We start from the raw sequence: 576,716 nt of genomic DNA on the forward strand, positions 1-576,716 counted from the left end.
TTCATTAGGGTTTTTTATGCTGATTTACATGGGACAAAGTTGTGGGGGAGGGTTACAACCACTTTAATGTCTTGTCACATTGGGACTACTGTTTAACTATTTTCTATGCATTGTTTGAACCTAGGGCACATTCCAGGTTAATGGACATGCTGCGCCAGCATGGGGCATGATACTAATTATACATTCTCTTTCCCTGAGAAACATTGGCTGGACTTTGATGCCTCCATAAAAGGAGCCTGTCATCATCATGCTCAACCAGAGTTCTGTGAAATCCTAGGGACCTCCAGAGTTTGCTATTGGTTCATTAAGCTGTGGTTGATTGACCTCCCCCTGTGACCATATAGTTTACCACTTCCGGACCACCCACCACACATATACCGTGGCAGGGGCGGCCCAACTGCTCAAAACGATATACAAAGGCAATCTGCTTATGTAAACAGTGTTGACATACATAGACATACATAGACATACAGTGTTGACATACATAGACATACAAAGGCGATCTGCTTATGTAAACAGTGCTGTCCCCTGTTCTGACAGGGGACAACACTGAGACTGGCAGGTCCTAGTAATCAGGAACAGTGGTCTCTGTGTTGTCCCAGTGAGCCCACCCCCCGCATAGTTAGAACACACACTGAGGGAACTCAGTTAACCCTTTAATTGCCCCTAGTGTTAACCTTTTCCCTGCCAGTGTCATTGGTGTCACTGGTCCCCAAAAAGTGTCACTAATGCCGCATACACATGACCGTTTTTCCCATCAGAATAAACTCTGACGGTTTTTCCGACGGAGTTCTGCAGAAACGGTCTTGCCTACACACAATCACACCAAAGTCCGATCATCTAGAACAACACGTGCTGGGGGGGTATGTATTTTAGCAGAAAGTAAACCATTTTTTTTTTTTTCAAAATTGTCGCTCTTTTTTTGTTTATTGCGCAAAAAATAAAAACCGTGGGGGAAGGTGATCAAATACTACCAAAAGAATGCTCCTATTTGTGGGAAAAAAAGGACATCAATTTTGTTTGGGTACAGTGTCGCACAACCGTGCAATTATCTGTTAACGCGACACAGTGCCACAAAAAATGGCCTGGTTGTTAAGGGTGTAAATCCTTCCGGGTTGAAGTGGTTAAGGGCCAATGCCACTTGGCAAAGCCAATGGCATTACACCAGTGATCTTTCTAACTGACTGTAAGATGGGCAGTACTCCCACTGACCACCAATGTAAGGAGGTTTTATTCCCACTGACCACCAATGTAAGGGGGATTATTCCCAATCACCACCAATGTAGGAGGGGTTATTCCCACTGATGCCCAATGTAAGGGGATTGTCAAGTAATTAGACAGGAGACTGAAATGATGAGGTCAGCCTCTCTTGTATCTCCATTCCAGACCCCCCTGGAAGTGGAACGGAGGGAACCGAGGGACAGGAGGAACATGAGTGCCAGCAAACTTTGATAGGAGGACCTCCAGCATCAGATGCAGTCCCAAGGAGACTGAGGAACCAATGAGTAGGGAAAAGTAGCAATGTTCAGCAGTCTAGCCCATGTTAAAGGGGCACTCCTCTTGTGCTGCTGGTTCAGAATGTGTGGCTTGTCAGAGCCCTCAACAGATTTGAGGCAAGAACACTCAGTGGTGCACAGGGTTGGTACAGCAGACAGGCAGGCCCTCAAACAGAACAGGAAGTCAGGATCTGAGACAGAAGCATGGTCATCAACAGATGGGCAGCAAGGTACCTAATCATGAGCAAAGCTAAAATCTTGAACAGAGCCCGGTCATTAATTAGTGACAGGTCAGAAGCTGAATCCATGATCAGGTCAGGAGCAAGCCAGGTCAGCAGCAAGGGAATCATACAAGATAAACATAGGACACAGGGAACAGTAGTCAACACAGAACATGAGCATTCTTTAAATAGCCGGTCTGGCACCAACAGGTATTGTGCATGTGCGAGTGAGTAAGTGCACATTCTTGTGCGCATGCGAGCACCTGGTAGCATTTTTTTTTAGAAATACCATGCTCATGTGCATATCTGTGCACCAGATGTCTCACGGGAATTCCCCGATAGCCATTATTCACATTGACCACCAATGTAAGGTGCATTAATACCATTGACCACCAATGTAAATTACATTGCTCCAACTGACCACCAATGTAAGGGGCATTATTCCCACTAAACCTCAATGTAAGGGGCACTATTACCACTGATCCCCAATGTAAAGGGCATCAATCCCATTTACCACCAATGTAAAGAACATTCTTCCAACTGACCACAATATAAATATAAAGGATAAAGTTTTTCTGACCTATATATCCACATCCACAAATACATGTAAAGCAGAACCATTCTTCTAGCAATGGACTTTTTCTGGGCATATAGAGAATGACATTACAAAGTAAGTTCATAAAATCATAAAGTTTATTATACAAATATTAAAAAAATATAATATTATATAAATATAAAAAATGTATATAGTACTATATCAAGTGTTTGCAAAGTGAAGTTCACAAATATTTCAATTCAACATCCACATGTTTCGACTGTTTCAAACATCTTTATCAGGAGAACCTGTGAACAGTATCCGTATAGGAAAACCTATAATATAAATATAAATAAAAATATAAAATCAAAAGTTTCCATATAGTTTACTGGGGTGGAAATTCTCAAATTCAGAAGGGGAGAGCTGACGGACATGAAGATGGTAGTCAAAAAAAGTGGTATAATCATCCACTTTTTACATCAAAAGCAAAGAGCTTCAAAGATAAGGAACAAAACATTCATACATGGATCCAAATCAGTTCTGGTCTGGAGTTCAATCCTGCCATCCATATAATGGATGTAACAGCATGCCCAGATCCTTGACCACAATAGCAATATATGTGTAACACTAACCCCCGAAGGAGCTGCTGGTTTGATTGGGCTTACCGTTACCTTCTTCACCTCGATTTGCGTCTAGGGGTTTCCCGTGGTAGATGGCCCAGAAACTTTAGAGACTGACGACAGATCAGCTTAAATGGATTTTTATTTGCAAAAACGTAGTTAACGAACAGTCTCTTAGTATAGGATCAGAGTGTTAGGAGGAAAGTTCAGGTACTCTTAGTGTCAAAGTCAATAATAAAGGACTTGCTTACTTCGACTAAATCCAGCTGGATGTTCACTCAAGTTGGATAGTCCCTCTCTCACAAGGCCTAGCAACCAACAAGGTGCTTAAATCACGAACAAGTCTCTGCCACAGACGTTGTTGTAGAACATGTAGGAATAAGTCTCTGCCACAGACGTTGTTGTAGAACATGTAGGAATAAGTCTCTGCCACAGACGTTGTTGTAGAACATGTAGGAAACTAGAACTTGTAGAACACTCGTGTGGTACCAGTATCTTTCAGGCGGTTCGGCGATACCCACAAGATTGGATTCACTTAGGTCCCTCAGCCTCACCAGGCACTTGCTAAGAAGCCAACCCATACATGACCTTCTTCTGAAGAGTCCTCCCCTGGATATCTACAAAGTTACTGGGACTCTCCACAACCAGAGATGGCACCGGACCACCTCGGAATCCTTTCTTTAGTTTCCTTGCCTCGGGCTAGCCAGCCCCGAGATAAAAAAGTCAGGTGGATCCGCACCCCAGGCCATAGACTTCCTGGGGGCTGGTCAGGAGGACCAGGCCCATGGAGTCAGAACATACTTCTGGACTGGAACCCTGAACTACGTGACATCCGCATCTTAAGTACCCTCTCCCAGAAAGCACAGCAAGAGTGACACTCCCACTGGGCTGGCTCTGAGAGAAAGTAACCTTAAAGCACCCAACCAGACTGTGGTTCCATGCCTGCCAGAAGAGACAGTGCCCCCTATGGCCAGGCTGAACACCCTATAGTCCAGTCAGACTGATGCTGAGGTCCAAATTTGGAATACTTTTACCCAAACTGCAGTTCAGGTGTAACATTACATTTTAAAAAAACATAGCGCATGCTCTTCAGGAGCTACAAATGTATTCCAGGAAGTTTAGTAATCAGCAGATCAAGATACTCCAAACATCACCCCCCAGGCAGATCTCCTCAAAGTGGCCCACTGATCACCACTGGGAAGGACATTCTTTCCACCGATAACCAGTGTAAGGAGCATTCTCCCCACTGACCTCCAATATATGGGGCATTATTCCCACTGACATCTAAAGTAAGGGACATTCTTTCCACTGACCTCCAATGTAAGGACATTCTTCCCACTGACCACGAATGTAAGGGACATTCTTCCCACTGATCTCCAATGTAAGGGGCATTATTCCCACTTACCACCAATGTAAGGAGCACTCATCCCACTTACCTTTAATGTAAGGGGCATTCTTCCCACTGACTTCCAATGTAAGGTCAACATGAAGTGGCAAAGAATTAAAACTGCCCCGTGAGGACGTCTATCGACAAAACATACATAGGGTGAGCTGCTGGAGGCATCGTTACCACATCACATTTGATGTCTACTTGTGGGATCATGAGATCCGAATAGACACATATTATCTATGCCTGTTATACCAGTGTCGGGTGACACTTTTAAATGTGAGTGCTAAAGGTCTCCCCCAACTTATAGAGTCCAGGCTAGAGCAATTAGTTAGAATGAAATCAATAAAGAAACCCATATCAGCTCTATATATCCACCTTTTGACAGTATCTTTATCGGATAAGAAGAAGCTCTGTTCAAGATGGGAGAGGGATATCCCAGAGTTAGAGGAAGAAGATTGGGAATATATATGGGGATTCCCCTTTCAGACATTGGTCTTTTTACAAGATAAACTCATACAATTTAAGATAACACATAGAGCTTATTATACACCATATAGACTACATAAAATAAGCCCAACAAATTCTCAGAACTGCTGAAGATGCGGACAGGTCCCAGGAGATTTTATTTATGTATTCTGGACCTGCCCGGCTATCGTCATGTTTCTGGGCAGGAGTCATTGACATGACTGTGGCAGTTACGTCTGTCGCTCTAAAACAGAGCGTGGTGATTTGCCTCTTAGGATTAGTGGGAAAAAATAGCTATACAGTGGCAAAGAGAACACAAATAAGCTTATTACTTTTCTACTTGAGAAAGGCAATTGTATTAAACTGCAAAAAAAGACTGTCACTAACCTTTTGGAAATATCTAGTAAATAGTAATTTACCTCTATATAAAGATACATAGTGTAACAGAGGAAATCAAAAAAATTATGAGAAAGTTTGGACTAGTTGGATAGCAGATCCTACAACTGCATCAGAACAGTCTATGGACTAAACATAAAGAAATAGGAAGTTGGTATGTAAGATAGACGGGAGTGAATGTGTGGAAAGTATAGAGAGCAATAACATTTAAGATAAGAAACAAACTACACCAAGATATGATTTGATTGGGGGAGAATGAGACTTGTTGTAATGCAAATGTGGATATAGTAAAGTATATGTAGAAGCTCCTGCATGTACTCAAAATAGTATAGTATGTGTTTAAATATGTATTTTGAAAAAAGAAATAAATACATTTATACAAAAAAAAGTCATGAGTGCTATGTGGTTTAAATAAATAAGTAAACTTTTTTTTAAAGGATTTTATGCTACATTGTGCTTTCTTTATTTTCCAATCACACCACTCTGGAGAGATTGATCATACACTATGGAGGAGCGTCAGGATTGGATATCCTTTGGGCTCTTGCAGACTATTACACTTTTAAAAGGAAAAGAAATTGCCCACTGGATGTCTGGATTGACTGCTACTGAGGAGATCTGATATCAATATCCACCACAGATCTGCAGAGTACTGCATCCCGTTAAAGGGTTTGTTAACCCATATATATACATATATATATATATATATATATATATATATATATATATATATATATATATATATATATATATATAAGACTATGCCAGCCCCTCTATTAGAGGCTGGCATAGCACACTATGTAAGTCGTTTTCAAGAAACGCGCCTTCTAAATACCGAATTTGAGCTGTCTTCAGGCCGGTCGCATTACTTCGCGACCGCTTTATGGCTCCGATGGATGTCTTCTGCGGGAGGGGCCATGATCTCCCTCTGACATCAGCCGGGAAGATCACGTGGCCGCTTGTCTCCTCTGCAGGAGCTCTGTATTGTAGCTGTAAAGTGGCCCCGAGTCACATGACCGGTCTCAAGACAGCTCAAATTCGGTATTTAGGATGCGGAGACAGATACAGAGAGGGAGATGACAGGCAGGAAGTAGGAGGTGAGGGGGAGAGAGGAGAGCAGAGGGGATAGCAACGTATGATTGTTGGCGAATAGTCTGTATTCTCAGACCGTCTCTTGATTCAATTTAAGATATTTATTTGTAAGCACTTTCATAGTTATATGATTATTCGGCATATTGGAGTATAATAGGGTTATATAAAACATGTATTTCTAAGGATTTTAAACTTAATGAAGATAAAGCTATATTTCTATGCATATTCATAGTTGACTTTTAAAGGTATAATACTTAATTTCTCTAACAATGATGTAGGGATGCACTCTGACCATGGTGGTCAGGGCTGAGCAGCCCTGATTTTTGTGGTCAATGCAGAGAGGGGATACAGGAAGTGTCAGGTCCAGGGAGTTTTTTTTTTTACAGTTTAGTGGGGGGGGGGGGGGGCAGATTACACAGGACAAGCACTGTGCTGTTTAATCTGCTTTAAGGAAACGGGATCTGTATATTATTTTGGGGGGGGAGGTTAACACTTTAAGGGAAAAAGCGTGCTTTCTGTTTTTCTTTTACCAGCCACTAACATCGGTGAGTGATTTAGGTCATAAGCGGTGGAGGATATATTAAATGAACAATCTGTTACTTACACTTGTGGATTTGAACTCTTTTTTTGATACATATGTTTACTAACAATATCAATTGTTTGGCTACATTGTTTTGGCAATAGTATTTTGAGACTTTCATGGACTTTTTTTGTTTCTGTTCTTTGGCTATATACAGACACATATAGATTGAAGTGGATGTTTTATGTGGGTTTGGCTACCCATTTTTTCAGCAAATTTTTGGTGTGATCACACATCACATTATATCAATTAGATTAATTATTTAATTTACATTATTATCACCAAATCTGATAGAGATTATAGTATTATTATCACTAGTTTTGATAGGGTTTACAGTATTGTGCTGGGTCACTTTATACATTTCATATATTATATATACACTATTTTAGGATAGATTACTTTGACATGCATTTGGGTAAAGCACTGTCTCTTTTCATTTATTTCCTTTATGTTGAGATTTCTCAATTAAACAGCAGCTAGACAGATTAATTAAGTATTATCACCTCAGCGCAGTCTAATCCTATTTTTTATGAAGCATTAAAACCCTTGTCAGATTTTATTGCTATCTGCGCTCCTATTAGGGAGATTCCCCCTCACTATTTGTCCTGGTTTTTTTTTTTTTTTCGATTTTGTTCATTTCCAATCAGCTAGTTTTTATTGAAACTTTTTTTTTCACAACAGAAAAAACAACAAGTAGGGAAGACACAAGTGCATAAAGAGGTGTATCAATCAGGCATTACAATAACTGCAATGCCACAGCATGGAATAAAGTAATGCATGTGAAGCTATGAAGCTAGACTGTATTCATTAATGAGTCCTCATATATAACATAAGACAGATTGGAATATTATGAGATTGTCCTGATAAGTATATTCACGATATACACTGTGGGGGTTATTTATGAAAGGCAAATCCATTTTGCACTGCAAGTGCATTTGGAAGTGCAGTTGCTCTAAATCTAAGGGTTAGATCTGAAATGAGTGGAAGCTCTGCTGATTTTATCATCCAATCATGTCCAAGCTAAAATGCTGTTTTTTATTTTCCTTGCATGTCCCCCTCGGATCTACAGCGACTTTACTTCCAAGTGCACTTGCAGTGCAAAGTGGATTTGCCTTTAGTGAATAACTCCCTGTGTATTCAGCTCACCTTTTTCTGCTTCCCCATTCCTCAAAAAACACTAAACAGCAGAGAACAGAATAAAATAGGCTCTCAACCCTGAAATAGGGTGTGTACCACAATGAACAAACATGCACCTGAGCCAGGTAAGTAAAATCAGAAAATAAAAACAAAAAACTAAAACAGAACAAAGAGCCTCTGCAAGTTAAGTTATCGCAAAGGATATATTCAATGCTTTTAGTGAAGTTGGGGAGAACACAGATAGTCATCATCCTATGCTAGACATATGCGATTCATTTCGTACGAATCTCAAATTCGTACGAATTTCCCAAAATTCGTACGTTCGGAAGGATCCGAAATACGAATTGCCATGCGTCCGAATTCTGTACGCAATACGAACTTTTGTTTATGAATTTCAGATTTCGGATCAGTTGTCGTCGCATCGACGACTCAGTCATTATGCTTATTATGAGGGGCTCCCACCATCCCTGTGCTATGCTGACTTCCTCCTGGGGCTGCACCTCTGCTGTGCATATTATGAGGGGTTCCCACCATCCCTGTGCTGTGCTGACTTCCTCCTGGGGCTGCTTATTATGAGGGGCTCCCACGATCCCTGTGCTGTGCTGACTTCCTCCTGGGGCTGTACCTCTGCTGTGCATATTATGAGGACCTCCCACCATCCCTGTGCTGTGCTGACTTCCTCCTGGGGCTGCTTATTATGAGGGGCTCCCACCATCCCTGTGCTGTGGTGACTTCCTCCTGGGGCTGTACCTCTGCTGTGCATATTATGAGGGGTTCCCACCATCCCTGTGCTATGCTGACTTCCTCCTGGGGCTGCTTATTAGGAGGGGCTCCCACCATCCCTGTGCTGTGCTGACTTCCTCTTGGGGCTGCTTATTATGAGGGGCTCCCACCATCCCTGTGCTGTGCTGAATTCCTCCTGGGGCTGTACCTCTGCTGTGCATATTATGAGGGGCTACGACCATCCCTGTGCTATGCTGACTTCCTCCTGGGGCTGCTTATTATGAGGGGCTCCCACCATCCCTGTGCTGTGCTGACTTCCTCCTGGGGCTGTACCTCTGCTGTGCATATTATGAGGGGCTCCCACCATCCCTGTGCTATGCTGACTTCCTCCTGGGGCTGCTTACTATGAGGGGCTCCCACCATCCCTGTGCTATGCTGACTTCCTCCTGGGGCTGCATATTATGAGGGGCTCCAACCATCCCTGTGCTGTGCTGACTTCCTCCTGGGGCTGCTTATTATGAGGGGCTCCCACCATCCCTGTGCTGTGCTGACTTCCTCCTTCAATAAGTTACCACGGTATAGTTGTGGAACATAAACCAGCCCACACATAGACCGGGTGAAAAAGCCCTGCAGCCTACCAAGTTCAGAGTAATTCCAATATTTAAGGATATGGGAATAGTTGGTATGGCCCAGGTATTGAAAGTGCTGTTTAGTTTTACCCCATATTTTATCTATTAATTCCAGTGTGGGTAATTGGGACATAGTTCTAAATTCTCCGGCCTCCATACATTTCACAAGATTGTCAGTAGACAGCAATGTTGTGAGAATGTTTTTGACAGGGTCGGAGGACTCAGGGTTGCCCCAGCCCATGAGATGCTGTAATTGAGCAGCCAGGTAATAGTAGTATGGGTTAGGTACTACCAGCCCACCTGAATCCTTTGACTCCTGCATGATTCCAATTTAATACATGGAGTTTGTTTCCTCCATATCTAAGTACGAAATATGCTATTTTTTTGAAGCTATGAATCGTAATCCATATCGGTGCATTATGGAGTGCATATAAAAGCTGTGGACCCCAAAGTAAAAGGGAAAATTCCAAATTTGGGTTGTCATCAGAACAGTAAAAGGAAAGAAATATTCCAGTGGGTACACTAATTCCGATGACAACCAGGGATTGCCTCACTTTGGAGCAGTGTTGCCAACCGCTCGTTAATTTACGGACAGCCCATAAATTTAAGCCCATTTTCGTGCTGCCCGTAAATTTCCATTATGGGCAGCAGTGCCTATAAAAAGATGGCCACGAGCTGACCATGCAACTGTGCAAGCGCCATTCTGAAGCTGGCCGGGCTTGGAAAAGCTTGTACAAGCTCGGCCAGGCGGCGCATGCGCAGTAACGTAATAGCGCTGTCTGGTGCAATTTTCTTATAGAAGCCAGTCCACCTTTTTCTTGGCGGTGCCGCGACGGCACCTTGTGCACTTGCCACAGCAGAGGAGGAGCTGAGGAGGGGTGAAGAGAGTGACACTGTGTGTGGGGGGCAGAGTAGGAAATTACTGTTGGGGGGGGGTGAAGCCGTGCAGGGACAGAGAAGGACACTGATGTGCTGCCCTGTGGAGAGGTGAAAGGGGCACAGGAGGAGGACACACTGATGTGGAGAGGTAATATGAGGGTGGACAGAGGAGAAAGCTACTGTGAGGGGGTGAGGATACTACCATGTCCACAGCCTCTATCCACCACCTGTATCATGTCCACAGTCTCTGTCCACCTCCTGTATCTTGTCCGCAGTCTCTGTCCACCTCCTGGATCATGTCCGCAGTCTCTGTCCACCTCCTGGATCATGTCCGCAGACTCTGTCCACCTCCTGGATTATGTCCGCAGTCTCTGTCTACCTCTTGGATCATGTCTGCAGTCTCGGTCCATCTCCTGTATCAAGTCCGCAGTCTTTGTCTACCTCCTGGATCATGTCCACAGTCTCTGACCACCTCCTGTATCATGTCTGCAGTCTTTATCTACCTCCTGTATCATGTCCGCAGTCTCTGTCCACCTCCTGGATCATGTCTGCAGACTCGGTCAACCTCCTGTATCAAATCTGCAGTCTTTGTCTACCTCCTGGATCATGTCTGCAGTCTCTGACCACCTCCTGTATCATGTCCGCAGCCTTTGTCTACCTCCTGGATCATGTCCGTAGTCTCCGTCCATTTCCTGGACCATGTCCACAGTTTCTGTTCACTTCCTGTATCATATCCACAGCCTCTGTTCACCTCCTGGATCATGTCCGCAGTCTCTGTCCACCTCCTGTATCATGTCCGCTGTCTCTGTCCACCTTCTGTATCATGTTCGCAGTCTTTTTCTACCTCCTAGATCATGTCCACAGTCTATGACCACCTCCTGTATCATGTCCGCAGTCTTGTCTACCTCCTGGATCATATTTGCAGTCTCTGTCCATCTCCTGGACCATGTCTGCAGTCTCTGTCCACCTCCTGTATCATGTCCGCAGCCTCTGTCCAACCCCCTGGATCATGTCCGCAGTCTCTGTCCATCTCCTGGATCATGTCTGCTGTCTCTGTCCACCTCTTGTATCATGTCCACAGTCTCTGAGGGGAAGTTTAGAGAGAAGTCAAAAGTGGGAGTGCAGCCGGGATGGGGGTCATAGGAGGAGTCAGACATGTGGGGACTGTAGAGAGGAGACTATAGAATAAAACCAGAGCTGCCAAGCTGTAGCCGACTGAGCCCTGCACGATGCATCTGTCAGGATGTCAGTGAAAGCTCCACCAGGCCAGTCTGAGGGGGTGTTGCTAATGTAAGGGGGCACTGATATAAAGGTTCCCCCCTATATTAGTAACCCCCCCTTACCTTAGTGTATTCACTCTGCAGAAGATGGTCTCTAGTCACCAGAGCCACACCTTACATCAGAAGAAACGCGCCCTGCCACGCCCCCTTTAACGATGCTCAGTTTGTATTAAGGGGCCTAAAGTGTGCCAAGAAAATATCACCCACCCCATTACATCCCCACCACCAGCCTGAACTATTGATACAAGGCAGAATGGATCTATGCTTTCATGTTTACACCAAATTCTGACCCCACCATCTGAATGTTGCAGTTGAAATCGAGACTCATCAGACCAGGCAATGTTTTTCCAATCTTCTATTGTTCATTCTTGGTTGCCTCAGATTTCTGTTCTTAGCTGACAGGAGTGGCACCTGGTGTGGTTTTCTGCTGCTGTAGCCCATCTGCTTCAAGGTTCAGTGTGTTGCGTGTTCAGAGATGGTGTTTTGCATACCTTGGTAGTAATGAGTAGTTATTTGAGTTACTGTTGCTTTTCTATCATCTCAAACCAGTCTGCCCATTCTCCTCTGACATCAACAAGACATTTCTGTGCACACAACTGCCGCTCACTGGATAGTTTCTCTTTTTCAGGCTATTCTGCGTAAACCCGAGAGATGGTTGTGCATGAAACTCCCAGTAGATCAGCAGTTTTTGAAATACTCAGACCAGTCCGTCTGACAAAAACAACCATGCCATGTTCAAAGTCACTCAAATCTCCTTTCTTCCCCATTCTGATGCTCAGTTTGAAATAAGTTTGAAGAAAGTTGTCTTCTCCACGTCTAGATGCCTAAATGCATTGAGTTGCTGTCATGTGATTGGCTGATTAGCAATTTGTGTTACCAAGCAATTAAACAGGTGTACCTAATAAAGTGGCCGGTAAGTATATATATATATATATATATATATATATATATATATATATGTAGCACTATCCCCGAAGGAGCTGCTGGTTAGATATGGACTTACCGTTACCTTCTTCTTCCTCACTTCACGTCTAGGGGTGTCCCGTGGTAGATGGCCCAGTAACTTGAGAGACTGACGACAGATCCAATCAAATGGATTTTATTTGCAAAAAACGTAGACAATGCCAATGAACAGTCTCTTAAAATGAGATCAGAGTGTTGGAAAGGAAGTTCAGGTACTCTTGGTGTCAAAGTCAGTGTTGAAGAACTTGCTTACTTTGACTGCATCCAGAGAATAGCCATTCCATAGTTGCCAACATTGTAAAAAAAAAATTCGGGACACTTTTTTGGCAGTGGGCGGATTCGCGGTATAATTAGGGGGCGGGGCATGTGTTTATAGGTGTGGCATAGGAAAAGGTAAAAATGTGGCGCGCGCAGCGTGCCGTGGCGAAAAATGGGTGTGGTTTACGTAAAATAATGGGCGTGGTTTACATGGGGCGTGGCTCAAAGGGGTGTGGTTAGAGTCTGAGATGAATGTGGGATGGAGAGGGAAAGGAGGGGGATGAAGAGAGGGAAGGGGGGGAGAGGGAAAGGAGGGACAGCAGCCCCCCGATCCTACACCACAATAGCAATATGTGTTTTCCAGAGTTTGACAATCAGCAGATAAAGATACTCCAAATACCTGGTGTTGGCGCTTCAATCATCCCGGCGCCATTATTGTTATGGTGTCAGGATGATTGAAGCGCATTATTTCTATTATTACATTGTAATATAAAATGAAATCATTCAACTCACCATAATGCAGAATCAGTGGGAGCCATGAGCGCGTCACTAGCCACGTTGCCTGCCACCAGATGCCATCAGGTGTCCCAATCGGAGTCTGTCCTTACATCAGGTGCCCCATCAGAGGTACCTTCCTCACATCTGTGTCCATCAGCGGAGCCCCTCCCTACATCTGGTGCCCCTCTGACATCCACAGACCGCCCCCCCACATCCTGCACAGACCTGCCCCCACATACTCCACAGGCCCCCGACATACCACTGGCCCCCAACATCCACAGACTGGCCCCCGACATAGAACTGGCCCCTGGCATCCACAGACTGGCCCCCCACATCCACAGACTGGCCCCCCACATTCACAGACTGGCCCCTGACATACCACTGGCCCCCACATCCACAGACTGGCCCCCACATCCACAGACTGGCCCCCACATTCACAGACTGGCCCCCGACATACCACTGGCCCCCACATTGACAGACTGGCCCCCACATCCACAGACTGGCCTCCCACATCCACAGACTGGCCCCCCAAATCCACAGGCTGGCCCCCCACATTCACAGACTGGCCCCCACATCCACAGACTGGCCCCCACATTCACAGACTGGCCCCCCACATTCACATACCATGACTGTCACTGGCCCCCGACATACCACTGGCCCCCACATTCACAGACTGGCCCCCGACATCCACATACCATGACTGCAGTGTCACTGGCCCCGACATCCGACTGGCCCCCGACATCCACATTGTAGACTGGCCCCCGACATACCGCCGTTGCCGCGCGCAGACATTTAACTGTGGCGCCGCCCACCGCCCTTTACACTCACTGACACAAACACACTAGCAGCGGGGGTGGGCGGCGCCACAGGTGTAGACCAACTTCTGGTCTTCTTAAAAATGGCGGCCGGCGGAGACATTGTCTCCGCCAGCCGCCGACCTCTAGCGGCCGGTGGCAAAAAAACAGGAAATTCAATTTCCCGGGACAAACCGAATTTCGCGGGACATTTCCCGGGACAAAATGATTGTTGTAGAACACGTAGGAAAACTAAACTTGCAGAACACTTGTGTGATACCTGGATCTTTCAGCCAGCTTGGCGATATCCAGATTCTCTTGGGTACTTCAGCTCCTCCAGGCTCTTGCTAAGAAACCAACCCGTACGTGGCCTTCTTCTGAAGAGTCCTCCCCTGGATAGCATGGAGTCACTGGGTCTCTCCCAAACCAGATACGGCACCCAAACACCTCAGAATCCTGACAACCGCATCTTAAATACCCTCTCCCAGAAAGCAGAGCGAGAGCCCCACTCCCACTAGGTGGGCTCCAAGAGACAGTAACTTAAAGCGGGGTTCCACCCTAAAGTGGAACTTCCACTGATCGGAACCCTCCCCCCCTCCGGTGTCACAATTGGCACCTTTCAAGGGGGAGGGGGGTGGAGATACCTGTCAAAGACAGGTATTTACACCCACTTCCGGGCATAGACTCCCGTGGTAGTCTATGCCTCTTCCTGTCCTGCCGCGCTGTCTGCTGGGACACACACGGGTCCCAGAGACAGTGCGGACAATTCCTATTGCGCTGCGCGACTCGCGCATGCGCAGTAGGGAACCGGGAAGTGAAGCCGATTCGCTTCACTTCCTGATTCCCTCACCTAGAATGGTGGCGGCAGCAGCCGAGAGCCGAGCGATCTATCGGCCTTGGCTGCCGGCATCGCTGGACCCCGGAACAGGTGAGTGTCCATTTATTAAAAGTCAGCAGCTGTAGTATTTATAGCTGCTGGCTTTTAATATTTTTTTTGTAGGTGGAATCCCTCTTTAAGCACCCAACCAGACCATAGTTCCATGCTTGCCAGAAGAAACAGCGCCCCCTGTGGCCAGGCTGAACATCTCACAGTCCAGTCAGACTGATGCTGAAGTCTAAATTTAGACAATTGTACCCAAACCAAACTGCAGTTTAGGCATAACTTTAACTTTGAAAAAATGCATAGCGCATGCTCTTCAGGAGCCGCTGCTACATATATAGACATATATATATATATATATATATATATATATATAACAGTATGCATATCTCCCAACTGTTTGAGATGGGAATGAGGCAGTGGCGTCTGGTGAAGTTTTTGGATGGGGGGGGCGCTAGACCCCGCCCATCATGACCCGCCCATAATTGTTGGCCCCTCCCACTTCTCATAAACCACGCCCCTTATGTAATCCACCTAATCCGTCCCCTGTATTCCACTTCCTTCCACTTATAGTGTCATGAGTATACAGCTCAGATCACAGGACAGAGTATACAGCCCCAGAATCACAGGACAGATTATATATCTGGATAAAATATTGAAAATGTCAATGTTTAAACCAACTGTTAAAGAATGCAATAAAAGTACCACGAATCAGTGATTTTTTTTTTACAACAGCAAACAAACTTTATTGTACAACAAACAACAAAAAGACTCATGCTCGGTTCACACAGGGGCGACTCAGATCCGACTTCAGGTCGCCCCTAGTCGCCTCAGGTCAGGCAACATTTAAAAATCAATGTAAGTGAATGAGAGCCGCCTTAATGCACGCTACTGAAGTCGCTCCAACTTCAGAAAAGGTTCCTGTACTACTTCAATCCGACTTGTAGGCGACTGGTACCCATTGATTTCAATGGAGGTCGCCTCCAAGTCGGATCTCCGTCTATATGGAGGCGACTCTGACAGAATTATCAGCTCTCAAGAGGGAACTCCAAGCCAAATTGAAAAAAAAAAATAGCGTGGGTTCCCCCTCCAAGAGCATACCAGGCCCTTAGGTCTGGCATGGATTCTAAGGGGAACCCCCTACGCTGAAAAAACGGCGTGGGGTCCCCCCCAGATCCATACCAGGCCCTTATCCGAGCACGCTACCCGGCCGGCCAGGAAAGGGGTGGGGGAGGAGCGAGCGACCCCCCCCCTCCTGAGCCGTACCAGGCCGCGTGCCCTCAACATGGGGGGTGCCTTGGGGGCGGCCCCCCCACCCCAAAGCACCTTGTCCCCATGTTGATGAGGACAAGGGCCTCTTCCCGACAACCCTGGCCATTGGTTGTCGGGGTCTGCGGGCGGGGGGCTTATCGGAATCCGGGAGCCCCCTTTAATAAGGGGGCCCCCAGATCCTGCCCCCCACCCTATGTGAATAAGTATGGGGTACAATGTACCCCTACCCATTCACCTGTGAAAAAAATGTACAAAAAAAACACAGAGTTAAAATAGTTTATTGCACAGCTCCGGGGGTCTTCCCGCCAGACTCCTCCGCTATCTTCTGCTCTTTTGCTAGCTCTTTTGCTAGCGGAGGAGCCCGACTTTCTTCTTCGCCGCCGCCCTCTTCTTCTGACTTCGGGGGGTCTTGTCCCCCTCTTCAGTTCTTCTTGCCGGGCCACCGCTTCTTCTTCCAGCACTTTTACTAGCGGTGGCCCAGTCTTCTGTCGCCGCCGTCGCCGCCTTCCGTTCTTCTTCTTCTTCTGGAGATGTTGACTCGACGCTCTTTCCGGCTGCAATGCCAGGGACGCGGTGCGCGGCGACTTATATAGGGACAAGGGGCGGAGTCACCGGTTGATGTCACATGGTGACCCTGCCCCCTTATGATGTCACAGTCCTGGAGGATGCTGGGACTGTGACATCTAAGGGGGCGGGGTCACCGTGTGACATCAACCGGTGACCCCGCCCCTTGTCCCTATATAAGTCGCCACGCACCGCGTCCCTGGCATTGCGGCTGGAGAGAGCGTCGAGTCAACATCTCCAGAAGAAGAAGAAGAACGGAAGGCGGCGACGGCGGCGACAGAAGACCGGACCACCGCTAGTAAAAGAGCTGGAAGAAGAAGCGGTGGCCCGGCAAGAAGAACCGAAGAGGGGGACAAGGCCCCCGAAGTCGGAAGAAGAGGGCGGCGGCGAAGAAGAAAGTCGGCTCCTCCGCTAGCAAAAGAGCTAGCAAAAGAGCAGAAGATAGCGGAGGAGTCCGGCGAGAAGACCCCCGAAGACGGAAGACCCCCGGAGCTGTGCAATAAACTATTTTAACCCTGTGTTGTGTTTTATTTTTACTTTTTTCCACAGGTGAATGGGTAGGGGTACATTGTACCCCATACTCATTCACATAGGGTGGGGGGCCGGTATCCGGGGGCCCCCCTCTTAAAGGGGGCTCCCGGATTCCGATAAGCCCCCCTGCCCGCAGACCCCGACAACCAACGGCCAGGGTTGTCGGGAAGAGGCCCTTGTCCTCATCAACATGGGGACAAGGTGCTTTGGGGTGGGGGGGGCCGCGTGGCCCCCCCTTCCCCAAGGCACCCCCCTATGTTGAGGGCACGCGGCCTGGTACGGCTCAGGAGGGGGGGGGGCGCTCGCTCGTCCCCACCCCTTTCCTGGCCGGCCGGGTAGCGTGCTCGGATAAGGGTCTGGTATGGATCTGCGGGGGACCCCACGCCGTTTTTTCGGCGTAGGGGGTTCCCCTTAGAATCCATACCAGACCTAAGGGCCTGGTATGCTCTCGGAGGGGGAACCCACGCCAATTTTTTTTCATAAATTTGGCGTGGAGTTCCTCCTTCAGAGCTTATTCTCTGATTGGCCACGGCAAAAGTCGCCTGGCCTGGGGCGACTTCAAAGTCGTGTTGTAAGTCGCCCCAGGTCGTGTCTAAGTCGTGTTCAAGTCATCCTGGAAGTTGTGTCGCCCCTGTGTGAACCGAGCCTTTGAGGCCGGCCGGGGTGCATTTGGTAATTAATTATTATTTACTTCATTATTTAATTTTTTCCACAGAGAGTCAATTATGCCACTCACCGTTCTTGCAGCTCCGCTCGGGCTGAGGAACGGAGCTGCCGACGTCACTTCCGGGTTTCGTGAAGCAGCCGAAAGCTGGAAGTGACCTGCCTGTCTAAGAATGACAATGCTCCCGCCCGTAGAATCACAGTGATTTTACGGGCGGAAGCTAGTCGGCGTTCTACAGTGCGCCGCAAGGCGGGTTTTTAACCCGCAAATGAAGCGCCATGGATGCAATCTTGTGATTGCATCGACGTGGCGCTTCTCATAGTGCACTGCGACCGGCGCCACAGTACACTATGTCAAATTGTTAAATGAAATTTTTTTTGGGGGGGGGCGGCGCCCGGGCGCCCCCTATAGACGGGCCACCACTGGGGGACACCTATTACTTAGCAAATTAATGTAGGCACAGGACACGCCCCCTTGCCACGCCCCCCTGAAAGAGAATTATACAACAAAAATGACTGGTTATACCTACAAAGTGCTTTTTTTAATACTAATATTTCTTTATATTGGGTTTTGGAATCTACAAATGCAGCAATTTCGAATTTGGATGAAAGGTTTAGCGCTGGGAAACACTTTTTGGAAGATAAAAAGTGCATTTTATATACATCTATATGGATCAGACCAAAATGAGGAACAAATGATGAGGAAAGCGGGACAGAGGGACTTTGCTCCAACTCATGGACAGTTGGGAGCTATGCAGTATATACGTGCAGATAGAAGGATAGATGGATGAGTTGACATGTGACTTTATGCCCCGCCCATCCCCCCTCCCTCACACCCCGCCACATGTAGGCTGTGTTTACTAAAGTGAGCAGAGCGGTGTAACCCCGCCCCCTGCCTGCCCATAGCCAACCAGCTGCTCCTTGGCGGCTGATAAATTTCCTGGGCGCTCTCAGCTCCTCCTCCTTTTCCTTATCTCTGTCTGCACCTTTCCGCTGCGAGCCGCTGGCTGTGACAGGACGTGCGCGCACCCGCCTTCCCTCCCCGCCTGTGTCTGGAACGCGCAATGCGCAGGCTCAGTTTCCACAGGAAGATGGCGGCCGATAAACAGAAGCATCTTGACGGAAGGATGAAGATCGGCCACTACATCCTGGGGGACACGCTCGGGGTGGGCACGTTCGGCAAGGTGAAGGGTGAGTGGCTGCTGAGGGAGGAGACCGGGGGTGGCAAACCCCGCTATGGGGAGGGGGGACGTGACTAGTGCCATGGCTCAGTGCCACCATACAAGAGTGCCCGAGTATTACAATGGCCGTGTGCAGCCACAGGTGAATGTTGTCCTGGGTGAATGCCACTGTATAGACGTGGGGGGTGTTGCCTTTGGTTAACGTTGACATGGGTGATTGTCAGTGTATTGCCATGGGTGAAGGTTGCCATGTGTGATCCTAGGTGTTGCTATAGGTGACTGAAATGGCGTGTTGCTATGGGTGAATGTGACTCTGTTGCCACGGTGTGTTGCTTTTGGTTGACCTTGCCCCGGATGAGTGCCGTGTTGCCACAGGTGACAGTTGCAGTGGGTGAGTACCAGTGTTGCTGTGGGCGAACGCTGTAAAGGTAAGTGTCACTGGTGAATGTGACTTGACTGCTATGAGTGAGTGCCACGCTGTGTTGCTGTTGGTTAACATTGCCCCAATGAGTGGTGTTGCCATGGGTGAGTGAGCTTTAGTGTGTTACCATGGGTGTATGTGATGGTGTGTTGCTATGGGTGACCGCTGTGATGGATGAGTTACAGGTAGATGTGACTCAACAGAGTGCTATGGGTGAGTGCAACAGTGTGTCGCTATTGGTTAAACTTGCCGTGGCGGGGTGTTGCCGATCAGTCGTTCTCAATCTCTGTCCTTGAGTGCCCCCAACAGGCCGTGTTTTAAGGTTTTCTTTTATGTTGCACAGCTGATTTAAAGTGGAATCCCTCACATATACCCAGTGAAGTGAACAGCCTCAGAAGATACACAGGGATGAAACAAATCTCCCTACATAAGTTTTACTTGTATATCTGCTGTCTTCATCTTTATATACTGTTTAGAAAGTGCACATTCTGTTAGGTTTTTTTTTGTTCTTCCTGTTTAACACTGCAGTGAAGTTTGGGCTTACAGCCAAGACAGCTGATTGGAGGAAAGGCACACACCCCCTCTCCTCATAGCTAGAGACTTTCAAAGCTGATCTTTAATAGTTGCTAATCTTTTTATAGCATCCCCCCCCAACACAAACCTCCAGTTCCTTTTATCATGTGATGGAGAATTTGTCAGGAGTTATCAGGCTGATAACAGAAGAATGGAGCAGGAGACAGCTAAGGGACATGTGGCTTTGGAGAGAGATTAGAAAACACTGCAGATATATGTGCCCAGCTCAGATTTCATGAATTGGGTTTACATCCATGTCAGTGACATATTGATCAGAGCTATTTTATCTAAGGGAAGTTCCCAAAACATGGCTGTTGGGGGTCCTTGAGGACTGAGGTTGAGAACCGCTGTCATAGATGAATGACTTCCTATGGGACTGTTACCATGAGTGAAACTGTTAAAGGTGAGTGCCGCAGTGTGTTGCCATTGGTTTACATTGCCACAGGTGAGTGGCATATTGTGTTGCCATGGGTGAATGACCGTATGTTGCTGTGGGGGAGTGGCGGTGTTCCCACAGGTGAATGTCACAATAAATGCAGAGCTCCAGGTAACATTGCCACCACGCTATAATGGGATGTGGATGGGATTTTTCTGCAGAGAAATCTGATCTCCAGGCAGACCATTGCATACATGTAATGGGTACATGGTGGGAGCGGCTTTACCTGCCCAAGGATTCGTTTGTCCATTCAGTCTACCACACAGCCCCATCTGAAGTTTGGAGACCTGGCTGTCTGCGCCCTATTCTAACTTGTAGCTGTACTGTCTTTTTATTGTGAAGTCTGAGCTCTGCTGTAATAGGGGATACAAGAAGCTGATACGTGGTCACATTCAGCTGCTCACACTGCTTGGGTGTAGAGGTCTCCTAAGCATTCCATATAGGTCCATACAGTCCCATGTCTAAATGTTGTATCGGCTTCTCCAATGAAATGGTATTGCAGGGTGAAGAAAATCCCTTTAGTCTGTTCAGCCTCCTCCCTAATAGAAGCCCGATTTGTGGGCATTACATTGTGTTTAACCAGGGTTCCATTGCTCATCCCCCGATCAATGAGTTTGCCTTGGATGAGGTGGGTGTTGGCTAGAGGGGAGGGCTCCTACGCTGTCCTGGTTCCACTGCCTCTTTTATTGGCTGGCATGGCGCAGGCAGCAGGGCTATGATTGGTTGCTGTGGGGGACAGCTTCCTACTACAGGGGCGGGTTTTGCTCTTCATGGAGTTCAGAATAACTACTTGCCTACTGGGAACTTTTACCCCCTTCCTGTCCAGGCCAGCTTTCAGCACTGTCTCAATTTGGATGACAATTGTGCGGTCATGCAACACTGTACCCACATGAAAGCTGTATAATTTTTTTCATAAATATAGAGCTTTCTTTTGGTGGTATTTAATCACCACTGAGATATATTTTTTTGCTAAACAAAAAGACTGAAAATTTAGAGAAAAACGGGTCATATTTTTTTTTTTTCTTTGCAGATAAGGCAGTGTTGGGACTGATGGTCCTTTAGCAGAAGTCGGTGACCGGCTTTCTTTTCTCCTCTTGCTGTCAGCGTGAGGGAAAAAAAAAATCAAATCTGCTTCTGTTTACATCCTGTGATCAGCTGTCAGCCAGTCATGTGATAAAGGGCCTCTGTGATTGGCTCTTTACCCTGATCTGTGATCAGCCATCTCTGTAGGGGGCAGTGAAAGCATGGAAGGATGCCCATGTAAGCCTTCCCAGGATTGTAAGGCCACACTGTAGCTGTCTTTTGGCTATAGTCTGGGTAGGAACTGGTTTAAATATAAATTTGATCCATTAGTGAATGCAGAGCTGTATTTAAAGTGGTTGTAAACCCTTACAAACCACTTTGACCTACAGGTAAGCCTAGATTAAGGCTTACCTGTAGGTCCAAGAAATATCTCCTAAACCTACACGGCTTAGGAGATATCTACAAAAAGACAGCCACGCGCCGTAGACAGCGGTGCATTGGGCAGGCCGCAGATTACGGCGATATGCCGCGAGTGTCAGCTGCGCTGGAGTGACGTAATCGCTGCTCTGGCGAATCACAGCGCCGGGGGAGCGAGACCCGGAAGTCACTCCGGGATCCATGGCAGCAGCAGACATGAAGATGGAGGACCGCTTTGGGGGCTTCGTTCTCCGGTAAGTTATTCATAATGAGCTAGTATGCTACGCATACTAGCTCATTATGCCTTTGCCTTGCAGGTTGCTCCCCCCCCCCCCAGATGGGTTTACGACCACTTTAATTATTTCTGTATTTTTATATCTACCCAGAGTTCAGCTTTAAAATAACCCACTCAGATCTTCATTGTAGTGGCAGTCACTAACTGGATTGATTCTGAATATAAGTCTATGAATGAGCTGAACGCACTTCTAGACGTCCCATGAGTGTCTGCTTCCAGCGACAATGGAGCGGGAGGTTATGAGAAAGCACATTCCACTCTTGTAAGGATGAGCTCTGGCGTGTTCACACAGCCCGCCAGGAAGTCGGCACTGCGCTAATCACAGGCAGTGAGACATTGTCCCAGTGCATGGCTACAGAGATCAGGAAATGTCTCACTGCCTGCGATTAGCGCAGTGCCGACTTCCTGGGGAGCTCTGCGAACACGGAGCTCTGCGAACACGGAGCTCTGCGAACACGGAGCTCTGCGAACACGGAGCTCTGCGAACACGGAGCTCTGCGAACACGGAGCTCTGCGAACACGGAGCTCATCCTTACTCTTAAGCAGTATTGGTCCAGCCTTGGTGGCTGATTGTACTATGCGCCACCATTTTTGAGTCCTCGTAGTGAAGCAAGCCTCGGTGCTGCCTGGTGGATTTGGAGGATGTATGCCTTAACGATCAATGAGTTTTTTTTTTTTTTTTTTTTTTTTATTTAATTTCTGACAATCAATTCCTTCAGATATATGCTCAATGTGAATTGTTTGCCATAAACTCTATACCCAACTGAATTATTAACATTACATAAAACATCTGAAGAGGGACTTTCATGTAAGATGCTGTATACACCACTGATCGCTGCCAGTCCTCTTTGTACCAGGATGGTGACTAATCCATACAGTTGTATTCATTTTAGGTAGTGGATATGACTTTTATGCTTTATGTAGTTGTGCATGTATACTGATATTTTATAATAAAATGTATACTTTTTTTATACTGGTTTTATCTGTCTATTAATGAAACTAAGGGGTCCCTCACCGTACCTTTGGTACAAGGTGTTTTTTTTTTTTTCTGTTTCCAGCAACAATTGTCTCACCTGACACTCCCAGCTCTGACCGGTCGTCAAGGTTTTTTCTTATGTTGGCTGATCTCTGTCCTTCTCCTTCTCAGATAAGACTGACGCCAGGCTCTTCTGTCTGCTGCCACTCCTACCTGTGCCATGAACGTGCGCACCGCCACCTAAATCTAAACCTTACTTGGTTAAAGCTAGGGGTGCAACGGATCAAAAAATCGGATCAGTGTCACGGATCGGATCATTTTTCAGATCAGCAAATAATAATTTAATTTGCAAAAACCTGTGAAAATTCCACCACCATATAGTCCCCACTATGATATCCACAATCTCCCCACTGTAATATCCGCATGTATGGGTACAGAGTATGGATGGGTATGGCTGGGTATCGCAGAGTATTGCAGGGTGTGGCTGCAATTGTCACAGAGCAGGGCTGTGGGCACTACAGATCCAGCCCACAGCACTGCTTCCATCTGGGCTCTTCCCTCCACTGTACAGAGGGGAGAGAGGAACTGGTGTCATGACGCTGGTTCCTCTCTCCCCTCGGTGTACTGATCTGTACAGTGGAGGGGAGCGATCACATTGTAAACGGCCACCAGGTGTACCAAGATGGCCGCCACTCTGGAGCTAGGCCAAAGCCGCGGTCTTTCATAAGGCTGAGGCAGTGGAGCGCACCGCGGATTGCGCTGATCCAAACAGGTTGACCTGTTCAGATCACGAATTGGTGATGATCCGTTGCACCCTTAGTTAAAACTGAACTTTAGGTCCGATAAGACAATTTAAAAGAAAATCTGGTCAGTGTAGTCCTCATATTCTAACAGAATCATAGAAATACAAACAAGTTATTTTTCACAATATAATTTTCCAAGTAAGCTTTTATCTTTCATATTGTGAGTTCTGCTTGTCTACTGGCCATCTTTCCACAACTTCCTGGATTTGCATCATGCTTGGCATCTTCTCATTTCTAAGGACTACATATCCCATGGTACCTTGCTGCCTGCAAACGTTGACTCCTGTACTGACTCCTCAGGCAGACTCTGAAATGTGACACAGCAGTGCTTGCCCACTGAGCATAGTGATCACAAAGTAAGTTTACACATTTTAAAGTAGAACTAAAGGTAGTTTGTTTTTGTTTTTTTCGGTCTGTCCAATGGGGAGTTTTACCCTATTTGTTCTGTTTACCATTATCATTGAAGGTGAACATCCCAAAATTTGGGTTGTCCCCAGAAAAGTAATAGTGGAAATCTTTCAATGGGGACCCTCGTTTTGGAGACCTGGGGGTCCCCAGGGAATTCCCTTAATTTGCAGGAATTTCCTCACTTTGTTTGGCTATGGGACAGGAAGTGCAGGGGAATCTCTGACATAGAACACAGATGGCAACAAAAATGTGACAGGGGTTATAACCCTACCTTATGCCATATAAAATTGGAACGTTTTGTCTGCAGTTCTAATTTAAGATAATTAATGTTATAAGAGTAGGCTACAAATTGACATACAATGTGTAAATGAATATAGGAATTGCATTCTACACAGACCGGTTACTGCAGATCTTTTATACATAATTAGATGTTAAATACAAGCAGGATAAGTACCTGAATATGTCCTGGCCTCTTGCAGCTGTACAGCAGGGCTTGGGTGTGAGAAAGCAGCACAAGGAGCCAATCAGTATTTGCTGTCAGACATGTTGATGCGGGGAGAAAGTGACAGGTGAGCTCGCTGCTTTTCACTGTCTAGACACAGGCTGGGGCAGGTCCAGGTCAACCTGGACTCGGGAATTGACTTGCATGATGTTGGGCTCCGTCTATGGTCTTTGGGAAAAAGAATGCTCCAGCGCTCCCTAGTGTCTGGTCAGTGGCAGGAATATTGCCTCTGTGTTAGAAGGAATGGTCCCTCCCACAGCTCTGCTCACAGGCTCTGTACAATTTAATACAGCTATTTTTACAAGGTAATAACTAGGTTTGCAAAGGCATTTGGTGTACACAGTGGATTTATATCATTAGTTGCTATTGGGGGGGAATAGATTGATGGTGTAAAGTGTTTTTTTTTTTTTTTTCTCCCTCCCCTGAAGACTGACACACACCTAATTCTGGCTGTGCAATGCCTTCCTCCCTTTTTTTTTTTTTTTTTGGTTGCACAGAGCAGCCTAGGTCCTCTTCTGCGGTCCCATTCCGCTGCTCCAGGCCCCTCTTTATCAAGTGTCCTTGGGGAAAGCAGCTTTCCCTGGGGACACCCAAGTGTGGTTGCCCTTGAGTTCTGCTGTGTCCATTGACACAGGGGGACTCGGCCCAGTCACCCTCTCCCATGTTACTGGATTTTATTAGCAATCTCTCCCGCTACTATTAGTCTGTCCATTGAGGAGACGGACAGCAGCAGGAGTCACTGCACTTGTGAACATCAGCAGCACAGAAGCTCTTCTCACCTTTTTTTAATAATGGGTATCCTGTTCCCACTTCCAGGAGTCTGGGCTGCGGCCTGTGACATGACCACCTCTCCCTGTCACCGGGCCAGTAGGAGAGAAGCGGGGCCTCGTGCATGCATAGTAGAGGTGCCCGGCGTGATGCCGCAAGGCTACACTGCTGGGTTCCCTTACCTGCAATGGTTGGATGCAGTGCCAACATCACGGGACTCCAGGACAGGCAAGTGTCCGATTTTATTGAAAGCCAGCATCTGCAGTATGTGTAGCTGCTGCCTTTTAAATGGTTTATTTATTTTTTGACGGAACACCACTTTAAGGTTTTAGAACCAGAAATTCAGCTTTTACACTTCCACATGTAGGGCAAAGGTACACTTTCTGTTAAGCTGTCAATAAACCCACAACATAAACTATCAAATGATGTATTAAATGCTATTCATACTCAGTCACTGAGATTAGTTTTCTGTATTCTGCAAAAAAACCTGGTTGATCCTACTGCTCTTCCGCCTCCTGTCCACCCTGCAGTTGGGGATTTTGCAGGTCAGTGTTGGCAGCTCTGCACATGTTCATTTTTCAGTGAGTTTCTATGCTGAGCATTTCCTCCCTATCTGAGCAGCCCATGTGACTATAGTCACACATGTGTGGGTGTATACCCAGTGATAAATGACACCCCACTCCTTCCTTTTTCCTCAGTGACCCTTAAACAGCTAAACTCAATGGGAGCTGGATATTACATGAAGATTCATGGAGGCTTCACCTTCCTGTTAACCTAAGACACAGGCTGGAGGGGAGTGACACAGCAGAAATCTACCCACACCAAAATCGTACAAAAAAAACAAAACAAACCTGGCAGTAGCTCTTTGTATGCGATTAGAAACTAAAAAATGTTCTGAGTGAGGTGTACAGTAAACGTCCTTGTAGTGAGCATGCTTGTTTTGGCTATAACAATGCAAGAATTTTTTTGTATATAAATGCCATGTTGTGCCTTAAGACTGATTTGTTGTGTCATAGGAGTGTAGAGCAGGCGGGCCTGAATGTTCCATCTGACTGAGAGATGTCTTTTCAGAAAGTGGTGAATTCGGGTGACAGGTTTTTCTAATGAATGGACATACAAGTAGGACTGTCCAGTCATGGTGTTCTGAAAATAGAATGCCAGCGGCCAAATGGAAACCCTTTTTCATTGTTTTTAGTTATAGTGATGGTCATGCACAGTCCAATTGACATCAGGATTGGACAGAAGGTCCATGAGCAGGGCTGTGCAGTCAGCTGAACATTCCGATTCATAGTCTGGAGGTTAAGAAATGCATGTTGGCAGTGCCCCAAAACCAAAATTGCCACTTACCAGTCCTTAGATGACGTGTTGGCATTTATTTTTTATGATGTTTGGATTGTTTGATCCAGAGGGAAATTTACAAGAATTTTAATTTTTTTTGCACAATCAGCATGTTCCGAGGCAGTCTAGATAGGATGGGCTAGGACTATGCAGAAGGGAGGGATCTGATCAGCGGAGGTTCCACTTTAGGGTGGAATCCCGCTTGAAGTGCTATATCTATCAAAACTGACTTGTCATACCATTAAAGGATAAAGCTTCCTGAGTCCTGGTCATTTTTAAAGCTGAGCTGCACTGAAAAAATGAAAGTTCTGCTCTTCCTCCTCCCAGCTTCTTCTTTTGGAAAGCTTTTTTTAATTTTTTCTTGGGGGGGGGGGGGGGGGGTGTTACCTACTTTTTACATATCGGCTCCCCATTTCTACTGACATCACCTGGGTGATTCCACTGCGCCCCGCCTGTAACCATCTGGGACACATCACAGGCCCCGAGAGGCATCAGGGCAGCACGGCTCACACTTGCATAGTTGGGAGTTGGCTGTGAAGCTGCAAGCAGTCATGCTGGCTTCTTACACCCAGCACCAGAGATGGCACCAAGGAACTTTTGAGAGCAGTGAAGGAATGGCGTGAGTACAGCTCTGGATCCCTGGACAGATAAGTACAGTATTTGTAGCTGTTGACTTTTTAGTAGTTGTAAAGGGAGGTTTTCTTCTACCAAAGTGTGGGAGTAGATTGTGTGGAACAGGCTGGTAGTCACATGTAACATGGTAGGGTATACATTTTGGATAAAGGGGTGTGCTTTTTCTTAGTCATAGGTACTAATATAATTAGACCAAGATTGATAACCTGGTCATAGAGATGAGTCACCTGGTTTGTAAGTTTTATATGGTACCAGTGAATGTTTTCTGGCTAATGGTATAGCAAATGCTCCTCCTTGTGGTATTTTCTCTGCTTGCTCCTTTCTGCTTCCTACTCGGTAGAAATTGATTTTGATTTCTTAGACACAACTTTGTAAACTGTAGTTTGGAGATCTGTCTTACCTCAACTGACACGGAATTTTTTAAAAGTATTTAAAGGAGTTGTAAAGGCAGAAGGCTTTTTATCTTAATGCATTCTGTGCATTAAAGGGGTTGTAAAGGTTCCCTTTATTTAAAAATTTTTTTTTTTTTTTTTTTTTTTTTTTTTTTTTTTTTTTTATAGGTTCCTTTAACCACTTCAATACAGGGCACTTAAACACCTTCCTGCCCAGACCAATTTTGAGCTTTCAGTGCTGTCGCACTTTGAATGACAATTGCGCGGTCATGCTACGCTGTACCCAAATGAAATTTTTATCATTTTTTCCCCACAAATAGAGCTTTCTTTTGGTGGTATTTGATCACCTCTACGGTTTTTATTTTTTGCTAAAAAAATACCGAAAATTTTGAAATTGTTTGTTTCAAAACTTTGCAAATAAGTAAGTTTTCTCCTTCACCGATGAGGTGGCACCGATGGGACCTGATAGGCGGCATTGTATTATAATATATTGTACTAATGGATGCCAATCAGTGCCAATCAATAATGCATGCCAATCAGTGATGCCCATTGTGGGCACTGATTGGCATCCATTGTGGGCACTGATTGGCATCCCTGGTGGTCTAGGGTGGCATACCTTGTCCTTGGCATCCCTGGTGGTCTGGTGGCGTCCCTGGTGGTCCAGTGTGGGCATCCTCGGGGGGGGGGGGGGGGTGGGGGGCTGTGCTGATAATCGATCAGCACAGACCCCCCCTGTCAGAGGAGCAGCTGATCGGCTCTCCTCTACTCGCGTCTGACAGACGTGAGTGAGGAAAAGCCGATCACCGGCTTTTCCTATTTACACTGTGATCAGCCGTGATTGGACACGGCTGATCACATGGTAAAGAGTCTCCGTCGGAGACTCTTTACCGAGATCGTAGTTGCCGGGTGTCAGACTGACACCCCGCAACAACGATCACCGCGATGCGCGCCCCCGGGGGCGCGCAGCGGCTCATAATCCTGATCACGTCATATGACGTCCGGTCAGGGTTATGAAACCACTTTGCCGCCGTCTATTTGCTATAGGGCGGGCGGCAAGTGGTTAAGCTAGTGCATTGTTCACTTGCCTTTTTTTTCCTTCGCTCATTTAGAAGGGGGGAAAAAAAGAGCGAAGGAAAAAAGGCAAGTGAACCAACAATGCACTAGCTTAAAGGAACCTATAATAATAAAAAAAATATATTATTTTCTTTCTGAATTTCTCACTTCCTGTTCCTCCTCGGTAAGCTGTTCTGGCTGACTAAACACCGCTCGGATGATGGTGTGAAGCTTACTGAGGAGAAACGGGAAGTGGGAAATTCAGACAGGGAAATCTAAGGAAAAGATAAGTGAACCAACAATGCACTAGCTTAAAGGAACCTACTTTGAAAAAACAAAGCTTTACAACACCTTTAATATAAAACTGTAGCTGCCCCCCCACCCCCCCCCTCCAACCTGAGCTCCAGCAATGTCCATGATTGTTCCCGCTCAGTCATCCAGTACACCCCTCCTGATTGGCTCCTGTGGCAGTCAGCCAATTGGGAGAGGTGTCTGTCCAGGCTCCATGTTTGGATACACGGCTTGGCTTGGGTGACCCCCTGTAGCAAGCTGCTGGTTGAGGGGTATCTGGAGTGCTCTGTGCAAAACCAACTCCACAGAGGTAAGTATAACATGTTTAAAAATAAAGCTTTAAAATCACTTTAAGGGCCTATGTCAGTGATGGCGAACCTCGGCACCCCAGATGTTTTTGGAACTACATTTCCCATGATGCTCATGCACTCTTCAGTGTAGTGGAGCATCATGGGAAATGTAGTTTCAAAACATCTGGGGTGCCAAGGTTCGCCATCACTGGCCTATGTTGACGAGCTTTTATTTCAATCAGCTTCTCTCCCTGTGAATTGAGTAGGCCAGAGCAGCTTAAAACAGGTTGATGCAGCTTACAACCTGAAATACGGGTCAGAAAGTCAACTGCAGACCAATGAACTTGTCAGGGAAGGGTGAATGATCTCTGCAAGCAGGCACAATCTTCCCAGCAACACAAGCCCTTCAGTGGAAGTGAAAAGTGGTGATTAAAAAAAGTGGGGTTCTTCCTCCCCGTTGGCTGTCGCAATTTAAAAAAAAAAAGTGGCTGAGTGGGTCTCGGTCCGTCCGACTGCTTCACTGATTGACGGGGCTCTGTGCATGGAAAAATACAAGGTCCGGCAGGCTTTGCGGCTGTCAGTTTGTAGTTTTTACACTCGTGGGATATTAATGAAAAGCTGTCTCTTTAAAGAGTAACTCCACTTTTGTTGAGGGAAAAAACATTCCCCTCCGGGTGATCTACGTACATTTACAAGCATTTTGACAAACTTAGTTGCAGATTTCTACCTTTTTTGTTCTGAAGAAATCCCTGTCATGTGCGGAAAGTGAGTCTAATGGGAGTGTTTTTTTAACCACTTAAGCCCTGGACCATTTTGCAGCTAAAGGACCAAGCCCCTTTTTGTGGTTCGGCACTGCGTCGCTTTAACTGACAATTGCGTGGTATTGCAACGTGGTATTTGATCACCCCTGCGGGTTTTATTTGTAAAAGAATGGCATTAAGTGTTTGGCTTGTGAAAAAAAGTTATTGCGTCTACAAAATAGGGGATAGTTTTATGGCATTTGTTTAAAAAAATAAAAATAAAAAATTCTAGTAATGGTGGCGATCAGCTTTTTTTTTTTTTTTTTTTTTTTTGACTGCGACATTATGTCTTACACGTCAGACAATTTTGACATATTTTTGGGACCATTGGCATTAATACAGTGATCAGTGCGATTAAAAAAATGGCAGTGAAGGGGTTAAGTGTGACCTAGTGTGGGGTTTTTTCCCCCTGTGGGGGGGGGGTGTGGCTTGGTGTGACATCACTGATAGTCTGTTCCCTGTCATTTGGAACGATGATCAGTGACAAGCTCACTAGGAAGCACGAGGTTTGTTTACACTTGCCTGTCCCCGTTCAGCTCTGTGAGCCAATCGTGGGACACCGGCGGCGATGGAGTCCCACGGTCACGGAGCTTAGGACCAAGTCGTGAGTGCAGCGCGCGCAACCCACGGCTTAGCTCTTAAAGGGCAACCTACCTGTACATGCTTGTGCCCAGCTTTGCCACTCTGCCGATGTACATCTGTGTGAGGCGGTCCTTAAGTGGTTAATAACCAGCTGCTGTACCTGCAACCCTTTAGATGAGATTTTCATATTGGGAGTATCTCTCCAAAAATGACATTTTGTGTTGCAGGGGATGCCTGAAATCTGATTTTGTATCTTGGTGCAGAATACTGGCATAATCAATGAGCCAATCGCACAAGCGAGAAATTATCTGGGAGGTGTTCTATACACATTCTGTGTACAGAACACCTCCAGGTTGCCAGATTGCATTGTATTTACAGAAAATTACAGAGCTGCAGATTAAAAAGGAAAGTGAATATTAAATATTACATCACAATATAACTTGTCAGGGTGAATATAAATATAAAGATACATTAATAATTTAGTTTATTCGGTATGAAATGGCGCTTAGTTATGTAGCACGAGGCTGTATATTCTGTAATTAAATTTTTGGTAAAATCATTCAATGAATGCAAGCTGAGATAACATGCACTGCATTGATGCAGTCACACAATCTCACAGTAACCATGAGATAAAATAAATAGTTCAGGAGTATTCCGTCATCTCATTGTTTTTCAAATCTATGTACACTACAAACTGTATGATTGAATCGATTCTGATATCGCAGTTTTACTAACCTGACAGCTTATTCTAAATGGGAAACCTTCATTTTTGTTTGCAAATGATCGTCTAACTACCAGCAAAAATAGGTCATTGCGTTTAAAGAGCACCTGTCATTTCAGATCCGTCATGGCAGTGCCCGTTAGCGGGCATCCACTCACCTTGTCACTGCTGCATTACCAACCGTCCCATTAAAGTGAGTGTTAGCCCTTGTACACACGGTCGGATTTTGTCCGTCGGATTTTGTATACACACGGTCGGACAAAGTTGTCAGAAAATCTGATCGTTCAGAACGTGATGACATAATTTTGTTACGATGGGACTACATTCAGGCTAGTAGCCAATGGCTTTGATGTAGGAATTTGATCTGAGCATGCGTGGCACTTTGTCCGATCAGAATTCTCTACACATGATCGGAGTATGTCCGACCGGACCAGTTTGTCAAAATATTTCCAGCAAGTTGGAAAATTTGGTCCGACGGATATTCCGACGGAAACAGTCCGATGCATACCACACACAGTTGGATTATCCGACAAAACGGTCTGATAGGACACATTCCAACGGATTCTCCGACCGTGTGTACAAGGGCTTAGAAGGAGCCACTGTGGGACAAATGACAGTTGCTCTTTAACAACTTGCCACCCAGGCCAATTCTGACATTTCTCTCCTACCTTTTCTTTCTTTGCTAGAAAATTGCATAGAACCTTAAAACATTGTATGTTTTTTTTTTTTTTTTTTTTTGTTTTTTTTTTTTTTTTTTTTGCAAAGACCCTAGAGAATACAATGGCGGTTGTTGAAACTTTTTATCTCGCACAGTATTTGCACACACTCGTGGAATGGTGCCAAAGTTCAGTACTTAAAAATCCCCATAGGCGACGCTTGAATTTTTTTATACTGGTTACATGTTTTCAGTTAGAGGGGGTCTATGGACAAAATTATTGCTCTCGCTCCCTTGTCTATACCTGCCCAGTTTTCCTATGTGGGTGGGACTTGCGTAGGCGTTTGCAACTGAGTGCAAGCACACATATTTTTATTTTTTTTGTTATACTTTTTAGTTTTCTGCTTTTTTTTTTTTTTGAAGGGGGGGCAATTGATTTACTTTTATTTGTATTACAGGGAATGTCAACCTCACTTTTTTTTTTAATAGGGATATGACATGACAGGTCTTTACAGTGAGATATGGGGTCAAGACCCCACACCTCACAACTAGGCTGGGAAGCCTGAAAAAAATAAACTGATCACGGCTTCCTAGCCAAGGCAACGACTTTATTTTTTTATTTTTTTAATGCATAGACCTGGCGTGACGTCATAACATCGTGCCCACCTCTGATCATAGAGACTCCGGCGAGCGACTGGACTGCCGACAATCTCTATGATCAACATCAGGGGCTGGCAGATCCGTTCTCCAACTCATCGATCGCAGTGGTGAGTCGGTAGAAGCACCAGAAGGGGGAGGGGATGTCCCCTCTCGCCTGACGTAAGAACAATCGAGCAGCAGAACAGCCGCTATGATTGTTCTTGTGGTGCAGGGAATCTCCAGCTGAAAAAAGGCAATCTGAATGTCTGTAGCTACAGGGATCATTCAGATATCCCTGCTCAGTCCATGACGTCATATGATGGTGGGTGGATGGTAACAGGTTAAAGTGGTTGTAAACCCACAAAAACAAACTTGCAAGACACAGGCATAATGAGCTAGTATGCATAGCATACTAGCTCATTATGAAATGCTCACCTTGGATCGAAGCCCCTGTACATCGCTCCGGCTGGCGTCATCACCCCCAGAGTTACTTCTGGGTATCGTGTGCTCCGGTGCTGTGATTGGCTTGAGCTGCGATGACATCACTCCTGTGGAGGAGCCGCAGGTAACTGCATTGCTTCGGTGCGCATGTACCGATGACATCTCCCTGTATCAGTATGTGCCGACATCTCCTAAACTGCAGGTTTAGGTGATATCCAGGTAGCTACAGGTAAGCTTTTATAGGCTTACCTGTAGTAAAAAGTGGTCTGCAAGGGTTTACAACCACTTGAAAAATTATGCTTTAAATCCTTTTTACTAGTGATTTAGATCAAATCCACCCTGGTTGTAATTGTATGATTTTTTTTTTTTTTTTTTGTTTTTTTTGTTTGTCTTCTCCACTAATGTGGAGTTGCCCTTTTTAAGACTGAAAACTCAGCTTAGGTGAGGTACATATCCATAAAATACTAAGGGGTTATAACAGTTTCCATTTTATGCTAAACTGTAAAAAAAAGGCTCCTGGGTCGCACTTCATGGCGGTGCGCAGTGATACTGGTGGCTTGTCTTGACAGTAGATCTGAGTTGGTTACGTTAATCCTACCGCTGTGCCCAGCAGCTGCTATGCATAACGGTAATGATTTACCATTCTACCAAGCCCGAGGCAAGGATTAGAAGGCGGGGGGGAATGTTATACTGTATGTTTGCTGTGTGAGAGCGAAAGGTTAAAAATGCCACATTGGTGTGCTGAGGAGATTAAAGAGAACTGTATACACACATTGGGCCACTTCCACACAAAGGGTCCAATCAGATCCGGATGAAAAGCTGACGGGAGGACCTAATTGGACCATTTGTGTGAAAGGAACCTAACTTGTATATAGTTTTCCATTCACCCCTATAGATCAGTGTAAATGGACTTGTCCATTACACTCGCCTACCTCTAATCCAATCTATTGAAAAAAAAAACAATACTGAAGAGGATCCCTCTCCCTTTGCCAGGCAGATTGGACCGAAGTGCAGTTGGGTGTAAACAGACAGCGGAGTCCATATATGCCCGTTAGTCCGCGTTGCTCTAAATAAACAGTGGACATGAACCAGTCATCCTCCTGCTTTGTTCTTCAGGGGTCAGCAGACCGATCCCTGCTTATCAGATGGGCCAGACTCCAATTAGATATGGGATGAATATCGGGTGGAATTTGCCAGTTCAATTGAAAACGTCCTACATTCGACCTGTGTACAGCAGCTGGTCTGATGGAAGCTGGCCATTCGGCTGGCAGCTGTCAAATGGGCATGACCCAAAAAAGTTTGGCATCTATTCAGTGCTTCCAGCCAATGGCTGAGATCGCTGACCCATGTGTTCTTGTGGGGGGGGCTGTCCCCCTGTCAGCACACAATGGCTCAGTGGAGATCACTGTACTAACATTGCTTAGTACAGCGGCTATGACACTCACCCGGGACAGAGGCTTTTGGAGGGGCCAATGCTAACCTAACATGTGAGGTAGCTACAAGCGTTTAGGAAAATATTCTGTTATGTAAATCAAAAGGACATTAAGGGGGCCATGATGGTCTCTGCCAGCTTGAGATTCAAGATGTATGTGAAAGGAATGCTGATTAATGAGACCTGGAAAGCCCGGGTCTTTCACCCAATAGTTTATTGTGCTCATTAACACACCTTTTGCCTCCTAGCAAACAATTGGGATGTGTTTCTACTTATGTGTATTGTAAGTTGGGAGTGAGGAGATGGCAAGTCTACCCTGAAAGGTAGGGAATGCGCTGAATGGGTTTTTTGGTGCCGAAACCAATACCGAAAATGAAAAATACACTAGGCTGAAAACCGATACCAAAACGGCAGATGCTGACTGTTTAAATATTTTTATACAGGAGATGGTCAGACATGGTACAGGAGATCAGTGCAGTCTACCAGTGCCCGTCATGCAGCCTGCCTCTTCCTCACAATTCATTAACCACCTAAACCTCGGACCATTTGGCTGGCCAAAGACCAGACCACTTTTTGCAATTTGGCACAGCGTCACTTTAACTGACAATTATGTGGTCGTGCAACGTGGCTCCCAAACAAAAAATGTTTTTTTTTTTTTGCTTTTCCCCAGCAATAGAGGTTTCTTTTGGTGGTATTTGATTACCTCTGTGGTTTTTATTTTTGCGCTATAAACAAAAGCAACAATTTGGAGAAACTTTTTTTTTTTTTTTTTTTTTGCTATAATAAATATCCCAAGAAAATGTATAAAAAAAAAAAAAAAAAAATTTTTTTTCCTCACTTTAGGCCGATACGTATTCCTCTACATATTTTTGGTAAAATTGCAATAAGCATATATTGGTTTGCGCAACAGTTAAAGCATCTACAAAATAGGGGATAGTTTTATGGCTTTTTTTTTTTTTTTTTTTTTTTTTTTTTGACTGCGACATGGCGGACACATCGGACAATTTTGACATGTTTTTGGGACCATTGGCATTAATACAGCGATCAGTGTGATTAAAATTGCATTGATTACTGTAAAAATGTCACTGGCAGTGAAGGGGTTTACACTAGGGGGCAGTGAAGGGGCTAATATGTATCCTGTGGAGTGTTCTAACTGAAGGGGGATGGGACTGTACAGGGAAACTAACGGATCGCTGTTCATACTCTGTATGAACAATCTGTCACTTCACTGCTCGGAGAACTGGAAACTGCAGGTTCTCCGTGTGCCCTGGGCGATTGAGACCGCTGGGCACTTGCATCAGCTTTGGGGGGGCGCACGCCTCTGGCGGTGGGTAAGCACCCCCTAGTCAACGTTTATGCTACCGACGTACCATAATGGTGATTCGCGCAGCCGAGCCATGCTGCCGCAGTACAACTGCGGCGGCTGGTCAGCTAGCAGTTAAAACACCCACATACCACGCACATATAAAGAGACATCCTTTTTTTTTAAATTGTCAGCTGCAGCTCTGTGCCTTCAATCTCCATGCTGGGTACTGCACTGTAGAGGGAGGCAGAGAGCACGGCACACTGCTAGACATCTCTCCCTTGCTTTCACTTTCATAGTAAACAGTGTGACTGAGCTCCTGCACAGCCGATTTGCACATCGGCTGAGGATCCATATGCAGCCACTGCTCAGGGAGAGGGGGACATTACACGGGGACCCCACAGCCTGCCTGCAGCATGGGAGGAGAGAGTATGGACGGGCACTCCAGAATGACACCCCTGTGATGGGTGGCACGGCCCTGTCCAGCATGCCCTGCCCCATTTTTTGGCACCATTATCGGCGTGAATTCATTTTCAGCCGATATGTTTCAGCTGCTGAAATTTCGGTGCATCCCTACTGAAAAGTCATATCGGAGTTACCTTGTCTGGGTAAATGATTAGACAACTAGCTCATGTTGGGTTTCTAGTTTGTATTGTCAACCTGCTGTCTCAAATAGTTCAGTCCATGTTCAGCGACCAAATGAGTATTGTCTTGTTTACTGGTTGTCCGAGGTTAGAATATCTATATATTCAGACTGTGAGGAAGCGTTGCATGACTAAAGCACTCAAGTGGAGTGTGGGACATTTTTGTTACAGACTCCTCCTGAGCTCTTCAGTTTTCTTTCAGCCTGCTGGTTGAATGAAAACTACGAGTGCACTAGGCTTTGTTCTAAGTTTGACACCTGACCTTTACCCCTACAATGGCTGAGAGCATTCACCCAAGTGTTATTGTGGGGCTGTTGGAATACAACAGCGCAGCAGGGGGGCTTGCTGTACTAACATTGGGTTGTTCGTACAGCAGATTCAACCTGAGCTATCAAACTGCTGGGTCAGATGGGGTGGTGGGGGGGGACTCATGGTGTGTACCAGACCTGGCACAAGGTTGGAAGCAGTTGTCTAAAATGTCTTTGTATGCCATAACTACCTTTCGTTGGAACCACCTGAAATGAACGATTTGGAGGAATGTCTACAAACACAGGAAGGTGTCATGGTGTTCACAAACCTTTGTCCATTTTAGTATGACTGGTATTGGGAGGGGAATTGTATTTATGGCTGTTTGTCTCTGAAGAAACAGTTGGGGCTCTATGGGCACACATCTGATCAATGGTGCATTGTTGTCACCCATTCATGGTTTAGTTGGTAATGTTCAGTTCAGTCCCAGCAGCTTAGCATTGTAACCAATAGAGGCTAGTACCAGAAAGGACTAAGGAAGCTTTAGCTTATTAATATACAGTTTTTGCTACATATTAACTCTTGTGCTTCGAAAGCCTGAAGGTATCCTAGAAATGTGAAGGTGAAGTTCAAAGTTTTCATGGAAATGGCAGGGCAGTGATTTGGGATTTATTGTGAACGTTCATGTTGGTGGTTTGGGAAAGATGTATTGAAGTGAAATAAGAATGTTTAAAACAAAAAGCTGAATAATACAAAGTAGGTCTTGTAGAGAATAAAGAGACCTTGTTCCTTACTGCTCAGTGTAATAAAGTGTTTATCGCGTATTCCTTGTAGGCAAATTCACACGGTATATCTTTCACCTTGAGCCGCCTCTTGAAGGATAATTGTATTTATGACCAATTGGAAAGACAAAAACACTGCGCTATTCAAATATGTGAACAATATACAAACAGCAGCTAACACAACATCAAGGTATAAAGATGTGACATAGTAAATATTATAGAAAAGTGTAGCGCTTATTATAGAAAATTATGGTATATTTAGTGCCAATATAACAGGTGCATATATTCAATAAACACTATCAATGTGAACTAATACCCACACCATGCACACTTTGCAGTATGCAATTATAGAGCAAAAAACAAATGTCCAAAGAATGAAAAGTGAAAAAATGTGGAACAGGTAGAAAAAGTCTCTGAAATTTCCGTGAATGACACGATTAAATGTAAACGATCCTACACCTCCTCCTTAAAAAGACCGTGCAGTCACCACGTGAAGTCCCTCCACCAAAACGAAATGGACGCTTACCAGACTTGGTGGATCCTACCCAAATTTTATATTTGGAGGATCACATAAGCTTGTGGATATATGTAAACTCCTTCGGTGTTGCACTTTTCTGGAGGGATCTCAAGTATAGCTTATCTCGTTCACAAAGATGACATGTCTCCACCCATATGAGTCCGCATGGATAATTGAGCATATATAAAGAGAAGCAGGGACTACAATAGTGTAATTCCGTTTTTTTTCCATAAAAATAATTTAATAAAAACTTATTAAACTCACATGTATACAGAGGATTTAAGCGCTTTTCAATATAAAATCAAGCTGCAGTGAAGTCCCGACGCGTTTCGTCATGAACAGACGTCATCTGGGGGGACTTCACTGCAGCTTGATTTTATATTGAAAAGCTCTTAAATCCTCTGTATACATGTGAGTTTAATAAGTTTTTATTAAATTTATGACCAATTGGCCCGAGAAATTTGTTTTCCTAAAACCTTTCTTGGTACGGATTACCGAGTAGAAAAATGAAGCCCCTATAGTGTGACCACAAATGACACTTGCCCATTAGATGGCACCAAGCTATGATCATTTCTTTTTGTAATGGGATGTGAGGAAGATTCTTGGACTATATGCTCTTCATTATAGGGATTTCTAATCAAATTAATAATTTATTATTATTCTTCCAACATTTATAAGTGTAATTCCCTGGGAGATCAAATGCAATTGGTCCTGTGTACATATAAGTTCCAGTGCCTTGCTGCTCGAGACCAGCACTGTCACTAACCATTCCGTCTCTTTGCTAGCAGCATGGTGGGTAAACTATCCAGCCACACTACTTGGCAAGGGCATGAGCGATCCTAATAGGACCAGCTGTTTGCTATGGGGGCACTCCTGCTTGCTCTCAATCCCAGTTCTGTGTCCATAAGACAATACGTGGCTCAGCCCCACTCCCTGCTACCTCCTCACTGGCTGTGATTGACAGCAGCAGGAGCCTATCTCAGCCAATTGGCAAGGAGAGACCTGGGAGAGCCTCTGCTCTCATGCACATCGCTGGATCAGGACCTGGTTTAGGTAAGTATTAGTGGATGCATAGAATTTATGAAGTAAAAATCGTTCAGCGTTTAGAATGACTTTAAGGTCCAGGCGCCTTGGGGGTACCTACAAGAACATTTGTTCATCTACAAGCAGTGGAGCCCCTGGATTCCAGGCTGTGTAGGTGTTGAGATTTGTTCATATCAGTTCTAAGCCCTGACCTTGGCAAATTAAACCTTGTCCCTGTCATTATTTAGTTCAGTGCTGAAACCTTGGTGGCCATTGACAGCTTTGGATTGTTAAATGTTGTGGTGTGTGGCTAGCTGGGTCAGCTTGGCTTCATCGCCACCTAGAACAGTGGTTCTCAACTCTTCCGGCCCCACTAACAGGCCGGATTTTGGCCGAATGATTACTACAGCTCGGACCTAATTTGGGAGGACGTCAATAGACTTCCGAGCTCGAGCGGCCTGCGTGGCCCGTGCAGGGCGCTGCTCTGATCAGCAAATCTAAGACACTATGGATCATGGATTGGAGTAAGGGGGTTGATCCCGATCACTTGCCACATGATCAGCTGTCAGCCAATGACAGCTGATCATGTGATGTAAAGAGAGACGGCTTTTTTTTTTTTTTCTCACACGGATAGCACGAGGAGAGAAAAAAGCCGATCACTGGCGGCTGTCAGAGGGACATTGGTCCCAATTGGGCAGCCGCCAGCCCATCAGTGCCCAATTATCTGTCCCAAACAGTGCTGCCTTATCTGTGCCTATCGATGAAGGAGAAAAATTACCTGTTTGCAAAATTTTATAATAAACTATGAAACCTGATTATTTTTGTCTTTTTTATTTTAGCAAAAGAAAAACCCAGTGGTGGTTAAATAACACTAAAAAGCTGTCAAATGCTAAAAAATGTAATTTGGTTAGTGTTGCATGACCAATTGTCATCCAAAGAGTGACAGCGCTGAAAATTGGTCTGGGCATAAGGGGAGTTTAAGTGCCCAGTGGGTCCCGAGGACAGGAGTTGAGAAGAACTAACCTAGAAGGTCTGAGAAGTGCCACCAAAGAGTCTGAGACCATTTTACTGTTTAAATGTTGGGGCCCTGAGTGATTACACGCTTGTAGGTCTGTCCTAGATTTGTTGTGGTTATCGAGATGTAGAGCGAAAGCTATTCCAAAGTCCTCATTACTTCTCTCCATGGGAGTCTCTACAGAACAGTGCATTCTTCTACTCTGCAGTGTTATCACTTCCACATCAGTGCTTAGATGTAATAAATGTTAATGGATACTCTGGCCTTTATGTTCAAAGTTTTTTTTTTTTTTTTTTTTATTGATCAGCCGAGCCTCTGTCTGCACTTTTTAAGCTGCAGATGAGCTGATATTTCCGGCTGTTATCGGAGTAATGTGCATTGATCTACGTGTAGTGCGTGTTCTGTATGTTATGACACATTCTCACGGTCTGATCTGTTTATTTACATACGGTTTTAGACTTGCCTGTAGTTGCATTATAGGATTTTGTTGTCTACAATTTTACTTTGCTCCTAAGACTTTCATTGGGGTGTATTCATTTTTGCAACATGGTCTTGCATGAATGTTGGGGGGGGGGGGGGGGAGAATAAGTGTGTGTGTGTGTGTGTGTGCGCAAATTAACAAATCTTGGTTATCAATGGCCTGCATTTGTGGAAGTTTTTTGTAGTATAGTGCCCCATAGTGTGTGTGTGTGTGTTTCCTTTCAGGAAAAAAAGTAAAGCAGGGCTGGACAAACCCTGGGCGCCAGGTCTCATTTGTGACTAGAATTGGCGACCTAGCGCGGCACAGCTGGCGTATCCTGTCTCCACGCTCAACCCCCTGGTGTGATTGCGCTGGCCGGTAATTGAGGCCGTGGCTTTGCGGCCTTCGTTAGTCCTAGGGTTCCTTCTGGAATCTTGCGCCCTCTTGTGGTGGGTGTTGGTATGACATACAGCAATGCTAATGGAGCTTCCCTTGCCTGTTTTTACTGCCCGCCCATCTCCTTCCCTTTACTTGGGATAAAAAATGTTTTTGGGGGTTCTAACACCCTAGAGAATAAAATGGCCATTGTTGTAATACGTTGTCACACCATATTTGCGCAGTGGACTTGAAAGCACACTTTTTTGGGAAAACATACTTTAAAAAAATAAGTTAGTCCAATTTTTTTATTTATTTTTTTTATGTGAAAGATGTTGCGCCGAGTAAATTGATACCCAACATGTCACGCTTCAAAATTGCGTGCGCTCGTGGAATGGCGACAAACTTGTACACTTTAAAGTCTCCATAGGCGACGTTTAAAAAAATTCTACAGGTTGCATGTTTTGAGTTAGAGGTCTAGGGCTAGAATTATTGCTTTTGTTCTACCAATTGCGGCGGCGATACCTCATGTGTGGTTTAAACACCATTTTCATATGCGGCGCTACTCACGTATGCAGTCGCTTCTGCACGCGAGCTGTGTGGGAATGGGGCACGTTTAAAAAAAAATTTTTCTTAACTTATTTATTTTTTTCACTGTTCCGTTGAAAAAAAGTCACTTTTATTCCTATTAAAAGAAATGAAAAAAGCATGACCGGTCCTCTTAAATACGAGATATTGGGTCAAAAAGGCCCCTTTCACATGGGCTGTCTGATCAGGTTCGCCTGTCAGTTTTTCAGGCAGACCTGATCGGACCCTTAGGGTGGATATGGCGGTTTTGTGTCCCTGCAAGGCAGGAAATAAAAGCAGTCACATTCGTTTTGGTTGTGTTTATGTATAAATTTAAGATGGCTCTCATTTTCAATCTAAAAATGAACCAAAGTCTTTGCAGCGGTGGAGGAGCGGTGAATACACTGCTCCTGCACTTCCACTGCTCCTTCCTATTGAAAACAATGGGGCAGCGCCACAATAACGTTGGCAAAACGCCACTGCATTGGCATTTTGTAGTGGATTTAACCCCTTTTTGTCTGCTAGTGCTGTTGCGACAACTGAAGCGTTGCTGAAAATAACGCTGCTTTACCACTGACACCCGGGGCGGCTCAGTGTGAGGTTTTCTGACAAATCTGTTGGTGTGTTAAACCCTGATCGACACCATGACCAGAAACTGTGCCTGGGCCCCTGCCAACACCAGACGAGAGCAACGCCTGAGGCCCTCAACATGCAACTCCAGGCGCTGGGCAGTCGACCCATTTCTAACGCACAAACTCCAACTATGCTGCTTAACTGCAGCAGAGCCAAGTTGTGTGTGTTTTTTTTTTTGCCGGCACAAACCTGCCCTCTCCCAGTAGACCGGCTGTGCAAAAAGCTTCAGAACTGATTTGAATGAATCCTAAATGTGCTTTTGTTTTATGACCTACTGGAGGACGTGCATGGACTTGGCAGCAAAACTTCATTAATTTAAAATGTTGTAAACTATTATGCTTTGTCCAGTTCTGCTAACAAAGGTTGATTTATTTATTGTTTCTATTTTACAATAGTTGGTAAACATGAATTAACAGGACACAAAGTGGCTGTGAAGATCCTGAACAGACAGAAGATCCGAAGCCTTGATGTGGTGGGAAAGATTCGCAGGGAGATTCAGAATCTCAAACTTTTTAGACACCCTCATATTATTAAGCTGTAAGTATTTTTGGTTTTGTACACCATACCTGTTCAGCATTTACCTTTCGTGACCCCCAGATCAATTCCACATCCTCTGACTAAGTCATTAAAAATGGAGGTTGTGCAATGTGACAACACCCGTGTCTGTGCTGCTGCTGCATTGTGTTGCAACCTATTTAAAAATGTTGCAAAACAAATCTAATGTAAACATGTAGTCATTTGTTTTCTGTTTTCTAGGTTATTGTACTGAATTATTGAAACTGTAGCATACATAGGAACTAACTTTTCTCCAAGACATTTAAAAATTATGATATTAAAGGAGAAGTTTGGGGTTAAGAGGATATATTTAAAAAAATTTATATATATATATATATATATATATATATATATATATATATATATATATATATATATATATATATATATATATATATATATATATATATATATATATAATTTTTATTTATTTTCATATTCTGATCACATGATTGTTCAGTTCGCTGTCAGCTCTGAGCGGAGGGGTGATTGTCGCTGCTCTCTGGAGGGTGGAAGTGGTTGTTCGAACTCTCAGATGCTTGCTAATAGGCCGAGCCAACTGCCGATCAGGCAATATAGTTGGCATCTTCCTGAGGCGGATCTGTGACGTCAGTAGGCTTTAGCCTGCTGTCGGCTGATTCTGGCTCACAGGAGGGCATATGTGCAAAACTGACCCACAAGCAAAGCATAGCCTAAAATCTTACCATGCTTTTGTAGTCGCCTTCTGTGGACATACAGGGATCGCTGTGTAGAATCACAAGCATCACCAGGGTTTTGACTCTAATCAGGGGGATCTTGGCTAGTTGGTAAGCTCCCATAACAAGCCAGGAACTGCTAGACCCAAAGGCCCCCATTACAGCGCCTTCTACGGCCCAGGAATTGACCAATTATCCAAGCTTAACCTTGGGTGACTTTTGATGTGATCAGTGCAAGGCCCAATAGGGAGCTAATGACACAGGACCCGAAGGTCATGCATGGTTTTTGCAATCTTTAATCTTAAGAGAAATATCTTTGTTTTCTTTTAGAACTAGAGGTGCATAGCTTTGCAAACTTTATTTGGCTACTACCCAGTTACTTGAGGTCACTCGGGCCCCTTTCACACTTGTGTGACTGCAAGAGTCGCATGACAAGTTGTTCCCCATGATTTTCAAATGAGTACCATTCATATCTGCAACTTCAAGTCTCAGCAACTTCAAAGTTGTCCCTGTACTACTTTGGCTTGACTTTGATGCGATTTGAGGTCATGTTTACACAGGCATTGCTTAAAATTGTGGTAAATGCACACAACTTTCAGGTCACAAAAGTGTGAAAGGGGGGCCCCATCTACACAAATGATTCCAACCCCCGGCATGGTTCTGTCATTCGATCATCACATCTGTTTATGGTGATCTTGTGGGTTTTACAAAAACCCGCCAGCTTCAGAAGTCACTTTGCCTCTTTCTGTGGAGGGACAGGGATAACTAAAGCCAGCAGGTGTCACATTGCAGTGTTAAAACAAATACAGAAAGCTTAATTAAAGCTATTTGGATGTAAAAACAACCTAGGCATGCGAATGGGGGGGGGGGATTGGCAGAGTATTGGTAGAGTGTACTGCATAAACACCTTGTATATTCACAGAAGAAATTGGCATTTTTAGGCCTCTCTCGCACACTAGGTCATTAGCTGCAATGTAACCATGGTCCATATTTTCTATATTCCTTCCAAAAATGGATCCATATAAAAATGGGTAGAAACCCTATTTATTTTCAAGGTCTCTGGTCTAGAATTTTTTTTGCATGCTGAACACCTTTTTTGTTTCTTCTCCCCCCAGGTATCAGGTGATAAGTACACCGACAGATATATTTATGGTGATGGAATATGTTTCAGGCGGGGAACTCTTTGACTATATATGTAAGAATGGGAAGGTAAGACTGACTGGCTGAAAAAAAGATCCAAATGATAACCCAAAATTTATTTGTTTCCCTTACAGGCACTGTGTAGTAGTTTATATCACCTTTTAGCTGTATTATACATGTAAGAGGTCAGATATACGTTTTATCAGGTATGTATATGGAATATAAAGTGTGGCTTTTTTTGGCCAGCCAACTTTTTGCTCCCAATTGCTTTTTGTATGCACTTGCTCTGATGGCTTTGCTGTATGTATTGTTGTCCTCACTTCCCCAAGCATAAGCTTTTGCGTCAGCAGACCAAATGAAAACCGTGTACTTCCTGTGCCTGTTTTATCTCATTAAGCAGAAATGGTCTGCTTACCCCAGTTTAACAAACTTGCAACACTATCCATATGAAATGTATCATATTCTTTTATTTAATCGCTGCTGTTTATTTAGAAAAAAAAAACTAAATTAAGTCTTTCTTGTAAAACGTTGCAAGTAGGTTATTCTCCTGCACTGATTATCAGTGTAGATGTCTCCTTTCACGCTGGCTGGTTACCAGCCCTCTCACTGACCGGTTGAAGAGAAGACCGTTAACCGGAAAGTATTTACGTTGTGATCAGCTGTGATTGGACTTGGCTGATCACATGGTAAAGGGCTGCTGTGATTGGCCCTTTACCCCAATATGATCAGTTGGGTCTTAAGGACACTGATCAGAGATTGCTACAATGGGTGTGTGAGGGGAATAGTTATTTGACTACGTCGCTAGACCACACTGTAGCCATCATTCAGCTATAATGTGGTTTAAAGAATTATGCGACTGACTAGGGTAGTTCTTAAAAGCTTGAGTGAAATGGTTTCCCCACTTTTTTTATAATCTACACCAGTGTCCAAGATCCAATATATTCCACTCAAAAATTAGGAGTCCTTCTATTCATTTCAACCAGGTTGCAAATCAATCTGATCCTACTGCTTCCTTGGGCTAGCCTTCAATGTATGACCTCTATAAATGAATATTGGGTCATACAAGCTTATAGGTCCAAATATTAACTAGGTCACCTTACAAGCCACCCAAACTCCAGAAATAAAACCGTATAGTGGTAAATTTTGTTTAAAAAAAAAAAAAAAATCAAAACTCATTGGCCTCCACACTACGTATGTCTCTCGGACCGATGGCACACAAACTATAAAAAAAATAAAGATTTTATTTTCGATCTCGTCCTTAATTGAGGGCATTTGCCTACAATTGTTTGTTGGTCATGGCTGCCAAAAAACTGGTTGGAAGAATCCGGATCACCCATATACTTCCACTATCCCCTCCAGCAGCAAGGGTCACTGACTTCCACCCAAAGTCTCATGGCTGCACTTATTTATCTTTTTATCCCAGCGAGCTAATCTTGTCAAATACACTCCTCTCCCAGGACCAGTGATGTGGGGCCCTGAATGCAGCATGATTAGTCTCTGTTCTACAAAGTATCAGCACAGTTCTTTGCATTTTTCCTATGCGTTTCTTTGGTCTACTCGCTGACCACTTTGGGGGATCCAGAGAGAAAAGCGTTTTTACATTTATTTGTAAATAATGAGACTTGAGGTAGTTGTTCAAAAGTTTTTGTTTTACCGTAACCACTCGCAGACCGCCTGCAATGTACTGTGGACCGGTGGCCCATACAGGCAAAGTGATGTGATTGTACACAGCTGGGGTTTGTCAGCAGGTCCCGGCCAATGATTCGTGGCCAGGATCTGCTGTCCACTCACAGCCCAGAGCTCTGCGTTGACAAGACACTGCAGCGGAAACTATCGCTTTCTTCTCCCCACAAAGCCGGGATAAGGAACAAAGATCCGAAGTATCAACCAGCACACATTACACATTGGTAGGCACACGTTTAACCCATTGATTACCTGAGACGTGAACACCTTCCCAGACAGTCATTAGTATGATGTATAGTATTAGCACTGATCACTGTATTCATGTCAGTTCCCAATTGGTGTCAGATTGTTTGCCGTACGATCTCAGTCCCATTATAAGTCGCTGATCACCGCTGTTCATATAAAACAAAACAAAACTCCAGTATAAATACTATCATGCTATAATTTTTTCACACAGACCAATCAATATACAGTTTGAGTTTTTTTATATATTAACCAGACATGTAGCAGAATACACTTTGGCCTAATTTTATGAAGTTTTTTTTTTTTTTTTTTTTGTTCTTTTAAAGCAGAAAGTAATGAGTGATCAAATGCCACCAAAAGCTTTGTCTGAAAAGATACAATTTGGGTACTGTGTTGCATGACCACACAACCTACCTACTAAAGTAACGCAGTGCTAAACTAGTGGCCTAGTCGTGAAGTGAGTAAAACCTTCCAGAGCAGAGATGGTTAATGCATTACTTGCAATAAAGTAAAACTTTAGGCAACATTTTTAATTTTGGATAGTGTAAGGAAGGGTTATAACCCCTGTCATTTTAAATTTATTTTTTCGCTAGCTGTGTCCCAATGCAGAGATTTCCCTTCGCTTCCTGCCCCATAGCCAAACGGGAAATGAGAGGAAATCCATAGAATCACAGGTCACCACCACTAGTGTCCCTATTGGAATATTTCCCCTCTTTTCTGAGGACAACCCAAGATTTGGGATTTTTTTTACTTCCAATGATGGGTTGGCTAGAGGGTGAATCGCCTTTTTAACGGGGGAACAGACAGAAACTTTAAAAAAACAAACTTTTTTTAGTTGTATAAAAAAAGTATAGTTCACCCAAAATCAGTCATGTGATCAGCTCTCTTCCAATCAGGGTCTTTGCTGTTTTAAGCATGGCTTGCATTTTAATTGGACTTTAACGTGTTTGAAGTATTAGCAGTTGTGTTTTTATAACCCAATAACAGGACACGGAGAGGCAAGCATATAGAAATGGTGTATGCTAACAGTAACAAAGTATATGCTTGCTGAGTACATGTACATTCCCTTTAGCAAACGCAGGAATCCTAGTTTTCTTGTGCAGCTGCAAGCTCAGAATAGTTGTGGTTTTAGTGAAGTTCCTGTGGGCCTTTGTGTGTGAAATGCATTCAGGGGGATGTTGGCTCTACAAGCTGCATCTTGTGTGCTCTGTGGCCATTATAAATCAGACGGTGTTATTGAACTTTTAGAATCTCTGCAAAATAGATTTTGCTGGGTTATTGCTGAGAGACGCAATATTGTCTCAGAGCAATAATTGTTGTAGCTGTATTGGTCATTAGAGGTGATTGTAGCTGTATTAGTACACTTGCGACAGACAATTGCCTATTGTGATACTTTTATTTACAATAACCTACAAGTTTTCAGGCCAAGCTTTTTATTTATTTTTTTTAACATTTGGCTAAAACTTGTAAATCAGTACTGCTGAGACCTTGAGGGGAACATACCCCAAAAGCTTGTCCTGAAAAATTTGTATGTTGGTGCAAATTATCACGGACAGTACTCTATTGTTTCTGAGGCAGAAATTAACACGTTTTTGATATGGCCTGTAAATTCAGATGCTCATCTGAATGTGGTATAAATAAACCGACTTGGCACCAGAGCTTGATATCTTGACTCCTATAGAGCACAATGTAAACCTTGTTGGCAAAAAACTGCAGAGGCCAAACTTTGTGCTTTTAGCCATTGCTGAGCAGCATTCTTAGTGACCCTGTTAACGTTAAAATATTGAGATTAAAGTACAAAATCAATTATTTTTTTTTTTTTCTGGTTAATGGCCAGCTTCCCCCACCACCACCAATACAAAACCATTGATAGAACAATATCTACACATGCTTCATTACAAAAATACCCACTTTACCCCCCACTAGTTTAGCCAACCACTAATTTCTTTTACTTTACATGCTGCTTCTGCTGCTTCTGCTTCCCTGTATAACCTTTTGTGGAGCTGCCAGGTAAGTGGTGTAAAGTCACTTGAGTGACAGTGCAGGCTGCCGACATCCCATCCAAAATGGTGCCAAGAAGCAGTCTTGGGATTTTTAGAGGTCTACCCCAGGGATGTGGCCCTCTGACCTTCAACCTCAAACCAGGGAAGCCCATGCTCTGGGATGGTGGGTTGGCAAACTCAGATCACAGGTAGACCTACCATCCCAGAGCATCAGTTGATGGAGCTGGCAGTGAAGGAAGCAGGCAGTCACAAAGTGTTTAGGAGCAGCATAAGCCAATGCTTCCTCTATCACCAGCTACTTTCCCAGGCAGAGTCTGGAGAGATGCCAGCAGACATTTGAAGAGGAAAAGGTCAGTGTATTAAACATTGCATACCCTGCACTTTTGCAATGGACATATTGGCACTTATAAGGGGTTATTGGGCTTCTTCCACACTGATCCACAAGTGCAACTCACCTGCGGCCTTCCTGCGGGTTATCTGCACTAAGCCATAGAAGGTTATGGCTTGGTGCACTGCACCTGTGGTGGGGGTAAACCTCAGTGAGTCAGTGGTGTGAAATCAGCATTTTAGGGGGCTCAGGGCAGTAAGGGCTTGTTTTTAATTGTAAACAGCTGGTCGTAGCCCACAGCCGGGTTACCAAATCCCTTAAGTGGCCCTTGCTTTTCAAAAGGTTGCACACCCCTGATCTACCTAGTGGGGGCTTTTACATGCAAAAAGAATGCATAAAATGATACCCTTGCCTTATGGCAAGATTGTGTTGAGTGATTAGGTGACAGGGTCTCAAAGTGAACAACGAACTGCTAAATACTCAGTTGAAATACATGTCACTTGTAGTATGTGTAAAAATTTGTAATGCTCTTCCATGCTCTCTGGTACGCCAGAGACCCCTGCCAAAAATTACAGTAGCCTGAGGTCAAGACAGATTTGAATATGCTGCCTTTGTTCCATTTGGGATCCTGTATTCAATGCCCATTCACACCAGTGGGCATGTGTTGTACGTATGTGATTTCTGGTGTGTAGTTTGGTGGCTGAGCAGCACTGTGGCTTTGAATTGACAGCAGTTTCCTGTGTTCAATGCATACAACATTGATTGGAGTGATCAGCCCTGTCCAGCTGCTTACAGGAAACATGCATCTTTATTTTCATCACTGGTCTTTATACAGAAACTTTGTTCCTTTCACTGCTGGATGATTTTGTGCAGACTAATTCCCAGTACCAATGTATAGTCATGCCCTAGTAGAGACCTTCTCTCACCATCACATTGGTTCATCAGCAGTGCCCACACTAAATGCCCTTCACTTCCATGTTGCAGCTCCTTTTTTCTGTCTGCCTTCTCTCCACACTGGAACACAACCAGCTACTAGTCCTCTCCCCCTCCACTTCTCTTCCCATTGCTCCTCAGCAACACTCCATTATTGGCTATTGCTCTACCTTCTTCCCCCTGAGCCACAGTCCTCCCTGCTCAGACCCACTTGTGTCCGTGCAATATTCATGTTCAGATAACTTCTCTCTAACGCTTCTTCTAAAGCTGGCCAGATGGATCGAGATTTGGCTTGTTCAGCCATGATTGGCCAAATCTTGATCCATCTTTGGGTCCCATTTTTGAGACATTGAATGTTTGACATCTTCTCATGCTGGAAACTTTTTGTACAATCAGTAGTGCAATGTAGTTGGGTAACAGAGCAGGAAGGATTCCTCCATACACATTGAATGTGTGGATGGAGGAGTCATTATTTTATTCAGCCAGCTGGCTAATCTGAATAACTGTCCAGCCAGCCTAATTCCTATCCCAGTCTTCTCACTTCTACTTGGTCAGCTCGTTCCACCTGCTCTCCCTTCTCCCCTTTTGCCCTTCTGCTTGTCCTCTGTCAAGTTCTTTCTAGTACTTGATCATTCCATGCTTCTCTCCCCTGTCTGGAGAGAGATCCAAGTAATTTTCTAGCTAAAATATTTTTTTTATTATACATTTCTTGCCAGTTACCCACCACATGTAACAATACTTGCCATATCTGTGTAGGGGTAGTGTTTTTACCTTGGAATAGGAAGTGTTGGACTACAGAATTTTCCCAGCTCTTCATCTTTCAGGAAGGGGAGACTGTTCTGTATTTCACTGAAGTGAGCTGATATTGGAGAACTGCAGAGTACACAACAGCACTGGGTTTACACACACGAGACCCAGGAGGACCCCACTGCTGGAATCAGAGGGTGTTTTTTTTTTGGTCATTGAGGGTAGTTCCTCGTTTGGGTAGGCGAAGTGGAGATCTAGATTATTTGAAATGCCCATTCCTGACAGGCTCATTGAACAGCTTCTGCTTGTGTTCAACTTCCCATTCATTTTTATTTTTATCCCCTCAGTTGGATGAGAAGGAATCTCGGCGCCTGTTCCAGCAAATTCTCTCCGGGGTTGATTACTGTCACAGGCACATGGTGGTGCACAGAGACCTGAAACCAGAGAATGTTCTTCTAGATGCTCATATGAATGCTAAGATTGCTGATTTTGGTAAGTATTGGCATGTGGAATGCCTGGGTTACACAGGTGCTTGGGTCTTGTTTATCTGCAGCTCATGTTTAGCCTTCACTTCACATAAAAAATTAAACCCTTTGTTGCATATGGTGTGTTTTTTTTTTTTTTTTTTTTTTTTTTTTTCTTTCCTCCCCCTTCTAATCCACTCGGAACTGATTATGGTTCTAGCAGTCTGCCATGGTTACTAAAACTGGTGATCAAGGACAAAATGTTTTGCATGAAGAAACAAGCTGTGCGTCATTCCTCACCACTTTCATACTTTAGTGCAAGCCAGCAGGAAATGCAATTTCATGAAGGTTATTTTATAAAAAGTTAACTTTTGATTAAAGTGGAACTTTAGGCTATATAACTAAAATTGGCTGACTTTTTTTTTTTTTTTTTTTTCTCTTTAAAGCTACTTACCTGCCTGCCCTTGTATAGTGAGCGGCACACACTACTGCTCAGTATACAAATTTGGCAATGCCTCCGATTTGCCATTTGGGCTCTAAATTTAGTGGTACGCTAGTGAGATTCACAGGTAAAGCTCCTGACAACGACTGATTCAAACGGTACCAAAAAACAGTTGGCAATCAGGCCTGACTCTGCGACCGCTGCAGTTATGTGTTTAGTGTTTTTGTAAGTTACAGTGATCGATGCTGCACTTGGGTGGGCTGAGCGGAGGGGAAAAACGCAGGTGCTAGCAGGTATCTGGGCTGATCCCGCTAACACTGCGTTTTTGGGAACCCTAAACTCCTGGTGGCGCTAGTATAGATCTGATCAGAGATCAATCCGTTCTGATACTATAACACTAAGGTGTGTGTGTGTGTGTGTGTGTGTGTGTGTGTGTGTGTGTTAGCGGTCCTGGCACTAACCTGACGCTGCCTGGGGCGACTCAGACCCTAAATCCTAACTTGTATCACCTGCTGAGCAATCAGGGGGTTAAACCTTATTGGGTAATAAACGGCGGGTGCCCTAACACTATAAAAAACAAACCAGTGTCGCCCATAAGTTATACAGTGATCACTGGTGAAAGGGTTAACTAGGGGGCAATCTAGGGGTTAAAACCTTTACTAGGTAGTATATAGGGGTACCTGACGCTATAAATCTGACAGCGAACCTAAATACTTACCTGTCTAGTGTTGCATGCAACACGAATACGGTGATCAGAAAAATCGCTTGGTGGCGACAGGGGTGATCAAGGGGTTAAACCTTTATTAGGGGGGTACCCTAGACCTAAAGGGGCCTACCACTAACTGCCCTACCACTTATAACAGTCACAAATAACACCAATTCAGTAATCAGTAAAAAAAAAAAAAAAACTGCTATTGGTGTCCTGTGACGGGGTGCAGGGGCTTGATTAGTGTGCCTGCGTGTTCTACTGTAAGTGTAGTGTTGGAGCAAACTCACTTGGATGTCTCCTCTCCTCAGAAGCCGTAACGAAAAGGCTTCACGAGTAGCTATGACCTCACTTCCTCTGCTTCTGTTTACATTTCAGAAGTAGAGGAAGCTTGTCATTTGCCAGGAGCGATCGTGAGGGGGTGGCAATGAATCGGTGGCCTGCCCCTCAGCACGGATTGCTCCTGGAGGGATGCTGATGTACCCATACGTTACTCTGCCTGCCCGTGCCATTCTGCCGCAGTATATCTGTGAGGCAGTCAGCAAGTGTTTAAAGCCCAGATTCAGGAAAGGTGATGCCTCCCTTGCAAGGGGATAAATGTTAACGAAAGGGGTGGTTAGAGCTGCACTGCAATGATTATTTTTTTTTTTTTTGCTCTCAATCTTGACAAAGCATTTCCCTGATTGTATGCAGATAATTCTCTGCTCAAGCTGATGGCAGACTGCCTTGTTTTTTGACAGCTAAGTATCAACATTCCTTGGCCCTGAGCCAACTATAAAACATTGTTTTGCTTTTAGATCAAAGGAATGAACTTTAGTCTCTAAAATGAGTGAAGTTTAACCACTTAAAGACTAAACCTTTTTCTAACACTTGTTGCTTTCCAGTTAAAATCATTCATTTTTATTTTTTTCTAGAAAATTACTTTGAACCCCCAAACGGTAAAGTTCTTCTAATCCCAGAATTTCAGGGGGGTTGGTTATTTTTTTCACCTGGTAATCCTGGACGCAACACACTTTAGTTGTCTGCTCAGTCACACCACTGTCCATGGAGAGCACTATTCTTGCCTTAAACTGCTCACTTGATTTGGACTAACTTATCCCCTCCATTACATGGAGCACAGGGCAATTGGTAGTTTACAGAAGATGGCTGTGAATTGAGATCACGTTTTGTGCTTTCAGTTCCGCTCACAGGAAGTCGCATTAAGAACATTTTCAGCAAATACCTTGCAAAGACTAGGTCTGCCCACCGCTGCAAAAATGAAGCCAGCACCTACACATACTGCAGCTGCTGACCCTTTAATATTAAAACCTGCCTGTCGTGGAGTCCAGTGACGTCAGCAACGTTGCTGTTTCCATCAGCTCTCAGGTGCTGCCATTGCAGGTAAGGGAACCTGGCAGTGTAGCGTTACGGCCTCTCTTGCTCAGCAACAGGACGAGGAAACCGAGCAGTGATGTCAATAGCCTGTCGAACAGGTATCCTATCCTCCTCCCCCCCCCCCCCCCCCCCCTGAAAATGTGGCCCCGGAGGGGGGAGGAGACAAATGAGCGGAAGGTCCACTTGGGTGAAACTCGCTTTAACCTGCAAAATGAAAACACTGCTGACACCACTTTGAAGGACTGCAAAGTTGCAACATATTTATCGTATATCACGGAGCCATAGTAGTTACTATGTGGGTTATTGGCCACCTTCAGGTGATGGACACTGGCATGCCCTATATAACCCCTCCCTGCTGGGAGTGCCTCAGTTTTTTTTTTTTTGTTTTTTTTGCCAGTGTCTAAGGTGTTGGTCACGAGTGAAGATGTGCTCCACTGGTGCAATCCTTGCTGGGGCTAGCCATGCAGCCAGATCCATTCAAAGTGTGTTTTTGGCTGAATTGAATAGTACCCAGGCCTCTTATCCGAAGAAACAAGGTCTTGACTGTAATGCTTCTCTTTAGAGAGCCAGACACCGGGATCCAGTACTTTTTTTTTTTTTGGTATTAAGGCCATGAAGATTTTACTGGCGGTGGTGCTATTACAGGTCCAGGATTGTGGGTTTCCTCGAGGATCCCCAGCTCCTGAAGGTTTAATGGAACCCACCATGAAGGGTGAAGATTGGGTCTGTTGGTTTACCACAGTAAACCATACGGCGTAAAGGTAAGGAGTTTTCTAAAAAAAAAATTTAAATTGTCTTGTGACTGTCTCTAAGTTTAGTAAGGTTTTTCTCCCATTGGGGGCTATATTGAGCACTTACCCTCTCATGCTTCACAGAGCCCATGTCGTGTGTTTTTTTTTTTTTTTTCTTCCCCTCTCTCGGGGAAAGAACGCTACAAGAAATTGGAGGGGGGAAAAAAAACTGTGGCGTCCAGACCCCCTCCCCCTCGCCATTCCTTCTTCCCTCCCTCCCTGTGGATCCCATAGGGTCGGAGCTCATGCAAGAGCTTTTTTAAGAGGGGGAAGGGCAATAGGTGGCGGGTCTTAGTGCAGCGTTGGCATCCTCCAATGCCCAGCGTCAGGAGTGTTTTTAAAAAGCACCATTTTTGCTGTTGCAGGACACAAGAGCAAAGGTGGCATATTAAGGTTTGTTGACAAGCATTCCTTTTGACACATTTACTGCTGTATCAGGCTGTGCATTAATAGCAGAAGCGGAGCTGGACTATTGCTCAAGCATGTGAATGCATTCCTTCTGGTAGTACCTATGCTTTGTGCATCGAGCTATGGTCAGAATGGGGGGGTAAAAACACCTCAAAAGGGGCTCTAGAATGACTTCTACAGTCACACGGAAGCCTAGAACCGTCTCAGTAAAGATGGCATCCCCTGAGAGTAATATGGCTGGTCAGTGAGCCATCAGGAGGGGCAAGGGGCGAGATGACTAGGGTACAATTTCTCACTGAATTGGTCTGCTCCACATTTGACTGCGTTCCTGGCAGTAAAATCTATGGGACCACTTCTGGTTTGGGTTCACTAAAGCCTCCCCTGTCGGTTCATGCTAAAAAGTTTTCAATACTTTATCCTATGAAGGAAGAGTTTTATAAGAAAATGGGGAATTCCAGCAATTGACTCTGTCCTCTGTAAACAAAAACCTGACTTGTCCAGTAGGCAGTGCTCATATGCTAAAGGGTCCAACAGATAAGAAGTTGGAATTCTTTTTTAAGTTTGCTCACAGGTTCAGCCTGTGCTGGCAGTGATGAGTATCTCAGTCCTTAAAGGACCAGTTTATGGAGATACCCAAGGTTATTCCTGATCAGCAGGCCCAAGATTTGGCCAGGATATCAGAAGCGTTGGCTTTTTACCCTAGATGCTATGAAAGATTCTATTCTCCAGGCCTCACGCTCGGGCTGGTACATGCTCATAGAATCCTATGGTTGAAAAATTGGTCAGCTGAAGTGCCATGTAAAGCTCTCAGCTAGTTTCCCATTTCGTGGTGAACTGTTATTTGGAGACTATCTGGATAAGTATATCCAAAGCATTTCTAATGGGAAAAGTCCCCTTTCTGGTTAAGTTTAAGCATTTCTTTTAGGCATGCTTCTTTATTGCCAGGGGCATCAGCCTCCAGGCAGTCACAATTGCCTTCTCTGCCAAGTGGAAGAGGTAAACCTCAGGGCCAGCCAGAGTCAAGAGGACCTTGGGGAGGAAGCCCACAAAACAATACTAAAGCCTCCTTATGAAGGGGGGGGTACCCTGGCTTGCTCGAGTAGGGGGAAGGCTTCTACAGTTTGCAAGGATCTGGCAGGAACAATATCAAGACGGGTGGCTTCCTCAATATCTCTAGGTTACAAACTAGAGTTCAGAGTTCCTGTCTCCTCGTTTTCTCAGGTCAAGTGGTTCCCTTGGAAGAGCGAGGTTTAGGATTTTATTCAAACCTTTTCAGTTTCAAAACCAAACGGATATCAGACCCATTTGAGATCTAAACCATTTTTTGTATATCTGTTTTTGCATGGTCAATCCGATCAGTAGTGTCCATCCTACAAGGGGGAGAATTTCTGGTGTCGCCAGAATTTTTCTACACCTCAAGGTAGAAAATCTTAATTTTCAGTTTGTAGCTCTTTTGTTCAATCTAGCTACTGCACCTTGAGTGTTTACAAAGGTCCTGGCTCCTTTAGCCAGGCTAAGGGCTCATGGTATAATACTAGCCTACTTAGACTATCTACGCTTGATAGATCAGTCAGCAGCCCACTTAAACCAAAGTTTGGTCACCGCAGTCAGCTACCTGGAATGCCTAGGTTGTATTCTCAACCTAGAGAAATCCTCCTTAAAACCTTCATGGAAACTACAGTACTTGGGGCTGATCATAGATACAGTTCAGAAGGTGTTTTTGCCCCAGTAAAGGGTCAGTTCCATAAAGGAACTGATTTTGTTAGTCAAAACAAAGAAGAATCCTATTTGCCTTTGCATGAAGTTATTGGGGGAAGATGGTGGCTTCTTTTGAGGCTGTTCCTTATGCAGTTTCCATCAAGACTGTTGCAAAAGTATCCTGTCAACTGGGAACAAGGACCAAGCTCTGGACTTCCCAATGCATTTATTCCCTGAAGTGCATCAGAGCCTCAAATGGGGTTACCAGTTACTTCAAGGTGGTAACAGAGGCCAGCCTTTTGGGCTGGGGAGCAGTCCTGGAAGAAGTCTGTCCAAGGGAAATGGTCCAAATCAGATATGACCTTGCCCATCAATATTCTAGAGATTTGGGTAGTACGCCTGGCCCTAGAGGTCTGGACACTCCGACTACAGAATTATCCTGGCAGGATCTAATCGGACAATGCCACAGCAGTGGCCTATATCGATCACTAAGGGGGCACGAGAAATCGTGCAGCCCAGAGAGATGAGTCATATTCTTTCTCGGGCAGAAAACATTCCTTATCAGCAATTTTCATTCCAGGGATATACAATTGACAAGCAGACTACTTGTTGCCAACAATTGTTCCCGGAAAAATGGTCCCTTCACGCCGACATCTTTCTGTCAATATTTAAAAAATGGGGAGTCCCGGACATGGGCCGGTTTGTGTCCAGGTTCACCAAGATTGTCAACTTTGTGACAAGGGATCCGATGGCATTTGGATTAGATGGCTTTTTTTTTTTTTTCCATTGGGATCAGTTTTCACTGATCTATGCATTCCCTCCTGTTCTGCTGCTCCCACGCCGTCTTCGCAGGATCAAGCAAGAATGAAAGGTGGTGATTCTTGTGGCCCAGGGATCTTGGTTTGTTGAGATCGTAAAGATGGCGGTAGGAGACCCTTAAACCCTACCACTGTGGCCAGACCTTCTCTCGCAAGGTCCGGTATTCCACCCTACCTTACAAACTTTAAATTTAACGGTTTGACTATTGAGACCCACATTCTGAAAGACCATAGGTTGTCAGCTGCAGGGTTCCATGGAACCCTAGGATTCCTCCAGACATTGCTAGGGGTTCCTTCAGTACTAAACCATTTCTGCCTCTCAGATAAGTTCCTAACGACACCATTGATCTTTTTTAGCTATCTGTAAGGAGGTAATTCTTCCAAATGATCACAAGTGTAGGGACCATTCCTCACCGACAATCTCACTAATGTATCATGAGTTGTAGCTTTCTAATTTTTAGCAGGGGTTCCCCTGAGACTGGAGAACTATTTCAAGGGTCCCTCTTTGTTGAAAAGGTTGAGAAAGGCTGCTATAGTCTAGTCTAGAAGGCATATGTCTCCTGGTATGAATCCAGGGGTTGGCACCCCAGGAAATATGTCATGGGTAGGATCCTCTCATTCCTACAGATGGGATTAGACATTAAGCTGGCCTTGAGTTCTATCAAGGGCCAGATGTCCCCCCCCCCCCCATGACGACCCCTTGTTTCACGCTCTCTGGTTCGTAACTTTATTCAAGGGGTAACCTGGATTAATCCTCCAGTTGGGTCACCGTTGAACCCTTGGGACTTGAATTTAGTCCTGTTGGCATTACAGAATCGGCCTTTTGAGCCATTACAAGATATATTTTCTTGGTCCACTTGACAAGGAAAATTGTCTTGGTTTCCATATCTTCTGCTAGAAGAGTATCAGTTGGCTGCCTTCATTTTTTCCAGACCCTCATTCTGTGAGGTCGCTACATTCTCTTGATGTGGTGAGAGCGGTCAAGGTCTATTTGAAAGCGACTGCTCAGATTCGTAAAACAGATTTTTTGTTTGTTGCCAGACGGTCCTAAAAAAGGACAGGCAGCGTCAAAATCAACTATTTTTTTTTTTTTAAATGGATTTGTCAAGCGATTGTTCAAGCTTATGGTTTAAAGAGCAAAATTACTCCTTTTCGTGTTAAAGTGCACTCCACCAGGGCTGTTGGTGCTTCTTGGGCAGTGCATCACCAAGCCTCCATGGCTCAGATATGCAAGGCCGCAACTTGGTCTTCAGTCCATACGTTTACCAGATTATCAAGTAGATGTAAAGGTAATAAGGATATCGCCTTTGGGCGCTATGTGCTGCAGTATAAGTTCTCTAGTCTCTTGGTTCCCTACTTGTTGTCTCCCCCTCCCCCCTTCACTTGGCATTGCTATGAGACATCCCACATAGTAACTGCTATGGCTCTGTGCCCTGTGATGTACGATAAGAAAATAGGATTTTTATAACTTTATCTGTAAAATCATTTTCTTTGATGTACATCACGGGACACTGGTCCCTCCCTTCTTTGGTATACACATGTATTGCTTTGCTACAAAACTGAGGAACTCTCAGCAGTAGGAGGGGTTATATGGGGATTGCACTTTTTGTCTTAGGGGGTGTGTCAGTGTCCATCACCTGAAGGTGGCCTATAACCCACATGGTAACTACTATGTCTCTGTCCTGTGATGTACTTCAAATAAAAGGATTTTACAGGTAAACTGTTATAAAAAATCTTTTTTTTTTTTTTTTTCTTCTTGGGTTTAGTTGGTCTTTAAAGCGGAGGTCCACCCTAAAGTGGACCTCCACTCATCGGAACCCTCCCCCCCTCCGGCGCCACAATTGGCACCTTTCAGGGGGGAGGGGGGTGCAGATACCTGTACAGTACAGGTATTCTGCACCCACTTCCGGGATAGTGCTCTGCGGAAAGGGGCGTAGATTACGCCCCTTTCCGCAAGTGCCCCGCAGCCTGCTGGGAAACACACAGATCCCAGAGGCAGCGGGGACCGTCCTTATTGCGCAGCGCGATTCGCGCATGCGCAGTAGGGAACCGGGAAATGAAGCCGAAAGGCTCCATTTCCTGATTGCCATACCCAAGATGGCGGCGGCAGCACCCGACAGACTATCTAGAGATCGGCTTCGGGTGCCGACATCGCGGGCGCGCTGGACAGGTAAGTGTCACTATTTTAAAAGTCAGCAGCTGCAGTATTTGTAGCTGCTGGCTTTTAAAAAAAAAACGCGGAGTCCGGGCGGACTCCCGCTTTAAGGAGAATGCAACAGGATATATGGGGGAGGGAGGGAATTTGACATATTTTCTACAATGTTTTTTTTTTTTCCACATACGGTAGGTTACTGGAATAATTTGTATGTCCCTCTAAACCAGGACTATATATTATATTATTTTTTATATTTAAAATATATATTTTTATATTCTCTCAATGTTTTACAGGACTTTCCAACATGATGGCCGATGGAGAATTTTTAAGGACAAGCTGTGGGTCTCCCAATTATGCTGCACCGGAAGTAATTTCCGGAAGGTATGTTTTATTTACTAAAATGGGTCAATGGAAGCATGCAACGTCTGTTTATGTAGAGCAGGGTAAGTGGGCAAATGTACCCATTCATGACCATGGCTGCCGAAGAGTCAGGCCAGTCAGCGTGGAACTGGATACCTGACAATTGGCTGGTTCACATCTTTGGGGGACACCGTGGGATGTAGTGACTTCATGGCCCGCATAGTTTTGTAGAAATATGCACAATTTGGAATTGCTGAGGTTGACTTTCACCTAGGAAAATACCATGAAAACCTCCATTGTTTTCTTTGCTCTGCAGCTGATCTTTAAATCCAACTTTCTGCTCCAGAAGCATGTTTGCATTTTCTGCAGGGTTTTTTGGGATGGTGGGGAAGCTTTAGAATACCTGCATGGTTTTTACTTCTAATATGGTCCCTTTTGGAGAGATTTTACCTAGAGTTTAAATCGAATGCAACACAATTATTTTTTATTGCATATTGTCCCCTCTTCCTGTCTGGTAAAACCAATGTCTAACAGATGCCCGGGTAGACATAGTATGTCTCTTCTGGATTAATCTGCCTAATCACACATTTTAATTGCTTCAATACCAGGCACTTGCCCCCTTCCTGCCCAGGCCACTTTAAAGCTTTCAGCACTGTCACACTGACAATTATTATCTGCACTGTACCCATATGATGATTTTATTTTTATTTATTTTTTCCCCCCCACACGGAACTTTCTTTTGGTGTCTGATCACCCTGGAGTTTAATTTTTTTTTTTTTTTTTTTTTTTTAACACAATCTACTGAAAATCTTGGGGAAAAGCGTTTTTTTTTCTTTTCTGTTATAGATTTGCTAATCTTTCATGATTTTAGATCAAAATGTATTCTGCTACATTTCTTTATGGACTGTAACTAGGTAAAAACTTGTCTATTTACCAATTCTATTGCACAGAGCTGCCATGAACCCCTGCCAGCTCTCCTGGCCCCTCTATCCAGTGCCACCCATGGGTAGCTGTTCTTGAGGCCCTCTGCTGCGTCACAGAAGAACCTGGCCAAGTTTCCTCTAGTCACTGCCTTTGATAGCACTAAGAGCCAATGGCTCCTTATGCCCCGACAAGATCCGGAAAACTACAACCAGCATGTTGGCTTTTAAATGCAATTACCGCTTACGGCTATTATAGCTGCTAGCAGTAATCGTGTTCTCCTGGCGGGGATGGTTCCCCCTGCTGAGAGAACACAATAGCTCCGGGGGAATCTAGCAATTTCTTTCCTGCAACCACAGAAAACTGCTTCATCTTTGGCTAGCTTAAGTGTAGAAACTTGTAGATTACCTTCTGGAGATGGGGGTGGTTCGCTTCTGCAATAACGCTGCCTAATATCTAAAGACATTGGCCACAGTGTGCCAAACCACAACCCAGCCCTCCTAAGCATAATGGTCACAAAGACCTAAATGCGCACACCTATGTCAGCTGAAGCCTGACCACCACCTTTTTATGCCTTCTTACTGTATATGTGTGTGTGTATGTGTATTATATTCAGTAAATGCTCTGCAACACCCCCTCCAACATTGCTGTAAGCCTACTGTTTGCTTTATCCAGGCTCTATGCTGGCCCAGAAGTAGACATATGGAGCAGTGGTGTCATTCTCTATGCCTTGCTATGTGGGACTCTTCCGTTTGATGATGACCATGTGCCAACCCTGTTCAAGAAGATCTGTGATGGCATCTTCTACACGCCTCAGTATCTGAACCCTCCTGTGATCAGCATTCTCAAGCACATGCTTCAAGTGGATCCTATGAAAAGGGCTACCATAAGGGATATCAGGTGAGCTTGCCAGTAAATGCAAACTAATGCTGCTTGATCGATTGTGTGTTTTGTAACTTGTCTGCTTGTATCTTTTTTTTTATTTTTTTTTTTATTACTTTAAAGCCACCCTGTCAGCATACAAAATTGTCCTGTAAAGGAAGATTTGTTGGCAGGTGCTGTAGAGCATCCCTGGAGAATTTTGACATCCTGTGTACTTTTAAGTATATTGGATGCCTGAATCCCCTGCCATGCTTCTTTTCTGCTGAATGGCTGAAGTCTTCAAGGCTTTGCAGCAGGCAGGGTTACTTTAAGTTTGCTTTAAAATAACACTTTAATACAGGATGCATCTGTTGTGTTTTCAGACCTTTAGTAACACTTGAACTTTGTACCACCTCCCTTTTTGATTATCTCTGGCTTAACTGTGCAGGTGTTGTGTATAGACCCATATTGCAGGAGTTGGACTTTTCTTAAAGTGGTAGTAAATGTAGAACAAAATTTCATGCCCCCTTGCAAGGCTTGCCTTTTTAAAGCCCTCCAGTCACTGCTGACAGGTCCTTCCTTCCTTCCAGTCGGGTACAACATTAACTGCAGCTATCCAATCTTGGACAGTGGATCGTAGTACCCTAAGCCGTATCCATGCAATAAGCAGTCTAGCCATAAATAGCGGTTCCTGCAGGAAAGTGTAAAGAAATATATCAGAATCTGGGTCTGGGAACACTCCCAAGTATACACTGCTTAGGGCAAAGTTTGAGGGGGGGGGGACCCCATTTCATCAAGAGTGAATCTGGAGGTAGCAAACGTGCATTGAATTGGTAATGCATAAAATCCTCCTTAACCACTTCAGCCCCGGAAGATTTGACTGCTCAATGACCAGGTAACTTTTTTTTTTGCGATACCGCACAGCATCGCTTTAACTGACAATTGCGAAATGCTGTACCCAAACAAAATGTACTTTATTTTTTATCGGGGCTACGATTTTGCATTGGACACTTGAAATTTTTTTGGGACCAGTGACTATTATACAGCGATCATATAATCTAAAAATGCACTGATTACTGTGTAATTGTCACTGGCAGGGAAGGGGTTATTTCTGTTCCCTAGTGTGTGTTCTAACTGGGGGGAGTGGGACTGACTAGGAGACAGATCGGTGTTCATACATGTGTTCATACGCTGTCTCCTCTACCCTGAGACCTGGGATCTGTTTACACACCAGATCCTGGCTCTTGCTCTGTTCATTTCGCCCGCTGGACACTCACATTGGCGGTGAGACTCGGGCGTGCCTCCTGGCAGCTAGTGGCCGAAAGGTGAATCGGCCCAAAGTAATGCCATTTTGCCCAGGGGAGCCAACCTGCCGCAGTACAATGGTGGCTGGTCGGGAAGGGGTTAGGTTGCTGGAAGGATCCCACAATTAACGTCAGATAAGTATACAACTCCCATAGGAATCCTGACTCTGCCCCTCACCATTTCCCACACCTTACACTGATATAACAAGCCTTTGTGATTTCCCATTGTCCATGGGTCACCAGGGTCTCTGAGGAGATGAAAAGGGTGTGGTGATTCAGACAAAGCAGAGCACACCAATGCCAGATGGCGATCCCAGTCCCCCTTAACCAAGTAAAAAAAATAGGACAATTGCTCTTCCAAATTAAAATATGGAAGCGCTGTACCCCAAGATCCATGAGGTTTTTCAATGCTTGCCAGGATAATTTATGGTGGGCATTTCTCCAAACAAAGGTTTTCAGAATGGCTTCCAGGGATATAAAAATTTGCAGTGGTATATACGCTGGAGCGTGCCATAGTACGTACAAACATTTAGGTAACTGAACCATTTTAACCACTTACCCACTGGGTACTTGAACCCCGTTCCTAACCAGACCAATTTTCAACTTTCGGTGCTCTTACACTTTGACAATTAGTCATACAACACTGTACCTATGACATTCCCCCCCCCCCCCTTTTTTTCCCCCCCAAATAGAGCTTTCTTTAATCATAATCACAGGACACAGCCATAGTAATTACTATGTGGTTTATAGGCCACCTTCAGGTGATGGACACTGCCACGCCCTAAACAGGAAGGTGCCTCCCTATACATCTCCTCCATACCGGGAGTACCTCCCTTTTTTTTTTTTTTCGCCAGTCTAAGGTGTTGATTGCGTGTAAAGATGTGCCGAGCTCCACTGGAGCAATCCTTGCTGGGGCTAGCTATGCAGCCGGATCCATTCAAAGTTTTTTTCAGGCCAAATTGAATGGTACCCAGGCCTCGTGTCCAAAGAAATCAGGCTTTGCCTGCAACGCTGGTGGGGTGCTATTACGGGTCCAGGAGTGTTTACTGAGGGGCCCCAGTCCCTGAAGGTTTGGTAACGTAACCCACCATGAGGGGTGAAGATTGGGTCTGTTGGTTTTTATCACAGAAAACCCTGCGGCGGGAATTTTTTTTTTTTTATTTATTTTTTTTTTTTTTTCTAAGGCATTTTTAATTTTCTTATGAAATGTTTCCTTTAAGAAAAAAGTAAATGTTGTCATGCCTAAGTCACCACTGGGGGCTGTATGGAGCACATATCTTATGCTTTCCTCAGTCACGCTGTCAGCAGAAGCTTTTCCTCCAGCTAGCAGCTCAGACGCCCGTTATTTTTGCTGGCTGCATATGCCGGAGGGACACAAGCAAAAAGGGGCATGTAAAAGGTTTGGCGGCACAGGCATTCCTATTGACACATTTTAGCTGAGCATTAATAGCTGCAGTGGCTGGACTTGCTCAAGCAGTGGATGTGATTTCTTCTGGTAGTACCTCCTGCAGTTATGAATCGGGCTATGGTCAGAAGGGGAGGTAGAAACACCCCCAAAAAAGTGCTAAAGGTCTCTATCAAAATCTGAAAGCCTAAAACTCATCTCTGCAATGGCATCCTCCCCTGAGAGGGTGGCTGGTTAGTGAGCCATCGGGGGCCATGAAATGTTTGCAACTGTTTACAACACTGCCGCCCCTGTATTACTAAAACTTTTTTTTTTTTCTCTTGCCGGACACAGAATCTCATCTTGACCTTACGGTTATATTGCCCCTATAGGAGAGGACCAGGCAGAAAGTGTTAACAGCAACACTTGCACAGTACCACCCAGGGGCCGGTCCTACAGGCTAGAACACATTACCCTGTATCCAGCAGCTCCGTTTTTTCCCCAATCGTCTTTCAGGACAGCCACCTTTGAGAGACACTGGCTCCTCCCCTCTTAGGAAACACCGCCTTCATTTTCATGATTTAAGCCTCCTCCTCCCTTCGTTCCTCAGTTATGGTGTTTCCTCCGGTGGGGAGACACCGCTAAGGAACCTTAGCTGAATCAGTTGGAGAGACTGAAGCTATCCGAGCGGAGCTCTGGCCCCACTCGGCAGTCCGATCGTCTATCGGTCTACTTTCGGCAGTCCGGCCAGCTGGTGAGCTGAATTTTTGTACTGTCCATACACTCTAAACTTCGCTTGGGGAAAGCAGGAAGTCTTTAGAGGTTCATCCCTTCGTTCGCCCGCAGGAGGGTGCTTCAACGGGATAGGCAGTCCGGTCGGCTGGGGAGCTGAACTCTTGTACTGACCTTTTTTACACGCACTCTAATCTTCGCTTGGGGAAAGCAGGAAGTTTTAGGGAGGTCCATCCATTCGTTTCCTAGGTCCCCCTGTGTTTGCAGTCGGCTTGGAGCTGGAGGCCGGACCAGATGACGGGCGACGTCAGTTCTGGTGGGGGCGGACGTCTTCGTTGAACCCGCGTCTTCCGGTTCCGGACGCGGACGGAAAGGAGGACCAAGCGTTCGGCTGGTGCAGCCTCTCTTCTAAGTTGCACAGGTAGCTTTGGAGGCACGTTCGTACCACTCTTCCTCAACAGGAGAATGTCCGAAGCAGTGGCTTCAGGAGCTCCAGGAGTAACGGCACCAGCCACTCAAAGGTAAAAGCCCTGGCGAGGGGTTCCCTTACAACCAGTAGCTCCACTGGTGTTTTTTCCCCCTCGGTGGTCGGGGGGAAGGGTAGTGCGTCTGGGATCCAGATGGAGATTGATCCTAGGGGAGGGCACTCCCGGTGGTCCTCTTAAGTAGTGCTGGTGTTTCTTTTTTTAGGATTTTATGCTGCTCTTTTATCTCTGTCTCAGAGGCCTACGGCCACATCACCCTGAATGCGCTCTATCTCGTCTGATCTTGGATGCTAAGCAGGGTCGGGCCTGGTTAGTACCTGGATGGGAGACCGCCTGGGAATACCAGGTGCCGTAGGGGACATGAGCAAATCTCCCCTTGGTTCTAGGAGGGAGCGTCCTTCATATAGAGCCTCTTTGGGGGAATCCCTGGTTCAGGGCACTTGGTTAAGAGTGTATTGAAGCACCGGATAGCTCAGTCAGACCTTTAACCTAAGGGTTCAGGTCCCTGTTTGAGCGCCATCAGGAAACAGGCAGCAGAACACGGTGCATATCTGGCGGCTTCTGTGAAAGCTCCAGAGCACTCTTTCACCAGCACAGCACAGCAGAGTGTTCCACCTAACCCGATAGATGTTCCTCCTGCATGTTAAGGGAGAGTCTAGAGGGTTCCAGAGAGGAAGTTGAGGAAGAAATTGACAGTGCCGTCTCAGACTCTCAAGGGAATCTGATGGTGAGGGCTTGGGTGGGGAACCCAAAAGAACCTCACGATGTAAACTTCCCCCTGGATGAAGTGGATAAGCTCTTGGGAGCTATTCATACCACTTTAGGCATACAAGAGAAAAAGAAGGCATTGTCACCCCACGATCAGATGTACTAGGGCCTGGGGGAAGCGGGTGTTCCCGGTTCATGACGTCTTGATCGATGACATCAGAAATGGCGGGGTCCCGAAGGAAAACCTTTCTTTTCTGGTGCATTAAAACAAAGGTTTTTTTCTTGGGCGGAAGAGGAAGCTCTTGTCTGGAATAGAATCTCCCAGGTTAGAGGCTACCTTTCTTCAGATGTCCAGGCATTCTGACCTGTCCTCGGGGACATGGGAATACTTTCAGACCCTATGGTTTGAAATGATGGACTCACTTCTGAAGGATGCATGGGTTTTTTCTCTTAAGAAAATATATAAGCCTGCCATAGCGGCCACAGGGGTGGCTCATAATATGAAGTGTCGGCTTAGCCAGATTAATGCATGAAGCAATGATGGCAGAGGAGACTTTCTATCCTCCTTTCCCACGCTGCTTAAGGAGTTGGCATACGCTGCTTCGATTCAATCCAGGTGAATGTATGCAAGATCTTCAGCTCTGACCAACTCAGCCTGGAGGGCCTTAAGGCTGAAGACATGGCAGGGGGTCAAGGCGTCCAATGCAAAAGCTCTGTGTAATCCTTTTTTACTGGAGACCTGCTGTTTTTGGCCAGGTCTTGAAGCAGTGCGAGATCGCACGGCTGATAAGATAAAGGCCGTTTCCCTTAAGAGGAAATATATAAAAAGGGGCCTTCCTCCCCCAGTGGGAGATGATCACCTCCAATTAGTTTGTGATGAGGATCATCAGAAGAGGTTACCGTTGGGAGTTTTCAGAACTCCCCCCTGTTTGAGACTCCTTGTCACTGAGCTGCCAAAATGTGCCCTTCTTTCCTCTTCAGGAGTTAGAGGAACAGGAAGTGGTAATACAGGTCCCAGCAGGATAGATAGGAAGGGCTCCTATTCTCACTTTTTTGTGGTTCACAAGCCTTTGGAAAAAGTTCAGGCTCATTCTGAACCTGAAGCGTCTGTGTGTCTTAGTCACCTACAGACGGCTTTTGTTGGTTTTGGTCACTGGGTGAGGGCACCTCTTCCACCAAAACTGTTTTCAGGGCATGGATAGTAAGAATGCATACCTGCATATTCCCATCGCAGAGAACCACCAGCGTTTCCTTAGGCTGGCAGTGATAACTTCTGTAGGGGTGCTACACCTTCAGTTCAAAACACTTCCCTTTTGGGCTATCCCTTTCCTCCTCGTATCTTCACCAAAGTGATGGTAGAAGTTCTGGCATTCCTGCGTCTCAGGGGAGTCTCGGTGATCATGTGTTTGACGATCTTCTCCTGTTTGTACCTTCTCTGGCGCAGTCGATTTGGGATCCACAGGTAACAAAAGACCTGTTGGTGAGCCTGGGTTGGCCTCTGAACCTAGAGAAACCCAACTTAAAATCCTTACCAGGGGGTCACCTTCCTGGGGTAGGTGCTGGGCTCAACAGAACAAAAGGTCTTCCCTCCTTGGAGAAGATCCAGAAGATAGACCTAGCACTGTTGTTTCTCCAGGGCAACCGTCAAAAACTCAGGCAGGTTGGGTTTACTGACAGCCACGCTCCTAGCAGTTCAGTGGACGGGGTCATGTTACCGTCCTCTGCAAACTATTTATCTTGAAGGTTTGGGACCACAGTCAGGGGTCTTGGGACTTTTTAGTTTCGGTTCCAACTCAGGTAAAGAGGTCCCTTTGGGAAAGGGAGCACGTTTGTTACAAGACCTAGAATGGAGTTTGCCAGTATCCAGGGTTACAACCGATACGAACGGCTTAAGTTGGGGTACACACCTAGACTCCTGTTTGGTACAGGGTACCTGGGAGAGGAAGGAATCTAAGAGATCCTCAAATTGGAGGGAGTTGAGAACAGTAGATCTGGTTCTCAGGACCTTTCAGAGAGTTCTCGGGAGACTTCATGTAAGAGTCATGGAAACAATCCCTTGGCAGTGGCTTACGTCGACAGGACGGGGACTCCTGGAGCGAATCCTTATGGGTCCTAGCGAAGGCCATCCTCAGATGGGCCGAATATTAAAATCCTGTCTTTCCAGTGATCTGTTTGAAAGGAGAGCAAATTCTGATATTAGATTTCCTCAGAGCAACCAGGTTCTCAAGCAGGAGGTTCTTCGAATGGATCACCCAGAGTTGGGGGATTCCTTGGATAGACCTTTTTTTTTTTTTTTTTTTTCTCAAGGGAAAACGCAAAGGAAGCCATCTCCTGTTCCATGAACAGGGGAGAGGGGAGGTCGGGAGCAGACACACTAAAGCACAGAGTTAGGGTTTCTCTAAGTGCTATGCTTTCTCCCCTCCCGTTCTGATTCCTGCAGCAAAACCAGTGAGAGAAGGTCAGGGAAGTTTTCAGGTGGAGATTACTACCTGTTTTCTAATCACACCTCTTGGGCCCAGGAGGCTGTGGTTCTCCATTCTGAAGGGCCTGTCAGTAAAACCCCCCCCCCCCCCCCCGGGTTTTCCCGGTCTAAGTGTCTCCTTTCCCAGGGTCCAATCTGCGGTCCCCAGGTGGATTCTTGCAGCTTGGCTACTGAGAAGGAATTGCCGAAGGGCAAAGGGGTCTCAGATTGTTTAATAGCCACTCTTCTGAATTGTAGGTAAATAGAAACTCAGACCATTTTCTTGAAGGTATGGAGGCGGTTCAACAGCTGGTGCTCAGAACTCCTTCAATGTGCACAGCCTTGTAGTCGTTCTAGAGTTCCTGCAGTCAGGGGCAGATAAAGGTTTAGCCCCATAAACATTGAAGAGTCAGGTTTTCGCTTTTAGCGTACTCCTGGAAGGGCATTTAATATCAGACCTTGGTATAGTAAGGTTCTTAGAGCCTGAAGTAGGTAAAGACCAAGCCTTTGGTCGTCCCCTCCCCAGTCGGGGTCGCTCATTAGTTTTACAGGTTCTCACAAAGAACCTTTTCAGCAATTGGAATCTGGCTTGTTATGGTTGATTACTCTCAAAACTGTTTTTTTGTGGCGATCACTACGGCAAGGAAAGTGAGTAAACTCGAAACCCTTTCTGTTAGGGCACTCCCTTTCCAGACTATTCAGTTTTTAAGACCGTTCTGGCCTTTTTACCTAATGGTAGTCTCTAATCCTCAGAGTCCGAGAGATTATGCTGCCTATTTTTCGTTCAAAACCAGTGAGAGAACAGGAACACATCTTATTGGACGTTAGAAGATGTGTCCTTCATTATTTTGGTTGCACAAAGTCAGTTCAGGAAGTCTGATTTACTTTTAGTGTTACTCCCAAGGGCTAGGAAGGGTTCCAAAGCCTTTAGACGTACGCTAACCAGATGGTTAAGGTCAGCCATTGGGCAGACTTGCGTGGTTGGGGTATTAAAGCCTCCAGTTAGAATTAAAGCACACTCAGCCAGGACAGCGGCAACTCCGCAGACAAAGTGGGCTGGTGCGTCTCCTGAACAGATCTGTAGAGCCGCAACGTGGTTCAAGTTTTCTACGTTCGTGAAGCGCTATAGATTGGATCTTCTCTCAGCCAAAGACCAAGCCCTTTGGTCACAAGGTGCTGCAAGCAGTAGGTCCCACCCTAAGACAAGGTACTCGCTTATCCTCTCAAAGGTCACTGTCCTGAAAGACAATTGGGGGAAAAATGGAGTTACGTACCGGTAACATCCTTTTCCAGGAGTCTTTCAGGACAGCACCGGTTCCCACCCAGGTTTTTTGCAGATCATCGGGAACTCATCACATGAGACCGTCAGGTAAGACTAAAAGTTTATTTGTTTGACGTGTTCTTGTGTCTCCCCAGTTGGCCGGAGGTACTCTGGAAGAACTGAGGAACGAAGGGAGGAGGAGGCTTAAATCATGAAAATGAAGGCTGTGTTTCCTAAGAGGGGAGGAGCCAGTGTCTCTCAAAGGTGGCTGTCCTGAAAGACTCCTGGAAAAGGATGTTACCGGTACGTAACTCCATTTTTTTTCTGCCTAGTGTAGAAGGACCTGGCACCCAGTGGGACCATTGGTCCTGGGAATTTTTTTCTTTTTTCTGCATCTGATTCCTGTGATCTACAACAGCCAGGCTGGGTGACAGGCTGCATAATATAGATCCTTGTCTGGCAGAAAGTGTCGAGACAGATGGCTTCAATAACTCTAGGGTACAAACTGGAGTTCCCATCTCCTTGCTTTCTCAGATCAGACATTCTTAAAGTCTTTCTAGCATTGGACCATCTTTTGGCAATGTGGTCATGATGGTCCCCATGAAAAAGCAGGGGTTGAAGTTTAATTCAAACCTTTTTCACAGCAAAATGTAAAGGAGAGGTCAAACCCGTTCTGGATCTCAAGAATCTAAACTGGTTCCTGAATATCTGCTCTTTTCGCATGGAGTCAATCCAATCAGTTGTCTCCGTCATGCAAGGAGAACTTTTGAAGTCAATGGTGCATACCTTCATGGGCCCATTTCCTCCCTGCTCACTAGAAATCTTTACTTTTAAAGTAGAAAATCTTCATTTTTAGTTTGTAGCTCCTGCTTTTCGGTCTAGCTACTGCACCTTGAACGTTTACAAAGGTTCTGGCCCATCTAGCCAGATTGAGGTCCTAAGGAATTACTAAATTAGCTTACCTAGATCTGCTCTTGGTAGACCAGAAGGTAGCCCGCTTAGACCAAAGTATGGTCACCAGTCAACTAGCTGGGGTACCTAGGTTAGGTTCTCAACCTAGAGCAAGATCTGTGCCATAAGGAACTGATTCATGTGGTCAAGCAAAAAAACCTTTGAATCAGCTTTGCATCAGGTTGTTGGGAAAGATGGTGGCTTCAATCGAGGCCTTTCCTTATGCTCAGTTTCATTCAAGGCTGATGCAAAACCGTATCCTATTGGCTTGGAACAAGAAGGTCCAAGCTTTAGATTTCCCAGTGTGTCTGACTCCAAAGATGCATCGGAGCCCCAGTTTGTGGTTGATCAAAAATCTGCAAAAGGGAAAATCCTTCCTACCAATTACCTGGAAAGTGGTAACAACTTATGTCAACCTTTTTAGGTTGGGGAGCAGTCCTGGATGAGGCAACTGTCCAAGAAAAGTGGTCCAGATCAGAAATGACTTGGCCCATTAAACAGAGATTTGGGCAGAGCACTTGGCCCTGAGGGCCTGGATGTTTAGTTTAAGGAGCTGTCCTGTCAGGATCCAATCCAACAATGCCACAACAGTGGCCTATGTCAATCTCCAAGGGGGCACAAGAAGTTGTGCAGCCTAGAGAGGTGAATCGTAGCCTATCTTAGGCAAGGTAAATTGTTTTCTGCCCACCGGCCATTTTTCATTCTAGGAATCAAATTGGCAGGCGGTCTATTTGAGTCGCCAGCAGTTGTTCCCGCGAGACTGGTTCCTTCCCCCCCGATATCTTTGACAATAGGTCAAAGATGGGGGGGGGGGGGGGGAATCACAGACGTAGATCTGATTGTCTAGGTTCAACGAAGAGTGACAACTTTGCGTTAAGCACAAAGGATCCGCTAGCATGTGAATCGGGTGCCTTGGTGTTCCCGTGGAATCTATTTTACTGATTTATGCTTTCCCTCCTTTCTGCCTGCATCCATGACTTTGTCGCAGGATCAGACGGGAATGCAAGGCGGTGATTCTTGTGGTCCAGAAGATCTTGGTATGTAGAGATAAGGAGGGTGGTAGGGGTCCCATGGACCCTACCACCACATCCAGACCTTCTCTCGCAAGGTCTGGTATGCCATCTTGCCTTTCAAATGCCAAATTTAACGGTTTGGCTATTGAGACCCACGTTCTGAAGAAGTGTGAGCTATCAGGTTCAGTGGTATCTACCTTGGTTAATGCAAGGAAGCCGGCCTCCATAATTGTATATTATGGAGTCTGGAAAGCATGTCTCCTGGTATGAAACCAGGGGTTGGCGCCCCAGGAAGTAGGTTATAAGTAGAATCCTTGACCTCCTGCATATGGGGTTTGAAAGTACAAGGCCAGCTTTATTTCTAAGGACAGGTCTCAGCCTTATCAGTATTTCAACGACCACTTGCCTTCATTCTCTGGTTTGTAGCTTTATTCAGGGGGCAGTGTGACTTAATCATCCGTCCGGTTAGGTCACCCCTGGGACTTGGACTTTAGTTCTATCGGCATTACAAAAACCTTTTTTATTTTTTTTATTTTTTTTGAGCCAAATACAACAGTCCCTTGGTCCTTTTTGACAAGGAAACCATTTTTTTTTTTTTTCTGGTAACCATATCTTCTGCAAGAAGGGTATTGGCGTTGGCTGCTCTTTCTTGTAAAGGGCATTTATTATTCAAGGATAAGGTAGTTCTTGCATCCTCATCCTAACCTTTTACCAAAGGTAGTATCAGGTTTTTATCTAAACCAGGATATTCTACTTTGTTTTTCCAGAACCCTGTTCTATGTAATAAAAATCACTACATCTCTGTGGAAAAGCAATCAAGGTCTACTTGAAGGTGACTGCTCAGATTCAGAAAATTGATATATTGATTCGTGTTGCCTGAAGGTCCTAAGATGACCGGCAGGATTGAAATCCTACTATTTCTAAATGGATTTGAAAAGTAATCTCTCAAGCTTATGGTTGAAAGAGGTAGATTCCACCCTCTCGAATCGCACTCCTCTAGGGCTGTTAGTGCTTCGTGGGCAGTGCATCAGCAACCCTCTATGGCTCAAATCTGCAAGGCCGCAACTTGGTCTTTAATCCATACATTTACCAGATTCTATCAGGTGGATGTAAAGACATGAAGATGTCAGCCTTTTGGGTGCAGTATACTGCAGGCAGCAGTACAAGTCTCTTGATCTCGTGGTGCCCTACTTTTGTTGTCTCCCTCCCCTCAGTTGGCATTGCTATGCGACATCCCTCATAGTAATTACTATGGCTCTGTCGCATGATGTACGATTAAACAAAATGGGATTTTTAATAACTGCTTACCTGTAAAATCCTTTGCTTTTGAAGTACAATCACGGGACAGTGGCCCTACCCCTCTTTCTAGTATACACATGTATTGCTTTGCTACAAAACTTAGGTACTCCCCAGTATAGGGAGGCAACTTCCTGTTTAGGGTGTGCCAGTGTCCAGCTAGTAATTACTATGGCCCTGAGTCCACGGCGTACTTCAAAAGAAAATAAATTTACAGGTAAGCTGTTATAAAATTGCTATTTTTGGTGGTATTTAATCATCTCTGGGTTATATTTTGTGCTGAGACCAAAAAATTCTGTGAAAAGAACATTCTTTTGTTATAAAAATTAGCAAATTGGTAATTTTTCTTCATAAAGTTGGCCAAAATTTATACTTTTACATGCATATCTTTGGTAAACATAACCCAAATTGGTGTATATTTGGTCTTTGTGAAAGTTGGTGTCCACAAGCTATGGTGCCAATCTGTGAAAATCACATCTGATGTACTGATGGCCTATCTCATGTCTTGAAACCCTAACAAGCCAGGAAAGTACCAATGCCCCCCAAATTACCCCTTTTTGGAAAGTAGACATTTCAAGGCATTTAGTAAGAGGCATGGTGAGTGAGCAGTTTATAGGGATGGCTGAGTATGGGGTGACTGAGCATGAATGGGATGGCTGAGCGTTGCTATGGATGGAGTGGGAACTACACATGTAGCCCGCAGCACCTGATCTCTCCCCCCCTCTGCTCACACTGGACATGACGCCGTTTGTTTACAAGTGATCGCTCCATCATTTGACAAAGCGATCACGTGGTAAACGGCTGCTATCCACCCTACCCAGGGCTTTTTAAGGGACAACTGCAATTGGCCCATAAGATGTCTCCCACCAATACTGGGATATCTGCACGCTGTGCTTTAATGTAAGAGGGCAGCGTTCCGCTTGGGTTTAGCCTGAAGGCCACGCACATTCCACGTTGGACATTTTTATAGTGGCTATGGGAACAAGCATTGGTTATTGGCACCTAGCCCGATCGGGGTCTAGCGGGTAAATGTCCCATTTACCGGACATCATAGCAGGGAGCAACTTGATAGTCCAACTGCTATGGCTGGAAAAAACACGGGAAATACTGTCCATACAGTTTTAGTTTTCTAGTGCTGGTGTTGTATAAAAGGGGAGAGGGTACATGACCACATGGAAAATGATGCACATAAAAGTAGGCGAGAGGAGAGTGGGCCTGGAATCATGACGACAACAAATACCTTTTGCAGGTAGTAGTCTGTGTGTAAATTGGATCATCCATCCAGCCACATTCTCCATGCAAACCATCCCTGAGACCTATGACCATAAGATCCAGATTTGAGTTTGACAATCATGGGGACCTTGTCAGGTGCATCACGATCCTCCAGCCCAGGCAAAACAGCCTCCGGCATGTCAAAGTAGGTATCATCTCCCACAGCCCGGGGTCTAGCCTGGTAACATGGTGTATGAGGTCACTAATTTGAAAATTTACATTTTTTCCCCTGTAAAGTGCGCCTTCTGTTTCTGCACTTCTGCAGAGAAATCTGGGAACGCCATTTGTTTGAAGGGGATTTTACACTTTTTATTTTTTATTTTTTTCTGAGATGGAGGATGGCATCCTGGTCTCTCTAATTCAGAAATGTTGCAATGAAGGTACACTGAGGCGCACCTTGTGGTGGTCTGGCTGCCAATTGATGGGTCCTCTCTACCGCAAAGGATGCAGAAAATGCAGGCCTACCAAAAGTGGAGATGAGAATTTTTTTTGAGGAAAGACTGAGGATCTGAGCCTTCCACAACCTCAGGTAGCCCCACAAATCTAAGGTTGCACCGACTGAGCCTATTCTCCATGTTGTCCCTGTTTAGATGGCACCGCATGCAGTTGGTGCTGGAGTCTCTTGGTGGTAACCTGCAATGGCAGTAGGTCACCCCCATCAGCCATGTGGAAGGATCTCTAACATGTTCCCTTAGCTTCTGCAGGTCCTGCCAAATCAAGCAAACGTAATTCTTCACCACTTGGATCTTGTCAGTGTGCTCTTGCAGTCTAATATTTCCTCCAATACTTTAGTTGTCAGCTACTGCCTAGTCTGTGGAGGAGGTTGTTGTGGAGGCACCATTTTTCCCCAGGGTCTCCTTCTCCTTGAGCTGGTATTTATCCAGCTTTGCAATAGTGTCAGTCACCTTCTTCCAGCGGCGACATGGGTTATTAAAGGGGGGGGGGGGGTCCAAGCCGTGTGAGGTGGGCAATAAAGTTAAAGGATAGCCACAGGATATAAGGAATCAGATCGCTCAAGCAGAGCTCCCTCACACCATGTTGGTCCAGGCTACACCCTCATGCTTCCACCTTTACCTGGTCTTCCTTATGGGTTCTTGCTATTTGAAGGGCTGGGATGTTTTCACCCATGTACTGCAGTGATCTAAAGGGATGTCATATGCAGTGCTGTTTGGGGGATATTCATTTTGCCTACAGATAAGTTTTTCTTACCTGTAGGTAAAAATTGCAAGTGGCGTTTGCTACCACTTTAATTCTGAATTCATTGGTATTTGGCATATTTATCCAAGTCATTTAGGAGTACTAAACTGCTTCCAGAGCAGAACACTTAATCGGTGCTGCTGTCTTTCAAAGTGCATTTTTCTATTCCTTATCACTTTCTGACCATAATGTGTATGCATTTCAACAGACCAGGCTAAAGACACACAATCCAGGGAAGAGGCCTATTGTGGAACTAGTACAGTTTGTTTTCGATTGGATGACATTTTGGAAAGCCTGTACTAAAATTACACCAGAACCATTAGTAAATATTGGAAACAATGTAGTGTGGTATGGTCCTAGATTACAGCTTTTTTTTTTTTTTTTTTTTTTAAATGTTAACCAACGGTGCCTGTATCGATCACCAAAATGTTTACACTTCTTCACAAAGGGCATACAGATCATTTGACTTTGAGATGTCCCACAATTCTCCCTATTTTTTGACAGACCCAATAGAGAAGATATTTGTCACCGGTGCCGGCATCAATATTTTTGTGCTGTTGACTTTGCTGCAAGTAAAATTGGATTAATTTTCAAATGGTGTGCTAGTGACAAATGTATACTGACGGCATCATCTGTTCAGTTGTTGGAGCACCCGATTACCTAAGGTCATATAATTCCTGATCTGACAGGTTGTCTATCCCTGGATAAGGGAACAGAGTCCAGACAGAATGTGTGCACTGCCGAATAAACTCTGATGTGCTTTGTTGTATTGGGAGGGCAGCATTGCACTAAAGCGGGGAGATGAGACTTCCATATGTCCAGCTCATGGTAGTTTTTAAAGTGTGCCATAAAGATGTAAGCATGTAATATGACCCCAATTTGGGTTCCTGGGGTCAGCTTTATTGAATAAATATGGTTTCAATTTGTTTACAACCGCTCCAAAAATCAAGAACAAATCTCACAAATGCTTTTATATGGATCCCATCAGTGTATATTTCTGCAATATTGTAATCATGTGTGTATTTTTTTTTTTGTATATTACTTAAATTACTTGGTGATATTAAAGGTAAACGTGTTTAAGGAAAACATGTCAAACTTGTCTGCTCTGAGCAGCCCCGATCCTCTGCCGACACACCTGCCCCCCCGAGCAAGCTGCTTGCAATGGGTGCACCCAAGCAGACTTGCTCCTGAGCCACTCCTCTGCATGTCCGTTCAGACAATGAGCCGCGGCTCGGCCCCAACGACTCTCCCTCATCGGCTCACTGACTGATGCGCTTGTGCACATCGCTGGATCGGGAGGGGTGGCTGCTGCCCACAGGTTTTTTACCTTTGTGCATGAAGGTAAAAAAAACCTTCATCCTTAAGAACCACTTTATTGTTGTATTAAACCTAAAACCGGAAATTGTATTCTAACAGCTTACCAGTCAGATATGGGTGCATTCGTTTTCTTAAGTCTCCAGCTAAGGGTTTGATCCGTTACAGCAAACAGTTTTTTCCTTTTGGGAGAAATTAAATAAAATCTGGTCAGTTGTAGGCAGCCCTGTCGGTGGTAAATGGTTTGCCGCAAACCCCTAACTGTTACATCTGCAGAAAAGCTTGTTCTGTTGAAATCCAAAACTGCTTTTTTTTTTTTTTTTTTTTTTTTTGCAGGCCTCACTAATGGTTGAAAATTCAAAGATGTGATTTGCAAAGGAGTAATGAAGAGAAATGTAAACTCAAAATGCACATGATCTGTGGCTGGGATAGAAAAGATTTTTCTATCCCGGTCACAGATTAGAAAATAATTTCTTTGCCGTAGCAACATGAGAGAAAATGCAAGGCTTGGTTGGTCGAATTTCAAAATTAATGGTGGCGCTATTGAATTACAAATCACACAAATTGTTTGATCAGCAAATTTGAAATTTGACCTATGTATGGCCTGCATTACTAGCTGGATCACTAGGGGACATTAAGGGGAAGAAAAGTAATGCAGCCATCACATAAGAATTGGTAAGCTGCAATGTTTGCTTTTGGGTTTAACAGTTTAGCTGTGTATTTTTAAGCCCCCCCCCCCCCCCCCCCCCCCCAAGTCTCAGATTTAAGTTAGACCTAATGGTTATACGGTTTCTTTTTGGTTGTCATATGAGCAGTTGTCCCCATTAGAAGATTTCACATGTGGTCTGTTCTGCTGACAGCTATAGCGTTTAGGATTTCCTGTCAGTTAGTGGTGACAGGTAGGGGCACTGCCAACAGTAAAAACCTGATGGGCTTTGTTTGCCTGCTCTATCTGGAAAATTAGAAGTTCACCCTGCTACCCACTCTGACCTAGACCCATGATATAGTGAGCTCACTTATCCTGCTACCCGCTCTGGCCTAGACCCATGATATAGTGAGCTCACTTATCCTGCTACCCGCTCTGGCCTAGATCCATGATATAGGGTGTTCCTTTGCTAATTGACTGGTAACCATTGTCGCTTAGGCTGAAAGTGATGGAAAATTGAACATAGAATTGGTGTCAGAACAGGGATAGAGGGGAAAATCTTCCAGTGAGGACAAACTTGTCTGAGAAGGCATCTGGAGAGTTTTCCCTCTATATTCCAGTTGTCTACATGACAGGAAGTCAAATATAATCTCCTCAATGGTACACATTTGGGGGGAAATTGTGTTTTTAACCATTTCATGTTCTTTCCAAAGTGGGGAAAGACTGGTCCCCTGTGCATGATTTTATCTTCTATTTCAGAACTTCATAAATACCACAATAACTTAGACACTTATATTCCTTGAAGACCATTTAGTATAAACTGGAATTAAAGTAGCTGTATAATCATGATTATTCTTTTAATCCAGAGATCATGAATGGTTCAAACAGGACCTCCCGAAGTATCTGTTCCCAGAGGACCAAAGTTACAGTTCAAACATGATCGATGACGAAGCCTTAAAGGAAGTGTGTGAGAAGTGTGAGTGTACAGAGGAGGAGGTGCTCAGCTGCTTGTACAGCCTCAATCACCAGGACCCATTGGCTGTAGCATATCACCTGATCATAGACAACCGACGGATCATGAACGAGGCCAAAGATTTCTATTTGGCTACAAGCCCGCCCGATTCATTTGTGGAGGAGCCTCATGTAGTACCCCGGGCCCATCCAGAGAGGGTGCCCTTCTTAATTGCAGAGTCCCCCCGGCAGAGACACACGCTTGATGAGCTGAACCCACAAAAATCCAAGCATCAGGTTGGGGTGAGAAGAGCAAAATGGCACCTAGGGATTAGAAGTCAAAGCCGACCAAATGACATCATGGCAGAAGTATGCCGAGCCATGAAACAGCTGGGCTATGAGTGGAAGGTAAGTGTTGTGTGTGTGTGTGTGTGTGTGTGTGTGTGTGTGTTGTTTTTTTTGTATTTATTTATTTTTTAAGATGCCATTATTAAATGGTTATTCATTTATAAATGAGAACCTCTAATCTCCTGAAATTTTTTGTAGTTTGCTTTAGACTTTTCTGCAAAATTGGCAGGGGGCTAAGGTTGTCCAATCTGGAAGGCTGTACATTATGTAAAGTTTGATTCTCTCTGAGGTAATGTCAATGCTAATAAAATCCAAAATCTTGCATTGCCATACTCCACCGATGTTCATGAGCAGTCTAGGCTTCACCTACCAAGTCAGTGGCCTGGAGGTATGTGGCACTTGACTTTTGAAATGGTTGCTTTTAGCCACAAATCTAATGCAATGCAAACATGACACAACCCTGTATATAAATGTGTTAGAACCTCGTGAGTTGTTACACAAAGCCAATAAATAAAAAGCAGCCAGCACTCGCCACACTTCCTATTTATGTGATAATGCAAAAGCAAAAAACAAGTGCAGCGCTAAGTGAGCATTAATAATCTATAAATGTGATGTAACCCTCCTATTGTGGATGGTCAGAGTACAGTGCTAAGTACAATCTACCGATCCGCAAGTGCTCAAACATGAAACATTAATTCCCAATTAAACGGCACATGAAGGGATATAAATATGAATTGATGCGATAATACGGTGTGCTTATAAACAATTAACCACTTAAGGACCAGGCCTCTTTTTCAGCCTTGTTTACATGGTTAAAACTGTTTTTTTTTTTTCCCTGGAAAATTACTTGGAACCCCCAAACATTTTTTTTCCCTAACACCCTAGAGAATAAATGGCGGTCGTTGCAATACTTTTTCACACTATTGCGCAGCGGTGTTACAAGTGCACGTTTTTGGAAAATCACTTTTTAGAATAAAAATATAAGACGACGGTAAAATTAGCCCAATGTTTTTTTTATATTGTGAAAGATAATGTTACGCCAAGTAAATTGATACCCAACAAGTCACGCTTCAAAATTGCGGCCCGCTCGTGGAATGGCGTCAAACTTTTAGCCTCAAATCTCCATAAGCAACATTTTAAAAATTCTACAGGTTGCATTTTTTTTGCGTTATACAGATGAAGTCTAGGGCTAGAATTATTGCTCTTGCTCTACCGATCGTGGCGATACCTCACGTGTGGTTTGGCCGCTGTTTTCATATGCGGGCGGTTCTCACGTATGCGCTCGCTTCTCTGCGCTAGCTCCCCGTGACGGGGTGTTTTTAAACTTATTTATTTTTTTAACACTGTTTTAAAAAACAAATTTTCCTATTACAAGGAATGTAAACATCCCTTGTAATAGAAAAAAGCATGACAGGACCTCTTAAATATGAGATCTGGGGTCAAAGTCCTCAGATCCCATATTTGGACTTAAATGCAATAAAAAAATAAGTCATTTGAAAAAAATAACATTAAATATACCTTTTTTGTATGGGCGGAAGTGACGTTGACGTCGCTTCTGCCCTCCTATGGTAGACGAGTGGGTGCTATCTTAGCCTCACTCGTCTCTATACCCAGCTAGGAAGAGGACCCGATCGCCTCCGCAGCCAACGACGGCTCCGGTAAGTGGAGGGCGGTGGCACACCTCCCGCCGATAGCGGTGATCTCGCGGCAAATCTGCTGCGGAGACCAGTTATCGTACAGACCGGCGCCTGAAGAGATGGATATCCCGGTTGTGGCAGCAGCTGCTGCCGTTACCGAGATATCCCTCTTCAAAAATAGGAAGTACATTGGCGTGCGCTGGTCGTTAAGTGGTTAAGGACAAATAGTACAATCTATAGTGAATATATACAATAAAATAGTACAAGGTATGTGAATAAAGGCGAGATGCTATAGACTGAATCCTTTTACTTTGCTCCACCTCAAATCACTCCTTGAGCAACCCTTCACCAGATGTGCCCTTACCTTAAGGCTTTCTAAAAATGCATGAGTGGTTAATCCTCTAGGGCAGTGATTGCAAACCTTGGCACCCCAGATGTTTTGGAACTACATTTCTCATGATGCTCACCTACGCTGCAGTGTGTATGAGCATCATGGGAAATGTAGTTCCAAAACATCTGGGGTGCCAAGGTTCGCCATCACTGCTCTAGGGGGTATTCCTCTTATTTGTTCCTTCCTTTGGTATGTATCTTGAGCAACTGATTCCACCATGTAATACCCCTTCCTGATAGTCACCAGAGCCCTCCTTTCACATCTTCCACTTGCAAAGTAGAAACTGGCAATAGTGCTTCATTTAGTGCTGCACGTATTTGGTATTTGCTATAACACGACCCTGTGTGTTATCACTTTGACCATAGATTTAGATGTTTAGCTGGAGTTGCCCTTTAAACATCCTCTTCGTAAGCAACTGTAAGCGCTGATGTGAACATGTATACCCCATGCTGCATTCATCAAGGTTGCTTCTTCAAATTTGCAGATTGTGAATCCATACTACCTCCGTGTTAGGAGAAAAATCCAGTGACCAGTATGTATACAAAAATGAGCCTGCAGCTATACCAAGTGGACAGCCGAACATATCTGCTGGACTTCCGCAGCATAGATGGTATGTAATACTACTACTGTACCACCATGCAGAGATGTTCTTTGCCAGAACGTCTTTCAAAATATTGCTTTAAGCAGGTAGTCAGTTGTAGGTTACTCAAGCACTCGATTCTGCATTTTGGTCATCAGAGGGGCTGGTGCAGATGTGCCCCATAAACAAAGGTCTAGGCCAGTGATGGTGAACCTTGGCACCCCAGATGTTTTGGAACTACATTTCCTATGCTCATGCACTCTACAGTTTAGTTGAGCATCATGGGAAATGTAGTTCCAAAACATCTGGAGTGCCACAGGTTGCCATCACTGGTGTAGGCTTTTAAAGCGGTTGTATTGTCCTTGTAACTCTTACCTACAGATAAGCCTATAATAAGGCTTGCATGTAGGTAGAAAGAATATCTCCTAAACATGTACGGTTTAGGAGATCTTCCCCCCCCCCCCCCCCCCCCCCCCCTCATAATGAGCCTCTGACTTCAGGTGCACAGGGGATTCTTGGTTGAAAGTCTGGCAGAAGCCAGACCCTGCCGGGAAGAAAACTCCCGCAAGCATCCGCGGCCGGAGCTGCGATACTCAGAAAATGTACCGAGGGAACATGTTGGCTCCCTTGGTGTAGACCGAGTGAGATGCCGGCGCCTCGTTCTAAGGTTAGTATTTCATAATGAGCTAGTATGCGGTACATACTAGCTCATTATGCCTTTTCCTTTACAGGTGTAAAAAATGTTAGCGGGTTTACTCCCGCTTTAAGGGTTGTGAAAGGCAGACAGTATTGTGTGCAGGTAGGATGTGGATACGTAAAGTTTTTTTTTTTTTTTTTTTTTTTTTTTTTTTTTTTTTTTGATGACCTGTTATACTTGCTCAGTGTCCCCACAGCAAGAAATTTGCCAAGCTGCAGCTCTGTGTATCTATTCAGACACGGAGCAGTGGTTTAGCACTGCCCCCTCTCTTGATTGGCTTCCACTGCTGTCAAAGTTGGCTAGTAGTGCAGCTGCTGTGTCAGCTAATCGGGATCGAGTCCCAGATGGCCAAAAAGAATGCATGACAATGTCTTTACAAACTCTTTAAAGCAGAGGTCCACACAAAAATGGAACTTCTGCTCTTTGGAACCCCCCCCCCCCCTCGGTTTCACATTTTGCACCTTTCGGGGGGAGGGGTGCAGATGCCTATATAATCGTATCATCGCGGTGACCTATGCCACTTTCCGCAAGGCTTCACTCCCTGTTTCCCTTATGGAAGATGGAGGCGGCAGCATCCAAGGACCGAGGGATGGTTCGGCCTCGTGTGCCGGCATCGCAGACGCCCTGGACAGGTAAGTGTCCTTTAAGTCAGCAGCTGCAGTATTTTCTAGCTGCTGACCTTTAGAGAAAAAAAAAAAATTGGTGGACCTCTGCTTTAAGGGGCCTGCTGCAAAACTTCAGGGTTATTAGGGGAGGATACTAAATTTATTATGGGAGTAGTGCCACCCACTCCCAGGACCTATAGCCAACTTTTGTATTAAGGGGTTTAGGGGGAGTTATAGGAAAAAGGAGTGTGTAATATATAAATATATAAATCTGCGTGAAATGCACAGTACACCATATCACTCAATTATCTCACTCGCCAGACTTAAGGGCATGTTCCACCTTTTTTGTAGATGTTTAGTAATTTGAACCACATCAATTTGGTGAAAAATATGTTTAACCTCTTGGTGCTGAGTGTACTCAAATATGCGGCCCTAATGGGACTGGGCTTTTTTTGCGTAGGGCTACATATTTGCATATGTCTTGCTGGGACTGCACAGCACGGTCCCAGCACAGACTGGGGTCTCACCAAGAGCCCAGGGCCCTGCACTAACAATTGGGACCTGAAACTCGCCTGATTGCTGTAATAGCCTCTGGCTATCATGGTGATCAGTCGCACTGAAGCCCGTCCCCATGTCTTTTCTCTGAATGGTGGAGTAAGACACATTCTATCACTCTGCTTGCAGAGAACTGTAAAAAAAACTATAAAATGTACACTATTGTTTCTGGGCTGTACTACAGGTACAAACACACAAGTGGTATCGTTGCAAGCGTTGAACAGGAACTTTTTATTTCGGGTTTGGGAAGGTATAATCTACCTGGATGCACAAAGTAGTTTATGTACAGTTGTAGTAACATGTCGGTTATAAAAATTGTGCTTGGGCATGAACATTTGTTTTACCCTTGGGCACAAAGGGGTTAAAGTGGAACTATACTCGCCTATTCAGTGCTGTGTTGTGCCAGAGCTCCTTGGCAGCCACTGACATATCCTCAGCCTTGCAGCTTCCAGCTATCAATCCCCAGCCATTTCTATTGGTCAGGCTGAGATGATGGTACTTCGGAGTTCAGTCACCCCAGCATTGCCAAAGTTCTTACACCTGAGCTGCACAGTACAGCCAGTTAAGCAACTTCAATGCAGAAGGACATATCGTGTCTCTTCTGCATTAAAAATTCAGAATATTTACCCCCAAAAAACAAACTTCCACATTAAATATTTGCATTTCAGGTGCAAAGCACAGGCTTCAGCAAAGGAAATGAATGGACTACAACTGACCGTTTTTGACCACACTTGTGCTCCACTTAGATCTTAGAACCCCTCTGCTGTGGTGGTGTATGGGACTTGTAGTCTTCCATTCAGATCCTGTAAACACTTATGTGGATGGATGGTGTAACTGTGCTGGTGGAATCGTGCAGAGCTGCACTGACTTTTAGATCAGATGTGGTAACTAGATTTATTTTTTTTCATCCCTGTTTTTCACCTGGTGAGCTAGCCAGTAACACACCACGTGTACTAGTGCCCTCAGTCTGGATGAAGGAGCAATGGCAATACCTTTTTGGACAGCAGCATCCTCAGTCTATGGAGAGGGGGGTGTTGGGTGTACTAGTAGATTTGGATTTGCTAAACAAATGGAAGCCAAACGCAGCTCACACTTATGAGCAGGTACAACAGTCTCCCCTTGGCCCCTGGCCCTTCTGCCACCTAACTACCGACATCAGTTGGAGGATGTCGGTTGCCTGCATATCATCCATGTTTGGCCCTCCCATCTTTGAGGTCTAATTGGCTGAGTGTTGGCGAAAAGCTGGAGAAGAGAAACCTTAGAATACTAGTCGGTAGCGGTTTGCAAAAGTGTATTTGCTTTGGAAAAAATTGCCTCTAATGTGGGTGTCCTTGTATTGATGCTACAATTTGTAAAACTTTCAGAGTAGTTGTTAGAATGGGGCACCTCGAGACCGTCCATAATTTTGGAGGGTGTCATGACTAAAAGGTTGAGAAATGCTGTCCTGGGGTGCCACAGAATCCTGGTTGAGCATGACTGCCTTAGGGAAATGACCTATGGCTGAGACAAACTGGAAGTTAATGTAGTGAAGAGGGTGAGATTTCAAGAGGACCTGTCACTGAATAGGCAAGGTGACAGATTTACTTTGGATGCTTGCCTCACAAACAAGCTGATCTTCATTTGCATGATTACTGTTGATAATGTGTGTTTTTCAACAGATGAGGTTAACGATGTCAAATCTGAAAATACCACACCAAGACGGTCGGGGTCTGTTGGCAGTAACCGCCCGCCTCAGAAAAGTGACTCTGATGCCGAAGCCCCAGCAAAATCATCCAATGGCTCTGTCCCTTCTTCACTGACCTCATCTGTAGACTCCTCCAACACTGACCTGGTCCCTCGACCAGGAAGCCATACTATAGAGTTCTTTGAAATGTGTGCAAATTTAATCAAGATCCTAGCGCGATAGGCTGAGGCCTTTTACCGGATCTCATTCCGAGCAATAAGCATGCAGTAACCTGTAGCCAAAATGCTTCCAGTCTTAATCCAGTCCTAGTACACAAAGAGCTGTAAGCAACATCACAAATGCAATTTGCACATGGGTCCGACGTAGTCGCTCAGTCTAAAACAGTAAAGCTTATTGTGCATTATTTTTAACATATAGAAATGTCAACAAAGCTATAAAAATTTTATGTATATAATTTTTTTTTTCCAAGGTTTGACTTTTTATTGCACATTTTATTGAACACTGGGCTGTGTCGCTTATTCTTGAGACACCACATGCGCTTGTTTTTATTTTGGGGTTTTTTTTTTTCATAGGATTTTACTTTTAAAGGGGATTTTTGGGTTTTATTTTAAACGGCTTTGGCCAGTCTGCTCTTGATGGGGAGGTACAGTGTATGTAAACTCTATTGTAAAGGGAACTTTCTCCCTAATATTACTTTCACCCTAATGCTTATTGCTCTGAAGAAATGAACAGCCTTATAACATGCAATCCTTGACAAATGCTTAGCACCATGTGTGATTTCTGTTTGCTCTCTGGTTGTCTAGTAATTGGCTTTGGAAAATGCCAGCTATTAGTGACTCCATGCAATTCAAGGTGTCGCTCTGCCCCCTCATGCAATCTGTTTTTGAAAGCATCAAAGGAAAAACTGTGTCCAAAAGAATGCAGATCTGAAGGTGGGTTGAAAGTTATTTATAAGTACGTCAAAGCCAATGCGTTTCGGAGCAAAGGATAACCCCCCCCTTTCCTCAGGGCTGTTGCTGCATGCTATTTAAATGGGGAAGTTCCCAAACCAGATGTATATTTGCAAGGTATCCAAGGGCAGACTGACAGTCACAGCTGTGGTTGTAGGTGCATTCTAATGGAGAATGTTTCCCAGTCAGGCTTTCAATCACAAAATGTAGGTAGCAAGAGTGGGCTGAGCAACACCACAGGTTGCATTGTCATGGTTAAATGGCCAGTAGTTTCCAGTGCTGATTGCAGGACATCCAGAAAGCAGGTAGAAATCAAAGGTGCTATGGCATTTATCAAGGTATGTGTGTTATATGGCTGTTTAATTTTCAGAGTAATTCTAGGGTGAACGTTCACTTAATTCATGTTTGGCCTCATGCCTGCCATATACACTTTTTTTTAAATATTCAGAGTAGTTTATACTTTAAGTATGTCTTTCTGGCTTCATCCCTAACTGTATATACAATTTTTAGGCATGCAATAATTGTTGAATGTACATAGTTTCTTACCTGGAGGTCCTGCCAGTCAGACTTGTTACAGGCTGACAGCGCTGAGCCACTGCCTTTCAATTGCAAGTAGCATTGTTGGCCTGCCGTCTGTGCAGGCCTGTTTGCCAGCCTATAGGCCAACTAAACGAGCATGCATGTTGGGCTGACAATGCTGTTGCTAATTGAGGCAGTGGCTTGGTGGGTTCAGCCTGCAACAGGAAGTGCTGTCACTGGCAGGATCTCCAGGTAAGAAACCTTTGGCAGAGATTCAAAGATTTGCTTAAGAAAGCTGTCTACAGTGTACTGTGATGCCAAGTATACTGAAAGATGGTTTACGTTTCAAAGTAAAGCTGTCATGAGACTGAGGTTGCTGTGGGTAAACTGCATCTACCTGGCTGTTATACTGATGACCTGGCTTCAGTATCAGTAGCATGCCTGATCTACATATGTGCCAGGCTTAGTGGTTCAGGGTATTTGACATAGGAGGGTTGGCATGATAGCCAGGCGATTGGAATTGTCAAACTAAAGTTGGCAATGACTGCAGCCTTAGTTTTTTTTTATCATTTTGTATTGTTGGAAGCATGGTTTTTAGTACAGTTGGCTTGGCTCTGAGAAGTCTTGGCCTGCCAGTCAGTCGGCTGTCTTTCTTGCCTATAGGACAGGGATGACTCTGCCAGCACAGATCTAAGGTCCGGAGACTTCACAGTGAGGGCACCAGAAAGTAAATTCTCACCAGTCTCTGCATATTCAAACATGGCCACTCCCTGAAAGAGGGCTCGTTGATCACAAGAGCTCTAGATCTCTGCGGCAAGATGACTGGGCAAATCCCCATTTAGATCTATGAAGATTACTGATTTTGGGTGGTACTGAGCAGGAGACTGAATTACATTTTAATTTAACTTGCCCAAATCCAGACCACCTGATCCTGGAGTAGTTCTTTAATGGTGTGCACAGGAAATAGAATCTAGATGGACCAAAAAAACAAAAACAAATTGTATTTCAAGCTAGAATGGAATAAGTACAGCACGGTTTCAGACTTGTTCTCCAGAGACACCTAATGGTGAAAATTAGTATCACCGCTTTTGTAGTCATTTATGATGCTTTGGGCGGATTTATGACTTGCCTGGAATTGAGGCTATAGGAAGATTATGTAAGACATTGCACTCCTTGCTCAGCTCACCTCTAATTCTGTGTTCTCACTTAGGGCAGCCCATACCAACATAAATATGTTTACCATGACGTGGGTTACTTCCTCTTCAGTGTAAACAGTGAATGAGTCCCCCTCCCTTTGAAGCACAAGACCATCTTTATATCAAGAGCAATGAGACTGGCAGCCGTTTAAAAAATAAAAAATAAATAAAAAAAAACACCCTGGAAATTCCCTTTTAATTATGGTTAGGTTGGTTTATATAATGTGAGTTTAATGAGGGACGGTAATTTTGTACAAATGTAATAAACATTTTTGTTTTCTTTTTATATATAACAGTTGAACATTTTTGTTAAATGGATTTTAAACATTGGATAAATGTAGAATGTTACCTGGCTGGATAAATAAACACTGATTTTTTTTATTCTTGGTAATGGTAAAAAAACAGGCTTTTTCCTTCAGGTGCTCAACTGACATTCACTTGCTATTTAAATTTTTTTTTTTTTATAAAATTTTTAAGTTTTTAATTTTAAAACGTATCAATGAATGCCTGCATTACCTTAAACTCCTAAATTGTACATGCAAAAAATGACTGCATTAAAGTTCGAGTTCATGCGTCAGCTACATGTTGGAGCAAGTCCTTTAATGAGCAGGATATGTAAGGGCACAGGCTTGAGCTGGGGGCTTTTATCCACATGCAACCCAGTCGGGTTCTTTGTCCAACAGTAGAAAATGTGGGAAACAAACACATGTACAGGCGTCGTTTTGTATTAATATGCATCTTCTACCATTACCAGAGAATGCAAACAGAACATACTGTCTGATGCACCTCTTATGTATGTTTGTCTCAGAGGGAACAGCAGAGATGTTTCGCACAGAGCAATTTTTTTTTCTTTTTATCGTGCCTTGTGCGTTTACTTTTTTTTTTTTTTTTTTTTATTTATTTTTTTTTTTTTTGCTGTTGCTATAACATGATTAAAAGGTCTGCAAATGAGCATTTACAACTTAGAATATGGTTAGTGCATAAATCTATGTCCTTTCATGCAAAGAGCAATGCATTGGTAGCCATGATGGCAGTGAGCAAAGTATCCAGAGTATAGCTGGCTTTATACAGAGATGGCTTCATTTAAGCATAATCTGGTTATTGGTAATAACTTTAATTGGTGCACAATATACATCCCAGCTAACTTACCCAGGACTTTAATCATTCAGTAGTTTGAAATCTCTGCACACAGCCTGTGATAGCCTCAGCTCTGTTCCGGTGTGCAGGGGATACTGTATATAAAAGGTACAACTTCTAGGTGAATTTGTTTTATCTCTAAAACCCTTGTGGCCGTTCATGTCACTAGGTGTATGTGTAAGGGTTTACAACCGCTTTGCACATCAAATGTAATCACCCAGGATACTTTTATTCCCTTGGTCATGTAAAGTAAACCAGCTAGATCCGGCAAGGTAATTTCAGATTAATGGTGGTGAAGGGCACTCTGCATACTTGGGGGTTTATTTTTTATTTTTTTTGCCATAGTTAATGAGCCTGTGTTGGTTATATAGGACCAAAGCTAAAAACAAGCTTTCGGTCAACCCAGCGGATCTTCAGATGTGATCGTTTTCCCATTTTCAGGGAATTTGTCAGTCTGACCAATTGTGTTGTGGGATTATTTTGAAAAGGAAGAAATGGAATCTGCTGGGGTGCAAGTAAAGCTGTCACTTCTGTAATGCTGGCACCTAAAATTCAGTTGCCTGATATGGAGTGCCCTAGTGATCCTAGCCTGCAAATGCTGACCAATTCCTTGGGGTTGCCAGGGGCTGCCTGGACTTCACCACTGCACAGCAATGTTTCCGATCACCAAGGTGAGCTTAATAGTGTGGCAGGCTCCAGTCAGTGACCAGAGTAGTTGGTCTCTAGTTGCATATTTAAGTGTAAAAAATTCTTACCAGTGCTGCTTCTGAGGCTGCTTTTGTAAAGCTACACTAGCCACTGGAATGTCCAGCATAGGACACTTCTGGATGTCCGATCCCCACTGTGGCCCCACCTGCCGGCAGCTACAAGTGTCCCTGAAGCTTGGAAGTGACATGCTAGTGACTGGTCAGCAGATGGATCCAAAGTTTTCAGTGGGATGACAAGGGCATCCGATACAGCCAGAAATGTTGCATGCATAGCTCTGCCACATCCAAGATCTGATTCTCTATTGGTATTGCTGGAAAGTATCAATGGACTTGTACTGGCTTTAAGCGCCATTCACACTTGTTTGACTTTCAAAGTCTCCTGACTTTGCGGTGCAACTTGGATGCATGCGACTTTGGCTTTGACCAATGATGAACTGTCGCATGTGTGAAATTCAGGTGTGACTTTCATGCAACTTTTTGAGTTTACATTGCAGTCTATGGCACTCAAGTCACATTAAAGTAAGAAAGTCGTGCAAGAATCTTTAAATTTACTGTGACTTAGACATATTTAAACAGTTGTCCTTGAAAAACATGGACTGCGACTCAGGTGACTTTAGTGTCCAAAGTCACATAACAAGTTGCACAATTGTGAAGGAAGCCCAAGTCTTACACTATGCATTTCACTATTGGGGCACAGTTCAGCACGTTTGTTGTACATGCTGTCTTGCATGTTGGTGTCGTTGCGGTTCTCCGCAGAGCATATGGCCAACATCGTCTTGGTGGGTAAGCCATGGTTCACACTGCTGCGGTGTGACCATGGGCTAAATATTGCTGTGCTTTACTTTTGACTTTTTTATAAATGTGTTCACAGGCTTATTTAGGTAAAGTTCAGTAGTCTAGATTTGATTTTTAATGGTTTACTCCAAACTATTCTTGCTGGTTAACATTGGTTACAGAGCTTGCCACTTCAGTATTTGTATAAATGCCTTGAACAACCCAGCCCTTTTTATTGTTTCATGTCCCCTAGATAATCCTATGGTTGCAGATCTTATTTGATAACCAACTTCTAACACCATCCCAGGATTAGTTTTTTTTTTTTTTTCCTTCAGTGGGGTGTCTGTATACATTCCCAATGTACTGTGAGAATGCAGCCTGTTCTGACATTCCAGTTGGTGTGGTCAATGAAACGTTTCATGTGAGATTTGCCCAATGATCTGGGCATTACTTGTGTGACTATGAGTTTGCCAGCGTGCACGCCAATCAGTGTTGCAATATTCATTTATCTTCCTTGCAGGACATATCGGCCGTTATTCATTCCATGAAGCCTAGGTGTTTTACGGTAGGTGAAGAGTCGCTTATAGTGAGATGGTTGCATGTGATCATAAAAGATCCTTTGGTGTGAAAGGGACAGATCTTACCCAGTCTCTTGCGGTGTGTGTTTTTTTTTTTTTTTTTTTTTTTTTTTTTTTTTTTTTTTTTTACACTTTTCTGTGGTATCTTGGTGAGATTTGTGTTTTTTTAAGGCTTGCTATAAATACTACAAGCTTGTGTGTACAGGGCCTTACAGAAATTTTCACCTGTAAAGCTTTGTTTGAACCTTTTTTATATTAATGGTTGCTTTTTACAGTTAGATTGGAAAGAGATATATTAAGACTGGTTTCCTCCTACCGATAACTTGCTTTAAAAGGTACCTGTACCTTAACGCGGTTGTAAACCCCAGATGTTCCAAAAAAAAACCTTCAAGGCAATGGCATAATGTGCTAGTATGCGCCTCATACTAACACATTATGAAATGTTTGCCTTTAAAATGAGGCCCTCCAGCACTGTAAAGTCACCACTGAGAGGGCTGACATGTTCCTCCTGTCTGTGATTGGTCGGAGCCACAATGGCATAATTCCTGTGCATGCACTCGGGAGCCCTTTGTTCCGGTAAGGTATGCTGGACCTTCAGAGTGCATGTGCCACTAATGTCACTGGCTGCATGCAGGGTGAATATCTCCTAAACCAGGGATATGCAATTGGTGGACCTTCAGCTGTTGCAAAACTACAAGGCCCATCATGCCCTTGGGTGTCATGCTTGTGGCTGTCGGTCATGGGACTTTTAGTTCTGCAACAGCTGGAGGTCCACTAATGACACATCCCTGCCCTAAACTGTGCACATTTAGGCCTCATGTACACAGCTGCTGGGAAACAGACGTTTAGGAGCAGTTGAGTTTTGTTTTTGTTTTTTCCAGCTGGCCCTGAACTCTCCTGTTATCAGTACATGTACACAGGGCTGTTTACAGTCGTTTCTAGGCAGTTGAGTTTTTAGACCTTTTTTTGGGGATACAAAAAATGGGTTCAGAAGCTGAGTGAAGAGGCATTTCAAGCGCTAAACTCGGTAACTCGTGTTTTTTCTGTTTTGGATATTTTGAGAGAGATGGTTGTTTTTTTTATTTTATTATGCAAACGTGGCAAAACTGAGGTTTTTAAATGTGTTTTACTATCTGTTAATTTAAATCGTTCAGGAGAAGTTGTAAAAAACATCCTGTGTACATGAAGCCTTAGGAGATATTAATTTTACCTACAGGTAAACATAGGCTTGCCTTGTAGGTAAATGACCAAGCGGGGTTTACAACCACTTTAAAATTGTTACCCTCCCACTCTACATCAAACTTAAAGCATAGTCTGCCTTTTCCAAAAGATGTAAAATGCTAACCTAATGCCTTTGTGTTGAAGCCTGCAGTGCATTGGAGCCACAGTCGGGGCTTAGCTTATGCAATGCACAGGCTTCTGCATACTCTTCCCGGCCCCCGTGGTTGTATGGACCTGAATGGACAAATTCACTTTAAAAAATAAAATAAGTTTTTATTTTTTGCTGTGGCATGGGACCAGTTTTAATTTTGCACTCTAAATATGGATGTAGCATTAAACTTGGTCAGAAAGGTGGATTATACTTTGAAACCTCAATAGATATTTGTCAAATGTTCTTGCTCTTGCATAGGAAGAATGGAGCAGCGCCATATAAGTGCAGCAATAGATTAACCATTTAAGGTAAAACATAAGTAACTCACAAGAAGGTAATGAAGTTCTTTGTGTAAACAAGGTCATCTGCTGTACTGCAGGATCTGTACCACTGTCAGGTGTCAAGTGGGAGTGCTGCCTGGATTAAAGCACATGGCCTTGTTTACACAAAGTGCTTTGTTACCTTTTTGTTAGTTGCTTGGGTTTTACCATGAATGGTTAATCTATTGCGGCCACTAAAATGGTGCTGCTCCATGCTCCCTTGGTTTCCTTCAGTCTCTTCTAGCACTTCATAAGCTGGTAACGACTGAGTCGATCACCCTCTGATTTTCAAGCACTGTCACTTGGACTGTAGAGACGTCTTTCAGATTTACTCTTGACATTTTTATATTACTATCTGGACACAACCTGTACCAGCCTCCCCTAAATGCACCAAATACCTCTTTACTAAACAGACTTGCTGCTGCTCATGACAAAAGTCAAAAATATGAAAAACTAGGAATACCAAAGCGCAAACAAGCTTAATTGGGCAATAGTAAAATGCTATTATATACTAAATGTGCAAAAACACAAATTGGTGAAATTTCATAAAGCATAGCCAGTGAAGATTGCAACTGCAAAAAATGCATATATGCAACTCAAATTACGAAATTTCTTTACCAAGTGCTAGGCTTGAACTAAATGTGCAAAACAATAAACAAGCATGTAGCCAGTGAACATTCAAATGTGTAAAATTTTGTCATTCTCACCAGACCAAGCCTGCACAATGCGGTACTGCTTGAGGGGTCCATTGGATCTGGTGAGTCTAACTATGAAGTGGGGGGGGGAGGGGTTTGGAGCACATTGTCACCTGTGTGCCCATCAATCATTTCAGCACTTTGAGTTGTCAGGACAGCAGCACTTGGGGAAAAATTTTGCAATTGGAACTATATTTGCATTTTTGCACATTTGAACTTTCACTGGCTATATGCATGAGGTGTTTTTTTTTTATTTTTATTTTTTTCATTCAGTTCAAGCCTAGCACTTGGAAAAGCAATTTTGTAATTGGAGTTTTATATATGCATTTTCACTAGTTATATGCTTGTTTATGAAATTTCACCAATTGTGTTTTGCACATTTAGTATATATTAGCACTATATATATAAGCGCTAGCCTTTTGCCATTACCCAATTAAGCTTGTTTGAGCTGTGGTATTCCCATTTTCTTTCACCAAATACCTCTGTTTTCTTTTTGCTGCTGCAGCATGCCCAGGGTCTCAGTTTGTACACTTTTTTTGTTTTGGTGCTCTGTGAGTTGTTGGCTTGACCATAGAGAATGACCTGCATGGCATGTAATAGCTGCAATAAATATGGCCAGTTTTCTTTCTTTACTCTTGCTTGTGTAGTTGGCCAATGCAACAGCTGTCCTATTCACAGGGCTGCTGTAAATGAGCTTCTAGGTTCATTAGTAATTGGATATATGGGTGAAGAACAGTTGCAAATGTCATGTTTGCCCTTCCCAAATGCTGGCCCTGACCATATTGGTTTTTAGCCTGTCCATGCCAGAAGTAAAGCCTAGAGACATCCATGTACTCTTATGAAATGTTGAAGCAATGCAAATGGCAGTAATTCATGTCAGCCTTGCGTCTATGGACTCATGCACTTTGCATATCCTCTGTGTCTTGAACAATCCATCTGTAAAATGTAATCTACCAACAGATTAATGTGCCATTGTGGTTGGTCCATAGGAGCAGATGTCTGATCATGTTAGGATCTAAGCTTCACCATATAGAAGTGGCAGAGTAATCATTTTTGAGACTCTTCAAAACAAAAGCGCTTCTAGTACAGTCCCTGTTTGTTAGTACTGTGAAACTTGAATATGCCATATATACTGTATATTCTTATGGGTGTAAAATCTTCATTTCGTATACAATGTGATTAAGCATTGCAGTCAGTAACATTGTAAACGGTTCTGACCTTATTCAATGTTCCTTGCCAGTATGCTGCTACCAGTCAGACTTTTGCAGACAACATTCCAACCAAGCCTAAGCCCAGGTTCACATTGAGCTGCAGGAATGAAGCTGTGTAGCTTCTGAACTCGCACGATTTCACTCCCGCATGTCGGTCCCGAATTCAGCGACCATCTGTTCAGGTTTCTGCACAGATGTCAATGTAAAGCCTGAAATCGCAAAAAACGATACAGAAACTACTTTTTGAAATCTGTGCGGTGCTGCGCTGATTAGAATGGTGCCATTAATGCTGATTTGACATGTCAAAATGCTCCAGTGTGAACCAGGGCTAAATGAGAAGTTCACCTTTTGTGTAACATGTTACGCCTGTATCCAGGGTGGTGTAACCTGTTACTGATGCAGCGGTCCCTGCACTTCCCCAAGACCTTTACAATCACAGGCAGGGGGTTTTCTACCCACCCCTGCTGTTAATTTAAAAAAAAAAATCATCCGTGTGGGGCTCTGCCCACCCAGAAGTGTCTTTACAGAACTCTGAAACAGAAGAACTACAACAACCATCAGCCATCGCAGCTGATGGCTTGCATTTCTTAATGAACTACCAGGGCACCTATGGGCACTGCAGGTAGATCCTTCCCATCATTCAGGAACTGCCTGCCCATACAAGGTACAGGCAGATGGCTATACTCAGTCTGCAGGAGCCCTGCATTTCACCCTTGATCTGCTGCTCAAAGGTGCAATGCTTTATGCTCCTTTATAAAAACACACTGCACAAGCAAAAAGATATGCATTTATTTTTTAAAAAGTTGAACTCCTTCTTTAAGGGACATTTAGAACACATTTTTAACATGAGCCAGTGACCTATTCGACAAAGGGTCTGAGGGACAAACTTATAACAGGTCTGTTTTGAGGATCTGCTTCATATCGGTGAGCCGGTTCTGAAAAATGCAGTCCTCTATTTTTAAGCCTATAATATAGCTTCTTGCATAAAGATGGGTGCGTTTAATTTTTTTCAGAAGGAATATTGATGGTGTTGTTAGACAACAAATATTGAAATGGCAAAGCCGTTCCTTAGACCAATATTGCTTTATTTAAAGGGCATGGCCACCCAAAACTGATTTCCATTTCACGTCATTAGTTGGCTTAAAGTCATACATTGGCTTAAAGCAGTGGTCCTCAACCCTGTCCTCAGGGCCTACTAACAGGCTAGATTTGCAAGATGACTGAAATACATCACATGTGATATCTTTTGCTGCTCAGTGATTGCAGTATTCTAGTCTGCATCTCTCCAAGGTAATGCATAAAACCTGGCCTGTTAGTGGGCCCTGAGGACAGGGTTGATGACCACTGGCCTAAAGGATACTTCCAAGCCCCTCCCTCTTCTGCCTAACCCATTAAAAAAAAATAGCCCAACCTTCACACCCCAATGTGCCTTCTTACCTGTGACAGAAGCAGCTTTATGCAGTATTTACAGCCTTAGTGTTGAGATATCTAGCCCTGCCTGCTCATTAACTTCCCATTGTTTATAAAAGTGAACCTGGCCTTCAATGTATTGGTGTCTTTAGAAGTAAGAGTTCCCCTTAGGAATTTTGCATTTGAAAAAAATGGGCTTGTAATGGTTGTGGGAGGAGCTGGGAATGCGGGTGAAAATGTGCTGTTCTCTGAAGTGAGAACCTGGACTGATGAACATCAATCCAATCCACTTGAAATGTCAGTTTTTGGTACACTTTGTGCATGCAGACATCGCATGTTGTTTGCACCCACACTGTGATGCTGATCGTATGCATGTTCAGCCATACAACTGTATGGCTGAACTTGCATTGGATTTGCATACAGGTGCAGGCAGACCCCCCCCCCCCCCCACGCACTGGATTTGGATCGCATGGGTGTTCTCACCCAATGCGATCTGAATCCACGGTTTGCACTGCGATCTGTTCTGTTGGTGTTAACATTGTATTGATGCCTGCAGTGGTTCTCAGAGGGCAGTGTGAACTGCCTGTGGGAGAGATGCGATGCAGGAGTTGTGTTGGTTCCCGAATCGCTACAGTGTGAACCTAGCCTAAGAATGCACATCACTTTCTGGGAAGAATATAAACTCCCCATCCTGCAGTTGTCCTTTGAAAGTCACTTCAAGAAGTGGCTGTTGGTGTAGAAAACATTGCTGCGGGTATCTGTTCAGTGTTTGTAATCAGTTCTAAGGACCAGTATTTTCTGACAAGTGCAGCTAACTTGCCTAGATGAGGTCTCCTCAAGTGGACAACATTGTGTTGGATGTAGATATGCAACATATGGGATATTTGGTGCAATACAGCAGAGCCAATTTGTTGTAAACTATATGGCAAATATCACACGTGTGTATTGCAGTATGAACATTGAATAAAAGATGTACTTATCACAATTGTCTGCCTTTTCCTTGTGATTACATAGTGGACCATTAAGGAATGTGGAAACTTGACAAAGTCACTCAAATGCCATGTGGATAGGATCCCGGAGCTTCACAGCCACAATGTATTGTCAATCACGGAGTTGGTGAGAGACTTGTGGGTGTCATGGCTCACACATTCACTAGAGGCTCAATGGTGTACTACAGCTATTTTCAACTAGAATTCTGAATTCTAGGGTTCCCCTGGAAGTCACTAGGGCAGTGATGGTGAACCTTGGCACCCCAGATGTTTTGGAACTACATTTCCCATGATGCTCATGCACTCTGCCGTGTAGTTGCACATCATGGGAAATTTAGTTCAAAAAACATCTGGGGTGCCAAGGTTTGCCATAACTGTACTAGGAGTTCCTTGACCTGTGGCTAATTGCCCAACCCCCCCCCCCCCCACCCCTTGATGGTGCCTGCATTGTTCTGGGCTCAATGACACTTGGCAAAGCCAGCTTTAGGAACCCAATGATCTTTTTGGCTGTATGGAAGGTGGCTGCCATCCCACTGCCCACCAATGATTTATTTTTAGCAGGTGTTCTGAGACCTGAAAATCTCAACTAGGGTCCTCCAGAGGTGGCTAGGGATTCCTTGAGCTGTAGCTAGTTTCCCATCTGATGGTGCCTTCCGAGTCCAACGTCCCTTGGCAGAACCAGGAAGGTAACATTCTAACCCCCGCTGTAAACTGTGTTCTTCCCACTGAACCCAACCCAATGTAAGGTGTGTTTTCCCTAATGACCCCTGAAGGACTAAACTCCGGGGGTTCCTAGAGACCTGAAAATTATTTCAAGGGTTCCCCTGGGGTAAACAGGTCAAGATGATCTAAAATATGGTTCTCACTTTTTTTTTTTTTTTTTATATATATTAACCTTGGAGGAACTTTTGGCAAGATGTTTAAGATCTCGGGAAAACCTTAAAGCAGTTGTAAACCCGGCTTTGTTTTTTTTTTTGTTTATCTTGTTTATCTACAGGCAAGCATATAATGAGACTTGCTGGTAGGTAAAATGAATCTCCTAATGTGCACCATTTAGGAAATATTCATTCACCATACATGCAGCTAGTGTCATCACTGGCGCATGCACTCTGTAGGCCCGGTATGCTTTGCTGGAACTTCAGAGCTTTGTGTTTGGAACCAAGGGCTCCTGCGGAAGTGACATCATTGCAGCTCTGGCCAATCACCTAGTCGGAGCACAAACTCTGAAGAAAAACGGGGAACATGTTGGCCCTCTGAGCTGTGACATTACAGTGCTGGAGGGTGGTATGCAATTCATATGAGCAGCACATTATGCCAATGCCTTGCAGGTGTTGGTTTTTTTTATTTATTTTTTTGCGGTCGTCTGCTTTAAGGTTTAACACTCACTATTCCCAATCATACTTGCCTAGGTGCCTGTAGCTTGGGTCCCCCACTGGGTCTAAAACTGATGACCGATCAAACACCACTAATAGCTCAGTGTGCAGAGAGCTGACGGCAGCTCTGCGGGGATCTGTGAGAACCAAGCCATCGGTGGTGTTCAATGGCTCTGTTAGTGCAGACACCAGGCGATGGATGCAGCAGTCAGCAGCTCTCCTACTCTGCTCCTCCACACTCAGCTGTGGAGGGGCAGGGAGCGGCTGTCTCAGTGGCTCACTGAGAGGGGCTTCAGTCCTAGCACCTGGCAGATCCAGACTATTGCCGGGATATTGTGTGGTGCCTGGACTGATTCCTGTGACATCAGCAGAGTGGATTTCAGACAGCTCTCTGCTGAAAACAGGTCACAGAAGTGCAAAATTAATTGCACTCCTGTGACCCATAGAAGCCCAGCCAAATGAGCTAAGGCTGGACTTCTCCTTTAGGCCAGATTCACACTGGTACGCCAAACGCTCCGCCATTGGGAGCTGATGTCGCTTGACGCGTGAAAATTTCTCTTGTGTTCACTGACTCAGCTCCTTTATTCTTGACCATTGGGTTGTTACACCACCTTCAGGAGAGGACTAGGCAGAACATGTACAAAAAACTTTCTAGTTCTGCCCAAGGGGGGCAGTAACAACCCCCCAGCCTACTTCCTGCAGCCTCAGTTTTTTTTTTTCCCCCCTCTTTTCTGCCTAGTGAAGGAGATGGACCTAGGAACCCAGTGGTCCAGGGATCTGCTACAAACAGCTGGCTGGGTGACCGGATGGATACCCTTATCGTCTCCCCAGCCTGGCCAGCAAACTTGTGCAGACCATAGCTATGAGCTGGGTCAGCCATGACATGCCCCTCAGGCTCCAGGGGACGGCCGGTGAGCGTGATGCTCTGGGGCGCACATATGACTGGGCTACTGATGTCTGTGTCAGTGTGCCATGGCCATCAGCCACCCCGTACTGATCGGAGAGTGGGTCTGTGATGGAATGTGCCCAGCTCGTCCGGAATGGTAACTACAGCTCTCCCTGCCTCCAGTAGGGCTGAGCAGCTGTGCATTTCCTGGGAGGTCGATGGGTGGGACTATACACCTTTCCTAAGTCCCCAACAGGTGGCAGACGAGGGGTGGGTCAGCATGGCTTCAGAAAACTGATGTTTCTTACCCCCCCCCCCCCCCCCCAAACTCCCTGCAATTGCAACCAGCTCATCTGCAAACAGTACCGCACCTTTGGATGCCCTATTGGTGGTCCTGAAAACATTTGTTGCCAGAGTGGAGGTGGTGTGTGGGTGCAAGGTGGTAGAAAGCACCCCCCCCCCCCCAATCTCATCCAGGGAGAGCTCTGATGCGGACTTGGGTCCCACTGTAACTGGTGGCCCCCTGTTCTGTCGTTTCAGATGACGCTGACCAGGACTGATCGGACAGTGAGGATGAGTCCGGGTCCACGCAAGAAAATCGCTAGTTGGAGCACTTATCACAGCTGTGCGTGATACCCTGGAGATCAGGATACAGCAGGTCCTTCTGCTGCCGTAGTGATCCCTTTTGGGTCCTGTAAGCCAGTCTGTACACCTGTGTTCCCGTATCTGACTTATTTCAATAAGCTCATATACAGGAATGGGGGCAACTGCAGAAGACCCTTTTGGTCCCTTGTTGAATAATGGTCAGCTCCTTCGGTTCCTTCGGTTGTGGACCCCCCAGTATCCAGGTTACATAAGGTAGCCACGATTCCAGTAGAGGGGGGCTCCTGTGGTTAAGGACCCCATGGGCAGGAACCTAGGCAGTGGCCTGTTCCTTATTTACGGTTGGGGGGGGGGGTGGTCAGTCAGCAATATGACCAGTACTGACCATAGCTCTTGTGTTGCAGACACTTATGAATGGGCAAACTTTTGCACCGCAAATTGGAGAAGCAGCAGGCTACTCCCGTCTGCGTGGAGCTAGCAGATCAGTTAGTGCACAGTCTTAAGTATGCTTGGGATGTGTCGCTGGACACTCTTCCTCTGCTATCCAAGGTTTCAGTGTCAGCAGTGGTGCTGAGGTGCCTGATTTGGCTGAAATGCTGGTCGGCAGACCAGGCATCAAAAAAAAGAGCCTTGACTGATCTACCCTTCCTTGGTGAGCGGCTCGTTGGATGACCTTAAGAATGTCACAGGTGGGAAGAGTACCTTGCTCCCACAGGCCAGGAAGGCTAAGGAGCCACGTCACAGGCAAGGGCCTTCATTTTCCGCTCAAGAGGTTTTTTTCGTCCGTCCGGGACTTCGGCTAAATGCTCCCAGTCCAACAGGGCGACCTCTGACGGACAAAAGCGTCCCTGGAACTGCAAGGCTGCGAGCAAAAGTGCTACCGCATGAAGGTTTGCCCCGCCTGTCATACAGTTTGCAGCCCGGTGGGCCTCTCGGCTATCTTACCAATGGGTCTGCAAACTGATTTCCTCTGGCTACAAGATAGAGTTCCTCTCTTGGCCACCAAACAGACTTGCCGGGAGACCCTAGTGGGGGCAGTATGGGACCTGCTAAGCTACAGGGTGGTAGTGCCTTTTTCCGGAGTTGGAAAGGTTTCAGGGGTTCTACTCCAGTTTGTAGTCCCCAAAAAGGAAGGGGTACATCCAATCTTGGACCTAAATAGCGTCAATTGCTTTGTAAAAGTACAGAGGTTGAGAATGGAATCAGTAGTCTCTGTACTCAATCAAGGGGACTCCCTGGCATCTTTGAACTCCAGGATGCATACCTGCACATACCCATATGCCTCAAGCATCGGAGGGTTCTGCGAATTGCAGTCGGGAAGCTCACTACCAGTTTGTGGCTCCCCTTTTTTGGCTTGGTTTCAGCACCTTGAGTCTTTACCATGGTATTGACTCCAATTTTGGCATTGAGACAACGCGGGATTGCAATGGCAGGTTAACTAGACCATCTGCTCCTGAGAGCAGCTTCCGCCTCAGCATTAGAGGATGTGGCGATCACCATACAAACCCTGCAGGAATTTGGGTTGCTCTTAAACCTAAAGAAGTTGGTGCTCATACTGATTTAGCGCTTAGAGTACCTGGGCTTACCGCTGGACTCTATGGAAGCGAGAGTGTTCTCCCTTCACACAACTTCAGACTCTCAGAGCTGTGGAAAAACTATCAATGATCCGCAGGTGGTCGTTACTGCGTGTCTGCATGCAAGTTGGGCCTCTTGGTGGCCTCCCTTGAGGCGGTACATTACACTCAGTTTTACACCAGAGTCTTGCAGTAGGAGATATTGAAGAAATGGGACAGTTCTCCGTTCTCCCTGGATCAGCAGATTCAGGAGAGCCAGTCAGTCAGGGACTCCCTGCTTTGGTGGCTGAGGTCCCTGGCACTTCGGTCCGGGAAGTCGTTCCTACCTCTGAATTGGATTGTGATCACACCAGATGCCAGCCTGACTGACTAGGGTGGAGTACTGGGAGTACAGTCGACCCAGGGTCTCTGGTCGGGTGCGGAACCCAAGTTGCTGATCAATGTGCTCAAACGCCGAGCGATAAGGCGTTGCCTTTCCCCATAGTTGATGAGACTATGAGGGTGTCCAATCAGGTCAGACAAGGCCACGGTGGTGGCATATGCCTACCATTAAGGAGGAACAAGTAGCTCGGCTGCAGCACGGGAGGTCAGTCGCATCCTTCAGTGGACAGAGTGACAGGTACTGGCCTTGTCGGCCATTTTACATCCTGGGAGTTGAAAACTAGCAGGCGGACTACCTAAGTTGCCAGATGCTGGGCCCAGGAGAATGGGCATTGCATCCAGAGGTGTTTAGGCTACTGTGCCTGTGGTGGGGCATACCAGACGTGAATCTCCTGACCTCCCGTCTCAATCGGAAGGGGCCAAGATTTGTATCCAGGATAAGAGATCCTTGGCCAGATGCGTCAATCACACAGGTGGTTCCATGGGATCAGTACCGACTGATCTACAACTTTCCTCTAAAGTTACTACCACGTCTGTGCCACAGAGTGGAGGCCGAGGGGTGTTCCAGTAATGCTAATGCCCCAGATTGGCCTCTGTGTCTGACGTGCCAACCTAGTACGCCTGGTTGCGAAAGCTCCCTGGCGACTGCTGTTGTGAGTGGACCTTCTGTGTCAAGGTCCGATTCTCCATCTTGTTTTACCATTGCTGGTTTTAACAGCATGGCTGTTGAGAGCCAGATGCTAAGGTACTGAGGCCTATTGGACTCTGTGATCTCGATTTATGTTGGGAGCATGGAAATCTTCTCAGCAGATATACTGTTGTACCTGGAAGGCATTCCTCTGTGTGAGGCGAAAGGATGGCATCCGTGCACCTATTCAGTTTCCAGGATCTTGCGGTTTCCACAGCAAGGAGTAGACCAGAAGTTGACTCTAAGTACCGTTTTTTTTTTTTTTTTTTTTTTTTTTGTGCGACCTAGTGTCTCACTCTCTAGTGTGTAAACCGCTACCCCCTGTGGGATCTGAACCTGGTGTTATTGGCGCTTCAGAAACCAGCATTTCAGAACATCAGAGAAATTCCCTTGTTGACGCTTTCCCAGAAAGTGATCTTTCTAGTGGCCATTACATCGGCCAGGAGGGTTTTGGAATTGGCGGCCTTGTCTTGCAAGTCGCCCTATATGGTTACCCATAAGGATAAGGTGGTGTGTCCGCAGCCTTCCTTTCTGACGAAGGTGGTTTCGGCGTTCCATATCAATGAAGATATTGTGTTACCATCTCTGTTAACTAAACCGACACATCCTAAGAGGTGGCCCTTTATTCCCTGGTCGTGGTCAGGGGGATAGAGATTTATTTATTTATTTATTTATTTTTCTGCCACGGCTCCCCTTTGGGAATTAGATTCTCTGTTCGTTTCGATGGTTGGTCTGAAAGAGGTATGGCAGTTTCGTCAACCACCATTTCGAGGTGGATCAGACAGATGTGGTACAGGCCTATGCCTTGAAGGGCAGGTGCCCCCCTTTCCTGCCATGGCCCATTCCACCAGGACAATTGGGGTCTCTTGGGCTTCTGACCTCGAGTGTCAGTTGCTCTGGGGTGTAGGTGGCGATTTAGTCATCCGTTCACATTTTTACTAAATTCTACAGAGTGGATGCAAGCGCATTGTTTGATGCATGCTTTGCAGGCGGCCGTGTAATGTTGCAATTCTGCACTTCCTTTTCCTTTTTCTGTTTATCAAAAATGGTTACCTTTTGCGTATAAGGCACTGTTACTGTAAGTTCTGATGTGGTTAGATAAGATGGCGTTTCCCCTGTGAGGGAGCACTTGTGATTGTGGGTGAAGTTCTTTTTATGCTGTTTTCCACCCCTCGTTATGATACTGCTTGGGGATGTGCCAATGCTCAAGAATAAAGGAGCTGTGTCAGTCAGTGAATGTAAGAGAAAATAGGATTTTTGTACTCGCTGTAAAATCCTTTTCTAGTTCACTGACTGACACAGCACCCTCCCCTCTTATTAAGTTATACTGTTTGTTGACGTACTGAGGCTGCAGGAAACAGGCTGGGGGGGCTTGTTACTGAAGGGACTGCCCCTCGGGCAGAACTAGACAGTGTTGTTGTTTTTGTTTTGTTACACCACCTTCAGGAGAGAACAAACCACCCAATGGTCAAGAATAAAGGAGATGTGTCAGTCTGTGAACTACAGAGAAAAGGATTACAAGGCGTACAAAAATCCTATTTGCCAATGGAAGCCGTCTTAACTGGGTGACATAAGTCGGTCTGACTTTGAAAATGCTCCCTGCCCTGCTTTGATTGTACTTTAGCCTCTTACTGAAGTCTGATTGCTGTCTTGGCTGATGCGACTTTGCTGTGCGACTTGTGCTCTGATGATCTTGAAGGGGAACTCCACACAAAATAAAAATAAAAATAAAAAAAAGCATGGGTTCCCCTTCAAAGAGCATACCAAGCCCTTCGGTCTGGCATGGATTTTAAGGGAGACCCCACGCTGAAAAAAATGTTGTGGGGGTTCTCCTCCCAAAAATCCATACCAGACCCTTATCCAAGCACACGGCCTGGCAGGTCAGCAAAGGGGGGGTAGTAGTAGACAAGCGAGCGCACAATGACAGTGGTGTCAAAAATGTCCGATGTCTCTCCCATAATGTCGCAGTCATGATAAAAATCACTGCTCCATGTCATTACTAGTGTAAAAAAATTTATTAAAATTACATAACTAGCCACTAGTTTGTAAACTAATCAATAAACGCTTCTTACTTTTTTTTTTTACCAAAAATATGTAGAAGAATACGTATTGGCCTAAAATGTTTGGTTTTTTTAAATATATTTTTGGGGCATATTTATTATAGTGGGTGAAAAGTGTAGCGCTGAACATAACAGACCTATGGAAAGGGGGGGGGCTGCGGCGGAGCTGTCTGAACAAAGATGTATAAAAAAAAAAAAAAAAATCTGTCTCATAATGAAGAAAGTGGCAACACTTAAATTATAAAAATAGGATGAAAGTCACAGTATCATATGGAAGTGCTTGATAAGGTGAACTTCCATATAAACCAACCGATGCAAACTTAAAATAAAAATGTACTAGTCCAAAAGGTATCAGAAGTACACAGTGATGATTATAAAAATGCAACTGCTGAAAATATATGACAGTCTCTGGAGTAGATGTGTTCAGTGGTGGAAATATACACACGGAGTGCCTTCACCTTTCAAGCAGAGGGGGAGAGGAAAAGGTACTCTTACAAAAATAGTGGACCCAACTCACCGTACGGTGGTGGATCTATCAGGCATGGAACCGGAGACGTGAAGTCAGACTTCCAGGATGAGCCACACGGTAACCTCTTCCACAGGCCAAAGGAGATCCAAAATGCCAATCTTTATGGAGATGCATGGAACCCTCCAAAGGAAAGTTATTTATTATAGCAAAATTTTTAAAAATATTGTTTTTTTTTTTTTTTTTTCAAAATTGTCACACTTTTTTGTTTGTAGCGCAAAAAATAAAAACCACAGAGGTGATCAAATACCACCAAAAGAAGGCTCTTTGTGGGGAAAAAAAGGATGTCAATGTGGTTAATAAACCAATTTTTTGTCATAAATTTAGGCAAAATTGTATTCAGCCTGTCTATAACAAAAAAAGTCAATAAGCATATATTTATTGGTTTGCATGCAAAAGTTATAGCATCTACAAGCTGCTTCTCCTGAGTACCGGGATAACACATGTGTGAGACTTTTTGGGAGCCTAGCTGTGTATGGGACCCCGAAAACCAAGCACCGCCTTCAGGCTTTCTAAGGGTGTAAAAATGGAGATTTCACTTCCTCACTACCTATCGCAGCTTTGGAGGCAATGAAATGACAAGATCGCACAAACCCCCCAAATGACCCCATTTTGGAAAGAAGACACAAGCTATGTGCTGAGAGGCATGGTGAGTCCATGGAATATTTAATATTTTGCCACAAGTTTTGGGAAAATTTAATTATTATTTTTTTTTATTATTTTTTTTGCACAAAGTTGTCACTAAATGCTATATTGTTCAAACATGACATGGTTATATGTAGAATTACACACCAAAATACATTCTGCTGCTTCTCCTAAGTATGGGGATACCACATGTGTGGAACTTTTTGGCAGTCTAACTGCATACAGGACCCCGAAAACCAATCACCGCCTTCAGGCTTTCTAAGGGCCTACATTTTTGATTTCATTCCTCACTGCCTATCACAGTCTGAAAAATAAATGTGTTTAGTTACTCCTGAAATTCATTTTTATTTATTTAGTTTCGTTAAAAAATGCATTCGTCCAAAAATCCAAATTAAGGTTGAATCTGTCAATTGAAGGCTTATGGTATCTGTCGAAAGAAGATTCGACGAAGCAGCTAAACTCTATGACGCCACGATCGTACATTTCCGGTTGAATGCTCCGCCCACAAGCTATAGTAGAATTCTAATGTTGTATGACACTAGTAATAATTATATTTATTAATTATCATTACTAGTCAACCAACATTAAAATTTTTCTATTTGAAGACCAGGCCATAAATGTCCGCTTGCGGCGATCGTATGTATTTAGCTGCTTCGTCAAATCTTCATGTCTATAATGTCAAATCTTTTCTCTCTGTCGAATAATCTTGGACTAATAGAGTTAGGTTAGGCACATTCGAAAGCAGATTCAATCGACACAGATTGCTATTGTCATCATCATGTCGAATCTTCTATCTATATCGAACTCTTGTCGCAACGAAATGAAAATAAAGCATTTTTTATGTTGGATCTTTCGGATTCTGCACATTTGTTATCGTTTGTTAAAAAGAACGTGAAAATCCATGAATGCACATGTCTATAAAATACTCACCATGCCTCTTAGCAAATACCCTGGGGTGTCTACTTTCCAAAATTGGGTCATTGGGGGGGGGGTTGTTCTATCTGGACATTTCAGGGCCTCCGTAACTGTGATAGGTAGTGAGTAAAATCACAATTTTACGCCTTTAGAAAGCCTGAAGGTGGTGATTGTTTTTTGGGGTCCAGTACGCAGCTGAGCCCTGAAAAAGTCTCACACGTGGTATCCCCATACTCCGAAGCAGCTGAATGTATTTTTGGGGTGTAATTTCACATATGCCCATGGCATGTTTGCGCAATAGATCATTTAGTGACAACTTTGTGCAAAAAATAAATTAATTTCCCTGCAACTTGTGGCAAAATATAAAATATTCCATGGACTCAACATGCCTCTCATCAAATAGCTTGGGGTGTCTACTTTCCAAAATGGGGTCATTTGGGGGTGGGGGGGGGGGTTGAAATGTACAACATTGTAGAGGCTTATGTCACACATCACCCACTCTTCTAACCACTTGAAGTCCCTTTTCTGACACTTTTGTTTACATAAAAAAACATTATTTTTTTTTGCAGGAAAATTACTTTGAACCCCAAACATTATATATATATTTTTTAAAGCAAAGGCCCTACAGATTAAAATGGTGGGTGTTGCAATTTATTTTTTTCAAACATTATTTGCGCAGCCATTTTTCAAACGCAATTGTGGAAAAAACAAAATTTTTTTTATTTGAATGCACTAAAACACACTATATTGCCCAAATGATGAAATAAAAGATTTACAGAGGAGGTCTACTGCTAAAATTAATGCCCTCGAGCTGACCTTTGCAGTTATACCTGCATGCTGCAATTGCTGTTTACATATGACACCAGACCGACGCTTGCGTGGGGTGCTTTTTCTATTTTTTTTTTTTTTTTTTTTACATTTATTTTACTTTTTTATTGTATTTTTTTGTTATTTTGGGGAATGTAAATATCCCCTATGATAGCAATAGGTAGTAACAGGTACTTTTTTTTTTTTTGTAAAAATTGGGATCTATTAGACCTTAGATGGCGCTGTTTATATCTGGCGAAACCTAAGTCATGAAATGCTCGTAGCTTCCGGTTTCTTAGGCCATAGAGATTATTGGAGCCATTCTGGTCTCTTATCAGCTCTATGATCAGCTGTCTGAACCACCAGCTGCATTCCCAGGTTCCCTGTTGGGACAGGAGAGCCCGAAAAACAATGAAAGATGGTGGGAAAGGGGGGGGGGGGTGTTCCCTCCCACTGCTTATAAATGCAGTCTAGAGGCTAATTAGCTGCTAGGATTGCTTTTATATGAAAGCTGACCGCTGGCTGAAAAGAATGATACCAAGATGATACCTAAACCTGCAGGCATCATTCTGGTATAACCACTCAAAGTCCAGCAACACACCAGTACGTTGCTAGTCCTTGTTAGGCATACATTGTAATGTTCTCTTTTTCATGCAGCCTGTGGGCTGAAAGAAAAAAAGAAATTGATAGGTGGGTATGCCCACCATTAGAATACCGCCCTTCATCCACCCACTTCTAATGATGGACATACATGCTCCATTTTTGTTTTTGTTTTTTAACTGTGGTGGTGAAATCACCTCCAACAGCAAACAGAGTCAAGGCTTTACGTATCGTGGGAGCAAACACTGTTGCTGTCAAAATAAATAAACCTGTGCTGCAGCTGAATGGCGTACTTGCTAAACAAATGATGGTTAACAATAAAACAAGTAAGTAACATTACAGTATAACAGTAAGACTTACCATACCTGCAAAGCAAATGCAATAAAACATAGTAAAAATAAAACATTGCAATCTGTGCCTAAAAAAAATATATGCCCGAAGCATGGGGGCAATCCGTCCCTAATGTTAGCAGCAAATCGCTCCTCCACCCCTGCTGCCCCCGTGATTCGGCATATATACTCTTCTTTTTTTTTTTTTTTTTTTGTTTAAACTGTGGTGGTGAAACCACCCCCGACAGCGCTGGAGTGACGGCTTTATATCTCGTAGGACCAAACGTTGTTACTGTTAGGATAAATAAACCCGTGCTGCAGCTGAATGGCGTACCTGCTAAGCAAATGATGGTTAACAATAAAACAAACATTAAAGTATAACATACCATATCTGCAATGCAAACACAATAAAACATAGTAAAAATAAAGCAGAGAGAGGAGAAAAATACAACCACAACTATTTTTGGATTTTTTATTTTATATATTTTTTTTCACTTTTATAAAAACTGTAAACTGAACGTTGCAGATTAGGGTCTTTCAAAAATGTGATGGCCATGACATCTTTCTAGACCCTGTGTACATGTGCCTAGGGCTGTGTGGTGCTGTACCCTACGCTAATACTCAATTAGTGTGTGATAGTGTTTGAAACGGTCACCAATGCAAAGACCAGGCTGGTCAGGACAGGAGGGACAATAAAAGTGGGTGTCACGCCTAAATCTGCGTTTGCTGCAGACACAACATATTTTTGGGGGATTTCTTTGGGTAGGGGTAACAGGGAGGACAAAAGGAAAATGCCTCTCATGCAGCTGGCTTCTGCATTTGGAGTGGGAAGTTGGGCAAGAGCACCGTCTGGAAACAAGGGCTCTGACGATCTCTTCCTGGAATTTAAGGAAGGATCCAGTCCATCCTGAAGCTTTGTATAGCACAAAAGCGTTCAGCAACGCCAATTGAAATAAATAGACACTTTTTTTGTACCAGAGTATGACCTTATGGGCTATTGGGTACTGCGCCAACAACTGATCGTTGAGGTCCACCCCTCCTATGTTAAGGTTGTATTCATGGATACAGAGGGGTTTCTCCACAACACCAGTCTCCATAGGAATTTGGACTGCCGCGTGTGCGTGAAGCGAGGACAGACCGAAAACATTCCGTGTATCCACTGCTAACAAATTATTACACCTCAAGCAGGCTCTCTCCCCCCGTTGAAGTTGGGATTCTACAAGCCGTTGGGAGAAGCCCCAGTGATTAGATCGCACTGTGCCACATGCGCCAAATGCGCCAATTCCATAATCGAAAAGGTTACTAAAAAGTGTCACGCTTGTGTAACAATTGTCCACGTACAAGTGGTACCCCTTTCCGAATAAGGTTGACACCAAGTCCCACACTATATTACCAGCGCCCCTGTACTGGGTGACACAGTGACAGGTGGTGAAGGGGTAAACTGGGGAGGTGATCGGGGGTGAATTGTGTGCCTACGTGACCTGGTGTCAGTGTAGTGTTGGTGCAACTCGCTGTTAGATGCTCTCTCCTCTCGGGCCTGAACGAAAAGTCCGTCATGAGGAGAGATGACATCACTTCCCCTGCCGTGTTTGCACTTACACAACAGTGGACGGATCTCCTTCGACAGGAGTGATCACCAGGTCCAGGCCAGATTTCATTGGCCTGGGCCTGGGGATTGATCAGCTCCTTATCGAATCCGATCGTCACAGCTGGCGGGGAGTATACTAACGTGATTTTGCGCGGCCGGACCAACCTGCCGCAGTAAAGCTGCGGCGGCTGGTCCAGAACTGGTTAAGATGCCCTTTTTATACCCAATCATGTTACTGACCTGTTACCAATTAACCTCATTAGTTTTAAAATGTTCCTTGTTGCTTTGCCAATTTCAAAATGATCTTATTTTTTTTTTTTCTTTCTTCAAATTATTAATTTTCTCCATTAAACCATTTGCCCTCCTAGAAGATTTACCCCCCTTCCTGACCAGGCCATTTTTTTGTGATATGGCACTGCTTACTTTAATTGACAATTGTGTGGTTGTGCGAGTCTGTACCCAAACAAAATGTGTCCTTTTTTTCCCACAAATAGAGATTTTGGTGGTATCTAATCACCTTTGCGTTTTTTTTTTTTCACGCTATATACTAAAAAAGCTGAAAAGTTTGAAAAAAAACAAACAAACGTTTTTTTACTTTCTTTCTGCTATAAAACATTCAATAAAAATTCCTCATATGTATGTATTCTGCTACACATGGTAAAAAAAAAAATCCAATAAGCGTATATTGATTGGTTTGAGCAAAAGTTACACACTATGGGATATTTTTATTTATTGTTTTTACTAGTAATAGTGGCGATCAACGACTTATAGCGGTACTGAGATTTTGCCGCAGACATTCTGACACACTCACAGATACTTTTTGGGGACCAGTGACACTTGGGCTGGGTTCACACTGGTACGATATGACAGTCGTGACTGTGGATGTGACTTTGCCCTGCGACTTGAAGTCCGACTTTCATCCGACTTCAATGAATGGGATCCGACTTTGATCCCGACAATTCCAGGCCCTTTGTGTCTGGTATGAATCTTGAGGGGAAACGCCAAAATATATATATTTTTTTAAAACGGCTTAGGATTCCCCCTCCAAGACCATACCAGACCGTTTGGTCTGGTATTGATTTTAAGGGGAACCCCAATGGCAAAAAACAAAACAAAACACTCACCCCTCATGTTGAGGGCATGTGGCCTGGTATGGTCCAGGAGGGGCGCTCGCTTGACCCCACCCCCTTTCCTGACCTGATAAAGGGTCTGGCATTGATTTTGGGGAGGACCCCATGCTGTTTTTTATTTTTTTGGTGTGGGAGGGTTCCCCTTGAAATCCATACCAGACCAAAAGGAGGGGTAACTCTATGCTGTTTTTGTTTTGGTGTGGGGTTCCCCTTCAAGATCCTCAGCCAGGGCAGGGACAAGGGGTGGCCAGGAGGAGCGGCTGCCCCTGGGCACTGTGGTATTATGTGAGGTGGGGGGAGGGGGGTTTTTGGGGGGTTTGTGCTAAAAAAAAGGTAATATGGTAGGGGGTGGGATTTATGGTAGGAGTAGAATTATTATTTTTTTTGGGGGGGGGGGGGATTTGTGCTAGCAGGGTTGATTGGGGGGAGTTGTGCTAAGATGGGGGATTGGGGAGAATTTGTGCTGGGAGGGGGGATTTGGAGTAGGTGGAAAGGATTTGTGCGTATATATTATGGGGGGGCGCAATTTTGCATGTTTGCCCTGTGCTCTGGATGACCTTGTCCCGGCACTGTCCTCTGTACAAGTTGCATGCCAAAGTCAGATCAGTTAAGATGCTTATCCGACTTTGATTCAACTTCAATGATATTCAATGCGCTGAAGTAGGATCAAAGTCGGACCAGAGTAGTGCAGTTTTTCAAAGTCGAACTGACTTGTGTTTATACACGTTATGTGACATGTGCTCCCAATGTCGGAGTGTTTGTCGTACTAGTGTGAACCCAGCCTTATACAGTGATCAGGGTTAAAAAAAATGCACTGTCACTGTATTAATGACACTGGCTGGGAAGGGGTTAACTGTGTGCCTAGCCTGTGTTTTTGTGTACTGTGTGGGAGGTACTTTTACTAGAGGAAGGCATGGATCCCTGTTTACATAGGACGACTGCTGTTCTGCCTGTGCGCCGAACAATCAGTGGGTGCTGTTGGACATCGGGCATGTAATATCATCGGACATGTATAATCACAGCAGGAGCGAGCCACCGGCAGCGCGCATTCACGCCCCCTACCCAGAAGAGCCAGACCACGTTATCTGGCGCGGAGGTGAAGCCCTGTAGCAGTAAAACTGATATATGTTTTCTATTTTCGATTAAAAATAAAATTTTGGTTTACAAGATTTGCAAATCATTGCATTCTGTTTTTATGTAGATTTTACAGTGTTCCAATTTTTAGTAATTGAGGTTGTAGTCATGGAGAAAAAGAATGAAACTTGTTCTTATCACTGACAAATGGATATGTGCACGTTCAGTACTTTGCTGTGGACATCATTTGTCAAAATGCCTAAGGCCTCGTTCACACAGGGCACACAGTATGAATCTGAGGGCCAGGTTTACCCACACAGGGGTTGCTGCACAGACACAGCTGCTACTCCCAAATGTAACATCCATGCTGGTGCACAGTCTTACGGTCCCAAACGCACCCTGGAAGCTCTCGTGTGAACAAGGTCTGAGGCTGGGTTTACATATGTGCGGCCGTGTTCCCCCCCCCCCCCCCCCCCCCGGGGTCCAGGGTGTGTTTCTGTTTACTGGTTCAGGTGCGATTCATGTCTGAATTTTTGCATGAATTCACACCTGAACCAGACCAAAAAACACACAAGATCCTTCTGGAAACTGCATTGTGGCCACCCCGGACATGTGTGAACCGACTTCATTGAGAGCCGGTCACACTCACATGTCATGCGAATTGGATGCAGTGAAAAACTGGCCAGGCTAGTGAACATTCAACTATTTATACAGTAAATTTTTATAAAGTAAATTTTTATAAAGCTGTAAAGAACAAACCCTCACTGACCTCTGTAGTTGCAGGCAGTGTGACCTAACTCATCCACAAAGTGCACAAAAGAAGCAGTGAAGTCAAGCAAACCACTAACAATTCCCCTTCCCGCTTTCCTTCCTGCTTACCTGGCCATCTATGGTTCTCGATATACCTGACTGAATCTATAGTTCTTTCTTTATGGACCTGGGATGCCCTGTGGTTCCCTATACACCTGGAAGACTCTGTGTGGTTCCCTATACACCTGGAAGGTTCTGTGGTCTCTGTACATCTGGCAGGCTTTATTAGGTTCGCTATACACCTAAAAGATTCTATGGTCTCTATACACCTGGGATGCTCTGTGGTCTCTCTACATCTGGAAGGCTGTCTGAGGTTCGCTATACACCTGGAAGGCTCTAAAAGGTTCTTTATACACCTGGAAGGCTCCATGGTCCTCTATACATCTGGCTTGCTCTATGAGGTTCTCTATACACCTGGCTGGCTCTAAGGGCTCCCCTATACACATGGGAGGCTCTAAGAATTCCCCTATACACCTGGAATGCTCTAAGAGATCCTCTATACACCTGGAAGGCTCTAAGAGGTTGTCTATACACCTGGAAGGCTCTAAGAGGTTGTCTATACACCTGGAAGGCTCTAAGAGGTTGTCTATACACCTGGAAGGCTCTAAGAGGTTGTCTATACACCTGGAAGGCTCTAAGAGGTTGTCTATACACCTGGAAGGCTCTAAGAGGTTGTCTATACACCTGGAAGGCTCTAAGAGGTTCTCTATACACTTGGAAGGCTCTAAGAGGTTCTCTATACACCTGGAAGGCTCTATGAGGTTCTCTATGCACCTGAAAAGGCTCTAAGAGGTTCTCTACACCTGGTGGGCTCCAAAAGGTTCTCTTTACACCTGGCAGGCTCCATGGTTCTCTATATACCTGGAAGACTCTATGAGGTTCTCTATACATCTGGAAGGATCCATGGTTCTCTATACACTTGGCTGGCTCTATGAGATCCTCTCTACACCTGGCAGGCTCCGTGAGGTTCTCTATACACCTGCAAGATCAAATAAAATATTGGGACTTTACATGAGACAACGACTACTATAAAGTTCGTATGTTCCCACCCCTGTATTATGTGAAAGAGGTAGGGGGGGATCATTGGGACTTTGTATTAAGCACACCACCAGAATCAACCAAATCAATTAGTGTACACTAACATATTTATTGGTACATGTGGGTATGCATATAAAACAGTAAAAAAAAAAAATCATATAATAAATAACATACAAGTAATATACACACACACACACACACACACACACACACACACACACACACACACACACACACACACACACACACACACACACACACACACACACACACACACACACACACACACACACACACACACACACACACACACACACACACACACACACTCCCACACAATATATAATATAAAAAGAAGTTGTGTTAGATATAACCCCAAATTTTCATATAGACATGATTAATTGCACACCATATAATTGGTGATAGGAACACAAGATACCACAGAAAAAACATAGATAGATGAGAAACCAAATTGTTACCCTTAGTAAGGAGTAGAAAGTGTTGTCCAGAAAGTTGCATGGTATCAACAACAAAAACAAGATATGTGCTCCATAAGGGTGTGGTATATATAGCGACCAAGCCGACACAGGACTCCACCAATGTCATGCTATGTGCTAATGGAAAGGTGGCGCCAATGCCCCAGTGGCCATTGACACCCGGCATTGGATGCCCCAAGCCTCCCTCATGGCGCACGCAGATGGAAAAACAAAGTAGACCCACGGCATCAAGATTGATGTCAAAGGTACGGCGTGTGGGTGTGCCGTCGACTTGCAGCGAGCACCCGCCCATCCCCACACGTCAATAACACAAATTCTTTTTGTATTATGTGGGAATATCTATGTGTGTGTATATATATATATATATATATATATATATATATATATATATATATATATTATTTGGTTGATTCTGGTGGTGTGCTTCATACAAAGTCCCAATGATCCTCTCCGTCCCTTGTGGTTCTCTACATACTTGGTAAGCTCTGTGAGGTCCTCTATACACCTGGCAGGCTCCATGGTTCTCTATACACCTGGCAGGCTCCATGGTTCTCTATACACCTGGCTGGCTCTATGATGTTCTCTATATATGGCAGGTTCCATAGTTCTTTATACACCTGGCTGGCTCTATAAGGTCTTCTATGCACCTGGCAGGCTCTATTAAGTTCTCCATACACCTGGAAGGCTCCATGGTTCTCCATACACCTGGAAGGCTCCATGGTTCTCCATACACCTGGAAGGCTCTATGGTTCTCCATACACCTGAAAGGCTCTATGGTTCTCTATACACCTGGAAGACTCTATTGTTTTCTATAAACCTGGCTGGTTGTATGAGGTCCTCTATACACTTGGCAGGCTCTGTGGTTCTCTATACACCTGGGTGGCTCTAAGAGGTTCTCTATACACCTGGCAGGTTCTATGAGGTTCTATATACACCTGGCAGGTTCTACAAACTTCTCTATACACCTGGAAGGCTCTATGTAATCCTCTATAAACCTGGAAGGTTCTATGAAGTCCTCTATTTACCTTGAAGGCTCTATGTAGTTCTCTATACACCTGCAAGTCTCCATTGTTTTCTATACACCTGCCTGGCTGTACGAGGTCCTCTATACACTTGGCAGGCTCTGTGGTTCTTTATACACCTGGAAGGCTCTAAGATGTTCTCTATACACCTGGCAGGTTCTATGAGGTTCTCTATACACCTGACATGTTCTATAAGGTTCTAAGAAGTTCTCTATACACCTGGAAGGCTCTATGGGGTTCTCTATACACCTGGGAGGCTCTATGAGGTTCCCTATACACCAGGAAGGATCTACAAGGTTCTCTATACACCTGGACGGCTTTACAAAGTCTTCTATACACCTGGAAGGCTCTATGGGGTTCTCTATACACCTGGGAGGCTCTATGAGGTTCCCTATACACCAGGAAGGCTCTACAAGGTTCTCTATACACCTGGACGGCTTTACAAAGTCTTCTATACATCTGGAAGTCTCTTTGGTTCTCTATAAACCTAGAAGGCTCTATGATGGGGATATGCAATTAGCGGACCTCCAGCTGTTTCAAAACTACAAGTCCCATCATGCCTCTGCCTCTGGGTGTCATGTTTGTGGCTGTCAGAGTCTTGTAATGCCTCATGGGACTTGAAGTTCTGCAACAGCTGGAGGTCCGCTAATTGCATATCCCTGGTCTATGAGGTTCTCTATACACCTCGAAGGCTCTATGAAGTCCTCTATACACCTGGCAGGCGCCATGGTTCTCTATACACCCAGAAGGCTCCATGAAGTCCTCTATACACCTGGCAGGCACCGTGGTTCTCTATATACCTGGAGGCTCCATGGTTCTCTATACACCTAGAAGGCTCCATTAAGTCCTCTGTACACCTGGAAGGCTATATGAAATTCTCTATACACCTGGAAGGCTCTATGATGCTCTCTATACCCAACGTGTATGGGGCTATGAGGCCCTATACACACCAGGAAGGCTCTATGTAGTCCTCTATACACCTGCAAGGCTCCATTGTTTTCTATACACCTGGCTAGCTGTACAAGGTCCTCTATACACTTGGCAGGCTCTGTGGTTCTCTATACACCTGGAAGGCTCTAAGATGTCCTCTATACACCTGGCAGGTTCTATGAGGTTCTCTACACACCTGGCAGGTTCTATAAGATTGTCTATACACCTGACATGTTCTATAAGGTTCTTTATACATCTAGAAGGCTCTAAGAAGTTCTCTATACACCTGGAAGGCTCAACAAAGTCCTCTATACACCTGGAAGGCTCTATGAGGTTCTCTATACACCTGGAAGGCTCTATGAAGTCCTCTATACACCTGGCAGGCGCCATGGTTCTCTATATACCAGGAGGCTCCATGGTTCTCTATACACCCAGAAGGCTCCATGAAGTCCTCTATACACCTGGCAGGCACCGTGGTTCTCTATATACCTGGAGGCTCCATGGTTCTCTATACACCTAGAAGGCTCCATTAAGTCCTCTGTACACCTAGAAGGCTCTATGAAGTCCTCTATACACCTGGCAGGCACCGTGGTTCTTTATATACCTGGCGGCTCCATTAAGTCCTCTGTACACTTAGAAGGCTATATGACGTTCTCTATACACCTGGAAGCCTCTATGAAGTCCTCTATACATGTGGAAGGCACTATGAGGTCCTCTATACACGTGGCAGGCACCATGGTTCTCTATATACCTGGAGGCTCCATGGTTCTCTATACACCTAGAAGGCTCCATTAAGTCCTCTTTACACCTGGAAGGCTATATGAAGTTCTCTATACACACCAGGAAGGCTCTATGAGGTCCTCTATACTCCTGGGAGGCTCTATGAGGCCCTCTATACACCTGGAAGGCTCTGCAAGGACTTCTATACACCTGGAAGACTATGCAGTCCTCTATACACCCTGGAAGGCTCTATGAGGTCCTTTGTACACCTGGAAGGATCTATGAGGCCCTCTATTCACCTGGAAGGCTCTATGTAGTCCTCTATACATCTGGCAGGCACCATGGTTCTCTATGTATCTGGAGGCTCCATGGTTTTCTATACACCTAGGCTTCATGAAGTCCTCTGTACACCTAGAAGGCTCAATGAGGTCCTATATACCTCTGGGAGGCTCTATGAAGTCCTCTATACACCTAGAAGGCTCTATGGTTCTCTATACACCTGGAAGGCTCTATGAAGTCCTCTATAAACCTAGAAGGCTCTGTGGTTCTCTATACATCTGGAAGGATCTATGGAGTCCTCTATACACCTAGAAGGCTCTGTGGTTCTCTATACATCTGGAAGGCTCTATGAAGTCCTCTATACACCTAGAAGGCTCTGTGGTTCTCTATACATCTGGAAGGATCTATGAAGTCCTCTATACACCTAGAAGGCTCTGTGGTTCTCTATACATCTGGAAGGATCTATGAAGTCCTCTATACACCTAGAAGGCTCTGTGGTTCTCTATACATCTGGAAGGATCTATGAAGTCCTCTATACACCTAGAAGGCTCTGTGGTTCTCTATACATCTGGAAGGATCTATGGAGTCCTCTATACACCTAGAAGGCTCTGTGGTTCTCTATACATCTGGAAGGATCTATGAAGTCCTCTATACACCTAGAAGGCTCTGTGGTTCTCTATACATCTGGAAGGCTCTATGAAGTCCTCTATACACCTAGAAGGCTCTGTGGTTCTCTATACACCTGGAAGGCTCTGTGGTTCTCTATACACCTAGAAGGCTCTGTGGTTCTCTATACATCTGGAAGGATCTATGCGGTCCTCTATACACCTAGAAGGCTCTGTGGTTCTCTATACATCTGGAAGGCTCTATGAAGTCCTCTATACACCTAGAAGGCTCTGTGGTTCTCTATACACCTGGAAGGCTCTGTGGTTCTCTATACACCTGGAAGGCTCTGTGGTTCTCTATACATCTGGAAGGATCTATGCGGTCCTCTATACACATGCTAGGCTCTGTGGAAGGCTCTATGGGGTGCTTTGTACACCTGGAATGCTCTGTGTGTTGCTGTATTTCTCTCTCAGTTATCATGCACAGCTGATCTGTGAAGGGTTGGATTTGTTATGGCCAACCATGACCTTTCCTAGAGAAATAAGAGGAGTTTTCAGCTTCCTCGGCCTCTGCTCCCTTTCCCCGGGTAAGTTATGTTTGTCCCGTGTTCCCCGCTGTAGGAAGCCCCGCCCCTGACAGAGCTGCATAGAGGAAGAGACAGAGCCGGGCACAGTGCAGGTAATGATGATGGCGGGGAGCGGGGAAGGTGTACACCGGAGCCGGGATCACATGTATAGTGCTGGGGGCTCCGTGCTGTGTATACTCCGGTACTTACACTGATCCCGGGGGGGAGATGAGCTGCACGGTGCAGGGACCAATCAAATTGTAGCGATCAATGGAATAGCAGTTGTGATTGGTTGGTAGGGACCCCTCTATCCAGGTGATTAATAGGCAGTTATGTGACCAATAACTATCTCTGCCAGTTATCTATTGGTGAACTGAGACACGTGTCCTGATCTGGGGCACACATCTAGGTGGGTGATCTAAGGGGGGATATAGGGAATCTGGAACCTGGCAACCAATCACATTCTATCTTCAGCTTGCTCAGATAAGCTTTGAAAATGAAAGAAAGAAGCTGATAGGTTGCCATGAACAGCTCCCCCCAGATTGTGTCTGCTCTGGTCTTAGTATCTGACTGTGTCTGGGTACAAAAGGTATCCCCCAATAGTGAGATAATAGGGGCAGCACTGCAACCACGTGTGAATGCAACGTGGTGGTGTGCCATTTACAGGGTTAAAACGGGCTGATTTTAGGAGGCGTTTGGCAGGCTGTTACCGCCTGTCAAAAGCGATCTGAGTGCAGATAACTTTTCAGAGGGACACAAGCACTGCTGCTAGCGTAAGCCTAGCTTCCAATCATTAAGGCCTCCATTCACATCTCACGATTTGCCATCGCAGACGGAATTGTTGAGATTGTAACTCAAGGTCACAAAACGTGGGACACCCTTTTGGGGGCCATTAGTCCGTGAGACCCATTTCACCCCGAGGCGCCCCTCTCTGCTTCCACACGGGGGGCGGTGCGCCTGCGGGAGGGGAAAATAAGTCCTGCAGGCAGCATCCTTGGAGTGGTGTTTTCAGCTCATCCGCCCGTGCCCATTGAAATGAATGGGCAGAGCGCCGCAACTTGGGCACTTTTAACCCTTTCTTCGGCCTCTAGCTGGTGCCACTAAAGCGCTGCTAAAAGTAGTGGCGTTTTAGTGCTAATGGACCCACGCCCCAGTGTGAAAGTACCCTGTCACCCCAAAACGTGAAGCGATTCTTGCACAATCGTTCCAAAATGGAGCGTGAGCTTCTTTTCAGGCAACAAGCACTCATAGGGCAGCCTAGGAAGGGAATGCGACGCACAGAATTGCCTGTAAACCAGTCCACCAAAATCGCGAGCGGGAACGCGTGATTGCACGCTTTAACCCCTGGACCTCCAGAAGATTTTACCTCCATGACCAGGACATTGTTTTGCTATCTACCACTGTGCTACTTTATCTGGCAATTGCGCCGTCATGCAACTCTAGTGCTATTTCGTTTTTTTTTCATATTGCGCTTTTAATTTTTTGCCCTATAAACAAAAAAGAGCCGACAATCTTGAATTCTGCTATAAAACATATCCAAAAAGAAAAAAAACGAATTCTTCATAAATTTAGGCCAAAATGTATTTTGCTACATATTTTGGATTAAAAAAATCCCAATAAGCGTATATTGATTGGTTTGTGTAAAAGCCATATCGTCTACAAACTATGGGATATATACTGGAATCTTTATTTACTTTTTTTTTTTATATACTAGTAATGGCGGTGATCAGCGACTTAAAATGGGACTGTGATAGTGTGGTGGGAAATCTGACACTGTGTGGGAACTGACATCACCAGTGACACGAATACAGTGATCAATGCTAATGATATGCACTGTCACTGTACTAATGACGCTGGTTGGGAACGGGTTAACATCTAGGGTCAATGAAAGGGTTAACTGTGTGACTAACTATGTATAATCTCTGCTCTGTGTTGTTCCTGAATGCAGGGCTCTGTACTGTGATTCGCTGAGCTGATCGGCAGGTCCTGGCCATAAATGATTGGCTGGGACCTGCTTAACTGAGTTGCGACATAGCAGATGACAGCACAAATGGGGTGGTGCTCTCTCCCTACCCGGAAATGGCAGATCACATACGTGTACGTGATATGGCGCAGATCGGCCACCCCATCGCCGTAAATGTCCACAAGTAGTTAAGCAGAGCTAAATTTACCTTTCCTCCAAGAGTCTCCGCCCCCTACCGAGGCCACCATCTTTTTCTGGGTCCCAGTTTTCAGCCTGTCGCCTTTGGCACAGGGTGATGTCACTCCTGGCACCCAGGGGCCCTTCCATTGAGTGCGCCCCCACAGTGTGCATTAGACGCTGCAACAAGTCAGAGCTTGTCTCATTTCCTGGCTGAAGGACGTCCAGCATCATCCAGCAGTTTTCTCCTCGGCCCGACTGTCTTTGGCCCGTCCCTTTCATTCATTGGATTTCAGTTCTGGTAGCTCAGTGTCACATGTGGGCGCTACCTAAAGTTGTTGTAAACCCCCATGAGGAACTTGTACCTATAGATAAGCCTAGAATAAGGCTTCCCTTTAGGTACTGTAAATATCTCCTGAACGCACGCCATTTAGGAGATATTTTCTTTGTAGTTCGCTGATGATGTCATTTGCGCATGCGCTGTGAAGAAACGGACCTCTGTGATTGGCGGCTCCCATGCAAATGCGTGGGAATGACGTTACGTGGCTCCAGTCAGTCACAAAGGCGGAGTCTGTGGCCCTGAATGAAGAGGGGTGAAGATGGATGCGGCCACCAGCAGGGACAGCGCGGGCTTCATTTGCAGGCAAGTGCCACATAATGGGCTAGCAGGCATTGTCTACTAGCCCATTATGCTTTTACTTTGCAGGGAATAAAAGAGGAAGTAGAACCCATCAGGGTTTATATCCACTTTAAAGTAGATTTAGACCCTGAGGCCCCTTTCACACCAGCAGACCGATTGGGTCAGCCTGTCCGGTTTTCCAGCAGAACTGATCAGACCACCTATTGTTCTCTATGGGCCAGCAGATGTCAGTGGACATGTGTCAGTTGTCACCCACCGGCATCCGATCCGGACCGGGATATTTTCGCCATTACTTTGGGGGATGGAAACAGACATGCAGTCCGTTTTCATCCAACCACCAGGAGAGTTGTCTACGTCAGTGTCCACTCTGCATAAGGAAGCGGACCTGTCCTCTGTCTGCTCAGCGGGTATCAGCAGAGCGATCCCTCACTGAGCAGGCGGATCCGCTTGGATGGATTCTGCCCCATGTGAAAGGGGCTTAACTGAATGACGTTTAGCCTGCTAAATCTCCCTATATGATAAACATTTTTTTTTCTCCTTCGTTGTTGCATCTCAGTGCTGCTGATCTCCTGCAGCCTCATTGCAGCCACTTCCCGTCTTCATGCATGCACTCCAACAATGGCTGCACGTCGTTTCTCAGGGCTGGTTTCCTGATGGTTGAAGTAGCCACTTGTAGCGTCCATCAGAAGCCTGTGTGACAGGGTGAAAGGAGCGTAATTGGGAGAAAAGGACAGCATGTTGTCCCCCTATAATGGGAAGAACAAGGAAGACCTCAAGCAGCCTCTTCAGTGAGAGTTTCCCGGCATTCATTCCTATAGAACGGGGATATGCAATTAGCGGACCTCCAGCTGTTGTAGAACTACAAGTCCCATGAGGCATAGCAAGACTCTGACAGCCACAAGCATGACACGCAGAGGCATGATGGGACTTGTAGTTTTGCAACAGCTGGAGGTCTGCTAATTGCATTTCCCTGCTATAGACAGACCATCTATTATTATTTCCAGCAGTGGAAGCCCTTTCCATAATAAGAGTCTGCCCCAGAGACTTTAAAGTGGAACGTAGAGGCTGTCATGCTATTCTCTTTGCGGAAATGCTATTTGCCTGGCTGTCTCTGTCATGCTTCCAGCATGTCTCTGTCTTAGAAAAAGTTTGCGGCTAGTGAAGTCAGTACACTGCCAGGCAGTGCTCGACAAGTCCCAGGCACCATGGCAACTAGAAATTGTGTCCTGGCTCCTGGGCTTTTGTCAGCCCATTCACTGCTGACGCCACCTCACATGTTCAAACCCTGGTGCTGAGGCTGGGTGGGTGGGTGAGTTCTCAGTTTGAGGGTTGGGCAATGGAGTTGTACTCACTGGAAGAGTCTTGGAGGCGGTTCCTATCCTAAAGGGGCTGGGCCTTCCATCTCCTGGGGCATGTGCTGCTGTGAAGCTGATTGGGCGAGATCGGGTGTGTCATCCATCCGCGGGGTGGATTGGGTGTCAGGGGCTGGCCCTGTGCGGAGGGGGTGCGGCCCCCTGTCTCGGTTGGGCAGTGAGAGTGGTAGCTGGCTGTCAGCGCTTCCCTCTGCTCTCTGGGTGATGGTGGATCCAGGTGAGGATGAAGGCCACCATGGACTACACGGTGAGAGCTGAGGACAAGACAGCTGTTCCACACATCCCGCTATGTATCTGGCTGCCCATCAGTACCGGCATCATGGGTGCCGCTGGGTAGAGGGGAGGGAGGAGAGTAAACACGTCATTTCCGAATTCCCGTTGACAGTTTCCTTGGCTGTCAAGGCCAGGAAAGAATGTAATGCAATGGGATGTGCATTGCATTCCATTCAGTGGAGCACAGGGGAGACAGTGGGGGTCTGTTAGACCCCGGATTTCTCATTAACCACTCCCTGCCCGGCCTATAGCAGGATGATGGCCGGGAGGTGGTTCAGTTATCCTGACTGGACGTCATATGATGTCTTTCAGGATAACAGCCTGCGCGTACCCTTGGGGGCATGCAGCATGGTGATTGGTTGTGCGGTGTGTCAGTCTGAAACACCGCAACATCGATCTTGGTAAAGAGCCTCTGACGGAGGCTCTTTACCATGTGATCAGCCATGTCCAGTCATGGCTGATCACAGTGTAAAACAGGAGCAGATGTGTATCGGCTTTTCCTCACTCACGTCTGACAGACAAGAGTAGAGGAGAGCCGATCAGCTGCTCTCTTGTTGGGGGGGGGTTTGGGGTCTGAGCTGATTGATCATCAGCGCAGCCCCCCCAGGATGCCCACTCCAGACCACCAGGTTTGCCACCCATGGCCACCAGGGATGTCAATCTGTTCCCAAAATCAATGCCAATCAGTGCACCCAAATGGTGCCAGTCAATGCCCATCAGTGCCACCCATAAGTGCCCATCAGTGCCAGCTATCAATGCCCATCAGTGCCACATATAAGTGCCCATCAGTGCCGCCACATCAGTGCCCATCAGTGAAGGAGAAAACTTATTTACAACATTTTATAACAGAAAAACTTATTTTTTTCAAAGTTTTCAGTATTATTTTTATATTTGTTGTACAAAAAATAAAAACCCTAGCAGTGATGAAATACCGCCAATAGAAAGCTCTATTTGTGGGAACAAAATTATTTTAAAAAAATTGAGTACGGTGTTGCATGACCACGCATTTGTTGATCAAAATGCGACAGCACTGAAAGCTGAAAATTGGCCTGGGCAGGAAGGGGGTAAGCTGTCTGGTATTGAAGTGGTTAAAGAGAACCTGTCACCTAAAAAATCATCACATAGGGGACTTTCAAAAAGTTACGTAAAAAAAAAAAGTTTTTTTTTTAATTATAAAAAATTTGAAAGTTACACCCAAGCGCATAACCCTGCCTCCCCCAAAAAAATAAATTGAGGCCCCCTCACCCCCACATATACGGCACGTAAAAACGTAAACGCATGCGTCTAGGAGCCTACGCCTGAAAACGCGATCCCAATACACATGTTGCATATTGCCGCGGACGGCGGAATGAGAGGAATAATTCTAGCATGTTTTTTACATTAAATAAAGCCTTACTTTTTTAGCTAGCTCCTAGAATCAAAGCAAATCCAGCTCCATACCTCTCTCAGCACAGGTTAGCTTAAAGAGGAAGTAAACCCTGATGAGTTTACTTCCTCTTTTTTTCCCTGCAAAGGTAAAGCATAATGGACTACTATGCATCGCATAGTAGCCCATTATGTGTCACTTACCTGACACAGGAGCCAGCGAAGTCGCGCTGTCCCCTGTAGTCCGCCGCATCCATCTTGCTGGTGGCGTCTCGCAGCTCCGCCGCTGTCATTCGGCGAAGCCGCGATGACGTCACTCCCGCGCATGGGCACGGGAGTCGACAAATGCGGCAGCTCCATTTTTGAAACTGCCGCGCTCAGTGCGCCTGCGCGCCGCTGTCTACGGCGCATGCGCCGTAGACAGTGGTGCCCGTTTTCGGGCAAATATCTCCTAAACCATATAGGTTTAGGAGATATTGCTTGGACCTACAGGTAAGCCTTAATCTAGGCTTACCTGTAGGTCAAAGTGGTTTGTAAGGGTTTACAACCACTTTAAAGGGTACATTACTACCCCCCTAAAAAAAAATCCCTATAAAAATAAACCATTAGGTTCTGTTTATCTAGTCTCAATTGAACATGGAGGGGGTATTCTATTTTTTGGTTAGGATTTACGGTCATGGTTGGTGTATCTAGTGCCTATGGTTGTGCTTCCTGCCATAGGGTGACTACGCTTGCTCAGTAAGGGTCTGTGCTAGGTAAGGTTGTCACACAGAGACCACTTCATCTATTAGAGGAGCACCTACTGCCTGCTAGAGGTGCAATCTACAGCAAAGCCCGCAGATGAGATTATTTAAAGAGATGAAGTATACTTTTTGCGTTAGGAATTCATACTTGAATATCATTTTTATTTACCGTATATACTCGAGTATAAGCCGAGATTTTCAGCCTCTTTTTTGAGGCTGAAAGTGCCCCCCTCGGCTTATACTCGAGTCATCGCTGTCTGCCTGCTCGATCAGCGTGTCGAGCAGACAGACAGCGGCCATTCTATTCAAAAGCCGCGCCTCCGGCTCCGCCTTCGCCTGTGATAGGCGGAACACTGAATTTCCCAGCAGCCTGTGTTCCGCCTATCACGGACATCGTATCATCCTCGTACTACGGACGAGGATGATACGACGTCTGTGATAGGCGGAACACAGGCTGCTGGGAAATTCAGTGTTCCGCCTATCACAGGCGAAGGCGGCGGCGCAGCTTTTGAACTTTACAATGGCCGCCGACGAAGAGGGCACGGGACGGAGGCAAGGCAAGGCACGGCACGGCACGGGACGGGACGGGGGCAAGGCAAGGCACGACACGGGACGGATGCAAGGAGGCAAGGCACGGCACGGGACGGAGGCAAGGAGGCAAGGCACGGGACGGAGGCTCGGGACAAAGGTAGGCTGGACACACACACACACACACACACACACACACACACACACACACACACACACACACACACACACACACACACACACACACACACACACACACACACACACACACACACACACACACACACACACATGGATGGAGACACACACAGGGATGGATGGATGGATGGAGACACACACACACAGGGATGGATGGATGGAGACACACACACACAGGGATGGATGGATGGATGGATGGAGACACACACACACAGGGATGGATGGATGGATGGACACACACACACACAGGGATGGATGGACGGACACACAGGGATGGACGGACACACAGGGATGGACGGACACACAGGGATGGACGGACACACACACAGGGATGGACAGGCATGTCTCACCCTCGGCTTATACACGAGTCAATAAGTTTGCCAGTTTTTTTGGGGGTAAATTGGGGGCCTCGGCTTATATTCGGGTCGGCCTATACTCGAGTATATACGGTAATTTTTTTTAAACATTACCACCTGGCCTATAGCAGAATGATGGCCAGGTGGTGGCTTTACTGTTCTGAGTGGATGTCATATGACATCCTTTCATAAGGTGGGGCCGCGCAGCAGTGTGATCTGTCACTGACTGCCACTGGACACAGCCAATGACTGATCAGTGTACCAGCTCGCTGCTGGCACCATGTGACCGCTGTGACCAATCACAGCAGGTCATATGCCAGTTGTACACAATGGATGGCTTCTTTTCATGCCATCCATTATAAACAATTGTGTTGCTAGCTGTGATTGGCCAATGTGATCACATGATACAGAGTGCCATTTATAGCCCATCTGTACCATGTGATTAGCTTTGACCAATCACCTCTAATCACAACAAAACAAACTGAATCGATTTCATTCAGTAAAATGCTTGCTTATAGCAATATACTGTAACTGTCACGTACCTGGTATGAGAGCCCAGAATGCAGGGAGCGGCTTCTCGTAAGCCTCTGGCTCGAGAACCCCTGAAAGTGGGAACAGGAATTCAAGAGTTCAGAGGGCACAAGTGCCTGGCTGGTGTAAGGCAGATCAGGACCGGCAGCAGCAAGGGATCCACAGAGGTACTGGATGGAAGACACCCGGCAGGCAGGTAGGAACGTGGACAACAGCAGGCACAGGTGGTAGACTGGAACAGCTGATGGCAGATGGCAGCAGGCACTGGCTATCAGACCGGAACAACAGGTGGCAGTCAGCTGGTGTCAGCAGGCAATCAGCAGAGTCGGGTACAAGCTGGGTCGGTAACAGGCGGGCAACAGCGGTACACAGGGAGAGACGGAGACATAGTCAGACAGGCAGGAGGTCGGTGGCAGGCAGCAAGCAAACGTAGTCAGGAACAGGCCGGGTAACAAGAATCAGAAGTAGCAGATAGCAGAATCACCGGACACGCTGTAGACTGGACAGCAAGGAGGAACAGAGGCAGATTCCTTAAGTAGCCCTTAGGGCGACAAAAATGGTCGTACGGCGAGTCTGCGTGCCCCCGCGGGTAACCGTGCGCCCGTTCGTGACCCCGCGCACCCGCGTGCGCCCGTTCGCACCATCGCGCACCCGCGTGCGCCAGTTCGTACCAACGCGCAGCCGCGTGCGTTCGTTCGCGTTAACGCGCACCCAAGGATACCGACAAGTTCTCAAAAAAGGAATCCTGCTGGCAGATCTCCCATGTGCGATCTGATCACCAGGAACGGCCATGACAGTAACTCTCACTGCTGTAAACAATCATATGTAAAAAAAACAATTCTGATCACTTCCCCAGAGTAGTGCTGCTAGGGTAATGTTGTATTGCTCTGGTCGCAGCATGTTAGTAAAAAAAAATGTAATTATTTTTTAATATTTTATAATTATTATTAAAGAAATTTTTTTTTTCATACTGTCACCAGTTTGTGTCCCGGATCACCATCACACTGGCTATATGATAACGCTGTACTGCACTGGTGACAGTATTGTGAATATTTATTTTTACTTATATTTTATATTTTCTTCATTTTCCAAAAAGTTATGACAAAAAAATACAACTTCAAAAAATTCACTATGCCTCTTACTAAACACCTTGGACTAAAGGGGTAAAAAAAATTGGTATTTGCACTGTCCTGACATTTTGTGGCCTCACGAAATTAGATCATCAGTACATCAGGACTGACCAATTTTCAGATATATACCATAGTTTGTGGACTCTATGACTTTCCCACAGACAAAATAATATACAGATTTGGGTTATTTTCACCAAAGAAATGTGGCAACCATACATTTTTGCCGAAATGTATAAAGAATAATTATTTATTTGCAGACCTTTTTAACAGAAACAAAAACAAACGCATGTTTTTTTTCTTCCAAAATGTTCAGTTTTTTTTTTTCCATTTAATTAGCAATATATAAAAAATCCAGTGGTGATTAAATGCCATCAAAAGAAAGCTCTATTTTTGTGAAAAAAAAATGATATAAATTTCAGATGGGTAGAGTGTTGCATGACCGCGCAATTGTCATTCATGTGGGGCCTGATGTAGCTCCTTGTATGCCTTTATCTGACTTTTGGGTCACTATTTCTTCAGTCATACAAGGCACTATTCCTCCCACCAACACCAATAATGGGGCACTATTCTTCCCACTGACACCAATGATGGGGCACTATTCCTCCCACCAACACCAATAATGGGGCACTATTCTTCCCACTGACACCAGTGATGGGGCAGTATCCCTACTTCTGACACCATTGATGGGACACTATTCCTTCCACTGACACCAATGATGGAGCACTATTCTTTCCACTGACGCCAATGATGGGACACTATTCTTTCCACTGATGCCAATGATGGGACACTATTTCTTCCACGGACACCAATGATGGGGCAGTATTCCTTCCACGGACACCAATGATGGGACACTATTCTTACCATAGTCTCCAATGTTGGGACACTAGTCCCTCCACTGACACCAATGATGGGGCACTATTCCTACCAATGATGGGCCACTATTCCTACCACTGACACCAATGATGGCACACTATTCTTCCCACGGACACCAATATTGGGACACTATTCCCTCCACAGGCACGAATGATGGGGCACTATTCCTACCACTGACACCAATGATGGGGCACTATCCCTACCACTGACACCAATGTTGGGACACTATTCCGTCCACGGACACCAATGATGGGGCACTATTCCTACCACTGACACTAATGATGGGGCACTATTCCCTCCATTGACACCAGTGACGGGGCACTTTTCCTACCACTGACACCAATGATGGGACACTATTCCTACCACTGACACCAATGATGGGACGCTATTCTTACCACTGACACCAATGATGGGGCACTATTCTTACCACTGACACCAATGATGGGACACTATTCCCTCCACTGACACCAATGATGGGACACTATTCCTTCCACTGACACCAATGATGGGACACCATTCCTCCCATTGACACCAATTATGTATTTTTTTTAGTCCCACTGACCACAAAGCCTATTATGGCATTGTTTATGCCCACCGATGCCAGGGCATTTTCTATTTTAACAAATGTTGGCTAGCAAGCTTTCAAATTTTCCATAAACAAATGTGTGTTGTCCGATTTTCCGAGCATGTATACACAAGTTCATCGGACGAAAGTCCAAAGTACAAACAAAATATACCAAATCAAATCATTATTCAACCAAAAAAATAATGTCAAAGCAATAACTCCAAGGCCTATAATAAATAACACGTTATCTCCTCCGATTCCGCAACATGTCTGGTTGACGAACGGCCGTTCAGAAACAAACTGAAAAGCATGAAATGAAAAGTGCTAACTGAAAAGCACGAATCAACATGCACCAAACTTCTACCAACATGAAATTAACAGAAGAAGCCCAAAGGGTGGCGCTAAATAGCTGAAAAACCACGTAGTACATCACTACGTTCGTAATTGCTGGCCAACAATTGTGTGGCTGTGTGTATGCAAGACAAGTTTGGGCCAACACCCACGGTTTTGTTGGCCAACAATCCAATCGTGTGTAGGAGGCTTTAATGTGGTTTAGTTACTTGGCGTTCTATCATTCAGTTTTTTTATATGCAATTATAACCTCTTTTTATCACTGTTATTAGAACACATGTACATTCAGGGAGATTCATCAAACAATTCTAATAAAATATGAAAAATAGGAATAATAGTCCAGCAGAAGCTTTGTATCTTTTGAAAGATTAAAGAGAATCTGTCATTTTGCCCAAAGTGGTAGATTCTTTTGTAGGAACAAAATACCATCTGCTGATATTCACCTTTATCACACTTGGTCATGTGTTGTATGCCAGGTGGGCTTATCTGTGTGCCCCTAGTTGTTGGTGCCAATATGCCGATTCCCATCTAGGGCAGCCACTCCCTGGTCCACTTCTCTTCTGCACCTCAGTTTTATAACAGTGGCTTTTGCTTGTAGGTATGAGAAAGCCACTGTGCTGCCACATGAGCTAAGTGGTTAGAACTTCCGCCTAGCAGCACTAGGATCGTCCATTCAAATCCCATTTTGCATGTTCTTCTTGTGCCTGCATGGGCTTCCTCCCACACGCCAAAGACATGCTGGTAGGTTAATTGGCCCCAGTATGTGTATGTATGAATGTGAGATAGGGAGCTTAGATTGTAAGCTCCTTGAGGACAGGGATTGATGTGAACATGCAATAGTGCATAGCACGACCCCCGTAGGTGTTGCAGATGACAGGGTTCCCCACTGCTGCACAGCCAGGCAACAAGTAACTTCCACACTTTTTCCAGAGACAAGGAACAGTCTTGGAGCTGTTTTGATGTTTTATTAGGCAGGGTAATAACTTGGATGGGGAATAGGAATTATGGAATGTCCAATTTGATAGCAACAAAACCGGGGACAGCTCCCTCCCCATGTACAACTCTGACTGATTCTTCTCTTGGTGGCTAACAGTCTCTGTTAGAAAAGCAAGGAACTTTCTGTCTGTTTAGAAAGTAGCACAATGTGTTGTGAACTGCGTCCTGGAGGGCCTCCAACTCCCTTGTAGACACTGCTCCCAGATCTACCAATTGCAGGAAATCCTAGCCCACCTGGCTTCTTCTCCACCAGCCCACCCAACTGTTTTTTTTTTCTTTTCTTTTTTTTATTTTTATTAATTTCGCATCTAGGCAATATTTTCCTTATGTAACACCCACTATTTTTATGATGTTCCATGCTATTGTGGGCCACTTTTTATATGCCTGTTTTCTCATATGTCTATTTTCTGTGATGTGTTCCATTGCAAGTCATGTTCGGTTTTCCCTTTTGCATTTTTAATTCACCTGTGTTGGTTTAATCATGTGACCTTTGTATATATTATTTAAGTGTTTTTTTATTAGCCATTACTAAGGACTAATGTTCAAAATGCGTAGGATGTTTTACAGCTTTGTACATGTATTCAATAAAGAAATACAATTTTGAATGTCATCCTGAGTGCCGACCATCCCTTTCCTTGCTTCTTCACCACCAGTCTACTCGACTGACTCTTCACCAGTCTACTCGACTGACTCTTCACCAGTCTACTCGACTGACTCTTCACCAGTCTACTCGACTGACTCTTCACCAGTCTACTCGACTGACTCTTTACCAGTCTACTCGACTGACTCTTTACCAGTCTACTCGACTGACTCTTTACCAGTCTACTCGACTGACTCTTTACCAGTCTACTCGACTGACTCTTTACCAGTCTACTCGACTGACTCTTTACCAGTCTACTCGACTGACTCTTTACCAGTCTACTCGACTGACTCTTCACCAGTCTACTCGACTGACTCTTCACCAGTCTACTGGACTGACTCTTCACCAGTCTACTGGACTGACTCTTTACCAGTCTACTCGACTGACTCTTTACCAGTCTACTCGACTGACTCTTTACCAGTCTACTCGACTGACTCTTTACCAGTCTACTGGACTGACTCTTTACCAGTCTACTGGACTGACTCTTTACCAGTCTACTCGACTGACTCTTTACCAGTCTACTCGACTGACTCTTTACCAGTCTACTCGACTGACTCTTTACCAGTCTACTCGACTGACTCTTTACCAGTCTACTCGACTGACTCTTCACCAGTCTACCCGACTGACTCTTCTGGAGATCTCCCAGGGCAAGGTTAACCACTTAGTGCAAATTCCGATCATTGTACGTCGGTACTTTGACGCTAAATACCGTTGTTTTGGCAGCAGATAGCTGCTATAACCCTGGTATTTTCAACAACGGCGAGCGGCGCTCTTTCAGATAAAAGTGGCCTCCGCAACGGATTTCCCGCAAGATCACTTTTATCAAGGGCGGGAGAGGGACCCCCCTCCTGCCACATTTCAGTCATCTCCGCCGCATACCGGAGCCGTCGGTAGTGGCGGAGACGATTGCGTCCTTCCCCCTGACAGGCATGGAGCCGAGCGAGGGAGAGATGGCCCCCGCTCGGCTCCATAACATTGAATGGTGGAAGCGAAGTCAAACGACATCACTTCTGCCAAAAAAATAAAAAATTACATGACACTTCAATTTTTTTTTTTTTTTTATTGCATCTTAGTGTAAATATGAGATCTGAGGTCTTTTTTGACCCCAGATCTCATATTTAAGAGGTCCTGTCATTCTTTTTTTATATTACAAAATTCAAAATCAAAATTCGTAAATTAGTCCCATCAAATTTCATCCACCTGGTGAGCTGAACTTACATGCTGCACCTGAAACAGAACTCCAGCTTTTCTTATTTAATAAAAAAAAATACTCCCACTCTGTATTAAAAATTGTGGCAAAGCAATAATCACCTTCTCTATGTTCCACAACTGTAGCCTGCTGTTTCCTCCATGAAGTGCCACCAGTGTCTTCTAGAATGAATGACGTCCGTTTTTATTCATCCCAGAAGTGGGTGACTTGGGTTCTGCCTTCACAAACCTCCAGGGCAGTGGCAGGACCCAAGAGCTGGGAATTGGTAGAAAGGAGTCAGTGGACACACATTTTCAGATGATAAACCATTTTGTGAGCTTGATCACTAAAGTTGGGCAGCTCTCCACCAAAATGGTGAGTGGGGAAGCTTTGGACAAGCCCAGGCCACTCACATCTGATCAAACCAATAATTGCACCAAACAAATGTCTTGGAAGTCTACAGTTTTTTCATAATTAAACCAGTAACTGCAAATGCAGCAAATGTGTTTTGGGGTCCAGAACATCCCCCCTTTAGCAGAGCTTAAAACAATGTACTGGAGTGTTTGGAGCTTGAGATGCTGGGGGGAGAGGGGGACACTCTTGCATGTGTTCTGGGCTTGCCCGGCCCTGGAGACCTTCTGGAAAGATGTGCGCAGACTCACACAACAGTTCACGGACCATACGGTCCCAGAGAACCCTGCCTTCTTCCTACTACATTGCTCTGACATCACAATTACAACATATAAAAAATCAGTGCTATGTCATCTACTCGACGCTGCCGAGCGGTGCATTACTTTACGATGGAAAGAACCTGACCCTCCGACTATCCAAATGTGGCTAAGTATGGATGAGGATGCCAGCAAAATGGAAGCCTCGTTGTTAACTGCACAAAACAAGCATGCACGTTACGAAAGCATTAAGAAAATGTGGCTTCACTGGAAAATGTTCATATACTCAGAGGAAGGAAGATCTCTAAAAGAATGGCCTTCCACAACTGCCTTAATAGATCCACCCTGTCCAGCGAGTTTGCCCCTTTACTGCCTCCCCCCCCCCTCCTCCACACACACTCTTCTACCCCCCTTCCTATCTTTTTCTGTTTTCTTCCCTCCCTCTCTTCTGCCTTGAAAAACTTGGGTACCCATCTTTGTGTTCATTTTAGTAGTCTTATCCTGAATACAATAGTGGTTCTACTGTTGCGTCCACGTTCTGGGCTTAGAACCTATATACTTGATGCACTGATAGAACCTGACTACTTTTCCAATGTTCTGAATTGATTTATTGTCTTGGCTACCTTTTAAATCTTAAAGAATACAAAAAAAAAAGAAGTGAACTCTGGCCATACAATTTATTAGATTGATGGTAGGGGCACTGTTCACCACTGGGTCTCCCACATTGCCTTTTGAATGACTTTGGGTGGGGCCTAAATAAAAACCTGTCTGGACACCTAAAATGAACTTGCTTGCCATGTAGTGACTTGCCAAGCAGGAACATTTGAAAATCAATCACCAAGCGCCCAAGTTTCTATCCTAACGCACTATTCCCAATGCACATGTTTCTGTAGAAATGGCTCTGTGTATGTAAGTGGGTGCTGCAGCGACAACCGGCTGAAACCGTAGATAGACAAAGCGAGTGAACGCCAACTTTATTCAGCAATCACATTGTTACAGAAGAAGCAATGTTTCTAATCCTCGTAGGACCATTTTATCAGGCATGTGATGGTCATGTGCCTGATGAAGGGGTCCTGCGAAGCTCTGAAGCATTACTTCTGCTGTAACAATGTGATTTTGTGCTAATTCTGCAGATCTATGGTGTGCTGGTGGCATTCTCTCGCCATGTTTGGGCGGCACAGTGGTGTAGTGGTTAGCACTCTCACCTAGCAGTAAAAAATGTCGCTGGTTCCATTTCCAACCACGACACTACCTGCATGGAGTTTCCATGATCTCCCTGTGCCTGCGTGGGTTTCCTCCGGGTACTCCGGTTTCCTCCCACACTCCAAAGACATGCTGGTAGGTTAATTGTCAAAATTGGCCCTAGTATATGAATGAGGATTGTGAGCTCCTTGAGGGTAGGGACTGATGTGAGTGTGTAATGTACATGGATAGGGACAATTGTAGACACTCACTCAGGTTGAACTGGATGGACTGGTGTCTTTATTCAACCTTACTATGTAACTATGTTTCTATCCTGTCTCATTCCTTTAAAATCTGAATCAGGTGCTTGCATTTTGATAACCTTGTCAGTTTGGTGAATTTTATCAAATTTACAGTTTTTTTTCATATTTAACAAGTTGACACATGAGCCTAATTTCATCAAATGTTCTTGCTCACTGTTGCAAGTTATCAGATCTGTCCTTTCATTTTCCCATCTCCATTGGGAGAATAGAAAGAAGAATTTGATTTGCTGCCATAGACGAGAACAGCTCTTCCTTCAAACACTTTAAAGCGGGAGTAAACCCATCGATTTAATAGTTTAAAAAAAAAGATACATTCCCGGCATGCCAGAAATGCTAACTGTCACATTGGTTGAACTGTCAACCAAACTGTCAAACCATCCAATGGCTGGTGTCATAACTGATCACATGTGCAGCATCATGGCAGTTGAAGCTTAAACAGATGCAAGATGGCAGCTTCCATGGCTGGAAACGATAGGGGGGTTTACTTCCACTTTAAAGTGTTACTAAACCCACAAAAGAAAAATCTTTCTGTATATGCAGTAAAGCATGTTTGTTCTACTCACTGTGAAATCTAAGGAATTAATCTTCCACATTGTGTAAAAAGGCTGCTTGATCCTGTCTTCTCTGATCCTGAGATCCCCAGTCCATCTACTGATAGAACAGAGCCTTGGGGCACTCTGCACATGTTCAGTTTGGTGTATATTGCTAGAGAGGCTTTCCTTTCTTTTGGGAGGGTGCATGTAATCATCACAGGGCCAATCAGCACTGTCCAGACAGAGGGTCAGGGGTCATGCAGCCTCATAGGACAGTCAGAGTAGAATGAACACTCCTCCTACAAGCTTTATCCAGTGCTCGGCCAGACACTGATATAAGTCACAAGACTGCTATATACTGCTGATGAGAAAAGTTATTTAGCAGTTTATGTTTAACTGCATTTCCATGTTCTGTGTACTGTGAGAGACCAGATATAGTGAATGCAGGGTCCTGGGTTTAGTATGTAGAACAATATGTGTAGCGCTTAAAGATAATACCACATGCATAAAACAAATGGTCAAAAAGTGAAAAATTTACATAATAATATGTGAAATCAAGAAATGTCCCAAAAAATATAGTACGAAATCCAAAGTCCCCCAAAGAGGGACCCTGTAGGTGCTGCAACTAAGTATAACAGTACATAAGCCAGTGAAGGAGTTGTTGTAAATCTCCCTTCCTGGAAGCCTTGATGTGGATTTGAGTATGTCAGTCAGATCCCAAATGAACAATGTGCACACGGGAGGGTACGCTTACCAGATGTGATGGACACACATACCAATGGCAGTGAGTCAATAGCACCTGTGATTCTCCTGTGGGTGTCCCCTGGAGTATATGGATGAGCAGCTCACAATCCCCGACTCATGAAGGCACTTAAAGGACCGTAGAAACGCCAACCAGGTATGTCTCTTTTTACGTTTTCTAAGGGGTGATGGCGTTGGATTGAGAAAAATATTCTCAATCCATCACCATCACCCCTTAGAAAACTTAAAAAGAGACATACCTGGTTGGCGTTCCTACGATGAAAGCTATAGTGTCCCATCACATTGATGAGTGAGTTGGAGATAAGACACTGGATATTGATCCTCTCTTAAGCAGAGTTCCACCAAAAAGTGGAACTTCTGCTTTAAGCATTCCTTGCCCCCTGACATGCCACATTTGGCATGTCATTTTTTTGGGGGGTAATGAGTACAGTTTTTTTTTCATGGGACTTCCTGTCCCACTTCCTGCTTCCTATCTTCGGCTGCCAAGGCAACTCCTCCTCTCGCCCTAGGTGGCCCCTCCCTGCCAGCAATATTCTGGGACACAACTCGGGTCCCAGAAGATTGCTGGCCAATAGGAGAGCGCAGCACGACTCGCACATGCGCAGTGTGTGAAGCCATAAGCTGTCACGGCTGGGTGCCCACAGTTACGATGACGGCACAGAGGAGAGGAGGGGGAGAGGAGCTAGCCTCCGGGGCGGGGGGGGGGTGACCACATCACTGGACCGTGGGGCAGGTAATTGTTGGTTTATTAAATGTCAGCAGCTATGCTTTTTGTTGCTGCTGATGGGTGGAACTCCGCTTTAATGAAGTCCTTAGTAGAGATAAATGGCTGTGGATCAGAAGCTCTCCACAAAGTGGGGGGGCAGCAAAAATGAGTGTCACCCAAACAAAGTAGTCTATATGCAGTTGCATCAGAAAGAGCTCCAAACAATGATTTATTGATTCAGTAAATGACCAAGGAAAGGACAACAAACAGCCACGAGTTTTGGAGGCTCATAGATCTTCCCCGTCCCGAGGGCTTAAAGCGATATTAAAGGCAGAATTTTAATTTTTTGTTAAATAACAAACATGTTATACTTATCCTGCTTTGTGCAATGGTTTTGCACAGAGCAGCCCCAGTCCTCCTCTTCTCGTGTCCTCCGCTGGCGCTCTTGAACCCTCCTCCCAAGGGCCCCCAGAGCAAGAAGCATGCTTTGAGGGTACCCAAGCAGGCTCGCTCCTGAGCCACTGCAGTGTGTGTCAATTCACACTTGGAGTGCGGCTCGCATGGCGCAACCACTTTACAATGAAATGGTCCGGGGACACCAAGGTTTGATTGCTAACTGTGAGAAAAGTCAGATAAGACCGGGATCAGTGAATCAATGAATCAGAAAATGCCTCAACAGAGTGCCACCTAACAGTTAAAAAAGATTATTCGTGTTTCTTATCTAAGGGGAAAAGAGGAGAGGCCATTAGCCAATAAGTGAACCCTTAGGCCGCGTACACACGCGCGGACTGTTCGCCCAACTTTGTCCGTCCAACAGTTTCTGCAAACAGTCCGCTCAAACTTAGCATGGACGGACATGACCACACACGACGGACGAACAGTTTGCTGAAACCGTGCGCGATGACGTGAACGGCACGCACGACGGGACGAAAAATACGACGTCCTATACACTGCATTATAGCTTTCGGCGTGAAAATCCTTTCTGAGCATGCGCGCAACTTTGTTTGACGAACAAGCCTACACACGAGCGGACTGTTCGCTGAAACAAGGTTTCAGCGGACAGTTTTACGGAATTTCCGAAAAACCTTGTCCGTCCAACTGTCCGCTGAAACTGTCCGCTGAAAGCCCACACACGAGCGGACTGTCCGCCCAAACACTGTTCAGCGGACAAAGTTGGGCGAACAGTCCGCGCGTGTGTACGCGGCCTCACTCCCACAAAAACCTTAGGAGGAACTCTAGTTGAGAAACACTGCTTTAAGACTGAATCACAGCTTCACACACATTAATACAGGGGGTAAAGGAAGGGGGTGTGTTGTCCCAAGCCACAGCATATGGACATGACAGGTTCAGTGGCTAGTATAGCCTGCTAAAATTGTTGAAAACATCTGGAGCTGCTGAAAAGTCAAATGCAACTAAGGTTACCTTGTGAGGTAGCCACATTGATTTTATAAGAAGGTACTAAATCTACACGGTTTAGGAGATATTTGCAAAAGACAGGCACCAATGTCTACGGCGCATGCGTCGTAGACAACGGCATGCAGGCGCACTGAGCGTGCCGTTTCTAATGGCGACCATGCCGCTAGTGGCTGAGTGATGTCATCACAGCTCCGGCCAGTCACAGCGCCGGAGCCGCCATACCTGTAAGTCACTCCGGGAGATATGGCGGCAACGGAGGAAGGGAACGAGGACCACTTCGGGGGCTTCGATCTCAGGTAAGTAATTTATAATGAGCTAGTATGCTATGAATACTAGCTCATTATGCCTTTGTCTTGCAGGGTGTTTATTTTTTATTTTTCCAGAGGGTTTACTTCCTCTTTAACCCCTTAGGTTCCACAATGAGTATAACAAGCATGCTTTACTGCATATACAGACTGATTTTACTGTTGTGGGTTTAGTAACACTTTAAGTTGCCCTAATAAAATGACTAAGAGTCCTCTTCCAGACTTGTATGTTGTGTAGACCTATGTCATCGCTATATAATGGATTCTGTCAGTGCACCACAGTTAGTATAATCTATAAGTGCTAGATCTTCATATCAGTCTGTTTTCTCCACAGTATGGCTTCCTTTGGCTGGAAGAGGAAGATTGGGGAGAAGGTGTCGAAGGTGACCTCGCAAAACTTTGAAAAAGAGTCAGCTGGAGAAGGAGGTACCTTTAAGAATGATGATGTGGATTGGCTCCACTCCGTCAAACGGAAGAAAGGAATTCTCCTTGAGGATAATGTCACAAAAAGTAAACGCCTGAAGGATGAAGGAGCCCTTCTGGCACTGAATGGCAGGTAGGACCAGCAGAAAGCTCATTTTTGTGGCGTTTTGGGAATGTTTATGGTACATGTTTTGTATATTGCATAGCATATGCTACATTCAGGTGCGTCTCAAAAAAAATTAATATCAAAAATTAAATTTATCTCAGTAATTCAATTCAAGAAATGAAACTCCTATATTATATAGATTCATTACACACAGAGTGATAGATTTCAAGCATTTTTTTCTTTTAATTTTGCTGATTATGGCTTACAGCTAGTGAAAACCCAAAATTCAGTACCTCAGAGAATTGGAATAGTGTGGAAAAGTTCAATATTGTAAACTCATTGGGGGTTATTTACTAAAGGAAAATCCACTTTGCACTGCAAGTGCACCTGGCAGTAAAGTCGCTGTAGATCTGAGGGGGACATGCAAGGAAAATAAAAAACAAGATATTAGCTTGCACATGATTGGATGATAAAATCAGCAGAGCTTCCCCTCATTTCAGATCTACCCCTTAGATTGAGAGCGACTGCACTTTCAGTGCAAAGTGGATTTGCCTTTTGTAAATAACCCCCTTGGTGTCACACTCTAATCAGTTATTTAACGCAAAACACTTGTAAAGGTTATCTGAGGCTTTAAATGGTTTCTCAGTCTGGTTCAGCAGGTTACACAATCATGGGGAAGACTGCGGACTTGACACTTGTCCAGCAGATAGTCATTGACACCCTCCACAAGGAGCCTAAGTCACAAAAGGTCATTGCTAGAAAATCTGGCTGTTCACAGAGTACTGTATCCAAGCATATTAATGGAAAGTTGAGTGAAAGAAAAAAGTGTGTTGAAAAATGGTGCACAAGTAGCAGGGATAACTGCAGCCTTGAAAGGATTTTAAAGCAAAGGCCATTCAAGAATTTGGGGGATATTCACAAGGAGTGGACTACGGCTGGTGTCAGTGCTTGGTCCACGACCATCGCAACATTAGAAGCTTCTTACCTGGGCTAAGGAGAAAAAGGACTGGACTGTTGCTCAATGTTCCAAAGTCCTCTTTTTGGATCAAAGTAAATTTTGCATTTCATTTGGAAATCAAGGTCCCAGAGTCTGTAAGAAGAGTGGAGAGGTACAGAATCCAAGTTACATGAGGTCCAGTGTGAAGTTTACACAGTCAGTGATGATTTGGGGAGCCATGTCATCTGCTGGTGTTGGTCCACTGTGTTTTATCAAGTCCAAAGTCAGTGCAGCCCTCTACCAGGAAATTCTAGAACACCTCATGCTTCCCTCTGCTGACCAGCTTTAAAGATATGCTGATTTCATTTTCCAGCAGGAATTGGCACCTGCCCACGCTGGAAAAAGTACCAATACCTGACTTAATGATCATGGTATCACTGTGCTTGATTGGTCAGCAAACTCCCCTGACCTAAACCCCATAGAGAATCTGTGGGGTATTGACAAGAGGAAGATGAGAGACACCAGACCCAACATTGCAGATGAGCTGAAGGCCTCTATCAAAGCAATCTGGGGTTCCATAACACCTCAGCAGTGCCACAGGCTGATCGTCTCCATGGCACGCCGCATTGATGCAGTAATTCATGCAAAAGGAGCCCGACCAAGTATTGAGTGTATACTATACTGTACATGGACATACTTTTCAGTAAGCCAACATTTCTGTATTAAAAATCCTTTTTTTTAATTTTTTTTATTGATCTTATGTAATATTCTAATTTTCTGAGATACTGGATTTGGGTTTTTTACTAGCTGTAAGCCATAATCATCAACATTAAAAGTTGCATTTCACTTTATGAATTGAATTACTGAAATAACTTTTTGATGATATTCACATTTTTGGAGCTGATTTATAGAAACTAAAAGAAAGAGCAGAGTCTTTGCTATCAATAGTAACCAGTAGAATATGATCCCATGTTTTGGTTTAGTAGCGAGATAGCAGAAGTTGGCAACTTTAGCAGGGAAAAAAAATGGTCTGTGTATATGTGAAATAGATGTTTTAGGCAGCCTTTGTGGGTTACAACATTTATTTTGCACATGCACTTTGCTCTAGTTCAGTGGTCTCCAAACTTCAGCCCTTTGCATGCTTTTATCTGGCCCTTGGGGCATTTTTATCCACTGATACCAAAAATGGAAAATAATTACCCCCCCCCCACTGACACCAGTGAAGGGGCAAAATTCCTCCCATTGATAGCAACGGTGGGGCACAATTCCTCCTAATAACACCAACAATGGGACCTACAATTCTTCCCAATAACAACGATGGGACACAATTCCTCCCACTGACACCAATGATGGGAGATTGTTTATTCTCACTGATATTGGGACCTTTTCTGCTCCTAATGGACACAGTCTGGCCCTCCTTAAAGTGGTTGGAAACTCCATTGATCAAAGCTGAACTAAGCACATATATCTGTGGTGTTTACTTATCTCTCTCCAAAGCTCTAAGTGTCTTTTCTCTCTGGTGCTCCATTCCTCTGTTATGAGAATGAGTCACTTCTGACAAGTTCTCTGACACATGAGATAACTTGAGCTAAATATTTGTGTCAGGGAGGGAGTTTAGAGGTAGATAAACAGGGAGATTATCTATTCAGATTATAGCTCTACATGTTGCTTCCTTCCTCTGCCTATGTGGAGGGTGGTGTGTCCCTTTCCTCCAATCAGCTCTCACACAGTGTAAGTCCAGTATGCCCACCCACCCCATGTACTGCTGAAAGAGGAAGAAAGATTTTTAACACGATCTGCACTTTTCAAAGGGTGTAAAAGGGGAAGACAGCAGATATACAAGTAAAACCTTAGGTATGAGGATTTGTTTCATCTGAGGCTGTTCACTTCACTGGGTATAATGTGAGGGTTTATAACCACTTTAAGACTAAAGGACAGTAAACTGGCCCTTTGTTTAGAAAGTTTGGAGACCCCTGCTCTAGTTTATTACAATCTCAGGCAAAATGTATTTTTTTGTATGTTATTTTTTTTAACTTTTGAATATTGTGTTGAGAAGGGCAGTTTTTCATCATGTAGTCTAGATGTGGGATAAAGGTTTGGGAGCCTGGTCATTCAGTAGTCTAGATGTGGTCATTGTAGGAGTTAGGACCCCCGTGAGGTCCTACTTCCAATTTTTGGGGCCCCCCGATAGGTCAGTGATTCTCTTGGCAAATACTTTGGGGATTTTAAATATGGCCAATTTGATATAGAAAAATATAGCGCACCAACACCCAGGGCCCTGTCATAATAACGGTTGAACATCTCTGGTCATCTTCAAATATTGGAAGTAATTTCTATCTGTGTGTATAATAAAGTTAATAAAGTTTAACCTTAATTCATTGTAATGTTATGTTTGAATAGTGGGCATCATTCACCTGATATTGAGTGGATAGGAAAAATGTAAACCATACTCACGTCTAAGACATCAGCGTGTTATAGTGTATGCCACACAAATTTTTTTTAAAAAAGGAACTTACTCAGGGTCTTGTGTCATTAATATTACCTCCTTTGAGGAGAAGTGGCAGCTTTGTACCATCAGGGTTTGCAATTGCAACTTGGCTCCAGGAGTTCCTGTGCGGCCTTCTTGTCACTTTAGGTTTTGCGAGTGGGGCAATTATAGGATCTGTATGGCTCGCCCTGCAGCAGCTGAAAGCCAGCTCCTCCTCTCCCTCCTGCTGCCTTCATGCAGGGAGTTGGTTCCTCTAATTGCCACCAACCACACTCCCCCTCTTTGGGGCCGTATAACTGCACCCACACTCCTGGCAAATTAGGACCCGCGGCAGTGCTGGAACTACCAGGATCGCAAAGGTTGCATTTACGTCTGGGCTCTGGTGTTCCACCACCGGGGGGAGGGCCCCAAGACAGCAGGAGGGGTGCCTGCTGCAGAACATGTGAAAGGGTCCTGCTGTGGGACCATAATAAAGGACCCAACAATAGGAGTAAAGGGCCCCCGGACCAGTGGGAAGAGCTCCAGCTAGGGGTCGGGGGCCCCTCCATGGTTTCTTGCACCGGGGCCCTGAAGGGTCTAGTTACACCTCTGAGGTGAGGATAGCAATACAGGAGCTGCCATTGCTGACTTTATTAGCAATGAACATGTTACGGGGCTTACCTACAGGTCATGGCTCCACTACTATCTTTGACTAGGAGCATGCAAAAAAATAATGAAGTCTAATGGCTTCTGCAGCATACTTGTTCCATGTCTGGATTTTGCACACGTAAAAGGCGTTGGCTTCCATATTTGTCTTCTCACAGTTCCCTTGTAACGGGGGGGGGGGGGGGGGGGGCGGTTGGGGTGCATAGCAAGGGGCCCCTGTATTTTATAGCCTGTGAAAATATTTGCTGATAGCTTTCATATCCCTTTTTTTGTTCTTATGAATTCTGCCATTATTTATCCTGGTTCCACTCATATCAGTTCTGAGTTCTGGGTGACTTTAGCTGTAAAATAACTAATTTCAAAGAATCCAAATGCTCAGACATATATTGTTAGATGTAACCTGATTTATATTTTCACTCCTTTTTAAAGAATATGTAAACCCAACATTTCATATTCCTGATATGTGGCTGTTGTACCATGCACTTGTATGAAAAAGTATCCTGTTCTCTTTGTATTCCTCTTTGCTTTCTTACTGTAAAATCCAAGGTGGCCCCTCTGCTTTCCAAGGTGGTCCCTCTGCTTTCCTGTTGAAATCTGACCACACTTGGCAGGAGAGCACATAGTGATCAGTTCCCTAATGCCCCGTACACACGATAGGATTTTCCAATGGAAAATGTGTGATAGGACCTTGTCGTCGGAAATTACGACCGTGTGTAGGCTCCATCACACATTTTCCATCACACAAAATTTGAGATCTGGTTGTCAAATTTTCCGTCAACAAAATCCGTTGTTGGAAATTCAGATTGTGTGTGCACAATTCCCACGCACAAAATTCCACGCATGCTCGGAATCAAGCAGAAGAGCTGCACTGGCTATTGAACTTCATTTTTCTCGGCTCCAACCAACTTTGTGTGACCGTGTGTATGCAAGACAAGTTTGAGTCAACATCCGTTGGAAAAAATCCCATGGATTTTGTTGTCGGAAAATCCTGTTGTGTGTACAGGGCATAACTGTGCTGGGAACTCAGTGTGCTCTCCTCCAATGATCTGACTTGTCTCCCCCCCCCCCCTTTTTTACTTTCTTTTACAACATTATTTTTTTTTGATCACTTTTATTCCTATTAGAAGGAATGTAAACATCCCTTGTAATAGGAATAATTTATGACAGATCCTCACATCTCTCCTCCAGGCTGGAAAGCATGAGATCGGAAAAAAAATCCACAATCTCATGCTTACCAGCCGCTGCTTTGTTTACATCCGTGGCCTGGACATGATGTCATAACATTGCGCCCGGGCCTCCGACAGTCATAGAGATGACCGGTGACCAGACCATCTCTATGCTCATCATCTGGCGGTGGCCGAGTCTTTCTATGGGTCCCCAATGGCACGGAAGAGGCTGGAGAAGCACTCTTCCGTCGTCTGTAAAAACGATCAAGCGGCGGAACTCCCGCTATGATCATTCTTATGGTGCACAGAATCGCCGGCTGGAAAACAAGGAGATTTGAATGATGCTTGTAGCTGCTGGCATCATTCAGATATTCCCACTGAAAGTCTAGGACGTCATATGACATCCTTGGGCGGGAAGTGGTTAAGGACCGGGCCTATTTTTTACACTTGCTGCTTAGAAGTTAAAATCAGTTTTTTTGCTAGAAAATTACTTACAACCCCCAAAGATTATATATATTTTTTTCAGACACCCTAGAGAATAAAATGGCGGTTGTTGCAGTAAGTTATGTCACACCGTATTTGCACAGTGGTCTTACAAACGCAATTTTTGGGGAAAAAATACACTTTTTTTGAAAAAAAAAAAAAAAGACAGCAGTAAAGTTAGCCCATTTTTTTTTTTTTATATTGTGAAAGATAATGTTACACCTGGTAAATTGATACCCAACATGTCACGCTTCAAAATTGCACCCGCTCGTGGAATGGCGACAAACTTTTACCCTTAAAAATCTCCAAAGTTTAAAAATTTCTACAGGTTACCAGTTTTGAGTTAGAGGTCTAGTGCTAGAATTATTGCTCTCATTCCAACGATCACAGCGATAACTCACATGTGTGATTTGAACACAGTTTACATATGTGGGCGTGACTTAGGTATGCGTTCCCTTCTGTGCGGGAGCTCGGAGGGACGGGGCGCTTTACATTTTTTATTTTTTTTATTATTATTTATTTCACTTTTTATCTGTTATTTTTACATTGTCCCTTTAAAAAGAAATGTGGCTCACTTTTATTCCTATTACAAGGAATGTAATCATCCCTTGTAATAGAAAAAAAATCATGACACAACCTGTTTAATGTGAGATCTGGTGTCAAAAAGACCTTAAATCTCACATTTACACTTAAAAGCAATAAAAAAAAAGAAAATTCCTTTTTTTTTTTTCAATAAAAAAAAGTCAGCTGCAGACCACTGCCGATCCTTGACTTCCAGGCTGGTGAGTCAGACACAGAGTATGTAAAGGTCCTGTAAATAAAAAGACAGATATAAGAAAACTTTACTGAGAAAATATACAGACTTTCATAACTTCCTTCTAAAAATGCAAGTTTCCTGGCTGTCTCTGGCGTCAGTATTCTCTGAGTCAGTGACCTGGAACAAGCATTCAGCTAGCAAAGTCATAGAAAAGTCCCAATCTGCATACCTTGGTCAGTGAATTATAAATAATTGAAATATTGAAGCATTTGGTTCATCACGACTTCAAGGTAACAAATCTTTTCAAAAGGAGAGCAGCCTACATGTTTTCTTATTGCAGATTTTTTAAATTTGTTATTGTCCACTATGAAACTTTACATGTCCAATTTTCCTCCAGTCTTTTGCAATAGTTGCTTAACCACTTAGAGACCGCCCACCGCATATACGCTGCGGCAGGGTGGCTCTATTGCGCTAAATGATGTCATTTCGTGCAATAGATACTGTGGGCACGTATGCTTCCCCTGCACGGAGGGGGAGCCAATCAGCGGGCCCGATGTCTGCCGGCCACCCGCAGTCGCTCCAGAGACAGACAGAACGAGGATCTGCTGATGTAAACAAGGCAGATCCCCATTCTGACAGGGAAGTCCACAAAGATCTTCTGTTCCTTGTAAGCAGGAACACGGATCTCAGTGTTCTTCCTGTTAGTCCATCCCCCACACAGTTAGAAAACACTCCTAGGGAACACACTTAACCCCTTAATCGCCCCTGATGATAACCCCTTCCCTGCCAGTGTCATTTATACAGTAACAGTGCATTTTTTTTAGCACTGATCACTGTATTGGTGTCACTGGTCCCCAAAAAGTGTCACTTGGACCCCTTTCATACTGGGGCCAGGGGCCGCTTTTTACGCTAAAGTGGCGCTCATTGTAGAGGCGCTTTAACACTTTTGCGCCACTTTTCGGCCACTAGCGGAGTGCTTTTAACCCCAAAAGAGGTGTTAAAAATTCCAGTTTTGTGGCACTTTCAAAGCGCTTTAAGGCACTTTGAAAGCGTTGCTCATTCATTCAAATAGGTGCTGTATACAGCGCTCCCAAACCGCCTCAAAGATGCTGCCTGCAGGACTTTTTCTCATGTCCTGCAACCGCACCGTCCTGGTGTGAAAGCACCCATTGCAGAGAGAGGGAGGCAGTCCTTTACAGGCAAAATTTCTAACGCTAAAACAACTGAAAACTGCCTAAGTGTGAAAGGGGTATTGGTGTCAGATTTGTCCACCGCAATGTCGCAGTCCCGCTAAAAATTGCTAAACGCTGATTACCAGTAAAAGCAATAAAAAATTTTTTAAATCCATAAACCTATTCCATAGTTTGTAGACACTAAAACTTTTGTGTAAACCAATCAATACACGCTTATTGGGATTTTTTTAAGCAAAGATGTGTAGAAGAATACATATTGGCCTAAATTAATGAAGAAATTCGATTTTTTTAATTATTATTATTTTTTTGGATATGTATTATAGCAGAATATTGATATAAAAAAATAAATAAAAATAAAATGTCAGTCTTTTTTTTGTTTATAGAATAACCGCAGAGGTGATAAAATACAAAAGAAAGCTCTATTTGTGGGGAAAAAAAGGAGAACAAGTTTATTTTGGTACAACGTCACACAACCGTGCAATTGTCAGTTAAAATAACGCAGTGCCGAATCTCAAAAAATGGCCTGGTCATTAAGGGGCTAAAACTTTCCGGAAGCTGAAGTAGTTAAGCCAAATTCCCAATACTCACATAGGTCAGACACTTGTAAGGCCATCCTGTCTGTATTGCTGAATGTATAGGTAAGATGTGGTGTTGTTTATCACTTCTACCACAAGATGGAGCTATTACCCTTTAGAAAAATGTTTTCCTTGGAGTGCAATTTAAGTTGCTTTGGATTTCATTAGCAGCAGGAGAGAGTACACTGCGTATTCTGAGATTCTCGCTGTTAGTCCGTCAAACTTTTACTTGTTGATCTTCATTTGCTCCTTCTTTTTTTTTTTTTTTTGTGTATTTTGCACTTATTTAGGCTGGGCCCCCAGCGTTATTAGGGTAGTCCTATGTTACGATCTAAACAATCCAGCCTTTGTTGTGCTCTTTTTGCCCTTTTTTGGCAGCTACAAAGAACTACTCCACCCAAAACCAATGTTTAATTTTTGGGTAGATTAAGGTAGGCTTCAATACTTTGGGACAGCAGCAAAGACCAGAAGGAGAAGCTCATGGCAAAAATGAAGTTTGTTGCTTTGAAGGCCTCCAGCAGTGATATTGTCCTGTATGCGGACACACTGAAAGTTTGACAAGAACACAGTGTTTTTCTAATTGTCCTGTTATTTCTCCATGTAATCCCTGAGGAGTCCTAAATGATATGTGATAGAGTAGCTCTTCTCAACTATTTTTTGAAGAACCCATCAAAGTATTTTGAAACCGCATGTATTATTACAGGCATTTTGCTAATTCCTATCTCACATACACTATAGCAGTGATGGCAAACCTTGGCACCCCAGATGTTTTGGAACTACATTTCCCATGATGCTCAACTACCCTTCAGAGTGCATGAGCATCATGGGAAACGTAGTTCCAAAACATCTGGGGTGCCAAGGTTCACCATCACTGCACTATAGTGTCAAAAGTATTGGGATGCCTACCTTTACACGCACATGAACTTTAATGGCATAACAGTCTTTGTTCGTAGGGTTCAATATTGGGTTAACCCACATTTGGCACCTTTCAGGAGGGTACCTGTTTTTTACAGTTACCCTGTCCCCACTTCCAGGAGATTCGGGCCGTGGCGAAGCACGTCAGCAGCTCGCCCCCCTCCTCCTCCCTCCCCTTCTGCCGGGCCAGGGAGGAAGTGCAGCGCACTTCACACATGCGCAGTAGGGACCTGGCAGTGAATCCGAAAGGCTACACTGCCAGGTTCCCTTAACAGCAATGGCGGTGGCAGCACCCAACCAGCCAATGTAAACAACGGCTGCGGTGCCGACATTGTTGGACTCTAGGCCAGGTAAGTGTCCTAATGTTAAAAGTCAGCAGCTACAGTATGTGTAGCTGCTGACTTTAAATTTTTAAAGGGTTGGGCGGAATGCCTCTTTAACTGTTGCCTTTTTAAAGTGAAGCTAAATACCTACCTGCAAGAGAAAAAAACGACGTACCTGTTCGTGAACTTCTTCAAAATGTACACACGGGGTTAGAGATGTAAAAGTCCTGGAAATTTTGAATCCATGAGAAAAAAAGTTTTTTTCCCATTTTTTTTTTCTTCTGAAAAAAAATGGAAATGTTTGGAAAAATTTAAAAGATAATTCAGTGTGGAGTAGTTTTACAAACTGAAAGTCATTTTGTTACACCAAGAAGGTGAAATGCAATGTATATAAAAGTATTTTGCTTGAAATACAAGTAAAGCATATTTATTAAATAAACTAAACTTGCTTTTTAAAATGGTATTATTTGTAACACTTCCTTACTTGAAGATGTTGCTAGTGAAGAAACACTTTGTGCAGTAAGAGTGTTTCTGGAATGAGTACTCTGGGGGGAAAAAGCTCCTCGCACATTCATTCAGGTCCTCATCAATTCATTCCATAAAGTATTTGTTAATGTCTTTCTGGCCCCTCAGGCATGCCAGGATGTGTTTTGTCATCCTTGTAGCATTTGGAAAATAATATTTCTTCTCACAATATTTGCAAATTGTAGCTTTGCTCTCAGCAGAAATTGCACTGGGGAAATGTTGCCAAACTCTAGATGTTGGTCTCACCATTTTTCTGAGAGGAGGAAAAGAAAAAACAATTTACGGACAAGACTATAGGGGAACATTATACTGTGATAGTGGAGAACAGTAATCAAAAACATTTAAAGATAAGAAAAGATAAACTATTTTTTCAGACAAATTTGACCCCCTACCTGTCAATTAAGGCCTGAGAGGACAAACTATCATCTACTGTATCCCAACAATACCCCAACTGTAGTAGGTATAAGATGGAGCCCACAACTAAAGCTGGCCATAGACAGCTTGAATCTTGGCTGGTTCAGCAGGGACCTATTGACTTGGGTACAAGTAGCATGCCGGATATTTACATGTGATTTCTGCCAGCAGCTATAGCTGCTAACAAAAATTAACTGTGTTCTCCCGGCAGAGATGGAAGGAGTTGCACTCTAGGCGAGCTTGTGGGTAAAGGCCTGCTAGAAAAGTTCCTGCTGACATGTAGATTGGACTGACTTCAGACTCCTAGTCTGCCTGCTAGTAATGGATTAGAAAGATAGAGCAAGCCAATTCTCTGCAGGACAGCTCGTGCCGTTTGTAGGTCTTTGTGACCCGTCCGCAGGTTTTCGGCCAACTTCATTATCCTCCCTGTAATGTCCCTTGACTGTCATTGCTATGTTCTTGACAGCACTGGAGTCATCACCTCTTCTATATGTGATACTATTTATTACATCTGCCTTTCTGTAGCAGTAAAGTAAATTAAAACCAAACTTGTACGCACATGCTCTATTGTTCAGCCAAGCTTCAGACGGTGGTTTCATCTGGCAAAAAAGTTTGTTTTTGTTCTGGCACCATTGATAAAAGAGACTTTTTTTTATGAAGCAGATTTGCTTAGTCATTGTGAGCCACAAATCTTTGGTCATTAAACTTTTACGCTACTTCATGGGATGTAGAACTAAGAGCAAATGTGAAAACCTTTGGTCCCAGTTATGCACTAATATATATATTATAATATAAATAAATTATATATATATATATATGTATATGTATATGCATGTGTGTGTGTATATATATATATATGTGTGTATATGCATGTGTGTGTATATATATATATATATATATATATATATATATATATATATATATATATATATATATATATATATATATATATATATATATATATAATGGATCTCTTTCTTTAGATAGGGTTTGGGAAGCCTGGCCAGGTTTTCTCATCTGTGACCTATTGTGGAGATTTCCCTTCCCTTCCTGTCCTGTGGACGCAGCAAGACATGAGAAGAAATCTCTCCAAAGTAAAGTAGATTCTCTCTTAGGTGAGGATTGCACAAGGCCATTCTATGAAAAGCAATCCATGGTGGCTAAGCAGCTGCTGTCAGGTGTTCAGGAGTTAATCCTGCCACCACCTGTATGCCCGTTTTTTGTTTTTTACAATGGGGCTAACATGCCACAAGCATTTGGCTCGAGGTTGTGACCCAGCCTTATTTACTTGAATGGCTGAGTTGACAGGCTGTGCTGTCTGTCAACTCAATGTGCCATGTTAGATTTGCCATTGGCACGACTCAAAGCATTGTGGCCACAGCATGTAAACTGAATACGGCTTTATTGGGGACTTTAGGTGGTGAAAGGGGCCTAAGACACCAGAACAGATATTCCCATTATCAGATTTTTCTTCTATTCTTGTTTTTTGATGATGACTCCAAATTTGTTATTGGCCCTCACTTTAAGTTCTGGTGACAGTGTGACACCAAAACTTTTTTTTTTTTTTTCAGTTTTGGTTAGAGTGGTAAAGGATTAGAACCCATGGCAGGTTTTGTGTACAAAAGGGGCTCCTGCGCTCTATGACAAAAAAATGGAAGATAGCATGGCAGGTTTTATTGCCATCTGTGTACCCACTGGAGAGATTTGCCTACTTCATTGGGACTGTTGTCTCCTGTAAAGAACATGATAGCAAATATCACAATCTTTATTTCCGGAACAAAGGATGAGGGGAAATTCTCCAATGGGTAAATCTCTTCTGGCAACAACTGTCTAAGCAGGCATTTTGTTATTTTTACTACATGTACTTATAGGGTCTCACAAAAGTGAGTACGCCCTTCACATGTTTGTAAATATTTTATTATATCTAGTGTGACAACACTGAAGAAATTAAATTTTGCTACAATGTAAAGTAGTGAGTGTACAGCTTGTATAACAGTGTAAATTTGCTGCCCTCCCGAAATAACTCAACTCACAGACATTAATGTCTAAACCGCTGGCAAAAAAAGTGTAACCCCCTAAGTGAAAATGTCCAAATTGGGCCCAAAGTGTCAATAATTTGTGTGGCCACTATTATTTTCACTGCCTTAACCTTCTTTGGCATGGAGTTCGCCAGAGTTTCACAGGTTGCCACTGGAGTCCTCTTCCACTCCTCCATGACAATATCACGGAGCTGGTGGATGTTAGAGAACTTGCGTTCTTCCACCTTCTGCTTTAGGATGCCCCACAGATGCTCAATAAGGTTTAGGTCTGGAGACCTGCTTGGCCAGTCCATAACCTTTACCCTCAGCTTATTCATCTGGGATGTGTGTTTGGGGTTGTTATCCTGTTGGAATACTGCCCTGTGGCCCAGTCTCTGAAGGGAGGGTGATCATCCTCTGCTTCAGTATGTCACAGTACATGTTGGCATTCATGGTTCCCTCAATGAAATGTAGCTCCCCAGTGCCGGCAGCACTGATGCAGCCCGAGACCACGACACTTCCACCACCATGCTTGACTGTAGTCAAGACACACTTGTCTTTGTACTCCTCATCTGGTTGTCGCCACACATGCTTGTCACCATCTGAATCAGAAAAGTTTATCTTGGTCTCATCAGGAGACTTAGTTTGCTTGCCTTCAGAAAACTGTTTGTGGGCTTTCTTGTGATTCATCTTTAGAAGAGGCTTCCTTCTGGGATGACAGCCATGCAGACCAATTTGATGCAGTGCGCAATGTATGGTCTGAGCACTGACAGGCTGACCCCCCACCCCTTCAACCGATGCAGCAATGCTGGCAGCACTCATATGTCTATTTCCCAAAGACAACCTCTGGATATGACACTGAGCGCGTGCACTTAACTTCTTTGGTCGACCATGGTGAGGCCTGTTCTGAGTGGAACCTGTCCTATTAAACCTCTGTATGGTCTTGGCCACCATGCTGCAGCTCAGTTTACAGGGTCTTGGCAATCTTCTTATACCCTAGGCCATCTTTATGTAGAACAACAATTCTTTTTCTCAGATCCTCAGAGAGTTCTTTGCCATGAGGTGCCATGTTGAACTTCCAGTAACCGGTATGAGAAAGTGAGAGCGATAACACTAAATTTAATACACATGCTCCCCATTCACACCTGAGACCTTGTAACACTAACGAGTCACATGACACTGGGGAGGGAATATTCGACCAATTTGGACATTTTCACTAGATATAATAAAATATTTACAAAAACAAGAGGGGTGTACTCACATTTGTGAGATACTGTGTATATATATATATATACACACAGTATTATTATTATTATTATTATTATAATACACAATTTATATAGTGCCAACAGTTCAGTACAGAAGGGACAGGAGGGCCCTGCTCGTAGAGCTTGCATTCTAAAGGGAGGGGTTGGTGGTACAAAAGGTAATAGATGCAGGGAATGATTTGATGGGGTTGTACTGTGCAAAAGTTAGACTGAATGTTAAGAATGTTTTCAAAAGTATATATTTTAATTATTTATTTTTATCAATTTACAAAATGCTAATTCAGCGAGCGTAAGAAAAAACTAAATCTAATTAATATTTGTTATGACAGCTGTTTGCCTTCAAAACAGTATCAGTTCTTCTAGGTACACTCGCACACAGTTTTTGAAGGAACTCGGTAGGGTGTTCCAAACATTTTGGAGAACTAATCACAGATCTTCCGTGGTTGTCGGCTGCCTCAAGAAATGGAGTAAAGCAAATGGGAAGAGGGGTAGGGAATATTCCCCTCTGGGTGGTTAACTAGAGTGAATGGGATGTTAAAGGTTAAAGGTCTCCAGCTGAAAGTGCCTTCTAGTCCACTTTAACCACTTCCCCAGCTGCCATATAGCAGAATGATGGTCAGAAAGTGGTTGTATTCTCTTGACTGGGAGTGACTGGACAGGATAAGCCAATTGCGCATGCCCTTGGGTACACGTGGTGATTGGTGGTGTGGTGTCCCAGTCCGACGCACCGCCTCTCCGATCCCTGTAAAGAGCCTGACGTAGGCTCTTTACCATGTGATGAGCTGTGTCAAATCACAGGTCATCACATGGTAACTAGGAAGTGCCGGTAATCGGCTTTTCCTCTACTCCCGCTGACAAGGCATGGGTAGAGGAGAGCCGATCGGCTGCCCTCCTGACCGGGGGTCTGCGCTGATAATCAGCACATTGATTATCAGTGCAGACCCATTGAGGGTGCCCATTAGAGCCCACCAGGGATGCCCACTAGAGCCCACCAGGGATGCCAATCAGTGCCCATTGAAATGCCAATCTGTGCTCATCGGTGATTACTTATGATGATTATAGTGATTATCAGTGATGTCAGTGCCTCCTAATCAGTGCCACCTATGAGTGCCCATCAGTTTCACCTATCAGTGCTGCATATCAGTTGCCCATCAGTGCTGCTTATCAATGGTCTTTTTTTATTTGTAGCACAAAAAATAAAAAACCCAGTGGTGATCAAATACCACCAAAAGAAAGCTCTATTATTTAACAATGATAAACATTTTGTTTGGGTACAGTGTAGCATGACCGCAATTGTCATTCAAAATGCAACAGCACTGAAAGCTGAGAATTGGCCTGGGCAGGAAGGGGGGAAAGTGCCCAATATTTAAATGGTTGATGTAAATTTCTGAAAAATTATTTCTCTGAGCATTTGATCTTGCTATGCAAATAATTTACTTCAAAAGTCCTTAAAATTTAATCTAGAAAAGCCACTTGAATGGAATTCAAGACATATTAAACAGGTTTCTTTTATGCTGAGAACATGCATGCATTGCTATGAAAACCACAGTTCTGCCCTGTACACACGGTCGGACTTTCCGACGGAAAATGTGCAATCGGATCGTGTTGTTGGGAAATCTGAACGTGTGTGGGCTCCATCAGTCTTTTTCCTTCGGAATTTCCAACACACAAAGTTTGGATCTAAAATTTTCTGACAACAAAATCCGATCGTTTAAATTCCGATCGTGTGTAGACAATGCCGACGGACAAAGTGCCACGCATGATCAGAATAAATTACGAGACTAAAGCTATTGGCTACTGGCCCGTTTATAGTCCCGTCGTACGTGTTCTACGTCATCGCGTTCAGAATGATCGGATTCTCCGACAACTTTGTGCGACCGTGTGTATGCTAGACAAGATTGGGCTAAAATCTGTCTGAAAAATCCAACAGATTTTGTCGTCGGAATGTCCGAATGTGTGTACAGGGCATAAGAATTTAATTTGTTTGAAACTTTTCCATCCTCCTTGATTTTTCTTATTACCACAGTTGATATCAGTCTTGAGTTTGACCCCACTAACTATTGGAAAAATCAAACAACTCTTCCAGAAACAAAAGATTTTGAACAAAATTCTACTAGTGTATGGCTGACTCTGCCTAACATAACAATGGCAGAAAACCAAAGTTTGTGTCTAAAATAGCACGCAAAAACCTTTCCACGACTTCCCCTAAAAATTCTCTTAGCTTATTTTTCCTGATTTATATACATTTGTACTTGGATTGTCTTCTTTCAAAGGAATTGGCTCTGATCACAGAATATTTTAGCGAAGTCTGAGGATGGGACTGATAATTGTTCCCATTGACAAAATCCCTGCAATAAAATATCACAAGAACTCTGCTGAAGTGGTGGAAACTGTAATGACCGAACAAGTGTTCGCTCTCCCGCTAATAAATCACACCCACAGAACCATTAGATCTTGTAAGCGATGTCTTGTGTCTTCTTCGTTTCCTTTTTGGCAATGTAATTATTTTTTTTTTCTTTTAATACTGGCCAAAAATGTGCGCAAGTTTCCATCGCTGCTCTGAGAAAATCTTTTTGGCAGATTCCTTGTAATGTGGATATCCAGTTTGTATGTTTTCTGTTTTAATGATCACTTTCTTATAAGTCATCCAAGCCTGAAAATCATCCTCAGTGTGCCATGTATTAGATTAGTAGTTCCAAAACCTTAGGCAGTCATGAAGTACCATTATAACTTTAGCCTCGGTGTCAACGTCTTTAGTTTACAATTTGTGTCTCTTGGCCACCGAACTGACACCCATGAATAACAGGCTGAGGCTCACAACCAATATTACTCTGTAAATATACTATATAAACATATTTCTTCTAGTAAATTAGTATCAGAAATGTAGTATCAGACATTAACCTCCCTGGCGGTATGATAATGTCCGATTTTTGAAGCTCAAATCGGTACATTGCTTTGCATGGAAATTTTGGGTTTTATATTTTAGGCCTGTAATTCTTAATAACACAACTTAGGCCTTGTTTACACTGCTGCTGATAAACAGACATTTATGGCCCATACACCCGACCTGAAAATCGGACTAAAAATGCCGCTTTAGATGCGAACGTACGATAATCGGATTGTTAGTACAGAGCTTTCGAGAGCTGATCACAATTCATCCGATATTATTAGATTGGGCAAGCACGAAAAATTTCCTCATACGATACCAGATCATACGATTTTCGTTTAGTCAGTACAGTTGTTGTCCGAAAATACAATAGTTACATAGATAGGTTGATAAAAGACAGAAGTACATCTAGTTCGACCATAAAATAAATAAATAAAATAAAAAAATATCATACAATCCCATATACCAAATCCTATACCCACAGTTGATCCAGAGGAAGGTGAAAAAACCCCCCAGAAAAGCATGATCCAATTTGCTACAGCAGGGGAATAAATTCCTTCCTGATCCCAGAGGGGCAATTGGATTTTCCCTGGATCAACTTTACCTATAAATGTTAGTACCCAGTTATATGATGTACATTTAGGAAATAATCCAGGCCTTTCTTAAAGCAATCTACTGAGCTGGCCAGAACCACCTTTGCAGGGAGTCTATTCCACATTTTCACAGCTCTTACTGTGAAGAAACCTTTCTGTATTTGGAGATGAAATCTCTTTTCATCTAGAGGTAAAGAGTGCCCCTCTGTGTTGACCGTAAAGTAAATAACTCAACACCAAGTTCACTATATTGACCCCTTATCTATTTGTACATGTTGATCATATCCCCCCTTAATCTCCTCTTATCAAGAGTGAATAAATTCAGTTCCTCTAATCTTTCCTCATAGCTGAGCTCCTCCATGCCTCTTATCAGTTTGGTTGCCCTTCTCTGCACTTTATCCAGTTCCCCAATATCCTTTTTGAGAACTGGTACTCAAAACTTAACTGAATATTCCAGATGAGGTCTTACTAATGATTTGTACAGGGGCAAAATGATATCTCTTTCTCTCTCTCTGGAGTCCATACCTCTCTTAATACAAGAAAAGACTTTGGAAACCACAGCTTGGTATTGCATACTCTTATTGAGCTTATGATCTATCAAAACTCCAAGATTCTTCTCCACCATTGATTCCCCCAGTTGTACTCCCCCTAGTATGTATGATGCATGCATATTCTTAGCCCCCAAATGCATAACTTTACATTTATCAACATTAACAACAATTATCAACAATACAAATACATTACAACACATGACATCACTTTGATTATTTTTTTTTTCTGTCGTACGAGAATTTTCTTAACTTTAGCTACTTGCGACTATTAACCCCTCTGGCGGTATTCCCGAGTCTGGCTCGGGGTGGAATTTCAGTACCACTAGTGGTAACCACGAGCCAGACTGGGGATCGCATTGCAGGATACAGGGAGAGTTACTTACCTTGTCCCCTGGATCCTGCGATGTCCTCCCCGCTGTGTGTGCGAGCTCCTCCGCTGTGAAAGGGGCCCAACTATAGTATTTAGATTATGCACTATGCAGTTTATTTGTATATGCACAAGGTTTTGTTTAATTTATCATTACATAGCCTCCTATCATTACACGCCCTGGTCCATATAGTCTGATCCACTAGAAGAGCTACAGTAGCTCAAATTGCGGAAAAAGTTAATGCTGGTTCCTATGGAAAGGTGGCAGGACATACAGAGCATCACAGTTTGTTGTGTATGGGGCTGTGTAACCGGAGACGGGTCAGGGTGCCCATGCTGATCCATGGCCACATCCAAAAGTGCCTACAATGGGAACATAAACATCAGAACTGGACCATGGAGTAATAGAAGAAGGTGACCTGGTCTGAGTCACGTTTTCATTCTACATCATGTGGATGGCCGGGTGCTAGTGCATCACTTACCTAGGGAGAAGGCAAGGCGGCGGAGGCCATGTGATGCTTTGGGAAATTTGCTGCTGGCAAACCTTGGGCCCTGGCGTTCAGGTGGATGTTACTTGACAAGTACCACCTACCTAAACATTATTGCTGACCAAGTACATACAAACTGTATTGCCTGATGAGAGTGGCCTCTTTCAGCAGGATAATGTGCCCTTCCACACTGCAAAAATGGTTCAGCAACGAATTTGAGGTGTCGATGTGGCCTACAAATTTTCCAGATCTCAATCCAATCAAGCATCTGTGGGATGTGCTGTTAGAACAAGTCCAATCAATCCATGGAGGCCCCACCTCACAACTTTACAAGTTATAAAGGATCTGCTACTGACAGCTTTGTGCCGGATACCATAGCATATCTTCAGAGGCCTAGTGGAGTCCATGCCTTGATGGGACTGTTTTGTTGGCAAAAGGAGGACATACTCAATATTAGGTGGGTGGTCATAATGTTATTGCTGATTGGTGTCTTACATTTTTTTTTTTTTTTTGGTGTCTTACATTTTTATCCCTTGGGGGTTTAGGTATACTTTAACTTGCTCTATGCTTGTTCCTCAAAGTATTGAAGTCAGATCTCATCAAAATAGGCTTTCTCTAAGTAATAATTCTCCATCTGCTGATAACAGTATGTGATATTCACAAGGGAAAATGTTTAGATTTAAATATCCTGCTTCGTCTGAATGTGATTTTAGTGCTGTAATGGGCGATTTTGGTTGTTTGCGGTAAATGATCAAATGTCTATAGAGGAAGCATATCTGTATAATCTCATTATTTACTTGGAAGAAGTTTGTAATGGCTTTATAGTCTGTCTGGTTTCCTTTTGACATTCTAAAGAGTTGCAGTCTCTTAGAATATAAGTTTAATACCCCATAAATTGTATATGTTTGACCGTAACATACCAAATCGCCTTAGCTCCCTTTTTTCCTTTTTAATGATTATGTGCTAAATCTTGCTATTACCATTTAAATAAATCTCTCATTTGGAAAATATGGGGAACATCTTTGCTGGACTCTTTCTGGAAATGCTACTTCCCTGGCTTATACACTGATCCTGTATTGCTTTCTAAGTCTCTGACCAGATTAAGTCATGTAGCGCTGGCTCCTGAAGAGGACTCGCTATGTGTTTTTCAAATTTAAGGTTACACCTGAACTGCAGTTTGGTTTGGGTACAATTGTTTAAATTTGGACTTCAGCATCAGTTTGACTGGACTATGAGATTTTCAGCCTGACCACAGGGGGCACTGTCTCTTCTGGCAGGCATGGAACTATGGTCTGGTTGGGTGCTTAAGTTACACTCTCTCGGAGCCCGTCCAGTGGGAGTGGCGCTCTTGCTGTGCTTTCTGGGAAAGGGTATTTAAGATGCGGCTGTCACGTGTTTCGGAGTTCCGGTCCAGAAGGATGTACTGACTTCATGGTCCTGGTCCTCCTGACCAGCCCCCAGGAAGGGTATAGCCTGGGGTGCAGAACCACCCAATCTTGTTGTCTCGGGGCTGGCTAGCCCAAGGCAAGGAAACTAAAGGAGGATTCTGAGGTGTTTGGGTGCTGTCTCCGGTTTGGGAGAGACCCATAGACTTCATGCTATCCAGGGGAGGACTCTTCAGAAGAAGGCCACGGTTGGTTTCTTAGCAAGAGCCTGGAGGAGCTGAAGTACCCAAGAGAATCCGGTCTCGTGGATATCGCCAAGCTGGCTGAAAGATTCAGGTATCACACGAGTGTTCTACAAGTTTAGTTTTCCTACGTGTTCTACAACAACATCTGTGGCGGAGACTTATCCTTGTATGTTCTACAACAACGTGAGTAAGCACCTTGTTGGCTGCTAGGCCTTGTGAGAGAGGGACTGTCCAACTTGAGTGAACATCCAGTTGCGAATGGCTATTCACTGGATGCAGTCAAAGTAGGCAAGTTCTTTAATATTGACTTTGACACTATGGCCGCGTACACACGGGCGGACTGTTCGCCCAACTTAGTTTGTCAAACAGTCCGCTCAAAATTTGCATGAGCGGACTTGACCACACACGATGAACGAACAGTCCGCTGAAACCGTGCGCGATGACGTGAATGGCACGTACGACGGGACGAAAAATACAACGTCCAATACACTGCAATGCAACCTTCGCCGTGTAAATCCTTTCTGAGCATGCGCGAAACTTAGTTTGTCGAACAAGCCTACACACGAGCGGACTGTCCGCTCAAACCAAGTTTCAGCGGACTGTCTTACGGGAATTCCGAAAAAACTTTGTTCGTCAGACTGTCCGCTGAAACTGTCCGCTGAAGCCCACACATGAGCGGACTGTCCGCTGAAACACTGTTCAGCGGACAAAGTTGGGCGAACAGTCCGCCCGTGTGTACGCGGCCTAAGAGTACCTTAACTTCCTTTCCAACACTCTGATCCAGTTTTAAGAGACTTTTCATTGTCTATGGTTTTTGCAAATAAAATCCATTTAAGTGGATCTGTCGTCAGTCTCTCAAGTTACTGGGCCATTTACCACGGGACACCCCTAGACGTGAAGTGAGGAGAAAGAAGGTAACGGTAAGTCCAATCTAACCAGCAGCTCCTTCGGGGGTTAGTGCTACATTCATATTAGCAAATTTGTTCTATGTCAAGACTTAAAGTGATTGTAAAGCTTATTTTTTTTTAAATTAAAATATTAACCACTTGCCTACAGGACACTTACACCCCCTTCCTGCCCAGGCCATTTTTCAGCTTTCAGCGCTGTCGCACTTTGAATGACAATTGCGTGGTCATGCTACACTGTACCCAAATGAAATTGTTATTATTTTCTTAAAACAAATAGAGCTTTCTTTTAGTGGTATTTAAAGAGGAAGTAAACCCTGATGAGTTTACTTCCTCTTTCATTCCCTGCAAAGGCAAAGCATAATGGACTACTATGCATCGCATAGTAGCCCATTATGTGTCACTTACCTGACACAGGAGCCAGCGAAGTCGCCGCTGTCCCCTGTAGTCCGCCGCATCCATCTTGTTGGTGGGGTCTCGCAGCTCCGCCGCTGTCATTCGGCGAAGCCGCGATGACGTCACTCCCGCGCATGCGCACGGGAGCCGACACGCGTGGCAGCTCCGTCGCTGAGAATGCCGCGCTCAGTGTGCCTGCGCGCCGCTGTCTACGGCGCATGCGCCGTAGACAGCGGTGCCCGTTTTTGGGCAAATATCTCCTAAACCATATAGGTTTAGGAGATATTGCTTGGACCTACAGGTAAGCCTTAATCTAGGCTTACCTGTAGGTCAAAGTGGTTTGTAAGGGTTTACAACCACTTTAACCACTTGGCGCCAGGTGGACGTCCTGGGACGGCCTCGACTTTCCGGGGGTATATCTGAATGATGCCTGAGGCTGCAGACATCATTCATATATCTGCATTTTCAGCCGGCGATTCCCTACACCATAAGAACGATCATAGCGGCTGTTCCGCCGCTTGATCGTTCTTACGGGCGGTGCTTCTACCGACTTCCCGCTTCCATCGGTGAGTCGGACAGAGGATCCGCTGGTCCCGGATGGTGATCATAGAGATTTCTTTAGGTGATCTTAGAGATTGAGAGTCTCTATGATCGTTCGGAGGCCGGGCGCGATATTATGACGTCACGCCCGGCCTCTGCATTCAAATAATGGCGCCGCCTTGGCTGGGAAGCTGTGATCGTTTTTTTTTCTTTTTGTTTAAATTTTTGGCTTCCCAGCCTAGAGGTGAGACCCCATATCTCACTGTATATAGGTCCGATCATGCCATATTCCTATTACAAGGGATGTTTACATTCCTTGTAATAGGAATAAAAGGAATAAAAGTAATCAAATTTTTTTTTTTTTAAAGTGTCAATCTAAAAAAATAAAAGTAAAATTTAACAATTAAAAAAAAAAAAAAAAAGTTTAGAGCGCCCCTGTCCCCGTGAGCTCGTACGCAGAAGCTAATGCATACGTAAGTCCCGCCCACATATGAAAACGGTGCTCAAACCACACGTGTGAGGTATCGCCGCAAACATTACAGTGAGTGCAATAATTCTAGCCCTAGACCTCCTCTGTAACGCAAAACATGTAACCAGTAAAAAATTTAAAGTGTCGCCTATGGGGATTTTTAAATACCAAAGTTTGGCGCCATTACACGAGCGCGTACAATTTTGAAGCGTGATATGTTGGGTATCTATTTACTCGGCGTATCTTCATCTTTCACATTATGCAAACAACTTGGGCTATTTTTACTGTTTTTTTTTTAAAGCATGAAACAACTGTCTTTTTTCTGAAAAAAAACGTGTTTGAAAAATTGCTGCGCAAATACCGTGCAAGATAAAAAGTTGCAACAACCGCCATTGTATTCTCGTTCTACTTACCTGACCCCTCGAAAGTCCCGCGCTCGCCCCTGACGTCCTCTTCGCCACTCACCCTGGCCGTTGATTGGCTAGAGTGGATGGATTGAAGGCAGCGCTGCCATTGGCTCGTGCTGCTGTCAATCACATCAAATGACGCAGCGTGCCAGGGGGCGGGCTGCATGATACAGTGAGTGGCTACGACCGCCAGCTGTATCACGGGAGTGTGCCCGCAAGCACTATACATCATGCTGGGAGCTCACATGAACGAGAGAAGTCCTTGCGGGGGAAAGCCGAGACAGCCGCCGAGGGACCCTAGAAGAGCAGGTTCGGGGCCACTCTGTGCAAATGAGCTGCACAGTGGAGGTAAGTATAGAATGTTTGTTATTTAAAATAAAAAATTTCCTTTAGTGACCCTTTAAAACTGGATCATTGAAGCTCCAGCATTCCCACCATCCACAAAATGTATTCATCTCTATGTCCACCTAGTTAATAAAATACAATGTTTTGCCATCATTGGGTTTTCTGCTCATTTAATGTATATTTTGCTGTCTGTAAATCTTCGTTTTGCGCACGGTTTGGCCCAAGCATCTGTAAAAACTTCATAAATATTTAATGTTCTGGGAAAATCCATTTCTAAGTATACTATACGAATCTTCTGCCATCCGGCGTTGTGATTCTTGGCGTCTATCTGACAGAGGTCAGCAAAAAAAAAAAAAAAATGAACATTACTATTATGTGTTTTGATTTTAGACTTGGATCTGCTTTGCTGAGCTTGTTTTATTGGTCTTAATGAAAAAAACAGAGATTTTTTTTTAATAATTATTTTTTACTATTATATTACATTTGTAATGAGAACAGATAGTTTGAGGCAGAAATGTTATTTCTTTGTTGTCTGCCTGCCACTGCTGCCTATTAACCAGATGATGCCCCCGCGCTGTCCTTCCGAGAGCGGTTCATTACACATGTGCGGTATTTCCTTGTTAGGGTGATGTAAGGGCAGGCTTTGTAATTAGTCCTTCCAGTATAGGTGAGCATTCCATTTTCCAGTCTATGGGATGCGTGACACATTTTTCAGCAGGTTGTCTATATCCCATTGCTGATTCTGGCTCATATCTCTAATTGGTTCAATTGTAAAAGTCTCATGGGAAACTAAATGGGCTTCCTGCTCTCAATTCACTGATCGACTCCTGAATACCTTACATTATTATTTGTTCGTGATGTCAGAAGGCATTCAAGGATAATTTAAAGCAGAACTATGGGGAAACTACATTGCAAAAGTCCTCCTTTGCAGTGGCTGAAAGAAATAATTGGTCCTGGGAACTCACCCAAATGATACCAGTGCTGAACCTATGTCTATAATGTACACCAGGGGTTCTCCAAACTTTCTAAACAAAGGAGCACTTTACTGTCCTTCAGACTTTAGGGGGGGGGGGGGGCGGTCTGTGGCCATCGAGAGTAAACAGTTCATCTTTGGCATTAGGGAGAGGAATAGGGCCCCATTATTGGTGTCAGTGGAAGAATAGTGCTTTATTGTTGGTGTCAATTGGAGAATTAGCGTCTTACATCAGTTTGAGGAATAGTGCCCAATCGTTGGTGTCAATGGGAGAAATAGTGCCCCGTTGTTGTCAGTAACAGGAATTATACCCCATTGTTGGTGTCAGTGGGAGGAATAATATCTTGCATCAGCGATAGGAAAAGTGCCCCAAAAGCCGGATAAAGGCAAGGGCTGCAGTTTGTAGACCACTGATGTATACCATATAAAGGTGGGTGTCACCACATAAAAGTATGTTTATTAAAAAAGAGAAAACGTGGAAGCAGACGCCACTTGTGGCTAACATATCAAAATGTATTATTTATGGGAAAATTATATTAAAATGTACAAATTTCCAAAATAAAAATAGCACCAAGTAACCATCAAAGCTTCTCCCCACCCACCTAAACAGACCCCCAAATCCCTCCCCAGTACCCCCCTTCCCCACTAAAACTGCCTCGACTCCACTCACTGTGTTACTAAGGTAGCATTGCTAAAGTAATATCAAATGGCTTCTCCGACCTGCACAAAATATACGTTCTGTATTATATTATTATTATACAGGATTTATATAGCACCAACAGTTTGCACAGCACTTTACTATGTTAGGGCAGACAGTACAGTTACAATATAATTCAATACAGGAGGAATCAGAGGGCCCTGTGGGTGAAAGTTAAACAACACCTGTGGTCAAAAACGTGGCTATATGGCAAACTGCAACATTACCTACACCAACAAATAATAGGACTAATCTGAAAGTTATATGAAAAACACAATAATATATATGAGTTTAATCCAAATACATACGGATATGTATATCCTTGTGAAATATGAATAGCTAAATTATAAAGGACCAGAAATAAAAGGAAAGTATGCGGCTCATAGTTTATCGATGCAATTGCATGAATTGGACTGCTCCAGCCTAATACAACACTATTCTTTATTGTGCATGTCCGTAAATGCCCAGTCATCCATCTATATATAAAAAGCTTAAAAAATAAAAATGACTTACTCCATCCTCCATGCTGCCAGACCGCCCCCTGCAGTGTCTTCTCCCCCTGATCCAGTGGTCTAAGGTCCTGAGATCATCAGATTCATGCAGGGTCCAAACTGCATTGGACATGGTGGCATCAAGAGACAGCCCACTGCCGGAGAATGAGGTTGTTCTGTCTTTTGGTGGAGCTGACGATTGGTTAGGTAAAAATGCTTTTACATACAGGGATATGCAATTAGTGGGCCTCCAGCTGTTGCAGAACTACAAGTCCCATGAGGCATCGCAAGACAGCCACAAGCGTGACATCCAGAGGCAGAGGCATGATGGGACTTGTAGTTTTACAGCTGGAGGTCCGCTAATTGCATATCACTGTCCTAGAATAATCCAGCAGCCAATCCTCACAGTGTGGGCACAGCCCTGCTTCAAGGGAGACTATTCAGAATATATAATACAGTGTTTGCAGGTTTATTTCACAGGGCAGCTGCTATCAGGATTCCTGGGACACAGAGTAGGACCTGGCAACCAGTCCCAGTAATTTCTCCAGCTAGAGCAAGGGGCAAATCTCTGGGCTTACAAGGTGTGCCCAAGATATTTAAATGCCGTTTTATTTTTTGAGAGGACATCTTGCCCATTAAGTGTCAGTGTACACCCACTGCTCCTTCTTCCTTCGCAACCAGCACTTCTCCCCTGCTCTTCCCTCCTTCGCAACCAACGCTCCAACACTGCTAGTCCCTCCTTTGCAACCAGCGCTCCTCCACTGCTAGTCCCTCCTTCGCAACCAGCGCTCCTCCACTGCTTGTCCCTCCTTGGCAACCAACGCTCCAACACTGGTTGTCCCTCCTTCGCAACCAACGCTCCTCCACTGCTCGTACCTTCTTCGCAACCAGTGCTCCTCCATTGCTCGTCCCTCCTTTGCAACCAACGCTCCAACACTGGTTGCCCCTCCTGCACAACCAGCGCTCCTCCACTGCTCGTCCCTCCTTCACAACCAACGGTCCTCCACTGCTCGTCCCTCCTTCGCAACCAGCGCTTCTCCACTGCTCCTCTCTCCTTCACAACCAAACGCTCCTCCACTGCTCTTTTCTCCTTCGCAACCAACACTCCTCCAGTGCTTCTCCCTCCTTCGCAACCAGCACTCCTCCACTGCTCCTTCCTCCTTTGCAACCAGCGCTCCTCCACTGCAGCCAGCACCAGAATCTCCAATGTCAGCTGGTGCCAGGCAGGGAGCAGTGATATCACTCCATCTTTAAAGTGACAAGGCTCAGTCCTGGCAATGGCTTGCTTTACCCAAGCACTGCAATGCTGGGGAAGATTGCATGCTCCCCATACCCAGAAGTACTGGTTATTTTTAATGGTTGAATCAGCAGAAGAGCACTGGCCAGGTATCAATGAGTTGAGAGGCCCTTTGCATACACACTTTCACTTTGGTCTGTGTCTCTTTAAGATGGATCATAAGAACTGTATAAAAAATACAGATTAATGTAAACCGAGCATATATTCCTAACTCAGTTGCCAGGTTACGTGGCTAGCAATTGTATGTAGTCTAGAGTTGCTTAAAGTGATATTAAACCCAAAACCAAAAATGGATTCACTTGTATTGCTTACCAAATAGATGTGGTGGCTGCATTTGTTTCCTTTTTTTGGGCCTTTTTCCTTTGTTTTCACCTGGTGATCTGGCCAGTAACACACCTCCTGTATTGGAGTGCTCCAATACTCTGACTAAATGAGCGACAGATAAAACTATTTGTGGGCAGCACACAACAATGATTGGGCCTGGGGCAGCTTCCCCTTGTTCCCCGCTTTCAAGATGGCCCTATTTATGTGCAAAACGAATCTTTATGCTTTTGGGTTTATTACCTCTGTAAGTCTCTCATGCTTACATTTTCACGGCATAGAATATCATTTTACCCAAAGTAGCACTTTATAATGACTGCTGTTATTATTGTACATGAACCACCATTATTGTGATATGTTGTTGTCACACAATGGCTTGAACAGGAAAATAGTCGATTGTAATGAATGTATTCCCCTGACAATGATTGACAAGCCTTTTATTAAGTAACATGTCAGCTCGGCGGCATCGTTGACATTGGGAATGATTTCTCTCCAATTATGATGCCACTTTACAAATCATAACTATAAATTGCCATTCATTGAAGGTAATTGCCTTCTACTTCTGAGTAATTCTCACTGTTACAGATCCAACCACTGAGATTGCTATAGGCTTTAATTTCCTGACCTGGACACAATGGTCTCATCAAGCTTCCTGCAAAATCATTAATTAGGATGGGTGTCTGCTGTGCACAGAGGAGCAGGAAATGCCGGTGGGTTAGAAAGGACGCGGAGTACTAGTGTGTCAAACACATGATAGAAAGTAAGATTTAAAGAAAAGGTTCACTTTCAAAATACCTTCGCTCCCTTCCTTATAGCCAAACAAATCATGCAAGGTAGCAAATATCACCTTTTATCTTTTCTATTGATTGCTGGGCTTGAGGTTATCTTTTCATGATTGCCCTGCCCTGAATTACAAAGGTTCTGAGGGTAATTTAATGCAGATAAGGCATCAAGTGAGTTTAATTACTACCTTCCTCTTCTTTTTTTTTCTTAGGAAATTGATTCTTTATTTATCCATTTCCTGTGACCCTATAATTTCGGCATAATACCAAGTTCTTTTAAAGTTCCTCCAAAACTCCCACTTTCCCCTTGTCTCCTCATTTCTCTCTTCCAAGTTATGCTTCAAAGATTCCATTTTATAAGTTTCCCCTACTGCATCTACCCATTCCCATACATTTGGACTTTCCGCCATTCTCCATTTTTTAGGTATGAGTCTCATTTCTGCATTTAAAAGGTGTGGTACCAAAGAGTCTTTATATTGTTCAATACCCTCCTTTGTTCCATGCAGCAAAATGACCCATGGGTCATTCACTACCTTCTTTTTGGTAATTTCTCTAATATATCTGGAGATTTTTTCCCAGTATTTTTCAATAATAGGACAGCCCCACCATAGGTGGCCCATACTTCCTACTGAGTCGCAACCTCTCCAACAGTCTGCTGAAGTTTCCCCTTGAAATTTACTCGTTTTATCAGGAGTGGCATACCACCTTGATAAACATTTGTAGTTAATCTCCGCCGTGCGGCTATCAACCGCCGAACTATGGATTAGTATCAAAATGTTCTTTTTAGTGTCACTTTCCATTTGTGTGCCTAAATCCCTCTCCCATTTGTTCATGAATGGTGGAGTCCCCAGTTCATCCATCTTTAAGAGGAGATCATACATTTTTGATATCATGTTCTTGGTGTTCTCTAACATACATAGCCTTTCCAAGGGCTTCAATTCCTCATTTGTTCTCATAGGCTGAGGTAAATTTTTTACAAAGTGGCATAACTGTAAATACCGGCATTCATTCATTCCCCTAAATTCCCTTTTTTTTAAATTTCATATAGTGGTAAGACTTGACCCTCTCTCATGACATCCCTCAATTGTACCCTCTCCTCTTTTAACCACCCTCCACCTATCGATTTTTTTCCCCCGGTGCAAAGTAATCGTTTTCAAATAATCCTATCATTGGAGAATTATATTTCCCAATTAATTTTTTATACACTTTGTCCCAAATATTGAGTGTATTACGTGTCATAATGTGAATGTGATCATCTAGTGCTCTCATTTTAGGAGGGTTCCATATTATAGTGTTCAACCTAACCTTACTTAGGCCTCTTTCACACGGTCCGGATCAGTAATGATCCGCCCCGTGATGATCCGCTCGCTCAGCGGGGATCGCTCCGTTGTCCCCGCTGAGCCAGCGGCGGACAGGGCGGTCTCCGCACACTGTGCAGGGACCGCCCTGTCAGCTCTCCGCTCTCCTCTATGGGGATCGGACGAGCACGGACTGTCTGTCCGTGTTCGTCCGATCCGCTCTGCAGACGGACAGAAAAATAGGATTTTCCTCCGTCTGCAGAATCGGACAGTTGCGGAGGTGGACAATAGCGGGTTCCCATAGGGATGAATGTATGCCCGTATTTCATCCGCAAACGGATGAATGAAATACGGACATACCATCCGCATGTGTGATAGGGGCCTTAGTGTTTTTTCTATAGTAACCTACCTTTTTTCGTTTTTTTCCCTTACCCATTCTGGGATCCTGGATAGTACTACGGCATTATAATATTTCTGAATGTCAGGGACTGCTAAGCCTCCATGTCTTTTCTCCTGTTTTAATATAGAGAAGGCGACTCTAGGTTTTCTGTTTTTCCATATAAAATTAATCATCAATGACTTTATTTTCCAAAAATATACTTGCGGCAAGGGAACGGGAAGCATTTGAAATGTATACATTATCTTGGACAAGATCGTAATTTTAAGCGTTTACGCGTCTTATCCACGAAAGGGGCCTATTTATCATCTCTTTACTATCTTTTTTGACCTCGTTTAATAAGGGGATGTAGTTTATTTCATAAATCTTATTTATGGAGTTTGCTAACTTAATCCCGAGATACTTTAACTCCTTCTTCCACGGGAACCCCTATTTCTGTTGCAATATTACCCTTTCATCTTTTTTCAGGTTAATATTTAATATTTCCGATTTTGCTAAGTTTATTTTGAAGTTTGAAAAAAGGGGGGTAAAGGTGCGCTAAGGACCCTAAGTTATTACAATAAAAATTATAATTACCAAAAGGTGAAAAACACAACCAAATCCAAAACAAAACCCTAATGGTAAGAAAACAAAACCCTAGTGGTAAAAAAGGGGCTGCCACTACCTTACATATTCACCCAAAAGGTGAAAAACGTGAATAAATGCTAAAGTGGTAGTAACGGCGCTCTCCTACTATTAGTTATGCCTGCAGGAGGCTCACCTGCTATTAATTGTACTTAGTCTTTACGTGGGTGTATATAACGATAAAAAGTGTAACTGGAAGATACCTACGTGACAATATCTCACACCAAAAATTATTATGAAATTTTTTTATGAAAAAAATTATTATGGAAAAAACAAATGAATTACAAAAAAATCGCTGGCAATATCGCCGTTTTATTAAGTGTATAAAAAGCTACTCACACATTAGAAGATAAATAGTGCGTTTCAGTAAATATAAGTCTCAGCGTGTTTGAATTCATCGCCGCCGCCGCTGCTATGCGAGAGTGCATACACCTTAGGCCACGCCCTACGCGTTTCGTCATTGGACGTGCGCATTAACCCCTCAAGGGGAGGGGGAGCTGGTGAGTGCGGACTATTGTCTTTATACACAAAAATCGCACCGGTTGCAATCCAGGAGTCCACTGGGAATTGAAGCACATTGGCACTTTTTGGTTAAGAAGAACTCTGTTATTGGAGTAGTGTTGTTTTCTCTGCCGTTGGACTTTTACATGTATTTAAAAATTGCACACTTCCATTTAGCGATTTTAAAAAATCGCATGCTTTCATTTAGCGTTTTTACAAATATAAAGGACTGGATTTATATATTGTGGCACTTGTAGTAGCACGTAGCACTTTTTCATAATTGGTATTGATACTATGGCACTTTTTTAAGCACTTAGCACTTTTCATTGTAAGTTTTGCACATATGTACATTCGCACTTTCAATATTACAATAAGTTGTTTTGTAGCTTTTATAATGTGAATTAGGGTTCCCTTATGCATATTGCCAGTGATTTTTTTGTAATTCATTTGTTTTTTCCATAATAATTTTTTTCATAACAATTTTTCATAATAATTTTTAGTGTGAGATATTGTCACGTAGGTATCTTCCAGTTACACTTTTTATCGTTATACACACCCACGTAAAGACTAAGTACAATTAATAGCAGGTGAGCCTCCTGCAGGCATAACTAATAGTAGGAGAGCGCCGTTATTTTGAAGTTTGACATTTCCCCGTATTTTTCCAAGCTTTTGGGCATAGTATTCTAGGGGTCACTGATGTAAAAAAGAATATCGTCCGCGAACGCCGCGAGTTTGTGCTCCTCATTCCCTATCTTAATTCCTCTAATTCTTGGATCTCTTCTAATTGAGGAAAGTGGCTCTAATGACAAAATAAACAGAAAGGGAGACAGGGGACAGCCCTGTCTCATTCCATTCCTAAGCTCAAAAGGCGGGGAGACTTCCCCATTTATTTTTACTCTAGCTATTGGCTGGTGGTATAATGTTTTAATGCGCTGTCTCATAATCGGTTCAATCCCCAGTTTATCAAGGGTCTGGAACATAAATCCCCAGTCCATCCTGTCGAATGCTTTCTCTGCGTCAGTCGACAGGAATAGACCTGGAGATCCACCCGCCTTTATCTTTTGTAAAATTAACAGCGTTCTCATCCCGTTATCGCGTTCCTCTCTCCCTGTTATAAAACCCACCTGGTTTGGGTGGACCAATATGTTCAAGAGATCCCTCAGTCTCCTTGCCAATACTTTAGCATAAAGTTTTGTATCCACATTTAAGAGGGCTATTGGTCTGTAGCTTGAGCATAACGAGCCATCTTTTCCTTCCTTCGGGATAACTGTTATTATAGCTTCCGACGCTTCTTTAGTCATCTCGCAGTCTTTTCCTAGTCCATTCATATACCCACACAGCCTCGAGATTAAAATCTTGTTGAACTTTCTATAATAAAGGCTTGTGAACCCATCCGGGCCTGGGCTTTTGCCCGGCGGGGTGTCCCTCAATGCCTCTCTAATCTCACATTCTGTAATAGGCCCTTCCAATATCTCTCTTTCGCATTCAGAGATTTTGGGTAGCTCCACATTTCACAAGAATTTTTTAATTTTATCACTTTTTGAACCTGATAGGCCCCCTGTCTGTTCTACATCATATAGCCCCTTGTAATTATTCACAAACGTGTCAGCTATATCCCCTGTCCTATATACTGTTTGCCCATTTTTTATAAATAATTTGATGACCTCTTTTTCTGCAGCATTCTGGCTAGATGTTTACTTGGCTTGTTTCCCCACAGGTATCTTTCTTTAAATATTCTGTTAAAGGTTCTTTTTTTTTTCCTGCTCCATCAATTCTTTAAGTTCATCTCTTTTTTTTAACTCTTTTTTTATATATTTCCCTATTTTGGTTCTGGGAAGATTTATGTTTTAATTCAGCTCTACCAATATCCTCCATTAGTTTTTTCATTTTCTCGAGTCTCTCTTTTTTCCTCCTTGAACCCATGGCTATAAGGACCCACCGTATTTAGGCTTTATGGGCCTCCAACAAGGTTGATCCAGAAACTTCCCCTGTGTCATTCAATTGGAAATACTGTTCAAGTTCTTCTGCTATTTTTCTACAGTCTGCTTCATCTCGGAGTAATTCTTCATTTAATCGCCAGCTCCCCCTATGTTTTTGTGTCCATTGAACCACCATTTTCATTCTTACCGGAGCATGGTCCGAGAATGTAGTAGCTTCTATCTTGGTTTCTACAATATTTCCCAGCATATTATGATCTACTAGTATATAATCTATTCTCGAGTAAGTCTCATGTACGGGGGAGTAAAATGTGTAGTCTTGCGTTCTGGGGTGCTGAATCCTCCAGGCGTCTACCAATTGGCAAACATACAATTTCTTAATCCTTTTTAACTGTCCACCATTAGTCCCCCGCACATGAGACGAACTGTCTACCTTTGGATCAAAGCAAAAATGTAAATCTCCCATTAAGATGACCTGTCCTCTTTTGAACTTTGAATAGTTTCTCTAAGATTCCCTTAAAAAAACGTCATCTGATTTTTATTCGGGGCATATACTGTATATTTGCTAGTGTACACTCCATACCATTTAAACTACCCCTTAGGAAGAGATATCTACCTTCTGGGTCGGTTTGTCTTTCCTCAGGTTTAAACTGTATATTTTTTCCAAACCCTATTGCTACCCCTCTTGCCCTTTTCGATATTGTATCTCTGTAAAACCATATAGGATAGCTGTTTGAGTACAGGTTCACTTTTGATGTGTGGGATAGGTGTGTCTCCTGTAAATACACCACATCTGCCCTCATCCTTTTTAAATCTTTCATGTTATTATGCCTTTTACTTGGGGTGTTAAGCCCTCTTACGTTATAGGTCAAAAAATGTATACCTATTTCTTCCCCCCCCTATTTTCCCCCGTGCCACCAGAGGTACCCTTCCCCCCCCCCCCCCCCCCCTCCCTAACTCTCCCATCCCTTCTTCCCCCCCTTCTTCCCCCCCTCCCTTATTCCCCCATGGCCCCAAATGGGCCCCTGGGCTGGTGGTCCCCCATGATATCATGTGCAACCACAGCCCTTTTCGCCGAAAAACGGGGGGGGGGGGGGGGTCGTCCGGCCTCCTGCCTGGCACTCCTCCCCTATATCCCCCCTCCCCCCCACCGCACTTTTTCTTTTATTTCTATTTTTCTTTTCTGTCTTTATTTTGGCTACTCTGGGTTATTCTAACATCTCCATCCCATTGTTTGAGTATCCACCTCTCCTCCCCCCATCCCGGTAGTTCGGGGGGCCTAATGGCCAGTTTATCACAGAAATCTGGCAAATCTTCCGGGAACCCCAGCCTAGCTGATCTCCCCTCCTTTATTCCGATCAAACATGCTGGAAACCCCCACGTATACTTAATATTTTGTTCCTGCATCTTAATCAAAAGGGGTTTCAAAAGCCATCTTCTTGTCAGTGTTTTAGTGGCCAGGTCTGCGAATACCTGGACCTCTGTTCCCCCGATACTGCAATGGGGGTTTTCCTCTCCATTTGGCCCAGATTTCTGCCTTATCCTCAAAAAATCTAAACCGTACAATAATGTCTCTCGGTCTAGCTCCTCCTATGTTGGTCATCTTTCCCACCCGGTGTACTCTTTCAATCCTGGGAAAATTGCCTTGTTCTCTCTCTAGTAGAGGACTGAAAATAGTTTTTATAATTTCCTTCAGGTCTTCTCTCTTTTCTTCGTAAACTGTGCGTATTCTCAGATTCGACCTTCTATCTCGATTTACCTGATCTTCTTATCTATACTGGATATTTCTTTGACTTTGTTGGGCTGTTTTAAGTTGCTCCCTTAACCTGCACACCTCTTTGGCATGTTTCTCAGCTCTCTCCTCTGCCGTTTCCACCCTAGTCATCAGGTGTCCCAGGTCTGTTCGCAACAAATTCAGTTCCCATTTAATCATTTTCTCTAGCCCTGTAAACATATCTTGGATATCCCCTTTAGTTAGTATTGCAGCGGAGACATTTAAATCATCTACTCTGCTAGAGTCCACCTCGCTTTCCGTTAATATGTCCTCCACAGACTGGTCAGGTGTTTCCCCCATCTTCTTGTCCGTGCCTTTTTTTTTTTGTCCGATCTCTCCCTTTGTTGCTTCCCTGGGCCACTGGTTTGGGGGCTATCTCCCTAGGTCATATACATTTGTATCATACTTGTTGCAGCTTTTGGAGTTTTGGCTCCTCCCCGCTTTGGTCTTTTACTCCCCATTTTACTCCTATTTAGAGTGTTATAATAAAGATATATTATATCTTTCTGTATTTTTTTTTTCCTCTCCCTCCTTAATTATCTCCAAAGCAACCTTACTCCTGTCTCTCTCGCTTCGCTACCCTCCTTCTCATATGCAACTCCCGCTTCCCTCAAATAAGTATATATGGTCCTATTTAGTTGTATATATTCACATAGACTCTGATATCACAGGAGGGTATAAACAGGAAGTCAACATGAGAAAAAAGAAATAAAGGAGTACTGCCCAAGTGTTCAAGTCTTGTTCCTCCCTCCTAATCTGCAAACATGGGGTCAGTAGTTCAGTAGTCCTTCTGGTATAAGCCAATTAATGGTAGCATCCCCCTTTTTTAAATACCTTTCAGATATACCTCTCAGATGTTATTCTTCCTCTGGTTGTTATTTACACTCCAGTGTAATTTTGTATATTTGCATACTCACAGATCTCACTCCCCGACGCCGTAAACGCTGCAGGCGCGATCGGAGAGGCTCGGGAGGACCGTGTCATGGCCGGCCAGCTCCCTCAAGCTCCTCCCTCCGTGATGCATGCTACGTCATCACCAGTTTAATTACTACCTTAAACACTTGCCGATGGCTGGCCATCATATGCCGTCCTGGTCTTTCAGTGGTGATATCTGAATGATATGGCAGGCATTATTCAGATATTGTTTTTTTCCCACCGGCGATTCCCTTCTCCGTAAGAACAATCATAGTGGCTGTTCACCCTCGCTCCCACCACTCTCCGGTGCTTCTCCCAGGTTGCCTGTACGATCAGCGACCCGAAGAAAGAATCCACCACCGGGGGAAATTAGCCATAGAGATTTCCGAGGGACAGATGGTCCCTGGCAATCTCTATGACTCTCGTAGGCCCGGGCGCGACGTTATTATGTCACATCTGGGCCAGCGTAAGTAAACAATGCCGGGGACATGGCAGGAAAGCATCAGATCGTTCATTTTGTATTTTTTTTTTGATCTCATGCTTTCCAGCCTGGAGGAGAGATGTGGGGTCTTATAGACCCCACATCTCTCCAGAATGAAGACTGATCATGCACTATTCCTACTACAAGGGTTGTTTACATTTCTGGTAATAGGAATAAAAGTGATCACAATTTTTATTTTTTTTAAAGGGAAAGTGTCAAAATAAAATAAACACTAAAAAAATTTAAAGTGCCCCCTTCCCCGCGAAGCTCGCACGCAGAAGCAAACGCATACGTAGCTCGCACCTGCATATGTAAACAACGTTCAAACCACAAATGTGAGGTATCGCTGCGAACGTTACAGCGAGAGCAACAATTATAGCACTAGACCTTCTCTGTAATTCTAAAAATGTAACCTGTAAAAAAATTTAAAATGTCGCCTATGGAGATTTTTAAGTACTGAAGTTTGGCGCAATTTCACAAGTGTGTGCAATTTTAAAGCATGACATGTGAGGTATCTATTTACTCGGCATAACATCATCCTTCACATTATACAAAAAAATTGGGCTAACTTTACTGTTTTCTTTGTTTTGTTTATTTTATTTGTGAAAGTGTTTTTTTTTCTCCCAAAAAATCCCGTTTGAAAAATTCCTGCGCAAATACCGCGTACAGTGACCGTCATTTTATTCCCTAGAGTCTATGCTATATATATATATATATATATATATATATATATATATATATATATATATATATATATATATATATATATATATAAAATCTTTAGGGGTTCTGAGTAATTTTCTAGCAAAAAGATTATGATTTTTACATGTAGAGGAGCAGTGCTGGAATTCACCCAGTGGGAAAGTGGGTAATCGGCCACAGAACCTGTGTAGTTAATATGTGTTTGGGTTTAAAGGGATGAGGTGGCAACCCTACCTGCCAGCCCTGAAAACCAAGATCCAAGTATCGACGTCAGGTCATGTCAAGCTTTGGTTAACCTTCTCCTTCATCTGTCGGTCCCTCAATGACAAAAAAGTGACAGAGCAGTGCCTTTCCAAGCTAAACCCAGATTTGCATCATTAGCTGTCAAGAGTTTTGGGGCTGTTGAGGAGCTCTTGATGACAGCTATATCAATATCTCCAGGTTTAAAAAAAGAAAAATAGGGGTTTGATCAATAAAACTGGAGAGGGCAAAATCTGGTGCAGCTCTACATAAAAATCAATCAGCTTTTTTGTTAAACCTGGTTCACACTAATGTGAAAATTGCTCTGACTTTGAGAGCACATGTCGCATGACATGTAAAAATCAATGTTTTCTCGGAGAGCCGTCTTTACTGGTCCGACTTGTGTTGGTCCGAATTTGGAAAAAGTCCCTGCACTACTTTGGTCTCACTTCTGTCTGATTTCAGCCAATAGAATTGAATTGAAGTCACATTCAAGTCGGGTTCTCATCTTAATAGATGTGATTTGGATCCGACATTACAGGAAGATTACACAGGCACTCCCTGAAGTTGCTTCAAAGTGTGCGACTTTCAGCTCAGGGCAGTGTGAACCGAGCCTTAAAGCTGAAGTTAGTAGCTGATTGGCTACCAGCTGCACCAGATTTTGCACCCTCCAGTTTAGTAAATAGTGTTTTTGTGCATGTTTTCTTTTTATATAATGTTCAAGATTAAAAAACTTTCATTTTTTTTAGTTTCAGTATAACAGAAAATGTTACATACTGTATCAATATTTAATATCTACCACGTGCAACCACAAGGTGGTTCAGTTGAGTTTGGCTGGGTACAGACAGATTGAAATCCAGTCGGTTCAGCAGGAAAGGTCCAAATTTTGACCTCTGTGTGGCTCTTCCTGTTCTACACAAATCAGTTGTTAGGTTGACTTCTGTTGAACAGATACAGTGGAAAATTTGTCTGTAGCCGTGATCAGGGTATTATGACATTAGGGAGGTCTTGGACGGAGGAATCCCCCACACCTCGCTTTTGGAAAGAGGAATCTGATGGCTGAATTAAAATAACCATCTATGGCCAGCCTTAGTTCTTCAGCACTTCCATTTAGTCATGTACTTTCTGCTCTTTAGAGCACACCACAGCTGAATGAGTCAGAGAAGGGACAAAACACACACACTTGTGAACTTCAGTTAGGGAGAGATAATGTAAAAGTAAGCAGCTGCTGCTGAAAGGAGAAATATAGCCAAGGTTATTTTGGCTATACTTTTCCTATGGATCATAGGAGGGCACAACTTGACTAAAGCCTGCTGTCTGCTGAAGTCATTCAGCTGATCCAGGGTCAGGAAAAATCCAGACTTAACAGTCATAATCCACCCAGGTGCCTGTACCAGCAGCTGAATTAGCCTTTCAACATGCCGTTGACAGCCTGAGAAAACCCCTCCCACCCCTGCACAGCCCAGTGCTTGAGTGAGCGATGTACAGACAAAGCTGACTGCAGGGAGAGGAGGAGAGAACTGAGCAATCAGCGGTGTTTGATCACTCAGTTCTTGGGGTAGAGCCAGCGGGACACAACTGCAGGTGGGATTGGTGCTGCAGCCATCAAGGTATTTTTTTCTGTATTCCCGAACTTATCTTTTAATTATCTTACTGGATTGCCTAGAATGATCTGTGAACAGGAGCTATGGAAGCACCCTGTATTATTCTACATTATGGGTTTTCAAATGCACAGAAGAAGACTAAGTTGACGGCAGTAGTCCTGATTTCATACATCATCAATAATGTTCAGAGATTATTCTGAAATCAATATTTTTTGACACAACATATACAGTAAAATCATATTTCTGCACAAAACCTGAAAAAAAAACATAATAATTGTTGCACTAGGGTATTCCAGCAGGCATCTGTGTTATCTGGGTTGATGAGGATGTGGTGTCAAAGTACTGAAAAATATAGTCCAAGTTCAAATCAGTGAGGAGATTGACACTATTAGAAATCATATATGTATATATGAATATATAAATGTTGGTGAAGTGGCGGGGGGAATAGGTTCAATGGAAGTCCATAGCCTGGGTGGTAACCACAGGAAGTACAGCTGACACAGGGAAGGCAGCATGCTGAAGAACAGAAGAGACTCTGGAATGAATACGAAGGACAGGCAAGCAGCGCCAATCTAAGTGCAGCAGTATGAGTAACACATGTATTAACATTTATTTAAAGTGGTTGTAAACCCTTACAACATACTTTGACCTACAGGTAAGCCTAGATTAAGGCTTACCTGTAGGTCCAAGAAATATCTCCTAAACCTACACGGTTTAGGAGATATTTGCCGAAAGACAGGCACCGCTGTCTACGGCGCACTGAGCGCGCCGCATTCAACTGCGATATGCCGCGAGTGGCGGCTCCCATGCGCATGCGCGGGAGTGACGTCATCGCGACTTCGCCGAATGACAGCGGTGGAGCAGCGAGACCCACCGAAAAGATGGATGCGCCGGACTACAGGGGACAGCGGTGACTTCGCTGGCTCCTGTGTCAGGTAAGTGACACATAATGGGCTACTATGCGATGCATAGTAGTCCATTATGCTTTACCTTTGCAGGGAATGAAATAGGAAGTAAACCCATCAGGGTTTACTTCCTCTTTAAGTGGTAATGCACTCACTAGAAAGTAGATAAAGGCAAGCACATCTTTGGAGGCAGCAGATGAGTGTCAGGGATCCAGAGCAGTTTCCATGGAGTACAGTGAAGTTTTGCTCGGTGGCTCCAGTGGTTTCCTGTGTACTGTGATCAAGCGCTAAAATGAAAAGGCACCACTCCTTTACCAATTGTGATACAAAAAAAAAAAAGGAAATCTAACACACACACGTGGCAACAAACAGCTGGCAAAATAAGTGCTACTAACACAGTATTAGATTTTCTGCAGATTTTTGTCTTCAGATTTACCAAAACCATGTAGTGCAAGGGCCTGCCTGATTGCATACAAATTGAAACTCTTTGACCTCATATTATATGGTTTTGGTAAATCTGAAGACAAAAATCTGCAGAAATCTAATAGTGTGTATGGGGTCTAAGAAGAGCATTTTGCAACTATTTAGATTAATTAACAGTTCAGTAACATGATTGGGTATAAAAAGAGCATCTTAGAGAGTCCGAGTGTCTCATAAGTAAAGCTGGGCAGAGATTCACCAGTCTGTGAAAAGCTGCATCTAAAAATTGTCAAACAATTTCTGAATAATGTTCCTGAATGCATGAAAGACTTTAAATATATCATCATTTACAATACATACTATCTTTAAAAGACTCTGAGAATCTGCAGAAATCTCTGTGCACAAGGGACAAGGCCAAAATACAATATTGGATGCCTGTGATCTTTCGACCCTCAGATGACACTGCAACAAAAACAGCCATGAGGCTGCATGGGCTCAGGAATCCTTCCAGAAATCACTATCTGTGAACACAGTTTGCCGTGTCATTCAAAAATGCAAAATAAGGCTCCATCATGCAAAGAAGAAGCCATATCTGAAGATGATCCAGGAACGCCGCTGTCTTCTCTGGGCCAAACACTTAAATGGTCTGTTGCAAAGTGGAAAACTGTGGTCAGACAAATCCAACTGTGTCATTCTCTTTGGCAAGCATGGGCGGACTAAAGAGGAGAGGGACCTTCCGGCTTGTTATCAGCGCTCAGTTCAAAAGCCTGCATCTCTGATGATATGGGGGTGCATTAGTGTGTATGGAATCGCCAGTATGCACATCTGAGAAGGCACCTTCAATGCTGATATAGCCAGGTTTTTGAACAGCATATATGCCCATCCAGACAATGTCTTTATCAGGGAAGGCCTATTGCAGTAGGACAATGCTAAATCGCATACTGCATCTATGTACTGTGTTGTTAAAAGACGAGTGGGTGCTACACCATGGTAGACATGGCCCTGTCCCAACTTTTTTTGAGACACGTTGCTGCCAACAAAATGCGCTGAGGCGCCAAAATAAATAGGCCTTAAGCCTGCTCAGTGTCAGTGGCTCTGCTACGCCTCCGTAGAACTGCAAATTCCAATGAGGCCTGTATGAGAGTCTAACTGCTTGCAAAAGTTAACAAACGGTGGGCCGTAACCCGCTCACCAACTGGATCAGAGTTCCACGTGATCCTTTGGTCCGGTGAATGTAGCTTGTCTTTCCGTCAGCTGGGCCAGACACTCTGTATTGCTCCGCTGAATCGATCCGGTTGTCTGCTGAGTGCCTTTGGACCTTCTCAATCCGGCTACCGCCTCTCAGGCTCCGTCAGGTCACCTCACAAGAACAAACAGTCTGGCGCTCCGCAATAGCTATCGGCCGCTGTCTCTTGGGACACCCCTCCACAGATCCGCACAGGCAGGTAACGTGGTCCCAAGAGACCTAAAATTGCTGCTCCGGTCCCTTTTATTCCCTACCCAGCATGCACTGTGTAAGAGAGTGTTCATGGGTAGGTCACACGGACTCCTGGGTAACAAGGTCAACCTTCCGAATCCAAACAAACAGTCACTTCTTGTGTTCTTTGTATCAAGAGGGATTGACCGTTTTAATGTATCAGCTGGGAATTTCACATATAAGTGGTATATACTTTGAGTAGTGCTTAAATTTTAATATAATACGTCTTTGATAAAGTACATTTTAAAATGAAATGTAGAACCTAATGGAGAACAGATCTGAATTTTCATTTTCTGGCATGGGTAAAGTTTAAATTTGTTATAGTCTTTTTACTGGAGCCAGTACAAAGTTGTAAAATTTGTGGAGTGGATTTACTAAAGGCAAATAGACTTCACTTTGCAAGTACAGTTTAGAGGTCGACCGATATATCGGCCGATATTTGCCATTTTTTAATTAATCGGCATCGGCCGATTGTGCTGATAAAAAGGCCGATTTAGAACAGAGGGACTTGGAAATGACTTCTGTAATAGAAGTCAGTGTAAGTTGCCTGAGTCGTCATAGAAACGTCTTCCTCCTCTCTGGGCAGGCTGCCAAGAAAAGAACAGAAAGATACAATGTTTACACTTGAATGAATGAAATCATCTCTGTGTGTAGAAGTTCTCAGTTTAACCATTTAAAGACTAAATCTTTTCTGACACTTGTTGCTTACAAGTAAAACTCCTGTATTTTCTGCCAGAAAATCACTTAGACCCCCCAAAAATTATATATATATTTTTTTTAGCAGAGATCCTAGGGAATAAAATAGCGGTTGTTTCAATATTTTATGTCACACGGCATTTGCACAGAGGTCTTTCAAATGCATTTTTTTGGGAAAAAAATACACTATTTAAAAAAAAAAAAATTTAAAAACAGTAAAGTTAGCCCATTTTTTTTTCGTCCAAAAGTTTTGACTACCTGTTTTTATTTAATATATAGTTTTTTTTTTTAATCTCAATCATACATACAAGTAAACTGATTGGAGGTTTGTTTTGTTTAATAAATGTTTAAATGTAAGAAATTTTCTGTATCACTTATGAAGGCCGCTTTCACACTGGAGCGGGCAGACGTTGATGGTAAAACGCTGCAAGTTTTAGCGGCTCTTTACCATAATTTTAGCGGCGCTATTTGGCTGCTAGTGGGGCACATAAAACCCAGCTAGCGGCCGAGGAAGAGGTTAAATGCGCCCGTGAAGCACCGCTGCCAAATCGCATTGCATGCGCTTCGGCAGTGGTGCCCATTCATATCAATGGGCAGGAGTGGTGGAGGAGCGGTATACACCACTCCAAACGTGCTGCTTGCAGGACTTTTTTTAAGATCCTGCCAGCGCATCGCCTTAGTGCCCGTTCACACTACCACGACTAAGGCCGCGTACACACGGGCGGATTGTCTGGCCAACTAAGTTCGTCAGACAATCCGACAGACAGTCCGTTCAAAATTTGCATGAACGGACTTGACCACACACGATGAGCAGACAGTCCGCTGAAAGCGTGCGCGATGACGTGTACAGCACGTACGACGGGACTAGAAAAACGGCGTCCAATACACTGCAATGCAACCTTCGGCCGTGTAAATCCTTTCTGAGCATGCGCCATACTTAGTTCGTCCAACTTGCCTACACACGAGCGGACTGCCCGCTGAAACCAAGTTTGGACAGACAAAACCAAGTTTGAACGGACAAAATTTCGGAAATTCCGTAAGACTTTGTTCGTCAGACAGTCCGCTGAAAAAGTCCGCTGAAGCCCACACACGAGCGGATTGTCCGCTGAAACACGGTTCAGCGGACTAAGTTGGACAGACAATCTGCCCGTGTGTACGCGGCCTAAGTCGCCTGACAAGTCGCGCTCCGTTCTGTACTATGGAACCGTTCTAATAGGAGCGACTCAAGTCGCTCCGACTTAGACAAAGGTTCCTGTACTATTTTTGGGACGACTTCAGGCGACTTGCATTGACTTCTATACAGTTGTCGTTTTATAAGTCGCTGCTGAAGTCGTGTGCAGGTCGCGTCTGTGAGTCGCGCTGCAAGTCGTGTCACCCCTGTGTGAACGGGCACTCAGTGTGAAAGCACTATGTCTTTCACACAGACTGCAGGGGAGCCGTTTTGCAGGCACTTTACAGGCGCTATTTTTAGCCCAAAAGCACCTGAAAAATGTCCCAGTGAGAAAGGTGTGTTCGATTTTATGAGATCAAGGGGGATTAAAAAAAATTAAATAAAAAAATAAAAATAAAAAAATCGGCCTAACATATCGGCCCAAAAAAATCGTCATCAAATATCGGCTATCGGCCGTCATGATTTCTAAATATCGGCATCGGCCAAAGAAAAACCCATATCGGTCGACCTCTAGTACAGTTGCTCCCGAGCTTAGTAAATAAGGGGGAGCTCTGCTGACTTCCATCATCCAATCACGTGCAGTCAAAATGCAGTTTTTTTTTTCCTTGCATGTGATTGGATATTCTATGCAAAGTAAAGCTTCACCTCATTTATTAAGCTCCGGAGCAACTGCACTTGCAAAGTGCATAGGCTGTTTGCCTTCAGTAAATCAACCCCAGTATGTTTTGTTTTGATCACAATGTTTATGAAGATGATATTTCATATTATATAGCTAAAGAATCACAGAGATAATAAATGTGATAAACATGAGTGATCCTTGCGCAAGAATGTATGTTTCCTTGTATTGTAGTGATATCAGGTAACATATAACACCACCTTTTACAGAAAGAACATCTTGTCCTCAGGTGATAATGACTATAAATGGATATTATGCAAATCTACCCAGTACTGTACAATCGCTATGTACTTGTAGATCTTCCTTCCTGTTCATAACAAACAGATCTGATATTTATTGTACCTTGCAGTTATCATTGTGCACACGTGGTCAATCACAACATCCTTCTTTTAACCACTGTCATACTGGTCCGAATCATTTGGTGGAGGGGGTTATGGTGTGGGGTTGCTTTTTTGGGGTTTGGGCTTGGCCCCTTAGTTCCAGTGAAGGGAACTCTCACAGCATCAGCATACCAACACATTTTGGACAATTTCATGCTCCCAACTTTGTGGGAACAGTTTGGGGACGGCCCCTTCCTGTTTCAATATGACTGCACACCAGTGCACAAAGCAAGGTCCATAAAGACATGGATGAGCGAGTTTGGGGTGGAGGAACTCGACTGGCCTGCACAAAGTCCTGACCTCAACCTGATAGAACACCTTGGGATGAATTAGAGCCAGGCCTTCTTTTCCAACATCAGTGCCTCGCCCCACAAATGTTCTTCTGGAAGAATGGTCAAACATTCCCATAGACACACTCCTAAATCTTGGGGACAGCCTTCCCATAAGAGTTGAAGCTGTTATAGCTGCAAAGGGTGAGCCAACTCAATACTGAACCCTACGGACTAAGACTGGGATGCCATTAAAGTTCATGTAAAGGCAAGTGTCCCAATACTTTTGGTGACACAGTGTAGATGTCAGATTTTACTACCAGAATTTTAGGTAATGTTAGCTATCTTTTCACCAGTGAGTTCTGCTTTTAATGGCAGCGATAGTCCTTTATTTTTATAATAACAAAATTTTTTTATGTTTAAATACCAATATACCATTGTGTATTCTTTTTCTTAAACCCCAATTTTACAAATAAACATTTTGATATTTTAGTGCAGGGGGTCAGCAACCTGAAGATCGCAGTAAACCAGTAGGTCGCGGTCTAGGCTTGCTGACCCGCCATTCCAAAGCATAAAACAGAGTGCAATGCAGAGGGACTACCTTAAAGTTGGAGCTGTAGTACGGAGCAAGAGCTTATGCCTCCTCTGTAGTGCCGGCTCCTGTCCCATGCGGAGTGATAGCAACTGCACTCCACCGCTTATCCTGGTTAGTAGTCTCCAGAGTGGTACCATCAGCAGAAAAGAAGAGATCTTCAGGTCAGTGTGAAGCAATACCCTGGGCATAATAGTATAGGGCTGCTTTCACACTAATGTGCTGCAGTTTCCCCACACCATGGGTTTGTTGTTTTTGGGGCTGGGCAGCCACCGTGTCTACAGCCAAAAGCACCTACTATGGGTAAGTGTGCATCTGCACTGAACCACGGTGCTATAGAAGGTGTCATAGATGTGTTGACTTGGCCTCTAGATCCTCCAGATCTCAATCCAATTGAGCATCTGTGAAAGGAAGTCTGATACAACGAGGCCCCGTCTTGCAAATTACAGAACTTAAAGGATCTGCTACTGATGGCTTTGAGCCAAATACCAAAGCATACCTTCAGAGGTCCAGTGGAGTCTATACCTTGGTGGATCAGGGCTGTTTCGGCAGTGAAAGAAGACCTACTGAATATTAGGTTATGGCTGATCAGTGAATATGCTGCCTGACTGCATTACAGTATAACTTATTGATGGTTCAATTGGGCTTTAAAGAAAATAAGTGGAAAAATATTTTTACAATCCCTAGAAAATGGACCTATAGTTTGAACTCATGTTTGTTTTGTTGTAATCTCTGCTCTACAGCAATAGTTAGAGGTGCACCGTAATGAAAATTTTGGTCCTGAAACCAGAAATTCATGATGCACTTGGCCGAAACCAAAAATGTAAAGTAAAAAAAAAAAAAAAAAAAAAAAAAATATATATATATATATATATATATATATATATATATATATATTTATATATAAGTGTCACTAAGCCCACATCATTAACCACGTCCCCTCTCGTACGCTGCTGGACTTTCGGTGGTTGCCAAAACGGGGAATGGTGGGGGGGGGGCAGGTGCTGGTATATTTGTTATATGCTACACTCTGAATATGGTGAACTTATCCTTATCACTTTGCCAAGAAAAAAACAAAACTGGAAGCAGATTGGATGCTATCCAGATTTTGCACTGTCCAATTTTAGTGAATCAACCCCTTTGTGTTTTACATTTTATTTCTTTAGTTTTGTGTTAGTTTACAATTTGAGTGCTTCTTATCCTACGTATTAGTTTTAATTTAGTAGTTACTTTATTGGGAGGTTGAATTTTCTACCTGATAGCTAGTAGAATAAACGAACATGACCCTTGCCTGTTATTATCTGTCCAGGTTTATGAATACTTGAGTCTTTAACCTCTTACAGACAGACATTTAGAGGCTTAAAGGTGTTCAAGCATAAAGTTTCCAGGACTTTCCTGCACCGAGTGGCTAGAGTTGGCATGCACAGCTGGCCTTACAAGTGAATGGCTGTACTCATGTAAACGAAAAATGCTCTTATGCTTCTGTGTTTACCTGTGCTTGCGTGTTTGGTGTGTTTGCCAAATGTGTGAGTCTTGCATTTGGGGAAATGCATCATACATGCATGCATGGGTAAACACTGATTCAGAAGGGCATCACTATTTACAGGAGTATGGCCACATGCAGCCATTAACCTATATAGACGATTGTACCTGCTACCTGTGCTGGTCTTCAGTTTTTATCTTCTTTAAGTTTACTAGGTGGACTTTCATCTAATGCCATATATAGCATCTAATGCCAGCTTTGGGCATATGATCCTTCAGGTAGTTGCAGGCAGTCCCCACTTTCTGTTGTTTATGTTTGGCCTAATTGCCTTGTTGCCCACCCTTCAGTTGGACTGCTTTTGAAAGTCTTGTTTAAAGTGGTAGTAAACCTAAACCACTGTTATTGCAAACGGAGGTTAAGAATTGACTCCCAAATCAAATAATAAAGAAAAGTATGAGTAAGGCAGAAGGAGCTGTTGATGAACACTCTTACCTGCCCTATCAGGCTCCCAGCTGCCTACACCAACAGCAGCACCACCTGACGCATTAGATGGACAGCACCTCCTCCTGTCATAACCATTCAATGCAGGGCAGACTGGTCATGCCCATTGCGTGGGCTGTTTGCATCTGAATACAGCAAAGGCAGAGTATTGCCCCTTTTACAGGAGAGATCTGATTGAGTCCGGCTGTCTATTTTTCAGCTGGACCCGATCGGACCCTCCATTCTCCTCTATGGAGCACTGGATGTAAACATACTTTTGTCCATTTACATCCAACTACCTTTGGGTCAGATCCAATCTGGCAGAAAAAAAAAACGAAAAAGGATCCGTTACACTCTGGCTGGCTAGTTTGGAGGGCAGCCGGGTGTAAATAAACAGCCGTTCATTTACATCCAGCTGCCCATAGAGCAGCGTGGGTTGTGTCCGTGTCCGCTCTGCATAGGTGGTGCAGGCATGGGCCATTCGTCCGTCTGCTCCTCTCAGCTCAACAGGAGACCAGTGGACAGATCCCCTGCCTAGCAGAAAGGTATCTGGCCCGTGTGAAAGGAACGTAAGCTGTAGACATGGTGTTTGTTACATGTGCACTTGAGGTGGCAACGCTGCACAAGGTAGATGACCCTGCAGATAATTGCCACCACTAATGGCAAGAAGAGATCATTTGCAGGATCAACAAGTATTTTTGTCCAAAGTTAATTATTAAAGAAAGGTACAAAATGCCTTTCTGTGTCTCCATAACTTTCTGTGTTTCTCCAAGGATGAGAAAGAAAATTACATTTTTGAACTCGCTGTAAAATCCTTTTCTTGAAGTTCATTAAGGGGGACAGGTTTATGGCTATGCTCTAAGTACTGCTTTGCTGTACAACCGAGGCATGTATGGTAGAAGGAGGGGGTCATCCTGGGCTGGCCTTCAATTTTTTGTTTGCCAGTGTCCAATCCCCTTGTTGGCATCAGTATAACCCAGAGGCATAAGACTTCCTGTGTTCCTTAGTGGAAAAGAAAGAAAGGCCCTTTCTTCTTTGAGACTTCCAAAACTGTTGTAAGAGTAGTCAGACTATACCAAGGGAAACTGGGAAATTTACTGAAATGGAAAATGACTTAAAGAGTGAAGTGTTATTTGCTTGAAATAAATTGCCTGTTGTGAGTGACGTTAGTCACACTATGTTCCAGCTCAGTAAAACTTTTATAATTTTCTCAAGTAGAATATTTTTGTTTTTATATATTTTGGACCTAGATCCTCCGTTCCAGAACATCATTGAAGAAACCAGAGGGAGTTTTAGTATAATTCCATTTTAGAATTGTGTTTACAGAGTGAGATTAGGGAAAAATGGAAAGTATTGTTAGAGTAATATTGTACGTATTGACATAATGGTCGAGCACTTGAAAATGCATTTACTCTTCTTATTCAGAGTCAATAAGTGATCATGGAAGATAGTTTTCTATAAACACAGTTATGTGGGTGTCCTGTTGAGCTATCAAGACTGAAGCTCCTTCAGTTTATGCTTCAGTTTATTTTCTCATGTCTGATGACCGTATTTGATGGCGACTGAACTTTTTGTTTCTAGCCTGCCTATGCTGTCCATACTTTTCATAGGTTGGTTTACTGTTTTTTCTTTGGAAAATTCTTCTACAACTTTTACTAACTCAAATCATAATGGTTTTGTTCTGTAGCTCTGTGTGCAGAGTTGAAATGCCACCTATAAAACTATGTTTGTAAGTTCTACGTTTCTGAGAGTTTCTGCTCTGACGTCCTTCAACTTGTAGGCTGAGTGACTTGATCTTGAACTGCCCGTTGAAGGTAAAAAAAAAAAAATGCATTGGCTTGGCTTGGCTTGGTCATTATGATCATGGTGGGATCTTACCTTATCTCAACATGGTCATTGTGATCAAGTGACCCCGTGGTAAGTGAGCAAATATCTGAAGACCTCTGCTCAAAGTCATGTTCATTCAAAGACTACCCAAGCCCAGAAAGAGATGCTGAGTAGATTTTTAAATCTGTACTGTAGGCGTGCAATAGGGTTCCAGGTTGCCTCAGCAGATATGCTTCCCCTGCCTGGAGATGGGCTTTACAGTTCAATAATGTACTGAGAGCAAATTTATTAGTAAGTGCAGTAAACCTTTTCAGTGGCATCACTTTGAGGGTGCGGACTGCACCTGGGTGACACCCGCCAGAGGGGTGGCACCTCCATCTGTGATGGTGCACATATTGGTGCGCCAGCTCCAACTTCATCATTAACAGGGGTGGGTTTGGAGTGCGCGCCGTGACTGTGCGCTGCCGGCCCTGGTGTGATACTGCACCAGGTAACTCCATTGATCCTTTCAGCATATAACTTCTAGAAGGGCAGATTTTCAAGGTAGCTCTTTTTATGAAATTTTGGTTGAGTGCTGAATGGAGGAAGTAAATGAAATCTGGTTAGATCTAAGGTTCATCGCCTGATTCATTATCTGCTGAATTCAGCACCATGTCATACATATACTATTATTAGATTTTAGGCTTTAGAAACACTTAACGTTTTAGCACTTTTCATTCGTGTCCTTTTGGATTGATGATCCATTACTTTGAAAGTCTGGGTTGATGAAAGTTCAACTTTACGTATTTCTGCATATATTTATTTTATGAACAATTTTATTTTTCTAGTTCAATATGACTAGTCCAGTCAGTGTAATGTGTGAGTTTGTTCTTACATGTAGCCCTGAGAATTCTGTACATATGATGGGAAAAGGTTTTACATCATTTACTCAACAGACAGCTTCACACAACTCCATTGCTAAGACTAACTCATTCCCTTTTGTATAAATTTATGATGGCTTTCAGAGAACGGGATTAAGCGTAACCATTTAGTTCTTAACATTCTGATTTCCAATGTGCTGAGTGAAAGGATGTGAGTTCCAGTATAAACATAGGTCAGAAAAAAGGAGCAGAAATTTCTGATGGTCTGCGCTGTTCCTGGCATTGTATATGATATGTCACGTCGGAAAAAAATATATATATTAAAGCTGAGTTACACCCATTTTTTATATTTGCTGTCTATGGTATCCCCCTTGAGCATCCTTTTCCCAATGGAAATAGTTTTTTTTGTTTTTTTTTGTGTGTGTAAATGCCTTTTTCAGCCGCACTTCCGGCAGCACCCCACCTAGGAAATTACGTCACTAGGTGATTCGCAAGGGCTCCTGGGATAGCGGCGTCATGTATCCCAGGAGTCCTTGCGAATCGCCAAGTGACGAAATCTCTCGTTATTTCCAGACAGAAAATGACGCAAGCGGGAGAACTAGGATGTCATGATTTTTTTTTTTTGTGGGTGGGACTAAGACGGCCTTTAAACCTATACCAGCTGTGTTTGGGGCCAAGAATGCTGAGTGGGAGGGGCGTGGTTTACAGGGCAGTGGGTGTGGCTAGGACAGCCTTCACAACTATACCAGCTGTGTTGGTAGGCGGTCGGGCTGATCGGGAGGGGCGTCGCTTGCAAGGTGGTGGGTGGGGCTCGGACGGGCTTCAAAACTGCACCAGCTGTGTTTGTGGACAAGAGGGCTGAGCTGGAGGGGCGTGGTTTACAGGTCGGTTGGTTGAGCTAAGACGGGTCAGATAGTCTCGGCATCAGAGCTATTCACACTGTCTGTAGACAAGAGGAGGAAAATGAGCAAGAGAGGCATGGTGTACAGACTGGTGGATGGGGCTAAGCTGGGCTTTCAAACGATACCAGCTGTGTTTGAAAACGGGAGGGCTGAGCTAGATGGGCTCTGGATGTCATGATTGAAAGGTTGCTATAGCTATGGGGTGGGGACTTCCGCCAACGGCACCATCGGGAAGAGAGAAAGCCGTTCAGTGGCTTCACTGCACAGGCACGAGATTGGAACCTGCCTGCTGGGTAGCTAGCCGCACGGAAATCCTGAAAATGAAGGTAGAAGGACTTCAGATGCCCACAGCTAATATGGAACCTGCCTGCTTCCGAGATCTGGTTAATAATAAACTTTTTTCTGAATTTTCAGTACCAAAAGCTGTAACCCCAAGCCAAACTCGGGATTGCTTCGCAGGATCCAGGCAAAGTTACCTTGTCCCCAGTATCCTGTGATGTCTCCCTGCTGTGTGTGCGAGCCGAGTCCTCCGCTGGATCTATCACAGCGCCGAGCTCCATTCCCTTATTTATTTTTTACATATGGTAGGTGAGGTTGAAAAAAGACACAAGTCCATCAAGCCCAACCTAGGTATGAGATCATATGTCAGTATTACATTGTATATCCTTGTATGTTATGGTCGTTTAGGTGCTTATCTAATTCAAAAGTTAAAAACACAATACACATATAGTACACTGTAATCTTACAGATTATATTACTTTAGCACATTATTTCACATCCCTTTTGTCCCTAGTGCTTTGCCCAGTGCCCTGCCTGCAGTTTTATACTATATATACTGTTTCTTTCTGCCTGGAAACTGGAGATTGTCCATAGCAACCATAAAGTGTCCCCTTACAGCAAAAGCAGTTTTAGACCAGCTAGAAAACAGCGATAATAAATTAGAATCACTTGCAGAATTGAGGGATAGTGATTTGTGGGGAAATTCGTCATCAGATACTGAAAGTAATGACAGCGACAATTCTGCAAATGAGCAAATTTCTGTGTTTTGATTTGATTACATTCTTGAATAATTTTAATTATTATTTGTTATAATTACTTATAGTTATTTATTATATTATAATTTATGATTCTGTGTTTCAAACTTGATCATACCCGGGATTTCTACTAGACTCTGGTTTGGACAGATTTAAGTGAGTTATTACTAAGAATTACAGGCCTACAATATAAAACGTCAAATTTCCATGCAAAACATTGTACTACTTTGAGCATCAAAAATCTGAAATAATCATACCGCCAGGGAGGTTAATCGTCAAGAATCATTATAGCGATTTTATCCCTGTTGCGATTTTGGAAAAAACTGCTTCACGATTCTTTCTATGTGAAGAATTCTCTCTGCTCTTCTGAAACCACAGCCGTCAAAAGAAAGGAGGTTATTTACGAAAGGCAAATCCACTTTGCACTACAGGTGCAAAGGGCACTTGATATTGCACTTGAAAGTGCAGTCGCTGTAAATCTGAGGGGTAGATTTGAAATGAGGGGAAGCTCTGCTGATTTTATCATCCAATCATGTGCAAGCTAAAATGCTGTTTTTTATTTTCCTTGCATGCCCCCCTCAGATCTACAGCGACTGCACTTCCAAGTGCACTTTCAGTTCAATTTCAAGTGCAATTTGCACTTGTAGTGCAAAGTGGATTTTCATTTTGTAATTAACCCCAATTGTAACAATCTGTCAAAGGAATAGACTTGTGTGTAAATGAGGAAAATTTAAACACTTAAACCTAACTAAACCTTTTTCTGACATTTGTTGGTTTCAAGTTAAAATCTTTCTTTTTTTTTGCTAGAAAATTGCTTCCAAACTCCCAAACATTATATATATTTTTTTAGTAGAGACCCTAGAGAATAAAATGGTGGTTGTTGCAATATTTTATGCCACACTGTATTTGCTCAGCGATCTTTCAAAAGCATTTTTTTTTAAATTAAAAAAAAATATTTATTAAAAAAATTGAATTTTGTATAATGTGAAAGATTTTACGTCGCGAGAATTGTGATCTTTTTTTCCCAAACAAAAAAAATCGTGATTCTCATTTTGGCAAGAATCGTACAGCTCTAGGTTATTTGAGATCCCACCACCCATGCCTTTCTTTAGACCCACACTGTGATGGGAGGCCAGAAGGAAAACGCAGTGGTAAAATGGTGAGGCTACACATCAACAATTTGCCAACTGATTGCAATTCTTTTATTTTGTGCTGGCAGACAGTTCACAATGTTATAGTATAGTATATTGAGTTGTCAGTATAAAAAGCAAGAATGATTCCAGTCACTTGGGTATGATACACCTAGACATACAGTGAATAGTATGATACACCTAGACATACAGTGAATAGTATGATACACCTAGACATACAATGAATAGCATGATACACCTAGACATACAATGAGTAGCATGATACACCTAGAGTTACAATGAATAGTATGATACACCTAGACATACAATGAATAGTATGATACACCTAGAGTTACAATGAATAGATAATATTAACTAAAGGTAACATTTAAACAGATTATAACGGTCTTCTATATTCAAAACTTAGGACATTTTCAGGGAATTTTTTTTTTATTAAATCTTGGCTTGCCCCAACATTGGCTTGTTGAGTTAATCATTGGAAAGAGGAATGATGATTTGCAAAGTGCCCCAACCTCTAGCATCCGAACCAATTTCAGATCGCTGCTTAGATTGGTGGGAGTAAAAAATCTGATTGGCTGTTATTAGTTTGCACATCTACCTGTCTTCTTTAATCAGTAGTTCTGAACAACTTTCATAAGTTTTATATAATTATTCAAAATAAAAATAGTGTTTCAGTACAATGCAGTTCCCATTCACAGAGGGTTGTCCATGCTGTTGTTTCATATAATGTGCTTCTTGTACTCTTACTTTAACATTTCCATCTGGAAGCTTTAAATCTCATCATGCTGCGATTATCTAATTGGAGATGTTCTCAGCTTCTATTTAAACCTCTTGCTTTACCTTGCTTGGAATGTCATCAGGACTATTTGAAGCTCTTACTGTCCATAGCAATTTATCCTGCACAATTCATTCTTTTGTGGGGGTGGGAATTCATTTTTGGATTAGGAGTCTTTTAACTGGAAGCAAAAATATTGTATCCATTAAAGTGAACCTAACTTTTAATAGTGACACTGCAACCTGAGCTAAAGCAATATTGCCCTATCACAGGTAGGTCATACTGTGTTCTTTTTTTCTGGTTGAGTGTGGTGCCCCCATTCCTTCTTTAAAGCCTTCATCCAGTTTAACATCGTTGTATAGCTCATTATAGCAGGAAATGCTTTCTGTCCACTTTTCAATGTTGTAATATTCTTACCTAAGTGCTATATTTTTTATTGGAAGAAGTGTGGCCTGCCAGTTGGACAAGCAATTAAAATTCTTGGGTGCATCAGAAGAGGGATTACCAGCAGGAGGACCCGGTCCTGATTCCCCAATATAGATCTTTATTTAGACCACATATATATTAATTTGTCCTGTTCTGGGGACTTCATCTACATGAAGATTTGACGAAGATAGAACACGTCCAGAGACAAGCGACAACAAAGGTGACATTTTTGAGCAATAAAACCTATCAAGAAAGAACTTAATATGTAAACTTTTGAGTATATAGGGGAAAGGGGGCACAATTGAAACCTATAAATACATTAAGGGTGTGAATAAGCTTCAGAAGTGTTTTCATGATGAATCCATGGCCAAGATCATGGGAGCATGACCTCCAATTAGCAGGAGGAAAGTTCAAAACGATCCTTGGAGAGTATTATTTTATAGAAGTGGTTGATGTCTGGAATAGACAGCAGATGTAGTCAGTCGGCAATAAGTAAGTTTTGTTTTTATGCTTGTGACAAACCTAGACCTGTATGTAAAATATAAAAGTAGGCACTAGTCCTTAAAACAAAAAAAATTAAAAATAATGTGTACTAATACATGCCAACACAGATGTGAAATAAATGTGAAACTAAACAATGAAATCAAACGATACAGTCCAGTGATGTCAGTTACACTAGTATCCCAAAGCCAGTGTCCATATAAGATGATTTGTATCTTCATCAAATTCCACAAACAAGGGCTCTACCACGTACAAATATCACCGCACTAAGCAGAAAACTTTGGTCAACAAAGCCAAACAGCACTCAAGCAGTTAGATCCAAGCCAATGCTGACCGTTAGAGCGATCTTTCTTCTTAGGATTTACCACTTCCTCTCATACCCCAGGTAGCTATAAACTAGAGAAAGCCAGAGGTAGGTATATAGTGTACTAGATTTTATTAATTATTCATAAATATAGCTTATATAAGATATGCACTCGCATGAAACTGTGCCATATGTAGGCACCGACATTTACAGCTTAAATAAAATAAAATAAAATGTTCCCCATTGAAAACGTCACGTCTGACGAAACGCATCTGAGAGGGCACGCTCTGATGTCACCTCGCTGTTATGAGAGGAAGACGGGCTCCCGATTTGCCGGCCGGCTTGTTACTTATGCGATCCAACTGTGTTTTTATGTCAGTGCATTTTCGTTATAATTAAAAGAGTGTTGAAGATTTTTACACTATGGGAAGCTTCTTTCTCTTTGTATTATGGTCATCTTCATTGGGTGTGAGTGAAAGCGTGAGCATCCTAAGGATCTACAGCATATGGAGCGTTTGTCCCTGAATTACAAGGCATCTGGTGTAGGCGAGGGGTTGCGATTGGCTTGTTACCCCTTGGCTTGTTACCATAACGCTCCTTACACTCAACCATGTGGTAAGCGCATCTTTTTGTCAGTGGCTGGGCACGTTAGCGATAAGAAAGTGTGTAATTGCTGTGGTGTGTTCGTTTTGAAGTGATTTTCCTTCAACACCAGGATCCTTTTGCTATGGACTCTTATTAATTTAATAAGTCTGGGACTTTTACACTAAATATAGTGTCTTTTATTGGCGCAGCTCTTTTTCTTTTATTTTCATTGTTATTGTGTATGTATCCCACAGTGGAGCAGCAGCCTTACAATTATCAAAATTTATTGTAATTTATAATGTTATTTTTTAATATTATTTATTTACTTTGAATTTTTATTATTATTATTGAGTATTGTCTCTAGGTTCTAGCGCGGTTTTACTTCTTTTTGTTTTGGACATTTACAGCTTGCATGTCACTGTCATCTCATCTGCCATGCCGCTTGCAAACCTAGATCCAAGGTGCGTTCCGACGTGTGCTCCACAGACCAGGAAGTGACATAAGGACTGGACTTCCAGGGACACTTCCTAAGGACACTTCCAGGTCTAGTCCCTACGTCACTTCCGGGTCTGTGGATTGCAAGCTAGAGCTTTATATGTCGGTGCCTAAATATGCCACAGTTTCATGTGAGTGCATATTTTATTTAACCACTTGACCACTGGGCACTTAAACACCCTTAATAACCAGACCAATTTTCAGCTTTCGGTGCTCTCACATTTTGAATGACAATTACTCAGTCATGCAACATTGGACCTATATGAAATTTTTGTCCTTTTTTTCACACAAATGGAGCTTTCTTTTGGTGGTATTTAATCACCGCTCTGTTTTTTATTTTTTGTGCTATAAAAGAAAAAATACAGATAATTCTGTAAAAAAATGAATTTTTCTTTGTTTCTGTTATAAAATGTAGCAGATTAGTAATTTTTTCTTCATAAATTTTGGCCAAAATTTATACTACTACATATCTTTGGTAAAAATAAATACAAATTGGTGGATATTATTTGGTCTTTGTGAAAGTTATAGAGTCCACAAGCTATGGTGCCAATAGCTGAAAATTGATCACACCTGAAGTACTGATGGCCTATTTCAATTCTTGAGACCCTAACATGCCAGAAAAGTACAAATACCCCCCAAATGACCCCTTTTTGGAAAGAAGACATTCCAAGGTATTTAGTAAGAGGCATGTCATTTTTTCCCACAATTGTTTGCAAAATCAAGATTTTTTTTACTTTTTTTTTTTTCACAAAATTGTCATATTATCAGTTTATTTCTCACACACAGCATATGCATACCACAAATTACACCCCAAAACACATTCTGCTATTACTCCCGAGTACGGCGATACCACATATGTGAGACTTTTACACAGTGTGGCCACATACAGAGGCCCAACATACACGGAGCGCCATCAGGCGTTCTGGAGCACCCAGCACAATTCTGACATTTCTCTCCTACATGTAAAAATCATCATTTATTTGCTAGAAAATTACATGGAATCCCAAAACATTATATATGTTTTTTTAGCAAACACCCTGGAGAATACAATGGTGGTCGTTGCAACTTTTTATCTCGCACGGTATTTGCGCAGCAATTTTTCGAATGCTTTTTTTTGGAAAAAAACAGTTTTGTGCTTAAAAAAAAAACACAGTAAAGTTAGCCCAATTTTTGCATAATGTGAAAGATGAAGTTATGCTGAGTAAATAGATACCTAACATGTCACTCTTCAAAATTGCACACGCTCGTGGAATGGCGCCAAACGTCGCTACTTAAAAATTCCCATAGGCGACGATTAAATTTTTTTTTACTGGTTACATATTTTGAGTTACAGAGGAGGTCTAGGGCTAGAATTATTGCTCTCGCTCTAACGTTCGCAGCGATACCTCACATGTGTGATTTGAACACCGTTTTCATATGTGGGCGGGACTTACGTATGCTTTCGCTTCTGCATGCGAGCACATGGGGACAGGGGCGCTTTAAAAAAGCACCCAAATTATTTTTTATTGTTCATTTTACTTTATTTTAGTTTGACATTTTTTTCCCCAAAAATAAATTTTTTGATCACTTTTATTCCTATTACAAGGAATGTAAACATCCCTTGTAATAGGAATATGGCATGACAGGTCCTTTTTATAGTGAGATATGGGGTCAATAAGACCCCGCATCTCACCTCTAAGCTGGGAAGCCTGAAAAAAAAAAAATGATTCTGGCTTTGATCGTATTGGCGAGTCGGTAGAAGCACCGGAGGGTGGCGGAAGGGGGGGGGGGGTTATGTCTATGGCTGGGTATTGCAGGGTATCACCGACTATGGCTGGGTATGGCTGGGTATCTCAGAGTATGGCGTTGCAGAGCATTGCAGGATATTGGCGTGTGTTGCAGAGCATTGCAGAGTGTTGCAGGGTATTGGCGGGTGTTGCAGAGCATTGCAGAGTGTTGCAGGGTATTGGCGGGTGTTGCAGAGCATTGCAGAGTGTTGCAGGGTATTGGCGGGTGTTGCAGAGTGTTGCAGGGTATTGGCGGGTGTTGCAGAGCATTGCAGAGTGTTGCAGGGTATTGGCGGGTGTTTCAGAGCATTGCAGAGTGTTGCAGGCTATTGGCAGGTGCTGCAGAGCATTGCAGAGTGTTGCAGGGTATTGGCGGGTGTTGCAGAGTGTTTCAGGGTATTGGCGGGTGTTGCAGAGTGTTGCTGGGTATTGGCGGGTGTTGCAGAGCATTGCAGAGTGTTGCAGGGTATTGGCGGGTGTTGCAGAGCATTGCAGAGTGTTGCAGGGTATTGGCGGGTGTTGCAGAGCTTTGCAGGGTATTGCAGAGTGTTGCAGAGTGTTGCAGAGTAATGGCAGGGAATTGAGGGGTTAATTTTCGGTGAGCAGCGATGTGGGCACTGCAGATGCAGCCCACAGCGCTGCTGACACTGATCTCTTCCCCCTCCGCTGTACCGATCGGTACAGAGAGGGGGTGGAAGGAACCGGCGTCCGACGCCGTTTTTTTTACAAGTGATCACTCCGTCATTTGACGGAGCGATCACGTGGTAAACGGCCGCCGTGATCCGTGATGCGCCGGGTCCACGGATGCTCTCGAGTGCGCGCCTCAGGGGGCGCGCAAGAGCGGAATTCTGGGAGGACGTCATATGACGGCCTCCCAGAGTTGAACAACCGCCCTGTAGCCGTCATTCGGCTATGGGCTGGTTGTTAAGTGGTTAAGCTATATTTATGAATATTGAATAAAATCTACTACACTATATACCTTCCTGTGGTTCTCTCTGGTTTAAATCTACCTGGGGTTTGGCATGTATTGGTACACATTTTTATTTTTATTTTTTTAAGTTTTTCTGTTTAAAGGGCTAGCGCCGCCTTTTATATTTGATATATTGTTTGTTAGTGTTCTTTTACACTTTAAGGGGCAACTGCCTAAACTATATTTTTGGTGCTCGGGGAGGCATCCTCACCATATTTTCATGAACTTGACATCTATAATAGTACAAAAAAAGTTGAAAAATGAAACAAAAAAACAAAAATAAAAAGAAGTCACAATCATTGGGCCACTTGGTCTGTTTCTGCTGTCACTTTTGTATATTCCTATGTTTCCATGATTCTTATGGGTTTAGTCCTTATTTAAGGATAATGTGCAGAGCCATGCTGCCCCTCTGACAACTGTATATCCAGAACCTCTTGGTTTATTGGTTTATTGCACAGATACAGCCTAATGTTATAGAGCCATTTATTCAAAGCTGCATATCAGTAGTACAGTGCATGGAAACTGTGGCTTTTATGGAGTAAGTCTTGAAGAGCAACAAGAAGACATATTTTGATAGGTTATGATGCGCTAGGACAAAAGGAACCAAACGGCTCCCGAGTAAACCAGTGCAAAGGACTATAGAGTAATCTTCAAGGATAAGGAATCTAATTATCATGTCCATCATAGATCTCAAAATACAAGGAGTTTATTCCTGTTGGTAGGCTAGTGGATGGAGCCATGCAAATTATTATTTTCGGTCCCTAGGTCCCTAGGTCAAATCTACACTAGTAAGACAGTTAAAAAAAAAATGTCCCTTATTGAATAGATTAATTAAAGTGGATCTGTAATTAGTGACTTCTGTGCCTCAGACATCAGCTCTTCTAGAGCAAAAACTTAACATGGGGTACCATGTCATAGTCAACAGCAACCTCTGCAACCCTTGATGAAGTACTGTATTTAAGTTGTCTTCACTGCATCCAAAACAGTGGAGATTCCACCATCCATACTCTATAGCGTGGATGGAGAGATTGGTGGATTTTCTCTTGTTCAGCCAGCAAGTCGAAATTCAGCCACTTCGGCAAGGATCAGCCAGATTTCAATCCATGCGTGGCCACTCTGGTTGAACAGAAGTCGATCAGCTTCTGTTCAAACACCCTGTCAGTATATTTTCACTCGATCAGCGCCGTAGGCAATGGGCTGCAGCGCTGATCTGTGTATTCTGACGGCAGGGCAGTCTTACCTGTATGGCCAGCTTAAGTGTATTTCAAATGCACTACAAAAAAGTAGACAAGAGAGTTCATAGATCATCAGATTACAGATAAAGGCAGTGGGACTGACTAGGACACAACTGCTATACATGAGTTTAAAACTTAGTGTCAGGCTGGGTTCATACTTATGCGGATTGGATGCGATTTTCCTCATCCAATTTGCATGACAGGAGATTGAGAGCCGGTTCACATATCTCTGTTGCGGCTGCGGATTGCTGTGCATCTTTGGCTCTGTTTCAGGTCCGACTTTTTGCCTGAATTCGGCCCTGATTCATCCCTCAAACAGAGAACAGGACACTGCATTCACTATATCTGGTCTCCCACAGTACACTGAACATGGAAATGAAATTATTTTAGTAAATATAAGCTGCTAAATTTCTCATCAGCAAATAGAGCAGTCTTGTGCCTTCTATCAGTATCTGGTTAAAGCTTGTAGGAGGAGTTTTCCTTCTCCCCTGATTGTCCTATGAGGATGCAGAACCCCTGACTCTGTTTGGACAGTGCTGATTGGCCCTGTGCTGATCACATGCACCCTCCCATGAAAAAAAGAAACACCCTAGCAATACACACCAAACTGAGCATGTGCAGCTTGCCACCTAGCCCTTCTCCTATCAGCAGATGCATATTGGGGACAGTGGAAGAAGGGGAGGATCAAAGGAGTAAGAACAGGTGGTCACTGCCCCACCTATAACTGGTCACTGCAACAAGGAGCATTGGAAGGGGACCAAAACCAGGAAAATTTCCAAGCTCAACTTACCGATCAACCAAATTATCCTGTCCAACAGTATGCATTAAAAGCAGGGGTTTAATTGCACACATTTGCAAATACATACGTAAGCCACAGAGCCTCGGCAAGGAACCCCATTTTCTGTGGACCTAACTCTAATTTCTGAGAGTCTTGAACAATGGAAGCACATACGATTTAATGGACAGGTGTAGGGCAGAACCTGGAGGGAGCCCACCCCTACTTAAAGGCACAAGGGCACACTGAACACCCAGCATATAGCACTATGGCAGCAGAGGTGCCAGTGCTTTGCCTGGCTAATATGCCTTATTTATCGGCTTATAACACACACCTTCATTTTAAGAGGGAGGTTTCAGGGGGGAAAAAAAAATTACATTTTAAATAAAGAACGTTGAAGCAAAATATGGGTCAGTGCCCATCTGCAGCCTCACCATAGCCCATCAGTGCAGCCTGACCATTGTCCATGAATGCAGCCTGATCAGTGCCCATCTGCAACCTTGCCATTGCCCATCATTGCAGCCTGATCAGTGCCCATCTGCAGGCTTGCCATTGGCCATAATTGCAGCCTGATCAGTGCCCATGTGCAGCCTCTCCATTGCCCATCAATGCAGAATGATTAGTGCCCATCTGCAGCCTCACCATTTCCCATTGCCAGATTACACGGAGGGATCTCTTGTTTACGCTGCGCTCAGCCACACACAGTGCCACCTCCTGGACAGCTCCTATGATAGACAGAACATCGGTCCAATGCCATGACATGCAACGTCTATCCCATGAGCCGTCCAGTGTGTGACTGAGCGCCGAGTAAACATGAGATCCCGGCTATGTGTAATCTGGTGGCGCTCGCATATAACACACATGATTTGCCCTCTATTTCAGAGGGAAAAAGTGCATGTTATATGCCGATAAATATGGCAATTCACAGTAAAAACAAGTGGTCACTTCCCCCACCTACAACTGGTTGCTGCAGCAAGGTGCATTGGAAGGGCAACGTATGTAAAACAAAACCAAAGAAATTTCCAAGCTCAACTTACCGACCAGCCTGTAACCAACCAAATTAACCTGTCCAACAGTATGTGTTAAAAACAGGGGTTCAGAGAATCAAAGGAGACAGGATCAAACAGCATTTTTACACAATACAGAGGATTAAAGTGGTTGTAAACCCTTACAAACCACTTTGACCTACAAGTAAGCCTAGATTAAGGCTTACCTGTAGGTCCAAGAAATATCTCCTAAACCTACACGGTTTAGGAGATATTTGCCAAAAGACAGGCACCTGTGTCTACGGCGCATGCACCGTAGACAGTGGCGCGCAGGCGCACTGAGCGCGCCGCTGTCAACGACAATATGCCGCGAGTGGTGGCTCCCGTGCGCATGCGCGGGAGTGACGTCATCGCGACTTCGTCGAATGACAGCGGCGGAGCAGCGAGAATCACCGAGAAGATAGAGGCTCCGGACTACAGGGGACAGCGGTGACTTCTCTGGCTCCTGTGTCAGGTAAGTGACACATAATAGACTGCTTTGTGATGCATAGTAGTCCATTATGTTTTACCTTTGCAGGGAATCAAAGAGGAAGTAAACCCATATGCTTTACTGCATATACAGACTGATTTTACTGTTGTGGGTTTAGTAACACTTTAACCTCTTAGTAGGTAGGCAGTATATCTTTTTGAGTCCATATATCCCCATGTACAGGCATTTTTAAGAAGCATTTAGCCCAACATTTAATCAATGCAAAGGTTCTGTAAAATAGACTTTAGGTGAGCTTCACTTTAAAGACATGATAGGCACAAACCAGGCTAGATTTTAACTTTCTGTTGCTAACAAAAGCAGACATGTTTTTATAAAGGAGAGTGCAAGAGTCTTTTCATTTACAGTTGAATTGTCATTCTATTTCATTGTAACTGGCCTGTTTTAACATCGCTATTGGCAGCAGCACGTGCCGTGTATTGCAATCCATTAGCTGTTCCAGTGAAAAGTCTTGGCGGTAAAACATTTGTCTGCTCAGCAGGAAGCACCATTGCTATCAGAACTGAGTTAATGTATTGCTCGCCATCACGACTGTTTATTATCAGACTTTTTCAGTTTTAAATTAGACCTGATGGCTTTTTTTTCTTAATAATGATACAACATCTCGTGATGAAGTACCTTCTCCAGCAGTAGTTTATACTGGATGTCCAAAATTCACATTCCAGGAATATAGTTTGTAGCAGCAATGTTTAAGTAATTAGCACACCATCTGCCTTTATTTGTTTGTTTACCATGTTTGGGTAAGTTTTTCCTTCAGATAGTCCACTTGGCTCAAATACCACTGTGGCTCAGGGATTATGTCAAGATGCTACATGCTGGTATCCAAAAACATATATAAAAGAGGCACTGGGACTTCAAAGCATATTTGTTCCGGGAATGTGGAACGGCCATAATCATTTGATGAGCCTACTTGCTCAAGGCTCCCCTTCAGTGGCTACCTGGAAAGTTATTTTATTATTATTATTATTATACAGGTTTTATATAGCTCCAACAGTTTGCACAGCACTTTACAACATGATTGGCAGACATTACAGTTACATTACAATTTGGTACAAGAGGAATCAGAGGGCCCTGCTCATTAGAGCTTACAATCTAAAAAGCAAGGGTCAATTGATACAAAAGGTAATAGCTGTGGGGGGATGAGCTGATGGAGGAAGTAAAACAGTGTTAGAAGCAGGATAGGCTTCTTTGAAGAGAACGGTTTTCAGGGATCGCTTAAAGATGGATAGATTTGGGGACAGTCGGACAGATTGGGGTAGGGAGTTGCTCTGGAGAAATCCTGGAGGCGAGCATGGGAGGAGGTGACAAGGGAGCTAGAGAGCAGGAGGTCTTGGGATGACCGATGAGAGTGGCTTGGTTGGTATTTTTGGGACTTAGTTAGTGATGAGTTGTGGATGGCTTTGTAGGCACATACAAACAGTACAAGCACCAGAATAATGGTTAGAAGGGTCGGAAGTTGAAAGAGGGGGGTCTAGCGGTTCCTATTTTTTTCTGTTACTATCTTTCAGGTCAGCTGGTCTTTGCTCATAGGTGGCTGACTCTCCTGGATGATGCGGCACTCACATTAGAGGCCGCCATTTTTTCAGGGAAGTAGGTCCCCATACCCCATTACTACGTCTATGTGTGCCATTGTCCGAGCATAGGGGTGGCTAGAAAGGCAGAATTAGGTGACTGTCAGGAAATTTCTCCCTATTTGTCTATTATGGAAAGAACCCCCAGTTACCTAATTTTTATATATACCCAGACCCTAGTACATGGACCAAATTTGGTGTCAAAAAGGTTGTTGATATTATGCGAAATGGAACACTCCTTCAATTTGATGATATGAAATTGAAATATAAATTACCTAACACTCACTTATATTGCTATTTGCAACTTCGCCATGCCTACACTGCCCAATTTGGCTGTAATCAATATTCAAGTGGGGGATTTAGTGTCCTTGCTCTGGCATGAATTAGCTAAGACCCTGTCCACTATATACAGGCATACCCCACTTTTAAGTACACAATGGGGTTTATTTACTAAAGCTGAAGTGCAAAATCAGGATCACGTCTACATAGAAACCAATAAGCCTATAACTCCAGTTTGTTCAATTAAGCTTTGGTAATAAAACCTGGAAGCTCATTGGTATAGTGTAGTGTCATGTAGTGTCTCCAGTAGGGTCTGTACACCTTGCAGCGATGCCTTGGTGGCAGGCTTTCCTTACCTAGATGGGGATCTCTGGGAGATTACCTTTTCAAGACTGGTGTCCGCTAGAGACCATCTCATTCAGCAGAAATGTTTACACAGAATATACCTCACGCTAGCAAGATTGGTTAGAATATTTACCACTCAATCACCCTGTTGCTGGTGGTGTACTTCATCCAGAGCAGATTTGATGGCCTTTTTTGGGATTGTATAGCCATAAAATGTTTTGGTTAGGCGTTACTGAACGCATAGAAGAAGATACTACACTCTGTGTATGGCCATCTATTGAAGTGTGTCCTCCTGGGATTGGTAGATGACCTAGCACCTAAGAGTGTTTCGCACCCTTTTGACACTTCTGTTTTATTATGCTAGGAAACACACAGTTCTATAAAAGAAAAAACCCACACCTCCTGCTGCTCCTGCCTGGAATGCGTTCATTAATCGAGCCCTCCCCTTTTACAAAGCCACAAAGGAATACCCAACAAGTTTGACAAGGTTTGTAGTAGGTGGACAAATAATATTTCTACAGTATCTGAATAAGCGGACCTATTTCGATGTTTGTGGAGCTTGCAATACCTTGCCTATGTAATGTTATACACAAGTGTTCTGGGACTGGTTATGGAGGTCCTGATTAAGGGCTGTATATATGTAGACTGTTGTGAGGGTTTGATGACTTTTCTAGGTGTCAGTCTATGTTTCATGAGGTGTGGGAGCTGGTATTTATTTGATATGCATTTACAGTTGGATTAGTGTTAGCATTGTTTTGTATTAGCCTTGGAGATATATTGATGGCCTAGTGCTGGGGTCTTGTTTGTTATGTCTGTCAGGTGTCGCCTGGTTGTCATGCTGTCACTAAATATTCACTTTGTACTTGTTTAATGTGAAAATAAATAAAAATAATTTTCCACAAAAAAAAGAAGAGTCCAAAGTTCCTTAATTTTTCATAAAATGGTCATGCCACAGCCAACATATTTAAGGGAAAAACACAAATGTTTGAATAGACTCGGCAAAGCAAATGCCTGATAGATCTTGGGCCTACTGCTCATAAGGAATCCAAGAAGAATATGAGAGAGAAGAAAACCTAAAGAAGTGGGAGAGTGTTTACCCTCAAAACTGGGAGGCTTGAGCGACCAGCCTGCACGTCTGCCAACTGGCCAGAGACCCGAGCAAAGCTTTTAAGCAGGGTGGATTTGATTTAAATCACTAGTAAAAAGGCTTGATTTAAATCAACTTAATTTAAATCATAATTTTTAAAGCGCAACTGTCATCACTGTCCTGCAGTGGCTCCTCCTCTGACCCGCTGTTGACTCACGATAGTCCCATTCACTTTAATGGGACGGCTGGTGATGCGGCAGTGACACAACAAGTTGAGGGACGTGGCGGCAGCAGGTGAGTGGATGCCCGATAACAAGCACTGCCATGATGGATCTGAAATGAGAGGTGCTCTTTAAATGTAAGGATTCTTCACGCTGGTAGTTAGAATCTTTAATATTTGCAAACAAAATGAAGATTTCCTATTTAGAATAATAATAATAGAATAATAAGCTAATAATCTTAAATAGAAAACCATATTTAGACTCCAAAAGCATTTTATCAAAATCAATTTGAAAAAAAGGAAAAAAATCGATTGAAATCAAAAAAATCCGATTGGAATAAAAAAAAAAATCTGATTTTTTTTTTTGTTTTTTAAAAAAATCATTGATTTATATCCAGCCTGCTTTTAAGTGCAAAAGAGGGATTTGGGGTCTTATAGACCCCTGATTCCTCTAAGAAAATACCTGACACGTGACTATTGCCATCACAGGGGATGCTTATATTCCCTGTGACAGCAATAAAAATAATCAAAAAATAATACTTTAAAGAGACAGTGTTAAAATAAATAAAAATAAATAAAGCGCCCCATCCCTCCAAGTTCACGCGCAGAAGTGAACTCATACATAAGTCGCAAATGTAAGTGAGAGCAATAATTCTAGCTCTAGACCTCCTCTGTAACTTTAAACTAGAAACCGTTAACATTTTTTAAAGCGTTGCCTATGGAGATCTTTAAGTACCATAGTGTGCTGCCATTGCACGAGTGTGTGGAATTTTACCCACGTAAGGGCCAGGCCTATTTTTGACCCCTATTGTTTACAAGTTAAAATCAGTTGCAGCCTGCAGGGGGGGGGGGGGAGGGGGTCAGAGAACAGGAGGTGACATCCTGTGTATAACAGCACCGAATGCAGACTGCAGAGGGGGAGCAGAGAATGGGGCCAAACAGCTGGATCAGGCTGAATGTAGCAAGAGGTGAGATTATAATAGCTCTACGTTATGCCATAATTGTACATAATGCTCTCATGATCTCACCTCCTGCTTCATTCAGTCTCATCCAGCGACAGGCCCTTGTGCTCTGCTCCCCCTTTCGCAGTCTGCATTCAGTCATTACCATATACAGTGCTGTCAGTGCACATTGAAAACATTGGTATCATGTTTTTGTTTTTTTCTGCGCAGAAGCCTGCAGAGAAGAATACTCAAATGACACCAGCATTGTGGTGTGAACAGGGCACATAGAAATCAGTTGTTTCTTTATGTCCTTGCAGAGACCTACGTTAGGAAAATGCATGTCTCTGTGCATGATGTGAACAATACCAAAGTAATCTATGCAGATCAGATCTGCAGAATTTTCCCTCAATTCTTATTGCATGTATGTTGTGATTTGTGAGCAAGGCCCAATAGTTTCCATAGTCTGCTGTCCTATTTATGAATCACAATATTTGGGATTTTTGTTCAAGTTCAGTAAAGGCCTCGCTCACAACATATGTGCAAAAAAAATGATGGAAAATATGTGCAAATTTGATGTTAGAATATTTTTGGCTTGTTCTAACGTAGGTCTCTACAAGGGCATAAAGAAAATTATTGATTTCTAACACTATTGAGTTCTAATATTTATTATGTAAACTTTACATAATAGAATAAATTGCAAAGCTATTTCTACAATAATTATTAATTATGGTTATATCTACAGCTCGCTGATCAGATCCAATGTTCCATGAGCTGTAGATCTGACATTTTTTTTAGGGGTTCCCCGAGATCTCATATTTTTTGCCAAGGTTTCCCCCGTGGTAAAAAAGGTTAAGAAACGCTGCTTAAGAATCACCCTGTTTACCAATGTATTGATTTGAAGAATGTTGTTCATATTCATGATATTAGAAGGCTTTTACATAATAAGCAGATTAGCTGTCATTGGTGGACAATGATTGTCTGGGAAAATTAGACTCCCTACATGTCATCCAAAAGCCGTACCCAACTCACATACAATACAGCGGACTTTATTGATATACTGTAAATTATTTATGTCTATTATTGCATTATAATGCATGTTATCATTTTAGAATTTAACTTTATTTTCTGAGTTCTAAAGTAAAACTGCTACTGTTTTGACAATTTGTAATAAAGCAGAAAGGGAATAATTATGTTTTGAGCTGTGTGTACCTAACCCGGTATCGTTTCTGAAAAACTGTATTACTGGAAAGTGAAATGATCCTAGTCGTGAAATCATTGTTCAATTTGTGGTTGAGTTGGACCTCTGCCTACCTATTACCATAAGAATAAATCCAGATGTTTATCCACTTTATTTTTTTTTTAATTGGAAATCCAGTCTTCTGCTCTTCTTCAAAATATGAAAAATATAAAAAAATAGACGAGCCTTTCCCGTCATATGATTTTATATATTATATATATTTACCAGAGACGTAAAGGCTCAAGTGTGAAAACTGGAGTAAAGCAAGCAGGTGAACAGTTGACCAGATTCTTTATTCTAGCCATGTGCATAAAAATATAGTAATTTATTATAATAAATTGCATTCTTCAGAACATAATTGCACTAAATTATGCTTTGATCGGTAAACAGTTATTTTAATGGAAAATTAAAATCCAGACAGGGTAAAAACATTCTCTTCAAAGCAGAGATAAAGTTTTGAATTTTTTTAGTCAGGTTTTTTATTTTTTTTGTTTTTTTTCAGTAAATTTCTTCTGCTACATATCTACTTTCTCTTTCTTCTACTCATTTCTAAAATTTGATTGACTGGCAAATATGCAGTGTACAGTCTCAGCATATGAAAAATGCTTAAACTTTGGCCAAGTGCTGTCACACTGAACCTCCAGCATGCATCAGCAGGAGTTGCATCATTAGTGGCCACCTACAACCTAAGGAAGAAGACGCCAGTCCAGAAGAAAAATTTGAGAGCATGTCATCACTGAAGGAGAGCAATCTAAAACTGGCCATACACTGATAGATTATTTTCTTTCAAATTCCTCCATCCACGCTGTAGAGTGCCAATGGCTGAATCTACAGTGCCGACTATTGTATTCTGACAGCGAACGCTGATGGTTGTCAGAATAATTGAACAGCGCTGCATCTGATTTGGATGTAGCCACTTTTTGGCCAACAGTTTTCCACCCAGCTCCTTTGATTTTTATGTCAAAGGATGTCATGTGGGAAGATGCTGACAGGGCCACCCATGAAATGATTTTCATCTGGTTCTTAAGTTTAGTGTGTGGCCAGCTTACAGCAGAACTTTTCTGACTTTCAGTCCAGTGATGCAACGTTCATGAGTTCCCTTGCTGCTGACATCCTCTGCCGGTCTGCTTCCGGGTTCAGATCTTCAGCCTTCTTGACTGGCTGGGCTGGGGTGACGTAACTCCTGCGCATTCATGCACAGCTCAATGTACATTGAGAACATGCAAGAATACTTTATTGCAAACAAGACTTTATGTTTCAATGGTTTTTATTAAAGTGTTTCATAGAACAATTAACAAAGATCTCAACATTTCTTTGAGCATTGCACAGTGGTCATTACACTTCATACATTAAAAATGTACAGGAACTCCACCTCATGTGTTTAAAAGAGCAGTTATATTTTTTGCTATAGACTGTATATTATCCTTTATTTTAAAAATTTTCCCCCACCTTTATGGTATGTGTAATATATCCTACTGTGGTTCTTCCTCTATACCCACCTTATCGTAGTCTATAACCAAGTGCAGGCTCTATTTTATGGTTCTCGGAGTGCTGCCCACCCACCTAGGAACACCAGCCCCCCCCCCCCCCCCGTCGTTGGGGAGTCCGGCCTCCAGGTCCCTGGGAGGCCCCCTCCGGACCTCATCAATCCATGTCTTGTTGAGAAAAGGGAGGGAGTAGATCATAAAAAAGAGGAGAGAGATCAGAGTTAGTGGGAGTAGAGTTGGGAAAAAGGGTTTAGGGAGGGAAGGGGTGGGGGGGGCTCCACGCTCTGTCATTCAGGAAGGGTCCTGGTTTGTGATTGTCTGGGGATCATGTGTCAAATAACTAACTGATATAAAATTGTAGACTCTGATCCAAAATATCCTGACCTTGGGGCATAGGCACCATATATGATATGCTGTCCCCACCTGACCGCATCCCTAAAAGCACCCCGGGGTGGCTCTGGGCACAAAAGTGGCCAGTCTGGCCGGTACCATATACCATCTTAATAAAACCTTATAGTTGGCCTCTGTAATGGAAGTGTTGGTGAGCGATCGGGATGCTGCATAGTTATCAAGTGCCATTCCTGGAGATCTAAGGTTTCTTGAAGATATCGTTCCCATAGAGTCATATAATTCAGCTTTATCAAAGTAAATGTTAATATCGTATATATAGCAAATATATGCTATAGGTTTATCATATTGTCTACACATATGTTCCATGGGGGTCATTGTCGCTAGATCTCCCTTACATGCTAAAGTTTGCATATTTGAGTAAATCTATAGTGTTCAGCATTTGGCATTTGTTATTTCTCTACCAAAGATCTCTCAGATAGCACACCTTTATAATCGTAGAGATCTGCTATCCGTATTATATCCTTGTTGGTCCGCCATTCAAATGCGGGGGGGTTGAGGCAAACAAGACTTTAAAAAGTCTGCCTGTTTGCAAGTATTTTGTTTTATAAGGGCCCATTCACACTAGAACGCAGTGCAGGAAACCTGGTTCAGTCCCTGTTTACCCCACCACATTTAAAATGCGCTGCAGTTGCGATCTGCAGTTGGTGTCAATAATAAGTTAATGATGCCCCATACGCAGTGCATTTGCCCTCACAGGATGGCATGGTACTAAGGTACTGTGCAATCTGGTTGCAGTGTGTTTGCAAAAATACAACTTTTGGCGCCATTTCAAAATGAATGGACTGAAATTGCACTGCACAGAACTGCATGTGAATCAAACAGAAATGCACAGAGCGTTCCTGTGCGATTCCTAGTGGGAACCGCCCCTAAGTAATGTTCCACTTTAAGAAGTATGTCTGCTATAATGTGCAAGTGTGCCTTTTATACTTTCATAGATGTTTTCAACCTTTTTTTCCCTTATCATCACCTGGGAACAATACTTCCTGTTCTAAATGGCAAATGAAGTTTAATGTAGAAAAATTTAAAATAATGCATTTGGGTGGCAAAAATATGAATGCAGTCTATACACTGGTGGGAGAACCTCCTGGGAGAATTTAGGATGGAAAAGGACCTGGGGGTCCTACTAGATGATAGACTCAGCAATGGAATGCAATGCCAAACTGCTGCTAACAAAGCAAACAGAATATTGGCATGCATTAAAAAGGTAATCAACTCTAGACATAAAACGATAACTCTCCCGCTCCACAAGACTCTGGTCTGGCCGCACCTGGAATATGCTGTCCAGTTCTGGGCACCAGTCCTCAGGAAGGATGTACTGGAAATAGAGTGAGTACAGAGAAGGGCAACAAAGCTAATAAAGGGTCTGGAGGATATTAGTTATGAGGAAAGGTTGTGAGCACTGAACTTATTCTCTCTGGAGAAGAGACGCTTGAGAGGGGATATGATTTCAATTTATAAATGCCATACTGGTGACCCCTCAATAGGGAGAAAACTTTTTCGTGGAAGGGAGTTTAACAAGACACGTGGCCACTCATTAAAATTGGATGAAAAGAGGTTTAACCTTAAACTACGTACAGGGTTCTTTACTGTAAGAGGGGCAAGGATGTGGAATTCCCTTCCACAGGCGGTGGTTTCAGCCGGGAGCATCGATAGATTAAAAAAACTATTAGATAAGCACCTGAATGACCGCAACATACATATACAATCTAATAGTGACATATAATGACACACATAGGCTAGACTTGATGGACTTGTGCTTTTTTTTCAACCTCACCTACTATGTAAATATGTAAGGTGATAGCGTTCACCAACTGAGGAGCAGTGTTGTCACCCTATGGCAGGATTGCAGACCACTTCACCCTCTTTTCTTCTACCTAACATGTAGGAAGATTTCTGTAGTCCACAGAGAGAGTTAGACACAGCACTAATTTATAAACGTGTAGCACATGCATCAGACACAGAAAGTTACGAGCTCACAAGATTTCTGGCAGGGTCAACAGTTTATTTTTGCACTTATTGAACAGACATAACAAAATGCTTCCAAGGGTTTACATAACAGATTAAAACAGCAATTATTATTATTAATATACAGAATTTATATGGTGCCAACATTTTGCACAGCACTTTATAATATAAATGGGGACAGTACAATTATAATACAGTTCAATACAGGAGGAATAGGAGGACCCTGCTCATAAAGCTTACAATGTACATGTTAAAAAAGGTAGAGCAAAAGTTAATAGCTGTAGGGGATGATCTGATGGAGGTGACCCAAGTACAGTTTTTAGGTGGAGGTAGGGTAGGCTTCCTTGAATAAATACATTTTCAAGGCAGACAAACAGGGTAGGAGCTAACTAGACATGGACATACTGAGGTAGGGAGTTCCAGAGCACTTGGGAGGTTCTGGAGAAGTCTTGGAGGCGAGCGTGGGAGGAGGTAACAAGGGCTTGAGTGCAAAATATCCTGGGAGGAGCAGAGAGGACAATTTGGGTGGTGTCTTGAAATGGGGTTAGTGATGTAGCTGGGGGCAGTGTTGTGTATGGCTATGTATGCTTGCTTTTGGTATGTCCATACACCCTTTACATTTAGAACACAGGGAGTATAGGGGTAAGTATCACTAGACTTCAGAAAGTATAAGGATAAAAAAACTACTAGATTCCAGGACATAGGGTCACTAGTCTAAAGACATGAGGAAGATTTGGTTGCATGTTTTTGCTACAAGAGTAAGGAACTACATAGCATACTTCACAAGCCTTTCAGACTGCAAGGTTAAAGTGATTGGAAATGATCGCCTTGTAAGACAATCCTTTCAATTTAAAATTGAAATGAAAGGTAAACCACTTTAGCATAGATATAAAAAAAAAATTAAATACGATTTTTTCCCTCTTTTTTTTCTTTTAGTAGTGACAACATTCCCTCTGTTCTCAAATGCAGAAGAGATGAGGGGAGGAGAAGCAACAGCACACTGATCTTTCCAGTGAATGGCTGTGCAGCTGGGGTGTGTCAGGACAAGTCTGATTATTGGAGGAGAGCAGGCTGAGTTCCCGGCATAGCTAGAGAACTGACCACAGTGTGTTTTCCTGCTTAGTGTGTTCAGTTTTTAAAAGGGAAGCAGAGGGATTGGCAGGATCACACAAAGGATTTCACACAAGTAATACAAAAAGAAAAGGATACTTTTTCATAAAAGTACAAGGTCCAGCAGGCACATATGAAATGGTGGGGTAACAAACACTTCAACTTGCCAGTCATTACCGATATTACAGGAAAAAACCTAAACTACACCCCAAAATTAGGACTCACAGGACAGAGGAAAACATTGAAGCAACTTTCAACTTTAGTAAATGACCCTAATGCCGCGTACACACGACCGGACTTTCCGGCAGACTAGGTCCAATGGTCTTCCCGACGGACTTTCGGCAGAGTTCTGATGGACTTTCCGAACGAACGAATTTGGCCACACATGAACCGTTCGAAAGTCAGTTAATTTTGAACGTTATGACGTAAGACAGTGCTAAAAAAGGAAGTTCAATAGCCAGTAGCCAATAGCTTCCCTTGCGTCATATTTGGTCAGTCAGACCAGCATACAGATGAATGGTTTTCCCAATAGGAATGGAGTCCGTCGGACAGATTTGAAACATGTTCTGTTTCTAGGTCCGTCTGATTTTTTTTTAATGATGATAATGATCGGATTAGCCCACACACGATTGGATTGTCTGATGGACTAATTCCGTTGGACCTAGTCTGCCGGAAAGTCCGGTTGTGTGTACGCGGCATGAGGCATCCTGATAGATAACATCCAGAAGATCTTTTCTTTAAGTTTTTTTTTTTTAATTTTTCTATTTACGTAATGCTGTGGTAAATTTTGTTCTGTTAGAGTTATTACTAAGTCACATTTTTTGTGGTGTCAAGCAGTGACCATGGCCATAGAGGTATGTATGGTAGTCTTGAATTTTAACAATAATATTGATTTTTGCCAAACCGTGCTTGCTTAGTGTATTGGTTTGCTTTGTTTTTAGTGGTGTATTATACACCGTACACTAAATTCTGTGTGGTTTATACGATGCAATCATTGTTCACTGTTTAGTTCTGTTGTTTGCTGACACAGTATCTTGCACAATAACCTTACTCACCCTTTCTTTTAATAATTAAAGGAGAAAAGCTTTTAAAGTGGTTGCAAAGTTGAATCTTTGACTTGTACCTATAGGGAAGCCTATAATAAGGCTTACCTATAGGTACTGTAAATATCTTCTAAACGTGTGCCATTTAGGAGATATTTACTATATATGCAGCCGATGATGTAATCGGTACATGACCTCTGAAGGAACAGCCTTCCAGGCCATTTCTTTGGAATTCGGTGCCGTAACCAGTGGCTCCCCCGCACTTGCTCAGTAGTGACCCGGAAGGAAGACTTGTGAAGATGGACGCGTCCCCCTATGATGACAGCGCATTGCTGGAAGGCTTTGTTTTCAAGTAAGTTTCACATAATGTGCTAGTATGCGATCGAGTCCGCGGAACCCGCGACCGGACTCACGGGGGTCCAAACCGGCACGCAATGGCAGGGGGGCAAATACAAATGGACGTACCTGTACGCCAGTTTGCCTGCCCATGCCATTCTGCCGACGTACATCGTCGTGCGCCAGTCGGGAAGCTGTTAAATGTTGGTGTCTGTTTGCAAATAATAGTTTTTACAATGTAAAGTAGTGAGTGTACAGCTTGTATAACAGTGTAAATTTGCTGTCTCCTCAAAATATCTCAACACACATTAATGTCTAAACCGCTGGCAACAAAAGTGAATAAAACCCTAAGTGTAAATGTCCAAATTGGGCCCAATTAGCCATTTTCCCTCCCCGGGTCATGTGGCGCGTTAGTGTTACAAGGTCTCAGGTGTGAATGTGGAGCAGGTGTGGTAAATTTGGTGCTATTGCTCTCAGTCTCTCATACTGGTCACTGGAAGTTTAACATGGCACCTCATGGCAAAGAACTCACTGAGGATCTGAAAAAAAAAAAGAATTGCTGTTCTATATAAAGATGGTCTAGGCTATAAGATGCTTGCCAAGACCCTGAAACTGAGCTGCAGCACGGTGGCCAAGACCATAGGGTCAGTGCTCAGACTATATGTTGCACGCTACATCAAATTGGTCTGCATGGCTGTCATCCCAGAAGGAAGCCTCTTCTAAAGATTGAGCACAAGAAAGCTTGCAAACAGTTTGCTGAAGACAGGCCGACTAAGGACATGGATTACTGGAACCATGTCCTGTGGTCTGATGAGACCAAGATAAACTTATTTGGTTCAGATAATGTCAAGCGTGTGTGGTGGCAACCAGGCGAGGAGTACAAAGACAAGTGTGTCTTGCCCACAGTCAAGCATGGGGGTGGGAGTGTCGTGGTATAGGGCTGCATGAGTGCTATGGGCACTGGGGAGCTACAGTTCATTGAGGGAACCATGAATGCCAGCATGTACTGTGACATAATGAAGCAAAGCATGATCCCCTCCCTTTGGAGACTGGGCCGTAAGGCAGTATTCCAACCTGATAACAACCCCAAACACACTTGCAAGACGACCACTGCCTTTCTAAAGAAGCTGAGGGTAACGGTGATGGACTGGCCAAGCATGTCCACAGACCTAAACCCTATTGAGCATCTGTGGGGCATCCTCAAGCGGAAGGTGGAGGAGCACAAGGTCTCTAACATCCACCAGCTCTGTGATGTCATCATGGAGGAGTGAACGAATACTCCAGTGGCAAATTGTGAAGCTCTGGTGAACTCCATGCCCAAGAGGGTTAAGACGGTGCTGGATAATGATGGCCACACAAGATATTCACACTTTGGGCCCAATTTGGACATTTTCACTTAGAGTAACTTTGAGTTATTTTAAAGGGACAACAAATTTACACTGTTACACAAGTTTTACACACACTACTTTACATTGTAGCAAAGTGTAATTTCTTCAGTGTTGTCACATGAAAAAATAGAATAAAATATTTACAAAGATGTGAGGGTGTTCTTACTTTTGTGTGATACTGTACATACGATGCACACAGGTCTATTGAGTTCCTCCTCATAAGACCTCGTTTACACTGGTGATTACACTCATACACCAGATTCCAGTAGCAAGAATCAGCATATTCTTGCTGCTGTGATGACAGGTGTATGCAGACATCAGCGATCATTCAGCCTGTACAAAATAATGACTGGCTAAGAGGATTGCTTGCTATTTTCATGTATCTGCACACCTTGGTGTCAGGGACGGATAAGTTACCATGGGCACAGTAAGATGCATCCAGTTTCAGACATCTATCCCTAATCGCCAGTGACTGCTGGTTGTACAAATACATTTGAACAGCAATAGCTTTTTTCAGCTTGTCATTAGTTTGTACAGGCTGAGCGGCCACCACTGTTTGCATACATCTGTCATCCCAGCAGCAAAAATCTGCTGAAAGTGACATGGAGCCTGAAAAGTGCAGGTTCAACATCACTGAGCAAAACATTTCCAGCCACTGCCCCTGCGTGGGTGACAGGTGCAGCGATCGGGCAGGGAAATGCTTGGTGATGCTCAACCTGGAGATTTACTGGACTGACTAAGTGTGTTTGCACTTGCATACAGTGCTACTGCTGCAGCCATCTTTTTCATTGGGGAGGGCAAAAACAGCTTTCTCATGCAGCATCTGCCTGTGCTGTGGCCCTGGAAGTTCTCTTTTCACAAACAAAAAGCAAATGCTTCTATTTCTTGGTTATATATAAACATACACCTCATCAAACCATTGTTTCCTCTGCCTTTTATATGCTTGCCCTTGATATAGGAGGAGTTTTCAGTCTACTTCCGTGTTTGGAACACAATTACCGTTGTTGGTACTGCCCATCTCTGTCCCACATATAGCGCGGTGCTGCATGTTAGCCATGCCCCTGACAATGTCATTGATGACGAAACGCATAAGGGGGAGTCATGAAGTCAATGCACATCGGGAAGCGGCGGCCATTTTGTTGGTTGGAAACTCTTGGTGGTTTTAAGCTTTGAAGTTGTTTATCCATATTGAAGTGAGTGCATTACGTTTTAACCAATTAATTTATTGGTGCCTTATCCTCCGCAACATCTCCAGAATTTGCCTCTTCCTGACTAACGACACCACAAAACAACGTATTCACTCTTCGGTTATTTCCCGCCTTGACTAATGAAACTCCCTCCTAACTGGCCTACCCTTACACAGGATATCCCCTTCAGTCTATTATGAATGCTGTTGCTAGACTCATACACCTCACTAACCAATCTGTGATTGCTTCCCTTCTCTGCCAATCCCTTCCCTGGCTTCCCCTACCCCAAAATATAAAATTGTAAATACTAACCACAACATACAAGGCCATCCACAACATCACCCCCAGCTACATCGTCAAACTCATCTGCAGATATCACCCAAATCGTCATCTCTGCTCCTCCCAAGACCTCCTGCTCTCAAGCTCCCTTGTTACCTCCTCTCAGGCTTGCCTCCAGGACTTCGTTAGAGCCTCTCCCATCATCTGGAACTCCCTGCCCTGGTATGTCCGGTCAGCCCTTACCCTGTCCACCTTTAGGAGATCCCTGAAAGTACATTTATTCAGGGAAGCCTATCCCACACCCACCTAAGAAATGTACCCACGACACCCCGATCAGACAATCCCCCGCAGATATTTCCTTTCATACCACCCCATCAGACAATCCCCCCACAGCTATTTCCTTTCATACCACCTACCCTCTTCCTTTTAGAATGTAAGATCCATGAGCAGGGCCCTCCTATTCCTTCTGTATTGAACTGTATTGTAATTGTGCTGTCCCCCCTCTACATTGTAAAGTGCTGCACACACTGTTGGCGCTATATAAATCCTTTATAATAATAATGTAATAATTGGTATATACATTTTGCCTTATATTTTGATATTTGACAGAGCGTCCTCTAACTGCTGCCCTAGCAATACGTTCTCTTTTATTTCCTGTAATTTACGCTACTTGTTTGCCTCATATCAGTTTCTTGTCTTGGGGGTACGAAGATCATTTCCTTAGAGAATCCTATCATCTTGTTTTGGACATCAGTATTTTCTTATTTCTCTGAAGTCGCTTTATAATTATGTTTTGACCACCATTAAATCCCGCTTACGCACAGTCTGTCTTCTTTTGTGTTTACTTTCCAAAAAAACTTTAGCTGAAGGCTGAAAATATGAAACATTTCACTTGGGATAAAAGATGTATTTTGACAAATAGTAACCAGAAGTGGTCCGTTTGCTCAAAAATATTTGTGTCTAAGACATTATTTAGATCTTTAACAAATCAGCTTTTCTCTGGAAGGACATATCCTTTTCTACATACCTCTAAACCTAATGTTTATGTTTAAGGCCTATTATAAGGTAGTTAAAGGCCATTCACAACTCTACATCACCAATCTTGTCTTAAAATATCACCCAAACCATCCTCTCCGCTCCTTAGACCTCCTGCTCTCTTGACGCCTCTCGTGCTTGTCTCTAGGACTTTTTCAAGGGCCTCTCCCATCCTCTGGAACTCTCTAGCTCAGTTTGTCTGGCTATGTCTATCTTCTGCTCTGGCTACCTTTAGGCGATCTGTTTAAACTCACCTCTTCATGGAAGCCTATCGCACCTACACCTAACTGAACTTTAACTTCTTCCATCAACTCATCCTTCACAGTTATTACTTCTAGTTCAACTTGCCGCATCCTATTGGATTGTAAGCTCTTATGTGCAGGACCCCCTCAAGCCTATTTTATTTTGTTGTATTGTAACTGTATTGTCTCCTTTCATATTGTAAAGCGCTGCACAAACTGTTAATGCTATAAAAAAAAACTGTATAATAATAGTTCATCTTTACACACGTTTCCTAAAAAGCTTCCCATGCACTACAGTGTCCTCAATAGTTTAAAATGCAGTGCACTGTTCCCTAAAGGGAGGGAGCTGTGCCTCCCTCCCTACCCACACAGTCTGCGCTCTCTCAAAACGTTTTATGCAAGTAAAGGCAGACTGTGCATGTGTGGGGAGGAAAGGCGTTTGTGGATTTCTGGGACCACACATCTGGGGCTATTGGCAAGATGGATTGGGGAAGACAAAGTTTGGACTGTTTTCAAATGTATCAACTGTGATTTTTAATGTATTCCTTATTTGTCATTTAAAGCGGAGTTTCACCCAAAATTGGAAGCTCTGCTTATATGCTCCCCCCCCCCTCCACTGCCACATTTGGCATCTTTCGAGGGGGAGCAGGTACCTGTTTTTGACAGGTACCTCTCCCCACTTCCCAAGAGATCTTGCCACAGCTGAAGACGACTTGCTGAAGTTTAAACCGAGCATCAGAATTGGGGCTTTAAGTAACTTTGAATGTGGCATGTTTGGTGCCAGATGGGCTGGTCTAATTATTTCAAAAACTGCTGATCTACTGGGATTTTCAAGCATAACCATCTCTAGAGTTTACAGAGAGTAGTCTGAAAAACACAAAATATTCAGTGTGCGGCATTTGCCTTGCCTTGCCTTGTTGAGGTCAGAGGAGAATGGACAGACTGGTTTGAGATGATAAGCAACAGTAGCTCAAGTAGCCACTCGCTACAACCAAGGTATGCATCAAACCTTGAAGCAGATGCGCTACGGCAGCAGGAGACCACACCCCGGGTGCCACTCCTGTCAGCTAAGAACAGGAAACTGAGGCTACAATTCACACAGGCTCACCAAAATTGGACAATAGAAGACTGGAAAAATGTTGCCTGGTCTGAGGAGTCTCAATTTCAGCTGCAAAATTTAGATGGTAGGGTCAGAATTTGACCCAAACAACATGAAAGCATGGATCCATCCTGCCTTGCATCAACAGTTCAGGCTGGTGGTTGTGTAATGGTGTGGGGGAAATTTTGGCACACATTGGGCCCCTTAGTACCAATTGAGCATCATTTAAACTCCACGGCCTACCTGAGTATTGTTGCTGACCATGTCCATCCCTTTATGACTACAGTGTACCCATCTTCTGATGGCTACTTCCAGCAGGATAATGCACCATGTCACAAAGCTCAAATCATCTTAAGCAAGTTTCTTGAGCAGGACAATGAGTTCTCTGTACTCCAACGGCCTCCACAATCACCAGATCTCAATCCAATAGAGCACCTTTGGGATGTGGCAGAACTGGAGATTGTTATCATGGATGTGCAGCCAACAAATCTGCAGCAACTGCATAAAGCCATCATGTCCATATGGACCAAAATCTCTGAGGAATTTTTCCAACATCTTGTTGAATCTATGCCAAGAAGAATTAAGGCAGTTCTGAAGCAAAAGGAGGTCCAACCCCTTACTAGCACGGTGTAAATAATAAAGTGGCCTGTAAGTGTAGATTACAGATATTAGACGGGGATGATATTACCCTGAAGTGATAAGGGAGGACACAGTGAGGGGACAGTGGTAGTAAAGGGTAAACCAATGGGGATCATGAGTAAACCCTGACACCATTTGAAAAAATGTACAGGAGTGAAGAAAAGTATCTACACACTTGCAAAACATAGGCAAATAAAGCAAAAAGGAAAAATAAACAAAATATAGAAGAGAAGAGGAAAAGAAGGGGGATTCAAGAAACGAAGGGGGTGGAGACAAAAAAGCGGAAACCGGGTGAAGCAGGCAGGGTGAACTGACAATGAGGATCGCCTGAGGTGCCAACAACTTCCTATAGCTAGGGGAAGAGTAGTAATCATCTGACAGGCCATTTATTTATTCATAAGTCGTTTGAAATCATCTGGGCAAGTAAGTTCTAACTAATGAAACAAAAGAGATGTAACTTTATTGTACACAAAATATGCAAGAAAAAAAATAAAATGTATCCGAAAGAAAAAATAGAACAAACAGCTCTCAAATGTCACTGTGTGAAATATACAATTTGTTCATTCCTTATATTTGAATTAAGTATACAGTTATTCCATATAACCTCAGCTATCAATGTTAGCATAAAGATGTATACAAACACAGCAGTCAAAAAGGAGAGAAAAATGGATCTACAGATAACCTTTAGCTTTGATCAGTACCTTGTGTATTAGGTGATATAGTACAGTCCGAACTCACCCATGGGCCCCATATCTTATGGAATTTATGAGGGCAGCCCCTGGCTTAATATGTTAGTTTAGACATCGGGAGTGTTTGATTGACTAGGATAAGCCAGAAATTTATAGTAGGAGGTGTCGGAGATTTTCATTGCATAGTGATTGATTTTTTTAGCATAGAGTAGGAGTAAACATAGAAAAAGTTTGGAGTGTTTAGAAAGGGATTAATCGTCAACATATCATAGGAGACAGCGTAAGGGGTTACAAATATTGGGTAATTGGGTAATAGAACTCATAAAAGTGGTGACTTCTGACCAAAACTCTCTAACTGATGGACATTCTCATACCATGTGATAAAATCTGAGGAACATTTAGTGCGAACAGGAGAAGGTAGCTTATTTAAATGGTACAGAAGATAGGGGGTATGGTATGACCTGTATAAAAATTTGGTCTGGATCACTTTATCCCTACAGGAGGTAAGTGTAGGGACTTTCCTGCCACACTTCCTCTGTGAGTTCTGGTATATCTAAATGCCATTTATATTTTGTAACACTAATGCCGCGTACACATGACCGGACTTTTTGACGGACTTGGTCCGGCAGACTGGAATCCGTCAGATAATTAAATCGTGTGTGAGCTCCAGCGGACCTTTTCTTCCCAAAAGTCCGGCGGACCTAGAAATTAAACTTGCTTCAAATCTTTCCGACAGACTCGAGTCCGGTCGAAAAATGCGGTCGTCTGTGTGCTATTCCGACGGACTAAAACCGACGCTAGGGCAGCTATTGGCTACTGGCTATGAACTTCCTTATTCTATGTCATCAAGTTCGAATCAGTCAGACTTTTGGAGTGAAAGTGTGTGGCCAAGTCAGTTCGTTTGAAAGTCCGGCGGACCTCAGCTGCAAAGTCCGTCGGATTGTCCGCCGGACCAAGTCCGTCGAGGTCCGGTCGGGTGTACGTGCCATTAGCCTATTGGTCTTGGGGTGTAGTAAAGAGGAGTAATATGTAGAAATAAGTTCAGTGTGGGATGGGTCATGCAAAAAGCGCTCTAAGGGAGGGTTGTAAAACAATATTACGTAAACCAAATTGTGCCACAGTTTTTATGCCTTAATTGGAGATAACCCAAATAAGCTGTGGAAGGAAGGTTAAAGTCCCTGCGAAAATCCAAAAAGGAGCGAAAGGCATGTGCTAAAAACAGGTTTGAGATTAATTTCACATCTCGTCTAAACCAGAATGCCCCCATCTATTCTGTGGGCCACATTGTTAATCCATTTCTGGTTTGTAGGTAGGGATGAGCTTCGTGTTCGAGTCGAACGTACGTTCGACTCGAACATTGGCTGTTCGTGCGTTCGGCGAATTCCGAAAGTTTTGGCCGTTCGCGTCAAAATTCGAGTGACGCGCGCGCGGACCACAATGCACTGCGTTGGCGCAGTGCATTGCTGCCCGATGATTGGCCAAGCATGCACTGTGACCCCGCATGCTTGGCCAATCGCAGCGCCGGCAGCGAGAAGAGCTATGATTGGCCACAGGCAGGATGCCTGTTGCCAATCATAGCTCAGGCTGTGTAGTGCACGCCCCACACTATATAAAGCCGCCTTTAAGGCGGCCTCCTGTAGTGTGTTACTTTGCATCTAAAGCAGTGGGTGTTCTGTGTACCTTCAACACAGTACACACCAATCGTTTTTGGCTGATTTCCTATCTTGCTGCTGTGTAGTGGTTGTTGTCTGTGCCCTGACTGCAGTATACACCACTATATTCACCTCACCTATATAGCTAGTGATCTAGCTTTAACCACTTAACAACTGCCCATTGCCGATTAACGGCTTCAGGGGGGTTGTTTAACTCAGAGAGGCCGTTAATTAACGGCCTCCCAGAATTCTGCTCTCCCGTGCCCCGAGGTGTGCGCACTCGAGAGCATCCGCTCATAGCGTCAAATGACGGAGTGATCACTTGGAAACAAACCGGCGTCATGTTATGACGCCTGTTCCTCCCTCCCCTTTCTGTACCGATCGGTACAGCGGAGGGGAAAGAGATCGGTGTCAGCAGCGATGTGGGCTGCATCTGCAGTGCCCACATCGCTGCTCACCGAATTTAACCCCTCAATTCCCTGCCAATACTCTGCAATACCAGTGCATACTCTGCAGTACCCTGCCATTACTCTGCAGTACCCCGCCATTACTCTGCAGTACCCGCCATTACTCTGCAGTACCCCCAATACTCTGCAGTACCCTGCTATTACTCTGTAGTACCCCGCCAATACCCCGCCAATACTCTGTAATACCCTGCCATAAATTGCCATACCCAGCCATACTCAGAGATACCCAGCCATACTCGGTGATACCCTGAAATACCCAGCCATAGACGCCCCCCACCCCTCACCGCCCTCCGGTGCTTCTACCAACTCGCCAGTACGATCAAAGCCAGAATCTTTTTTTTTTTTTTGATTTCAGGCTTCCCAGCCTAGAGGTGAGATGTGGGGTCATATTGACCCCCCAGATTTCACTGTAAAGAGGACCTGTCATCCCATATTCCTATTACAAGGGATGTTTACATTTCTTGTAATAGGAATAAAAGTGATCAAAAATATATTTTGAGGGAAAAAAATGTCAAACTAAAATAAATAAAGTAAAATGAACAATAAAAAAATAAAATAAAAATTAAAGCGCCCATGTCCCCATGTGCTCGCATGTGCCACACATGTGAGGTATCGCCGAGAATCTTAGAGCGAGAGCAATAATTCTAGTCCTAGACCTCCTCTGCAACTCAAAACATGTAACCAGTAAAAAAATATTTAAAGCGTCGCCTATGGGGATTTTTTAAGTAGCGACGTTTGGCGCCATTCCACGGGCATGTGCAATTTTGAAGAGTGACATGTTTGATATCTATTTACTCAGCATAACTTCATCTTTCACTTTATGCAAACATTGGGCTAACAAGTGGTTAATAATAGAGCTTGCAGTCAGTAGTGTTAGGAGATAGTGCGTGCTGTCTGCGTGCTCTGTACCCAGTACATACCGCTATAATATAGGGCAGGCCCCTACTTTCAAACATCCAACTTACAAACATCTCCTACTTGCAAACGCAAGGAGACAGCAGCAAGTGAGATGAAAAAAGATGGACGACAAAACAAATTATACAGGGGTGATAACCCTTCCCTATGTTTTCCAAAAAGCTTAAAGATATTTTTTTTGACTGGAGCTACACTTTAAAAATGTACCGGTTGAAAATGACAAACAGATTCAACTTAACACAACAAACCTACACAGTCCCTGTCTTGTTTGCACCGCCTGTATACTGCTGTTCTGAGTATATAGGGCCTGGGGGCCACACGCATTTCCTTTTTTTTAATATGGGTACGGGGTTCCCCTTAATATGTGTACAAGACCCAAATAGGCTGGTAATGGGCAGGGAGGGCTACCCATGCCATGTTTCTCAATGATTTTCAACCATATTGCAGGAACCAGATATAACATTAAAACCGCAAGCAGTTTTAAATGGTGTTATTTCCGTTTAATGTCATTTTGTGCAGGGACTGTTCTAAACACGGGAAACACGTGGCACTTCACAGGCATACTACAGACACCCCCCAGGCACCATATTTAAAGGAATATTTCACTTTTTTTTTCACTTTAATCGTCATTAAAATCAGTGCTCCCGCCAAAACGGTAGTTTTTAAAACTTTTTTTTGCATTGACCCATGTCCCCTGAGGCAGGAGGCAGGTCGCCAAACCCTTTTTAGGACACTATCTTGCATATTAGCCGTTAAAATTAGCATTTTCCAATTCGAACGTTCGAGTCCCATAGACTTCAATGGGGTTCTAACGTTCGTACCGAACGCGGGGGTCGTTCGCAAGTTCTGGTGCGAACCGAACCGGGGGGTGTTCGGCTCATCCCTATTTGTAGGGATGAAGATAATTTTCACAGAGTAGAAATACATGAACGGGTGGTGTTGATCAGGTGGTGAAGAATAGAGGTTTTCGTATGCCTTATCAGGGTGGAAAAAGCCTGGTGATTTGGGGACTGTCTTGTTGGTAAATTTTTTAATTATCTTTAGGATGTGGGTCCAAAAATTGTCCAGGATCAGGCGCTAATCAGCTAATCATGCACACTGAAGCCTAAAAAAAGCTTTTCCTGGACGCCAGATTGCTGGTAGAAAACGCTGGTTGAAAAACGTGCTTGTAACTGCATTTTGTACTAGCGTTTATGAGCGGTTTTAGCATTAGCGTTTATGGGCATTTTTAATAAAAATACACAGAGGACACTCAATCCCACAATGCATTGAAAAATAAAACGCTGAACGTTAATAAACGCGCATTTATGCACGTTTATCGGCCTTTGCCGTATTTTTTGGTGGTGAAAAACGGCACTTTGAACGCGAATTTCTGGCGTTCAGAAAAAAGCCCATAAACTCCACTGCTCATTAAAGCTAAAAAACGTCCATGTGTGCGTGGAAACATAGAGTGGAGTTTATGGGCTTTTAAAAAAAATGCCCAAACTCCAATAAACTGCAGTTTATGAGCTCCAGTGTGCATGGAGCCTAAGTGTGTGTGCAGGGGTTTGATGGTGGGGATTAAGAACCATGTTTCATGTTGCACCTTTAATATGGGTGTAACATGGAACATGCTTGAAAAAAGATGGAATTTTTAAAGAAACTACCTATTAATCCCTAGTTAACCTTAAAGTGGTTGTAAACCCCAGTCATGAAATGTGAACAGAGCACATAAATCTGTGGTATTTATTTGTCTCTCTACAAGTTCAAGTTTACTAGCCACAAGGGCGAGTTCAGAGGGTGGTGATAAATGGGGAGTGCTCGGAATGGTCAGGGGTGGGTAGTGGGGTCGCCCAGGGTTCTGTGCTGGGACTAATCCTATTTAATTTGTTCATAAACAACCTGGAGGATGGGGTAAACAGTTCAATCTCTGTATTTGCGGATGATACTAAGCTAAGCAGGGCAATAACTTCTCTGCAGGATGTGGAAACCTTGCAAAAAGATCTGAACAAATTAATGGAGTGGGCAATTGCATAGCAAATGAGGTTCAATGTAGAAAATAATGTATAATAATGCATTTGGGTGGCAAAATAGGAACTGGGGGGAGAACCTCTGGGGGAATCTAGGATGGAAAAGGACCTGGGGGTCCTAGTAGATGATAGGCTCAGCAATGCCATGCAATGCCAAGCTGCTGCTTACAAAGCAAACAGAAGATTGGTATGCATTAAAAAGGGGATCAACTCCAGAGATAAAATGATAATTCTCCCGCTCTACAAGACTCTCGTCCGGCCATACCTGGAATATGCCATCCAGTTCTGGGCACCAGTCCTCAGGAAAGATGTACTGGAAATGGAGAGAGTACAAAGAAGGGTAACAAAGCTGATAAAGGGTCTGGAGGATATTAGTTATGAGGAAAGGTTGCGAGCACTGAACTTATTCTCTCTGGAGAAGAGGCGCTTGAGAAGGGATATGATTTCAATATACAAATACCGTACTGGGGACCCCACAATAGGGATAAAACTTTTTCGCAAAAGGGAGTTTAACACGTTGCCACTCATTAAAATTAGAAGAAAAGAGGTTTAACCTAAAACCAAGTAGAGGGTTCTTTACTGTAAGAGCGGCAAGGCGGTGGTCTCAGCGAGGGGCATGGATAGTTTCAAGAAACTATTAGATAAACACCTGAACGACCATAACATACAGGGATATACAATGTAATACTGACATATAATCGCACACATAGGTTGGACTTGATGGACTTGTGTCTTTTTTCAACCTCGCCTACTATGTAACTAAGTGTTGTTTCTCTCTGGTGCTTCATTCCCCCGTTATCAGCATGAGTCACTTCCCGACACATGAGATTTGTTGTGTCAGGGAGGAGAGCTCAGCACAGAGCTTTGTATATTCACAACGCTGTTCTGCAGTGTGTGGAGGGGGGTGTGTTCCTTTCCTCCAATCAGCTCTCACACAGTGTCTTGGACCTCTGACTATAGCTCTCCTCCTCCTCTTCTGTAATACTGAAAAATGAAGAAAGGTTTCATCTTAATATCAGCACTTTTGACTGGGTGTACAAAAGAGAAGAGTGCTGATAAGTAAGGGAGATTTGTTTCATCTCTGTGTATCATCTGAGGCTGTTCAGTCCACTGGGCATATGAGAGAATTTACAACCACTTTAACCACTTGCTTACTGGGCACTTAAACCCCCCTCAGTCCCAGACCAATTTTCAGCTTTCAGCGCTGATGCACTTTGAATGACAATTGCGCGGGCATACAACACTGTACCCAAATGAAATTTTTATCATTTTTTTCCCACAAATAGAGCTTTCTTTTGGTGGTATTTAGTTACAGCTCGGAGTTTTATTTTTTGCTAAACAAACAAGAAAAGATGCAAAAAAAAAAAAAAAAAAATCATGTTTTAATAGTTTGTTATAAAATTTTCAAACACGGTACAAAGGGTAAACCGCGCTACTCGAACAACAAAAGAAAGCAACCTAAAAGCAGCAACCCTAATCGTAATACTCCGATATCAAACTAAATAGGTGAAAAAAATGAGCTGCGCTAAAAACAAATTAGAAATTAAAAATTAATCAAACACCTAAAACCTAATCAAAACCTATACAAAGTAAGCATAAAAAACAATATTAAATAAACAAAAATGTGATTAGTAAATAGTATATATGAGTACTATCATATCATCATAGAGTGAATAAAGTGTGTACTAAATCTGAAATGAAATTAGTATAAATAATATAGAAAGCACCCACAATAATTAATGTAAATTGAAACAAAAATAACAATGTGTGCTAAATCTAAACGAATAATATTAATAAAAATAATATTCAAAAACCATAAAGAGTTCATATGTGATAAAGGAAAAAATGATATTTTTAGTCCAAAAATATTATTATTGATTCTTCAAACTTGGTATTAAGGTGAAAAAATTTTTATCCACAAATGCGTGTATGTAGAAAATATTCAAAACAATCATGTTCACGTGAACACGTCCGTTTGAGACGAAACGCGCGTAGGGAGATAGGCGTTCTGACGTCTCTGCGTTCTACGCCCAACCAGGAAGTGCGGGCGGCACACGAGTCCGGCCGGCTCGTTTTTTATGTGATCGTTTTTTCTTTACGTATGTGAGTGTAATTTTTTTAAATTCTACTTTATTAAACCAAGTGGTTTTACGCTATGCGAGTGTCTTTGATCTTTTATATATGATCCACGATACCCTCGTTCCCTGATTGGAGGCTTCGTACTGGAGATAGAGACAGCGTGGTGTCAGCAATCTACGACACCTTCGTTCCTTGATTGGAGCCTTCGTATTGGAGCCTTCGTATTGGAGACATAGATGGTGGGATGCCTGTGACGGTTCACCCAGAAACCCCTGTGCTGTTGCCTTATTGATCTCACTAACACTGGGATCTAAAGCTCTGGTAAGCGGCCCCTCTTCTCACTGGTGGAGGATTGTTTTGAATATTTTCTACATACACGCATTTGTGGATAAAATTTTTTTCACCTTAATACCAAGTTTGAAGAATCAATAATAATATTTTTGGACTAAAAATATCATTTTTTCCTTTATCACATATGAACTCTTTATGGTTTTTGAATATTATTTTTATTAATATTATTCGTTTAGATTTAGCACACATTGTTATTTTTGTTTCAATTTACATTAATTATTGTGGGTGCTTTCTATATTATTTATACTAATTTCATTTCAGATTTAGTACACACTTTATTCACTCTATGATGATATGATAGTACTCATATATACTATTTACTAATCACATTTTTGTTTATTTAATATTGTTTTTTATGCTTACTTTGTATAGGTTTTGATTAGGTTTTAGGTGTTTGATTAATTTTTAATTTCTAATTTGTTTTTAGCGCAGCTCATTTTTTTCACCTGTTATAAAATTTTGCAAACGGGTCATTTTTCTCCTTCATTGAAGTGCGCTGATTAGGCGGCACTGATAGGCTGCATTGGTGGGCACTGATGGGCTGCATTGGTCGGCACTGATAGGCTGATAGGCTGCATTGGTGGGCACTGATAGGCTGCATTGGTGGGCACTGATAGGCTGCACTGGTGGGCACTGATAGGCATAGTTAAGGCGGCACTAATAGGCACATATAAGGCGGCACCGATGGGCACAGATAAGGCGGCACTGATGGGCAAAGATGGGCACAGATAAGATGGCACGGATGGGTGGCGCGGATAAGTGGCACGGATGGGTGGCACGGATGGGCACTGATAGGTACCACAGATAGATGGGACTGATGGGCACTGATAGGTGGCACTGATAGGTGGCACTGCTGGGCACTGATGGGCGGCACTGCTGGGCACTGATGGGCGGCACTGCTGGGCACTGATGGGCGGCACTGGGGTGCAGCACCTTTGAGGCAGATTGTGGGCACTGTGGGTGGCAATGTGGGTGGCACTGTGGGCACTATGGGCACTGACGGGGGGCACTGACGGGGGGCACTTTTATTCAGGATGGCACTGCGGGAGGCAGGTGGGCACTGGCAGGTGGTCCCTTGTATTGCTGGCCGTGATCGGGACTGATGTCCCGATCACGGCCGCCGGTGATCGGCTTTTTTTTTTTTCTCCTCGCGCTGTCAGCGCGAGGAGGAATAATAGCCGATTACCGGCTCCGTTCTATTACATGATCAGCTGTCATTGGCTGACAGCTGATCACGTGATAAGGGGTCGGGATCGACCCCTTGCACGGATCGGTGATCAGGCGAGTCTCATGGACTCGCCGATCACAGAGCAGGCCGCTCGTACACGGGACGACGTCAATAGACGTCGTCCCGGAAATGTAGGTCCGCGCTAATGCCGTCATTTGGCAATAGCGCAGATCCCAAGTGGTTAATCAGCCCTTATTAACTCCCCTTTCTTCTTCTCCCCATAGCGATTTTCTTTACTATTTTTGTTTTACTGATCTTTATTTTTTTGTATTGTTTTTTTTTTCAGTTTCACATAATTTAAACATATAGAAAAAACTTTACCATGTTTTGTGCCAGAAGCATAATCTTAGTGTCATATTAAATGGGGCAGATAATAGAATAAATATCTACTTTTTACTTATAGAATAACTATTTTTATTTTTCAAACTAACACTGGTCAAAACAGAAGAAAAACATATTTTTTGGGCTATAGACTATATAGAAAAAGAATTGCAAGAAAATGTGGTTGATTTACTAAAATTAGAGAGTGCAGAATCTGGTACAGCTGTGCATGGTAGCCAATCGGCTTCTAACTCCAGCTTGTTCAATTAAAGTGCTACTAAACCCAGAACCCTGCATTCACTATATCTGGTCTCACACATTACTCAAAACATAGCAATGCATCTATGTTAGTAAATATCTGCTAAATACATTTTCTCATTAGCAGTATATACAGTGGGGATCGAAAGTTTGGGCACCCCAGGTAAAAATGTGTATTAATGTGCATAACGAAGCCAAGGAAAGATGGAAAAATCTCCAAATGGCATCAAATTACAGATTAGACATTCTTATAATATGTCAAAAAAAGTTAGATTTTATTTCCATCATTTACACTTTCAAAATTACAGAAAACAAAAAAATGGCGTCTGCAAAAGTTTGGGCACCCTGCAGAGTTAATATCTTGTACTGCCCCCTTTGGCAAGTATCACAGCTTGTAAATGCTTTTTGTAGCCAGCCAAGAGTCTTTCAATTCTTGTTTGAGGTATCTTTGCCCATTCTTCCTTACAAAAGTGTTCCAGTTCTTTGAGATTTCTAGGCTGTCTGTCACACACTGCTCTTTTAAGGTTTATCCATAGATTTTCAATAATGTTGAGGTCAGGAGATTGTGAAGGCCACGGCAAAACCTTCAGTTTACGCCTCTTGATGTAATCCCCCGTGGATTTTGAGGTGTGTTTAGGATCATTATCCATTTGTAGAAGCCATCCTCTCTTTCACTCGGGCTTTTTTCACAGATGGCATCAAGTTACCATCCAAAATTTGCTGAAATTTTATTGAATCCATTTTTCCTTCTACTCGTGAAATGTTCCCTGTGCCACTGGCTGCAATACAACCCCAAAGCATGATTGATCCACCCCCATGCTTAACAGTTGGACAGAGGTTCTTTTCATTAAATTCTGTGCCCTTTCTTCTCCAAACGTACCTTTGCTCATTCCAAAAAGTTCTATTTTAACCTCATCGGTCCACAGAACTTGTTTCCAAAATGCCTCAGGCTTGTCTATATGTTCATTTGCAAAGTTCAAACGCTGATTTTTGTGGTGAGGATGTAGAAGAGGTTTTCTTCTGATGACTCTTTCATGAAGACCATATTTGTACAAGTATCTCTTTATAGTGGAATAGTGTATCACAACTCCAGTGTCTGCCAGATCTTTCTGGAGGGATCGTGCAGTGAAACGTGGGTTTTGAATTGCTTTTCTCACAATCCTGCGAGCTGTTCTGTCTGATATTTTTCTTGGTCTTCCATATCTTGCTTTAACTTCCACTGTTCCTGATGACTGCCATTTCTTAATTACATTCCGAACAGAGGATATTGACATCTGAAAACGCTTTGCTATCTTCTTATAGCCTTCTTCAGCTTTGTGAGCATCAACTATTTTCAGTTTCAGTTTTCTAGACAACTGCTTAGAAGAACCCATGGTGCCGATTGTTGGGGCAAGGTCAGATGAGTCTGGCCATTTAAAACCTTTGAGATTGACATCACCTGGTCTTCCCAGACAATGATTGAGAACAATCCATGACACTGGCAGGTCTCAGCTTTGCAAAGGGGGCAGTGCATGCTATAAATTCTGTAGGGTGCCTAAACTTTTGCAGACGCCATTTTTTTATTTTCTGTAATTTTGAAAGTGTAAATGATGGAAATAAAATCCAACTTTTTTTTACATATTATAAGAATGTCTAATCTGTAATTTGATGCCATTTGGAGATTTTTCCATCTTTCCTTGGCTTCGTTATGCAATTTAATACACATTTTTACCTGGGGTGCCCAAACTTTCGATCCCCACTGTAGCAATCTTGTGATTTTCTTTCAGTGTCTGGTTAAAGCTTGTAGGAGGTTTTTATCCTCCTCTGACTGTCCTATGAGGTTGCATGAACCCTGACCTTCTGTCTTGACAGTGCTGATTGGCCCTGGGCTGTTCACATGCACCCTCCCAAGGAAAAGAAAAACTCAAGCAATAAACACCAAACTGAGCATGTGCAGAGTGACTCCAAGGCTCTGTACTATCAGCAGATAGATTGGGGACAGTGGGAGAAGGGGAGGATAAGAAAAGACGGAATCAAACAGCCTTTTTACACAATGTGCAGGATTAACCCCTTAGGTTCCACAGTGAGTATAACGAGCATGCTTTATTGCATATACACACTGATTTTACTGTTATGTGTTTAGTAACACGTTAAGCTTTGACACATAATAAAACTGGAAGCTGATTGGTTTCTACAGTATCTCACAAAAATGAGTACACCCCTCACATTTTTGTAAATATTTTATTATTTCTTTTCATGTGACAACTCTGAAGAAATTACACTTTTCTACAATGTAAAGTAGTGAGTGTACAGCTTGTGTAACTTTATATAAATTTGCTGTCCCCTCAAAATAATTCAACACACAGCCATTAGTGTATAAACCGCTGGCAACACAAGTGAGTACACCCCTAAGTGAAAATGACCAAATTGGGCCAAAAGTGTCAATATTTTGTGTGGCCACCATTATTTTCCAGCACTGCCTTAACCCTCTTGGGCATGGAGTTCACCAGAGCTTCACAGGTTGCCAATGGAGTCCTCTTCCTCTCCTCCATGATGACATCACGAAGCTGGTGGATATTAGAGACCTTGTATTCCTCCACCTTCTGTTTGAGGATGCCCCACAGATGCTCAATAGGGTTTAGGTCTGGAGACATGCTTGGCCAGTCCATCACCTTTACCCTCAGCTTCTTTAGCAAGGCAGTGGTTGTCTTGGAGGTGTGTTTGAGGTCGTTATCATGTTGGAATACTGCCCTACAGCCCAGTCTCGGAAGGGAAGGGATCATGCTCTGCTTCAGTATGTCACAGTACATGTTGGCATTCATGGTTCCCTCAATGAACTGTAGCCCCCCAGTGCCAGCAGCACTCATGCAGCCCCAGACCCTGACACTCCTACCACCATGCTTGACTGTAGGCAAGACACGCTTGTCTTTGTACTCCTCACCTGGCTGCAAAAGTGGGTGGAACTCCGCTTTAACAGTGATATTTGCTGCTGTAAAGAACACAGAATGCTCTCGGATAGTTTTTTTTGCAAGCAGCCTTGTTATCACAGTAAGGAAACAAGTGAGTCATTACAGTAACAACAAATGTCCACGTTATCCCAGTTTAACAAATAAGGTTTAATCTAAATGATATGTCACAGGCACTATAAAAACTATTTTGATTTTGCTCTCTGCCGGCTAAATAAAATTAGTACATGCCCAGTGGTGTACGGATGGTGTTAATTGGACAAGACCCATCTGGCTGCCGTCGATGCGCCTGACGGCAGTCCGGGCAATTGGTGGTAATTATTATTTTTATCTGTCATCTCTGAAGGTAACACAGGTTCTAGTTGCGTCTAAATTTAAACCTTGGTCCTGTATAATAGGAATTGACAGCATCTGTTCTGTATGAAGCAGGGTGCCTTAAATAAAGGCGTGGAATGGAATATCATCTGGATGCTAGACAGGTATTGAACACAATGATATATCTTGAAACACACAGGAAAAGATGTATAGCTTGTCTGTGGTCCTTGTTAGAGTGCACACCGGTGGGGAAAAACGTATTTTAAAGCATATTTTACCATATATAGGCAGTAGTATTCCAGGAGCTGGAACTATTTTTTCCTTACATCAAATACAGTAATAAGACTTATTAGAATTGTAAATCTGTAACAGGTTTGTGACTACATTGTCATAGTAACATGCAAAACACAATTCACCTCCATACTGCATCCAGACTTTACTAGGACTTGGAGCTGCAGTTACAGAACTCACCCATGACTCAACCTCCTGGTGAGGTTTGGCATTGCAGCAGCAATTTCTACTTGTACAATAGATAAATGATACGATGGCTCAGTGGAAACATTGTATCAGAATGTTCAGACTTCGTTTACGAGGGTTGACGGAAATGGCCCTGCTCATTGTGCAGGGACAGACCTGTCAGAGGGCCGCTGTTCTCTATGGGGAGATCAGGTGAAAAAAGACTGCTATGCAATAGTTATTGCAATAGTTTTAGCTGTCATGAATGGCTTTCAATCATGACAGCTTGCTTATTATTGTAATCTGTGATTGGCTACAGCTAATAACATGGTACAGGGTGCTGTGATTGGCCCATGTGATAGTGGCGGGCCAATCATAACACCACAATAGCAAGCAAAACAGTCATGAATGGAAACCATGTTTACATTGTAATCATGTGATCGCTATGACTAATCAAAGTGATAAACAACATAGAAACAATCTCCTGCGCTTGGGGGCTAATTCCGCATACACAAGCGGAATTTCCGCCAGAAAAAGTGCGATGAAAGCTTTTGGTCGGATATTCCGACCGTGTGTATGCTCCATCCAACTTTTTCTGTCTGAATTTCCGCCAGCAAAAGATTGAGAGCAGGTTCTCTATTTTTCCGTTGGAAAAATTCAGTTTGTCTATGCAATTCCAACGCGCAAAAGACCACGCCTGCTCGGAAACAATTCGACCTATGATTGGAAGCATTGAACTTAATTTTCTCGGCTTGTCGTTGGGTGTTGTACGTCATCGCGTTCTTGATGGTCGAAAGTTCACAGAACTTTTGTGGGACCGTGTGTGTGCAAGCCAAGCTTAAGCGGAATTCCGTGTGAAAAATCTTGGATGGAAATTGCGTTCGTGTGTACACGCCATTAGTCTACAGGTAAGTGGTGCAGCCAACCCTCTGGATAGAACAATGCCTGCGGTCTTGCTGCCCTCCTCAAAACAATGGGAATCCTTAAAAATGAAGCATAAAAAGAGGAAAGGAGGGCGCACCGACCTTGTGCATTACAATTACAATTACTATTTTGTAGACACTATCACTTTTGGGAAAACCAATCAATATACGCTTATTGCGTTTTGTTTTTTACCAAAAATATGTAGAAGAATACATATCGGCCTAAACTGAGGAAGAAATTTGTTTTTCAAAAAATTTTTGGGGAATATTTATTATAGCAAAAAGTAAAAAATATATATTTTTATTTCAAAATTGTCGCTTTTTTTGTTTATAGCGCAAAAAATAAAAATTGCAGAGGTGATCAAATACCACCAAAAGAAAGCTCTATTTGTGGGGAAAAAGGACTTAAGTACAGCGTCGCACGACTGCGCAATTGTCAGTTAAAACTACGCAGTGCCGAATTGCAAAAAAAATGGCCTGGTCATTAAGGGGCCAAATTTTCCAGGGCTGAACTGGTAAATCTGGGTTTGTAAGCACCAGTTTGAAGTAGATAACGTTTAACAGCATGTAAAAAGCTTCGGTAGGCATTTATTATCTGTTTATTATGCTTCTACAGATCTCAGCTCAGACCCCCCCCCCATACTGTAGGTCTATCTGGTCGGTAACTTCCTAGGACTAACATACGACTGCAGATAACAATACATCTGGCGTGTTGCTCATTTGTTCCCTGTTCTATCTTCATTTAAATGGCAACATACAGAGAATTATACATTTTTGTTAAGTTTCTATAAAACAACATTACATTAAACAGAATTTCCTTTTACGCGTACCTGATTCCTGTTATTTGTTAATTGCCCGCTTGGTGTTCTTTTTTGGCTTGGCTGTCATTCAAGCTTCCAAAATAACAAAGAACGTGTGCGTTTTAACAGTATGGCTGTAATCCTAAAACCTCACAATGACGTCCAGCGAAATTAGATCAGAGACCGTGATGGGGAAACTAATTTTACCACACAATGTGAGAGAGACATATATGGGTAAAACAACCACATCGCGGAATAGCGTGATGTTTACTTGGCAGTCATTTCTAATTGTTTTTGGTTTTGTTCAAATTTCTGACTTTCATTCCACAAATGACTGACACCTGTTGGAGAATACAGTATTCCAACCATGATTGTCATTCCTACCAGAATAGTTCTGTGTACCATACTGGAAAGTGGGGAAGCTATCTATTAAAGCTGAACTCCAGACTTGCCTTCAGTCTTGCCCTGATGTGCAGGCTCCTTTCCTGTACTAAAATTGTTTATTCCGGTTTCACCGCACACTGTAAGCTTCTCACACTGTGCATTAGATGCTTCAATACACGTCACTCATACCCCCTTTCTGCCCAGGCTAATTTTCAGCTTTTAGCGCTGTCACACTTTGAATGACATGCAACACTGTACCCATATGACATTTTTTATCATTTTTTTCACACAAATAGAGCTTTGATTTAGTGGTATTTAAAGGGGTTGTAAACCCTCTAGGGTTTTCACCTTAATGCATATGCAAAAACCTCCTCTTTAGCAGCAGCCCCTCCAGAGCCCACCTTTCACTTACCTGAACCTGATCTTTCCAGCGACAGGGATGAGCACACCAGCTCCAGCCGGTGTCTCGGGTCCGGATTGGATAGATTGATAGTGGCACAACAATTGGCTCCCACTGCTGTCAATCAAATCCAATGACGCAGGAGTCAGGCAGGGCCAAGTCCTGCTGTCTGCATCAATGAAATCAGCAGAAGTACACTGGAGCACACCCGCACAAGTGCCCCGAGGGAAAGCGGCTCTTCAACAGGGCAATCCAAAAGAGGAGGCGCCAGGAGCGCCACTGAAGGACTCTAGAAGAGGAGGATGGAGGCCACACTGTGCAAAATCAACTGCAGAGGAGATAAGTATGACATGTTTGTTTTTTGTTTTTTAAAACAAACCTTTACATATTCTTTAATTACCCCACTGGGTTTTTTATTTTTTGCAAAAAAATATGAAAAAAGACAGAAAATTAAAAAAAATAAAAATTCTTAGTTTTGTAAATAAATAATTTTTCTCCTTCACTGATGGGCAGCACTGATGAGCAGGCACTGTTAGGCCCTGAAATGCCACACTGGTGTCACTAATGGGCACTGATTGGTGTTCACTGATGGGCACTGACTGGCATCACTCCTGGGCACTGCTGGGGCTGCACTGATAATCAGGGCACTGATTAGCTGTACAGGTCTCCCCTATGAGGAGATGCCACTGATCGGCTCTCCTCACCTCATACTCTGTCAGTGTGAGGCGAGGAGAGCCAATAAATGGGACTTTCGTGTTAGCATGTAATTGGTGCCCACAATCGCCGTGCTGCGCACTCACACGGGTGCGTGAGAGCGTTGACACTGGGGGAACATCATATGATGTCATCCTAGAAGAGAGGTGATCCTGCCTGCTGCCATTTTACTATGCGGTGGGCAGGAGAAGGTTAAGCAAGTTTGGATAGAGCCCACTCAATTTCCTGGATGGAGGTTGTCTGGAATCATCTAGCCCTTTTCTTTCCTAGTCTTATTGTCCCTAAACCCCCACCCTCTTTCATTCACTGAATTTTAACTCTTTCAGTCATGAATACTCAGCATCAAATGTGGGGGTTACCTAGGGCGGCACAGTGGTGTAGTGGTTATCACTCTCGCCTAGCAGTAAGAAGGGTCGCTGGTTTGAATCCCAACCACAACACTACCTGCCTGGAGTTTGCATGTTCTTCCTGTGCCTGCGTGGGTTTCCTCCGTGTACTCCGGTTTCCTCCCACACTCCAAAGACATGCAGGTAGGTTAATTAGCTTCTGTCCAAAATTGGCCCAAGTATGTGAATGGGGACCTTGGATTGTGGGCTCCTTGAGGGTAGGGACCGATGTGGGTGTGCAATGTACAGGGATAGGGACAATTGTAGACACTCACTCAGGTTGAACTGGATGGACTGGTGTCTTTATTCAACCTTACTAACTATGTAGGGCAGTCTTCATGCAAATGCATCCTGCCTAAGAACAACCACAATCCACCCACCAAGGCATTTTTTTATTTGCTTAACTCTTCTCAAAGACCACCACACCTGTTTGCACCAGGGCTGCGAGCACTTGATGGGATTACTAAGGCAGGGTCCTGTGATGTTCTCATGACTCTATCCTGTTGGCCTCTCCACCAGCCTTGATCTGCCGGCATTGCATTGGAAAGCACCAAGATCCATTGATGATGCCACTGTGAATAAGCTATATCCCACACCCACCTAATAACCCCATCAAATCATTCCCCGCATCTATTACCTTTTGTACCACCAGGGCCTTCCTGTCCCTTCTGTATTGTATTGTAATTGTGTTATTCCCCCTCTACATTGTAAAGCGCTGTGTAAACTGTTGGCGCTATATAAATCGTGAATAATAATAATAATGTAATGAAAGTGGAAGGGTTTTATTTAAAAGTGTCATTGGAATGTTGCTGAGGAGGGAACAGAGAACCGGAGAATGCTTTATCAACAGCATACACTTGCCTCAATTTTATCTCTCTGCCCAGAATCCCTACTGTTGTCACTTAGGTTAACACCACGCCTTATGATCGTTTTGGGCAGTGACAGGTACTCTTTATTGAGAGATATGGGGTCTATCAGACCCTGATCTCTCTCCAGCCTTTCAAGGCAGCTGATCAAACAGAGATTGGCTGCCTGAAAATGAAAAGGACAAAATCATTGTTGCTTTTAGTTTAATTCATCTTAAAGGAGATGAGGTATGAATGTTCCTCCATCTCCTCTGTGTGCTGCTGACCCAACCATTTACAGTGGGGGGATTGGGGAGGTCCTTCCGAGTCCTTGTAAAAGGTGAGTGTGGGGGCTGAATGCAGATTACTGGCTCTAAAAAATAATACCAGGACCCTAGCCATAATCCTGGTATGACGGCTTGCTCCTGAGGCCATATACAGTAGATACAGTCTTTTACATTTGCTAAAAGCCAAATAAAAATGGGCAATAGAAGGACTGAAACAGTTTATTTTTACTGAAGAAATCTCTGCACCATATCCCGACACAGGATTCAGGTTAATCAGGTTAGGGTGTGACAGACTGGACAGTTTTGCCTGAATGTCTATCCTCTAGGCCAGTGGTTCTCAAACCTGTCTTCAAGTACCTCCAACAGGCCATGTTTTGGGAATTTCTTAGATAAAATAGCTGTCCAAAAGACCAAGCCATTGACTCTGATTTAAAGCACCTGTGCAAGATAAAGGAAAGCCTGCATACATGGCCTGTTGGGGATACTTGAGAACAGGGTTGAGAACCACTGCTCTAGGCCATTTAGCTGAGATCACATGAACAAATGCCTGTATTTGATCGGGTATCTGACCATGTCGCCAGCCACCATGGCAGCGTAGAACAATGTCTACAGATTAGACCTTTAACCCCAGAAATTTGAAAATAGAATTTTTTTTCCAATCAACAAGGAGCAAGATATACAGTATGGACTATGCAGGACCAATTTAAAAAGATCAGTCAACGCCATTCATCTTTGCATTAGAATGAGATTCTGTATTCCTTGACATTAATATACTGTTACTTTTTCTTTCTTTTTCTTTTTTTGCTCTTGCTGTTGGGCACAGTTTTTTTATTTTTTTTGTCTGTTGTGATTTTCACTTTATGTTTCTCATCTAAATCATAAGCAGGTATACAGTATGTATATTGCAGGACCAATTTGGAAAGAACACAGACCAGACACCGAAGATAGTTAAAACTCCATCTAGGGTTGCGATAGACTGAGATTCTGTATTGCCTGACATTAAACTACTGTAATTTTCTCCGATTTTTTTTCTTCCCCTTTTTTTACGTCCTTGCTGTTGTCCGCTATTTTTTGTCATCTGTGATTTTCACAATTTAGGTTTCTCATCTGAAACGTGCTGGAATTTTTAATCCCTCTTGCTTCAAACAATTGCTTTGGCAGCTGAGAAATATGCAAAACTAAGAAGCACTTTGAAAGAGTCATGCCATTTTTCTTATAAGAGAAATGAATAGTTTTGTTTGTGCCAAGTAAGTGGACAACTGCTATTTTTATTATTAAAGTAGACTTTGGGTGAGATTTACTAAAACCTGGTGCAGCTGTGCATCGTAACCATTCAGCTTCTAGGTTTTATTGTCAAAGTTTATATGAACACGCTGAAATTAGAAGCTGGGTAGTTACTTATTGCATTTTTCTTTTATAAAAATGAAAATTCCAATTATTCTTCAAACCTCCACCTCCCATTTAAAAAAAAAAAAAGTGGAATGCTGATGTCACAGGTCTTACATTGGGATCCTGGAAATGCTGAGGATCCCAAATCTTCTGAGAAGATGATCAAAGTGCCAGAGTATCTTCTTGTGATGTTTGGGATCCTCCACTTTCCCAAGATCTCACCAGAAGGCCAGCAACATCTCCCTTGCCTCAATGCAAGAAAAAGAACCACAAACGAGAGGGATCACTAATATCCACATTTATTGTGTAGGACATCCACAAGCATATGCAACAAACAATCTCCCACCCTAGGACTGCCTCCACTAACAAGCTTCATCCAATAGTCTCAGAGCTTAACAGTCATAGAGATCAAGCCCCATTGAGTGAACTGGATTAGAGGAGCGGTCCTGGAGTGGGGACTGTCATTGACATGCTTGTGGAAATCCTACACAATAAAGGTGGAAAAAAGTGAAAAAAGTGCGCTGGCTTCCTTTTCCTGCATTGAATCTGCAAGGATACCTCGATCTACCTCCATCCGGGGTTTGAGTGACAGTGGGGAGGAACTACTTGCAGTGGAGAATTTTGTGTCTACTATTGCCTTACCATGCTAAGAAGACAATTTTCACTTTTTTAATAATGGGATTTTTCATTCATTGCTATATGAAGGGTGGAAATCTATAGGATCAATATACCTTGCTTTTCGATGTACAGTACAACTACAGGTGAGAATTGGATACATTAAAATTTCTCCTGTTTAGCCCTACGGGGTTGAACAAAAGAAATAAAACGATCCCTCCATCCACGCTAAACAGATGAAAGAAGCTTTTGTATTCCGACAACCGCTATAACTACAGCTACCTGAATACCCAAACAGTGACTACATCTAAATGGATACCAATTGTTATTTTAATGAAAGCTGATTCTTTAAAAAGATTTTGAAATAACAATTAAAAAAAGACATTTGAAATGTTAGTATTTGGGTTTCTTTTAAAGAAGTACAGGTTAGCATTAGTTACCAACTGATTTCAGCTATCTCCAATCGCTTGCAACTGATTTGTTGAAAAAAAAAGTGATTGTAAAGTCTTTTTTTTTTTTTTTTTTTACCACTTCAGCCCCCGAAGATTTGGCTGCTCAATGACAAGAGCATCTTTTGCGATACGGCACTGCGTCACTTTAACTGACAATTGAACGGTCGTGTGAAGCTGTACCCAAACAAAATTTATGTCCTTTTTTCTCCACAAATAGAGCTTTCTTTTGGGGTATTTGATCATCTCTGCAGTTTTTATTTTTTTGCACTATAAACAAATTTGCACCGATTTTGAAAAAAAAACACAATATTTTGTACTTTTTGCTATAATAAATACCCCCCCCCCCCTTTTTTTTTTTAAAAAAAGCTAATTTTTTTTTCTCAGTTTAGGCTGATATTTATACTTCTACATATTTTTGGTAATAAAAATTGCAATAAGCATATATTGATTGGTTTACACAAAAGTTATAGCATCTTCAAAATAGGGTATAAGATTTATGCCATTTTTTTTTATTATTTTTTTTTTTTTTACTAGTAATGGCAGCGATGTGCGATTTTTATCGCAACTGCGACATTATGGCGGACACATGGGACACTTTTGACACATTTTTTTTCACGATTGACAATTATACAGCGATCAGTGCTATAAAAACGTACTGATTACTGTATAAATATCACTGACAGTAAAGGGGTTAACAATAGGCGATTAAGGGGTTAACTGTGTTCCCTGACTGTGTGTAGGGGGGGGACTGACTAGAGGGGATGACAGATCGTGGTTCCTAGCTAATAGGGAACTCATGATCTGTCTCTCCTCACAGAACAGGGATTTGTGTTTACACACATGCGTCCCTGTTCTGCCTCTCGTGCCCGAAAACGCTCGTGGCCGGCGGTCATCATGAGCATCCTCACCCCCTGCAGTGCAGCGGGTGCATGCATGTGGCTGCTATCCCGCCTAAAGAAGCCAACTTATAGCTACGACGGCTCGCAGGAACATGCCGATCTGCCACAGTATGATGACAGTGGCTGGTCGGCAAGCGGTTAAATAACCAACATGTTCTATTTATCTGCTCTGTGCAGTCGTTTTGCACAGAGCAGCCTGGATGCCAATGGCTCCCGCTGCTTCCAAAAGTCAATCACGAGTGCGAGTCCCCGGCAAGGCTCTTGTCAAGAGGGGGCTCAGTTAAGTATTGGGGGGTGGGGATGCTGCACAGAGAAGATTTTTTTTGCATAGAATGCATGAAGTTAAATAAACCTTGTGCCTTTACAACCACTTTAAGTTTGCCGGGCTCAATTACCACTTACCGCCCAACATCACATGTAGTAGTTCTGGTCTAAAAACATTACTCTTCACATTGCCACCAAATTTTAATAGTGCTTTCCAATCATGCAGCTTGATTATTTCTCAGGAATGCCAGTTATTTTATTAAAATTGGACTCAGTATAAAGGGATCTGGAAAGTTTTTTTTTTTTTAACAATCCAATATATGAAATATTTTGTTATGTAAAAGAGTTATGTCCATTGCAGAGCAGACTATCTGTGTCTGCGCTGTATCATTTTAAAGTTGCTTTTTAACATTTTAGCATTACATCTAATTCTCTGACCTTCAAATTATTCCTTTTAATTCCTTTACCTTGAATTATGACTCTCTTGACTTGTCATAGTAGATGGAAGCCAGACCTCTCTCTTCTTTTCGTACCTCCACTGCCTTCTATAACCACAGTGGGATCTGCACTAGCTGTGATATATGGAGCAGCTTTTAAGCCATTTGTCTGTTTCTCTTGGCTAAACATGGTTTTTGCCATGCTGTTAGGAAAGAAATAAGCAAATATGAAACACTTCACTGCTCTGAAAAAAATAGTTTGCTGTGTAAATGCTTTTATTTAAAAAAAAAAAAAAAAAGTAAATTTCAGGAAATCTGACTACTGGGTATTGGTTAAAAAAGGCATAACAATTTAATCCGTTGTGGTAATGATATCCGTGAAAGTACACTAGATTCCCTATTAACGTGCATCCGGCTTCTGGAATCTGCCAACAAGTCTGAGTAACAAGTGGAACTAAGTTCTCTGAGTATTACGTGTACATGTGGAAGAAAAAAAATAAATGAGCAACAAAGCTGTTAATAATCTCCTCTTTTGCAGGACAGATTATTATAAAGATAAAATAAGAATTTGATTAATTGTTGGGGGGATATGCTTATTGTAAAGATCCATCTTGAGCCTTTGCTGGTCGTTATTCAGCACTGTGGCTCAGGTCTCTGCAGCACCCCGGCACCCCAATCAAGAAGAGATAGATTGAATCCTGGGAATTCTGCCTTTGCTTGGTCAACATGCTTGCTTTTTTGCTGCCCCGAATGGATTCTGACTTTTATCTAGCTGTTCTGCCTTTGGTTATTCCTGGTTATTGTTGGACTGTGTTTGTGCTTGGATTCTCTTTGCTTATCTTGATCATCAGGCTGTTACCTCTGCTATTGTCCCTTATTGATCCATTTACCTTTCTGGAACCTGACCTAGCCATCATGTTTAAGTCCATATTGCACATCTAATTGGTCATGTAGGAATGGGGTCAAAGCAATACTCGCTATGCAGAAGAGATGCCAATAGAGAACACGTTTTGCGAAATGCACTTGCACAGCATATAAACCAATAAAAGCCACACAGGACTCCTTTACCAAGGTGGCAAACTATTTTCTCTACCTTGCTATTCATTGTCGTGCTGGTATCTATACGGTGACCTAGCCCTCAGCATGTTGGCTCTTCTACAGCCTGTTGTTTGCTCTGACCACCAGTCTACAGCACTCTAGCATCTTCTGCTTGTTGGTTGTTTAATATAATATTTATTTATTTTATTTGTTACAAGTACTTATATAGCGCCATCAATTTACGCAGCACTTTACATACAGTATATATCTATTGTACACATCAGTCCCTGCTCTCAAGGAGCGTACAATCTAAGGTCCCTAGCTCACATTCACACATACAAGGGCCAATTTTAGACAGGAGCCATTTAACCTAACGGCATGTTGTTGGAGTGTGGGAGGAAACCGATGTACCCTGGGGAAACTCATGCAGGCACAGGGAGAACTTGCAAACTCCAGGCAGGTAGTCTTGTGGTTGGGATTCGAACTGATGACCCTAGTGCTGCTCGGTGAAAGTGCCAACTACTGCACCACTGTGTTGCCCCAACACAGTCAAAAAGACAATAGGCAGTTTTGCCACAAGCCCACTAGCTCCTTAGACCTGTGATGTAAATCAGGATCAGCGTTTTGCCGGCAGTATCGCAGCGTTGCCCCATTGATTTCAATGGGGAGCAGCGGTGGAGGAGCGGGGAGTTCACCACTCCTTCACTGCTCCAAAGAAGCTGCTGGCAGGACTTTTTATGACATCCTGCCAGTGCACCGCTCCAGTGTGAAAGCCCTCGGGCTTTCACCTTGGAGTGCATGGAGCAGCTGTTTTAGGGCATTTTGTAGGTGCTATTTTTAATGCTATAGCGCCTGCAAAACGCTCCAATGTGAAAGGGGTCTAAGTCTCGTGGCTTTCTCCTGCTCCAAACTATTTACAAAACAGCTCTGCAAGTCTCTGCCTATGTGGAGAGGAGGTGTGTGCCTTTCCTCCTTGGCTATATGCTAATAATCCACTCCCAGTGCTGAACAGGAAAATAAAATCTGTAACACGATCTGCACTTTCTAAAGAATATATAAAGCTGAAGACAGCTGATATACATGTAAAATGTGTGTAGGGAGATTTGTTTCATCCCTGTGTATCATCCGAGGCTGTTCACTTCACTGGGTATATGGGAGGGTTTACATTCACTTTAACTTTATTGTACAAATCTGCTTTGAGAAGAACCCGCCTCAAGGCCACCCGCTCTGATGTGTTTCTCCCATTAGGGCTGAATCCTAGATGATTGGGTAGATTTGACACCATGGGTGTGCAGCTGTTTGCTTCTCTCATGGTCTCCTTGGAGTGTGAATGGCTCCTTTTCAATCGGGCATCCAATTTTTAAGGACAGTAGGCTGTGGTAGGCTGTGATTGCTTGGGAGCAGAAGACATCTGTATACAGTCTTCTAATTGGATCATAAATGTGCTTACTAATGGCATTTGGTACCCTTCAAACCCAACTTGATAGATCACGTGCGGAAGGATTACAGCTGCTTGTCATCTGTATTGGGGAGAATTTCCCTTACATCCTATTAGGAGCCCAAGTGAGAGAAACTTCTAAAAAAATAAAAAGAGAATAACATACAAAAACACAATTTTTTAAAATGTCAAAGTATGGAACTTCTGACCATGTTTTTGCCACTGTACTGATACAGTGAGGGAAACAATTATTTGATCATCTGCTGAATTTGTACCTTTGCCCATAACAAAGAAATTATCCATCTATAATTTTAATGGTAGGATTATTTTAACAGTGAGAGACAGAGTAACAACAAAAATATCCAGAAAAACACATACAATTGTGAAATTGTGAGTGAAATAAGTATTTGATCCCCTATCAATCAGCAATATTTCTGGCTCCCAGGTGTCTTCTATACAGGTAACGAGCTAAGAGTAGGAGCACTCTGTTAAAGGGAGTGCTCCTAATCTCAGCTTGTTACCTGTATAAAGGACACCTGTCCACAGGATCAATTTGATTCCAATCTCTCCATCATGGCCGAGACCGAAGAGCTGTCCAAGGATGTCAGGGGCAAGATTGTAGACCTACACAAGGCTGGAATGGGCTTATAAGACCATCAGTAAGCAGCTTGGTGAGAGGGTGACAACAGTTAGTGCGATTATTTGCAAATGGAAGAAACACAAAATAACTGTCAAACTCCCTGGGTTTGGAGCTCCAAAATCAAAAAATCTAAATCAAGCTCTTTGGCATCAACTCAACTTGCAGTGTTTGGAGGAGGAGAAATGCTGCCTATGACCCCAAGAAAACCATCCCCATCGTCAAACATAGAGGTGAAAACATTATGCTTTGGGGGTGTTTTTCTGCTAAGGGGACAGGACAACTTCATTTCATCAAAGGGACGATGGACGGGGCCATGTACCGTCAAATCTTGGGTGAGAACCTCCTTCTCTCAGCCAGGGCATTGAAAATGGGCCATGGATGGGTATTCCAGCATGACAATGACCCAAAACACATGGCCAAGGCAACAAATGAGTGGTTCAAGAAGAAGCACATTAAAGTCCTGGAGTGGCCTAGCCAGTATTTAGACCTTAATCCCATAGAAAATATGTGGAGGGAGCTGAAGGTTCAAGTTACCAAACGTCAGCCTTGAAGCCTTAAACACTTGGAAAGGATCTACAAAGAGGTGTGGGACAAAATGACCCCTGAGATCTGTGCAAACCTGGTGGCCAACTACAAGAAATGTCTGACCTCTGTAATTGCCAAGAAGGGTTTTGCCAACAAAGTCATGTTTACTAAGCACTAAGTCATGTTTTGTGAAGGGGTCAAATACTTATTTCATTCATTAAAATGCAAATCCATTTATTACTTTTTTGAAATTTGTTTTTCTGGATTTGTTTGTTGTTATTCTGCATCTCTCACTGTTAAAAATAAACATACCATTAAAGTTATAGACTGATCATGTCTTTGTCATTGGGCAAACGTACAAAATCAGCAGGGGATCAAATACTTTTTTCCCTCACTGTAGCAATTGCACTTACCATTTCTTGTCTTGTGTGACCAATGTAAGATGTGAAGTAATACCTCCCCAGTTGGGTCACAGAGAAACATAAAAGCACCAACTAAAATGACGCACGCGATACCAAAAAAATAAAAAAATACTGGAGTTGAACTTTATATAAAACCAAAAACACAGATTTTATAATTTACAGCTTACCGTTTCATAGATGTGATGGCTGCATTATTTTACATTTTTCAGCCAACTGCAAAAAATACCTGTTGATCTTGCCAGAGATGCAGTGGCTTTGTCACGTCTTATGAGTTGAATTACTACATCATTGCAGGGTCCTGCAGTGACATGGGTTGGAGGATGGAGACTTGGCATTTTAACGGAGTCACAAAACTGAAATAATTGTGTAATAAATAATTGTCAAGTGTATCAACTTGGCTGAATGAGTGTTTCAAGTCAGTGATTTACTAAATAGGGAATCTATGATAACCCTGAAAAAAAAAAAAAAAACAGGACATCTAAAAGCCACTACACAAGATCAGAAAATTATATGAAAAATACCGCTTTTTAAGCAATCGTACGATAATCTGATCATTAGCACTTAGCTTTCGAGAGCCGGTCACGACAGTTCATCCGATATTATTCGATGGGACAAACACGAACATTTTTCTCATACGCTACCAGATCATATGATTTTCGTTTAATCAGTACAGTTTTCATGTAAAATTTTAATACAAATACAATACATTACATCACTTCTGAATTTGTATTCTATTGCATGAAAATTTTCGTAAATTGAGTAACCTCTTCATTTTCGATATGGAGACGAGGATGCAAAAAAATTAAAATAAACTGACGATCATTCTTCCGATAATTTCATCATTTGTAGTAGGCTTAAGCCAGTTTCTCTATGTTTGTCATGACAGGTTCCCTTTAAATACAAAATAATATAATGATATTTTATCAAAATAGGCCAAAACTACTGTTCTTACATGTTCCTTCAGAGTTGTAACTTTTACCGCAATGTCAGATAACATAATTATTTTTGGAAAAAAATATTCCCTTTGAGAAATGTTAAAATGCACACACAGTCCGGAACTTCCCAGACAGTGATGGCTAAACAACCTTTTTGACATCATCATGCGTAGTCCGCAAGGTTTGGCAGTGATATGAATGCCTGATGAGCCTCGTTAGAGTAATGTAACAATATTACTAGTGGAGACTGAAGTGATTGTTAAATGTCAGGTGTTGTGTAAATACCCAGTTCCCATACTTTATCAGACTAATATATTTTATTGGGTGTGATTACCTTTGAAAGGTCACTAGTGGATTTTTAATCCAAAGTACTACAGATTTAAAGACATACTGTCAAGTTTGAAGTAGTGTATTTGTAGGTCTGTTCAATGTAAATTATGGCGTTACCTCTGTCCGTTGAAATAATTGACCGAATCTTAGGAAGTCTGGCCTATGGTGTCCAATTTAAAGATCATTTTTCATTAGGCTCGTTCTCTTGATAGCCCACTCCGCCACTTTCTGATATGTACCTTTGCCGGACCCTCCTGCCACTCCATTCACCTGTTAAAGCCCTTAGATATATCTGCTGCTTTTAGTTTTTTGGGAGCATGTGACCTCTGTTTCCTCCCAAGATGCATGTTCTAGGTTCACTACCTACTTGAATCACTGAAGGACAGAAGTAGGACTTCACTGGTTGCATTCTTGTTCCAGGTCAGTGATTCACCAAGCCAGAATCAGGATGGTAGCCCTGGAATGTGTTAAAAAAAAGTCAATAATGGCTGCTCCTAAATATATATCTTCACATTTACCTTAAGCGTTTTAATAGAAAATGAATTGTATCTCAAAGAAAACCCTGTAAAAAGGTTAGTTCCCCTTTTTAATGAGCTTTCTATGGTTATTTATGCTCCTGACAGCTTTACAATATGTTCTAAACAATGGCTGTTGTGGTTTATGGGAAACGTGTCTGATGTAATCCAGATATCTAACTTTTTTTGGCAAAGTCTCCCAAGGGAATGAGAGATGACATTTAAATTGGGTTTGATTTATATCAGGTTGTTTGGAGAAAAATATACTTTATAATCTTATCCAAGGATAAGTACATTACAGTGATACCTAGGTTCACAAACGAAATTTGTGAAATGATTTGGTTGCAAACCGAGGCAAATTTTCCCATAGGGTTCCATGTGAATCGGGGTTATCCATTCTGAACGTGTTTTTTTTCTTTGTTTATATATAAAATTATGAAATATATGTACATAAAAAGGATTTCAAACATATATTACATACAGTCTTTTGCATTAACCACGTCGTTATACGGTGGCTGATTAACTCTCCTGTGCAAATCGCCTTAGTTGTACGGCGGCTCCACCGACAACCTGCTATCACCTAGTACATAGGCAGAATGGGGATCTGCTTTTGCAAACAAGGCGGATCCCCATTCTGACAAAAGACATGACAGAAGGAGATCTGCAGAGCAAATAACACCAAAGGAAAGCTCTATTTGTGTGGAAAAAATAGATGTTAATTTTGTTTGGGTACAGCGATGCACGACCGCGCAATTGCCAGTTATAGCAACGCAGTGCTGTATCACAAAAAAATGGCCTGGTCATTAAGGGGGCAAATCCTTCCGGGGCTTAAATGGTTAAGCTGACCTCTTTCATGTGTACGTCTAAAAAAAAATAAAAAAAAAAATAAAAAAAGCTCCTCTTTAATCCTTGTTTGAAATAATCCCAAACCCCATTTTAAATGACTAATCTAGGGGCCAGAAAACAGCACTGTGCATCCAGGAAAAGATCATCTGAGGGCATGATAAAGTTGTAGAATTCATATGAACTGTTTTTCCATGTTTCTTAATCAAGTGAGCCCACCCTCATGGTAGTCAGGGGGCAGAAACCCCTATCTAAGTGGACTGGTTCTCCTAAGACTCTCATTTTGCACTGCTCTTCTCAATATGAACGTGTCAGAGCAGGGAAGATGGCCACGGCTCGTGTTCGTGAACAGAAGCTGAGCTTGTGTACCGAAGCAAATTTTTGTGAACTCTTCTGTTCGAGAAACCGAGTTGTTCGTGAACAAAAGCGTTCATGAACCGAGGGATCACTGCATTTACCAACTCACACCAGTAACACAATACCCAACTGTGCGCTCTACTTTAGACAGTAATTGAAATATACTTGAATCTTTGGAGTTGTATGCACATCAGTGCAGAAGGAAATTTATAAAAATACATCATAATTTCTTAACAATACAATATCATCTTAAATATAAAAAAATAATAATCAGATATGCTACCGACTGTTTTTTTTATTTTTTTATCTCCAAGGGGGCTTTTACGTGGAAATCCCATCAGACCGTTCCGCAACCAACTAAGCGGTAACGTGATTAGGAGCTCTGGCTGGCCATAGACACAGACAATTTGAGTCCAGGACAGGCTGTATACGGACTGGCCGCACTTAGAGCGCTGCTGCATCTGGAAGCAGGGTTTAGCAACATCTGAATGCTGCTGCCCATTCGTCCCACCTCCCCCCACCCTCCTTCACTCAACTGAATTAGGCAAAAAGCTGCCCATAGAAAATCTAGTGGAACCAAATGCCTTCAGAAGTCACCTAATTAGTAAATAGAGTCCACCTGTGTGTAATTTAATTTCAGTATAAATATAGCTGCTCTGTGAAGCCCTCAGAGGTTTACTACAGAGTCTTAGTGAGCAAACAGCATCATGAAGGCCACCAGAGAAAACACCAGACAGTTCAGGGATAAAGTTGTGGAAAAGTTTAAAGGGAGGGTTAGGTTATAAAAAAAAATATCCCAAGCTTTGAACATCTCACAGAGCACTGTTCAATACATTATTCGAAAATGGAATGAGTATGGCACAACTGCAAACCTACCAAGACAGGACTGTCCACTTAAACCGACAGGCCGGGCAAGGAGAGCATTAATAAGAGAAGAAGCAAAGAGGCCCATGGTAACTCTGGAGGAGCTGCAGAGATAAACGGCTCAGGTGGGAGACTCTGTCCACAGAAAAACTATTAGTTGTGCACTCCACAATACTGGCCTTTATGGAAGACTGTCAAGGAAAAAGCCATTGTTGAAAGAAATCTATAAGAAGTTCCATTTATAGTTTGCGAGAAGCCATGTGGGGGACACAGCAAACATGTAGAAGAAGGTACTCTGGTCATATGAGACCAAAATTGAACTTTATGGCCTAAAAGCAAAACGCTATGTGTGACAGAAAACTAACACTGCACATCACCCTGAACACACCATCCCCACCGTGAAACATGGTGGTGGCAGCATCATGTTGTGGGGATGCTTTTCTTCAGCAGAGACAGGGAAGCTGGTCAGAGTTGATGTGAAGTTGGATGAAGCTAAATACAGGGCAATTTTAGAAGAAAACCTGTTAGAGTCTGCAAAAGACTTGAGACTGGGGTGGAGGTTCACCTTCCAGCAGGACAACAACCCTAAACATACAGCCAGAGCTACATTGTAATGGTTTATCTCAAAGCATATTCATGTGTTAGAATGGCTCAGTCAAAGTCCAGACCTAAATCCAATTGAGAATCTGTGGCAAGACTTGAAAATTATCCAATCTGACAGAGCTTGAGCTATTTCTCTTATATTCACCGACCGACATTAGGAGAGCTAGGCAAAATTGTAACACAATACACAGAACTTTCAGTACCGCCTCCTGGGGGCGGGCTCTGTGCATCCAATCTGACAGAGCTTGAGCTATTTTGCAAAGAAGAATGGGCAAAAATATCACTCTCTAGATGTGCAAAGCTGATAGAGACAAACCCAAAAAGACTTGCAGCTGTAATTGCAGTGAAAGGTGGTTCTACAAAGTATTGACTCAGGGGGGCTAAATACACATGCACGCCACACTTTTCACATATTTATTTGTAAACAGTTTTGAAAACCATTTATCATTTTCCTTCCACTTCACAATTATGTGCCAATTTGTGTTGGTCTATCACATAAACCCCCCCCTCCAAAAAAAAAAAATTACGTTTTTGGTTGTAACATGGCAAAATGTGGAAATCTCAAGGGGTATGAATTAATACTTTTTCACGACACTTTATACCTGGAAGAAAAATTGGCAGATGCAATTTTTTATACCTCTGCCTGCACAGGCTCTCTTTAATCTGGAATATGCCTTTATAAAATGATTGTCCCCACCCCAGGAACTCAGGAAGATATCTAGCATTCAATCTCCGGAACTGTGTCCTGCAGGTAATATGCAGACTGACTCACCTTCCTGTTTGCACTCAGTAAATACATTTTTAGACTCCTTTAGCACTATGCTCAAAGCAGACTGTTTACCTCCACCTCTTTATCTCTGAGAACATCCGTAATGACAGGTCATTATTACAACCAACCTGGATCGATAGTTCTGCCAGTCGCTGGCATGCTGTATGCTGCATAAAAGCTTTATCTGCTATATTTGCATATAATCTTTCACTTCCCGAGATTCATGGTGCACAGACATAGAGCTAGGTCTCGACTGCTGTGGTTTAGGCTAAATAGCGGAAATGGGTGATATTTGTATCATTAGTAGATGTTTGCCCAGGTGATAGGAAATAGAATCAGATTTGTACTTTAGAACCACATGCCTCCAGAGTATCAAATGAAGCTTCTTCACACTGCATCTAGTTTTCAGCATTTTACTGAAATGCGTGTATATGTGACTCAACCTAAATAGAAACTTCTTTCTGGCTTAGAAAAAATGAAAGCCAGCAGCTAGTACTCCTAGATGCTGGCTTTTATAAAAAAACAAAAACAAAAAAAAAAAACAATTATTAGCTTATAAAGTCCAGCAATGTCTTCCTCGCCATCAATGGTGTCCATTCACATTAATGCGACTCAGCACAGAGCAATTTTGCAAAAGCTTTTTGTACTACTTTGCTCTAATTCCAGTGTGATTTGGGCCCCATATAATCAAGTCTTTTCAAAGTTGCATCCATGTAGCACTGTAATATCACAGTGAAAGTTGGATCAAAATCATATTGAAGCATTGTGAACCTACTGTATCCTTAACCACTTGCCCACTGGGCACTTAAACCCCTTTCCTAACCAGACCAATGTTCAGCTTTCGGTGCTCTCACGTTTTGAATGACAATTACTCAGTCATGCAACACTGTACCCATGTGAAATTTTTGTCCTCTTTTTCAAACAAATAGAGCTTTCTTTTGGTGGTATTTAATCACCCCTGGGTTTTTTATTTTTTGCGCCATAAAAGAAAAAACACTGAAAATTCTGTAAAAAATTTCTAAAAGTTTTCCTCATTTCTGTTATAAAATTTTGCAAATTTAGTAATTTTTCTTCATAAATTTTGGCCAAAATGTATACTGCAACATATCTTTGGTAAAAATAACCCAAATTGGTGTATAGTATTTGATTTGTGTGAAAGTTAGTGTCCACAAGCTATAGGGCCCATCTCTGAAAATTGATCACACCTGAAGTACTGACGGCTTATCCTATTTCTTGAGACCCTAATGCCGCGTACACACGACTGGACTTTTCGACGGACTAGGTCCAACGGTCTTCCCGACGGACTTTCGGCAGAGGTCCGATGGACTTTCTGAATGAGACGGACTTGGCCACACACGACCAGACTAAGTCCGTTTGAAAATCTGTTAGTTTTGAACGTGATGACGTAAACAGGACTAAACAGGGAAGTTCAATAGCCAGTAGCCAATAGCTGCCCTTGCGTCGTATTTGGTCCATCGGACTAGCACACAGACGAACGTTTTTCCCGATTTTCAGTCCGTCGGATAGATTTAGGTTCATCTGACTTTTGGGGAAAAAAAGTCTGCTGGAACCCACACGCGATCTAATTGTCCGACGGATTCTGGTCTGCCAGACCAAGTCTGCCAGAAACTCAGATCGTGTATGCAGCATAACAAGCCAGGAAAATGCAAATACCCCCCAAATGACCCCTTTTTGGAAAGTAGACATTCCAAGGTATTTAGTAAGAGACGTTGTGAGTTTTTTGAAGTTGTAATTTTTTTCCCCACAATTCTTTGCAAAATCAAGATTTTGTTTCTTTTTTTTCTCAAAAGTTTCATATTCTCACACACAGCATATGCATGCCACAGATTACACCCCAAAACACATTCTCCTACTTCTCCTGAGTATGACAATACCACATGTGTATGATACCACATACAGAGGCCCAACATGCAGGGAGCACCTCCAGGCATTCTAGGAGCATAAATTACACATATAATTTCTTGACTACCTCTTGCACTTTTGAAGGCCCTGGAGCACCAGGACAATGGAAATGCCCCAAAAATGACCCCATTTTAGAAATAAAACACCCCAACCTATAACCTTTGAGGCATAATGAGTCTTTTTAACATGTCATGTTTTTCTGCAAGTTTTTGGAAAATGTGGAAAGAAAATGAAAACACAAAAAAAAGTTGTCCATTTATACAATATTTCTAAAACATAGCATGTACATACCAAAAATGATACCCCAAAATAGATTCTCCTACTCCTCCTGAGTCCGGCGATGCCACATGTGGTAGACTTTTCTCATACAAAGGCCCAACATGCAGGGAGCACCATCACCATCAGGTGTTCTAGGGGCATAAATGTCAAATCTGATTTGACTACCTATTACACTTTTGTGAGACACTAATGGGCACTGTAGTGGCACTGATGGGCAGAGGTAGTGGCATGGATGAGGCATGGCTGGGTATAGATGAGGCATGGCTGAGTATGATTAGCACCAGAACTCCGGCACTTGTCAGGATCTAATGATCGGTTGCAGGCATGGTCTTGCACACACCAGCTATCACCCCACTCCAAATTGCATAATATAAAGAAAAATTAAAAATAATAAAACACCAGACATATTAATGTGGAAAGGTTTTGGCCATGAACCTTTATTGGGGTTTAAATCAAACAGTAACGTAACATTTATTAGGTCATAAACAATGACCATAAACCTTGTTTAACCAACACTGAATAACCATAAACCAAATCAAATTAAAAATCTTAAATCATGTGAAGCACTGTCCACCCACAAAGTGGGCGACATTACCCAACCACTATGTTTTTCAAAAGCCGGTAAATCAAACAGAAATGACCATCATAAATCATTACACTTAATGATGATAAGCCATGACAGAGTGGATGGGCTGTAAGCTTTCTGTTGTAGATAAACCTGGTACTGATAGCTCTGTGTAAAGGTAAGAGTACTTCATTATTAAATGTCGACTTTCCATGCCAAAATGTCAGTCATCAATCTGGTGATCACCTCTAGCTCACTCAATACAGCAGCTCCATCCCCAACACCAGGGAGGCTTTAACCTGCAAGAAATAAGAAGAATGCCGACATACCAGCCCCAAATTCTAACTTTCTTATATACTATGAATAAAATTAAAACAAAGTTGTAAAATTAAGAAATGGTGTGAGGTGGTGATGGGAAAGGTGATCATCCTATGGGTCCACTTAGTTATTTTTATTGCCCATCATTAATTTAAAGCTTCTGAAGAGCAATCTGCAGTGGATCACTTGACAGGTGGAAAGGAGGCATTATGGCACCTCCTGTCGCCTGATTTAACCCCGAAAACCCATATCATCATGCTGAGCTGTCACACCTATAGGGCAGTAGCAGTGTGGCCCCATTCGGTTTGTTATAGTGGGTGTGATTTTTGCAGTACCACGGCATGCAAGCACCCCTATCCACTGCCTTTGCAGCTTAAAGCAGAGTTATACTCACCTTGGTTCCAGTGATGCAGCGTCCCTGAGCTCTCCACCCAGGGGGCGTCAACGTGAATTTGTCCATTGAGCTGTGCCTGGGTGTCTCGCTGTACAAGGGTGGACAAGCAGGTAAGTAACTTTAATGCAAAAGAGACAAAGCATGTCTCTTCTGCAATCAAATTCCTGTTTGTTTGCCCATTTTTAATTTTGACCTAAAGTTAAGGGGGAGCAACTGGAGCGCAGCAAAAAACACTGGTGGTTATGACTAAGGCCTTATAGGCTGAAACGCGTCAACTGACTTAATCTACATTTGTTCACTGTGGCTATTTAATAAAATTAAGAAATTTTCAGAGCAATAACCGGAGTGTGCATTATTTTTTCTACATTATTCTGCAGTAAAAAACACGGCTTAGCTGTGTGTTTTTAGCACCAACCCCAACCAAACGTGTAGATGTGCCCTTAAAGTGCAGTTTAGTTGTAAGAAATAATAGGATTTCAAAACAAGGAATGATTAAACCTTACATAGCACAGATTAATATAATATTTTGAGTGTTTTACGTGACTAAATAGGACTTTTTATCCATCCTGACGTTCTACTTTAGTAAATTATAATACACAGTTATGGTTACTCAAAGGCCATCTTATTTCAGTTTTCATTTTTTCATTTCTACAAAACTAATATGTAAATATTTGGGATCCCTGGAAGTGAATTAAGAGAACTTGAGCTTTTTCTGGCTCACTAAATGAATTCCAGACCTTAAATGTTTCTTCTATTTTAACAGATCTGGACCTCGATGGTGCCAGGCAATTCTGGTCACAGTTACAAGATTTGAGTTTTACTGTTATATGTACTTCTATGTACTTTAGCTGACCCTGGATGGAAGATTTCATAGTTTCCATGTCCCCGGTCTATATTCTGTTCCACTCTAGATCAGTTTCAGGATTATATGGACAATCTTTGCAAAGATTGGTTCATTTTGGCACACAGACTTCAGTTCACGTTTTAATAAACATAAAAGTATAAATACTGTAAATTTATTGCAAAAAGCAATATGAATGGCAAATTGCTAAAATATCCCAACAAACTGCTTCCAAAATAAAAAAAGTGACTTATTCTTATTTTATAAAATGGCTGCATGTGCTGGCTGGACACCTCCGTTATGCATTGTTGTCTCCTTCACCAACCATCCTGTCATTGTATCATCATTAGTAGAGGGATTGGGGGGAGGAACCACAGCACATAGTGGGGCACATGCTATCTGACACACCCAGAAGTTTTGAATAGCTGTGGCATTTGGAGCTCATGATAGTTAGTTTACTTCACTGCCCACTAGGGAGGTAAGTATTCCTGTTATTCTTTTTGAAGTCTTCAATTGATAAATAATGTTAGAAAACTCCACTTTAAAATGGTTTCTCTAGCCAAAACTTTTAATAGGTTTGGATAGAATGAGGAATGATCAACATCTCTTAAAAAATAGTTTTAAAAATTTGCCCTTAGATTTAAGACATTAAAAGTGTTTGTTGCCCATTTATTATTGAAGATATGTGTCTTTCGTGCTATGTTTGTGTGAAAAACTGTAGCCTGATGTATTTTTATTTCTTTATTTGCATGGAAATACCTGGTGATCCTGCCAATCCCTCTTCATTGCTTTTGACCATGCCAAGCGGAAAAGCAAATTTGTGCTGGCCGTGTATGTTAGGCTGGCCATACATGGAGCAAATATCTTCCCTGCAACCATGGGTGTGTTGATGTGGGAATCCCTCCTGCTGGACCATTGTCTTCTCCCGGCAGCGGGGCGGGGGAGGGCAGGAGAAGCCATCCCCACCAGGAGAAGACAGTGATTATTGCTAGCAGCTATAGCAGCTGCTAGCGATAATCGCAGGTAAAACGCAGAATGCTGGTTGTACCCAAGTTGTGGAACAAAGGAAAGAGCCCCAACAGGCATTTGGTGACCATAGTAGTAAGAGTACCGTGAAGTAAAATCAATAAGTTTTATTCAGGCATGATAAAATGGTGGTCACAATCACAAAGTACAAAACTAAGAACTAATCAAAATATCTCATAAACTGGAACCCAAGGTTGGTCTCATGGGGTTGGAGACCAGACCAGAAATGGAGTTTAATGGCAGGTTCCCAACATGTTTTGGAATGTACAAAAATTCCCTTTTCAGGGCAGGGTTTGAGAAAGGTATAATGGTGATGTATGGCTATGTCAGAAAGGATAATGGTTGTCTCTTGGACATTCCCCACTGCATTGTGCCCACAGATGGAGTAACGGGTTCTTACCACAGGTAAGGAAAGGGTATCCCACATACTGGAGGAGTGGACCAAGTGAATGCCAGGTGGAAGGTGACCAACACTTCGTCAATTGGTGCTCACAAAGATCGCATAGGGGTAGCTAATGATATGTGAGTAGCCATGCTGGATAACATGGTGTCAGCAGGTCAGGGACAAGTGAGGCTGCCAATTTGTCAGGTGGCACACTCCTCTTTATAGGTGTTAGGGAATGGGGCAAAGCCCTACAAGGAGTAAGTGGGTGGGCCAGTCAAAGATGGAGCCAATAGGGTCCCCCGGGAAGAAATAACTGATGGGGACATCCATAGATGCCTTTCTTGATATACTTCTCACCAATCACAGCTTGCCTTTCATAAAATGCCCCCGTCAATCACAGCCTGCCTTTCCAACAAGCCCCAAGCCATTTTCAATCTACGTACCCGACAAGTCCTCTGCCGATTGTACAGAAAGTGATTGTGGGAGCTAATCTACACCCCATCCCCCCCTCCTTTTTTTTTTTTATATTGATAGCAGGCGTACCTACGCTAACGGGGGAGTGACCACATAGTAACAAAAATGTAAATGCTTGCACATATGGCTGCTGAAAGAATTAACAATGTGGTCAGGATTTGCACAAATCCAGCGATGGGCCATCTACGGAACTCACTGCCAGCCGCTGACATAATCAAACGGCCGACTTCTTTGTCTTGATCACTCATTGTTGTCATTGGCCAGGCTGAGATGATATCAATCTCATGCATTAGCGGAAGTTCAGTCAAATTCAGCATTTCCAAATTTGTGCAGTGAGCTGTGCTTGCTCAGCTTACTCTACAAGGGTAGACAGGCAGGTAAGTAGCTTTAATGCAGAAGAGACAAAGCACGTCTCTTCTGCTTTAAAAATCCTGCCTGTCCGCCAGTTTTCATTTTGGACCCTAAAGTTGCACTTTAAACAGACTCCAGAAAAGTGATATGATGTCCGACAACCTGGCAGCTCTTCTTTTCCATAGAACATTGAGACTGCTATTGGATATTAGTCTTCTGCTGTGTTCTGTTGCAGACAGAAAGGGGTCCTTAGACTGATTAGACATGTCCTCAAAGGACTTATGTCTATAAGCAGATGCCGCTATCCTCAGTGATCCTCAGGGATTCTGAGCTCCATGCAGTGTCAGTAGTTATGCAATATAAATCATTACCGCTAATCTGGCTTTCACAGAGCTGGAACTCGGCTCACACATACATAATATAAGGGTTTACATTGTAATCCATTCACAGGAACTGCAATCACTTATTCTGTAATCCATAAAATGAGACATTTTGGTATGTACTGTTTGTTAGTATTAGAGAGAGGAGGAGTTAGAACTGAGTCAGGAGTCCTAATAATTCTTTATGTGAATGGTGCTCATACCCAGACCATAATAGCATGTAGGTTGACTGATCTTAGCTTAATTTGCAACAATGCAGGCAGTTTTCACAAATCATTCCATATCATCACACAAACATGGTAGTATGGTAAGGATTCAGCATGGAATGTGTTTGGCAATTACGGTATCCAGTCTTAGAGGGTTCTTGAGATTAAATTGATACTAAACGATATTCTTATTCTTCAAAAATATTCATAAACATCCACTAATTACATAGTAGGTGAGGTTGAAAAAAGACACAAGTCCATCAAGTCCAACCTATGTGTGTGATTATATATCAGCATTACATTGTATATCCCTGTATGTTGTGGTCGTTCAGGTGCTTATCTAATGCTCCCTGCTGAGACCACTGCCTGTGGAAGGGAATGTGGAAGTGAATTCCACATCCTTGCCGCTCTAAGCCCTTGTACACACGGTTGGACATTCCGGCAACCAAATCCGACGGATTTTGTCCGAAACTGTTGCATACACACGGTCGGACAAAGTTGTCGGAAAATCAGATTGTACATAATGCGATGACGTTATTTCGTTAGGATGGGACTATGTTCAGGCTAGTAGCCAATAGCTTCGGTCTAGGAATTTGATCTGAACATGCGTGGCACTTTGTCCGTCGGAGTAGGCTACACAAAATCGGAGTATGTCCGATCGGAACATTTTATCAGAAAATTTTACCGGCAAGTTGGAAAAGTTGGTCCGTCGGATATTCAGACGGAAACAGTCCATGGAGACCACACACAGTCGGAATATCCGACAAAATGGTCCGATAGGACACATTCCGTCGGAATCTCCGACCGTGTGTACAAGGGCTTACAGTAAAAAAGCCTCTACGTAGTTTAAGGTTAAACCTCTTTTCTTCTAATTTTAATGAATGGCCACATGTCTTGTTAAACTCCCTTCCATGAAAAAGTTTTACCCCTATAGTGGGGTCACCAGTAGAGGTCGACCGATATATCGGCCGATATTTGGCATTTTTTTATTAATCGGCATCAGCCGATTGTGCTGATAAAAAGGCCAATTATATGTTCAGCGTGACTTACAAAAGACTTCTGTAATAGAAGTCAATGTAAGTTGCCTGAAGTGAAGCGAATACACAGATTAAAAAAAAAAAAAAAACAGTAAAGTTAGGCCTTTTTTTTTTCATCCAAAAGTTTTGAGTACCTGTTTTTGTGTGTTTAATATATAGTTTTTTTTTTTTTTTTTTTAATCTAAATGATACATACAAGTGAACTGATTGGAGGTTTGTTTTGTTTAATAAATGTTTAAATGTAAGAAATTTTCTGTATCACTTAAGGCTGCTTTCACACTGGAGCGGGCAGGCATTGACGGTAAAACGCTGCTAGTTTTAGCTGCATTTTAACGTAATTTTAGCAGGCACTTATAACCCAGCTAGTGGCCGAGGAAGGGGTTAAATGCGATTGTGAAGCGCTGCTGCCAAATCGCATTGCATGTGCTTCAGCAGTGGTATCCATTCATTTCAATGGGCAGGAGTGGTGGAAGATGCTGCTTGCAGGATTTTTTTAACGTCCTGCCAGCACATCTCCTCATTGTGAAAGCACTCGGGCTTTTACACAGACTGCAGGGGAGCCATTTTGAAGGCACTTTTTATTTTAGCCCAAACGCACCTGAAAAACACCCCAGTGTGAAAGGTGTCTGTTAGATTTTATGAGATGAAGGAAAAAAAAGGGGGAAAAAAAAATCGGCCTAACATATTGGCCCAAAAAAAAATCGTCATCATATATCAGCCATCGGCCGCCACGATTTCTAAATATCGGCATCTGCCAGAGAAAAACCCATATCGGTCGACCTCTAGTCACCAGTACGGTATTTGTAAATTGAAATCATATCCCCTCTCAAGTGTCTCTTCTTCAGAAAGAATAAGTTCAGTGCTCACAACCTTTCCTCATAACTAATATCCTCCAGACCCTTTATCAGCTTTGTTGCCCTTCTTTGTACTCGTTCCATTTCCAGTACATCTTTCCTGAGGACTGGTACCCAGAACTAGACAGCATACTCCAGGTGCAGCCGGACCAGAGTCTTGTAGAGCGGGAGAATTATCGTTTTATCTCTGGAGTTGATCCCCCTTTTAACGCATGCCAATATTCTGTTTGCTTTGTAAGCAGCAGCTTGACATTGCATACCATTGCTGACCCCCAGGTCCTTTTCCATCCTAGGTTCACCCAGAGGTTCTCCCCCCAGTGTATAGATTGCATTCATATTTTTGCCACCCAAATGCATTATTTTACATTTTTTGTACATTAAACCTCATTTGCCATGTAGTTGCCCACCCCATGATTTTTTTCAGATCTTTTTTCAAGGTTTCCACATCCTGCGGATAAATTATTGCCCTGCTTTGCTTAGTGTCATCCGCAAATACAGAGATTGAACTGTTTATCCCATCCTCCAGGTCATTTATGAACAAATTATATAGGATTGGTCCCAGCACAGAACCCTGGGGGACCCCACTACCCTCCCGACCATTCTGAGTACTCCCTATTTATCAACACCCTCTGAAGTCGTCTTTGTAGCCAGTTTTCAATCCATGTGCTCACCCTATGGTCCATGCCAACAGACCTTACTTTGTACAGTAAATGTTTATGGGGAACTGTGTCAAATGCTTTTGCAAAATCCAGATACACCGCGTCTATGGGCCTTCCTTTTTCTAGATGGCAAATCACCTCCTCATAGAAGATTAATAGATTGGTTTGGCAAGAACGATTCTTCATGAATCCATGCTGATTATTGGTAATGATTCTGTTCTCATTACTAAAATCTTGTATTTAGTCCCTTATCATCCCCTCCAAGAGCTTGCATACTATTACTTAATGGCCTTATAATCTATTTTCATGAAATTGTTCTTTACTATGTTTTCCTGCCTCTTTGTATAATATTATCTGTAAGCTCCCTATCCTTTCAGTTTATTTGGAAGGAGCAGGGCATGTTGCGGTCATGTGCACTTCTCTACACACACTACAAATCCCATAGCTCCCATTTCTGCTCAGATCGCCTAGATAATCCAAGCGGAAGTTCACCCCCCCCTCCTTCTCCCTCATATTTCTGGGACACATCACAGGTCCCAGAAGGCTCTGGGACCATTCACAATGTCCAGCGCGGCTCAACCATGTGCAGTAGGAAGCCAGCTGTGAAGCCTCAAACTGTCACAGCTGGCTTCCCACACTAAAGATGCCGGTGCTGGGAACCCGGAGACTAGTGAAGACTTAGCCCGGGTGAGGACGGTGCTGGATCTTTGGACAGGCAAGTGTCCTTATATTAAAAGTCAGTGGCTACAGTATTTGTAGTGAAGTGAAGAACCTCTTCGTTCAACTGAGACTTTGTGTACCTAGTAGGAGAGCCTGATCATTAACAAGGCAGGAGCCTAGGTCCTGATGGATGTCGAGGGGGCCCAACTACAACTTTCAGGCCAATCCACACGTGAGCACTTTGTAGCTCAGAGCTCCAAAGCACTCCCATCCCATCATTTCCATTTGTGCCTGTTCACACCTGAGCATATTTCTACATGAAACTCGTAGCTTGAAAAATGACGTGCACTTCTTTTCGAACTACAAACCTTCAAGCATTTTTGATCCCAGTAGACTTCAATAGGAGTACCTGAAAAAAACACATATAATACTTTATTTTCCACTTCTAAGTAGATTTCTAGTGGCTAAAAATAATGAAAAAAATGCTCAAGCCTCAGACACCCACAAAAGCACCTGTACAAAAAAAGAAAAACCTTAAAAATGACCAAAGCTGCTCAGCTCAAGTGTAAATCCAGCCTCATTCTTCTTCAATAAATCAAGGGGATGTTGTGCTGTTTTCCGGTTAGACCCCCTGAGCTGTTCTCCAAAAAAGACAGCATCTGTTGCCGGTCTTACGTAGGTCTAACATTTGGAGGCTAGTTTACATAAATAAGTCCAGCAAAGATTTGTTTTTCCCAACTAGCCATATAAACAAGAGTCCATTAAACAATGTAGAGGCTCTGAAGACAGATAGCTTCTTAGTCATTGCTGTTTATTCCGTAAACGATGTAAATCCGTCAGCACAGACTGCTTTTCCGATGGGTAATCGAGCCCTGGATTAACCATAAACAGTTCTGTCTCAGTAGCTTATAATGGATTGTTCCTTGAATATGACATTTTTTTTTTTAACGATGTAACTTTTTTCTTTGATCACTTCTGGGTGAACATATACAGGGACAAATTTTATTCTCTAATTATCTCAGTCACCAGATCTACATTCTGCTCCACCAAGATATCCAAAAGCAAAAATAATGACCTGTTAAAGTTGCAGGGTAAGTCTTTTTGCTGTATGAAACCCACCTGTCAGTCCCAGTGGAAATTCACAGGCAATCATTGGAAATCTGTAGTGTGTTTTCTGTAATTATGTATGTGATATTTAACCCATTTTTTATATATTAGATACTAAGGGTAGGACTTGCATTGTCTGCAGCTTGTTCTGCCATTTGTTTTCTGTCCCTTCCTTTTTTCTGTCCCTGCTGTCCTGCGGGATACAATATTTCATTCTACTGTATGTCTTTGTGTAGTAGAATGACAATACAGCTTAACTTGACTTTACTGTCTCATCCAACCACTGTGTTCTGTAGTAAGGGTAGCTCCCTTGCCTTTCAAGATCCTATGGAACCACCCTTCAGCTGGTTTAATACCATACACTAAAGTTTAACAGATTCCCCCATTCACGCTATTCAGCTCATGGATGTACCTCCCTCCTGGGCCATTGTTTCCTGACAGCCACCAGTGGCAGCTGTCAGGATACCCAACAAGAGTCTTTAACCACTTCAATACAGGGCACTTTCGCCCCCTTCCTTCCCAGCCCAATTTTCAGCTTTCAGCGCTCTAGCGCTTTCAGTGACAATTGCGCGGTCATGCTACACTGTACCCAAATGAAATTTTTATCATTTTGTTCGCACAAATAGAGCTTTATTTTGGTGTTATTTATTCACGACTCCGTTTTTTATTTTTTGCGATATAAGCGCAAAAAAGTGGAAATTTGGAAAAAAAAAACAATATTTTCTTTTTTCTACTTCAATAAAAATCCAATAAAATCAAATTTTGTCATAAATTTAAGCCAAAATGTATTCTGCTACATGTTTTTGGTAAAAAAAAATCCGTTAAGTGTATAATAATTGGTTTGTGTGATCACGGACATATGTACGCAAATGATCATGTACATATGTGTGCAGGTGATCACGTACATATGTGTGCAGATAATCATTGGGACATGTGATTTTAGTGGGACATATGTGGGGGACATGTTTTTATTATTAGGGACATGTGTTTTTATTATTTGGGGACATGTATGTTTTGGGGACATGTGTGGGGACATTGTGTTTATACTGTGTGATGTGTTTACTGTGTGGTGTGTTTACTGTGTACACTAGACTGGTGATCAGTGAGTAAAAAGCTGTAAAAAGCAGCTCATACTCACTGATCAGCAGCCGGCTGCAGCGATCTGCTCTCCTCTCCACAGCGATGACTTCTGTGTGAGGAGAGGAGGAGCCGATTGCCTAGCAACCGGCTGTTTGTTTACATCACATGACGGCCGTGATTGGACACGGCCGTCATGTGATCAGGAGGGCCAATCACAGAGCCCTCCTGCCGATCTGAGATGCGCCGTGTTCGGGTGACACGGGCGCATCGGGATCGCGCCGCTGCGCGGGCGATCCCGCTACTCCTGAATGACGTTCCCGAACGTCCTATCAGGAGTAGGCGGCTCCCACCCGGCCGTATATGTGCATTGGCCGGGTGGGAAGTGGTTAAACAAAGTTCCAAATGAATTGAGCGCTTGGGAGACCTCCTACAGAATGTGATCTTACTGCACTTGGTATATGGGTTTCGAAAATGCATCACTATGCCATAGCATTTGTAAAACCCATAAAGCATATTTTAACACATGAATTGTTTTATGTCTGTTTGGTCCAATCCTCAATAATTTTGCTTTATGGGTTTTACAAATGCTATGGAATAGTGGTGTAATTTTTAAACCCATATACCAAGTGCAGTAACATCACATTATTTTATATCATTATGTTATTATAATTGTATGTATTATTATATATGAACAATAAAGTAGTCAACATTTCTCCTCGTATTGTATTAGAAAAGTAGAAACCAGTTAAAGCCCAACTTCAGGCTGCACCTGCACTGCAAGGGTTAACTGCTACTTTTACTTCTAGGGGCATAGAAAAGAAGATTTACATTTTGATCCTCTGCTCCATAATGCTATTTGACCCAGTCTTCTCCCCCCCATGCTCCAGTTATCCAGCTTCAACTCTACCCCATAATAAAGGAGCAGTTAACCTTTGCAATGCGGGCATAGCCCCGCTGCAAGGGAGAGTTTTAAAGTTTCTCGGAGTTGGATTTTAAATGTTGCAGGAATTGGAACGCAGTAACCTGGTGTAAACTTCTAAGGGAATACCTAAAAAAAGGGGTTGTAAACCCTCAAGTTTTTATGTATGTAGTTAATGTATTCTATGCATGAAGGTGAAAAACCTTCTGTAGTGCAGCAGCCCCAGAGTCCCTCTTCTACTTAGCTGAACCTGATCATTCCAGCGAGGGGGGAAAAGTACAGTAGCTCCAGCCGCTGTCTCAGGTCCTCATTGGATAGATTGATAGCAGCGGTAGCCATTGGCTCCCACTGCTGTCAATCAAATCCAGTGATATGGGAGCCCTGCTGTCTGTGTCAAATCTAAGCAGCAGCAGGACTCGGTAGAGCGCTGGCATGAGTGCCCCCATGGAATGCGGGTCCCCGTGGGGGCACTCGACAAGAGGAGGAGCCAGAAGCGCCACTGGGGGGCCCAGAAGAGGAGGATTGGGGCTGTTCTGTGCAAAACCCTTGGGAAGGTGGGAAGTATGACATGTTTGTTATTTTTAAAAAAAAAACATTTACAACCCCTTTAATAATACTGAAACATACCAATGTAAAAAAGTTGCAACAGAATTGTACATATAAGACAACAAAAGTGGGATGGTAAAATAGTATGTTTTAGGGAAGGGATCATTTGAAAATGATTCCTAGTTTTAAGCCAGGGATTCCATATTCTGTGAAATAGACCAGTAATATTCTCATTTAAAGCTACAGGGGGTCCCGGGTTACGAACAAGATAGGGACTGTAGGTTTGTTCTTAAGTCAAATTTGTTTGTAAGTCAGAACAATATAATTTTCTTTTTTTTAACATTATTTTTCTTATTTACTTTTTTTAATTTTTAATTTTATAAATTTAATTATTATTCCTTATTATTTTTTTTATCATTTTTTTAAATTAACTTTATTGCTATCACACAGGAGAAAACAATTCCCTGTGTTATGGCAAGTGGAGGTGACAGGTTCTCTTTATTGACCCTGTCACCTCCAAAAGTCCTAGCACTGTGCTAGATTTCCTGTCACAGCTGAGTGGGGAGGAGCACACTATTTACATTGGCGGCAGGGACAGGAGACAGAGAGAGGTATGTGGGGGGAGGGGACACATTTTAAAAGCGATCCGAGTACAGGCAGGCCGGCCGCGGTGCACTTCCGCAGGAAAGACTGGGGATCTTGGAGGCTTCACTAGGCCGCGGCCACGACAGGCAGTTTTAGCGGCCTAGCAGGCCACCAGACCGTACCAGGCCTGTGGATGGGCAGGCAGGATGACGAGGGGGGCCCCTTAACTTCACAGCCAGGCCAGGAACGGCTCACTCCAGCAGGCGTCGGCCGGCAGTGACGTCACTCAGGCCCTGTTCGTAAGTAGGGATCGTTCGCAACTCGGATGTTCGTAAATCGGGACCCCCTGTATAGACTTTTTTCTATAATCCATAATTTTTAGATCACAAGACTATATTAATCATTTACTGACATTTCACATTATACAGCAATAGTATCATTTTATCAACAAGGTTTTAGTATTAGGAAGCAGCCCTTGGACGCCATACAAGGCAACAGTAAGTTCATCAGTCTGCTGCAGGCAGGAGGAAGCATTTCCTCAGTCTCTTCTTCCCCAGTGATCAGATTGTAACTTTGTAGCAAATGACAAGGTGTGAGCCTGCAGCAGGGGCTGATCTGTGACATACATTTGTGAACATGACCAAGAACTGCATAGACACCAGGATTTACATGATTGCTTCATCTTTGAGCCAACTCAACCCAGAAAGTTGATGCTGCTCCAGAATAATGACTGAACAAAGGTGGTTCTTTCCTTCTGGAGAAAAAAAGCAGATGAAGGCATAATTTTTATATTGTATGCTTAAGCCCATATAATGCCTTATTATTATTGGGAAGACATCTGCCTCCCATATTATCCTCTCCATCAGGGGCGGACTGACAACTCATAGGGCCCCCGGGCAATAGGAAATTATGGGGCCCCTGGGCAATAGGATAGATTATGAGGGCCCTCAAGCAATAAATTATGGACACACACACACACACTATACACACAATATACACACACAGAATACACATATACACACTGAAAAGGTACTGGAGAGGCGGGGCAGCTATAATCTTGGGATTTTTTTAAAAACACAGATTTTACATACTGTCCCTGGTTTTATTAAGGCTGGCAACCCTGATGGGGCCCCTTAGTGACATGGGGCCCTTAGGCAGTGCCGAGTGCTCGAATGGTCAGTCCGCCCCTGCTCTCTGTCCATGTCCAGAGTGATATATAAAATCTTTTCTGATGCAAACTGTTAATGAAGGTGCTGCTGCAATAATTGAAACTCGTAACAATCTTTAGCGTTAAATATTTAATCAGGTATTATTGGCAGGAGGTAAAGCTTAAATAACCACATTAGGTTTTAGAAATTTACTGGAAGTGTCTCTATTTCTACTGTAGGAGAATCAAACTTACGGATGGTGGAAGTGATTTCATTCCATGATTCGCGTAATTAAAATGGATCTGCATTCTGCGGCTTTAAAGCTGAACTCCATCCTTCTCTCTTTTTTACCTGCACAGTAGAACTAGCTCCTCTCCTGTTCTTAAAATGCTTTACACTTATTCCTCTACAAACTGGGGGCTCCGCAAGTAATGTGCACCATAATTCTGTGTGTACAGTCCTGGCAGATCTCATTATTAGTTGTAAACTGGATTTGAATGCTGGCTGTCCTAACAAAGGATTAAAGTGGTAAAGTGGTGAAAGTTTTTTTTATCGTCAGGGTATAGCAGTTCCCCCCCAACAGCGGCTTGGTGCTACTGCCAGAGCCAGCAGTACACAAGCATTAATCGTGTATACCTAAGTCGGGCTGACATGCCAAGATTGAGAGTTGAATACCTTTCTTTGGGAATAAAACTTTAACGCTTTTTTACACTATGATCACCCCTCTTCTCCCCTCTATGTCTGCATAAGAATTATAAACACGAGTGACAAGTTGATTTTCATCTGTGTATCGGAGAGGAATACGAGAACGATAATTGAATGAGGAGCTTCTTAAGGCGGACTCTGCTTGTTCATCAGGGGATCGCTCTGTTGATTCCTGCTGAGCCGCCGGATGAGAGGTTCGTCTCCACTCACTGAGCATAGACAGACCCAGTCAGAGTTCATAGAAGAGGCTCACGGAACCTTCAAGATTTGAAGACTGTGTGGAAGAAGGGCCCAAAATCACACCTGAGCAATGCATGCGACTCGTTTCTCCATAGATTAGGTTCCTTGAAACTGTCATTACCAGCAAAGGATTTTTGTATGAAGTATTAAATAGATTTCAGTTAGCGTGTTCAATACTTTTTCTGGATTTTTTCTCAGTGTCATTATATTTTATTACACATAACTTAATTGCTGAAATTATTTGTTTTGGTTTCTTTGTATATATAGATTGCATGGGTTGTTACTGAAATGTACCGTATTTATCGGCGTATAACACGCACCGGCGTATAGCACGCACCCCAAGTTTAGGAGGGAATTTTAAGGAAAAAATCTTTTAGGAGGGAAGTTTAAGAAAAAGAAAACTTACATTTAAATGCCCATCAATGCAGCCTTATCAGTGTCCACCTTCAGCCTTGTCCATCATTGCAGCCTTGTCAGTGTCATTTGCAGCCTTGTCCACCATTGCAGCTTTGTCATGCAGCCTTGTCCACCATTGCAGCTTTGTCATGCAGCCTTGTCCACCATTGCAGCCTTGTCAGTTTTATTTGCCTCTTTTTTTTTTTTTTTTGCCGGAATCTTTACAAAAATTTCTGGCTTCCCACTGTGCATGCACAAGCCTCACTGTGCTTTGTGAAGGGTCCGCTCAGCATTCCCCTGGGACCTGTGATGTGTTCCAGAAGGCTGCAGGCAAACGAGGGGGGTGAACTTCCAGTCTGATTGCCTAGGCGATCTGGATGGAAATGGGAGTGGGTACCTATCAAAACCAGGTACCCGCTCCCCCCTCTTAATAGGGGGAGGGAAAAATGTTTTGTCCAGATTCGATTTGATGTTCTAGTTTTAATAGGGTGAGAGATCTGTATTGTGTTAATTTTGGTCAAAGGGTTTATAAGGTCTAAATCAAAGGTTATCTGTTTGCCATGCTTTGTTTTTGAGTTGGTTAAAATGTTCTGCTGTGTCTATCAACATGCTGATAAAGATGTTTGGAATGCAGCTAAGAAGTTGTGACTATAGGAGATGCACATCCTAGGATTATGGAAAGTGGATAATTACTGTTAGGTGTCTCAGAAATGTCATTGCTGACCTATGAATCCTGAACAACATGGCTTCCCCTTGCCCTCTCACACAGCCTTTTGGGGTGCCCAGTTGGCATTATCATCACAATACCTGTAATATTGTGTCAGGCACTGAAACCTGCTTGGGTGCTCACCTCAGCTTTTGGTAAAACACATAAAATTATCCGCAGGGTGCTATAGAGGCCCAGGGCCGTGGTCCATCCCTATGGATCCCAGACCCTGAAGACCCCTCCAGGGTATGCCCACCATGATGGGTGTAGCCAGTGCCCACATTGAGACTAGAGACATGGATTGGTAAATTAAAAACATGTATACATTCTCAGGTTCAGGGCTATTCATAATGAAGTATCAGAAGTTAAAAAGATTTAGCTACGTGTAGGAGGTGAATTCTGAGATACAAATTATGGAATACTTCAGCTTGTAGAATATGTTCCTCGAACCAGTTTAAATGCCAGATTGTCATGCCTGACTGGAGTGTATCTATAGTTCTTCGGGAAGAACAGAATATAAGCTGAACACAAGGTTTCTTTGCTCTTGAGACACTGTGAGATCCTCTTCAAGCCGTCTTGTTACATTGTCTCCCTTTCTGACGAGCATTCCATTAGATAATACAAAGTCATTATACATGATGTTTTGTTCCAGCTATTACATGACTGTTGAGAGCCTGTCTTTGATCTGATGCACATGTTCCTTTTTGTTATTCATCAGGTTCACCTTTTCATATCACTTACATTGACTTCAGAGATTGATTTGCCAAGGTACTTACTTGTTAAGACATTTATATAGTGTGACATTAGCTTCTTGCCCGGCCTCTTTGCAGCTTGTAACCTTCTTCATAAAAATGACGCATGAATCATCCATAAAGGTTTTATCAAGGGATTAAATCAGGCTCTTAATTCTTTTTGGATTGTTCTCCAGTTCTGCTTTTCAGGACAGCAATGAATAATGGTCGGGGAAACGGAGGTTGTTGAATGGTGCCGAGTTCTCACAATGTGTGAGAGAAGATTTCGAGGAAGTCGGGAACTCAGAACAGATCTAGAACTGATATGCAGGCCTGGTGTGCTGTGTAATTTCCCTTGATTTACAGTAGAATAAATACATTTCTGTTTATTGAGCTTACATAAAAACCATACAAAACAATAATTCAGCCTCACGGAGCTAAGAAAAAATAAATAAATAACAAGGACGTACAAACCCCCCCCGTTTAGGCAATCCCACCTCAGAAACACTACCCACCCGGATATAGAGCAACCCGTAGGGGGTTTAGGATGGTAACTCTACGAAATTATGGTCCCAAAATACATATTACATACAAGCATCAAGCACATACGAATAAACCTGAAGACGTCTTGCGTCCTATGGCTAGATAGAGAGCATATCCAAGAATCACAACCGGGTCGCAAATGTTTTCACCATGCCCATTTACAGGTTTTAATGCACAGTTTCAGATAAGACAAGGACTGCTACAAACAGAGCAGTGGGACATTACCTCAGAGGAGGGAATGTCTAGCCAGACTTGTCAAATTTTCTCCAATTTTTTTGGGACATCACCTCCTGGTATATGTGGTTTTATAGAATGGGATCATTTTATTCACCAACCCTTTCCAATATGTCAATAAGGGTGACACTGGCTTCTTCCAGTACAATGCCAATGCCTTTAGAGCATAAAATAACGGGAGACTGAGCAGGGTATGTTGAGCCCTAGCTGGTGCCAGACCTTCCACTAGGCCTAGAAGGCATGTACTTCTAATGAGATCTTTTAATAAGCTGTGAGGAGTGCATGGTTGTACCGAAATGGCAGTTTTAAGCAGAACTTAAGCCAAAATAATCAAAATGGATAGCAATTAAAAGATAAAATAAAAAACAGCATTTGCTGCAATAATAATTACCTTCAATCCAGATATTTCTGCCTCCAGATGTCCTCATAGCCAGCATCATTCAACTTACTCTGTATCATTCTTGGCCTCAGCCTATGACTGGACATTGAAAGGAGAAGCAGCACCGTGATGAAGGCATCTCTCTGTAATGATTACAGAGCTGCATTAATATAGTTTTTTGTCTTTTATATATGCTTTAAAACTTAAATGGGTAGTAAAGCCCTTGTAATGATTTATACGTACAGGTAAGCCTATAATAAAGCTTACTTGTAGGTACAGTAAATATTTCCTAAACATGTAGGAGATATTTACTTTAGCAGCACCTGTGAGTTCACCTCAGGGGTGTAACTACAGGGGTCACAATTGCAACCTAGCCCTGTGCAGCTCCCCCGTGCTGCCGGTCAGTGGTCATTTACCGCCCTTTCAGTAGGGTTTATTTACTAAACTTTAGAGTGCGAAATCTGATGCAATTCTGCATAGAAACCAATCGGCTTCCAGTTTTTTGGTCAAAGCTTAATTGATAGCTGTTGTTAGAAGCTGATTGGCTACCATGCACAGCTGCACCAGATTTTGCGCACTCCAGTTTTGGTCAATCAACCCCAGTGATTGATCAGTACTGATCACTGACTATGTCCATACATAACTGAAGCATAGTAAACTGTGTTTACTGCGCTTCAGTTTGTGAATGAACAGGAAGCTCTGTACAGATCTATTCCTGTCCATTCATTCTGTGCAGCTGAGGCTGCAGTGAAGGGGATGGAGGGCCATGTCCTCAATCTCCTTTTTTTGTCTTAACCACGTCACACAAAACATCTGTACTTTAACGCTAAATACAGGGGTTATGGCAGCAGCTAGCTGCCATAACCTCAGTATTTTCGGGATTTCCGTGCGTTTATATTTAAGATAAAAGTGATTTCCATGGTGGATTCGCCGCAAGATCACTTTTATCGGTGGCGGGAGTTGTGATCACCCCCCTCCCGCCGGTAGCAGCGGAGATGATCGTGTCCTCTCCCGTGGATGCCTGGCTGCCAACTGAGGGGAAGATGGCCCCTGCTCGGCTCCATGGCATGGGATTGTGGAAGCTACGTCAAAAGTAATTTCCGCCCATAGCTCTTAAAGGAGAATTTTTTTTTTCAGTTTTTATCAATTTATTTTTTATTGCATTTTAGTGTAAATATGAGATCTGAGGTCTCATATTTAGGAGGTCCTCTCATGCTTTTTTTCTATTACAAGGGATGTTTACATTCATTGCAATAGGAATAAAAGTGACCCAATTTTTGTTTTAAAGAAACTGTATCAAAATTAAAAATTAAAAGTAAAATAAATAAGATTTTTTTTTTTTTTTAAAGCGCCCTATCCCAAGCTCATGTGCCGAAGGGAACGCTTACTTGAGTAGTGCCCACATAGGAAAACGGTGAAATCACTGTGATCGTTAGAGCGAGAGCAATAATTCTAGACCTCCTCTGTAACTCAAAACTGGTAACCTGTAAAAAAATTTAAACATTGCCTATGGAGATTTTTAAGCGTATATGTTTGTCGCCATTCCACGAGCGGGTGCAATTTTGAAGCGTGACACGTTGGGTATCAATTTACTCGGTGTTACATTATCTTTCACAATACAAAAAAAATGGGCTAACTTTACTGTTGTCTTTTTTTTTTTTTCCAAAGAAGAAAATGTGACTGAAAGTATTGCAACGATCGCCGTTGTATTCTCTAGGGTATTAGAAAAAATATATATAATGTTTGGGGATTTTAAGTAATTTTCTAGAAAAAAAACTTGTAAACAAAAAGTGTAAAAGGCTCGGTCCTTAAGTGATTAATGATGAAACATCAAAGGTCTGTTTAGACCCCTGATATTTCACCACAGCCTCCCAACAGGGCTCCTAAGAAAAAAATAAAAATTACAATTATAGAAAAAAAAGAAAAAGCTAACAAATAATAATAATAAAAAGAAAAAAGAAAAAACTACAGACAGAACTAGTGGCGGAACTACCAGGGTTGCAAAGGTCGCACTTGCAGTTGGGCCCTGGTGTTCCACCACGGGCTCAGAGGGAAGGGCCCCAGCCGGGAGATAGGGGGATCTTCATGGGTTCTTGCACCAGGGCCTTGAATGTTCTAGCTGCTCTCTTGCAGCTTATACATTGACTACAACAGTGCAGGGTGCATAAGTCTCTGTAGATAGAAGAGAATGAAGGAAATGTTTTTTTTTATTGCATTAAATGGAAATGTACATCTTTTTCATCACTATATTCCTGTCTTTAATTTGTAAATGATATTTTTTATTTAGTCATGTAAATATGCAGGGCTCATACTAGGAGAATGAAGGGTACAGACGGGGATCTAATGAGATGAGCTACATGCAAATGTGTTTAGAAAAATATACAGATAGGAAGAAAGAGCAAAGCTATGAGCTCATCCATATCATGCTGATATTTCTCTGTCCAATCAGCAGGCTGGGTTGGAGAAGAGTCACCACCGTACTCCTTTTCTATCAGTGGTGGCATCCACCAGGCTATGCTGTGTGGCAGAGCTGGGACTGGATGGACATAAATGCAAACCCTCTGGCAGGTAACACGGCTCCCTTATGAAGTATGAATTTTATTTGTGCATTTAGCTGGAGTTTGTCTTTATTTTTGAATGGAGTGAAGGAACATGTTGCCACCTCCTGAACTTCTTATAGTCTAGGTTATTGTTTTAGTTTTTGGTTGTTGAATTTTCAGAAATGATTCAGGTGTGGTAGATGCCAGTGGCTGTCTATGTTTACAGTATGCAGGAGCTCTTCATAAACAAGGACTTGGCACTCTTCTCTTTTTTTCCAATAGAGTATCATGGCATCAGATCTAGAGGTGCTAATCCAGTCCTGTAACAACCTTCTTCCCTGTCATGATATGTTTACTGAGATGAATATAAAACATTTTCCACCCATCACCTTCTACAATGTTTATTTGAAAAGCTATTTTAGTAGGGAAGGTATACTGTACACTATTGTCTCATTCCATCACATGTCCCAACAAGACGGTTACTCCTCATTTAAGGACAGAGGGTGGAGCCATGCTAATTATTCCTTCATGCTGAACTGATGGTGTACAGTGCAGATTCGGCCTAATTTTATAGAAACATATATTCCAAAGTGTAAACAGAATTTTTTAGCTTTTGACCATCTTTGGTGCACAGGGTTGCCAAGCTTGTTCAGGTAAAATAAGGGACAGAGGGTGGAGTAGGGAGCAACGCCAACAATAATACTTGAAGCTAGCTGTGCCAAACTGTATTTAATGGGCTGAGGAAGACTTGACTTTTGCACTGGGTGGTGATGCCACACTCTTTCTTGCCACTGGGGGAGAACCATCTTTGTTCTGACAAAATATGGCATGGGGAATTACTTAAAGGGAAATATTGCAAATATGCAATTCCAATGCAGTCGGTTGAAGTATGCAGTATCAACCAAGACTAGGGGCTGGATGGACACCAATCTTGCAGTTCTGTCAGTTGCATGCTGGTGAGTGGACAAGAGTGGTCAGTAGACAAGTGCCTTATTGCTGCTGGTCAGTGGACAAGTGCTTCCTTTACTACTGGCGAGTGGACATGTGCCCTTTGCTTTCTGTTAAATGGATATGTGTTTCCTTGCTAATGGTCAGTGGACAGGTGTCCCTTTCTTTCTGGTAACTGGATAAGTGTTTCCTTGCTGCTGCTCAGTGGACAAGTGTCCCCTTGCTGATGTTCATTGGACTAGTTCCCCCTTGCTGCTGGTCAGTGGACAAATGCCCTCTTGCTGCTGGTCAGTGGACAAGTGCCCCTCTCTCTTTCTGCTTGTTAAGAAATAAAGAAGTGCCCACTTTACTGCTGGTCAGTGGAGAAGTAATCCACTTGCTGCTGGTCAGTAGACAAGTGCCCCTTTGCTGCTTGTCAGGGGATAAGTGCCATTCTTGCTTCTGGTCAGTGGTCAAGTGCCCACACACCCCCTTGCTGTTAGTCAGCCCATTGTCTCTCCTTTTGTTGGTGGTGAATGTGAGCAGTGTTTACTTACATTAGAAACTTTCAGGCACTGCTCTGTGCCTACTGGCTGTAGGTTAAAGGAGCTGCCCACAGTATTAGAAGGATGGGATACCCGGGCAAAGCATAATGATTCACAAGAGAAGTTCTGGGATCCCCCTTGTACCAGCCTTGTGTCCTAGCAACCAATGATGCTTGGCGGATAGGCGTGATTCTCTGTGGGCTCTCCCAGATCTTCTAGCACAGGAACTGGTCCACCATCCTGTTCCCAGTCACTGGCTTTTGAGTCAAGGGCTTAGCTCTACCCTATGCTTTTCACAAAGTCTAAGCCCTTGTACACACGGTCGGACATTCTGACAACCAAATCCATTGGATTTTGTCAGAGGGATTTTGTCCAAAACTGTTGCATACACATGGTCAGATAAAGTTGTCGGAAAATCCGATCGTTCAGAACGTGGTGACGTTATTTTGTTACGATGGTACTACGTTCACGCTAATAGCCAATAGCTTTGGTCTAGGAATTTGATCTGAGCATGCGTGGTACTTTGTCCGATCGGAATTCTCTACACACAATCGGACAAAGTCCGATCGCATAATGTCGTCAGAAAATTTTATAGCCCAGCTGGAAAACTTGGTCCATCGGATATTCCTACGGAAACAGTCCAATGGAGCCCGCACACGGTCGGATTATCCAACAACATGGTCCTATCAGACATTGTCCATCGGAATATCCAACCGTGTGTACAAGGGCTAACACCACACCTGTAAGGAGTGCTTTGTGTGGTGCAAGGCTAGACAATTCCATCCCAGGAGATACTTCTGCAACAGATCTTTTCTTTTCTCCAAACTGATCTGGATCTACATCTAGCCTTGAGCACCATCGATGGTAAGATCTCTTCCGTAGTTACTTTTTTGCAAAGACCACTTGCCTCTAATTTCTATGTACGGGTTTTGCATGCGTGAGATTGGGATACTGCATTCTGGGTTGCCAGCAGCGCCTTATCCTAGAAGAAACAATGAGTGGGCTTCAGATGCCCACACTGAAGATGGGAGCACGCTCACTGAAGAGAGCAGAGTTTTTTTTCACAAAGAAAACTAATTAGAAAACCTACATTTATTAATAAATCCATTATGTATAAGATCAGTTGAAACCATCACAGGGGTGTTTTTCTAAAAGTTTTATCAGGTGGGTGTTCAGGCCTCATCTGATGTCAGTTTTGGTCTCAAGGTCCTTCAAGCTGCTCTAAGTTCTATGGAGCCTTTCTCTTGACCTGTTTGTTACGTGGGCCCATCACCATTTGTTTTCTGTGTTGGCCTACTTTCAGATGTCCCATGGTCTAAGACTCTGATCCTGTGCCGTGTAATGTACAATTAGGAAAATAGGATTTTTCTTGTTACAAAACTAAGACTTTTTGAGAGTGGGAGGGGTTATATTAGGGCAGTTCTTACGGTCTTTCTTTGCCAATGTCCAATCACCTGAAGGCAGCTACGTTACCCATGTTGATCCAGTGTCTTGTAATGTACTCCAAGAAAAGGATTTCACAGATAAGTCAAAAATCTAATTTTGATCCTTTACAAACTAATTTGATAAATGCATAAGCATGGGGTACCTTTAGTGAAAACATGGCAAAATGTTAAGCATGTCTACAGCTATATGTAGTTTAAACCCTTGTTGCCAATGAGAGCCAACTCTTTCAGTAGGATTTGATACCGTTTGCTCAACATGATTGGCTGTGCAGTGATGACATAATCGGGAACCTGTCTTAACCATCTCCTGATTGGTTGACAGCTCAGTCACAGTTCAGGGGTCTCCAATGAAGTGCACCCCAGAACAACACAATGGCACATATTTGTGTTGTGCTGTTGTAAAGAGGATAGGCTATAAGCACATCTTGTCCTTAGTCTTTTTAAAGCAGTCAAGATTTGCATACAGTATAGATAGCTGCCTAGATCTTTTATGCATTTTGTCATAATAATAGGCTCCGCTTGAATTGCCCAGGTTGGTAAGAGGTTTACCAGAATCCTTTGCTAAAGGTTCTAATTTAACGTGAATAAATCTCATCAATTTTCTCTGTAAATTCCTCAAATAAACTGTTTGATTTTTGTTAAATTAAACATCATTTTCTATGACCCCTTGTTCAGCAATAATCCTGCGTTAAATCATTCTGCTTTCTCAGAAATTAAGTGCACAGACTGAACTGCCCGAAGTCCCTTGGTGTTGTCCACTTCACTGTGTGTACTTTCTCCCACGCTATTAATAATTTATTATTCTAATAGAATGTTTTATGTGTCTGGAGCTACATATAAATTTAATATCAAATACATTTTTAATGTTAAAAGGATTTTTTTTTTTTTGTTAAATTCACCAGTTAAGGTGAACAGCCATAAATAGGTAGTAATATACTGTATATTTTGTAGCCAGGTCCATATTTACGACAAGCTGTGTGTTAGAAGGATCAACATCAAATAGAAGATGTACGGTTTTTATTAACTTTTTAGCTGTTAGTAGCAGTACTGAAGAGGGAAGGGGATATGGACTGGTTAGAGCAGTGTTTCTCAACCTTTTTCCGTTTAAGGCACCCTCTAAAAATTATGGACAGTCTTGAGGCACTCCATTCTAAAATGTAAAAAAACATTCTATTCGTTTTACATAACGCAGCAACATCCATACAGGTAGGACACCCAACATTAGAAGCGATTTATTCTTCCAAAGAAAATACACTTTTGCAAACTGGTACAGACTAGTATTCTAATGTTTCTCTTCTCCCTCTTTTTGTCTCCATCATGCACATAATGTGACCCCAATGCTAATGGAAAGGGGCAGGGAGGGTAAAATAAGGATGCTATGCGGGCGACTGAGATCCTCCTTATTAACTGATGAGGCCATTGGTTGTTAGGAGGTCGGCAGCTAGAAGGTTGTAATGCTGCACAATGAAAACCTGTGGCTTTGTGTAACGAAAAGGCAGCCTTCATCCATACGCTGGCTTGTATATAATTTTTGGGCAGTTTATAGGCATTTTGCCAAGGCACCCCTGAAGAAACCTCAAGGCACACCAGGGTGTCTGGGCACCCTAGTTGAAAAAGGCTGGGTTAGAGAGCTACAGTACATTTGCTATTGGTACTAAAAGTTTTCTATGTGTGGGGTTTTCAGCACCCAGAAGAATACTCCCAACAGTATTTAAAAAACAAAGTAGCTCCGGCATCAAAGCATACCCAACACTTAAAGGGTAACTCCATTTTTGTTGGGAAAAAACAATTCCCTCTGGGTGATAAATGTACATTACAAGGATTTTAACCTCTTACCGTTGAAGGTCCCCATATATATGCAGCCCTATGTAAACACCTTTCTGTGGTGAGAGTGTGCGCCCTACACACTCCCAGCACCGTTACCATCAGGGACTGAAAAACTCCTGATGCATACTTGCATTCAGGAGCTTTCTGATCGTGTGAATGCTTTGAAAGCCAATCACATCCATCACATGACCTGAATGCCTGCCTCCACCTCCTGGCATTTAGAAACTCTCAAAATAGCTGGGGGGCGCAGCGGGAAGGGGTTAACAAACCTTGTTGCAGATTCCTACCTTCTTTTGCTCGGAATAAAAATCTGTTTGGTTATGTCAATGTGCAAAGTGAATCTGAATGGGAGTGATTTTTTCATTATCAACCAACTGATGCACTTTCAGTGTTCCAGTGAGGAAAGTTGCAGTGTCAGCATCCCTTTGGAAGTAATTAACACAAAAAACAAATGACATTAAAGCAGAGTTCCACTCAAAAGTGGAACATCCGCTCGTTCTACTCCCCCCCCCCTCCGGTGCCACATTTGCCACCATTCAGAGGGGGGAGGGGGGAGAGAGGATACCCGTCTTTTACAGATATCATGTTCCCACTTCCGGGAGCCTCAGCCATGGGTATTGGCATCACCGCCCGAGCTCCCTCCACCTTCCCCGGCGGATGGGCCAGTAGGAGAGAGGCGCGAGGCTTGCGCGTGCTCAGTAGTGTCCCCGAACGTGAAGCCTTAAGGCTTCACTGCCGGGTTCCCTTACTCGCAATGGAGGTGGCATCCACCCGACAGCTGATGGAAACATCAGCTGTGGTGCCGATATCGCTGGACTCCAGGACAGGTAAGTGTCCAATTATTAAACGTCAGCAGCTGCAGTATGTGCCGCTGCTGGCTTTTAATTTTTACGGTAGTGGTATTAGACTAAAAATGCAATATATTGCAGTTTACTAATCATTGAATGTGGTGGCTGCATTCGTTTTTCTTCCCTTAGACTTTTTTTCCTCTGCTTTACTATCTCTTTAAAATTGGATCTGGCTTATGCAACAATGGTATATATATATATATTTTTTTTTTCAAAATGTCAAAAAAAAAAGTATTTTTTATAGTGCAAAAAGTAAAAAACGCAGAGGTGATCAAATCCCACCAAAAGAAAGCTTTATTTGTGTGTAAAAAAGAACATTCATTTTATGCGGGTACAGCGTCGCACAATCGTGCAATTATCAGTAAAAGTAAGACAGTGCAGTATCGCAAAACAATGGCCTGGTCATGGGGGTAAATCTTCCGGAGTTAAGGTGGTTAACAAGCAGGGCCGTTTTTAAGGCAGGGCAAAAGGGGCCGCTGCCCTGGGTCCTGTCATTGTTGTGGGGCCCAAAGCAGCTGCCCCATACTTGCCAACTATCCTGGTTTAAATTCCCTTGTCCCTTAAAGGTTTTAGTCCTGTGCTGTGTCCCAATATCTCAGTGTGAAGTGCTGCTACTAATGCTGCCCAGCTCTGACCTATTGTGTACAGATGACTCACCTGCAGACCCTGTGTTTACATGTAAATTACCGCCATTCATATTTAAATAGTGGTGGCATTCAAATGTAAATCTTGGGCATTGATATGTGTATCATGACCCCCTGAGGTTATATCCACAGTAATCTCTAGCAACCAATCAACCGGCAGATATCATGTGCTGTAACCTCTAGCAACTAATCAGCGAGCCGTAATGTGTGCTGTAACCTCTAGCAACCAGTCAGTGAGCGGTAATGACACACTGTAACCTCTGGCAACCGATCACAATAGTTGCCTGATCTGATTCAGTAAACTGATTTTGAGTCTAGCTGCTATTTCTTGTATGTCTCAGAGCAGGTGGAGAGCAAAACTACATGGGGGGGGCCCAAGAAAAGTTTTTTTCCCAGGGTCCAATCAATATTAAACAATATTAAAGACGGCCCTGTTAAAGCGGAGGTCCACCCTAAAGTGGACCTTCCGCTCATTGGAATCCTCCCCCCCTCCGGCGCCACAATTGGCACCTTTCAGGGGGGATGGGGGGTGCAGGTACCTGTACAGTACAGGTATCTGCACCCACTTCCGGCATAGCTATCTGCAGAAAGGGGCGTAGATTCTGCAGAATCTACACCCCTTTCCGAAAGTCCCCCGCTGCCTGCTGGGAAACGCACAGATCCCAGAGGCAGCGGGACCATCCTTATTGCGCAGCGTGACTCGCGCATGCGCAGTAGGGAACCGGGAAATGAAGCTGAAAGGCTCCACTTCCTGATTCCCATACCCAAGATGGCGGCGGCAGCACCCGAGAGACGATCGAGAGATCGGCTTCGGGTGCCGACATCGCGGGCGTGCTGGGCGGGTAAGTGTAATTATTTTAAAAGTCAGCAGCTGCAGTATTTGTAGCTGCTGGCTTTAAAAAAAAAAAAAAAAAAAAACGCGGAACTCCCGGCGGACTCCCGCTTTAACAAGTAGCGCCTTCACCTCTAGCGCCTAACTCCTAAAACACTGAACACATCATTCTAACTATGCTTGTTTAAAATGCAACCCTTATATCAATGTTGTTATAATGTTTAGTCCGGTAACTAACAAAGTGTCCTTGTGATATAATGAAAAATTCCTGCGGATCCATCTTATCAATCTTTTCTCCAGCCTATGAACGGATACAAAAAAAAACTCCAAGAAATAATTTATTGCTAATGTCATCTTCAAGGAATGTATATAATTTATTAGTCCTGTTTTTTCTCTCTCTTTTTTTTTAATACGTAAGCAGATACCTAACATCGTACATCTTAAAGATTTTGTTGAACTTTACAGACACCCCACCCCCCACCCATCCTACGATTACATATTACAGTACAGACTTGGAGGAGTAGGGATGACAAAGTTCTACTTATTATGCTTAATTATTGGACTTCGCAGAAAAAAACTGACCTAAACTTTTGCCCTTTTTTTTGGATCCAAGTTATGAGTAAGTGACCGATAGACACAACTGGGTTAGACATAGTAAGCATTTCTTTGGATATTATTTTAAAAAAAATTGTTTTTTTACTGGAAATTCTTGTTGTTGCATTCTTTCCTTAACCACTTCAGCCCCGAAAAAGATTTTACCCCCTTCCTGACCAGAGCACTTTTTACAATTTGGCACTAGGTCGCTTTAATTGACAATTGTGCGGTCGTTCGATGTTGTACTCAAACGAAATTTGCGTCCTTTTTTTCCTACAAATAGAGCTTTCTTTTGGTGGTATTTGATCACCCCTGCGGTTTTTATTTTTTGTGCTATAAACAAAAAAATTGCGACAATTTTGAAAACAAAATATTTTTTACTTTTTGTTATAATAAATTTCCCCCAATTAAAAAAAATAAATAATAATTTCTTCAGTTTAGGTCAATATATATATATTTCTACATATTTTTGGTAATAATAAATCGCAATAAGCATATATGGATTGGTTTTCGCAAAAGTTATAGCATCTACAAACTATGGGAAATATTTATGGCATTTTCATTATTAGTATTATTTACTTTTTATTTTTTTACTAGTAATGACAGTGATCTGCGATTTTTAGTGGTACTGCGACATTGCGATGGATAGCCAAGGAGTGCCTTTTACAGTGTTACTAAACCCAGAGCCCTGCATTCACTATATCTGGCCTCCCACAGTACACAGAACATGAAAATTCAGTTATTTTGGTAAATATACACACTGCTAAATACTTTTTCTCATCAGCAATATATAGCAGTCTTGTGACTTCTATCAGTTATTAGTAAAGCTTGTAGGAGGAGATTTCATTCTCCTCTGATTGTCCTATGAGGCTGCAGGACCCCTGACCCCTGACTCTCTGTCTGGACAGTGCTGATTGGCCCTGTCCTGATCGCATGCACTCCCCCCAAAAAAGACCTTTGTAGCAATACACACCAAACTGAGTATGTGTAGCTTGCCCACATGGCTCTGCTCTATCAGCAGCTAGTTTGGGAAAAGTGGAGAAAGGGGAGGATCAGAGAAGACAAACAGCCTTTTTACATAATACAGAGGATTAACCCCTTAGGTTCCATAGTGAGTATAACAAGTATGCTTTACTGCACACTGATTTTACTGCTGTGGGTGTGGTAACACTTTAAAGCGGAGTTCTACCAACTTATAAGTCAGCAGCTACAAAAAGTGTAGCTGCTAACTTTTAATAATCAGACACTCACCTGTCCCACGGTCCAGCAATGCGGGCGCACAAAACCTCGCTCCTCTCCCCCTCCTCTCTGCGGTGCCGGAATTCTAACTGTGGGCGCCCAGTTATGGTTTTACAGCCAGACGCGCACTGCGCATGCGTGAGCCACGCTGCACACTGTGAATGGCCGGGCAATTTTCTGGGACCTGTGATGTGTCACAGAATATTGCAAGGAGGGCGGGGGGGGGAGGTGATCTTCCGTATGGCGTCGCAGCACAAGGGGAGGAAGTGGGAGCTGGGTGCCTCTAAAAACAGGGTACCCGCTCCACCCCAAAAAAAATGACATCCCAAATGTGGCATGTCAGGGGGTCAACACGTAAAGAGGAAGTTCCATGTTTGGGTGGAACTCCGCTTTAAGTAACACATAAAGGTCTTATCCCTCACAAAAATACCCCTTTTCCACGGGGCGGACTCTGTGCCGATCAGCAGGTGATCCGCTGACAGATCCCTTGCTGATTGAAGCAGATGACACATCCATGTCCGCTCAGTTTATTCAGAGCAGACACGGACAGAGCCCGCTCTGCTCTATGGGTGGCCAGGAGTAAATGGACTCTGCCATCTGTTTACACCTGACTACCCACTTACCTGATCCACCTAAACAGAACAGGGTGAATCCCTCACCATTTTATCTTTAGCAGATCTGGAGGTAGGTGGGTGTAAACAGACTTGTGTCCATTTACACCCACCTGTCCATAGGGGTAATAGGACCATCCGATCAGGTCCGCCTGAAAAACTGACAGGCAGAATTGATAGGACTCGTCATGTGACAGGGGCCTAAGTGTGTGCAGCTTGACTGGAGAGTGAAGGGAGAAGCAGTACACTGTTAACCGCTTCAGCCCCGGAAGATTTTACCACCTTCCTGACCAGAGCACTTTTTGTGATTCGGCACTGCGTCGCTTTAACTGACAATTGTGCGGCCGTGCAACATTGTACCCAAACAAAATTGACGTCCTTTTTTCCCCACAAATAGAGATTTTGTTTTGGAGATATTTGATCACCTCTGCGGTTTAAATTTTTTTGCACTATAAACAAAAAAGAGCAACAATTTGGAAAAAAAACATAATATTTTTAAATTTTTGCTATAATAAATATCCCCAAAAATATATAAAAACACAATTTTTTTCCTCAGTTTAGGCCAATATGTATTCTTCTATATATTTTTGGTAATATAAAAATCGCAATAAGCGTATATTGATTGGTCTGTACAAAAGTTATAGCGTCTACAAAAAAGGGGATAGTTTTATGGCATTTTCATTATTAATTTTTTTAATAGTAATGGTGGCAATTTGCAACCAATGGCGGCGGACACGTCGGACAATTTTGACACATTTTTGGGACCATTGGCATTTATACAGCCATCAGTGCTATAAAAATGCATTGGTTACTGTAAAAATGTCACAGGTAGTGAAGAGGTTAATACTAGGGGGCGATCTAGGAGTTAATTGTGTTCCCTCTCTGTGTTCTAACTGAAGGGGGAGGGGACTATGTAGGGGAAGAGATAGATCGATGTTCATACTCTGTATGGACAGGCAATCTGTCTCTTCTCCCCCTCAGAGAACCGGAAACTGTGTGTTTACACACAAAGATCCCTGTTCTCGGTGTGCCACGAGTGATTGGCTCTGTGGGCAAGCAGGGGGGTACGCGCGCCCCTAGTGACCACAGGGTGGCACGATGTTACATAATGTCATTTCGCCCAGTCGTGCCATTCTCGTCGGCAAGTAGTTAAGCTCATCTCTCTGCATTGTCTACCAATCAGCATGTTCATTTTAGCACATTGTTACTCTGCATTGTCTACATAGCTGTTCATTTTAGCACATGAGCATTGCTGCTTCCCTCTCACCCAGTCTGAGCTCTGTTGTACAGAGCACTGCAGGAGGCTGATACTAGGGCAAATTCACACACTGCTTGCAATTAAAAGTACATTTTATTAATGTATCAGCTTCTATCTGCCTTCCCTATATCGGAGTTCAGCTTTAGAATGCAGAATTGTGCACATATTTAGAGACGGTTTATAAAATATTCATGTTGATTAGGTTTACTGTCAGGGCTGTAAATGTCTTTTAAAATATTATTGATTGCATTAGATGTGGGCAGAATGGAGCGTTCTCATCGCTTATTAACCTAATTCAGACTTGATGATTTATTTATTTATTTCAAATGGCCTCTGTAAAGCCATAGATATATTAGTGTATTTGTTTTTCCGTCCGCATTTACAAATAAAGTAATGTCTTGGGCTTTAGGGCTATCCAATGAGACCGCCTCTGTGGCCAGTAAAAGCCCTCTCATTGGACAGTGGGAAAGCAGTTTGTAGAGCATCTGGAGCCACCGTTTGACAAATTAGACCAACAGTTGGAGAAAATTATGTTAAGGAAGTGTGATGTAAATGTTCTCAGCCTTTAACCACCTCGGCCCCTTCATGACCAGGCCATTTTTTTTTGCTATTCTGCACTGTGCTACTTTAACCACTTGCTTACTGGGCACTTAAACCCCCCTCAGTCCCAGACCAATTTTCAGCTTTCAGCGCTGATGCACTTTGAATGACAATTGCGCGGTCATACAACACTGTACCCAAATGAAATTTTTATCATTTTTTTCCCACAAATAGAGCTTTCTTTTGGTGGTATTTAGTTACAGCTCGGAGTTTTATTTTTTGCTAAACAAACAAAAAAAGATGCAAAAAAATAAAAATAAAAAATCATGTTTTAATAGTTTGTTATACAATTTTGCAAACGGGTCATTTTTCTCCTTCATTGAAGTGCGCTGATTAGGCGGCACTGATGGCTGCATTGGTGGGCACTGATGGGCTGCATTGGTGGGCACTGATAGACTGCATTGGTGGGCACTGATAGGCTGCACTGGTGGGCACTGATAGGCATAGTTAAGGCGGCACTAATAGGCACAGATAAGGCGGCACCGATCGGCACAGATAAGGCGGCACTGATGGGCAAAGATGGGCACAGATAAGATGGCATGGATGGGTGGCACGGATAAGTGGCACGGATGGGCACTGATAGGTACCACTGATAGATGGGACTGATGGGCACTGATAGGTGGCTCTGATAGGTGGCACTGCTGGGCACTGATGGGCGGCACTGCTGGGCACTGATGGGCGGCACTGCTGGGCACTGATGGGCGGCACTGGGGTGCAGCACCTTTGCGGCAGATTGTGGGCACTGTGGGTGGCACTGTTGGTGGCACTGCTGGATGGCACTGTGGGTGGCATTGTGGGTGGCACTGTGGGTGGCGCTGGGGGCACTATGGGCACTGCTGGGTGGCACTGATGGGGGGCACTTACTTTCATTCAGGATGGCACTGCGGTGGGCAGGTGGGCACTGGCAGGGGGCAGGTGGTCAGCTGTATTGCTGGCCGTGATCGGGACTGATGTCCCGATCACGGCCGCCGGTGACCGGCTTTTTTTTTCTCTCCTCGCGCTGTCAGCGCGAGGAGGAATAATAGCCGATTACCGGCTCCGTTCTGTCACATGATCAGCTGTCATTGGCTGACAGCTGATCACGTGATAAGGGGTCGGGATCGACCCCTTACACGGATCGGTGATCAGGCGAGTCTCATGGACTCGCCGATCACAGAGCGCGCCGCGCGCGCCCCTCAGGGGGCGCGCAGGCCGCTCGTAACCAGGACGACGTCAATAGACGTAGTCCCGGAAATGTAGGTCCGCGCTAATGCCGTCATTTGGCAATAGCGCGGATCTCAAGTGGTTAAAGTGGAGGGCCACCCTGAAAACAAAAAGATATAAAAAATTACAAAAAAATCAAAAAAAAAAAAATTAAAAACATTTTTTTTTTTACTTACCAGAAATGCCTGTTGCTAGCACATAATCCTAATCTTCCTCTTCCTCCTCCGCGGAGATCTTCTGTCTTCTCTCCTCGTCGCGGCGTCTTCTGGGTAATGGGTCGCGCTGTGTTCTGGGAACTGTGTGTTCCAGAACACAGTGCGTCCCATTCAGAAAGTGCTGCGGGACTCGCGCATGTGCAGTAGGAAGCCTCGGACAGGTAAGTGTGTTTATTAAGTCAGCAGCTGCAGTGTTTTTTTTTTTTAAACGGCCCTCCTCTTTAACTGTCAATTGCTCGTGCAACTCTGTATCCAAATGAAATTTAATGTATATAATTTTTTTTTCACCCGAATAGAGCTTTCTTTTGGTGGTATTTGATCTCCACTGGATTTTTTTATTCTTTATTATATAAACAAAAACAAAAAATTGGGGAAAAAAACTATATTTTTTACTTCCTGCCATTAAACATATTCAATAAAAAATTTAAAAAATCGAATTTCTTCATAAAGTTTAGCCAAAATGTATTCTGCTCCATGTCTTTGGTAAAATAAATCACAATATGTATATTAATTGGTTTGTGTGAAATTTATAGCGTCTACAAACTATGGTATATGATTTTTTTTTTTTTTTAATACTACTGGTGGCTTATACTACTGGTGGCGGTGAACAGCAACTTATAAAGAGACTGCGGACACAGCCAATCGCAGATCGTTGTAAATTGCCAATCGCAGCAGCTATTTATCATGCGATTGATGTAAACATGTGAGATCATCTCTCATTGACGGCTCTCCTGCCTCACACAGAGACCACATGTGAGGAGGGGAGAGCTTCTGTGTTGCAGATCTGTGAGTGCCAACTATCATCTGTCAATTTCCAGTAATTACACAGTAAATACAGTGCCCTAATAGTGCCCATTAGTGTTACAGTGTTCATCGGTATAATTGTGCCGATTGGTGTCACAGTGTTGGTGTCACAGTGCCCATCATTGTCATCAGTGTCACATGTCATCAGTGCCATCTTTCATCAGTGTCTCATCAGTGCCATTTTCTTCAGTGTCACGTGTAATCGTGCCATCTGTCATCAGTGCCACGTGTAATCGTGCCCCTGGAAGACGTTATCTCTAACAAAACGGTGTAGGGAGGAGCAGCGTGCTGACGTCACCGCTAATCTACACTGATCCCGGAAGGAACGGGCAGCGATACAGAAGCCGGCCGGCTGGAAGTTTTTATTATAGATGCTTTTCTGTTACATGTGTTATGTAAGTGCAATTTTTTATTCTTTTATTAAATATTCTGACAATATTACACTATGGTGGTTCCTTCCTTCTATCCATATGGTGGGAAATGAGCGGTGTGGCCCTAGGAATATACTACTATCTGAGCAGAGTGCTTCAAAGAATACACCCTCCATGCAGCCTAAACCCTCCAGGCAGTCTAAACTTTGATTGAGTGACAAGTTATTTGGCGATATCTGATCTCATACATGGGATCAAAATAGCTGGTAAGCAGCAGTATTGTTGGTGGTGGAAGAACCTGTTCTTTCTTTCTTTTGTGACACCTTTTCGCTGGTTTGGTGTGTCCTATTACAGGGGAGATCAAAAGGATTAACATTCTCTTTTGAGATGGACTAATTGTTGGCACTAAGTGTTAGATTTGTGCAATTTAGTGGTGTATAAATTTACTTTATATTTGTTTATATTCACAATTAATTTTGCATGATTTGTGTTTCACTTTATATATGTGGAAATGTTATTAATGGATTCATTTTTCTGTATTCACATGCATTTAATCGTTTAGGGTTGATTATTATAGCGCAGCTTTTCTGGAAAAGTGTTCGTATTATTGTGGGTATCTCACATTTAAGCTGCAGCTCTTTAAATTTCATTTTAATTATTTTTTCAATATTTGTTAATTTTCTTAATTTAGCACTTTGTCAGTATTTTTGTTTTTTAGACAGCGCTGTATTGCTACACCCCTTTTTTACATGTAATCAGTGCCATCTGTCATCAGTGTCACGTGTAATCAGTGCCATCTGTCATCAGTGTCACGTGCAATCAGTGCCATTTGTCATCAGTGTCACCAGTGCCTTCTGCCATCAGTGTCATCTGTGCCTTCTGTCATCAATGTCATGTGTCATCAGTGCCATAAGTGCCCACCAACAATGTCTAGAAAATAATTTTCAGCTGAGGAGATGTACAATATTCTTGCAGCTAACGAGAGCAACGGGGAGCTCTCTGCTTCGGATTCCTCCTCAAATTCAGATTCTAAGTCTGATGTTGACTACAAGCCTGTCCTAATCAGTGGAACACCGACAGCCTCAGAGGAGGATGATAGTCTGCCTGCCAGACGAAGACGTTTTGTTGAGGAGGCCGTGCCATCCACCAGCACCGCAGTGCCATCCACCAGCACCGCAGTACCTCGGGAAGAAAGGCCAAGTACCAGTGGGGTGTCACCTCAGTCCCATGGCAGCCTTATTCCCCCTAAATCAACCCCTTGTGGCTTCCTCCTAATTCAGGAGAAGCTAACATTCCCCTTTTCATTGCCTAGTCAGGAGTCCACGTGGACACAGAAAATTTTTCCCCGATAGATTGTTTCCACTTAATTTTTTACTGAGGACCTGCTAGCATCAATTGTGGCCCAGTGCAACCTGTATGCACAACAATTCATAGCAAGTAACCCAACGTCCCATCCCTACAAGTGGACAGCCCTAACAGTGGAAGAGTTTAAGATTTTTTTGGGTCTCGCAATCTGTATGGGACTAACCAAAAAAAATGGATTACATTCATATTGGTCAACCCTCCCCATCCACCACATGCCCATCTTTTCCTCAGTAATGCCCAGAACCAGATATCTCATGATTGAGGTTCCTACACTATAATGATAATACCCAGTACCCTCCCCAAAATGACCCAAATTGTGATAAGCTTTATAAAATTCAGCCACTACTAAATTATTTTTCTGAAATCTTCCCCCAGTTTTTTACCCCAGACTAACACATATGCGTGGATTAGTCACTTATCACATTTACTTGGAGGCTGGGCTTCAAGCAATTTATTCCCACCAAAAGGGCCCGCTATGGGGTGAAGCTGTATAAATTGTGCGACTGAGCCACAGGCTATACATATGCCTTTGTGGTATACGAAGGGAAGGACACACAGCTGCATCCCCCTAATTGCCCAGACTACATGGGATCAAGCAGGAAAGTCGTTTGGGAACTCATAAACCCACTTCTGGAGAAAGGCTACCATTTGTATGTAGACAACTTCTATATGAGTTTGTCCCTGTTCCGCAACCTTCACAGGAAGAACACTCCAGCATGTGACACTAAGAAAGAACCGTAGGGCTTTCCTCAAAGGCTCGTCAACAAGAAGTTTAGAAGAGTGGAGATGACGAGTTTGCAGAATGAGGAAATTCTGGTTGTGAAGTGGAGGGAAGGGATGTCTACATGCTGTCTTCGATCCACAATAATACCTTTGTGGAGATCACCTGGAGGAATGGCTCAATCCAAAAGCCAACATGTATCGAGGAATACAATATGTTCATGGGAGGTGTCAATGGCAACAACCAAATGCTTGAACCCTACCTTGTCACAAGCTGAACATACCAGTGGTATAAAAAAGTATCAATTTATTTTGTTTCTTTGGGCCATATACAACTATATAATTTACCACAACTCCACTGAAAGCCCCCAACCCTTCCTTGGCTACCAGGAGGATATCATCACTGCCCTTATATTCCAGAATGGCCCACTAGAAAACATTCAATCCAATGTGATTAGCAGACTCTCTGAACGTAAGTTTCCCGATAAAATCCCTCCCAGACCAACAGGCCAAAAACATCAGAAAAAATGCCGGGTGTGCTCCAGATGAGGAGTTAGAAGAGACACCACTAATACCATTGTCCCCAGTGTCCTTCCCAACCAGGCCTCTGCTTCGGTGAATGTTTCCGCCATTACCATACTTCACTACATTATTGGCGAAGTATGGTAAACGTAACCCTAATTTCCTACCATTTACCTTCACACCCCTTATGCCACTGCTTGCTCTGTAACTGACCAGGCTTGTTATTCGACCACGCTTCTGCCTACCGATCTGTACATACCTCTGCCTGATCTGGAACTGACCCTGGCTTGTTATTTGACACGCTTCTGCCTACCGGTTCTGTACATACCTCTGCCTGATTTGGCACTTCTAAGTGCACTTTCAGTGCAATTCCAAGTTTTTTCCCCATATTTTCCAAAAACTTCTGGAAAAAAATGAACCATTCAAAAGACTCATTATGCCTCAAAGATTATACGTTGGGGAGTTACCTTTCCAAAAGGTCATTTTGTGGGCGTTTCCATTGTCCTGGTGCTCCAGGGCCTTCAAAAGTGTAATAGGTAGTCAACAAGTTAGATGTGAAATTTATGCTCCTAGATGGTGCACACCTGATGGTGCTTCCTGCATGTTGGGCCTCTCTATGTGCCTAGGCTGTGAAAAAGTCTCACACATGGTATGGCCATACTCAGGAGGAGTAGCAGAAACTATTTTGGGGTGAAAAAAAAAATCCTCATTTTGCAAAGAATTATGGGAAAAAATGACAACTTCAAAACACTCACCATGCATTTTACTAAATACCTTACAATGTCTACTTTCAAAAAAGGCGTCATTTGGGGGGTATTTGTACTTCCCTGGCTTGTTCGGGTGGCAAGAAATGAGGCCGCCAGTACATCAGGTGTGATCAATTTTTTATGATTTGCACCACAGCTTGTGGACTCTATAACATTCACACAGACCAAATAATATCTACTAATTTGGGTTATTTTTTACCAAAGATATGTAGCAGTATACATTGTGACCAAAATTTATGAAGACAAATTCATAATTTGCTAAATTTTATCACAGAAACAAAGAAAATGTTATTTGGTGATCAAATGCTACCAAAAGAAAGCTCTATTTGTATGAAAAAAAGGACAAAAAATTAATTTGGGTACAATATTACATAAAAGTTGAAATTTGGTCTGGGCAGGAGCGGAGTTTAAGTGCTCAGTAGCAAGGGGTTAAAGATCTTTGTTTCCTCTCCCTGCTTTCCTTTGCAGGCAGAAGAATCAGAGAGATCCTTCCCTCTGTACAGAGCCCTAGGTTGATCGTCAACACAGGGCTCTGACATAGCAGGTCTCAGTCAGAAATCATTGGCAAGGACCTGCTGACAAACTCCTCCTGTGCAGAATCACAGCAGGTGTCGGCGTGCATGTCTGCACACTAAACCCAGAAACCATGTTGCATACTAGCGTATTATGATAGACTTACCTGAGAACGAAGCCCCTCAAGCGCCGCAATGTCACCACTGAGATGGCTGACATCTTCCTCTGGTCTTCCTTCTGGGTTCAGAAGCCTATGGCTATATGAGTGGCCGGGGGCGTGATGATATCACTCCCGTGCATGCAAGCAGGAGCCGCCATTTCCTGCACAGTGTCTGAAGGTCTGGCACTGTAAGCTGGACCTTCAAGAGGAAATAAACTTTTCTTGCTTTTATGTACCTATAGGTAAGCCTATAATAAAGCTTACCTATAGGTACTGTAAATATCTCCTAAACTTGCACCATTTAGGAGATATTTACCGTATACGCCGCTGATGGGCGCATGCGCTCTGAAGGAACGGCCGCCCATGCTGTTTCTTCAGAACCCAGTGCTGTGACTAGCGGCTCCCGTGCGCATGCATGGGAGTGAGACAGACCCGGAAGGAAGACGAGGGCTTTGTTTGCAGGTAAGTTTCAAATAACGTGCTAGTATGTAAAGCATACTAGCACATTATGCCTTACTTTGCAGGTCACCAAAATAAAAATAAAAAAAGAAACAGTGTTTAATTCCTCTTTCAGAACACCGGTGATGTCATTGGCTGCACGCACTCTGAATATCTCATAATAGGCTTGTCTGTAGGTACAAGTGGTAGTACAGAGTTTACTACCACTTTAAAGTGACCCAGGAATAGGCAAACATAATAGACTGGGATTGATTCAGTCTACATCTCATCCAGTTCCCCCATCCCCAGTGAGATGCATTTTCACTGCTTTAGTGACTTGTATACTTTAATAAATGTGCCCTCTGCACTTCATACATGGTGGCCAGCGGTCCTTGCACACGCACGCCTTCATATATAGCACTGAGCAGCTGTGATCCTCTGACATAACTGTGGAATGGTGATTTATCATACTTGCTCTCCAAAAGGATTAATGTACTGTTACTACAAGAAGGATCATATTCCTTATGGTAATATAGTGCTTCTCAATGCAGCAGAAGACTCTTGGGCGAGGAAGTCATTTGTTTTACGGTAGATTACACTTTAATATAGGCCTTTATTGGATAAATAGTTATGACTTGCCAGCTGTTTTTCTGACATCGCTGTATATTGTGCATATTTGGAATGCCTTTTCTAAATTTATACTGAGGGGGATAGGAGGAGGAGGCTTTTTTTGTTCCATTGTTACAGCACCATGAAACTTGCTGACCATATCTATGAATGAGAGAGAGATTTACACTTAGTACGAGTTGATTGTTGTTCCAGGAAATCACAGTGTATCCAATGAAGAAGTTAAAGTGGACCTCACCCCCACCCCTTGCAATCTGTGAAGCCTTTTTTTTTTATTATTATTATTTACCTAGAAAGCCTTATGTGATATGCATCCCCACATATAACAGGAGGCTTCAGCTTCAACACAATGGCTGGAGCAGGAGGACCTGGTGGCGCATCATCAGAGGACTGGCGGCCTGATCCAGGAAAAGACAGCCAGCTCCCAATAAGGCTTGGAAGAAAAAGAAAACAGGAGCACCGGATCCTCATTAGCATTACAGTAATCATTTATTAAAAGAAAAAAATTGCACACTTACAGTTAAAATACTTGACATTTAGCATGAGAGGTAGGATTACCGGGATAGAGACACCACAAGGCTGTGGTGTCTTCTGGTGTCTCCTTCCTGGTGATCCTACCTCTCATGCTGAATGTCAAGTTATTTCATCACAGTCATTTTAACTGTAAGTGTGATATTTTTTTTTTTGGAGAGCCATTGTGCCGCAGTATATGTGCGTGACACGGTCGGCAAATGGTAAATGTATTGAACATAGACATGTAGACATTACTTTTCATTTAATCCTTGTATATTTATCCTGCTTCAGTGGTCAACTATAATGAACAGCCATTTCTACATGTACAGAATGTACACTAAAGTGGGTTCAAGGACGCAACTACAGATTGCGCATATTGTAGTGAGCCACACTGCTGGTGATGGCGTATACAGCAGTTCTATTTCTTGTTTTCTAGACTAGTTCATGATTGTGTCCAAAAATTACCTGCAGGCTACCTTACAGTATGGCTTCTCTCAGTCATATGGGCACAGAATTCAAAGAATGATAGCTTCATACCAACTACCAAACTATAAAGCCTTTTACTCTGAAGAACATATTCATAGAGTAAGAGGAGACTCAAGAAAGCATCATATACATTATACTGGCAAAATTATTGGGTCGCCTGCCTTTACAAGCACATGAACTTTAATGGCATCCCAGTCTCAGTCCGTAGGGTTCAATATTGAGTTGGCCCACCCTTTGCAGCTATAACATCTTCAACTCTTTCGGAAGGCTGTCCACCAAGTTTAGGAGTGTGTCTTTGGAAATGTTTGAGCGCATTTGTGAAGTCAGGCACAAGGGGGGGGGGGGCTGTAACGCCGGGCGCCGCTGGATCGGGCGGGGGACGGGGGTGGGCGAGAAGGCCTGTCTCACAGTCTCACTCTAATTCATCCAAGAGGTGTTAGATCAGGTTGAGGTCATGACTCTGTGCAAGCCAGCCAAGTTCCTCCACCCCAAACTCGCTCATCCATGTCTTTATGGACCTTGCTTTGTGCACCGGTGCGCAGTCATTTTGTAACAGGAAGGGGCCATCCCCAAACTTCCCAAATCTCAATCCCAGTTGGGAGCATGAACTTGTCCAAAATGCCTTGGTATGCTGATGCCTTAAGAGTTTCCTTCAATAGAACTAAGTAAGGGGCCAAGTCCAACCCCTGAAAAACAACCCCAAACCATAATCCCACCTTCATCAAATGATTTAGAGCAGTGCTTAATGTGGAGCCTTAGGATCATTTAATTTTACCTGTGGACTGATTGTAGGATGGTTCCTGTGGTATCATAGCGTACACCTTGCAAAATATTCTTTAATACCATCTCGTTTCCAAAGGATTATATCTAAGATAGCTTCCTACAGAGATGATTCCCTTCAAGCATTTTGTACCTGACCTTCAAAAGTAAGCATTGATTTTATATAATTGCACTCTACCTTAAATGTTTCCATCTTTTACCAAACACCTTATTATATGTATTCCAACCATTTCTGTTTTATAGCAACTCAAATTTCCGGATTCATTTTCATTTGCATTATAAGTAAAGTGGAAATGTTAATCACTGTATCCTATCTCCCTTTTCCATCTAATGTACATGCTACACAGGGTGAAATCGCGGAGTTAACACATTATATGATAACATTCCATTAAAAACAGGAAGCACCCTTGCTAATGTTTGGCTACCCTGAGTGCGCATTGTCTAGAGCTTGTCACAAAGAGAACCAACCACTTAAAGCACATTGAAATTTACTGTTTATTCTTCCATAAAAAGTGCTTTATGCATGCAGTGTGTCATTTGGACCTCTAATGTCGGAAAAATGACATTTCAGTCCAGACAATAATCCCATCTCCTTTTATTTGCTTTTTGATGATGAAACTGATGATGTTTTATCAGTCAAGAGATCTCATCTTCGTGTGTTTAATTAACACTCATTACGTATAGAGATCCTATGAAAATGTATATCAACAGTGCAGAATTGTTTCCTAGCGTCATATGTGCTTGAAGTAGTATAGATGAATTTTAAAGGGGACGTCAAGTATATTTTCAATGAGCATGTGTTTTTAGACATTTTTGCAATATTAACCTTTTTTGTCTGGCTTTTGCATGTTAACAAGCTTATTCTTCCGTATTTTTGTGCTGCATTAAAATGAAAAGTTTGTGGATTAGCCACAAATGGCAGGGTAGATTATCCACTATAATGACTTTATTTAAGTGAAACTCTGAGCACATATGTTACTATAAGTTTTGTTTTTAGTTTGTATAGTTTCATGGCGCAGAGCCTACTTCTATTGCACCAGTAAAATCGGTGCAGTAAATTCTATAACAAAGGATTATATCCTAGATCAGTGTTTCTCAACTCCATGCCTCAAGGCGCCCCACCAGGTCATGATTTCAGGATTTCCCTCAGATGAAACGACTGTGGTAAATACTAAGGCAGTGAAACTGATCTAGTCACCTGTGTAAAATAATGGAAAGCCTGAAAACATGGCCTGTTGGGGCGCCTTGAGGACTGGAGTTGAGAAATGCTGTCCTAGACAACTTCACAGACACACATGCTCTCATCGACAGGAGCTCTTTCCCAAACTCTATATAGGAATTGCTTCCTCCCTTACCAAATGGAAAGCCTAGTAGAGAATGGTGTCCAGGAAACTCCACTTTTCACTCTCCCTAGCCAGGTTGAAAGGCCAAAAGGAAGTGCAAATCCAGGATTCTGCATTGAGATTCCCATCTCAGCACTGAGGACAACATTGATCAGGCGGCATTGCGGACCGTAGACACAGTGGTCGGCCAAGGAAACTTAATTCAGCAGATGAAAGACACATGCTTACTTCTCTTTGGTATCGGAATATATCCATCAGCACAGAACTGGCAGAAACCAGTGGGATGCAGGTATACCCATCTACTGTTCAGAGAAGTCTAGCCAAAAGTGGTCTTCATGGAAGAATTGCAGCCAAAAATCCATACCGTCATAAAAACAAGGTTAAGCAACTCAACTATGCACGAAAACCTAGGAATTGGGGTAGAGAAAAATGGCAGCAGGTGTTCCTTACTGATGATTCAAAATGTGAAATATTTGGTTGTATCAGGAGGCAGTTTGTTTACCAAAGGGATCGAGAATGGTACAATAATGAGTGTCTGCAGGCAACAGTGAATCATGATGGAGGTTCCTTGCAAGTTTGGGGCTGCATTTCTGTAAATGGAGATGGAGATTTAGTCAGGATAAATGGTGTCCTCAATACTGAGAAATACAGGCAGATACTTATCCATCAAGCCATACCATCAAGGAGATTGGCCCCAAATCTATTCTGCAGCAGAACAACGACCCCAAACATACAGCCAATATCATTATGGACTATCTTAACCACTTCAACCCCGGAAGGATTTGCCCTCTTCCTGACCAGGCCATTTTTTGCAATACGGCACTGCGTCGCTTTAACTGACATTTGTGCGGTCGTGAGGCGTTGTACTGAAACAAAATTTATGTTCTTTTTCCCTCACAAATAGAGCTTTCTTTTAGTGATATTTGGTGGTATCACCTCTGCGGTTTTTATTCTTTGCGCTATAAAAAAAAAAAAGCGACAATTTTGAAATAAAAAAGCAAAATTTTGAAAAAAAACACAATATTTTGTAGTTTTTGCTATAATAAATGTCTCAATTTTTATTTTTTAACCACCTAAGGACTAGCCTTGTTTTGAGATTGTGGTGTTTACATGTATAGAATATTTTTTTTGCTAGAAAATTACTTAGAACCCCCAAATATTATATATTGTTTTTTTTTCTAGCACCCTAGAGAATAAAATGGCAGTCATTACAATACTTTTTTTTCACACCGTATTTGCACAGCGGTGTTACAAGCGCACTTTTTTGGAAAAAAATCACTTTTTTGAATAAAAAAATAAGACAGCAGTAAAGTTAGTCCAATTTTTTTTTATATTGTGAAAGATAATGTTACGCCCAGTAAATTGATACCCAACATGTCACGCTTCAAAATTGTGCCCACTTGTGGAATGGCGTCAAACTTTTACCCTTAACAATCTCCATAGGCGATGTTTAAAAAAATTCTACAGGTTGCATGTTTTGCGCTACAGAGGACTAGGGCTAGAATTATTGCTCTCGCTCTACCGATCGCGCGGATACCTCACATGTGTAGTTTGACCACCGTTTATGTGGGCACTACTCACGTATGCGTTCACTTCTGCACGTGAGCTCTTTGGGACTGGGCGATTTAAAAAAAAAAAAAACATTTTTTTGTTCTTATTTATTTTACTTGATTTTATTTATTTTTTCACAGTTTTTTTTTTTTTTTTTATTGGGTCACTTTTATTCCTATTACAAGGAATGTAAAGATCCCTTGTAATAGAAAAAAAACATGAAAAAAGCATGACAGGTCCTCTTAAATAACTTGTCATTTGAAAAAATGACAACAGAAAAATGTGCCTTTAAGAAGTATGAGCGGAAGTGACGTTTTGACGTTGCTTCCACCCTGCTATAGTATAGAGATGGGTGGGGGCCATCTTAGCCTCACTCGTCTCCATACCCAGCAACGTGAATGACCCGATCGCCTCCGCCGCTACTGAAGGCTCTGGTAAGCGGCAGAAGGCGCCCCTCTCCCGTCACCGATAACGGTGATCTCTCGGCGAATCCACTGCGGAGACCACCATAATCGTAAACAGAACCGCCGGCTCTAAAGATGGATACCCTGGTTGTGGCAGCAGCTGCTGCCATTACCGAGATATCCATCTTCAAACTGCCGACGTATATGTACATGAGCCGGTCGGTAAGTGGTAAATAATGTTTTCCTCAGTTTAGGCTGATATGTATTCTTCTACATATTTTTGGTGAAAAAAAATCGTAATAAGCGTATATTGATTGGTTTGCGCAAACGTTATAGCGTCTACAAAATAGGGGATAGATGTATGTCATTTTTATTATTTTTTTTTACTAGTAATGGCGGCAATCTACGATTTTTATCAGGACTGCGAAATTGCGGTGGACAGATTAGGCACTTTTGACACTATTTTGGGACATTTATACAATAATCAGAGCTAAAAATAGCGATTGATTACTATATAAATGTCACTGACAGGGAATGGGTTGTCTGTGTTCCCTAGGTGTGTTCTAACTGTAGGGGGGATGGGACTGACTAGGGGAGGAGAGAGATTGGTGTTCATACTTGGTATGAACACATGATCTGTCTCCTCACCCCTGGGAGAACCTGGGATTTGTGTGTTTACATATACAGATCCCAGTTTTCGCTTTGTCACAAGTGATCTTGGGTCCCTGGCGTTCATGGTGCCCCCCAGGCACACGCATCGACTCTGGGGACCCACCTCCTGCTCATAAAGAAGCGATGTACAGCTATGGCGATTTGCGTAGCCGTGCCAAACTGCCACAGTATAACTGCGGCGCCTGGTAGTCTAGCGGTTAAAGTGAATTTAAACCTGATTCATGGAATTTGACCTAAGCACATATATCTGCAGTGTTCTCTTATTTCCAGCGATGTCCATGGATATCTAAGCCACCCAGGACACTCCTCCTGATTGGCTGAGACACAGCAGTGGCGCCATTGGCTCCCGCAGCTGTCAATCAAAGTCAATCAGCCAATCGGGGAGAGAGGGGATGGGGCCGGGTTTGGGGCTCCATATCTGAATGGACACACGGAGCTGTGAATGCAAGCTGCTTACTGTGGGGGCACTCGATAGGAGGGAGAGGCCAGGAGCAGCAAAGAGGGACCCGAGAAGAGGAGGATCTGGGCTGCTCTGTGCAAAACCAACTGCACAGAGGAGGCAAGTATAACATATATGTTATTAATTTTTTAATTTTTTTTAAAGTAGACTTTACAATCACGTTAATACGATTCTGAGAAAAAAAGTTTATTACCATGTGTAGGTATGAAACCTAGGTGACACATTTCACATATACTCCATTCACAGTCCTGCCAGCCAGAGCCTCAAAATATGTGTATATATATATATATATATATATATACATACAGTATCTCACAAAAGTGAGTACACCCCTCACATTTTTGTAAATATTTTTTCTCTAATATTCTTTTCATGTGACAACACTGAAATGACACTGCTACAATGTAAAGCAGTGAGTGTACAGCTTGTAAAACAGTGGTTGACCAAAGAAGTTGAGTGCACGTGCTCGACGTCATATCCAGAGGTTGTTTTTTGGGAAATAGAGGTATGAGCGCTGCTAGCAGTGGTTGAAGGGGTGGGGAATCAGCCTGTCAGTGCTCAGACCATACGTCATGGCTATCTTCCGAGAAGGAAGCCTCTTCTAAAGATGATGCACAAGAAAGCCCTCAAACAGTTTACTGAAGACAAGCAGACTAAGGACATGAATTACTGGAACCATGTCCTGTTGTCTGATGAGACCAAGATAAACGTATTTGTTTCAGATGATGTCAAGCGTGTGTGGCGACAACCAGGTGAGGAGTACAAAAACAATTCTGTCTTGCCTACAGTGAAGCATGGTGGTGGGACTGTCATGGTCTGGGGCTGCATGAGTGCTGCCGGCATTGGGAAGCTACAGTTCATTAAGGGAACCGTGAATGCCAACATGTGCTGTGACATACTGAAGCAGAGCATGATCCCCTCCCTTCAGAGACTGGGCCGCAGGCCAGTATTCCAACATAACGGACCCAAACACACTTCCAAGATGACCACTGCCTTGCTAAAGAAGCTGAGGGTAAAGGTGATGGACTAGCCAAGCATGTCTCCAGACCTAAACCCTATTCAGCATCTGTGGGGCATCCTCAAATGGAAGGTGGTGAAGCGCAAGGTCTGTAACATCCACCAGCTTTGTGATGTGCTTATGAAGGAGTGGAAGAGGACTCCAGTGACAACCTGTAAAGCTCTGGTGAACTCCATGCCCAAGAAGGTTAAGGCAGTGCTGGAAATTAATGGTGACCACACAAAATATTGACACTTTGTGACAAATTTGGACATTTTGAGTTATTTTGAGGGGGCAGCAAATTGACACTGCTATACAAGCTGTACACTCACTACTTTACATAGCAAAGTGTAATTTCTTCAGTGTTATCACATGAAAAGATATAATAAAATATTTTAAAAAATGTGAGGGGTGTACTGACTTTTGTGAGATACTGTATATCTACACAAAATAATCAGGGAGTAGATTATAATGAAGGTTGGCAAATAAACCGTGCCCTGTGAACTTTAAAAATATAAACCCCCTGAGCATTAAAATAAAGAACTGGTAGGTAGTTATGGGAGGCTGCAGGCCAGCCCTAGCTTTTTAAAGAAAAGTCCAGGTTTGCCTAATTTGAGCTACTTGGGGTGAGTAAAAAAAAAAAACGGAGTATTTTCCACGTGACCCAGTTCTTTCCCAGTCTGTCTGCAGGTAAACATAAGCAGGAGTAGCTTCTAGTCCTCTGCTACTGGTCACATGTTCAAAATTAAAAAAGCCTTTGGAATGCAGAGTAAAAAAAAATAATATTAATATATATAAACTGTATTAAATTATCATACACATATATATTTGAAATCAAATCTTGTCACACCCCCTCCAGCCTGTGTCTTAGAATAACAGGAAGGTGAAACCTCCATCAATCTACATGTGATATCCCAACCCCGTTGTGTTTTACAGTATGAACAGCATGTAATGCACCATTTGATGGCTTTTTTATGATGTGGGTTTAGTGACACTCTCTGTCTTTGTAGCTTTATTTTCTTTCATTCTAGTGACCAGAAAAAAGGGTCTTTTTTATTCTCAAGATCTACGTCAAACTTGACCGTAAAATGTACATCACACCCTATTCCTAAACACACATCAAAAGATGCATTTAAAGTAAAATAACATCAGACCACGTACTCTGGTACAATATATCTTACTAAAGGGTTTGTTTTTATAGTAGCTATATTGTGGATTTACGTAAGTCCTAGAGCTTTGCTCATTCTAGGGCAGGATGTAACATATGAGAGTTCTTGATGCATGCAGAGAGATATGTGAAAGTGTTTCTGGAAAAGATAAGTCAGTGTAAACCATCCTTAAATCAAAGGTATATATCTGAAAACTATGTTGCCTTCCCAGATAACTCTTGTGGGAAAAAAATGAATAATGTTTTCAATGAATTTTTTTTATTTAAGATGACTTCCCAAAGTTTTTTCCTATCGCTCAAATTTTTGTCAGGCCAATGGCTAAAATGGGCATTTTATGCCATTTTATAATGTTGATACCTGTTAGAAATGCTACCACTCTGTGGGTTATTTACTAAAACTGGTGTGCAAAATCTGGTGGAGCGCTACATAGAAACCAATCGGAGTTCAGGTTTTATTGCCAAATCTTAATTGAACAAGCTGAAGTTAAAAGCTGATTGGCTACCGTGCACAACTGCACCAGATTCTGAGTGCTCCAGTTTTAATAAATCTCCCCCTCTGTGTCTTAACCAGGGCATATGACTATCTCTATTAGGCTAAATTCACATCTATGCATTTTGAGTGCTTTTTGCATTTTGAAGATTTGTACTACAGAACGTGTTCCATAGGAAACCATGGTAAATGGACTGTGGTGCAAATCTGCAAAATGCAAAAAGCACTAAAAATGCATAGGTGTGAATCCAGCCTTAGTACTGGTGAGAATTGTCATGCCACAAAAAAAAGGGGGGGGGGGGGAATTGTCAGAATTTGTGGAGAAATAAGATCAGCTGTCAAAGGTTTTGGATTTTTTCCTGAACTTGTATCTCCGGGAAAGAATGAAGAGAACTTTCCCCAATGGAAACTTACAGGGTTTCAAACTTTCCTAAAGCTAAAAAGTAAAAGTTTTTTTTTTTTTACTGGTGATTCATTTAGAATAATTTAGTTTTTTACCCATACAAGGCAAAGCAACAGGTCCAGTTTAATGCAAATCTCTAAAAGATGCATATACTTACCGCATCTCTTCTGCTTCCCTGCAAGTCCGTTCAGCCGCTGGGATTAAATAAAAAGCCCTGTTCAGGCTACATATGCTGAAGCCGAAATGTACATAAAGTTATCAGCGTTATCACACTAGTAAGTAGAGTCATATTCTTAACCATACCAAAAAGGACTGCGTTTCCTAATGCCGCGTACACACGGTCGAACTGTTTGACGTACTTAGTCCGTTGAAACACATTTCAGCGGACAATCCGCTCGTGTGTGGGCTTCAGCTGACTTTTTCAGCGTGCAGTCCGGAGTACTAAGAATTTCGGATTTTCCAAAAATCTGTCCGTCGTACTTTGGTTTCAGCGGACAATACGGTCGGCAGTGCGCTAGTTCGACGGACTAAGAATGGCGCATGCCCAGAAAGGATTTACACGGCGGAAGGGTGCTTTGCTGTGTCTTGGACTTCCTATTTCTAGCCCCGTCGTACGTGCTGTACACGTCATCGCGCAAACTTTCGACGGACTGTTTGTGTATCCGTGTGTGGTCAAGTCCGTTCAGTGGAAACTACGACGGATTGTCCGTCGGATTGTATGACGGACTAAGTACGCCATACAATCCGCTCGTGTGTACGCGGCATTAGGCTCCCAGTGCTAGACATGTGTGATGTGTTTTGTTTGCGAATCGAAGCTCGGAGAAAAATGTAATTATCAATAGATTCAGATGTATCCAAGTTACAGTAGTTATGAAAAGAATATGAAATAACGAAACAACATTTTGTCTGAAATTCAAATCAAATTTTAAAACAAAATCAAAATTAAAAAACAAATTTGAAATATTATTATTATTATTATTATTCAGGATTTATATAGCGCCAACAGTTTGCGCAGCGCTTTACAATATGAGGGCAGACAGTACACTTACAATACAAATCAATACAGGAGGGATCAGAGGGCCCTGCTCGAAGGGAGGGTCAAGTTGAAACAAAAGGTATTAACTGTGGGGGGATGAGCTGATGGAGAAAATGAAAATACAGTTATGTGTGGGTGGGGTAGACTTCTCTGAATAGAAGTGTTTTCAGGGATCGTCTAAAAGCTAATAAAGTAGGAGATAAGCGGACAGATTGGGGTAGGGCATTCCATAGGATTGGAGAGGCTTTGGAAAAGTCCTGGAGGCGAGTATGGGAGGAGGCGACGAGGGAGCTAGAGAGCAGGAGGTCTTGAGAGGAACGAAGTGGACGAGTAGGTTGGTATTTAGAGACTAAGCTAGTGATGTAGTAGAAATATAAACATATTGTTGACTATTGCGGATTTCCTTCAAAGACTATGGGAGTTATTTACTAAAGGAAAATGCACTTTGCACTGCAAGTGCACTTGGAAGTAAAGTCGCTGTAGATCCAAGGGGGACATGCGAGGAAAAGAAAAAAAACTGTATTTTAACTTGCACATGATTGGATGATAAAATCCGCAGAGCTTCCCCTCATTTCAGTACCCCTTAGATTTAGAGCGACTGCATTTCCAAGTGCACTTTCAGTGCAAAGTGGATTTGCCTTTCGTAAATAACCCCCGATGTGTATTAGAGTTAGAATATAGCCGTCTTCCAAAATTCGAATTTCGAAAAAAAAAAAATAGAATAAAGCCGAATAGACTATAAAAGAATGTAATAGACAATAAAAGACTGGAATAGAAAATAAAGGAATAGAATAGAAAGAATATAGCCATCTTCCAAAATTTGAATTTAATATAGAATAAAACAGATTAGCATAGAATAGAAAATAATAAAGTAAAACAAAATAGAATAGAAAATAAAGCAATAGAAAAGAGTAAAACAGAATAGAAAAAATAGACTAAAATAGAAAAGATTAGAATAGAATACAGTGGGACCTCAGATTGGCCCTTTTGTTGGAGAACTTATACCAAGGAGCAGTAATCATTCCAATAAAACCTGCTAATTAATGTTTTTAGGCCCAACTGAAAGCGGCTTTCAGTTCCTTTGGAGGACTACTGTAATTTACTATTTTTTTTTTTTTTTTTAACCAAATGACGGCATTAGCGCGGACCTACTTTTCCGGGACTACGTCTATTGACGTCGTCCCGTGCACGAGCGGCCTGCGCGCCCCCTGAGGGGCACGCGCGGCGCGCTCTGTGATCGGCGAGTCCATGAGACTCGCCTGATCACCGATCCGTGCAAGGGGTCGATCCCGACCCCTTATCACGTGATCAGCTGTCAGCCAATGACAGCTGATCATGTGATAGAACGGAGCCGGTAATCGGCTATTATTCCTTCTCGCGCTGACAGTGCGAGGAGAAAAAAAAAAAGCCGATCACCGGCGGCCGTGATCGGGACATCAGTCCCGATCACGGCCAGCAATACAAGCGACCACCTGCCCCCTGCCAGTGCCCACCTGCCCCCTGCAGTGCCATCCTGAATAAAAGTAAGTGCCCCCCGTCAGTGCCACCCAGCAGTGCCCATAGTGCCCACAGTGCCACCCACAGTGCCACCCAGCAGTGCCACCCGCAGTGCCACCCAGCAGTGCCACCCACAGTGCCCACAATCTGCCTCAAAGGTGCTGCACCCCAGTGCCGCCCATCAGTGCCCAGCAGTGCCGCCCATCAGTGCCCAGCAGTGCCGCCCATCAGTGCCCAGCAGTGCCACCTATCAGAGCCACCTATCAGTGCCCATCAGTCCCATCTATCAGTGGTACCTATCAGTGCCCATCCGTGCCACCCATCCGTGCCACTTATCCGTGACACCCATCCGTGCCATCTTATCTGTGCCCATCTTTGCCCATCAGTGCCGCCTTATCTGTGCCCATCGGTGCCGCCTTATCTGTGCCTATTAGTGCCGCCTTAACTATGCCTATCAGTGCCCACCAGTGCAGCCTATCAGTGCCCACTGCCCACCAATGCAGCCTATCAGTGCCCACCAATGCAGCCTATCAGTGCCCACCAATGCAGCCTATCAGTGCCGCCTAATCAGCGCACTTCAATGAAGGAGAAAAATGACCCGTTTGCAAAATTTTATAACAAACTATTAAACATGATTTATTTTTATTTTTTTGCATCTTTTTTGCTGTAACTAAATACCACCAAAAGAACGCTCTATTTGTGGGGAAAAAATGATAAAAATTTCATTTGGGTACAGTGTTGTATGCCCGCGCAATTGTCATTCAAAGTGCATCAGCGCTGAAAGCTGAAAATTGGTCTGGGACTGAGGGGGGTTTAAGTGCCCAGTAAGCAAGTGGTTAATGGTGAGAAATCGCTGTAATACTGGAATATCACTGAACTATAAAGCTAAAAAGACTAGTCTACATAAAATGTCATGTTTATGTGAGATTAAATAACAAATCTTTTTCCAATACATTTTTTAACTCATTTGAAAAGTCATTTGGAAGTCATTCGCTTTAGAATTTGTATCATTGACAAAATAAACTGGAGAAAATAATAAAATATACTAGATTTCAGTTTTAAACTGAAACTTAACACCCACTTCTTTATTTTAAAACAGATCAAAGCGCTGATGAACTAGGCGTTAATTCTCATCTGTCCGGTTTGGCAAAGTAGAAGAAACATTTTGCTTTGAGAAAGGGGCCCTATGAGGTCCCAAAATGTTGGTTAGTGATATTGTTTCTTAGATGTCTTAAATAAAACACAAACCATTTTTTGGCGAAGCTGGTGAGAATTCCCTTTTTCTAAATAAGCGTTTGACAAAGTAGCATGAAAAAGCTGAGAATCATGGGAGCCTGCCCAGTGTATTGAGCTGCAGTAGTAGAGGTAAAACACCACATTGTACAGGGCAAGCTAAATACTTTTTAATGGGTTCCTCTATACCAGTGATGGCGAACCTTGGCACCCCAGATTTTTTGGAACTACATTTCCCATGATGCTCCAGCACTCTGCAGTATAGTTGAGCATCATGGGAAATGTAGTTCCAAAACATCTGGGGTGCCAAGGTTCGCCATCACTGCTCTATACTCTTATATATAAATATATAATTCCTCTATACCAGGGATCCTCAAACTATGGACCTCCAGCTGTTGCGGAACTACGCATCCCATGAGGCATTGTAAAACTAAGACATGACTAGGCATGATGGGAATTGTAGTTTCTGAACAACTGGAGGGCCATAGTTTGAAGACTCCTGCTCTATATACTTATATACACCAATTGCCAAAAGTATTGGGACGTCTGCCTTTACTTTGAGTTGGCCCACCCTTTGCAGCTATAAAAGCTTCAACTCTTCGGGGAAGGCTGTCCACAAGGTTTAGGAGTGTATCTGCGGAAATGTTTGACCATTCTTCTAGAAGCGCATTTGTGAGGCCAGGCACTGATGTTGGAAGAGAAGGCCTGACTTGCAGTCTCTGCTCTAATTCATCCCAAAAGTGTTCTATTGGGTTGCGGTCAGAACTCTGTGCAAGCCAGTCAAGTTCCTCCACCCCAAAGTTGCTCATTCACACTATATTGCCAAAGGTATTGGGCCACCCCTCTAAATTATTTGGTGGAGGGGGGGATATGATGAGGGGTTGTTTTTCAGGGGTTGGACTTGGCCTCTTAGTTTCAGTGAAGGGAACTGTTAAGGCTTCAGCATACCAAGACATTTTGGACAATTTCATGCTCCCAAATTTGTGGGAACAGTTTGGGGATGGCCCCTGCCTGTTTCAACATGTCTGTCCACCAGTGCACAAAGCAAGGTCCATGAAGACATGGTATCAAGGAGTTTGGGGTGGAATTTGACTGGCCTGCAAAAGAGTCTTGACCTCAACCGAACAGAACACCTTTGGGATATTGGGTCAAACGTTCCCATAGGCATACCCGTGTGCAAGGGGCCTAAGTATATACCTATAGCCATTCATTAAGCAACTTCAGGCATCCTTGCCCTTTAGTTGCCAACCTGCACAATGCAGTAGAAATGGGGAAATGGATGCCCAATGTCCTAACAGCCTCATATATGCAACAATGAGAAACTAAATACGTGTTGCTATCTTCTAACCCCTTCCTATCGTAAACTATATAAATATATAGTTCCTCTATACACACATATAAATATACAGTTCCTCTATACATATAATTATATGGTACTTCTATATAAATATACGGTTCCTCTATACACTTATACTTTAAGTAAATCTACAGTTCCCCTATATAATTATACATAAATATATGGTACTAATGTACTGCCTGTGTGTACTGTAGAATCTGTCAGTGTGAAAAGGATTATAGCATGGATATGGAATGTGCCGTGTTTTCAACGGGCAATATTGGAACATTTACTGTATGTAACAATCTTCAGAAATATTATACTGTTGTAAACATGGAGAAGGTGATGTCCTCAGTGACACATAGAGACATTTCAGCTTTGTCTCTGTTTCCCGGGCTTCAAAACACCTCTTGTAAAGTCTACCAAATTGATAACCAAAGTTTGGCAACCTGATAGATGAACTATGTGATCACACTCAGTTTTGGAATTCGAATTTTAAGCTTGAGTGTAGTGTATTTCAGTGGGCATGTACACTCACCGGCCACTTTGTTAGGTGCACCTTTCTGTTACCGGGTTGGACCCCCTTTTGCCTTCAGAACTGCCTTAATTTTTTTGATGCATAGATTCAACAAGGTGTTGGAAACAATCCTCAGAGATTTTGGTTCATATTGACATGATAGCATGACTGCAGCAGATTTGTCGGCTGCACATTCATGATGCCGATCTCCCATTCCACTACATCCCAAAGGTGCTCTATTGGATGAGATCTGGTGACTGTGGAGGCCATTGGAGTACAGGGACCTCATTGTCATGTTCAAGAAACCAGTGGTGAGATGTTTTGAGCTTTGTGACATGATGCATTATCCTGCTGGAAGGAGCCATCAGAAGATGGGTACACTGTAGTCATAAAGGGATGTACATGGTCAGCAACAACACTCAGGTAGGCTTTGGCGTTTAAATGATGCTTAATTGGTTCTAAGGGGCTCAAAGTGTGCCAAGAAAATATCTTCCACGCTATTACGCCACCCCCACCAGCCTGAACAGTTCATAAAAGGCAGAGTGGATCCATGCTTTCATGTTGTTTACGCCAAAATCTGACCCTACCATCTGAATGTCAAAGCTGAACTCTAGACTCATCAGAACAGGCAACTTTTTACCAATTTTCTTTTGTCCAATTTGGTGAGCCCAGCTCGTCTGCTGCATGGTGGGGAACCTGATGCGCATGGCCGAGCGCCAGTACTAAGTTGGAAAAATGATATGTCTCCTCCTCTAGTCACTCCGATTCCGACACAGTTAGAAGGCACTGAGGGAACACACAGTTCACCCCTTGATCGCCCTCTAGTGTTAACTCCTTTCCTGCCAGTAATCAGTGCATTTTTATAGCACTGATCGCTGTATAATTGTCAATGGTCCCAAAAAAGTGGCAAAAGTGTCCGATCTGTCCGTCACGATGTCGCAGTACTGCTAAAAATCGCAGATCACCACCATTACTAGTAAAAAATTAAAATAAATAAAAATGTTATAAATCTTTCCCATCGTTTGTAGATGCTTTAACTCTTGCGCAAACCAATCAATATATGCTTATTACGATTTTTTTTTTTTTTTTTTAGCAAAAATATGTAGAAGAATATATATTAGGTTAAACTGATGAAGAAATTTGTTTTTGTTTTTTTAAAATTGGGAATATTTATTATAGCAAAATGTTAAAAATAAAGTTTTTTTCTTTCAAAATTGTCGTTTTTTTTTTGTTCATAACGCAAAAAATAAATAGCACAGAGGTGATCAAATACCACCAAAAGAAAGTTCTATTTGTGGGGAAAAAAGGACGCATATTTTGTTTGGATACAGCATTGCATGACTGCGCAATTGTAAGTTAAAGTGACGCAGTGCTAAATTGTAAAAAGTGCTCTGGTCAGAAAGGGGGTAAAATCTTCACGGGGCTGAAGTGGTTAACTAATACTTTGTTGAAGCACCTTTTTGACTTTATTACAGCACTCAGTCTTTTTGGGTATGAGGCTATTAGCATGGTACATCCTGACTTGGCAGTATTTGCCCACTCTTCTTTGCAAAAACACTCCAAATCTGTCAGATTGAGAGGGCAGCTCCTGTGCACAGCCCTCTTCAGATCACCCCACAGATTTTTAATGGTTTTTAGGTCTGGGCTCTGGCTGGGCCATTCCAAAACTGTAAGCTTCTTCTGGTGAAGTTGTTCCTTTGTTGATTTAGTTGTATGTTTTGGGTCATTGTCATGCTGAAAGATGAAGTTCCTCTTCATGTTCAGCTTTCTAGCAGAAGCCCGAAGGTTTTGTGCCAATATTGATTGGTATTTGGAACTGTTCATAATTCCCTCTACCTTGTCTAAGGCCCCTGTTCTAGCTGAAGAAAACCAGTCCCAAAGCATGATGATGACACCACCATGCTTCACTGTGGGTATGGTGTTCTTTCGGTGATGTGCAGTTTTGTATTTGCACCAAACATATCTTTTGGAATTATGGTCAAAAAGTTCAACCTTGGTTTCATCAGACCATATGCTTTTGGGAGACTTCAGATGTGTTTTTGAAAAATTTATCCAGGCTTGGATGTTTTTCTTCATAAGAAAATTCTTCCATCTTGCCACTCTACCCCATAGCCCAGACATATGACTAATATGGGAGATTGTAGTCACATGGACCACACAGCCAGTACTTGCCAGATATTCCTACAGCTCCTTTAACGTTGCTGTAGGCATCTTGGCAGCCTCCATGACCATTTTTTTCTTCTTGTCTTTTCATCAATTTTGGAGGGACGTCCAGTTCTTGGTAATGTCACTGTTGTGCCATATTTTCTCTACTTAATGATGACTGTCTTCACTGTGTTCCATGGTATATCTAATTCCTTGGAAATTCTTTTGTACCCTTCTCCTGACTGATACCTTTTAACAATGAGATCCCTCTAAAGCTTTGGACGCTCTCCGCGGACCATGGCTTTTGCTGTAGGATGGAGATTTCTTTTAGCGGCAGTTGCTTTTCTTGCCAGTATTTCTTTTGGCATTAAATGGTGAATTTGCTGGGCCTGTCAGTTCTGGACAAATTAGCAGTCACTTGAAATCTACACTATTTGTAGATGATTTTCCTTACAGTGGAATGATTGGTTTTCAATAATTTTTTAATCTTTTTAAATTCCTTTCCGGATGCATCCAAAACCTTATTTTTGGGGGGCTTTGAGAGATCTTCTTTCTATGATGACGCCACACAATTCAGTACCAAAGAGAATACCGGTACCTTGATATCTGAGGTTAAAATAAGGCAGGATGCCATTCCCTGAGATCACCACTCAGATGTACCCAACGTTGCTTCCACCCCGGAAAGTATTATCTACTATGTTGTTTCACTTTGAAATAATATGTCACATTATTGTTATCTGAAACACCTACGGTAATTTCATAGATTTGAAGTGATGGCAAATGTAAATCTAGCACAATTAATGACTTAAATTTGTAGCATTGTTTTTTTATCAGTTGGCACCTTAAGAAAGCACAGGCAGCATGGCCTGTGAAATGCATGTTGGGGGGGGGATTTGCATATGATCATATGTAATTATGAACTTTATTTGTATCATTTATACAAGTTATTGTATTATTAAGATAGGCCTTACGGTGCTTGGTCTTTATAGTGATGCATTAAAATACTGTATGTGCACAGCTTTTTATTTTCTTTAAAAAAAAAGTCATAATTGGATATCACAGTTCTTTCTATACGTCTTGCATCTACCATGTAGAACTCCTGCCCCAACAGACATCTTTTATTAATTTTTTTTTCCTCATTTGAACCAAACAGTATGAAGTCATGGGCCTCATATGTCTGGTCCCAGTGCTGCTTTCCTTGTCTCCTTCCTCCCATAAATTGCCAGACATGTCAGACCAGAGACATGCTAATTATCTATTTATTATTTATGCGTTATTTATTTATTTTATTCCTTTTTCCTGTTTTCAGGTACTGGGAGGCTGTTAAGAAATGGGATGAAGGGATACAATTAATGCCAGAGGATGCCACGTTTTATGAGATGAAATCACAGGTAAGACTGTGCAAAATGTCCTTAATGTTAAAGTTTAACTATGGGTAAAATAAAAAATGCCATATAAACAGCAGTCTGCTACTAGCATTAACACAGCAAATTTTCAGTTTGCCACTTAACCGATTGCCCACCGTATAACTTACATATGCGGCAGCAAGGTGGCTCTGCTGCACAGGATCGCGTACCTAGCATGTGATCCTGCACTTCCAGGTCTGGGTCGTGCATGTGTGCCGCCAGCGGCCCTCTACTGCTGTGATTTATACACAGCGGGACCTGATCTGCGAGTACTTGTGAGGACTCGATGTCCATCGGCACCTGCCCATCATTCAGCACAAAGGCTGTAAACAAGACAAAAATATGTAACAGAATACATGTTGGTCTAAATTGATGAAGAAAAAAAAAATTTTTTTTATTGGATATGTTTTAGAGCAGAAAGTAAAAATTGGTATTTTTTCCAAAATTTCCGCTGAGAGCCTAAGACAGCTGCTCCCCGCCCCTCCACTGCTCAGCTCTCCAATGAGGGTGGAGAAGCAGAACAGGAGAGATGCTGATTAACAAGCAGCAGCTCTCTTTTTGGGGAGCTGAGAGAACTGAGCCATCGGCGGTGTTCGCGGCTCGGTTCTCAGTGCAGAGACGCCGGGGACAGATGCAGCATCGGACCGATGATGCATCCACCTAGGTAAGTATGATGAGTTAAAAAAAAAAACTAATTTAAAGTAACTCAGTACCATATTGCACAAAATGGCCTCATCATGAAGGGGGTTCAAGATCAAGGTCCTGGGATGTATGATATCATTTTGGCCTAGGCCAGAAACCAGGAAGCAACTAAAGAAATGTAAAAAAAAAAAAAAAATTTAAAACAAGTAAATATAATATATTTTCCTATATATTTACTAATGCTAGTAGTATAAAGCTCACAAAGTGTTAATGCTGATTGGGAGAGTGTAGTTCCCCTTTAATCTTCATTTTACAGCATTATTCTTCTTTTAAGATAAGGATAGGATAAGTGAATAAACTGACTCCTGCTGGCTAAGCAGACATGCAGGATTGAATTACTGAATTGAGTAGGGTAACTCTGTAAGGTCTCATAAAAGGTTTACTTAGGAAAATCAAAAAATAATACTGCAAAGACAGGATCAATGATCTTGGCATGAGCACATTTTTAAAAGTGGAAAGATGTTTAAATTGATTCTCTGTATTACATCAGAGCAATCTACAAATTTTAAATTTGAATAAGAGAGCAAAAACCTAATCAGCACAAAAATGGCATCATAGTTAGCAGTCTTATTAAAGCGTTCCACACTCTTTCACAAATCAAGCTGATTCACAAGCAGGCATTATAGACAGTGACAAATGGAAAGAAATTAATTTTTATCCCTAAGGGTTACCTTGTTATTGATTGTTGGCGCTTCCTGTCCTAGCCACCCGCGGGTATTGGCGTCAGATCCGGCGGCGCAGTGTCTCCTGGGAGCTATGAATCAGTCTTTCTGGGAGTCAGTGTGGCTAAATATCCAAACAAAAGAACTTGCTGCTCCAGGTGAGACAGGAAGCCTAATGATATCACAGGTACCTGCCTCGGCTCGCCTCCGCATACGATCGACACTGAAGAAATGGCTGCACTCCAAGACCCATCAAAATTCTTATTTAATAACGAACATCCCAAGTGTTACAATGACTGTGTGGCAGCTAGCCACACAGTCAGTGTGGCCAGCCTCCGCTAATTATTGCGATCTTCGGAAAGCGGAAGTGACTCGATAATGCCAGGATGTTGCCATCACAATGGGGCGGGCACTTCCGATTACAACGCCCGTTGTCATGGCAATGTCGGAAGCTTGCGGCGCTGCGCCGTGGACTCAATGCGCGGGAACGGGCAGTGCATGCTGGTAGCTCAGCATCACCATATTTTGGAAGTGTCTGCTTATGGGCTTCACATGCCCACAGGCAAGATGAGAACTTCTACAAAGAAATGATATAAGTTGCTTTTAGAGACGAAAATGGACATCAGGGATATTATGCACCAAAAAAGTGAGTGGTACATTATGATTACATGAACTTAGGAATTTAGAAAAAAAAATCTATTATATGTTGGAACTCCACTTTAATGTTTTGGGGGGTGTCATTCTTAAACAAGTTGAGGGTATAACAGGGCTGTATGTAGCCCAAACACAACAGCGAGACTTGCCAGACCAACCCATGGGATAGATAGAGATGACAACTGTTGCAGAGATCTCTCCGCCAGTCCCTGAGAGATATAAGAAGTTGATGGGTGCGCCAGCCTTTATCCACCTACAACTGAGGACAAATGGTTTAATAAAGGATACGTTGTAAAGCATGAGGTTTAAGGTTTGGTTGAAAACTGTCTGGCTTAGTCATCACCAGTGATATACCACCCCTTTCACACTAGGGCCGCCCGTGCATTACTAAAGCACCGTTCGTTTTAGCATCGCTTTAGCGCTGTTTAAGTGGTGCTTTTTGGCTAAGAGCGCCCCACTAGCGTCCAAAGAAGGGGTTACAAAACGCCCATGTTGCGGTGCTTTCTAAATACTTTTCAGGGACTTCGGAAGCGCTGCCCATTCATTGCAACGGGCAGGGGCGTTTTGGAAGCGCTGTATACAACCGCTCCAAAGATGCCGGGACCGCCACAAAGACGTCCCGCAAGCTCACCTCTCCAGTGTGAATGCACTCGAGCCTTCACATTCAGGTGGCATTGGAGGCAGTTTTCAGGCACTTTACAGGCGCTATTTCTAGCGCTAAAATGCCTGAAAACTGCCTCAGTGTGAAAGGGGTCTTATAGAGGGACTCTGGATGACATGCTATACAAATATTTGTATACACCGCTCCTACAGTGCCTCCAAGATGCGGCTTGCACACTGGAGTGAGAGGAGAGGCTCTTTACGGCCACTATGCACGCACTATTTTTAGCTCTATAGCGCCTGTAAAGCGCCTCAGTGTGAATTAATCAATTTTAAAAAAAACGATTCATCGAACACGAAAATTTTAATGAGTAACAGCCCTAGTATTTAGTAGGGCTCTTGTAAAGTACAGTTCCAGTTTTAAAGTGTTACTAAACCCACAACAGTAAAATCAGTCTGTATATGCAGTGACGCATGCTTGTTATACTCGCCATGAAACCTAAGGGGTCAACCGTGCACATTTTATAAAAAGAGGCCCTAGTATGTGTATGTATGAATGTATGTTAGGGACCTTAGAGTGTAAGCTCCTTGAGAGTAGGGACTGATGTGAATGTACAACGTATATCTGTAAATTGACGGCGCTTTATAAGTACCTGAAAAAAATTAATGCTGTCTTCTCTGATCCTCCCCCTTTTCCACAGTCCCCAATCCATCTGCTGATAGTACCAAGCCCTTTGAGGCACTCTACACATGCTCAGTTTGGTGTTTTTTGTTGGAAAGTTGTTTTTTTTCTTGGGAGAGTGCATGTGATCAGCACAGGGCCAATCGGCACTGTCCAATCAGGGGTCCTGCAGCCTCATAGGTCAGTCAGAGTAGAATGAAAACTCCTCCTACAAGCTTTAACCAAACACTGATAGACGTCACAAGACTGCTATATACTGCTGATATAGTGAATGCAGGGTCCTGGGTTTAGTAACACTTTAATATCAATATAAATAAATTGTTTAGACCAAACTGTCCAAAACTATTTCCATTACAGAAAGTGTACTGTAATGATCTGTAGTAGCTTTAGTAGCTTTAGTAACATACAGTAAGCAGTGCTGTGTTCTAAGAGTAGTAGTAGTGGGGAGACTTCCTGTTTGCTGCCAGAATAAAATAGAGTCTGGCTGAAAACTTCTGCGCCATTCAGGAGAAGTATTTTTATCAGTGAATACAACGATTCCTCTGATTTGTCAAGTTGTAAATCACAAGACCGTCTGCCCGTCTCTTCACCTCAACCAATCAGAGAAAGTATTTATTGTTGAAAAGACAGGATAGAGCTTCATGATTCTGGCCAAATTGAGAATCACGATTTTTTTTGCTTAGAATAAAGATCACGATTCTCGCGGCGCCAAATCTTTCACATTATACAAAACAATTGGGCTAACTTTACTATTTAGTTTTTTTTTTTTTTAATTCATTAACCACTTTTGCAGCTAAAGGAACAGGCCCCTTTTTGCGATTCGGCACTGCGTCACTTTAACTGACAATTGCGCGGTCGTGCGACGTGGCTCCCAAACAAAACTGACGTCCTTTTTTTCCCACAAATAGAGCTTTCTTTTGGTGGTGTTTGATCACCTCTGCAGTTTTTATTTTTTGCGCTATAAACAAAAATAGAGCGACGATTTTGAAAAAAAAAATGCTATATTTTTTACTTTTTGCTATAATAAATATCCCCAAAAAATATATACATTTTTTTTCCCTCAGTTTAGGCCGATACGTATTCTTCTACATATTTGTGGTAAAAAAAAATCGCAATAAGCGTTTATTGATTGGTTTGCGCAAAAGTTATAGCGTCTACAAAATAGGGGATAGTTTTATGGCATTTTTATTAATATATTTTTTTTTACTAGTAATGGTGGCGATGAGCGATTTTTATTGTGACTACGACATTATAGCAGACACGTCAGACAATTTTGACACAGGATCGGGTCGTGAGCGCTCACGACCCACAGCTGGGCTCTTAAAGGGCAAACGTACCTGCTTGTGCCCAGCCGTGCCATTCTGCTGATGTATATTGGCGTGAGGTTGTCCTTAAGTGGTTAAAGTAATTTTTTCCCCAAAAAATGGCATTTGAAAGACCGCTGCGCAAATACAGTATGACATAAAATATTGCAACAACTAACATTTTATTCTCTAGGGTCTCTACAAAAAAATATATATCTAGATATATAGATATATATATATATAATGTTTGGGGGTTCTAAGTCTATTCCTTTGACAAATTGTTACAATGTTTAGACTTAGTTCCACTTCTAAAGAATGTTGTGATTCTTGGCAGACTGCCCAGTTTTTCTCTTCCTTTCTTTTGATGGCTGTGGCTTCAGCAGAGCAGAGAGAATTCTCTGCATAGAAAGAATCAGGAAATACTTTTTTCGACGCTCGCACTGGGAAAAAATTGTGATAACGATTCTTAACGATTAATCGTGCAGCTCCAAGACAGGATATCTGAGAAATACTCAGCCTGACTCATTTTATATGTGGCAGTAGACGGGAAGTTGTCTTTGCTGCTACCAAAACACAGTGCTGCTTGCTGTGTGTAGCTATTGCTACTACAATACATTACAGTACACGCAGCGGTCGCATCGTTCTCTAATGAGAATAGTCAGACCATTCAATAGCTCTGCAGTCACCAAGGCATCTACCTTCTGCCAATTGGAGATCTCTAACTCTGACTCAGCAGGGGAGGGTGTTGGGAAAGTGTTCTCCTCTACAACATGTCTGCAGAGAGCAAACTTTTCCATTGTGACAGGTTTTTAAGACTTTGAAGCCCTTTTGTTTTGATACCCATAAAATGTATTTAAACAGAAAATCTAATGGAGACTTTAAAGTAGAAAAAATCGCGATCTAGATACAACCCCTCCCTCACGATCTTAATCCAGCATTTCAGCGATTCTATGTAAACAGTACAGAGCCATTCTCTGCTCACTCGCAGCTGTCAAAAGAAAAAAAAAAGAGCCTCCAGCAAAGTTTATCACAACATTACTCAGCGCTGAGATAAAAAGAAACATTGTATAATTTGGTTCTTTTAGAACAAAGGGATGAACTTCGGTCTGAAAATGAGGTCAGTTTAACCACTTAAGACTAATGCCCTGTACACACGATCTGACTTTCCGATGGAAAATGTGCGATCGGATTGTGTTGTCGGAAATTCCGATCATGTGTGGGCTCCGTCTGACTTTTTTTGTTGTCGGAATTTCTGACACACAAAGTTTGAGATCTGGATCTGAAATTTTCCGACAACAAAATCCAATCATTTAAATTACGATCCTGTGTAGATAATTCCGACGTACAAACTGCCACGCATGCTCAGAATAAATGACAAGACGAAAGCTATTGGCTACTGGCCTCTTTATAGTGCTGTCGTACGTGTTGTACGTCACCTCGTTCTGAACAATCGGATTTTCCAACAACTTTGTGCAAATCCGTTGGAAAAATGTCCGACCGTGTGTACAGGGCATTCGCCTTTTTCTGACACGCATTGCTTACAAGTTAAAAATCAGTGTTTTTTTGCTGGAAAATTACTTGGAACCCCCAAACATTATTTATATTGTTTTAGCAGAGACCCTAGAGAATAAAAATGAATATTTTGTGTCACACTGTATTTGTGCAGTGGTCTTTCAAAAGCAATTTTTGGGGAAAAAAATACACTTCAATGAATATAAAAAAAAATTAAACAGTAAACTTAGCCCAATTTTTTTGTGTAATGGGAAAGATGATGTTATGCCGAGAATCGTGATCTTTATTCTAGGCAAAAAAATGTGATTCTCATTTTATCGTGCAGCTCTACTTTAAAGTGATATTAACTACTTGCCGACCGCCTTCCTCTGGCAAGGCGGCTCGGCTGCGCAAATCGACGTACATGTACGTCATACTGTGCATGTGATAGTGTGGGCACTCCGGGGGAGCGTGCATGTGGGTCCAGCGGACTCAATGTCTGCTGGCCACCTGTGATCGCGGTACAGAGAACCATAATGGGGATCTGCCTGTGCATGTAAACAATGCGGATCCCTGTTCTGATAGGGGACAACATGGAGGTCTGTTGTTCCTAATGATCAGGAACAGTGATCTCTGTTTTTTCCCAGTAAGCCCATCCCCCACACAGTTAGAATACACCCAGGCAACACAGTTAACCCCTTGATTGCCCACTAGTGTTAACCCCTACCCAGCCAGTGTCATTAGTACAGTGACAGAGCAATTTTTTTAGCACTGATCACTGTATTGGTGTCACTGGTCCCCAAAAAGTGTCACTTAGGGTCAGATTTGTCCACCGCAATGTCACAGTTTCGCTAAAAATCACAGATCGCTGCCATTACTAGTAAAAAAAAAAAAAAAGTAAAAGTCCCTAACTATCCCCTATTGTGTAGACGCTATAACGTTTGCGCAAACCAATCAATATACGCTTATTGAGTTGTTTTTTTTTTTTTACAAATAATACGTAGCAGAGCACATGTTGGCCTAAATTGATGAAGAAATGTAGATTTTTTTTTTTTTTGGATGTGTATTATAACAGAAAGTAAAAAATATATATTTTTTTACTAAATTTGCACTCTTTTTTGGTTTATAAAGCAAAAAATAAAAACCACAGAGGTGACCAAATACCACCAAAAGGAAGCTCTATTTGTGGGTTAAAAAGGACATCAGTTTTGTTAGGGTACAACATCGCATGTCTACGCAATAGTGAGTTAACGCGACGCAGTGCCGTATCTTAAAAAATGGCCTGGTCATTAAGGGGTGACGTGGTTAAAGGCAGATTTTTTTTTTAAGCTAACAAACATGTTATACTTACCAGCTCTGTGCAGTGGTTTTGCACAGAGCAGCCCAGATCCCCCTCTTCTTGGGCCCCCCCATCGCTCCTGGCCTCTCCCTTCTTCTGAGTGACCCCATAGCAAGCAGCTTACTATGGGGGCTCCCAAGCCACTGCTGTGTGTGTCCATTCACATACGGAGCGCGGCTCCCCCCACTCCCTCCTCCCTGGCTCACTTGCTGTGATTTACAGTAGTGGAAGGCAACGGCTCCCGCTGTTGTCTCAGCTAATAAGGAGGAAGAGACCTGGGCAAGCCACATGCACATTGCTGGATCGAGATGGGGCTCAGGTAAGTGCTGGGGGGGGGGGGGGGGCGGCAGCAGAAGGTTTTTTACCTTCATGCATTGAATACATGAAAGTAAGAAACCTTGAGTCTCTACAACCACTTTAGAGGATATGTACATGAAATATTAAGTGTTCAAAGTTGGAATTCTTATTATGTGCCGGTAGGTGGAGCTTTAGGCTCCTTTTAACATTTTTCCAGACTGTCAATTTGCTTCCTCGCTATAAAGCCTGTTTACAGACCTCAATAGTTACAGCTGACAATTACATACATACAGGTGTAAGGAAGCACAACACCCGTATGATTTGGCTTGAAAAAAGTGGCCATTCTTAATTTATTTGCTGTACTCAGCTGGGGAATCAAGCAAACTCAGTCAGCAGGTTTTGATTTACTAGTATAAGGCAGGAGAGCCTTTCAATTCCTAATGACACAGCTGTTTTGCTTTGTGAATAATGCCATTGGGAGCTGTCATTACTAACATGTTTTTAACTGTGAAGGCTCCAGCCTGGCCACCCCAATTCCCCACCTTTACTGTGCATGAGTCACCGACTTTGAACAACCAGGCAGGACATGAGGTCAGAATGACAGAATTCATTGGTTGTCTGATCCAGGTGAGTTATTACTAGCTATCAAAGCTTCCATCACATTAAAAAGACTGATTCCCTTTTACCATGCTAGATGTAGGTGTACTTTTTTTTTTTTTTACTTCTATAGCACCAACATACTCCATAGCCTTTTACAGAACATATTGCACAATTTATTCCAGTTTCTGCCCCGGTGAGCTTATACTCTAATGTCTCTACCAATCAGACTGTAGAGTCAGTTCATTGAGAACACAGATTAGAGAAACAAATGCATAAAAAAAAAAGAAAGATTACACAATCATCGCAATGCTAGATACTAAGCAGCTAAGCAACTGAGCTACCTTGCCAGCCACTAAGGATTATAATAAATACATTACCTTTAAGCTGAACTCTCAGCAGATATGAAAGATACACATTAATGCAACTTTGTAAATATTAAAGGGTTTCTCAAGGCAGAAGGTTTTTTATCTTCATGCATTTTATGCAATAAAATATAAAACCTTCTGTGTGCAGCAGCCCCCCCCCCCCCCCTAATACTTACCTGAGCCCATCTTGATCCAGTGATGTTGCAGGAGTGTCTTGCCTGGCCGGGACTCTCCCTCCTCATTAGCTGAGACAGCAGAATGGCACCATTGGTTCCCGCTGCTGTCAATCAAAGTCAATGAGCAAAACCACTGTTCCGCGTTTGAATGGACACACAGAGCAGTGGCTCGGCTCAGGTGCCTCCATAGCAAGTGCTGACGAGGGACCTGGAAGAGGAGGATAGGGGCTGCTCTGTGCAAAACCACTACACAGAGCAGGTAAGTATGATATGTTTGCTATTTTTAAAGAAAAAAAACAGAGACTTTAGTATAACTTTAATTTATCATTAAATGTATTTTTAAATACAAGTAGTGTAAGTATCTCAATTAACCAGGTGTCGGCCTCTTTAAGTCCCTGTACAGCAGTGTATGTGCTGACAAAAAGCATGCTGATAAGGGGGAGAGATGAGTTCATCATTATTTTGCTTCTCCTTTCGCTGTCCAGTCACAGACTGGGGTGTGTCCAGCATGACGTGTGCTCAGAACAAGGGGGTTGAATGATGCTGACCATCAGGCTGAGGGCATCTAGTGACAGAAAAAAAAGTACTGCAGGGGAAATTTCTTGATGGAAGATTATTATTTGCAAAAAAAGTTGGTTTTGTTATTTCAATCGACGTGCTATTATTTTTTATATTGTGATTTTGGCTGAAGTTCTGTTTTAGGCTCCATTCACACTTGGGCAACTTGTCACATCAAAGTTGCATGACAAGTTGTTCCTCATATTTTCCAATGATACCCATTTAAAGTTACAGCAACTTCAAAATAGTTTATGCACTACTTTGGTCTGACTTTCATGCAACATGAGGGCCACAGTCTTCAATGTCTATGGCCCCCAAGTTGTACCTGATTGTTATACAGTGCAACTTGTGTGCAACAGTTGTAGATTATCATTGGCCAAAGCCAAAGTCATACCCAAGTTGTGTTAAAGTGGCACTCCAAAGCCGGTGGGACTTTGGAGTCGCTACAAGTGTGAATGGAGCCTTCCAGTGACATGGTCTTTAAAAGGGGGGGCCTCTTCATACACACTGATACTCACCTTGCCAGCTCTTCCATGCTGCTCCAGTCACTGGTGACAAAGGGAGTGATGTGCTCGCTCCTCATAGATTTGACACTAGTTGACACTGAAGACTTTTATTCCAGCTTAAATAGAGGAAGTAGCTGGTCAGATGAGGCTCAGTAGGCCACTTTTGCAGACACCATAAGTTTGCCCTAAATAGGCAAGGTGACAGCTTTTTTTCTGAAGCATTCATTCTATCACATTTTTTTCCTGCACAATATGGAATTAAAGAATTATGTGTAAAGTTGCGCTAAATATACGTGAAGACCTGTGATACAGCTTATAAAAATGAATTCAAATACAGATCGTGCATAAATCATAAATCCAAAATTAAAAACATGCCATATAGAATACTCTAAGGCTCATATTCAGTCTAAGCCCTTGTACACACGGTTGGAGAATCTGTCAGAATGAGTCTTATCGGACCGTGTCGTCAGATAATCCGACTGTGTGTGGTATGCATCGGACTGATTCCGACCGAATCTCCGTCCGACCCAATTTTCCAACATGTTGGAAATATTTCCCGACCAACTGGGCCAGACGGACCTAATCCGATCATGTGTAGAGCATTTTCATCAGACCAAGTGCCACGCATGCTCAGATCAAATTCCTACATCAAAGCTATTGGCTACTAGCCTGAATGTAGTCCCATTGTAACGAAATTACGTCATTACGTTCTGAAAGATCGGATTTTTCGCCAACTTGGCCCGACCGTGTGTATGCAACAGTTTCGGGCAAAATCCGACGGATTTGGTTGGCAAAATCTCCGACCCTGTGTACGTGGGCTAAGAGTCCTCACAGGTAGAAAAACACAAGAGACTATGATGTGAGTCTAGTCCCCAAAAATGCAGAAAACAAAGAAATCAGTCTTTCTTATTTTCAAAGTTTGGTAAAACGTCCGAGTCTTGCCAATATCTCTTCCTGAACGAAAAAAGTTGGACTCTTACCGCAATGGATGGACTCCAAACAAACGGAGTCGTTAGCGCTGGCAGAAACCAACCCTCTGCAGGGATTCCAGGTACACGCTCCGCTCTCACAAGCCGCTGGGGGCGTCAACACGTGTAGACCTTCGGAGGATTTCCGACAGGGGCCGATAATTTCCGGAACCAGCCGATTGACCTTCATTCCTCTCGGTTTACACTAGGAAGATGGACAGGATGGCCGCCCAATCACTAATAATTTCCGGTTTGGAGAGCTCTCTGATATACAGACATGCGCGGAGGCTCCTCAATACGCGAACCTGTAGTGAAACATAAGACACTCGGGCCACCCGGCCATGAGCGAAAGGGGGAAAAACGGGCTCCAATCGTGAACGTACCGTTAAACAATCGGCAAATTTATTTAATTAAAAGTACAGCGGACCAGAGGTATGAACCATTATGGCCAAATTTGTTTTTTTACCTGTGAGGACTCTTAGATTGAATATGAGCCTTAGGGTATTCTATATGGCGTATTTTTAATTTTTGGATTTATGATTCGTGCACGATCTGTATTTGAATTCATTTTTATAAGCTGTATCACAGGTCTTCACGTATATTTAGCGCAACTTTACACATAATTCTTTGATTTGGTCCATATTGATATTAGATGGTCTTTAGTTGCAGCTTTTGGTTTTACCCTAGCGCGATATTGTTGTGTTTTTTTATTGTTTACAATATGGAATTGGAAGCTGTAGATGACAGTTTTATAGCCCAAAAACAGTACTTGAACATCACTTGCAAAGCCCTTTCATCTCCGAGTCATTGTTTAGTTGTTGCCTGTCTACAGTTAGGCTGTAGAAAAACACAGCCCTCTAGGCAGTAAGTATGCACTTATAGAATATTAGAAAAGCTTTATATGTTTGTATGTTGTATTATTAATTACTTTTATGTGGCATTGTCTCCAGACTAAAAGAGCGCAAGCTTCTGAGATAATGGCTATTGGCATGCATTGCAATGCTGTATAACTTGTGCTGAGCTGTTATCTTGTAGCGTACTGTAAATACAGCTGCACCCAAGAGCATAATTGTTTAATGAGCAGGAATAACATGCTGCTCTTTATACATGTTTTATGGCTCGCTGTAAGGCAGGATTATCTAAGCGCTAAATAAGTGGAAGTTATTTGGTTAGAGACATTTAAGTGGCAGGTGACAGTCAGGACTAACACTGTAATGGGCTGTAGGCAAACACCATAAAGAACAATGCTGAGCACCAAGGGAAACCTATCACTGATATGGAAACATGGCAACTGTGCTGTAATCACCACGTTCAATCATCTTACAGCATCCTAAAGAGAAACTGAACTCTGGAAGCAGTATCCAGAAAAAAAAAAGGCAGAGCTTGAATGACACTTTTTCATCCTTTCTGCCCACGTCCAATTGCTGTCCAAATCTTGCCGCCTCAACCTCCGCGATATATCTCCAAAATATGCCCCTTTCTAGCCAATGACGTCACAAAGCTCCTAATTCACTCGCTGATCATCTCTCACCTCCATTACTGCAACTTCCTTTTCACAGAATTACTTTTACAAAGGTTATCCCCCCTTCAGTCCATCATGAATGCTGCCGCCAGACTTGTCCCCTTACTAATCGCTCAGTGTCTGCTTCTTCTCTCTGCCAATCCCTCCACTGGCTTCCGCTCACCCAACAAATTACATTCAAAATACTAACAACCGCTTACAAAGCCATCCACAACTTTACCCCCAGCTACATCACTAACCTAGTCTCTTATACCATCCTAATCGTTCTCTTTGTTAATATTAATACTATCATATAGAGGATCAATGGCCCCTTATGTGATAGAATGTTTATGGCAGCCCTTCTCAACCTTTTTAACACAGAGAAACCTTTAAAATAACTTTCCAGTCTCTGAGAACCCTGGAGAAAAATTACTATATATACAGCTCAAGATACATTAGTGTGATGGTCAGTGGGAAGAATGCCCCTTGCACTTGTGGACTTTGGGAAGAATTACCTCTTTAAAGATAGCTAAGAAGATCAATGGTATCAGCGGGAACTTACAGTATCTGAGAGGCAGAAATTGTCCATTGCTCAGGGAACCCCTAGCAATCTCTGGAGGGTCCCTGGTTGAAAAACCCTGGTTTATGGTGACAGGTTGTCTTTAAGGAGACATCCGGGGCTATTAGACCCCGGATGTTTCCCCTGCACTTCATTGAAGCTAATGGAACACAGACCCTGCTCCAAGAGCTTCTTCTTTCCCGGCTATAGCAGCTGGGGAAAGAGACAGCAGAAACAATTGATAAAGTCCTTGCTTCTTCCGGGTTCTTACCAGTTAGGGGAGATGTCAAGCTCAGTGCTGCTGCTACTTTGTGCACCCTGATAATCCTTCATATGCATTGTATCAGTTGACTTTGTCATAGGTAGCCCCCTTCATTGCCTCTAGGTTCTTACTAGCTAAGGGAGATCAGCAAACAGGTGTTTACTGGTCTCCCCTATACCTGCTGACATCTTCCATGTTGAAGGGTTGCATAGGGGATGGGGGGGTATAAAACCCCCCTGCTACTGTGCATGACATATATTGGTGACCGTAACAGGTTGCATATCCAAAAACAGATATATATAAATATATATTTTGCAGCTTACACTCCTGAGTCATACAGATGTGAAGGCAGCATTAGTTTTCTTTTTTTAAGTTTTTTTTTTTTTTCCTTTTAATCTTTACCTGGTAATGCTGGAAATGGCACACTTCTAGTTGCTTTGTCTACACTCTCTTCCCCATGCTATCTGTGGGTTTTCACACAGAATGGACTTCAAACATGTCTGCCCTTGTTCATCTCCATTGCATGTGGACCGATGGGACTAGTAGTTTACAAAAGAGAGATAACATTGTTTATGCTATCCTTTCCGCTCACAGGAAGTGACACTGCATTTCAGGTATTTTCTGTTCTTCCTAAAAATATTTTGAGCCCAAAGAAAGCAAATTATTACAGCTACTACATCTAAGGATGGTAAGCTGCAATATATAACAATTTTCCCTGGGTTTAGATATGCTTTAGGCTTGCAAAATGGAATTCTCCCTTGAGAAATAACAAAATACCCATAGTTAAGGTGTAAAATGAAGCATGGCCATGAAGTGAAGCACTCCACCCCCAAACCGCCCCCATTACAGAATCTAGGGTCCTCCTCTGCTCAGGCCCCTGTCTCTTTTTTGTGCTTGCACAGATATGTAATGTTTTCACAGGAATCTGTGAATAAAAAACGCAGTCCATTGGTATTTTCCTTAAAACCCCAAAACTGAAGGTCCATACATCAGTACGAACCTGAGCTGGTGGAATAGTCTGCAGGAACCCGAGTGATGCAACACAGGGTCCACTGATTTGTAGGCCCAATGCAAAAAACGAATACAGTAAAACGAACCTTGGTTTACGAGTAACCCGATTAACAAGCGCTTTGAAAGACGAGAAACTTTTTTTTTTTTTTTAATTCTGACTCGGTTTGCGAGTGTTGTCTCGCAAAACGAGCAGAATTCAAGCAAATGGGCGGTGCAGTACTTCATTTGGCCAGAGGTGCACGGGCGCCGGGGACACTCGGAACGGTTTGGAGCCGTTCGGAAATACTCAGAATGACTCGGGAAATACTCTGTTCTCGAGTTTTTCTGAGGCTTTCGCTTTAATATGCTAGTGATTTGGATTACAAGCATTCTCCTGGAACGGATTATGCTCGTAATCCAAGGTTCCACTGTAAACATTTTTTTATGACCCCTTTGGACCGGCTCCCGTTAGGCCTTTAAGGGGTTCGGAATGCTGGGAGTCTGGGCGGCACTTGTGATCATGTAACCACTGTGATTGTCTGTCACAGCGGTTACATGATTAGAAAACTCCTGATCACTACTTGCTATGTGTGAGCTGCGGATCACTTTGCCAGGAGCGCACAGGGCGTTTGCTCTCAGCACTGCTCTATGGGCCCTATTGTACGCAAATATGCGGCCGCTCGGGGGGCCGAGGCCTGAAACTCAAGAGTTCGTATATTGGCGTACGTTCGCACCAAGGTGTTGATCAGAATGGATGCTGTAATTCGTTTTTTTGAAAAGGTGGAAAATTTGTCTTTTTGAAGTTACTTTGACTTAAAAGTTAAATCGCTGCAGCGTCTTCTTTAACAGTCCATCCAAAGCTAATATTTCTGTTTTAAGTAGAGGTTGGCGTATTAAACTACAGCCATGTATCACATATTTACAAAAACAAAAATGTGGTTTATTCACTATCTAAAGATTTACTGTGTTGGTAAGGTAACAATATCTTCCTATACGTCCTCAAAACCAGTAAATGACAATGTTACAACTGGTAAATTACAAGAACCTTCTCTCTAATAGGTTCCGCAGTTAATGTTGGGTAAACACGAATATGTGCCTGTGGTTTCGGGGGGATGCCATTGTTACTTAGTGTGTATTTTCTGGAGTAAACACCTTCAAAAGTTACCAGACCTGTGATTACTTCGAAAGGCACTATTACACATTGTTTCAAATGATCTGTGGCAGGCCGTTGATTAAAAGGACTGGGCTGACAGCAAACGTAGCATTGTATATAGAAAGCACACTTCATTGTGACACAGTGGGTGCGAGTTAAAAGCATTCCTGTGATAATATTTTGGGAGCGATTATACTCCGCATGAAGACAGAAGCCCATTGTGAAACTGGAGATGTTTAACTCTACCTTTAAAAAAAAAATATTAAACTGGCTGGAAAGTATATGACAACGTGACTCGGATTCCAGTAAGGGTTTTGTAAATCATAGCCTTTCGTACTGGAAGCTAAGTGGGGCCACTACAATTGTTTTCTGTATTTGTGAAACAAGGCTAGGTTATTCAAGGAACCATAGGCACCAGTGAAAATATTAAAGCATGGGAAGTCTGGCAAATTGTTTAAGCCGCATAGTAAGTGATCTGTGGTTATGACTCCATGGATCATAAACTTTTTCTAGTTCTTGCACTAGCTGCCCAAAGAAATTTTAAAGGGGACATGGTCGTTTGAATATATTTTGATTTGAAGGTTACAAGAGAAATAAATGGGCTTCTCCTGATGATCATATCATTGTAAAAATGTGCATTAAATCTTTGGTTACCAATGACTTTAACCACTTCAATACAGGGCACTTCCTGCCCAGACCAGTTTTCAGCTTTCAGTGTTATCACATTTTGAATGACAATATTGCAGTCATGCGACGTTGTACCCAAACAAAATTTTTATAATTTTTTCCCCCACAAATAGAGCTTTCTTTTTGTGGTATTTGACCACCACTGGGGTATTTATTTTTTACACTACAAATACAAAAATACCGAAAATTTAAAAAAAAAAAGTTTTTCTTAGTTTCTGTTAGGCCTCGTACACATGATCGGAAATTCGGCCAGCAAAAGACAGATGAGAGCTTTTGGTCGGAAAATGCGATAGTGTGTATGCTCCATCGGACTTTTGCTGGCCGAATTTCGGCCAGCAAAAGATTGAGAGCATGAAGTTCCTATCCGAAAATGTGTTTGTGTGTATGCAATTCCGACGTGCAAAAACTCACGTATGCTCAGATTCAACTACAAGACGTAAGATACTGGCTACTGGCTATTGAACTTCCTTTTTCTAGTCCCGTCGTACGCGTTGTACTTCACCGCGTTCTTGGCGGTCAGAATTTGGTGTGACCGTGTGTATGGAAGACAGCTTGAGCAAAATCCCATTGGAATTCCGTCGGGAAAAACATCAGAGCTTTTTCCAACCAAAATTCCGATCGTGTGTACGCGGCGTTACAAAACTTTGTAAATAAGTAAGTTTCCTCCTTCACTGATGGGGCAGTATTGATTGGCACTGATGAGGTGGCACTGATGAGGCACTTATATGCAGCACTGATGGGCGGCACTGATGAGCACGCATAGGTGGCACTGATGGGCACAGATAGGTGGCACTGCTAGATGGCACTGATAGGCAGCACTGATCGGGATGCACTGGCAAGCATCACACAGTGCCATCCCTAATGGGCAATGATTGACATCCCTGGTGGGCTCATCTGGTGGTTCTGGGTGGGCATCCCTGGTAGTCCTGGGTGGGCATTCTCGGGGGGGCTGCACTGATAATCAATAAGCACAGACCCCGCCTGTCAGGAGAGCAGCCGATTGGCTCTCCTCTACTCGCATCTGTTGGCTTTTTTTGCACGGCACACCACACCACCGATTGCCACGCCGCATGCCCCTGCGGGCGCGCGATCACAGCTTATCCTGCTGGACGTTCTATGACGCCCAGTCAGGATGACAGATCCGATTTCCACCCATCATTTTGCTATATGGCGGGCGGGATGTGGTTAACCTGGCCATACATCAGTAGGATTATTACACTTTTTATTTTAAGTGGAACTAAACCCTCCTATCCTTTCAGCCAAGGAGGCATCTTAAGCCTCTGTTTGATCTGTAACTGCCATGGTGCTACAAATGTGATCAGTTATGACTCCAGCCATATGATGGTTTGACAGTTTAGTTGAAAGCACCAGCAAATGTGACAGTTAGCATTCCCTGCAAGCCTGCTTTTTTTGAAAACTGTTAAATTGATGAGTTTAATTTCACCCTGAAGTGGATGTAAACCCTACATAAGTTTTACGTGCATATCTGCTGTGTTCAGCTTTATATATTCTTTATAATGTGCACATCATTCTAGAGATTTTCTCTTCCTGTCTAGCACTGGGAGTGGATTCTTGGCATACAGCCAAGACAGCTGATTGGGAAAGGCACACGTAGACATAGCCTCCACATAGACAGAGATTTGCAGAGCTGTGCTGTGACAAGGCAAGCTCTCTGCTAATCTAGTTATAGCAACCTCCCTTGACACAAATTTCAGGCTAGTTTTATCTTTGTTGACCGAGAACTTCTCAGAAGTTATTATGCTGATAACAGAGCAACAAAAACAGCAGAAAGACACCGGACTTAGTGCTTTGGAGCGAGATAAGCAAAACACTACAGATATATGTGCTTAGGTCAAGTTTCTTGAATCTGGCTTACATCCACCTTAAAGAACATTTGTTCTTTTTTGTAATCATTAGTGGGATTAACTTGAAATTAGTTTTTGTCCACAGTGATGAGAAAATTTTGAAGGAGCAGGATGAAATTTTTTTCTCAAACAAATTTTTAGCATTAAGGGCTCATTCACTTCATAAGTGCATGAAACTAATAGGAACACCTGATCTGATCAGACCTTGCACTGGATCGGACCTTGTACTCTCCCCTATGGAGCACAGATGTCAGCAGTGACATGTCTGCTGACATCCGCCAGTATCCGATACGATCCTGGCTGCAAAAACCAGATGGATGGTGGTCCTTTTTTCCATCCGTTTGGTGGATCGGATATGATCGGCTGAAAATGGACAGGCGGTCTGTTTTCACCCGATCTCACCATAGATGAGAGCAGGACTGGGTCCGTCTCCACTCTGCACAGTGAGTGGAGGATGGAATTGTCATCCACCTGCTCAGCGGGGATCAGCGGAGCGAGTCCGTCAGGCGGATGCGCCTGTATGAAAGGGGCCTTAAATGTGTTTTTTGTTCCGAAAAGTCCATTGGCTCCAGAATAGAAAATAAAAAGAAACTAAATCTTGAAGTACTTTGAAAGGACAGTTTCAAGTCATCTAATTTACAAGGAAATTTCATACACATTTTCATATGGATGTTCATACGAACTTTGGTTCGAAGATATACTATATATTGTATTGCCAGCTTTAGTTTCCAAACTGCTTCCAGGCATACATTACTGCTGCCTGGGGCTCTGTAAAGCCCCGTACACACGTTCGGAAATTCGGGCAGCAAAAGACCGATGAGAGCTTTTGGTTAGAAAATGTGAGTGTGTATGCTCCATCGCACTTTTGCTGGCCAAATTCTCGCCAGCAAAAGCTTAAGAGCAGTTCTGATCGGAAATTCCAATCTTCTGTACCAATTTTGACGCGCAAAATTCCTACGCATGCTCGGAAACAAATTGATGCATGCTCAGAAGCATTGAACTTCATTTTCTCAGCTCGTCGTAGTGTTGTATGTCACCAAGTTCTTGACGGTTGAAAGTTCAGCAAACTTTTGTGTGACCGTGTGTATGCAAGCCAAGCTTGAGTGGAATTCTGCTCATGTGTTCGGGCATTGGAGAGATTTCCCCTCACCTCCTGTCCTGTAAACTGGACAGAAAGTGGAAACTTTCCAACAGCAATACAGGCAGAAAAAAAAGCTTTTTTTATCAGTTGGATAGGGAAAGGCTAGAGACCACCATTACTCAAAAAAATCTTCTCTCCACTCCACCAGGTTCAATATATAGGACACAGACCAAGCATAAGCCTGCACCATTCAGTAGACATTCTCCATTTGTGCTGAATAGTGCAGGCTCCCTAGTGATCTGTGACTTACATTGTGAACATGGTGAAATGGAGAGGAGTTTTTGGGTGATGGTGGATTCCAGTTTAAGGAGACCGGGTAAGAATCGATTTATTTGGAAGAAGCGCGTGTCCTGTATTTGTATCAAGAGGGACATATCTGAGAAAGCTCTTTTGACCATCTTAGAATTAAGGGGTCATATACTTCCAGTGAGTCTTCCATTGTAGTGAGGTGAAGGCACCTGAGCACCAAGAATTGTCCCTAAAGTCTGATCGAGAGTCACCACTTTACATTTTATCCACTGGGATTCCAATATATGCACTTGATTTGTGTGAAATACTGATATGTTATATATTTTTTAAGAGCACTTATATGCATATTATTGAGCATTGCACTTTACTGATTGATGAGATTGCATTTTATTCGTTGGAGGGACTTGCACTAATTTGTTAGCACTTTATGTAAAAGTGTTGTTGCCTTATTTTGAAATAAAATGCATTCCAAAACTACTAGGACCTGTCAAAATAAATAAATAAAAGTACCCAAATCTATCCCATAGTTCTTAGATGCTATAACTTTTGCGCAAACCAATCAATATACGCCTATTGTGATTATTTTATTTTTTTAACCAAAAATATGTAGAAAAATATATATAGGCCTAAACTGATGAATAAATGTGTTTTTTATTTATTTTTGGGGGGATATGTATTATAGCAAAAAGTTAAAAAAAAAAAAAGTTTTTTTTTTCAAAATTGTCGCTGTTTGTTTATAACACAAAAAATAAAAACTGCAGAGGTGATCAAATGCCATCAAAAGAAAGCTCTATTTGTGGGGGAAAAAAGGATGTAAATTTTGTTTGGGTATAGCATCACAGGACCGCAAAATTATCAGTTAAAGCGATGCAGTACTGTATCGCAAAAAAATGGCCTGGTTAGGGGGCAAATCCTTCCGGGGCTGAAGTGGTTAGCGTAGTCAAGTGTCACCAACGATCATTTCCAGTATTTAGCAATAGCGAGCCTCGCTGCCAGGAGCATATAGAGAATCAATTTTGTTGATTTTTTTTTTATTTAAGGACCTTTCTGAAAAGGGCTGCTTCTGGGGATCTACGAATATTCACTTCCGTCACTGAATGAATTAAAATGAATGTCCAAATCCAACATCTAGACACTATGCGGCATTACCACCAGATATGGTACATGCTATCTAATTGTCCACAGCGCTGAAAACACTGGTCTCAGTACTTTTCAATCACAGACCCAGAACAAGTATGCTTTAAATGGACATCAGAAAAAGCAACGGCAGCCGTAATACATTCATTGTGATAGTCACTTTAAAGCAGGGGTCTCAAACTGGTGGCCCTCCAGTTGTTGCGAAACTACAAGTCCCATGAGGCATTGCAGGCTGACAGTTACAAGCATGACTTGTAGTTTTGCAACAACTTGAGGTTTTAAACCCCTGTTTTAAAGCGACACATAGAAGAAGGTTTCTCAGCTAACAAAAATATCAGTGGATATCTTAAGGAGTAGCTCTTATGCCGCGTACACACGAGCGGACTGTATGGCGTACTTAGTCCGTCGAAACACATTTCAGCGGACAGTCCGCTCGTGTGTGGGCTTCAGCGGACTTTTTCAGCGTGCAGTCTGGCGTACTAAGTATTTCGGATTTTTCGAAATTCTGTCCGTCGTACTTTGGTTTCAGCGGACAATCCGCTCGTCAGTATGCTAGTTCGACGGACTAAGAATGGCGCATGCCCAGAAAGGATTTACACGGCGGAAGGGTGCTTTGCTGTGTATTGGACTTCCTATTTCTAGTCCCGTCGTACGTGCTGTACACGTCATCGTGCAAGCTTTCGACGGACTGTTTGGGTATCCGTGTGTGGTCAAGTCCGTTCAGTCGAAAGTACGACGGACTGTCCGTCGGATTGTATGACGAACTAAGTACGCCATACAGTCCGCCCGTGTGTACGCGGCATTAGACAGAACTTTGTTTAAAAGTTTAAAATGGCTGATAGAATCACTTTAATTTAAAGAAGTAAGAGAAGAGGAGCACATGGCGATTATGAGTAACCGCTATTGACAGGCATTCATTTTAATAGGAACAAATAATCTGATGGAGGAGCAATAAGGAGAGTTTTCTCGAAACATCGATCCTATTTCTGGATGTTTATCTAATCTTCCATGATGAGAATTTAGAATTTCCATAAAAATAAATTCTAGTAATTGAGCAGAATTGAGTTTGGTCAGCAACTATAGTCTCATATACCAAGGAAGTTATTAACATTCATTATATTGAGGAAGAGAAATGAGGAGGCACAGGGTCACACAGAGTTGATATGAGTCTGCTAAAGAGTTATTTAGAAGACCAAAACTAACATAGTCACCAGACCAAGATATGTTACAGAGACACACAAATCGGCACAGCTCAGTCCCATGCCAGCCGATCGATTTTAATGTTTGTGTGACAATTACGTTAAGGTCTGTATTTATGGCGAGGCACTCGTAGGTCAGCACCGCTTATTTTTACCCTTATTTTTCCACTGTTGAACCACATTGGATAACTCCAGCAGCAGGCTGGATACTGAGTGGGTTCTTTGCAGCACAGGTGGCATCATAGCACGCCAAATGTTAACAATACTATCCAGGGACAATTTGCTCTTGAAGTGATAAAAGAACCACAGCTAACCCACATAATTCATTTTCATTACCTCCGTTAGCTGTGGCTTACTGCAGTTCTGGCACACCTGATGAAGATCTCTCCAAAGCTTTCTGTTATCAATCTACATAGCAATGTCAATGTGGCATATTTGGTGTGGTTTACATTCAATTAACTGTTCTTCTTTGAATAACTATTATGAATAATAGTAGAAAACATCATAATATTGAGGACTGACTTGAGATCAGTGACAGTTCAAGCAACTTAGAGTGATTCTAAAGCCTGAAGATTTTTTTTATCTTCATGCATTCTATGCATGAAGGTAAAAAAGTTTTGGTGTGCAGCTCCCACCTCATCATCTCCTTCTACTCATCTGAGCCCGATCCAACAATCTGCACAAGGGCAGAAGCACCCACCGGGTCACTGTCTTGTCATTGGCTGAGACACAGCAGCTGGAGCCATTGGCCTCCACTGCTGTCAATCACAGCCAGTGAAACGGGAGTGAGGGGTGGGGCCAAGCAATGCTTTGTGTATCTCATAGACACCCAGAGGTGGCTCAGGAGCAAGCACGCACAAGTGTTCCCAGAGGAAGCAGCTCAGGACACTCAGCAGGGGGGAGAGGTCTGGAGTGCCAGCTGGGGACCCGAGAAGAAGAGGATTGGGTTGGTCTGTGAAAAACTATTGCACAGAGCAGGTAAGTATGACATGTCTGTTATTTTAAAAAAAAAGTAACCTTTACAATCGCTCACAATCATTGACCAGGAAAGAACTCCCAATTTAAAACTGAATTACCTAAAGGGGACATTCTGCTTTATGCCCCACTTTTTCTTTTGGATTTATTTTTTTGGGGGGGCAGTGGGTAGCTAGTTTTGGTAGGTACCCGCTCTTCCAGTTGGATCGCCTAGTCAATTCCACTGGAACTTTAGCAACCCCCCCCCCTCCCTGCCTGCAGCCTACTGGAACATGTCCCAGAAGGCTGCGGAACCATTTACACAGTGCAGCACTGCTTGCGTATACCCATTGAGGAGTCGGCTCTAATGCTGCAAGAAGTCACAGTCCACTTCCCACAGTCAATATGGTGCACCAGGAACCCAGAGACTGGCGGAGAACCAGCCCAAGTGAGGACGGTGCTGGATCCTTTATATTTATATTCTTTTCTTAAACAGAGTGAAGAGCCACTTTAACATATTTTACAAACTTCTGTAGCAGCAAAAACTTTAACTAGTTTCTTGTAGCTACTGTTCAGATGGTCATATTAGTCAGGAATCTGTAAGCTCATTCCTTATTTCGAAAAAATGTTTCTATTTACTGATATTTCTGGAAGGCTTTGCCTGGACTGCTCTCTGTCACAGCATCTTAACCAGATTGAAGTCTGGCCTTTGACTTGGCCATGTTAGAGAGCATTTTCTTCTTTTTAAAGTGTATCTGTAGCCATTTTTTTTTTATTCTTGGATATGTTAGGAAAGTGTTTACATTGCTGTCTGTGTCCCCACTGGGGACAGCTAACACTATGAGCTGGAAAACCCAAAAAGTTTGGAAACGCATTCCAGTAACAGCTGTCTACAAGGTTCCTCTCTTGCTTCCTGTCGAAGTAATGTAGGAAAATCACTCAAATAGGACAAAGACATCCAAAAAATAAACAACTAACGGGTTTTAGCCTTTTTCTAGCAACTTTATTTACACTTTAACCACTTCCGCTCTGGGAGGTTTACCCCCCTGCATGACCAGGCCATTTTTTTGCGATACAGCACTGCATTACTTTAACTTTTTACAGTTGTGCAGCCATGTGACTCTATCCACAAAATTGATGTCCTTTTTTTCCCACAAACAGCTTTTTTTCGGTGGTATTTTATCACCTCTGAGGTTTTTATTGTTTGCGCTATAAGCATAAAAACACTGAAAATTTGAAAAAAAAAATATATTTTTTACATTCTGCTTTAACTGCTTCCCGGCCAGAGCACGGCGATGTACGTCGGCAGAATGGCGCGGACAGGCAAATGGGCATACAGGTAAGTCCCTTTGAATTTTACGTCGTGCCATTGCGTGCGCGCTGCTGGCGGGGCCTCTGTGAGTCCAATCATGGGCCCCGTGGACTCGATCGCTGTGGGAATACCCGCGATCGTCTCATGGAGAGGAAGAACGGGGAGATGCCGATGTAAACAGCATCTCCCAGTTCTGCCTAGCAACAAGTGACACTGATCTCTGCTCCCTGTGATTGGAGCAGAGATCAGTGATCTGTAAAACACAGCCACGCCCCCCACAGTTAGCAACACGCCCCTAGGACACACTTAACCCCTACACTGCCACATCCTGTTAACCCCTTCACTGCCAGTGTCATTTACACAGGAATCAGTGCATTTGTATAGCACTGATTGCTGTATAAATGACAATGGTCCCAAAAATGTCCGATGTGCCCGCCATAATGTTGCAGTCACAATAAAAATCGCTGATTGCTGCCATTACTAGTGCCATTACTCGCTGCCATAAAACTATCCCCTATTTTGTAAACGCTATAACTTTTGCGCAAACCAATCAATAATCACTTAATGAGATTTTTTTTACCAAAAATATGTAGAAGTATACGTATTGGACTAAACAGTATATATGTTTGGGTGATATTTATTATAGCAAAAAGTAAAAAATAATGCGTTTTTTTCAAAATTGTCGCACTTTTTTATTTATAGCACAAAAAATAAAAACCGCAGAGGTGATCAAATATCACCAAAAGAAAGCTCTATTTGTGGGGAAAAAAAAGGACGTCAATTTTGTTTGGGAGTACGTCGCACAACCGCGCAATTATCAGTTAAAGCGACGCAGTGCCGGATCGCAAAAAGTACTCTTATCTTGAGCCAGCAAAATGGTCCGGGGCTTATGTGGTTAAAACACATCCAATAAAATATTTAAAAAATCTAATTTCTTCGTCAATTTATGCCAATATGTATTCTGCTATGTGTTTTTGGTAAAAAAAAATACCAATAAGTGTATATTGATTTGTTTGCGCAAAAGTTATAGCGTCTACAACCTATGGGATATTTTTATAGATATTTTTTTTTCTTTTTAGTAATAGCGGTGATCAGTGACTTAAAGCGACATTGCCGTGGCCAAATTTGACACTAAGTGACACTTTTGATACTTTTTTGGGGAGCAGTGACAGTAATACAGTGATCAGTGCTAAAAATATGCAGTGTCACTGTACTGATACTGGCTGGGAAGGAGTTAACTTCAGTGGAGATCAAAGGGTTAAATGTGTTCCTAGGGAGTGCTTTGTAAGTATGTGGGGGAGGTGCTTTAACTGTGGGAAGACGGAGAGCCGTGTTCATTCTTAAACACACCGCTCCAAAAAATCTGCTGACAGGACTTTTCCTGATGTCCTGCCAGTGCACCGCTTCAGTGTGAAAGCCCTCGGGCTTTCACACTGGAGTGATTGGAGCAGCAGTTTGAGGGCGGATTGCAGGTGCTATTTCTAACGCTATAGCGCTTGCAATACGCCCTCGGTGTGAAAGGAGTCTCAGTGTGAAAGATAGCACTCAACACTATTGTGACACCCTCAGACTGCTTTCCAGATGATGTAGACCCTCAAATAATAGAGTGGTCTAAAAGTGCCTTTTAAATGGTGACATAGCTATCTCCTTTACACCATTTACACCAAAAAACAGGGACTAGGACCTCTTCACGGATCCAAAGACATCTCCACAATAAAAATATTTACTCTCAATTGCCACATAAAGATGTAAAAAAGGCAAGATAGTGTAGTAATTGTGAACTAAAAACTTTAATAACAAAGTAATACACGCACACATATACAGAGTATCAAACTCACATTTGTAAACAAACCAAGCAACATGGCTGCAGCGTCTGGTGGGCTGAGGTCACATGTTCCAAGTCCCGACCTACGCATTTCATCCCAGACTAACATCATCAGGGATGTGACCTGCAATCATTAACACACCTTGTATTTTAAGTGAACCGGACATCCAATTAGTGTGTTTCAGATCCTGGAAGAGGAAGCAACTTCTAATGAAATGGCGCTATGCGTTCCAATTGCCAGAAGCCAAACAAACTTACCTGACCTCAAACCCAATTGCTAAACAACATCACATAGGGGAATCAATCAGGAAACACGGTTTATGAATGGATAAAGCAGTCTATGTACTGATCAGGTATCCCAATTTACATATATATATATATATATATATATATATATATATATATATATATATATATATATATATATATATATGACCAAGGTAAGCCTAGCGCCTTCTAGTGGAGATAAATATACAAAATACAAACCACTTATGTTACAATAAAGAAAATGTAGAAAACATAGAAATTATGTATATAAAATAAAAAAAGGGGAACATATCCATATACTGCACTTAAGAGGCTATAAAAAAAAAAAAATAAAAATTTTCATTGTAACTGTTATTTAAAAAAACTATGTACATCCCATTCTATATTTAATCCAAATAGGGTATATAACTTTAGAGCAAAAATCCAGCATGTCTCCATTCTGGAGATTTTACGCCGGATATATGACTCCCAATCCAATCTAGAGCAAACTTGTCAATGGCCATAAAGTGAGTTCCATCAAGATTTTTTCCATGACACTGTGCATAATGTTTTGAAACACTGTAGCCAAGAAAGCCTCGATGCCAATATGTTCATTCAATCTGACCTGTAGAGTTCTAATTGTACGGCCCACATATTGTAAGCCGCATGGACATTGGATTAAATAAACAACACCAGAGGAGGAACAATTCATGAAAGATTTAATTGTGTACCTCTAATGCCCTGTACACACGGTCGGACTGTCCAACACACAAAGTTTGAGAGCAGGATCTAAAATTTTTCGACAACAAAATCCGATCGTTTAAATTCCGATCGTGTGTAGACAATTTTGACGGACAAAGTGCCATGCATGCTCAGAATAAATTACGCGACGAAAGCTATTGGCTACTGCCCTCTTTATAGTCCTGTTGTATGTGTTCTACGTCACAGCATTCTGAATGATTGGATTTTCCGACAACTTTGTGCGACCGTGTGTATGCAAGACAAGTTTGGGCCAAAATCCGTCTGAAAAAATCTGACGGATTTTGTAGTCGGAATGTCCGGCAGTGTGTCCAAGGCATTAGAAGTAACCTGTGATCAAAAATAGTAGACCCACCTTTCCTTCAAAGAAGGCAAGGAAAATATCCCTTCAGCCTCTGAAAGAAAGTGGGCTTCATGGGCCAATCAATAACATTAGAAGCTAAATGAAGCCTCAAAGGCGAAACTCCTACATACCACCTGGGGATGTTCTGGAATTTTTTTAATTTTTTTTATTTTATTTTTTTTAAAAGCACACCCTGTAAGGCAAAAGCATAATGAGCTAGTATGCATAGCATACTAGCTCATTATGAATAATTTACCTGAGAACGAAGCCCCAGAAGCGGTCCTCCATCTTCCTCTTCACCGCTGCCATGGATCCCGGAGCGACTTCTGTGTCTCGCGGCTCCGGCGCTGTGATTCGCCGGAGCCACAATGACGTCACTCCCACACATATGCACGGGAGCCGACACTCGTGGCATATCGCCGCGATCTGTGGCCTGCCCCAGTGCGCCTGCGCGCCGCTGTCTACGGCGCATGCGCCGTAGACAGCGGTGGCTGTCTTCGGGTAAATATCTCCTAAACCGTATAGGTTTAGGAGATATTTCTTGGACCTACAGGTAAGCCTTAATCTAGGCTTACCTGTAGGTCAAAGTTGGTTGTAAGGGTTTACAACCACTTTAAAATTATCGGAAGCTCTATCAAATTTAGGTTTATTAATCAACATAGGGGCTTTATCATAATTCCCAATCTTGTAAATTAGTTGATCCAATTCACCAGCATTATAACCTTTATCGATAAACCTAGTTTTAAGTACTAATGTTTGTTTAAAGTAATCTTCATGGAGGGAACAGTTACACATAATTTGAATGAATTGGCTTTTGGGAAAAGATCGAAGCCAAGAAGGATGATGACAACTTCCTAGGCTTATAAAGCTATTACAGTCAGTTTCTTTAAAGTGGATGGTCATCATACTACCTTTCCTAACCTCTATTATTTAAATCCAAGAAATGGACTTCTATAAATAAACTGATGTTGTAATTTGATACCAATAAATAATCTTTAAGATTATTCATAAAGTCATCCAAAAATTCAACATTTCCATCCCAAAGGAGGAGCACGTTGTCTATATACCTCCTCCAAAATGTTCTGGTCTCTATAGATGGTGTCCTCCTCCAACTTGGCCATAAAATTATTGGCCATGCTGGGTGCAAATTTTACCCCCATGGCCACTGCTCTGTTTTGTAAAAAATAAGACCCTCCAAACCAAACATAATTATGCCTCATAGCAAATTTAAGTAGGTGTAACACAAAATTCCTTTGTATGGGCAATATGTCTAGATCTCTCAAGAGAAAACTTTAATTGGCTTCAAAGCCATGCTGATGTGAAATAATGGTGTATAAAGATGGAACACAGTTTTTGTAATCATGTATTTTCTGTAGTGCATCCACACCTGTTTTTAGCCCAATGGTAACAGGAAATTAGTTATACATAGGAGGGAGGTTAATTCCTTTAAAAATGCAGCACATGTGAAACACCTTAAAAATGCATGAGCAACTTGCATGAAATGCATAGGGCTACAATTTATATATCCATGCAATATGTGCAATAAAACACACATACTTTCAAAATCATAATGTCAATTTTTGAAAATGATAAGTTCACTACCTAAAAATGTTCATCTCTTACACGCATAAACATACACATATGACTAAAGACCTGACATGGGAGCCCTGCTGTTCAGCTTATCTGAACCAAAGCAGTTTAAACATCAGCGGTACTTTGGCCATACACTACTGAATTAAAAAATAGCATTTATAAAACACAGCAGTATGCTTAGCACCCTAGTGACTTTAATGCCACGTACACACGACCAGAATTTCCGTCAGACTAGGTCCGACGGTCTTCCCGACTGACTTTTCAGCGGAGTTGGACTTGGCCACACATGAACGGACTAAGTCCGTTCGAAAGTCCGTTAGTTTTGAATGTGATGACGTAAGACAGGACTAAAAAAGGAAGTCCAATAGCCAGTAGCCAATAGCTTCCCTTGCATCGTATTTGGTCTGTCAGAGCAGCATACAGACAAACTGTTTTCCCAATAGGAATTGAGTCCGTCGGACAGATTTGAAACATGTTCTATTTCTAGGTCTGTCGGATTTTTATAACGAAAAACGATCGGATTAGCCCACACACGATTGGATTGTCCGACGGACTGATCCCGTCAGACCTAGTTTTCCGGAAAGTCCGGTCGTGTGTAGGAGGCATAAGACTTCTGCAGGGTACTGTTAAAATGAATAGGAAAAAAAAGCCCTGTTGTGTGACCTGTTAAAAGCAACCAACCTTTCTGACAATCACGTGTAAAGCAGAGGGAACTCCGTCACACACCACAGACTTCATATTGCGGCCTGCATTTTATGAATGGGTCGTGGTATGGACTTATTTGCGGAGGAGAACAGATAATTCGATGATAATAATATAATCGATACACCTAGTTTTAAGTACTAATAATGTTTGTTTAAAGTAATCTTCACGGAGGGAACAGTTACACATAATTTAAATTTGAAAAATTGGCTTTTGGGAATGGATCGAAGCCAAGAAGGATGATGACAGCTTCCTAGGCTTATAAAGCTATTATGCCACGTACATACGATCGGACTATCTGACGGACTTAGCTCCGGCAGACTTTTTCTTCCCAAAAGTCCGGCGGACTTTGAAAGAAGTCTTGACTCAAATTTGTCCGCCGAACTTGGCTTTCCGTCAGACAATCCGCTCGTCTGTGGGCTAGTCCGCTGGACTAGCCCACACACGGACTAAAGTCCGTTCATTTTGAGAGTGACTTCAGGTATGACTGGGACTAGCGAGATTGACACATCGCGAGCCCCGTCGCCTGGTATGGGTTTTAAGGGTAACCCCTACGCCGAAAAATGGTGTGGGGGTCCCCCCAAAGTCCATACCAAAACCTTATCTGAGCACGCAGCTTGGCTGGTCAGGAAAGGGAGTGGGGACGAGCAAGCACCCCCCCCTCCTGAGCCATACCAGGCCGCGTTCCCTCAACATGGGGGGTGCTTTGGGGAAGGGGGGCGCTCTGCGTGCCCCCCACCCCAAAGCACCTTGTCCCCATGTTGATGAGGACAAGGGCCTCTTCCCGACAACCCTGGCCGTTGGTTGTCGGGGTCTGCGGTGGGGGGCTTATTATCGGAATCCGCGAGCCCCCTTTAATAAGATTCCGGCCCCTACTCATTCACCGGGGGGAAAAAAGTGTAACTAAAAAACACACAACACAGGTTTTTAAAGTAGTTTATTAGGCAGCTCGGGGGGGCATCTTCCGACTTCGGGGGTCTTCTCGCCGGGCTCCTCTGCTATCTTCTGCTCTTTTGCCGTTCTTTTGCTAGCGGAGGAGCCCGGCTTTCTCGTTCGTCGTCGCCGACCGGGGGTCTTCTTCCAACTTTGGGGGTTTTATTCTGACTTCTCCGCGCTCTTCGGTTCTTCTGCCGGGCTCCTCTGCTATCTTCTTCCAGCTCTTTTACTAACATTGGCCCAGTCTTCACGTTCGCCGTCACCGCCACCTTCTTCTTCTTCTTCTTTCTTCTCGTCTTCTGATGTTGACACAACGCTCTCACAAAATGGCGTGGGGGTCCCCCCAAAGACCATACCAGACCCTTATCTGAGCACGCAGCCTGGCTGGTCAGGAAAGGGGGTGGGGACGAGCGAGCGCCCCCCCTCCTGAGCAATACCAGGCCGCGTGCCCTCAACATGGGGGGTGGGTACTTTGGGGAAGGGGGTGCCCTGTGGGCCCCCCACCCCAAAGCACCTTGTCCCCATGTTGATGAGGAAAAGGGCCTCTTCCCGACAACCCTGGCCGTTGGTTGTTGGAGTCTGCGGGCGGGGGGCTTATCGGAATCTGGGAGCCCCCTTTAATAAGAGGGCCCCCAGATTCTGGCCCCCCACCCTATGTGAATGAGTATGGGGTTTGATTTGCCCCTACCCATTCACCTGGGGGAAAAAAAATTTAAATAAAAAACACACAACACAGGTTTTTAAAGTTTATTAGGCAGCTCCGGGGGTCTTCTTCCGACTTCGGGGGTCTTCTTGCCGGGCTCCTCTTCTATCTTCTGCTCTTTTGCCACTCTTTTGCTAGTGGAGGAGCCCGGCTTTCTCGTTCGTCGTCGTCGCCGACCGGGGGTCTTCTTCCAACTTCAGGAGGTTTTCTTCCGACTTCTCCGCGATCTTCGGTTCTTCTGCCGGGCTCCTCCCGCTATCTTCTTACAGCTCTTTTACTAGCGTTGGCCTGGTCTTCACATTCACCGTCGCCCCCAATCTTCTTCTTCTTCCTTCTTCTCTTCTTCCGATGTTGACACAACGCACTCTCCAGCTGTAATGCCAGAGACGCGTTGCGCGGCGACTTATATAGGCACAAGGGGTGGGATCACCAGGTGATGTCACATGGTGACCCCTCCCCTCATGATGTCACAGTCCCAGGGGATGCTGGGACTGTGACATCATAAGGGGCGGGGACATCACCCGGTGACCCCGCCCATTGTCCCTATATAAGCCGCCGCACAACGCGTGCCTGTCATTGCGGCCAGAGACTGCGTTGAGTCAACATCTCAAGGAAGAAGAAGAAGAGAAGGTGGCGGCGACAGAAGACCAGACCACCGCTAGTAAAAGAGCTGGGAGAAGAAAGTGGTAGCCCAGCAAGAAGAACCGAAGAGGCGGACAAGACCCCCGAAGTCGGAAGAAGAGGCAGCGACAGAAGACCGGACCACCACTAGTAAAAGAGCTGGAAGAAGAAAGCGGAGGGCCCGGCAAGAAGACCCCAATAGGGGGACAAGACCCCCAAAGTCCGAAGAAAACCCCCGGATGGCGGCGGCGACAAAGAAGAAAGCCGGGCTCCTCTACTAGTAAAAGAGCTAGCACAAGATAGCGGAGGAGTCCGGCGAGAAGACTCCCCAAGACGGAAGACCCCCGGAGCTGTGCAATAAATTATTTTAAAAACATGTGTTATGTTTTTTCTTTACATTTTTTTCACCAAATGAATGGGTAGGGGTACATGGTACCCCAATACTCATTCACATAGGGTGGGGGGCCCCCTTATTAAAGGCGGCTCCCGGATTCCGATAAGCCCCCTGCCTGCAGATCTCATCAACATGGGAACAAGGCGCTTTGGGGTGGGGCGACCGCAGGGCCCCCCCTTTACCCAAAGCACCCCTCATGTTGAGGGCACGCAGCCTGGTACGGCTCAGGAAGGGGGGTGCTCGCTCGTCCCCACCCCCTTCCCTGACCGACCGGGCTGCGTGCTCGGATAAGGGTCTGATATGGGCATTGGGGAGACCCCCACGCAGTTTTTTCGGCATAGGGCTTCCCCTTTAAGTCCATACCGTGTGACGGGGCTAGCGAGGTGTCAAACATTGACTTCCTTCGCTAGTCCCGTCTACCTGGAGCCGCGTTCAAAATGTACGGACTTTCCTCCGTGTGTGGGCAAGTCCGTTCATTTCAAAAGTCCGGCGGACTCCCGCCATAGTCCGGCGGTTTGTCTGCCGGACTAAGTGTACGCGGCATCACACGCATAAACATACACATATGACTAAAGACCTGACATGAGTGCCCTGCTGTTCAGCTTATCTGAACCAAGGCAGCTTTAATACAAATGCGGGCTATGTTAAAACATCAGCGGTACTTTGGCCTTACACTATTGTATAAAAAAAAAAATTGCATTTATAAAACACAGCAGTATGCTTAGCAGCCTAGTGACTTAAGACTTCTGCAGGGTTCTGTTAAAATGAATAGTAAAAAAATGCCCGATCATGTGACCTGTTAAGCGCAACCAACCTTTCTGACAATCACATGTGTAAAGCAGAGGGAACTCCAACACACACCACAGACTTCATATTGCGGCCTGCATTTTTATGAATGGGTCGTGGTGTGGACTTATTTGCAGAGGAGAACGGACAGCGTTATCCACTCCTGAATGTTAATGGACCCCTGAATGTATTATTTTTGTTTTCTTTTAATAGAACTACATATATACCTATTTTAAAACGGTGAATGGAAATGTGTTGTTTTTTTGTTTTTTTTATTCTGATCATGGTTTTCCTGAATTCCTAAATCAGGCTATATTTTCCCTCTTCTAAAGACAGTATTGGGCTACTGAAAAATCATACTAACAGCATTGGGTGTGTGTTCACATCACACCATCAGATGATCTAAGACAAACAGAGAAGTGTGAAGCCTACTGATGTCCATAACTCACAGTGCCTGGTCCACCACAACATGCTTTTTGCAGGAAGTAGCAGTGCTGCTGGTCAATGTGTTATATTCTAGGGCCTGAGAATGGAATAATTACTGAAGCACAGCCCCTTGAAATATAACAGAAAACAACATCAGATATCCATGCTATTTTTTAGGTGAACAGTGCAGCGTCATAGAAACCATGTCGTGTATTCTATTTAAAAAAAAACAAGGTGTGAAACTAAGTGTTCCATAGTATGTGACATAAACATAGTGGCGACACAGACCACTCTTACATGTGCAATTTAAAAGTACATAATACCTTATCTTAAGTTCATCTATGATTTTTTTTTTTTTACTTTAAAAAGTAGAATGTTCAGTTCAGGCAGATTTTACCCCATTTATAACCAGGCCATTTTTTGCTAGCATTATGCTACTGTGACAGACTCAACCAGCACAGAGGCTTTTGTAGGGGACAGCAGGCTAGCCACTTGCCTACTGACTATGGGTCCTGGCTTTTAAGGGAGCACTACTCTTTTAAGGTGCGTGCCTGGGGGACCCTTGGAGTAATGTTACATTTGTATTCAAGTCCATGTCTCCCAAAAACACACAGACTCTGGGAACTGGAGGACCCATATACATATTTGGAGTCTCTAGGCCCAAACCAGCAATGACTGCTTCAGAATGTGAGACTCAGAGCAGATGTTTATATCATCAGCTCAAAACAACCCGTCTGGGGTCCCCTTCTATAATGTGTTTATTGTAAGTAGGTTTCTCCCATGATGTGCCTCCTAGGTGTCTTTCTCCCATTGTTAATTTTGTTTAAGTCGCCTATGGTTTCTGTCTGTCTGATCATCTCTTGCAGAGGTGATTGATATTGTGACCACTGTACCTTGTTTTCGAACCATTGTGGGATATTTATGCTTATGATAATGCGTAATTTACTTTGTGTCCAGGGTGGTGGGCTTGGCGTCGAATAGTCTGAGTGGTTAGTTGTTTAATTAGCTATATTAATTTTCTTACTCTTTGCATAATGTGATCAAGTTCTTATCTGATCTGGTGTACTATATAGTATATATTCTGTGTGAGTTTTCAATAAAGGGTTCCAGTTCACGGCTAAGCTATTGTCAGCTAGTCTTGGATGGTCAGCTATAATATCTGGTTCCTGGTTCCAGACTGGAGGAAGCATTATACTGACCCAAGGAAAGCGGGGGGGGGGGGGTTGGGTTAATTGGATGGGTAAATTACCTGGTTGTGCGGTCATGCAACATTGTACCCAAATAGAGTTTTCTTTTGGTGTGTTTGATCACCACTGGGTTTAATTTTTGCGCTATACCGTATTTATCGGGGTATAACACGCACCGGCGTATAACACGTACCCCAAGTTTAGGAGGGCATTTTAAGGAAAAAAGTTTTAGGAGGGAAGTTTAAGGAAAAAAAAAACGTACATTTAAATGCCTGTCAATGCAGCCTTATCAGTGTGCATCTGCAGCCTTGTCCATCATTGCAGAATGATCAGTGTCATTTGCAGCTTGCCCAGCATCATTTGCAGCTTGCCCAGCGCTGTTTGCAGCCTTGCAGAGTGTCATTTGCAGCTTGCCAGTGTCATTTCCAGTTTGCCCAGCGCCGTTTGCAGCCTTGCCCATGTTTAAATATCCCGCCGCCGAGACAGACCCAGCGAGCGCCGCCGAAAAAGACCGAGCCGTCTGCTCGGTTCCGCTCGTAGGCCTCCCTGCTGTTTCTGGAGCGAGCGCTGCCAAAAAAGACTGAGCCGACTCTACTGTGTATTCGGCTTGGCTCGGCTCGCAGTCCCACCCAGTATGGGCGGGACTGCAAGCCGAGCCGAGTACACAGTACAGTCGGCTCGGCCTTTTTCGGCAGCGCTCACTCCAGAAACAGCAGGGAGGCGGGACTACCAGCAGTTGGCTCGGTGTTTTTCGGCTGCACTCGGTCTTTTAGACTCACAGACAGTGGGGATCGGCGTATAACACGCACCCATGACTTTCCCCCTGATTTTAAGGGGGGGAAAGTGCGTGTTATACGCCGATAAATACGGTAATTAAAAAAAACGTAAAATGTTAAAAGAAAAAAAAAACTATTTTTACCTTGCTATAAAACATATATAATAAAAAAAAGTTATAAAATCTAATTTCTTCAGAAATTTAGACCAAAATGTATTCTGCTACATATCTTTGGTAAAAAAATAAAATAAATCACCAGTGTATATTAATTAGTTTTGTGAAAGTTATAGAGTCTGCAAATGATAGTATATATAATGGAATTTGCATTTTTTTATTTTTTTTTATTTTATACAAGTAATGGCCGTAATCAGCAACTTATAGCAGCACTGTGATAGTGAGGCGGCAATCTGATACTAATAATGAACACTGTTAGAGGGGACCTGACTAACTTGACACTGACATCACCAGTGACACTAATAGAGTGATCAGTGCTAATAATATATACTGTCACATTATACACTATATACTATACATTTAGGGGAAATCAATGGGGTTAGCTATTTGCCTAAAAAAAAAGAAGTCACATTGCTGCTGTCTATAGTGAGCCCTGTGTTGTTTACCAACACAGGGCTCTTTTCTGTCATTCGCTTAGCCGATCAGCGGGTTCTGGCCATAAATCATTGGCCTGGACTCTGCTGATCGCTTGTGCTCTAGAGAATGACAGTGCAACTAGGGCAGCAGGGACGAGCCCCCCTACCTGGAAATACAAAATCATGTATATGTACATGATTCAGAGCAGTCGGGCTGCCCTCCTGCAGTATAAGAAGTCCTGAAGCTGTTAAAGTGGTTGTAAACCCTTACAACCAACTTTGGCCTACAGGTAAGCCTAGATTAAGGCTTACCTTTAGGTCCAAGAAATATCTCCTAAACCTATACGGTTTAGAAGATATTTACCCAAAGACAGCCACCGCTGTCTACGGCGCATGCGCCATAGACAGCGGCACGCAGGCGCACTGGGGCAGGCCGCAGATCGCGACGATATGCCGCAAGTGTCGGCTCCTGTACGCATGCGCGGGAGTGACGTCATCGCGGCTCCGGCGCTGTGATTTGCCTGAGACCTGGAAGTCGCTCCGGGATCCATGGCAGCGGCGAAGAGGAAAATGGAGGACCGCTTCGGGGGCTTCGTTCTCAGGTAAGTTATTCATAATGAGCCAGTATGCTATGCAGGATTTTTTTTTTCAGGATTTTTTTTTAAAAGGGTTTACAACCACTTTAATAAATGCAAAAATAGAATCACCAAAGCAGCATACATAGCTCAACAAGTGTCAACATATCTTATTCCAATAGATTCTCACTAGGCCATAAGACAATAGTGAAGGTAATCAACATGTCAGTATCAAGAGAAAAACTGGATACAATCCATAGGTACATTAGTCAAATTGGCATCACAACCGTTACTAGGAATAGAATGGACAACTTGAAAAAGTCACCCTAAGGAGTCTATTCTACTAGACAAGGTAGCAAAAAGGGAGGAGGAAAAGCAGGGGCAGGAAGAAAAGGGGGAAGGTGGGTGGAGAAAGATAGAGAGGGAGTCAAAAAAAAAAGGGAAGGAAGAGCTGAGACTCCTGTACTTCTATCCATATGAACTAAAGTTGGAAATAAGGGGGGACTCTTCTATAGTTCAGTGTAGAGAAGGGGGAATATTATCCGAGCCCCAAGAATCTATCCAAGCCAACCAGATATCAAATTTGTTTGGGCAGTTTCTATTGTCATACGTAAACGTATACATAGGTAACAGTTGTACGCTGAGAGGATACAGGGTAATAGTTTTATTCAAATGCATTACCTAATACATGGCCAAACCAATAAAGTCTAGAATAAATGAGCTACAGTACAATTCTCCAAGACTGTACTATGAATTTGTGCCACTTCAGTATAGATCAAAGATACAGAAAAACAATATCCGTGTTAGATGTACTGTACTTTTAGCTTGTTATTTTTATCTCTTCATTTCTCATTATGTATACTAGAAACTTTATAAGATGAGAGAGAGAGACCACAAGTACTAGTAGACAAAGAAAAGCAATAAAGGTCAGGGAGTGAATGGGAGGGGGTAAAAATATTTGAAAGAGAGAGGTACAATGTTGAGAAGGGGAGAAATAAAAAAAAAACTTGGTGATATTATAGGCTTAAAAAAAAAAGAAAATAACAAGCATGTCATACTTACCTTCTCTGTGTTGTGGTTTTGCACAGAGCAGCTCAGATCCTCCTCTTCTGGGGTCTCCTGCCTAGTTTTACTTTGTTTTGTAGAACAGATCGGGTTTACAGCTGTCTTGCTCACTACTTCAGTTACAGCAGAGACTGCAGTTTATTTTGAAACTCATTTTTGGTTTGCATCCTTGTTTTTACCCCTTGACTTACCCCTTGGCAGTCATTTTCCACATGCAAACAGCACTAGCCCTTCACAAAAGGCATGCAACCCTCTGCCATTCTCATACCAGAGCTTAACCATGCTCTTCAGTAGTAGTGTCAGGGCTGGGCTCAGCTCTTCCTTCTCTGAGCTGACCGCTCAGCTGTTGGTTAATTGCCAGCTCCTATCTCTCCACAGTGACTCACCTGTTGATGATATCCTGCTTGTCAGTCCTGCCTACTTAAACCATCCAGCCCAGATGATCTCTGCCTTTGCCTTGGTCACATCTCTAGAGACGCTCTCCTGAGTTCCTGTTAAAGACTTGCTTGGCTGACATTCCTTCTGGCTCCAGATCCTGCTTGCTGCGCCTCTCTGGCTCCCTGACATTTTGGCTTGTCTGACTATCCATTCTGGTTCCTGAACTCTGGCTATGTTTTGACTATGTTTATTCTGTTTACATTTTTTTTATTATTATGCAAGTGAGATTTAACTGTACTTATGTCTGTCTGATTCATGGTTACTGACAATTGGGGAGGTGATTTCAGAGGGGAACACCTCCCAAAACAACACTGCCTGGTGCTGACCAGGCTTCTCAGTGCCCCTTGTTTCCAGGAGAGGGTAATGCATACCACCTTGCTATCCCGTTTGACAGGTACAGTAGGTGGTTACCCCTCATTAATCTTTAAACGCAAAATAGTTGAACCTTTGTTAAAAGTACAGGTTCAGCACTTTCCATAGGCAATATTTGTGTTTTATAATGAAAATATGATTATTCCAGCCTGACAATTTTTATTTTCAAATCTGTCCATTAATAAGTAAAAATGTAAGGAATATAATTTTTTGTAGTGTAAATGCAGCGTAAGTACCTTTTTCCATGAAGAACAGATGCTGGAATTTTTTTTTTTTGCAAATGTACAGCTAATAATTAGGAAGGAATTTACAGTGACTGTGGGGAGAACTATTAATGAACGTATGGATGGCAAATCATTTATAAATATATTTCCACATTCAACAAGTTATATTAGCAAAACTACCCATTATCCAATTTTTGCTTTTTTTCTATGACTGTTGTACTTTTTTTTACTACAGCTTCATTTTGGTCAGTGGTATCTTATCCAATACCTTTTTCCTATACCCCTAACTCTTTTTCTCAACATAAGCTACCTCAACCCTATACAGTTTACTTATTTGGTTGAATTATTTTTGATATATGTACACTTTTTTTCTTTTTACAATGAAAAAGGGGAAAGGTTCAGCTACATTCCCACCACTGTTTTTTTCTAATCTACTTATACAACTCCAACCCAATTTTGCCTGTGCACAAATAACACACACTTTTTCTAGTATGGATACTTTTAGGTTGGGTCACAGAAAATGTACTTGAAGAGCCAAGCAGAAGTTATAGCAGCCATGCCAGGGGCGGGCAAATATTTTTCAACCTGGTGCCCAGAAGAATTAAAGTTCAGCTTCATCCAAAAAATAAATAGTTGTCTCAAATAGAATCCTGTTTTTGTTTTTACTCATGTATTGATCCTCAGTGCTGCCTTTCATATGAAACTGTGTGTAAAGGCTGTACTGTTTTTATTTTTGGTTGGGAAAGGGTCAGACCCTGTTGCAAGTTTTTATTGCAGTCCATTACCTTCGCAGTGAAGATTCATTCCCCTGTACAGTGCTGTGAAAAAGTATTTGCCCCATTTCCTGATTTTTTATTTATTTTTTTTGCATATTTCTCACACTTAAATGATTCAGATCATCAAACAAATTTTAATATTACACAAAGATAACCCAAGTAAATCTAAGATGCAGTTTTTAAATTATTATTTCATTTAAGGGAAAAAAGCTGTTCAAATCTGCCTGGCCCTGTGAAAAAGTAATTGCCCCCTCCTATGCTGAATCATGATTGAACTGTGATTAAACACAATTTTTTGGAAAGCTGAGTTAAATTTTACTTGCCACACCCAGGTCTGATTACTGCCAGGCCTGTTGAATCAAAAAATCACTTACATAAAAGCTGTCTGACAAAGTAAAGCATGCTAAAAGATCTCAAAAAGCAACACATCGTGCCATGATGTAAAGAAATTCAAGAACAGATAAGAAACAAAGTCATTGACATGTATCAGTCTGGTAAGGATTACAAAGCTATTTCTAAGGTTTTGTGATGCCAGCGAACCACGGTGAGAGCCATTGTACACAAATGGAGAAAACTTGGAACAGCGGTGAACCTTACCATTAGTGGCCGGCCAACCAAAATGACTTCAAGAGCACAACAATGACTCATCCAGGAGGCCGTAAAAGAATCCAGAACAACAACTAAAGAACTGCAGGCCTCACTTGCCTCAGGTAAGATCAGTGTTCATGATTCAACCATAAGAAAGAGACTGGGCAAAAATGGCATCCATGGGAGAGTTCCAAGGTCAAAGCCACTGCTGACCAAAAGGAACACAAAAGGCTCATCTCACATTTACCAAAAAACATCTTGATTATCCTCAAGACTTTTAGGCAAATATTCTGTGGACCGATGAGACAAAAATCTAACTTTTTGGAAGGTGTGCGTCCCGTTATATCTGGCATATAACAAATACAGCATTTCATAACAAGAACATCATACTAACAGTCAGACATGGTGGTATTAGCGTGATGGTCTAGGGCTGCTTTGCAGCTTCAGGAACTGGAATTCTTAACATAATTGATGGAACCATGAATTCTGAGCTCTGACAGAAAATGTCCAGCCATCAGTTTGTGGCCTCAAGCTCAAGTGCACTTGAGTTATGCAGCAGGACAGTGATCTGAAACGCAACAGCAAGTCCACCTCCAAATGGTTCGAAGTTACCTAGTTAAAGTCCGGACTTAAATCATCTAACAGTCATGTCTCGTATGGAATTTTTCTTCCAATTTTCTCATAGCGTCTATCCCTCTTAAGAGGTGGAGACAAATGTTGTGGTGACAGTGATTCAAGATGGAAATTCCTGTCTGTCAGACACAGACAGCCCTCCCTTCAGTATCAAAAACAAAAACGTTTTTGCCACACATATACTTTAATACATACAGTATCTCACAAAAGTGAGTACACCCCTTACATTTTTGTATGTGACAATACTGAAGAAATGACACTTTGCTACAATGTAAAGTAGTGAGTGTACAGCTTGTATAACAGTGTAAACTTGCTGTCCCCTCAAATGAACTCAACACACAGCCATTCATTTCTAAACCGCTGGCAACAAACGTGAGTACACCCCTAAGTGAAAATGTCCAAATTGGGCCCAAAGTGTCAAAATGTTTTGTGTGGCCACCATTATTTTCCAGCACTGCCTTAACACTCTTGGGCATGAAGTTCACCAGAGCTTCACAGGTTGCCACAGGAGTCCTGTTCCACTCGTTCACTGCTGCAGAGGTTGAAGTAGTGAGGGGGTCAGCCTGTCAGTGCTCAGACCATATGCCTCACACAGCCTCAAATTGGTCTCCATGGCTGTCGTCCCTGAAGGAAGCCTCTTCTAAAGATGATGCACAAGAAAGCTTGCAGTTTGCTGACAACAAGCAGACTAAGGACATGGATTACTAGAACCATGTCCTGTGGTCCGATGAGACCAAGATAAACTTATTTGGTTAAGATGGTGTCAAGTGTGTGTGAGCGGCAACCAGGTGAGGTGTACAAAGACTACAGTCAAGCATGGTGGTGGGAGTGTCATGGTCTTGGGCTGCATGAGTGCTGCCAGCACTGGGGAGCTACAGTTCATTGAGGGAACCATGAACGCCAGCATGTACTGTGACATACTGAAGCAGAGGATGATCCCCTCCTTTCAGAGACTGGGCTGCAGGGCAGTATTCCAACATAACGACCCCAAACATACCTCTAAAATGACCACTGCCTTGCTAAAGAAGCTGAGGGTAAAAGTGATGGACTGGCCAAGCATGTCTCCAGACCTAAACCCTATTGAGCATCTGTAGGGCATCCTCAAATGGAAGGTGGAGGAGCGCAAGGTCTCTAACATCCATCAGCTGTCGTCATGGAGGAGTGGAAGAGGACTCCAGTGGCAAGCTGTGAAGCTCTGGTGAACTCCATGCCCAAGAGGGTTAAGGCAGTGCTGGAAAATCATGGTGACCACTTTGGGTCCAATTTGAACATTTTCACTTTTGTTGCCAGTGGTTCAGACATTAATGGGTGTGTGTTGGGTTATTTTGTGGGGACAGCAAAGTTACACTGTTATACAAGCTGTGCACTCACTACTTTACATTGTAGCAAAGTGTGATTTCTTCAGTGTTGTCACGTGAAAAGATATAATAAAATGTTTACAAAAATGTAAGGGGTATACTCACTTTTGTGAGATAGTGTGTGTGTGTGTGTGTGTGTGTGTGTATTTTTTTTTTTTCTTTCTTTCTTTCCTGCCTGCCACCTGCTTTATGGTTTGGGTCTTCTTTTGTCCTATTTTCCTCTGTCTGCTATGCCTATTCCTTCTGACTCAGCTTGTACTAGGACTTTCCATACAGTAACTGCTCAGTATTAAATTACCACATCTATGTACGTAGAAGATTATTAAGTAATGGTAGGCATAGGACTCCCCATGGAGAGAGGGCAGCTTTTGGCGCAAAACATGTTCTCCTATGTTCCGTCACTTTGTATTGTAGTGGTGCCAGATGCTACAAAAAGCCCCATGCCACCACTTAGGCATGACTGCTTTTTCATCCAGATGGTTGTCTTGGACATTCTGTCTGTATGTATCACTTTCCGATAAGATAAAAGTCAGGATTCGAGGAAGCGGTGACAGTTGTCTGTAAAAATCCCACAGTGTGTGTCACGGCACCCGTCTGGGATCTAAAGTGAGAAAAGTAGATAGACTTGATCTAGGGGAGCAGATGGTACTGTGACTTTAGATGCCGCGTGCAAAGTTGACTCTTGGGAAGTAGATTTTTTTTTTTAACTGAGCTGCCAAGAAGAGGAAAATCACTGAACATAGCTATAAAATACTAGCGCTCCCAAGAGACTGAGTGCTATGAAAATATGATGCTGTCTAGAAGGAGGGAGAAGTCACAAGAGGAAAGTGCGTAAATATATTCGGAATCTACTCTTGTCTGATTAATCTGCGTCTGGACTTTTGCCATTTGGACGGTAAGAAGTCAAGTGAAGTCCCAGATATTTTTCTCCTGGTTTATGAGTTATGCATGCCATTCTCCCGCTGTTCCAAAAATATTATTATGAGGTTGTGTGCACTTTAATTATTTTAATGTTTTTGTTCAATTGCTGCAGTATTCCTGTACTGAAAGGTCACAGTTAAGTCAAATAACATTGATTTTAATGGCTTGTTCCAAACATGGAGATGATATCAGAAGCTTTCAGATGTTGGTTTAGTTTTCAACTAAAATCTTAACATGTCGAGGAGCATTACTTTTTTTCTTTAAAATACATCATCCAAAATCCAGAAACAGACAAAAGAAAATATGTATCCACTTTTTTTATGTTTGGTGCTATATTTGCATTTTGCCTTTTAAATTCCTAGTGTTTCATTACTTGGTTAAATCATTTTTTTAAGCAGAATTCCAGCCAACAATAATAGAATAAAAAGCGAATAGCCCATTAAACACTTTTACCTTCTTCATGTGGGGGGCACATTTTGCTATTCAGCACTATGCTGCTTTAATTGGCAATTGCTTGATCATACAACACTGTACCCAAATCAAATTTATAAAAAAAATTCTATACAAATAGAGCATTTGTTTTCTGTTATTTATTCACCACTGAGTTCTTTATTTTTTGCTATATAAATTAAAAAATGCCAAACATTTTGAAAAAAAAACTAAAGTTTCTTTGTTTCTGTTATAAAAATGTTTTGTTCTTTGCAAATAAATAATCTTTCTTTATAAATTTAGGCCAAAATGTAGTCTGCTACATTCCTTTGGTAAAATAACCCAAATCAATGTATATTATTTATTTATAAATGTGAGCAAATAGTGGTCTGTATTCTGGTGTCCTGTGACCAGAGGGAACAGACCCTATGAAGATCCAGTTGAATAAAAAGCATTCAGTAACAGAGAAAAGTATAGACAGAGCAGAGAGAGAGGAAGGGTAAGGTAGGGGAGGGTAAGGTAGCCAATGAGAGGAGGAACTTTCAGTTATTCCATGCATTGATGGTCCATGATAGTCCATGATGTCTTAGATGATGTCTAAAGTCGCCAGTACTCCTGTACATAGTTACATAGTAGGTGAGGTTGATAAAAGACACAAGTCCATCTAATCCAACCTATGTGTGTGATTATATGTCAGTGTTACATTTTATATCCCTGTATGTTGTGGTCATTCAGGTGCTTATCTAATAGTTTTTTTAAACTATCGATGCTCCCCACTGAGATCACCGCCTCTGGAAGGGAATTCCACATCCTTGTCGCTCTTACAGTAAAGAACCCTCTACTCAGTTTAAGGTTAAACTTTTCTTTTAATTTTACTTCCCCTTCTACCCTTCCTGACTGTCACCCATCTACTCTTTCCTAGTACCTGCACCTCTTTGTCTCCACCTGCCTCTGTGCTGGCCCCTGCCCGTACCTGTCATGTACGTTCCTGGCTCTTCTTTAGTATAGAGGGTCTTCTGAGTGCTGAAAGTTGCTTCCCCAGATTCAGAACCTGGGCTTCCAGGGAAACAATATGCTTACATTTTGCACAGTAGTATTCTCCCTGAATCGGATGATCAAGAAACGCATGCATGCCGCAAGATGAACACAGAGTCGCATCTCCATACCCATCGGGCATCGTACCTTCTAATTTAATGAGGATTGGGGATTATACCCTGTCCAATTACCTAACAACTAGCTTTCTGACACTAATACTTAACAAGACAGTACACAGGTACTCGCAGATCAACGTGCACTCACACACACATATATATATATACACACAATTCACAAGTACTAACGATCCACACACTTACAATACACAGGTACTACCTGACACTAATACTCAATTCAGCCCACGTACACTTGCAGCACTCTTGTTTTCAACTCACCACTTGGTCCAGGTCCACTAACTGGTTTTTATTAACTTACCACCTAGTCCAGTTCCACTTGGTCTAAGTTCCAGCAAGCTTAAAGATGAGCAGGCTCACAATGAGTTCTATGGAAAGTTATATAGGCCTCAAGCACCTGTGACCATTTAACCAGTCCCTTAATTAGTAGACTGAAGGAAGCAAAGAAAAAAAAGCTTTTTTAAAAGTGACAGAAAAGGGTATTAAAAAAGCTACAAGAAAAAGCCCCAAAAAGAACCTAAAAATGCAATCACCAGCAGTCAAAAGCAAAACTTGTTCACACTCTCCACAGGTCCCCACTGTTTAGCTTCCAACCAGCAGTCTGGCCAGTTAGGATTCATGTAGTGAATCCAAATGCTGCAAGTACTGACAAGCAATTTTAGGGACAACATGGGTGTTTTGGTTACTGTTAACTACATTTTCAATTACTGGGTATAGATTAAAGCCTCATACACACTACTAGTGTGTCCGCTTGTTAGTACAATGATCTCCCCTGCTGTGCTATTGTGTTCTGACAGGGGGCTGGCTCCCCCTCATCAGAACACTCCACTTAGCACTCTCAGCCATTGGGTGAGAGCGTTGATAGGAAACCGGTAAGCAGACCTTTTTCGGTCATGACCCTTTGAACGAAGTTCGGCCAGCTTCTGTCAGACAGGCTGTCATACACACGGGCTGAATGTTGACCAGTTTCTAATGAAGCAGTTGATGCCGCCCAACATTCAGCCCATGTGTACTAGGCTTAATGCGGGGTTCCACCCTAAAGTGGAACTTCCGCTGATCGGAACCCTCCCCCCCTCCGGTGTCGCAATTGGCACCTTTCAGAGGGGAGGAGGGTGGAGATACCTGTCAAAGACAGGCATTTACACCCACTTCCGGGCATAGACTCCTGTGGGAGTCTACGCCATTTCCTGTCCTGCCGCGCTGTCTGCTGGGACACACACGGGTCTCAGAGACAGCGCGGACAATTCCTATTGCGCTGCGCGACTCGCGCATGCGCAGTAAGGAACCGGGAAGTGAAGCCGATTCGCTTCACTTCCTGATTCCCTCACCTAGAATGGTGGCGGCAGCAGCCGAGAGCCGAGCGATCGATCGGCCTCGGCTGCCGGCATCGCTGGAACCCGGGACAGGTGAATGTCCATTTATTAAAAGTCAGCAGCTGTAGTATTTATAGCTGCTAGCTTTTAATATTTTTTTTGTAGGTGGAATCCCTCTTTAAGCAAACAATTGAACCATTTAGGAACCTTGACTAAGGATGTTGACCAACCCAATTGAAATGACAGATTTGACAGATTTTACCATTGACCAGATATTGGTAAAACATAGCATAGAAGGAGAAGGGAAGCCCTCAAAGATCTGACCTCTGCACATGCTAGTAAGAGGACCTGTCACCACTTTGCATACACATGAAAGTTTAATGAATAAGTCAGATATTTCTGATCAGTAGAACCTTAGGCACATTCCTAGAATGTGTCTAGTTCATCTTTTTGGAAAGTATTGCACTGGTGACAGGTGTTTGATGGTAAATGTGGTATATGATGGCATTAACATAAAAATAGTAAAATGCACTACCTAACAAGGTAAATGAGGATCTGCTTACATGTAACCTGGCTAATCTCATAGAATGGAGCATGATTTGTGGCTTTTCTTGACATTACCCAGGGTCTAATTTTGGATAATGTGCACTACAAAGACAGCTGCTGTGATAAATATGAGTGGTGGTGATTTATGTAATAAGGATCAGCTATATTTATACTTGCTAAGTGTGTCAGGAGCAGTATAATCACACCTGCTTACAATTAAAAGTAATTTATCTGATTTGTAGCCATGGTGTTGTGATTACATTAACAAGAAGAAAAATGAGTGGAATGAAAGGACATTAACACAGATGACAGGAATCAAACATAAACAACTTTGCATTCAGCTGTTTCCTTACCATTGAGATTATTTCCTACTCTAAAACAATGTTTCTCAACTCCAGTCCTGAAGTACCCCCAACAGATCATGTTTTCAGGCCTTCCATTATTTTGCACAGGTGATTTGATCAGTTTCACTGCCTTAGTAATTACCACAGCCGTTTCATCCAAGGGAAATCCTGAAAACATGTCCTGTTGGGGGGCACTTGAGGACTGTAGTGGAGTTGTTCTATAACATCCTTTCCTAACCAGAGTTTTGTGGAAGTCTAGAGTTCCTCTTAAGGTTACTAAGGGTTCCTTGAAAAATGTGCAATTTCAGACCATCAACTAAACTACCATTGACACCAATGATCTTTTTAGCTATCTGTAAGTGGGCATTCTTCCCACTAAGCATCTATGGTAAGGGATGTTCTTCTCAATTACCACCAATGTATAGGGACATTCTTTCTACCAAACTCCAACGGTAAGGAACTTTTTTTCACCAGAAGAAGATGAAAGTTTTGGAATGGCCAACCAGACCACAGACCTGAATCTGATACAAAATCTGTGGGTGATCTGAAGAGAGCTGTGCACAGGAGATGCCCTCACAATCTGACAGATTTGGAGTGTTTTTGCAAAGAAGAGTGGGCAAATATTGCCAAGTCAATATGTGCTGTGCTGATAGACTCATAACCATAAAGACTGAGTGCTGTAATAAAATCAAAAGGTGTTTCAACAAAGTATTAGATTAATGATGTGCACACTTATGCAACCACATTATTATAATTTCTTTTTAACCCCCCCCCCCCCCCATCTCAATTTAACAGGGGTGTGTAGACTTTCTCTATCCACTGTAAATATCCTTTTGTAAGTGAAGTCTTCAGTACTGAGCACAGTATTCTAATTGAAGTCTAACTAAAGATAAATATTGTAGAATTAGGACATCCTTTCTCCTGCTGGTGGTCACTTTAGGGCTTGTTACACTTGACTAAATGTCTAACAGTTAACAAGCGCTCCTATAGCGTTAGTATGGGCGTTAGACTTGCATTAAGGAGCTTTATCATAGGCATTAGACTGGCCTTTAAAACATTTTTAGTGTTCATGCTAAGTTAAAAATATTCCCCAAATGCCCTATGCGCAGATTTGAAGTGTTTGATGAGCATTAAGGCACTTTAAAAACCACTCCACAAATGCCTATTCCATTACAGGAAATAAACAAATCTTAATGTCTCACAACTGCCTGCCGGAGCTTTTTCGGAACATTACCATAGAATTCAATGGAAGGCGTTGAAAGGCTTCAAACGCCTCCTGACTCGACATGAGGCTTCAATATTAAAGTGACACTAATGCTTCATGTTTTGGTAGTGTGAACAGCACTGTGTGCTGTCCATTGTATAATTTGCATAGGGATTTGAGGGGCATTTTCAATGCCCCAGACACCTGCTTTTTTATCGTACATCACAGGGCACAGAGCCATTGTAATTACTATGTGGGTTATAGGCCACCTTCAGATGATGGACACTGGCAAACCCAAACAGGAATTTGCCTCCCTATATAACCCCTCCCACTACTGGGAGTACCTCAGTTTTTGTAGCAAAAGTAATACACGTGTATACCAGAAAGAGGGGAGGGACCTCTGTGTCTCATGATTTACTTCAAAGAAAAGAATTTTACAGGTAAGCTGTTATAAAAATCCTATTTTCTTAATCGTACATCACGGTACACAGAGCCATAGTAATTACTATGTGGGATGTCCCAGAGAAACGCCAACTGAGGGGAAGGCGACACAACCAAAGTATGCCAACATGAGATCAGAGGACTTATACTACTGCCTGCAGCACACTGCACCCAAAAGCAACATCCTCATGTCTTTTTACATCCACCTGATAGAATATGGTAAACGTATAGGCTGAAGACCCAAGTTGTGGCCTTGCAGATTTGAACCATGGAGGCTTGGTGATACACTGCCCTCGAAGCACTAACAGCCCTGGAGGAGTGCGCTTTTATTTGGGAGAAAAGTAACTATCACTGTCATTGCTTGATAACTAGATGTGTATCTTCCCTCCTAGATCTATGGAGTGGAGAGGCCTAGATTTGCTGCAAGTAAAACACACCAAGGCCAAGTTTGGTGAGCCACCTGCAGGAGATGAAGAAGAAAGCTGATTGAGCCCACATCAGTTCATTGATACTCCCAGATAGACCGGCCCTAGTGACAGATGCTAGATTGGCCATATTATTGCATTAATAGGCCAGCTATAACTACCAGTTGCTTAGCTATCCCCTGTATACTTTGATGCCTCCTGCCTATTATTTCATAATGCCTTTCCTCCATGTGTCCCCTTAAGCCTGCAGCTCTTTTTTTGCTAGGATAATCATGTTCCTGGTAAAACTGCAACACCACAATGAATAATTACTAAATGTGTAATTAGTGACATAATATTTTTTTTTTTTTTTATAAATTATTTTTATTAATTTGCAAGTAAACAATAAAACAACCTAGACATAATATTTTTGCTATATATATATATATATATATATATTTTTTTTTTTTTTTTTTATCAGAATTGTCAATAGTGGTGGAGCGTAATTAGGACATTTTTTCATGTGCTGCCATGACCAAATGTTTTGTGTATTATGTGTCCAAGTTGGACCATTGTTATAAACAGCCAAGTATACTTCATATTTATCTGGTTTGTGTCTGTCTGTAATTCATGTCTACATCATCTGGTAATTCTACCTCAGTCCTAGGAACTAGGAGAACAAACAGCATTTCTCTTCTCACTAATTTTCATTGCTGCTTTGCAGCATTCAGGTCATGAGTTCAGATCTATACTGCTCTAATATCAGATCATGGTATTTCTGTGGATTTTCAGAGGGTAGCCCTAGTTTTCTAGAGTAGAAGAAAATTAGAGAAGTGCAAGTTCAAGCAGTTCACATGACTATGATCACACATTTTTATTTCTTTCAAAGACAATTTGTCAAAGTAAAATCTTTGAATATGAAGGCATCACTGCAAAAAGCAAAAGTAGATAAAAAAAAGTCTGGTACTCCTTCCAGAGTCAGCAGGGGCCAGGAACATAGGGGTCAGGGTCCATGCTGGGTTGGGTATTCACTACACACATCCTGCCTGCACCTAGTAATACTGCTAGGAGTCTCTTTAATCCAAACTTAACCCTAACTTCCTCTCTAACTGGTATGTAACCTGGATTTTAGAAATACTTCAAAAGAGCTTTGACTTCCTTGCTACCACCCCAAAAAAGAAAAGATGTAACTAAAGGTAAAACTTTTTTTTTTTGGAGATGGATTGGAATTCCTGTCAGTTTTTACTGCTGTCCCCATTAGGGAAATTCACCCTCTCTGTTTGTCTTGTTTATCTTTATCATCGAAAGTTAAAGGGTGCATTCACACTTGCAAATACACCCTGCCCACAGTTACTTGCGAGAACCGCTGTTGGGTTGCCCGCAATTAGCTGCAAATAGGCAGCCCAATTGAAAGCAGTTGGAGGCTGCTGGCTCCCACAGCTAATCGCGCCTAGTTGCATCTAATCTCTCAGGTAGTGATTAAACACGAGTGATTAGTCCTGGACTAGGCAGTCTGCGTCCAGAGTCGATTACTCACATGTGATTGCAGCATGAGCGATTACACAACTAGCTGCGAGAGCCAACAGCCTCCTATTAATTTCAATAGGGCTGCCTACTTGCAGCTAATTGTGGGAGCTCCTGCTCAGGTTCTTGCAGGAAATCGTGGGCAGGGTGCATTTGCAAATGTGAGCAGGGCTGTCATCAGGGGGGGCCAGACCATACACATGTAGGCGACTCGAGCATCCCGAAGCACCCAGGCCCCCAAACCAATGTGTTGTTAACTTACAGTATAGTAACAGCCAGGGCTTTGCATGTTTCAGCCAGAGACAGTGAGGGAGAAGCACTCTCTGTATAATATTTCTTTAGCAGGGTGGCTGCGGAGTAAGTTGATGCAGCTCACTTAGCTCCGGCTGCAGCCAGAGAGATGGGAAAGCTGAGTGATATCATCTGCCCTCCGCCTCTCCCTGCAGGCCATTTGCAGCTCAGCTGTGCGGAAGAGCTGTGCTGCGTGTAGTCTGCCTGACTGACTGCTCACTGTGGACCGCAGATGAGCTGTTAGACATCACATTTTTGGTAAATTGATTGACAATGTTGCTGGATTTGGCCTGTGCTATGTCTCTTTGTTGGATTGGGCTGTCTCTTTGCTGGATGGGAATGTCTCTTTGCTGTATTGGGCTGTCTCTTTGCTACAATTGGATGTCTCTTTGCTGGATTGGGCTGTTTCTTTGCTGAATATATGGGGATGTCTCTTTGCTAAATATGTGGGGCTATCGAATTTGTTGAGACGGCCAATGGGCAGGACCTGGGCAATGTTGGTAGTCAGGCCTGGGGGGCATGCCTAAAGCTGTGTAAGGGGCCCCAACATTTTTAATGGAGATACTAGTTCTGGAGACCCTGGTGACGCCCTGGAATTCCCTCACTGTAGAGGGATTTCCACTCACTTCCTGTTTAGGCTATGAGACAGAAAGTGAATGGAAATCTCCACTATGGGACGCTGATGGAAAAGAAAAAGTCACAATTGATAATTAAAAAATTCCAAAAAAGGTATTGTATGTGAATGGGGACATATAATAAATAAAAAGTAAGTGTTATCCCAATTTGGCTGAAAAAGTGGAAATACACGTTAAGATTACTCATTGGTTGCAGTGCCATGACTTCCATTTCCCACATACATGCTGTAACTCAAAGTTTTATGTGTACAGCTTTTCCCCCCAATATGATTACATGGTCAGTATACCCTTTATAAGGAGGTGCAAATAATTTGTTCAGTGGTGTTTGATACATGGAAAAGTACAAGCGCTCGCCTTCATGTCAATCCCTCCAAAATAAATTTAGTACCTGTAAATAAAGTGAAATTATTAGCTGCAGTCGTGCAGGTCACTTGAAAGGAAGTAATGAGAGCTTACGACTCATCATGGTGATGAATTCATGAATGCTTGTGACCTTTTTAAAAGACCATTGCAGGGTTCACAAAGAAAATAATAAATTACAGCAGATTTTATATTAATAGCAAAACTGATTATTTTGAGTAAGAGAAACTCTTGGGTTTGAGGAAGAGCTCCTTGTCATGGAAAATCAGGAGATGTTTTAAAATGAGGGGCTATTGAAACCCCTAAGTACAAATAATGCTGTATATATTTGCCTTGCTTTTGGGGAACAGGAACTTTGCAGCCCAGTGCCTGACACCTTTGTAAATGTTGAATCTTCTGTATATAACAGGTTCCACCTAGCTAAGAACCAAAATCTTGCACTGAATCATGGGAGCCAAATGTATTTTTGGTTTATAGTAGACCTCCTTGTCTGTGACTTGCCGAGAAGCAGCTCCTGTAAAGAGGGAAAAAAATGCAAGCGTCTCCACATGTCTCTCTGTTAGGATACCATACAACTAAAGTTGTCCATACACTAGTAGAATTTTTTCATTTTAAGAACATTCTTAAAATGGAAGGTACCCTTGAGAAACCATAAGCAAACCATAAAGTGCTTCACAAAATTACGTGAAACAGAGAGTCCATCATAAGAAATTCTAAGACCCCTTGTACGACTTGTCCTATGATTTGGGACTGCAAAGTCTCATGACAAGTCATTCCCCATGATTTCCAATGACTACCATTCATATTAAAACGATTTCAGGTCGTGCTGACTTCAAAGTAGTCCCTGCACTACTTTAGTCTGACTTTGATGCGAGTTACACAGGCATTCCCAAAAATTGCGGCTGCAAAATCACGCGAGGTCACGGTAGTGTGAAAGGGGCCTTAATCTTCAAAGTGCAGCTGTGCATAAATTCACCGGGTGAGTGTCCCTTTAAATAAGCTCTCCAAAGGTGCTCTAAACGCTTATGCCGAGTACACACGACCGTTTTTTGCATCAGTGGCCAAGTCCATTCATTCGGAAAGTCCGTTGGAACTCCGCCAAAAGTCCATTGGAAAGACCATTAGACCTAGTCCCTCGAAAAGTCAGCTCGTGTTTACGTGGCATAACAGTGTATGTGGTTTTTGCTCTGTAAATCCATTTGTTGCAAAACTAAATGTTAAAAGCGAACAAACAGTACTTTTGAATATCATTCATCAAATCTGTAAATGTACTGAAAATTTTTTAACAAATTTCCATATAAATGTTCATTTGAAAATCTACTAGTATGTGGCCAGCTTAAGTTTTACAAAGTTAGTTACAATGTTGTCTAACATTATGAGAGATAACATAAGATACCCCAGTTGCTACTACTGCTATCTCCTGTTCTTCTTCCAGACAAGCATCTTCCTTCTTTAGCCTTTGGGCTGCCACTGATGATGTAGATCATGTGCACGTGGGCTGGAATTTAAATCATCCTGATATCCTACTCCTATCACCTTGCATTTACCAAGATGGCATACTCAAATTGCATGGGCCATGTTTCTTTCCAAATATGCAAAGCCGTGAAAGTGCATATTTTTAGCAGTTATCACTATTCGTGTCACTGGTTCCCAAAAAGTGTCAGTTATGCCCTGTACACATGACCGGTTTTCTCATCGGAATAAGCTCTGAAGGTTTTTCCAACGGAATTCCACTGAAACTGTCTTGCGTACACACGATCACAACAAAGTCTGACCGTCAAAAAACGCGGTGACGTACAACACGTACGATGGGAGTAGAATCATATTTAAAACATGTTCTATTTCTGGGTCCGTCAGAATTTTTAAAAAAAAAAGTCAGATGAGGCATACACACGATCGGAATATATGATGAAAAGCTTCCATCTAATTTTTTCTGTCAGACATTCCGCTCGCGTGTACATGGCATTAGTGTCCGTATGGCTGCCGCAATATCACAGTCTCCCTACAAGTTGCTGTTCGCCGCCATTACTAGTAAAAAAAATAAGTAGGCATTCTAATATATATATATATATATATATATATATATATATATATATATATATATATATATATATATATATATATATATATACCATACTCTGTATATGCTATAACTTTTTCTTTACCAAAAATATGTAGCAGAATAATGCATATTGGCCTAAAGTGAAGAAGAAATTCGATTTTTTACATTTTTTTATTGGATATGTTTTATAGCAAAAAGTAAAAAATATATAATTTTTTTTTCAAAATTGTTGGCCTTTTTTTGTTCATAGCGCAAAAAATAAAAAATGCAGCGGTAATCAAATACCACCAAAAGCTGGTGGAGATGCATAAAAGTAAAAAAAAAACAGCATAACAATGGCAGTTTATTATTTATAGCGCAAACTAAATTGCCATCCAGTTATAGTTTAGAACGAATGCTAGATAATATTCGGTCCAATGAAATATTCATGAATTATTCTACATTTAGATATTGGCTGAGAATATGCAATATTTCTGTGCAAATTCAGCTGATGGCTCTTCTGTGTCATCATAATGTGACCTTTCCATGACTACAAAGCATTTAAGTATAGTCAGTCGCTGGAATCGTTCCCAAGGCTCCAACCAAACCATAAAGTTCCCAGTCTCCAAAAACGTTGGAAATTAGTTTAGGAAATGGAAGAAGGCAATACAGAGGAATATCAGTTTATTATGTGTGCTGTTCAAAATAATGAGTGAAGGGCATTCATTCTATAAGAACAAGTCCGAAAATTGCTGAAATTGATTTGGAATGTGTAACAGAATAAGCCTTTTATTAAAATATTGCTCAGGGAAACAGACTAGCACTGGAAGAATCCGTGCAGATGAGGCACTCCGTTTGTTCAAGGGATCAAATCCTTTATAGTTCTAATATTAGAATATTAGAGGCGTTTTGTGTAATGAAAAGAGAACCTGCTGCAAACCTTACTGTATAGTAATCAGTTGTCGCCCACAACATTAAGAAAAAGATTTCCCTCCTTGCCCCTTTATGATGACAGAATATCTATTCTCTATTTTCCAAAATTATTCAAAACATGTTATATCCCTGTTGTCTAGTGGCATTTAGTCTGTCCATTGTTTCTGTATTAGAAATATGCCAGAATGTGACAATCTTAAAAATAGATCCATTTAGCTTGGTTAAAGTGACAATAAAATGTTTTGGAATGTTGGGGCCCCTAGGAGCTTTTGCAATAGTTTGCATACATAGTCAACATATTTGCACATTTTGGCTTGTTTACCCTGTAAATGGCATCCCCAGGGATGTGAAAGTCACAGTCCCCCTCGTCACCAGCACATTCATCTTCACCCAGTTTTTATTATATATATATATATATATATATATATATATATATATATATATATATATATATACACACACACACTCACCGGCCACTTTATTAGGTATACCTTGCTAGTATCGGGTTGGACCCCCTTTTGCCTTCAGAGCTGCTTTAATTTTTTGATGCATAGATTTAACAAGGTGTTAGAAACATTTTGGTCCATATTGACATGATGAAAAATACACTCAAAAGAACACTGCTGCCTAAAAGCTCTTAAAATAAGCAAAATCAAGCAGCTAACACAACAAACAGATAAATTTGTTTCTAAAAGTAAATAGGTATGTAAAGTGTAGCGCTATACTTTATATACATAGTGACATGATGGCATCACACAATTGCTGCAGGATTGTCGGCTGCACATCAATGATGCAAATTTCCTGTTACACCACATCCCGAGGGTGCTCTATTGGATGAGATCTGGTGACTTTGGTGGCCATTGGAGTACAGAGACCTCATTGTCATGTTCAAGAAACCAGTGGTGAGATAATTTGAGCTTTGTGGCATGGTGCATTATCCTGCTGGAAGGAGCCATCAGAAGATGGGTACCCTGTAGTCATAAAGGAATGGACAAGGTCAGCAACAATACTCAGGTGGGCCATGGTGTTTAAACGATGCTCAATTGGTACTAAGGGGTCCAAAGTGTGCTAAGAAAATACCCCCCACACCATTACACCACCACCAGCCTGAACCGTTGATACAAGGCAGGATGGATCTATGCTTTCATGTTGTTTACACCAAATTCTGACTCTACCATCTGAATGTTGCAGCCAAAATCAAGACTCATCAGACCAGCCAACGTATTTCCATTCTTCTATTGTCTAATTTTGGTGATCCTGTGCGAATTGTAGCCTCAGTCTCCTATTCTTATCGGACAGGAGTGGCACCCAGTGTGGTCTTCTACTGCTGTAGCCCATCTTCTTCAAGGTTCAATGTGTTGTGCTTTCAGAGATGGTATTTTGCATACCTTGGTTGTAACTAGTGGTTATTTGAGTTATTGTTGCCTTTCTATCATCCCGAACCAGGCTGCCCATTCTCCTCTGACATCAACAAGGCATTTTCTTCCACACGACTGCCACTGGATATTTTCTCTGTAAACCTGAGAGATGGTTGTTCATGAAAATCCCAGTAGATCAGCAGTTTTTGATATGCTCAGACCAGCCTGTCTGGCACCAACAACCATGCCACGTTCAAAGTCACTTAAATCCCGATTCTTCCCCATTCTGATACTCGGTGTGAAAATCAGCAAGTGATCTTCACCACGTCTAGATGCCTAAATACATTGAGTTGCTGTCATGTAATTGGCTGATTAGCAATTTGTGTTAGCAAGCAATTGAACAGGTGTACCTAACAAAGTGGCTGGTGAGTGTATATCTCAATAGATTTAAAAAAAAAAATGAGCTGAAAAAAGTTTCTCAGCAAAATATTTCAGCCAATTTTTTTTCTTTCCTTCTTTTTTCTGATTAGCCACTCAGAGTTAAAGTGATCATCACATAAAGTTATATAAAACAAATCCCCTAATGTTCTCAGCTCCTGCAAGCCTACAAGAATGTGAACATATCTCATTGCCCACCATCTTTGGGGCGATACATGACCATTTAAAATGGAATTAAAGCCTAAAACAAACTATTCTTAAAACTATTCCTTCCTCCTCTTATCCAGCCTACCTTGGTGGTCATGATATCCTGCAGCTCCAGCCACCAAGTGAGCAGCAGCTGCAGGGGAGAGAAGGTAGCCCCAAGAATGGCTGGGTCATGGAAGCAAATGGGTGACAACAGAATTCCCAGCCATTTAAGGGAGCCAGAGCTGCAGGACCACATATCCGGACCATACCAGACTGAGAAATGTAAGTATACAAATCTTTTTACACAGTGTATACAAGATAAGTAAAATGATGGGGAGGGAAGATTTTCAGGGGAAGTCAGTGCTAGGTTTTAATTCCACTTTGAGTGCAGAATAAAGTGAACATGTGTCTGGCCATATAGGACAAAGCAACAGGTTCACCTTATTGCTGACCAACACAGACTCACATACTGTTCCTTCATTTCACTACCCCTGCACTTTTCTCAGCTGCCAGGAATGGAGAAAAGTCCCATGTGTCCCAAGTTGTCTGAGTTAGAAAAGCTATGGATTTCCCTGTAATAGCACTCATTGGCCCAGCATTGACTCATGGCATTATTCATATGCTTCTCCATACCCCCATACCTCCGCTCCTCCCAGGATCTCCTTCTCTCTAGCTCCCTTGTTACCGCCTCCCATGCTCGCCTTCAAGACTTCTCCAGAGCCTCTCCCATCCTCTGGAACTCCATGCCCCAGAATATCCGATCAGCCCCTACCCTGTCCACATTTAGGAGATCCCTGAAAACTCATTTATTCAGGGAAGCCTATCCCACACCCACCTAACTGTCTCTGAGCCACCCCCATCAAATCATTCTCTGCAGCTATTACCTTGTGTACCACCACCCCCTCCCTTTAGAATGTAAGCTCTACGAGCAGGGCCCTCCTGTACCTTTTGTATTGAACTGTACTGTAATTGTGTTGGGCCCCCTATACATACAAGCGCTGTGTAAACTTTTGGCGCTTTATAAATCGTGTATAATAATAATACCTGGAAATGCTGTGTACCTTTAAGGTTCCCAGAGCTGAATGAATGGAAAGGCGAGCCAGTCAGGATTTTTTTAAATTTTACTCATCTCTTTGGTGGCCTGTGTTGGCCATCAGTGTCTTCACCTTTCAACATTTCCAGCAGTGTTGGATACTGCAGAGATTGATGGAGGCTGCAGCACTGGAATAGAGGGAGAGTATGTGTGTCCCCCTATCTATCACATGCGGTAGTACACTCTTCTGAGCCCTATGTTACTGCTGTTTCCTGTACTTAACATGACATGCATTGGGGGGCACAAGCATGTGATACTCTCCAGGAACTGTTAAATGCTGAAGAGCCTAATGGAGGCTACAGTCTGATAGATAATCATGGGCCGCTGGAGAGCAGAGAATAAGAGCTGTTCTGTTGTAGGAAACTTACAATAGAATGTTTTTTTTTTAACCTGATGGGGTCAATTTAAAGCAAACCTGTTGCTTTACTTAAGGTGGTTCTAAAACCTAAACATTTTTTACCTTAACGCAGTTGTAAACAGCTGCAGAATAAAACAGATTTAAAAAAAACACCTGTTAGACGATGGCATAATGTGGTATTATGCATCTCATACTAGCACATTATGAAATACTTAGCTTAGAATGAAAGCCCATTCAATGGCGGGCAGTCACCGCTGAGAGGGCTGACATCATTAGTCTGGCCTTTCTTCCCGGATTTGTAGGCTCTGTTGATGTGAGTGGCCGGAGCCTCAATGACATCACTTCTTTGTTCTGGCAAAAGCTCTGGAGGTCCAGCACTGTATGCCAGACCTTCAGAGCGCATGCGCCTCTGAAGTCAGCTGCTGAATGCAGGGTGAATATCTCCTAAATGGTGCACATTTGGGAGATAGGCTTACCTGTAGGTAAATGAATTATTGTAGGCTTACCTGTAGGTAAAATGAATTATTGTAGGCTTACCTGTAGGTAAAAATCACAAAGCGGGCTTTAACCACTTTCAGACCGGACCATTTTGCTGGCTTAAGACCAGACCACTTTTTGCGATTCGCCAATGTATTGCTTTAACTGACAATTGTGCGGTCGTGCGGCGTGGCTCCCAAACAAAATTTATGTTCTTTTTTTCCCACAAATAGAGCTTTCTTTTGGTGGTAATTGATCACCTCTGTGGTTTTTATTTTTTACGCTATAAACAAAAATAGAGCGTCAATTTTGAAAAAAACGCATTATTTTTTACTTTTTGTTATAATATCCCCCAAAAATATATATAAAAAACATTTTTTTTTGTGACTGCAACATTATGGCGGACATATCTGGCATTTTTGACACATTTTTGGGACCATTGTTATTTATACAGCAATTAGTGCTATATAAATGCAGTGATTCCTGTGTAAATGACACTGGCAGTGAAGGGGTTAACCAGGGGGGTGGCAGTGTAGGGGTTAAGTGTTCCTAGGGGTGTGTTACTAACTGTGAGGGGCTGGGCTTTGTGTTAGTGAACACTGATCTCTGCTCCAATCACATGGAGCAGAGATCAGTGTCACTTGTTGCTAGGCAGAACGGGGAGAGGCTGCTTACAACAGCATCTCCCCGTTCAGCCGCCCTGTATGACGATCGCGGGTATTCCCGCGGCGTTCGAGTCCGCGGGAACCGCGACCGGACTTACGGGGATCCCGGCCGGCATGCGAGCGCGCCGCCGCCGGCCCGCACATGATGGCAGGGCGGCATATAAAAATGGACGTACCTGTACGCCAGTATGCCTGCCCGCGTACATCGCGTGTGTCGGTCAGGAACTGGTTAAAGTGGATGTAAACCCAATTTTTTCGTTTTTTGATGTCATAATGTAGAGTATAAGATTTCCTATGATTTGAGCACAGTCTTGCCACAAAGAGTTAATCCATCTCTGAGCAATCCTCTTTTATTGTTCAGTGAGATAAATCTTGACAAACAGAGAAAAACTTTGTCAAATCCTCCCCCTTGCTGTGAGTGACAGGTGATTTACATATCTTGTGCACTAGCCTAAGAGACATGCATTATTTTTTAATTCCCTCCCACTCCTTTCTTCTGATGCTCTTCCAGAATTGAATGTTCCCCACGTCAGCATGATTTGACATGCTGAAGTCATGTGGTTACTTTCCTGTCTTTTCACTGGATGTTAGAGATCATAGCAGAAGTTCAGTGTAAGAAATACACAGGAGAATATGCATATTGACAAGGGGAGTGTAGAGGTGGGCGGGGGTCTACTGACATCACGACTCCACCTACCGAGCTCCAGACAACAGACCCACCCACAGAATCTGCAGATTTTCGGGTCTCATAGCAGACAGAGGGGAGACATTTGACAGGTAAAGATGCATGCAGGAGGCATGTATATCCTTATAGATAACCCCTATGGCAGAAGTTTAGAAAGGATGACATTGGGTTTACATCCACTTTAAAACCACTTTAATGCGTTCCTTGCATTATGGTAAACAATGTGTAGGCATCAGCATCCCCCCTCACCCCACCCTTTACATACCTGGGTCCTTATTTGATCCATCGCTCTGCACATCTGCAGCTCTTCTTTCCCCTCACTTCTGGGTCTCGCTGGCTTTGCTCGGGCACCAAGAGCCATTGACTCCCGGTGCTGTCAATCAAAGCCAGTGCAGTGACAAGCAGGTGGTCAATGGACGCAGCAGGGGAGCTTGGGAGTAAGCACGCACAAGTGCCCCGATGGGAAGTAGCTTCCCATCGGGGCACTGGATAGACAGGAGGGGCAGGGAAAGCCGGTGGGGGACCCAAGAAGAGGAGGTTTTCGGCTGCTCTGTGCAATTCCACTGTTTGTTATTTTATTTTATTTTATTTCATTTTACCTTTACAATCGCTTTAAGGTCAAGGCCCCTTTCACACAGGGTGGATCCACTGGACTGACGCTGCTAGCTCAGTGGGAATCGTTCCATTGATCCCTGCTGAGCAGCCGGATGCCAGGACCGTCTACGACCACTGAGCAGAGACGGACCTGTCAGAGCCCCGCTGTTCTCTATTGGGAGATCGGATGGAAACGGACAGCCTGTTCGTTTTCATGCAATCCCATCCCATCCAATCCACTGGGTGGTGAATATCTCACCATCTGTCTGTTTTGAGTGTATCTTATCGGATGGCAGGCCAGTGTCAGCGGACACATCTCCAGATATCCATCTGCCCATAGAAGTCAATGGGTGGCCTGCTCGGATCCGCCTGAAAAATGGACAGGCGCATCTGAGCGGGCCGATCATGTGAAAAGGGCCTAAATCAAAGCTGCAGGAGGGCCTTCCACTGGTGTGCTGGTCAGCATGCCATAGTGGAGTGGAAGGGTACAGAGAGGACGTTTAATGGGATCATTACTGTATAGTGTATTTCCTGCTCTGCCAGTATAAGGGATGTATATATGTGTTAACTCATTATATTGAGTAACTTCAGTACTGCCTAATCTTAAAAATAGTAGTTTGTTTAATCATTTGTATTGTCCATTCGTTGAGTCTACTTGTCTGCAACCTGGTGTTAAGCCTTTCAGGCAGGAGAGAGGCCAATGGATGTTCTTCTAATTTCCCATTTGTGGTAATAATCTATCTCCTACTTTCAAATTTATGTCATGGGAAGGGATATTAAGAAAACCACTGTCAGCTCGAGGTCTCAACAATATACTGTATCTACAGAATATCTAACATTAAAATCTAATTTGTGTTTTTCATTTCAGTTCTTCACATTTTTGCACTAGGGATTAGTGTGACATATATATTGATCTTGTTTTAATTTCTTAAGCTTCTGCATTCTTTTTTATGGGGTGTTCTATACAGTAAATGTGCTATAAGTGGTACTACAACCATAAAATACAAATAAAATATCTGTAAGAGTAACAGATTTACTGCACGAGGAGTAATGAAAAACTGTAGACTGCATCAATCCAAGATAATTTGAATTTGTTAAAGAGAAATTATAATTTTTTTTGGTCGTTTTATTATTTTTTAGTTTCCAAAAAAACTAAAAGATAATAAAACGACCAAAAACCATTATAATTTCTCTTTGATAAATTCAAATTATCTTAGATTGATGCAGTCTACAGTTTTTCATTACTCCTCGTGCAGTAAATCTGTTACTTTTACAGATATTTAATTTGCATTTTATGGGTGTTGTAACACTTGTAGCACATTTACTGTATAGAACACCCCATAAAAATGAATGCAGAAGCTTAAGAAATTGAAACAAGATCATGCTCATTTTTTTTAATTTTGTGTAATAAAGATAGCCCGATTTCTGCTAGGATAAAGGGGAACAAGTTTACCCCCTTTAGTCATTCAGCTGCCTGTTTTTAAGAAAGAGACATATAAGTTCACTTTTAGTTAACTAAAGTAGTTAATTCATCCCACCTTGGAGGCACACCCAGATTGGACACTGAGCTGTGCATGCAGGCAGCCAAGTATAGTAAAATTCCACTAGAAGTGGAGAGGGTACAAAACATTTGCATAGAGCCCCTTCCCACCTGCAAGCTTCACATGGTCAATCTGAAAAAACTGTAAAATTTTATATTTACATTTATGAAACGTTCGGCAAGCTTTTGGCAAGCTTCAGGTAGCTTTCTCTAAGCTTTTAAAGCGCCCTTTAGCTCCTGTTTGGGAATGTTATAAGATACACAAATCCTAATGATATTGCTGATTGTCCGAATAAAGGTTTTTTACGAATTGACGATTTTTATGACTTTAAGGGTATTTTTACAATAAATACACTTCAATTTCCGGATTCTGAAACATTATTCCCAAATTTCAGTTTATATACAATCGTTATAACATTAATTTAACTTGACTTCTTTCATTTCAATAGAATGTTTATGTTCCGCTTTTGATAAACATTGTGGTCACATATCGAAAATGTATTCTATTTTAATTTCTAATTCTGAAAAATTATCTTATATGCCTGAATGGGAAAAAGATCTTAATGAAAATATTTTGACTGATAAATGGTTCAAGATAGAGCAATCTGCCTCTAAATCCTTTCTTAATACTAACCTAATAGAGGCTAATTATAAAGTATTGCTTAGGTGGTATATGGTTCCAATTAGATCAGCAAAATATATCCCTGAAGCATTATCGTTATGTTTCAGAGAATGTGGAATGGATGGCACCATGTTCCATATTTGGTGGACGTGTCATATAATAAAAAAAATTTGGACGCAGATTTATGATTTCATTTATTCCTTAACTGATATTTCTTTATTGAAATCTCCTAAACAAGCATTATTAGGCTACCCTATTGAACATTCTCGGAAACATACAAAAAAGCTTATAGCATTCATTTTTACCGCTGCTAGAACTGCAATAGCCTAATCTTGGAACTCTCCCTTTGTTCCCATTCAGTTAGTTGAACAATGAATTGTCATTTATAATGGTCAATGAACGTCTTACAGCAATTTTACTGGATAAACAAAGTTCTTTTGATGAAACATGGAAACCTTGGCTAGATTATTTATCAAATTATTTGTGAATCAATATTATATTGCTTGTATACCATGTACTCTTCCTTTCCCCCTCCCCTTTTTGTATATATCTTTATTCCTTTAATGTTGAGTTATATTTATCAAATTTATATTATTCAGAGAATTTAAATTATTTGTAATGGTCGCTTAGTTATGCTATATATGTACGATATTTGCAAATATTTTTGACCATTATTAACAATAATATATTACTTGACTGTAATTCTTCCTTTCTATATAAAAATATCAATAAAAATGATTGAAATAGGATATTGCTGATTGTCACTTTTAACAAGTTGCTAGTTGGCTTCTGGAAGCTTTCAACAAGCTTCAGATTGTGCTGAAGCCTGCTAGCAGCTTGTTTAAAGTGGCAACCAGCACTCCTATTAGGTTCTATGTTCAACATTTACAAACTGGAGCTCAATTGGTACTTTAAAAGCTGCAACAAAGCTCTGCAAATGCTTTGTAAAGCTTGCTCTTCACACTGCTCTTATACAAGCTGAAGCCTGTGTGAAACTGGTCTAAACAAAATAAATACATTTGGTAAGCACTGAAAAACTATACATTTCCTTTAATGTTGCAGATTCCTGTGCAGAAAATATCTGCATGTGTTGTGGTATGAACAGGGCTCCTAGAGAACAACGTTTTTTTTTGTCCCCTTGCAGAACGCTTGCAGAAAAATTGACATCTCTGCACATGGTGTGAACGAGGCCAGAAACCGTTAAATCAATGGGTTTAGTTCCGCTTTTATGATTTACTGCTGTTCAGGGGCTCTGGGATTTAGCTTGGGAGCCTCCAGCAAGAACAAAGAGGAGCAATTCTGGAGGCAGTTTACAGCACACACTAGTTTTAGTAGCAGAATTAATATGGAATGTATATACCTTACTAAAGAACATTATTTTTTATCAAGTTGTTATAGGCAAAGTTAGTGCTTTAACCTTAAAGGTTAGTGAAAAAAAAGTGACGGGATCTTTGCAATGGCAGCAGTTTTAATCCTCCACCACTCTATCCGAAATGTAAAAGAAAAATGTTTTGGCTATACATATGCTTTATACATTTTTCTCTTTTGAAAGCCCATATCTGCTTACATCGTTACATGTATGGAACTAAAGGCAGTCCTTTATAGTCTATGGAGTCCAGCTACTTATTGACAGGCTGGCAGCAATGAGATTGCGAGTTTAGGTTGAATTGAGGAGAATGGCACAAGAATGGTCAAGGTGTGTTTTCGTTATGTGTTCAAGTTAGGGAAAAGGGGGCAGGGGGAGAAATTTAGTAATAATTTAAGTTCAACTTTAAAGCTAACCAACCAACCAAAATGTTTTTGCCTTTACAGTATGGGGGGAAGTAAAAAATATGCAATTCTTTCATTAAATAGCCAAATCATTGAGGGGTTCAAAGGGCCTCCCTTCATTGGGTGCATGCTAGTCAGGCCCAACCAACATCTGGAGCGATAACACTAATTACCTCTCAGGATTCCTCCAGTTTTATCAGTCCAGGCCAGTTTCAAACCTTCATAAAGCCTCATACACACAATTGGATTTTCCGCAGACAAAGCATCAGACTTTTGTCTGAAGGGCGTGTGCCGTGAACTTGTGTTGCATACAAAAACGGTACATAATTGTCGGCCAATAAACACAACCGTAGTGATGTACTACAAGCCTATAAAGAGGAAGTTCAATTGTCGTGCACCACCCTTTGTGCTCCTTCTGCTAATTTCATGTTAGTAGAAGTTTGGTGAGTAGACTCATTTTGTGTTAGTAGAAGTTTGGTGAGTGTTGATTCCTGCTTTTCATTTTGCACTTTTCAGTTAGTTTCTGAATGGCCGTTCGTCAACCAGCCATGTTGCGGAATCGGAGGAGAGAACATGCTATTATTTGCCATGGAGTTATTTCTTTGACCCAAGTCAAGTCCAGGAACAGGAGGAGGATTTCTTGGATCAAAAATTGGTTGCTTAATTGTGACCAATTATGTCACATGACTTTGCTGTGGGATCTCCAGTAGAATAATCCAGATGATTTTCGGAATTATCTCCGAATAACGGACCCCTGCTTTCACCAACTCTTGCCATTGTTTACCCCCTATATTAAGAAGCAGGACACATGCATGTGTTATATTTTCTATATTTTTGGATGCATAGAATGCACTTTTTGGATAAGTTATCACAATTTTTTTGTATAATGTAAAAAATGATATGCAGAGTAAATAGATACCTAACATGTCATGCTTTAAAATTGCTCACACTCGTGGAATGGTGACGGACTACGATACTTAAAAATCTCCATAGGCGACACTTAAAAAAAATACAGGTTACTTGTTTAGAGTTACAGAACTTGCGCTAGAATGATTGATCTTGCTCTATCGATCGCAGCGATACCGCACATGTGTGGTTTGCACACTGTTTACATTTGTGGGCTCGACTTACGTATGAGTTCGATTCTGCGCATGAGCACGGAGGGACGGGTCGCTTTAAAAATTTTTTCCTTAGTTACTTTCTTTTTTTACACTGTCCCTTTAAATATTATTTTTTTGCTCACTTTTATTGCTGTCACAAGGAATGTAAACACCCCTTGTAACAGTAATAGGCAGTGACAGGTACTCTTTATGGAGGGATCTATAAGACCCCAAATCCCTCCTTTGCACTTAAAAGCATTCAAAACGCCAAGTTTGGCTGTTTTGAATACTGCATTTAAAAAAAAAAATCTGGCACTTTCAATAAAGTCTTCAGTAAACCGGAAGTAATGTCTTGACATTGCTTCTGGATTACTAGATCCGAGACCTGATCGAAGCCAATTACGGCTTTGTTCAGGTCTCCGGCCAGCCGGCAGATGCGCCTGCTTGTTTGCTCAGGAGAGCCCGGGCAAGCCACAGAAGGAGGAAGGAGGGTAGAGAACGTCCCCTCTCGCTGTTTGTAATAACAGCCGAGCGGCTGTTTAGCCTAATCCGTTGTTATTGCAAGAAAGCCAAATGTTCGCTCTAAAAAAATGTTACCAGGGTGATGTGTGCAGCTGTAGGCATCACCCCAGTACAACCCCTTGAAGCCAAAGGCCACATATTTGCGTTACATCAGCGCCAAGGGGTTACTTTTGGAAATTTTAGTCTTGCCTATCCAATCCCTACTTGACCAAAGAACCAACCTTCAGCCACCAGTCCTTGGAGAGCTGCCTAAGGATGATCATTCCCTCTACATTGTTTAAAGTGGTTCTAAAGCCTAAGGCTCCATGCACACTGGGCTTAAAATAAGTGTTGGTTCCCCTGGCAGAAAAAAACGCTCATATAGAGCGTTTTTGTACACAGTTTAGAAGAGTTTAGCATTTTTTTCTGCCAGAAAGTGCCAATCATAAAACCCAAGCAGAAGGTTTATTTTTCCTGCCTCTAAACGCTGAGCTTAAAATATGCCTGTAATCGCCCTATACATAGGATAACATTGAGCTGCTTCTACAGGCAAAACACAAAACTCCTGTAGAAGCAGTGATTTTTAACCACTTCCCATTGGGAGGACGTCCATGGACATCCCCCGGTTTCAGGGGTTATACACCTGCAGGCATCATTTCGATAAGTCAATTTTCAGCCTTTCTTGAAGAAGTGATTCAAGTGGCTAATTCACTCAATCACTTCTGCGGGTTGCAGAAATGGATCCCTACCACCGCCGCCTCTCCCGGGCTCTTCCGTACGATGCGGCCGGTGACGATTGCTGCCCTGTATAGAGAGAGAGGAGCTGACGTTGTTCCCCTCTCTCTGTAACCCCGGAAACCGGGAGCGACGAGTTATGTTAAAGGTTCGGGTCTTTATTTACCTGGCCACCAGTGGCCAGGAAAGCAGGCAATCAGATTGGCTGCATGGGAGGCTAGAGGAGAGATTTGGGGTCTACTAGACCCCAGATCTCTCCATAAAGAGAACCTGTCATGGCCCATGCTGTCACAAGGGATGTTATTCATCCCTTGTGATAGCAATAAAGTTCATCCAAATAAAAAAGTGTAAAAAAGCAAAGAAAATTTGTATCGTATCGGTGATCGCACCATATGTGTGAGGTATTTTTGGGAACGTCAGAGTGAGGGCAATAATTCTAGTACCAGACCTCCTGTGCAACTCTAAACTGGTAACCTGTAAAGGCGTTTAAAGCATCGCCTATGGAGAATTTTAAGTACCGGCATTCCACGGGCAGAATTTGAAAGCGTGACATGTTAGGTACGTTTACTCTGCGTAATACCATTTTTCAAATTATACAAATAATCGGGCTACCTTTTAGTGGTTCGTTTTTAATTCATGAAAGTGTTTTTGTTTTTTACATTTTTTGGGAAAAACAGCTGTGCAAATCCGTGTGACATGAAAAATTGCAATACCCACTATTTTATTCTATAGGGTCTCTGATAAAAAAAATTATAATATTTGTGGTTTTAAATCATTTTCTAGCAAAAAAAAAAGGCACGAAGTGTCAGAATTAGCCCAGATGGCAAGTGGACACACACAGCCCTTTTCGGTAGCATGCACACTCTAATGCCTCCTCAGTTATTGGTGCTTTTGGCAGTGTGGGCAAGTGCCAAGTCCTGATGGAAAATTAAATCACCATCTCCATAAAGCTGGTCAGCAGAGGGAAGTATGAAGTGCTCTAGAATTTCCTGGTAGAGGGCTGTGCTGACTTTGGACCTGATAAAACACAGTGGACCAACACCAGCAGATGACATGGCTCCCCTAAATCATCACAGACTGTGTAAACTTCACACTGGACCTCATGCAACATGGATTCTGTGCCTCTCCACTCTTCCTCCAGACTCTGGGACCTTGATTTCCAATGCAACATTTTCCACAGTCTGTGATGATTTTTGGGAGCCATGTCATTTGCTGGTGTTGGTCCACTGTGTTTTATCAATTCCAAAGTCAGCGCACCCCTTTACCTGGACATTCTAGAGCAGTGGTCATCAACCCTGTCCTCGGCCCACTAACAGGCCAGGTTTTATGTATTACCTTGGGGAGATGCGGACTAGAATAATGCAATCACTGAGCAGCAAATGATATCACCTGTGATGTATTTCAGTTATCTTGCAAACCTGGCCTGTTAGTGGGCCCTGAGGACAGGGTTGATGACCACTGTCCTACACCTTTCTTCTACTGCCCAAAGTTTTATTTCTGTCTGTGGCCACATGGCTTAAATTTTCCCTTTTTTTTTTTTGTCCCTGCGACACAGTACAAGAAATCTTATTAGAAAATGATTATGATGCCACTTTTGATTCAAACAATGTTTTGATAGCCTTGTTTACAACTCTTAATAGATTTATTTTGCCAATAATTGAACTTTTGCCTCTCTAGTATAAAAAAAAAAAAAACACGACCCGCCAGGTGTTTTTGAGCAGAGAAGCGTGCTCTAATTTTCTTTCGATAAAGCTGTGTACATTGGAAGTGATTTGATTTTTTTATAATACTAATCCGGAGACGCTAGCATTGTTAGTTGTTGTGTTATTGCAAGAGACGCCGACTCTCGCCTTTCAAAATTTCCAAATCTCATAATCCACAAGCGTGATTAATTTTGATATGAATCTAGCTAGTTGTTATTGCTGTGCTCTATACCGCTATGGCTTCTTGTTTGAGATCTGTTCTCGTTAATTCACTTGTGCTTTTCTTGTTGTTTGAAAAGGCTCTTGACATGTAGAACACAATATAATTCATTTAAGGTGCTTTTGTGTAGCATTATTGTTCACCTGTACCCACTTTATGACATTGAAAACCAGATGTGACTGTTCCATCTTCACCTTATTTTGTCCTTGCGTCCATAACCACGTTAGTAGAAGAAAAATGTTGTTTTGGTCCAATGCTCTTGGCAGCTCTCTGCTTTGAGTAATTGTTTTAATCAAGAGCACACCTTAGAATTCGGAGCATGAGTTCTTCAATGTGAATGTAACTTTGTGTTCAGTGAACAAGGTTAACCTGGCACCATAAATGACTTTTTACCAATTAATGCCTTTTTAACCCATGAAACCAGTAAGTAACTCGTTCACTCATTATCTCGCCTTGACTATTGCAGCTTCCTCCTCATAGACCTTCCTCTATTCAGACTTAGACTGAAGGGGGGTATCATGAATGCTGCTACCTTGTCACTTACTCAGTGTCCACCATCCCTCTCTGCCAATCGTTTCACCGGCTTTTGATTACCCAGCAAAAAAATTCTAATTACTAACAACACTAAGCTATTTAAAACTCTTTCCCAAGCTATAGCATCAAACTTGTCTCAATATATCACCCAAACCATTCTCTCCACTTCTCCAAAGACATTCTGTTCCCTAGCTTCCTTGTCTCCTCATTCCATTCTCATTTCCGGGACTTCCCTAGAGCCTCTCTGGAATTCTGTACCATAATCTGTCCAGCTTTCTCCTACCCTGTCCACTTTCAGGAAAACCTGTCCTGCCTTGAGCTAACAACTGAATCTTTTTACTTCTCACATCAGCTCATCCCTTTGTTCCAACTGTACCTCCCTATTAGATTGTAAGCTCCCAGGTGCAGGGCACTCCTAACCCTCTTGAATTTAATTTTATTGTTACTGTACTGTCTCCCTTTATATTGTAAAGTGCTGTGCAAACTGTTGGCGCTATATAATTCCTGAAAAATAAGACTGGAATAACCTTATAGGGAACATGTGGCCAAGCTATGGACTTTCAAGTATTTAACAAAAAAGATGTAAAATAGATGTAAAAAAAACCCTCACTGACCCCTGTAGCTACAGATATTGTGGAGCTGTGTATCCTCAAAGTAAACAGCAGAAGCACCAAGGCCTTCTCCCAGCAGTGAATCCTCAACTAAGTTGTGCGACCAGTTACATATTCCATACACCACTATTAAAGCCTGCCAAATTAGGAAAAAAAAACTAGGGGGCCGCCTAGGGCGCACTGCTGCCTAGGGCGCCTGGACACTCTATAGTTTTATAATAGAGGCACAGCACTGGGGAACGTGTCCTTAACTACTTCCCACCCGGCCAATGTACATATACGGCCGGGTGGGAGCCGCCTCCTTCTGACTGGAAGTTCAGGAACATCCTTCAGAAGGAGGGGGATCACCCGGACACGGCGCATCTCAGATTGGCAGGAGGGCTCTGTGATTGGCCCTCCTGATCACATGACGGCCGTGTCCAATCACAGCCGTCATGTGATCAAAACAGACAGCCGGTTGCTAGGCAATCGGCTCCTCCTCTCTTCACAAGGAAGTCGTCGCTGAGGAGAGGAGAGCAGATCGCTGCAGCCGGCTGGTGATCAGTGAGTATGAGCTGTTTTTTACAGCTTTTTACTCACTGATCACTAGTCTAGTAAAAACCTACAGTGTAAACACACATGTCCCCAAAATACACATGTCACCAAATAATAAAAAGACGTCCCCAAATAAAAAAACACATGTCCCACTAAAATCACATGTCCCAATGATTATCTGCACACATCTGTACATGATCATTTGCGTATATATGTCCGTGATCACACAAACCAATTATTATACACTTAACGGAATTTTTTTTACCAAAAACATGTAGCAGAATACATTTTGGCTTAAATTTATAACCAAATTAGATTTTATTGGATTTCTTTTAAAATAGAAAATATTGTTTTTTTTTTTTCAAATTTCCAATTTTTTTGCGCTTATATCGCAAAAAATAAAAAACGGAGTCATGAATAAATACCACCAAAATAAAGCTCTATTTGTGCGAACAAAATGATAAAAATTTCATTTGGGTACAACGTAGCATGACCGCGCAAATTGTCATTGAAATTGCAAGAGCGATGAAAGCTGAAAATTGGGCTGGAAAGGAAGGGGGCAAAAGTGCCCTGTATTGTAGTGGTTAAGGAACAGAAGCAAACATCCCCTGCGTGCCTCTATGATCAGTGCTCTCTACTGCAGCCAGGTGAAGGAGAAAAGATGGAAGGCGCGTGATCTGATCAAAAGATGTATGCAGATGTTTGCAGTTTATTCACATAAAAAATGATAAAAGCATATGCAAAGTATCTACATAAAAGCAGGTTAACAGCATATTCACATTAAAAACTTGTTTTTAAAAACAGGCATGCCCATACAAGGACAAGCATTCAAAAGGTGGGCTAACGTGTTTCGAGGATGTCCTCTTCATCAGAGCCTTGAGTAACAATAATAAGTCTGCACAAGATATATATATATATATAGCGTGAACCAACATGAAAGGGGAGTGGTTAGTAGGGAAATGTCACATGTTAGGTGATGATTACTCCTTAGCTTTGCAGCTATCCATGTCCCAGCGCTCTAAATGGAATGGACACCAAAAAGATGTGTGTGTGTGTGTGTGTGTGTGTGTGTGTGTGTGTGTGTATATATATATATATATATATATATATATATATATATAACACAGATATAAGAGACACACATATACATTAAAACAAAAAAAAATTATAACATTATTCGGTTTATAATGGATACGATTATGAGAATTAGTACATGAACAGATTAATGTTATTGTACACAGTAGGTATATATAGGGTGGATCATACTCAATGTACATGACATGCACAGGCTAATGTGTGGGCACAATAGTGCATGTGTATAAGCACACACACATGTATTCCACAGGGTGGATATCCTGGAAATGGACAAACTGATGTGTGGAACCATCAGTGTGTAATCAGAGCATACAAACACTTCTGTGTGGATAAATAGAGCTTCTAGAGGTGCCTATTTCAAGAGGATAAAGTGACAAGCTGGTGTAAGCAAAAAAAGGATCTGAAGTTAACCTACCTATATAGTAGAAATGTAGTTCATGTGGTTTTATATAAATATAAACAGATTGTTTCCATGTGCGTGAATTGGTTAAGCCTACACAAAAGAGAAACGAGATGACACAGGGAATGGATAAATAAATAAAAAAGGTGATCAGTGCAAACTATATACTATATCCTTGTTTGATATGTATTCTACCTCATAGATGAAGTGCAATTCTATGTATTCTACCTCAAATCTATGATGTAGAATATATATCAAACAAGGATATTCAATCTTTGTAGTAATATATGGTATATAGTTTGCGCTGATCACCTTTTTTATTTATTTTTGTTCAAGTGCATGGTATACACTTTAGGTCTAGCAGCAATCTAACTGACATACCACATTTAGATATTTTTTACTTTGATAGCGCAAGGGAACCCCGTTTTTTCTATATCCACAACACAGGGAATGGACCTTGAATGGACACATGGAATGGGCATCTCTACTGCAGGCGCATGCCTCCTCTAGCGCCGACTTCTGTCACAATGATGCTCGGCAAAGGGGGTGGATTCAGGGGTGGAGCCAGGGGGGCGGCAATATGAGGTTTCACCTGGAGTGGCAAAAATCCTTGGACCAGCCCTGTCTAAGGTTAGTTATATAAAATGTTAAAACAGGGTGCCCCATATGATTCAGGATTCACAGAGCATTGTAGGATTTCTAAAGTGAGAGGAAAACAGGCTTTCTTCTCTCTTAAACTTATCTCTTGAACTTTTGTACAGAGTCATCTGAACAGGGAGAGAAGGGGAGGAGTCACTGGCCTGACTCATTCACTTATGTGTCTGAATTGTAGATTAAAGCGGGATTCCACCCTAAAGTGGAACCTCCGCTGATCGGATCCCTCCCCCCCTCCGGTGTCACAATTGACACCTTTCAGGGGGGAAGGGGGTGGAGATACCTGTCAAAGACAGGTATTTTCACCCACTTCCGGGCATAGACTCCCGTGGGAGTCTACGCCATTTCCTGCCCTGCCGCGCTGTCTGCTGGGACACACACGGGTCCCAGTGACAGCGCGGAGATTTCCTATTGCGCGGCTCGCGCATGCGCAGTAGGGAACCGGGAAGTGAAGCCGATTCGCTTCACTTCCTGATTCCCTCACCTAGAATGGTGGCGGCAGCAGCCGAGAGCCGAGCGATCGATCGGCCTCGGCTGCCGGCATCGCTGGAACCCGGGACAGGTGAGTGTCCATTTATTAAAAGTCAGCAGCTGTAGTATTTATAGCTGCTGGCTTTTAATATTTTTTTTGGTGGAATCCCTCTTTAAGCTATTGAGCTCTTTAAACAGCAGGCTGGGATATGAAGATGGAAATACAATATAAATTATTATTTACCTGGGTAAAGTAAAAGAAAAAAGGTCGTTTTTTTTTTTCTATATTTATCTATAATTACCGACCAGGACACAACCCTTCCCCCTTATTGGGGTACCCCTGGAGGAGCATATCCTCCTTGAGGATTATAAAAATCACGGCTTACACTCCTTTCTCCCCCCTCCCCCTTTTTTGGAGTTTCCTGTTCCCCTTCTTGTATGCCTTTTAAAGGCTACACCACTACCTCTATCTTTGTAAAGACATTTCCTCGGCTATCCATAGGGAATAAAAATGTCATAAGCTCCTGATGAAGCTTTTTAGAGAAGGCGTAACATGTAGAGCATCCCTGAGCTGTGTCATCCATGATACACTGTTCTGTAAATTCTCTTCTTTGTGTTTTTGGCTCTTTTTATTTATTCCTACGTTATATATGTATGATAACAAAATGGGAATATATGAGTCATTTGTGTAAATTGTGATGTACCCTAGACCATACTAGACAGTGTAATCATTATGCTCTGAGGCATTGAATGCATGTTTTTCGGTTTTAGAAATAAAATATTATTAAAATTTTTATTTTTATTTTTAAATCCTGTGAACTCCTCTTTACCTGAAATTCCACTTTGTGCCCCTTTGTAATCCAAGCAATCAGCTACTAGCCTGGTCACGCTCCACCCACAGCACACGTAAACAATGGGACAGGAAGCTAGTGACAATGCCCTTATGGACACGTGCTCAGACTAAAAGCATCCAGTATACCAGGTCCAATCTGGCAGTGATCTGGGAAATTTTCTATATTGATATTTGTTGATTAGGTGCAGAGCGTCCGCCAGTTTCTGTTTCAGTTTGAAATAGAAACTGGAGCGGGTTGCGCAGATAGACCTGAAATAGTCAGTTTGCTTTGTTAATGTGGTGCATGCTACTAGTGCCCGCTTAGTTAATTCCCCTAAATGTCACCACGGAATTTTTTCATGGATAATAACATCTGTCAGGCACACAAGTACCTCTCTTCTACAGTCTCCTCTAGCTAGTAAACATACCATATCTTTTCTGCTACTGGTGTTTTAGGGTAGGTTCACTGCTCGGAGTCACTAGACAATTTTGGTCTGCTAGCAGTTCTCTCTGCTGGTTCTCAGTGCTGCTAGACCACTGTCCTCGTCTTTTTATCTATCAGTTGGTGAAAGGAAGATTAAGTGAGTGGTCTCCAGAAGCCAAGGTAGGGGAAATGATAAGAGCTCTGGAAGGGCTTTACTAGATTTCAAGGTCCCCCTCACTCTTTAGTCTCAATACAGATGGTGGTTTGTGGTAAGATACTACCGGTATTATTTGGCCAAGTGTCTATGCACAAACCTATTAAAGATCAGTATACTTATGCCCTGTACACACGGTCGGACTTTCCCCAAACTTGTCTTGCATACACGCGGTCATACAAAGTTGTCGGAAAATCCGATCGTTCCGAACATGGTGACGTACAACACGTATGTTGGGACTGTAAATGGGCCGGTAGCCAATAGCTTTCGTCTCTTAATTGATTCTGAGCAGGCGTGGCACTTTGGCCGTCGGAATTGTCCACACATGATCGGAATTTAAACTATCGGATTTTGTTATCGGAAAATTTTAGATTCAGCTCTCAAACTTTGTGTCAGAAATTGACGGAAAAAGTCAGATGGAATCCACAAACGATTGGATTTTCTGACAACACGATCTGATCGCACATTTTCCATCGGAAAGTCCGACCGTGTGTACAGGGCATTAGACTCCTTTCACACTGGGGCCGCCCGTGCGTTAGCGGTAATCACTGTTTAAGTGGTGCTTTTCAGCCACTAGCAGGGCGCTTTTAACCTCAAAGAAGGGGTTAAAAATGCCCCTTTTATGGCACTTCGGAAGCGCTTTTCAGGCGCTTTGGAATAGCTACCCACCACCCCAAAGATTCTGCTTGAAGGACTTTTTCTAACGTCACACAAGCTCACTGCCCCAGTGTGAAAGCACTCGGGTTTTCACACTCCAACGCCATGGGAGGCAGTTTTCAGTCGCTTTACAGGTGCTATTTCTAGCACTAAAACACCTGAAAACTGCCTCCGTGTGAAAGGGATGTGATATGGCACGTGCTCAGGATTAAGCTATCCATACATACAAATATTCCTGGGCCTCATTCACACTTAAGCCCCATACACACTATTCGATTTTCTGCTGATTTTTGTCTTTACCAAAACCATATAATATGAGGTCAAACCTTCAACAGAAAATCTGATAGTGTGTATGGGGCTTAAGTGTGAATGAGGCCCAGGAATATTTGTATGTATGGATAGCTTAATCCTGAGCACGTGCCATATCACATCCCTTTTCTATGTGAATGTGCAATGACATGCCAAAAATTCACCTTTCCTCCACAAACTTTTAAAATAATTTAGTTTTTTGTCAAAAATAACCAACTAGAGGCTGCATTTCCATGACTTTTCAGAAACGAATGTAACATATTGTTCCTCCCAATTCCCTGAAGTTCAATAACATAGCATAGGGTGGGTGACTCATCTACATAGGCGAACCACAACTTTATGCAAGCCTTAATTGGAAAATCATAAAAACAGCTTATTTTCCTCTAAGAGGTTGACATGTTCATGGTCTCACCAGCATATTTTATGTTTTTTTTTTCTTGTAGTCTCTTCTGTGTCTTCATGAAATCTTCCCAGCGGTACAAGCTGCTGAGACAGCAGTGAAGAGGAACCCGCGCTTTGTGGAGGCCTGGCAGACTCTGGGCCGAGCACAGCTGGAACTGGGGGAAATAGCTATGGTGAGTAAACAGATTAGAAGAAAATATCAAGTTGTTAATAGCGTGGAAAGAAAAGTCTTCTTAATGAATATTACAAGGACACTTACAAGTCAACTTTTTTGAAGCCAGTCTCACTTAAAGAGACACTGTCATCTCTATAACAACGTTTAGCCAAAAACATCTTTAAAAAATACATTTACAATTTTTATCATCAGGGCCTCTGTTGATTCCAAGCTGTACATCAAGAACAATAATAAGCTGCAAGCACACATTGGGGTAGATTTGCTAAAGGCAAAATAGTCTGTGTAATTTGTGATTGCATTTGCTCCAGAGCTTAGTAAATAAAGTGAAGTGGAGCAACTGCACTTGCAAAGTGCACAGTCTCATTGCCTTTAGTAAATAAATGCCTTGTGTGTGTAATAAATATTGTGTGCCAAAATCACCGTGTGATAGAAATAATTCCACGGGAAGTCCAGTGATCTCAGTGGTGGGTAGTCACACCCTTTAGAAGATGTGTTTTTCAAAGCTCCCAACTGTCCTATATTTGGAACCATGTAATCGATGGAGTGCCTAGTAAATATTGGTATTGATTGGTATGGTTGGTATCCTCATTAATTGAGACAGGAAAAAGAAAAGAGGAATTAACATGGACTACTTCATATTTGTTGCCATGTAATACCAGTGGAATTGAGGACTGTCTTGATACCAGAAGTAGGACAAAGTGAATTAAAATTACAACAATTTTATTGAACAAAATTAAGTATTAAAAACATGTGTTGGTTGCCAGCCATTTTACAATTTCATGGCACGGTCAATATGATAACAGAATTATATGGTTGTGTCCGGCCCCCCATTCAACATTACAGTTGTACAGAACTAAGTTGCATACAGTAAAATTTTACAATATATGGAGTATTTTCTAAAGTTGTGACAATTGGTAAATAAAAGCGCGACTTACCATCAGGGTCCCCAAGAGAGGCCTACATAAAGGCACGGGTGGCTCCCTAAAATAAAAGGGGTCTGCCACCCCCGGGGGCGGACACGGGAGCCACGTTTGAAACAGAGTAGGCTGTAAAATAATTAGAGCAATATAATATGTATAAATATCTATATCTGTGGTTTCCAAGCACACTTGTGACAAATATAGAATTGGGGTCACAACGGCCAGTAGAGAGAGTTGGTGAAACACCAATGAACAAAGAAAAAGCAAAGAAAGAAAGAAAAAATAAAGAGAAGAGAGAAAGAAGGGGGAAGGGGGAAAAAAAGAAGGGAAAGGGAGGAAAAAGGAATAAAATGGGGAAGGAAAGAGAAAAGAAAGGGGGGGGGGAAGGGGAGGGGGGGAGGGGGGAATGCACAGTGGCATGCACAGTGAGGCGAAGATTGTTGCCAATGCACTCACACCTGCCTGCTGTCATTTCTCAGCAAGCTGTGCACTAGTGGTGCCCCGATCCCGCAGCTGAATCAACTGTAGGAGACGGTCCTGACACTTGTTGGACTTTCTTGGGTGCCCTGAAGTCTTCTTCACAAATGCAGTGGAAATGTTTTTTATGGGATTAAGTTCATTTTCATGGCAAAGAGGGACTTTGCAATTAATTGTAATTCATTTGATCAATCTTCATAACATTCTGGAGTATATGCAAATTGCTATCATAAACACAGAGGCAGCAGACTTTGTGGCCTGGTGTCAAGAAGGGCAGCAAAGAAGCAATTTCTCTCCAGGACAAACATCAGGGACAGACTGGTAGTCTGAAAAAGGTACAGGGATTGGACTGCTGAGGGCTAGGGTAAAGTTATTTTCTCTGATGAATCCCCTTTCCAATTGTTTGGGGCATCTGGGAAAAAACCTTCTCCACAGAAGAAAAGATGAGCACTACCATCAGTCTTGTGTCATGCCAACAGTAAAGCATCCTGAGTCCATGTGTGGAGTTGTTTCTCAGCCAAGGGAGTGGGCTCACTCACAATTTTGCCTAAGAACACAGTCATGAATAAAGAATGGTACATCCTCTGAGAGCAACTTCTCCCAACCACCCAAGAACAGTTTGGTGACAAACAATGCCTTTTCCAGCATGATGGAGCACCTTGCCATAAGGCAAAACTAATAATTAAGTGGCTTGGGGAACAAAACATCGAAATCCTATTGAGAACTTGGGGTCAATCCTCAAGAGACAGGTGAACAAAAAAAAACAAACAAATTCTGACAAACTCCAAGCACTGAATTTTGCAAGAATGGGCTGCCATCCACCAGGATGTGGCCCAGAAGTTGATTGACAGTATGCCAGGGCAAATTGCAGAGATCTTGAAAAAGAAGGGTCAACACCGCAAATATTGACTCTTTCCATAAACTTAATGTAATTGTCAATAAACGCCTTTGACACTTATGAAATGCTTGTAATTACGCTTCAGTATACCATAGTAACATCTGACAAAAAGATCTAAAAACACTGAAGCAGCAGACTTTAGGAAAAATAATTTGTGTCATTCTCAAAACATTTGGCCATGGCTGTAGTGTTGAAAAGGCCCTTATAGCTTTAACCAGTTTTGGATTGTTCTTCTTGGCCCATTTAACTGGGGACATGTTATGGTTGTGTCTTTTGCCTACATAATTTTGTACTAAAAGTTGTCCCTCTTTCTCATCTCAGAAGATTAGGAGGTATAGGTCTATCAAGAGTTTAGGGATCTGATGTGTCCCAGAGTAGCAGAATGGACCATGTTTACTTAGAAAATAGAAGCCAACACAAATGACTTGACTAGACTTGAAGAAAGCATTGAGGTATACTACTCTCTTGTTGGTATTCTCCAGTGCTTCTGATAACAAGTTTTACTAAAGGCTAAAAAGCGATAATGGCTTGTAATGAAACAAATGTTCGATGTTAGTTTTTCTTGGCTGAGAGATGACATTATAACAGATGTATTAGAAGAGAGTATCAGGCAACCGCAGATCAATAAAATTAGCTTCATTTAGTGTTAAAGCTTTATCTGGTAATGGAGATCATGGCTGCATTAGAGTGAAATAAAATAAGAGGGCTACAGGATTATACACATTACCATTAATACAGTAGTAATGTTCTCATTTATTAGAAACGCGGAGCAGTTTATAGCTGCCATAAGTAGAAAATAAATGTTATATTATTTAATGCAGCTATAGAGAAAATATGATTGTGTTGACTTTATTTTAATGACATATAGAACAGTTTGTAACTGTTTGTAACAGTTTGTAACTTTGTAACCAGCTCTTTGTACTAGAATTTAATGTATAGTTAATGTAGAAAGCCACTTTTCGAGTGTCATATATTGCACCGCAATTTTCACATGCGGCTGTAATTCTCTTCACGACCTCAAACTCTTTAGTGATTATTCAAAGATTGACTTTACTATAAAATGCTATTTGAATGTCAACTGCAGGCATCTAAAGGGAAACTCACCGTTTCATTCTGTTGGTTCTGAGCTTTCTGTATGTTACTATTACAGCAAGTTTTAAAGAGTAAGGCTGGGTTCACACAACTGTTGTTGGAGTGTCATCCTACTTTGACCTGTGACATTGGTCCTTCTTCATTACTACATCCATCAGACTTGAACAAAATACGATTTTGCTGCAGCTTTCAGATAGTCTGACTTGTCTTTGACCAATCAAAACAATCCCAGTGTGACATAAATTCCTTTTCCTGTTGCTGTAATCACCATATCGGATGCCACAAGTCGGATGGTTAGGACAAGGATCCGACTTTGATCCGACTTCAATGATATTCAATGGGCTGAATTCAGACCAAAGTAGTGCAGGAACCTTTTTTCAGGCCGGGTTCACATTGGTACGACAAACGCTCCGACATTGGGAGCTCAATAGCGCATGATGTGTGAAAATCAATGTTTCCCTATGGGAGCCATCTTAACTGGTCTGACACAAGTCGGTCCGACTTTGAAAATGCTCCCTGCACTACTTTGGTCTGACTTTGATCCTACTTCCGCCCATTGAATATCACTGAGGTCGGATCAAAGTCAGATCGCCGTTTTGACTGACCCGACTTTGGCATGCGGCTTGTGATGATCTTGAAGGGGAACTCCACGGCAAATAAAAAAAAATGACATGGGTTCCCCTTCCAAGAGCATACCAGGCCCTTCAGTCTGGTATGGATTTTAAGGGGCCCCACAAAATCCATACCAGACCCTTATCTGAGCACACAGCCTGGCAGGTCAGAAAAGGGGGTGGGGACTAGCGAGAGCCTGAACCGTACCAGGCCACATGCCCTCAAGATGGGGTACTTTGGAGCAGGGGGTCCCCAAAGCACCTTATCTCCATGTTGATGAGGACAAGGGCCTTTTCCTGACAACCCTTGCCGTTGGTTGTCGGGGTCTGCGGGCGCGGGGCTTATCGGAATCTGGGGGCCCCCAGATCCCGGCCCCCAACCCTATATGAATTAGTATGGGGTACATTGTACTCCTACCCATTCACCTAAAAAAAAGTGTCAAAAATAAAACATTACACGTGTTTTTAAAGTAATTTATTAAGGCAGCTCCGTCATCTCTTCCGATCTCTTCTGCCTCCTCCGCTTTGCCGGTTCTTCTCTCCTCTCCGGGTCTTCTCTGCTGATGTCTTCTAGCCCTCTCCAGTTCTTCTCCCTCTGTCCGCTGTCTTCTGCCTCTGCTGGGCCTTCTCTGCTATCTTCTCGCTCTTTTGCTGGGTCTTCTCCGCTGTCTTCTCCCTCTGGTCTTCTTCCAATGTTGACTCAACACTCTCTCCTGTTCTAATTCTGGGTGTGCGGTATGCCACTACTTAGGCATGGGGTGGGGTCACCGGTGACCCGCCCCTTATGACATCAACGCCCATCATGCCTCGGGGCATTGCCATCCTAAGGGGCGGGGCCTCCGGATGACGTCTCACGGCGACCCCCGCCTCAAGCCAATATAAGTAGTAGCACCCGGAATTAGAGCGGAAGAGAGAACATTGAGCCAACATCGGAAGAAAAACAGAGAGAAGACAGCAGAGAAGATAGAGGAGAAGACCCAGCAGAGGCAGAAGAAAGCGGACAGAGGGTGAAGAACCAGAGAGGGCTAGAAGACATCAGCGGAGAAGACTCAGAGAAGGGTGAAGAAGTCGGAAGAGACGACGGAGCTGCCTTAATAAAATAAAATGACTTAATAAATGAAACCCTGTGTGTTGTGTTTTATTTTTAACACTTATTTTCAGGTGAATAAGTAGCGGTACAATGTACCCCATACTCATTCACATAAGGTGGGGAGCCAGGATCTGGGGGCATCCAGATTCTGATAAGCCCCCCGCCCGCAGACCCTGACAACCAACGGCCAGGGTTGTCGGGAAGAGGTGCCCTTGTCCTCATCAACATGGGGACAAGATGCTTTGGGGTGGGGAGGCACAGGGCCCACCTCCCCCCAAGGACCCACCCCCCCATGTTGAGGGCATGTGGCCTGGTACGGTTCAGGAGGGGGGGCACTTGTTCGTCCCCACCCCCTTTTCTGACCTGCCGGGCTGTGTGCTTAGATAAGGGTCTGGTATAGTTTTGAGGGGGGACTCCTATGTCATTTTATTCAGAGTAGGGGGTTCCCCTTAAAATCCATACCAGACTGAAGGGCAAAGTCGGATCCAAAGTGGTATGACTGACTGACCAGTGTGAACCCGGCCTCAAAGTCGGACCGATTTGTGTCGGACCAGTTAAGATGGCTCTAATAGGGAATCATTGATTTACACACGTCATGCAATATGTGCTCCCAAAGCCAGAGCATATGTCGTACCAGTGTGAACCTGGCCTAACAGATGATACAATTCTGAAGCCCACACTAGCTCCACAACACATACCACTTGGGTGCAGGTCTAGTATTGCAGCTTGTCTCTGCTCGACAAGCACAGTACCACCATGAAAGAACACTTCACCGTGTATATCTGGCATCCTTTAAGGCTCCATACACACTAGCATTTTTTATAAGCTCAAAACGTGCTAGAAAAAAAGCTGGATGAAAATAATAATAATAGTGTTTTTGTGCTGGTTTGTAGTAGAGTTTTAGAAGCTTTTATGAGCATCAGCATTTTATTAGTGTTTTTACAGTACATGAAGAAAAAAAAAAGCTTTTAAAAGTGTTTTAGTAGCATTTAGCAGCGTTTAAATGCGTTAATTTTTTTTTCTGCTGTAAAAACACTCCAAAAAAACTCTAAAAAAAACAATTTTCTGCTCCTAGAAGCTGAAGCTCAAAAACATAAATAGCCTAATGTAGCATGCATGGACACAAAGGATAACACTATTTATCTTCTAGGAGCAGAAAAAATGCTAATAACAGCTTCTAGGATCTTAAACGCTAGTGTGCATTGAGACTAAAGGTTTTTTTGTTGCAAATGGATCCTTCTTCTCTGAATGAGTAATGTGCTTCTGGAAGAATGGTCAAACATTTCCATAGACACACTCCTAAACCTTGTGGACAGCCTTCCCAGATGAGTTGACGCTATTATAGCTACAAACGGTGGGCCAACTCAATATTGAACCCTACGGACTAAGACCGGGATGCCATTAACCACTTGCAGACCGGACCATTTTGCTGGTCAAAGACCAGACCACTTTTTGCGATTCGGCACTGCGTCGCTTTAACTGACAATTGCGCGGTCGTGCGACGTGGCTCCCAAACAAAATTGACGTCCTTTTTTCCCACAAATAGAGCTTTCTTTTGGTGGTATTTGATCACCCCTGCGGTTTTTATTTTTTACTTTTTGTTATAATAAATATCCCCCAAAAATATATAAAAAAAAAATTTTTCCCTCAGTTTAGGCCGATACGTATTCTTCTACATATTTTTGGTTAAAAAAATCGCAATAAGCGATTATTGATTGGTTTGCGCAAAAGTTATAGCGTTTACAAAATAGGGATAGTTTTATAGCATTTTTATTAATAATTTTTTATTATTTTTTTTTACTAGTAATCAGCGATTTTTATTGTGACTGCGACATTGTGGGGGACCCATCGGACATTTTTGACACATTTTTGGGACCATTGTCATTTATACAGTAATCACTGCTATATAAATGCAGTGATTCCTGTGTAAATGACACTGGCAGTGAAAGGGTTAACCAGTGGGTGGCAGTGTAGGGGTTAAGTGTTCCTAGGGGTGTGTTACTAACTGTGGGGGGTTGGGCTTTCATTTAGTGAACACTGATCTCTGCTCCAATCACATGGAGCAGAGATCAGCGTCACTAGTTGCTAGGCAGAATGGAGAAATGTTGTTTACACAGCATTTCCTCCATTCGGCCGCTCCGTGAGACGATCGCGGGGATGCCCGCGGCGATCGAGTCCGCTGGTCCCGCAACCGGACTCACGGGGGTCCCGACCAGCGCGGGAGCGCGCTGCCGGCAGCGCGCTCCCGATGGCAGGGCGGCATTGAATATTGGACGTACCTGTACGCCAATATGCCTGCCCGTGCCATTCTGTCGACGTACATCGTCGTGCGCTGGTCGGGAAGTGGTTAAAGTTCACGTGTGAGTAAAGGCAGGCATCCCAATACTTTTGGTAATATAGTGTAGGTAGTGGGTTTGGTTTACGGAAGGCAAACAGTCTGTTCATGTTTCAATGAAGTTAGTAAATGTGGTGTAAACTCATATTGCAAAGAATAACCCAATCACATTGCACGTGGTTGGATGATGGAAGTTAGCAGAGCTTCACCTCATTCACTAAAGCTGGCCATACAGTAGTAGATTTTGTTTGCTCTTGACATTCAATTTGAATTGAATGGACTTTCCCAAACAAAAACCACATATACTGTTAAAAATGTGTTTGTTAAATTTTACATCCTGTTACTTTGAGGCTGGATCTACACCGGCGAATGCAACGGCTCACAGCAGGAGTCCGGTGCGTCTTCATTCACCATTTCAGGTACGATTTCTGCCTAAATTTTTGGCTAAATTTGGACCTGAAACGGACCAGGGCTCCTGTGCAATTCGCGAGTCACTCTGGAGATGTATGAACCAGCTCCATAGCCGGTTACAATCTCCTGCTATGCAAAGTGGATGCGGGGAAAACACACATCCAATTCGCAATAGTGTGAACCCAGCCTGAATGTTCTTGTCACTATTAACACAGCACATTCAAGCACTTTCCTGAACACTTATCTGCCAGTGCTTGGTCTAATTAGGAACATGCATAAATGTGATGACCATCTGAATGAGTCTTATTTTGGACAGATTGGCACCCGATTTATGTATCTCATCATATGTGATTTATTTATCTCATCACCTGTGCAGTATAATCTGACAACATATTATAACACTAATTGATCGCAGTGCTTGCAGTGCTTCCTAGGTATATAGGCAGTGGGTACCACGGTCTCCGCTCTCATACCACTGTGAGCCATGTGTAACTTTACTCATACTTTACTTTGTATTCTCTACTACTTGCCAGCTTTTCCACTAAACAGAGAACTGTCGTTAAATAAACAGAGGTACTCTTCAGGCTACAAGCTGAAGGAAAAAAAGAGGAGCAATGGTGCCTAACTTAGTAAATATTATGTGAAGAAGGCAGACTGGTGGCAAGGGATAATCCAGTGCTAGGAAAAGGCTGTTTCCTAGCACTAAAAAATAGCACCGGCTGTTTGTGGCAGTATGGCTATGAAGTGCTTATATTTCTGAACCTAAAGCTGGTGTTGAGACTTCCACGCTTTAACATTTAATCAAATAAAGTGTATCTGAACTCAAGAATTAAAATGTTATTTATTGCAGTTTACCTCTCTTTAAGGCCTCTTTCACACAAGTAATAAAGCAGTCGGATGGCACTGTAGACATGCAGCAAATTTAACAAAGCAGGTTGTGTTGACAGGTGGCAACACCTGTCAGACTTGCCCATTCAGGTCAATGGGACCGTGGAACAGCTGCAAGTCAACTGCTTGTGCTTGGCTCCTGGTTGCACTGCGCTAGTTCCATTCAAGAACAGAAAAAAAACAGGCATTCAGGAGGCAGCAGAATAACCTTTTGAATGCCTGGAAGCCACTGATCAGCCACCTTTTGCAAATCAATTCATCACAGTTCACTTTCAGGGACAGCTGTAGTGTCAACCTAGCCTAAATGTGATGGCTGCATGAGTTTGATTTTTCAGGCTTGTCTCCCTTTATTTAACTGCCAGTAATTTACTTCCCATCTAAGGCATGGCCATAGACAGAGCGAATTTCTTTCCTGCAACCACGGGTTTCCCTCCTCAGCATAGATGGTGTTGACAGAGCAAACCCTCCTGCCGAGCCATTGTGTTCTCCTGGCAGGGTAGGGGTGAGCAGTGGAAGCCGTCCCCACCAGTAGAACACCGTGATTATTGCTAGCAGCTATAAGAGCCACTAGCAATAATCACATATAAAATCTGTCAGGTTTGTTGTACCCAAGTTGATTGATCGATAGGTGATAACTGTGAGGGATAAGCTCATGGAAAAAGTAAAAGTACAGCATTTAGGTGGCGGAAGGATAGGCTTCCCCGCAGGGAGGAGGTTGAAGAAATCAGATTGTCCGCCCCAATATGTTTTGCCCTTAACTGGGCTTAACCTCAGGGGTATAACTATTGTAATCTTTGGAATTTAGTAGTGGTGTGGTTTATTTATGTATTTATTTATTTTTTGTTGTCTTTGAATGTGAGACAAAGCTTGTAAATCCTGAACTTTCAGAGTTGGTTCCCCTATAAAACAGGAGCCTAGAGTGGTACAGTGCCTGTCACGTACCTTAAGGCAGAGCCCGGAATGCAGGGAGCGGCTTCTCGTAGACCTCTGACTCGGGAGACCCTGGTAGTGATGACAGGGGCTTGGGAGCACAGAGGGGCACAAGTGCCTGACTGGACAGTTGAAGTAAGAGCAGCAGACTGGTGATGGTGGAGGTGTCCTGTAGTCCAGCAGCGGAATGTAGGTAATGGAAGGTTCAGCAGACAGCAGAAGGATTCCTGTAGTCCGGCAACGGGATACAAGTGGTCGCAGGGTACAACGAACAACGGGAGGAGTTCTGTAGTCCGGCAGTGAATGCTGGTGCAAACTGAATACAGCAGGAAGTGGGAAGAGTCCAGTAGTCCGCAGCAAGAGGTAGAAGGCAACAAAGCGCAGAGGGAGTAACAACCGGGTACGGTGGTAGACTGGGAGGTGTCCTGTAGTACAGCAGCGGTAAACAGGCAACAGACAGATAACGGATGGTGTAACAGTCCAGGTCAGGCACAGGCGAGCAGATCAAGCCAAAGTCGGGGGGCAGGCAGCAAACAGCAGAGTCGGGAACAAGCCGGGTTCAATACGGATCAGGATACGGATGCAGGTTCAGGTTCAGATACAGGATACCAGGATACACGGGAACGCTGTTGATCAGGCAACAAGGCAGTGAAGCAAGGATCCACTTTAAATAGCGCTATTGGCGCCAATTGCGTTAAACGGCCGCGCACACGCGCACCGCCGATCGCGGTAACGCTCTTGAAACTGCACAGAAGATCTTCTGCGACTTACGCCGCTCGGACGCCTGTGAGAAGGATCTTCCTGACAGTGCCTTTTGCTACATTGTGGATTCATAGAAGGGAATGTTACACAGTTGAATCCCATCACAACCTGGACCTTATATGTTAGAGGTATACAACTGGTTGCCATCAGATTATTTATGTAGCCAGATGCCTCTGATATTTTATCTTATCTAGTCTATCTATATCTTGTCTTTGCTGTGTTGATGCCGATGTTCAGGCACTTAGGTCCTTGTTAATCAACTCCACCTTTTAGTTCAGAAGTCAGCAAAAATGGAGTAGCCCCCAGTAATCAAGGCATGGAGAGTCTTTGCTGGCTGATGAACTGCCAGTTATGCTGATTAACCTGTTACCTCTTGATTAGTGCTAAATTTAAAAACAAATACTCAGAGAACCTTTTTATAGCCATCTACCTTTGAACAGTGATTCCATTACAGCAGCAGATGGTTCAGTATTGTAAAACTTTTTACCATGGAGATATGTTTGCTTTTGTTGTGCTAAACTTTATTGGACAAAGCTGCGCCTTGTATTTATAGATCAGGCATACTGTGCTAAGGTGCATTGCTCTGTTCCATGAACGATATAGAATTTGGTTATCGATTAACCTAGTATTGAGTTCATGCACTCTGAGAATTACGCGTGTTTTATGTGTGTGCCTAGCATGTACACAGAACCTTGGCGTGGTTTTTATATTTGTTGACTGACAACTATGGATCTCCCAGAGCAATTTGGAAATGCCCTGGTCCACATTGCACCTGTTGTCACTTTCTGTTTCCATCCCTGGTCTCTATTGGAAATCTGGTAATATTTGTCACAAGGTTCTTAAGTATACTATAAGCACATGACTTAAAGGTACACTCTGGTACAGTCTTAGTATATTAACCTGTCAGTCCTGCTAATTGTCATATCTGAATCAGGTGGTTGATGGAGAAATTTCATAGCCTGCTTACTTTAGCTAACTTGATACCAAAGGAATGTCATTACAAACTGACCAAGTCCTTAGAAGGTCATGTTGCTATCAAGGGGGGTTGGTAATTTCTTTACACACTAGTCATGTATATAGCACAAACTTGGAATAATCAGTCTTGTCTCAGAGGTCCATGCACGCATCTGATTGTGATCATCTGTGTCAAGCCGTGAAAGCAGGCGGGACTCCTTAGCGAAAAGGCATTTTTATAATATTATTATATTTGTATCTATCATTACTTAATTAGTTGTTATACCTACAAGTGTTTGTGTGATCTCTCTTTTTACACCTAATAAAACCCCAAAAACGTAAACTATCACGTAACTGTGATAAAACAGCTGTCCGTGTCCTTTGCTAAATTTCTTATACCTCCTGGCAACTTGGAGTCCCAAACCTTTTGCCACAACACAGGTGTTTCCTCTATTCCTGTTGCAATAATAAAAATATAAAATTAGTTAAAATCAGGAAGATTGGAGTTCCTTCTATTTTACACCATAAGGCACTTTATTAAAGTGGATGTAAACACGATTCATGACATCTGCAGTGTTTTCTTAGCTCTCTTTAAAGCACTGTGTCCAGTTGCTTTCTCCTGCTCTGTTCCTCTGTTATCAGCCTGATAACATCTGACAAATTCTCTGACACATGAGATAAAAGCAGGCTGAATTTTGTGTCAGGGAGGCTGCTATAAATAGATTAGCAGGCAGCTTTACGTGTCACAGAACACCTCTGAGAGTCTTTGCCTATGAGGAGAGGGGGTGTGTGGGTGCCTTTCCTCTAATCAACTGTCTTGACTGTATGCCCAGACTTCACACTCCGTGTTAAACAGCAAGAGAAAATCTCCTAACACAATCTGAACTTTTTAAACAGTATATACAGTGCCTTGTAAAAGTATTCACCCACCCCTTGGCTTTTTACCTATTTTGTTACATTACAGCCTTTAGTTGAATGTTTTTTTTTTGTCTGAATTATATGTGATGGATCAGAACACAATATTCTAAGTTGGTGAAATAAAATTAGAAAAATATATACATAAAACTGTTTTTCAGAAATACAAAAATGATAATTGGCATATGTATTCACCCCCCCCTGTTATGAAGCCCATAAAAAGCTCTGGTGCAACCAGTTACCTTCAGAAATCACATAATTTGTGAAATTATGTCCATCTGTGTGCAATCTTAGTGTCACATGATCTGTCATTACATATGCACACCTTTTTGAAAGGCCCCAGAGGCTGCAACACCTAAGCAAGAGGCACCACTAACCAAACACTGCCATGAAGACCAAGGAACTCTCCAAACAAGTAAGGTAAAATGTTGTTGAGAAGTAAAAGTCAGGGTTAGGTTATAAAAAAAAAAAAATATCCAAATCTTTGATGATCCCTAGGAGCACCATCAAATCTATCATAACCAAATGGAAAGAACATGGCACAACAGCAAACCTGGCAAGAGATGGCGGTACACCAAAACTCATGGACCGGGCAAGAAGGGCATTAATCATAGAGGCAGCACAGAGACCTAAGGTAACCCTGGAGGAGCTGCAGAGTTCCACAGCAAAGACTGGAGTATCTGTACATAGGATGACAATAAGTCTTACGCTCCATAGAGTTGGGCTTTATGGCAGAGTGGCCAGAAGAAAGCCATTACATTCATCAAAAACAAATTGGCACGTTTTGAGTTTGCGAAAAGGCATGTGGGAGACTCCCAAAAAGTATGGAAGAAGGTGCTCTGGTCTGATGAGACTAAAATTTAACTTTTTGGCCATCAAAGAAAACGCTATGTCTGGCGCAAACCCAACATATCAAATCACTCAAAGAACACCACCCCCACGGTGAAACATGATGTGGGGATATTTTTCAGCAGTCGGGACTGGGAAACTGGCCAGAGTTGAGGGAAATATGGATGGTGCTAAATACAGGGATATTCTTGAGCAAAACCTGTACCACTCTGTGTGTGATTTGAGGCTTGGACGGAGGTTCACCTTCCAGCAGGACAATGACCCCAAACACAGTTGTGGGCATGTTTTGTAAATTAAATGGTGCAAATCCTCAAACAGTCCATGTTAATTCCAGGCTGTGAGGCAACAAAACACGAAAAATGCCAAGGGGCAAGGCCCTGTAAAGCTAAAGACAGCAGATATACATGTAAAATGTATGTAGGGAGATTTGTTTTATCCTTGTGTATCATCTGAGGCTGTTCACTTCACTTGGTATATGTGAGGGTTTGCATCCACTTTAACTGTCAACACACAAAAAAAATAGGTCCCGTGTGATCTTATTTTTAACACAATACAAAGAATAGGGCGTATACATCTCTGTGTTCCAGTGTGCTATAATGGAGTTGTGTTGTAGCACAATGTAGACATGCATTGGGATACAATTAACTGAATGGCAACGTCAACACAGTCCGCGTTAATGGAGGAATCGATCCGTCCAAGCCATTGTGTATTCTTGGCGGGGAAACCATACCCGCTGGGAGAAGACAGTGATTATTGCTAGCGGCTAAAACATCCGCTTGCACTAATCACATGTATAATCCAGCAGGCCGGTTGTACCCAAGTTGACCAATCAACTAGGGTCCATTCAGCCTGCCCATACATGGTTCAAAATTTCAGCCGGCTACTGCTGATTCAATTCTGTCTATGGCCGGCTTTACTCCCTTCATCTTTTCACCTTTCCCAGTGTTGCCCATACAACATACAAAAAGATAATATATAAAAACCAGATGGATGACTGCAGTCCGATAAAACCACTTCTTTATTGTAACGTAACTAAAACGATGATGCAGTGCAGAGAAGAATGAGACTGCTGACACATTTTTACGCTAAACCGCTTGTATGTCTGTGTTCTAAAACACTATACAGCAACAAGAAAAGGTATGTGAACCCCAGGGAATTGGTTTTCTGCAGTCATTTGCCATAAGATCTGATCCTCACCAAGTCACAACAATAGACAAACACACAAACAATTCTAATTTCTCCTGTCTTTATTGAACAAACCCATTCAACTTTCACAGTGAGGGAGGGAAATGTAAAGTAGGCCATAGATGGTGCAAATTTATTTTCTGAAACCAGGGCTGACAGGGGAATCCCTCCTGCTGAGATATTGTGTTCTCCCGGAAGGGGAGCAGTCCCAGCTGGGAGAAGACAGTGATTATTTCTGGCAGCTATAGTAGCTGCTAGCAAAAATTGCAAGTAAATCTGGCAGGCTGGTTGTAACCAAGCTGTTTGGTCAATCAACTGTCCTGTCCCCTCCCCTACGTGTGTTCGACACATGGATCAGTGATGTGTCTTCCTCAGGGGGATTGTCTTCCTCAGGGTTTTTGACAATCTCCCTGAAGAGGGCACGTAACTGATCCCTGTGTCGAACATGCATAGGGGAGGGAACAGGATGGTGAAGTAGGCAGCAGGTTTGAAAGCTTTGAATGGACAAGCTATATCATAATTTTTCTTTTATCTGCTATAGAGTGGTGTGATTCAGCAGCTGGAAGATATAAGTATCCAGATTGATGTTTTATAAATAAAATACATTTTTAAACGATAAAATACCATTTGGACTTTATTTTTATATATGGACGGAGGAACTTACTGCTGGACATCTCAGGATCCCAAAGAGCTTTATTCACCTAGAACCCAGGGGTGGTTCACAGGCATTTTTTGATGAAACTTAGGTATGCAGTCAAATGACCTGAGTTGAGCAGATTCACACAGAGGGGAGCACAAGGATTTTTCTTCCAGCACAATGGACATTTTTATTTATTATTTAATATGTTTGATATTATGCACGTTTTACACTAAGTCATTCATACACTTTATTTATATGTGTCATATCACATTGGTTATATATATCAATATAGTGAGGCACTTTTCATCTGTTATTGCTTTAATTTGCCAGCACAGTGGACATTTTATATAATATATGTTATTATGTTTCATATCATGCATGGTTTGCACTATTACTACTACTAAGATATTCATGCATTTTATGTGTCATATCACATTGGTAATCTTAATAAAGTGCAGCATTTTATTTGGTTTTATATATTTATGCACTTATGAGATTGTGATCAGTGCCAGCAGCTGTATCAATTAAGAAGATTCTGAGTGATTCGTTTGGTTTGCTCGCAAGCTTATTTAGCATCAACTTAGTACTTTCAGCCTGCCCATAAATGCTTCCAATTTCGGCTGGTTCTTGGTTCATCTACGGTATGGCTGGCCTAAGTGAACCCATAGACTAATTACTTCAAGGGAAGCTAATTAGAGTCAGTAGTCTCAATATTTTTAGGGATCCATCGGTGAACAGACAAATTGTCTATAAATTAAAACAGTTTAGAACTGTGGCAACTATTCCTATAACTGGGCACCCAAACCAAGATGAATTCCAAGGCACAACACAGAATTCTAAATGAGGTAAAGAGGACCTACAAGTAACAGCAAAAAGTTTGAAGACTGGAATCACTAGAACTGGCAAACATCCCTGTTTATGAGTCTACCATACTTAAGGCTTTGAGTAGGCAGGGTGTCCATGGCAGAACACCACAGAAGAAGCTGCTGTTCTGCAAAAAAACATTGCTGCATGCCTGCAGTTTGCCAAAGAGCACCTTTGCGAACTGCAATGCTGCTGGGAAAATGTTTTGTAGACTGATGAAACAAAAGTTTAATTGTCGGGGAAGAATACACAGCTTGCCAACATCATCCCAACAATAAAGTATGTCGTTGTCTTAGGGCTTGGGCCACTTGCTATCATTGAGGGGAAAATGAAAGTTTAAATTCAAAGTTTACCAAAATATCCTACATGATAATGTTGGGACATCTGTCCACAAGCTGAATCCTAGAAGAAGTTGGGTGATGCAGCAGGACAATGACTCTAAGCACGGAAGTAAATCCACCATAGACTGACTTCAGAAAAAGAAAATGCATTTTTTGGAATGGCCCGGTAAGAGCCCAGACCTTATCTCCATAAAGATGTTGTGAAATGACCTCAAGAGAGCCATTCCCACTAGACATCCTACAAATGTATCTGAGCTGAAGCAGTTTTGTAAAGAAGAACCGTGAAAAATTCCTCCTGAACGTTGTGCAGGCATGTCCCAGAGCTACCGAAAGCGCTTGCTTGAAGTCATTACTGGCAAAAGAAAGTTCAACCAGGTGTTAATGCCAGGGGTTCACTTACTTTTTTCTCCATCATTGTGAATATTTAATGGGTGCGCTCAATAAGGACATGGCAAATTATTGAGAATTCTTTGTGTCATCAGCTGAAGCACATTGTGTTAGCCTATTGTGAGGATCAGATCGAATTGTATGCACATCATAAAACATTACAGTCCCCCTGCAGCAAGGAAAAAACTGTATTGGCTTTTTTTCTAACTTAAACATCATGCTGTAAATGCAAAGTGTCCTCCTGATAAGGTAAGTAACTTTTAAACTAGGAGAAAATATAATTTTGCTCCGGTATAAATGATATGCAGTGCTTTTATACAATATGCACAATGCAGATTTTAGCATTTTGCACGGTTGAGTAAGTCGTCTCATGAGCACAAAAATACAAAATATATCTGCTATTAATGATTAATCCCATGAATGTGATATGGGAAGCTGTAAACTCAGAATAAGTGGCGGAAATACAGATGGTGTCATTGTGGTCCCCAGGTTATGTATTTTTTTCCTCTTTTTACTTACCTCTAAGTGCCGGTTCACACTGGGGCAGCTTCAAAGTCGCCCGACTCTCGTCCAACTCTGAAGCAGCCCCATACAGCACGACTTTGACCATGACAGATCCATAATTTATATGGTATTTGCAAAATTGCATGCTACAAAACCATTCATGTATTCCAACCATTTGGTATGAAATGGTAGTTGGTCACATTCAAATGGACTTGTACTGTAATGTCGAAGACATCCTATAGCTTCTCCAAGTCACTTCTTTAGTTCCATTGAGCATCAGTAAGATACTCCAGCATTTATATCCACACATATAAAACAGACACCTTAATCAAGTTCACCTTAAATGCATAGATGTTGGTTGTGCAAGCTTAGTATAATTATTATGGATTGTGTAGATGTTGATGGTCCAAACCTTCCATCATGTCTTGGACAACCAACCACTACACATTTCATTGTGTTTGGACTTATCTTGGACTATCACTATCTACACATTCAATGGTGATTTAACCAATATTCAACAATAATCAACATTTATACATTCTATGGTGATTGGATTACAGTGTCTCTGCCACCAGTATGGATATATATTATGGGGTTTCTTCCTCACACTCAATAGAACTGAAGAAGTGGCTTGTAGAAGCTACAAAATGTCCTACTCATTACAGAACAATTCGAATATATTTACAATTCCTGCCATGCAGTATTTTACAAATAATGTGAGCTGTAAATTAGAACTAAACTCTTATCTGCTAGATCTATATAAAACAATATATATAGAATATTATATTAAAAAACACATAGTAACAAACTAGTCCCATTTGTCCATATATCCTTGCAAACGTATTCATTTGTGGTGCTGTGTTTATTTCCAAGTGCGGCAAATGTATTCCAACTTTCCACCGCATTTAAAGTCCTCCAAATTGTTCTTTCACCATGTGTGTATATCCCTTCTCCATCATAAATATGCTCTCACCTTATATTTTGATCCAGTAATAGGTTTCATGTGCTTGCCACTTTAAGGATTCATGTACACTGCTACTGGTAAACGGACGTTTAGGAGCAGTTGGACATTTTTTTCAACTGCTCCTGAACTCTCCTCTGTTATCTTATCAGTACATTTACACAAGTTTGTTTATAGTCATTTCTAGGCCGTTGCGTTTAGAGGCTTTTTTTGGAACCCAAAAAAAATGCGTTCCGAAGCTGTGTTTAGAGGCATTTCAAACGCGGCTAAACGTGGTAACTCGCGCTTAGCTGCGTTTGGTTTATAGCAATTTTTAATTTTTGGTTAAACACCACTAAAGGCTGCATGTAAACGCAGCAAAACAGACGTTTTAAACGTGGGTTATTATCTGTCAAGTTAAATCATTCAGGAGAGGTTGTAAAAACGTCCCGTGTACATGAAGCCTAAGTGGGGTCTCCTATGCCATAATCGTTGTGCCTACAGATCTTCTTTAATCCATCTCCATCCTCCCCAATCCTTTGGTGAATGTGTGTTAATCACTCAAAAAAGAAGAGCATATAATATATAATATGTGATATTTTAATAATAAACAAATATACTCAACTTATTCCTGGGGCACAGCAGTATATAGGCATATAGATATGTAAACCTTCAACAAAATTGGCAACTGTGCACTTCCAGTTTGCGGAGTGACGTCACGGGCTCCTCCTAACTCGTTGCGTCATCAAATCACATGACTTCATCAGGGGATAAGGGGCTGGTATACACAGAGTGTCTTATATACCACAGCCAGTTGTTTCTATGGATACAAAGCAAACAAAAATCTGCGGCCGCTATCTTAATGGAGACCAAGCTGCTGATATACTAGTAAGCTATTATGGGTTATAGCAATATAAGAAAATGATCCTATTGCAAAGTCACCATTTATTTGGAATACCACACATAATACAAATACAAACAGGGTACTGTGACATATTTCAAACATATTAAAAGCAAAACAAAATACAGGACAAGTCCAGTTGAATGTGACCAACTACTACTACTGTCCCTCCTGCATGCTTTTTTTCAGGTCAGTTGCTTTCTAGGTTAAGGGAAGGACCCAAATGCTTGCCACTTTAAATACAAGTGAGCTTTGATATTTCTATCCTATAAGATTCCCTTTAATTAGTTAAGAATGTGCAATGTAATGTGCATCTATCAGGTCTACATGGTGTATGTCTTTTGTGCACTTTTAACGTGCAGGAAACTGGGCATTTTTACAGAATTATGTGCCACATTTTTGCTCCTCTGCTTACGTTAGCAGTAGTACACAGTGCTCAGTATACTGCACACTGCCACCAAAAAATTCAAAGAATTTAGATGCTCATTCTTGACATTTATCAAAGAGATACAATGCAGAATACCTATACGCACAGGCATTACTTTACATGCACATAAATCGTATGTAGACCTGGACTCGATCGAAGTTATGAATCCTAAACGTCACCACTGTCTAGCGAGAATGGGTTGCTAAGCCACCGAGGGTACCACAACAACACAAATTCTGAAGGTGTGAACACTTCTTATTAATGACGGGATAAAAAAGCAAATGTTATTCATGGAGTAAAACAACGGTGTGCGTAAGTATTACGTATTTATTTTGTAAACCAAATTTTTTTATGACAAAATAAAAAATAGGTTTGTTTAAAAAAATATATAAATAAATCAACGTAGATTGTAAACCTCTCTCTGTATGTACAGTATATTCATTTCATAAAAATTCACTTAGGCCTAGCCATCTCCTTTTAAAGACAAAAACTGAGTAAATCTTCCATTACATCTCAGCAGTATTGTACTGTTAGCCCAGGTCAACACGGTGAACCACCCTCAAGGGGGTGTCCATGACAGCCTGGAGGCAGCACTGTCAAGGGGGTGAATATTCCTGCAAAGTTTGGTTTTACGTTAACCAAAAAATAAGGATGTCTTTGATAATATAAGACTACTGAAAACTCAATACTATAGATAGCCTTTCTCAACCTTTTTAACATAAGGGAACCCTTGAAGCAACTTTCTAAACTCAGGGAAACCCTTGCTAATAGTTACCATATCTACAGCTCCTTGCTTTTTTGGTCATTGGGAAAAATCCATCTACCTTCCTCTTTACAGATGGCTAAAAAGATCATTGTTGTCAGTGGTTACTCATCTGAGAGGCAGAAGTTTCTCATTGCTCAAGGAACTCCTAGCTACCTCTGGAGGAACTCTGTCTGAGAAGGGCTGCTATATATTTTTTCCCAGCATACTTAAGCCGGCCGGCCATACGTGGTTCGAATCTTTTGAACCATGTATGGTCAGGCTGAATGTACCCAATTGAACAACTTGGGTACAACCAGCTTGTCCAATTTTACATGCAATTATTGCTAGCAGCTATTCTAGGCACTAGCAGCAATCGTATTCTCCTGGCGGGGGTGGATCCCCTCGCTGGGAGAACACAATGGCTCTATGGGAGAGATTCCCTCATCATCGCTGAGCCGTGGTTGCAGGAAAGAAAATTGCTCCAACTACAGCCAGCTTTACCAGCTAGCCAGCAAAAAGAAAAAACTAATTACAAATCTAACAATTTGTGGTAAAAACAGATGTTTTAGTTGCACAACATTTGCAAATATATGAAGCTGCACTACCTTGTCAAGACCCCTGTGTATGTCGTGGTCCTTGAATCTTGTGTATGAGAGCCTTCATATGGGAGCATATATGGATAAAAATAAGGGAAGGTATGGCAGGAGGCAGCCTATTTCTTTTTAAAGCGGAACTAAAGTCACAATACTACTTCCTCTGCAGCACATGTGAACATAGCCTTTAAAGAGGAGGGCCAGTTTAAAAAAAAAAAAATTAAAAGTCAGCAGCTGCAAACACTGTAGCTGCTGACTTAATAAACACACTTACCTGTCCAGGGCGCCCGCGATGTCGGCCGCCCGAGGCTGACCCGTCCTTCGGGTCCCGGCGCCGCCATTTTGGCTAAGGGAAAGGGGCAGTGGAGCCTTGCGGCTTCACTGCCCATTTCCTACTGCGCATGCGCGAGTCACGCATTGCTTTGTGAATGGGGCGCGCTGTGTTCTGGGACACACAGTTCCCAGAACACAGCGCGATCCATTACCCAGAAGATGCCGCATGGAGGAGAGAAGATAGAAGATCACCGCGGAGGAGGAAGAGGCAGATTAGGATGATGTGCCTAGCAACAGGCATTTCTGGTAAGTTAAAAAAAATATGTTTTTTCATTTATTTTTTTGATGTATTTTTTTTTCAGGGTGGCCCTCCACTTTAAGTGTCACTAAACCCACATGATAAAAAAAACAAAAACAAATCAGCAAATGGGGTATTACATTCTGTTCATACTCACTCTGAGATTCATTTTTTGTATTCTGCAAAAAAAACTGACTGGTTCCGCTGCTCTTGATTTCCACCTTCTGTTGATGTCCCCAATTCAGCTAGGGATTTTGCAGCTGTGGTGGCAACTCTGCACATGCTCAGTTTTCAGTGAGTTTCTATGCTGAGCATTCCTCTCTTGCATGTTTGAGCAGCCCATGTGACTATAGAGTCACACATGTGGGTGTATACACAGTGCTAAATGGCAGCCCACTCCCTACTTTCTCCTCCATACCCACTAACCAGCTAAACATAATGGGGGTGGGATATTACATGTAGCTTGATGAAGTCTTCACACCCCCCTTATTCCAAAACATAGGCTGGAGAGGCATGACACAGCCTGTGACTGGCAGAAATCCTCCCACACCATGTTATTGCCTAGAAAATAATAAAGATTTGATTTCAAATATATATTTGTATGTCAATTTTAAAACAGTTTATTGATATTATTTTTACTCTGTATTCCAAAGGCTGTTTTTTTATTATTTTTATTTTGAATATGTGACCAGCAGCAGAGGAGTAGAAGCTGCTCCTGCTTTTGTTACCCTGCAGACAGGCTGGAAAAGATCTGTATCATGTGGCAGCTATATATTGATGAGGAAAAGGGTATTTAGATGTTATTTTTTAAATAAAATAATTACAGTGCCATCATCCACATACAGAAATAGAAGGGACAATGTACAATAAAGGAGAAGTACAGCCAAAGCTCGTTTGGCTGTACTTCTTCTGTAGCTCACAGGAGTGCTTTCCTTTCTGAACCGTTTTCAGCAGACAACGGGCTGAAGTCCTGCTGTTGGCTGACGTCACAGAGACAGTCCAGGTTTAGGAAGAACTGTGACCAAATTGTTGGGATCCACCCACATGCCTGGACCGACACCCAGTTCAGCCTCCCAGCGAGACGCTAAGAACCCGAGCTGGACGCTCCCCTCCCCCTCCACAGCTCAGTGCTCTAGTGAGCACTGGAGGGGTAGAGCAGACAGCGGTGACTGAGCGCCACCAACTCTCTGCTCAGGGAGCTCTGAGAACCGAATGATAGGCGGTGTTTGATTACTCGGTTCTCAGCCTTTGAGCTAGTGGGGGACAGATGCTGCATCCACCTGGGTAAGTATGATTCTAAAATAAAAAGGAATCCCATTCTTATTTTTTAAATGGTGTGTGTTTAGTATCACTTTAAGCTCCTGAGAAGATTCCAGTGTGTTGACCTAGTAAATTGAAAGTCAAGGGTAGGTAAAGGAATCCTAGTTCTGATCATTTGTCATGCAATTTGTAATTTAGTGTGAGCATGATTGTGGTAGAATTGTATCTCTATCATGTACAGATAAATCTATTTCTTGAGAAATGTGAAAGTCCTCACCTGACTACAAATTTTGTTGTGCATAGCATCATTTATCTTCTCTTAGACATAGTAAGGTAAGTATTTTTATACCACTTACTTGTATCATGTAAGTGTTGGGGCCCGTTGAAATCGTTATCCTAACCTGCCTATCAAGTAGAAGTGTTGCACAAAAGGGGGAAGTTTTGTTTCCCTTTTACCTGGAAAAGTTATCGATCTTCACCTTGTAAGACCAGAATTTTACAGCATGTTGGATTATCAATGCTGTTAAGCACTTTTATCTCACTGTTGTTAGATCCAGTCACCTCTCTCGCTCTCCATTATAAGCCGTCTTTAAACCAGTAGCATTACTTGCTATTTTCAGGCTTTGGGTTGCACCTGTATCTGTAATTAGCTTTTTCAGTTGATAAGTAATTTAGGCAAATAGTCATCACAGGAATAATGCCCTGTACACACAGTCAGACTTTCCGATGGAAAATGTGCGATCGGATCTTGTTGTCAGAAAATCCGATCGTGTGTGGGCTTCGTCTGACTTTTTCTGTCGGAAGTTCCGACACACAAAGTTTGAGAACAGGATCAAAAATTTTCCGACAACAAAATCCGATCATTTAAATTCAGATCGTGTGTAGACATTTCCGACGGACAAAGTGCCACGCATGCTCAGAATAAATTACAAAAGCTATTGGCTACTGCCCTCTTTATAGTCCCGTTATACGTGTTCTACGCCACCACGTTCTGAACGATCAACTTTGTGCGACCGTGTTTATGCAAGATGAGTTTGGGCCAAAATCCGACAGATTTTTAGTTGGAATGCCTGACCGTGTGTACAGGGCATTAGACGCTTTCTGTCTGATTCTTGTGGTCAAACAAAATTTAAAAAAAGAGGAAACAAAATAGTTAAAAGACCCGATCAATTTCCCTTGGTGCACCAGGAAGGACATGCTTCTTCAGTGAAAGCCCATTAAGATACATGATCATTGCTGCTGATATTAATGATAAGCTTCAAAAAGATTTTAATCACTAGAAAGTGTTGCTGTGCCTGAATTTCAACACTGAGAGCGATAACCATCTTCCAGGGATTACACAACGGTTTGGAGATGAAATTATTTAGACTGGAAGAAAGAGTTGCAAATGTCAGATGGCTCGTTCCTCTCATTGAAACTTAAGAAATACAGAAAGGCAAAGATAGCATTAGAACATTTTATTCTGATCACTGATCAAAGTATTCAAGAGAAGGAACAAAAATGTCAAAGATAACACGCAAAGGAAGGAAGAACATGTTGTTTAAAGTGTTACTAAACTCACAATCAGTCTGTATATACAGCATAACATGCTTGTTATACTCACCGTGGAACTTAAGGGGTTAATCCTCTGCATTGTGTAAAAAAGAATTTTTTTTCCTGTATGCACAGATCCTTCCCTCCCTGTGCTGTCTATCTGGGGAAGGCCAGCTAACATAGTCAGGGTAGCCGACCTGCACATGCTCAGTTGTGTCTTTTATACTGGAGAGAACAATTACTCGTTGATCAGAGCTAGCCAGGTCACATGATATTGACATTACACATGTGGGTGTGTATACAGGCTGTAGTGAACATCTCCTACTACCTGAACTCTCAGCACTGGAGAAACTGTGCAGTTTATCATGTAACCGTGGTATACAGATCATCCAAAAATATATAGTGGCAGTATTTTAATGTAAAAAGAAGATTTATAAGCTGTGGGCACTGTGGGGGGGACGGATGAACTATTTTCATATTACTGGGTTTAGTAACACTTTAAACTTATGGGTTATGAACAGGAATCCTTAAAGTGATACTAAAGTCTTGCTTTATTTTTATTTTTTTTGTCTAAAAATAACAAATGTCATACCTGCTCTGTGTAGTGGTTTTGCACAGAGTAGTCCAGATTCTCCTCTACTGGGGTCCCTCGCCGGCACTCCTGGCCCTTCCCTCCTGCGGCGTGCACCCACAGCAAGCAGCTTTCTATGGGGGGCACCCAAGCTCTGTGTGTCCATTCCCTCTCTCTCCTCATTGGCTTTGATTGACAGCAATGGGAGCAAATGGCGCCTGCTGTGTGTCTCAGCCAATTAGGACAGAGAGTCCCAGACAGGCGAGTCGCTCGTGCCACATCGCTGGATCGGGATGGACCTCAGGTAAATATGAGGAGAGACTGAGGGGGGCTGCTGCACAGAGAAGGTTTTTTAGATTAAAAAAAAAAACTTTCTGCTTTTAGAACTATTTTACATCCCATCTCCATGTGTTTTTTTATTTTATATTTTTAGTTTCTCCCCTCCTTCTTAGCTCAGGGCCCCGATGGAGTTGCCAACCCCAATACAGACAATTCCATTTTTTTTACAAAAACATTACTGTACTAGATTAGATTACCCATGTACTATTTAATTTACAAAAGTAACAGCATTAAAAACTACACTATTAATTATTGTTAAACCATTGTGTGACAGAAGCAGTGTTCAGGCCAGCTGGCATAGTGCGAAGGGGTGCTGGGTAATGTACGGAGAGCTCGCTGTTATTTGGAAAGTGACCACTAAATAAAACTTCAATCTGAAATCACTTTGACCCGTATTCACAAGAAAGCTGTGATTAACTCATTCTTTTGTACAGCATGAAAATCAATATTTCTTTTCTATCGGACCTTATATTGCTATACTAACAAAGTGACACAAAACAATATTCTTTTTCTACAAGAATAATCCATACACATCCACTACTTCATGGCCCTCTAATCTGTTTTTCATTAAATCATTTCTTACTGTGCTTTTCTACCTCACGTTAGTTGTTTTCATGTGCAATGTTCTATGGATACTACAAATCCCATTGTCCTCAGCCCTAGTCCATCTCAGAAGTGAGCAAGAGAGGGCAACTACGTTCCTACATACAGAGGATATAAAAAGTCTACACACCCCTGTTAAAATGCCAGGTTTCTGTGATTTAAAAAAATGAGACCAAGATAAATCATTTCAGAACTTTTTCCACGTTTAATGTGACCTATAAACTGTACAACTCAGTTGAACAACAAACTGAAATCTTTTAGGTGGAGGGAAGTAAAAATAAAAAATATAATAATATGGTTGCATGGTGTGCACACCCTTAATTTAATACTTTGTTGAAACACCTTTTGATTTTATTACAGCACTCAGTCTTTTCGGGTATGAGTCTATCAGCATGGCACATCTTGACATGGCAATGTTTGCCCACTTTTCTTTTCAAAAACACTCCAAATCTGTCAGATCGTGAGGGAATCTCCTGTGCACAGCCCTCTTCCGATTACCCCACAGATTTTCAATCCAATTCAGGTCTGGGCCATTCCAAAACTTTCTTCTTCTTCTTCTGGTGAAGCCATTCCTACGTTGATTTGGATGTATGCTTTGGATCGTTGAAGATGAAGTTCCTCTTCATTTTCAGCTTTCTTGCAGAAGCCTGAAGGTTTTGTGCCAATATTGACTGGTATTTGGAATGATTCATCATTCCCTCTACCTTGACTAAGGCCCCTGTTCCAGCTGAAGAAAAACAGCCCCAAAGTATGATGCTGCCACCACCATGCTTCACTGTGGGTATGGTGTTCTTTTGGTGCTTTGCAGTGTTGTTTTTGAGCCAAACATATCTTTTGGAATTGTGGCCAAAAAGTTCTACCTTGGTTTCATCAGACCATAACACATTTTCCCCACATACTTTTGGGAGACTTCAGATGTGTTTTGCAAAATTTAGCCAGGCTTTGATCTGTTTCTTTGTAAGAAAAGGCTTCCATCTTGCCACTCTACCCCATAGCCCAGACATGAAGAATACAGGAGATTGTTGTCACATGTACCACACAGCCAGTACTTACCAGATATTCCTGCAGCTCCTTTAATGTTGCTGTAGGCCTCTTGGCAGCCTCCCTGACCAGTTTTCTTCTGGTCTTTTTATCAATTTCGGAGGGGCGTCCAGTTCTTGGTAATGTCACTGTTGTGCCATATTTTCTCCACTTGGTGATGACTGTCTTCACTGTGCTCCATGGTATATATAATGCCTTGGAAATTCTTTTGTACCCTTCTCCTGACTGATACCTTTTAACAACGAGATCCCGCTGATGCTTTAGAAGCTCTCTGCAGACCATTGCTATTGCTGTGGTATACACCTTAGAAAATGTCAGGAAAGACCTACTAGAACAGCTGAATTTTATTTTGGGTTAATCAGAGGCACTTTAAATGATGGCAGGTGTGTACTGACTCCTATTTAACATGAGTTTGAATGTGATTGTATAATTCTTAACACAGCTACATCCCGTTATAAGAGGGTGTGCACAATTATGCAATCACATTATTGTAGTTTCTTATTTTTACGTAGACTAAAAAAAATGTGTTTGCCCTTGTTAAAATTATGGTAAACCTAAAAATATATTTGACCAAACAAACATGTTTAACAAACATGTTATACTTACCTGCTTTGTGCAATGGTTTTGCACAAAGGAGCCCTGATTCTCCTCTTCGTGGGTCCCCTACCGGCACTTCTGGGTCCTTTTCCCTGCCAAGTGCCCACCGTAGCAAGCTGCTTGCTTTGGGGGCACTCTAGCAGGCTCGATCCCGAGCTGTGCACTTGGTGACCAATGACAAACAGAGTACGGTGCGGCTCTGACACCTGCTCTCTGCTCGCTGGCTGTGATTGGCAGAAGCAAGAGCCAATGACTTCCACTGCTGCCTCTCTGTCCAGTGTACTCTGGCACAGTGCTTGATCGAGATTGGGCTCAGGTAAGTATAGGGAGGTGCTGCACAAAGAAGTTTTTTTTTTTTTACCTTAATGCAGAGAATTAATGAGGTAAAAAAAACTTCTGTCTTTAGAACCACTTTAATCTCCACTGGGTAGTTATTAGGGTTGCACAGATACTACATTTGTAAGGCCAAGTACAGTACAGTACAAGCACTTGCCGATACCGATTACCAATACTTTTTTTAATGTCATGTAACAGTGGCACCAATATGCAGCACTGGCGATGCATGGACTGTGTCAGTAGTTTTTTTTTTTGGTGTCAGTTTGTTTTCCATTTTATTTGTTTGTATTTTTACAATTTAACTTTTTCAATATTTATTCATTACAGTTTTTTTTTAATTATTTTTATTAGCCTTGTTGGGGGGTGGCTTTGGTAACAGACCTCTGACATCTCCCTTTTGAGACAAGGATAGGGACTGAGGACATAAATTCCCCAGTCCCTTTCTCTTCAGCCTCAGCTGCACTGAAATGAATGGAGGGGAGACAGCAGCTTCTCTCCTTTCATAAACTGAAGCATTGTAAACACAGTTTACGATGCTCAGTGGCAGTTATGAATGGACAGTCCTTGCTCCGCTCTCCATTCTAACAGAACCCTGACATCTCCCTTTATCGAGGACAGAGGGGGACGTAGGAACACGGGTGGGGGGGTGACCAGCACACGAAGGGGGACCAGAGCATGGAGGGAGCTTGGAGCGGAACTGAAGCATGGAGAGCGGCCAGAGCATGGAGGGGATCGGAAGAGCACGCAGAGGGACTGGAGCACAAAGGGGGGACCAGTGGGGCCTGGAGCATGGAGGGGGACCGGAGCATAGATGAGGATGAGGAGGATATAGGGGACAGTCAGCGGTGATCGGTGCGGTGCTGGGGGGGAGTTACAATCACTGATCTCCCTGTATAGATTTCAATAAAGCAGCTGAAAGCCGTGGGGGGCGGAGAAGCAGCCTCAGCTGCTTTATTGAAATGTATACAGGGAGATTGATGATTGTAACTCCCCCCTCCTCCGTACCAATTACCCCTGACTGCCCAGGTATCGGATTATGCATCAGAGCTTTTGCCCGAGTACCGATACTTGGCAAATGCTCGCTATCGGCACCGATACTAGTATCGGTATCGGTGCAACCCTAGTAATCTTTCATTTTTTATCTCTCAAGCTGCTACCTTTATATTCTGTCTTTGGCTCTTCTTCCCTGATTAGCATACCTTCTTTGCCTTTGCTTGCTATCTTGAAGGAAGATACCTTTCTTCCTTGGATCTACACAGAGAGGGGATAAGAGAGTAGCAGGGCAATTACAGCCAAAGTCTAGTTCCGCCCATCTCGATTGATTGGCCTGAGTGTTGCAGTGTTGTGGTATTATCTCAAAGTTTTATTTCATTTTTCAACTGCTAATCCATCTTGAATGCAATTTGGATGATACATAACTATATACATACTGCCTGCAGGGGCTCCAGTTGTGGCACAATAAGTGCCAAAGGGCCACATGCAGCCCTTGAGCTGCATGTTGGGGGCCAGTCGCATGATGGAGACTATAAGGCCCTGGTCTCCCACATGCTGCCCTTTGGCACTTACTGTGCAGCCATTATAGACCCTGCTGACAGGACTTATTATTAGTGATATCTAACAGTCTCATGCCTCTAGTATATGAATGTCCCTTAAAGCATGTCTTCAGTCTTCAACAACTCCTATAGCATATCTGCTGTCCCTGACAGCTTTTCGTAGAATTAAACTTTGGTGTGATGTAAGGGGCCGCAATTGTAGCCCCCGTATAAGATGAGTTGACCAACATTGCTGAAAAAGATAACTCCCTACCAATTGGAGATGGGCTAGAAATGCTGAAGACCAGCTAATGGTGATTCCATAATGCCAGGATACCAAGATTTAGATGCTATAGCCTGTTGGCTAAGCATTGAAATGCAAAACACGTCAAGGTTTTTCTTAACGGCTATAATATGCTGATTTAAAGAAGAATTCACAGTATGGAACTTTTTACATAGTTAATATTGATTCAGCTTAGATCAATGTAAATATGCATATACCATACCGGACCGATCCCTCTGGAAGCTGAAAATCATTTGTAGTAGACATCACTGCTCCAGTTATCTCCACTTCTGATCCCATACAGAGAGATTGCCCTGATGCATTATAAACACAGGAGGTTGGCTTCTTGGCACATTCAGAGAAAGATTCCCATTTCTCAATGAATTCACAGCATTCTCTGATTGGACGAGGTGGAGATTGTGATGTTACTGCCCCGCCTCTCTATCTCATGCAATCATTGGGGTAGCTGTGTCTGCTACAGTAATTTCCAGATTCTAGAGCAGGGGTCTCAAACTGGCTGATCTCCAGCTTTTGCGAAATGACAAGTCCCATGAGGCATTGCAAGGCTGACAGTTACAGGCATGACTCCCACAGGCAGAGGCATGATGGGATTTGTAGTTTTGCAACAACTGGAGGGCCGCCAGTTTGAGACCTCTGCTCTAGAGGGATCCCACAAGTGTGGTGTATACATAGTTACATTGGCCCAAGCTGGACCAATGTAACTATGTAAAAAAAAAAAGCCATACTTGGATTTCTTCTTCAAATCAAACTCTGTCCTGCTTGTGTACCCTCTTTTTGTATATGCATAGACGTCCTGTGTATCCTCAAACAATGTTATCAGCTTTTCTAGATTTTGTACCTATGGGACACCCTCTCCCTATATAATGGAGATGAGAACAGAGGGATTGTGGGGCAATCAGCCCAAGGTGACAACCCTACTCCTCCATATGTACCATAATTGAGCGTTGTCACTCTAGGACAAAAAAGACAGGACTGTATGGTGAAAATAAAAAAAACAAATGCAGCCAGCACATCTAAGGACTGGTAGGATGTAATATATGAAATCTTCGCTTTAACTTGTCAAATACATTTTTAAATAACATAACCTATAGTAAACTTAAAGATTTTTATATAGTACAGTATGTTTGACCTACTGACATAAAACGTCTCATAGCACAGTACAAATCATTATTTCTGTCTTCATGTTATGTACCTACTGAGAAGAGTGATCTCATTACTATTCCTTTATGAATGTATTTTTCTCAAGAACACTTCGCCAAAATAATCTTCCCGACCAAAGTAAATAAACTGCATGTGGAGAGCAATGTCTACATCCCACTTCCAATTATTTAGCAAATTTCTGCACAATGCTGATAGGGTAAAATATCAGAGGTTTTATATTACTAGCATGATCAGAATGTATTTGTTTTCTTTTAATATAATAGAAGAGGTTTTGCTGTTTTATGTAGTAAGTATCACATTGTTTTTTTATTACATTTTTGGAGATTGGGTTGTTTTATTAAACCAGTGAAGACTGGGGGGGGGGGGGGGGGGGGGGAGCGATTCCCATCTACAGTAAAGGTTTGAGTTGGATTCTCACCAGCTTCTCTGTTCTATATTTCTTTCTTCCTTGTGTCCGTTATTATAGACTAAGGTCTGTATTCTCCAAATTTTGTTAAAACAGCTCACGTATAACGTTCATCTTCTGGATTCTAAAGTTCCTGCTGTATTGAAGGGTCAGTTTTTCTTCATACCCAGACCCACCTGCCCCAAATTGTCAGATTTTAGGACAGTGGGTGGAGCCATGCAAATAAATTCTTTATACCCAATTGGCCATCTGCACATTTAGAACCACTGGTGCATAGTGCAAATGTACCTAATATTACATAGTCATTGATTCCAAACAGCTGTTTCAGGCTTTTTGGTCATCATCAGTACAGTGTATGGAATCTATAAATTCTATGGAGTAGGGTTTGGGACCCAACAAGACAGTATAACCATACAGGTTATGGTAAGAATGGATTAAAAACCCTCAGCTCTATTAAAGTGTTATTAAAGTCTAGTTTTTTTGTTTAACCACTTGCTTACTGGGCACTTAAACCCCCCTCCTATCCAGACCAATTTTCAGCTTTCAGCGCTGATGCACTTTGAATGACAATTGTACGGTCATACAACACTGTACCCAAATGAAATGATTGGCACCACTGGTGGGCATTGATAGGGGGCACGTGTGGGCATAGATAGGTGGCACTTGTGGGCACTTTCAGGTTGCACTTATGAGGCATAATTGGTTCTTCCATTTTGGGACCGATGTCCCTTTATCCACTTGCCGACCGCCGCACGACGATGTACGTCGACAGAATGGCACGGGCAGGCATATGGGCGTACCTGTACGTCCCTGCCTTCCCGCGGGTGGGGGGCCCGATCGTGCCAGCGGCGGTCGGTATCCGTTCAGGAGCGATCCGGGATGAGGGGGCGGCCATTCGTTCATGGCCACCCCCTCGCGATCGCTCCTGACGAATGGAAGTGAGGCGTGACATCACTTCCTCTCCTGTAATGTAAACACAGGCAGAGGAAGTGATGTAATCTCTCCTCCGTGTCGGTATTTTTCGTTCCGGCACCGAGGAGAGAGGATCGGTGAGTTGCACCAACACGACACTACACAGTAGAACATGCCAGGCACACTCTCACCCCCCCTTCACCCCCCGATCACCCCCCCAATCACCCCTGCCCCCCCCAGTCACAGTGACACCAATTGCATTTTTTATTTTTTTTGCATTGGTGTCATTTGTGACTGTAATAACTGTTAGGGCAGTTAGGGTTAGCCCCCTTTAGTTCTAAGGTACCCCCCTAACCCCCCCAATAAAGGTTTAACCCCGTGATCACCCCCCGTCGCCAGTGTCACTAAGGCTGGGTTCACATTGCAGCAGTTTATGAGAACGGATGTGATTCGCACCGCACTGCAGTGCAAATCACATCCGATCTCTGTGCGATTCGAGTTCAGCCATACAGATAGTATGGCTGAATTTGCGTCGCACCCGCCGCAAATTCGCACGGGACCCTTTTTTTGGTCCGCAGCAGAATCGGATCGCATGGGTGTTCACACCATGCGATCCGAGTTTGCAGATCGCACTGCGATATGCGAACTGTTCTGGGGGTGTCATTAACATTTCACTGACACTCCCAGCAGTTCGCATAGGGCAGTGTGAACTGCCGCCGGGAGGCATGCGATGCGGGAACCCGCCGCGGATTCATGGCGTTCCCGCATCGCTCCAGTGTGAACCCAGCCTAAAAAGCGATCATTTTTCTGATCGCTGTATTAGTGTCACAGGTGACGCTAGTTAGGCAGGTAGGTATTTAGGTTCGCCGCAGCTTTTTATAGCGCCAGGGACCCCCATATACTACCGCATAAAGCCCCCTGATTGCCCCCTAGTTAACCCTTTCACCAGTGATCACCATATAACTGTTACAGGTGACGCTGGTTGGTTAGTTATTTTTTTATAGTTTCAGGGCACCCGCCATTTATTACCTAATAAAGGTTTAACCCCCTGATCACCCGGCGGGTGATATAAGTTTGAGGGTCAGATAAGGTCTGCGTCGCCCCAGGCAGCGTCAGGTTAGTGCCAGTACCGCTAACACCCACGCACAAAGCATACACCTCCCTGAGTAATATAGTATCTGATCAGATCTATATTAGCGTCGCCAGCAGTTTAGGTTTCCCAAAACGCATTGTTAGCGGGATCAGCCCAGATACCTGCTAGCACCTGCGTTTAGCCCCTCCGCCAAGCCCAGACCAGCCCACCCAAGTGCAGTATCGATCGATCACTGTCACTTACAAAACACAACACACATAACTGCAGCGTTTGCAGAGTCAGGCCTGATCCCTGCGATCGCTAACAGTTTTTCTTGTAGCGTTTTGATACAGTCGCTGACAGCCTAGGTGCTTTTTTACCTGTGAGTCTCACTAGTGTACCCCTAAATTTAGGGGTGTCTACTTTCCAAAATGGGGTCATTTGGGGGGGTTTGTGCCATCTTGGCATTTTATGGCCTTCAAAACTGTAATAGGTAGTGAGGAGTGAAGTCAAAAATTTACGCCCTTAGAAAGCCTGAAGGCGGTGCTTGGTTTTCGGGGCCCCGTACGCGGCTAGGCTCCCAAAAAGTCCCACATATGTGGTATCCCCGTACTCATTTTGGGGTGTCATTTCACATATGCCCATAGCATGTGTGAGCAATATATCATTTAGTGACAACTTTGTGAAAAAAAAATAAAAAAATATAAAAGTTTGTAATTTTCCCGCAAGTTGTGCCAAATATAAAATATTCCATGGACTCAACATGCCTCTCAGCAAATAGCTTGGGGTGTCTACTTTCTAAAATGGGGTCATTTGTGGGGGTTTTGTGCCATCTTGGCATTTTATGGCCTTCAAAACTGTGATAGGTAGTGAGAAGTGAAATTACAAATGTATGCCCTTAGAAATCCTGAAGGCGGTGCTTGGCTTTCGGGGCCTCGTACGCGGCTAGGCTTCCAAAAAGTCGACCACATGTGGTATCCCCGTACTCAGGAGAAGCAGCAGAATGTATTTTGGGGTACAATTCCACATATAACCATGGCATGTGTGAGCAATAAATCATTTAGTGACAACTTTGTGTAAAAAAAAAAAAAAATATTTTTTTTGTCATTATTCAATCGCTTGAGGCAAAAAAATAAAATATTCAATGGGCTCAACATGCCTCTTATCAATTTCCTTAGGGGGTCTACTTTCCAAAATGGGGTCATTTGGGGGGGGGGGTTTGTACTGCCCTGCCATTTTAGCACCTCAAGAAATGAGATAGTCATAAACTAAAAGCTGCGTAAATTCCAGAAAACGTACCTTAGATTGTAGATGTGACAACTTTTGCGCAAACCAATAAATATACAGTTATTGACTTTTTTTTTACCAAAGACATGTGGCTGAATACATTTTGGCCTAAATGTATGACTAAAATTGAGTTTATTGGATTTTTCTAATAACAAAAAGTAGAAAATATCATTTTTTTTCAAAATTTGCGGTCTTTTTACATTTATATCGCAAAAAATAAAAATCGCAGAGTCAGTCAAATACCTTTAAAAGAAAGCTCTATTTGTGGGAAAAAAGGACGCAAATTTTGTTTGGGTACAACATTGCATGACCGCGCAATTACCAGTTAAAGCAGCGCAGTGCCAAATTGTAAAAAGACCTCTGGTCATTGACCAGCAAAATGGTCCGGTCTGAAAGTGGTTAAGGTGAGCTGGTGATCAGCTTTTTTTTTTTCACCTCCGCTGTCAGTGTGAGGAGAAAAAAAAACAATCACCGAGCTTTTGTTTTGATCATGTGATCAGCTGTCATTGTCAAGGGGCTGGGACTCGGATCGGTGATCACCCAAGCCTCAGTGACTCAGTGATCACAGCGCAGGCAGGGAGCGTGCACAGGGGAGGCCGTCGTATGAAGTCCTCCGGGGAATTCACATCCGCGCTGTGGCCGTCATTCAGCCATAGCTCGGATGTCAGGTGGTTAAAAATAACAAACATGTTATACTTACCTGCTCTGTGCAGTAGTTTTGCCCAGATCCTCCCCTTCTCATGTCCCTCACTGGTGCTCCTGGCCCCTCCCTCCTGCTGAGTGCCCCCACTGCAAGCAGGTTGCTATGGGGGACACCCAAGCAGAGCCACTGCTCTGTGTGTCCATTCAGATACAGAGCTGCGGCTTGGCCCCCGCTCCCCCTCTCTCCTCATTGACAATGGCACCCACTGCTGTGTCTCAGCCAATCAGGAGGAAGAGTTACGGACAGCCGAGTCTCTGATGTAACATTGTTGGATCGAGATGGGGCTCAGGTAAGTTTTATTGGGGCTGCTGCACACTAAAGGTTTTTTATCTTAATGCATAGATTGCATTAGGATGAAAAAACCTTTTGCCTTTAGAACCACTTTAAGTACAAAGTACAGTGAAGCCTTCCTAAAACAGAATCTATTTGCATCTCATTCCATCACATATCGCAGAAATAGGAGAATTATTTCTCATTTCAGGACAGTGGGTGATGCCATGCTAATCATTGCTTTAAGCCCCATTGACTAAATACACACCCAGAACCAAGGATATGTTTGCATTGATAGCTACCAAAGGTGGATGTGCATGTGGCCAGTATGATGTAAAGCAGTATTTTGCACTGACCTAAAATGAGAAATATTTATTTTTGGGATATGTGATATATTGAGACCTTTTGGTTTTAAGAAGGCTGTGCACTGATTAGAGTTGAGGGCTTTTTTGATTGCTCTAGTCCCTTTTTCATGATAACATGTATAGTTAAACTATGTCTGTTTATTTTTAAAAAAATGTTTTGTTTTATTTCAAAGTGAATGGGTTACCTAAAGCAGTGGTTCTGAACCATCGGGCTGTCACTCACTGCTGGTCTGCTGCAGCCTCCCCTCTCGTGGGCCACTAGTCAGCTGCAGATCTCTTAACCTCTCACAGCGCTTCTCAGCTCCCATAGTGCCCCCCAACCTTCCATAGTGTCTCACAGTGACCCCAGGCCCCCCTAAGATCCCTTAGCCTCCACAGTATCTCCCAACTTTCCACAGTGCTGTCCAGCCTCAGCCTGATGCAGAGCCTCCTGCCCTCCATAGTGCCTGCAACTTCCAACAGAGTCCCACAATGCCCTTTAACCTCCCACAGTGCCCCCAACACCCTTTGAAAACCTCATTACCTACAGAGCCACCATATGGGCTGCAGAGGAGTGCTCTGGTCTGGTCCCAGGGATCGGGTCCCAGTGATCGGGTCCCAGTGCCAGTGAAGATGTCACCCATAGGCTTACTATGGGACATACATTGTCAACTGTCCCTCCTCTACACTGAAGCTAGTGCTGAGGGCAAGATATGTGACCTCATCATAGGTACAGGGCCTTGAAAAAGTATTCACACCCCTTGAATGTTTCCACATTTTGTTATAACCAAAAATGTAAATAATTAAAACGTAAATTAACTGTATTGGTATTTTATGTGATAGACCAACACAAAGTGGCACTTAATTTGGAAGTGGAAGGAAAATGATAAATGGTTTTCAACATTTTTTACAAATAAATATCTGAAAAGTGTGGCGTGCATTTGTATTCAGCCCCCTTTACTCTGATACCCCTAACTAAAATCTAGTGGAACCAATTGCCTACAGAAGTCACCTAATTAGTATATAGAATCCACCTGTGTGTAATTTAATCTCAGTATAAATACAGCTGTTCTGTGAAGCCTTTAGAGGTTTGTTAAAGAACCTTAATGAACAAACAGCATCATGAAGGCCAAGGAACACACCAGGCAGTTCAGGGATAAAGTGGAGAAGTTTAAAGCAGGGCTAGGTTATAAAACAAATCCCAAGCTTTGAACATCTCATGGAGCACTGTTCAATCCATCATCCAAAAATGGAAAGAGCATGGCACAACTGCAAACCTACCAAGACATGGCCGTCCACCTAAACTGACAAGCCGGGCAAGGGGAGCATTAAAGCAGAGATCCACCCACCACTGCAAAAATTAAAAGCCAGCAGCTGCGCATACTGCAGCTGCTGACTTTTAATAATCGGACACTTACTTGTCCTGGAGTCCAGCGATGTTGACACAGTAGCGACCGGGGTAGGAGGAGGAAGCCCCCGTGGTGATATCAATACCCGCGGCTGAGGCTCCCGGAAGAGGGGACCGCATACCTGTGACCAAATGTAGCACCGGAGGGGGTAAGGAGTAGAATGAGTGGAAAATTCCACTTTTGAGTGGAACTCCGCTTTAGTCAGAGAAACAGCCAAGAGGCCTATGGTAACTCTGGAGGAGCTGCAGCGATCCACTGGTCAGATGGGAGACTCTGTCCACAGGATAACTATTTGTCATACACTCCACAAATTTGGCCTTTATGGAAGAATGGCAAGAAGAAAGCCGTTGTAGAAAGAAAGCCATAAGAATTCCCATCTGCAGTTTGCAAGATCTCATGTGGGGGACACAGGAAACATGTGGAAGAAGGTGCTCTGGTCAGATGAGACCAAAATTTTACTTTTTGGCCTAAAAGCAAAACACTATGTTTGGCGGAAAACTAACATTGCATATCACCCTGAACACACCATCCCCACTGTGAAACATGGTGGTGACAGCATCATGGTGTGAGGATGCTTTTTCAGCAGGGATAGGGAAGCTGGTCAGAGTTGATGGGAAGATGGATGGAGTCAAATACAGGGCAATCTTAGAAGAAAACCTGTTAGAGTCTGCAAAAGATTTAAGACTGGGGCCGAGGTTCATCTTCCAGCAGGACAACGATCCTAAACATACAGCCAGAGCTACAATGGAATGGTTTAGATCAAAGCATATTCATGTGTTAGAATGGCCCAGTCAAAGTCCAGACCTAAATCCAATTGAGAATCTGTGGCAAGACTTGAAAATTGCTGTTCCCAGACGCTCTTCATCCAATCTGACACAGCTTGAGCTATTTTGCAAAGAATAATGGGCAAAAATATCACTCTCTGGATGTGCAAAGCTGGTAGAGACATCCCCAAAAAGACTTGTAGCTGTAATTACAGTAAAAGGTGGTTCTACAAAGTATTGACTCAGGGGGCTGAATACAAATAGTTGCCATACTTTTCACATATTTGTTTGTAAAAAAAAAAAACATTGAAAAACATTTTATAATTTTCCTTCCACTTCACAATTATGTGCCACTTTGTGTTGGTCTATCACATAAAATCCCAATAAAATACATTTATGTTTTTGGTTGTAACATGACATAATGTGGAACATTTCAAGGGGTATGAATACTTTTTGAAGGCACTGTAAATATACAGAACAGCCTTTTGATGTAAGGATGTGTTTAACGAAGATTACTAAACTTTCTTACAGAAAAAAATGGAAGTAGATTTAAGTATAGTTGGTGTTTGACTGGACTTCCACTTTATTGGTGTATAAACAGTTTCGTTCTGAAAGCATTTGGGTTCTGCATATGTCTTTAGGCATAAAAATATTATACATCAAATAAAAGAATGGGAGTTTTCAGGTGCCAATTAAACACATACAATGATTATAATAACATACATTTTTTATTACAAAAAAACTCTTACAACAATCATATGTGCAATTTTAAAAACGGTGATGGACACTGAACAAAGGTCCACTAATTCATAGGTAGACTAATGCCACGTACATTTCCAGCAGAAAAGATCAGTCGCAATCATTTCATTGGATATTCCGATTGTGTGTGGGCTTCATCTGACTTTTTTTTTTTTTATTCTGACAGAGGTAGAAATAGAACGTTTTAAATCCTTCCGACGCAATCAGTTCCTATTGGGAAAACCGTTTGTCTATATGCTATTCCGATGGACCAAATACGACGCAAGGGCAGCTATTGGCTACTGGCTATTGAACTTCCTCTTCTAGTACGTCATCACATTCTAAACTAACGGACTTTGGTGTGATCGAGTGTAGGTCCGTTTCAGCGGAACTCTGTCAGACAGACCGTCAGAGTTTATTCTGACGGAAAGTGCGGTCGTGTGTACGCGGCATAAAGGTACCAAAGAAAGACTTCACTTATCCATTATAAGCAGATACAAAAATGGACCTTGTCATTTGTGCTTTTGAAATGTTTCACTCATTTGCTTTATGAAAAATTATGTCATATTTTATATTTTTTCCCAAACTTTTTGTTAAAAGAATATTTAAATCATGTGAATGAATAATAACCCCGGATAGTAAAGTATATAACCAATACTTACACTTCTGGGTGGACTTTAAGGTCTTGTGTACAAAACTAAAAAAAAGCAGGCATTTATCATCAGTACAGATTCTCATGAAGACTCTATTATCCCGATCTTTAACGCTTTATCTATCAATACAGTGTGAGAAGGTCACATGGTACAACTCCGTCTTTGTTTTTAGCGTGCGAGTTTGGTTTCATGAACCCACTGATATTGAGCAAACTCTGGGAATTTCTTCACTATCAGCATTGAATCAGCCTGCAAAGTTATTTCTGGAGAGGTGTGACCATCTGTATGCTTATGATATGTCAGCTTTTGCTGTATCTGGAACATGCCTTGTTTGCTTGTATTACCAAACCATATTTTTCTCTGATTACAAAACATGCAAAGCCAAGTTATGATAGAAACAAAGAATTATTCATTTTTTTAAGAATTTTTGAAGTTTTTGTTTTTCTGACTTAACCCGTAACCTGTTGATCCTGCCTGTAGACCCATTATCTTTCCACTTTCTTTTACCAGGTGACAAAGCGATGAAATTGTGCAGCGGTGTTGTCAATCTGTGGACAGGGTAACCAGAACCGCTTGCCAACCTTAAACTATCTATATATATATATATATATATGTATACACACACACACCCGGTGACAAGGCTGCTCTCCTGCGCAGGATCACGTATCTAGTACCTAGTACGCGATCCTGCACTTCTGGGTCTGGGGCACGTGCCAGCTGGTGGCCCACTACCGCTGTGATTAGGCTCAATGGGAGCTGATTGGTGGGTACGGCGGACTCGATACCCACCGATGCGTCAGTACAGAGGCAGAATGGCGGTCTGCCTATGTAAACAAATCGCCGTTCTATCACAACAGAAGACATGGATCCTGTGTCTCTGTTAAGCAGGGGCACCAATCCATGCCTTCTCTTAATGCAAACATCTCCCACACAGTAGTAAAGCCCTTTGATTGCCCCTGATGTTAACCCCTTCCCTGCCAGTGTCAGTACATTGGCAGTGCATATTTCTTTTTTTTTTTAGCACTGATCATTGTATTGGTGTCCCTGGTCCCCAAAAAAGTGTCAGTGTCCCGACTGTTCGCTGCAATATCCCAGTCCCGCTATAAGTCACTGATTGCTGCCATTACTAGTAAAATAAATAAAAATATCCCTTGCTTGTAGACACTATAACTTTTGCGAAAACCAATCAATATACGCTTATTGGGATTTTTTTTACCAAAAATTTGTAGCAGAATACATATTGGCCTAAATTGATGAAGAAATTTGATTCTTCACATTTTTTGTATTGGATAGGCTTTATAGCAGAAAGTAAAAAATATTTAGTTTTTTCCAAAATTGGTGGTCTGTTTTTATTTATAGCACAAAAAATAAAAACTGCAGAGGTGATCAAATACCACAAAATAAAGAACTGTTTGTGGGAATAGAGGACAACAAGTTTTTTTGGGTACAGTGTTGCACGACCGCGCAATTGTCAGTTAAAGTAACAGTGCCGTATCGCAAAAATTTGGACATTAAGGGGGGCTAGGTACATACAGGCCGGAATCCGTTGGTTCAGCAGTTACCGGTCGACTTTTGGCCCTGGTGTCTTTTGTCCTATAAGCATGCTGGAAAAGCAGCATCCGATCAGCGCTCTACAGCCAATGACTGCGAGTGCTGATCTTTGTGTTCTCAGCGGGAGTACAGTCCCCCTGTCAGAACACAATAACTCAGCAGGGAGATTGCCACACTAACATTGAATGTGTTAGTACAGTGATCTGTAAGTTTTTTTTTTTGTTCAGCCTGCTGGGTTGAATGAAAAAAAAACTTTTCCTATGTGTACCCAGCATTAGGCAGTCCATAGATGGTTCAATTTACTTTCCTTTCACCACGGGTTGAAGGAAAGAAAATCACTCAATGTGTTGACGGGGGGAATGCCTCCCACAGCGCTATTGTGTTCTGGTGGGGGGCTGTCCATAGTTAATACAGCGACTCTGAACTGTTGGTTTTTTTTTGTGCAACAAAAAAACTGTTATGCCGCGTACACACGATCGTACATTGATCAGACATTCCGACAACAAAATCCATGGATTTTTTCCGACGGATGTTGGCTCAAACCTGTCTTGCATACACACGGTCACACAAAGTTGGTCGGAAATTGTGAACATCAAGAACATGGTGACGTACAACATGTACGACAAGCCGAGAAAAATGAAGTTCAATAGCCAGTGAGGCTCTTCTGCTTGATTCCGAGCATGCCTGGAACTTTGTGCGTCTGAATTGTGTGCACACGATCAGAATTTCTGACAACGGATTTTGTTGTCAGAAAATTTAAGATCCAGATCTCAAATTTTGTGTGTCGGAAATGTCCGATGGAGCCTACACACGGACGCAATTTCCGACAAAAAGCTCCCATCAAACATTTTCTATCAGAAAATCCAACCGTGTGTACGGGGCATTGGTGTGTACCCAGTTTAAGGCTCCATGTCTAATATAAGCTAAAAAACATGCCAGAAAAACGCTGGATGAAAAAAGATCATAATTGCATTTTTGTGCCAGCTTTTAGCAGCAGTTAGGAGCATTCAGCTTTTTTTTCTGCTGAGAAATCGCTTCCAAAAACGCAAAAAAAATGTGTTTTTTTTTTCTTCTCCTAGAAGCTGAAGCTTCAAAAAGCTTCTAGGCTAAAAAAGCGTGCATGGACACTAATAGAGTGTAATGACAACTGATCAACAGATTGCAAAGCGAAATGGTCAGCATGGATAAGCATGCAGCTTTGTAAATGCAAATAATTTTTATTACGGTGTGTTTTATCTGCACTATTCAGCGTCACCTGTTTTTGTTTCACTTTTGCCCCATGTATACTTGCCTTTGGATATATACAAAACCTGCAATGATGAGTGAACAAAAAAAAAATTGTAATAAATCCACGCTAGATCAGTGATAACCAAAGAAGATAACAGCTGCTAGCACAGGTTAAAATAGACAAACCTACAGCATATAAATACAAAAAAGTGCAGCGCTAATATAATAACAAATAAGTGACAAATACAAATATGTGCAAATAGTGTCTTCACAATGTGCCTGTTTTGAGTGGCACAGTATACAACAGTGATGGCGAACCTTGGCACCCCAGATGTTTTGGAACTACATTTCCCATGATGCTCATGAGCATCATGGGAAATGTAGTTCCAAAACATCTGGAGTGCCAATATTCGCCATTACTGGTATACAAGTTTTATGCTTGTTTACATATGTGACAATACGTATGCGGATAGTGACCCCATGCCATGCCTATTATGGACGGCACAGTGTAAAAGGTTAAACCATAGTCCAATCTGTGCAAAACAAAATAAAGAAGAAATAAGGGATGATAATGGGGACAGCCTTGGCACCAGTCAGGTGCGTCACACATGAAGATTCTACCCACAGTAAGCAGCTGGGACTCCATGGCTAATTACTATTTACACACTGTACTGTTTGACCTAGTAAAGCTTTTTGGCATTGCTCCCAGTAGTTTCCTTTAGTATACTTATTGTCAGCTGACAGCTACTCATCATCAGCACAATGCCGCAGTCAAGTTTTGTTTCCTAGAAGCATTTTCAGTTCCTTTGATTGAACAGCCAGGTCTCAGTGATCTGACCACAAAACAAAAAAGTCTGATGTATCTGTCAGAAGTCTGGGCGGCACTGACGTAATATACTGTATGTCTCCATACATGTGTTAGCCTTGAAGTGGTAGTAAACTGCAGTTAACGGGGAACAAACAAAAAAATCCCCTGCAAGGCAATGTCATAATGTAAACATTATGAGAGACTTACCTCAAAATGAAGCCCTCCGGTGCAACGCTGTCACTACTGAAAGGGCTTCCATCTTCACCGATGGTTCAGGTTCGCAGGCTCCGGTGTCAATTCCACGCATGCGTGCGGGAGCCGCCGTTTACAGCGCAGGCTCTGAAGGTCCAGCATTGTATGCCAGACCTTCAGAGAGCATGCGCCCGGTGATGTCCCCGGCTGAATCAACTCTAAATGTTTCCTAAACTGTGCATGTTTAGAAGATATTCAAAGTACAAGTGGTATAACAGAGTTTACTACCACTTTAAGGCTCGGTTCACACTGGTGACATCGCATGTGATTCGCACCACATTGCTTTGCAGATCACATGCAATGCCTGTGCGATGCAAATTCAGCCATACAAACTGTATGGCTGAATTTGCATCGCATTCAAACCAAACTTGCGCAGGACCCTTTTTTTTTGTTGAACACCCATGCGATCCGATTCCTGGCCGAATTCACAGTTCGCACTGCGATCTGCGAACCGATCTGGGGGTGTCATTAACTTTGTATTGACAGCCGCAGCAATTCGCAGAGGGCTTTATGAAATGCCGGGGAGCCCACACTGGATTCACAGGGTTTCCTGCATCGCACCAGTTTGAACTGAGCCTAAAGTGTTACTAAACCCAGGGCCCTACATTCACTATATCTGGTCTTCCACAGTACACAAAACATGGAATAGCAATTATTTCAGTAAATACAAACAGCTAAATGCCTTTTCTCAGCAGTTATCAACAGGCTTGTGGCTTGTATCAGTGTCTGGTTAAAGCTTGTAGGAGGAGTTTTAATTCTACTCTGAGTGTCCTATGAGGCTGCATGACCCCTGACCTTCTGTCTGGACAGTGTTGATTGGCCCTGTGCTGATAACATACACTCTTCCAAGAAAAAAAAACTGTAGCAATACACACCAAACTGAGCATGTGCAGAGTGCCCCCAAGGTTGTGTTCTATCAGCAGATAGATCGGGGACTGTGGAAGAACGGGAGTGAGAGAGAATACAGAATCCTACAGCTTTTTTACACAATGCGCAGGATTAACCACTTAGGTTCTACAGTGAGTATAACGAGCGCACTTTACGGCATATACAGACTGATTTTACTGTTGTGGGTTCAGTAACACTTTAACCCTATACTCAGATTTTGATTTGAACGCTAGGCAAATTAGTGGGGAAAGATGAGGACCCCTCACATTTTTATTGCTGTCTGTTTGCTTAGTGACACTAAACAATATCCTTATTCTCCAAAAATAATGTATACACATCCACTAATTAATGGTCCTGTTATCTTTCATTAAATTGTTTCTTACTGTGTTTTTCTTGTAGTATCCTCCATGAGTTCCAAAGTCTGTCCTTTTTGAAATGTTTGGAAGGAGGAGTTGCACGTTAGTTGTGGTGATGTGCCCAGCTCTATGCACACTACAAATACCACAATCCATTGTAAGAGCAAGCAAGAGAGGGTGGCTATGTTCCTACATACAGTGTGACCAATAGGAAGGAATGTAGCCATCCTCCATGTCAGATCAAAGCAGCAATTTGGAGGAGGCTGAGGACAATAGTAGGGACCTTTTTGAGTTAGAAATTTATACGTGAACTTTAACTTCTGCCCTGGTGAGTGGAGCCCTTGGCAGCAAGTGAGGGGAAAACTCTAATGCCCCATACACACTATCAGATTTTCTGCTGATTTTTTTTCCTTCAGATTTACCAAAACCATGTAGTGCAAGGGCCTACCTGATTGCATACACATTGAAACTCCTAAGGTTTGACCTCATATTATATGGTTTTGGACTTTTGTTAAATCTAAAGGAAAAACTCAGCCGAAAAACTGATAGTGTGTATGGGGCTTGAAACAGGGACACAGGGCTCAATTCACAAAGAGTTATTTTCCCTCTTAAAATCTGAGCTAAAATAACCCAGCTTGTCTTGAACAATTGTTTGCAATTAAAAAAACAAAAAACGCTACTAAAATAAAGCATGAGTTATTTAATCAAAGTTTAAGATGCGGTTAGGTCCGTATATATTTGGACACCGGCACAATTTGCATACTTTTGGCTCTGTATGCCACCAGAATAAAATTTACCACTTGCCCACCGCTGTTGGCAAATATACGTTGGCAGAATGGCACGGCTGGGTAAAGTAACGTACCCGTATGTTACTTTGAATTTCCCGCCGCGTGTGCGCCTGTCGCGAGCTTCGTGACTGTACCCAGAGGCTCGATCGCCGCAGGGATACCCGCAATCGTGTCACAGAGCTGAAGAACGGGCAAATGCTGATGTTAACGGCATCTCCCCCATTCTGCTTGGTGACAGGACAGTGATCGACTACTCCCTGTCATCGGGAGCAGCAATCAGTGTCAAGTCACACACAGCCCATCCCCCAGAGAGAATCACTCCCCAGGACACACTTAACCCCTCCCCGCACCCTAGTGGTTAACCCCTTCACTGACAATGAAATTTTTACAGTAATTGTATAGCATTGATCACTGTATTAATGCCAATGGTACCAAAATTGTGTCAAAATTGTCCGATGTGTCCGGCATATCGCAGTCACAATAAAAATTGTTGATCGCTCCATTACTAGTAAAAAAAAAAAATATTAATAAAAATGGCATAAAACTATCCCCTATTTTGTAGACGCTATAACTTTTGTGCAAACCAATCAAACGCTTATTGCGATTTTTTTTTTACCAAAAATATGTAGAAGAATACGTATCGGCCTAAACGGAGGAAAAAAAATGTTTTTTTAATATAATTTTAGGGGATATTTATTATAGCAAAAAGTAAAAATAATGTGTTTTTTTTCAAAATTGACGCTCTTTTTTTGTTTATAGTGCAAAAAATAAAAACCGCAGGGGTGATCAAATACCACCAAAAGAAAGCTCTATTTGTGAGAAAAAAAAGGACGTAAATTTTGTTTGGGAACCACGTCGCACCACCACGCAATTGTCAGTTAAAGCGACGCAGTGCCGAATGACAAAAAGTGCTCTGGTCAGGAAGGGGGTAAAATCTTCCGGGGCTGAAGTGGTTAAACCAAAACAATCTTGAAGTGCAGACTTTCAGCTTTATTTAAAAAATATCAAGTATAAATTTTAGGAACTGCAACCATTTTTATACACAGTCTCACCATTTTCAGGGGCTCGAATGTAAACATTGAAAACATTAATGTAATCATAAATAAAATGTTCATTTTTATTATTTTGTTGAGAATCCTTAAGGTCCCTTTCACACTGAGGCGCTTTTCAGGCGATAAAGTGCTAAAAATAGCGCCTGCAAAGCGCCCTGAAAGAGCCGCTCAGTGCACTCCAATGTGAAAGCCCTGAGGGCTTTCACACTGGAGCGGTGCGCTTGCAGGACGGTCAAAAAAGTCCTGCAAGCCGCATCTTTGGAGCGCTGTAGAAGCGGTGTATTTACCGCTCCTAAAGCGCTCCTTCTCATTGAAAGCAATGGGCCAGCGCTCCAAAACCGCCTGCAAAGCGCGGCTGCAGCAGCGCTTTGTGGGCAGTTTTAACCCTTTTTCTGGCGCTAGCGGGGGTTAAAACTGCCCTGCTAGCGGCCAATTAGCGGCGCTAAAAGGACGGTAAAGCGCCGCTAAATGTAGCACCGCTTTACCGCCAGCGCGCTGAGCGCTCCAGTGTGAAAGTAGCCTTACTGGCAATGACTGCTTGAAGTCTGGGACCCATGGACATTACCAAAGACTGGGTTTCCTCCTTCCTGATGCTTTGCCAGGCTCTAAAAGCAGCCGTCTTCGGTTGTTCTTTGTTTGTGGGTCTTTCTGCCTGAGAGTGTGTGCGCTTTCAGCCCATATCCATTATATAACTGTAGCTTGAATATGTTTTTTTAAATATATGAAAAATATCTCAAATTGTGCCTGTGTCCAAATATCTATGGACCTAACTGTATTTTACTCATGAAGTCCTGCTGTATTTTATCTCATGCAATGTGCAGTGGAATGGATACAGTGGAGAAGAATTAGACTCCCTGTCAGTTTTTATTGATAATAAAAAGGTAAAATGGTTTAAACAGTAGAAATGTACCGACTCACTAAGTCAGTGTGGTCCCTGCTGTATATGTATTAATACAAAAGAAGTTTGTAGGTGACTGGAATACCAGTTAAAAGGAAGTGGCTTTTACAGGGTACATGTGGCATTTCAAAAACAATAAAGTTAAATTAACTAAATGCAAAATATCTTTATAAATGTAAAAATATTGAATGAAAATAGTATCAAAAATCACACACATATATAAATCCCCTTCTTTTACCTATAAAAAAGGACCAGTGTCCCCAATGGAAGATTTATTAATTTTCTGGGGGCAACTGGAAGTGATGTCATGTCATGGCTTCAGGTTTACTGTTACGAATAGCCGATCAAATCCCATCCCGCTGTAACGATATATTCGGCGACCCATCGCAGTTTGCTACAGAAGTGAAGTTCCGTCGCCGCCATCTTGCTACACCCCACACTCGTCCAGAGTAAGGATACACTAAGAAGGGGGAAAGCAGACATGTTGTTACACCCACCAGAGTTTTGCATTTTACACGTATTTATAACAGTAAAGTCAATTTATATAATGAAATACAGTACTTACAACTCCGTCTGACTACTTAGATCTTGAATTTTAAAAGCAGCGGCAACCCTGCTCATCTCGCAGGTTTGCTAATCTGACAGAAGATCACTGCTTTTAATATTAACAATCTAAGCAGTCAGACGGAGTTCTAAGTACGTATTTCACTATAGAAACTAATTTTACTGTTATAAATACGTCTAAAATGCAAAACTCCGGTGGGTGTAGCAACATGTCCAATTTCCCTCTTAGCGTATCCTTACTGTGGACGAGTGTGGGGTGTAGCAAGATGGCGGCGACAAAACGTCACTTCCTTAGCAAACTGCAATGGGTCTCCGAATATGTAGTTACACCAGCTTTGCTCGGCAGTCCGGCCAGCCGGCAGGCGCGTCAGCTGGTCACGCGGGCCAGGAGAGCCCGACAGAGCTGTGAAAGGTGAGGGACATTCTCTTGTCCCCTCCTGCTGCTTGTAATAGCAATGAAGCCGCTAGCAAGCTGCTCTGATTGCTATTGTTACAAGAGAGCCGCCTCTATAAAACGATACAGAGGTGATGCCTGCAACTGCAGCTGCAGACATCATCCTGGTACAACCACCGAAAATGGCATATTTAGTAGACTAAAAGGTGCCAAATGCAAGGGCCACTAAAAGGTGCCAAATGCAAGGGCCACTTATTACAATCTTGTACCCTACCACCCCCCCCCCCCCAACAAAAAAAAAACATGTATATAAGTTAGAAAATATACTTATCTTGCACCCGGGTTCGGCCCCCATTGCATAAGCAAGAGTGACTTGAAGTGCAGATTTAGAATACTCAGCATTTCCAGTATCTTGCGACAAAGATCAGGGCGTCACCCTCTGCATTGCAGAAGCCAGGTTGAAGATAATTATGTTTTCTAATCTTTTTGCTTAGTTGTTTTTTTTTTTTATCTATTATAGGTGGAATGCAGCACTTTCTATATACATGTGTGGCATCCTTTAAAACATCAGTAATTTCATAGATGTATATGGTCAACGGTCAATTAGCACCATGTTCTCATCAGAGTGCAAAACTGACACCTGAGCAGAAGAGGCAAATTAGAGGTTATTATGTGGTCAGTCCAGTCCGGTTTATTTGCTGATTGAGGATTATCACTTGAATGTATTGAAGGTGTGTGCATGTTAATGAGTGCAATTAGAGGACAGATTGCTGAGATTTCATAACGTGCTAATGCTTTGTACAGAACCTCTCTGCTGTTAGGTATCATCTTGGTTGCGATAATTACCTTTGCTACTGTAACCTGACCATCTCCCCAGCAGATTAGAATGTTAGAAGGACATAACTAAAGGCAAACATGGTTGAGCTCTTCCCAATTTTAGAATCTAAGGTTACACTGCATTTATATTGTGATGAACTTGTCATTTTGGGGAGAAATAGATCTATATGCTTCACATCTAGCATATGGGGTCCATAAGGACATAGTAGTTTTGGAGGTGGGAAATTAAATAATAAAAGGCATGGAAACTCATGTCAATTAAATAACAAAGGCATGGAAAAAAATAAACATTACAGAGAAACAATAAAATGATCAATTTGGAAACAGGTTAATGCAGATAAATATATCAGTATAATAACATACAAATACAAAACAACCATAGAGGAGATGTAGGGATCCTTCTATTGCAGTTGGGGAGGTGAGACCGAGCTGGTGCATTTGGAACCCAAGTGTAGTTCCTCTGCCTTAAGCTGCTAAGGGGGCAGTTCCTTCTTGGGACCTGGGCTGTATCAGGAATTGTTTCTCTTCTCCTAGCCTTGGAAATTGATCTGAAAAAAGAACTATAGAGAGGAGGGAAAGGTAGCGGGAAAGAAGAGGAGGTAGATGGGGACTTGGGACTGGGAGACATAAGACCAAGGTGACATGTCAGGAAGAGATGGGTTGAAGTAGGGAATATATAGGAACAGGAGAAGGAGAATGTAAGGGACAAGAGAGAAATGTCAGCCTGTCTCCCACATGGATACCCCGTCACACCTAAGTCAGATGACGCTTCACCCCCAGAGCCGCCATTTTTTTGTGTTCGACTAGATTGTTTGGGCTAGAGTATAAATAGGCTTTTAATTGTGATCAGGAAGCAAGGATGTCAGTTTGCTTTGCCATCTGTATTTTATTTCGGAGATTTCTGTCATGTAGGCTCAACAGGAGGTTAGGGGATATCTTTGGAGCATGAAGAAAGTCCCCTCTTTGAAAGCTGTCACAGGAACAAGTGTTCTCATAACAAATTCATCCTTTCTTTATGTTCTGGTAGCAACTCAAAATGTTAGGCCGCGTACACACGGGCGGACTGTTCGCCCAACCTTGTCCGCTGAACAGTGTTTGGGCGGACAGTCCGCTCGTGTGTGGGCTTTCAGCGGACAGTTTCAGCGGACAGTTGGACGGACAAAGTCTTTCGGAAATTCCGAAAAACTGTCCGCTGAAACTGTGTTTGAGCGAACAGTCCGCCCGTGTGTGGGCTTGTCCGCTGTACTTTCGAAATGAGCGGACTGTTCCCGCTCGGAAAGTCCGCCCATTTCGAGCGCGTGTACAGGTAGGCGGGGCCCGCGAAGGAGACGTCGCGGGCTCCGCCGCCTGGAATGGGCTTAAAGGGGAACCCCAACGGCGAAAAAAATCGGCGTGGGGGTTCCCCCCAAGTCCACACCAGACCCTTGTCCGAGCACGCTACCCGGCCGGCCAGGAAAGGGGGGCGAGCGAGCGCGCCCCCCCTCCTGAGCCGTACCAGGCCGCGTGCCCTCAACATGGGGGGTGCCTTGGGGAAGGGGGGCCGCGCGGCCCCCCCACCCCAAAGCACCTTGTCCCCATGTTGATGAGGACAAGGGCCTCTTCCCGACAACCCTGGCCGTTGGTTGTCGGGGTCTGCGGGCGGGGGGCTTATCGGAATCCGGGAGCGCCCTTTAAGAAGGGGGCACCCGGATACCGGCCCCCCACCCTATGTGAATGAGTATGGGGTACAATGTACCCCTACCCATTCACCTGTGAACTAAAGTACAATAAAAAACACAACACAGAGAAAAAATATTTTATTGCACAGCTCCGGGGGTCTTCCGTCTTCGGGGGTCTTCTCGCCGGACTCCTCCGCTATGTGTGTGTAGCTCTTTTGCTAGCGGAGGAGTCCGGCTTTCTTCCTCCCCGCCGCCGGCCTCTTCTCCCGACTTCGGGGGTCTTGTCCCCCTCTTCGGTTCTTCTGCCGGGCCACCGCGCCTGGTCCGGTGGCCCGGTCTTCTGTCGCCGTCTTCCGTTCTTCTGTCGCCGCCTTCGGTTCTTCTGCCGGGCCACCGCGCCTTCTTGTAGCTCTTTTACAGGCGGTGGCCCGGTCTTCTGTCGCCGCCGCCGCCTTCCGTTCTTGTTCTTCTTCTTGTTCTTCTTCTTCTCCTGGAGATGTTGACTCGACGAGCTCTCCGGCCGGAATGCCAGGGACACGCTCCGCTGCCACTTATATAGTGACAATGGGGCGGTGTCACATGGTATATGTCACATGGGTTGGTCACATGGGTTGATGTCACATGGGGACTATGACATCGTAAGGGGGCGGGGTCACCATGTGACCAACCCATGTGACATATACCATGTGACACCGCCCCATTGTCACTATATAAGTGACCGCACAGCGCGGCTCTGGCATTCCGGCCGGAGAGATCGTCGAGTCAACATCTCCAGGAGAAGAAGAAGAACAAGAAGAAGAACAAGAACGGAAGGCGGCGGCGGCGACAGAAGACCGGGCCACCGCCTGTAAAAGAGCTACAAGAAGGCGCGGTGGCCCGGCAGAAGAACCGAAGGCGGCGACAGAAGAACGGAAGACGGCGACAGAAGACCGGGCCACCGGACCAGGCGCGGTGGCCCGGCAGAAGAACCGAAGAGGGGGACAAGACCCCCGAAGTCGGGAGAAGAGGCCGGCGGCGGGGAGGAAGAAAGCCGGACTCCTCCGCTAGCAAAAGAGCTACACACACATAGCGGAGGAGTCCGGCGAGAAGACCCCCGAAGACGGAAGACCCCCGGAGCTGTGCAATAAAATATTTTTTCTCTGTGTTGTGTTTTTTATTGTACTTTAGTTCACAGGTGAATGGGTAGGGGTACATTGTACCCCATACTCATTCACATAGGGTGGGGGGCCGGTATCCGGGGGCCCCCTTCTTAAAGGGCGCTCCCGGATTCCGATAAGCCCCCCGCCCGCAGACCCCGACAACCAACGGCCAGGGTTGTCGGGAAGAGGCCCTTGTCCTCATCAACATGGGGACAAGGTGCTTTGGGGTGGGGGGGCCGCGGGGCCCCCCCTTCCCCAAGGCACCCCCCATGTTGAGGGCACGCGGCCTGGTACGGCTCAGGAGGGGGGGCGCGCTCGCTCGCCCCCCTTTCCTGGCCGGCCGGGTAGCGTGCTCGGACAAGGGTCTGGTGTGGACTTGGGGGGAACCCCCACGCCGATTTTTTTCGGCGTTGGGGTTCCCCTTTAAGCCCATTCCAGGCGGCGGAGCCCGCGACGTCTCCTTCGCGGGCCCCGCCTACCTGTACACGCGCTCGAAATGGGCGGATTTGCCTCCGCCTTACGTGGGCGAGTCCGTTCATTTCAAAAGTTGAGCGAACTGTTTGCCCAACCTTGTTCGTCAAACAGTCCGCTCGTGTGTGGGCAAGTCCGCTCATGCAAATTTTGAGCGGACTGTTTGATGAAACTGTTTGCCGAACAAGGTTGGGCGAACAGTCCGCCCGTGTGTACGCGGCCTTAGATTTATCTTCACTTTCATTCCTGGTGACATTGGTGATCAAGACATTCAAGTGTAATTCTCCTTAACAGAGAAACGGACAGCAATGAAAACCTGTGGTTCTAACCCCTCACCACCATATATAAATAAAAAAAATAAAACATTTTGCCTTCAGTTATACTTTACCATGTTTAACAACTTGCCATCTGTAGGACATCTATGGACGTCCTAGGATTGCAGTAGTTATACCGGGATGATGCCTGCAACTAGGCATTATCCTGATATTGAATTATACAAGCCGGCAATTCCCTGTGTAGAAGTGATTCGAGTGGCTAAATAGCCATTCAATGACTTCTACGGGTGGCGGAAAAGGGTCCCACCCCCCTCCCACCTCTTCCGGGCTCTACCGTCCCATTGCAGAGCCCGGGAGCGATACGACTGGCGGCATTGGCTACACAAAACAGAGAGAGAGAGAAACAACATCAGTTGTTCCTCTCTCTCTGTGACCCCAGAAACAGGAAACAATGAGTATGTTGTCACTTCTGGTTCCGCCTCTTTGTTTACCTGGTTGCTAGCTGCAAGGAAAGCAGCCAATCAGACCGATCTGTGTCTGATCGGCTGCATTGAAGGAGGAGAGATTTGTAGTCTAAAAAAATTAAGCCAGGGAAAGGCAAGCAAACCTCTATAAAGCATGGCCCAATTTGCTCCTGCGGAGGAAAAAAATGCTTCCTGATCCCAGAGGAGGCACTTGTACGTGAAGCACCCAATCAGATCGATCTCCATCTGATCGGCTGCATTGGAAGCCTCTCCATAAAGAGGACCTGTCACGGCCCATGCTGTCACAAGGGATGTTGTTCAGCCCTTGTGATGGCAATAAAGTTAATAAAAAAGAAGGATAAAAATAAAGTTTTGTATAAAATAAATTCCCCCGTACTTGCGCGCAAATGCGAGCATATACATTACTCCCGCACGCATATGTAAACCGTGATTGCGCCACACATTTGAGGTATCTCCGCAAATGTTAGTGTGAGAGCAATAATTCTAGCAACAGACCTTCTGTGTAACTCTAAACTGGTAATCTGTAAAGGAGTTTAAAGCAACGCCTATGGAGAAAATTTAAGCACCACAGTTTGCCACCATTCCATTGGCAGACGTAATTTTAAAGTGTGACATGTCCGGTATCTATTTACTCAGCGTAACATCATCATTTATATTATACAAACAAATTGGGGTAACTATTGTGTCTTGTTGTTTTTTTTAATTCATTAAAGTGTATTTTTCCCCAAAAATTGGTGCGCAAATACTGTGACATAAAAAATTGCGGCGATCACCATTTTATTCTCTAGGGTCCCTGCTTAAAGAAATATATATATAATGGTTGGGGGGCTCTATGTAATTTTCTAGCAAAAAAAAAAAAAAAAGATTTTTACATGTAGGAACAAAGTGTCAGAATTGGCTTGGATACAAAGTGGTTAATATGATATATCCAAGGGTATATCTCAAAATTCCTACAATGAATGAGTGTTTCACATTAGAGAGTAATGGCAAAAACGATAATGCACTTGATAAAAAGCCTTGATGGATTTCTTAAAACTAGTAATGTCCAGAGTTATAGTAAATAATGATTTCCCAACAAGGTTGATTTTTCTAGTCATTTCAATTGAAGTTCCAAAGAATTGCAACATCACATATGTCCATGCATATTGACATCAAGATATACAGTATCTCACAAAAGTGAGTACACCCCTCACATTTTTGTAAATAATTTATTATATCTTTTCATGTGACAACACTGAAGAAATGACACTTCTCTACAATGTAAAGTAGTGAGTGTGCAGCTTGTATAACAGTGAAAATTTGTTGTCCCCTCAAAATAACTCAGCACACAGCCATTAATGTCTAAACCGCTGGCAACAAAAGTGAGTACACCCCTAAGTGAAAATGTCCGAATTGGGCCCAATTAGTCTGTGTCATGTGACTCGTTAGTGTTACAAGGTCTCAGGTGTGACTGGGGATCAGGTATGATAAACTTGGTGTTATCGCTCTCACTCTCATACTGGTCACTGGAAGTTCAACATGGCACCTCATGGCAAAGAACTCTCTGAGGATCTGAAAAAAAGAATACTACATAAAGCTCTGTAGAGCTCTACATAAAGATGGCCTAGGCTATAGGAAGATTGACAAGACCCTGAAACTAAGGTGCATACAGCGATTTAACAGGACAGATTACACTCAGAACAGGCCTCTCCATGGTTGACCAAAGAAGTTGAGTGCACGTGCTCAGCGTTCTATCCAGAGGTTGTCTTTGGGAAATAGACATATGAGTGCTGCCAGCATTGCTGCAGAGGTTGAAGGGGTGGGGGGGGGGGTCAGCCTGTCAGTGCTCAGACCATACACCGCATACTGCATCAAATTGGTCTGGACTCTTTTAATGATCATGCATAAGAAAGCCTACAGTTTCCTGAAGACAAGCAGACTAAGGGCATGGATTACTGGAACCATGTCCTGTGGTCTGATGAGACCAACATAAACTTATTAGGTTCAGATGGTGACAGGCGCGTGTGGCGGTAACCAGGTGAGGACAAAGTGCGTCTTGCCTACAGTCAAGCATGGTGGTGGGAGTGTCATGGATCTGGGGCTGCGTGAGTACTGCCAGCACTGGGGAGCTACAGTTCATAGAGGGAACCATGAATGCCAACATGTACTGTGACATACTGAAGCAGAGCATCATCCCCTCCCTTCCGAGACTTGGCCACAGGGCAGTATTCTAACATGATAATGATCCCAAACACACCTCCAAGACTACCACTGCTTTGCTAAAGAAGCTGAGGGTAGAGGTGATGGACTGGCCAAGCACGTTTCCAGACAAAGTGTAATTTCTTCAGTGTTATCACATGAAAAAATATAATAAAGTATTTACAAAAATATGAGGGGTGTACTCACTTTTGTGAGATACTGTAGCATTGGGCACAGTGGACATGTACCTGTAGGTGATAGAGGTAGCTTTTCCCTGTGTAATTATTAGGCACATTTTTTTCTCTTCATTAGTGAGAATTGCTATCTTATAAACACTTATTTACACATTTTTACAATATACAGTTGCAAACAAAAGTATGTGAACCCTTGTGGAATGATATGGATTTCTGCACAAATTGGTCATAAAATGTGATCCGATCTTCATCTTATCACAATAGACTATCACAGTCTGCTTAAACTAATAACACACATGGAATTAAACATTACCATGTTTTTATTGAACACCAGATGTAAGCAATCAGAGTGCAGGTGGAAAAATTATGTGAACCCTTGGATTTAATAACTGGTTTAACCTCCTTTGGCAGCAATAACTTCAACCAAACGTTTCCTGTAGTTGCAGATCAGACCTGCACAACGGTCAGGAGTAATTCTTGACCACTCCTCTTTACAGAACTGTTTCAGTTCAGCAATATTCTTGGGATGTCTGGTGTGAATCGCTTTCTTGAGATCATGCAGCAGCATCTCAATCGAGTTGAGGTCAGGACTCTTACTGGGCCACTCCAGAAGGTGTATTTTCTTCTGTTTAAGCCATTCTGTTGTTTTACTTCTATGCTTTGGGTTGTTGTCCTGTTGCAACACCCGTCTTCTGTTGAGCTTCAGCTCGTGAACATATGGCCTTAAGTTCTCCTGCAAAATGTCTTGATAAACTTGGGAATTCATTTTTCCTTCGATGATAGCAATCCATCCAGGCCCTGATGCAGCAAAGCAGCCCCACGCCATGATGCCCCCACCACCATACTTCACACTTGGGATGAGGTTTTGATGTTGATGTGCTGTGCCTTTTTTTCTCCACACATAGTGTTGTGTGTTTCTTCCAAACAACTCAACTTTGATTTCATCTGTCCACAGAATATGGTGCCAGTACTTCTGTGGAACATCCATGTGCTCTTGTGCAAACTGTAAATGTGCAGAAATGTTTTTTTTGGATAGCAGTGTGATATCCTCCCATGAAATCCATTCTTGTTTAGTGTTTTACTTACCGTCGATTTGCTAACAGGGCTGTTAGCATATGCCAGAGACTTTTGTAAGTCTTTAGCTGACACTCTAGGATTCTTCTTCACCTCATTGAGCAGTCTGCGCTGTGCTCTTGCAGTCATCTTTACAGGGCGACCACTCCTAGGGAGAGTAGCAGCAGTTCTGAACTTTCTCCATTTATAGACAATTTGTCTTACTGTGGACTGATGAACAGCAAGGCTTTTGGAGATACTTTTATAAACCTTTCCAGCTTTATACAAGTCAACAATTCTTAATCATAGGTCTTCTGAGAGATCTTTTGTGCAAGGCATCATTCACATCAGGCAATGCTTCTTATAAAAAACGAACCCAGAACCGGTGTGTGTTTTTTTGCAGGGCAGCTGTAACCAACACCTCCAATCTCATCTCATTGATTGGACTCCAGTTGGCCACCTCACTCCAATTATCTCTTGGAGATCTCATTAGTCTAGGGGTTCACATACTTTTTCCACCTGCACTGTGTTGACATGGTGTGTTCAATAAAAACATGGTAACATTTAATTCTTTGTGTGTTATTAGTTTAAGTAGACTGTGATTGTCTATTGTTGTGACTTAGATGAAGATCAGATCACATTTTATGACCAATTTGTGCAGAGGTGCATATCATTCCAAATGGTTCACATACTTTTTTTTGCAACTGCACTAAACTAGGTTTGGACCACAAAAGAAAAAAAAAGTGACTCAAGTAGAAGTTGTCTGTCGAGGCGCCAAAAGATGTGCCCCTACAGATTCCAGTAATAGACATTTAGTCCTGAGTATGAAAGAAACATGCATCAACACGTGCTTTGGTGTGAACGAGCCCTTGGGAATGAGATGAAGTTTATAATATGAAGAGACTCATAATAAGTCCTTGGAGCCACATTTATGCCTCTAAGTTACTTAGTAATGTCAACTGAATTTATTTTATTTTCTGGGGATATTTACACACAGCATCTGCACGTCTTCTCATTACTAACCTTTCATCTACTCTGGATGGTTTTCCCTACGTTTATTGCTGTGGTCTAAGTGCTTTATGTACATTTTCTTAAAAGAGCCAGTCACATTTGGCATTTAGCTTTAACCATTTGACCTCCAGAAGATTTGCCCCGCCCTTCATGACCAAGCCATTATTTACGATAACAGTACTGCATTACTTTAACTGACAATTGTGCAGTCACGCAACACTGTACCCAAATAACATGTAATTTTTATTCCACAAATAGAGTTTTCTTTTGGTGATATTTGATCACCACTGCATTTTTTATTTTTTTTACGTTATAACAAAAAAGGTCCAAAAATTTTGAAAAAAGAAAAAATATATATATATTTTACTATCTGCTATAAAACATATCCAATCATTTTTTTTCCAAAAATATCTAATTTCTTCATAAATTGAGGCCAATATGTTGCTATATGCTGCTATATATTTTTATTATAAAAAATAAAAATCACAATAAGCGTATATTGATTGGTTTGCGCAAAAGTTATATCATCTACAACTATGAGATATACATACTGTAATTTTATATATATTTTTTTATACTAGTAATGGCAGAGGTCAGCAGCTTATAGCTGGACTGCGATATTGTGGCCGACATTCTGACACTTTGTGGGAACCAGTAACACCTATCACAATTTGGATTAGCAGCAAGGATGGGAAGTGTTATCATAATGGGGGATTTTAATTATCTAGACATAGACTGGGTGGATTGAACTGCGCATTCATCTAAGGCTCACCCATTCCTAAATGTCTTACAGGACAATTTTATGGGTCAGATGGTAGACGTACCAACTAGAAATAAAGCGTTACTAGATCTACTGATTACCAACAATACAGACCTGATGTGGAAATATGGGGCAATTTAGGAAACAGCGACCACAGGTCAATTGGCTTCTGTATAAATCACACAAATAGGAAACATAAGGGGAATACAAAGACACTGAATTTCAAGAGCCAACTTACCTAAACTACGAACCTTACTAGAAGGCATACATTGGGATAAAATCTTAGGAACAAAGAACGCGAAGGAGAGATGGGTTTGCTTTAAGAGCATATTAAATAAGGGCATTAGCCAATGCATCCCATTGGGTAATACTTTTAAAATGGTGAACAAAAGTCCTGGATGGATTAAATCCAATGTAAAAATGCATATAAAAGCAAAGAAGAAGGCCTTCAAAAAATACAAGGTTGAGGGATCAGCATTCAGACTTTATAAAGAATGCAACAAGAAATCTAAGGGTACAATAAGGACGGCTAAGATAGAACACGAAAGACACATAGCGGAGGAGAGCAAAAAAAAATCCCAAGAAATTCTTTAAGTGTGTAAACAGTAAAAAAGGGAGGACAGACCATATTGGCCCCATAAAGAATGAGGAAGGACATCTAGTTACAAAGGATGGGGAGATGGCTAAGGTATTGAATTTATTCTTCTCAGTCTTCATGAGGGAATTCAGGGGGCTTCAGTAACCAAAACTGTGTTTATCCTCGTGACACATCACAGGAAGCACCTCCATGGTTCACAGAGGACAGAATTAAAATTAAACTTGGGAAACGTAACATTAATAAATTGGCTTGCACACTCAGTCAAGTAATTGCCAGACCATTGTTCCTAATTTTTACTGACAGTCTACTGACTGGAATGGTACCAGCTGATTGGAGAAAAGCCAATGTAGCAGCAATATTTAAAAAAGGCCCAAAATACATCCCTGGGAATTACAGACCAGTTAGCCTAACATTAATAGTATGTAAACTCTTGGAGGGGATGATAAGGGACTATATACAAGATTTTAGTAATAAGAACGGTATCATTAGCAGTAATCAGCATGGATTCATGAAGAATCGTTCATGCCACTAACCTTCTATGAGGAGGTGAGTTGCCAGCTAGTTAAAGGAAGGCCCGTAGATGTGGTATATCTGGATTTTGCAAAAGCATTTGACACAGTTCCCCGTAAACATTTACTGTACAAAATAAGGTCTGTTGGCATGGAGTAGATAGTAGATGGTAGACTCAATAATGGCATGCAATGCCAAGCTGCTGCTAACATAATATTGGCATGCGTTAAAAAGGGGATCAACTCCAGAGATAAAATGATAATTCTCCCGCTCTACAAGACTCTTATCTGGCAGCACCTGGCGTATACTGTGCAGTTCTGGGCCCCCGTCCTTAGGAAGGATGTACTGGAAATGGAGCGAGTACAAAGAAGTGCAACAAAACTAATAAATGGTCTGGAGGATATTAGTTATAAGGAAAGGTTACGAGCACTGAACTTATTCTCTCTGGAGAAGAGGCGGTTGAGAGGGTTTCAATATACAAATACCATACTGATGACCCCACAATAGGGATAAAACTTTTTTCGCATAAGGTAGTTTAACAAGACTCATGGCCACTCATTAAAATTAGAAGAAAAGAGGTTTAACCTTAAACTACGTAGAGGGTTCTTTACTGTAAAGCCGCGTACACACGGGCGGACTGTCTGTCCAACTTAGTCCGCTGAAACACATTTCAGCGGACAGTCCGCTCGTGTGTGGGCTTCAGCGGACTTTTTCAGCGGACAGTCTGGCGGACTAAGTATTTCGGAATTTCCGTAATATTGTCCGTCCAACTTTGGTTTCAGCGGACAGTCCGCTCGTGAGTAGGCAAGTTGGACGGACTAAGTATGGCGCATGCTCAGAAAGGATTTACACGGCCGAAGGTTGCATTGCAGTGTATTGGACGTCGTATTTCTAGTCCCGTCGTACGTGCTGTACACGTCATCGCGCAAGCTTTCAGCGGACTGTTTGTTCATCGTGTGTGGTCAAGTCCGTTCATTCGAAAGTAGGACGGACTGTCTGTCGGATTGTCTGACGGACTTAGTTGGCCAGACAGTCCGCCCGTGTGTACGCGGCTTAAGAGTGGCAAGGATGTGGAATTCCCTTCCACAGCCTGCGGTCTCAGCGGGGGGCATTGATAGTTTCAAGAAACTATTAGATAAGCCCCTGAATGACTGCAACATACAGGGATATACAATGTAATAACGACATATTACAAAATCAAACACATAGGTTGAACTTGTGTCTTTTTTCAACCTCACCTACTATGTAACACTAATACAGTGATCAGTGCTAAAAATATGCACTGTCTCTGTACTAATGATGGGGGAAGGGGTTAAACATCTAGGACGATCAAAGGGTTAAATGTATGCCTAACCAGTGTTTGTGTGTACTGTACAGTATGTGCTGCTTTTACTAAGGAATGTGCTGGATTTCATTCCCTGCTTGGCACTTTCTCCCATTAGGAAGGAGCCCTGCCTTGTTTACATAGGCAGAGCTCCATCGAGCCTCTCTCCTTGACAATAGTGGGTGCCGGCGGACATCCATTGGCCGGCACCCGCTAATCGGCTTCTGCTGTGACTAATCACAGCAGAATCGGTGCACTGGTGCCCCCTGCCCAGAAGTGCAGAATATATATATATATAAGGTTGCAATAGACAGTCACAGTCTGCTTAAACTAATAACACACAAATAATTAAATGTTACCATGGTGGTGGGGTTATATGGTTTGGGGCTGCTTTGCTGAGTCAGGCCCTGGACGGATTGCTATCATTGAAGGAAAATACATTTTCAGGAGAACTTAAGGTCATCTGTCCACCAGCTGAAGCACAACAGAAGATGGGTGTTGCAGCAGGACAACGACCCACAGCATAGAAGTAAATCAACAACAGAATGGCTTAAACAGAAGAAAATACTCCTTCTGGAGTGGCCGAGTCAGAGTCCTGACCTCAACCCGATTGAGATGCTGTGGCATGACCTCAAGAAAGAGATTCACATCAGGCATCCCAAGAATATTGCTGAACTGAAACAGTTCTGTAAAGAGGAATGTTCAAGAATTACTCCTGACCGTTGTGCATGTCTGATCTGCAACTACAAGAAACGTTTGGTTGAAGTTATTGCTGCCAAAGGAGGTTCAACCGGTTATTAAATCCAAGGGTTCACACATTTTTTTTCCGCCTGCACTGTGAATGTTTACATGGTGTGTTCAATAAAAACATGGTAACATTTAATTCTTTGTGTGTTATTAGTTTAAGCAGACTGTGATTGTCTATTGTTGTGACTTAGATGAAGATCAGATCACGTTTTATGACCAATTTGTTCAGAAATCCATATCATTCCAAAAGGGTTCACATACTTTTTTTTTGCAACTGTATATAAAAACATGATTCTGCACAGAACAGCCACCATGTAGCAGTAAATCCGCTCCAATTAAATATTTTTTTCAGCCCCCTACAGTGTTGGGGAAAAAAATATATACTTTTGCCCTCCATGCTCCAGTGCTACTCCAGATTCCTTTTCTGTCCAGTGCTGGTAGTTCTCTTCAGGCTGAACAACAGTCATGTCATTCTGACCATTTTCTCTGGGTCCAGCCTGACATTTACATGCCCTCTAGGGGGCACATCATCACTCAGTATTCCAGGGCTGAGCAGTGCTCACACTTCAATACATGAGTATTGCTCAGTTCAGAGAGAATGCTCATTTGTCCTGGGAGGAATGAGAGGAAGCTGCATGTGGCACTATGGGGGCTGTTAAGAAGAAGGGAGTCTGTGGTATGCATCCACCAAACACTACATAACCCCAAACCATTTATTGAAGCTATCTTGGGACAATCCAATGTGTCTGTAATGACCCGCTTCCTCTGATATAGAGAATAATAAAAAAAAATACAGTAGACTATTCATTTGTAAAAAAATAAAGAGAGAAAAACAGACATTAACTTACTCTAAAAAAATGTTTGTAGTTCACTTCTGTAATAGGATCATTAAAATTAAGCAAGATGTGAGTGCATTAATCAGAAGTAATTAAGTGATCCCACAAGGAAGTAGTTATACTAACTGTATGTAGAGGAATTTAGTTAAACCCAACCACAAGATAAAAAAAAATCAAGGTCAGGCCTCAGTTTTAGAAAAACGACAGGAGGAAATAGTAATCAGAATTGTAAATTCTTGGTTGTGACTCAGACGGCGTTAAGGGAGCAGCACTGTTTGATTGGCAGGTATATACTGCCTAAAGGACAATTTGTTGTACAAATAGTATTAATAAATAGCACACATGATTTTAGGGAGGTTCAGAATTGAGAAACTACATTGTCAGTGATGTTCTCCTATGCAACCCATCTTGGAGGGGTTTGGAATCTACAGTCTACTGATCTTCTATTTCTTATATTAGAAATGGTAAAATAGGCAGAATTTAAATGGAACTTCCACACAAAGTAGATGTTTCAGTTTTTCACGGTTGCTGGCTGCTCTACTAATCTAACACTATCATTAGAAACCTGATGGTGACATATTTCCCTAATGGAAGGAGTAATTGGCGACTCTTTCTTTTATAGAATGACCTTCTTCTGGGAAGGTCTAAGACACAAACTACTATGGGGAAGCCTTACAATTGTAGTCTTCTAGAGATACAAGTACCTGGCAGGTGAGTCAACCTCCTGGTGCCCATCCAGTAAAACAATAAAACAGATTTGGGTCAGGTTTGCCTTCAAGGAAATCTGCATTGAGTTAAATTTGGAAATGGGATCACCTGAACTCTCCTTTTTAACATTCCAGTAACCTTGCTCACCTGGTGATCCAAAGGCTTTTGTGCTTTAATAGTCAATGGGGTTGATTTACTAAAGGCAAATCCACTTTGCACTACAAGTGCTCTGCAAAATTATGCATGAGCCAGGTAATTGTTTTTTTGTTTTTTAATCCAAACTTTTTTATTGACAAGAATAATTAGTGATTGTACAATGTAATAATAAAAAAAATATGAATATCAACCAACAGCACAAATATTGTACACAAGGTATATAGGAAAATAGAGACAGTCACATTATGTTTGGCTCATATAAACAGTTTTGTGAATAAACAAAAGTAAAAAAAAAAAAATACAAACTAAACAACTAGAGCTTGTTAATGGACAATTGATCAGAATGGCACATTTTCTACTCTTGAATATAAAGCATAAAGAAATTCCCAAGCTCCGGCCAAATCCATTATAATTCGTTGTGGGTTAAAAACTATAAAAGTCTATCCATCACAAACTGTGGAGGGGCAAGACTTGGATTATCTAGCCAATTCTTTTTAATTGCATTTTAATGGTGATAAACCAACTGCTCTCTAAGTAAAAGGGAGTTAACATTAGCAACCCACTGTGCCTTGATAGGCACCATATGTGCTATCCAAAACGGAGCAATTTGCTTTCTAGCTAGGTGCACTAATCTGGTCATCGTGATGTAAATACCTTTTGGATACATTTCAGCATCAATCGGGGAAAACCAGCGTGGTTAGAGGTATAGGTGTTTGAGCTAGATCAGAAATAACCTCCGCCAATAACGTGCAAGTTCCAGGCAGCACTATATCATGTGTACAAAGTCCTCTCTATACATTGCGCATTTCGGACATAAAGAAGAGTGTCTCCAGCCCCAGTCAAATAGTTTGGCAGGCGTGTGATAAGCTCTGTGCAGAATGAATAGTTGCAAACGTTTATGCGAAGCTGATATAGATACAGCAGGCAGCAACTCCAGGGCCATATTCCATTGATCACTATCTATCTCTCCAATATAAATAATACAATGGGCTCTACATTTTAATATGTAATTGGTATTTTAAAGCGGAGGTTCGCCTACCCCTGCAAAAATTAAAAGCCAGCAGCTACACATACTGCAGCTGCTGACTTTTAATAATAGGACACCCACCTGTCCCAGAGTCCAGTTATGTTGCCACCGCAGCTGATGTTTCCATCAGCTGTCGGGTGCTGCCGCCGACATTGCCGATAAGGGAACCCAGTAGTGAAGCATTACAGCTTCACGCCAAGTCCCTATTGCGCATGCATGAAGCACAGGTGTGCTCTCCTACTGGCCTGGCGGCAGGGGAAGGAGGAGGGAGCCGAACTGCTGACATAATGTGCACGGCCCGGACTCCCGGGAGTGGGGTTGGGTACCTGTCAAAGACGGGTATGCGCTCCCCCATCCCTCCCCAAAAGGTGCCAAATGTGGCACCGGGGGGGGGGAGGGGACAAATGAGCGGAAGTTCCACTTTTAGGTGGAACTCTGCTTTAAGAAGCAAGTCATAAATGGCAGTTTATATCGAGCATGTAAAATGCATTTCTTACTATGTGGGTTATAGGCAACCTTCAGGTGATGGACACTGGCAGGCCCTAAGATAAAAAGTGCACTCCCTATATAACCACTACCACTACTGGGAGTATCTCCGTTTTTTTGCCAGTGTCTAAGGTGTTGGTCACGAGTAAAGATGTGCTGTGCTGAACTCCACTGGAACAATCCTTGCTGGGGCTAGCCATGCAGCTGGATCCATTCAAAGTGTCTTTTAGGCCGAATTGAATGGTACCCGGGCCTCGTGTCCGAAGAAACAAGGTTTTGCCTGTAAATGCTTCTCTTTTAAAGAACTGCAACTCGGGATCTAGTACTTTTGGTAGTAAGGCCATAAAGTTTTACTGGCGGTGTTGCTATTACAGGTCCAGGATTGTGGGTTTCCTCGAGGATCCCCAACTCCTGAAGGTTTAACAGAACCCACCGTGAAGGGTGAAGATTGGGTCTGTTGGTTTTACCACAGAAAACCCTGCAGCGGGAAAAGTAAGTGGAGTTTTTCTAAGAAATATTTGAATTTTCTTATGAATATCTCCTTAAAGTTAGTAAATATTGTCATGCTTATGTGTCACCACTGCAGGCTGTATAGAGCACATACCTTGGTTGGCATTTTTTTCCCACCAAATGCAGCCCTCTTTGTCCATCTTTGTAGCCCATAGTGGTTTAAATTGATTCAGGCCACAACTGTCATCCAATTAAAGGCTACATTTTTTGATATAATTTCACAGCTCAATACTAAAGGAAATGCTCTGCTTTCCCCAGGATAAAATATTTGTAAGTTGATATTGTTAATATAGTGTTTACATTTCAAAAGAAATCTTCTTTTTTTATTTTTTTTGCATAAATAAGTTGCTGTGGCCATCAGCAGATATTATCCCTTGAAGACCAATTTCTCGCATTTCGGCTATTTTATTGGAGCGTAACAGTCCTGGTTTATAAATACTTATATATAAAACCTGATCAGCTATAATTTTATAACCCCCCCCCCCCCACCTAAAATTGAGTAGGTCCTCCTTTTGCCATGGAAACAGCCTTAACCCCTCAAGAAATATACTGCATTAGACTTTATGTGCCACGCTAAACTATAAAAAATCCCATATAATTGAAGCTTGTAATGCAATTCATATCTCCGATGGTATAATAAAAAACACACAATTGCAAAGAAGAAGATAAATCAAAATCATGATCCAGTGTGATGTAACTGTGAAACTTCATCAGCCCTATTCAACCCTGTCTTGTAGGATTAGGCCCAATTTAGCGTGGATCATGGCCCTAGTGACCCTATTTTTGGTTTCCACAATACAGTAAAACCTTGGTTTGAAAGTAACTTGATTTGAGAGTGTTTTGCAAGACAAGCAACATTTTTTTAATAAATTGTGACCCAATATACAAAAGAGAAGAGAGGCGCCAATATGGTTACATTTAATGAAGATATAACATTTAGCAAACTCACATAGTTGATGATTAAAAGATACGCATCTAATTATGCAGGCATGCGGGGTAAAGGTGTCCACATAGACCGTCCTCCTCACCGCTATCGACATCATCCCTTCCACTCTGCGCTCTATGAGCACTTCAAGCCTCCCTTTCAGATCGCTCTACTGCAGAGCAGTCTTCCCGGTCACCATTGCAGACTAACAGCGGTGAGAGCCCGAGGTGCGTAGGATGCTATATGTGGACAGCTTTAACCCGTATGCCTGCGTGCTTACATGTGCCTCTTTTAATCATCAACCATGTGAGTTGCTAAATGTTGTACCTTCATTAACTGTAACCATATTGCTACACTTAGAGGCACCTCTCTTCTCTTTTATACTCTGTAGCTCCTGCTGAATTTTGCTTCTAATGCCCTTGTGGAGGCTTCCATTTGTGGATGGACATTTTATGGCTACACAACCTGGTCACATTACTATAATCTTTTTATATGGACCATAAACTGAAGGACCTATGAATAAATGGTAAATGGTTGTGGAACGAATCATTTGAATTTCCATTAATACTTATGGGGAAATTCGCTTTGATATACAAGTGCTTTAGATTACAAGCATGTTTCTGGATTGAATTATGCTCACAATACAAGGTTTTTACTTTACTAAAACAGTTAATCTACCAGGATAAATCTGCATTTTATTAACTTGACTTCATTCAGATGTATACTGGCATTTGAGTTTCCGTTCCAAAACATACAGCCTCTCCTCTGAACTCACTGTGTTCTGTGTTATTTCTACTCCTAAGCACGTAAAGGAAAGGGATTCCAAACAATAGTTTACGGTAATAAGATGATGTCTGCATTGTAGCTCTGTGACATGTCCTAGGTCTGTGCATGCCTAGACTACTCTAACAATAAGTTACTGTGGCCAAGCATTGTTCTGCCAATGTCAGTTGACTGAGAGTATATCGGTGCTGAGCGGAATGATAGCATTCACTGGCATGCTTACATTAGCTACTTCTAGAGGGGTGCGACTGCTGCAAGCAATTGTTTACTGAGGTCACGGCATCTAATGCACATTTAATTTAGATTTTTCTAGCAGGATTTACTTTGCAGGTGTGTGAGTATGATGAAGTTTACATAACCTGGGAATGAATCTGAAAAATGGGGTCATTTCTTAGGCTGAAATTAAGTTCAGTGACCTATTGAATAAAATGAATACACGCCCTGAAAGCAGAACAACTTATAAATCCGCAGCAGGTTCTTTCTATAGAAAATGTCAGGGATGTTTGCTCTATTAAATACATTACCAATTAGTACCATAGGTGGTTGTTCTATAAACTGAAAATATTTCGTTTGGATAGATTAGGGAAGGGTTGGGCCCATTCTCTATTTTTTATTGTGGTCTGTGTCCCCACTGGGTAGATTCACACTCTCCCCATTATCACCAAGACAGAAAGTGATGGATAATCCAAAATTATATACAGGTGTATATCATAAAATTAAAATATCATCAAAAAGTTATTATATTTTCAGTAATTCAATTCAAAAAGTGAAACTCATATATTTTATATAGATGCGCTACACACAGAGTGATACATTTCAAGCATTTCTTTCTTTTAATTTTGATGATTATGGCTTACAGTTAGTGAAAACCCAAAATTCAGTATCTCAGGAAATTAGAACATTACATAAGACCAATAAGGAAAAAAGGGATTTTTTTTTTTAACAAAAGTTTATATTAAGATTTTCACATAGTATCAATAAAAATCAATGACATTTCTTGTTGTACCTAAAAACGTACAGTAGATCATTTGCTAAGTTACATTGACATAACAGAAGTCGTGCTGAAACTCAAACAGTAAATGAAGTGTTAGTACCATTTGTATGGTGGCGGCACTGTCCCCTCACCCAGACACCCCATTTTGGGAACTAACTGTGTCGTAGGTTAGGAGGCAGTACGGCCGACCACTATTTTGGTAGTAGTTGTTCTTTACTACGTGAAGAACAGTTGAAAGGCAATAAATGCTCGTATATCACAATAACAATGTGTATGTAGACTCGCTTAAACTATTTGGAGAATGTATGGTGACATCGCTGAATGTATAGTTGGTTGATAATAAAGATAATTATAAGGAAACAAAGTCAGTAACAGTGAACTATATGGACATGTCCTACGCTTTGGGATTTATATTTTGATTAGAAATGAGAGATTGTGAAGTTTGACAAGATCATGAATCTTCACATACCACCGGGAGTGGTATCAAACTGGGTATCAAATGGCGCCATCTTGGACCGAGTTCATGGCCATTCTTCTTAAATAATCAGTGAGGCGGCGGGGTGCAGGCATCTTATACCGCGTCTTGTACATGCCTGGGATGGTCCTGAGTCCCCACCCCCTCTGTATAGCTGGATTGGGGGTCGGACGGGCGCCACGAGTTGCTCTGGATCCATGCAGTGAAGCTAGGGACTTAAGCCTCCAGGCCACGCCCCAACCTGAAAAAAAGGATTTTTAATATTTATGAAACAAAAAAAAAAGAAATATTGGCTTACTGAAACGTATGTCCATGTATAGTAAAGTATGCACTCAATACTTGCTTACTTTTATTTGGAAAGCAAGATCCCAGAGTCTGGAGAAAGAGTGGAGAGGCACAGAATCCAAGTTGCATGAGGTCCAGTGTGACGTTTACACAGTCAGTGATGATTTGGGGAGCCATGTCATCTGCGGGTGCTGGTCCACTGTGTTTTATCAAGTCCAAAGTCAGCGCAGCCCTCTACCAGGAAATTCTAGAGCACTTCCCTCTGCTAACCAGCTTCATGGAGAAGCTGATTTCATTTTTCAGCAGGACTTGGCACCTGCCCACACTGCCAAAAGTACCAGTACCTGGTTTAATGATCATGGTAACACTGTGCTTGATTGGCCAGCAAACTTGCCAGACCTAAACCCCATAGAGAATCTGTGAGGTATTATCAAGAGTAGTGGTGGCTGGTGCTCAATATTTGGGGCGGAGGGGGCAAACCAATGAGCCCCACGCTGTATCCCACCCTTTTTTGAAGCCAATTAGAGCCTCAAGCTCTAATCATGTGCTTAAAAAACAAACCCTATTAAAATCCATGCATCGGGCACCCTGCATGTAGATTAGAGGGGCTGCGCCCCTTGATGGATGGGCCACCACTGGTCAAGAGAAAGATGAGACAAACCAGTCCCAACAATGCAGACAAGCTGAAGGCCGCTATCAAAGTAACCTGGGCTTCCATAACCATAACACCTCAGCAGTGGCACAGGCTTAACACCTCCTTAACCGCTCCCGAGCGGCGCACGACGATGTATGTCGGCAGAATGGCACGGACAGGCAAATTGGCGTACAGGTACGTCCATTTAAAATTGTCGCCGTGCCATCGCGTGTGCGCCGCCAGTGGTCCGCATGCATGCCGTTTGTGACCCCCGTGAGTTCGGTCGTGGGTCCCGCAGACTCGATTGCCACGGGGATACCTGCGATCGTCTCACAGGGAGGCTGAACGGGGAGATGCGGAAGTAAACAGCATCTCCCCGTTCTGCCTAGCAACAAGTGACACTGATCTCTGCTCCCTGCGATTGGAGCAGAGATCAGTGTTCACTAACACACAGCCATGCCCCCCCACAGTTAGTAACATGCCTCTAGGACACACTTAACCCCTACACTTCCACCTCCTGGTTAACTCCTTCACTGCCAGTGTCATTTACACAGGAATCACTGCTTTTGTATAGCACTCATTGCTGTATAAATGACAATGGTCCCAAAAATGTGTCAAAAATGTCGGATGTGTCCGCCATAATGTCGCAGTCACAATAAAAATCGCTGATCGCTGCCATTACTAGTAAAAAAAAATATTAATAAAAATGCCATAAAACTATCCCCTATTTTGTAAACGCTATAAATTTTGCGCAAAACAATCAATAATCGCTTATTGCAATTTTTTTTTACCAAAAATATGTAGAAGAATACGTATCGGCCTAAACTGAGGAAAAAAAAATTTATATATATTTTTGGGGGATATTTATTATAGCAAAAAGTTAAAAATAATGTGTTTCTTTCAAAATTGTCGCTCTTGTTTTGTTTATAGCGCAAAAAATAAATACCGCAGGGGTGATCAAATACCACCAAAAGAAAACTCTATTTGTGGGAAAAAAAGGATGTTAATTTTGTTTGGGAGCCACGTCGCATGACCGTGCAATTATCAGTTAAAACGACACAGTGCCAAATCGCAAAAAGTGGTCTGGTCTTAAGCCAGCAAAATGGTCCGGTCTGAAAGTGGTTAAGTAAATCCCACTTTTAGGTTTGTGGTGACATATCTCCTGCCCTCCCACGATGCAGTGATTAGTGCCTAAATAGCCAGTCATCAGCGTTGCCCAGAGAAATGAATGGGCCGTGGTGCGCATGTGCAGAAAGACTCTGCCATTTTTTGAGAAAAGGCTGCGTGACTCTATGTAGGACTGCACAGTGACTGGCAGAAGGTATTTATCCTAGCCTGTACTCGGGTAGTGAAATTTAAGGGCAATTGTACAACATTACAGTTGTTTACCACTTGCCACCGGAGCCGGATTATATATTTTTTTTAAGCAGAGGCCCTAGGCCTAGAGGATAAAATGGTGGGTGTTGCAATTTTTTATGTAACACAGTTTTTCAAATGCACATTTTTTTGGAAAAATAGACTTTAATGAATTCTAGTCAACAACAAAAAAATATATATAATATCCAACTTTTTGGTAAAATATAATAGATGATGTTAAGTAAATAGATACCAAACATGTCTCGCTTTAAAATTGCGCACACCTGTGGAATGGCAACAAACTATGGTATATTAAGTTATCCATAGGCAGCGCTTTAAAGGCCTTTACAGGTTACCAGATTAGCATTACACGGGAGGTCTGGTGCTAGAATTATTGTACGGTTGCGGTGATACCTCACGGGCATGGCGCGATATGCTTGTGGGACCAACATGCGTGTTCGCCTTTGCACACAAATACAAGGGGGGGCGGGGTCAAATTTTAGCAACTTTATTGCTATTTATGAACATCATCCCTTCTGATAGCATGGACATTGACAGGTCCTCTTTATAGAGAGATCTTAGATATTAGACCCCGTATCTCTCCTCTGGCCTCCAAAACATTTGATCAAACTGGGGTCATATGATGTCAAACGGGACAAATATGGTTAAAGAATGCCTGTATTAATGGAGAAACGAAAATATTGGCAAAGGATTGGTACAAAAGATGAGCACTGCTACTCTGTTTTAAAGTACATGTCAAGTCAAAAACTTTTTTCTAGTTTTTGGAAAAAATGAGGAAGGATTAGAACCCTATCTATTTTTTATTGCTATTTGGAAGTGAGAGATTTACCCTCACTTCCCGTCCTGCTGTCATCAGTTTCCCCAGAAAGGAAGTAAGGAAAAATCAGCGACAGCAAGATCTACAGAAATAAAAATCCCCTCACTTTCTCTCTGATAAAATTCCAGTAGAACAAGAAGCAAAAATAAACAATTGATGTTTTTGGATTATTCTCTGCTTACAACTTCTGCTATCTTTATTAATAGCCAGCCGGATCCTAGCGCTACCTGTTGAGGAGACATACCATCCCTGTCTTCTCTGTGTGCACTCGGTGACCATTCTATGAAATGCCCACCAAAACATTGTTTCCGGAAGCTCTGAAGTCATCGGGCCAGCATTGTAGAGTGTCAGAGGCTCTCCCTGTTCCACCTATTTCGAACTCCCTTAGCTTTCTCCTCAGCTGTCCACCATTCTTCATACATTCCAATAGCCTATTCACATATGTCCTGCAGACCTCAGCTAAGCTGCAAAGATGGGAACTTGTGGCCAGTGACTGATAATGTAACTGGCAGTTCGGATTGTGTTTTTAAATCACTAGAAGAAGGTGTAGAAGTATAATTTAAGAACAGGTTCTGAAACTAATGGTTGAGTTGGGGCTACAAAAGCCTGGAAATGAGCTTTAGAATGAATAATAAGGGAAAAATTGTGGTTTGATAAGTGTTATTTACCTTCCTGCTATGTTTCTCTCCAATTGAGTATAGGACTCCATGTACATACTGTATTTCGTATAGACCAGCAATGTTCTTACCATTATGCTCAGCACACACTAGTACGAGGGTCCAGGGAATCACTCCTTTATTTCTGCTGGTCTCAACTCATTATCTTGTTGGTCAAGTTTCTTCCACTTTGAAGAGCTTTGATGTTGGACAGATTACATTTTCTAATAGCAAGTGCATCTTTCTTTTCATATTGTATTAAGCGTTTTGTCCATTCTTTTTCTTTGTAGGCCATACGGAGCTTCCAGGTTGCTTTTCACCTTTATCCTTCAAACAGAGAGTTATGGGAAGAAGATCTGAAATGGGCCCAGCAGCTTCTCCAACAGAAGAGAGAGGTAGAAGGAAAGAATCTACAGAATAATGGCAAAGATGCCTGCATTGATTCAATCCCAGACTATGACTTTGAAAGTGACGAAGTGGTGGCAGTGTGTGATGCCATATCACAGAAGCAGAAAAGGGCCAACAAAAATAAGACAGTGGTTGTCTCTTCTTCAGGAACCATGCCGTGTCAGCAGTCAGAGGAAGACCAAACCACTTCTGATGACCCTACATCTTATATCAAGGCACGATAAAATAATTATTCCTATGCTGGGCTTTTTTTTTATTGACATGCATAATGGTGTGCAGTAACCCATAGCAATCTATTAGAAATCAGCTTTCATTCATCTGGTCAAGCTACGCTCCTAAAATCTTAATTATGTTGCAGTATCAAAAGCTACCTAATGCCATAGCTGCTTGTGACATGATATTAAAGGAACACCTATATCATATATGTGTCCAAAAGTGAATTTCACCAGGAAAGAGCCATAAGCTTTGCAGCTGCTTGTTGACATCTTGTGTCAGAACAGTGAATAAGCAACTTCCATTAGCCAGAGTTATACTTTGTTTAGCGACACAGGTCCTACATTTTTTGTTAGCTGTAACACAGGAACCATAAAAACATTCGGACTGTTAGATCAAAGTATCTTAATAAGTGTCTTCTCATATTTAGGAGATGGTCATGGTTTCTGCAGTGTGGCCTAAAGAGGCACGTGCTATACCCATATAACAGACATGGGGGGATTTAATAAAACTGGAGCTTGCAAAATCTGGTGCAGCTCTGTATAGAAACCAATCAGCTTCTAGGTTTTTTGTCAAAGCTTAACATGGTTGTAAACCCTAAGCCCTTGTATACACGGTCCGACATTCCGACAACAAAATCCGTCAGATTTTTTCAGACGGATTTTGTCCGAAACTGGTGTTGCATACACACGGTAGGACAAAGTTGTTGGAAAATCCGATCGTTCAGAATGTGATGACGTTCATTCGTTACGACGGGACTATGTTCAGGCTAGTAGCCAATAGCTTTGGCCTCGTAATTTGATCTGAGCATGCGTGGCACTTTGTCCGATCGGAATTCTCTACAAACGATTGGACAATGTCCGATCGGATCATGTTGTCGGAAAATTTTATAGCCAAGCTCTCCAACTTTGTCCGTCGGATATTCCGACGGAAACAGTCCGATGGAGCCCACACACTGTCGGATTATCCAACAACACGGTCCGATCGGATATTTTCCATCGGATTTTCCAACCGTATGTACAAGGGCTTACAGTAACTGGCCTCAGTTGAAACAAAGAGATGAACCAAATCCTCCTACATAAGTTTTACCTGTTAATCTACAACCGTCTTTCCCCTATATCCATTCAATGTGCAGAATTTACATAGGATCTCTGAGCTCTGAAAAGTAAGGGGTGGAGGACATCGCATATTAGCACATTATGGGAGACTTAAGACTTATCTTAAAACAAAGCCCTCCAGCTTCGCACTGTCATCGCGAGAGGGCTTCCTTCTTCACCTGTTCTTCCTTCTGGGTTCACAGCCTTCGGCTAAATGAATGGCTAGGGGCTTGATGACATCAGTAGTAGTAGTAAATGTTTTCTCTAGTAATAATCAGGACTGGTTAAAGCTAAGCAACTTATGTTTTTCTGTATATTTAATACCGGGACTGACATCTACTGTTAAGCAAAAACAATGTTTAAATATTGTATTTAAATAATACTTAATGTACACCATTGTTTTATTTTAGATTTGTAGTGTATGGATTCTGTTATTTTCCTGTATGGGTTCTGAATAATTAAAACCAAGAAAAATGATTTAGGATACATACCCATGGGCTTTTTTTTGTGTCAAGCTGTGTCAGGTTACGATTCCTCTGTTCTGCTTTTGCCACATGAATATACAATTTCTTTTCACAGCTTGTTATTGATCCTTCAGGAGCTTTGGTTGCTTTTATCATCCGCTAAAGACTCGTGTAGGTACAAGTACATGGAGTCCTTGCAAGGTTTAAAGGCACAATCATCCCAAAAATTGTATTTCAATTATAGGCGTGGTTTGATGGACTCCGTAACCTGTTGGCTTTTTATACCTTTTGGATTCTTCAATGATGAAGGGTTCACGTTTGTATTTACCAGTGTTGTTCCTATCTTGGAGTATTGAGGTGTTCCTGCTCACCATAAGATGTTTTCCAATCCCCTGTTGCTTTCCTGCTGATGAATAACAAATCCATCCATTAGTTAACCACATTCAACTGGTTCATGACCCTCATTAAAACTGAGGAAGTTACCTGGAGGAGTAGGGAAACATCAATGTCCAGTTGAACTATTACTAGCTGTACTGTGTATTGACCTGGATAAATAAAAACCTTCATTGGCAATCATCTTGGAGTGAATACCCAGAATCTGGTATGGGAAAATAAGAAAACAACAAGGAAGCTTGCAAAGTATATTCTTTACATTCTTTAGAGCTGAGGAGGCTATTCGTATAAGTATCAAAACATCTTCAGCATTGCATAACACGTCCAGTAGAACGTGACTAACTACTATTAGATAATACAATGGATTGTCAGCTGTGCTGGTTACTTTGATTAAATGCATAGACATTGGATGTATTGTTCTGATATACTGAATGGTTCCTGGATTAAACTAAACCTACAATCCTACACATACATACATATACAATAATCCTACAATTTTATCTACCTAAATTCTATGGACACCCACTTCTTTATTGGTGAAAATAGACTAGTCCGTATTTGGCTGTTTAAGACTTTAGGTAGGTGGCTGGGAAGGCAGAAAAGCCACAGCTCCAGTTTCTTTTTTTTTTTTTTACAGCCCCCAGACACCTGTTTAGCTCTATATAGATCTGTAGGTTTGTGTAAAGAACTAATAGCAAACCCTGACACCAAAAGACACATTATTAATTATCTAAATGATTATTCTTCAAAATCTACCATTAACCCACCATTCCCATCTCTATCAGGAGTGCTCTTGCCCCTTGAGCATGGCTGTTGAGAATGAACTGCACTCCTGGGATCCACAGGAGAATAAGGCCAAACGAGCTTTGTTTGTACGTCTCTTATAAGGTAAAAAAAAAACGTCTCTGCTGCAGGATCCCTCCAGACCCCCCCCCCCCTTATTCTTACCTGAGCCAAATCCGATCCAGCAATGTGCACAAGAGCAGTGAGCAGTCAACAGCAGTGACAGGGGCAGGGTCGAGCCCCACTGTCTGTGTCAATGGACACAGCATTGGGCTCGGAAGTTAGCGTGCACAAGTGTCCCCTTAGGAAACAGCTTCCCCTGGGGGCACTGGACAGAGAGGAGGAGCTAGGAGTGCCGGCGGAGGTTCCGGGCCGCTTTGTGCAATTCTGTTGCACAGAGCAAGGCAAGTATAGAAATGTTTGTTAACAAAAAGAAATCCTTTACAATTTCTTTAAGTGTTTAATCATAACAAGGAGGGCTTCTGACAACATCCTTGTTATGATTAAGCACTTAACTGTGTGAAACGTGTTAACAGCTTGTCAGTTCTTTTGTGCTAATTGTCCCATTTTGGAGAAATAAATCATTTTTATTTTGATCGAGTCAACATTGTGCAGCCATTATCTCTTCTGTCCTGTAGCACATGGTAAGTAAAGAAATTTACTGTAATAAAATGCACTTTAATTGAGTTTTAACGGACCAAAAGAAAGCAAATAAGTTTGTTGTTAGGGTTTACATACACTTGAATTCACTTTAAATTTCAGGATTTACACTTTAATTATTACATTTTAAGAGCCCTTTCACACTGACAGTGCGACCGCTTTCGTTTTAGCAGCACTTAACTGTTTTAAAGCCGTTTTTCGGCCACTAGCGGGGTGCTTTCAACTCCCGCTAGCTGGCAAATAAAATTGCCAGCTGGAGCCACTTTGGGGGCCCTGCCCATGATTTCAATGAGTAGGGGCACTTTAGGAGTGGTGTATACTCCAAAGATGCTGCTTGCAGGACTTTTTTTTTAATGTCCTGCCAGTGCAGCGTCCCAGTGTGAAAGCACTCAAGCTTTCACACTGGGACTACAGATGGGGCATTTTACAGGTGCCATTTTTAGTGCTAAAGAGCCTGAAAAATGCCTCCAGTGTGAAAGGGGTCTAAAAGCATGACCCTATATATTCTTCCTATGAAAAATAAGAGCTGCTTGCCACTGAATTTTATTGTAAAGGTGATCAATCACCAAAATTGGTAACGTCTCCAAGTACCTTGCCCACTTTGGTGTTTAATCTTCCTGGCCTGGTAAGAATATATGTTCTGTTTCAGAAGATTGTGGCATGTGATTAATATTGGTTTCCCTTATTAATAAACTTCCAGATCACTGAAAAGAGAATAGAGATATGCTGACGCAGTGTTTGATGTCAGCTATGCTTTGTAAATTCACTTGCCATATCATCGGGTAACCACATTAATTTGTTTCAATGAGAAGATAAACATATGTAGAACTTCCACCCGTCACTGCTTCCTCTCCTAGTGGTCTGGTGAGTGGTGACATATATATATATTTACACTGAAAACTTTTCTGTTGGCCTGGCAATCCACCTGCTACTCTGGTTCTTCTGCATGTTTTGCAGACTGTTTAACCACAGGGTTGAACACATGGACAGTCAAGGCTTCCGCTGCTGGGAAATGTCATCCTACCAGTTATGGATAAACGTTCATCCTTGCTATAGATGCCAGTCTTATTCAAACAACCCTGATGTATCTGAAGCTAACCTCCATGTGTATAGCTTAATGCATAGTTGAAAGGCATATATGGTATGTTAGCTACCAAGGATTTTGTATTTCTGTGAAGCCATTTTTGTAGTTCAGGGACATCTGCCTTTAATTTGAGGCCTACCTCCAGCTTGGTCCAAACAAGCTATTTAAATTCAAAGTAAATTTGTATATAGGCTTTAAGCACCCGGGCTCTCTGATAGATTTCTGGGTGGAACATATGGCCCTGGCTCTTTTACATCAATATTCATCCATTACTTTGATGAGTGACCACACTGACTGATAGTGAAGCTTTGGAGGTGGATGGTTATCTTCTATAAATTGCTCATTGCCATAATCTTTTTCTTAACAAAAGATTTCTCCATTAATTGTTTTTCCTGTGGTCATTGCACCAAGTTAGTACATTCATTCTCTCTTTCTCTTTGTGTGGCTTAAAGTGGGAGTAAACTCCCATGGTTGACATTTAGCTATAGGTAAGCCTATAATAAGCCTTAGGCCGCGTACACACGGGCGGACTGTCTGCCCAACTTAGTCCGCCGAAACACATTTCAGCGGACAGTCCGCTCGTGTGTGGGCTTCAGCTGACTTTTTCAGCGGACAGTCTGGCGGACTAAGTCTTTCGGAATGTTGGAAAGACTGTCCGTCGGACTCGCATTTCAGCGGACAGTCCGCCCTACTTTTGAAATGAGCGGACTTTTCCCGCCCGGAGAAAAGTCCGCTCATTTCGAGCGGGTATCCAGGTAGGCGGGGCCCGCGACGGAGACGTCGCTGGCCCCACCGCCTGGTATGGACTTAAAGGGGAACCCCAACGCCAAAAAAAATCGGCGTGGGGGGTGCCCCCCAAGTCCACAACAGACCCTTGTCCGAGCACGCTACCCGGCCGGCCAGGAAAGGGGGGCGAGCGAGCGCCCCCCCTACTGAGCCGTACCAGGCCGCGTGCCCTCAACATGGGGTTGCCTTGGGGAAGGGGGGGCCACGCGGCCCCCCCCACCCCAAAGCACCTTGTCCCCATGTTGATGAGGACAAGGGCCTCTTCCCGACAACCCTGGCCGTTGGTTGCCGGGGGCTGCGGGCGGGGGGCTTATCGGAATCCGGGAGCCCCCTTTAATAAGGGGGCCCCCGGATACCGGCCCCCCACCCTATGTGAATAAGTATGGGGTACAATGTACCCCTACCCATTCACCTGTAAAATAAAAGTACCAAAAAAAAACACAACACACGAGATAAAATATTTTATTGCACAGCTCCGGGGGTCTTCCGTCTTCGGGGGTCTTCTCGCCGGACTCCTCCGCTATCTTCTTGTAGCTCTTTTGCTAGCGGAGGAGTCCGGCTTTCTTCCCCACCGCCGGCCTCTTCTCCCGACTTCGGGGGTCTTGTCCCCCTCTTCGGTTCTTCTGCCGGGCCACCGCGCCTTCTTATAGCTCTTTTACAGGCGGGGCCCGGTCTTCTGTCGCCGCCCCCGCCTTCCGTTCTTCTTCTTCTTCTTCTCCAGGAGATGTTGCCTCGACGATCTCTCCGGCCGGAATGCCAGGGCCGCGCTGCGCGGCCACTTATATAGTGACAATGGGGCAGTGTCACATGGTATATGTCACATGGGCTGGTCACATGGGTTGATGTCACATGGGGACTATGACATCGTGAGGGGGCGGGGTCACCATGTGACACCAACCCATGTGACATATACCATGTGACACTGCCCCATTGTCACTATATAAGTGGCTGCGCAGCGCGCCCCTGGCATTCCGGCCAGAGAGATCGTCGAGGCAACATCTCCTGGAGAAGAAGAAGAACGGACGGCGGCGACAGAAGAACGGGCCACCGCCTGTAAAAGAGCTATAAGAAGGCGCGGTGGCCCGGCAGAAGAACCGAAGAGGGGGACAAGACCCCCGAAGTCGGGAGAAGAGGCCGGCGGGGAGGAAGAAAGCCGGACTCCTCCGATAGCAAAAGAGCTACAAGAAGATAGCGGAGGAGTCCGGCGAGAAGACCCCCGAAGACGGAAGACCCCCGGAGCTGTGCAATAAAATATTTTAACCCTGTGTTGTTTTTTTTTGTACTTTTTTTCACAGGTGAATGGGTAGGGGTACATTGTACCCCATACTCATTCACATAGGGTGGGGGGCTGGTATCCGGGGGCTCCCGGATTCCAATAAGCCCCCCGCCCGCAGACCCCGACAACCAACGGCCAGGGTTGTCGGGAAGAGGCCCTTGTCCTCATCAACATGGGGACAAGGTGCTTTGGGGTGGGGGGGCGCGCGGTCCCCCCTTCCCCAAGGCACCCCCCCATATTGAGGGCACGCGGCCTGGTACGGCTCAGGAGGGGGGGCGCTCGCTCTCCCCCCCTTTCCTGGCCGGCCGGGTAGCGTGCTTGGACAAGGGTCTGTTGTGGACTTGGGGGGGACCCCCACGCCGATTTTTTTTCGGCGTTGGGGTTCCCCTTTAAGTCCATTCCAGGCGGCGGGGCCAGCGACGTCTCCCTCGCGGGCCCCGCCTACCTGGAGACGCGCTCGAAATGAGCGGACTTTCCTCCGCGTGTGTGGGCGAGTCCCTTCATTTCAAAAGTAGGGCGGATTGTATGGCGGACTTAGTCCGCCGTATTAGTCCGCTCAAAAAGTGGCGTGTGTGGGCAAGTCCGTTCATTCGAAAGTATGACAGACTGTCTGTCGGATTGTCTGACGGACTTAGTTGGCCAGACAATCCGCCACGTGTGTACGCGGCCTTACTTATAGGTACTGTAAATCTCTCCTAAGCGCACGCCGTTTATGAGATAGTTACTTGTGAATGGGCAAGTGACGTCACTGACCCATACGCTCTGAAGGAACAGCATGGCCGTGCCGTTCTTTCAGAGTCCTGTGCCGTGAATAGCAGCTCCCGTGCACGCGAACCCAGAAGGAAGACCAGAAGAAAGACCAGGTGAAGATGAAAGCCCCGTCGGCAGTGACAGTGCGTTGCTGGAGGGCTTAGTTTTCAGGTAAGTTTCACATAATGTGCTAGTATGAGATGCATACTAGCACATTATAGCTTTACCTTGCAGGTTTAAAAAAAATTGTAGATCTAAACCCAATCAATATAATCTCATATCAACTTTAACATGTTCCTTTATTTTCAGAACTTGTTTATAGTTTGTTTAAAATCTGAAGCTTTCAACAATACAATCCCTGGTGATCCTACCATGAAGGTTCTTGTTCTGGTACTTCCTGTTATGGGGCGAGAGCTCCAATCATGCTCTTGTGTTGTCACCCTGTCACACACTCTGGTGAACTACAAGCGGCCACACAAACAAGTGTTTTAGTGTAATGCATAGGTATGAATGGATACTTAAAGTGAACGTGTGCTTTACCCACACAGTGTTGGTGAGAAGGGTGCCTGTTTTCTTCATTGTCACTCCCTATGCTTCCTTTCCACTCTCTCTTTTTTCTCCCTTCATACCTATAGTTATTCCCTATTGCCTAATCTTCAGATTCTGGAGCTTATCACCCCTACCCTTGTTATGGGTCATAAAATGTAGAAATGCCTTTTCCACACCTTATTCAGTATTAGATGCGCTCAACCAACCTGGCATGCGGCATCATTGTTCTGGGTTAGAGCCTTTTGTTATTGTTTCTTTCACTCATTACTTTGTTGTATTTTTCTGACAATATGTTCTGCATCTTATGTCTTTTAATTGTGATTATGGAAAATAAAGTTTGTATAAACTATAAGCTCATATAAGTATCCAAATATGTTAGCTTCATGTAGTCCCCTACTCAGCATGGCACAGACTGGAAGAGGGAAAGCCGGCAGTGAGCCACAGTGCTGTGAATGGAAGAGAGCAGATTGATGACCTCATCAGTGTGGTGGTGTACCATCACTGTTCAGTCCCCAAGCTGGGGGTGTCAGTGACCATACTGCAGTAAAGAAAGAAGAGGTCACTATCCTGGCTATGCTGTCTGGTCAAAGTGTCTAGATCATAAGACTTGGGTTTAAAGAAACATTTGCGCTGTAAACCTAATAAAGAAGGAATTCGTGGCGTTTTTTTTGGACAGGGTGTCTGGATTTCGGGTTGGCAGCTTCTCTACGCCAGAGGATTTCAACAGTTTCCTTGCCCTGTAAGTGAATGGATCCACGATTAAAGTGCCACTCCAATATATTCAATTGTAGGTATAATTTTAGTCTGATGATAATTAGGATAAAAGAATAAAATCTCTTCCTCCTTCATCTATAGGCATCTATGGACATCTTGCTATTTTTTGTGCACAGTGTAGCCTTGATGAAGGGGGAGATTTTATGGTCACATTGGCTCCATCTTTTATCCTAATTCATATTGGAACAAACCTGTATCTGGACAATTCATTCTTGGTGTGGATCACAAAACTGGCTGAATCGAATTACCAATTTTTTGGCAGGTAAGACAGTTTATAAATATAACCAGTATATATACAATTTATTCAAACTATATTTAGCCCCTTGCCTAGAGTTCAGCTTTAAAGTAATGCCGCGTACACATGGCTTGTCGGACGACCTTATGTATGCTCCATCGAACAATTGTTGGCCTTTCAGTCAACAAATGTTGGCCAGCAGGTTCTCAAATTTTACGCCAAGAAATTTCTGTTGTTTGACTTTCCGATCGCGTGTACACAAGTCCACGCACAAACGTCCACACATGCTCGGAATCAAGTACGAGTCGGAAGCGCTTGGTCTTGTAAAACTAGCATTCGTAATGGAGATATCACATGACTATTGAACTTCCTTTTTATTGGCTTGCCGTATGTTTTGTACATCACTACGTTCTTAATTATTGGCCAACATTTGTTTGACCGTGTGTATGCAAGACAAGTTGGAGCCAACAACCTTCAAACAAAATTCCACAGTTTTGTTTTCTGAAAGCCTGATCGTGTCTACGGGGCATAAAATGCAGGCATAATGGAAAAAAGTGAAACACACTTAAGAAAATATTAATCCTTGCAAGTTTGTAATTAGTAATCCATACAGGTCTTTGATCTTTACCCCAGCTAGGTATGAAAACCAACAAAAACCCTATGTGGACATAATCACTACATAGGATATGAAGAATATTTTTTTTTTATATACCAATGTTAAATGTAGTACTCACTCCCCCTACCCATGTGTTTTCTTACTTACCTGTAGTGCTCTTCAATGCACATATAGTGTCCCGTTGCGATATGCTGTTTGGGTGCCACACAGTAAGTCCTGTGCCGCCATCTTGGTTCTCTTGAGCCTCTTCAGGCTATAGGCAGTCAGCTCTGTTAATGCATCGGTAGTCGTAGTCTGCCTCCTTCATTGCCCCAGGCTGGTGACATCACTTCCCCTCGGTGCCGCACAGTCATCTGGGACCTGTCACGGAAAAGGTATTTAGAATGTTTTTTTTATATTTGTACAAAAATGTTTTGCCTTTCATTTCTATTATAATCTCAATGGGTTGTTTTACAAGGTCATCATTTGCAATCACTTTAAGTTCCGCTTTAAATATTACAATGCAAATAAAAAAAAGGCAACCACATGCCTAAAATACCAACATGCTATACAACATAGCAACCCACGTGAGAAGGTCCTCTCATATACAATACTATAAATGCTTAACCACTTGAGGACCGCCGTATTGCCATTGTACGTCAGCACAATGGCACAGGCAGGCATCCTCCCGCTGGTTACGGCGGTCCGATTCGGTCCAGGAGCGCTCCGTGATGAGGGGATGGCCGTTCGTTTTCGGCCACCCCCTCTGGATCGCTCCTGGCCAATGAGAAGCTTCCTCCCCTGTGTATTGTTTACACAGGAAGGAGGAAGTGATGTCATTCTCCTCGGGGCGGTCTTTTTGACCGGACTACGAGGAGAAGAGTAAAAGTAAGTGTGCACCAACACTACACTGACATGTAGGTACACACAGGCACACAAACCCCCCCCGATCCCCCCCCCCGATCGCCCCCCGCCCCCCCTCCCCCCCCAGTCACAGTGTCACTGATTGCATTGATCATTTCTTTACTGATCAATGCATTCAGTGTCAGTTGTGACAGTAAAAACTGTCAGGACAGTTAGTGTTAGGTCCAGGGTAGCCCCCTATCACCCCCCAATAAAGATTTAACCCCCTGATTGCCCCTAGAGTTAACCCTTTCACCCCCTTTTGCCAGTGTCACTAAGCGATCATTTTTCTGATCGCTGCATGTGTCGCTAGTGTCGCTAGGTAGCTAGTTATTTTTTTAGGTTCACCGCCAGGTTTTTATATCGCTAGGTACCCCGATATACTACCCAATAATGTTTTTAACCCCCTGATTGCCGCTAGTTAACCCTTTCACCCCCTTTTGCCAGTGTCACTAAGCGATCGTTTTTCTGATCGCTGCATTAGTGTCGCTACAGTCGCTAGGTAGCTAGTTATTTTTTTAGGTTCACCGCCAGGTTTTTATAGCGCTAGGTACCCCGATATACTACCCAATAATGTTTTTAACCCCCTGATTGCCGCTAGTTAACCCTTTCACCCCCTTTTGCCAGTGTCACTAAGCGAACGTTTTTCTGATCGCTGCATTAGTGTCGCTACAGTCGCTAGGTAGCTAGTTATTTTTTTAGGTTCACCGCCAGGTTTTTATAGCGCTAGGTACCCCGATATACTACCCAATAATGGTTTTAACCCCCTGATTTCCGCTAGTTAACCCTTTCACCCCCTTTTGCCAGTGTCACTAAGCGATAATTTTTCTGAACGCTGCATCAGTGTCGCTAGTGTCGCTAGGTAGCTAGTTAACTAGGCTCCCAAAAAGTCCCCCACATGTGGTATCCCCGTACTCGGGAGAAGCAGCAGAATTTATTTTGGGGTGTAATTTGACTTCTGCCCATAGCATGTGTGAGCAATATATCATTTAGTGACAACTTTGTGCAAAAAAAAAAAGTTTGTAATATTCCCGCAACTTTTGGCAAAATATAAAATATTCCATGGACTCAACATGCCTCTCAGTAAATAGCTTGGGGTGTCTACTTTCCAAAATGGGGTCATTTGGGGGGGTTTTGTGCTATTTTGGCATTTTATGGCCTTCGAAACTGTGATAGGTAGTGAGGAGTTAAATCAAAAATTTGCACCCTTAGAAATCCTGAAGGTGGTGATTGGTTTTCGGGGTGCCGTGCGCGACTAGACTCCCAAAAAGTCCCACACATGTGGTATCCCCGTACTCGGGAGAAGCAGCAGAATGTATTTTGGGGTGTCATTTCATATAACCATGGCATGTGTGAGCAATATATCATTTAGTGACAACTTTTTGTAAATTTTTTTTTTTTTTTTTGTCATTATTCAATCCCTTAGGACAAAAAAAAATAAATATTCAATGGGCTCAACATACCCATCAGCAATTTCCTTGGGGTGTCTACTTTCCAAAATGGGGTCATTTGGGGGGGATTTGTACTGCCCTGCCATTTTAGCACCTCAAGAAATGAGATCGGCAGTCATAAATTAAAAGCTGTGTAAATTCCAGAAAATGTACTCTAGTTTGTAGACGCTATAACTTTTGCGCAAACCAAAAAATATACGCTTATTGACATTTTTTTTACTAAAGACATGTGGCTGAATAAATTTTGCCCTCAATGTATGACTAAAATTTAGTTTATTCGATTTTTCTTATAACAAAAAGAAGAAAATATCTTTTTTTTTCAAAATTTTCGCTCTTTTTCCATTTATATCGCAAAAAAAAAAAATCGCAGAGGCAATCAAATACCATCAAAAGAAAGCTCTATTTGTGGGAAGAAAAGGACGCAAATTTCGTTTGGGTGCAATATTGCATGACCGCGCAATTACCAGTTAAAGCAGCGCAGTGCGAAATTGCAAAAAGACCTCTGGTCCTTAAGGTGTTTATTGGTCCGGAGCTGAAGTGGTTAAAGTACATTTTTATTTCTCTCAGTAGAGATCTTCTCTCTTCTCCAAATCTATAATTTTATACCAAGCCATATCTCTAATTAGAGCGGTTTACAGCCTTCATCTTTTAATGTGCCACAAACTTCAATAAAACTGTATTAATAAAGATTTATATTTGGGAAAATCTGGAGGGAGCGCTTAGCAAAGAGGTTCAGGATGCCAGGAATAAATCTCATTCTTCCGTTTTCTGTGATTCTTTTCATTATATGATTGAGGAGGGGCGCGAGTGGACATTGCATTATTTCACAGTAACGTGTGAACTGGCAAGAAATAAACACAATAAAAAGCTGTCGCCATAAAATCACACCACAATATTTATGTGTTTATTCTGCATGGGTCATCAGTGTGATTTCATCATTGGTTTAATTTTCCACTTCTGCTATTTTGATAAGGACAGGCTGTGATGTTTTATTATAGGCCTGGGCTACCTCTAATAGAGTGCAGCATCGGGGTGGGTACCAGCAATATACCCAATCCACATTGAGTGATTTGCTGTGAAACTACAGTAAGTATATCCCATTACTCAAGTCTCATATTAACTTTAATTTGTTAATGTAATTTCAAAAGTAATACTTAGCATTTTACAGTTCATCCAGTAAGTATTCACAGTGCTTCTTTTCCATATTTTGTTATGTTACAGCCTTATTCCAAAATTGTAAATACAATAAAATAAATTCGTTATTTTCCTCAAAATTCTACAAACAATACTCCATAATGACAATGTGAAAGAAGTTTGTTTAAAATCTTTGAAAATTTATTAAAAATGAAAAAAAATCCCATGTATATAAGTATCACAGCCTTTGCTCAATACTTTGTTGAAGCACCTTTGGCACTAATTACAGCCTGAAATCTTTTTGAGTATGATGCTACAAGCTATTTTTGGGCAGTTTCTCCCATTCTTCTTTGCAGGACCTCTCATTCTCCATTAAGTTGAATGGGGAGCATCAGTGCACAGCCATTTTCAGATCTCTCCAGGGATGTTCTTGATTTTGCAAAAACGTTTGATACAGTTCCCCATAATGTTTACTGTACAAAGTAAGGCTATAGGGGCAAGTTCAGAGGGTGGTGATAAATGGGGAGTACTCGGAATGGTCAGGGGTGGAAAGTGGGGTCCCCCAGGGTTCTGTCCTGGCACCAATCCTATTTAATGTATTCATAAAAGACCTGGAGGATGGGATAAACAGTTCAATCTCTGTATTTGCGGACAATACTAAGCTAAGCTGGGGGGAGAACCTCTGGGGGAATCTAGAATAAAGAAAGAACCTGGGGATCCTAGTAGATGACCGACTCAGCGACGGCATGCAATGCCAAGCATCTGCAAGCAAAGCATATAGAATAATGCCATGCATTAAAAAGTTGATTAACTTCAGAGATAAAACAATAATTACAAGACTCTGGTCTGGCTGCACCTGGAGCATGATGTCCAGTTCTGGGCACCAGTCCTCAGGAATGATTTGCTAGAACTGGAGAGAGTCCAGAGCAGGGCAACAAAATGAATAAAGGGTCTGGAGGACCTTAGTTATGAGGAAAGGTTATGAGCACTGAAGTTGTTCTCTCTGGAGAAGAGATGCTTGAGAGGGTATATGAATTCAATGTACAAATACCGTACTGGTGACCCCACGATAGGTGTAAAACCTTTCCACATAAGGCATTTTAATAAGATACATTCACTAAAATTAGAAGAAAATCGGTTTAAAGTGGTGTTGCCACCAAAAAATTTAAAGTAATTAAAATTCATAAAAAAAAAAAAATAATTGACAAAAAAAAAATTTTTTACTCACCTCTAAATACCGGTTGCTAGGGGGTCCCTCGTAATCTGCCTTCCTCATTGCCCAGGCTGGTGACATCACTTCCCCTCGCGCCGCACATTCACCTGGGACCTGTCATGTGTCCCAGGTGACTGTACGGCGTATCACGGCGCCCTGCGCCGCTCGCGCATGCGCAGTGGGTGCCCGGCTGTGAAGCCACAGCCGAGTGCCCACAGTATGCATGACGGCGCAGCGAGCGGAGCGGGGAGCGAGGGGGGGCTTCGTTCCCCCGCATCGCTGGACCCTGGGGCAGGTAAGTGTCCGATTATTAAAAGCCAGCAGCTGCAGTATTTGTAGCTGCTGACTTTTAATTTTTTTTTTTTAGGGGGTACCCCACTTTAACCTTAAACTGTGTAGGGGGTTCTTTATGGTAAGTGCGGTTAGGATGGGGAATTCCCTTCCACAAGCAGTGGTTTCAGCGGGGAGCATCGATAATTTCAAAAAACTATTAGATAAGCACCTGAACGACCACAACATACAGGAATATACAGTGCCTTGCGAAAGTATTCGGCCCCCTTGAACTTTTCAACCTTTTGCCACATTTCAGGCTTCAAACATAAAGATATAAAAAAAAATTTTTGTGAAGAATCACCAACAAGTGGGACACAATTGTGAAGTGGAACAAAATCTATTGGATATTTGAAACTTTTTTAACTAATAAAAAAATGAAAAGTGGGGCGTGCAAAATTATTCTGCCCCCTTGCGTTAATACTTTGTAGAGCCACCTTTTGCTGCGATTACAGCGGCAAGTCGCTTGGGGTATGTCTCTATCAGTTTTGCACATAGAGAGACTGAAATTCTTGCCCATTCTTCCTTGCAAAACAGCTCGAGCTCAGTGAGGTTGGATGGAGAGCGATTGTAAACAGTAGTGATGGACGAACGTTTCGCCCGGCGGTCGTTTCGCGGCGAATTTCCGACATTCGCGGTCCGCACGTTCGAACGCCTTTTTCCGTCGTTCGCCGCGGCGGACTTACGTGTTTAATGTATACAAGAACTTTAACCTTTGGTGACACGTTTATCATGTGATACAGGACAGCCAATTGAGACATGACAGCACATGGACACTTGTACATTCCCCCTAACCTATAAATACACCCGATCCGGTGGCCATTTTACATTCTTTCTTCTGTTACGATAGGGACAGGTTCCTGTGTGGAGTAGGGAGAGATAAACCACTAGCTATTTGGTACACAAAAGTTCTTTTCAGGACTGGTATAGGTGTTAGGTGTTGATAGGTTTGCTGTGCTGCTGATTCTTGCAGCAGCCTGAGTGTCTTTTGTTAGTTTAGAGAAAGGGAAAGGACGGTGTATGCTACAGGGACAGCCAGATTAGTCTTTCATCATCATCATCATCATCATCATCATTAGCTGTTACTATCAAGGTCCACAAAAGAGCTGTTCCAGTAACCACTAATCGTTCTCTTTTTTTGCCAATTTGTATAGGGACAGGAAGGAAGCAGTGTTGTCAGGCAGTGAGGGTAATTTTAAAGACTTGCTGTTATTATTAGTTCCACAAAGGTTCTTTTCAGGACTGGTATCAGTGGTACAGTAATAGGCTTGTACATGTATAATATTCTTTCTTCCAAATATAGAAAGGATATTATACTTGACTGCTGCCCTTCTGCTGCAGTCTGCTAAACATTCACAACTCACTTGTTCCACAAAAGTTCTTATAAGGACTGGTAACTTGGTATAGGGTGCTACGGTACATAGGCTTGAGTGCGGTACAGTCTGCTGTTCTGTAAGGACCGCTATCGGTCCACAATAGATAGGGTTGACGTGCACCACTGCTGACCGCTGCCCTATACTGCAGCAGTCCTTCAGCGGTATAGGGACTGACGTACAGTCTGCTAAACACTAATACACAACCTGCTTGGTCCACAAAAGTTCTTATAAGGACTGGTAACTTGGTATAGGGTGCTACGGTACATAGGCTTGAGTGCGGTACAGTCTGCTGTTCTGTAAGGACCGCTATCGGTCCACAATAGATAGGGTTGACGTGCACCACTGCTGACCGCTCACCTATACTGCAGCAGTCCTTCAGCGGTATAGGGACTGACGTACAGTCTGCTAATCACTAACACACAACCTGCTTGTTCCACAAAAGTTCTTATAAGGACTGGTAACTTGGTATAGGGTGCTACGGTACATAGGCTTGAGTGCGGTACAGTCTGCTGTTCTGTAAGGACCGCTATCGGTCCACAATAGATAGGGTTGACGTGCACCACTGCTGACCGCTGCCCTATACTGCAGCAGTCCTTCAGCGGTATAGGGACTGACGTACAGTCTGCTAAACACTAATACACAACCTGCTTGGTCCACAAAAGTTCTTATAAGGACTGGTAACTTGGTATAGGGTGCTACGGTACATAGGCTTGAGTGCGGTACAGTCTGCTGTTCTGTAAGGACCGCTATCGGTCCACAATAGATAGGGTTGACGTGCACCACTGCTGACCGCTCACCTATACTGCAGCAGTCCTTCAGCGGTATAGGGACTGACGTACAGTCTGCTAATCACTAACACACAACCTGCTTGTTCCACAAAAGTTCTTATAAGGACTGGTAACTTGGTATAGGGTGCTACGGTACATAGGCTTGAGTGCGGTACAGTCTGCTGTTCTGTAAGGACCGCTATCGGTCCACAATAGATAGGGTTGACGTGCACCACTGCTGACCGCTGCCCTATACTGCAGCAGTCCTTCAGCGGTATAGGGACTGACGTACAGTCTGCTAAACACTAATACACAACCTGCTTGGTCCACAAAAGTTCTTATAAGGACTGGTAACTTGGTATAGGGTGCTACGGTACATAGGCTTGAGTGCGGTACAGTCTGCTGTTCTGTAAGGACCGCTATCGGTCCACAATAGATAGGGTTGACGTGCACCACTGCTGACCGCTGCCCTATACTGCAGCAGTCCTTCAGCGGTATAGGGACTGACGTACAGTCTGCTAAACACTAATACACAACCTGCTTGGTCCACAAAAGTTCTTATAAGGACTGGTAACTTGGTATAGGGTGCTACGGTACATAGGCTTGAGTGCGGTACAGTCTGCTGTTCTGTAAGGACCGCTATCGGTCCACAATAGATAGGGTTGACGTGCACCACTGCTGACCGCTCACCTATACTGCAGCAGTCCTTCAGCGGTATAGGGACTGACGTACAGTCTGCTAATCACTAACACACAACCTGCTTGTTCCACAAAAGTTCTTATAAGGACTGGTAACTTGGTATAGGGTGCTACGGTACATAGGCTTGAGTGCGGTACAGTCTGCTGTTCTGTAAGGACCGCTATCGGTCCACAATAGATAGGGTTGACGTGCACCACTGCTGACCGCTGCCCTATACTGCAGCAGTCCTTCAGCGGTATAGGGACTGACGTACAGTCTGCTAAACACTAATACACAACCTGCTTGGTCCACAAAAGTTCTTATAAGGACTGGTAACTTGGTATAGGGTGCTACGGTACATAGGCTTGAGTGCGGTACAGTCTGCTGTTCTGTAAGGACCGCTATCGGTCCACAATAGATAGGGTTGACGTGCACCACTGCTGACCGCTGCCCTATACTGCAGCAGTCCTTCAGCGGTATAGGGACTGACGTACAGTCTGCTAAACACTAATACACAACCTGCTTGGTCCACAAAAGTTCTTATAAGGACTGGTAACTTGGTATAGGGTGCTACGGTACATAGGCTTGAGTGCGGTACAGTCTGCTGTTCTGTAAGGACCGCTATCGGTCCACAATAGATAGGGTTGACGTGCACCACTGCTGACCGCTCACCTATACTGCAGCAGTCCTTCAGCGGTATAGGGACTGACGTACAGTCTGCTAAACACTAATACACAACCTGCTTGGTCCACAAAAGTTCTTATAAGGACTGGTAACTTGGTATAGGGTGCTACGGTACATAGGCTTGAGTGCGGTACAGTCTGCTGTTCTGTAAGGACCGCTATAGGTCCACAATAGATAGGGTTGACGTGCACCACTGCTGACCGCTCACCTATACTGCAGCAGTCCTTCAGCGGTATAGGGACTGACGTACAGTCTGCTAATCACTAACACACAACCTGCTTGTTCCACAAAAGTTCTTATAAGGACTGGTAACTTGGTATAGGGTGCTACGGTACATAGGCTTGAGTGCGGTACAGTCTGCTGTTCTGTAAGGACCGCTATCGGTCCACAATAGATAGGGTTGACGTGCACCACTGCTGACCGCTGCCCTATACTGCAGCAGTCCTTCAGCGGTATAGGGACTGACGTACAGTCTGCTAAACACCAATACACAACCTGCTTGGTCCACAAAAGTTCTTATAAGGACTGGTAACTTGGTATAGGGTGCTACGGTACATAGGCTTGAGTGCGGTACAGTCTGCTGTTCTGTAAGGACCGCTATCGGTCCACAATAGATAGGGTTGACGTGCACCACTGCTGACCGCTGCCCTATACTGCAGCAGTCCTTCAGCGGTATAGGGACTGACGTACAGTCTGCTAAACACTAATACACAACCTGCTTGGTCCACAAAAGTTCTTATAAGGACTGGTAACTTGGTATAGGGTGCTACGGTACATAGGCTTGAGTGCGGTACAGTCTGCTGTTCTGTAAGGACCGCTATCGGTCCACAATAGATAGGGTTGACGTGCACCACTGCTGACCGCTGCCCTATACTGCAGCAGTCCTTCATCGGTATAGGGACTAAGAGTTTTGTCACAGGGTCATTTAAAAAATGACAGGCAGAGGAAGAGGCAGGCCCTTCCGCAGGGGTGGTAGGGGTAGGGCAGGAGCAACAGGCTTGAGCCAAAGTGGGAAGTTGCAGAAGGTGCGTTCAATTACTTTAAAGGATGCACCAGACTTGGTTGAGTGGCTCGCTCAGCCTTACTCTTCTGCACCCTCCTCATCCTCTCGATCTGCACCCTCTTCTTCACTCTCTGCTATGTGCACCCCCAAAGACACTACCACCAACAACACGACCACCACCACCACCACCACATACCTTCCGCTTGAGTCACTGGAATTATTTTCCGATCCATATCAAGAGGACATTTCTGATGCGCAGCCACTCTTGGTATTGGATCAGGAAGAGGAGGTAGCAACAAGCGCTACTCAGCAGTCTGACGCCAGTACCCAGATCAGCCCAAGGAGGAGGTTGGTCCCCGGTGTTGCTGCCTACTCCGAGATCTCTACTTATAGCGGTGGGGAAGGTGACGTTGATGATGACGTGTCTAGTGATGTCACGTGGGTGCCCACAAGAGAGGAAGAGGAGGGGAGTTCAGAGGGAGATATGGACCAGCAGATAGGGAGGAGAAGCAGCAATGACTTACATTGCACAGCAGGGACAAAGCAGACTGCAAATGTATCAGGAGCGAGTCATCGACCATGTACGGTCACATCTGGCGCTCCCAGGACACCGGCACATGGCTCCGCAGTGTGGGCTTTTTTTAACGTGTCCGCTGCTGACAATAGCGTTGCCATCTGCAATCTTTGCAGTCAACGCGTTAGTCGCGGTAAGCCCAATACTCACCTAGGGACGACCGCCTTAAGAAGGCACATGAGCAGCCATCACCGAGCCCAGTGGGAGCAACGGAACACACAAAGCCACACTGCAGGCTCTCACCGTCCAGCCTCGTCTTCTACTTCTCCTTCTCCTCTCTCCTCACAATTGTCCTCCACTCCACCTTCCATCACGCCAAGCTCACATTTTTCTGCAAAAAGGCAGGCTTCCGTGGGCCTAATGTTTGAGCGTAAAAAAATGATGACGCCGGATAACCCTCTTGCCCAACGGTTGGCGGCTGGCTTGTCAGAACTCATAGCCCGCCAACTACTGCCATATAAACTGGTGGACTCGGAGGCCTTTCGCAAATTTGTGGCCATTGGAACACCACAATGGAAGGTCCCAGGAAGGAAGTATTTCTCAGAGAAGGGCATCCCAGAGCTATATGGCCATGTTCAGCGGCAAGTGAATGTATCTCTGGCACACAGTGTCGGTGCCAAGATACATCTGACCACAGACACGTGGTCTAGCAAACACGGGCAGGGAAGGTATATCAGTTTTACTGCCCACTGGGTGAACCTTCTGACGGCCGTCAAGCATGTAACCCGTGGCACCCGTGTAGATTTGGTTTTACCGCCACGGATTGCATGCAGGCCTGACTCTTCTTCTCCTCCTCCTACTCCATCCTCCTCCCTCTCCTCCTCAGCTGCCTCCTCCTTTTCCGCTGCTAGCGTCTCTTCCACTGCACCGCCCAAGCTCCCCAGAACCTATTCCACATGCCAGGTGAGACGTTGCCATGCCGTGCTGCGTCTGTTGTGCCTGGAAGCAAAGAGCCACACTGGCCCGGCACTCCTTTCAGCTTTGCGTTCACAGGCAGATGAGTGGCTAACACCGCTCAATTTGACAGTTGGTAAAGTGGTGTGTGACAACGGTGCCAATCTGCTTAGCGCATTGAAACAGGGCAAAATCACGCACGTGCCGTGCATGGCACACGTCTTAAACTTGGTCGTGCAGCGATTCCTTGTCAAATACCCTGGGGTCCAGGACATCTTGCGGCAGGCAAGGAAAATCTCGGCCCATTTCAGAAGATCTTACACGGCCATGGCTCGCCTTGCTGACATTCAGCGGCGACACCATCTGCCGGTCAGACGTCTTATTTGCGATTGCCCGACGCGATGGAACTCAACCTTCTATATGCTTGATAGGCTGCTCCAGCAGAAACGTGCAGTTAACGTCTACCTGTATGAACTCTGCGAAAGAAACGGTTCTGGGGAGCTGGGTTTTTTTTCACCGCGCCAGTGGCTGCTCATGCGCGACACATGCAGACTTCTGCGGCCATTTGAGGAGATCACCAAACTGGTCAGTCGCAGCCATGGCGCCATCAGTGACATGGTACCTTATGCCTTCTTTCTGGAGCGTGCATTGCGTCGTGTCATTGATCAGGCTGTGGAGGAGCAGGAGCGGGAAGATGAGGAAGTCGCAATGCTGGATGAATTCCCAGGGGGGGCTACTCTATCTGAGACAAGTCAACAACAGGAGTCTGATGAGGAGTCAGAGGAGGATGGTGCCGGGGCGGATGAGCAGGAGCAAGAAGAGCATGCTTTAAACCTTTCTGGGATCCCTGTTGTGCGAGGATGGGGAGAGGAGAATGAAGAGGACGACATTATCCTGGATGATGAGCAGGAGCCAGGCCACCACACCGCTTCCACTTTAGTGCAAATGGGGGCCTTCATGCTCCAGTGTTTTAATAGGGACCCCCGTATAAAAAGCATGAGGGTCAAGGACCAGTACTGGGTGGCAACGTACTTAGACCCCCGGTACAAACACAAAATGGCGGAAATGTTACCGCCGTCGCAGAGGGCTGTCAGAATGCAGCACTTCCAGGCCTTGCTTCGAGAAATGCTGCATTCTGCTTTTGCGTGCGCTGGCAGAGGAGCAATTCCCACTCCCAGAGAAGGATTTGCGGGTACCAATCCAACAGCGCCTGCAAGAAGAGGCCGGTTTGAAGATGTGTTGGTGACTTCGGATATGAGGTCATTCTTTCAGCCGACCCATCGACAGGTGTCATCCGGATCCAGCATCAGGGAACGCCTAGACCGTCAGGTGTCCGACTACATTGGGTTAACGGCCGATGTGGACGCTCTGAGGAGTGATGAACCCCTAGACTACTGGGTGGGCAGGCTTGACCTCTGGCCAGAGCTTGCCCAATTTGCAATCGAACTGTTGGCTTGCCCCTCATCCAGTGTCCTGTCCGAAAGGACGTTCAGCGCAGCAGGGGGGATTGTGACCGATAAGCGTACTCGCCTAGCTCACCACAGTGTTAACTACCTCACATTTCTAAAAATGAATGAGGCATGGATCTCGGAGGAATTCAACACATGTGACCAGTAGACCATGTATATGTCTATAAACTATTTTTTTAATCAAGCACACAGACCTTCTTAATTCATTTGGCTCACTTCCTTGACCCAAAAAAGCACACCGTACTATATGCCCCTACCCTCCTCTTTGAAGAGGTTGAGCGGTGTCATATTTCTACTGGGGCTGCTTATGATATCCCTGTGCTGTGCTGACTTCCTCCTGGGGGTTCTTATTATGAAGGGATCACACTATCCCTGTGCTGTGCTGACTTCCTCCTGGGGGTTCTTATTATGAGGGGATCACACCATCCCTGTGCTGTGCTGACTTCCTCCTGGGGCTGCTTACGGTGCTGCTGTCAGTGCTGTATGTCACGGTGCTGCTGTCAGCGCTGTATGTCACGGTGCTGCTGTCAGCGCTGTATGTCACGGTGCTGCTGTCAGCGCTGTATGTCACGGTGCTGCTGTCAGCGCTGTATGTCACGGTGCTGCTGTCAGCGCTGTATGTCACGGTGCTGCTGTCAGCGCTGTATGTCACGGTGCTGCTGTCAGCGCTGTATGTCACGGTGCTGCTGTCAGCGATGTATGTCACGGTGCTGCTGTCAGCGCTGTATGTCACGGTGCTGCTGTCAGCGCTGTATGTCACGGTGCTGCTGTCAGCGCTGTATGTCACGGTGCTGCTGTCAGCGCTGTATGTCACGGTGCTGCTGTCAGCGCTGTATGTCACGGTGCTGCTGTCAGCGCTGTATGTCACGGTGCTGCTGTCAGTGCTCTGTATTACGGTGCTGCTGTCAGATGCCTCTATCACGGTGCATGTGTCATTCCGGTATGTCACGCTGCTGGTGATCATCTCCTGCACCCTCTTCTTTGCCTACCCTGGTCCCTGACCTTCCCTCTCCTCCATTGCCTTCATTAGCTCCATAGTCCTGAATTGTTAGAACAATTTCCCAAATAAAATAAAAATGCTTGTAGTTATCGATCCCAAATTCACCTCATACATGTATTATGTCATTGTCCAGATGGTGGGACTACGTTTTACCCCCTAATAATTACCACGTGGCCGCAAATTCGACATGAAGGTTTGCAAAGTTCGCCTCCCATTGAAGTCAATGGGGCCCGCGGCGAACGTTCGGTTTCGCGAACGTTTGGGTCCGTTCGCATTTCGCTTTCGCGAAACGTCCCGTCGGAAGTTCGTCCATCACTAGTAAACAGTAGTTTTCAGCTCTTTCCACAGATTCTCGATTGGATTCAGGTCTGGACTTTGACTTGGCCATTCAAACACCTGGATACGTTTATTTGTGAACCATTCCTTTGTAGATTTTGCTGTATGTTTGGGATCATTGTCTTGTTGGAAGATAAATCTCCGTCCCAGTTTCAGGTCTTTTGCAGACTCCAACAGGTTTTCATCCAGAATGGTCCTGTATTTGGCTGCATCCATCTTCCCCTCAATTTTAACCATCTTCCCTGTCCCTGCTGAAGAAAAGCAGGCCCAAACCATGATGCTGCCACCACCATGTTTGACAGTGGGGATGGTGTGTTGAGGGTGATGAGCTGTGTTGCTTTTGCGCCAAACATATCGTTTTGCATTGTGGGCAAAAAGTTCGATTTTGGTTTCATCTGACCAGAGCACCTTCTTGTTTGGTGTGTCTCCCAGGTGGCTTGTGACAAACTTTAGACAAGACTTTTTATGGATATCTTTGAGAAATGGCTTTCTTCTTGCCACTCTTCCATAAAGGCCAGATTTGTGCAGTGTACGACTGATTGTTGTCCTATGGACAGACTCTCCCACCTCAGCTGTAGTTCTCTGCAGTTCATCCAGAGTGATCATGGGCCTCTTGGCTGCATCTCTGATCAGTCTTCTCCTTGTCTGAGCTTAAAGTTTAGAGGGACGGCCAGGTTTTGGTAGATTTGCAGTGGTCTGATACTCCTTCCATTTCAAAATGATCGCTTGCAAAGTGCTCCTTGGGATGTTCCAATCTTGGGAAATCTTTTTGTATCCAAATCCAGCTTTAAACTTCTCCACAACAGTATTACGGACCTGCCTGGTGTGTTCCTTGGTCTTCATGATGCTCTCTGCGCTTTCAACAGAACCCTGAGACTATCACAGAGCAGATGCATTTATACAGAGATTGATTACACACAGGTGGATTCTATTTATCACCATCAGTCATTTAGGACAACATTGGATCATTCAGAGATCCTCGCTGAACTTCTGGAGTGCGTTTGCTGCACTGAAAGTAAAGGGGCCGACTAATTTTGCACGCACCACTTTTCAGTTTTTATCTTCAGTTTATTATTGGGTATTTGTTCAAATTTTGGGTATTCAATCAGGTAAGGTTACTCTAAAGCCAACTTCAACCAAAACTTTTTTTTTTAAAGAAACATTGAACCTACTAATTTAATGGTTTCCCACAACAGTTACATTCAAGGCATGCCCATGAATGATACAGATAAAGAAAAAGCTTTTTGTCAGTTTCATAGAGTGATGAAGGTCTAGAATCCCTGTCTTTTATCCTCTCTGTATCCCCATTAGGGAGAGTCACTCTAGTGTCCTGTACACATGGTCGGACATTCCGACGATAAAATCCGTCTGATTTTTTCTGACGGATTTTGGCCCAAACTTGTCTTGCATACACACGGTCACACAAAGATGTCGGAAAATCCAATCATTCAGAACGAAGTGACATAAACCACGTAAGACCGGACTATAAAGAGGCCAGTAGCCAATAGCTTTCGTCTCGTAATTTATTCTGAGCACGCGTGGCACTTTGTGCATCAGAAATTGTCTACACACGATCTGAATTTAAATGATCGGATTTTGTTGTCGAAAAAATTTTAGATCCAGATCTCAAACTCTGTGTGTCGGAAATTCAGACGGAAAAAGTCCAATGGATCCCACACACAATCAGAATTTCCGACAACAAGATCCGATCGCAAAAAAAGGTGGGGTATACATGGGCAGGGCAAAGGGGATGGAGTCAGGGGTGGAGCCGGGGGGCAGGTTTAGTCTAGGGCAGGGGTGGCCAACCAGTGGCCCGCGGAGTCCTCTGATGTGGCCCGCGACCTCCTGCTCTGGAATGGTGGGTTAGCAAGCCCAGATCGCAGGTTACAGACCCGTCCATACCACAGCATCAGTGTTGTGAATGGTGGTAGAGAAAGAAAGTGGCTGTAGAACAGAGCCCCATAAGCCAATATTTCCTGTACAGCGCTGGCTTTTGTCTATGGCAAAGTTCAGTTAACCCACAGGATAGACACAGGTGCACTACGCTGCACCCGGGGTGTGGGTAAACTGCAGCACATTACTGTCAAAGCAGTTTAGGCCCTTTTCACATGATCGGCCCTACCCAATTGGACCCTCAATTCACCTCTACAGAGCGGCAGAGTGGCCTGCCTCCAATCCGATCCTCTAAAAAAAAAAATAGAAGGGAATTCATCCCCTTCCATCTGGCTGGATTGGATCAGAGGGCCCATAGAGTAGCCCTGACCTGTCATCTGTCTGCTCCGCTCATTGTGGCCCGTGACTGGTTACCAAGTTGCTTAAGCGGCCCTCACTCTTTAAAAGGTTGAGCACCCCTGGTCTAGGGTGTAAAAATTCCTTGCACCAGCCCTGGTAGCCAGTTACTATATTAAATGTCATTAAAGACTGTGAGAGCCGCAATCCAGTGAGTCTGAACACAAGGCCAATGTAAGCAAATCCAAAAGTAAACTAGTGCGCTTCTCAGAACTAAAAATGTGTCAAAATATCACTGAGTTAATAAGAAACACATAAATCAATTAACTTGTGAAAAAAAAATACCACAAAAAAGGTTTGTATATGTTCAACTTGTCAAGTTGACTTATATATGATTAAATTCCACAGCATATGATGTTAGCAACTATATGATTAAAGTCCATAAACCAGTGAGATCATCAGAGACAATTCCACCCCTGACAAATAATTAAATACAATTGTGCTGGTCCAAGTGATGAATCATTGTCCCAAACACCAAACAGAAAGGTTTAAAGGTGCTCTTGTGAACACCTTCCCCACATAGACCCTCTTTCCAGAAGATTTTGATCTCAGATTATAGAGATCTCACTCCCTATATACTGTATGTATCCAAACGATGCAGCAGCAGGAGGAAGACAAGTCCTTATCCACTCTGAGCAGCACGGAAATCCGAGGGTGTCAGGAACTTAGAATACCAGACTCATATTCACTCTGTAGTGCAGTATCAGCATTTATTAAAAACACTAAATGCACTTACACTTACAAAGTATCGAATCAGTGAGACACAAACAATTACAGGCACGGTGTCGGTCCTACCCACACCGGACACTTTATTAGGAAAACCTTGCTAGTACTGGGTTGGACCCCCTTTTGCCTTCAGAACTGCTTTAATTCTTTGTGGCAGACGTTTAACAAGGTATTGAAAACATTCATAATGTGAATCTCCCATTCCACCACATTGCTCTATTGGATTGAGATCTGGTGACTGTGGAGGCCATTGGAGTACAGTGACTTCATTGTCATGTTCAAGAAACCAGCAGTGAGATGATTTGAGCTTTGTGACATGGTGCATTATCCTGCTGGAAGGAGCCATCAGAAGATGGGTACACTGTAGTAATAAAGGGATGGACATGGTCAGCAACAACATTTGGGTAGGTCATGGCATTTAAACAATACTCATTTGGTACTAAGGGGCCCAAAGTGTGCCAAGAAAGTATCCCCCACACCCATGGGCATCCACAGAACTTTTTTCAGGGGAGGGCATAATTTTAAGGTCACCCATGCTCCGCCCCTTTTTGACAATGTCATTATCACGGTCAGAGACTTCAGACGTAGTACAGGAAATGGACAGAGACTGCGGACATAGTACAGGAGACGGTCAGAGACTGCAAACATAGTACAGAAGATGGACAGAGACTGCGGACATAGTACAGGAGATGTTCAGAGACTGCGGACATAGTACAGGAGATGTTCAGAGACTGCAGACATAGTACGTGTGCTACGCGCCCTGCCTCTGAGACTCCTGGAAGTTGTACTTTGCTGCGCTGCTCAGTTCCACGCACTGCCACCAGGAACTTCAGCATGGTCCAACTTTTGTTCACTGGATATTTTCTCTTTCTCTGACTATTTTCTGTAAACCCTAGAGATGATTGTGCGTGAAAATCCCAGATCAGTAGATTTTAAGTACTCAGTCCAGCCTGTCTGGCACCAACAAACATACCACGTTCAAAGTCACTTAAATCCCCTTTGCTGCCATGTGATCTGTGTTCATCTACCCAGGGATTGTACACTGAACGTGCACAGCTCAAAGGTAGCAAGCTTTTCTTGCAGAAATGCTATAGTACAGTGCCTTGAAAAGGTATTCATAATCTTTGAAATTTTCAACATTTTGTCATCTTACAACCAAAAACCGAAATTTGTTTTATTGGGATTTTAGACAATAGATGATAGGCCAACGCAATGTGGCACATAATTGTGAAGTTAAAGGAAAAGGTTTTTTAAAAATGTTTACAAATAAATATGTGAAAAATGCGGTGTGCATTTGTATTCATCCCCCTTTACTCCAATACCCCTAACTAAAATCTAGAGGAACCAATTGCCTTCAGAAGTCACCTAATTAGTAAATAGAATCCACTTGTGTGTAATTTAATCTCTGTATAAATACAGCTGTTCTGTGAAGCCTTCAGAGGTTTGTTAGAGAACCCTAGTGAACAAACAGCATCATGAAGACCAAGGAGCACACCAGACAGGTCTGGGATAAAGTTGTGGAGAAGTTTAAAGCAGGGTTAGGTTATAATAAAAATATCCCAAGCTTTGAACATCTCACATAGCACTGTTCAGTCCATCATCCAAAAATGGAACGAGTATGGCACAAATGCAAACCTACCAAGACATGGCTGTCCACCTGATCTGACAGGCTGGGCAAGGGGAGCATTAACCAGAGAAGCAGACAAGAGGCCCTTGGTAACTCTGGAGGAGCTGCAGAGATCCACAGCTCAGGTGGGAGAATCTGTCCACAGGACAACTATTAGTCGTGCTCTCCACAAATCTGGCCTTTATGGAAGAGTGGCAAGAAGAAAGCCATTGTTGAAAGAAAGCCATTTGCAGTTTGCGAGGGGGACACAGCAATGTGGAAGAAGGTGCTCTGGTCAGATGAAGCCAAAATTTAACTTTTTGGCCTAAAAGCAAAACGCTATGTATGGTGGAAAACTAACACTGCATATCACCCTGAACACACCATTCCCTCTGTGAAATAGTGGTGGCAGCATCATGTTGTGGGGATGCTTTTCTTTTGCAGGGACACGGAAGCTGGTCCGAGTTAATGGGAAGATGGATGGCGCCAAATACAGAGCAATCTTAGAAGACTTGATACTGGGGTGGAGGTTCACCTTCCAGCAGGACAACGACCCTAAACAGAGCCAGAGCTACAATGGAATGGTTTAAATCAAAGCATATTCATGTGATAAAATGGCCCAGTTAAAGCCAAGACCTAAATCCAATTGAGAATCTGTGACAAGACTTGAAAATTGCTGTTCACAGGCCCTCTCCATCCAATCTGACGGAGCTTGAGCTATTTTGAAAAGAAAAATGGGCAAAAATGTCACTCTCTAGATGTGCAAAGCTGGTAGAGACAAACCCAAAAAGACTTGCAGCTGTAATTGCAGCAAAAGGTGGTTCTACAAAGTAGAATACAAATGAAAAGTCAGAAAAGCTCAGTTAGTAAGTTTAAGTTTTTTTTTTTTTGTCTTTCCCCCTTGGCTCCTCAGGGTCTGGTTCCCCTTAGACATGTGCGGTTCGTTTCGTACGAATTTCCAAAAATTCAGACATTCGGAAGCATTCGAAATACGAATTTCTATGCTTCTGAATTGTATATAAATTTCGAATTTCAGAACCAAATTCCATTACAACGGAAACGTGACTTGTGTTTTGTTGACCAATCAGAGGTTTTCTTCTGCTGCTGAGTGAGGGTTGGGAAAATTACCTTTTTTAATATAGGAGTAGGAGACTGGTACTGGTAGTCGATGGGAGATTCAGAATCGGACAAAATAAGAATGTTCGTTAATATAGTTTTAATTTTGTTATAATAATTACGAGTATTCATTATGATTAAGTTAAAAACCCAGGAAGTGGGGGCGTGGCCTGGACATGGCGGAGTAGGGACGTGCATTGCTCGAGCTCCCGGCCGTCTCTCACCTTCTCTGCAGACGTTTACCAGTTTACCGCATTATGCCCTCCTCGAAAAAGCGGGCTGCGTTGCGGAAGAGCATCCCTGCCGGGCCGACCCTTCCCGCGCCGCAGACGGGGGATATAGAGAGGCTTTTCCATCTGTCCCAGCTCCGCTCCCCGGGCCCTGTCATGGCGGCGCCACGTGCCTGCGGCAGCGGGGACCGTGCTGCCTGCGCCTCCCCGGACCTCGACCCAGAGACCTCCATAGCGGATCCCTTGATGGACACCCCCTTGGATTTCCACCGGGAAGTGCCTGACGTCCCGAGAGCAGCGGTGCCGCCGCTCCAGCTGGATGAGGAACTCCGCTCGTTGCTGCAGTCCCTCCCTACCAAGTCGGACATTGCCACGCTTATCGGAGCGGTGGAGGCTGCCCACCGCAAGGAGATATCCCTCGTCCGGGAGGAGGTGAAGGTCCTCACCACCAGAGTATCAGGCGGCGAGACGTCCTTGGCGGCCCTGGAGGGCCGGGTGGCGGCCTTGGAGGCCGTTCGGACCGCCCAGGCGGAAGCTTTGCTGGGGCAGCAATTAAAGCTGGAGGAGATGGAGGACCGCAGTCGCAGGAACAATCTGCGACTGCGAGGTCTACCGGAGGCGACGGGATCAGAGGACCTGGCGGCCACGGTGGCGGCGATATTCCGCAGCATCCCTGGAGTGGACCTGCCGCCTCGCCTGGAGTTCGATCGGGTTCATAGGGCCCTGGGCCCACGATCGACGGACCCTGACAGACCACGCGATGTAGTCTGTCGACTGCACCACTACCTTCATAAGGAGGAGGTCCTGCGGAAATCCTGGGAGGCCCCTACCGTAGAGTTTGATGGGGTGGACCTGAAGATTTTGCCGGACATTTCTCGTGCTACGCTACAGAGGCGGGCCCTGTTGAAGCCTCTACTGGAGCTAGCTCGTCGCAGGGGAGCAACTTACAGATGGGGCTACCCCCTGTCGGTCACGTTCCGAATGGACCAGCGTTTCTTCCATCTCCGCCACCCTGGCTCCTTACCGGACCTGTTTGACTTCCTGGCGGCGGACCCTATCACAATCCCGAATTGGCTAGCCCCTCTGCCCCGGGCTCAGGGTGCAGCTGCGGGCCCTGGCCGCCGCGGAGACCTGCCGCCCAGGCAGCAGAGGAACCATCGGAGGCCCAGGGCGTCTTCTCCGGAGATCTCCAGGGAACTGTAAGGTGACTTTTATCTTTGGGTTTCCCTTCCTCCCCCCCCCCCCGCCTGCTGATGCTGATGCCGCTAATGTTCTGGGCGGCCCCGTTTGCCTCTGTCCCTCCGGTTGCTATCCGTGTCTGGACGGCTTCCCCCTGTTGGCCGGTTGCGACCATAGTAGTTACCCTGGCTCCCCCCCCCCCCGCTGACTTGGGCCACACGCTGCAGCGGTGGCCCACTTCCTCTGCCCGACCTGCTGGGTGGCTTCCCCCGCACTGATGTTCTGTCCTGCCCACAGCCTGCCCTGGGATGTTGATGGAGGGGGGGGTGCTGCTGAGCCCTTCCTGCCCCTGGCTTGTGGTCCTTGGGTCCCGTGGGTGCCCCGGCCTGTGTTGTTGCCTGGACTCTGGGGGGTCTTTCCGCCGCCCCTCCCAGCATCCCGTTGTACCTAGACTGTCTTTGGGTACCCCCCCCCCCCCCCCCTCTTTTTGCTCTACCCTCTACCGAACGGAGCTGCTGTTCCGAAGACGACCAGGATTCATGTGGATGGGGGTTCTGGACTTGGTGGGTGGTGGGTGGGGGGCTGGTGGATCTCCCCCTGAGGTTGGTATGGGGACTCTATACCGGGCGTACCTGGTGGGACTTAATGTTTCTCTATCTGTTGGTTGTGGAGCGGGGACTCCATGGGGGGGTGGTTGGTTGCGATGGGCGGGGAGATTGGGGCTGTGTTTTATTGTGGGGGTGAGACAGACGGTACGCGGCGCCCATGCCAGTGCCCGGATTTGCACGGATGGGGCTTTGTGTCGCTCTGGTCGGCTACACGTTGTGTGCCTTCATGTCTCCCTGTGCTGTGTGGGGGGCGGGGGGATTTGGGGAGGTGCCCATTTGCCGGCGCCCTACAGACGGTGCACGGTTTTGGTTCCTGACTGCGATTTTGCATAGACTAGGCCGTGTATCGTCTGAGTTCGGTATGCTTTCACAATTATTGTGTTTCCTTGCTTGTTTGGTTTTTTTTTTTTTTTTTTTTTTTTTCTTCTTCCCTTTTTTATTTTCTGCTTGATGGTTATATGTGGGTTGCTTTCTATTTTGTTATTTTTTGTTTATCCCGCTACATGTGCTCCATTCTATCTGGGGTTGCGCATTTTGCTATAGTGATACTACAAGGTGGGAGACTGGTATAGGGAACTGGTTATTTCCTTCCCTGTACGGTTTGCTCCCCCCCATAGGCTAGCATGTTCTGCTAGAGGGTATGTTTTGCCCTCAAAGCACTATATGCAATTAACTATTTTAGTCCTCTCTGGAAACATAGGGCATTAGGCCCGGTTTCCGACAACAGTTTTACTTCTTTGATTTCTTGTCTTTTCCCTTTTTTTTTTTTTTTTTTTTCTCTCTTCCTTTCCAGTCACCCCCCCTCCCACACTTCCCCTCTGTCTTTCCCTCACCTACCCTTTCCCCCCCCTCCCTACCGACTCCCGTCCCCCCTGCGTCCCCTTCTGTCCCCCTTGTCTAGGTATGGCCTCACCTCGCCTCCGCCTTTTGTCGCTTAACGCGAAGGGCCTTAATACGCCCGAAAAAAGGCGTATTTTACTGGCGGATCTGAAAAGGCTACGCACGGATGTTGCCTTTATACAAGAAACGCATTTTAAATCTAATGCGCTACCATACCTCCGCAATAGACACTACCCGTTCTCGTATCACTCTGTCAATCCGCTGGCCAAGTCAAAGGGGGTCTCCATACTTCTCTCCCACAAACTTCCGTGGAGATGTCAAGCCTCCCTGATAGACACGGCTGGCCGTTATGTTTTTCTGAAGGGGCTCATTGGCACAGTTCAAGTGACCCTGGCAACTATATATGCACCTAATGAGCTCCAAGCCACCTTTGTGGAGGGAATTATGGAGAAACTACAGGGCTTTAGGGCAGGTCAGTTGTTGTTGGGTGGGGATTTTAATGTCCCCTTATTGCCATCTGTAGACACCTCGGCGGGTCGTACTTCCTTGCCAGTGAATCAGCTTAAAAGGGTTGCGAAGGCACTCCACAACTCCCAACTGATTGATGTCTGGAGACTCCAGCACTCTAGTGAACGGGACTATACATTCTACTCCTCTGTACATAAGGTTTACACTCGCATTGATTATTTCATGATCCCTCACTCCCAACTACATGCGGTGGAACATTCCTCCATCGGGAGCAGGACTTGGTCGGACCACGCACCGATCTTTTTGACTTACAAACTGTCTGACACCCCACACCTGACGACCAGATTTTGGCGCCTAAATGAAAGCTTGCTGCAGATCCCAGAGGTTCTGGAGGAGGTGACCGCGACATTACGTCATTACCTCCGAGAAAATGATCTTCCGGACTGTGATCCGGGTGTGCTCTGGGAGGCTCACAAGACTGTAGTCAGGGGTGTTCTTATCAAACATGGGGCACGGCTTAAACGTGAACGCACTAAACTTCTTGACCAGTTATTGGAGAACCTACACTTAGCGGAGGCCCGACATAAACATGCCCCTACACATTCCTCTGATACCGATATACAATTTCTACGGAAACAAATTACGGACATTCTTCATTACAGGGCTAAAGCGGCCATGCAATCCTGTCGTAAGATGACCTACGAGGCGGGTGACAAGTGTGGAAAGCTGCTAGCGCGGCTGATAAGGGAACGTAAACTTCTGACATATATCCCCCACGTTGTTGCACCAGGGGGACGGAAGGTTACTTTGCCTCAGGATGTCACTCAGGAATTCCGTAATTTTTATTCCGATCTCTATAATCTCCAGGCTGACCCCCCACCGCGGTCGGCCATGGTCGATTATATTGTGGCATCCCGTATGCCCTCCATTTCGCCAGAGGCCAGTGCAGAACTGGAATCCCCAATAACTTTGGTGGAGATTCATAGAGCTATGGGGTCCATGAAGCTTGGGAAGGCCCCGGGCCCAGACGGCTATACTCTGCAGTACTATAAAAAATTGATAGATCTACTGGGTCCGCCCATGCTCACGCTATTTAATGCAATGGGCTCGGGCGGGTGCTTTCCTAGAGACTTCTTGAGTGCCCATGTCTCGGTGATACCCAAAGAGGGGAAGGACCCTACGTCTTGTGGTAGTTACAGGCCGATATCTCTTTTGAACATAGATTTGAAAATTTATACTAAGATCCTGGCCACTAGAATAGCCACCCATCTTCCACACTTAATCCACCTGGATCAGGTGGGTTTCATCCCCTCTAGAGAAGCCCGTGATAGTACCACGAAGGTTCTAAACCTGCTCCATTTGGCGACGGCCGCTAAAACCCCCTGTGTCTTGCTGAATACGGATGCCGAGAAGGCTTTTGACCGCGTGAACTGGTCATTTATGTTCGCAGTGCTCCGACATGTGGGGTTGGGGGAACAAATGCTCAACAGGATAGCGGGTGTTTATTCTAACCCCACAGCCCAAGTTAAAGTTAACGGGACTCTCTCGACCCCTTTCCCGATAACCAATGGGACACGGCAGGGTTGCCCTTTATCCCCTCTTTTGTTTGCATTATCCCTGGAACCCTTCCTCGCCATGATCAGGCTTAATCCCGATATACAAGGGGTGCGCGTTGGACAGTCTCAGCATAAAATCTCAGCTTATGCTGACGACATGCTCTTTACGCTGACTAACCCAGGGATATCGCTGCCAAATTTGCTTCGGGAATTTGAGAAGTATGGGAGATTTTCCAACATGAAAATAAATTTTACCAAATCAGAAGCTATGGGTATTATGTTACCACCCCGATTACTGCCTACTTTACAATCCGCTTTCCAATTTAAATGGACGTCTACCACACTGACATATCTGGGGACTAGCATCCCCCCGAATGTGTCGGACCTCTATGAACGAAATTTCCCTCCTCTCCTTGCTAGGGTGAGGCTGCTTTTGGACTCATGGCAGAAGGGGATCCACTCCTGGTTCGGTAGGTGCAATCTGCTGAAAATGTGCGTCCTGCCCAAATTTTTGTACCTTTTTCAGGCGTTACCGATTAAAATTCCGCCCACGTATTTTAAACAGGTACAGGCGTTGTTTACCCGGTTCGTCTGGGCCCAGAGGCAGCCTCGGATACCTCGATCCCAACTCTCTCTACCGAAACCTTATGGGGGGTTGGCGCTACCAGACGTTAGACAGTATTATTCTGCTGTACACTTAGGTAGGATCTTGGACTGGGGTCGCAATCTCGACGCTAAACTATGGGCACAAATTGAGCAACAACAGTGCTCGATCCCGTTGCAGACGGCCCTCTGGTGCTACGAGGCACTACCGCGAGCAGTGAAATCCCACCCTCTTATTGGCGTCACAATCTTTCAAGGCGCAAAGGCGGCACTGAAACAGTCTCTGACGACCACAGCGTCACCGTTGACACCTATCCTTGGTAATCCCAGCTTTACACCAGGTCTGTCACGTGCACAATTTCAACCGTTATGGAGCTCCGGTCTCTCTACGGCCTCTCATTTTGTGCTGCGGGGAAATTGGACGTCCATCCCGGATCTTATGGACCCTTTGGGTCCGTACCGTCTGGATTTTTGGAACGCCAATCGCCTACACCACTTTCTCCATTCTCTCCCGAACCCCCTAGACTACTCCAGACCGCTTACTGCTTTTGAAACATACTGTTCTGACACTGAACCGATCTCCCGAACCCTCTCTAAAATGTACGCCCTACTTAATACACCGGCACACCCGCCATGCGTCGCTGGTCTCACTAAATGGGAAGCGGACTTGGGCCACACCTTTACACAAATACAAGTTAACAACATACTGCGGTTCGCCTTGCGGTCCTCAATATGCACCAAAATACAAGAGACGAACTATAAAATTCTTGTCCGGTGGTACCTGACGCCTAGTCGCCTTCGCCTTATCTACCCGGACACGTCTGAGGGCTGCTGGCGCTGTCGCGAAGAACGGGGCACTATTTTTCATATTTTTTGGTCCTGCCCTAGGCTCTCTGAGTTCTGGACCGCGGTCCGGACCATTTCTCAAAAATTTACCGAATGGCAGATCCCTAATGATCCAGCCTTTTTTTTACTGCATGTTTCGGACATACCCCCTAGGAAATACGCGCGATCGATACTACGACATTTAACGAATGCGGCCAAGTCCTGCATCCCCTTGCTTTGGAAACAGCAGACTCCGCCTTCAGCGGCAATGTGGGTAAGGAAAGTGGAGGATATTAATAAAATGGAAGACCTAGTGCTCACAGCTCAGGATCGGCAGGAGACATATCGCAAGACTTGGTCTCTCTGGAACGTGTTTGTATACTCGGATGAGGGCAAAGCCCTGTTTGGCCATTAATTCACTTACTGCTGGTAGCTGACAGACCGCATAGGTAAGGCCATTCCCACTCCGCCCCTCCCTCCTCCTTCCCTTATCCTTCGCCTCCTCCCCTTGACTCTTCCTCCCCCCCCCCCCCGCCCCTCTCTTCCTTTTTTCTTTTTTCTCTTCTCTCTGCCACTCTTTTATTTCCGTCTCAGTTTTCGCTCTCTCTCTGGGTCGCGGCTCCAGACCTGCTCCCGTTGACCTTGTGCTGAGGCGCTGGTTTAGGCCTCGGCATGCCCGTTTTGTTTTTAGAGGGAGGCAGGAGCATCTCTAACAGTCCAAGTCCTCCAAGGTCGGTGGATAGGACGTGTTTTACTAATACTTCATATGTTGCCATGCCACTACATATACAGCATGTTTGTGAGGCTGCGACCTCTTTTGTTTCCTTTGTTTTCCTTATTACTGTTTGTTTTGGGGTTCTCCCCAAATGTGGTTTTTGTTTTTGTTTTCTTTGTTATTTGAAATACTAATAAAAATGATATTTGCAAAAAAAAAAAACCCAGGAAGTCAGCACAGCACAGGGATGGTGGGAGCCCCTCATAATGAGCACAGCAGGGATACAGCCCCAGGAGGAAGTCAGCACAGCACAGGAATGGTGGGAACCCCTCATAATGAGTCGACGACTGCCATATTGAGAAAGGTATTTTTTGCTTTTCAAATTCATCATAACGAACGTTTGTAATTGTTACGAAAAGTTAACGAACCTAACGAAAATTCGTATTTCGTACGAATCCAAATTGAATTTCTGACATGAATTACGAAATACGAATTAACGGCTAATACGAAATGGAACGGAAAAAATGTATTGATGGTGCACATGTCTAGTTACCCCCGCCTCCTGGTTCCCCCCTCCCCCGGCCTCCACCCCGATATGTGGTTGCAGGCGGGGGAGAAGATAGAGAATTAGAATTACTTCTTTGAAATGCTTGACCTATAATGTTAGTAGGTTGAACACCCCAGAAAAAAGGCACAAGGTGTTAAAATAAAATGGAAAGATATGGCGTAAATATATTTTTGCAAGAGACATATACAGTACCTGACCGCGAGATTGTGTTTCCAGCGCGATTCGATCGCGATGTAAAACGGTGCTGCGAGGCTGTGCTTTTCGTGCTCGCTGCCCCCACGAGATGCAGCATATCCATAGGAATGTATTGGGGGCGGCGAGCAGGAGGAGCGACAGAGCTCGACGCTGGCACTCGCGACGGAGGTCACGGAGGGTCAATATCGCTGATGCCGAGCAGCAGTTACACACAATCTCGCGGTCAGGTACTGTATAGCACAAAACACAAAAACTAAATTAAACTCCAAAAACTCACCCAACATGGTACCAATGGGGACTCACTAACAAGTAGAGCAAAAGGAGTAGTGATAGGGTTTTCAAGAGATGTGAGATTTACATTGGAGGGCAGGCGGGTAGATCCAGAAGGATGATACTTATGCCTGTACCCTTGCCAATGTGTACTGCTCTAATAGAAACCCAGAAAATTACTTGAAAGAGATCTTAAATAAGTTGACGGACTTCAAGAGGGACAGTACAGTATTGGCAGGAGATTTTAATTTTTGCCTAGATCCTCGAATGGACAGTACTTCGAATGCATCGAGAATAGGAAGAAAAAATTGCATCAATATCAGCTAATGGATGTCCAACATCCACAGGCTAGAGATTATACATTCCATTCTGCAGTGCATAACACGTATATGAGGCTAGACTATTTCATGGTGGAACATTGACTACTGGAGGTAGTAGCAAAATCATCCATTGAAATAACATCACTCTCAGATCTTGCCCACGTAATTGTGCAGTTGAGACCCCAAAATGGGAAAAGAACTTGGAGATTGTATTAAGATTTGATATAAGACATAGTAGTAGAAAAAATAAATAAAAAATAAAATAGCACAATACTTTTTGTTGAATGGGTCCCCGGGGGTCTTAAGGGCCACAGTATGGGAAGCGCATAAGACATATATTAGAGGAATACTGATCTGCATTGGAGCCAAGAAAATAAAGATAGAGCAAGAGATATGGAAAAGACAACAAAAGAAATCCATGACGTAAGACAAAAGCATAAAAAAAAGCCCGGACGCTGAAATACATATAAAAAACTAATAATAAAAAGGATCATCTAAAAGAGCTGATGGAACAGAAAACCAGAAAGATCTTTAACCACTTGCTTACTGGGCACTTAAACCCCCCTCAGTCCCAGACCAATTTTCAGCTTTCAGCGCTGATGCACTTTGAATGACAATTGCGCGGACATACAACACTGTACCCAAATGAAATTTCTATCATTTTTTTCCCACAAATAGAGCTTTCTTTTGGTGGTATTTAGTTACAGCTCGGAGTTTTATTTTTTGCTAAACAAACAAAAAAAGATGCAAAAAAAAAAAAAAAAAAATCATGTTTTAATAGTTTGTTATCAAATTTTGCAAACGGGTCATTTTTCTCCTTCATTGAAGTGCGCTGATAAGGCGGCACTGATAGGCTGCATTGGTGGGCACTGATGGGCTGCATTGGTGGGCACTGATAGGCTGCATTGGTGGGCACTGATAGGCTGCACTTGTGGGCACTGATAGGCATAGTTAAGGCGGCACTAATAGGCACAGATAAGGCGGCACCGATGGGCACAGATAAGGCGGCACTGATGGGCAAAGATGGGCACAGATAAGATGGCACGGATGGGTGGCACGGATAAGTGGCACGGATGGGTGGCACGGATGGGCACTGATAGGTACCACAGATAGATGGGACTGATGGGCACTGATAGGTGGCACTGATAGGTGGCTCTGATAGGTGGCACTGCTGGGCACTGATGGGCGGCACTGCTGGGCACTGATGGGCGGCACTGCTGGGCACTGATGGGCGGCACTGGGGTGCAGCACCTTTGAGGCAGATTGGGTGGCACTGTGGGTGGCACTGTGGGTGGCACTGTGGGTGGCACTGTGGGGTGGCACTGTGGGGTGGCACTGTGGGCATTATGGGCACAGACGGGGGGCACTTACTTTTACTTTGTTATTTTTCAGGATGGCACTGCGGGAGGCAGGTGGGCACTGGCAGGTGGCATGTGGTGCCTTTCATTGCTGGCCGTGATCGGGACTGATGTCCCGATCACGGCCGCCGGTGATCGGCTTTTTTTTTTCTCCTCGCGCTGTCAGCGCGAGGAGGAATAATAGCCGATTACCGGCTCCGTTCTATCACATGATCAGCTGTCATTGGCTGACAGCTGATCACGTGATAAGGGGTCGGGATCGACCCCTTACACGGATCGGTGATCAGGCAAGTCTCACGGACTCGCCGATCACAGAGCGCGCCGCGCGCGCCCCTCGGGGCGCGCAGGCCGCTCGTAACCAGGACGACGTCAATAGACGTAGTCCTGGAAATCTAGGTCCGCGCTAATGCCGTCATTCGGCAATAGCGCGGTACCCAAGTGGTTAATAAGGCAGCTAAAGACAGATATAAATAAGGAAATAAACCAGGAAAATATCTTGCAAAAGCCCTAATATATAAAAAAATCATCAAGTTATATAGGGAAGATGAAAAACATCAAGGGGGGGATGGTATACGAAACAGAAATTGAAAGGGTATTCCAAAGTTATTATAGTGCTCTATACTCTGTAAGAGAGAAGGAGACACAAGAAGCGAGGGGAAAAAAATGCAGGAATATTTAAGAAAAGCAAAACTACCGAAGGCCCCGATAGAAAAACTATCATTGGAAGACCCAATGACACACGATGAGATTAGAACTGCAATAAATAGCACAGCAGCAGGGAAGAGTCCAGGGCCAGATGGATTTCGAATTAAATATTATAAAAAATTAATGGAGCAATTACATCCAAATCTATGCGATTACTGGCTTGGGTGAAAAGGAAGAGATGAGGAGAGAGTCATCATTGGCGTACATTACGGTAATACCAAGATTGAAAAGATGCCACCTTATGTTCCAGTTAGACCAATAGCACTGTTAAATGCCAATACAAAATTATTCCCCAAAGTGATAGCAACAAGACAAAAAAATCTGATGCCATAGAGGATCCATGAGGATCAAACTGGGTTTATACTGGGCAGGCAAAGTAAATACATTGGCATAAGAATCTAAAAGCAGGTTTATGCCCCAGTTGAAGTACATTGGTACGAAACATGTTGGGTACATAGCCTGCTATTATAATAAATCTTTTTACTGGAGTGATCTGCTCTATGTGGAGGCTTTTTTTTTTTTCCTCTCCATGAATTATCATATGTGTGGATGAGCACACATCTCTTGGAGCTGGAGTTCGGATGGGGTTTATGCACACCTGACATCTTGGTTGGATGCATCGTTGTTGACGGCATTGGCCCGCGAGGAGGAACGGTTCTTGTTGAGCACTTTCATGCCTGATTGACTCACTGCTATGGTGTGTGGGTCCACACCTTGGGGTAAGAGTACCCATTACCTCTATTTTGATGTCAGTCTATTCTCTCTCTGCTGTATGTTGGAAGAGATGCTATATGCATCTTTAAAGCATCCCACACATTTGAATTTCCTTGTATGAAACAAAACAAATGCGATCCTTATGTGGAGGAATCTTTATTGCCTAATGAACGCTATTTGAGCTATACTATCCTTCATCCATATCATTGACATGGACTTCACCAATTTTCTTTCCGTATCGTTTATTTATAACAAATATTCATCTTTGTTTTTATGAAGTTAGTGGACACTTTTTACTTTCACAGGTGTTTTGTGGTTCATACTAATATAGGCACTGACCAGGTTTTCAATACCTGTATATATTTCTATTTTTTTCACAGGTTTACTAGATATATGTAATATATATACCCTGTTTGGATATATTACTTTCATTAGGTTATTTTCACTAGCGCTGCATTTTAAATTTTTTATTTTATCTTCACAATCGGATCATTGTTGATGCTGGCTGCTATATTTATTTTTTGACCTATTAGTAGCGCAACTATATATTGTTTTTATAAGAATATTACTATTGTTAAGAAAAAAAAACAGTGGGGAATCCCCAGTTCTATTTCTGTCTATAGATGCAGAAAAAGCATTTGACAGGGTAGACTAGGGATTCATGATGGAAACAATATAAAAACTGGGTTTAGGGCCCAAAATGATTCAATGGATCAAAAATCTATATAGCCACCGACAGCATCAGTCAAAATAAATGGAGACATATCCTTACCATTTGAGATATTCAATGGGACAAGACAAGGATGTCCACTGTCGCCTCTCATATGTATTGAAGCTGGAACTGTTTTTGGCAACTATTCGGAACAGCGTAGATGTGGAAGGGGAGAAGATAGGGGAAATAGAACATAAGGTTGCGGCATATACCAACGATGTTATTTTTTTTTTTTATATATCCAGGCCTAGACTATCACTTTCAAATCTAATGAAAGAACTGGGGAAATATGGGGAATTATCACATTTTAACAACTCAATACAATCTGAAATTATGAACTTGAGTCTAACTAAGCAGGAAGCAATAGCATTACAAAATGATTTTCCATTTACATAGGTGGAGAAAGAACTAAAATATCTCAGAATAAAACTAACAGCCTCTCTGGATAAAATATACCAAGCAAACTATATTCCACTGCTTAATGAGATTAAATCAGAGATAAAAAAAAATATCAATACGTCCGCTATCCTGGATGGGAAGGATAAACGCGATAAAAACAGCCATACTACCATATAAAGTATATAAATTTCAAATGTTACCAATAGCACTTCCACAGAACCTTCTGAGGATTCTGCATAAAATGATCGTAAAATACATATGGCAAGATAAGAAGCCTAGGATACAATATGTGGTATTAAGTGAGATAAAATGTACAGGGGATTGGCAGCACCAGACATAAAAAGATATTACAATGCAGTGATATTAACACGGATGATAGAATGAACAAACGCAAAAAGATGGGTTAGCATGGAAACCACCTTGAGTAAAACACAATTACCGTATTTATCGGCGTATAACCATGCGCCGGCGTATAACATGCACCCCAAGTTTAGGAGGGAATTTTAAGGAAAAAAACTTTTAGGAGGGAAATTTAAGGAAAAAAAACTTACATTTAAATGCCCATCAATGCAGCCTTATCAGTGTCCATCTGAAGCCTTGTCAGTGTAATTTGCAGCCTTGTCCTGCAGCCTGTCCATCATTGCAGCCTTGTCATGCAGCCTGTCCATCATTGCAGCCTTGTCATGCAGCCTGTCCATCATTTCAGCCTTGTCCTGCAGCCTGTCCATCATTGCAGCCTGTCTATCATTGCAGCCTTGTGCATCGTTGCCCCCTTGTGTTAATTGCAGATTTTATTTTTAAAAATGGTGCCGCCGAGATGTCCTGTGTATCTCGGCGGTGCCCGGTAGTTCTTCGGCTCTTCTCGCGGCTTGCGGCCGCCTTCGGCTCTTCTCGCGGCTTTCTGCCGCGTTCGGCCGTTCTCGGCGGCTTTCGGCCGCTCTCGCCCATTCTCGCTGGTTTTCCGAGAATTGCCGAAGGCAGCCGAAAGCCGTCGAGAATGGCCAAACGCGGCAGAAAGCTGCGAGAAGAGCCCAAGGAGGCTGAAAGCTGCCCAGAGGCTCAAAATCGCTCATAAATCGCGGAGGATCGGCGTATAAAACGTACACGCGATTTTACCCTGATTTTAAGGGGAGAAAAATGCGTGTTATACGCCCATAAATACGGTAGATAAAAATATATGGATACCAAAAAAACACAGAACAATGGATAGGGACTCGCACGATTTGACCAGAAATGTTTTCAAAGTAGGGGATGTATTTTACAGACATGAACAATGGGAGTATAACTCCCCACCAATTGCACTTTCTGGGACAATTTTCTTTTTACCAGGTAAAGGGACATATTTGTGCAAAGCTTGCAGATAATGCGCAAAACCTCTTACTACTTCAAGTAAATAGTAGGCTCTGTAAACGACTACTACAATAAAATACAGTGAGTTAATATAAAGTGCTCAGAGTATCAAAAAGGTGCTGACAGAGCATAAAGTGCTAAAATGTGCTAGTAGTCCATAAAGTGCAAAAACAAGTTTAAAGTACTAGAAAAGTGCAAAAATAGCTGGTGTTAAAAAAAGATTCCAAAAATGACATCCAAGTGAATGCGTGTGCTATATTTGATTCTCGGTAAAGGGACATACTTTGGAGGTTGGATTGAGAAGTCACAATTAAAAGACATATTAAATAAAGGATAAATAAAAACCCTTCAGGAATTAAAAAGTAAAAGCGAGCTAGTAAAGATAAATGAATGGAGATATCAACAGCCAAAACATTTGGTAACAATAATAACACAGCCAATTAAAACAGAGGAGAACCTGAACCCTATAGAACAATTATGTAGTGTACAGACAACACTGAAACATGGAATATCTCAGATCTATAAGATACTCACGGGCCTAGAGGGACAGTGAAGACCCCCATTCATTGGAAAATAGGAAGGGGAATTGGGAGCACAGATAGATGACCAACAGGTAGTCAAAGTGATAGGTGGGGTACACAAATACGCGACTGATATAAAAACAATATAAATGAATTACAAGTGCTTAGCTAGAGAGTATCTAACACCTGAGAAAGTCCATAGATACCAACAGGAAAAATCCCCACTATGTTGGATAGGATGTAACCAAATAGGCAACATGGCCCATATATGGTGGGATTGCAACAAAATAAAGGAATTCTGGCAGGAGATGCAATACTATATAGGGGAAATCGCGGGGAAGGAGATCTTAAAAGATCCATGGACATATTTATTTCTTACAACAAGTAGTACAAAAAAACAATACAAGAGAACAATGATCCCATACTTATTGAGTGCAGCAAATGTATAGACCCGGAAAACCTTCTGTGAAAGAATGGTTTGAGAGAATAGACTACATCTATAAAATGTAATATTTAAGCAGTACAGAAGAAGGCCAAGTAGAAAGATTCAATATTGTATGGGGTGAAATAATAGAGTTTCAGAAAACTAGGAAGTGTAAGGAAGAAAGGAAGAAGAGTAGGGAGGAAGAGAGACCGACATAGGGGAGGGAGGGGGGTGGATAACATTCATATGAGGTTAAGGGGTTTTCTTATAATTGTGCCTATTGAAATAATGTATTGTATATAAATGTTGTTTATAATACAAAATAAAATAAAATTTAAATTAAAAAAACAAATGCATGCCACACTTTTCACATATTTATTTGTAAACAATTTGAAAACCATTTATAATTTTTCTTTCACTTCACAATTATGTAACACTTTTGTGTTGGTCTATCACATAAAATCCCATTAAAATACATTTACGTTTTGGTTGTAACATGAAAAATGTGGAAAATTTCAAGGGTTATTAATACTTTTTCGAGGCACAGTATGTCTCCTGTGCAATAAAAAGAAAGCATTCCTGCTCGCAATTAAAAAAAAAACTGTTTTAGTTCTGTAACAAACCTATGTGCAGCCCCCCAACTCACACTATACTTACCTGAGCCCAATCTTGATCAAGCACTGTGCCCATGAGCAGTGGCTCTCTCTTTCTCCTCACTCACCATGAAGGACAGGCAGCGGGAGCCATTGGCTCCTGTTCCTGTCAATCACAGTCTGTAAAGAGGGGGCGGGGGCTGAGCCATGCTGTGTGTGTGTCAATGGACACACACAGCACGGCTCAAGATCAAGCAAACACGAGTCCCGCTATAGCAAGCCGCTTGTGATGGGGCAATCAGAAGGGGGAGTAGCACCGATGAGGGACCCAAGAACTATAAGATGTACTCCGTGCAGGCCACTTGAGTTCCTCAACACCTAACTCATGGAACTATATCTTTTTAGAGCTGGTTTTGTACACAAGAGCACAGTCATGCTGGGACAGAAAGGGGCCTTCGCCAAACCCTTGCTACAGCGTTGGAAGTGCAAAATTATCTAAAATGTCTTTGTATGCTGTAGCACTACTAGTACCCTTCACTGGAAACCTGATTGGGATGGGATGTCCACTCAATGGACATTTGGAGGGATGCTCACATTATCTTGAACATTTAGTAGGTGGTTTGGTCAGGTGTCCCCAATGTTTTTGCCCATACAATGTTGGTCTTTTTTAATGACCTCATTCTTGAAAATTGAATTCTGCCTGCTCTGAGTTTATAGGTATTGAATAGATAGGTCCGATTGAACCTGTAGTGGGGCCATTGCCTGTGATGATATCATTACTCATAGCTCCGTAAAGCTTTGTTTCACCTCTGGCAGATGGACAAGGACAGAGACGAGTTACTATGCTGATGTTAATTTTGGAAGCAGTAGCAATTTGATACACTTTTTTTCTCCAATTTGTAAATGATAAATAGTAAATTAATGGTGACAAGTGCACTCTGAATAATGAAAGGATCTGAAATGAAATATAGGCAAGAACATCCAAAGGACAAGAACATATTTCCCCCCCTTCCCTGTCTTGCCGACACACCCAATTAAGGCAACTGATTATGGGAAATGTATACATATTGATTTAAATCTATTTTATTTTGGATAAAGCTTTGGTCCAGCAAACAGTTACTTGGACAGTCTCCTTACAAATAGACAAATGATGCTTGTGTAGAAGATATAATTAGCCAATTATTTACTCAGCATTTTTTTTGTCTCCTTTACAATCAATAAAGCTATAAATATTGAATGAGATATTACACCAATAGATATGTAAGAAAGCCTTTGGCGGACATAGGCCTTTTGTTCATCCTTTTAATGGAGATATCACAACTGCTGTGCTTTGCAGAGTCAATAAGTTTTGATTACAAAAATGCTAAAGGTTTAAATAATAACCATCTTCATTTAGTATTTGTTCTGGTCAGCTTTATTCAAAATGTACTGCATTGATGTTATTGTAAAAGGTAAAGAGCAACTCCGTAGGTATGAGCAATCTGCTTTTGTATGCATGCCAGGGGAGAATTAAGCAAAGAATACACAGGCCACATATTGACCGGTATCGGGCGAAAATCAGTCAGTGTTTACAGCTGTCCTGCCAACAGAAGCCTGTCTAATGACTGGCTTTTTTTGATCATCTGTGTGCTCTGGCAGGGGGTTGGGGGGGGGGGGGCAGTCTTACTTTTATAACTGTCAGGGCTGGGCTCTTGGCCATCCCTTCTCAGCCCCGCCAGAGCACACAGATCAGCACCATTGGCTGCCATTTTTGATTGGATACTGTTTTTCCAGTATGTCCCTTCAAAAAAAGATGGTCATTAGACTGGCTTCTGTTTGAAGCCTGTCTGGCCTTTGCCTTGCTCAACATATCTGGAAGCTCTCTGCTGTGTTTCTGTTGAAGACTTGCCTGGCTGACATCCCTTCTGGTTCCTGATTCTGTCTGCTGTTCTCTGGCTTCCTGATTTACTGGCTTGTTCTGACTTCCTGCTTTGGCTAACGTACCATGGCCATGTACCATGTTTTGACTATTTTTACTATTTGTACCATTTTTACCATTATATTAAAAAGTGTAATTTTAGCTGCATTTTCTGTCTCTGTCTGATTCATGGTTCCTGACAAGAACACAAAGGCAGAGCAGGGGAGATTGCCACACTAACATTGCATATTTAGTACAGCGACCTCTCACCTTTTTTTCCATTTAGCCTGCTGGGTTGAATGATAAAAACCTTTACGTTATACCCAGCCTTAGGCCTGCGAAAATTAAAACTGATCTAAACCAAGTTATTGTAATTTTTTTTAAGCCCTAACATGTTAATGCAATTTTAGCTCAATCTTATTTTATTGACAAAGTAACCTATACAGGCTTGCATAATCTTGCAAGTAAACATAGAGTAATGTAACATACAATGCAACATGAGTATAAGTTCACAAAAGGTGACATAGGCTCATAAATGCAAAGCTTAAAGGCAGAAAATATGTAAAACACATAGAAAAGCAAGACAAATATAAAGGTACAAAGTACCAATATCAATGTCATGGGTCTCGAATGAAGAAAAATTAAGACATCATGAAGTACACTGAAAAACTATTACTCTTAGAAAAGGGTATGCTGAAGGGATTACATACTGTCAGTATTGGATGGAGAAATGTTAGGTAATGAGTGCTCGAAGAGAATCTAAAGGTGCATATATGAAAAAGAGGGAAGGAATGGAAAGAGAGACAGAAGGACTAAGGATAAGATACACTCCGACTAGGCTATGAAGTAATGGCTTTCGGGTCACCATCAGCCCAAGAGATAAACTCTATGTCAATGCAATTTTGAAAAAAAGGTTATTAATATTTTTAGATCTGCAGCTTTCATTAAAATAATACCTGCTGATCCCGACATGAAGGTCAGTGTTTGGGCACTTCCTGTTATGGGGTGTCATCTGTCTCCCAAATGTAGTATTGTCAACTTGCCACATGCATCCCAAGATGGAAACGAGAAACAGGCATTCCGACACACATTGCACGGGCATGATCCAGTGTTATCTGATACGCATTGCTTTGGCAAGTTAAATGCCATTTAGTCCTTTGCATTATATCTAATGTAAACGTCAGTTGAAGCCTCTGTATTTATTACTGTAATGCAGTCAGACAGCAAGCTCCCCATTATTCACCCTTTTTGTCCTGGTTGTCGGCGACAGAGAGTAAAGGAAAATCCCAAATTTTACAGTAGAGTAGAAGAGATGGTAAATATTCCAAAAAAAGAACTTGGGACACCTGCCACTGGCTGTTCTGGTGACAATTGTCCAAGAAAGAGTTTTCTTTGCATTATAGAGACTTCCTCCCTCGTCCTGTTGTGTATTCAAGACAGGTAACGAAGGCAAATTTCCTTAGTGAAACTGATGGCAAAAAACTTAAATTCTAGATAAATTGTACTTTAATATTTTGTTTATTTTAGTATTTCCACATCCTGGTCTTTTATAATGTGAGAATTGTCAAAAATATAGTCTTTTTAGAACAAAATCTACCCAGAAAAATATAAATGATGCATAAAAGAAACATTTGGCTGTTGCTTGTAAAAAAAACGTCACATTGGCAATTATTTTCTACCAGGAAATTTGCTACAAATTGTTTTTTATTGGCAGCAAAACATATTTTATATGAAACTCTTATTTAAAGTTTTTTTTTTTTTGTAATATCAAGTGTTATTCAAGAATTTTTATAATAAAAGAAAAGAGAAACAAAACTGAACAAATACAAATGATTACAGCCTGTTTGATAGGAAAGGTGAAATGATGGAAGTATGATCAGGAGTAGAGAACGTGCTAGTCTTGTTCTAGAAATTGTTATTCATAAAAGGCTTGTTTCTTCTTACAAACGTTAATCATGTTTATTAAAGACAAAAAGTGCCCCAGTTTGTTATAAAACAAAAAAAGTAGCTTTGGCTGCAATATGCAACTCCTTATGCTCCGTACACATGATCGGACATTGATCGGACATTCCAACAACAAAATCCATGGATTTTTTCCGATGGATGTTGGCTCAAACCTTTCTTGCATACACACGGTCACACAAAATTGGTCGGAAATTGCAAACCTCAAGAACGTGGTGACGTGCAACACGTATGATGAGCCGAGAAAAATGAAGTGCAATAGCCGGTATGGCTCTTCTGCTTGATTCCGAGCATGCGTGGAACTTTGTGCGTCAGAATTGTTTACACACGATCAGATTTTTCGACAACGGATTTTGTTTTCGGAAAATTTGAGATCCAGATCTCAAATTTTGTGTGTTGGAAATTCCGATGGAAAATGTCCGATGGAGCCTACACGCGGTTGGAATTTCTGACAAAAAGCTCCAATTGAACATTTTGCGTCGGAAAATCCACCATGTGTACGGGGCATAAATGGTCTCCAGAAAGCTCACAATGCTACAATCCAGTGCTGAAAGTAGAAAGTCCAGTGTTCTTCCAAAAACTCCAACTCGCCAAAATCTCCAACCATGTCACTTCCGGTAGCAAAAAAGAGATTTTGAGGAGTTGGCTGTTTTCACAGAACACCAGCAGTGTATACAGTACGGTACATGAGGAGTTAGCTGGACAGAACACTGGGTAAGGAGGAGAAAAGTTGGCGTTGCTTTGGAGGCGGCCATGTTGTTGGTTACTAGCAGGCGGACTAATAATGTCCACTCATTATATCATGTACCACAGTGTATATACACTGGGTGTTCTGTGAAAACAGCCAACTGGTCGAAATCTCCAATTAATGCTGCTGCAGTCACTGGAATTGACGTGCTTGGAGATTTTGGTGAGTTGGAGTTTTTTGCCAGAACACTGACACTGACACAACTCAAATAAAAATAATTCAGACTTTTATTCATTATCCATCAAGACATAAAATAATCCATCATATGAAAATATTGATGCGTTTCAGCCCAAATGACTAAGGCCCAAAAGTTGAGGCTTAAGTCTGCATTATTTTATTTTTGAGTTGCGTTGCTGCCGGGCCTACTATCTACATGCTGGTGTATGTATATCTTGGCATGGACTATTGCACCTTATCCTGCAGATATTAGGCAATGGTTTATAGCACTGTAAGGTTTTCCTTTTCCACAATCCAGCGCCGGTCCTCTTCTCGGTGGAATGATGCCCAGTGTTATCCAAACCACTTCCTATGAGCCCTGGCTGTCAGGGAGACTTCCCCTTAGCCCCTGTACACACGGTCGGAGATTTCCACAACCAAATCCGTCGGATTTTGCTCGTCGGATTTTGTCCGTCGGATCTTGTCCGAAACTGTTGCATACACACGGTCGGACAAAGTTGGCTAAAAATCCGATCTTTCAGAACGTGATGACGTAATTTCGTTACGATGGGACTACATTCAGGCTAGTAGCCAATAGCTTTGATGTAGGAATTTGATCTGAGCATGCATGGCACTTGGTCTGATCAAAATTCTCTACACATGATTGGAGTATGTCCGACTGGCCCAGTTGGTCGGGAAATATTTCCAACATGTTGGAAAATTGGGTCCGACGGATATTCCGACGGAATCAATCCGATGCATACCACACACAGTCGGATTATCCGACGACACGGTTCGATAGGACACATTCCGACGGATTCTCCGACCGTGTGTACAAGGGCTAAGAGGCACATCATAACACATCATTAGCTGAGCCACTGGAAAAGAGAAGGAACCTAGGATATCACTGACTGGGCTGAAGACTGGTATGTATAATGGGTGTTTTGCACAAAAAGAAGTGGCAGGGGGTTGGCAGATGGGGGAGTGGAGTTGAGCATTAAAGCGGTATATATGTTCATCAATCAGATAAGAGAAGAATTGTTGGTCAGCACTCATATGTTGAATCAGTCCCTTAAGCCGGGTGCACATGGGCTGAGTGTCTCCCAACATTTGCCAGTTAAAAAAAAAACAGCTGACGTTCGGCCCGTGTGTATGTCGGTCTGTCCGGCTTCTGTCTGTTGGTTTGGCAGGCTTCTGTCAGATGTGCATGCAGGAAAACAAGCAGCCGACCAACTCCCGATCAGCACTCTCAGCCAATAGCAGAGAGTGCTGATCATAGTGTTCTAGCGGAGGGGCCATCCCCCTGTCAGAACACAATAGCTCAGCAGGGGAGATCGCTGTACTTACTTCACATAATATAGCGGCTCCGACAGGAGCTGACAATTTATTTTTCATTCTGTGTTGAATGGGGAAAAAAGTGTGTACCAGGCTTTAAAGGCACTACATTTCCACTTTTTCAGACAGATTGGGATAACACCTACTTTGCATTTGTTACATGTTCCTATTCACATAGCATAATTTCAAAAAAATAAATAAATCTCAGTTTCTTTTAGATGCTCTTTTAACTCCAAGGCTGCAATCCAACTTGGTGCTGCCTGTTTATGAGGGGGCTGGGTAGTTATGTCTGCCATAATTAACCCTATCTGTACTGCGTGGGCAGATATCTTTATCACTTGTAAGCCCAATGAGCAGAACTGTCTGTCCTAACAAGGTGGGTAAAGATTTACATGCCTGACTAATAAATGTAAAACCTTGTGAGCTGCCACACTAAACCTAAAATAACCTAAATCCCCATAAAATAATAAATATTAAATTAAACTATAACCAGCTGCCCTCACTTCCCCAAAATGTGACGATAACAATTCATATGACACAATGTGCAGTGCTAATGAAATAAACAAATGCTAAATACAAATGCATAAAAACTATATATAGCATCAATATATATAACGTGACATTCTATATATAAAAAGAGAATGAAATATAAAGTGCTGGTGGTCCGTGAGTCACACTCAGTCCTTATTGGAGTATTGAATTAATCAGCAAAAGTCCAAATAACATTTGATATGTGATACTAGTGTCTTTATGCGGTGTGCACACGACCCCCACCAGGTTTACCTTCACCTTAAGTGCTTCAAAAATAAGCCTGTAATTTGATAACAATAGCCTGCGGTGATCCTCCTTTGTTTCAGGACTCTCCTCATATACGCCCTGGAACATACCAGGAGAAATTAGTGTCTTTTGGGATGGGCTATCACCAGGAGAAGCAGGTGGCTTGTGGTCCTTACCAATATTCCATAATTTGTATAGGATAAAGGAAACAAAGGAGGATCGCTGCAGGCTATTGTTATGAAATTACAGGCTTATTTTTTTAAGCCCTTAAAGCGGGAGTTCTGCCAATTTTTTATTTTTTTTTGTTAATGTCAGCAGCTACAATTACTGCAGCTGCTGACTTTTAAAATATGGACACTTACCTGTCCAGGGCTCCCACGATGTCGGCACCCGAAGCCGATCCCTCCCTCGGCTCTCGGGTGCTGCCACCGCCATCTTCTGTAAGGGAATCAGGAAGTGAAGCCTTGCGGCTTCACTTCCTGGTTCCCTACTGCTCATGCGCGACTTGCGCTGCGTTATCCCACTGGTCCCTCCTGTCTTCTGGGACCTGTGTGTCTCCCAGAAGACAGCGGGGGGATGGGAAGTGGCATAGATACCTGTGGGTGGCTCGGATATCTATGCCCGGAAGTGGGAGCAAAATACCTGTATTAGACAGGTATATGTTCCCCTTAAAGGTGCTAAATGTGACACCGGAGGGGGCGAGGATTACGAAAAGCGGAAGTTCCATTTTTTGGTGGAACTCCGCTTTAAGGTGAGGGTACACCTAGTGGGGGTCGTGTGCACACCGCATGAAGATACTATTATCGCATGTCAAATGTTATTTGGACTTTTGCTGAATGTGACTCACGGAGCACGAGCACTTTATATTTCATGATTTTTTATATATAGAATGTCACGTTTTATATATTGATGCTATATACAGTTTTTATGCATTTGTATTTAGTATTTGTTTATTTCATTATCGCTGCACACTGGGGGTAATTTACAAAAGGCAAATCCACTTTGCACTGAAAGTGCACTTGGAAGTGCAGTCACTCTAAATCTAAGGGGTAGATCTGAACTGAGTGGAAGCTCTGCTGATTTTATCATCCAATCATGTGCAAGCTAAAATGCTGTTTTTTATTTTCCTTGCATGTCCCCCTCGGATCTACAGTGACTGCACTTCCAAGTGCACTTGCAGTGCAAAGTGTATTTTCCTTTAGTAAATAACCCCCATTGTGTCATATACATGCCTGACTAGTTCATTGCTATTTAGTGTACTTCAGCCCTAGAAGATTTTACCCTCTTCCTGACCAGACCACTTTTTGCGATTCGGCACTGCATCGCTTTAACTGACAATCGCGTGTTTGTGCGACGGTGCACCCAAACAAAATTTACGCCTTTTTTTCCCCACAACTGGAGTTTTCTTTTGGTGGTATTTGATCACCTCTGCAGTTTTTATTTGTTGTGCTATAAACAAAAAAAGAGCGTCAATTTTGAAAAAAAAACGCAATATTTTTTTCTTTTTGCTATAATAAATATCCCCCAAAAAAATATAAAAAATTATTTTTTTCCTCAGTTTAGGTCGATATGTATTCTTCTACATATTTTTGGTTAAAAAAATCGCAATAAGCGTATATTGATTGGTTTGTGCAAAAGTTATAGCGTCTACAAAATAGGGGATAGATGTATGGCATTTTTATTATTCATTTTTTTTTATTAGTAATGGCGGCGATCTACAATTTTTTTTTTATCGTGACTGTGACATTATAGCAGACACATCAGACACTTTTAACACTATTTTGGGACTTCCTTCATTTATACAGCAATCAAAGCTATAAAAATACACTGATTACTGTGTAAATGACACTGGCAGGGAAGGGGTTAAACACAAGGGGGCGAAGGGGTTAAGTGTGTCCTAGGGAGTGATTCTAACTGGGGGGGGGGGTGAGCTACAACTCAGATGACAGCTATCACTGCTCTCGATGACAGAGAGCAGTGATCTCTGTCATGTCACAAGGCAGAACAGGCAAATGCCTTGTTTACATAGGCCCCGTTCTGCGGCTCCATGACGGGATCACCGCGAGACCAGTGGACATCGAGTCCAATGGTCCCGCGGGCCCAGCCACGCTGTACGAGACGGGCATGCATGCGCCCCCTTGCCCTGCCAATTAAAGGAGATGTACAGCTATGCCCATTTACCCACCACTGCCATTGTGCTGATGTATATCGGAGTGCAGTGGTCAGCAAGTGGTTAGATGAAAAAAGAACTGTACCTCATTTTTGCCCGCCATCTGTACATTGTCATCTATTCAAAGCAATGGGAGCTGCATATAGAGTCCTATGCACAATCCTGCTCAAAAACAAGCAGCTAATGTTAAAGAGAGTCCACTGGAAAAAAAAGTATTAAAAGCCAGCAGCTATAAATACTGTCGGCAGCCGAGGCCGATGGATCGCTCAGATCTCGGCTGATGCCGCCGCCATTCTTGGTGAGGGAATCAGGAAGTGAAGCGTTGCGGCTTCACTTCCCTGTTCCCTACTGCGCATGCGCAGCGCAATCTGAATGGTCGGCGCTGTCTCTGGGACTCGTGTGTTTCCCAGCAGACTACGCGCCAGGACAGGAAGAAGCATAGACAGGTATCTGCACCCCCCTCCCCCCTGAAAGGTGCCAAATGTGACACCGGGGGGGGGGGGGGGGGGAGGGTTCCAATGAGTGGAAGTTCCACTTTAGGGTGGAACCTCGCTTTAACCACTTCCATACCGTGAATTCCGGCATTCCTCTCATACATGTTAAAATCTGTATTTTTTTGCTAGAAAATTACTTAGAACCCCCAAACATTATATATTTATTTTTAGAAGAGACCCTAGGGAATAAAATGCGGTCATTGCCATTTTTTATGTCACGCTGTATTTACGCAGCAATTTTTCAAATGCAATTTGTTTTGGAAAAAAAACACTTTACATTAGGATCAGGTCAGGATTTCATCCTGTTCACAATGGAATGCATCTGCGAATCAGATGCGCTCCCATAGAAGATAATGTGCTTGCAATTCACACCGCAATGCCCAGAAAACGCACGTTTTTTGGGCAATGCAACGCACATATGTGAACCAGCCTTATTCAAATGAACATATTTTAAAATGTCATGCGAATTGGATGCGTTATGAACCGAGCCTAAAGGTAGCCCAATTTTTTGGTATAATGTGAAAGATGATGTTATGTCAAGTAAATAGATACCTAACATGTAACGCTTTAAAATTGCACACACTCGTGGAATAGTGCCAAATTTCAGTACTTAAAAATCCTCATAGGTTACGCTTTAAATTTTTTTACAGGTTACCAATTTAGAGTTTCAGAGGATGTCTTGTGCTAGAATTATTGCTCTCACTCTAACATTCGCGTTGATACCTCACATGTGTGGTTTGAATGTCGTTTACATATGCGGACATGACCTACGTATGCGTTTGCCTCTGCGTGCAAACAAGAGGGGACAGGGGCGCTTTCATTTTTTTATTTTTTTTATTGTTTGTGATCACTTTTATTACTATTACAATGAATGTAAAACATCCCTTGTAATAGGAATAGGGCATGACAGGTCCTCTTTATGGAGAGATGTGGGATCTATAAGACCCCACATCTCTCCTCTAGAGAGGAAAGCCTGAGATAAAAATAAAAAAAATACAATTTCAGGCTATCCAGCCGAACCCACATCAGTGTTTACAACTGCAGGGGCTGAACGTGACATCATAACGTTGTTGCCAGCTTCCGAGAGTCATAGAGATGACCGGGGACCATCTGGTCAGCTCCATGGTAAACTTCCCCCGCCAGAGGTTTTCTTCTCCATCTGCAGCTGCAACCATCATTCATATATCTCCACTGAAAGCCCAGGATGTCATATGACGTTCAGTGGTATGGAAGTGGTAGGACTACTGTACATTGTTCCATAACAGCATATGCAACTTTCAGGTATTTTCTTCAGTATTAAACCCAAAATCGAACATTTATAAGGCATCCTACCAGTTTTTAGGTGTGATGGCTGCATTTGTTTTCTGTTTTAGGCTTTCTTTTATTTTCACCTGGTGATCCTGCCAGTAGGTCTGTTGTTTTTCATCAGAACAAGCTGTCCTGCAAATGTAGCATCTAACACCCCCCTCCCCCCAGACTGACAATGCTGCTGTCCAAAGGTGTCTCTAAAAGCCCTTGTACACCCAGTCGGAGAATCCGTCGGAATGTGTCCTATCGGACCGTGTCGTCGGATAATCCGACTGTGTGTGGTATGCATCGGACTGATTTCGTTGGAATATCCGTCGGACCCAATTTTCCAACATGTTGGGAATATTTCCCGACCAACTGGGCTGATCGGACATACTCCGATCATGTGTAGAGAATTTTGATCGGACCAAGTGCTACGCATGCTCAGATCAAATTCCTACATCAAAGCTATTGGCTACTAGCCTGAACTTAGTTCCATCGTAACGAAATTACGTCATCACGTTCTGAAAGATCAGATTTTTCGCCAATTTTGTCCGACCGTGTGTATGCAACAGTTTCGGACAATATCCGACGGACAAAATCCGACGGATTTGGTTGTGGAAATCTCCGACCGTGTGTACAGGGGCTTAGAGTGGAGGCACTCTCTAATACAGACGGTGTTACTGGCCGAATCACAAGGTGAAACCAAAGAAAAAAAAAATCTTTAAAAAAAAAAATGCAGCCACCATATCTAATGATTGATAAGCTGCATTATATATTAGAAAACTACTTTAAAAAAATGGATCTCAAACTACTTTAGATTTTTTGGAGGCAAAAAAGAAACCAATTTGTCTAGTATAGACGGGGTACCTCCACAAGATACCCGGAAGCCTGTGTAAATGCTAGAGAAACTAAACAGCGAGGTCATCTACTAAGGCTCTTCAGTGGAGTGTGTTTAAACTGAGCAGCCTTTCACATGGTGATCTATCTACCCGGGATATCTGGAAATGGTATGTATAGGGGATTTCCCTGAATTACTTTCATCTGTCCATATCTCCTACACAAGGCTCTGTTGATGTGGGCTCCTCTGATATATTATCTATCTATAACTCAATCTAAGTCTGTTGCTCTGTTATGCCGTGTACACACGACCAGACTTTTCGACGGACTAGGTCCGACAGTCTTCCCAACGGACTTTCGGTGGAGGTCCGATGGACTTTCTGAATGAAACGGACTTGGAGACACACGACCGGATTAAGTCAGTTAGTTTTGAATGTGATGATGTAAACGGGACTAAACAAGGAAGTTCAATAGCCAGTAGCCAATAGCTGCCCTTGCGTTGTATTTGGTCCGTCGGACTAGCACACAGACTAACGGTTTTCCCGATTTTTAATCCGTCGGACTTGAGTCCGTCGGATAGATTTGAAACATGTTTTATTTCTAGGTCTGTCGGGCTTTTGGGAAAAAATAGTCAGCTGGAGCCCACACACGATCGAATTGTCCGACGGATTCCAGTCTGCCGGACCAAGTCTGCCGAAAAGTCAGATCGTGTGTACGAGGCATTAGAAATCTTATATACAGTGGATCCTTATTTATACTGGATAGACTTCCTTGAGCTGAATGGATCCACTCAATCTGGGTCACTGGGACTAGTTTAATCTATGTATGTGTCTATTGGTTATTTCAACACAATTTTTAGGAGGACATTTTTCTCAACCTGATTTCACATGACACTTCATTTAACTGGATTTTTCCAAACGGGATCCCCATTTCATGCTATACAGTTGCTGAGCTATTTGCACTAATACCTAAGGACTTCCTTTTAATAAACTATATATAACTAATTGGTATTCAGCTTTAGTCTCATGCTACTGATCAAAATCAGCGGTGAACTATTTCCTCCGGTATCAGGAAGCCCTGGACAATTAGTCCTTCAATTGGTCGTCATCTGTGGAAATCTTTGACACATGTTGCATTCAACCAGCCCGAAAGGGACAAGTATGGCTCTGTGTTCAGGATAAAATCCACCTATAGACCCTTGTGGCTCTGATACATGGAAATATATGTGATTCGTGTATTATGCGGTTTCTACGTGTTTACAGCTATGTCTTGGTTGTCCAATGTTTTAGAGTGACGATGTTGTCTCTTTAACATATTTCTAAACACTATTTTATGGTGCTTAGAGGGTATTTTTTCTATCTTTATATGTATCTTGCTTCATATGATAGCCATTATTATTATTTACAATTTATATAGTGCCAACAGTTTACACAGCACTTTACAATGTATAGGGGGACAACACAATTACAGTACAGTTCAACACAAAAGGTACAGGAGGGTCCTGCTCGTAGAGCTTACATTCTAAGGCTTGATTCACACCTATGGCATTTTTAGTGCTTTTTGCAGATTTGCACTTCAGAAAGTGTTCCATAGGAAACCATGTTCAATGAGCTGTAGTGCAAATCTGCAAAATGCAAAAAGCACTAAAAATGCATAGGTGTGAATCAAGCATAAAGGGAGGGGGTGGTACAAAAGGTAATAGCTACAGAGAATGATTTGATGTGGGTGGTAAACATGGTTTGGTCCTCCATTTAAACTACTTGTCAATTTCCCGTTTCTTTTCCCAATTTGTTTGCATTATATATATTACATTTTTTGTTTTTGGGTTTAATACCGCTTTAAAGGATTTATGTATTTTCAATGTTGCTCTTTAAGCCACTTGAAAAGATTCCCTTCCCGCTGAACTGTTTTTCTTTTCTTTCTTTTTTTTTTTTTTTTTGCATGCCACCTATTGCAGTTCCAAGCTACCCATGCCCTTTGTCAAGAATAGCTTGCTTATTATCCTTAAAAAGGGCAAGCAAAAAATGGTAGCGTAGTTTCCTATAGACTTTAATGGAGTTCAATGCTAAGTTTTGGATTTGCAGACCTTCCTCTGGGTTTGTTGAAACCAGATTGACCTTAACCTGGGCAGCTTTCCTCATCTATAATAATGACATCAGTTTGTCTTCTAGCTCCTGAGAGGACCATGCCCCTTGACAGCCAAGTGGAAGTTGCCATGTGGGCAGTAATGTGGGAAAAATGTGGGAGGAGCTAGGGATGTATGTGGGGGCAACCTGGAGAGAAGGATTAACCACTTGCCTACTGGGCATTTTCACCCCCTTCCTGCCCAGGCTAATTGTCACACTTTGAATGACAATGCTGTACCCAATCAAAATTGTTATAATTTTTTTTGAGAGAGATAGAGTTTTCTTTTCCCATCATGCCTCTGGGAGTAATTGTAACTGCCAACCTTGTAATGCCTCATGGGAAATGTAGTTCCACAACAGCTGGAGGGCCACAGGTTGCTTACCCCTGCTCTACAATCACTAATCTCAGTCTGAGTTCCAAGATGTACAACTGCCAGGCAACAACGCAAAGTGTAATGAGATGGTTGTTAAAAATGACTGCCTTAAAGTGTATATAAAGGTTTTTTGTTTGGTTACGGATGAAGCAGTAAAAAATTGGGGCCCTGTCAGTTAATGCCAACTTTTTGTCTTGCACGGTATTTGCACAATCATTTTTAAAACGCCTTTTTTTGGAAAAAAAGGGTTTCATGAATTAAAAATAACAAAAAAGTAAAGTAAGCCCAATTTTTTTGTATAATATGAAAGATGATGTTACGCCGAGTAAATAGATACCTAACATGTCACACTTTAAAATTGCCAACACTCATGGAATGGCGCCAAACTTCGGTACTTAAAAATCCCCATACGCGTGACGCTTTGACATTTTTTACAGGTTACCAGTTTAGAGTTACAGGGGAGGTCTAGTGCTAGAATTGTTGCACACGCTCTAACGTATGTGTGTGGTTTGAGCAACGTTTATATATGTGGGCGGGACTTACATGTGCATTTGCTTCGGAACACGAGCTACCGGAGACACGGGCATTTAAAAAAAAAAACGTTATTATTTTACTTAATTTTTTTTATTTTTGCACTTTTTTTTACATGTTTTTTTTTATCACTTCTATTCCTATTACAAGCAATGTAAACATCCCTTGTAATAGGAATGGTGTGTGACAGGTCCTCTTTATGGAGAGATGCGGGGTCAATAAGACCCTACATCTCTTCTCCAGGCTGTAAAGCATGAGATCAGCAAAACAAAAATTCACCAATCTCATGACAGCCGCGATCGTGGCTTTGTTTATTTCCCGGGCCTCTGACGGTCATAGAGAAGGCTAGTGACCATCTGGTCACCGGAAATCTTTATGCTCCTCATCCAGCGGGGGGTGATTTTTTGTCTGGGCCCCAGATGGCACAGGAGAACCCGGAGAAGTCACCTTTAGGAACGATCAAGCGGTGGAACTGCCACTATGATCATTCTTATAGTGCATAGAATTGCAGGCCGGAAAGAATTATATCTGAATGATGCCTGTAGCTGCAGGCATCATTCAGATATCCCCACTCAATGTCAAGGGCGTCATATGATGCTCTTAGTATTGAAGTGGTTAAAAACTAAAAAAAATTAGTTTTGGAGTGACAATACCCTTTAACCTTATCTGATTTTCTAAAGGTCATCCACACCAGTAAGGCTACTTTTGTTTTTTTTAGATTATAGAATGATATCTATAATCCTTAACTCACTTTGGAGTCTTCCAGTGCCTGATAAGGGAAGTCATGTCAGGCCATGTATAATTCTGGCAGATAATTATCCTCACAGCTGATCTCCTTGTGTCTGAACAAGGATATAGTGATGGGAATTCAACTTATAACATCTTAACCTCTGAGTCAGGTCACATCTCTTCAAGGCTTGCCAGCCAGCACCAAGCAACACCAACCTTTTGATGACAATTACTAGCAGCAACACTTTCTTTGCATACTTAGAAGTGAAGGAGTAATTTTCCTTCCATTTGAGACCTGGTGAAGTTTGCTAATGGTGCCATTGTTTGCTTTTACAGCCATTTGTTGTTTTTATTCCTTTTGTCAGATTGTATTCCTAAAAAAGCTTACACCACTGGGCAAAAAGATCATCATGGTAGCAGGTTTATTTAAAAATGTAAAGCAGCCATTCTCAGCCAGGGTTTCGTGGAACCCTAAGGTTCCTCTTGAGATTGCTAGGAGTTTCTGTGGGATATTGACCTCCCTTCTGAGAGTCTCTGCATAATTTGTGGTCCAATGCCACTTGGCAGAGCCAGATGCAGGACAACAATGACCCTTTTAGCTGTAAGGCTGGCATTTTTATCACCACTTTAACAAGCATTAATCCCACTGACTAACAATGTAAGGGGCATTCTTCCCACTGGCCAAAAATGTATAGTGCAACCAAGACCTCAGATTTTACTAGTTTGACAATAGTAAATTGAGATGCAATTGGTGGCTCTAAGTTAGGGCAGAATGCAGTGGCGGCCCGTCCATAGGGGGCGCACGGGCGCCCCCCCCAGGCATTCACAAAAAAAGGCCCTTTAAAATAAAATAAATAATAAAATAGGTCCTTTAAGTGCACTGTGTTCAGGTGCCGGACACAGTGCACTGTGGGAAGCGCGATATCTACGCAATCATGTGATTGCAGACAAGATGCTTCATATGTAGGGTTTTGACCTGCTTTGTGGCGCAATGCATTGCGCCGGAATACTTCTGCCTGTAGTATTACTACGAGTGCTTTGTTTTTGATTGCCATTGCCCTAGGACATGGGCGGTGTTCCCTATGAGTTGCGACATCACTTCCGGTTTCCCTGTGCCAGTGATAAACCGGAAGTGACGTCAGCAGCTCCGTGGAACACACGGCCTGAGCGGAGCTTTTTATTCACAAATTGGTAAGACAGCACACAGCCCTCCCTCATCTCTACAATGACACCTCCATCCAAGCCTGGAGCACAGGCAGCTATGATTGGCAGGCTAGCCCTGCAGGATGTCCCTGAGCTGCTGGAAGAAGAAGGGGGACAGGGTGCTGGACAGTCCAGACTCAGGACCCCCAAGTCCTTGTCCCAGCAACTGGCTCCTTAGCCCAGCAACAGCAGACAAGTCTTCTGATCAGGAGATGTCGGGGCAGACAGTACGGGTGGTGAGTACAGTCCTGTCAATGTACTACAGGTCATTGGGTTGGCACATAAGAGCCTGTATAGATATAACCTCATGGGCTCTAGGGGGCACAAGGTGTACAAGGGCACTGTGTTCCAGTAATCGGATGTTCATTGATGATGTGATCATTGGTGATCAGTAATGGGATGATGATCAGTGATGCAATGTGATGATCAATGATGTAAACAGTGATGATCAGTATGCTGTGAGTTCGGGCTGTATACTCTGCTGTGAGTCCGGGCTCTATACTTTGCTGTGATTCTGGAGCTGTATACTCTGCGGTGATTCTGGACTGTATACTCTGCTGTGCGTCTGGGCTGTATACTCTGCTGTATACTCTTCTGTGAGCCTGGGCTGTATACTCTGCTGTAAGCCTGGGCTGTATATTCTGCTGTGATTCTGGGCTGTATACTCTGCTGTGAGTCTGGTTGTATTCTCTGCTGTGATTCTGGACTGTATACTCTGCTGTGAGTCTGGGCTGTATACTCTGCTGTGAGTCTGGGCTGTATACTCTGCTGTGATTCTGGGGCTGTATACTCTGCTGTGATTCTGGCCTGTATACTCTGCTGTGATTCTGGACTGTATACTCTGCTGTGATTCTGGACTATATACTCTGCTGTGACTCTGGACTGTATACTCTGCTGTGATTCTGGACTATATATACTCTGCTGTGAGTCTGGACTGTATACTCTGCTGTGATTCTGGACTGTATACTCTGTCCTGTGCTTCTGGGGCTGTATACTCTGCTGTGAGTATGGGCTGTATATTGTGTCCTGTGATTCTGGAGCTGTATACCCTGGTGTGAGTCTGGGCTGTATACTGTGTCCTGTGATTCTGGGGCTGTATACTCTGTCCTGTGATACTGAGCTGTATACTCCTGACATTATGGGTAGAAGCAAGTTGAATACAGCAGGGAACGGAGTGGGTGGATGCTATAAGGGGTGGGACTTACAAGTGGGAGGGGTCAAAAAGGAGGGGTGGGTCTGGCACCCCCCCCCATCCTAAAACTTCACCAGCCGCCACTGGCAGAATGTATTTTGTTATTTAAAACTGATAACATGGTCAGAGAGTCATATGGTAGTCACCATCTAAGCTTCTGCTATTGCAATGATACTGTTCTAAGAAACCTGTCCGTGCTCTGTGGAGATTTACTGACCGAAAAGGTAAAAACGTCACTCTGATGAAGTCGTACGGCTCAGTAAATGTTATTAGGCCATTTAAACCCAGACTGGAGACTGCCCCTTTCTGACATTTTTTCACCTTTTTAGTCAGTGCAACACAGTGTTGCGGATTACGCCTTTAAGTGTGTTAAAACAATGAAAAGACTTCAGACAGAATTGCTTAATATGACAAGTGGCTAAAGGGCAATATAGATGGTTTTACCAAATATAGAATATAGAATGGATAGAACAGCCAGTGAGAATCATTGATTAGGTGTAATAAAACTAAGACCTGGAATTTGCATTATTTTCCTGTATCATAAGGAAAACATACAACATACATAAAATATTTATTCTAGACCCACAGTGGGTATAAAAAAGAATCACCCCCATTTAAAATAATCAAATTTGGTTGCTTTGCAGACGTAAATGAAGACAGACACCGTTTTTGTTTTATCCAGCTGTATGTACTCAATGCTACGTATAACATCCAAGTGAAAGATATAATACCAACATGTCAGATAAAAAAAAAAAAGAACAGAATCACTGAGTTGGAAAAAGGATCACCCCTTTGTGTCAATATTTTGTTGAACCACTTTTTACTTTAGTTACAACCTTCAGTCTGTTGGGATGTGTCTATTAACTTTGCACATCTAGACTTTGCAATATGTGCCCACTCAAGTTCAGTTAAATTTGACGGTGACCATTTGTGGACTGAAGTCTTCAAGTCATGCCACAGATTTTCAATGGGGTTTAGGTCTGGGCTCTGACTAACACCATGAAAGGACATTCACCATTGTCTCCTTCAGCCACTGTGTGGTCTGTTTTTGCTGTGTTCTTTGGCTCATTGTCATATTGCAAGGTGAATCTTCTTCTCAATAACAACTTTCTGGCAGAGGACAGCAGATTTTCAAACATATAGTTTGGTGTTGAGGCCAAATTATTCAATTTTAGTCTCATCTGACCATAACACCTTTTCCGAAGTGACCTTTAGAATCTTTAAAATGCGTTTTGGCAAAGCTGAGTTGGGACTGCATGTGGCCTTTTTTTTGAAGAGTGTCTTTTCCTTACAACCCTCCCATACAAGCCACATTTGTGGAGAATTTGTGATATTGTTGTCACATGCACACAATAACCACTCTTTGTTATAAATTCCTGCAACTGCTTCAGAGTTGCTGTAGGCCTCTTGGTAGCCTCTCTGACCAGTTTCCTCCGGGCTCTTTCATGCAGTTAGGAGCGATGTCCTAATCCGGGGAGGGTCTGTGTTGTACCAAATAACTTCTACTTGTTAATAATAGACTTCACTGTGCTTCTAGGCATTGGTAAAGCCTTTGAATTTTTTTTTGTATCCATCACCTGACTTGTGCCTGTCCACAACTTTATCCTGAAGATCCCAGTGACAGTGCCTTGCCACCTGTCATAGTTGATTGTGTGCTTCAGTTGCACTATCAGGGACTGAAATGCTCTAGGAAAGCTCTTTTCATGCCAATCACAGTTGAGTCAAATGGCTTTGTGTGCCATTGAGAAGGTGATTAGCTGCACCTGATTGAGGGGGGAGGGGTGATCCTTTTTCCAACTCAGTGATTCTGTTTTTGATTTTTTTATATTTTATTATTTTAAAGAGGGATGAACATTTTCTATACCCACTGTATATCCCTTTTGTACCGGTAACAGACATAGCACATACTCAGATACAAAATAATATTCTTCTTCTAATAAAGCAGATCATAAATGACCATTTGAGAAAGCGCTGTGCCTATCACGGAAAACATGTAAGAATAGAACTTGTTCCTGATGGCTATTTATTTAGAGGAAGTATATTGTTTTGTAACTCAGTGTGTGGCATTACTATTGCTGGTGCAATTGATTGCTTTTGTGGAGATAAGCCGAGTCCACACCTGAGATGTGATCATGAAGTGTGTAGCCTGATCCTGCCTGGAGCATCATGTGAAATATTTGACATTGGATATTTCCTAATCTTAGTTACATAAATCTCCCCACCCTCCATTCTCTTTGTACTAAAGATTGTGGAGAACCAGAAATACTTTCCTGAACTTAGTCAAGTCCTCTGATTATCTAGACCAGGACCAAGCAACCAATGGCAGGACAATGGTCACATGTTGAAGGCCTTAGGGAGATCATTAAGCAAAACCAGCTAGTTGCTTATTCTGCCCAAACAAGATTTTCCTGCCAGTGATCTCACGCCCTGAACCCTGCAGAACAGCTTGGGTAAGAATGTGTAATCTGCAAAAATTAATTAAAAACACAGGTATGAAATGCTGGATAATTGAGAGATAATTTCGGTATGCAATGATGCAAAGCATTGTGGCTGTGGCATGTGCCCACCCCAGCATGGCTGCCTTTGCAACTGATGGGGGCAGTTGGGAGGTGGCAAAAACACGAAAACCACCTGTTTTACTGCGTCTCCCTCCCCAACCGCAAATTTAAACTAGGTCTTAGGGGTCTATTTATAAAACAGTGACTGTGAATTTAACTTTCACCAAATGTGGTGGAGGATCATAGAGGTCCATGTGTTGTAAATGATAGTGATTGATTCTCCACCAGAGAAAGTTAGGTGAAAGTCATATTGACTGCTTTATAAATAGACCTATTAAAGTTGATAGAAATAGAGGCTTATAATAAATGTTCATTTAATATAGATAAATAATAGTTCTGCACCATGTAATATTCATTAATAAAACAACATTTTGATTCATAAGGTAAAGTAATGAGTGCATATAACTTGTGTCTTGGTGTATTGAAGCTAATATGAACATTTTAGATGAGAGAAATCATTAGAGAGCTATATTGTGATGTCTATGTAATGCACCTGTAGCTCTTCACTTCTGTAATTAATAGCAATGTTTGCTCCATGTTGAAATGTCCCCCATTCATTGATTGTCTGCAATGAAGTGGTTTCAGAACTAATGGAAATGCAAAGTCCTAAATTTAAAAAAAAAGGAATTTTCTTTGTAAATATAAAATAGGAATATGTGAGAACCCCCTACAGAGGATCTGTCAGGAGCCGACAGCTGGTGCCATTTACCACTGCCTACTCATTTTTTTTTTCCGTTTGCACAGGTCTATTATAACGTCAGTCTAATTTATGGGAGCACATAAAATTGCAAGCAGCCATAACACATAGATACAATAAAGGTTAAAGATGAGAAGTAGAAAATTATGACTATTTATAATTATATAGATAATTGGAATATGGAAATGTGAGGCCTACGTGACAACGGGCAGCCATAGAGTTCGAAGAATAGGCTCCTATGTGACACATTTGCTACATTAAACGCAATAGATTTTCCATTTTCTTCCACAAAAGGTTGGGAGGACCTATACTACATGCTTTAGTATAATATATGATAACAATAGAATTTAAAGGTCAATTGCACTGCAACATAAAGGGAAATTTCAGATGATAACATTGTATTAGGCCCCTTGCACACTGGGCCCTTCAGCTGCAGTGCATCGCTCCCAGGGCTTTAGTTCCGTGTCCAGTCCCACTGCAGGTAGCCCATTAAAGTCTATGGCAGGCTGTGGCTGGACGGTGCTGAACATTGTACCGAATATTATCAGTGTTTAGGACCCTGTCTGTTCAAGAATGAGGTTCCGAAACTGGGTTTAGGGACCTTGTTCCTGTACAGACAGGGCCCTAAACTCAAAGACTAAATTAAACTAACAGATTATTTTATTTTGGCTTCATGTACACTGCTGCTGGTAAACGAAAGTTTAGGAGCAGTTGGGGATTGTTTTTCAGCTGCCCCTGAACTCTATGTTAGCTTATCAGTACATGTACACAGGGTTGTTTATAGTTGTTTCTAGGCAGTTGAGTTTAGAAGCATTTTTTGGAAAGCAAGGACGGATGTTCAGAGGCAGTTGTGTTTCATTTTAACTTTTGACTATTTGGGAGAAAAAACACTTCTAAACGCAAACACGGCATGTAAACATGGCAAACTACTATCTGTCAAGTTAATCCATTCAGGAGAGGTTGTAAAACGTCCCATGTACATAAAGCCTTAGAAAGCAGCCACAGAATACAAGCCTATCCTCTGCCAGCAGGCTGCAGAGAAGGATCATTGCTTTCTGTGTGAAAGTAGTGGTCTCTCTTTACAGGCTTGATATGCCCCCTGAGTCAGACTTATAACTAAGCAAAGCTCTGGCTGCATTTGGGGTTGTAGCTTTGACTGAGCAAGAGGCATTGCTCATATCAACAATGGAGCACTATTCCTGCAACAAAAAAACACTGATGGGGTATTTTTTACTCCCACTGGCCACAGTCTGGTCCCCCTAAAGAATGTCGGATGGTATACTGTCTGTCAGGGCTGAGCTCCAGCTATTTACGAGCAGCTCTTTTCTTTCAGTGCACAGAGGCTGCTCAGCTGTCGGTTAAATACAAGACACTCTTTGTTTCCACCATGATTTGCCTGGTTACCATTACCTACCTGATTAGTCCAGCCTACAGCCAGCCCCTTTTGGCTATTTAAACAGCTTTGCTCATTTCTTTCATGTGCCCTTGCATGGTCTATGGTCTCCAGTGTGTTCCTGTGTATGAATTGGACTGGCTGACTTCTCTTCTGATATCTGTTCCTGTTTTTGCTCCTTACTACACTGACTTCCGGCTTCCTGACCCCAGCTTGTCAGATTACCCACTTTGGCATCCAAACCCTGGCTTCAGTTTTTGACTGCATTTCTGAACTGTTCTTTTTTGCTATTTTTTTAAAAAAGTATGATTTTGACTGCATTTTCTATCTCCGTCTGGTGTAGGGTTCCTGCACTGGCCCTTTGACTACAAAGTTTGGGGACCTCTGCTCTACGACATGCTTGCTATCTTTTCCAAGATAAGAATCTGTAAGGCTTGGCACTCTTTTTGTTTTGATGCACCTGAAATGTATTTACCAGATTTAAAGTGAAAGTTTACTGGGTTTTAGGCATATTAGAGGCATTCTTAAAGGATAAGTTCACCTTTTGCGAAAAAATAATAAATGCACATATTTTTGCAGGGAAGAAAAATGTTCATTTGTTATTTTTTCCCTAAGGAGCCTGGACAGAATTGCACCTATGATCAGCATATACCAAACTCCTGCAGCACTCAGCCTGTATCTGCATGCAGGCTGACTGTTTAGAAGCTGCAGAGCTTGTGAATGAACTACAGGGCCGCCGTCCGCTGCAATGGATGAGGGTACTTGTATTTCAAGTCTTTCAAGTTTGTTGTTCAGGTCAGGTTGTAGTTCAGGTTGAAGTCATTCAAATAGTGACAGCGGGTGCCAGGAGAAGTTCCATGCTCGCTATCACTGGGGAGAGGGGGTGAGGCTGCAGCTACTGGAGCACAGATGATCCACTCGAAATACAGGTGGAACATGTAACGTATTTCAAATGTGAACATATCCTTTATCACAGAAGATACAGTATCTGCATATTGTTTTGCTGATGTACAGCACAGCTACATCTTATAATTGTAATTGAATGTTATTAAAAAATTTACTTTCCTTTTCAATCGGCAGGATGCAGACCCAGTAACTTTCCTCATCAGAGCCCTGCATGTGCAGTAGCTGATTTATAATTATGAAACCAGCCCATTAAACGCAATTTTACAAATGAACACAGACAAACACCCAGGGATTGCTTCAGAATAGCAAAAGGCAGGACTCTGCAACAAAGTTTGTTAAAAGCCTTGCAATGTACATATATCACCCAGAGGGGAATGTTTTTTTCCCAACAAAAGTGGAATTACTCTTCAAGAACTTATGTTTTCACAGAGGGTTTCCACTATCTAGATCTACTCAAGCCAGGCACCTCTACTCTCATCAATGTGTCAATATAAAATTTGGAAGTACCATAGGAAAACAAGGAAAGTCTCTATAGTGTAGAACCTTTTATATTTATTTAAAATGCCATTAAAATCCATATAAAAATGCCCACTCACATGGTGCAGTGCAATCCCTTGCACAAAGGTATAAAGCACATAGGATTGCATGGGATACCTACTCCACAGAGCAGCTCCCTTCACCTGATTTTTGGGTGTACGTCTGCACCACTACTGGAAGCACCATTTCCACCAAAGACATGCTGGTAGGTTAATTGGCTTCTGTCCAAAAAAAAAAAAATGGCCCTAGTATATGAACGTGAGTTGGGGACCTTGGATTGTGGGCTTCTTGAGGGTAGGGACCGATGAGAGTGTGCAATGTATGTGTGGAGCGTTGCGTAAATTTACAAGGCTATATGGGTACCTTAAATAAATAATAATAATAGATGAGCATCTTAATGAGACACAATTTACATGGGCGGCACAGTGGTGTAGTGGTTAGCACTCTCACCTAGCAGTAAGAAGGGTCGCTGGTTCAAATCCCAACCACGACACTACCTGCCTGGAGTTTGCATGTTCTCCCTGTGCCTGCGTGGGTTTCCTCCAGGTACTCTGGTTTCCTCCCACAATCCAAAGACACGCAGGTAGGTTAATTGGCTTCTGTCCAAAATTGGCCCTAGTATATGAATGGGGACCTTGGATTGTGGGCGCCTTGAGGGTAGGGACCAATGTGAGTGTGCAATGTACAGGGATGGGGTCTATTGTAGACACTCACTCAGGTTGAACTGGATGGACTGGTGTCTTTATTCAACCTTACTAACTATGAAACTATGAAACTATGAAACAATGTATAGGGATAATTGTAGATACGCACCCACGCTCACTCAGGTTGAACTGGATGGACTGATGTCTTTATTCAACCTTACTATGAAACAATGCGGAATGACATCACTTCCTGCTCTGCCCCAATGCGTTTTGTCGTCTTGATGTTTTCAAGAGCCTCCTCAAAGTCAGGTGATGGGAGAAACTCCAAATCCATGGTCACGGAGGAAGCTCCTTCTTTCTGTGTCCACATCACTAATTGGGTAGAGTGATCAGGGGAGCGGCTGTTACTCAGCTCTGCCAGCAGAAAACGCAGAAGTGTGAGGGCTAGAAACCACATCCTCACTTAGCGAAAAAACATTTTTTAAAGTATGTCCAAGCAAAAATCTGTTAAAAAATTAAAACATGGTGGTAGAGGACTGAAAAGCAATAAAAAGACACAAGACCTCAATTAGGCTTTACATAATGAGGTGTCAATACCTTCTCCTTTTAGAGGACAATGTTTTTCTGCACAAAATATGCAAACACAACTTGTTCAACAATATAATTTTATTGTGTTTCCCCGCTCTCCCCTGAAGCCCCCAAAAAACAAACTGTAATACAATGGTTTTACAAATACAGATTCAGATTGCAATTACAATGAAGCAAGTCACATGGCCACAGACAGAGCATGCTTGCTTGATGGAATTCCCTCAGTACTTTCTGCACAAGATTATCAAACACGCCAATCAAAAAACAATTAGTGCTCCATTCAACTGAATGAATAAGGATGATGGGACATTTGTTCTATCATAAAAGCTCATCTAAAATGAAGTAGAAATCTGTGCAAATTCAATATACCAAGAATTAAACAGCTGAAATGTAAACTGTTACTTAAAGGGGGTTGTGATTCCAATCCTCCTATATATATATATATATATATATACTCTAAAGGCTAAGGATGAGACAGCCATAATGACTCCTGAATTAACATTTATATAAATGCAGCGTAGTCTTCATAATAACCATGGTCTTAGAGCTTCTTAAGTACCTACAGGCTTATTCGAAAAAGTATTGCAAAGAGCCCCATTCAAAGAGCAGAAATCAAGAGCAGCTAGTCAGATTGTAGATGTATGTTTTTTAGGCATAATATGGCCGGTTTTTATTGGACTACATGTCCCATGCTCCTTTGCGCCATTTCTGTGCAGGGCAGGCATGTATTAGCAGGGACTCAAGCTGGTACTGTGGCCAGTAGTCCACATTGGGTGACAACGCTGCTCCTGCATTGACAGACAACCAAGGAGCATTGTCAGCCAGGACAAGAAGTTTTTATAAATTCTCTTACTGGCAAGATTACCAGGTAAACTTAAAGATAAAAACAAACTTGCAGGAAATATAACAATACCCTGACCACAGTTAACAAAGAGTAATCTACCACGCACTTCCATATTCATGGCCAAATTTGGTAACTGCACTTTGCTTATCAACATTTGTCACTGCAATTTTTTTTAAAAGCCAACGTAGGTGGTTTAAAAATAAACTGAGGTTGGTGGTTATAGGCTACCACACTACTTTGTTTTGCGGTTACAAAACTAAGGTTTTATATTAAAAAAAGCTCTTTATTTGGTAAGGGACTACACAATACAAAGGTTGTGCAGTTATCCAAAGCAACCAACCATTTTAACCCTTCTAGCCAACTCAATTCTGGAATAATTTGTGATCAGTGTTGGTAAGGGATGGGGCATTGATATTGCATTACTTTATTGAATAAACCAGTTTGTGTTTGTTTCCTTGTAGACTTAAAGAGTATCTTTTCCTAAATATTGGTCCAACTGCTTCTTCCAAGGTAAATACCTCAACCAACAAAATGTCTCCTCTTTAGGGTTTTTAGGTGGCCAGTGAACTTCAGGCCAGTCGGTAGTACTTTTGTATATTATGCCTAATAAATATTATACCAATTCTTTCACAATATGAGAAAATGATATGATAAAATGTCCAGCAACACTTATCACTTTTTTTGCAGAGTTCACGGTTGCATATTTTTACACATAATGTAGCAATAGAAATAAGCCAGTAATTCTTGCCTTCATGGATATTTTTAATGCAACAAAAATAGTTTGTACATGAATACAAAAATATATTTCCCAACAGCTACAAGTATATGTTTTTAATTAAATTCATTATATTTGTCCCTTCTATCCCTGCAGCTGGAATGTCTCATCTGCTTAAAATAGACACATATAAGTGGGGAAATTGTTGCACTTTGTGTCTAAGAATACATACTGTTTTAATGGGATACCTACAGGGCCCGTGCTACCACTAGGCAAACTAGGCAGCTGCCTAGGGTGCCCAGCCACTGGTGTTCCTACTCTCTTCTCTCTGCAGCAAGCAACTAAGTCTCAGAATCAGCAGGCAGCCTCCGCTCCTTTAGCACATAGTGTCAGAGGCGCAGTGGTGGCGGAGGACTGTCTGTGCCCCGACTCCCGAATGAATGAAAGTAAGCAAACATTAATTGATGGGCACTGGTAGGCTGTATTGATGGGCACTGGGGAGGCTGCCATTGATGGGCGCTGGGGGGGCTGCCATTGATGGGTGCTGGTAGGCTGCATTGATGGGCGTTGGTAGGCTGCATTTGATGGGTGCTTCATTAAAAAAGGTGGGGTATACATGGGCAGGGCAAAGGGGGTGGAGTCAAGGGGGCGGCAAAATTAGGTTTCGCCTAGGGTGTCAAAAATCCTTGTACCAGCCCTGGATACCTAGCACTGCCATATACTGTATACTATGTCTTATTTTTTAATAATGTAAAGCTCATGGAATTTCAATTAACTGGGTTTCCATAACATAAGGTCCTGGCTCAGGCACTTTATACTGGTATTGTTTAAATTGTAGGGTCCCCTTTATTTAAGCCACTTTAAGTGTTTAAATCAAATGATGAAGCAGACTTTACTTTAAGTAACGAAGATGATCCTTTACTAAAGATGAACTACAAGGTAACATATAAATACACAAATGAAATGTATATAAAGGAGCTGTTTTACCTGTCTAAGAATGTGTATTTCTGTCCAACAGGGCAGGGCACCTGGGTTCTCTCTGCCGCAGCTAAGAAACACTTACAGGTCTTGTCCCTCCCCCAGCTTATGACTAGACAGTGAAAGGAGAAGCAGCACACTAAAGCCTAGTACACACAATGAGATTATCAGACAAATGATCGTCCTTTTTATTTTTTTGCATGCTTGTCTCCATATCGAAAATGAATAGGTTACTAAAATACAACTATTCTCGTATGACAAAATAACAATTCTGAAGTGATGTAATGTATCTGTACTGTGTTTTCGGACGAAAACTGTACTGATTAAACAAAGATCGCATAATCTTGTATCATACAAGAAATAGTTTTGTCTTTTTCCGTTCGGAAATTTTCAGACGAAAGCTGTGTACTGTCAGATTATTGTACGATCGCTTTGAAAGTGGTATTTTTTGTACGATATTCTGATCGTGTGTGTGTATGGGGCTTAATTCTCTTACATTGCTTTCTATAGCTATCAGCATGCCTCTTGTTAGCACATGATCACTGCAGCATATCTAACTGGCACCTTGTATTACTTCTCTCTTTCCTATTCTGAATTCTGCAATGCAGAGACTGCAAAAGGCTGATATTAGTTCAAATTCAGGTACTTACACTGCCTACATTTAATGATGTCTTAAAGAATAGAAAGCTGCATCAATTTGTGTTTTTTTTCTTTATATCTACTTGTAATTCAACTTTAAAAGATTTTGCAGCTAAACGGTTTAGAAAATGTATTCTATTCCCACTATATCATGTTAAAATTATGCAAAATGCAAAAATATTAGACAAAAATCAAATATTGTGTTATTTCGTAGACCTGACACCTGGCTCTCAATTGAACTAGCCTGATCTCTTGCAGATTTATCATACTTATTTCCTGCATTTGGAGTTCAACATGTTTGCCTAGCTGTTTGTATAGGTAAGATATGGGAAATATTTAATGGTGGCCAACAAATTATTAAAACAAATAAGAGGATCCATTATCAGAAACGATAGTTGTGTTCAAAAATTGTAACCAGCAAAGTCATAATTTGTAGGCCCTTTTTAAAATCAAGTTCACATCTAAATACCTCTTTTCACAATAAGTTAAATTCATTCCATGTGAGGAGGGACATTCATTGATTAAAATACCCTAGCCCAACTTCCATTGCAAGAGCTGAGTAATGCATGAATCTTTATCTGAAGCTAGCCAGAAACATACTGATTTTTACGTGTTCTTTCCAAATACCTACTCATTTATATTAGTATTTTTGCCAGCACCACTACCTCCATCTATCAGTCCTTCTACCAATTTTAAATAAGGGCTCATATTTCACAAGGCTTTCTGCTGGGAAACAAAGTTATTGAATTGGGGTTTAACAGACCCTTTTTATGTGCAAGTGGGAACATTCTAAGGCAGGCCATACACGGAGCAAATTTCTTTGCTGCAACCATTGGTTTAAGGAAAGAATTTTGTTTAATTCCCCCATCAACACAGACCGTGTTGACAAGGAATCCCTTCCACAAAGTCATTGTTTTCCCCCAGTAGAAGACAGTGATTATTGCTAGCGGCTATATCAGCCGCTAGTGATTATCATATGTAAAGTCCGGCAGGCTGGTTGTAACCAAGTTGATCGATTGATCAACTTGGGTACATTCAGCCTGCCCATACATGGTTTCGAACCTTCTATGGCTGATCTAAGCCCTTTAGTATAAGGGGTATAACCTTTCTTAGACACTTACGTGGGTCAGACATCTAGTAAAGGGCTAGGTGCATCAGTACTGGTTGTTCCCATTTGATAGAACCCAATTGTAATACTAGTGGGAAAAAGGAGCTGCATGAGTTACTGTATGTTGGGTTGAATTATCCTTTTAATATTTTGCCTTGGTTTTATTTCTAGAATTCCTGTATAGGAAAATGTGAAACGTTCATATTAAAAAGGCAAAAGTTTTCTTTTATTTTCAACTAGCTTTACTTCTAGTGCCTACAGAAAGAACATTTGAAAACTGTATTACAGTGTTGATGAGCACAAACTCTTTAAAGCAGAGTTCTACCCAAAAATGGAACTTCCGCTTTAAGTGCAGGTGACCCCCTGACACATTGGCATGGCATTTTTTTTGGGGGGGGGGGGGGGCGGATACACTCTTTTTAGAGGGATCCAGCTCCCACTTCCTCCCGAGACATTGCGGCGCTGGAAGGAAGTTCACCTCTCCCCCCTCCCTCTCGACAATCATCTGGGACACGCCACAGGTCCCAGATGATTGCCCGGCCAGTCACAGTGCGCAGCGCAGCTAACGCATGCACAGTGCCGGGCACCCACAGTGACAATGCCGTCGCCGCAGAGAGGAGAGGGAGAGGAGCGGGGCTTCATTCGCCCGCATAGCTGGATCGTGGCTGCTGACTATATGGGTGGAACTCCGCTTTAACTGGCCATTACTGTCAATGCATATACCATTGATAAGTGTCAATTTAGTGCAAAACTGTATAACAACATTAAAACAAAAGCTCCGTGGCAATATTTAAAACAAAAAAGAAAATATTGCCTCTTAACTCTTTAACTAAACATTTAAAACTAGATACCTTCTCACAGAGAAGACAATAAATACACTAAAGATTTCATATACACACAGACATAGTAATCCATTAAAATTCACATTATTTAAAGCTTAGATAGACACATCAACATTCATCATCTGTCGGACAAACTTGATTTGTCAAGAAGAAAGTGTTTGTGGTTGAAGAGAGAGTCATAAGACACTTTATCTTCTGTCCCTCAAAAAGTAGGCAACTTCTAATGAAAGTTGGCCTGTTCAGTCTTCAAAAGTGCCGTAGAAGGTAGAAAAATATCAGGAAATTAAGAACACGCAGAATTGATATTTTCAATAATCTGAATGCTTTTCTTCCACTGTATGCTTTCCGTTCTTTTAACAGCCCTCGGAAAGGTTACATTTAGAGTACCACTCAATGAAGGGCTGGAGTTCTTTCATGACTATGTCCTTGTAAGTGGCATATCATGTTCCTACTGTCAACTAATAGTCCGTGCAACTGTAGAAACCAAAGTCATTATATACACTTTTCTGATAAATTCAATGTTTCATCAGGAAAAGTGACATGAAGTGGATTCCCCTTGGGCGAGTTTCCATTCTGAGTTACCCTTGTGGGGCGAGTCTCATTTACAAGCAGTACCTGCTCAGAATCTGGACCCTGAGATGAAACAGACTGGTCAGAGCCACGTAACGTCCTGTCTGTAGCCCCAGGAAGATTGATGGCCATGGTTGCCCCTGGTAAAATGGTGCTGCTTCTAAAGCTACCATCACTCAGTTCGAGAGGGTACAATAAAGTCTGCGATGTTGAACTAATTTCTCGCAACTCCCTAGAAACAAAAGAAGGAGAATGACTAGACAAGACTGAAGAGGCCCTCCTGCCGTCTGTGCAATGGAAACTTCCCGCAGAGCGTGGTCGCCTGCCACCGCCGATCCTACAAAACAGACACTTGATTTTCTCAATCACTTTGCTCAAGACAGTCTTCCGAAGAAGAATATAGATCCAGGGATCCAAGATGGGGTTCACAGAGGCCATGCGGATGGCTTTCAGATCTAAGTTGCTTGATATATCCTTTTCTATAGGTGGTTGATAGAGCTGGTTGATGAATATTCGCACCTGCAGAAGAGAAAAGGTTGACACAAGGTAAGTTTTTCTTGAACGCTAAGTGGCAACCTCCAATTGTGGAAAAAAAACAAGTTCTTTATTGTTGGAGATAGGAGGAAAGGAATTTGAAAGCACAATTAAGATAATATTGCAGATACCGTACATTATATTTACTTATGAGGTGTGAAGCACCATTACCTCTGGTGCAAAAAACATTCCACCTATACACAACACAGCAAAGCCTAAGGTCTCTATGGAATGTATTAAGTGTTTTTTAATGGGTACTTTACATTTTATGATATTGACTGGCATAATCCATGACCATCTGCTTGGATGACTTTATATGCCATAGACGAAACATACTGTTTATCCCAGTGGGCTGAAACAATATCACCTTTTCAACCTAAATGAAGTTCTGTCTGTAATCTAAATATAGATGAATGGAAAGGGCTCTAGGCATGTCTTTTAAGTACTAACAAATTCCAGACAGAGATTTATGCTCCAATCAGACTGGAAATTAAATTTGTGGTCAAATCTAGCTGAAAAAGATCTTTGTGCATCTGAGAACACAGGAGGAAGCGAATTACGTAACCAAATATATTGAAGAGCACCTGTTGTCTGCTTACAATGGAAGCTGGCGGGATGGTATTTTTCTATTTTAACTGTCAAGCCATGTATATAACCGCGTGCATGCTTTCACACACTTACCACAAACACGAGAACACTCTGTCTCTTGCAATATGCCACAGCATGCCATTAAACAATGAAATATACTGCAGAAGGTTTTACTATTAGACAAAAGTAAAAAAAAAAAAAAAACATCATGTTGCCATGAAGAGCCACAGACATACTGGTTCGACACCTAGGTGAACAAAGTGGATTTGACATTGTTGTTTCATTTCATACATAGGTCATTCAGTCCTATGCATGAAAGGGTCTATTGTTTCTAGGGAGGTCTATTGTTGCTGGCGGGGGTCTTATGCTGCTGGGGGGGGTACATTTGTGCTGGAAGGGGTCTACTGTTGAAGGAAGGGTCTACTGATGCCGGCTGCTGGGAGATTTATTGTTGCTGGCAGGGGTCTATTGTTGCTGGCTGCTGGGGATCTATTTTATTTTCTTGTTGGCATTAACACATTCTATGCTAATTACAAAAGTATACGTGGTGCTATATTTTCTAAAAGGGACGGTACCGGGGGGTGGGCAGGTGGGTGGGCGCTCCATCGGACAACAATTGTCCGATGGAGCGTACACACGGTCGGATTTTCCGCCAACAGCCCGACATCCAACATTTCCCATCGGAAAGTCCGATCGTGTGTACGGGGCTTTAGACGCGGCAGAGATTGTGATTGGGCTGCATGACTGATTAGCATTGGCAAAGTACAGGCCTAGTACATGCTAACTATCAGGTTTTTTTATATTGTATACTTATGAAATCATCTGCCTAGGCCAGTTCTATTTAACATGCCCAGAGATGCAACTGCTCAGAAATATTATTCTTAGCGTCTCAGTTTATGAGGCGATTTGAAACGCTTGCAAGTGCCGCCAGCTGAAACATGTTACATGAAGCTGCTACCAGTAGTAGACAATTGTCCTATATGTAATGCTGTCCTTAACACAGTTTTATGACAAGTTTTATAGATATGACCTTATATAATCTCTATGAAGCAAAGAGTACAAAGTTTATGGAACCATAAAATAAAGTGTGTTAGGAGTTGTTTATTTTACCACTATAATAAAAAATAAAAAAAGCTGTAACTGTGAAACATAAAACATATGCTTTTATTACATTTCATATTTGAAACTTTATTTTTGTCTATGTTTCAGTTTTGTAAAACTCAAGATAATGTGCCGCACAATGTGATCAGAGTCACTATAGCAAACATGGTTTGCAAGATGTCACAGACAGATTGTCAATGCCAGAGAAGCATCCTTATCTGCAGGAAGAATTGTCATGACAGCCAGGCAACTAGCAATTTCAGAAGGATAATGACATGTCATGAAGTTTTTTTTAAAGTGGTTGTAAACTCTTACAAACCTCTTTGACCTACAGGTAAGCCTAGATTAAGGCTTACTTGTAGGTCCAAGAAATATCTCCTAAACCTACATGGTTTAGGAAATATTTACAAAAAGACAAGCACCGATGTCTACGGCGCATGCGCATGCACGGGAGTGACGCCATCGCTACCCCGGCACTGTGAGTGGCCGGAGCAGAGATACATGGAAGAAGATGGATGCTCCGTGCTACAGGGGACATCGGCGACATCGCTGGCTCCTGTGTCAGGTAAGTGACACATAATGGACTACTATGCGATGAATAGTAGCCCATTATGCTTTACCTTTGCAGGGAGACAAAAATGAAGTAAACCCATCAGGGTTTACTTCCTCTTTAAAGGCAACTAGTGTTAGAACCTAAATATGACCTTGTATCAGCCTCTTGCAATCAACGTGCAGCAGAGCTTAGACTGGATAAGGGAGAAGCAGCTCTAGCAGCCTATCAGCTGGACAGCTGCTTCTCCTGCAGTATCCAATCATAGGCAGGGGGGAGGACAGGACTTGGTTGTGTTACTTAACTGTAGCAGAGAAAAATCAGGTCTTCCGACTGGATTTGTTGTCCAAGGCCATGTAAATCTTAGAAATAAATGGACAGGAATAGAATTCCTTTGGCAGGTAAAGCAGCTTTCATCTATGTATCTTATTTGCGTATTTTCCTGTTTGCCTGGATTTCAAAGATTTCAAAATCCATACCAAAATGTTGTCCTGTGCTACTCTGACCATTAGGTGGCAGTTTCTACAAAACTATTTTTGTCCAGGATTTCAGAAAAGTTCAAAAAATATAATTATATATATATATATCTCATAGGTGATCCAGGATGCGGCACGCTCCACAGTACAATTTATACCTTTTGATAAACAAAACGTATATCAGTTATCATACCCCACCCATTTCAACAATGTTTAATTACAGATAGCAACCTAACCCAACCTCCTCTGATGCTTTGCAGACTACATTATATAATATTTTCTTTAATAATGTCCTCATTCATCACTTTATTATTGCTGTGAAGTAAGTGTTTTATGCTGCTGTAAAAGTTTGGAATTATGACCTTCAGAAAAGTTAAACTCAAGCGCTTGAAAAAAAAAAAACCTTAAGTTTTGTATTATAAGCTATACCCTTTATTGGTTAACTTAAGTTATTTAAGATGCAAGTTTTCGGGATGCCTTAGATCCCCTCCTCCCTGCTTTATAAAGCCTCCTCCTGCTCTCTAGCTCCCTTGTTGCCTCCTCCCATGCTTACCTAAAGGACTTCTCCAGAGCCTTTCCAATCCTCTGGAACTCCCTGCCCCGGTATGTCAGGTCAGCTCCTACCCTGTCCGCAATCCTTGAAAACTCACTTATTCAGAGGAACCTACCCCATCTCCACCTAAGTGTCCCCCTCCATCAGATCATCCCCTGCAGCCATTACTTTTTGTACCACCTCCCCCTCCCTTTAGATTGTAAGCTTCACAAGCAACTCCTATTGAACTGTATTGTAATTAAACTGTGCCCCTTTTTAGCCCAATTGTTGGCGCTAAATAAATCCTGTATAATAATAATTATAAAGGTTATCACTTGAATTCCAAACTTTCTGCATTAACCAGTGCGTGGCTAACACGGTACCATAGTCTACTATAACAATGGATAAAAAAAGGAATTTCTTGAACATTCCTCAGGCTATGTATTGGGGGGGGGGGGGGGGGGCTGCGTTTTGCAGAGATCCTCCAGTTTCAGATAACCTTCACCTCTCACATCCATGAAATTCCATCAGGCAACAAAAGATCACAGATCACCAGCCTGCCTGTTGACTTCAAAGGAGATGTTTTATGACCTTTGTTGATCTCATTTAGAGTGCCAGTTTGGACATTTCCTGAGTTCCATCTGTCCTCATCAAAACTCAGACCACGTGGATACCAAGTGTTAGCTATACAATCAATCAGGGAATACAGAAGTAAAGAAAACGGCTCGAAGATGTAATTAATTATAAGGGCTTTTATTGACCATAATCTACATTGTGCTTCCACCCGCAGGCCACTACATCACAAGGGAGCCACAGAATGCAGTGGTGGGACACACGGCCTGGCTCATTCCGAAGTGTTGGACGCAAGTCGCACTTAGACCCCTTTCATACTGAGGCTGTTATCAGGCGTTTTAGCACTAGAAATAGTGCCTGAAAGCTGCTTCCCATTCATTGCAATGAGGGCTTTCACACCCGGGCGGCGCACTTGCGAGACGTTAGAAAAAGTCCTGCAAGCAACATCTTTGGGGCGGTTTGGGAGCAATGTATACACCGCCTCTGTATACACCACTCCTGTATATACCTCCCCTGTATACACCACTCCTGTATATACCTCCCCTGTATACACCTCTCCTGTATACACCTCCCCTGTATACATCTCTCCTGTATACACCTCTCCTGTATACACCCCCCTGTATACACCCCCCTGTATACACCACTCCTGTATATACCTCCCCTGTATACACCTCTCCTGTATACACCTCCCCTGTATACACCTCCCCTGTATACATCTCCCCTGTATACACCTCTCCTGTATACACCCCCCTGTATACACCCCCCTGTATACACCACTCCTGTATATACCTCCCCTGTATACACCTCTCCTGTATACACCTCTCCTGTATACACCTCTCCTGTATACACCTCTCCTGTATACACCACTCCTGTATACACACCACTCCTGTATACACACCACTCCTGTATACACACACCACTCCTGTATACACCACCCCTGTATACACCTCCCCTGTATACACCTCCCCTGTATACACCTCCCCTGTATACACCTCTCTTGTATACACCGCCCCTGTATACACCACTCCTGTATATACACCACTCCTGTATACACACCACTCCTGTATACACCACCCCTGTATACACCTCCCCTGTATACACCTCCCCTGTATACACCTCCCCTGTATACACCTCCCCTGTATACACCTCTCTTGTATACACCGCCCCTGTATACACCACTCCTGTATATACACCACTCCTGTATACACCTCCCCTGTATACACCGCTCCCAAAATGCCCCTGCCCATTGCCTGAAAAGCGCTTCAGAAGCACCACAACATTGAACTTTTAACCCCTTCTTTGGGGTTAAAAGCTCCCCACTAGCGGCCGAAGAGCGGCACAAAATCGCATCTAAAACTTTTTTTTTTTTTTTGGATAGAGAGAAGGATTAGAACGCCTGTCAGTTTTTATTGCTGTCTGTGTCCCCATTAGGGAGATTCACCCTCTCTATTTGTCCTGTTTACCATTATCATTGAAAGTGGAAGTGAAAGAAAATGCACAAATTTTGGGTTGTTCTCACAAAAGTAATAGAGAGGAAATCTTCCTCTGATGACCTGGGGAGGTCCCCTGGGAATTCCTATCATTTGCAAGGATTTCCTCCCACTTCCTGTTTTGGCTATGGGACAGGAAGTGAAGGGAAATCTGCCCAGTGGGACACAGATGGCGAAAAAAAAAATCTGTCAAGGGTTATAACCTTACTCTATCCAAAACGAAGAAAAAGGTTTTGCCCATAGTTATACTTTAAACTACAGTAAATATCATCTATTTTAATTAATAAGGCTACAGTGGCATTTTTTTTTTTTTTGTATCTCAGAATTGCTAAGGGATAATTTACACCTATGCACTTGCAGCAATGTATGTTATTACAATGTACATTGCTGTGCTATATATGTGCACTGCCATTCTTTCATGAACATATACAGTTAATCAATGTGTCTGCACTTTAACACCCGGCAACACATGTATATAGGCATATATAGTTGTTTATAAGTATGTTGTGGGGCATACCTTGACCATAAAGTATTTTTAGGTACGTTTCTGTATTTTAATTACATTTTTTTATGGGCTGTTTTAGTGCAATGCATGTCAATGCACAAATAATATAATATACTGTTACCATGCATGCATGTTACAATGGTCAAAAAGCAGATAAAACATATAGACCTCTATGGTGTACCCCTATGCTCTCCGAACTGCAGCCCTTTGCTTGCCTTTATCCAGCCCTTAGGGCACTGTTCCTCCCACTGATATGAAACACTGTTCCTCGCACAACATGAGGCATATTTCCTGCCACTTACATTCACAGGGGGGCTATTGTTCTTACTGACACCAACAATTGGGGCACTATTTCCCTCACTGACACTAACAATGGGGCACTATTTCCCTCACTGACACCAACAATGGGGCACTATTTCCCTCACTGACACCAACAATGGGGCACTATTTCCCTCACTGACACCAATGTCCGGCCCCCTTAAAGTCTGAAGGACACTAACTGGCTAACGGGCAGGAGAGGAAAGGGAGGGAGGGGGGGAAGACTTCAGTCACAGACATTGGATGTGAGCTCACTCACCCGAGGATGGAGGGTCAGGCATCGATACCTTTCATCCACGATGTATCTGCCGGTTGCTGAGCTGCAAACTTTCACACATCCCTTTCCGGAGGCACATACCGCCAGGGATTGGAATGTGGGTGGGCAGACAGAGGGGTAGGAGCAGGAGGAGGAGCAGAACAAGCCCTCTTGTCTCTCCTGTCCATGTATAGGGGTGGAGCCCATGTGCATACCTATGCATTCAGTGGTTGTGGTACTTGGTTACTTGAGGAGCCACAGTCCATTCTGAGTATTGTGTCCAGGTTTCAGGTGGTCTGAAACTCGGACACACGATCCAAAACCCGGACTGTCCGGGTGAATCCCAGATGGATGGCAACCCTAGAATGGGAAGCCTGGCCAGTAGAGGGAATCTGCACTGCACAGAGTGATTAGGGTGTGCCCAGGCACACTTGGCACACCCCCTGCACACGCCTATGAGTAGAGATTGCACACAATTGGAACACTGTGCTTATGCAAGATTTATCGATACTACTTTTGTATCCTTTTGACTTTTTTTATGAATCTGCCAGTTAATGGCTATGATTAATTGCTATCAGTTTTATCAGTGTGGCTTTGACCTTCCAACCTTATCCTGCACAATAAGCTGAATCTTTAGACCTTTGCATAAGAGAAATCCTGACAGGTTCTCTTTAAATGCAGCCCTTATATTTTGCTTCTTATCGTCTATGAACAGCAATAGATGGGCAGATGTTTAGGTAATCATGGGATCTACTGAACCTCAAAACAGTTACTACGCACCAACGGCCCCCCTCACTTGGGGAACTATTTCATAGCCCAATGATCGCTCCCTAAGCCGCTGAAGCGTCGTTAGTGAGAATCATGCGATGACAGCATGTTTACACCAATAGAGACCAAAGCTAATAAAAATATCACCAGGGAGCCAATAAGGGTTACTATTTTAATTTCACGTTCTCCGCAAGTTTCAGAATTAGGCATGAAACAACAACAGTTTCTGTTCTCTCCTCGGCGCCCCTGGGCATATTTTCAAAGGAAATATATATTTACAATGAAAAGGAAAGCAGATGAAGAAATTAGGATAGCAGACAAATCACAGACAAATGCAATTATCTTCCCAGATGCCAAGGATGCATTTCCAGATCGTGCTCTAAATTCAGGAAATATAGATTCCTGCTCTGGTTTTGACTGTCATTAAATGCATATTGTGAATCTAAAGTCCACAATGACATGACTCAAGTCCACCTGTGTGGACATATTACAGGGTTGCTGTGCTCTTCCATGCAGTTTTAAAGTGTACCTGTCATACTAAGAGAGCAAAGGCAACATAGGCTGCACTGAATAAGCAACAGGGGATTGCAGAGAAAGTAACTTCTAAAGCCTCGTACACGCGATCAGACTTTCTGATGGGAAATGTTCAATGTCAGGCTGTTGGCGGAAAATCCAACCATGTGTACGCTCCATCGGACAATTGTTGTCGGATTTTCCGTCAACAAATGTTGGCTAGCAGGTTTTCAAATTTTCCGGACAAATGTGTGTTGTCGGATTTTCCGAGAGTGTGTACACAAGTCCGTCGGGCAAAAGTCCAAACGTACAAACATGCATGATCGGAAGAAAGGACGAGACAGAAGCAGTCGGTCTTGTAAACTAGCGTTCATAATGAAGAAATAACATTTGTGACGTGGCAAGTTATGAAATCTCAAAATGCAGCACACATTCTCTTCTTCTTTAATGGGATAATAATGAAGCTGCTTTGCTGGTGATACGGATGGAGTCATTGAAAACTAATTTTCAACGGCTTTTTTTTCTAATGATATCAAGAAAAAAAAAAAAAAAAAAATGATATATATATATATATATATATATATATATATATATATATATATATATATATATATATATATATATATATATTTCACACCACCATTATCACGTAGTTTTTAAGATCAAAGATACAACTATGTTGGTGTCCCTTGTTAATTTTACATTGTATTTTTTAAATGTAACTGCCTACTCCCAAACTGTCATTTGAAGTAAAACACATAGCCAAGTATTTATTATTCTACATAATTTTTTATTGTACATTAAAAAAAGGAAAACAAATAAAATTAGACATGCTATCTGCCAATATAACTTAACCAAAAAGTGCATTCTATCCATCCAAACATATAGAAAATATACCAAATCAAACCATTATTCAAACAAAAAAATAATGTCAAAGCAATAACTCCAAAGCCAGTAATAAATAACATGTTATCTCCTCCGATTCCGCAACATGTCTGGTTGACAAACAGCCTTTCAGAAACAAACTGAAATGCACAAAATGAAAAGCGTAAAATGAAAAAAAACACAAATCAACACTCACCAAACGAACTACTAACATGAAATTAGCAGAAGAAGCCCAAAGGGTGGCGCTAAAGAGCTGAAAAACAACGTAGTACGTCTAGTACATCACTACGTTCGTAATTATTGGCCAACATTTGTGTGGTCGTGTGTATGCAAGACAAGTTTGGGCCAACGCCCTTGGGACAAAATTACATGGTTTTTGTTGGCAAACAATATGATCGCGTGTACGAAGGCTTAACAGTTCTATGGCCCGGAGGGAAGTCCAGGAGCCTCACACTAGAGTGTCAATCACAGGTCTCATCATCTTATCTTTGCCTCAGAGTAGGCCAGCTCTGGTATGTATGGCGATATGGATAAAGATCTATGGCAGGAGAATAGTCAATAGCCGATCAAGCAAAACAGGAGCTCTGCTTTATTTTGAGACCATTAGACACCTTTGATGAATTGGAGTTGATTTACTAGACAAAAGGGTTGTTCACTTTGCAAGGAAATTTTCTTTCTAGAGCTTAGTGAAGCTCTGCTGACTGTTTTTCATTTTTATTTTCCTTGCACATAATTGGGTATTCTGAAATTTGACCACATTCACTAAGCTCTTAGGTAAATTGCCTTGCAAAGTGAACAACCTATTTGCCTTTAGTAAATCAACTGCATTGTCTAAACCTGGCCACATACACTGACTCCTGATGAACCGGCCAAAATTAGCATAGTGGGTGGCCCTGTTGGCCCCCTTCAAATTGGCCTCCTTCAGAGCAAAGGCCCATACACACGGTCAAAAAATCTGAAGATAAATTTCCTCCAATGAAAGATCTGCTGATTTTCTTAGTATGCTGCTTTTGACAGCCGATTACGAATTTTCGGCAGACAAAAACTGGATGTGCAGGCTTCAAAGATTTTGCCCGATGTGACCACAACGTCTGATTTTCTTTTCCTTTGTATGGTTTTCTGACAAAAAACTAAATCTGAAGAACAAGACTAGGCATGCTCAGAAATGAAAGAACACATACAAAACAATTCAACACATTACGTCACTTCTGACGTTGAATTCTGTCGTCAGAAAATTTTCTGATGGTGAGTACCCTCTTCACTTTCGAATTTGAGACTAGCATCAAACAAACTGGTGAAAATTCATCCAACAATCTGACCGTGTGTACAAGGCTTTAGACCCCATACCAGATTTTTGTCTTCAAATTTACCCAAACCATATAATGTGAGGTCAAACCTTAATGCCGCGTACACACGACCCGTTTTCCCATCGGAATAAGCTCTGAAGGTTTTTCCAACGGAATTCCGCTGAACCTGTCTTGCATACACACGATCACAACAAACTCCAACCATCAAGAATGCGGTGACGTAGTTCCGACAGACTTTCCAAACGGACTTGGCCACACACGCCCGGGACTAAACAAGGAAGTTCAATAGCCAGTAGCCAATAGCTTCCCTTGCGTCATATTTGGTCCGTCGGACTAGCACACAGACGAACGGTTTTCCCGATTTTAGTCCGTTGGAATTGAGTCCGTCGGATAGATTTGAAACATGTTCTTTTTCTAGGTCCGTCTGATTTTGTTTTTCGAAAAACAATCGGACTAGCCCACACACGATCAGAATGTCCGACGCACTAATCCTTTTGGATCTAGTCTGCCGGAAAGTCCGGTCGTGTGTACGTGGCATTACTCCCCCAGATTTTATCCAAAACTCAAAGATGTTTTGGCTGAAGTTGCGCTTTATTATTACTAATAAAACAGGATTTGTGTTTGCATGCTAGTGCTGAAATGGGAAGGTGAAAATACCTGCATAGATGGAGGACATTTATATAATTAGCAACCCAATAAACATCCTTCTTGTACAAACACGACAAACTCTGTTCCTGCTTCTCTAATACAATTACAGGGACAACTCCACTTAAAGGCCTGCCATGCCAAGATGTAATTGTCCTCTTGGACAGGCTTATTGCACGTGTCTCTATATCTCCAGCATGGGCTATTTATCTCTCCATCAATGCCTGGGAGGCTTCTCGCCTATCTGGTTTAACCTGCAACTATTTTATCTCTGGGGTCACTGGTTGTACAGTATAAAACACAGATCTGTCCTCAGGTAATAGGTTTATGTTTTCTTTTGTTCCTGATATCATGGTGGTTAAGTGGCGTTTACGGTCCAAACAGACATGATGCTATTAGACTATCTACAAACGAAAAGGGGCAATATAAGGTCTCCTGCGACTTATATAAACAGACTGACATGTATGTGCTCTGTAACCATGTTCAGCATTTGTTATGGAGCAAATTTTGCTGCTTGCTGTAACATAAGGTAGTTGTTAAGTCGGGAAGTTGTATGCTATGTGTGTACGCATTATTAGCTTTTGTGACCTACCTATAAATCATTTTTATATAAATTTAAAATTTTTAAGTTCTTGCCCGCAAAAAGAAAATTGATAGATTCCCCTTATCAACACTGTGTTGACGAGCGAATCTAGCGACTCCCCCATCAAATCTAGCGATTTTCCAAGATCTATTGTGTTCTAGCATTGGGGGCAGTGGCGGATGGTGTTTTTTTGTTGTTGGGGGGTGGAAAACACCCCCCTGCACCACCTCAAAGCCCCCCCCCCCCCACTGTCTGCTGGTCGGTCCACCAACACTTACCCTATCTAGGCAGGGGGCATCCGAGGAGCAGTGGGGATCAGGGCACCAGGCAGCGGCAGGGATCTGGCATCCAGGCGTCGGCTCTTGTCCTCCTCGCTTCTACCATGCGTCTCCTCCTAGGTGACCAATAGGAGCGCCTGTCCTTTCAGCCTATCGGGGTGCCTGGTATCAGACCCACTTCCCAATTGGCCTGGGAGGAGGATCAGTATTGCAACAGCGAATATTCATTCGCTGTTGCAATACACCTGGTTGGGCTATGGACGAAATGCTCTGGACTCCAAGCCCACCCTATTTTGAAGGAGGGGTGGACAAGCGGGGCTTCGCATCGCTGCACCCTGGGACAGGTAAGTGTCCGATTATTAAAAGTAAAAAATAATTGAAAGTCAGCAGCTACAAATACTGCAGCTGCTGACTTTTAATTATTATTTTTTTAAGGGAAACACCTCTTTAAAAGGTAAATTTGGCAACAACACAGCACATGAATGGGGACACGGTACGACTTCAATTGACATTGGGCTTATCAGTAGTGGCATGGGTGCAAATATAATGGAGCATGAGCTGCACTGCCGACAGGGAACAAGCATGATGTTTCACCGTTCTCTTCAAAGATATTCATGAGAAAAAAGTCAGATGAGAGCAGTTTGGCACCAGGCTACGTCACGTTGGGCTCTGTTGATTTGGAGATAGTCACAGGAAAATGTTAAACCGTCCCTGGAAGTGTCCAAGGCTAAGCGTGGACACCAGCCCATAAATGAAACCGTCTCCCCAGCAATGTTTGATTACAGAATATTTCTTCAGGGTTGGAGCAATCGTACTTACGCGCTCTGACAAAGAAACACATTGACACAGCTGTCACAGCTGGCAGCCTGCGTGTGTGTGTGAGTAAACACAACGCTAAGGACATGTACGGGTCCTATCAGAAGACGCACTGCCTATTAATCACATCAATAAATGGGGCTATCGTTTAGCCGCTTTCTTATCACCTAGCTGAGTCATTATTTGTAGAAGTCACGGAACGGTCAGCCCATATAGGCAATCTGTGGGATGGATCCCAGTGAACTTGTGACTTCTCATTAAGGAAATTTTTGCGGCATTTTTATCAGGATTACGCAATTCCCTAAAGAAAGTTCCCATCAGGCAAAAATAAATAAAAAGGAGCTGCATGTGCTCCAATTTAAAAGAGACGTGTTAACACAAAACTCTAATGCCGCGTACACACGATCGGAATTCCGGCCAGAAAAAGACAGATGAGAGCTTTTCATCGGAAAATGCGACCCTTGTGTATGCTCCATCGGAATTTAGCTGTCCGAATTCCCGCCAGCCAAAATTTGATAGCATGTTCTCAATTTTCCCGATGGAAAAACTTTCTATCGTAAATTCCGATCGTGTGTATGCAATTCCGACACGCCAAAAATCACGCATGCTCAGATTCAACTATGAGACGAAAGCTATTGGCTACTGGGTATTGAACTTCCTTTTTCTAGCCCCGTCGTACGGGTTGTACGTCACCGTGTTCTAAACGATCGGAATTTGGTGTGGCCGTGTGTAGGCAGGACAGCTTGAGCGGAATTCCGTCGGGAAAACCATCAGAGCTTTTACCGACAAGAATTCCGATCGTGTGTACGGGGCATCACAGGTGTAATTAAGCCTACGTCAGTGTGAAGGGCTGTTTTTCATGTTTTTCATGCATCCACATGTGGGCAGTCCCATTCCTGTCCATAGCTCCCAACTGTCCCTGATTTCGAGGGACTGTCCCTGATTTGGAGAAATGTCCCTCTGTCCCTCATTTGTCCCTCATTTGGTCTGATCTATATAGTTGTATATAAAATGCACTTTTTATCTTTCAAAAAGTGTTTTCCAGTGCTAAACCTTTCATCCAAATTCTAAATTGCTGCATTTGTAAATTTTAACTACTTCCCTCCCGGCCACTGCTCATAAACGGCCGGGTGGTCCTTTCCTCGTTCTGAGTGGACGTTCAGGAATGTCCCTCAGAACGAGTGCTCACAGTGGGGCCACATGGCGTGCTGCGGCTCGATCCTGTGATCCGAATGAGCAGAGATCCAGCCAGTAAATCTGCTCTCCTTGATCCAGCACTATGCCTGAGATCAGCAGCTCTCTCCCTGTTCATATGACAGATTGATAACAATGAGAGCAATTGGGTCACACTGCTGTCAATCAAATCCTGTAATGAGGAAGCGGGGGGGGGCTGGGCCAAGCCACACTGTCTCTACCTATAGGCACAGGCAGCACGGCTTGGGATCAAGCCCAGGAAGTTGTTTCCTATGGGGGTGCACAATGAAGAGGTGGAGCCAGGTCCCAGAAGAGGAGGATTGCACAGAGCAGGTAAGTATGACATGTTTATTATTTTTAAAAAAAGAAGGTTTACAATGACTTTAAAAAAGAAAATGAATGCAGCCACCACATCTAATGATTGGTAAGCTGAAATATATGATTTTGGGTTTAATACCGCTTTACGGAGGGGGATGGGGAGTTATGTTTACTAAAATCAACCCTACCTGTACTGGGCTGGCAGGTCTTCATAATCAGTTGTAAACCACATGTGTAGACTAACCTAACAAAGGCTTAAAGATCCCAAGACCTGGGTGGTACATTCTATCTTAATACATTCTAAAACCAATCAGTCCCTCTCTCTGTCCCCTAATTGCACATTGAGTGCTATTCTACAAAGAAGCTGCCTATAGAGTTCTATGTATAAACCTGCTCCAAGAAGATCAGATTTTTTTTTTTTTACATTATCTTTAGGTATGCTGTGTGAATGGGAACACATAAAATACATAGAGTGGGGGTTCCTCAAATTTGACTGCTAAGGTAGAAATACACTTTAATGGGCACGTCACAACATGCTGAGTAGTCTCTGCACCGCACAGCAGCACGCCATGGCGCAACTAATGAGCCTAATGACTTGATGGCGGCACTTTAAGGTGCTTTAATGACTGAAGAGCTGCTATGTCCCAGTGCTGAGGTTACATTTCTGTCTTGTTGTCATGGCTCTTAAATATTTTTGTATTTTAATTCCAATGGTAAAAACGGGCTAACGTGACTCAACATTTGGTTTCTACAACAGCCCGGAGTGCTAGAAAGAATCAATATGTTGCTGTAATGAGTACAAAAACATTTGCTGCTTGCATATTCCTGAGCTGACGTGTTGCTTTTACTCACCAAACTTTCTGTAGTTTCTGTCTGTGCTGAACATTTTCACTTTTTTTCTTCTGGATACAAGAGCTCACGTTACTGTCCTCCTTCTAGGAATACGAGTTGCCTGGCTGTGCCTTGGCTCAACTAACCCAAAACTACATGCAGGTTGGAAAATTTAGAGCTAAGTTACAATTCCTGATCAGAATTCTTGCTGAAGGTCTGTGCCTCAGAAAGACACTGGATGGAAATGACAGCCGGGCAACTAGTATATTTTCAGAAGGAGACGTTAACAATGGCCGATGCCACGTAAGCTCAGTACAGGTGTCCTTTAAAGACCAACTAAAATATCAGTTTTAATCAATAAATATTTCCAGGTGTATCACAACAAAAGATATCCAAAGTCTTATGCCAGACATTCTGACCACAAAATCCATCGGATTTTTTCTGACAGATTTTGTACGAAACTGGTGTTGCATACACACGGTCGGAGAAAGTTGTTGGAAAATCCGATCATTCGGAACGTGGTAACGTTCGTTACAACGGAACTACGTAGAGGCTAGTAGCCAATAGCTTTGACCTCGTAATTTAATCTGAGCATGCATGGCACTTTGTCTGTCGGAATTCTCTACAAATGATGGGAAAAAGTCTGATCGGATTTTGTTGTCAGAAATTTTTTTTAGATCCAGCTCTCAAACTTTTTCCGTCGGGATTTCCGATGGAAAAAGTCCGATAGAGTCCACACACGATCGGATTTTCTGACCACATAATCCGATCTGAATTTTTCCTTCAGAAAGTCCGACCATGTGTACAGGGCATAACAGTTGTCTTTCTTTAAAAAGCAGCCACAGCCTGAGTGGAAAGGCCTGTCCCCTGTCAGCATGCTACAGAGAAGGACTTTCTACAGAGGTCCAACATACGCCCTGCCTAGTCTAGAAAAAGAGATCACCAATCGGTAAGGAGTCCAGAAGGCAGTTTGCATCCACGATTCTCAAGTTTATATGTGCAGCTGTCACTGCTGAACCTCTGAAAAGCGATCAGTGGTGGAGAGCCATTTCGCAGGCAGTAAGGAGGCACCTGTTTGTAAATGCCGCACAAGTACGCTGTGTCCATATGTCCTCTCCTTTACACTTCCCTAAAATTTGAAATAGAAGGAAAGACCTATACAACCTATTCATGTCTAATTTTGCAGGACCCTTTAGCTACTGGTAGATTTAAAGGAGATTCAGTCAGACGGTATAGTGTATTGTGAGCAGGGCTGCCATACAGGGGGCCCCATCAGGTCAGCAGGGGGGCCGGCAGGGGTTGCCTGTGGATATCTCACAGTCCACCAGCTTCCAAACCTCAAGTCCTCCCTTTCTCCATGCCTCACCCATGTCTAACAGGGGATGAAGAATGTGGAGCAATGGGGGATGCAGAGTGTAGGGTAATGTGGGATGCAGAGTAGGGTACTGAGGGATGCAGAATGTAGGGCAATGGGGGATGTAAAGTGTAGGGTAATGGGGGATGCAGACTGTAGGGTAAAGGGGGATGTAGAGCATAGGGTAATGGTAAAGGGGGTTGTAGAGAGTAGGGTAATGGGGAATGTAGAGCATAGAGTAATGGGGGATGTAGAGCATAGGGAAATAGGGGATGGAGAGTGTAGGCTATAGGGGGATGTAGAGTGTAGGGTAATGGGGGGGATGTAGAGTGTAGGGTAATGGGGGATGTATAGTCAGGGTAATGGTGAGGTGCAGAGTGTAGGGTATAGGGGGATGTCGAGTGTAGGGTAATGTGGGGATGTAGAGTGTAGGGTAATGGGGGGATGTAGAGTGTAGAGTAATGGGGAGGTGCAGAGTGTAGAGTAATGGGGAGGTGCAGAGTGTAGGGTATAGGGGGATGTAGAGTGTAGGGTAATGGGGGGGTGCAGAGTGTAGGGTAATGGGGGATGTAAAGCATAAGGTAATGAGGGACATAGAGCATAGGGTAATGGGGAGTGCAGAGTGTAGGGTAATGGTAATGGGGAAGAGTGTAGGATAATTGGGGATGCAAAGTGTAGTGTAATTAGGGATGCAGGGGCTGCAGACTGTGGGGTACTAGAGGGGGAGCAGGGATACAAGTGAGGTGAAAAGCTAGTACAGATAGAGTTTTGGGAGATCCAGCTAGTGCAGAGCAGTGCTGGGACAAGGTCATCTAGCGCCCAGGGCAAAGATGCCAAACTGTGCCCCCCCTTCCCTTAGGGTCAGGGCACCCCATTCCTGAAATAAACCATTGTGCCCAGGGCATCCACCCCTCCTGCCCACCCCTTGTCCCAGACCCGGTGCAGAGTCCTGGGTAATGCGGTATGGGGCGAGGGGTACAGAGTAAGGTTTAGGGGGGAGTGCAGAGAGGGAAACAATGGGGGTCCCATGCAGGGGGTACAGAGTGTATGGTAGTGGGCAGGGCAACTGATAGGGGTTATTGGGGGGGTCCTATCAGGTGAGCTGCATGGGGCCCCATGATTTCTAATGGTCACCCTGAGAGTGACCCTAAAAATTTACCAAATCGCTGTCCATAAGCAGGTACAACCAATGTCCTATAACTTTACATACACATGTCAGAGGTCAGTGACTCACCATGTAGAAAGGCAGAACCACTCCAAATCCAGCTCCATAACAGACAGAAGAAAATGCTGGATGTTCCTCTATCATGGAACTTCAATAACCATACCAAGTGTAGATGACAGCCAGCCAATGCATTTGGCACATAGCTGTGACTTACTCGAAAATCATTAATCTTGCTTGGATTCCACATTGGGTATATCCATACAACATACATTCCACTAAAGCAAAGAAAAACACAAATAATCTAGTTCTGGCGGGGAACTCTGCGGAGGCAGGAGAAAGTCAGGCTAATGGAATCCTATGACAGCGAGATATATATGAATGGAAGCATTGTGGCCGAGTTTGTCATGTTTGTACATTCTCAAAAGGAAACGATAACAGCAAAAAGTGTTCAGAGACCAAATCTTTGTGACAATCACTCCTATCACAAATGTCATCTAAAAGAGCAACAAGGGAAAATTGTACTGTGTTCAAAAATAAATGCGTCTGGTAAATACAACATTTGTGGGAAACTTACAAGAAAACTGTTTTAGAACCTACGCAAGCCCGGGGAGAATACGCAGACTGCAACACTGGGGTGTTTGGGCAGGACACTATCTGCATGGAGTGCGAGGAGTAGTTATCCCATCTTAGATCCCGGCCAGATCACTACCTGCATAGATCCCTCTCCACCCTATCCAAAACAAAAAAAAAAGGTTTGGCCTTTTAGTTATACTGTAAATAACAGTGAAAAGTAATATTCTGAATCGGCATTGTCTGGCCACATTTCCAGATATCTCTATTCAGAAAATGTGTTCTCCTTGCCCCGAGCTTGTCAGCTCCAATTAGCGCAATCCTAAATTCGCCTACACCTCCGCTGATCTGTAGGAGGAGCGCCGTCACTGTCAATTATTTTGGCAAACTGGCAGAACAGGGAAGTCGATTCTACAATCACATTATGTGAACAGGCTGCTGCTGCTGTTTACCAACCGGAGGAGCCAGTTTGGCGGTTTGGCTGAAGGCAAATCGCAGGTCTTCTCAAGCCACTACTTGTTTGTGATTACAGCTCAGCTACTTGCTATAGAACCTGACACAGAACTTATTCTTTTATGCATGTTGTACCCTATACAAAAGAATCAGATTTGTATATCAATTTAAATGTAATGCCCACTTGCTTATGATGTTAGGATGCCACTAGTGTTGGCATCTGAGAGAGCTAGCCTTAAGGAAAGAATATCTCGGCTGGACTATTTGAGTACTCAAAAAGTAGGGAGCATTAAGCTACCCATACACAGCACAAGGGCTAAACAAGAGAAAATCAACCGAACATGAGAAAATCAACTGAACAAGAGAAAATCAACTATGCTAACAGCTTGAATGGGGGAATCTCCGCTGCGGGCTATTGTATTCAGCACCCACGGAACCAACAACTACCTGAATATAATGGCGCTGCTGGACAGTAACTGCATCTGACAGGACACTGTTCAGTCAAGAATTTTCCACCAAGCTCAGTCTAATTTTAAATCAACTTTTGCCAAGTACTTTCAGGGCTACCCACGACTCGAATTCCAGCCGATTCAGCAGAAATCTGACAACATTCAAGCCATCTATGTTAGAGGAAGAGTTACGGTTAGTCTTATGGGCCGTACACACGATCAGATTTTCTGACAACAAATGTTGGATATGAGCTTGTTGTCAGAAAGTCCGACCGTGTGAACATTTGTTGTCAGAATTTCCACCAACAAATGTTTGAGAGCAGGTTCTCAAATTTTCTGACAACAAGACTTGTTGTCGGATATTCCGATCGTGTGTACACAATTCCGACGCACAAAGTTCCACGCATGCTGGGATGAGGGTGTGAGTGGCAACCTGAGCCTGGGCTCCGATCAGGCCATGCCCCAAATGCATATCGCTCCGCCCCATGCAGCTTATCCATGACTAGGTTCTGAGGGGTGGAGCGAAACGTGTCGGCCTAGTCCAGGCTGAGGTTGCCACTCACACACTCATCTCAGGGATGGTATAGATGTGTGACTACAGGGAGACCTTTCTTTTTCTCTAGTCATTACAGTCCCTCCTGAAGCAGCACTCCTAGTTGCAGACGTTTAGGACTTACACCTATCCAGAGAGCCTGAGTGGCATACTATGCAGGTGTTTTAGGCTCACCAGTGCCAGTCCAGCTCCGGGCCAGAAACAATAATGTGTTAAATGCAATAGTTCAGTGTGAAATTTTTCACTGCGGCATGCCAAAGTGCATGTAGCATCCTGGGTTTGGGTTGCATATGACTATACATAACATATTTCTACCTACTGGGTGAGCTTCAGGACGAGTCCTGAAATTCCCACATCCAGCGCTGTGTGTACAAAGCTTTAATGAGTAAATGATTATCTTTTGGTTAACCAAAAAAAATGTTAAAACTTCATTCTGATGTAATATGTCATGGTGAGTGTAATCCTCACCACCCGGCCTCCTGCATCTGTGCGATTAGTCAGCCCAGCCACGAAAAAAACAAGCTCTCATATAGTGACCTTAACAGGAAAGAGGCACTGCACTGCCTAAAAAGTGGGTCATTGGCTCCCATTATGAAAGTGAAAACACCATTCTGATCCTCATGTGGGCAATGGCACTCCTGTGTGCAAGGGCACTGGTCTCAGCTTGTTGCAGCACTAAGCAGATGTAGGACAGCCAGGCTTACCAAATAAGGCACAGTGCAATAAATAATATTCTTTTTTTTGCCCCATCTGCAAACTGAAATGAGATTGCACCATCCTAATAAAGCCAGAAGCACTGAAATGTGCTCAGCTATGTCCTAGTGAGGCACCGCTGCTTGGAGCGGGCGCTGCCAGTGACGTCTGTAGGTATCTAGTGTGAATTGTAGCATAGGTGAGAATTTACGATGACCAAACAAGCCAGGTGGCTGCAGCCAGGAAGCGAAGACAGCAGAAACGCAGGGCAAGTATCCCAGGAGGCCACGAGCAAAGTACACCATACTGCGTAGGAGGGTGCGTTGTGTGTCAGTAAGCTAATGAACTGTGTGGTTACCTTTCCCAAGGCATGCTGCGACTTGTAGCTGCACAGTGAGCAGATGCCATGCCAGTCCTTGGGCACAAATAAAGTTGTCATAGCTGATATGGAAATGATAAATCTCAACAGGCAACTCATTGTTAAGTTATTTAAGCTCCATTCACACCCGAGCGTAGCGATTTACTGTCTTTTTCAGGCGTTTTTTTTTTTTTAAGTGTTTTTTTGAAAGCGTTTATAAAGCTTTTCAGAAGCGTATTACAAACGTTTTACAGTTTCAGATGATTTTGTTTAGCCAACAGAAAACACTAGGGGGAGGTGAGGGAGAGGAAATTAGAGCTGCTGTTTAACCACTTCAGCCCCGGAAGATTTTACCCCCTTCCTGACCAGAGCATTTTTACGATCCGGCACTGTGTCATTTTAGCTGACAATTGCGTGGTCCCAAACAAAATTTACGTCCTTTATTTCCCCATAAATAGAGCTTTCTTTTGGTGGTATTTGATCACCTCTGCAGCTTTAATTATTTGCGATATAAACAAAAAAAGAGCGACAATTTTGAAAAAAAGCAAAGCAATATTTTTTACTTTTTGCTATAATAAATATCCCCCAAAAATATATAAAAAAACTAATTTCTTTATCAGTTTAGACCAATATATATTCTTCTACATATGCTCATACGGTATGTAAACAGGGGCCATTGAAATGAATGGATTGTCGCCTCTGCGGTTTTAATTATTTGCGATATAAACAAAAAAAGAGCGACAATTTTGAAAAAAACAAAGCAATATTTTTTACTATAATAAATATCCCCCAAAAATATATAAAAAAACAAATTTCTTTCTCAGTTTAGGCCAATATATATTCTTCTACATACGCTCATGGCTTGTTGAGCATTTTAAAGCTACAAGTGGAAAATTGCTCAGGTGTGAACGGGGCCCTATGGCTCCCTAGCTGATCTGTGCTAAGCTGGGACTTGTAGTTCCACATTGGCTAAACCAAATCTGATCATTGCTGCAAGTGACAATTCAAGAGCATAAAAATAAAATCTATACCTGGTGCACATGGGGCATTAGGTCATAACAATTGTTGTTTGTACCGTAGATTATTTTCTACACTGACAGCCAATAAAAGACATTACATGATCGATGTGGCAAATAGCCCAATAATTGGCCACAGGCACACTGGGCGGTTAGCCCATGTTTGTGCAATCCTGGCGTTTTCAAGAGCCTGGGTGGCACAGGTGCAGTGCCCAGTCCTGCCACCTGCAGCCTGTCAAAGTCTATGACAAGGCTAGGGGCCGGGTGCTACATCTGTGCCTCCCAGGCGCATGAAAACACTGGGATTGGACGCACAGGGGCTAAATGCCCAGTACACATCACCCAATGGGATATAAGCTGAATGAGTACAGGAGGCCGATCGTTTTCTACTTAGTAAAATAATTTCTGGAAACATACAAGCTACACTCCCACCATATCACGCAATAAGTAGTGTACTGTACATAGAATTGTTGCATTATAAATGATACAATTAATCAATGTAGCTTTTTGGAAAAAGAGATTTTACTTTCAGCGTCTCAGTGTTGCAAACAAGAACACAAGATTTTATGGGAGAAATATCCAATCCTGGAACGTGGGGACAGCTGGCAGCTATGCAATAAAAAGTTGGCGTTGTTCTATATCTACAGGTCCCAGTGTGTGACACTCATGCTGGGACTTGTTCTACGAGAGAAGAACCTAAGCAGTGGTTGCCACCTTCCAAGGTAAGTGGGGCCCCAAATGTGGCCCCCTGATAGCACCAACGTCTGGGTGCCGCCCCCCCTAATCCATGCACCGGCCCCTAATCTACATGCAGGGCGCTGGACGCATGGATTCCAATGTTTTTTTTTTAGAAGTATGTGATTAGAGCCTGCCCCCCTGAGCCCACCCAGTTGTGTGACAATAATTAATTATTCGCTATTGCCTTTCTTATTCTCCTCTTGGCCAATCAGGAAGTGGGTCCTGAGACCCGTCACCCGAATGGCCGAGAGGAAAAGCGATCCTATTGGCCACCGAGGAGGAGGAGGGAGGAGACGCGACCTAGATGGGATTAAGTGTGGGGCTGGTGACCAACCAGGGGTGGGGGTGCCCGATGACTGAGGCGCAGGGGGGTGTTTACTGCCCCCCTCAAAAAATACCACCAGCCACCACTGTCTATAAGGCTACAAATGACTATCATAGGCTGAAGACGAATGCTTGGCCACATACATTAGTAGAAGCTTGCTCAAATATTTTCCTTTTTTAGAACATTTGTTTAATTTGCAAATTGTTACTGGTGTTTGTCAAATCAAAGTTCGATTTTGACTGTAGTTACAAAAAGATTTGAATGTGCAGGATGCAAATTTTCTCTCGAATGAACACATTTCTAGAAATGTATGTGGTTTGCATTCAGGAAATTCCATTCAAAGCAAATTACATTTTGATGTTCTTGGATGACATTTGTCGTCTCATAGGCAATATCTAATATACTGGGGGGGGGGGGGATTTTTTGTTTGTTAGAAAGTCTACCTGTATGTCCAGCTTTACTAGAGGAGGTGGTCCGAGGAGACCATGCTACAGGAGTTGGTTGGAGACTGAAGCCATGCTCTCAGGCTCAGCTCATTGTGACTTGCTTGCAACTTGAAACGACTCCAATGCGACTTTAATGCGGCTTTGGCAAAATCATAACAATACAAAATGTGACACATATTACTGAGCTTACAAAATACTCTGAAGTCAGAGCAAACGTCGCAAACATAAGACAAAGAAATGGCTTCCTTGCGACTTTTGTGATTTTAGCATTGTAGTCTATGGCACTCATGTCACAAGCAAGATGCATAAAAGTAACGCAAATACATTTTTTTTTATTGCCCCGACTTGGGTCGCAGCAATTAAGATGGCACCCGTTGAAATGAATGTGTTTTGACTTGAACGTATCGGCAAATTGAATGCGAAGTCGCAGCAGTGTGAACCAGGGCTAAGAGACAATCAGGAACGGAGGGTGTGTTGTGTGAAACTGCTATAACAGCCTGTTACAAAAGCAAAGCTCCTATTACTGACTGCTGGGGTCTGAGGGTCACAATGGGAACACCAAAGGGCAACATGTGGGCACCAGAAATCTAAATAATAATCTGATAAAGACAAGAGATAAAGAGCCTACACTATATTATTATTACATTTACCATCACTAATTTATAAAGATACAGCATATTATAAAACACTGTTCATCACATTTATAGCGTTACATAATATGTTATAAATTATTGATGATAAATATAATAATAATATAGTGCAGGCTCTTTATCTGTTGTATAGACACAAGTACCAGCATGTGAAAGCACAAAGTAGGCACTCACTTATTTGGCACAGTATTATAATATGAATGTATATTACGCACAGGGGATGTATAACATATTAGAATACTGAAATCCAGCATGCAGGGTATATATTACAATACTGAAATCTGGCATGCAGGGTATATATTACAATACTGAAATCTGGCATGCAGGGTATATATTACAATACTGAAATCTGGCATGCAGGGTATATATTACAATACTGAAATCTGGCATGCAGGGTATATATTACAATACTGAAATCTGGCATGCAGGGTATATATTAAAATGCTAAAATCCAGCATGCAGGGTATATATTAAAATTCTGAAATCTAGCATACAGGGTATATATTACAATACTGAAATCTGGCATGCAGGGTATATATTAAAATGCTAAAATCCAGCATGCAGGGTATATATTGGAATGCTGAAATCCAGCATGCAGAATACATATGATATTAGAATACTGAAATCCAGCCTGCAGGGTATATATTAGAAGGCTGAAATCACAGTATATATATTACTATCCATCAAACTCAACACAGGATCGACTCTTGGAATAAAGGATCCTAAATACTCGATTGTGCAGAAAAGCAAAGATGGAATTTATTTTCCAAGTCATAAATTATGGGAAGGCGAAGCGGTATTTAATGCAAATTTCAATCTCCTCCACACAGGATTGGAGGATTGAAGTGAACACAGGTTTACTTTATACAGATTGGATCATGTTTCATCTCCTTTTACACCTTAATAAATCAGACCTAACATTTGTATTACTGGTCAGTTTTAGATCCTTTGTTGTTTTGCAACAGCAAGTACCGGCCTGTCCTGCCATGAATTGCTTTGATCTGAAGGTCTACTCTAGAAAAGGAAAAGCACATGGCATGATATTTGTGAAACTCAACATAAAGGATAAACATGACCGTGTCAGAGATTATTGATAGGTCATGTGTCCTTGCTTCTCTAGTAGTTCTGCACCAACAAGTGGGACCTGTAGTTCTACTACACACAGCAATCAGGAAAGACAAGCACATTACATGCCATTCCTGAAACCCAACATAAATGAATCAACATTGGAATTCTAAAGTCAGAGCTGAGCTCAGTGATTGGTTATCTTTGCTCCCCCCCTAGAAGCTCTGCAGTAACATGTGCCATCCTGCTCTGCCTTGACCTGCTGAGTCCTGTAGTTCTACTCATTCATTTACAGAGTAGGATTAGAGAGCACATGGCATGCCATCTATGAAACTAAACTTTCAATGTCCATTGTCAGTGTTGAGCTCAGTGTGATAGGACATCCTCAGATATTTAGATTGCAGGTACAAGCCTACCATTCCATAACCTGCTGGGTCTTGTTGTTCTACAAACAGCTATCAGGAAAAAAAATGATACTGCTGAACATTTTAATTTAGAATATATTATTTGAAAATAAAATGTCAGTTTTCAGTTTAGTGGTGGGTAAACTTTGCTTACAAGTACCAGCCTATCCTGCCATAACCTGCTGGGACTTGTAGAACTACTCATGGACAGCAATCAAGCAAAGAACACCTAACCTACCCCTACTGAATATTTTATTTAGATAATATTATTTGTAAATTTGTAACTAAAATGTACATTTTTGGCTTATAATTGGAGCCCAGCCTGCCATAACCTGCTGGAACCTGTATTTCTTCTTTAGATAGTTAGCACACAATGCCAGTGTTGGTTTCAGAGGGAGGTAATCTTGGCTCCTTAGCTGTTCTGCAGCTACAAGAGCCATTCTGTGCTCTCCCAGCACCCTGGGATCTCTATTTCTACAGTTACAGCAGCCACCTTCTCATTCCGTGCCACACTGGGATCTCTTGTTCTACAGATAATATAATCACTGTCTCTTACCCTGGCATGCTGGGCATTCTAATTCTGCTACTACAATGCCCCCCCCCCCTTTCTCCCGTGCTGTGGTCTTTAGTTCTACAGCTGCAGTACCCATCCTCTCTGCGCTGGAATACTGGGCTCTCTAGTTCTCCAACTACAACAGCCAGACACCTTCTCCTGCCCTGACATGCTGGACTTTGTAGTTCTGCAGCTACAATAGTCTCCTGCTTCTTTTCCTGCCTGCCATGCTAGGCTCTGCGGTTCTACAGCTACAATAGCCAACTTCTCCTGCCCTGTCATGCTGGACTCTCCAGTTCTGCAATACCCCTTCTTCTCCCCGGCACTCTGCGATCTACAGGTCTGCTATACCCCCTTCTTCTCCCCTGGCATGCTGGACTCTCCAGTTCTGCAATAACCCCTTCTCCCCTGGCATGCTGGACTCTCCAGTTCTGCAATAACCCCTTCTCCCCTGGCATGCTGGACTCTCCAGTTCTGCAATAACCCCTTCTCCCCTGGCATGCTGGACTCTCCAGTTCTGCAATAACCCCTTCTCCCCTGGCATGCTGGACTCTCCAGTTCTGCAATAACCCCTTCTCCCCTGGCATGCTGGACTCTCCAGTTCTGCAATAACCCCTTCTCCCCTGGCATGCTGGACTCTCCAGTTCTGCAATAACCCCTTCTCCCCTGGCATGCTGGACTCTCCAGTTCTGCAATAACCCCTTCTCCCCTGGCATGCTGGACTCTCCAGTTCTGCAATAACCCCTTCTCCCCTGACATGCTGGCAGGTTTGCCAACGGTCAGTAAATTCACAGACAGTTTGGGAAATCTGTGATTTTTACATCTGTCCATGAATGTCCATTACGGAATAGATGTACATGCTGGTAATAGACATTCACAGACAGATGTAAAAATTACAGATTTACCAAACTGTCTGTGAATTTAGAGTTAGCAAACTGCCATGCTGGACATGACAATTCTGCAATACCCCCTTCTCTCACATGACAAGCTGGCAGGGTTGCCAACTGTCCGTAAATTCACAGACAGTTTGGAAATCTATGATTTTTACACATGTCCATGAATGTCAATTACAGACATGAAGACTGCATGTCCATAATGGATATTCACAGACAGATGTAAAAATCATAGATTTCACAAACTGTCTGTGAATTTAGAGTTAGCAAACCGGCATTGGACCCTGCAATTCTGCAATACCCCCTTCTTCTCCCCTGACATGCTGGCCTCTCCAGTTCTTCTCCCCTGACATGCTGGACTCTCCAGTTCTTCTCCCCTGACATGCTGGACTCTCCAGTTCTTCTCCCCTGACATGCTGGACTCTCCAGTTCTTCTCCCCTGACATGCTGGACTCTCCAGTTCTTCTCCCCTGACATGCTGGACTCTCCAGTTCCTCTCCCCTGACATGCTGGCCTCTCCAGTTCCTCTCCCCTGACATGCTGTGCTCTCCACTTCTTCTCCCCTGACATGCTGGACTCTCCAGTTCTTCTCCCCTGACATGCTGGACTCTCCAGTTCTTCTCCCCTGACATGCTGGACTCTCCACTTCTTCTCCCCTGACATGCTGGCTCTCCACTTCTCCCCTGACATGCTGGCTCTCCACTTCTTCTCCCCTGACATGCTGTGTTCTCCACTTCTTCTCCCCTGACATGCTGTGTTCTCCACTTCTTCTCCCCTGACATGCTGTGTTCTCCACTTCTTCTCCCCTGACATGCTGGACTCTCCAGTTCTTCTCCCCTGACATGCTGGACTCTCCAGTTCTTCTCCCCTGACATGCTGGACTCTCCAGTTCCTCTCCCCTGACATGCTGTGCTCTCCACTTCTTCTCCCCTGACATGCTGGACTCTCCAGTTCTTCTCCCCTGACATGCTGGACTCTCCAGTTCCTCTCCCCTGACATGCTGTGCTCTCCACTTCTTCTCCCCTGACATGCTGGACTCTCCAGTTCTTCTCCCCTGACATGCTGGCTCTCCAGTTCTTCTCCCCTGACATGCTGGACTCTCCAGTTCTTCTCCCCTGACATGCTGGCTCTCCACTTCTCCCCTGACATGCTGGCTCTCCACTTCTTCTCCCCTGACATGCTGTGTTCTCCACTTCTTCTCCCCTGACATGCTGTGTTCTCCACTTCTTCTCCCCTGACATGCTGGACTCTCCAGTTCTTCTCCCCTGACATGCTGGACTCTCCAGTTCTTCTCCCCTGACATGCTGGACTCTCCAGTTCTTCTCCCCTGACATGCTGGACTCGCCACTTCTTCTCCCCTGACATGCTGGCCTCTCCAGTCCCGTACAAGTCCCGCACTATCTCTCACACACACTCACTCACAGGCAGGCACTTCCCGGGACTTACCACTAGAGGGGTGGAGCAGATGAGGACCACCACGGAGGTGCCGATGAGGACGATGACCATCTGGATCTCAGCCCCGGCGATCCTCCTGAAGCTCCTCCGCCTCCTGAAGTCGGAGATTCGGGTGTCGGTGCCCAGGGAGGTCCTCCGCACGAACTGTCGGTGCATCCTGATGAGGGCCACACAGACCATGACGTTGCAGATCACGGTGACCAGGATGAGGAAGGAGTTGAAGCCGGCGTACATGTAGGAGTAGGCGGCATAGATGGAGACGTTGGTTCGGAGGTCCAAGAAGCACCATGTACATGGGTACTGCAGGGCGCTCCTCCCCATGCCCATGCTGGGCAGGGCGCAGAAGAGGACATTGGACACATAGATGGCACACAGGGTGAGGCCGGCCAGCTTCTTGTCCACATAGTGGTTGTAGAAGTAGGCATGGTTGATGGCTAGGTAGCGCTCGATAGACATGGCACAGATGATGCTCAGCCCGGCCAGCCCGAAGAACAACAGAATGAACGAGCTGTATTCGCACAGCGCCTGCCCGCCCGGCCACTTGTTCTGCAGGTAGGTGGCGATGGTGACCGGGCTGATCAGGCAGGTGCCCAGCAGGTCGGTGACGGCCAGTCCGCACACCAGGGTGTAGAAAGTGCTCTCCTTCTGTTCCTTGCGGGACTTACACAGGACGATGATGGCGATCAGGTTCCCCACCACCCCGAAGATGAACATGACGGCCGGGATAGTCGGGGACCGGCCGGTTACTGAGCCCCCGGTGCTGTTCAGGAGGGTCGCGTTCAGAGAGGAGAGCATGGTGGTGATATTCTCTGGGGTCATCTTCAGATCTGGAGGCTTGACATCATACACAACCCAACTAAAGTACAAAAAATGCCCTAGGTGTGGGCAGGTAAGTCACTCAACAAGTCCTCAGGGTTTATCTCCAAGTAGGTGCTCCTCTTGTAGCTCAGTCCTTAGACAGGGGCTGCCAAGGTGGGATCAGGACTTCCAGGTGAGAGCAGTTGGTGGGATCCAAGACTGGCACAGCTAAGGCGATGAGGACCTCTAGGACATGTGCAGGTGGGAGAAAGAGAGGAAATCCCAACTTTTCACCGGCTGGCACAGTTGAGATCAATCTTTCCCAAACTGACACAGGACTTCTCCGACTGACAGGTGAGGAGATCAGGACTTCTCAGACTGGTAAAGGTGAGAAAATCAAGACTTGTAAGACTGTCACACTTGGGGAGATCAGGACTTCTAAGACTGGTACAGGTGAGGAGATAAGGTCTTCTCAGACTGGTACAGGTGAGGAGATCAGGACTTGTAAGACTGGTACAGGTGAGGAGATCAGGACTTCACAGGTTTGCACAGATCAAGACTTCTAAAACTGGTACCGGTGAGGTGATCAGGACTTGAAAGCATGGTGCAGAGGAGATCAGGACTTCTAAGACTGATACATGTGAGGTGATCAGGACTCTCGGTGTGGCACTGGTGAGATCAGAACTTCCCAGACTGGTACAGGTGAAAAGATTAGGGCTTCTTCTAAGGTGAAGAAATCAGGACTGCACAAATGGGCACTGGTGAGATCAGGATTCCCAGACTGGTGCAGGTGAGGAAATCAGGACTTCTCAAAGTTGCACTGGCCAGCTCAGAACTTCACAGACTGGTACAAGTAAGGAGATCAGGACTTCTCAAACTACCTGTAGCACTGGTAAGATCAGAAGTTCCCAGACTGGTTCAGGTAAGGAGATCAGAAGTTCCCAGACTGGTTCAGGTAAGGAGATCAGAACTTCTCAGACTGGCACTGATGAGACCAGAACTTCTCAGACTTCCACTGATGAAATCAGGACTTCTCAGACCGGTAGGACTTGATATGGCTGGTTGCCAGGACTAATGATGCTGGAAGGAAGAGAGCAGCTCTGAGTCCACTCATTGTTGCAGACTGTCAGTGGTGCTCATGTCCTCCACACTGTCAGTGCTGACACTACTGAGCTGCTTGCTCTAAGTTTCCTCTGGTGAAGTTTGTAGGGAGGGGTGAGGTTTTTCTGTGCTCTTCTCCCTCCCCCTGGTCTGATTGGTGCTGCTGATGTCAGTGATGAGGTTATAGAGATCGCTGCTGTCGTTGGGAAGAGCTCCTGGGGGCAGAAGTGTGAGCTGAGTGAATTGGGTGGCTCTGGTGTCCATGCGTGCTGTGTCTCTTCTCCAACCCCATGCACACCTCTGTTCAGGAAAGTGACAAAATGTACAATTTATACATAATCCCACTTAATGGGAGATTTGTTTTTCAGTATTATTATTTACAGTTGATTAAAAAAAGTATAGAAAGTTGCATTACAATAAATAAATAAAATATAATAAACACAAGAATAAAAGTAAATTTGTTTTTTGTATTTCACAAAGCCACACAATCAACATCTTCTATAGTGGTAAACAAATGATTTCTATGAATACTGCACACATACACAGAGCTGGATTTGATTTCGCAGAGCAGTGGAAGTGGAGGGGAGCGAACAATCACGCCGAGTCTGGGATTTAGTGATAATGATGACCTCTTGTTATTTTCCAAAATATTTTTGGGGCTGTTCAGTATAAAGGAGCTAAGTGGTAAAAGCAGCACTCACTACAGCCAATCAGACTTCGTTCTGTACTGGTATAACTGGTAAAGTAAATTTTTATTGGTTGATACGGTTAACTGCATTTAGCTACTGACACAGAAGCCAGTTTATAAACTTTATCAAAATTCATAAAGCGAATGCTTTGCCCATGCAGGTTATTTTCTAAAGGCAAATCCACTTAGCACTACAAGTGCAAACTACAAGTGCAAAGTGCACTGAAAGTGCACTTGGAAGTGCATTCGCTGTAGATCTGAGGGGGACATGCAAGGAAAATAAAAAACAGCATTTTAGCTTGCACATGATTGGATAATAAAATCAGCAGAGATTCCCCTCAATTCAGATCTACCCCTCAGAATTACAGCAACTGCACTTCCAAGTGCACTTTCAGTGCAATTTTAAGTGCACTTTGCACTTGTAGTTTGCACTTGTAGTGCAAAGTGGATTTGCCTTTCGTAAATAACCCCCAATGTGTTGCATGTCCATATTTTTCAGGTGCCCGGGATGCAAAATGCATATAGAACATGTCTTGCGCCTCATTATATAACGGGATGCACTAAAAGTGCATTATGTGCCTTGAGTAAAGCTGCCCATCAAACATACCAAGTTAAACGAAGCAAAACATTGCAACTTCGGCATGTGTACCACCCTTTCCGGCTGCTTTGGTACTCTTTAGGGGGGTGGTAAAAACTCAGATCACTGGCCTGTTTTAACTGCTTATATGTGTCCCATATGGAAGGGGCCTTACTGTCACTGTTAGTTTCAGTCTGTTTTAGATTAAAAAAGGAAATATTGTTTCAGCCTCCCCCCTATATGGGTACAGACGACAAATAATATACACATAATTCCGATATTGAAACCAAAAATTCAGGGTGCACTTGGCCAAAACTAAAACTGACGCTTTTAAAAATATATATATTTTTGATAAATGATTGTATTATATTCGACTTTTTAATTATTATCATGAATTTAAATTGATATGAATTTATTGTTGGTAAATGCAAGACACGATCAGCTAACATGGAACCAATGACATTTCTTTAGCCAGTTTTGCTTTGAAAAAAAATAAATAAAATACAGATGATATCCAGATATCCATTAACATTTATCACCAATTAAATTCCTAATTTGTCCTAATAAAAAAATTCACCTGCATACACCGAGTGGGTATTAAAAAAAAATATGGACAGTTTTACTAACTATATGCCAAGGTTACAAAACTGCTTATTGCAATTGGGGGATTTTTTAACATTCTGCATTGAGTTAAAAAAAAAAAAGTGCTGGGGGATCTTGCACTTTCTTAGGAAATACGTGTTATTTCCGCCAAGAATGACTGGCAGTTAGTGAACTTTGTACTTGTGTTGTTTAGGATTCATGGTCAGACATGGAAATTGTGAAATTGTTATGATATGGTAAGTAGATAATACGGGAGAAATACTGCACATAGGAAAATGACATTTCTCCTGTCACTGTCATACTGAACATTCCTCCATACAGATCTGTCCACACCTGTATAGAGAGCCGCTATGACGTTTTACTGTGTGCGCTGCTGTCATACAGACGTGGGGCGTGCTGTCCCAGAGGCATGTAGAGAGTGTTGTCACAGAGATGTGGGGTGTGATGTCATAGGGATGTGGGGTGTGCTGTTATAGGGATGTGGGGTGTGATGTCATAGGGATGTGGGGTGTGCTGTTATAGGGATGTGGGGTGCGATGTCATAGGGATGTTGGGTGCTATGTGATAGGGATGTGGGGTGTGCTGTCATAGGGATGTGGGGTGCGATGTCATAGGGATGTGGGGTGTGCTGTCATAGGGATGTGGGGTGTGATGTCATAGGGATGTGGGGTGTGATGTCATAGGGATGTGGGGTGTGATGTCATAGGGATGTGTGGTGTGATGTCATAGAGATGTGGGGTGTGCTGTCATAGAGATGTGGGGTGTGCTGTCATAGAGATGTGGGGTGTGCTGTCATAGGGATGTGGGGTGTGCTGTCATAGAGATGTGGGGTGTGATATCATAGGGATGTGGGGTGTGCTGTCACAGGGATGTGGGGTGTCCTGTCATAGGGATATGGGGTGTGATGTCATAGGGATGTGGGGTGTGCTGTCATAGGGATATGGGGTGTGATGTCATAGGGATGTGGGGTGTGATGTCATAGGGATGTGGGGTGTGATGTCATAGGGATTTGGGGTGTGATGTCATAGAGATGTGGGGTGTGATGTCATAGAGATGTGGGGTGTGCTGTCATAGGGAGGTGGGGTGTGCTGTCATAGAGATGTGGGGTGTGATGTCATAGGGATGTGGGGTGTGCTGTCACAGGGATGTGGGGTGTCCTGTCATAGGGATGTGGGGTGTGATGCCATAGGGATGTGGGGTGTGATGTCATAGGGATGTGGGGTGTCCTGTCATAGGGATATGGGGTGTGATGCCATAGGGATGTGGGGTGTGATGTCATAGGGATGTGGGGTGTCCTGTCATAGGGATGTGGGGTGTCCTGTCATAGGGATGTGGGGTGTGATGTCATAGGGATGTGGGGTGTGATGCCATAGGGATGTGGGGTGTGATGTCATAGGGATGTGGGGTGTCCTGTCATAGGGATGTGGGGTGTGATGCCATAGGGATGTGGGGTGTGATGTCATAGGGATGTGGGGTGTCCTGTCATAGGGATGTGGGGTGTCCTGTCAGGGATGTGGGGTGTGATGTCATAGGGATGTGGGTGTGCTGTCACAGGGTCATGGAAGTACAGTATATACTGCCAGGAAAACACTTTTTTTCCCCCTTTACCCACTTCAGCTCAGGAAGATTTTACCCCCTTCATGACCAGGCCATTTTTTGCTATTTAACACTGCGCTACTTTCATTGGTTAATGCGCAGTCATGTAACACTGTACTTAAATGAAAATTTGTATAATTTTTTCACACAAATAGAGCTTTCTTTTGGTGGTATTTGCTCACCGCTGGGTTTTTTTTTTTTGCGATAAAAACAAAGAAATACAGATCATTTGGGGGAAAAAAAAAAACAATATTTTTTACTTTCTACTAGAAAACTTATCCAATAAAAAAATAAAATAAACACATTTCTTCATAAATTTTGGTCAAAATGTATTCTGGTGCATGTTTTGGATAAAAAAAAAAATCCCAATAAATGTATATTGATTGGTTTGTGTGAAAGTAATAACGCCTACAAACTATGGTGTATATATATACTGGAATTTATGTTTATTTTTTTATGCTACTAATGGTGGTGATCAGCGGCTTATAATGGGACTGTGATGGTGCAGCAGACAATCTGACACTGACACTGAAGGGAACTGACTAACTGACACTGATATCACCAACCACTAATACAGTGATCAGCCTTTTTCCACCAGGGTGCCGTTGCCTGAAACGCGTTAGTTATGCTGGATTGTTCATGGCTAATAAATATCTTTGAAAGAAGAAGCAATTGGCTTGCCAGCTCATCTTTTCTATCTCGCCTTGGCAAACTGCCTAAAAAATTGATCAAATATTATACAAGCAGCAGGTGGATGAAGCCTGCCTTTTAGTTACACAAAGCTATGGGTTTTCACTATGCCCCATTACGCCTTTCTAGACTCTGGCATCCTAACAACCAATGACCATCAGATAATAAGAAGGATGTCTGTTGCCTCCACGGCATCTTTGTCTGACCCTCCTGTGCCCCTCTCCCTCAACACTGGGGTGACATTAACTGACTGATGGAGAGAAATTGAGGGAGAAGAGAAACAATGGAATACTAGTCAGTACCAGTGTGCAAAAGTGTATTTGCTTTGGAAGAATAAATCACCTCTAACGTTGGGTGTCCTACGTGTGGATGATGCTGCATTGTGTAAAGCTATTAGAATACTTATTTACATTTTAAAATGGGGTGCCTCGAGATTGTCTATAATTTTAAAAGGTACCTTGATTAAAAAAGGTTGAGAAACACTGCTATGCACTGTCACTGTACTAATGACACTGGCTGGGAAGGGGTTAACATCCAGGGAGATGTGTAATGTGTGTACAGTGTGCTGCTTTTTACTAATGATCCCTCAGATTCTCATCCATGCTTTGCAGGGAGGAGAACTGACAGATCCCTCTCTGTATACAGAGCACACAGAGCTCTGGGTTGTGAATGCAGACAGCCGATCAGCAGCGTGCTATACCTGGTAGTGGGCAGTACCAATATGTCACTTTGCCTTCAGCGTCCACTTGTCCGCAGTACAATGTGGGCAGGTGGTCGTTAAGTGGTTAAAGCTGAACTCCAGGATAAACAAATGTGCATTCTTATTTGTATCTAGTGCGCTTTGCGTATTTCCGCCAGATCTGTGCCGTAATCCAGTGTGAAACTTTACCTCTGTGCAGGAGTTTCGTACAATAAAGACTACTTCCTGCTGCTCTCTCCATGTGCAGGGTGACTAGTCTTGTCTCCGCCCCCTCCTGCAGTTTTCTGCATGCAGCCTGTAGTGGGTGGAGCCTGCTGGGTCCCTCTTACAGCTCTGCTCTCTCTCCTTGTGCAGGGTGACTGTCCTTATCTCCGCCCCCCCCTCCTTCAGTTTTCTGCAGGCAGCCTGTAGAAGGTGGAGTCTGCTGGGCCCCACCCACAGTTCTGCTCTCTCTCGCCTTGTGCAGGGTGACTAGTCTTGTCTCCACCCCCTCCTGTAGCTTTTTGCAGGCAGCCTGTAGTGGGTGGAGCCTGCTGGGTCCCTCCCACAGCTCTGCTCTCCTTGTGCAGGGTGACTGTCCTTGTCTCCACCCCCACGTGTAGTTTTCTGCAGGCAGCCTGTAGTGGGTGGAGCCTGCTGGGCCCCACCCACAGCTCTGCTCTCTCTGCTTGTGCAGGGTAACTGGTGTTGTCTCCGCCCCTCCTGTAGTTTTCTGCAGGCAGCCTGTAGTGGGTGGAGCCTGCTGGGTCCCTCCCACAGCTCTGCTCTCTCTCCTTGTGCAGGGTGACTGTCCCTTTCTACGCCCCCTTGTGTATTTTTCTGTAGGCAACCTGTAGTGGGTGGAGCCTGCTGGGTCCCTCCCAAAACTCTGCTCTCTCTCCTTGTGCAGGGTGACTGGTGTTGTCTCCGCCCCCTCCTGTAGTTTTTTGCAGGCAGCCTGCAGTAGGTGGAGCCTGCTGGGTCCCTCCCACAGCTCTGCTCTCTCTCTCTCTCCTTTTGCAGGGTGACTAGTCTTGTCTCCACCCCCTCCTGTAGTTTTCTGCAGGCAGCCTGTAGTAGGTGGAGCCTGCTGGGCCCCACCTACAGTTCTACTCTCTGCACAAGCTATTTACTGCATAGTGATGATGCAACTACTACTTTTACATGGTAATATCTGGGTTTACAAAGGTATTTGGTGCACATAAACCTAAAAATTGTTTTTGTGGCTGTTATGGAATGCTGTGTATTTCTATGAAATGTTTAATGTGTGGAGCTCAATATCTGAAGCCTGCATACATTAACCCTTAGGGCTCATTTACGCCACACTCTCTCCGCTCACTGTGCGTTTCTACATGCGTGCTTGCATTTGTTTGCAGTGCATATTCAGTTTGTTTGCAGTGCATTTTTTTCATTTATTCAAATTTTTTTTTTTTAGTAAGTTGTGTTTACATGCACTTGCGTGCGTTTATGTGTGTTTGCACTCATTTTCGAACATTTTTGGTGCCTTCATTTTTCTCGTATGTAATGTGTTTATGCTGCTTTTAGCTCCTGACTGCATCTGGTGTAAACGAGCCCCTAGGGCTGGTTCATACCAGATACAGTCCAGTATGTTTTTAATATGTCTCAAAAACGCACACACAGTGTTTATCATGCATTCCAATGGCCCTAGTTCACACCAGTGCAGTCAACAAAAGCAGAACCTGTTGCAATTTTTCTGTATGGAACACGGCAAAATGCATGCAAAATGTTGTGGAATTCATGTAAATGCACAAAAAATGCACCGCAATGCACAATGCTCTGCAATTTAAAAGTGTAAAAATAAAAGAAGAAAGGAACGCATTGAAAACACATTACAAATGCCTCAAAAATGCGTGTAAATGCATATGAAAAAACACGTCTAGAAGGCTGAAATTGTGGTATGACCCAGCCCTAAGGGCCCTAAGCCATATTCACATCACAATCTCTGTGTCCACTGTGTGTATTTGCATGTGCATTTACATGCGTTTATGGTTCATTTTCTGTAATTTTTTTATTTACTTGAATTTAACGTATTTTTACTAAGTTGCAATTTGTGAGCATTCACGTGCATTTATGTTCACATTTGTCTGTGCCGCGTTCATGTGCATTTGTGGGGCAGATATGTGTGTTTCCAGTGCGTTCTGCTGCAGAAAAATGCAGCATGCCAGTGGTGCACAGAAAATTAAAATTCCGGTGCTGAAAACCAAAACTAAAACAGGCAGTTTTAAAAAAAATTGTTTAATTTAATTAATGTGGCTGGCATTTTTGCTTTAAAGTCAATGGGATGCAATTTTGCATTGAAATCAATGGGGATGCAATTTGGCATTGCAGTCAATAAGGGGTGTTTTTTGCATTGAACTCAGTGGGAAGTGATTTTACATTGAAGTCAATGAGATGCGATTTTGCATTGCAGGCAATAGGGGGCATTTTTGCATTGAACTCAGTGGGATGTGATTTTGCATTGAAGTCAATGGGACACAATTTTGTACTGAAGTCAATGGGACTCGATTTGGCATTGCAGGCAATAGAGGGCATTTTTGCACTGAACTCAGTGGGGCACAAATTTACATTGAAGTCAACGGAAGGCGTTTTTGCATTGAAGTCAATGGGACACATTTTTTCATTGAAGTCAGTGGGACACAATTTGGCATTCAGTCAATAGGGGGCCTTTTTGCATTTAAAGTCAGTGGGACATGATTTTTCATTGAAGTCAATGGCATGCAATGTTGCATTGCAGCCAATAGGGGGCGCTTTTGCATTGAAGTCAATGGTACATGATTTTTGCATTGCAATGGGATGCGATTTTGTATTGTGGTCGACAGGGGGCATTTTTTGCATTGAAGTCAATGGGATGCGATTTTACATTGCAGGTAATAGGGGGTGTATTATTGCATTGATGTCAACAAGGGGGGCGTTTTTGCATTGCAGTCAATAGAATGTGATTTTGCATTGCAGTTAATATGTGGTATTTTTGTATTGAAGTCAGAGGGATGCGATTTTGCATTGAAGTCAATGGAGTGCGATTTTGCATTGAACTCAATAGGATGTGATGTTGCACTGCAGTTAATATGGGGTATTTTTGTATTGAAGTCAGTGGGATGCGATTTTGAACTGAAGTCAGTGGGGCACAATTTTGCATTGAAGTCAGTAGGACGCAGCATGCCATTACCCACACTTTTTTTTTATATTGGTGCATCTGTACAGCACGCTGTACTTTCTTTAAATGCATATATGTAATACATTGATTTTTCATGCATATGCGTTTCTACTGCGTTCATACTGCGTTTAAAAACGCACTCGTAATGCATGGGGTGTAAAGAAACCGTTATGCCTGCACTGGAGTGGTTGGTAATATCCCTGGATTTACAGCAGGGTGTATTATTATTCTACTATAGATGGAGTTGCAGACCAGCTGCGTCTCCTGCAGAACAATAACCCAGAACACATACTACTAAAGAAGAAATACATAAAGCGCACATTAGAATGCGTTGTTCCATTGGCATCCGATGTGTTCTGTAATCACGGGATCTGCACGGAGGAAGCAGAGGACAGATCCTCCAGGAGGATGTCATGGTGATCGGACATATCTGCAAACAAATATGTTTCTTTTAGCCAGATGCCAAGAGGAGTGACGTCACCGCGTGTGATCGGTGCGCTGTCACCGACTCTCCGGGGATCACAGAGCACAACTGGAGAAAGTGCTTTATATCTCCACCAAGCGAGCCTGACCATGATTCACCGGGAGGTAACAATCTTACCGCATCATTGCACATGGACTATACAACTTCAATGGGCCTCAGATATTACAACATTGGAGGAAGAGAAACAAAGAGGCTTCAGGTGCCCTATGAATTAACCACGCGCTGCCCAGGCCTTTTCTGGCACTTTTTGTTTACAAGTTTAAATCTGTATTTTTTGCTAGAAAATTACTTTTAACCCCCAAACATTATATATATATATATATATATATATATATATATATATATATATATATATATATATATATATATATATATATATATATTTTAAGCAGAGACCCTATGGAATAAAATAGTGATTGTTGCAGTTTTTTCTATCCCCCCCCCCCCCCCCCGTATTTGCGCAGCAGTTTTTCAAATACAATTGGGGAAAAAATACATTTGAATGAATTAAGAAAAAAACAAAACAATATATACCCCAATTTTTTTGTATAATATGAAAAATTATGTTACGCCGCGTAAATAGATACCTAACATGTTATGCTTTAAAATTGCACACGCTCCTGGAATGGCCACAAACTACGGTACTTAAAGTGGTGTTGCCACCAAAAAAATAAAACTACTTAAAATTCTTAAAAAAAATCAAAAAAAAATAATTGGCAAAAAAAAAAATTTTTACTCACCTCTAAATACCGGTTGCTAGGGGGTCCCTCGTAGTCTGCCTTCTTCATTGCCCGGGCTGGTGACATCACTTCCCCTCGCGCCGCACATTCACCTGGGACCTGTCATGTGTCCCAGGTGACTGTACGGCGTATCACGGCGCCCTGCACCGTTTGCGCATGCGCAGTGGGTGCCCGGCTGTGAAGCCACAGCCGGTGCCCACAGTATGCATGACGGCGCCGCGAGCGGAGCGGGGAGCGAGGGGGGGGCTTCGTTCCCCCGCATCGCTGGACCCTGGGGCAGGTAAGTGTCCGATTATTAAAAGCCAGCAGCTGCAGTATTTGTAGCTGCTGACTTTTAATTTTTTTTTTTTTAGGGGGTACCCCACTTTAACCACTTCCACGCCAAAGTACGTCCCTACTTTGAGGACGGATATCGTTATGGCATCAGCTAGCTAGTGTTCGGCCAGCAGTCTGGTACAAGAAAAAAGTGGTCTCTGCGGCGGATTTACCGCTTTTATCGGCAGCGGGAGGGGGGGGGACCGGTGCCCTCCACGGCTTACCGGAGCCGTCGGCAGCAGCGGAGGCGTTCGGATCCTTCCTGTGGCTGTGCATGGAGACGAGTGAGGAGAAGATGGCTCCCACCCGTCTCCATGACATTGCAGAGCGGAAGCGGCATCAAAACGTCACTTCTGCCCATAGCTCTTAAAGGGCCATTTTACTTTTTTTCGTTTTTTTAAATGACAATTTTTTTTTCTTTTTCTTTTTTTTTTATTGCATTTTAGTGTAAATATGAGATCTGAGGTCTTTTTGACCCCAGATCTCATATTTAAGAGGACCTGTCATACTTTTTTTTCTATTACAAGGGATGTTTACATTCTTTGTAATAGGAATAAAAGTGACACAATTTTTTTTTTTTAACAGTGAAAAAATAAAAGGGAGCTTGCGTGCAGAAGCGAACACATACGTGAGTAGCGCCCGCATATGAAAACAGTGTTCAAACCACACATGTGAGCTATCACCGCAATCAGCAAAGCGAGAGCAATAATTCTAGCCATAGACCTCCTCTGTAACGCAAAACATACAACCTGTAGAATTTTTTAAATGTTGCTCATGGAGATTTTTAGGGGGAAAAGTTTGTCGCCATTCCACGAGCGGGCGCAATTTTAAAGCGTGACATGTTGGGTATCAATTTACTCAGAGTAACAATATATTTCACAATATAAAAAAAAATTGGGCTAACTTTACTGTTGTCTTATGTTTTAATTCAAAAAAGTGTATTTTAAAAAAAAAAAAAGTGCACTTGTAAGACCGCTGCGGAAATATGGTGTGACAGAAGGTATTGCCCCCCCCGCGCCGCAATCTGGTGCCCTTCCGCCGCTTACCGGAGCTGTCAGCAGCAGCAGAGGCGATCGCATCTGTCTCCTGGGCTGACATGGAGACGAGTGAGGGGAAGACGGCCCCCACACATCCCCATGACACTGCAGGGTGGAAGCGTCATCAAAACATCACTTCCGCCCATAGCTCTTCAAGGGCCATTTTATTTATTTTATTTTTTTAAATGACAACATTTTTTTTTTTTTATTGCATTTTAGTAAATATGAGATGTGAGGTCTTTTTGACCCCAGATTTCATATTTAAGAGGTCCTGTCATGCTTTTTTTTCTATTACAAGAGATGTTTACATTCCTTGTAATAGGAATAAAAGTGACACAAAAAAAAGGTAAAATAAATAAAAAAAATTTTTTTTTTTAAACGTGCCCTATCCCGACGAGCTCACGTGCAGAAGCGAGAGCGCATACGTGAGTAGCGCCCGCATATGAAAACTGTTTTCAAACCACACATGTGAGGTATCACTGCGATCGGTAGAGGGAGAGCAGTCATTCTAGTCCTAGAACTCCTCTGTAACATAAAGCATGCAACCAGTGGAATTTCTTAAATGTTGCCTATGGGGATTTTTAAAGGTAAAAGTTTGTCGCCATTCCTCAAGCAGGTGCAATTTTGAAGCGTGACATGTTGGGTATCAGTTTACTTGGCGTAACATCATCTTTCACAATATAAAAAAAAATTGGGCTAACTTTACTATTGTCTTATTTTCAAAAAAAGTGGATTTTTTTAAAAAAAGTGCGCTTGCAAGGCCGCTGCGCAAATTCGGTGTGACAGAAAGTATTGCAACGACTGCCATTTTATTCTCTAGGATGTTAGAAAAAAAGTATAATGTTCTAAGTAATTTTCTAGCAAAAAAAAAACTGTTTTTAACTTGTAAACACCACATTTAAAAAAGAGGCCCGGTCTTAAAGTGGTTATTAAAAAATCTGCTTTCATGTTGTGAGTTCTTCCTGTGTGTTGGCCGTCTCTTTCCACAACTTCCTGGATTCCCATCATGCTTTGCAGCTTCACCTCATTTCTAAGGACTACATATCCCATGGTACCTTGCTGTCTGCCAGCAGTGATTCCTGTACTGACTCCGCCTCCTAAAACTCCAGCATGCACTCTCATTTTAATACATCAGCACTGTAGTAATGACCGCCACACCAATCATATGATAAGGCTTTACTGCACTGGTGATGGTGGGAACATTTTTTTTTTAACTTCCTAAGTTTCCAAAAAATTCTGACAAAAAATTACAACTTCAAAAAACTCACCATGTCTCTTACTTAAATACCTCAGACTGTCTACTTTCCACAAAGGGGTCACTTGGGGGGGGGGGGGGGGGGTTGTCAAGGGCCTCAAGAAATATGAGATAGGCCATCAGTACATCAGGGGTAATACATTTTCATTTTATTGAATTTTAACAATAAGAAATCAACACAAAACAAGAACATTGTCTGTCATATGGATGTCATAGTATGATGAGTTTTATTATTATTATTATATTATACAGGATTTATATAGCGCCAACAGTTTACGCAGCACTTTACAATATAAAAGGGAGACAATACAGTTATAATACAATAAAATACAAGAGGATTAATGTGCTCAGAAGAGCTTACAATCTAATAGGATGGGGCAGATGGTACAAAAGGTTATAAATGTGGGAATGAGCTGATGAAAGTGGTAGGAGATTAGTTGGAGATGTGATAGGCTTCCCTGAAGAGATGAGTTTTCAGGGATCTCCTGAACATAGCGAGAGTAGGTGATAGCTGGACCAGTGGAGGTAGTGAGTTCCAGAGGATGGGAGAGGCTCTGGAGAAATCCTGGAGATGAGCATGAGAGGAAGAGATGAGGGAGCTTGAGAGTAGGAGTTCTTGAGAAGAGCGGAGAGGACGGTTTCCGGTGATATTTGGAGACAAGATTAGTAATGTAGCTTGGGGCAGAGTTGTGAATGGCTTTGTATGTTGTGGTTAGTATTTTGAATTTAATTGGCTGGGTGATTGGGAGCCAGTGTAGGGATTGGAGGAGAGGGTTGGCAAACGCTGATTGGTGGGTAAGGTGGATAAGTCTGGCAGCAGTTTTCATGATAGACTGAAGGGGGGAGGAGCCTATGGAGAGGCAGGCCAATGAGAAGGAAGTTGCAATAGTCAAGGTGAGAGATAACGAGGGAGTGACTGAGGAGCTTGGTGGTTTCATTTGTTAAAAAGGGGAATTGAGAGATGTATCTTATTCACATACAGCTCAATACCACCAGGAAGTGAGTACTGCAGGATGACATCAGAAAAAATAATAAAAATAGAAATTTGGAGAAGTACAAGAGATCGGGCCTGTCCCTCCCTCCCCAACACCCCATACAGGATCTCACTGTGTCCAAGGAGATAGATGATACACTAAACATCAATAACAACTCTACTTATAGGGGCA

The 576,716-nt window shown here is 43.0% G+C and overlaps 3 protein-coding genes and 1 pseudogene across 4 annotated transcripts; 3 read left to right on the plus strand and 1 right to left on the minus strand.

The window, feature by feature from the left end:
- Nucleotides 1–18,891: 18,891 nt before the first annotated feature.
- PRKAA1 (protein kinase AMP-activated catalytic subunit alpha 1) lies at nt 18,892–88,346 on the plus strand. Its single transcript, XM_077462810.1, is given in 10 exon segments — nt 18,892–19,054; nt 42,894–43,035; nt 44,864–44,957; nt 51,173–51,317; nt 59,975–60,062; nt 61,638–61,862; nt 78,714–79,206; nt 81,659–81,686; nt 81,689–81,784; nt 85,270–88,346. Coding segments are annotated over 10 exon segments (1,686 nt in total). The 5' UTR covers nt 18,892–18,927; the 3' UTR covers nt 85,518–88,346.
- On the plus strand, nt 65,968–66,086 carry LOC143941626 (5S ribosomal RNA; annotated as a pseudogene).
- A 30,483-nt stretch (nt 88,347–118,829) lies between the features above and the next one.
- On the plus strand, nt 118,830–460,210 carry TTC33 (tetratricopeptide repeat domain 33). 2 transcript variants are annotated; one of them, XM_077462811.1, is made up of 5 exons: nt 118,830–118,912; nt 138,920–139,141; nt 310,411–310,492; nt 386,117–386,248; nt 458,293–460,210. In XM_077462811.1, exons 2-5 carry the CDS (start codon nt 138,921–138,923, stop codon nt 458,632–458,634), a joined length of 777 nt encoding a protein of 258 aa, XP_077318937.1. In that variant the 5' UTR covers nt 118,830–118,912; nt 138,920; the 3' UTR covers nt 458,635–460,210. The 2 variants fall into 2 exon arrangements, with proteins under 2 accessions (XP_077318937.1, XP_077318938.1); XM_077462812.1 differs by lacking the exon at nt 386,117–386,248.
- Nucleotides 460,211–527,975: 67,765 nt separating this feature from the next.
- Nucleotides 527,976–563,911, minus strand: PTGER4 (prostaglandin E receptor 4). The gene is made up of 2 exons (XM_077462813.1): nt 561,804–563,911; nt 527,976–534,130 (listed from the first exon to the last, which is right to left on the minus strand). The coding sequence occupies exons 1-2, from the start codon at nt 562,629–562,631 to the stop codon at nt 533,534–533,536; spliced, it is 1,425 nt and encodes a 474-aa protein (XP_077318939.1). The 5' UTR covers nt 562,632–563,911; the 3' UTR covers nt 527,976–533,533.
- Between the last annotated feature and the right edge of the window lie 12,805 nt (nt 563,912–576,716).

Source organism: Lithobates pipiens, unplaced genomic scaffold (genome assembly GCF_037356315.1).
Source record: "Lithobates pipiens isolate NorthernLeopardFrog02 unplaced genomic scaffold, aLitPip1_a1.2 Scaffold_3, whole genome shotgun sequence".
In the NCBI taxonomy this organism is placed as follows: domain Eukaryota; kingdom Metazoa; phylum Chordata; class Amphibia; order Anura; family Ranidae; genus Lithobates; species Lithobates pipiens.

Coding starts and splice junctions, on each gene's coding strand:
- TTC33 (XM_077462811.1), top strand. CDS start 138,921: ATGGCTTCCTTTGGCTGGAAGAGGAAGATTGGGGAGAAGGTGTCGAAG. Junction 310,493..386,116: donor TTTATGAGATGAAATCACAG/GTAAGACTGTGC, acceptor TTTTTCTTGTAG/TCTCTTCTGTGTCTTCATGA. Junction 386,249..458,292: donor AACTGGGGGAAATAGCTATG/GTGAGTAAACAG, acceptor TTTTCTTTGTAG/GCCATACGGAGCTTCCAGGT.
- PTGER4 (XM_077462813.1), bottom strand. CDS start 562,631: ATGACCCCAGAGAATATCACCACCATGCTCTCCTCTCTGAACGCGACC. Junction 534,131..561,803: donor TCTGCTCCACCCCTCTAGTG/GTAAGTCCCGGG, acceptor TCTCTTCTGCAG/GTGCGAATATTCATCAACCA.